Source organism: Balaenoptera acutorostrata, chromosome 1 (genome assembly GCF_949987535.1).
Source record: "Balaenoptera acutorostrata chromosome 1, mBalAcu1.1, whole genome shotgun sequence".
Lineage (NCBI taxonomy): Eukaryota > Metazoa > Chordata > Mammalia > Artiodactyla > Balaenopteridae > Balaenoptera > Balaenoptera acutorostrata.
In genome coordinates, this window is record NC_080064.1 from 100,645,066 (window position 1) to 101,159,352 (window position 514,287).

At 37.3% G+C, this 514,287-nt stretch overlaps 7 protein-coding genes and 1 pseudogene across 23 annotated transcripts; 2 read left to right on the forward strand and 6 right to left on the reverse strand.

Moving 5' to 3' along the window:
- Positions 1 to 14,384: 14,384 nt before the first annotated feature.
- Positions 14,385 to 274,542, forward strand: MAGI3 (membrane associated guanylate kinase, WW and PDZ domain containing 3). 5 transcript variants are annotated; one of them, XM_057544921.1, is made up of 22 exons: positions 14,385 to 15,255; positions 175,076 to 175,192; positions 192,475 to 192,594; positions 197,815 to 198,036; positions 201,490 to 201,667; positions 203,029 to 203,108; positions 215,427 to 215,484; positions 219,835 to 219,929; positions 225,234 to 225,422; positions 227,863 to 228,468; positions 229,687 to 229,718; positions 231,778 to 231,934; positions 233,263 to 233,354; positions 242,985 to 243,177; positions 245,541 to 245,729; positions 250,816 to 251,001; positions 261,888 to 261,990; positions 262,776 to 262,902; positions 263,857 to 264,000; positions 269,787 to 269,925; positions 270,736 to 270,826; positions 271,455 to 271,570. In XM_057544921.1, the coding sequence occupies exons 1-21, from the start codon at positions 14,940 to 14,942 to the stop codon at positions 270,783 to 270,785; spliced, it is 3,393 nt and encodes a 1,130-aa protein (XP_057400904.1). In that variant the 5' UTR covers positions 14,385 to 14,939; the 3' UTR covers positions 270,786 to 270,826; positions 271,455 to 271,570. The 5 variants fall into 5 exon arrangements, with proteins under 5 accessions (XP_057400904.1, XP_057400906.1, XP_057400899.1 ...); XM_057544923.1 differs by having other exon boundaries at positions 197,815 to 198,024; positions 201,493 to 201,667; XM_057544916.1 differs by lacking the exon at positions 270,736 to 270,826 and having other exon boundaries at positions 271,455 to 274,542.
- A 6,561-nt stretch (positions 274,543 to 281,103) lies between these two features.
- Positions 281,104 to 343,106, reverse strand: PHTF1 (putative homeodomain transcription factor 1). Of its 4 annotated transcripts, XM_007169369.2 has the most exons (19): positions 342,599 to 343,106; positions 342,212 to 342,286; positions 341,514 to 341,570; positions 321,745 to 321,814; positions 321,113 to 321,271; positions 315,302 to 315,458; positions 313,630 to 313,764; positions 312,278 to 312,437; positions 311,223 to 311,396; positions 311,046 to 311,135; positions 308,835 to 309,056; positions 305,878 to 306,006; positions 304,822 to 305,094; positions 303,911 to 304,042; positions 303,065 to 303,151; positions 284,140 to 284,295; positions 283,079 to 283,174; positions 282,264 to 282,389; positions 281,107 to 281,722 (listed from the first exon to the last, which is right to left on the reverse strand). In XM_007169369.2, exons 2-19 carry the CDS (start codon positions 342,254 to 342,256, stop codon positions 281,702 to 281,704), a joined length of 2,289 nt encoding a protein of 762 aa, XP_007169431.1. In that variant the 5' UTR covers positions 342,257 to 342,286; positions 342,599 to 343,106; the 3' UTR covers positions 281,107 to 281,701. The 4 variants fall into 4 exon arrangements, with proteins under 4 accessions (XP_057400920.1, XP_057400917.1, XP_007169432.1 ...); XM_007169370.2 differs by lacking the exon at positions 303,911 to 304,042 and having other exon boundaries at positions 281,106 to 281,722; XM_057544934.1 differs by lacking the exons at positions 321,745 to 321,814; positions 341,514 to 341,570; positions 342,212 to 342,286; positions 342,599 to 343,106 and having other exon boundaries at positions 281,105 to 281,722; positions 315,302 to 315,342; positions 321,113 to 321,170.
- LOC130708071 (glycine cleavage system H protein, mitochondrial-like) lies at positions 285,447 to 286,153 on the reverse strand (annotated as a pseudogene).
- Positions 343,107 to 345,179: 2,073 nt separating the features above from the next.
- On the reverse strand, positions 345,180 to 394,904 carry RSBN1 (round spermatid basic protein 1). 2 transcript variants are annotated; one of them, XM_057529118.1, is made up of 8 exons: positions 394,199 to 394,797; positions 382,445 to 382,670; positions 380,792 to 380,909; positions 359,051 to 359,188; positions 358,599 to 358,741; positions 351,820 to 351,987; positions 350,448 to 350,556; positions 345,180 to 349,806 (listed from the first exon to the last, which is right to left on the reverse strand). In XM_057529118.1, the coding sequence occupies exons 1-8, from the start codon at positions 394,758 to 394,760 to the stop codon at positions 349,333 to 349,335; spliced, it is 1,938 nt and encodes a 645-aa protein (XP_057385101.1). In that variant the 5' UTR covers positions 394,761 to 394,797; the 3' UTR covers positions 345,180 to 349,332. The 2 variants fall into 2 exon arrangements, with proteins under 2 accessions (XP_057385101.1, XP_007169430.2); XM_007169368.3 differs by lacking the exon at positions 380,792 to 380,909 and having other exon boundaries at positions 381,997 to 382,670; positions 394,199 to 394,904.
- A 926-nt stretch (positions 394,905 to 395,830) lies between these two features.
- Positions 395,831 to 459,192, reverse strand: PTPN22 (protein tyrosine phosphatase non-receptor type 22). Of its 2 annotated transcripts, none has more exons than XM_007169367.2 (21): positions 459,005 to 459,192; positions 446,063 to 446,171; positions 445,720 to 445,796; positions 445,496 to 445,591; positions 445,028 to 445,066; positions 443,439 to 443,510; positions 443,263 to 443,322; positions 442,514 to 442,656; positions 441,949 to 442,015; positions 441,144 to 441,221; positions 438,506 to 438,592; positions 416,677 to 416,753; positions 415,711 to 416,528; positions 413,950 to 414,033; positions 413,755 to 413,801; positions 411,795 to 411,822; positions 408,185 to 408,268; positions 407,823 to 407,938; positions 405,359 to 405,389; positions 401,371 to 401,448; positions 395,831 to 397,001 (listed from the first exon to the last, which is right to left on the reverse strand). In XM_007169367.2, exons 1-21 carry the CDS (start codon positions 459,089 to 459,091, stop codon positions 396,937 to 396,939), a joined length of 2,343 nt encoding a protein of 780 aa, XP_007169429.2. In that variant the 5' UTR covers positions 459,092 to 459,192; the 3' UTR covers positions 395,831 to 396,936. The 2 variants fall into 2 exon arrangements, with proteins under 2 accessions (XP_007169429.2, XP_007169428.2); XM_007169366.2 differs by having other exon boundaries at positions 395,833 to 397,001; positions 413,692 to 413,801.
- A 15,187-nt stretch (positions 459,193 to 474,379) lies between these two features.
- On the reverse strand, positions 474,380 to 486,599 carry BCL2L15 (BCL2 like 15). Of its 2 annotated transcripts, XM_057542702.1 has the most exons (5): positions 482,511 to 484,811; positions 481,728 to 481,885; positions 481,287 to 481,408; positions 477,012 to 477,236; positions 474,380 to 476,372 (listed from the first exon to the last, which is right to left on the reverse strand). In XM_057542702.1, the coding sequence occupies exons 1-5, from the start codon at positions 482,543 to 482,545 to the stop codon at positions 476,355 to 476,357; spliced, it is 558 nt and encodes a 185-aa protein (XP_057398685.1). In that variant the 5' UTR covers positions 482,546 to 484,811; the 3' UTR covers positions 474,380 to 476,354. The 2 variants fall into 2 exon arrangements, with proteins under 2 accessions (XP_057398685.1, XP_007169422.1); XM_007169360.3 differs by lacking the exon at positions 482,511 to 484,811 and adding an exon at positions 486,507 to 486,599 and having other exon boundaries at positions 474,380 to 477,236.
- On the reverse strand, positions 484,816 to 497,262 carry AP4B1 (adaptor related protein complex 4 subunit beta 1). 7 transcript variants are annotated; one of them, XM_057542313.1, is made up of 11 exons: positions 497,167 to 497,262; positions 495,986 to 496,175; positions 493,706 to 493,930; positions 492,639 to 492,769; positions 492,118 to 492,265; positions 491,073 to 491,569; positions 489,954 to 490,037; positions 488,966 to 489,069; positions 488,003 to 488,210; positions 487,370 to 487,651; positions 484,816 to 487,108 (listed from the first exon to the last, which is right to left on the reverse strand). In XM_057542313.1, the coding sequence occupies exons 2-11, from the start codon at positions 496,096 to 496,098 to the stop codon at positions 486,681 to 486,683; spliced, it is 2,220 nt and encodes a 739-aa protein (XP_057398296.1). In that variant the 5' UTR covers positions 496,099 to 496,175; positions 497,167 to 497,262; the 3' UTR covers positions 484,816 to 486,680. The 7 variants fall into 7 exon arrangements, with proteins under 7 accessions (XP_057398296.1, XP_057398353.1, XP_007169425.1 ...); XM_057542370.1 differs by lacking the exon at positions 497,167 to 497,262 and adding an exon at positions 496,621 to 496,685; XM_007169363.2 differs by lacking the exon at positions 497,167 to 497,262 and adding an exon at positions 496,496 to 496,548.
- DCLRE1B (DNA cross-link repair 1B) lies at positions 496,765 to 504,079 on the forward strand. The gene is made up of 4 exons (XM_007169359.2): positions 496,765 to 497,187; positions 497,807 to 497,972; positions 498,454 to 498,636; positions 500,991 to 504,079. Exons 1-4 carry the CDS (start codon positions 496,999 to 497,001, stop codon positions 502,070 to 502,072), a joined length of 1,620 nt encoding a protein of 539 aa, XP_007169421.1. The 5' UTR covers positions 496,765 to 496,998; the 3' UTR covers positions 502,073 to 504,079.
- Positions 504,080 to 514,287: the final 10,208 nt, after the last annotated feature.

Here is a 514,287-nt window from a genome sequence, read left to right on the forward strand (position 1 = left end):
TCAGTTAAGACTGTAAAACTGTTTTGGTTGTAACAAAAAGATCTATCCAAATGAGCTTAAGCAAAAAGTTAATTTAAAGAAAAATTTTGTTTCCAGTTTTATCAAGATAATTGACATATAACATTGTATTAGTTTAAGGTGTACAACATAACGATTTGATATATGCATATATTGTGACATGATCACCACAATAAGTTTAATTAACACCTATCACCTCACATAGTTAACGAATTTTTTTTCTTGTGATGAAAACTCTTAAGATCTACTCTCTTAGCAACTTTCAGATACGTAATAGTATTGTTAACTATACTGTACATTATATGCCCACTTATATCTTATAAGTGGAAGTTTATACCTTTGACCACCTTCATCCATTTCCCTGACCAACCCCCTGCCACCCCACCTCTGGTAACCACCAATCTGCTCTCTGTTTCTATGAGTTCAAGTTTTTTTTGTTTTTTTTTGTTTTTTAAGATTCCACATATAAATGAGATCATATAGTATTTGTCTTTCTCTGTCTGCCTTATTTCAATAAAACCAGACAATTTGACACTAATACATTAAAAAGTAAATTCCTGAGAATTTCCCAAGTTTTGCTGCCTATTTACATTGGCTATTGCTCTATTAATATTCTGTAAAACTTTGCTAAAATTCACTTTAAAATAACTTCCTTTTGGTACAGATTAACCCACTAGATCAAGATAAACATGGGCTAGAATGCTCTCTGCAAGCCACGCCAAATCTAGAAATCAGCTGTGCCGCAAATCTCTTCCAAAACTAACACTGATGACATTTCTGCTAGTAGGTCTTGTCCTAGTAACTTCTTTTTTTCAATTTCAGCTTTTAATTAAAATGTAATTAAACAGAAAGTAAAGCTATTCATTTTTTTAAAATTTAAAATCATTAGAAGCACAAAAATTGGCACACACAGAGCTGTTGAATTGTCCTAGTGACTTCTAATATGTCTATCTTTAGTTTCAGATTTGTAACATGCTGCTTTGGTGCAATAGTGTTTTTTTCACCAATGTTGATTTACCCTGATCTCAGCTAAAGACAGTAAGCAATGGGTAAAGTTTAATTTTGTACCAGAATAGACTACCTCCAAGAACCAGAAAATTCCCTGGCCCAATTATCTCTTGGCCCAGGTAGTCTGGTTTTAAAAGGTTAATCTGAGCTGAAAATATCAAACTGGTGCTTGGATGAGACTCAGGATTGGTAGAGTAGATTTGGGAGTTTTATTTACTCAGCGTCCTCTATTTCAGACTCTGGGCTAGGCCATGTGGGACATGCAGAAGTACAGGTCTTGATTATTTTTGTCTTCAACTACTTCCTTCCCCTCCCCCCATGCCCTCTCTTTTTCACTCCACTTCCTCCTCTTCTTTCTTTCTTTATTTTTTTAAATTTATTTATTTATTTATTTATATTTGGCTGCATTGGGTCTTCGTTGCTGTGTGTGGGCTTTCTCTAGTTGTGGCGAGCGGGGCTACTCTTGGTTGCCGTGTGTGGGCTTCTCATTGCGGTGGCTTCTCTTGCTGCAGAACACGGTCCCTAGAGTGCACAGGCTCAGTAGTTGTGGCTCACGGGCTTAGTTGCTCCACGGCATGTGGGATCCTCCCGGACCAGGGCTCGAACCTGTGTCCCCTGCATTGGCAGGCGGATTCTTAACCACTGCGCCACCAGGGAAGCCCTTCTCTTCTTTAAACATAGTACTTCTCTTTTTCATCTCTTTTTTTCAAGTAATACATATACTTTGTACAAATAATAATAATTCACAGTGCAAAATGGTATTTAATGAAAAGCATTTCTCCCTTTCAGCCTCCGAGTCTTACTGCCTAGAGACAACCACAGCCATTAGTTTCCTCTGTGTCCTCCAGAGGACACAGGCCTATAGGGTGTATGCAAATATCCATCATCCCCCTCCCCTTTTTAATCCAAATAGGAGCAAGCACCTCTGTATCTTTAAAAATGTATTTTAGGGATCTTTCCACATCGGCAGATGAAGTTCTACCTTATTCTGTACAATATTCTGTTGAATGTATATTTCACAATTCATTGAACCAGCCTCTATTCCAGACATTTTCTATGGCATACAATGCTTACAAGGTACTTGCTAGTACATAAGTCTTTGAAAATTCCTAGTAATGGAACTGCATTGAAATTTAAAGAATTCTGATGCTGGCATATTACCCACCAAAAGAGTATTCTAATTTATAGTCGTATCTCCACAACATAATATATTATCAAACTTTTGATCTTTGCCAATTTTTTAGGAGAAAAATGGAATTTTATTGTTTTTTGAAAATTGACACTTTTTCATATGTTTAAAGTCAGTTTATTATTATTTTTCTATAATCTAACTTAGCCTCTTTCCACCGGACTATTTGTTTTGCCTTGCTTGCTTATTAATTTATAAAAACTTTCTGTATAAGAAGGAAGTCTGCCTTTGTCAACAAATAGTATAGATATTTGTCCCAAGGCTGTAATTTGTTTTTAAACTTTGTTTATGGTAATTGTTTTGTCATGCACACATTTAAAATTTTTGTAGTCAAATTTTTTTAATTGAAGTATAGTTGATTTGCAATGTTGTGTTAGTTTCTGGTATACAGCAAAGTGATTCAGTTATACGTATATATGTACACATAGATTCTTTTCCATTGTAGTTTATTACAAGATATTGAATATAGTTCCCAGTGCTATACAGTAGGAACTTGTTGTATATTTATTTTTTATTAGTTGTTTGTATCTGCTAATCCCAAACTCCCTCCCCTTCCCGTTCCCCTTTGGTAACCATAAGTTTGTTTTCTATGACTGTGAGTCTGTCTCTGTTTTGTAAATAAGTTCATTTGTATTATTTTTTAGATTCCACATAGAAGTGATATCATATCATATTTGCCTTTCTCTGTCTGACTTATTGTACTTTACTTAGTATGATAATCTCTAGGTCCATCCATGTTGCTGCAAATGGCATTATTTCACTCTTTTTTATGACTGAGTAATATTCCATTGTGTATATATACCACAATTTCTTTATCCTTTCATATGTTAATGGACATTTAGGTTGCTTCCATGTCTTGGGTATTGTAAATAGTGCTGCCATGAACATTGGGGTGCATGTATCTTTTGGAATTAGTGTTTTCTCCAGATATATGCCCAGGAGTGGGATTGCAGGATCATATGGTAACTCTAGTTTTTGTTTTTTAAGGAATCTCCTACTGTTTTCCACAGTGGCTGTACCAACTTACATTCCCACCAACAGTGTAGGAGGCTTCCCTTTTCTCCACACCCTCTCCAGCATTTGTTATTTGTAGACTTCTTTTTTTTTTTTTTTAATTTAATTTTATTTTATTTATGGCTGTGTTGGGTCTTCGTTTCTGTGCGAGGGCTTTCTCTAATTGCGGCAAGTGGGGGCCACTCTTCATCACGGCACGTGGGCCTCTCACTATCGCGGCCTCTCTTGTTGCGGAGCACAGGCTCCAGATGCGCAGGCTCAGTTATTGTGGCTCACGGGCCCAGCCGCTCCGCGGCATGTGGGATCTTCCCAGACCAGGGCTCGAACCTGTGTCCCTTGCATTGGCAGGCAGATTCTCAACCACTGCGCCACCAGGGAAGCCCCTGTAGACTTCTTAATAAAGGCCATTCTGACTGGTGTGAGGTGGTACCTCATAGTAATTTTGATTTGCATTTCTGTAATAATTAGTGAATGTTAAGCATATTTTCATGTGCCTGTTGGCCATCTTTATGTCTTCTTTGAAGAAATGTCTATTTAGTTCTTCTGCCATTTTTTGATTGGATTGTTTGTTTTTTTTATTGTTGAGTTGCACGAGCTGTTTGTATATTTTGGAAATTACACCCTTGTCGATTGCATCATTTGCAATAAAATGTATAATCTTAAGTGCACAGCTAGATTAATTTCTGCATATGTTTATACCCTCTAAAGCACTACCCAGATCAAGATATAGAACATTACCCAGACCCTAGAAAGTCCTTTGTGGCCCCTTTCAGCTAATATTCCCTCAAGGTAATCATTATTCAGAACTTAGTCACCATGTATTAGTTATGCCCATTCTTGAAATTCAGATCAATGGAATCATATAGTATGTAATTTTGTGTATTTTGCTTAAAATTATGCCAGTGACATTCATCCATTTTGTTGTGTTAGGATTTTTCCCCCATTGCTGTGTAGTATTCTAAGAATGTACCAAGATTTATGTAGCCATTCTAATCTTAATGGACATTTGGATTGTTTCCAGTTTGGGGCTATTATGAATAATTTTTGTATAGATCTTTTGGAGAACACAAGTACTCATTTCTCTTGGGTACACCCAGGAGTAGAATTGATGGATCCCAGGGTATACATTTGCTAACTTTAGTAGAACCTGCCAGTTTACTAAAGTGGTTGGACCAATTTACATTCTCATTAGCAGTGTGTAAGACTTTTACGTCTACATTTTTTGCTAACACTGAATAAGTTCAGTTCTTTTCATTTTAACCATTCAGATGCAGTTGTAATAGAAACCACTATTTCTTAATTTGAGTATTTTGACATTTTGTTCCACTGTGAAAATGTCTTAGAATGACCACCATGGTATAGGAAAGGAGACTAGATGTGGAGTTAAAATATCTGAGTTTGTTTTGACTGACACTTAATGTTGAGAGACCTGTGGATGACTGCAGTAACCTCTCTGACCCACTAGTAAATAGGAATACGAATGACAGCTACTGCATAGGATTATTACAAAGATCGAATTATTTTAAAATTATTATGAAGATTAAATTACCTAGCATAGTTAATATATCTGGAAGTACTTTGATGGGAAAGCACTTGAGCAAACAAGTATTTTTCGAGTCCCAACTACAAGCTAGGTGCTATTCTAGGCACTGGGAATAAATCAGTGAACAAAACAAAGATCCCTGCCCTCATGGAACTTACACACTAGGGTAGAGACAGACAAAAAATAAGAGACATAATAAGTATATTGTGTATCAGAAAGCTATAAATGCTGTGAACAAAGACAAGAAAAGAGAGAGTAGGGCATGGATGTTTAATAGTTGAGGGGATGTTGCATTTTTAGATAGGAAGGTCAAGTAAAGTCCATGCTTAAGTGGCATTTGATCCAATGTCAAATGGAGGTGAGGGAGGGAGTGGTCATGAAACTACCTGGGGGAAGAGCACTCTAGGCAGAGGGAGAGCTGAGGAAGGAGCATTCCTGGCATGTTGAAAGAATTGCAAGAAGGCTAGTGTAGTTAAAGTGGAGTCAAGTGGGAGGGAAATCTCTCTTCTTCTTCTCAAGAGGCCACCAATCCTATTGAATTAGAGCCTCATCCTTATGACCTCATTTAACCTTAATTACCTCCTTAAAGGTCTTATCACCAAATATAGTCACATTGGGGGTTAAGGATTCAGCATATGAATTTGGGGGGGTGGGGACACACAGTTCAGTCTATAGCACTTTGCAAGGTGAAAATTTCAATCTGTTAACATTCTCCAACCCACCAAGGCTGAAAAGGTAACCTTGAACATTAACCAAGTATTGTTTGTATTAGTGCTTCTGAAGGTCTGCTGTTCATATAACCAGTTGCTCTGTTTGTCCTTTGTGCCCATCAAACTGTGAATGGACAGTTGTTTATTTATTTATTATATAACTGACATATAACATTATATTAGTTTCAAGTGTACCTCATAATTTAATATACATATGTATATGTTGCAAAATGATCACCACAGTAAGTCTAATTAACATCCATCACCACACAGTTACAAACTTTTTTCTTGTGATAAGAACTTTTCAGATATACTCTCTTAACAGATAGTTATTACATATTTAAATGTGCCAAGATTAACTTTAGGTTCTAAGCACAGAAGCACTTCATCAGAACCCATACTATTTAGCATGTTGCCCTGTTTCTGACTGAAACTCAGTCCTTCCCTCCTTCACCCCAGATCCAACAAGGTTACTCTCCATTTTTGAATAAAGGAAAATGTAGATTTCATTTGGATATTTTTGTTAAGTATAGGGCCACAGTACCTGGTTTTTGAATGGGGTGTGTTTATTTTAAGCTCATGCGGTGGGTTTCCAATCATTTTTACTGTGAAATTTGGGACTGTGTGTTTGGAAACGCTTCACCTAAGCTTAGCCAAGTAAATGAGAATTTTCCTTCTGTTGAAGAAAGGGAACTTCACATCGTGCTTTGTATTGGAATCCACTGAAGGCACTGTTTATTTGCTTTCGGTCTGCAATGAGAAAACAAGACTCAAGGGCCTGAAGTTTTCTAACTAAAGAACCTAAAAGATTTTACATGATGGGCGAGCTCTTTCAAAACCAAGTTTGTGAGTTCCTGTATAAGTTAAGAAACAAATTCCACTTCTTATAACAACACACCCTGTAGATGAAAAAAACAATATACGTTGTTTCATAAGCATCATATGCTGTGAGAGGATGTTACCTTCCTAAGAGTTTAAACAAAAACCTTGAAATTAACATTCCTTCTCTCTGGATGCTCTGCTCAATAAACATAATAAAAGAACCTGTATAAATTTAAACTTAATTAAGAATTTCCCCCACTTTTTGTTTTCGAATTTCCTATTTATCTTACTGTGAAGGGACATTTCAACAAAGCAATTACATTCCACAAAGCTTCTTATTAAATACAATTGTAATATATTTCTTTAACTGAGATCAGTTTAGGAAATTAAAGCTATAATTTCTGATTTCCACAGTGCATTCAACAGATTTTCATCTTCATTGTTTCTACCCTGGTCCATGCCACCGTCATCTCTCATGGGGCTCCTGTGCCAGGTTTCTCTCTGGCTTCCCTGCTTCTGCTGTCACCTCCATCCTTCTCTGTGTAGCAATCAGAACCATCAGTCTAAAATGTAAATCAGATCTTGCTACTTCTCGCCTTACAACTCATTATGCTCTGAATAAAATTCAAATTCCTTGCCTTGGCCTGAAAAGCTGTATGTAATCTGGCCCCCGGCCTTCCTCTCTGAATTCTTTTCCTACCGCTCTCTCCTGCACAGCCAGACTCAAGCCACGTTAGCACTCCTCTGTTCTTCAAATTCAGACACAGGTCTATCCAAGGTCTCATGTTGGCCTGGGATTCTTGGATCTCACTTGGTTCCCTCTTACTTGTTATTCAGGTCTTGGCAAAATTGTTACCTTCTCAGCCAGACCTTCCCTGTGACCTCTATCTAATGAAGCCTGTGTCCTTTCCTAATCACCCATCACTTCATTCTATTTCATCTTCTATTATAGTACTATTACTATGGGAAACTATCTTGATCATTTACTTGTTTTGGGTTTACTGCTTTTTCTTTTTGAAGCTTACGTATGTATTATTATTATTTTTAACAACTTTATTGGAGTATAATTGCTTTACAATGGTGTGTTAGTTTCTGCTTTATAACAAAGTGAATCAGCTATACATATACATATATCCCCATATCTCCTCCCTCTTGTGTCTCCCTCCCACCCTCCCTATCCCACCCCTCTAGGTGGTCACAAAGCACCGAGCTGATCTGCCTGTGCTATGCGGCTGCTTCCCACTAGCTATCTATTTTACATTTGGTAGTGTATATATGTCCATGCCACTCTCTCACTTCATCCCAGTTTACCCTTCCCCCTCCCCGTGTGCTCAAGTCCATTCTCTATGGCTGTGTCTTTATTCCTGTCCTGCCTTTAGGTGCTTCAGAACCTTTTTTTTTTTTTAGATTCCATATATATGTGTTAGCATACGGTATTTATTTTTCTCTTTCTGACTTATTTCACTCTGTATGACAGATTCTATGTCCATCCACCTCACTACAAATAACTCCATTTCATTTCTTTTTATGGCTGAGTAATATTCCATTGTACATATGTGACACATCTTCTTTACCCATTCATCTGTCGATGGACACTTAGGTTGCTTCCATGTCCTGGCTATTGTAAATAGTGCTGCAATGAACATTGTGGTACATGACTCTTTTTGAGTAATGGTTTTCTCGGGGTATATGCCCAGTAGTGGGATTGCTGGGTCATATGGTAGTTCTATTTTTAGTTATTTAAGGAACCTCCATACTGTTCTCCATAGTGGCTGTATCACTTTACATTCCCACCAACAGTGAAAGAGGGTTCCCTTTTCTCCACACCCTCTCCAGCACTTATTGTTTGTAGATTTTTGGATGATGGCCATTCTGACCTGTGTGAGGTGATACCTCATTGTAGTTTTGACTTGCATTTCTCTAATGATTAGTGATGTTGAGCATCTTTTCACGTATTTGTTGGCAATCTGTATATCTTCTTTGGAGCGGTTCAGGACACAATACCCCAAAATATGGCAATTTGGCATATTGAATATTTGAAGCTGAAGGAGTTTGAAGAAACCAGCAGAAGCAGGAAGTTCTCTCTGTCCCCCTGGCCTTCATCCTTGAAACAGCTCATCTGACCCTCAGGTGGGAGGTGCCCTCCCTTTGCCTGCAGGAAAGAAACATCCTCATATCCAAGATGGACAGATAATGGGAAAGAATCTGAGCAGACAGGCCTTGCTAAATTCCCCCAGTTTACTACACTTAGCTCATCCTCTTTGCCCTATCATATTTTCCCACGACTTCCCACTGTTCATCAATAGCATAAAAACGCTCAGGTTTACCATTTCTTCTGGTCTTCATTTCCATATATTACAAAACTTATATTACATAAATTTGTATACTTTTCTCCTATTTTTTTTAAAAGATTATTTTTGATGTGGACCATTTTTAAAGTCTTTATTGAATTTGTTACAATATTGTTTCTGTTTTATGTTTTGGTTTTTTGGCCACGAGGCACGTGGGATCTTAGCTCCCCAACCAGGGATTGAACCCGCACCCCCTGCATTGGAAGGTGAAGTCGTAACCACTGGACCACTAGGGAAGTCCTCTATATTTTTCTCCTATTAATCTGTCTTTGCCAGTTTAATTTTCAGATCCAGCCAGGAACCCTAAGAGGGTTGAGGAAAACTTTTTCCTTCCCTACACTGTCTTCTTCCCCATGAAAGGAGGGACCTTGTACGTCTGTTCATTGCTGTAAACCAGCACCTAAAACAATGCCTGCGCATAACAGGTACTTGAATGAATGAACAAATGAATGAATGAGTGGTCACTAAAGATAAAGGGCCCAGCCCGATGGGGGTTACACAAATGAATCAGAAAGGGACCCTGCCCTCAAGGATCTTGAGGTCTACTGGAAAACACATAGCAACAACATGCTATTGGTTTTGGAGAAGGATGAGATGACATCCAAATGACACCCAGCTGTGGGAATTCAAGGCTGGTCTTGAGCAGGAGGTTGTATTTAAGCTGAAATATAAAAGATGGTTTACTTTGGTATTTTCTGTCTCATTCAATGTTCTCTTTGTCCTGCTCTGTCTGGCAAACTTGACACTTGACTGCTTAACTAACCCCCCTTTCAAAGCATGTTGGCACTGAACTTGGTTCTGAATGTTCCTGTTGTTCTGTGAATCTGGTCATTTGCAGGTAAGTGCACCTATGGGCAAAAATGCACATTTATGTATGAAACATAGTGATACAGATTTTAACAATAAATTAGTTTGTCTAACTGAAATAAAACTTTCCATGTATTTGCTTTCATAAGTGAGCATATTTTAGCATTAGCGTACAAATTAGCCCATAGGCCTAGGCAAATAAAAATGCTAATAAAATGTAAAGATACAGTTGGATAATTAATCCCAAATTCATGTTAGGCTGCATTACATATATAATTTCCACAATACAGGTCAGTATGAACATTTTCTAAGGCAGTGAAAGATTTTGTGGATCAGAATTTTTAAAATTCAAGATGATTTTATTATCATCTGTGGGAATAAGAACAGGATAAATGTTCCTGTATTCTGTATAGGAGGCAAATATTTGTTTTATCTTTCCACTCCACTTCTCCCCTACCCTCTGCCACCTTAATACTTAAGAAAGACTTCATCCTTAAATATGATGATTTGATTGACTGTTACCAGAGATTCAGGTTTCCATGAAAGAAATAGTGAGAATATAAAAATAAATAAAAATTTCTCCCTACACTTGCCTCACTTTGGCACAGTGCCACACACGACTCCAGGGGCACTATTCACAGAGACTCTGATGTGAGTGATTTCCCTGGAGCTGTCAGCACACAAACCTCAATATGATGCATCTCTGCTTGTACAAAGGAGTAACTAAGCGCGGGTCATCTGAGAAAATTTGAGAATTTATACTTGCCATTCTGAAGTTTTCCACTTACAGGGTATACCTAACTCTCATTAGGAACACTCAGCAATATTATAAAACAAAACAAACTTTCCACCTTGTCAAACAGTGTATGTGTGTGTGAGTGTATGTAAATTAGAAGCAAATCGAGCAATCTCTCCCCTTCATATCTGCTAAAAGACCTCCTCCCCGCCAAACTGTGTTCAGATATTGTGCAGCCATACAGCTTACAAGACACTGGATCCCCCTCTGAGCACTAGAGGGGCAAACTGGATAAAAGTATTTCATTACCCTTTGCATCTTTAGTTTAGGAAAGGGCATTTGGGCAAGTCCAGCCAATGAGCTGGAGGGAAAGTGTTGCTGGGGCCTTTGGGGAAAGGTTTCCTTGATCTACTAAAACGAAATGAGGAAGGGAGAGACACTTCCTTCCTTTCAGTCATTGGATATTGTTATTTGGAGCCACTGTAGCCATCTTGGGACCTAACTCATGTGTTCTGCATATTGAAACACATCTATCTTTATCTCCATAGATTAGATGTATAGAAGTAGCCCAAAGAAACCTTGGAGATCATCATATTCAACTGTATCATTTATTGTTGTTAAACCAGGTTCCATATTATTTAGCTTATTAATATTCCCCTATGGAAATCACAACTATCAAGCCAACCATTAGGTTTGGGAAACAATGATAAACATGGATATGATCTGATTATTTGGTTAGGTGCCATTTTAGAGAGAGACATTTGCAATGTGACTCCTTTAATTATGTAGTAATTTCCAGAATCGTATCCTACCAGAATTAATTCACTGGGGTGGGCAGCTTATTTCTAGACTATTTTAAAACTGAACCTAAGCTTACTAAGATGGGTGAATTGAATACTTACGGAGTTATAAAGGTGATTTAGCAATGCCTTTGGCCTTGTCACAAATATTACTATTTAGCACAAACTAAAGTCACTTGAGTGTTTGTTTATATGACCACATGTTAAGTGCTTGCTTGACTCAAATAGCTCCATTCAGTTCTCACAACTCAGGTGAGTACTCTTATTATATCCATTTTGTGGATAAGGAAACCGAGGTTAGGTAAGATTAAAGTTTACTCAAGATCACGGAGCTAGTAAGTAGAACAGCTGAGATTTCCAGTCTGACTCCAGAGCTCAAGCTCCTGATCACTGCAGTTTTCTGTTAAGATAATGAGCTTCCCTGGTGGCACAGTGGTTAAGAATCCACCTACCAATGCAGGGGACTATGGGTTCAAGCCCTGGTCCGGAAAGATCTCACATGCCGCAGAGCAACTAAGCCCCTGCACCACAACTACTGAGCCTGCACTCTAGAGCCCGTGAGCCACAACTATTGAGCCCATGTGCCACAACTACTGAAGCCCCCGTGCCTAGAGCCCGTGCTCTGCAACAAGAGAAGCCACCGCAATGAGAAGCCCGCACACCGCAATGAAGAGCAGCCCCCGCTCACCACAACTAGAGAAAGCCTGTGCACAGCAATGAAGATCCAATGCAGCCAAAAATACATAAATAAAATAAATTTTAAAAAAGAGTCAATATAACTTATTCTTGGTTGAGGCATGTGGCAGACACTGTTGGGTGCCTACTTAACTATTCCCTCTTTCTCCTCTGAAACAGAACTCCTATTTTGCTTGGGCGTGACTCATAATTAAATGAACTGTGGCAATTCCATTTTCTTTTGTCAGTGACTGGTCTGAAGTGGGCACGTGACCATTTTCTGGCCAATAAGGGAGATTCTATGGCGGGGGGGCAGTCTGGGAAAGATTTTTCTCCTTCATAAAAATGGGAGCAGTGGTGCCTTTTCCTCCCTTCCTGCTTGTACAATGACCTCTGAGGATGTGATGTCTGGAGCTGTGGCAGCCACATTGCAATCTAGAGATGACAAGCCTGGAGATAAAAGCCAACATGAACGTGATGTTAGACAGCAGGCACAAAAAGAGCTTGGGTCCTTAATGATATGATTGTGCTGCTGAACTAACCCCGAGACTACTTTCATCTGAACCTCATGTTAAAGATGTAATAAATAACCCCATGCTTTAAGCTGCTGTTAGATATTCTGTTCCTTGTGGCCAAAGGTATCCTGATGGATAAAATCTGGGCAGGGAAGATGTTTTCCCAGAACTGCTGCAAAAATAAATGAGGTGGAGGTTATCACGACTTCATCCAGGAATCTGTTAGTGTAGGTAGTAGTTCAGAAAAAAATACTCCAGCTTTGCCTCAGATCTGGGTAAATCTGAGCAATCCACATGATGTCTGTGCTAGGTATTTTCCTTTTTCTCTCCAGATGCGCTGCTTCCTCTTCTCTGTGTGATTGACTGATAGGGACCGCTTCAAAAGGCTCTCTTGCCCTCTGGCTCCTGGTTGGATTTGGTTATTGGGATGTACCAGCAGGAGGACGGAGGAGGGAGGTGAGAGATAAATCCTCCAGCTTTGTCCTTGGGTGATTACTTAGGCTGACTGCATCCCTGACTGAAGGTCACAGGCTCCTGTCAGGCTGCCTTTTCTGTGATGAGTTTTGGTAACTGTTCCCTCCCCTTGCTTCTATAGCTCTAGGAGCTTGTAGCCCCAGGGTTCCACACTTCTCTTGTGGTTTCCCACACCCTGTCCACATCTTTGTAAAGTACCATTTGTTTCCTGCCTAGGCCCTGACTGATACAATGGTGTGAACAAAATCACTGCCGCTGTTGAAGCTTGGGCCAGTCTATCTGAGATGTGGTGAGATACTGTGGAGTTATTCATAGTTTAAAAAAGGGCTTTCCCCAACCATTAAAGGGAGACAGGAGACTACATAAATAAGTGTCATACTGCAAAAGTGAAAGTATCATAGCTCAGAGAAAACACTTTCCACCTGAGGACAATGTATCAGAGAAGGCGACCTGGAAGAGATGGCATTTGGACTGAGGATGGATAGAATTGTTTTAAATACAAAGACAGGGGAGAGTGTGAGCCAAGTCAGGGAGGAGAGAAAGCTCAAGAACTGTTTGTGAAAAATTAGTGCTGGAAGGGATCTAAGATGTACTTTATTCACTGTTAGTTCTCGCTCCACCTCCTTTACAGGTGAGTAAGCTTGAAACTGAGATTTGGCCAAGGTCAAACAGCAAGTAAGCAGCATTCCAGGACTCCAGCCCAGGTCTGCTAGCTACTAGGCTGGTTCCTATTCCACCTTCTACCCCACCCCACCCTACCTCATCTCAAGCAGTCTTACTTGTCAGTCTCTCCTGTTAGGCTGTGACCTCCTAGAAAGCAGGACCTCCGTTTTCTTCATCCCTGAACCCCAGTATCTAGCACAATGTCTGATAAAGTCATACTTCTCCTTATCAGCTACTAAACGGTAAGAAGTACCCACCCCCTGTCAGGCACTACACTGATGTTTTATATGTACCTCATGTAATCTTCACAACTTGGAAGGGTATAATTATCTCCACTTATCAGCCGAGGATGCCGTGGCTCAGAGAGGTTGTCTAATATGCGTGAGGTCACACAGCAGTATGCAGGACTCTATTTTACCTTCCATCAACCAGACTCCGGAGTCTTTGCCTCAATGGGCATTCAATAACTTTTGTTGAAGAAATGAACGAACGAGAAACATCTACTCATTGTAAGTGGTCGGCTGTAACTGGCCACCCCGAGGCTCCGCCACCTCTGCCTTGGGACTCAGCACGTCGTCTCCCCTTCAAAGTACACCCGCTTTCCTCTGTGCCCGGTGCAGGCTTCCAAGCTCCTTCCCCCACTCTGCCCGGCTTGCCAGCCACGCCTCCACTTCGGGGAGTTCGAGTTCGGTTGCTCTTCCTATCCGAGTTTTCTCCTGGCTCAGCCGCTGCACGGAGGGCCTCTCTCAGCCCTGCGATCTGGAGCCGGTCCCTCTCCCCAGCCCCTCCTCTCTCCCTCCCTCACTCTTCAAACTTCTTTTTTCCACCCTCTTTAAACTTCAGTCATCCTAGTGTCCGCCTCCTCCACTCCCACTAACCAATCGGTGGTTCTCGTTCTCGTCAAGGGTCCGCCTCCTTCCCGCCGGGGGCCAATCCCCGGCGAGGGAGTCGAGTGCGGGGCTCGTTCCCAAGCGCCTGGCCCGTGACGGCAGCGCGCCGGGCGCCGCGCGGCGGGAGGGGGCGGGGCTCTGGATGAGGGATGGGCGAGGGCGGGGGGAAGGGAAGAGGGAGGAGGAGGAGGTTGCGGCGGGTTTGAAAGCGGCAGTTTCCTGGCAGCTCGGGCAGGCGTTGGTCTCAGCGCTCCAGCTCCGCAGCGGCCACGATCGATCCTGCGACGGGTCTACGCGCGCTTCTGCGCGCCCCCGACGGATTTTTCCCGTTCCGGCTCTTCCCCCTTTACCTCCCCGCCCCCTGCTTCTGCCTTTCCCGCCGCTCCGGCGCGGAGCCCGGGGGCCAGCGGTCGGCTGTGACCCCGCCCGAAACCCCTCTGGAGCCGCCCGGGGACAATCCCCTTCTCTTTTCTTCAGCCTAACCCGGCTGGCCCTCGCGGAGCCCGGCCAGCCCCGGGGAACGCCGCCGGGCGGGGCGTCCGAAGGGCGTCTCGGGGCTTGGAACGGCCCGGCCCCCAGCGGGCTGTGGTCGGGGGGGTACCGGAGCGGCGAAGCCCCCTCTCCGGGCTGCGCGGGCCGCCCGGGGCCCCCAGGGTGAAAGGGGGCCGGAGCGGCGCCCCCGGCGCCCGCGCGGGGTCTCCCCCATGGTGCAGCGGGGTTCGGGATGTCGAAGACGCTGAAGAAGAAGAAGCACTGGCTCAGCAAGGTGCAGGAGTGCGCGGTGTCCTGGGCCGGGCCCCCGGGCGACTTGGGCGCCGAGATCCGGGGCGGCGCGGAGCGCGGCGAGTTCCCCTACCTGGGGCGGCTCCGCGAGGAGCCAGGCGGGGGCACCTGCTGCGTCGTCTCGGGCAAGACGCCCAGCCCGGGTGATGTGCTGCTGGAGGTGAACGGGACGCCTGTCAGCGGGCTCACCAACCGGGACACCCTGGCTGTCATCCGCCACTTCCGCGAACCCATCCGTCTCAAGACTGTGAAGCCAGGTACGCCAGCCCTGCCTTTCTGTCACGGGGTGGGGGGAGTCCGGGGTGGGCGTCTGGGGAGCGGCGGCCCCACCCCACCGCTTGTCGTCCGGGGTAATCTTAGACCTCCTGGGTGTGCCGGGCTCCCTGTCGAGGGGGAGGGGTGGCGGTGGTGATTCCCATTTTGCCGGTAGGAAAACTGACCTCTGGCTTGGCCGGGCTGCTCTGCTAGCTGTCACAGGATTGCCACCAGAAGCTGGGTTTCCTTAATTTGTAGCTCCATCTCCCACCGCAGTTTTTGACTAGAGGAAAAAACCAGCGCTTTTCTGCTCTCCTTTGTGGAAGAGGTCCTCAGGATTGTAGCATTTTCTTTGGAACAGTCTTAGCGCATTTTTTAATAGGGGAAAAGATCTTTACTACTAAGGCACTTGGTGCCAAGGTTACCACCTAGTGTACCTGGGAGAGCTTAGCTCCTTCAGTGTTTCTTGCACACTAGCAATACCTCCGAGCTGACAGCCTAACTCTTGTCAGCCCAGGTGGTTCAGGTGTCTGGGTACCGATGGTGTGCAATATGCGATTTGTGGCAGAATGGTGTGTTCTTGCAGGGAGCTGTTGAATAGTCTGGGTTTCCAAAGAAGACCTAGGTGCCTCCTAGGAGTAAAATCTTTTGTAAATCTTTGATTTTACGGAATTTTGTTGAAGTGGTGGGTTGCAAAGGCCCCTGTTGCCCAGGTGTCTTTTATGCCAGTAAAATCTGCTGCAGAGCTCGTTACGTTTATAGCATACTTGCCAGTTTCAAAGCATTGATCAGACTGCGTACAGTGATATCTGATAGGAGGTAATAGCCCTCATGTGTTTGTTGTTGACAGCATCGCTGGTGGTTTCAGCATTGGCAGAATGTGATTCTGTTTCCTGAGATGTTTGTAGGGGAGACAATTATGACTACAACGTTAATAGAAATCAAACTATTTTTTCTGAATGTGTTCTACTGAGTATACAGTGCCTCAAAATATAATGGTATGCTTAATTATGACTTGGGCTAGAAAATCAGTCCATCTCTACACTGCAAAATGCTAGAAAATTCTGGAGAAAAATTTAACATGTTGTCTCCCTCACATTTTTTTTTTTCTTCTTTCTCAGCAGCTCACTTTAGAAATATCTCTTTAGTAGTCCGTAGGCTTAATGGGAACTGATGGCTTGTGCTGCAATATCCATATGTGTGTGTATTGTGGATGTATACACACACACACACTCACATGTCCCTGCAATCTTAAGATTTTCTTCATATGGTCTATTCCATCACATTCATTTTAAGCTTATGGGTTTATGTGAGGTTTTCTTTTTATTATTAATTTTAAAAACTTTGGCAGACTTCAAACATCTTTTTCTGTATATATATATATATATATTTTGAATTAAAAAATTATTTAATTCAAACTTTTAGAGCCATATATGAAGCGTAGAGGAAAGGTTTTGGGGGCTATAATTCAGCCAGTCAGGCACTCTCTGTAATATGCAAAATACTATATATACAGCATTACTGGTCTAAGTGCGATTTAGTTCAAATCCCATGAGTTAGGGAGTAATGAGAACATTTGCATCATTGCTTTGTGTTTTGTTTTGATTAGTTGGGGGCATATACGAGAGTATAACTTATTTTCAAAAAGAGTTTAAAAGATGATAGAGGAGGAAGTTGATATATTCTCAAGTTATTGTGATTCTTTTAGAAGACTGGGAAAATGTGTCTTTCATTGGTATTAGTCTGGTCCGCATGCTATTCATTTTCTCAGCCTTTATATAAAATTTAAGAAAATAATTCAAAGTTTAGAGTGTATTCAGTAATGTTACCTGTGTTAAAAAAAAAAAAAAAAAGCCCCAAAATGTAGTTGACATTTTTGTAGTAATAAAAATTTTCCCTCTTGCATATTGTCCTATTTTAAATGTTTAGCCAAAATAAAGTGTACTGGGTATAGCACATTTTGTAATCAATAATGAAAGTTCTGAATAGTACACCTATTTTTTAAAGATACACTCTGCTTCAATAATTTCTAAAGGATGCCACTATGTCATCTGAGATTAATATTCTTGTTTCTAAGCAAGTTGTTGATTTCTTTGAAAAATAGCATTCTTTGTTTCTTAATAGCCTCATGTTAGGCATTATATTAAATTGTTTCTTAAATGGCTTTACATAAGCAACATTTGCTATAAAGTAGCAAGATTTTTGCAGGTTTAAGCACATGACTTTAAATATTAGAAACTAAGAACTTGAAGAGGTTATTTGTAAAACTTTGAGTGTGATTATAAACAGCATATATATTATCTCCAGAGGAGACAAAGATTTTATACTGTTGGGATTAACTTTGAAAAGTATGAAAATACAGAGTAAGGGAATTTAAAAGGGAACTTGCCCTGCACATTGGAGTTTTTTTTCCCCTCCTTTTATCTAAACTTTGTGAGAGAAATGAATTTTTCAATTTAATAAGGTATTTTAAAGTGTACTAATTAGCGCTCTGTCTCTTGTCTTGATTAATAACTCTTTATTAAATTATATCTATAACACGCCATTTAGAAACTAGCACAATGCAAGAGTAGATTCAGCCATTTCTATAAGATGTATTATTAGTGGGCAGTGACCTCATATTGTCTTCTGACAAGAGTCCACGGTGGAAGGATGAGCTGGACTGTAGGACACGACTGGTGTAGCGCGGTTTCTTTCTTGATTTCTCCTTTCATCTAGTAGATGTTAAAGGGAGCTCAGCCAAAGCCAGTACCCTCACCCAGATGATTTAACAAGGGTTCTTTCTGGTAGTGACTATCTTTCGCTTTGACTTGGGGTTTTATTTATTTATTTTCTTTTGTTCTAATCTTTAATGGAGATTTGAAAGTAACTCTTTAAAATATGGTTCCTAATCTGAGGCTTTTGTGAGAGAATTAGGAAATTTCTCATTGAATTCTTCATATTAATGTAGTACTTAGCATTCAGTATTTTCCTGCTCCACCTAATTCTTGGCTCAAATTGTCACCTGTTTCTTAATTACAACCTTGTCATTTACTTTTCTGCAAGAGAAAAGTTTTCACTTGAATTTGAACTTTGTATGTTCCCTGTAGTAAAGGAAGTTGAACTTTGGACCTCTGGTGGAATTGTTTCATGATATAGTCCTGTGACCAGGATTAGTTTCTTTGATTTTACTTCAGAGTATATTTTTAAACAATTTCTATTCTGATTAATGATAGAAGCAGTTAATTGTATTCTACAATTCCCCAAACTATGATCGTGCAGAGTTTTATGGAATATTTGCTTCATATATCTTAAACACACATTTCAGCGGTTGTAAATTATGTGGACTTTATTCCAGAGATTAAGTATTGATACAATAAGTACATGAAGTCCTTGTCTACTGCTTTATCATGCACATAGTGCATTTGCTACCCTGTCTGGTACTATATCTAGAGATAAAAATCATGAGGAACAATCTTTCAGTTGTTTAAACAAAAGCTAATTTGAATCTTGTTTAATGTTAATTAAATGTAGGTAAAAGTCTTCACCACTGACTCTTTGAGACACCCAGTTTATAAGGGAATTTTGTTAAAATGAGCACATTCCTAGAAATACTTTCCCCATTGGTGAAGAAACATTACGAAATGCTTTCAAATAAGGATTTTTTTTTTAACATCTTTATTTAAGTAAGGATGTTTATGTTATGCCAGGAATGAATAACTCTACCCCTTTATTCTCTTAACTTTTGGATCTTTTTATTACTCTTTTTGGTTTAGTGGGTTATTTGGGACTTGTGGTGAGTTCTTTTTAGGTGGTTGTAACATTTAAAGAAGGGAAGGGTGAGAGAAATTGCTAGCCTGGGAGGTTTGCAATTCAAAAAAATTCTCATTACCTTTTCTTAAACAATAGAAACACCAGACTGGGTGAGGCAGCCCCTTTGTTAGGGAAAATAGTATCAAATTTTGATAAACCTTAAATTTGAAACTTTCCTGCTTCTTGAAAGTTTGGTAACAATTTTTGGGGTCTCAAGTTGGTTTTAATAACTCAAGGTTTGGGTTCTGGACCCTATTCATTGGCACCTTCAATTCAGATGACTATTGGGCTTATACCACAGTGGCAGAACAAACAAACTCTTTACGTTTGGCTCTTTCACTTTTCAAATCATTTTTATTTTATTCAGTTTAATGCTAAAACTGATTTTTATGGAACATAACTCTGTGTTCCTGAGGAATATAAATTGTTTTTCTTTTGAGGTCTTGGAATGTACTTCATAAAACCTCTTGTTATGAGACAAATTTCAGTGTTTTTTTTTTTTTTTCCTGGTCTCTAATTTATACATACACACACACGCACGCATATATGGTAAAACAAATCTCCATTTGTTCGAGTATCTGGCTTATGAAGTCAGTGCATCATCTCAGGTGAATAGTTTCATATAATGCGTTTACTATATAACCCCTAAGTGCTCGTAAATTTTGTGGGCGCTTAGTGTTTGGGGAGTGTGTTGCAGGAGAACTTCATTTTTAGGAACCACTCTTCAATATTACCCACCAGTTTCAAACTCTGCCAATTTCCAAGTCAGTTTTTGGTTGGTTTTGATTTGACAAAGGATAACTTTTGGTATTGAAGACTAGAACTGTGTCTTCTATAATTAGTTAATTAGTTTTGTTTCTCTTCTAAAATTGTGAGAAATAATCTCCTTGCAAGACTACATTTTGGTAGGGAGAATGAATGCCATTAATTTAAAACTGTTCTTAAGGGTAAGATTTTCAGTAGCTCGGAGGCTGTTGTCGTGAGAGATTTGTTTGTGGGGGAAGAGAGGCAAGTTCGTTCCTCTTCTCCTTGAACAAATATTATTCGGAATGTTTTCCCAAAAGTGCTTATTTTACTTTATAAAGAGAAAAAATAAAAGTTCTATTACTGGCGCGCATTCATTCCCTTCTCAAACATTTAGTGGTGAACCCACTGTGTGAGCTAGCACTGGCGATATAAAAACATAAAATATAAAAATGAGTCAGAAATGGCCTCTGTTTTCAGGAAGCTCTCAATTTATTGGGAGCTTCATGATTCATTGGTAAGCAATACCTGTAGTAAGGATTTTACCTTTTTCACTTTTCTCCCAGTACTTAAACAAAACTCTTTAGGTAAGTTTTAGTATGAATTTTGGCGGAAACTGGGGTAATTAATTGGCTGTTCAGCATGCTGTTCCAAAAAGTGGTGTGGAGTTGCATCTTGGAGAGAAAGGGTGCTCAAGTCATGACAAAAAGAGGGAAATCAAATATAAACAAAATTATCTTTTGAAAAGTTCTCAAGCTTAAATTGCCCTTAAAATACGTTGTATCTGTGTTCTATTTACAGTGTATTTTACAATACAATTTTGTATTTTATACATTGTGTTTGTATTGTACCATTTTTAGGATGAGTCTTACATGCCTGCTTTTCCACCTGTGCTGGAACCAGTTGCTATATTTTTGTTGAACACCAGATGAAGTAGTTTGCTTGCATTAAAGAGATATGTTTTACAAAAAATACCTATCTGTTAATTCGGAGAAATTATCCTCACCTGGGTATGCATAGTGAGTTATAGAAGTTAAATGTGTACATGAAGTGAAAGAAAGGTTCATTCTTTTTTATGTCTTGTTAGAGTCTTTACCACCAACGCTTATTTTCTGACTTGGATAGTTGGGGAGGGCGTTATGAAGAGTTTTGAACTCAGCCTGGCTTTGAAATATGGATATCTTGGTTGAGTGGAATTAAGATCCTCTCAGTAGTAGGTAAGAAGCAGAGGAGGAGCAAAACATGGGGCAAGAATGTTCAGTACAGAAAGGTCTACAGTATAGTCCATATCAGGAGTTTTTGTGTGTGTTTCATGTGTGTAAAACTTTATTTTGTGTAAAAGCACAAAACCCACATTATAGAATAATTGCAAAATACAGGGAAAATCATATTGTTTAAATGTGTAGGTAGTTCCGTTATGAATTGTCTCCTATAAGTTTTTTTTTTTTTTTAATTAGAACTTGAAATGTTTTTTCTTCTATAAATAATGCTGGTAAGGTGCTTAATGCTATTGAGAAACTCAGGAATATAGAGGGTTAAACTTTTCTGTTATAATTTATTTGGGGTTTGGGGTTTTTAATATTGTGTAGTGGGAATTGGAAAGATATTTTGCTTCAGATTTAATAATTAGGATGCATTCTATTTAGAAGCTTTCCTTCTTCTCGCCTTGGGTATGCAATATGAACAGTAACTGATCTACTTAATTAAAAATTTCTGGCATCTTAGGCCCTTTGCTGTATTTTTTTGCAGAGAATTTTAAACACATAATTATTTTTCCTGCTTCAGGGAAGTTTGTGAGAGGTTACCCTGTATCTCATTGTTGTTCTGATTGGGAATTACATGTGACTGTGAAAAATGGGATTTTACTATACATGATGACATTTAACAGAAGTAGTTTTATGAAATGAAAATACTCCAGAAGGGAGGAAAAATAAGCATTTATTAATAAATGCTCTATTTCTGAACTTGAACTGTGTTAAATTGGCTTTGTTTTTTATAGCTTAGATTTCAGCAGGAAGGGAAAGAAATTTCGATTCACGTCAGTTTCTGTATTGGTAAGGATTCTGTACTGAGAGTCCTGACAGAAACACCTCTTAGGCTAAGAAGAAATGTATTGGCTTATGTGCATGAAAACCCAGGCATCGGACAGTAAGAGCTAAACTCATGTTCTCAAGGACTGTTACTTGACTTTCTTTCCTCCAGGTTGGCCTCTTTCTGAGCTCCGCGCTGGGTAGCAGGAAAGGTGGCTCTCAACCCCCCAAGTCATACAAAGTCCTTAAAGCTTCTCATCTTTTTTCTGGACTCCAATAACAAATCAAATCTTATGCTGAGACTTTGATTGGCCTTGTGCTCATCACAGACCCATTGTGGAGAGAGGGCCATGGGTATCCTGATTGGTCAGGCCTTGGTGACATGTCCGCTTTTGCAGCTGGGTATAGAAAGTACAGTGTGATTAATAACTGTACCAGAGCCCCAAGAGATAAGGGATGGATGCTGGGGAGACAGCACTGCAGGAAATGGCCTCTTTTAAAACATTTAATCTCTCCTACTTTGAAGCCAACAGCAGTACACGGTGGTCATAAAGCTCTCATTTTTAAAGACCAGATATTGGCTGTAGACTGCGACTGAGGCATTGATTTTACTCAAATATTTATCATTTTTGATATATTTTTATCAAATATGATCATTTTTGATGTTTTTATCTAAAAACTGCTGTCTCTAAATGCTGGCTCTTTAAAAAATTGAGATGTTGCTACCTTAATATGCATAATTTAAAAGTGCAGCTTGGGTTGTTCTTCAGTTTTCTTTGAATTTTTTTATATCAAATAAGATTCTCTAAATCAATGCTGCTTGCTCTTAGGTAGATAGAATACTTTGGAGGATCATTTAATTATCTTTGACATTGAGAAAATTAGTCTAGTTAATGCAGTTTTTAAAACTTAATGTTGTACCATTTTGAAAATGAAATTCTAAACCAGTTGCTTTCTAAGATGTTTTGCTTTTAAAACAATGGTCTTTTTAAACATAAATTAAGACTGAATTATTATTGTGTTATTTCTAAGGGCTCCCTAATATTACCTTTTAACCATGATCTCATAGAAGTTATACATAAAGGAACTACTTCACTGACTCTTAAGTTTGAAACACTGCTTAAGAGTGAAATATGAATCTGTTTAATCACCAAAAAAGTTACTGGTACTTGTAGGATAAAGTCTGACCACCTTTGTTAAGTTTTTTCCTGCCTCCACAGAGGTACTTAGAGTAGAGGTGGAGGGTTGAAAGAGGGGGGCGGGTACTCTGAATATCTTTTCTCGCTATTTTTATAGTCTAATTACGGTATTAATGTCTTCAGCTTTGCCATAAAAACAATTTTAACATCATCCTTCACTTTATGTATGACATACACTGTAGGAGTTTGCAGTTTTGCCAAGTGTTGTCTGATAGTTGAATCTTTAGTGAATGTTAAATGTTGGGAGGTTATTGGTAAATACACTTACTGTGCAAAAAAACAAACATCCATGGAATTGGGTGTGATTTGTCAATAAGAATCATAGCAGGGGGTTTGATTTTTAGGTTAGTTTATGTCCCTCTTGGGGTATCTTTAGACCATATTTGGAAAATTTCTGTTCCTACTTCAGAAGCCTGTTAGGACCAGAGTTCTCCAATATTAATTCCATATATTGAGTCATAAAATCTGTTAAAATAATATAGCCTTCCTCACAGAGCCTCTGTAGCTTTTGGCAGAACACTTTGTAAAATATTATTAATTTTAGCTAAGGATACTATTCACTAATTTCAGTGTTTGATTTAAGTTGGAGTGTACATACTAATGATTCAGTTCCCTTTGAATAGAGTTAGATTTGCTAACTAGAGCTATCTCACAATGTAATGCTGATAAGTGAAATGACACATCAACCTCCCTTTGGTGGCAACTCTAAGTTGACAACCTTGCTCTAAGTCTAATAGGAATATTCTGACTTGGGGACTTGTCATGATAATGCTAGCTGCCATTTATTGAGTAACCATCATATATCAGGGTGTTATACACCCATCTCATTTGGTTTATAAGAATGTGTGTGTTGGCATACATGTATTCCTGTAAAAGGTTCATGTATTGTTACTTTCGGTGAGTTGGGGATTATCATCTCCCTTTTACACATGAGAAAACTGAGGTTTGGAAAGATTAGCATGTAGGTCAGACAGACTCACAGGAGGACTATGAACTGAAACAGTTTTGAGTCTTCCTTCTTTGCATTCCAGATAGAATATTATTTCATTATATCTGGAAAATCTCTCTTACTTCCCTTTTCTCTATTAAAAGGAAAACCCCCACAATTCTAAATTGTTTGAGTGGGTGTTAAATTCAGTAAAACACTGGGCAAGTACTTAAAAGCTTCATTGCTTGGTTCTGTTTCTAAACAAAGTTGTGGCAGTGCAGATTAATCTTTACAGTTCAACTGCATGGTAAAGCAGTTGTTCCCAAGAATTACTGATCAAACAGAAAGTCAGCCTTAATTCTGGCTATCTTTGTCAGAAAATATTTTCAGCAGGTATATGTAAAAGCTCAGATACTTTTAGGATAAATATACTCGTGAAAATTGTGTACTTGAAACTGGAAAGGATATCTTGTTCTTGTGTTTCCTGTTCACTTGCTCTAAAATTCACTCCCCGGGGAAGGTGTGTATTAGCACACTTATCTTGAGACAAGTAGCCTAGAAAATGTTGTGAGGAATGTAAGAATGTGTTTTGGAATTAGGAATTTTTAATAAGTATTTAGACTCTGTTCAAAGTATACTTGGCTTAAATAAAATTTAGCCAAGCTAGACAGAAGAATAACTCACGGTATTCAAGTCAATCTCTCTTCTTTCAGCCTTCAAGTACCACACAGTAAGGTGGTTCCTTTGAAGAGGCAGTTAAAGCAGGCTGTGGAGTACGGGCACCTCTTATTCTTCAAGTGTTTATGCTTTATGTTTTCTATTTGGGCTTAAAGTCAGTCACTCAACTGGAAGGAATCATAGCGATCCAGCCAGTACTCTTTGTCTACAGATAGGTAAGTTGAGGCTTAGCAATGGCAGGTGACTCTGCTTAGCACGAAGCTGGCAGAGCAGGACTAGAACTCAGGCTCCTTTTATTGTTTTGGTTTCTGGCCGAAGAATTTCTGGAAGAAATTTGTGAAAAAAAAAAAAAAAAGAATTAGCCTGGTTAAACATTTTCTGTCTCTTTATGAAATCTGCATTCTTTTGGAATTAAGTATAGCATGCTGACTCAGTTTGTTAGGCCATCAGCATGCATGAGTGTCGTTAGAGACAGTGGTAACCCAGAAGTTGGAGCACAAGAGAGAATTGTAACCGTTACATGCCTCAGGTTTTCAGGGCATTTTTAGCCTTCCATAATGCTGTAGCTTATGGCTAAGATTTAAATAGTCAGAAAATTGTTAGCTGGTGTAACAGCTGAATACTTAAGTATTTTTTTTGCTGTTAGTTGTTTTAGCTTTGAAAAATTTTTCTTATCAGGAAGATTCTTCACAATGCCTTCAGGAGAGTCCTTCTGAATGGGTGCTGCTGTGTGGTAGACTGCTATTCCTGTCCCATCCTTGCCTCTCCCTGGAGGGGTGATGAATTCCTCCGATTTAGAGCCAGCTATACTTTGATTTGTTTTCTCCCCTTGGCTGACTAGGGGAGGCAGTGGGGGAAGATGAGTTTTAGGGCCAGGGACTGCTCAGGGATGTGGTGGATGAACCATCAGGGGCACTTTTGGTTCAGGGTCCTTGAGCTTGTCTGGCTGTAATGAAAGTTGACATAACTGCCACAACTGAGGGACTGTGCTCCTGCTGGGTACAGGGCAGGTAGATGTCTCAGGTTATGGTGAGCTGGCCACCGCAGAGGAGAAGGTATCACCTATGTGAGACAAAACTGAAGAAAGGGGCTTGAGGTGGCCGTTCTGGGGAGACTGATGGGAATGGTGACATCTTGCTTGGGCCCTTTTTATGTCTGTGAAAGAACAGCATGAGTGCAGACATGAAAAAAAACCTTTCTGTATACAGTCAATCCCCCATGTACTCCTTTGCAGTATCTGTCAGGGTTCAGTGCAGGAAACAGAAGGGATGCAATGCAGGGAATTCGTTGCTTGGGGAATCTTTGGAGGAGCTGGAGGGCTGGGCTCTAGGCCAGGCCTCTGAGAATGACTTCCAGGACACCTTGGAAGAACTCGCCATGGGAATTGCCACCTCTGCCGTAGTCGGGAAAGTGGCAATCAGGAGGTTACCATTGAAACCACGGCAAGAAAATACCGCTGTCGCTGTGATCAAGGGGATCACAGCAGCCACTGCTGTTGCCATCATAACCACTTCAAGTTTGAAATTTAGCGTCCGGCCACTGCTGTGACAACTTCTCCTTGATGCCTATGAACTAGTGATTAGACGCCGGAAGGATCAATCTGGCACTGCCGCTTCTGCCACTGTCCCTCAACACCCTTGAAGCTGGAGACTAGACACTGACATGTCTGTGACCTTCTTTGCTAGCTGAAAGCAGCTAGAAGCTACAGGCTGATAGGGCTCTGCCTCGCTGCTGTCTTCCGTATTTTGTATCCTGCATCTTAAGGGTAGAGTCAAATTCTCATCCTGAATACTAGCTGTAAAGGAGCCTGGAAAATATAGTTTTTAATTTCCCAACCTCTGCATTTCAGGAGAGCATTCTGTAAGGTGGTGGATGCTGAGTGCATTTTATTAAATATAGTATGTTAAATACAATATAGCCCTTTCTTGATAACTCACTGTCATTTCTGTGAGCTTCTCTTTCTGAAATGGCCTGTAGGTGGAATGATCTAGGGCCGATGGATTTTTAACATCTGTAGTGATCTTTGTACGAGGTTAGCTTGTGTCTGTCCTACCTGCCGTCTCTGCTCCTGTGACATCTGTTTTATATCACTTGATCTCAACCTCCCCTTGCAAGCCGCAGGCACCCAGGACAGGGAAGGCACCTCAGCTGAAGCAACCAATTCAGAGGCTGGTCAGCAACGTAGGATTTCTGTGGCCTAAAAGGATGAATGGGGCCAGTAAGAATCTTTCCTGGGGATTTGAACTAAGACAAAAGGGAAAGAATTTTCAATTGGGGTTGAAGCCTCAGCTGAGAGGTTTTGCAGTGATGTACTGGAGTTGGCTGTACTGTTTCGTGAGATTGATTGTTAAATTTTCAGGAATTTTGTGAGTTGGTAGTCCCACACAGCCATTAAAAAAAAAAAAAGTTATATAAAATTATAATTAACTAAATTATATTTAAAACAGGTACTACTCAAAGTTAATCATTTTCTTATGATTTTTCAGCTTCAGTGAGGTATAATTGACAGAATGTAATATATTTAAGGTGAACAGTGTGATGGTTTGATATGCATATATATTATGAAAGGATTCTCACAACTGAGTTAATTAACCTATCCAACACTTCACATATTTACCTTTTTTTGGGGGGGGTGAGAATACTTAAATTCTACTCACTTAGCAAATTTCAGTTATACAATATAGTATTAATCAACTTTCGTCACCATGTTATACATTAGATCCTCAGACCTTATTTATCTTAAAACTGAAAGTTTGTACCTTTTTACCAACCTCTGCCCACTTCCCCCATCCCCCAGGCGCTGGCAGCCACCATTCTACTGCTTCTTTGAGTTCAACTATTTTTTTTTAAGACTCCACGTCATTCCTAATTATTTCACTACATTTTACTACCATCTGTGCTCTCTACTTTCTTTATGTCTATTCTATCTGTATGGCAGAAATATTGATACTATAGAATGGTTTGCCACTGCATGTACCTTCCCAGCCGTTTGCACTGTTGTCACTGCTGTGGTGGGAGTTCTTAGCATTTACCAAACACACCACTGATTGTGGGTGGGGGGAGGCAGAGTCAAGGTTGGAAAGGCTACACTGAACCGTGTACACACTAAAATTACGGGAGAAGAAACTATGAGTAATCAGAAAACACTGACACGTGATGTAAGGCTGAGTGGTGTTAATAGCAGAGCACTGGAGGAAGGGCCACTGACTCCTCTTCCCAAGGTCCAGAGTCATTCTGGAATCATCGTACGGCTCCAGCCTCCAAGGGATCCAACCCTATTTTATCCCCTGTTCTTGGAATTATGTGAAATTGTGCGTTTCTGTATGTTACCAACCTTAATAGAACATTTCTGAAATTTTATTTCATTATGTTTATATACCTTTTTCTCATGAAGAGGAGACAGCAATGTTAAAAGTTTGGGTTCATATTTTCTGGGGTAGAGATGGAGGTAAAGAAGGGAGAGAGAAGTGTGATGTATGAGCATTTCCGGGGGGTGGGGCGGGAGTGAAGCTTTGTAACTTGTGGTTTTTGGCCCCTACCCTTCCCCCAGTACATTTTACATTAGAATAAGGTTGAAAACTCCATTAAGGGGTGACTATTATAAATATGTATATTCATATAAATATTTTAAAAAATATATATAGTCTGTGGTATTTTTCATGTGTAAACAACACACAGACTATTGTATTTGCTTGTATGTAGAGTGGCTTGTTATTGTGTAAATGTCCTAAGCCTCAAGGCCAGAATCCCAGGACGTAGGTGGTATCTCTCTCTATTTGTGTAGCTCCTGCCTGTGCCTTCAGGAACTGCTAAGATGCCAGCTATAGATCTGGACTGTCTGTGTCTGTAACTCATAGCCTCAATCTCCTCAGCTGCCTTTGATCAGCTGCTCTCTGCTCATCGTTCCAGTTTTGTTTTCTCTTTACTCTGATTGCTTCTCCCACGCTTCTCTGCTTTCCAAAGAAAAAATGGACCTTGTATAGATCCTGGCAGCCAATTGCAGTGCTCCTTAACTTCTCCCTCGTGGATTATCCAATCTCAGGGGGTCGGGTGTGAACCTACAGTGGTGTTCTTCTATCTTCTGTTATGTTTGTCCTTGTTGCTCTTTACCCCTAGAACATGTGTGTATAAGGGTTTTTTTTTTTTTTTTCTCCCCTGTTTCTTGATTTGGAAATATTCCAGAAGCCTGGTCTCTAGATAGATAATATTTTACTGTTTATTTGATATCCTTGTTTTAGAGGTTCAAATTGGACTGCTTTTAGTAAACCAAACTCTATCTTTTTAAAAATCATTAAGAAAAATAGTAGTTGGAAATAGATCTTTGAAAGGCCAATAGATAATCTTTTGGGGTAATCTCTTACTAAATGAAAGAATAAAAAATTGTGTAATTGTAGCATATTAATCCACTAGCAAAGTGTTGTAATGCAGATGAGAATTTCATCAGCACTTTTAAGGTATTAAGGAACCTCTTATTGTAAGTAAACAATATAGAAATATTTTATTACTACAGAAATACTAAATGGGAATATGTATGTTTTTTGTTATTATCTGCAGTTTGCAAACTTTTCACCTTCTAAGATACTGTTTTTCTCCATCGCGGTCACTGGTAGTGATTGAAGAAGCAGCATCTGTGCAAATTATATTAAAAGGTCACAGCTCTCCTGTGATCATTTGCTAACTTTGGGGGCCTGACTAGATGAGAGGACATGATCAGAATTTCTTCTTTGTGCTTATGAGGAGCCCCCTCTCTTTAAGCAGTGGTAGAGCCTCACTGAGATATTCATACGTATACTGCTCAGAATGATTTTCCTGAAAGAACAGTTGTGCTAGAGTGTAGTCTGTGTGTACCACTTAGTTCCTTTCTTGCCCAGAGTTTTTACATCAAGTTGTTGTAGGAATCTTTTCACCAGGGGGAACAAGAGTACCTGTTTGTTGTTGTTGTTTATTTATTTGTTTTTTTAAAATAATGTAACTAAATAGAAATACAGGATTTGATACATGTAATTTTACTTTATATATCACAGTTTAGGACTAATTGTTTTATTGTATTAATAGATATAATAGGAGGCAGAGGAGAAATTATAATACCCAATCCATCTTTTGGTCAAATAAATCCAAATGGATTTTTAGTGAAGTTTAATGGAATTTCATTATTACTTTAGTCATGATACTTGTTTATAATAGGTTTAGAATATTTACGATTTGGGATCACTGACCTAATTATTTTTCTTGTACTTATGAAGTCGTTAATTCACCCGTAGCAATAACACAGTCCTGGAGAACTGGTACTGGAAAGAATATGGCCCTTTTTATTAAGTATCATACTTCAGAAATATACTTGTGTCTACCTTAAAGATAAATAATACCATGCCAAGTTGAAAGTTTGTAACTTTAGGTAATAATACAGTATATACCTAGGTGTATGTTAGGTGTTGAATTGTGTGCCCCCCAAAGTATGAAGTCCTAACACCCAGCACTACCGTTTGCAGACATAATTAGTCAAGATGAAATCCTCCTGAGTAGGGTGGGCCCTTGAGAACAGAAGGGACACAGGAGCATGAGGAGAGATCACCATATGACTATAGAGGTGGATTGGAGGGCTGCAGCTATAAGATGAGTGCCAAGGGTGGATGGCCACCAGCAGACACTAGGAACAGGCAAAGAGGGATACTACCCAGAGTCTAAGAGCACGGCCCTGCTGACACCTTGATTTTGGACGTCTAGCCTCCAGAACCATGAGAGAATAAATTTCTGTTGTTTCAAGCCACCTAGTTTGTGGTACTTTGTAACAGCCACCCTAGGAAACTAATATATACATACCTATGTATATTGTAATGATGCATATATCCATGTTGTTATTTAGGAAACATCTCAGTTCATTAAAATTATCATCTTCTTTATAATAAATTAAATTGTGGATTAATATGCTATGGGTAGCCAAATATTATTTATTCTTTCAACAATGAATATGATAGATAACAAAAGCTTATTATTGTATAAATTCCCTAAGGCTCAAGGGCTACAGTATTATAGAGAAGGTGATGTCTCTTTCTTAGAACAGTTTGCCTGCTCATGCTCTCTACTCAACATCATCACTCCAGTTTAACTTGTCTTTCGGTGTACTTCTAAGAAAGGTGACATGCAGATGTTATACTTTTATTATGAGCAGGTGAGAGCTAAACCTATCTTTTAATGCTTTAGCTGAGGTAGGAAAGGAAAGGAGACTGGCTTATTTTCTTTTAAACAGCTTAAAAAAATTTGTTTTAAATGAGAGAGGAATTTTCTTGGACTGCTGTAGAGTAGTGGCAGGGAAATGAAGTGCATAGATTTGAGATGTTTTGAAGGAGGAAGTAATAGGACTTGCTGATTGATTACAGGTGAGGGAGGAAGAGGCATTCAGGATAACTTCTAGTTTTTTGCTTTGAGCAACTGGTACCGTTTCCAGGAATAGGAAACATAGGAGTTTGGGAGGATTGATCCGGTTTTTTTCTGTGGAGTAGGTATATCCACCACCTAGATCATTTTCTTAACTTTTTACTCTTCTTGCTTAATTATATATTTATCTATTACTTATCATATTTTTTATGCATTTCAAAGTCATTAATATATTTCCCCAAGGAAGACTTTTAACTGCCCATTTTCCTCATTTTACAGACGACAGTTCTGAGGCTTGGAGAAAAGTGCTATGTTCAGGGATGTGTAGCTAATTAACTGATGGATCTAGGATTAGCATGCAGGTTATCATTAGTCTAGGGCTATGATTTGATTATATTTTAACTTATAAATAAGAATAAAAGTGAATTTTGGAAACTAGATAAGTTTTGCTGCTAACTGGTTTATGTGCTAAAAACACTTGCACCCAAACTTCAAAGACAAAATGCAGAGGATGTGGTACTACTACTGCATTTGATTGGATTACAAAGTTAGCTTAGCACTTAGAACTTGCTGGAAAGTACAATATGATGTTGTAGAATTGAGAACATTTTCAGATATTTGTTCCAGGAATGTAGCTTGGGGTTCTTTCAAGCATTAATCCTCTTGTTGGCAAGGCCTTTGCATTTAATTAGCAAATTGTTCCTCACATGCCTACTATGCACTAAGCCCCATGCCAGGCCAAGAGATGGGAGGGAATCATTCAGTTCCTTTCTTTCAAGGAATTTATTAGCCTTTGACTTCTGTTTCTATTTCCTAAAACCTCTCTCCATCTTTTGCTGTATGTTTGTTTAAAAATGTAATAAAAGCTGAAGTTCAAAAAGGTAGAGAAGCTTATTCAATCTAGGTAAATCTTCAGCCTCTGTGGTAAAAATTATATGCGTATGGACATAGGCTGCAGATTTTTCATTTGCTTTGTTTGAGTACCTTATTTTCTGAGGGGTAGGAATATGCCCTTTTAGTTTTTGTCTTATAGTATTAACTAGCTCGGTTATCCATGAAGTCAGTATCAAACCTGGAAGTAAATAATGATTTGAGTTGCTACTGAAATAGGAGACATGCTTGGCTTTAAAAGTCAAACTAATTATTTTATATTGATATTATTTTTATGCTTTCTTGTAAAATAAACACTTTCACTATTTATTGACTTCTGGTCATTTGGATTTTAAGGAAATTAACCCAAGAGACCATTGTGCTCTTTCCTTGCTATGGTTTTTCTGTGTTCTAACATTTGATATCCTCCAACAACTTTCTCAACTCTTTCCAAACTCTTTGCAAACTTATTTTGTTAGTACCCAATGTGGATACTCCATTATAGCCAAACTAAAGTATTTGCCATACTTGTTCAAAATCCAGTCCTAAACTTATTTCCTTCAGAGATTTTTCTAGGATCAATCTATGACTATTTTTATTTCTATGCTTTGCAACCCCAGGACACTTAAATAGTTTTGTACTTTGCCATTATACATTATTAATTTTATAGCTCTTTAGTAATTTAGACTCCACCCAGCAGGTTATGGTGGTAGAATTGGTCTATTACCAATGTTGAGAAAATTCACATTAATGAATGAAACACTTTCTAGCCTGGAAGACAACTCTGTACCTTTGAAGAGGTTCATCTTGATGGAAAGGTTCAAGAGGAATACATAGTTAACTCTCCCAGATTTGACTTGGAAAAAGAGAAATGGGCGGAGTTTAGCTCCTTGTTAGTATGAATTAGAAAAGTATAGAGGGGAGAAGAAGCCAAAATTGATATCCATTTGAACTTATTTGGGATACATATCTCAACTAGGAATTGACTTTTTAAAACCTTCTCTTTTTTGGGGCTTCCCTGGTGGCGCAGTGGTTGAGAATCTGCCTGCCAATGCAGGGGACACAGGTTCGAGCCCTGGTCTGGGAAGATCCCACATGCCGCGGAGCAACTGGGCCCATGAGTCACAATTACTGAGCCTGCGCGTCTGGAGCCTGTGCTCCCAACAAGAGAGGCCGCGATAGTGAGAGGCCCGCGCACGGCGATGAAGAGTGGCCCCCACTTGCCACAACTAGAGAGAAAGCCCTCGCAAAGAAACGAAGACCCAACACAGCCATAAATAAATAAAAAAAAAAAAAAAAAAAAAAAAAAAAAAAAAAAAAAAAAAAAAAAAAAAAAAAAAACCTTCTCTTTTTTAAAAGCATAGCACGAGGGACTTCCCTGGTGGTCCAGTGGTTAAGACTCTGTGCTTCGAGCACAGGGGGCGTGGGTTTGATCCCTGGTCAGGGAACTAAGATGCTACATGCCCGCATGCTGTGCCCCCCCCACCCCCCCCCAAAAAAAACAAACATAGCAGGAGCATAAAATGACTTTACCCAGTTGAATTAAGCAAGTTATGCATCTTTTTTTTTAACTTAAGCTTTGGAAACAAAGTCCAATAAGAGAGAGATGTGACATTGTTATTTATACAGGTCCCCATAAACTGAATATGTACATAGTTTCATAAAATATAAAATTATCATATATGAATTTTTTCTTTGACATCTCTGATTTATCCCTGTGAAATATTTATGAATTTTTTACACTTAGCACAGGAAGGCTGGCTAGTTTGGTCATAATCAGTACCAGTTTGGTCAAAATCAAGTCGGATGTCTGGGATAAGACTTCAATAACAGCATCATTTGCATTAGGGAGAGATAGGGCTTAGGGCTAGACATAGGTAAGATTATAAAGTGGAATTAGCATTTGATAACCCCCTCCCTTTTTTTTCTCCTATCCCATCCTCATTTTTACATCTTGGTATTATTTTCCTGTGTCTGTACACTGTCTCCTGACTATCTGGTCTCAGCACCCTCTCCCTGGTTGGCACTCCCCACCACTTGGCATTCTTCCATTATGTAACAGGTGTCAGGAAAGTTATCTGATTAACCTACTCTGTACTAAGTTATACTAAACTGATGTGAGGAATTATCACTGCTAAACCTACTTGGGGTTATTTCCCCCTTAACCTCCTATATGACTCAAAATAACAGAATTTCAAGCGATGCTGTAAGAACCTTTCCTCAAATTACTCCATTAAACTTACCCTGCCTAAGTTAACTGAATCCAGAAAGTGTAAGGAAGGTATCTGTGGTTCCTAGCTCCCTTTTATCACCTCATTTCTCAGGCAGTTCAACCTCTTTTGCCTGAGGGTTACCTCCCTGGTCTGTCTTACCAGATTGCTTTCTGTAACAGTATTTTGTTGTTCAAAATAAATTAATTGAGGGAGTTCCCTGTATTTTTTGAGATTCTTTGCAAGAATTGAAATGTAAGTCAGCGTCATCTTTTCTGAGTAACGATCCTCTTGTGGGGTTGCCAAACCTCTTTTTACAAAGAGGTCTGGTGCTTGGGTTTTGATTATTAGATCTAAATTTGAATCCCAGCCCTGCCACAATTCTGTATTCAAAAGTTCCATAGAGTTTAAAGAATCAGGACAAAAAACGACTGCTAATCATTTACCACCCAGAAGCAATCACAATAATTACTTTTTCTTTTTCTTTTACTGTTTTAAACTTTGGCTATGACATTCTTAGACATGGGATTACTTGGTCAAAAAATGTGAACATTTTGGGGGATCTTGATAACTGTCACGTTGTGTCTTCCTGGTTCTGGAGCTAATATTTTCTCATCATACTATATTATCTCACTATCTGGAGTTTTATTTTCTGTTTAGACAAATGTCAGATCTTTTAGCTAAAAAGAGATTCTTTCCTCTTTTGGTTCCAAAAGTCATCCATTATTTTGGATTATTTGCTAAATTATTAACTATACAGGAAAACTCCAGCCCTCACCTCACAGCAGTAGCTGTCATATTGATAAATGATCATGATATACCAGGCTGTTAGCCTTTCCTAGGTAGTTAAATGGCCCAGAGAGGATGCCTAGTACTTGCTGGTGATTGGTTGTATTCTGTCTTCTACAACTAAATTTTGTCACAGGTAACTGCTTGGATCAACACAAAGTATGGTCCCTTTTTCCATATGTAGACATCTCTAATTTGCATCTCTGGAACTCAAGCCCTCCTTTAGATAGCCAGATAGATCTTGTGTAAAAGCAGAAGTAATCTTGGCTATACAAGCAGTTGTTGATATTTCCATTTTTAAAAATTGAATCAGTCTTAAATTTTAACACAGTAAGTAAATTAACAACCAAAACCAAACCTGGGTAAGCTACCAATAAATTGCCAAAGTGTTTAAAAGCATGAAGTTGACAAATATAAAACCGTAATATATAATTTATATAGATAACTCTCAAACTTAATCTCTTTGTTGAGTGGTAATGTTTCAGTATTAAAGCTGAGCTCTTTGGGCACATTGACCTTAATCTACTACTGAAAGCAGTAGGCTTTTAAATGGACACATACACAGCCTCCATCTTAGTATCCACAAAATGCCTTATTTTTAAATTGTTGTTTTTAAACCTTAGTTTTCACTAGCTACTTCTGATAGTATAATTAGGCATCTCTATTGTGTCTTTTGTCAGAAGGCTAATTTGTGCATAAGGCTGGTTTTCATGTGTATCCTTGTACATTTGTGAATTACTGCCTCTGATTACTTTTCCATAATCTATTCTAACCTCAAGTAAGTATCTGAAAGTGATGTTTTGAGTCACAATGATTCTTGAAAAACTGATGAGTTAAATGAGCTATAAATTTTGTTGGGAATTAAGCAAAACTGGCTTCTTTGAAGGGAATTGATTTATTCGTTGCTTTCCTCTCTGAAACTTGAGCAAAAATTAATTTTTAAAGAATGAAGTTGGGGCTTCCCTGGTGGCGCAGTGGTTGAGAATCTGCCTGCCAATGCAGGGGACACGGGTTCGAGCCCTGGTCTGGGAAGATCCCACATGCTGCGGAGCAACTAGACCCGTGAGCCACAATTACTGAGCCTGCGCTCCGCAACAAGAGAGGCCCCAATAATGAGAGGCCCGCGCACTGCGATGAAGAGTGGCCCCCACTTGCCGCAACTAGAGAAAGCCCTCTCACAGAAACGAAGACCCAACACAGCCATAAATAAATAAATAAATAAATAAATAAATAAATAAATAAAAATTAAAAAAAAATTAAAAAAGAATGAAGTTGAATTTTCTATTCTATTTAATATATACATAAAAATAAAAATATATTTACCATTTAGTAGTCATAATAGTTCTACGAATTAACTTGTTTCAATCCAAGTTAATGTATGTTACTAAAGCAGATTCAAATAAATGGTGCTTATGTGTAAGACACTACTAGGTGCTATAATTAAGACTTACGAGTTTCTTTATATTTCTAACACTAATTCCAATTGTTATGTGAAATTTGATATATAGTTTTCTTAATGAGATGACATCATTATTAGGATTACAAGTTTTACAATACTTGGGTAAAGGTGTTATTAGGCCAAATAATGAAAATCTGAAGCAAATCTTTGGTGTTTTCAGAAAATAGAACAATTTTTAATCCTAGATCTTCTTCCCTATTATGTTTTTAGGTTGCTTTCTTCTAAATGCTTAGTTAGTAGGCTTTTTAGGAACACAAGTAATACTAATAGCCAGAATATGTAATTATAATTCAAGCAGTCTTTCTGCCAAAAGGAGAAAGGAATTTTGGGTGTTTCTGAGTTATCTAGGCCGTTGCTTTCCAGATTGATTAAAATTAACAGAAACTATTCAAATACTGTGTGGATTAATTTTTATAATCCACGCCCCTCACCCCCACACAGGTACCTGATGGGACACCTAACACTGTCTGATTGGTTCTTTTGGGAACTTTGTATATACCAGCAATAGCTGAGAATGAATAGTTTCTCCTTGTTCCCTAACTTTCCTGCCACAATTCAAATCCTTTTCACTTTATGCTGAGACTGTTTATAATGGCTGTGATCCTCCTTTTCCTCTGCTTTCTATTTCACACCTTCACTATCACATCCTATATTCCAGAAGTGTTATAGTAAAACCTTTAATAAATAGAAGTGTTATATAGTAAAACCTTTAAGACTGTAAAGTAAATTATACTGTAGGTACTACATTTATTACAGTGCATTTGTCAAACACTTTACTTATCATTATTATTTTTGCTGCATCATTATTTTGCTGGAAGAAATTAATGTTGGCAGATAAAGCTATTATATAACCATTTAAATATTTTGTAAAACATTTGGCTTAACTAATACTGTACTTTTGTTTAATTGATTTTTATCATAAATTATACAATTTGCATGATAATGAAAAAGAAATGTAGAGTTTAGGGGGCACATTGTTAGGAAGCATTAGTCATATACATAATATAGGGAGCTCTTGCTTTTATTTTTAATTTCTGCAGTAGTTTTATTAATCAAGGAGTCATAAGACTGGAAGTCTCAATTGAGGAGTCATCTATGCAATCTCTTAAAATCCTTACAGATGGGGAGGAATTTCAGACTTCTCCAGATTAAATCACATTGTTATTACTCAGTTTGGGGTGGAGAGAAGGGGAGAAATAAGGCCTTTTAATCTTCTAGATGATCAGAACTGTTGGGAGTTCTGAATGGTTGTTTCCTTTCAACTTAATATTTATTGAGCAATTGCTCTGGGAATGTGCTTGGTAAAGGCAAGTGGACCAAAAGGATGGGGCTTTAGACATCATTGCTGGAGAGAAAGTCTAGAGCTATTTCGGGCCAGGAGAGTAGGATACAGGGATAGGTCGAAGGAAACACATGAGGTTTTTGACAAAAGAAAGATTGGGAATGTCTTAAGGTGAGACTTGAAAGTGTTATTTGTAGAGTGGTTAAAGAAATCTTTTAGTTTGGGAAGAGAATGAGTCTATTAGTTTCCTACCGTTGCTGTAACAAATTAACACAAATTTAGTAGCATAAAAGAAGATTATGCTTATTTATTTATTACCTTACAGTCCTGGAGGTCAGAAGTCTAAATGTGTACACAAGGCTGTAGGAAAGAATCTATTTTCTTGCCTTTTTCAGCTTCTAGAGTTTGCCTGCATTCCTGGGTTCATGGCGCCTTCCTCCATCTTTAAAGTACATCACTTCAGCTTCTGCTTCCTTTGTCAAATCTGCTTCTTTCTCTTTGATCCTCCTACTTCCTTCTTATAGGGACCCTTGTGGTTACATTGGGCTCACCAGGATAATCCAGGCTAATCTCTTCATCTCAAGATCTTTAACTTAATCATGTCTGCAAAGTCTCTTGGCCATGTAAGATAATACTCTGTTAAGTTGTGGGGATTAGGACATAGACATCTTTGGGGGAAGCAGTATTCAGCCTACCACAACAGTCATGGGAGACTTGATAACTATATTCAAATATTTGAAGGGCTGACATGTGGAAGGTGGAAGAAGGATTAGGCCTTTTCTGTGCGGTCCCAAGGGATAGAATTAGAATTTGTGGGTGGAAATTACAGAGAGACAGATTTGTACCCACTGTAAGAGAACTTTGTAACGGAGCTGTTAGGATGGAGTGGGCAGTCTCAGAAGGCAGCATGTCCCAGACACTGGCAGTGTTGAGCAGAAGATGAAAGATCTCTTACAGGAATCGTTGCAGGTAGAATCTAAGCTTTGGCTGAATCTAGACAAGCTTTTAGACCTTTGGTAGCCCTGATATTGAGTGATTGTCTTTGCTCAGTCCAGTGCTGTCAGCATTTATATGTGAAACATGGTCTCTGCCTTAGCAATTCAACTTCAAGTCCATTAGTTGCTTTACTGCTTTATTGTCACCCCTTCAACACTGCAGCAAGCCCTAAAAGAGAGATTGAAAACAAGGGCTATAGATTTAGGAACTCACTGCTAAGACAGTGACCCAATTCTGTTTGGGAAAATTTCTTGTGGATTAAATATGTTTCACTTATTTTAATAACTCCAGTTCTTTCATTCAGGTGAAAAAAAATCATTCTTAAAAAAAACAGAATAGATGGCATTTCTGAAAAGTTATATGGAAAGGAATTTGAATTTTTAATCCTGCAGTTTTCCAAATAAGAGATGAATTTTTAGAAATCATTGGTCTCATGTGAAGACTCTAGGTGAGGAATGTAGTAAGATGGAGTCAGTTTATCCATGTTGAATATTTTATGGTTTCAGTTGGATGATCTAGTAGTTCACTTTCAGGTACACCCAAAAGCTGTACTGCTACTCAGGGAATCTAAGATAAAGATCTGTATACTGGGGAGTAGCTTTTATGCTGGTCGTCAATGAAGATAACTTTGGGAGACCTGAGAAAGTTTGTGTACTTTTTGTTCTTTTAGACATCTCATGTGTTTTGTACCAAATTTGTTTCCTTCATACATTTTTTTAATGAGTGTTATAGATTAAAACTTTTGGGAGGAGGGCTACTGCATTTGCTTTGAGGAGTGTTTTTTCTGGAACTGAGCTAAACTGAGCCTACTTTAGTCTGTCGTAGTGCAGCATCATGGCATTTACCTTTTTTTTCCTGAGGTGATTGTGCCTCATGTTTTCTAACTAACAATCTTGTGACTGTACTAAGGATCCACAAAAGATTTCCATGGTTTCTGTAGCTTCCTCCTTATATTTCAGACCTGTCCCAGACGGTAAATATGCTTAAGGATCCTGTTAGATAAACCAAATGTTCAGTTAAAAATTCTGGGCCATTACATATGACAGGGAAAGGGAGGTAATCCTATCAGAGGGTTTGATGGGTATAAATCATTAAATTACAGCATTGGAAGGGCTTTGAGAAATTCTTATCTAACCCTCTACTTTAAAGAGACAAATGACCTAAATTGCTGGAGTAGTTTCCTCACGATGCACCATCTAAAACAAGGTTTCATGAATTCTGGATTTTAGGGCCTTCAAGAACCCTCTGAAGCGACATGCAAAACTTCTGTGAATGTGTCTTTTTAATGGCACAAGGGTCCATAGACTTCTATTAATTCATTCATGAATTATTCCCTCCCTCCTTTCTATTCTTTAATAAGTATTATGTGTCAAGTTTGTACTAGGCATTGGGTCTTACTCTTAGTATAACATATAATTCTTTTTTTCTTTTAACATCTTTATTGGAGTATAATTGTTTTACAGTGTTGTGTTAGTTTCTGCTGTATAACAAAGTGAGTCAGCTATAGGTATACTTATATCCCCATATCTCTTCCCTTTTGCGTCTCCCTCCCTTACACCCTCCCTATCCCACCCCTCTAGGTGGTCACAAAGCACCGAGAGCTGATCTCCCTGTGCTATGCGGCTGCTTCCCACTAGCTATCTATTTTACATTTGGTAGTGTATATATGTCCATGCCACTCTCTCACTTCGTCCCAGCTTACCCTTCCCCCTCCCCGTGTCCTCAACTCCATTCTCTACGTCTGCATTTTTATTCTTGTCCTGCCCCTAGTTTCTTCAGAACCTTTTTTTTTTTTTTTTAGATTCCATATATATGTGTTAGCATATGGTATTTGTTTTTCTCTTTCTGACTTACTTCACTCTGTATGACAGACTCTAGGTCCATCCACCTCACTACAAATAACTCAGTTTTGTTTCTTTTATGGCTGAGTAATATTCCATTGTATATATGTGCCACATCTTCTTTATCCATTCATCTGTGGGTGGACACTTAGGTTGCTTCCACGTCCTTCCTATTGTAAATAGTGCTGCAATGAACATGTGGTATGTGACTCTTTTTGAATTATGGTTTTCTCAGGGTATATGCCCAGTAGTGGGATTGCTGTGTCGTATGGTAGTTCTATTTTTTTTTTTGCTGTCTACAAGACTCACTTTATTTATTTACATCTTTATTGGAGTCTAACTGCTTTACAATGGTGTGTTAGTTTCTGCTTTATAACAAGGTGAATCAGCTATACATATACATATATCCCCATATCTCCTCCTTCTTGTGTCTCCCTCCCACCCTCCCTATCCCACCCCTCTAGTTGGTCACAAAGCACCGAGCTGATCTCCCTGTGCTTTGTGGCTGCTTCCCACTAGCTATCTATTTTACATTTGTTAGTGTATGTATGTCCATGTCACTCTCTCACTTCGTCCCAGCTTACCCTTCCCCCTCCCGGTGTCCTCAAGCCCATTCTCTACATCTGCATCTTTATTCCTGTCCTGCCCCTAGGTTCTTCAGAACATTTTTTTTTTTTTTTGGATTCCATATATATGTGTTAGCATATGGTATTTGTTTTTCTCTTTCTGACTTACTTCACTCTGTATGACAGACTCTAGGTCTATCCACCTCACTACAAATAACTCAATTTCGTTTCTTTTTATGGCTGAGTAATATTCCATTGTATATATGTGCCGCGTCTTCTTTACCCATTCATCTGTGGGTGGACACTTAGGTTGCTTCCATGTCCTGGCTATTGTAAATAGAGCTGCAATGAACACTGTGGTGCGTGACTCTTTTTGAATTATGGTTTTCTCAGGGTATATGCCCAGTAGTGGGATTGCTGTGTCGTATGGTAGTTCTATTTTTTTTTTTGCTGTCTACAAGACTCACTTTATTTATTTACATCTTTATTGGAGTCTAACTGCTTTACAATGGTGTGTTAGTTTCTGCTTTATAACAAGGTGAATCAGCTATACATATACATATATCCCCATATCTCCTCCTTCTTGTGTCTCCCTCCCACCCTCCCTATCCCACCCCTCTAGTTGGTCACAAAGCACCGAGCTGATCTCCCTGTGCTTTGTGGCTGCTTCCCACTAGCTATCTATTTTACATTTGTTAGTGTATGTATGTCCATGTCACTCTCTCACTTCGTCCCAGCTTACCCTTCCCCCTCCCGGTGTCCTCAAGCCCATTCTCTACATCTGCATCTTTATTCCTGTCCTGCCCCTAGGTTCTTCAGAACATTTTTTTTTTTTTTTTGGATTCCATATATATGTGTTAGCATATGGTATTTGTTTTTCTCTTTCTGACTTACTTCACTCTGTATGACAGACTCTAGGTCTATCCACCTCACTACAAATAACTCAATTTCGTTTCTTTTTATGGCTGAGTAATATTCCATTGTATATATGTGCCGCGTCTTCTTTACCCATTCATCTGTGGGTGGACACTTAGGTTGCTTCCATGTCCTGGCTATTGTAAATAGAGCTGCAATGAACACTGTGGTGCGTGACTCTTTTTGAATTATAGTTTTCTCAGGGTATATGCCCAGTAGTGGGATTGCTGGGTCGTATGGTAGTTCTATTTTTAGTTTTTTAAGGAACCTTCATATTGTTCTCCATAGTGGCTGTATCAATTTACATTCCCACCAACACACACTTGGCTTTTTGATTTATCTGTAGCCTATAGGAAGTAACCAACCTTAAAACAGGTAGGGAACTGTAGTATTATTATAATAATGGATGCCAATAATTGTTGTAGTTAAATAAATCTCACAGGCAGTTCTGATTATTTTAGGAAAGACCTCAGAAGTGGACAGTATCTGTGTGCAGTAAACCAGATATAAGGGACTATTGCTCTGTAATTACTCCTGGTCCTTTGCTTTGTGGTGTGTGTCTGGTCTGCTCCTGTCTTGTTTTCTTGTTATACTCTACTGCCTGTAACTACCTTGACTTTTTTTTTTTTTTTAATCTATATGTGTTTGGCTTTGGCCTTGCTTACTGATTTTCTGATTTGGTGCATTTGGTGACTTGGTTGCTGGACTGTGTGCTTCCTTAGAAGTTGTTGCTCTTGGAATTTTCCCTCCTACCATAAGTGTGAACTGACTTTACAGCTGTAGATAAAACGTGACCTGCCCAATTCTCTCTTTACCCTTTTTATTGTCTGTAGGGAGTGAACTTAGCAATTATTGTTTTTTGATTAATTGAAATTTTTATTGAGAGAACTGTAAATTTACATATAGTTTTAAGAAACAATAGAGAGTTCCCATGTATCTCTTTCCCAAATTTCCCCAGTGGTAGCATCTTGTACAACTGTAGTGCAGTGTCACAATTAGGATATCAGTGTTGATCCAATCCATCAATCTCATCAGGTTTCCCCAGTTTTACTTGTACTCGTGTGTGTATTTAGTTCTATACAATTTTATCATTTCTGTGGGTTTGTGTATCTACCACCATAGATAAGATACAGAACAGTTCCATCACAGGGATCCCTCCAATTGCCCTTTTGTAAACATACCTCCTTCTGGCCCCTCCCTCTTCCTAACCCCACAACCATGACTATTTTCCATTTCTATAATTTTGTCATTTCAAAATGTTACATAAATGCAATTGTGCAATTTGAAACTTTTGGGGGTTGGCTTTTTTCATTCAGCATAATTTCCCGGATATTCATCCAAGTTGCTGCACGTATTGATAGTTCATTGCTGAGTAGTAGTCCATGGTTTGTATGTACCACAGTTTGTTTAACTGTTCACCTGTTGAAGAACATCTGGACTCATTCCAGTTTTTGGCTGTTGTGAATAAAGCAGGTATGAACATTCATGTACAGGTTTTAGTGTGAACATAAATGAAAAGGTTATACTGGCCTCATAAAATGAGGTGGGAAATGTTTCTTCCTCTTCTGTTTTCTAGAACAGGGGTCCCCGACCACCGGGATCTAATGCCTGATGATCTGAGGTAGAGGTGATGTAATTAATAATAATAGAAATAAAGTGCACAACAAATGTAATGCACTTGAATCATCCTGAAACCATCCCCCCCCCCCCCCCCCCCCCCCCGCCATCTGTGGAAAAATTGTCTTCCATGAAACTGGTCCCTGGTGCCAAAACGGTTGGGGACCGCTGTCTAGAGTACATTGACAAATTGTGTAAAATTGGTTTTAATTTTTTCTTTAATATTTAATAAAATTCTCTAGTGAAATCGTCTAAGCCTGGAGATTTCTTTTTCTTTTTCTTTTTTTTTTTAACAGCTTTTAAATTACCAATTCCATTTCCTTAATTTGTATAGGACTATTCAGATTATCTATGTCATCTTAGTTGAGTGGTTTTGAGGAATTGTTCATTTCTTCTAAATTGTTGAATTTATGAGTGTAAAGTTCTTCATAATATTTCCTGTATCCTTTTAATGGCTGCAGGATCTGTCGTGTTATCTCCTATTTAATTCCTGATATTGGTGATTTGTGTCTTCTCTCTTTTTATTTTTATTAGTCTTCATAGGTAGAGGTTCATCAGTTTCAATGATTTTTTTCCCTCAAAGAATGTTTTTTGTTTATTTTCTCTATTGGCTGTTTCCAGTGTCATTGATTTTTGCTTTTATCTTTATTTCCTTCCTGCTGCTTGCTTGCTTTGGGCTTATTTTTATTTTTTCTAGTTTCTTGGGGGTAATAACTTAGATCATTGATTTTTTTTTTAAAAAAAAAATTTATTTATTTATTTGGCTGTGCCAGGTCTTCCTTGCGGCATGTGGGATCTTTTAGTTGTGGCATGCTAGCTCTTAGTTGCGGCATGTGGGATTTAGTTCCCTAACCAGGGATTGAACCCGGGCCCCCTGAATTGGGAGTGTAGAGTCTTAGCCACTGGACACCAGGGAAGTCCCTAGATTATTGATTTGAGACCTCTCCTTGTTTTTTTTTTTTTTTTTTTTAACTTTTTATTTTATATTGGAGTATAGCTGATTAACAATGTTGTGATAGTTTCAGGTGCACAGCAAAGTGACTCAGCCATACATATACATGTATCCATTCTCCTCCAAACTCCCCTCCCATCCAGGCTGCCACATAACTTTGAGCAGAGTTCCCTGTGCTATACAGTAGGTCCTTGTTGGTTATCCATTTTAAATATAGCAACGTGTACATGTCGACTCCCTAACTATTCCTCCCCGACCCTTCCCCACTGGTAACCACAAGTTCGTTCTCTAAGTCTGTGAGTAACCTCGTCTTGTTTTTGATGTAAATATTTAGTGCGACACATTTTCCTGTCAGTACTGCTTTAGCTGTATCTCACTTATTTTGGGATGTTGTATTTTCATTTTGTTTTATATATTTATTTTATTTTTTTATTTTTTTGATTTTTTTTTATTGGGGTATAGTTTTACAATGTTGTGTTATTTTCTACTGTACAGGGAAGTGGAATTCCCTGTGCTATACAGCAGATTCTTATTAGTTATCTATTTTATACACATCAGTGTATACATGTCAATCCCAATCTCCCAATTCATGCCACCCCCCCGCCCCCCACCTCCTGCTTTCCCCCCTTGGTGTCCGTACATTTGTTCTCTACATCTGTGTCTCTATTTCTGCCTTGCAAACCGGTTTCATCTGTACCATTTTCTAGATTCCACATATATGCGTTAATATACGATATTTGTTTTTCTCTTTCTGACTTACTTCACTCTGTATGGCAGTCTCTAGGTCCATCTACGTCTCTACAAATGACCCAATTTCATTTTGTTTTATATATTTTAAAAAGTTCCATTGACACTTCGCCTTTAACAAATGGATTATTTAGATTATTTCAAAGTGTGTTGCTTAATTTTCACATGTTTAGAGATTATCCTGTTGTTTTTCTGTTACTGATTTGTAATTTGATTCTATATGATCAGAGAACACACTGTATATGGTTTTAATTTTCAAAAATTTGTCAAAATTTATAGCCTCTTGGTGAATGTACCATGCATGGGTGCTTGAAAAAAATGTGTAATCTGCTGTTGTTGGATGAGGTGTTCTATTTGTTTAAGTCAGTTAGATCCTGGTTAATTTTGGTTGTTCAGATCTGCTACAGCCTTGCTGATTTTCTTTCTGGTAGTTCTGTCAGTTGCTGAGGGTGGGATATTGAAGTTTCCAACTATAATTGTGGATTTTTCTGTGTGCCTTTTCAGATCTGTCAGGTTTTGCTTCCTGTATTTTGAAGCTCTGTTTTTTGGTACATGCACATTTAGGATCATTATGTTTTCCTGGTAGATTGATATTTTTATCTTTTTTAAAAAATGCATTTATTTTATTTATTTATTTTTGGCTGCATTAGGTCTTTGTTGCTGCGCGTGGGCTTTCTCTAGTTGCGGCGAGCGGGGGCTACTCTTCGTTGCGGTGCGCAGGCTTCTCATTGTGGTGGCTTCCCTTGTTGTGGAGCACAGGCTCTAGGTGCGCGGGCTTCAGTAGTTGTGGCTCACGGGCTCTAGAGCGCAGGCTCAGTTGTTGTGGTGCACGGGCTTAGTTGCTCTGCAGCATGTGGGATCTTCCCGGACCAGGACTTGAACCCGTGTCTCCTGCATTGTCAGGCGGATTCTTAACCACTGTGCCACCAGGGACGTCCCGATATTTTTATCTTTATGTAATATCCCTCTTTGTCTTTTGAAATTTTCATTGCTCTGAAGTCTCCATCAGATATTGATACAGTCATTACTGCTTTTTTAAAAATTAATGTTTGCATAGCGTAACTTTTCTTATCCTTTTACTTTAAGCCTACTTCTGTTGTTGAATTTGGACTGAGTTTCTTATAGAAAGTTCATATATATATATATATATATTTTAATGCATGCTGTCACTCTGTCTTGATTAGTATGTAGATCATTTACATTTAAGGTAATTGTCTTGGTCTGCTTGGGCTGCCATAACAATACCATAGACTGGATGACTTAAACAATAACATTTATTTTCTCACAGTTCTGGAGACTGAGATGTCCAAGATCAAGGTGTTGGCAAGGTAGGTTTCATTCTGAGACATCTTCTCTTGGCTTGCAGGTGGCTGCCATCTTGCTGTTTGCTCATATGGTCTCTTTGTGTGTGGGTGGAAAGAGGATGGAACTATCTAGTGTCTCTTCTTATAAGGACATTAATCCTATTGGATCAGGACCCCACCCTTTTTTACCTCATTTAACCTTAGTTACCTCCTAAAGGCCCTATCTCCAAATAGGGCTTCATCATATGAATTTGGGTGGGGATGACACACAATTCAGTCCACAGCAGTAATTGTCAAATTGTTAGCACTTAAATCTGCCATTTTATTATTTGCATTCTGTTTGTATCCTCTGGTTCTCAGCCCTGTCTCTCTTGTCTTCATGTGGGTTACTTGAACATAATGTATAGTTTTTGTAGTGGTTGCTCTGAATGCATATATATGTATTCAGTCTCCTGGTATGAACATTTTACCACTTTGAGTAAAGTGTGAATAACACGTTACACTTGTGAGGAAAGTGTGAAAACCTGACTTCCATTTAGGTTCCTTTACCTTCCTCATTTTAAAATATTAGACACCAGATGGCATTACAATTTTTGTTTCAGTCCTCAAATATGATATAGAAAACCCATGAGAAGGATAGTCTATTGTATGTACTCATATTTCTCCTCTTTCTGTTATTCTTTCTTCTTTATGCTCCAAGATTCCATTATTTCTTTTTTATCATTTCCTTTCTGTTTTGACAACTCCTTTTCGCCCTCCTTTAAGGGTATATCTGCTAGTAACAAATTCTTTCAGAAAATCTTCTTTCTTTGATGATGTCATTTTTCCCTTTCATTCCTGAGGGATAGTTTCTCTGGATATAGAATTTGTGGTTGACAGTTCTTTTCTTTGGTGCTTGATAAATGATGTGTGTTCCTTCCTTTTGGTCTCCGTGGTTTTAGATGAGAAATCCACTGTCATTCAAACTGGTGTTCCTCTTTAGATAATGCATGTTTTTCTCTTGCTGCTTTCCAGATGTTTTCTTTGTCTTTAGTTTGCAGAAGGTTAATTATGATTTGTTTTGCCGTGTTATTTCCTTTGGTTTATCCTGTTTGGTGTTTGCTCAGTTTCTTGCATCTGTACATTTGTTTGGTTTGCCAGTTTGAGGGAGTTTTTGGCCATTATTTCCTTGAATACTCTTTCAATTCTGTTCTCTTTTCTCCTCTCCTTCTGGGACTCTGCTGATACAAATGTTGGTTCTTTAAGAGTCCCATAGGTTCCTGAGGGTTTGTTCAGTTGTGTTCAGTCTATTTTCTCTGTTCCTCAGATTGGTTAAATTCTACTGTTCCTTTTTTCAAGTTTACTGATTCTATCCTCTGTCATTTCCACTGTGCTATTGAGCCTATCCAGAGAGTATTTCTTTCTTTTTGTTTTTTAGAGCAGTTTTACGATTACAGAAAAATTGAGTGAAAGTACAAAGAGTTCCCATATACCAAAGAGTATTTATTTCTGTCAATGTATTTTTTTGGTTCTGTGATTTCCATTTAGTTCCTTTTTATAACTTCTATTTTTTTACTCATTATAATTTTTTAAAATTGAGGTATAATTGACACATAATGTTATATTAATTTCAGGTATACAGTATAATGATTCTATAATGATTCTATATGTGTATACATTGCAAAATGATCACCACAAGAAGTCTAGTTAACATCTGTCATCTTACATTGTTACAAAAAAATCCTTTTTTCTTGTATGAGAACTTTTAAGATCTACTCTCTTAACAGCTTTCAACTTTCAAATATGCAATACAGTATTATTAACTACAGTCCCCATGCTATACATTACTTCCCCATGACTTATTTATTTTATAACTGGAAGTTTGTACCTTTTGACCCCCTTCAGCCATTTCTCTGATCCCCAACCCTTCTTCTGGCAAGCACAAATCTGATCTCTGTTTCTAGGAACTTGGTGTTTTTGTTTTTAGATTCCACATATAAGTGAGATCATACAGTATTTGTCTTTGTCTGACTTAATTCACTTAGCATAATGCCCTTGAGGTTCGTCTGTGTTATCACAAATGGTAAGATTTCATGCTTTTTAATGACTGAATAATATTCCATTGTATATATACACCACATTTTCTTTATCCATTCATCATTAATTGATACTTAAGTTGTTCCCGTATCTTGGCTATTGTAAATAATGCTGCAGTGAACATGGGGGTACATATATCTTTTTGAATTAGTGTTTTTGTTTTCTTCAGATAAATACCCAGAAGTGGAATTGCTGGAGTATATGGTAGTTCTATTTATTATATATATATATAATGTAAATAAATAAGTCTTTATTATAATTATTTATATATATATATTTGTTGAGGGTTTTGCTTTTCATTTGTTTCAGTAGAATATGAAATTGATTACTGAAGCATTTTTATGACCACTGCTTTACCTTTCCTGTCAGATAATTCCAACGTCTGATTCACCTTTGTATGGATGGCACTTTATTGTCTTTTCTCATTTGAGTTGTGATGTTCTTGTTTTTGGGATGATGGGTGATTTTTTTTTTTTTTATTGCATTCTGGGCTTTTTGTCTATTGTGTTGGATATTCTGAGTCCTATTTAAGTCTTTTGTTTTAACAGTTAGTTATCCTGTTAAGGTTTAGAATGTCATCCTGCCTCCTTTTGTGGGCTGTGATTCCAGTGATAGCTTAATTTTCAGAACCTTTGTGGTGTTATTTTGTTCTGCTTAGTTTATCTGGTACCACTGGAGCGCCCACTGGTTCCTGCTGGTGCTGCTAGAGGAGGTGGAAGGGCTTTCCCTAGGCTGGGCTACCTCATGTCTCTGTATGGAAGGAGGGGCGTTGCAGGCCTGTGGGGCCGAAGACTGCCCCCCAGGCTGGTCACTTGTTGTGGTGGAATTTTTCTTGCCAGTGCCATGTGGACATCCAGTTATCTCTCAGTAGGACAGGGCAGTCTCAGATTTTTAGGAGAAGGAGATTGCTTCCCCTGACTGCTTCTTCTTAGTGGGTCTCCCGGTCATACCCCCTTGCTTTTGGTGGCGGGGCTTACCAGGCACTGTTGGAGAGATTCTTGTTCAGTCCTGGAGAGGAATGAGCTTGCTGGTCTGCCTTCTGTGCTAGATTGGGGATTGGGACATGCCAGGACTGGGTTGCTGTCTTCTTTTGGGTGGGGGGCACATCAGATACCCTGCCTCTGTGTTGTTTCTCTAGTCTCAGGATCCCGAACCCATATGCCTTCCTTTTACCACCTTCCAAAGTCTCTTTGGGTTGTCTTTTTCACTATGTTTAGGGTTTATAGTTGTACTTACAGGGGAGGAGCAGGGAGAAACCGGTCTAAGCCGTCTTGTCTTGACTGAAAGTCCTAATTATGTTTTAAAATATTTAAAAATTTTAATTTACATTTACTTTAACAGAGAATACCTTTTATTTGAAGATATCTTACTTCTTATATACTGACTCCAGCAATGACCTTATGTGGTCATATAAAGGTTGATTTTGTGTACATTACTTTTACTTTGCCAACCAGGAATATATATATAAGTATTTCTACAGTGAATCAAAATTGGCTGAATAAAATTTTTGTTTTTCGAATGGGTAAACTGCCATTGTGTTCAATCAACTCCATTTATTGAAAATTTTTTCCCCACCACACTTGCAATATAATTTTTCTTACAAATCAGATATCTAAGAGTGAGTCTTTTTCTGAACACACTATACCAGGGCTGACAGTAGACGTATAATGCGAGTCACAAATGTGAGACATATGTGTAACTATAAGCTTTTTGTAGCCACATTAAAAAAGGTAAAAAGAAACTGATGAAATTTATTTTAATAATACATTTTATTTAACCAAGTATATAAAAATATTAACAAGTAATCAATATGAAATTATTGAGGTATTTTACATTTTTGGGTACTATGTCTTTGATATCTGGCATATATTTTACATTTACAGCAGATCTCAATTCAGACACAAAATTGTCATCAGAAATACTTGATCTGTACCTAGGTTTCAGAAAATTTACAGTTGAAAAAGTAGATTCACATACCTCAGTTAGTCCAAACCGTGGTTAAAAGTTTTTCAGTAAGTGCTCAATTATCAGTTCTTGAATTTAAATTCATTAAAATAAAAGAAATTCAAAATTTAATTCCTGAATTGCAGTAGCCACATTTCAGGTGCTCAGTAGTCATATGTATCTGGTGGCTACTGTATTGGACAGTACAGCTCTATTCTGTTCTGTTTTTCTATTGTCTGTCCTCGCTCCAGTAACATATTGTCTTAATTTACTATAACTGTATAATAAGTCTTGATATCTGGTGGTATAAAGTCTTCCAACTTTATTCTTGGCTATTATTAATCCTTTAAACTGGCATGTGAATTTTAGAATCACCTTGTCAACTTCCAGTAGCATTTTTTTTCCCACAGTTACTGCCGTTCTCAATGTTATCTACATATATGATAACAAGAAAAATGAAGCCATATTGAGATATGGAGGTTGGCTAGTTAGTTGCCTTGGTTCTTTTCCTAGCTAAGCAACTGGTTCTGAAACATCAGCATCACTGTTCCTGCCAATTCATTGTCTGCACCTCTGCAAATTATAAAATGTAATATGAAGTGACATGGGCTTTTCAAGATCATTGTGAATATCTGTTATTCAAGTCATAAATCATTTATGACTTTAAAAATATAATACAGAATATGAAAAAAAAATAATAAATATATTTCCTTATTTCCTCTTATTTTATTAGAGAGTGGAACCTAATAAGGTGTTAGGACCAGAGAAGAGGTTGGAGTAGTTTGCTGGTATTGGAAATTACACACTTCTGTATACTATTTCTAGTACTAAGCACAGGGCCTGACACATAGTAGGCATTCAAATATTTGAATAAATAAATGGAGACAGTATACTTTGAACTCTCCAATCAGATGTGGAGCCATTATACTTATTCACAAGCTAGGCCCTCTACTACTGCAAACTGACCTTTTTTCATTAAGATGGCTGAGTAATATTATACAAGGTAATATATGGCATTTAGGCTTTGTGACATTTCTTTAATATGTGAAAAGAGGTGTTTGGGGACATAATTATAATAGAATTACTATATAATTTGGTGTAACTCATGAAACATGATGTATGATGAGAAAGTGAATTGCTCTGATTTGAATAGAACACTATTAAAGTAAATCATCTCATGTGTTTTAAACAGGTCCCAAATCGTAGTCACACAAGACCAGTTATCTGGCTAATTGTTCTAATCCAAACATTGCCACATTTAAATCTTTGATTTCATCACCACCCCTGTGAACTAACTTATTAAATTCTTATATCAAAGAAATTTTTCTCTTGGAATAGAGTATCCTAAAGTAATTTCCACACAGTTCTTTTAAGTTAGAAAATGTTTTAAAACTCAATATGGTTATGGTATTAGGTTGAGCAGTCAAGAAAACATCCACTGAGTTTCAGGTTGAGCAGTCAAGAAAGCATTCATTGGATTTCTTTTTCTGACAATATGACTGCCTAAATCTTTAAGTTATAAAACATTTAAAACATGCTTGATTAAAAAAAAAAAGCATGACAACAGAAAGTCATTTTAAGTGAATGGATGAGTTTGCAAAAAGGAGCAAACAGGATATCAGGAAAGTTAAGATGGCTTTGAAGCCACTGGATACCTTGGGGACATATACAGACCTAGGTGACCTATAGCTTTAGAGCACAGAGAGGTTGGGGAGTAAGATTGGGCTTCCACAGGTTGAGAAGCCAGACTGGAGGCTACTTTAGGGAAAGGGCAAGCAAGTATAAAGCAAAAAAAAAAAAAAAGTACTTACCGTGCAGAAGTAGACAGAGAAAATGTTCTCTCTGGCCTTGGCTCTGAATAGAGGTTAAAAGCAAAAAAAGTCTCCCATGAGAATTTGTGACTGCTTATTCACCCTCATATATGCATTTGGAGTTAAATTAATGCTGTTTGCATGATCTGAAAAAGCCTACACAAGAATTATAATTTAACCCAGACCTGGGTCTTTAGTGCTCCAGGTGCTTGGCAGAACCATACTTAAGTCCTATCTGGAAGTAAACATCTTAAACCAAGTTGCAAAGAATTGCCACAGAGATACATAAAATGCAAGCACACAATCAGAAATTACTGTCATAACAAGCCACCATGAGTGAGGGTCAGTAAGAACACCATACCAAAGGACCAAACCCAATAGACTTCAGTTATTGGAATATAAGTGTGGTTTTTGAAAGGAGTATTTTAGTATTATTAAAGGAATAAAAAGAGAAATTGAAAACATCATAAGGAGCAAGTGATTTTTATTGACCAGGCAGTTTTGAAAATGAACCAAATAGAAATTATAGAAATGTAAAATGAAAAACAAATTTTAAAAAATCAATAGTAAGGTTAAATAGGAGATTAGACACAGCAGAAGATGACTAGAAGGTAGGTCTGAAGCTAATACACAGAAGGCAGCATAGAGGCAGAGAGATGGAAATTGTGATAAAAAGGATAAGAGACATAGGGAATTACAAAAGATGATAGAGGGAGAATGGGGAAGAGACAATATTTGAAGTGATTAATGGCTGAAATTTTTCTAGAAAAAAGATCCTAATCTTCACATTTTAGAAGCCCAAAAAATACAAAGAAATCCATACCTGGGCACATGGACTCATTGTAGTGAAATGCAGAACAGTAAAGGCAAAGTCAAAGATCTAATAATAGAAACCTGATACAGGGAAAAAATCAAAATGCTGAAAGAAAATAAGGGCCAATCGAGAATTGTATTTCTGGTGAAACAGTCTTTCAAACATGAAGGCAAAATATATTTTCAGATAAACAAAAACAGGGAGTTTACTTGTTTACCTAAAACCTCCCTCCTCCAAGTAACTTTGAATGATTTACTTCTGATCTTAGAAGGAAGGTTTGAGGTGTAAGAAAGAGCATGATGAAGTAAAATTGTAGATATGGGGATAAATCTGAACATACATTAATGATGTAAAACAAAAATATTTAATTTGTGGAGTTTAAAAGACCTCAATAATATCAGAGTTGTTAAATACTGTATTACAATTTGATGTAAATGGGAAGGAGATAACTAGATTTAAAACCTCTTCAGGCCCTTGTATTGTTTGAGAACAAGCTAAAAGAATTTCTGTAAATATGAAAGTTAAAAATGAAAGCTTAACATTTAAAAGAATGAAAACAGTAGATGTCTTCTAAATGAGGAAAGAAAAAATATGAGGAAAACGCTAATTAGTTTAACAAAAGGCAAGAAAAAGAAAAAAGAAACAAAATGTGAGAAAAATAAAGAGCACAAAGTAAAATGGTAGAAATAAATCCAAATATCAGTAATCAAATTAAGTATTAATGGCCTCAATTCTTAACTTAAATGACACAGGTCAAACTGAAAAGGAAAACAGAATCTAGCTACATGCTGTTGATAAGAGAACACTTGAAGGATAAGGACAGAAAAAAGTTGAAGGTAAACGATGGAAAAAAATAGGGAAATACTAACAAATATTTCTTGGGTAGTGATGATATTGACAGACTGAATAGATTTTATGGCAAAATATTATTAGCATCTGAGAGGGGCTCTATATAATGATAAAGTGTAGATTGTACTAGGAAGCTATTTCTAAGTTTGTATGAACCTTATAGGTTAACTCCAGACTCTAAAGAAAAAAAAATTGAATGAACTACCAGAAAATTTGGACAAATACATCATCATAGTAGGAAATTTTCATATACCCCTCTCACTAATTCTTAGATTCAGAAAACAAAAATAAATAAGGTTATAGAAGATGGAACATTATTAAGAAATTTGATTTGGTGAATGTATATGGAACCCTGTTCTCAACAATTGCAAAATATACTTTTTTTTTTCCAGCACATATTGAATATTCGTGAAAATTGACCATGTTTTAGGCCAGGAGTTTGCAAACTTTTGGTAAATGGCCACATAGTATGTATTTTCTGCTTTGTGGGTCATATGGTCTTTCTTGCAACTATTCAGCTCTGCTGTTATAGATTGAAAGCAACTGTAGACAGTATGCAAACACATGGGTGTGACTATATTCCAATAAAGTTTTATTTATAAATACAGGTGACTAGCTGGATTTGGCCTATAGGTCTTAGTTTGCCAGCTCCTGCTCAAGGCCATAAAAGTCTCAACAAATTTCCCTATCATGCAGACTACATTTTCTGACTGAAGTGCAATGAAGTTAGAAAAAAATCAATGCTCTCCTCTCCACACCAACATATTCAATGCATACGTATAGGGGGAAAAGTCTTCTTAACTCCTTGATGAAAGAAGAAATCAAAATGGAAATTTAGAAAGTACTTAGCACTGAATATTAATGAAACTACTATAAATTAAAGTTTGTAGAATGCAGCTAAAGTGGTGTTCACAGGAAGATTTATAACCTTAAAGGAGTATAAGAAGAAAGGCTGAAAATTAATGTGCTAATAAGCATATGACATAAGAAATTTAAAAAAAAAGAAAATTAGAATAAATTCAAGCAAGGTAGAAAGAAGGATATAATAAAGACAAAAGCAGAAGTCAATGAGATAAAACCCAGCAAATCCAAAGTTGTTTTTCTTTCAAAGAAGACATTAATAAAAATATATTAGGAATGAAAAATGGGATATAATAATGATGCTACAGATATTAAAGAAATAAGAGAATTCTGTGAACATTTTTATGCTACGGAATTTGAAAATTTAGATGAAATGAACAAGTTCCTAGAAGAATGCAGCTTATCAAAATTGACTGAAGATATTAAAAAAACAACAGTTTGAGTAAAGAAATTAGGTCAGCAATATGAGATCTTCCTAAAAGAAGATAGGCTCAGACAGTGTTTCAAATATTAAAGTAATGATAATTCTAGTGGCATACAAACTCAGTAGAAACAAAAATAAAAACCTCTTCTTTGAGATTAGTATATTCTGAATACTAAAACCAAATAAGGACAATGTGAGAGGAAAATTACTGGACCATTTCATTTATGAATGTACATTCAGAATTCCCAAACAAAATATTAGCAAACTAAGCAATGGTATATATAAAAGAAAGATAAGTCCAGCTTGTTCATGACTAGCCAAGAATACAAAGGTATTGTAGCATCTCAGTAGATATAGAAAAAGCATTTGATAAAATTCACCAGTATCTATTCAGGGTAAAAATTCTTAACAAATGTGGAATAGAAGGAAACTTTCTTAACCTGCTGTAATTCACTAAAAACCTACAGCAAGACACTCAATATTGAAATAGAGGCATTTAAAAAAAAAATCAGAGACATAACAAAGATGCTCACCATCACTGCTTCTACTATATATTGGAAGTTATAAATTATAAAGTATAAATATGTAAATTAGTTATGAGTTATGAAAAATATTTTTCAGTTGGAAATTCTAGCCAACTTCATGAGACAAGACAAAGAATGAAAGGTCTAAGAATTGGAAAGGAGGAAACAAAACGGTCATTATTTGTAGATGATAGCATTGTCTACATAGAAAATTCCAAGGAGTCTGCAGAAAAATTATTAGTTTAAGTTGTTAGTTGTAAAGTAACGACCGGAAATGAAGAGCATTTAAATAAGCCAGAGAGGAGATTGGTTCAAGATGGCGGAGTAGAAGGACGTGCTCTCACTCCCTCTTGCGAGAACACCGGAATCACAACTAACTGCTGAACAGTCATCAACAGGAAGACACTGGAATTCACCAAAAAAGATACCCCACATCCAAAGACAAAGGAGAAGCCACAATGAGATGGTAGGAGGGGCGCAATCACAATAAAATCAAATCCCATAACTGCTGGGTGGGAGCCTTACAAACTGCAGAACACTTATACCACAGAAGTCCACCCACTGGAGTGAAGGTTCTGAGCCCCACGTCAGGCTTCTGAACCTGGGGATCCGGCAACAGGAGGAGGAATTCCTAGAGAATCAGACTTTGAAGGCTAGCGGGATTTGATTGCATGACTTTGACAGGACTGGGGGAAACAGAGACTCCACTCTTGGAGTGCACACACAAAGTAGTGTGCGCATCAGGACCCAGGGGAAGGAGCAGTGACCCCATAAGAGACTGAACCAGACCTACCTGCTAGTGTTGGAGGGTCTCCTGCAGAGGTGGGGGGTGGTTCTGTCTCACCGTGAGGACAGGGACACTGGCGGCAGAAGTTCTGGGAAGTACACCTTGGCATGAGCCCTACCAGAGTCTGCCATTAGCCCCACCAAAGAGCCCTGGTAGGCTCCAGTGTTGGGTTGCCTGAGGCCAAACAACCAACAGGGAGGGAACCCAGTCCCACCCATCAGCAGTCAAGCAGATTAAAGTTTTACTGGGCTCTTCCCACCAGAGCAACAGCCAGCTCTACCACCACCCATCCCTCCCATCAGGAAACTTACAAAAGCCTCGTAGATAGCCTCATCCACCAGAGGGCAGACAGCAGAAGCAAGAAGAACTACAATCCTGCAGCCTGTGGAACAAAAACCATATTCACAGAAGGATAAATGAGATGAAAAGGCAGAGGGCTATGTACTAGATGAAGGAACAAGATAAAATGCCAGAAAAACAACTAAATGAAGTGGAGATAGGCAACCTTCCAGAAAAAGAATTCAGAGTAATGATGGTGAAGATGATCCAGGACCTCGGAAAAAGAATGGAGGCAAAAATCGAGAAGATGCAAGAAATGTTTAACAAAGACCTAGAAGAATTAAAGAACAAACAAACAGAGATGAACGGAACAATAACTGAAATGAAAAATACACTAGAAGGAATCAATAGCAGAATAACTGAGGCAGAAGAATGGATAAGTGACCCGGAAGACAGAATGGTGGAATTCACTGCTGTGGAACAGAATAAAGAAAAAAGAATGTAAAGAAATGAAGACAGCCTAAGAGACCTCTGGGACAACATTAAACACAACAACATTCGCATTATAGGGGTCCCAGAAGGAGAAGAGAGAGAGAAAGGACCTGAGAAAATATTTGAAGAGGTTGTAGTTGAAAACTTCCCTAACATGGGAAAAGAAATAGCCACCCAAGTCCAGGAAGCGCCGAGTGTCCCATACAGGATAAACCCAAGGAGAAACATGCTGAGATGCATAGTAATCAAATTGGCAAAAATTAAAGACAAAGAAAAATTATTGAAAGCAGCAAGAGAAAAACGACAAATAACATACAAGGGAACTCCCCTGTATGTATGTTCCTCAGGGAACTGCTGATTTCTCAGCAGAAACTCTACAAGCCAGAAGGGAGTGGCATGACATACTTAAAGTGATGAAAGGGAAGAACCTACAACCAAGATTACTCTACCTGGCAAGGATCTCATTCAGATTCGATGGAGAAATCAAAAGCTTTACAGACAAGCAAAAGCTAAGAGAATTCAGCACCACCAAACCAGCTCTACAACAAATGCTAAAGGAACTTCTCTAAGTGGGAAACACAAGAGAAGAAAAGGACCTACAAAAAGAAACCCAAAACAATTAAGAAAATGGTGATAGGAACGTACATATCGATAATTACCTTAAATGTTAGTGGATTAAATGCTCCAACCAAAAGACACAAGCTTGCTGAATGGATACAAAAACAAGACCCATGTATATGCTGTCTACAAGAGGCCCACTTCAGACCTAGGGACACATACAGACTGAAAGTGAGGGGATGGAAAAAGATATTCCATGCAAATGGAAATCAAAAGAAAGCTGGAGTAGCAATACTCATATCAGATAAAATAGACTTTAAAATAAAGAATGTTACAAGAGACAAGGAAGGACACTAGGTAATGATCTAGGGATCAATCCAAGAAGAAGATATAACAATTATAAATATATATGCACCCGACATAGGAGCACCTCAGTACATAAGGCAACTGCTTGCAGTTTTAAAAGAGGAAATCGACAGTAACACAATAATAGTGGGGGACTTTAACACCTCAGTTATACCAATGGACAGATCTTCCAAACAGAAAATTAATAAGGAAACACAAGCTTTAAATGACACAATAGATCAGATAGATTTAATTGATATTTATACAACGTTCCATCCAAAAACAGCAGATTACACTTTCTTCTCAAGTGTGCGCAGAACATTCTCCATGATAGATCACATCTTGCATCACAACTCAAGCCTCAGTAAGTTTAAGAAAATTGAAATCATATCAAGCATCTTTTCTGACCACAATGCTATGAGATTAGAAATGAATTACAGGGAATGAATTACAGATTAGAAATGAATTACAGAGATTAGAAATGAATTACAAAACACAAACACATGGAGGCTAAACAATATGTTACTAAATAAGCAAGAGATCACTGAAGAAATCAAAGAAGAAATCAAAAAATACCTAGAGACAAATGACAATGAAAACGTGACAATCCAAAACCTATGGGATGCAGCAAAAGCAGTTCTAAGAGGGAAGCTCATAGCTATACAAGACTACCTCAAGAAACAAGAAAAGTCTCAAATGAACAATCTAACCTTACACCTAAAGGAACTAGAGAAAGAAAAACAAACAAAACCCGAAGTTAGCAGAAGGAAAGAAATCATAAAGATCAGAGCAAAAATAAATGAAATAGAAACAAAGAAAACAATAGCAAAGATCAATAAAACTAAAAGCTGGTTCTTTGAGAAGATAAATAAAATTGATAAACCATTAGCCAGACTCATGAAGAAAAAGAGAGAGAGGACTCAAATCAATAAAAATAGAAATGAAAAAGGAGAAGTTATAACAGACACCGCAGAAATACAAAGCATCCTAAGAGACTACTACAAGCAACTCTATGTCAATAAAATGGACAACCTGGAAGAAATGGATAAATGCTTAGAAAGGTATAACCTTCCAAGACTGAAACAGGAAAAAATAGAAAATATGAACAGACCAATCACAAGTAATGAAATTAAAACTGTGATTAAAAATCTTCCAGCAAACAAAAGTCTAGGACCAGATGGCTTCACAGGTGAATTCTATCAAACATTTAGAGAAGAGCTGACACCCATCCTTCTCAAACTCTTCCAAAAAATTTCAGAGGAAGGAAGACTCTGAAACTCATTCTATGAGGCCACCATCACCCTGATACCAAAACCAGAAAAAGATACTACAAAAAAAGAAAATTACAGACCAGTATCACTGATGAATATACATGCAAAAATCCTCAGCAAAATACTAGCAAACAGAATCCAACAGCACATTAAAAGGATCATACATCATGATCAAGTGGGATTTATCCCAAGGATGCAAGGATTCTTCAGTATATGCAAATCAATCAATGTGATACAGCATGTTAGCAAATTGAAGAATAAAAACCATATGATCATCTCAATAGATGCAGAAAAAGCTTTTGACAAAACTCAACACCCATTTATGATAAAAACTCTCCAGAAAGAGAGCATAGAGGGAACCTAGCTTAACATAATAAAGGCCATATATGACAAACCCACAGCAAACATCATTCTCAGTGGTGAAAAACTGAAAGTATTTCCTCTAATATCAGGAACAAGACAAGGATGTCCATTCTCAGCACTATTGCTCAACAGAGTTTTGGAAGTCCTAGCCATGGCAATCAGAGAAGAAAAAGAAACAAAAGGAATACAAATTGGAAAAGAAGAAGTAAAACTGTCACTGTTTGCAGATCACATGATACTATACATAGAGAATCCTAAAGATGCCACCAGAAAACTACTAGAGCTAATCAATGAATTTGGTAAACTTGCAGGATACAAAATTAATGCACAGAAATATGTTACATTCGTATATACTAATGATGAAAAATCTCAAAGAGAAATTAAGGAAATACTCCCATTTACCTTTGCAACAAAAAGAATAAAATACCTAGGAATAAACCTACCTAAGGAGACAAAAGACCTGTATGCTGAAAACTAAAAGACAGTGATGAAAAAAATTAAAGATGATACCAACAGATGGAGAGATATACCATGTTCTTGGATTGGAAGAATCAATATTGTGAAAATGACTGTAGTACCCAAAGGAATCTACAGATTCAATGCAATCCCTATCAGATTACCACTGGCATTTTTTACAGAAGTAGAACAAAAAATCTGAAAATTTGTATGGAGACACAAAAGACCCTGAATTGCCAAAGCAGTCTTGAGGGAAAAAAGTGGAGCTGGGGGAATCAGACTCCCTGACTTCAGACTATACTACAAAGCTACGGTAATCAAGACAATATGGTACTGGCACAAAAACCGAAATATAGATCAATGGAACAAGATAGAAAGCCCAGAGATAAACGCACACACCTATGGTCAACTAATCTATGACAAAGGAGGCAAGGATATACAATGGAGAAAAGACAGTCTCTTGAATAAGTGGTGCTGGGAAAACTGGACAGCTACATGTAAAAGAATGAAATTAGAACACTCCCTAACACCATACACAAAAATTAACTCAAAATGGATTAAAGACCTAAATGTAAGGCCAGACACTGTAAAACTCTTAGAGGAAAGTCTGGGAAGAACACTCTTTGACATAAATCACAGCAAGATCTTTTTTGATCCACCTCCTAGAGTAATGGAAATAAAAACAAAAATAAACAAATGGGACCTAATGAAACTTCAAAGCTTTTGCACAGCAAAGGAAACCATAAAAAAGACGAAAAGAGAGGCCTCAGAATGAGAGAAAATATTTGCAAACGAATCATCAGACAAAGGATTAATCTCCAAAATATATAAACGGCTCATGCAGCTGAAAATTAAACAAACAAACAACCCAATCCAAAAATGGGCAGAAGACCTAAAATAGACATTTCTCCAAAGAAGACATACATGGCCAAGAAGCACATGAAAAGCTGCTCAACATCACTAATTATTAGAGAAATGCAAATCAAAACTAAAATGAGGTATCACCTCACACCAGTTAAAATGGGCATCATCAGAAAATCTACAAAGAACCAGTGCTGGATAGGGTGTGGAGAAAAGGGAACCCTCTTGCACTGTTGGTGGGAATGTAAATTGATACAGCCACTATGGAGAACAGTATGGAGGTTCCTTAAAAAACTAAAAATAGAATTACCATATGATCCAGCAATCCCACTACTGGGCATATACCCTGAGAAAACTATAATTCAAAAAGACACATGCACCCCAATGTTCATTGCAGCACTATTTCCAGTAGCCAGGTCATGGAAGCAACCTAAATGCCCATCGATAGACGAATGGATAAAGAAGATGTGGTACATATATACTATGGAATATTACTCAGCCATGAAAAGGAACGAAATTGGGCCATTTGTAGAGACGTGGATGGATCTAAAGACTGTCATACAGAGTGAAGTAAGTGAGAAAGAGAAAAGCAAATATCGTATATTAACGCATATATGTGGAACCTAGAAAAATGGTGCAGATGAACCGGTTTGCAGGACAGCAAGTGAGACACAGATGTAGAGAACAAACGTATGGACACCAAGGGGCGAAAGTGGCGGGGGCTGGTGGTGGTGGTGTGCTCAATTGGGAGATTGGGATTGACATGTATACACTGTTGTGCGTAAAATGGATGACTAATAAAAAAAAAAATGACATACTTGAAAAAAAAAAGCCAGAAACCACAAAAAATTTTTTTAAAGATAGCATTTATAATTCCACAAAAAGATATGTAGATATAAGTTAAACAAAAATGTATAAGACCTTTACAGAGACTGTAAGATTTTATTGAATGAAAATAAAAAGTCATAAATAGATCGTGTTTATGGATAGGGAGACTGCATAACATAATTAAGTCAGTTACTCACAAATTGATTTAAAAATTCATGTAGTTTCATTCAAAATTCCAATAGTTTTTTAAATGAAATTTGAAAACTTATGTTAGAATTTGCAAAGGACAAGTTATCCTAGAAATATGAAGAACAAATTGGGGCAAGGGCTTGGTCTACACTGTGCAATTTAATAATTACTGTCAGTAGTTTGTAATTTGACAGTATGGTAGCAGTATAACGATAGATAAATAGACCAATGAAGCAGAATAGAGGAACAGAAATAGACCTTTATGGGAACTTAATATATGTCAGAGTGACATTGCATATTAAGGGGAAAAGGATAAACTATTCACTATATATTGCTGGAATAATTGGTTATCTATATTGGAAGAAATGAAATGGGATCTCAACCTCATACTCTATACAAATCAAGTTCAGGCAGATTAAAGGCTTAATAAAAACAGCTAACACTTACGTAGTGCTTAGTATTTACTTGACCTTGTTCTAGCACTTTACATACATTTACTTCTTTAATCACCACATTTATCTTTAACGGTAGGGACTATTATTATTTCCTTTTTGTATATGAGGAAACTTGAGGCAAGCACAGAGAGATCAAGAAATTTTGCCAGGGTCACAGTAGCAGAGCTACATTTGAACCCAAGTAGTCTGGCTCTGCTGTCTGCGTTTTTAAACACTATGCTATAGTGTTCCTTTCACTTAAATGTGCAGGACAGAATTCTAAATTTTTCAATATAGAGGCATGTCTTTATGACGTCAGGATAGGGAAGGATTTTTTCAGGAATAATTTTATGTTTATCATAAAGGAACAAAATCAAAAAATTTGGCTACCTTAAAATTAAGAACTTCCGTTTGTCAGAAGATATCACAAAGAAAGTGGAAAGCGAAGTGGAAGAAGAAATTAGTAATGTGTCTAACAAGAAAGGATTGTATAACCATAAACATAAAGAATTCCTGTTGTACTATAATGTATGAGTTTTGTTGCTCCATATTTTCTTCCATGATTGGAATGTCTTTTGATCATAGTGGCTATAAAATGGTATATTTGTGGTTTTAATTTGCAACCTTTGATTTTTAGGATAAGCATCAATTCCTATGTTAGTGGCCATTTGTATTTTTTCTTTTTTTTAATAATTTTTTTAAAAAATTTTATTTATTTATTTATTTATTTATTTATTTATGGCTGTGTTGGATCTTCGTTTCTATGCGAGGGCTTTCTCTAGTTGCGGAAAGTGGGGGCCACTCTTCATCGCGGTGGGCGGGCCTCTTATTATCGCGGCCTCTCTTGCTGCGGAGCACAGACTCCAGATGCGCAGGCTCAGTAATTGTGGCTCACGGGCCTAGTTGCTCCGTGGCATGTGGGATCTTCCCAGACCAGGGCTCGAACCCGTGTCCCTTCATTGGCAGGCAGATTCTCAACCACTGTGCCGCCAGGGAAGCCCTGTATTTTTTTCTTTAAAGAAAAGCCGGTAGGAGATAGGGCATGGGGCTGACCAGTTGGCACTCTGGGGAGTAGGTTTTACCTCCAGGTACTCCTGGGTCTGTAAGTTTTATCAGAGAAGCACCCATGATCAGATCTGCTTCTCTGGCTGATTTTTGATTTCTAAGATTTTTAATCTTCATTTCAGACTGTACTCTTAAATCATTTGATAGAACACTGAATTTACTGGTACGGTTCATAACATTTGAAAGGATTAACATTTGATTTATTCTCTCTAAATCCACAGCTATTCGAAATAACCTAAAACTTCAGGATTTACTTCACAGAAATGATTTCCTTCTAATGTATGCTCTTTCAAAGGAATTCAGAATCCTGTTACATATGAGGCTATACAGCATTAATCCCATGCATTGATGTTTAGTGACCAGTTAATTGTACTTCAAAAGAAAAAGCTTAAAATTTCCCTAATTTTCAAAGTAATATATACTCATGTAAAATAAATTTGGGAAATACAAGCATGTAGACGGTAATAAACTACAATTTAGACAACTGTGACTTAACACTTGTGGCATATTCCTTTGTGGTCTTTGGTTTTTCTATCTTTATGTATATAGTTGAGAATGATAGTCGCACTTTAAAAGAAGAGCTTTAACTTCTAATGCTAAAAAAAAAGTAGTAATCATGATTACTTAGAAATTTAATCACATGGAAGTTGAGTCAAAATTTGCAGTCCAATTTTATCTTTTTTTTGTGGTCTAATTTTAATTGCTGTATATCTTCCTATTTTATCTTTGGTTTTCCTGGGCAGTGATTTTTTTTTTTTTCTTTAAAGTTATGACCACTTTAAATCCTTTTGAGAAATGAACTGAGAGTGTATGCCAGTTGTCAGTTTATTGCCTCTAACTCCAAATCCACCTTCTTCACACTGGTTTGTAATCCTGGAACTGTCCCCTGAAACCTTTCTCCTTTTGCCAACTGGCATATTATTAAGTTTTGTCAGTTGAGGTTGCTGGAGGGAACGCAGCAGGAGGAAGGGCCTTTTCTTCCTGGTTCCCTGATGCTTTCCTCCTTCTTGCTCTTTCGCCCTCAGCCTACATGGGGCTGGGGTTGGGGGGAGCAGCAGCAGTAAGGTCACATCCTAGGGAGGTCTCAGCATCGTCCCACTCGTGGCCCTGTGCCCTAGTGGGTGATTTCTTGCTTGCCAGTGAAAACCTGTGGCACTTCTGTCATCGAGAGGGGGCTAAAGCTGCACAGTCTCCAAAGAGGTTTGAATTTCAGCCAGTGGGTGGGGGGACTGCAGGGGAGGAGTTAAGAGGATTGTCCTGTGCATTATAGAATGTTCAGCATTATGCCTGGCCTCTCCTTACTAGGTGCTGGTAGCACACCCTATCTCCTGAGCCGTGACTATCAAAGATATCTCCAGGTATTGCCAAATGTCCCTCTGGGGACAAAATCACCCCTGGTTGAGAACCCCAGGTATAGTAGAATACTCTTCCTTCCATGATGTTTTCTTCTCTTGATTTTGGGCATATCACTTCTCTTGGTTTTCTTTATACTTATTGCTCCTTTTCACTCTGCCTTGCTGGTTCCTCTCTCCCTGGCTTCTTAATGTCCATACCTCTCTCCTGAGCTCCACACTCATCTATCCACGTGATTATTAGACATCTTCACTCAGATCTATAGTAGACGGTTTGAACTTAGTATGTCTACAATTGAACTCCTGATCTCTGCCATCCTCCCACGGTCTCCATCTGCAGCCATCCTCATTTCATTTGATGGCAGTTCCTGTTGTCGAGTCCAAAACCTTACAGTCTTGTGTGACTTACTTGTTTCTCTGAAACCTCACATGCAATCCATGAGGAAGTCCTGTTGGCTCTACCTTTCCAATTTATTCAGCATCTGACCTTTTCTTACTGTCTCCACTGCTGTCATCATCATCTCTTGCTCAGTTTACTGCAGAAGCCTCGTACCTGATCTCCAAACTTCTGCCCTTCTGTCCTTAATCTTCTCATCACAGCACCCGGGTGACCTTTTAAAATATTAAATCGTATCATTCCTCTCTTCGAAGCTCTGCAGGGGCTCCTGCCTTTTATTCAGAATAAAAGCCAAAGTACCTGTCACATAATAGGTGCTCCAAAAATATTTGTCGAATGAATGAAGTACTAAATCAAATCCATTCAAATGCATTTTTTCTCCTTCCTCTTGCTGATGCTTTATACTTTTGACTACTACTCCCTGTTTCTTGAACTCTCTCCTCCTTCAGAGGCAGTTATTTCCTCTTGACTCTCTGGTTAGTTCTGTCTTCTTCATGGCTCCACTTCTGTATGTACAGTCATATAAATGTCTGTTAAAATCCTTGGCCCTCTTTTCCTCTCTGTACGCTTCATTCTTTCCTGATGATTTTAGTCACACCAGTGGCTAAACTGGCACTTATGTTGATTCTTCTCAATTGCATAGTAATATAACCAAGAAGTCTTCTCCTTTAAAATTTTTATCCCTGCTGAGTATGAGCTTCATGAAAGCAGGGACTGGATCTTTCTGGTCAACTACTTTATTTCCAGGGTCAAATATGGTTCCTGGTACATTGTGGTCATTCAGTATACGTTTGTTGAATGAATGAACTTTAAATCTGTTTTTCATGGTACTTTTTATAGGACATCTTCGACTGGATGTCTTTATATCAATATGTAACATTTAGCATGCCCCAAACCAAACTCATTATTTTCCCACAATAAACCTACTCCCTCTCCTTTCCACTTTGCCTTTTCAGTAAAGGGTAAAAGGGTACTCCCATCCACACCACTGTTAAAGCTAAAAATTTAGGTTTTTTCTTTTTTCTTTTTTTAGATTTCTCCCACTTGCTTTTTTAGCACAGCTAATCAGTTGCCAAATCCTGCTGATTCTTTTTTTAAAAACAGCTTTATCAAGGTATGATTTATATACCATAAAATTCACCTGTTTTAAGGGTACAATTCAGTAAATTTTAGTGTATTTATAGAATTGTACGGCCATCACCACAATCTAATTTTATAACAGTTTCACCATCTTGAAAAAAAACATCATACCCATTTATAGTCACTCCCCATTCCCACCCCCCATCCTAGGCAACCATTAATCTACTTTTTGTCTCTATATTTGCCTAATTTTTAAAAAGTATTTCATATAAATGGAATAATACAATATATGTTTTTTTTCTATCTGGCGTCTTTCACTGAGCATACTGTTTTTCAAGGTTCATTCATGTTGTAGCTTGTATCAGTACTTTACTCCTTTTTATTGCTGAGTAGCATTCCATTGTATGGGCATGTCAGATATTTCTAACCCAGTCACCAGTTGATTGATATTTGGGATGTTTCTAGTTTTTGACTTTTATGAGTAATACTGCTGTGAACACTTGTGTGTGGGTCTTTGTGTGGACATAAATTTTCATTTCTCTTGGGTAGATAGCTAAGAGTAGAAACACTGGGTCATATCGTAAATCTATGTTGAAGTTTTTAAAGAAAATACCAAACTAATTTCCAAAGTGGCTGTGCCGTTTGATATTCCTACCAGCACAGGTTCCAGTTTCTTTACAGTCTTGCTGATACTTGATATTGTCTTTTTTAGTATAGCCATTGTAGAGGGTGAAAAATGGTATTTCATTTGGTTTTTATTTGTATTTGATATGACTTGTATTTGATTAGATATGTGTTTGATATGACTAATGATGTTGAGCATCTTTTCATGTGCTTATTAGCCATTTTTATGTCTTCCTTTGCCCATCTTAAAATTGAGTTGTCTTTTCATTACTGAGTTGTAAGAGTTCTATGTATTCTAGATGCAAGTCTCTTACCAGATATGATTTGCAAATATTTTCTCCCAGTCTGTGGGTGGTTTTTTCACTATCTTCTTTTTTAAAAACTTGAGATATAATTCACATACTGTAATAGTCACCTCTTTAATGTGCACAATTCAGTGGTTTTTAGTATATTCAGAAGGTTGTTCATTCATCACCACTATGTAATTCCAGAATATTTTCATCACCCCAAAAAAGAAACCTAATATCCATCAGTGGTCACTCCCTATTTCTCATTCCCTCTAGCATCTGGCAGCCACTTATCTTCTTCCTATCTCTATGGATTTGCCTGGTCTGCCTTTTTACTTTCTTGAACGCTGTCTTTTGATGCACAAAAGTTTAAAATTTTGATTAAGGTCAGCTTACCAGTTTTTTTCATCTTCTGCTTTTGGTGTCATACTTAAGAAGTCCTTGCCTAACTCAAGATCACAAAGATTTACTCCTATATTTTCTTCTAAGATTTTTATAATTTAGTTCTTACGTTTAGGTTTGTGGTCCATTTTGAGTTAATTTTTGTGTGTGGTGTGAGACAGAGATCCAGATTCATCTTTTTCCATATGGATATCCAATTCCCCCAGCATTATTTATTAAAAAGTATATATTTTTGGACCTACAGTGTGTCACTTACAGACAACATATAGTTAAAATCTTGATTTTTCTCCAAATGACAATATCTGCCTAAAATCTTTTGATTCTTCCTCAGAAATCCTTGACTTTTCTCCTTGTTTTCTCCTTGTTTATTCTCCCACTGCCTTTGTCCTTGTCCAGAATGGCAAAGGCCTCTCAGATGTTTTCTTAGTTTCCTGGTGTGGATTCCCTTCCACCATTTCCAAATCTATTCTTTATACTGATTGCTTCACTCAATTAATTTACTGGCCTGGCCCATGTGGACCTTTGAGTTTGCAAACCCTGGCGTAAAATGTCATGTTCTGACTCCTATAACTCTCCTATTCATTATTTTATTCACTAGGTATTTAGTGTCTGCTAAGTGACATGCACTGTTCTAGGCACTAAAGATAGAGTAGTCTATCTGTAAGCTTTTGATGATTAACTCAGCACTCTTAAAATGTAGTAGCAAAAAAGAACCACCATTCATTTAGGTCATGATTGTGTGGGTTGACAGTTTGTACTGGGTTCACTGTGTGGTTCTTTTGGTCTTGGCTGGGCTCAGTCATGCATTTGCTGTCAGCAAGACAGTTTTGCTTCTGGGGATTCGTTGACCATCATCTAAGGCAGGAGTTGGATATCTGTGGCCCCTAAGCTAAGACTGGTGTTTATATTTTTGAACAGTTTTAAAATAAAAAATAAAAAATATGTGACGGAGATTATATAAGGCTCTCAATGCCCAAAGTTTTTACTATCTGTCCCTTTACAGAAAAAGTTTGCTGATCCCTGGTCTGAGACAATAGGTGTTGACTGGGCTGTGTGTCTCTCATCATCAAATAGACTAGACTAGACTTTTCACATGGTAGCAACAGGCTTCCCAAAAAGAGTAGAAGCATACAAGACTTGCAAGGCTTAAATTTAGAACTAGCACAACTTGCCTCTGCTATATTCTGTTGGCAAAAGCAAGTCACAAAGACATCTGAAATTCAACAGATGGAATAAAGGACTCCATTTTTTAATGAGAGGAGCTGTAGAATCACATTTCAAGAGGCATGGATAAAAGGGGGAGACAAACTATGGCCATTTTTGCTGTCTGCCACAAGGTGTGGACAAACAGACAAAAAGCTTCCTGCCATTGTGGAGTGTACGTTCTATCGATAGCAGTAAATTCTCATGTTTCATTATACCCCCAAAATATGCCTTTTAATTCAGCCATACTGCCTTAGTCGCATGTCCCTGAATACTAATTGATTTCTCACTTCCCTGTACTTTCAGTCCTGCTTTATAAATGTTTATGGAATGAAAGAATATTGTGACTTTCTTCCCTCATTTGCTTGGTTAACTCCAGTCTCCTAAAAGTCTGCTCACCTCTCGGAGGCATTTCCTGTCAGTGTGCTGTTTCTGTGTTCACTAACATACTCTGTTATAGCATTGGTTCATGCTGAATTGTGATTAGTAATTTCGTGTCTCCTTACTTAATAAGGTGTTAGAAGACTAGGGTTGGTGTCTTTGGTGTTTTGTTGATATATTTCTATTTCCATTCAACAAATACTTATTGTATTCCTGCTTTGTGCCAAGCACTGTGCTGAGTGCTAGAAACAAACAAAACAGACAAGGAAAATTCTTGCACTCATGTAGTATAGGTAGTATTTTTAATAATACTGCTTTTTAGAAAGATTAGTATGTTATGTTTTGTTTTTTTTCCCTCATGTCTCCAAACCATTTTTCATCCATACATCTTCTGTGTTTTATTTTTGCGAGATTTAATCTTTAAGGCATTTACTGCATCACTTTTGATTTTTATAGTTGCATCTTTAGTTGTTATGCAATATGTGTGTTTTGAAAACTAAGTGTACTAAATCTTTATGTTGAAATTCACATACGATTTTGATTAGTAGTTCACTCTCTTGGTTATTCACTTTTTAAATTTTTTTTTTTAAAATAAATTTATTTATTTATTTATTTATGGCTGCATTGGGTCTTTGTTGCTGTGCGCAGGCTTTCTCTAGTTGCAGTGAGTGGCGGCTACTCTTCATTGTGGTGTGCAGGCTTCTCATTGCAATGGCTTCTCTTGTTGCAGAGCATGGGCTCTAGGTGTGCAGGCTTCAGTAGTTGTGACACATGGGCTCAGTAGTTGTGGCTCACAGGCTCTAGAGCGCAGGCTCAGTAGTTGTGGTGCACTGGCTTAGTTGCTCCACGGCATGTGGGATCTTCCCAGACCAGAGCTCGAACCCATGTCACCTGCATTGGCAGGCGGATTCTTAACCACTGCGCCACCAGGGAAGCCCACTCTTTTTATTCTTGATATTCAATCTCCAAGGACAGTATGTCTTACATTTTAGAATGCAGGTTTGAGATTCTGAATTATTTTTCCTCAAGGAAAATTAGATTTTAGTGTTTAGTATAGTACCAAATACATAAGGGGCATTTGTTCATGGTAATAGCCTCTTTGGTTTTCTGTTTCATTGAATTTTACCCAAGATAATTATTCTTGACTGACTTTTAAATGGCTAAATAAATCCTTTACCTTCAGTATAATAATTATAATAACTTTTTTCATTATAAATCACAATGATACCCACTTTTTCTTTTCCCTCCCCATTTGGTTCTTAAAAATATTAATGTGTAAATTTGGAAGTGTCTCTATTATACAATTGCTAACCTATTTGAAGTATTTTGAAAATGTGCATACGAATTTTATAAATTAATGACTCCAGAAATGAAATTAAGGCCAATTTAAAGAAGGGATTCATTACCTTAAAAGAATTAATAATATGATTCTTCTTAAGAGGTTGTTGGATAGTCATATTACTTATTTATTCTTTCATTCTTGGTTCAGTCATTCATCCATTTAATAAACATTTTTTGAGTGCTTACTATATGTGAGTTACTGTGCAAGATGCAAAGATACAAAGAATAATTAAACAGAAGATGTGTGGAGGGAGGTCTTTATTTCATATTTAAATCTAAGAATTGGAATATTATAGAAAGCTAGAATATAAACATCTAGTAGAAAAGGGACATCAAAAAAGAACTTCATGGAATTTTAACCTTTTCTAGCATCTTGCCTGACCATCCTGTAAAATATAGCAAAAGATATTCTGATATTCTGGATTGAAAGCATAAGACTATAGATCTTTCATAAATGAATAATTTTTGGAAATACTAATAGCATCTAGTTATTCTAAATCTTTGTCTTATATTTGTTGCAGTTAGTTTGTGAGGATTCAATTAAATGTTTGCAAATAAAGATTGTTGAAAATATGCATATAAACATATGCATCTTATGAAAGTTGGTGTTATGAGCTTTCTCAGCTATTCAAAATGATGAATAATTGTTAGAATTATTATAGAGTAATATAAATTACTTTGATTGCAGATTTAGAGAACTTATAGTTTGATCAGAAAAGGGCTGAAAAACAATCATTTTCCTCTCTTTAACCTCTTTATAATTCCAGTGTGTTGTGTAAGGCATATAATTTATAGAAGTGAAATCACATAATTGCCTTCTATATTATATTTTGTTATGTGTAGAAGGCCAAACCAAGACATGAACACATTAGCGGGATAAAAGTAGAAGATTTCTCTAAAGGCCATTTGGTTTATAAGAATGGGGAAGAGGCTAACCGGCAGCTCATATATTTACAAGCCTAAGTGATTTTTATTCTGTGTTTTTATTTACACATGACTAATAAATTAATCTGTGGATCAGCAAGAAGGTTTAATATTCAATATTCAAAAATTGAAAGTGGAGCTATTTTGGGGGTTTTTTTCATTTAGTTAAAATGGAAAGGGTATTATTTAACCGTTGATCTGGGTAATATTAATAGTTCATAGAGAACGTGAAATGATCTTTTTTCCCCTTTGGTACTCTTTTACTTTAATAAACAAACATCACTTTTTTGTGTGTTGTTGAAAATCTTTGGGAATGGAATGGGTAGCTGTACAAGTTATATTAAAGCAAGGTCACTCTTAAAATTCAGATATTTTGGAAAATTTTATTTAAAAAGCAGTTTAAACAAAGTCATTTAAAGGTTTGTTTCCATTTTGCACTGCAGGAGTTCCTATCCTCAAAACTATTCCTTGGAAAGGCAATAATTACATATTATTCTGTTTATTTACTTCGACCAGATGAGTTAGATACTATGTCTTATTCAGTCTCTACTCCTCAAGTTAAATGGCTGGGGCACATGTGAGCACATATACATGCATGTCTGTCCATATATTACACTGTGTATATAAAGCACATGTATGCATGTCTGTCTGTATTATACTGTATATAAAAGAAAAGTGCATAAGTCCTTCTCCCCCTAAGACATTCCAACTTTTATGAAGATGCATATGCATCTATAGAGTTATTTCAATATGACATTAATAGAGAGGATGTCAAATAAGAATAAAATCAATATTGTGCCAGATATTTTAAGGTTGTCTTAAAATGAGGTAATTAAAAGTAACAATCTCAGAAATCTTATCTGTTTGATTTTCCTCTCCACTTCCGTGCTTAGCCTAGTTTTTACATAACTATTGTTTTATACTAGTATTGTATAAATTTTAATATTTCTTTATTTAGTCTTTTCCTTTCCGCCTTCCCTCTTAGGCTTGGAATTAAACTTGTCCTTCACTATTAATGTTTAATAAGAATAGTAAAGTTGTAATTAGAGCAAATGCATGTTATCTTTTAAATTGATTACTACTTCCATCATTCATAATTAATTAAATATCTTTATTTTTCTAGATCCTTGCTTTCCTCTTTTCTTTTTCTTTCTTGCCGATCTCATTGTCCTGTAATTAATTTGTGTTTCTTAGTTTTTCCCCCCGTAGATAACAGAAAGGAAAAGAAGGTAGAACTTAAGGATTACTTGATTTTCATTCACTTATTTATCATTTAACTATGTTTGCCACTGGCAGGAGTATTTCTCTACTGCCTTTATATGTGTGGAATAATACATTAAACTACATATATTCAGTTACTCTTTCCCCAAATGTATAGAATTAATCTTTTTTCTACTTGTATTTGGAGCACTATAGTTAATAGTTTAGAAGCTCAGAGGCTTGTTTCCTTATATTTCCTATTTGTATACTAGCTGTTTTTTTTTTAAACAATCTTTCCCCAATCTACCCCCCTCAACCCTTGCTGGCAATCATCCTTTTTTGTGTAAAGACTTTTATAATCTGTCCCTTGTTTAACTCCCCAGCCCCTTCTTTTGTCACTTCCTAATGATTAGCCCCAACTGTACTGAATTACTTATAGTTCCTGAAATATATCTTGTTTTCTCTTCCCTCCGTGCCTTTGCACATACTGTTCCCTCTACTTGGAATGTTCTGCTGTTGCCCCCTCCCTTTCTTATCGCCTGGCAAGCTCTTTTCAGCACGTTCGCAGATCATTTCCGGGAGTCAGTTCACGACATCTCCTCCTGTCTTTGCTTCCATAGCATCCTATGTAAGCCTCCGAGATTACTACACTGTGTTATTTGTCACCTCACTTGACTATGAGCTCTGTGAGAACACAGATGGACTCTTTCCCCTCTCTTTCTTCATGCTTTGCACAGAATTGAATGAATTCAATTGCCACAATGATTTTGCAAGAACTTGTTAGTATCTCCATTTTATAGTTCAGAAAACTGAAGTTAATTTGCCCAGTGATACAGTTAGTAAGTGGTGGAGCCAGGATTTGACTTAGGCCTGTTTGACTCCACAGTCTCTGGTTAATTCATGTTGCCATGGTGCTTCCTCAACCATACAAATGTTAATAATTGATGATGGGCAGTAGTGTAATGTAGTGTAAAAAACATGGACTTGGACGTCAGACGGATCTCGGTTTGCATTCTAGTTTGCCATTTAGCCAACTGTTGGTAAGTTTCATAATCTCTATTTTCCGTTTTGTAAAATGTGGCTAATAGCATTACCTACTTTAGAGGATTGCTGTGAGAATTAAATGAAATATATGAAGATGGTTTTGTGTAATGCTGGACATGTGATCTACTTTATAGGTGGTAGTTGTTTCAGATAAGATATATAGCTATAAGCAAAAGAAAGATTGACTAGCAAAGGCTTAAACAAACAAAAAATTTAAATGGCTTCACATAATACAAAGTGTGGAGATCGTCTTCAGTGACTTAAGTTTCTTGTCTTTTTCATAGTTGCAGGATATCTGTGAAGTCTCAGGTATCATGTCAAAAGCTGGAGAAAGTGAGAAGGCATGGACTCCAATAATAGCTTAACTGCTGTTCTAACCACAGTCTTGCCATTATCCAAGCTGTGAGAGAGACTGGGAAAGTGGAGAATGGGATAGCTGTGATTAGACCAGCAATCATTCTTCATCTAGGGATGAGAACATTGCTTTCTTGTATAAAATTAGAGAAGTATCTTCCCCAGTGGTTGTGGTGATGCCGCTGCTGCTGTGTGATGACAGCCCTGTCACAAGGTATGCTTATCATTTCATTAGTCCGAAGCAGCTAACAAGTAAGCATTGTGCATTGTTTTAATCCATATCAAGTAAAAGCTAAGAGTAGATTAGCTGTGTCCTTATTATCTCATTATTTAGGGGCTAACATTTTGCAAAACTAGCTTTTCAGCCATTTTCCTATCTCACTGGCTTAAGAATGCTTACAAAATTTGCTACTGCTCCTGACTGCCCCCTCACCCCCCAGCTAACACATCAAACAACCACCACCAGATAGACAACAACAAAATCTCATAACATCACTGGCGTCCTTCTGATAGTTTGATGGCTGCTGCTTTTTTTGAGAGAGACTCAAAGTTTTAGCTTCAGCCTCCCAAAGTTCATGCTACTCTTAAAGCCACTGCTTCTCCCCTAGTATCTCATGTTTGGGATTTCCCCTGCCACCCTCATTGGATTCAGTGAGAACAGTGGGATCTCCTGTACTTTTGCCTCCTACCACCCAGCTTCCTGCTGTTGGAATCTTTCACAGTTGTTAGACCTCTTTCCACCTGCTCACTCTGTTGATTTTTGGCTGTTTGGGAGAGAAAAGGGAAGCAGAACTGTGCAGCTCAGCTCTTGCTGCTTTGCCAGTGATTGGGAGGATATGGTACTCAAATGCTCATTTGGATTCTGGAATGAATTTGGCTATAGAAACAGTGGTGTGAAAGATGTTAGGGTTGTATTCTATTTTTAGTTTTCTAGTTCAGTTACATTTTGTCTTTTGAGGAATGAGATCTCCCTACCATTATACATTATTCCAATAGGGAAATATTTTATGACTTCCAACCAATTTAAAAACAAACATTTGGAATAGAATATATATCACGAGTTGAATGACCTATGCTTGGGTGTCACCTTTCTGTACCTTGGTAGCATGCTGAACTAACACTCATCCAAAGTGAAAAAGCAGGAGGAGAAGCTAAGGACATAGATAATTCATAGACTGGTTAATTATTCCCCCTATAATAAAGAGTAAAGTATACAGAAAATCTGAGTCTTGGCTGCAGAATGAAGTATGTTCTTTCCTGTGGATACTTTATACATTTTTTTTCATTTTCATATTTATGTTTTGAAGCTTCAGTTATTTTTCCATTAAGTCTTCATTCAGAGAGCTTAGAGATGTATATGTAAAGAATAATATCTGATTATTGCATGACTCTTACTGAGTTTCATTCTTGGGCTCTACTATGTTGTTTTACCAATCGATGTTAATGCCAGATTTTCTGGAACTTAGATTCACTGGATGGTTTTCAGTTATTCAGAAGCCACTGATAATTTAGTACAATAATAAACATAATGATGATTATCAAGTTTGGATTCCAAATATTGAGAGGCATATATGCTTTACTGTGACAGCTTTTAGAAAAGGTTTTGAAGTAGATGAAGAAAAGACAGAAGATATGTTGAGAAACAGATGTTGTATGACTAAAGTACCCAGCTGTGTGCTAACAAAATGAATCTCATGCCTATTAGTTAACAATTCTTTGGCAGTCAGAGGCATATGTAAAGCAGTAAATGCAGCATGGGGAAATAAAAAAGGTTAAAAACATTTTCTAAGCTTAAAATGTTGGCAGTGTCTAGTCTACCATCTGTATTGCTGAAGAGTTGATTTTGTTGTGGGTAAGTCATACCAAGGTCACTTCTAAAAAAAAAAAACTTGGTTAACCCATTAGTCTTCATTTTCAGATGTTAGCATTATGTGTCTTAGGACTTGAATTAGTGAGAAAATATTATTTCAGTAAAATAAATTCCATTTGGTGTATATAAATCTAAATGCTTTTATATTAGCACTTTTGTTTGTTACGAAACAGATTTTTTTTTCAGTTCTTGTTTGAATTCTTTCACGTCAAATCTATTAATTATTTAAAAGTTTTCTATTGAAATGCTTCTTTGCCCAATTTAGATATATTACCATTTAACTACATAGTATAGTGTTATTGCCCCTTGCCATCATGGTCTTCTATGAGAAGAGGCAGAGCTTTCTCATCCTACAAGTCTTTCTTCTTTGATTGAGTAGATGGTTAACTCTTTAGGGTGGCCTATTTAGGCTAAAGGTTCACTCTTAGGTACTTAAAATGATATTCCATTCCATTTTCCTTTATAGGACCCCAAATTAAGAATTGTATACCCGTAGAGTATTTCTGTATAGTACATCAGCTCTTTATAATTAGTTTCTTTTGGTTCAGGAATGATCTTCCTCAGTACTCAGAGATGTTGCAAACCACACATGGGATTTTCTTAGAGATATAATGAAATACCTTAGAACTTTACAGAAATCAAGGTCAATATAATTTGTCTGAAAATAAAAACGAAAAGTATAATTAAACGTTATTAATGTGTGGGTCTGATTAAATTAAGCTGCATAAAATTGGTAAGATTTGGTATTCATATTCCTATATTAATAGTCTGCAATAACTTGAAAACATACTTCTACTTTGATTTAAAAACTAAATGAAGATAGAAGTTCTTATAATACTATGGATCAGGAAAGGGATTCTTTCACTAGAGTAGTCAAGTTTCTTTATATATAACTTAATTTTAAACTGAAACCTAGGATCTAAGGGCCTTGGCATCCTACATAATTTATAACATTGTTCTGGTTATCATGTCTGCAAAAATTTTTGCTCATTGGCTGGTCTTATTTTTGCCTACATTGCTCTGGTTTTGATTAGAGTGGAAAATATTTTATGCACATAATGTAACTTATGCCTCATTTGGTACTGAGAATCTTTCTTTTGGTTAAGCACCAATCTGGCAGTACCATATGAAGCTTAGGTAGGAAGTGGACAGAGAGGGAGGGCTGTATACAGTGAAAAGAGTGAATGATAAAAAGGAAAAGGAAAGAGTTAGAGGAAAAGTTGTAGTCATTATTGGCATTTAGAGACTTACTACAGGGCCCTCTAGATACTCCATTAATTCATACAGTATCTTTGTGAACTGGAGTCTTACAAAGGACAATAGAAAGGAAGCTTCTTATAACTGTTACTGTTTCTGTAGTTATATTTCTCAAAATAAAGGAAACAAATGTTAACTGAATTTCTGTAACATTTTAGGAAATATATTTACTTGATTAAAAGCATAATTTAAAAATTACCATTAAAGGTAAATTTTCATACTTAAAATCTATCATGTCATCAGTAAAAGAGGCAACCCTAGCACATGGAAGGCATTTGAGTTTTTATAAAATTCTGTAGTTGTTTATTTTTTTTAAGCAAGAGGTTTAATAATATTTGTTAAAAACCTTCATTATAACCATCACCACTAGATTATGTTCAATCTTCTCAATTTTTACCCCAGTCATTTCAAATTTTCCATTATCTTAAGAATGGGGGTAGAAGGGAATTTTATATAAGGACTCAGTTTTGTTAAGCAAATGAAGACTATGAATAGCACTTAACTTATTAGTGAGCTCATACTGTGTATGTCAGTGGGTAGTGTGAGTTTTGAGATGTTCCTTCATTCTGTGGGTCTTAGTTTCCTCATCTAGAAAGTAAAGGGCATTATATAATAGATGAGTTCTAAACTGTGTATTTAAGAGACTAATTATTCAATTCAAATCCTGTAGTGTGGTATTCAAGGCCTTTCATAGCTAGAAATCTTTAGTTATATTTTATTTTATTTACTTTCACAAATCCTACTGTAGTATTCACCATTCTCCAGACTTATAAATCCTGTCTGTTGGCTCCTAGCTAATCTCTACCCTTATTCCCATTTACAGTTCTTCCTGTATTTTCTATCATGGTCAATGGGATCACTGTTTACCTTGTCATCCTATGTAATAGGCACTGTGCTAAGTGCTTTACATGCATTCTTTTCTAATTCAGTCCTCATGACAACCATATGATATGTAGGCACTATTGTTATCTCCATTCTACAGAGGAAGTAGAAACCTATAGTGATGAAGTCATTGCCCAACATACACAGCTAGAATGAGACAGAGCCAAATCTTTAACCCAGGAGTGTGTTTTCAAAGCCTATGCAAACCTTAACCTCTAGGTGATATTGTTTCCTCTATATGCAGTCACTGAAGTCCTACTGATTTTACCACCTAAATAAGACTTGAGAGTCTTTCTTCATCTGCCCTTCCCCGCCATTACTTTAATTTAGATTCTTTGTCATCCTTATCTAGACTATTGTGTTAATCTCCTAGTCTAACTCAGTAGGTGGTTCAGATCATTTAATAGTTTCCCCATTACCTATAGGTTAAACTGTAAGATCCTCAACATTTATAATCCATCCCCACATTCTATTACCTGCCCACTTCCATCTTGTATTACATTATAAATCCCTTGAGTGTGGGGACTAGTATCTTTGTATTCCTTATAATATTGTGAACATAATAACTACTCAGCCAATAGTTGTTGACTTAATTAATGAAGTAGGCAGGCTCTTGGCTTGGCAATTAAGTATACTTTTCTAGAATTAAAATGAATTACTCTGTGTAGTAGGAATAAGAAGATTATTTTATTTTAGTATATTAATAATTTACACATTATTATTTTATGGTAGTAATGTCATACATTCCTCCAGTAATATTAATTTGAATTAATATGATTTTAAGCTATTACATGGAGTTGTTCTGAGTTCCTGTAGAATTGTCTTTTTTTTTTTTTCCCCCAGAAGGGAATTAATAGAATTGAGACATAGCAAGAGCAGAAATACTAGGTTTTGGACATCCGTTGTGGTACAAAATAAAAAATTAGCAGTCATTGACTCCTTGTTAGAAATTTGACTCCTAGTCAAAGATTTATAAACTTTACCTTGTGTAAATAAGTCTGTAATTATAATCATTTATGATGCTCAGAATATACCAATGATTCATGAGCCACTCTAAGGGAATCGTGTAACTGGTATAAATCTGTACTTGGTTTTGTTTTAATTTGCAACTTTTCTTCTTAAAGTCTTTTTTAATCTAAAGTTTTGATGGGTACATTGAAACATGGTAAAAATTATTGACAGTTGTGACATTATTTTTAACAAAAATGTTTACATCATAAAAACAAGTTTCTTAGACTTATTAGAAGGGTAAGATTTCATGACAGATGAAATATTTAAGATATGCTTCATTTACTATATTAGTAAGTTTCACTACATATTTTGTGCTAATTCATTTATTCTTTTTAAAATTGAGGTATATAGTTCACATACAGTAAAATTTACTGTTTTGTAGTGTACAATTCAGTGGCTTTTAGTATATTTATGAAGTTGTCCAACTATCACCAATCTCTAATTACAGAACATTTTTTATCACCCCAAAAGAAATCCATGCTTGTTAGCAGTCACTTCCTTTTCTTCTCCACCTAGCCCCTGGCAACCACTAATATACTTTCTGTCTCTATGGATTTACCTATTCTGGAGATTTCATATGGATTTATACAATATGTGGCCTTTTGTGTCTGGGCTTCTTTCATTTAGCATGTTTTCAAAGTTCATACATGCTGTTCAATTTCATTCCTTTTTATAGCAGAATAATATTCCATTGTGTGAATATACCACATTGTGTTCATCCATTCATCAATTGATGAACCTTTGAACTGTTTCCACTTTTTGACTATTTTGAATAATGCTGTTATGAACATTTGTATACAAATTTTTATGTGAATATATGTTTCCCATCTCTTGGGTATATACTTAGCAGCAGAATTGCTAAGTAATATGTAACTGTACGTTTAATCATTTGAGAAACTGCCAGTTTTCCAAAGTGGCTACATCTTACATACCCACCAGCAGTGTATGAGGAGTCAAATTTCTTCACATTCTCACCAACACTTATTATTTGTCTTTTTGATTATAACCATTCTAGTGGGTGAGAAATGAGCTCTAAGATAAGTGAGTTTCCTTGTAAATTAGATGAACGTAATAATTATTTTCCAGTTTACAGAAAAGTAACTATAATTTTTCCTTCTATAAATGTTACTAAATAATTAAACCTACTATTAATTACTTACACTAGCTCTAGATACACAAAATTATGTACTCTAAAAAAATTACACATGTAAATGTTTCATAAGTGTTTCTGGTACTCCCTCACCTATATAAATTTGGGAACTACCACTTTTATATATTTAAGGCATAAGTACATAAGCTCATAGAACGTTGCTTTTTCTTTTATTGTTCATGTTCATTATGAAAAAACAATTCTCTAGTCAGTATGTTCACATTGATTCTAATAGGATTAGAAGCGTAATTTAAATAATATTTTAAGCCTTTCCTTTCAAATATGTGCAAATGGTACATTTTAGTAGGATCACATAAGTGGGTAGTGGAAGTTTAAATGACAAAAAATGAAAACAAGCTATAATAGGAATATGTCTTGTGCTAGTTTTGATAGTGTTCACTATATTTTAAGTAGACAGATACTTATAAAGAAGTAGCACATAATGCTTTGAATCATTTTCTTCAGTTGGGCTTGCTTAGAGACAGGAAGCTTCTTTCAAGGCAGTAGTGCACGGAGAAGGCTATTAGAGTCTCCTGAATGGTTCTCAATGCTGAAAGTCATACCCGGGTTTTTTGTTGATTTTTTTTCTATATGAGCATATACAGCTAATTTGACCAATTTTCCAAATATTTCTTGAGGATGTATATAAGCATAGGGGTAAGTTTTAGTATTAGAATAGGCCTTCCCTTGGGACTTCCCTTGTGGCACAGTGGTTAAGAATCCGCCTGCCAATGCAGGGGACACAGGTTCGATCCCTGGTCTGGGAAGATCCCACATGCCATGGAGCATCTAAGCCGTGCACCACAACTACTGAGCCTGCACTCTAGAGCCCGCGAACCACAACTACTGAGCCCATGTGCCACAACTACTGAAGCCCGCATGCTGCAACTACTGCAGCCCACGTGCCTAGAGCCCATGCTCCGCAACAAGAGAAGCCACCGCGGTGAGAAGCCCATGCACTGCAACGAAGAGTAGCCCCCACTTGCCACAACTAGGGAAAGCCCATGCGCAGCAACAAAGGCCCAACACAGCCAAAATAAATAAATAAATAAATAAAATAAAGAATAGGCCTTCCCTTGTGAGTAGAGTAACATGATTACTCTGGTAAAGATCCTTTCTTTACCTGAGCTACTGCTTGGGAGTTGAAGTAACTGGGAGATCTCAACCTATTCTCCTTTAACATTACTTATCACCAGTATTCCTGAAGCTGTAAGAGCTGAATTGCCAGATATTCTTCTATATAATGAATAGGAAGAGTTGTGTTTGTTGATAATCTGCATATGGTAATACATCTGTATTTTTTCCTCATCTGTTGGTAGGGATGATGTCTTGCAAACTAATATCCTAGCCCTTTGGCTTCTGTGACATGCCTGCTCAGAGTAATAGTGGCGTTTCTTCATATGGGCAACCATAGTTTCCTTTAAAGTAATGATTTATGGTATTATGACCCAAATGCATGTTTTAATGTTACACTAGTTGCTTGAAAGAAAAAAACATTTTGCAATATCAGGTGACAATAATATGATATACTGGATGGTAAAGCATCAGTGCTGATGACATAGATCCCTAGGCTGAACAAAATGGATCAAAGGGGTGATCATAATTGATGATGAGAGTGACATCACAGTGGCACCGTGGGTAATGCATGAGTCCTGCATTCCCTTGTTCAGTCTTACTTTGGGTCAGGAAATAAATCCTTTGTAAGTGTTGTCTTACATTTGGAGGGTGTGTGCAGGCTTCAATTCTGAAGTCATATAATGTTAACAAGATAATTCATCTAGCAGATTTTGGGGGCTGTATCTTTATTTTTCATCATTGTAACATTTTGGGGTTATAATTTCTAAACAATTGGAAAGGATATCCATCCAGAATAACCTGGAAATTCTGGGTAAATTATCTGCAAATATATTATTTTTTTCAATCAATTCAGTTAATATCCACAATTCAACTGAAATCTGTTGTGAGGATTGATGACCTCTCTAAAAGATCTCTCTGTGGGACTTCCCTGGTGGTCCAGTGGTTAAGACTCCGTGCTCCCAATGCAGGGGGCCTGGGTTCCATCCCTGGTCAGGGAACTAGATCCCGCATGCCACAACAAAGATTCCGCATACCCCAACTACGACCTGGCACAGCCAAATAAATAAATAAATATTAAAAAAAAAAAAAGATCTCTCTGTAACTATTCCATTAGGACATCAGATTTAGCCAAGTATTGATGCGTTAATTCTGTTGGATTAGTTTCTATGCATACACATACACACACACTGAAATCTCATTGTTCCACGAACATTTTACTTTTAATTATTTAACCTCTTTTTATATACTATTAAGGAAAATTATGATGGAAATGCAACACTGTGAGTTTGCATGGACAACAAAGGTATTCTCTTTTTTTTTTAATCTTTAAGAGTATGTCAAAGCCTTTTGTGGTGACTTATGATTCAGGACAGTCTCTTAGAAGCAACTACTTTAATATTTTATAGTGACAAAAGGAGAGTCACAAACACAGTAGTTGTGTTGTATATTTTTTTCCTCTGTTGATTTGAGTAGGATTAAACAACCTCTGGGCAAACCACCTATTTAGCAGAAAGTAAGGAAGTTAAAGTAAGATGAGGGAGAAACAAGGAAAATAGGACAAAAGTAAAACCCAAGATTGGAGAGGTTCAATGAAGAAATTTTACTCAAGGACATGAAGGGGTTTTCTTCCTCACTACCCCCAAAGATTATGGCCAAAATTCTTACTTTGATTATTCATTATCAAGCAAGTGAAAGTGGAATCAACAGATGGTTGGCAAATTGATAGATTCTGCCGTGCATGCACAGTCAGGGCCTTATAAGTAGGCAATTGCATGTTACAAGTTATAAGTATATAAGCATAAGTTTAGGTGTACGTTACAGGTTTCTTACAGGAAGGCAACCCAGCCTTGCATGAATATTACCTGGTGCTCTCCTATGTTTATAGGATATGAGTGGAGCCAACAGTTGATTGATGAATTGAAAATGCTAGTTAAAGTAGAGAATTACCAATTGATATATATATATATCCTATAAGCATTTTGTTTTTAATTTAAAGCATATATTATACATTAATTTAAAATCTTTTGAAGTAATATCCAGCTTTTTTCATTGAATATGGGTCTACTGACTGGAGACTGCTGTCATCTTTCTTCCATATATAACCTAGAATGCCTATCTACTATTTCCAATTCCAAGTTCCATAAAGTAGAATAAGAACTTAGACATCTGCATATCAAACTTGTATGGAATCCCGCTTGATTTTTTATTTTTATAATTTCTCTTTTTGTAATTTTTAGAGACTTAAGCTCTCCAAAGATTTCAGAGTTTTCCCAAAACATTTATGTTAGTTTTCATAGAAACACCTTTTTTTGTATTCACATTTCGCAATATTTAATTAAATATCATGTAATCACAACTGTCATAAAAGGGATAAGAATGAACACAGCATAATATTTTAAGTTGGGAAAACAGAATGTGACAGTATATTGCTAATGGAATAGTCTATTTGACTCAAGCATTTAGCTTGTTGTGGGCAACTGTGTGTTTTAAAGAAGAAATGTAGAGCTAACCAATAAATACAGTGGAGACCATCCCACTTGGGAAGTGTCTTCTGTGTATGATTTTTTTTTGTGTGTGTGTGTGTGTGTGTGTGTGTATTTTGGCCACACACTGAGTGGCATATGGGATCTTAGTTCCCTGACCAGGGATTGAACCCACGTCCCCTGCATTGGAAGCACACAGTCTTAACCACTGGACCACCAGGGAAGTCCTATATTCTTCTGTAGGGACAGTTAACTGTGACAGGTCCATATGGTTAAGACCTTTAACAACAATCTTTGATGAGGAGAGTTGTTAAGGAGCTAAATATACACGTGTTAAGAAGGGAAGAGAGCAGTAGGCAGTCTGATTTCAGAGTTCATACTTAACTGCTGTGCTGTCTACAGCGTCCCCTTCTGTCCAGGATACATCAAGTAGACAAGAAAGAAATGATGCATAGAAAATAATGTAATAATTTTGACTTATTCTCTATATTAAATGAACTAAAAAAAGAGTTTACCATCTTTTCAAATATCTCTGGAAGAATCACTGATACTGATCTTCTCTTAGGATAGCAATATATTACCGAACAGAAATTATGCAAACCACTTATGCAGACAAAATCCAAATAGAATTATGAATTAATAACAACACTTTTTAAAAACCCACTTGGTTGATAATTGTTATTTGGGAGGAATATTTTACTTGTTTTAGATTAGGTATCAGAGCCTTCTTCCTTGTGGGGGTGGTTTAGCCCAGCCTTTAGCCTCTCCAGTTCCTGAAGAGAAGGGAAGATAACTACCTTTCACCCAGAGGCAAGAGTTTAGCTCTGGAGTCAAACTAACAAGTAATGTCCAGCCCACACGTTTTTATTTTACTTAGTAGCTGTGAGACTATGGGCAAGTTGTGTAACCTTTCTTGTCTCAGTTACATCTTATAAAATAGGAATTAGTATCTGTCACACAATTTCTGTGAGGATTAAATAAATTAATTCATGTAAAGTTCTTTGAACAGTGCCTGATATAAAGAAGTGCTCAATAAATGATAGCTGCTATTATCCTTATCATCACTGAAAAAGGAGAATAATGAGGCTGTTGTTGAAAATGTGTCCAGAGAGATGACCTTCAGATATGCAATATTGGCGATTAAGTGCAGAAATAGACAAGAAGTAGAAGAACCAGGGAAGGCATGAGTGAAGAATTAATGTGTTGTCTAGGATAGTTGTCATAGTTTGGGGCTCTACCTCTTGTTCATTAAAAGGTAAATACTGTATCAAAGTAGGAAGGAAAAATAAGCTGAAAAGAAATAATAAAAATGACAAGAAAATAGGTTAGAGAATAGGAATGTAGTGGGATAAATATGAGAATGACCATTAAACATTTTTTCCAGCTTTATTGAGGTATAATTGAGAAAAATTGTATATATTAATGGTATACCAAGTGATGTTTTGATATATATATTGTGAAATGATTACCACAATCAAGCTAATTAACATATCCATTACCTCACATGGTTATAATTGTGTGTTTGTGTGTGCACACGTGTGCGTGTACATGCGTGTGGTGAAAACATTTGAGATTTACTCAACAAATTTCAAATACGCAGTATAGTATTATTAACTATAGTCACCATGCTATACATTAGATTTCCAGAACTTATTCATCCTGCATAACTGAAACTTTGCACCCTTTGACCAACATTCCCTCATTCCCCAGCCCCTGGGCAGGGTACTTTTTGAAAAATCCCAATAAATACAGAAAACTGTAGCCAATCTAATTGAGAAAGAAAGGAAGAGGGAAATGGTTTTTAAAACAAAAAAGGAATGGCATAATTTGGGAAGAGATCTTAAAAATTATGAGACTGAAGAGTTGCATAGTAATATATTTGGAAATCCTGATGAAATCTAAAATTTCCTAGCAAATATAGATTATAAAAATCGACTAGAGAAGTAAAAGAATCTGATGGTGTCACACCTCTGTTTGAAATTCCCTTAAATAGTTTCCCATTGTTCTCAAGATAAAGATACAAACATTCAACTTGCCTTGAAGTGTGCTGATGTGACCTCTCCCTGTTTCTCCGCCCTTGCCCTTACTCTTTGGCTCAGGGACTCTGGCCATACTGATTTCCTTTCTGTTTATCTACCAAACCCTGTCCTCCTTCACACAGGATCTTTTCACATCCTGTTTGTTTTACCTGGAATGCCGTTACCCTTGTTTTGAACAGTTAATTTCTATTTTTCTTTAGGTTTCAACTCAAAATTTCACATCCATGGAGAAACTGTCCCTTAATCTTCACAGACTAGGTTTGTGTCCCCAAGCCATATGTTCTCATGGTTCCCTATATCTTTTCTTCATACTTAACACTGTTAACCATGATTTCTGATTATTTATGTCTCTTTCCCCCTAACTAGACCATATTCTCTTTCAGGGTAGCTTTGAAGGCTCTTTTGCACACATTGGAACTTCAGTGCCTAGCCCATAGATGGGCACTCAATAGATCGTTGCCGAATGAATAAATACCTGCATAGTCAAATAACTTTTCCATTTCTTCTCTACTTATGAGAATTACAAACCCATTCTCTCAAAACAAAACAGATGAAAAATCTAAATGGTTTTATGGACACATTCTTCCAAGCTTTCTAGGAAATAATTTTCTATATTAAACTGTTTCATACTATACATGTATGCATATGGAAAGCGATATAGTTCATTTTGTCCCAATATCAAATTTGACAGAGTACCAAAAGGTAGTATTATAGACCTAATTCAGTCATGGAAAAAGCCAATATAAAGTTCTAGCAAATCAGATTCAACAGGATATTAAAAAACAATATGTCATAATCAGATAGAATTTATCCACTGAATAAAAAAATGGTGAGTGAATATGAGGTCAAATGTGAAAAACCACATGGTTGTCTTAACCAATGCCAGAAAAGAGTTTGATAAAACTCAATATTCCTTCTTTATTAAGTTAATAGGATGAAGACTACTTTAGTTGGGGAAAAAAAAATTTCTATCCAAATTAATAGCCAATATCATGCTATATGATGAAATGCTAGAGACATTTATGTGAAAATAGAATAAGACAAATACTCACTAATACCACCATTAGTTAACCTTTTTTTTTGTTATTGTTGCCAAGATCTAGACAATGTAATAAAACATAACAGAAATAAAAGCAGGACTTAAGGATACAGCAACCATTACAGGCATACCTCATTTTATTGCACTTTGCTTTATTGCGCTTCACAGATATTGAAGTTTTTACAAATAAAAGGTTAGTGGCAACTCTTCATTGTCAGATGATGCCTAGCATTTTTAACAATAAAGTATTTTTTAATTAAGGTATATATACATTTTTTAAAGACATAATGCTGTTGCACTTAATAGACTACAGTATAGTGTAAACCTACTTTTATACGCACTGGGAAATTTTAAAAAATTGTGACTCATTTTATTGAGATTTTCACTTTATTGCAGTGGTCTGGAACCAAACTGCAATCTCTGAGTTATGTTTGTATTTGCACAGGTTGGTTATACCTAGAAATCAAAGAAACCAAAGAGAAAATGAAAACTTATTAGAATTAATAGATATGAATTAATATGAATGTTAACACTGGGTAAAAGATAAGGTTAGTGACTTTTCTGTAACGTAATAAATTAGATAATGTAGTAGAAAAATTCTCCATTTACTGTAACATCAAGGAACACCTTAACGAAAAAAAAATAAGGCAAATAAATGAGGAGAATTATAAAATTCTACTGAAAGCAATCAAAGAAAATTTTAATGGAAATCATACCATGATCATGAATGGGGTAACAGAATAAAGATGTGAGTGCTTTCAAAATTGGTTAATATTCACTGTGCTAAAACCCCAAAATACTTCTTTTGAAATTTGACAAGAAAATTTAAGTTTACCTGGAAAAATAAGCAAATGATAAAGACAGAATTTTCAATGAATAGTAATTAGAAGAAAATAGCATTACCAAATACATATGTTTTGTAAAACAATAATTTAAACAGTATAATACTAAAGAATAGACAAACACAACTGAATAAGCCTAGAAACAGATTTCATTGTATGTAAGAAATTAATTCATGCTTTAAAAAAGAAACTTAAAAATCAGGCAGTTAGCTTCGTAAAACAGAATATATATGAAAGGCCAGTAAGCATATGAAAAGGTGATCAATATCATTAATCAGCAGGCAAATGCAAATTAAAACTCCAATTAGATACTACCTCCATACACTCATTAGAATGGCTAATTTAAAAAGCCTGTTAATGCCAAGTGATGACAAGGAGGTAGAACTCTTCATAAATTATGGTGGAAATGCAAAATGTTACAACTGCTTTGGAAAACTGTTCAGTAGTTTCTTTTAAAAAGTCAGATATACACCTAACAATACAGTCCATCCATTCCATTCCTAGTTATTTACCCAAGAGAAAAGAAAATATATGCTTACTCAAAGACTGGTCAGCAAATATGCGTATCAGCTTTACCCACATCAGCCCCATTACTAAGATATGTTTTTTTGCTCACAACACTTCTGATACCAAATGTGGGTTTTCCACATCAAGCAATTCTCTGTGGACACCAGATGAGTAACCTACAATTTAATTCAATTCTGACACTAACTATCTAAAGTTAGCGCAGAACCCCAGGTTAAGGGTTCAGTCTCACAAAACTGCCCCCTACTTCAGATGCCACATGTAGTGGGTCCCCAGGTTACCCACACATCTGTCCAACTTGGCTACAAATTGGGGGTTCTTGACCCCCTTCTCAGGTTAGATAATTTGCTATATAATGGCTTACATAGCTCAGGGAAACACTTCACTATTACTGGTTTATTATAAAGGCTATTTTAATGAATACAAATGAACAGCCAGATGAAGAGGTACTTATGGCAAAATCTGGAAAGGACCCAAGTGTAGGAGCTTCTGACCCCAGGGAGTTTGGGTTCTTTACCAACCCAGAAGCTCTCCAGACCCTGTCATTTAGGGGTTTTGTGAAGGTTCCATTTTGTAAGCATGACTGATTATATCATTGGCTGTTGGTGATGGCACTCAATCTCTAGCCCCTAGAGGTAAGGGGTGGGGCTGAAAGTTCCAACTCTCTAGTCACATGGTTGGTTCCTCTGACAACCAGCCCCCATCCTATAGCTGCCAAGGGACCCATGACAGTCATCTCATTAACATAAACTCAAGTGTGGTTGAAAGGGGCTTATTATGACTAACAAAAGATGGGCCTCTCACCCTTGTCAGTCAGGAAATTCCAAGGGTTTTAGGAGCTCTCTGCAGGAACAGGGAGTTATACACACACACACACACACACACACACACACACACACACGAACACAAATGTCCATATATTTTTTATAATTGAGATATAATTGACATATAACATTGTATTAGTTTCAGGTGTGCAACATAATGATTTGGTATTTGTATATATTGTAAAATGATCACCACAATAAGTCTAATTAACATCTATCACCACACATAGTTATAGAATTTTTTTTTCTTGTGATGAGAACTTGTAAAATTTACTCTTTTAGCAATACAGTATTTTATAACTGGAAGTTTGTGGTTTTGACCCCCTTCCCCCATTTTGCCCACCACTACCCCCCATCTCTGGCAATCACCAGTCTGTTCTCAGTATCTGTGATGTTTGGTTTTGTTTTGTTTTGTTTAGATTCCACATATACGTGAGATCATACAGTATTTGTCTTTCTCTGTCTGACTTATTTTACTTAAGGTAATGCCCTCAGAGTCCATTCCTATTGTCACAAATGATGGAAAGGTTCCCTTCTTTTTTATGGCTGAATAATATTGCATTGTGTGTGTGTGTATATATATATATATAAGTATATATAAGTATATAAGTATATAAGTGTATATATATATAAATATATATATATATTTATATATATATACACACACCACATTTTCTTTATCCATTCATCCCTTGATGGACACTTAGGTTGCTTCCATGTCTTGAAAATATATATTTCTTTTTTTTTTTTTTTTTTAATGAGGATCTTGAATCAGATGCGTATGTTTGATTGATTGATTGATTGATTGATTTTGGCTGTGTTGGGTCTTCGTTTCTGTGCGAGGGCTTTCTCCAGTTGTGGCAAGCGGGGGCCACTCTTCATCGCGATGCGCGGGCCTCTCACCGTCGCGGCCTCTCTCGTTGCGGAGCACAGGCTCCAGACGCGCAGGCTCAGTAGCCGTGGCTCACGGGCTTAGTTGCTCCGTGGCATGTGGGATCTTCCCAGGCCAGGGCTCGAACCCGTGTCCCCTGCATTAGCAGGCAGATTCTCAACCACTGCGCCACCAGGGAAGCCCGAAAATATATATTTCTTATACCACAGTATCACAGCCCCAAACTGAAAACAACCCAAATGTCCATCAACAGGTACATGGATTACAAATGGTCGGTCTGTATAGGGGATATACCACTACTCAGTAATAAAAGGGAATGATCCACTGATAACATGCAACAGTATAAATAAGTCTCAAAATCATTATGTTGAATGAAAGATGGCAGACATTAAAGACTTAATACGATAAGATTCCATTTATGTAAAATTCTAAGAACTGCAAACTAATCTATAGTGAAAGAGAGAGTAGATCAGTGCTTGCCTGGGGGCTGAAAAGGAATGTGAGAAATCTTTTGGGGGTCAAGGAAATGATCTGTATCCTGATTGTGGCAGTAGTTTCATAGGTATATACATCTGTCAAAACTCTTTGAATTGTACACTTTAAATGGATGCAGTTTATTATGTATCTATGTATTGTACATATATGTTATACTATATGTATGTATGTTTATATGTTTCTCTCATCTACTACATTCAGCTTTTCAGAACATCTTGTTGGCTGTACTTTCAGAAAGTATCCAGAACTCAATGACTTCTTGTTATTTCCACTGCCACACTACTAGTCTAAGCTATCATGATCTTTTGTTTAGATAGTTGTTCTAGACTTTTAACTAGTCCTGTGATGCTGCACCTGGCTTCAGTTTCTCAGGTTCTAGAGTCATCCTGTTAAGTCAGAGGTCAGATCACGTCACTATCCTGCTTAATACCTTGTACGATGTACATCTTATTTAGAATAAGTCTATCCTACTAGAGTCCTTACAATGGCCTCTAAGAACTTACATGATCTGGCTTCCTTATACCTCTCTGACCTCATCTCCTGCTGTTCTCTGCCTCATGCATTCCAACTGCATTACCTTCCTTGCCTTTCCTTGAACATTCTGGGCATGCCCTTACTTCAGGGTCTTTCACCTTGCTGTTACCTTCCCTGTGATATTCCCCGCCCCCCCCCCGACCCCCCCCCCCCCGACATCTACATGGCTTATCCCCTTATCTCCTTCACATCTTTACTTACATGTTACATTCCCTGACTACTGTTTTTAAGTCACTGCCAGCTTTGAACCTCCTCCACATCTCCCTTTCCTGCCTTATTTTCTCCATAGCACTTACTACTGCTAACATACTATGTTTTACTTACTACCTATTTCTTTTGTTTATTGTCTTTCTCTGTCTCCTCTCTTATAGGTAAGTTCAATGAGGGCAGAGAATTTTGTACATCCTCCCACCCCAGCTACTTTCACATGGTAGGTGCTCAGTATATATTTGTGGAATGAATGAAATGCTTTCACTTTTTCTCCATGTAAATCAAGCTCAAAATCAAACTCACTGAATAGATGAAGACAGGGATAAGCTTCTGAAACAGGTTATTGTAATATTTCTGTTCCTTGCATTGTCCAGTAGATATTCTTCATCTAAAATATGGAACTTAAAGAAATTGATAAATTAGGGAATTCATTTGATATGTAGTACTTTCTGTTTCCTTGTTTGTAAAAGGAGGTAGATAGACTGAATGATCCCTAGAGTTACTTTTTCTTTTCAAAGTCTGTGACCCTTTTAACTGGAACTCTTGTGGTTTGGGGATGCTGAGAAACTCTTCTTTTGATTCTCTTTATAGATAGGGACATGAGTGCCTTTATTTACTTCAGTCCTTATTCCTCTTTAAAAATCCCTGTAGCTCTGGAACCCAGAGTTTGGCAAGGAAGAGGTTAATACTAGAAAACGGGTGGCAATTCATGGGACCAGAGTTCATCTTAGCAGCTGGTTTGGGAAGGGAAAAAAACAGTTTCAAATTACTAAGAATGACCAGAATGTAATCTGAGTAGGAATCTGGACATACATTTCTTTTGTCCACTAATTGAGGTATTTAATGGGGGTTATGCCCCAGAAATTGGTTTCAAGTTATGAATGTAAGTCAGGAGAGAAAGTAGAATTTGATATACCATATTTTATAGATAACAATGGCTTTGTCCTATAAACAGGTGGATTAAAAAATTTTTAATGGCATTTGAAAAAAAGATGCAGAATATGCAACTCTTATTCCTTTGGGCCGTATCTTAAAAAGAAAATTTTGCTTAAAAGAAAGTGTTTTTTTACTGAAAAGTGAGTAAAAGAAAAAATATGGTAAGATGTTTTCATTATCTAAAAATGCAGTTCTTTTTACGGTTTTAAATTTCAAGGTAGTATTGAAAGTTGGTTTACAACTGTTAGGTTTTACCTCTGCTTGCTTTTTTTTTTTTAACGTCTTTATTGGAGTATAATTGCTTTACAATGGTGTGTTAGTTTCTGCTTTATAACAAAGTGAACCAGCTATATATATACATATATCCCCATATCTCCTCCCTCTTGAGTCTCTCTTCCACACTCCCTATCCCAGCCCTCTAGGTGGACACAAAGCACCGAGCTGATCTCCCTGTGCTATGCGGCTGCTTCCCACTAGCTATCTATTTTACATTTGGTAGTGTATATATGTCCATGCCACTCTCTCACTTTGTCCCAGCTTACCCTTCCCCCTCCCCGTGTTCTCAAGTCCATTCTCTACGTCTGCATCTTTATTCCTGTCTTGCCCCTAGGTTCTTCAGAACGTTTTTTTTTTTTTTTTTTTTTTAGATTCCATATATATGTGTTAGCATATGGTATTTGTTTTTCTCTTTCTGACTTACTTCACTCTGTATGACAGACTCAAGGTCCATCCACCTCACTACAAATAATTCAATTTCGTTTCTTTTTATGGTTGAGTAATATTCCATTGTATATATGTGCCACATCTTCTTTATCCGTTCATCTGTCGATGGACACTTAGCTTGCTTCCATGACCTGGCTATTGTAAATAGAGCTGCAATGAACATTGTGGTACATGACTCTTTTTGAATTATGGTTTTCTCAGGGCATATGCCCAGTAGTGGGATTGCTGGGTCATATGGTAGTTCTATTTTAAGTTTTTTAGGGAACCTCCATACTGTTCTCCATAGTGGCTGTATCAATTTACATTCCCACCAACAGTGCAAGAGGGTTCCCTTTTCTCCACACCCTCTCCAGCATTTATTGTTTGTAGATTTTCTGATGATGCCCATTGTAACTGGTGTGAGGTAATTCCTCATTGTAGTTTTGATTTGCATTTTTCTAATAATCAGTGATGTTGAGCAGCTTTTCATGTGCTTCTTGGCCATCTGTATGTCTTCTTTGGAGAAATGTCTATTTAGGTCTTCTGCCCATTTTTGGATTGGGTTGTTTGTTTTTTTGATATTGAGCTGCATGAGCTGCTTGTAAATTTTGGAGATTAAATCCTTTGTCAGTTGCTTCATTTGCAAATATTTTCTCCCATTCTGAGTGTTGTCTTTTCGTCTTGTTTATGGTTTCCTTTGCTGTGCAAAAGCTTTTAAGTTCATTAAGTACCATTTGTTTATTTTTGTTTTTATTTCCATTTCTCTAGGAGATGGATCAAAAAGGATCTTGCTGTGATTTATGTCATAGAGTGTTCTGCCTATATTTTCCTCTAAGTTTTGTAGTGTCTGGCCTTACATTTAGGTCTTTAATCCATTTTGAGTTTATTTTTGTGTATGGTGTTAGGGATTGTTCTAATTTCATTCTTTTACATGCAGCTGTCCAGTTTTCCCAGCACCACTTATTGAAAAGGCTGTCTTTGCTCCATTGTATATTCTTGCCTCCTTTATCAAAATTAAGATGACCATATGTGCATGGGTTTATCTCTGGGCTTTCTATCCTGTTCCATTGATCTATATTTCTGTTTTTGAGCCAGTACCGTACTGTCTTGATTACTGCAGCTTTGTAGTATAGTCTGAAGCCCGGGAGCCTGATTCCTCCGGCTCCATTTTTCTTTCTCAAGATTGCTTTGGCTCTTCGGGGTCTTTTGTGTTTCCATACAAATTGTGAAATTTTTTGTTCTAGGTCTGTGAAAAATGCCATTGGTAGTTTGATAGGGATTGCATTGAATCTGTAGATTGCTTTGGGTAGTATAGTCATTTTCACAATTTTGATTCTTCCAATCCAAGAACATGGTATATCTCCCCATCTGTTGGTATCATCTTTAATTTCTTTCATCAGTGTCTTATAGTTTTCTGCATACAGGTCTTTTGTCTCCTTAGGTAGGTTTATTCCTAGGTATTTTATTCTTTTTGTTGCAGTGGTAAATGGGAGTGTTTCCTTAATTTCTCTTTCAGATTTTTCATCATTAGTGTATAGGAATGCAAGAGATTTCTGTGCATTAATTTTGTATCCTGCAACTTTACCAAATTCATTGATTAGCTCTAGTAGTTTTCTGGTAACATCTTTAGGATTCTCTATGTATAGTATCATGTCATCTGCAAGCAGTGACAGCTTTACTTCTTCTTTTCCAATTTGGATTCCTTTTATTTCTTTTTCTTCTCTGATTGCTGTGGCTAAAACTTCCAAAACTATGTTGAATAATAGTGGTGAGAGTGGACATCCTTGTCTTGTTCCTGATCTTACAGGAAATGTTTTCAGTTTTTCACCACTGAGGTCGATGTTGGCTGTGGGTTTGTCATATATGACCTTTATTATGTTGTGGTAAGTTCCCTCTATGCCTACTTTCTGGAGGGTTTTTTATCATACATGGGTGTTGAATTTTGTCAAAAGCTTTTTCTGCATCTATTGAATGATCATATGGTTTTACTCCTTCAATTTGTTAATATGGTTTATCACACTGATCTGCGTATATTGAAGAATCCTTGCATTCCTGGGATAAACCCCACTTGATCATGGTGTATGATCCTTTTAATGTGCTGTTGGATTCTGTTTGCTAGTATTTTGTTGAGGATTTTTGCATCTATGTTCATCAGTGATGTTGGTGTGTAGTTTTCTTTTTTTGTGTGACATCTTTGTCTGGTTTTGGTATCAGGGTGATGGTGGCCTCATAGAATGAGTTTGGGAGTGTTCCTCCTTCTGCTATATTTTGGAAGAGTTTGAAAAGGATAGGTGTTAGCTGTTCTCTAGATGTTTGATAGAATTCACCTGTGAAGCCATCTGGTCCTGTACTTTTGTTTGTTGGAAGATTTTTAATCACAGTCTCAATTTCAGTGCTTGTGATTGGTCTGTTTCTATTTTCTGTTTCTTCCTGGTTCAGTCTCGGAAGGTTGTGCTTTTCTAAGAATTTGTCCATTTCTTCCAGTTTGTCCATTTTATTGGCATATAGTTGCTTTTAGTAATCTCTCATGATCCTTTGTATTTCTGCAGTGTCAGTTGCTACTTCTCCGTTTTCATTTCTAATTCTATTGATTTGAGTCTTCTCCCTTTTTTTCTTGATGAGTCTGGCTAATGGTTTATCAATTTTGTTTATCTTCTCAGAGAACCATCTTTAATTTTATTGATCTTTGCTATTGTTTCCTTCATTTCTTTTTCATTTATTTCTGATCTGATCTTTATCATTTCTTTCCTTCTGCCAACTTTGGGGTTTTTTGTTCTTTCTCTGATTGCTTTAGGTGTAAGTTTAGGTTGTTTATTTTAGATGTTTCTTGTTTCTTGAGGTAGGATTGTATTGCTATAAACTTCCCTCTTTGAACTGCTTTTGCTGCATCCCATAGATTTTGGGTTGTCGTGTTTTCATTGTCATTTGTTTCTAAGTATTTTTTGATTTCCTCTTTGATTTCCTCAGTGATCTCTTGGTGATTTAGTAGCATATTGTTTAGCCTCCATGTGTTTGTATTTTTTACAGATTTCTTCCTGTAATTGATATGTAGTCTCATAGCATTGTGGTTGGAAAAGATACGTGATACGATTTCAATTTTCTTAAATTTACCAAGGCTTGATTTGTGACTGAAGATATGATCTATCCTGGAGAATGTTCCATGAGCACTTGAGAAGAATGTGTATTCTGTTGTTTTTGGATGGGATGTCCTATAAATATCAATGAAGTCCATGTTGTTTAATGTATCATTTAAAGCTTGTGTTTCCTTATTTATTTTCATTTTGGATGATCTGTCCATTGGTGAAAGTGGGGTGTTAAAGTCCCCTACTATGTTTGTGTTACTGTCGATTTCCCCTTTTATGGCTGTTAGCATTTGCTGTATGTATTGAGGTGCTCCTAATTTGGGTGAATAAATATTTACAATTGTTATATCTTCTTCTTGGATTGATCCTTTGATCCTTATGTAGTATCCTTCTTTGTCTCTTGTAATAGTCTTTATTTTAAAGTCTATTTTGTCTGATATGAGAATTGCTACTCCAGCTTTCTTTTGATTTCCATTAGCATGGAATAGCTTTTTCCATCCCCTCACTTTCAGTCTGTATGTGTCCCTAGGTCTGAAGTTGGTCTCATGTAGACAGCATATATACAGGTCTTGTTTTTGTATTTTTTGTATCCATTCAGCCAGTCTATGTCTTTTGGTTGGAGCATTTAATCCATTTACATTTAAGGTAGTTATCGATGTGTCTGTTCCTATTACCATTTTCTTAATTGTTTGGGTTTGTTATTGTAGGTCTTTTCTTTCTCTTGTGTTTCCTGCCTGGAGTGGTTCCTTTAGCATTTGTTGTAGAGCTGGTTTGGTGGTGCTGAATTTTCTTAGCTTTTGCTTGTCTGTAAAGCTTTTAATTTTTCTGTCGAATCTGAATGAGATCCTTGCTGGGTAGAGTAACCTTGGTTGTAGGTTTTTCCTTTTCATCACTTTAAATATGTGCTGCCACTCCCTTCTGGCCTGCAGAGTTTCTGCTGAAAGATCAGCTGTTAACCTTATGGGGATTCCCTTGTATGTTAATTGTTGCTTTTCCGTTGCTGCTTTTAATATTTTTTCTTTGTATTTAATTTTTGATAGTTTGATTAATATGTGTCTTGGTGTGTTTCTCCTTGGATTATCCTGTATCGGACTCTCTGCACTTCCTGGATTTGATTGACTATTTCCTTGCCCATATTAGGGAAGTTTTCAACTATAATCTCTTCAAATATTTTCTCAGTCCCTTTCTTTTTCTCTTCTTCTTCTGGGACCCCTATAGTTCGAATGTTGGTGCGTTTAATGTTGTCCCAAAGGTCTCTGAGATTGTTCTCAATTCTTTTTATTCTTTTTTCTTTATTTTGCTCTGTGGTAGTTTTTTCCACTGTTTTATCTTCCAGGTCACTTATACGTTCTTCTGCTTTAGTTATTCTGCTATTGATTCCTTCTAGAGAATTTTAAATTTCATTTATTGTGTTGTTCATCATTGTTTACTTGCTCTTTAGTTCTTCTAATTCTCCTTGTTAAACGTTTCTTGTATTTTCTCCATTGTATTTCCAAGATTTTGGATCATGTTTACTATCATTACTCTGAATTCTTTTTCAGGTAGACTGCCTATTTCCTCTTCACTTGTTTGGTCTGGTGGGTTTTTGCCTTGCTCCTTCATCTGGTGTGTGTTTCTCTGTCTTCTCATTTTGCTTAACTTACTGTGTTCTGGGTCTCCTTTTCACAGGCTGCAGGTTTGTAGTTCCTGTTGTTTTTTGTGTCTGTTCCCAGTGGGTAAGGTTGGTTCAGTGGGTTGTGTAGGTTTTCTGGTGGAGGGGACTGGTGCCTGTGTTCTGGTGGATGAGGCTGGATCTTGCCTTTCTGGTGGGCAGGACCACATCTGGTGGTGTGTTTTGGTGTGTCTGTGACCTTATTATGATTTTAGGCAGCCTCTCTGCTAATGGGTGGTGTTGTGTTCCTGTCTTGCTAGTTGTTCGGCATAGGGTGTCCAGCACTGTAGCTTGCTGGTTGTTGAGTGGAGCTGGGTCTTAGCTTTGAGATGGAGGTCTCTGGGAGAGCTTTCACCATTTGATATTACGTGGAGCTGGGAGGTCTCTGGTGGACCAGTGTCCTGAAGTCAGCTCTCCCACCTCAGAGGCACAGGCCTGACACCTGGGTGGAGCACCAAGACCCTGTCAGCCGCACGGCTGTTTCACAATTAAGGGGCTTAATCTCTCAGGGTCGTTCTGCTTCTGTGTCTTCCTCCTGCAGCATCCTCCAGAGCCAGGGCCTTGGCTGTTTCTGCAACAAGTGCATGGGCAATCAGACAAGAAGACCAGTCTTCACTTGGGGGGTGAGATTGTGGGGCGAGCAGAGCCCTAGAAAGCGTTCCCAAGCTCCTCTTGGCGTTTTTTTGTTTTTTTTTTAATCCAGCATACAAATTCCTCCCCTGTCAGCAAATCAACTGTCAAATTATTTTCCCTCTGCTTGCTTTTAAGGCTGTAATAACTAGTTTCGTATGCTTATACTTATATCAGTTCTTGTTTCACTAATTTGGGGAAGCATGGAATGCTGGTGTTAATGATGGGTTTTAGTTAATGCATCATTTTTTATGAATAGGCTTCATAGGATTTATATTGCTTTCCCATCAAGGGTTCAAAAGAACATTTGAATATTTTAGTATACTAATATAGTTTGATTGAAAATACCTAGATAGTTGCAACAGCTACTATGTTGAAAGTTAAAACCATGATAATGAGAATACCACTTATTCACAGTCAGTAGAGCACATGCTATAGTTCTTTTTTTCTGGTAGTACAGATGGTTTTGAGCTGATTTTTTCAAAGACTTTCCAAGCCCTCTTGCAGTTATTGGATTGTGTTTGCTGAAATTTGGCTTTGTAGTGTGCAGTCATGAGTTAGGGGAGGAGAAAGAGCCTGACCAACCCCTACATTATTCTGAGTCATATTTCTTTTCAATGGAACTAAACCAGCATGAATGTTGAGAGAGATCAAAATTTGGCAGCTTTTCATTTGCTTGATATTTGTAAACAGGCTTTTCTTTAGGGAAAAGAGTTTGGAGGAGGGCAGAGATGTCATTCTCTTTTTTCATACATGTGCAATTTCCTATTTGACCCATGCAAATTAAACATATTAATACTGGTAGACTATTTGATAGTGATAGATTGATATACAGACATTTCTATTCCTTGTTCAGTAAGGAAATGGAGCTGACCTGTACATCTCTCATCTTGTCTTCAGCAAGAAGTACATGGTAACTTTCATGGATTCCCTTTTGTTGATTAAATAGCCAATGTTTATTGAGTACCTGTTAAGTTCCTGGGCCCTGTTCTTGGTGATAGAAATGCAGTAGTGAACTGGATAGTAGTTTCTACTCTTAAGAAAATTGTGGGGAGTGTGGTAGATAGACCATAAACATGTACATATATAGTTTTAATTATCAGTAAGATAAAATCGATAAATGTGGAGAAGATAAAATAGGTGTTAGTCACTTGTGAAGGCATGGGGTATGGTGAGAGCTGTTTAGCTAGAGTCAGAGAAGCCTTCACTGAAGAGGTGATATTTGGATTGAGACCTGAAGGATGAGAGGAGGAAACCATGGGAGGACCTTCTCTAAGAGCATTGCCTGTAGAAAGAACCACAAGGTGACAGTAAATCTGGTATGTTCAGGAACAGAAAGGAGGCCACTGGGGCTGAAGAACAGTGAGCCAAGGAGGGAAGAGCAAGAAGAGATAAGGGTGTATAACAGTGGTGAGAGTGGACACCCTTGTCTTGTTCCTGATATTAGATGAAATGCTTCCAGTTTTTCACCATTGAGAATGATGTTTGCTGTGGGTTTGTCCTATATGGCCTTTATTATGTTGAGGTAGGTTCCCTCTATGCCCACTCTCTGGAGAGTTTTTATCATAAGTGGGTGTTGAATTTTGTCAAAAGCTTTTCCTGCATCTATTGAGATGATCATATGGTTTTTATTCTTCATTGTTAATATGGTGTATCACATTGATTGATTTGCATATTTTGAAGAATCCTTGCATTCCTGGGATAAATCCCACTTGATCCTGGTGTATGATCCTTTTAATGTGTGGTCGCATTCTGTTTGCTGGTATTTTGTTGAGGATTTTTGTGTCTATGTTCTTCAGTGATATTGGCCTGTAATTTTCTTTTTTTGTGATATCTTTGGTTTTGGTATCAGGGTGATGGTGGCCTCGTAGAATGAGCTTGGTTGTGAAGGCATGCACATATTCAAAATGGGAAAAGTCCTCTACTATATAACTGCTCATCAACTGCCATTCATAAACCTGATACACATACATCGAATAAATACTGCTCTCAGATTTCAAATACATCTCTTAACAGGCCATGGCTTATCATTACTTCTGGTTTTTGCACTTTCATTGTCAAAAGGCAATAGTTTTGAAAACTTTGTTTTTGTTGAAGAAAGGATGACCACTTTCATTTGAAAAGCATTTTCATTTTTTAGATTTATAAGCTCCAATTAAAATGATCAATCCAGTGAATTTTTTCATTTCTACATCATCTGTTTCCTTCTATACACCTTTGTATAAATACCTGCCTTCAGCATTTATCCACCTATGATCTTTTTTTTTTGATTTATTTTTTATTTTTGGCTGCGTTGGGTCTTCATTGCGGTGCACGTGCTTCTCATTGCGGTGGCTTCTCTTGTTGCGGAGCATGTGCTCTAGGCGCGCAGGCTTCAGTAGTGTGGCTCTTGGGCTCTAGAGCGCAGGCTCAGTATTTGTGGCGCATGGGCTTAGTTGCTCCGCAGCATGTGGGATCTTCCCGGACCAGGGATCGATCCCGCGTCCCCTTCATTGGCAGGCAGATTCTTAGCCACTGTGCCACCAGGGAAGCCCACCTATGATCTTTATCAAGTAAATTTTGCTGCACAGACATCATAAAAGATGAAAGAACACTGTCACACATCCTTTTAGGTAAATGGGATAGTCCAGGCTCTTTTATTTATGTATGTATTTCATTGAAGTATACTTGATTTACAATGTTGTGTTAATGTCTACTGTATAGCAAAGTGATGCATATATATACATTCTTTTTCATATTCTTTTCCATTATGGTTTATCACAGGATATTGAATATAGTTCCCTGTGCTATACAGTAGGACCTTGGTGCAGGTTCTTGTTGTAATGTATTGCACAATGAAGTCCTTCTTGTTTAATTGACTATGAATCCCATATTTTCTTTTCGTCCTTAAAAAATATATTGTACACTCATTGCTTCTTAGATCTGAGATAATTGATCTAAGATATTGTCATCTGAAGATTCATAATCTGAAATTTTACTAGTATCTGCCTCTTCACATTCACCATCTAATAACTGAAATATCTTTCTCTGTTAGTTTTCTTCTCTTTGCCATTATGGGTGGAAAACAAAATATTATGAATTCTCAACTTTACCAGCTTAAAAGTTTGTTAGAATGTGTGCAGTAAAGTGTTTCCAGTCTTACTTTCTCTAAAATTCCCTGTGGATGTCATAATTGTATATTAAACAAATATTTATATCTATACAGTTGCATAACATTGAACTAAAAATTTAGCATGAAAAGAAAAAAATAAAGCCAAGAAGAATACAAGGATGGTATCTCCAGGCTTCTTTTTGAAAGATGAGTTAATGCTTTGGGTAATGCAATAAGAAAACTGAAGGATAGTACAATAGTGAATCATTCTTCTAGGCAATTCCATTATTCTTCCATTCTCTGACTATTTTATTTTTATTTTTTAATATAGTTGGAAATAATTGACAAGTAATGATGAAATAATTTTCAGGATGATGAAGTATCAAGAGATTTCAAGAAAAAGGAAAAACAAGGTCACTGAGGCTGCATAATATCTTAGATTTATGAAAGGGTCCACTGGGACCTATATGGTAGTTGCAAGATAAAATGACTTTTATTGTTTTTTTTTTTTTTTAAAGTAAAACTTCTCTTTGTTCTTTGGAAGGCCTCTAAAAAAAAAAAGTCAAAATATCAATCCTTACAAATAGAACTGTTCAAAAAAGATACTTGAAAACAAAACTTGGATCTAGTAGATCCTGATGATATTAACAAGGATTAAGTTTGAAATGCTTACTAGACATCCTAGTGGAGCTGTGTACTAGTGGTTGTCTCTCTGAGTCTGGAGCTCTGGGAAGAGATCCAGGCTAGAGATTTCAGTCGCAGAGTCATCAACACATATATGGTATTTGAAGCATTGGGTCTAGATGGGACCGCCTGGGAAAGGAGTATAAATTGAAAAGAGGAAAGAGCCAAGAATAGACATCTGTGGCACCCTAGGCTTGAGAAGCCTGGTGAAGGAAAAAGTTACGGAGAGTGTGCACATAGTGAGGTAGGAACCTGTGGTATCATTTAGAGACGAGTGTTTTAAGTAATCAGTTGGGTCAAAGGACACTGAGAGGTTTTTTGTTTTTTGATTTTGTTTTTTTCAAATGAGATCAGAGAGGTTTGACTATTGGCTGTTTTAAAAATAGGGGTCATTGATGACCTTGAGAAGAACTGTTTCATTGAAGTGGTAGAGCCAAAAGCCTATTTGTAATGGATTGAATTGAGAAAGTAGAAATTAAAAGTAGAGGCAGCTTTTTCAGTAGATTTTGCTGTAAAGAGGAAGAAGAGAAATGGTAGTTGGTGGGGGTTTCTTTTTAATACACTTTAGGGGATTGAGAGGAATTGGTATCTAGAGTACCTAGAATTGGGGGTGTGAGCCTGGGAGATATTGGTACCTTAAATCAACATATTAAGGCTCTATATTAATATTTTCATATTAATACACTCTAGCAAGGAGCAGAGCAGCCCTTGCTCAGTACCCCCCCACCACCTTCGCCCCTTTCTTTTTTGATGCTAAAAAATTCTGCTAAGATTTTTACTTACCTTTTGCCTGTTAGAGACAAAAACACTGAATATTGGCCTGCCTCTCTGACTTCGTGATGCAAATCAAAGGGAAAAATTGAAACCTTTGTTAATCAAATCCCAATTTTCTGGGATACAGTTAATACTTTAAGTGACATTTACCTGCCAGCTAGATTTCCTTATCTTTTGGGACTTGTTGAATTGTAGTAATTGCTATCTAAATGAATGATAAGATGAATTGAAATAGCATTTTATTTAGAATAGTGTAAAATTCAAATTTAGCTATTTTTTCTTGCATAAATGTTGCTTAGGATTATGAAGAATAAAGGTTCTGAAATATATTTTATGTTTTGTGACATAAATAGTTAAAATGGAGGAAAAGTCTTGTAAACCTTTACTGCAGAAACTGATTTACTAAATATCTATTGAATCGACCAGTTAGAACTTATACTTAAAATACTAGTTTGAATATTATTCTGTTTCATTAAAAAATAATTTTTCTCTAGAGAGTGTTACAGTTATATCTAGTGACGTTGACTCTGAAGTTGACTTACTTCACAACTTTTCTTCTTTATCTGCTTTAGATTTGGAATATGATTTTAACAAAATATTTAATTTTGGGGGGTATGTAGTTGTGCCAACTTCATTATTTTATGGTTTAAGGGAATCAAAATATTTTCTTTACAACTTTTCATTTTAATTTCTTATTTTACTTATTCTGTATTAAAATCTTAATCCTCTGTGTTATATGTGATAGCTCAATATTGTAAGCCTGCTTAGACAAATAAGACTTTCTGGAACAATTCTAAGCGATATTCCGGGAACTCAATGGAAGTTAAACAGTGCAGATGTCTTTTGGCTCTTGAAATTTTCATGGTTGGCTTCCACTTATATGAGGTTGTTGGATGCAGAAATTATTTAGCATCATCATCAGAAGTCCCTTCAGACTAATTTCGAAACCTAGTTTCTAAAACTCTCCAAAGAAGCAAGATCTCAAAATTTCTTAACATTGACTGAAGATTCTTTGGTGTTAATGGTAAAATCCTCAGTTAAAGTTACTTGAGGTAATGTTTGCCAAACTATTACTTTACATGTTTATGCTCATAAATTTTGTATTTTAACATTTACTTTTAGCCTGTTAGACTGAAGATACAGCTTCTTTGATTCTTCCCTTTTCCCTCTCATTACAATACTGACTTCTTTCTTTCTTAATTTTGCCATAAGTTTAGGGAGAAAAGCCTTCCTCCAACACATCTCTAGTGTCTTGCCATGTTATATCATGGGCTGTAAATGCTTTAGGATTTGGTCCCTGCCCAAGACCTGGTCAGTTTCATGTCTTCAGTGATCTTGAGCTATTTACAGTTTTCCTAATAAATCCTCTGAAGCTCCTGGGCCATTTCTCATAGTTTTGTTATTCCTTTTACCTGTAATACTGTCTCCCAACTTGTCTGTCTAGCAAATTCCTATTTATTCTTTACGTTTCTGCTGATAGTTCACCTCCTCTGTTATGTGTTTCCCTTGGGCAGACTTTGGTGCTACATTTCATTTCATTTGTTTATTTTTGGCCATGCATAGTTCACCTCCTCTGTTATGTGTTTCCCTTGGGCAGACTTTGGTGCTACATTTCATTTCATTTGTTTATTTTTGGCCGCGCTGCATGGCTTGCAGGATCTTAGTTCCCAACCAGGGATCGAACCCGTGCCCTCTGCAGTGGAAGTGTGGAGTCCTAACCACTGGAGTGCCGTGGAATTCCTGGTGCTACCTTTTAAATGTTCCTACTGTACTTTGCAGATGCTTCCACTGTAAAAATCATCAATGTAGTTGTTGCACACTTGTTGTCTCTTTAGACCTGCAGAGTTCAATACAGTAGCTACAAGCCGCAAGTGCTATTGAGCACTTAAAATGTGGCTACTGCGACTGAGGAACTGAGTATTCTTTTTTTCTTTTCTTTTTTAAAATTTATTTTATTGAAGTATAGTTGATTTACAATGTTGTGTTAATTTCTGCTGCACAGCAAAGTGATGCATATATATACATTCTTTTTCATATTCTTTTCCATTATGGTTTATCACAGGATATTGAATATAGTTCCCTGTGCTATACCGTAGGACCTTGTTGTTTATTGGGAACTGAATTTTAAATTTTATTTAATATAAATTAAATGTAAATAGCCACATGTGGCTAGTGGCTACTCTATTGGACAACATAGTTCACAGCTTTTGTAGTGTGCCAATAGGATGAAAAAGGGAAGATGTGGGTAAAGATCAGTGTTTCCAATGAAAGTTTAGCTTCTGAATTGAGATGTGCTGTGTGAATTATACTCTGAGTTCTGAAGACATAGTACCAAAGAAAAAGAATGTAAACTTGTCACTAATAATTTTTTAATATTGATTATCTATTGAAATGATATAGTTTAAATATAGTGGGTTAAATTAAATATATTATTTAAAATAATTTCACCTGTTTCATTTTAGTTTTTTTACGTGGCCAGAAAGTTTACAGTTCTACATTTGGCTCACATTATATTTCTCTTGGGACAGTGCTGCTCTGACAGTGAGCGCCTGGCAGGCAAAGAACTTATCTTTTCATTTTTATCACAACTATTACTACACCTTGTATATAGTAAGTGCTTAATAAGTAGTTGTTGAATGAATGAAATAAATAGTCTCTAGAAATTGTAACCATGAGCCTTTTGAGGTATTGAAGCTTTAGATTAAGGCAAGTGATTTTGCAGGTCTTTAGGTGTATGTCTCTTTCATAGTATATTTTGATATATGATTGACACATAATAAGCACACACCTGCACATAGAAGGGAAAGACTTGAGACCTAGGAAGACAACAGTAATAACACTTGTTCTGAGTACTTTCTTTAATTGAATTATTAAGTCCTCATAACAGCATCTGTGAGCCAGGTTCTATTAATAATCCTGATTTACAGGAAACTGAGGCAGAAAAATTAAGTAACTTGCTCTAAGACACGAAAATGTTAACTGGTGGACCCATGCTGTGAATCCTGGCAGTCTGGCTTCATAGTTTGTACTTTTCACCACTATGCTAAGGACATGTGAAGTCATGTAATTATCTTCACCCATGATTATTTAATTGTTCTCAAGGTATGAAAGGATTTATATGAATGAATCCTGGGCAGCATTGGATTTGGGGGGCTTATGGTCTTTAGACTCCTTTGCTTTCCTGAAATGAAGAAAATTTGTTTAGGAATTGCAGTCTGCCTTTTAATTACTTTAAGGTTTATTAAAGTTCAGCAATCAAAGTCTTTGTTTTTGTCCATTCAGTATGAACTCTTATATTGTATTTTTAGTGACATTGTTTTCAGCTCACAGAAAAGCATAGAAGTGTTGTCACTGGTAGGGTATAAGTGAAAATTATCATTTGGCTTCTGGGAAACAAGAAAACAAAATGGTCACTTATATATGGGTCCCAGGAATCAACTGCTCAGTGACAGATTTATAGTACTTCTAGGAGGAAGCAAAAAAGCAAGGATATGTTTATTTTCCCTCAGCTTTCTATTAACGTTTCCCACGGAAAATTTTATTTCATATCGATTGAAAATCCAGTATGCTATTATTCTGAATAAATCTTATCAAATGAATAGTCATAAAGCAGCAGGATATAATGTTCAAGGGAAAAGATATGGGTTTTGTTTTTTTTCATTTTTAACTTGCTGCCACAAATTCCCATATATGCTGAGTTTGAGGGTTTTTTTTCTTTTTCCTTATTCACATGATTGTTTTCAGTAGTAACATACCTTTTGAGAATTCATACATTTGTAAGGGTATTCTGGAAAACTTAGCTTGAAAAATATGCTGTCAAGACTCAGATGGATTCTAGGTAATAAAATGAATTTACTTGTAGGCATTATCATTTTGCATGAATAAAATAGGTTTATTTCTCTTGCATGCATGAGTCTGGGTTGACAGGCTGTTGAGTTGGGCAGCTCTGTTCCACACTGTCATCCGGGGACCTCATTCTTTTCATCTTGTTCCACCACCCCATAAGGAAGTTGTTGCTCTTGTCTACAAAGATGAATCTGAATTACTACCCCCACGTTCACATTCTAGTCTGTGGGACAAGGGAGAAAACAAGTGGAAGGTGATCAGCTTTTAAAAAATATGTGACCTGGAAGTTACATACAACATTTCATGCCCGTATCCTGTTGGCCAGAACTTAGTCACATGGACACATCTATCTGCATATGAGGCCAGGAAATGTAGATGGTATATTTTCAAAAGAAAGAGAAGAATGAGTATTGGAAGATTATCTGCCATGTGAATAATTCCCATTTATTCAGCACCTACTGTATGCTAGACATTGTGCAAGGTGCTTAGTCTGTGTTATCTCATTCAGTCCTCATGACTGAGATGCAGAGAGGTTAAATATCTCAGACTAGGTCATCCAGAAAGTAAGTAGAAGACCTGGAATTTGAACTCAAGGTCTATCAGACTCTCAAAGATCATGTGGTTTCTACCACACATGCCTGAGAGGTTAATTAGATTAATTAGAAGAAGGGATCAAGATTTTTGACCAAGCAACTGGGAAGATTGTGCTGTCATTAACAAAGACAAGAAAATCAAACGATTTCTAGTGGGTTGATCAGGAATTTACCTCAGGGTATTTTGAATTTAAGATACCTGTTTATATCCAAGTGAAGATTGGGAGTAGGCAGTTGTATATGTGAGCCTTGAATTCAGGGTAAATGGTTTGGCTGAAGACATTAATTTGGTAGGCGCCAGTTTATAAATGATAGTTAAAACAATTAAGGGAATGAGTATAGATAAAGAGGCTCAAAGACTTTGCCCTGGGCCATTCCATCCTTAAAAGATCTGGGAGATGAAGAGGAATTAGAAAAGATGGCTTTCACAGATGAATTTTTATTCCTCTCATTAGCTTTCTCAGGGTGTCTCTGTCTCTGTCTTTTGCACACAAAAGACGCTCTCTACTCCCACTCTCTATGTCCCACTCTCTACTCCCTAATGTAACTTTTTTTTTTTTTTTTCCTAATGTAACTTTTGAATCCAGTAGCAAACCTATTATCATCCTAGGAATCATGGATATGTTTAGTCATTGTCTTTGAGGTTGGAAGCATCACCAGAAGTATCTGGCCCAAGAAAGTCAGGAAGAAGAGACTCCATTCTCAATATACTACTATTTCATAGAATCAGAATCTGAAAACCTACTGATTGATACCCGGTTTTGTATTGTCACTACCTTCATCCATATTACTTAAGTAATATACATCTTATCTCCTCTTTCCTTTTTTGGCACTGTTCTTTCTGATTGCTTGCTTGTTTTTGTTTTGTTTTTAATTTTCCTAGTTTCCTTCAGTAATTTTCTATTTAGTAACGCATATTACTTTCTAGAAGTGTGCATCTCAGCACAGAATATACAAGGGTTCAGATACACTTTTTAGAGGATCTCTACTTACTTTATCCCCCAAAGCTTATAAGCTTGTAAGCCTACTTAGGTCTGCCTTTGTAGTTCACCATCTAAATCTGTTTCTATATATCTTGATTGTTTAGGTAGAGGCGTTATTCTAAAATAATGAACACCACACACTGAGAGAAACAAATGGATGAGTTTCACAATAGATCAATGCAATTATGTTAGCAATTTAAATCACTTTATAAAACTTGGAGTTTTGAACTAATGAGGAATATAGGTTTTTGAAAAAGATAAACAAACTTCTATCCTGATCTTTAAGTCTTTCATTTAGTGCACCTGAAGCTGGTGGCGTGCACTTTGTTATTGTTATTTGGCAAATTCCTCAATTTTATAATATATATAACCCAAATCTCTCATTCCTATTTTTTTCCAGAATAAACCCAGAGTTTTCAATAGAATCCCATTAATCACCTGTACAATAAACCTAATTCTATATTTATAATAGTTTTCAGTTGCTGCTGTAACAAATCACCACAAATTTAGTGGCTTAACACAGATTTATTATCTTTCAGTTTTATAGTTCAGAAGTCCAACACAGGTCTCACTGGACTAAAATCAAGGTGTCACAGGGCTGCCTTCCTTTCTGGAGAGTCTAGGAGAAAACTCATTTCCTTGCTATTCAGGTGTTGGCAGAATTCAGCCTCTTGAAGTTGTGGGACTGAGATCTCATTTTCTTGCTGGGTGTCAGATGAGGGCTATTCCCAGTTTCTAGAGACCATCCACATTCCTTGGCTCATGGCCACCTTCCTTCATTTTCAAAGCCAGCAACAGTAGGTTGAGTTGCTCTTAGGCTTTGAAATTCTCCTCCTCCTTCTTCAGTTTCATTTCTCTCTGGCCTAGCAAGTTAAAGTTCTCTGCTTTTACGGACTCATGTGATTAAATTGGGCCCATTGGGATAACCCAGGATAATCTCAGCATCTCAAGGTTCATACTCTTAATCACATCCGCAAAATCCCTTTTGTCATGTAAAGTAGCATATTCCCAGGTTGATGGAGGAGGAGGAGTTAGGGCATGAACATCTCGGGGGAGGGGGAACATTAGTCTTCCTATTACACCATTTCTAATATTTATATATTTCTAAATAGAAAAAAAGTATAATTTGGCTTTCAGCAGTAACAAATAATTTAGACAAACTCTTTCTCATTTCTCTTTTTCCCCCCTCATCTCCTTTAATATGATTTCAATCCTTTGAAATTTAGTTTAGAATTTGGGAAGAGATTAATCTATGTGACAGGTACTAAATCTCAATATAACTTATTCTGTCTAAGTCACAATATTTCCAATTCTCTATTTATTTAACTGTGATACTCAGGAGACAGGAGAGAAAGGCTTTAATATTGGCAGTGACAGTAATGGTGATTATGATGCTGAACCTTTGAAGGTCTCAGTTTCCTTTTCATACTTATGAAAGCTCTCTTGTAGTCTTTTGAAAATTATCTTAATTGCTAAGATGTATGAGAGTTTCATTTTCAGTTCAGGTTATTCTACCCATTTTTAAACCCTATTCTTATTCTCTTACTGAATCTTATAATTTATATGGAAAAGAATATGTTTTCGTGAATTGACAGCATGGTTATAAACGTGATGCCTTTTCTGAATTGCTTTGTCAGTGTCAGAAACAAGAATATATAGGATCTTTTTCTCATACTTTCCCTATCCTTTAAAAAGATTATTGGAAAAGTTAACTGTGCCTCATATTTTACATATGGGAATGCCACTTTAATATGAAAGCAAGCTGATACTGATATTTACATAAGAGAGCTGTCCGTAGTAACTGACTTCTGATGTTATTTCTTCTTAGGGAAGTTTAGATAAATTCTATTGTACTACTAAAGAAAAGCATCAGCGCCACAAAGCTCTGTTTTTTGAAGAATATTTAAAAGATCTAAAGGCATGAAATGAATATTGTTGGGGTTCGGGTGGACTTTGAATGTATTTATTTTTCTCCAACTTTTTATTTTGAAAAAATCAAACCTCACCATAGTTGCAAGAATAGTACAACAAACCCTGTATGACCTTCACCTATATTCACTGATAGTTAATATTTTGCTGAATTTGTGCACATGCTCTTTTTTTTTTCTCTCTAACATATGTGTGTATATGTATATCTGTACCTAGATATAGGTACAGATTTTTTCTTTCTGAATCATTCAGAGTTGTTTGCAGACGTTTCACTTTTTTTTTTTTTTTTTTTTTTTTATTTATTTATTTTTGGCTGTGCTGGGTCTTCGGTTCGTGCGAGGGCTTTCTCCAGTTGCGGCAAGCGGGGGCCACTCTTCATCGCGGTGCGGGGACCGCTCTTCATCGCGGTGCGCGGGCCTTTCACCATCGCGGCCCCTCCCGCTGCGGGGCACAGGCTCCAGACGCGCAGGCTCAGCAGCTGTGGCTCACGGGCCCAGCCGCTCCATGGCATGTGGGATCTTCCCAGACCAGGGCTCGAACCCGTGTCTCCTGCATTAGCAGGCAGACTCTCAACCACTGCGCCACCAGGGAAGCCCCAGACGTTTCACTTTTAAATAGTTCAGTATGTATCTCACTCAGGAAATTTAACATTGCTGCAATACTATTATATATTATATAGTTCATATTTTAATTTCCCCAGTTTTCAGATTCTGAAGTAGCAAATAATTTTAGAAGGGCATTTTTTACTTTGCAAATTGGAAAATCACTTTGGAAAATCTGTACTTTTAAAGATTTGTCATGTGGGAACCATGGCAAATTCTAAAAGAATGTGCTGGAGTACAGTTCTAAGCCAGAGAGAATTCAAGATATGAATTTTCAATAGAGTGTTGGGCATCAAAACTATCCATAAATGACATGAGATCCTAAACTCTGTACTTTTGATGTTTTCTTATAATTTATATACTTTATTGAGAAGATGAAAAACCGGAGGTCTCTGAAGTCTTGAGATGTGGGGTAGGTTTCTTGTCAAGTTATCTTCTAACTCTAAAATTCTATGTCTTTCAATAATTTAATAGATATTAACTATCTATTAAACATGTAACATTGTGCTGGGTACTCTAGGAAATGTGAAGGTAACCCTTGATCTCTAAGGATTCAAGGAAAGTAAGAAGTTATACACAAAGAAGTGAATGAAAGTAAACTGTATATGAAGAACAGTAAGATATATATATATATATTAACAAAATGCAATGAAAATTCAGAAACAGAAGAAACTGAGCTGGATGGTAGGAAGAGAACAGATAGGTTTCACTGGGTTGTAAATATTTGTTAACAGAAATTCACGGTTTCTACTATAATTTCCTGTTTATATAAAAATTTTAACTGGAACTAACAGCATTAATAAGTCTAAGACAGTGTGTAACTCAGATTAACAAAAATAGGGGGAAAATCATGTGTATATTGCAAATAAAAATGACCATCACAGTTTTTAATGAAAAGAATATATTATAATAAATTTAAGTATGGAAAAATAGAAATTAAAAAGAAAACTATCATCTATAGCCACCTCATTCAAAGATAATCCTACTGACATTTCACTGTATTTTCTTTCCATAATTTTTTCTGTGTTGTCTATTTATATTTGATCTTGCCACATATAAATTGTAGTATTCTGCTTCAAAGTATATAACAGTCCTTTTTTAATGGCTACATAATACTACACTGAGTGGTTGTGGCATTTATTTACTAAAGCATTCCCTTATTGTGGAGCAAAAGAATTCATTCTATCTAAGAGTAAACAACTGTAGAAATAGTAAAGTTATGATAAAGAGAGAACAAACTTTGCCTTGAAAGGATCTACCTTAATTTTTTATCCTGATAATTCATCACACCAAATGTTTTACTTGTTATTTCTCTTGCTAATTTGTGGCTATTTTAACTGACCTCTATTAAATTACTTAAGCCTTTCATTAGATCTCGTCTAGAAAATTCAATGCTTCATTGACTATTGGGAAGGATTATTTTGTATATAATTTCAAATATTTATAAAATATTTATTAAAATGGCAAAAGGCATAAGAAGCAAATGAAAAAGAAAAGTTGTTGGCACACTGGCAAAATTAGAAGAATTTTATTACAACTAGTAAAAATCTAGAAAAATTAAAACTTTGTTTTGTATTTAATTGGTAGCTCATACATATGGTGCTAAACAGAAGAAAGTCTCTTACCCTCATCACTTCCCAGTTCCCTTTTTAGTAGGTGGTTATTATTCCTGGGTTCTTGTGTTCTTGTCTCTTGCCTCTTTAAAGTCTTTTCTCCACAGAGACTTTGCAACTCTTTCTTTTTAAAACATTAACTGATTGTCTCACTTCCCTGCTTAGAACTCTCCAATGGCTTCTCATAACACTTTGGATAAAATATAGAGTTCTTACCATGGCTTACAAATCCCTACATGGTCTGCCCTGGTTACTTCTCTGACCATAGCTGCTACCAATTTCTCCATGCTTTCTGAGTTTCAGCCTTAATTTCCTTGAATATACAAAGAACACTCTAGCCTGAGGTCCTCTCCTCTTATTTTCCCTCTGCCAGAAACAACCTCCATATATGCACATGATTGTCCATATATAAACTCTTCCCTTGAGAGATTGGTTCAAGATGGCAGAATAGAAGGACGTGCTCTTACTCCCTCTTGTGAGAGCACCAGAATTACAACTAACTGCTGAACAGTCATTGACAGGAAGACACTGGAACTCACCAAAAAAGATACCCCACATCCAAAGACAAAGGGGAAGCCACAATAAGATGGTAGGAGTGGCGCAGTCACAATAAAATCAAATCTCGTAACTGCTGGGTGGGTGACTCACAAACTGGAGAACACTTATACCACAGAAGTCCACCCACTGGAGTGAAGGTTCTGAGCCCCACATCAGGCTTCCGAACCTGGGGGTCCGGCAACGGGAGGAGGAATTCCTAGAGAATCAGACTTTGAAGGCTAGCGGAATTTGATTGCAGGACTTTGACAGAACTGTGGGAAACAGAGACTCCACTCTTGGAGGGCACACACAAAGTAGTGTGCACATCAGGACCCAGGGGAAGGAGCAGTGACCCCATAAGAGACTGAACCAGACCTACCTGCTAGTGTTGGAGGGTCTCCTGCAGAGGTGGGGGGTGGCTGTGTCTGACCGTGAGGACAAGGACACTGGCAGCAGAAGTTCTGGGAGTTACTCCTTGGCATGAGCCCTCCCAGAGTTCGCCATTAGCCCCACCAAAGAGCCGAGGTAGGCTCCAGTGTTGGGTTGCCTGAGGCCAAACAACCAACAGGGAGGGAACCCAGCCCCACCCATCAGCAGACAAGCAGATTAAAGTTTTACTGAGCTCTGCCTACCAGAGCAACAGCCAGCTCTACCCACCAACAGTCCCTCCCATCAGGAAACTTGCATAAGCCTCTTAGCTAGCCTCATCCACCAGAGGGCACACAGCAGAATCAAGAAGAACTACAATCCTGCAGCCTGTGGAACAAAAACCACATTCACAGAAAGATAGACAAGATGAAAAGGCAGAGGGCTATGTACCAGATGAAGGAACAAGATAAAACCCCAGAAAAACAACTAAATGAAGTGGAGATAGGCAACCTTCCAGAAAAAGAATTCAGAGTAATGATAGTGAAGATGATCCAGGACCTCAGAAAAAGAATGGAGGCAAAGATCGAGAAGATGCAAGAAATGTTTAACAAAGACCTAGAAGAATTAAAGAACAAACAGATGAACGGAACAATAACTGAAATGAAAACTACACTAGAAGGAATCAATAGCAGAATAACTGAGGCAGAAGAACGGATAAGTGACCTGGAAGACAGAATGGTGGAATTCACTGCTGTGGAACAGAATAAAGAAAAAAGAATGAAAAGAAATGAAGACAGCCTAAGAGACCTCTGGGACAACATTAAATGCAACAACATTTGCATTATAGGGGTCTCAGAAGGAGAAGAGAGAGAGAAAGGACCCAAGAAAATATTTGAAGAGATTATAGTCGAAAACTTCCCTAAAATGGGAAAGGAAATAGCCACCCAAGTCCAGGAAGTGCAGTGAGTCCCATAAAGGAAAAACCCAAGGAGAAACACAGTAATCAAATTGGCAAAAATTAAAGACAAAGAAAAATTATTGAAAGCAGCAAGGGAAAAATGACAAATAACATACAAGGGAACTCCCATAAGGTTAACAGCTGATTTCTCAGCAGAAACTCTACAAGCCAGAAGGGAGTGGCATGACATACTTAAAGTGATGAAAGGGAAGAACCTACAACCAAGATTACTCTACCTGGCAAGGATCTCATTCAGATTCGCTGGAGAAATCAAAAGCTCTACGGACAAGCAAAAGCTAAGAGAATTCAGCACCACCAAACCAGCTCTACAACAAATGCTAAAAGAACTTCTCTAACTGGGAAACACAAGAGAAGAAAAGGACCTACAAAAACAGACCAAAACAGTTAAGAAAATGGTCATAGCAACATACATATTGATAATTACTTTAAATGTGAAAGGATTAAATGCTCCAACCAAAAGACAGAGGCTCGCTGAATGGCTACAAAAACAAGACCCTTATATATGCTATCTACAAGAGACCCACTTCAGACCTAGGGACACATACAGACTGAAAGTGAGGGGATGGAAAAAGATATTCCATGCAAACGGAAATCAAATGAAAGCTGGAGTAGCAATACTCATCTCAGATAAAATAGACTTTAAAATAAAGAATGTTACAAGAGACAAGGAAAGACACTACATAAGGATCAAGGGATCAATCCAAGAAGAAGGTATAACAATTATAAATATATATGCACCCAACACAGGAGCACCTCAATACCTAAGGCAAATGCTAACAGCTATAAAAGAGGAAATCGACTGTAACACAATAATAGTGGGGGACTTTGACACCTCACTTACACCAATGGACAGATCATCCAGACAGAAAACTAATAAGGAAACACAAGCTTTAAATGACACAATAGACCAGGTAGATTTAATTGATATTTATAGGGCATTCCATCCGAAAACAGCAGATTACACTCTCTTCTCAAGTGCACATGGAACATTCTCCAGGATAGATCACATCTTGGGTCCCAAATCAAGCCTTGGTAAATTTAAGAAAATTGAAATCATATCAAGCATCTTTTCCAACCACAATGCTATGAGCTTAGAAATAAATTATAGGGGAAAAAACCGTGAAAAACACAAACACATGGAGGCTATACAATACGTTACTAAATAACCAAGAGATCACTGAAGAAATCAAAGAGGAAATCAAAAAATACCTAGAGACAAATGACAACGAAAACACGGTGATTCAAAACTTATGGGATGCAGCAAAAGCAGTTCTAAGAGGGAAGTAGATAGCAATACAAGCCTACCTCAAGAAGCAAGAAAAATCTCAGGTAAACAATCTAACCTTACACCTAAAGGAACTAGAGAAAGAAGAACGAACAAAACGCAAAGGTAGTAGAAGGAAAGAAATCCCAAATATCAGAGCAGAAATAAATGAAATAGAAACAAAGAAAACAATAGCAAAGATCAATAAAACTAAAAGCCGGTTCTTTGAGAAGATAAACAAAATTGATACACCTTTAGCCAGACTCATCAAGAAATATAGGGTGAGGCCTCAAATCAATGAAATAAGAAATGAAAAAGGAGAAGTTACAATGGACAACACAGAAATACAAAGCATCCTAAGAGACTACTACAAGCAACTCTAGGCCAATAAAATGGACAACCTGGAAGAAATGGACAAATTCTTAGAAAGGTATAACCTTCCAAGTCTGAACCAGGAAGAAATAGAAAATGTGAACAATCCAAAATCACAAGTAATGAAATTGAAACTGTGATTAAAAATCTTCCAACAAACAATAGTCCAGGGCCAGATGGCTTCACAAGTGAATTCTATCAAACATTTAGAGAAGAGCTAACACCCATCCTTCTCAAACTCTTCCAAAAAGTTGCAGAGGAAGGAACACTCCCAAACTCATTCTACGAGGCCACCATCACCCTGATACCATAATCAGACAAGGATACTACAAAAAAAAGAAAATTACAGACTGATATCATTGATGAAGATAGATGCAAAAAAAAAATAATGTTTAGCTGGGTCTGCAGTCATCTGAAGGCTTTATTGGGATTGGGAGTTCTGCATTTAGGATGGCTTACTTCTCATGGCTGGCAAATTTATGCCAGCTATTGGCAGGAGGCCTCAGTTCTTCACCAGATGGTTCTCTCTATAGGGCTGCTGAGTGTTCATCTGGCTTTCCCCAGAACAGGTGACACCAGAGAGAGAAAGGGGGAGATCACAAATTACATTATGATTTAGCTTTAGAAATCATACTGTGTCATTTTCATAATATTTTAATGGTCACCCTGATCAGCCCTATTTAATGTAGGGTTGAGGAACACTTCACACATTGAATACCAAGAGGCAATAATCATTGGGGGGCCATCTTGGTGTGATTTGTAATAAGTGTATTTAAGTTTTGCTATTATTATAGATGGCCAGAAAATATTTGATTGAATGCACAGGGGCATAAATATTAATTTTATTGATGTTGTTGTTAATGTTTGCATGGTATGTCTTTCATCCTTTAATTTTTTTTTTTTTTTTTTAAAAGGAATTTATATTTTATTTCCATTTTGAGGAGAAATAAACAGAGATAATTTTAGTTTGCTTAATGAATATTGGTTCCAGCCAGAGTGAGCCCGTTGCTATTTCCTCAAAAGCCAGCAGATAAAAACTCATCAGCATTCTAATGAATTGTTTTTATGTCACAAAATGAGAGTGGTTGTGTTTTTTGGTGGTCTTGGTTTTGTTTTTTGTTTTTGTTTTGTTTTTTTTTTTTCCACACACACACACTGTATTTTATTTTTACAAGGGATAGATAGACTGACACCAAGCATTGTACATGGATGACCACAACAAAAGCAACAATGATTGCAATTACCAAACATGAAACACACTTATACTATGTCATAATATTGACATTCAGTCCAGTAATCCTCCACTGTAACAGCTCCTTTACTTTGCAGTGAAAATTGATTTGTATATTCTTTTCCTCTGAGTCCTTGTGGGATTTTTTTTTTTTTAATTCAGACAGAAAGTCACAAAAATTATACTCATCCTCATCAGTTCACTCAGTCCCATGTAATTAATTTCTTTTTTTTCATCTTGATCTTTTGTTAGCACTTTTATGAGTTCCTCAGTTTTTCATTAGAGTTCTGAAAATGCTTATTCATTCAGTTCAGCAGTACAGTCAGTTACCAGAAACCTGTACTTGTCAGAGTCTTTTCCATGAATTTCTTGAAGATGAAACTCTTTTATAGGAACATATTTGCAAAATCATCAGAGTACACCCAGAACTGTCTGTAAATGACAAAAGACTTAAAAATGACCATGGTTAAAGATTTGATGAAAGTTCATAATAATGCAGTTGACAAGAAAATTAGTTATTTCTGAGATATACATTTTAAAGTAATAACTAGGATTATTACTTTTAACATTATACCAGAACATATAAGATTTTTAGACGTTTCCTGTAATGTCTGAAACATTTATATTAACATATTTCCATACATATTTCCATACAAATACAAATATAAGATTTTTAGAAATTTCATGTAATGTCTGAAACATTTATATTAATAACATATTTCCATACATATTTCCATACAAATACAAATATAAGATTTTTAGAAATTTCATGTAATGTCTGAAACATTTATATTAACATATTTCCATACATATTTCCATACAAATACAAATATAAGATTTTTAGAAATTTCATGTAATGTCTGAAACATTTATATTAACATATTTCCATACATATTTCCATACAAATACAAATATAAGATTTTTAGAAATTTCATGTAATGTCTGAAACATTTATATTAACATATTTCCATACATATTTCCATACAAATACAAATATAAGATTTTTAGAAATTTCATGTAATGTCTGAAACATTTATATTAACATATTTCCATACATATTTCCATACAAATACAAATATAAGATTTTTAGAAATTTCACGTAATGTCTGAAACATTTATATTAACATATTTCCATACAAATAACCCAATGAAAGTTTAGTATTAGTTGTTTTGTTTGTTTTTTTATACTGCAGGTTCTTATTAGGCATCAGTTTTATACACATCAGTGTATACATGTCAATCCCAATCGCCCAATTCAGCACATCACCATCCCCACCTCATCGCAGTTTTCCCCCCTTGGTGTCCATATGTCCATTCTCTACATCTGTGTCTCAACTTCTGCCCTGCAAACTGGCTCATCTGTACCATTTTTCTACGTTCCACATACATGCATTAACATACGATATTTGTTTTTCTCTTTCTGACTTACTTCACTCTGTATGACAGTCTCTAGATCCATCCACTTCTCAACAAATGACTCAATTTCGTTCCTTTTTATGGCTGAATAATATTCCATCGTATATATGTACCACAACTTCTTTATCCATTCGTCTGTTGATGGGCATTTAGGTTGCTTCCATGACCTGGCTATTGTAAATAGTGCTGCAATGAACATTCGGGTGCACGTGTCTTTTTGAATTACGGTTTTCTCTGGGTATATGCCCAGTAGTGGGATTGCTGGGTCATATGGTAATTCTATTTTTAGTTTTTTAAGGAACCTCCATATTGTTCTCCATAGTGGCTGTATCAATTTACATTCCCACCAACAGTGCAAGAGGGTTCCCTTTTCTCCACACCCTCTCCAGCATTTGTTGTTTGTAGATTTTCTGATGATGCCCATTCTAACAGGAGTGAGGTGATACCTCATTGTAGTTTTGATTTGCATTTCTCTAATAATTAGTGATGTTGAGCATCTTTTCATGTGCTTCGTGGCCGTCTGTATGTCTTCTTTGGAGAAATGTCTATTTAGGTCTTCTGCCCATTTTTGGATTGGGGTGTTTGTTTCTTTGATATTGAGCTGAATGAGCTGTTTATATATTTTGGAGATTAATCCTTTGTCCGTTGATTCATTTGCAAATATTTTCTCCCATTCTGAGGGTTGTCTTTTCGTCTTGTTTATGGTTTCCTTTGCTGTGCAAAAGCTTTGAAGTTTCATTAGGTCCCACTTGTTTATTTTTGTTTTTATTTCCATTACTCTAGGAGGTGGATCGAAAAAGATCTTGCTGTGATTTATGTCAAAGAGTGTTCTTCCTATGTTTTCCTCTAAGAGTTTTATAGTGTCCAGTCTTATATTTAGGTCTCTAATCCATTTTGAGTTTATTTTTGTGTATGGTGTTAGGGAGTATTCTAATTTCATTCTTTTACATGTAGCTGTCCAGTTTTCCCAGCACCACTTATTGAAGAGACTGTCTTTTCTCCATTGTATATCTTTGCCTCCTTTGTCATAGATTAGTTGACCATAGGTGCGTGGGTTAATCTCTGGGCTTTCTATCTTGTTCCATTGATCTATGTTTCTGTTTTTGTGCCAGTACCATATTGTCTTGATTACTGTAGCTTTGTAGTATAGTCTGAAGTCAGGGAGTCTGATTCCTCCAGCTCCATTTTTTTGCCTCAAGACTGCTTTGCCTATTCGGGGTCTTTTGTGTCTCCATACAAATTTTAAGATGATTTGTTCTAGCTCCGTAAAAAATGCCATTGGTAATTTGATAGGGATTGCATTGAACCTGTAGATTGCTTTGGGTAGTATACTCATTTTCAAAATGTTGATTCTTCCAATCCAAGAACATGGTATATCTCTCCATCTGTTGGTATCATCTTTAATTTCTTTCATCAGTGTCTTATAGTTTTCTGCATACAGGTCTTTTGTCTCCTTAGGTAGGTTTATTCCTAGGTATTTTATTCTTTTTGTTGCAATGGTAAATGGGAGTGTTTCCATAATTTCTCTTTCAGATTTTTCATCATTAGTGTATAGGAATGCAAGAGATTTCTGTGCATTAATTTTGTAACCTGCAACTTTACCATATTCATTAATTAGCTCTAGCAGTTTTCTGGTGGCAGTTTTAGGATTCTCTATGTATAGTATCATGTCATCCGCAAACAGTGACAGTTTTACTTCTTCTTTTCCAATTTGTATTCCTTTTATTTCTTTTTCTTCTCTGATTGCCGTGGCTAGGACTTCCAGAACTATGTTGAATAATAGTGGTGAGAGTGGACATCCTTGTCTCGTTCCTGATCTTAGAGGAAATGCTTTCAGTTTTTCACCATTGAGAATGATGTTTGCTGTGGGTTTGTCATATATGGCCTTTATTATGTTGAGGTAGGTTCCCTCTATGCCCACTTTCTGGAGAGTTTTTATCAGAAATGGGTGTTGAATTTTGTCAAAAGCTTTTTCTGCATCTATTGAGATGATCATATGGTTTTTATTCTTCAATTTGTTAATATGGTGTATCACATTGATTGATTTGCGTATATTGAAGAATCCTTGCATCCCTGGGATAAATCCCACTTGATCGTGGTGTATGATCCTTTTAATGTGTTGTTGGATTCTGTTTGCTAGTATTTTGTTGAGGATTTTTGCATCTATATTCATCAGTGATATTGGTCTGTAATTTTCTTTTTTTGTAGTGTCTTTGTCTGGTTTTGGTATCAGGGTGATGGTGGCCTCATAGAATGAGTTTGGGAGAGTTCCTTCCTCTGCAATTTTTTGGAAGAGTTTGAGAAGGATGGGTGTTAGCTCTTCTCTAAATGTTTGATAGAATTCACCTGTGAAGCCATCTGGTCCTGGACTTTTGTTTGTTGGAAGATTTTTAATCACAGTTTCAATTTCATTACTTGTGATTGGTCTGTTGATATTTTCTGTTTCTTCCTGATTCAGTCTTGGAAGGTTATACCTTTCTAAGAATTTGTCCATTTCTTCCAGGTTGTCCATTTTATTGGCATAGAGTTGCTTGTAGTAGTCTCTTAGGATGTTTTGTATTTCTGCGGTGTCTGTTGTAACTTCTCCTTTTTCATTTCTGATTTTATTGATTTGAGTCCTCTCCCTCTTTTTCTTGATGAGTCTGGCTAATGGCTTATCAATTTTGTTTATCTTCTCAAAGAACCAACTTTTAGTTTTATTGATCTTTGCTATTGTTTTCTTTGTTTCTATTTCATTTATTTCTGCTCTGATCTTTATGATTTCTTTCCTTCTGCTAACTTTGGGTTTTGTTTGTTCTTCTTTCTCTAGTTTCTTTAGGTGTAATGTTAGATTGTTTACTTGAGATTTTTCTTGTTTCTTTAGGTAGGCTTGTATAGCTATAAACTTCCCTCTTAGAACCGCTTTTGCTGCATCCCATAGGTTTTGGGTCGTCGTGTTTTCATTGTCATTTGTCTCAAGGTATTTTTTTATTTCCTGTTTGATTTCTTCAGTGATCTCTTGGTTATTTAGTAACGTATTGTTTAGCCTCCATGTGTTTGTCTTTTTTACGTTTTTTTCCCTGTAATTCATTTCTAATCTCATAGCGTTGTGGTCAGAAAAGATGCTTGATATGATTTCAATTTTCTTAAATTTACTGAGGCTTGATATGTGACCCAAGATGTGATCTATCCTGGAGAATGTTCCGTGTGCACTTGAGAAGAACGTGTAATCTGCCGTTTTTGGATGGAATGTCCTATATATATCAATTAAATCTATCTGGTCTATTGTGTCATTTAAAGCTTCTGTTTCCTTATTTATTTTCATTTTGGATGATCTGTCCATTGGTGTAAGTGAGGTGTTAAAGTCCCCCACTATTATTGTGTTACTGTCGATTTCCTCTTTTATAGCTGTTAGCAGTTGCCTTATGTATTGAGGTGCTCCTATGTTGGGTGCATATATATTTATAATTGTTATATCTTCTTCTTGGATTGATCCCTGGATCATTATGTAGTGTCCTTCCTTGTCTCTTGTAACATTCTTTATTTTAAAGTCTATTTTATCTGATATGAGTATAGCTACTCCAGCTTTCTTTTGATTTCCATTTGCATGGAATATCTTTTTCCATCCCCTCACTTTCAGTCTGTATGTGTCCCTAGGTCTGAAGTGGGTCTCTTGTAGACAGCATATATATGGGTCTTGTTTTTGTATCCATTCAGCCAGTCTATGTCTTTTGGTTGGGGCATTTAATCCATTCACGTTTAAGGTAATTATCGATATGTATGTTCCTATGACCATTTTCTTAATTGTTTTGGGTTTGTTTTTGTAGGTCCTTTTCTTCTCTTGTGTTTCCCACTTAGAGAAGTTCCTTTAGCATTTGTTGTAGAGCTGGTTTGGTGGTGCTGAATTCTCTTAGCTTTTGCTTGTCTGTAAAGCTTTTGATTTCTCCATCAAATCTAAATGAGATCCTTGCTGGGTAGAGTAATCTTGGTTGTAGGTTCTTCCCTTTCATCACTTTAAGTATTTCATGCCACTCCCTTCTGGCTTGCAGAGTTTCTGCTGAGAAATCAGCTGTTAACCTTATGGGGGTTCCCTTGTATGTTATTTGTCGTTTTTCCCTTGCTGCTTTCAATAATTTTTCTTTGTCTTTAATTTTTGCCACTTTGATTACTATGTGTCTCGGCGTGTTTCTCCTTGGGTTTATTCTGTATGGGACTCTCTGCGCTTCCTGGACTTGGGTGGCTATTTCCTTTCCCATGTTAGGGAAGTTTTCGATTATAATCTCTTCAAATATTTTCTCTGGTCCTTTCTCTCTCTCTTCTCCTTCTGGGACCCCTATAATGCGAATGTTGTTGCGTTTAATGTTGTCCCAGAGGTCTCTTAGGCTGTCTTCATTTCTTTTTATTCTTTTTTCTTTAGTCTGTTCCGCAGCAGTGAATTCCACCATTCTGTCTTCCAGGTCACTTATCCGTTCCTCTGCCTCAGTTATTCTGCTATTGATTCCTTCTAGTGTAGTTTTCATTTCAGTTATTGTATTGGTCATCTCTGTTTGTTTGTTCTTTAATTCTTCTAGGTCTTTGTTAATCATTTCTTGCATCTTCTCAATCTTTGCCTCCATTCTTATTCCGAGGTCCTGGATCATCTTCACTATCATTATTCTGAATTCTTTTTCTGGAAGGTTGCCTATCTCCACTTCATTTAGTTGTTTTTCTGGGGTTTTTTCTTGTTCCTTCATCTGGTACGTAGCCCTCTGCCTTTTCATCTTCTCTGTCTTTCTGTAACTGTGGTTTTTGGTCCACAGGCTGCAGGATTGTAGTTTTTCTTGCTTCTGTTGTCTGCCCTCTGGTGGTTGAGGCTATCTAAGAGGCTTGATGGGAGGCTCTGGTGGTGGGTAGAGATGACTGTTGCTGTGGCGGTCAGAGCTCAGTAAAACCTTAATCCACTTGACTGTTGATGGGTGGGGCTGGGTTCCCTCCCTGTTGCTGTGGCGATCAGAGCCCAGTAAAACCTTAATCCACTTGACTGTTGATGGGTGGGGCTGGGTTCCCTCCCTGTTGGTTGTTTTGCCTGAGGCAACCCAACACTGGAGCCTACCCGTGCTCTTTGGTGGGGTTAATGGCAGACTCTGGGAGGGCTCACGCCAAGGAGAACTTCCCAGGACCTCTGCTGCCAGTGTCCTTATCCCCACGGTGAAACAGAGCCACCACTCGCCTCTGCAGGAGACCCCCCAACACCAGCAGGTACGTCTGGTTCAGTCTCCCCCAGGGTCACTGCTCCTTCCCCTGGGTCCCGATGCACACATTACTTTGTGTGTGCCCTCCAAGAGTGGGGTCTCTGTTTCCCCCAGTCCTGTCACAGTCCTGCAATCAATTCCCACTAGACTTCAAAGTCTGATTCTCTAGGAATTCCTCCTCCCTTTGCCGGACCCCCAGGTTGGGAAGCCTGAGGTGGGGCTCAGAACCTTCACTCCAGTGGGTGGACTTCTGTGGTATAAGTGTTCGCCAGTCTGTGAGTCACCCACCCAGCAGTTATGGGATTTGATTTTACTCTGATTGCGCCCCTCCTACCGTCTCACTGTGGCTTCTCCTCTGTCCTTGGACGTGGGGTGTCCTCCTTGGTGAAGTCCAGGGTCTTCCTGTCAATGATTGTCCAGCAGCCAGTTGTGATTCTGGTGCTCTCGCAAGAGGGAGTGAGAGCACGTCCTTCTACTCCGCCATCTTGGTTCATCATCCTTTAATTTTTAGCTTCTCTATATCTTATTATTTAAGGTGGTCTTTTGTGAGCAGCATATATTTTTGTTTTTAGTTCAGTGAGATAATCTGTGTTTTAATTGAATATTTAGTCCGTTTACATTTAATGTGATAACATATATTTCAGTTTAAATTTTTAAATTATTTTTTATTTGTTCTATTTGGTCTCGACCATTTTCTTTCCTTTCTTGTCTCCTTTTGGATTATTTTTTTATTCCATTTTATCCTGTAAACCTGTTATATATTCTTTCACTATTGTTTTAGTGACTTCCTAGAGGTTACAACATGCATTTCTGAGTTATAAAAGTCTAATATAAATGCCTGCTTTTATCATTTCCTGAACAATGCAAGGACCTTGGAATACTTTGACTGCATTTATCACCCTTCTGCCTTTGTGCTGTTCTTATAGTGAATTTAGATTCTCTGTATATTTTAAACTCCACAAGACATAATTTTTATTGTTTTATATAATTGTTGAGATTTGCCCATATTTTTTATTCTTTCCATTGATCTACATTCTCATTGTATTTCCTTGCTTCTCTTCAGGCCTATTTTTCTTTTGCTAGAAGAACTCCCTTTAGTGCAATTCTGCTGATCATAAATTCCTTTGATTTTTATTTTTTCAGATGTACCTTTATTTCTCCTCCATTTTTGAAGAGTATTTTTACTGAGTATAGAATTTAGGTAGGGCATTATTTTATTTCGGCTCTTTAAAGATTTTATTTGGTTGTTTCCTGACTTCCACTTTCTGATGAGAAGTAGAAGTTGAGTTGCTCTTTTGAAGGTAATACTCTGCTGCTTTTAAGAGTTTCTCCACCTCTTTTTAGCAACTTAAATATGGTATGCCTAAAAGTATGGTTTTCTTTGTATTGTTAGTCGTTTTTGATGTCCATATTGCTTCTTGAATCTATAGCTTGATGTCTAGTCTAGTTTGGGGAAATTCTCAGCTGTTGTATCTTCATATATTGCTTCTGTTACAGTCTCTCCTCTTCTCTGGGACTACAGTCACATCTGTTAGACCTTTTCACCCTGTCTCATATGCTCATACACTCATTGCCATATTTTCTAACCTTTTTTTTAACTCTGTGAAATTTTTTCTGAATTTGCTTCCAGTTCACTGGTTTTTTTCTCCTGTTCTGTTGAACCTGCTTGTGAACCCAATCATTAAGTTCTTAATTTTATTTACTGTCTTTCTCACTTCTAGAGTTTTCATTTGAGTATTCCTTCCCACTTTTTATTTTAAAAAATTTTCAAAATTTGAAAATTTAAATAAGAGAACAATCAATACTTGTATACTCTCTATCTGAATTTACCAGTTGAATACATTTTGCCACATTTGTTTTATCTCTATATAAATTTTCCCCCCTGACCATTTGAGTCTAAATTGCAGGCAATGTGACTATTCTTCCCTAAATATTTTATGACTCTTTTTTCCTAAAAACTTTAGCAGATATTTCCCAAGAACAAGGACTTTTACTACATAAATGTAATATAATTATCACACTCTAGAATTTAATACGGATATAACATTTATATAATACAAAGTCCATATTTAAATTTTTCCAAATGTCCCAATAAAATCCTTTATAGCTGGCCGACCCCTGATCAAGGATCACACATTGCATTTAGTTGTCATGTCTCTTTAGTCTCCTTTATTTATTTTTTTATTTTTTTACTTTTTTAAAATTTATTTATTTATTTTATTTATTTATTTTTGGCTGCGTTGGGTCTTCCTTGCTGTGTGCGTGCTTTCTCTTGCTGTGTGGTGGCTTCTCTTGTTGTGGAGCACGGGCTCTAGGCGCACGGGCTTCAGTAGTTGGGGCACGAGGACTCAGTAGTTGTGGCTTTGGGGCTCTAGAGCACAGGCTCAGTAGTTGTGGCACACGGGCTTCATTGCTCTGCGGCATGTGGGAACTTCCCAGACCAGGGCTTGAACCCTTGTCCCCTGCATTGGCAGGCAGATTCTTAACCACTGTGCCACCAGGGAAGCCCTAGTCTCCTTTAAATTAGAATAGTTTCCCAGCTTTTTTGGGGTGGGAGGTATGATAAATGTGGTCTTCCTTGGCATTGACATCTTTAGGTTATAGGCTAGGTGTTTTGCAAAATATTCCTCGATTTGGATTCATCTAATTGTTTCCTCATGATTAATTTTGTATTAAACATTTTTAGCAAGAATACATCAGGAAGTCAGGATGGTGATGTTAGGTTTGATCATTTGATTAAGGTGAAAATGCTCGTAAAAAATTACATTCTCTAAATTAGTAATAGTTCATACATATTAAATGAGGTATCAAAGTATCTTTCTCTAAAATGTAAAACCTGGCAAACACTCAAATCATTTTCTAGTACTAGAGTATTTCAAAGGGAAGGATTTGTAAGTACTGTTCACATTTTGTGTCACTGATAACTCACTTAACATGTCCACAAGCAACTCAATTTTAGTTAAGGGGTCTTTCCTCTTTTGAATTTTGATTGCTCACCTAAGGCTCTTTAGTGAGAGCCAATGTGAGTACTTTTTATACTTCATACAAATTAAATGGTTTTGTTAATAATGGTTTAAACTAGCTAGATTTTGTTTACAGTAAGTCCCATACATACGAACCTTCAAGTTGTGAACTTTTAAAAATGCAAACGTGTGTTCGCATGTCCAGTCACATAAGTTAGTTCATGTGTCTGGCGTACATTGTCACATGCGTGCATCCTCTACAAGTGGTTGTGCTTTTCTATACTTTACTGTACAGTACTGTATAGAGTACAGTAGTACAGTATCTTTATTTCAAGCTAGATCTGCAAGAGGACAACTTCACTGAACTCCTTGCTGTACAACACAAGGAGCTAACTAATGAAGCCCTGATGGAATTAGAGGCCCAGAGAAAGGACGAAGAGAGACAAGAGGAAGAAGTAACTAAAGAACTGAAGAGATTCACGACGCAGGAAATGGCAAGGGGATTTTCTTTATTTGAGGAGGCACTGTTAGTTGTTGAGGCACAGGACCGAAACGTAGAATGGTACACAAAGGTTGCAGCAGCCATTTAGAATGCAATCTGGTGCTACCATGTCATCTATGACAAGAAAAAAAGAGCTACCGCCCAGACATCACTGGATCATTTTTTCAAGATTGTAGATAGAATTGAATCCAGCAAGGAACCAGAACCTGTGCCATCAACGTCAGGTGTGAGTGAAATTGCAGTTTGCCCTCTGTCTCCTATTGCTGACGATCCTTCAGCTCCACCATCTCCCACCTCCTCTCCCTTCTCCAGTCAGTAACTCTTTTTGTCTGTTCACTCAGTGCCAGCCCCTGTATGCTAGCTGTTGTATTGTACTACTATACTTTTCAAGGTACTGTACTGTAAGATTAAAAATGTTTTATTTTTTGTTTGTTTTTTATGTAGTATTTGTGTGAGAAGTATTATAAACCTATTACAGTATAGTACTATATAACTGATTGTGTTAGTTGGCTACCTAGGCTAACTTTGTTGGACTTACAAACAAATTGGACTTACAAATGTGCTCTTGAAACAGAACTCATTCGTATGTAAGGGACTTACTACTGGTTTTTGTTATTTTTAAGAATGACTGATTTTAGTCTGCTATGCTAGCTTAAATATATCCTCAAAGTAAGGCCATACATTAAACACCAACAAAAACCACGACAAGACATTTATGTTGGAAAGAATCTTCCTAGTTTTTTGTTAGTACTCTAATTTTTCCATGTTTTCATAGGACTTAATTCTTATAAAGTACCTCTTGGACTATATTGTCTGTAGGCAGATGCTCCATTTACTTAAAGAGATGCAAAACAATTGGAGCCAGTATAACTGCTAGTGATTAGAAACAATAATAAATGCACAGATTAAGAAAATCATAGAGGATCTAAATATTTTTAGAACCCATTTGCCAGGCTCTCATATAAATGTAACACTTAATAGAGCAAGCCCCACATACTTTTTTAGAATTCAAGATTTCAAGATATTTAGCTTGTAGGTTTACAAAGAATGTTACGTTTTGTTTTGGTTTAGTTTTTGAAGGTACTGTACCTTTCTTTTAATGCTAGCTTATAATGCATATTTGAACTTGTAATTCCTAAGTCTGTGAAAGTAAGATATACATATTAGGAATTAAATCTAGGGCTAGAATTTGTGTTTGTATTAGGGATATAAAGACTATTATCTCTAGGAGCTTACAGACTAACATAAGAAACAGGTGTAAACAAATACTTATAATGAAGTATCTATAATGCATCATAGAAAATATAGAAATACAACAGAGAGCTCAGCTAACTCTGCCATATTAAAATGGAGCTGTATTATGACTACGTATTCAAAACAGCTGACACCATTAGACTGCTGTGATTATAGAAGTCTGTCTTTGGCGAATAGTTGTGCTATCCTATAACATGCCTAGGTTTTCTTGAATATGCTAGATAAACTTGACTCATGGTTTTGAAGCTTTTAGTGGTTAAATCTTTTTGTCAACTTTTAATTTTATTTGTTTACCTTTACCTGATACTTATTTTAGCCTCGTAGTCTGATAAAGAAATTTTGCTTTAATTTGCTACTTTTTTTCCTGTTAATGCTTTTTGTGATTTTAAAGTATTTCACCTTTAATATTGAACAATAAACATATTTTCAGGTAGATATTATACTTCGATTACTACTTCAATTTAAAATTTGCAGAAATTTGTCTTTGCCAAGGGTAAGGTTTCTGGTCAATATAAACAGAACTGTCTTGTGTCTTTGTTCCAGAAAGGTCTCATGTTTTTGAGTGTGAGGTTTGAATTAGGAATTGGTTGTGCCAGTTGATGGATGGATGGATAAATGCTTTTGACAGCTAACTGCCTATGAGGTCCTACATGTGTTTGTTAAATGTGACTGTCTACTCTGAGTAAATTGTTAAATGTGACTGTCTACTCTGAGTAAATCAGTAAGCAGGTTACTCTCCAACCCCATGTAAGGATCTGCAAAATCTCTTAGAATTTCACAGAAGGAGCCGATCCCTGCCTTGATAGAATAGGCATTGGTAATCAGTTTCCTGTGTATTTCTCTAGCCTATTGTTTACTTTATCTGTTTATTATCTGTTCATTTCTTACTATTGTCATGATTGCATTTTATTGGAGATTCTTTTACCCTATTTTTTTTAATCACATTGAACCAATGTTCAGTTGTTTAAATTTTCAAGATGTCTAAATGTTTGTGTTTATAGTTTTCCAAATTTTTGCTCAGTCTTGGGATAGTACTGATCACCAAAGGAAACCTGACCCTTAATGAGCAAATACATTTGCAACCTGGACACATTTTTTAAAATTAATTTTTATCTAGGCCAGATTACTCTTCAAGGTAAGTGACCTATTGCCTGGGGCTTCTTAGATCTCTTATAAAATGTGTTATATCGCCTGACATGAATATTATCTAGGTAAAACAGTATAATTAGAGCTTAATTGATTGAACCAGATTCAAGGAAACAGTACTAAATTTTAATTTTCTCAATACTGTAAATGTCTTTTTCAATCTTCAGCTTGGTTAACTTCTGTAATTTGCAGTTACCCCAGTTATTACCAAATATATGCACTAGAATTCCTTAAAATAGATCTTGAGTAGCATTTTCACTGTACAGTAGTTTTTTCCCTGTACATAATTTATTTATATATTTGCAATATGCATGTATATGTGTTATATATATATATATATATATATATATATATATATATATATATATATATATATGCTACTTTTCCATGACTTTAAGGTCAGAAGCTGTATTTTCCTTATCTTTGTATTTCTAATACTTGGCATAAAAAAGATATTCATTGGAGGAAAGGGAAAAAGCAAATGAATAATCTTCAGGTACTAAGAACATCAGTTAACTTACTGAGTCTGATTTTCATTCTCTTATGTATTTGCTTAGTTTGGTTATTTCAGCAGGAATATGAAAAATATAGATGACTCAGAATGAAATGAATAGAAACTTCTGGAAAGTGGAATGGTAAGGTCTAGAGAAGTAGTAAGTGTCTCATCATTGGAAATAAGCAAGCAGAGGTTAGATTATTGTTTGGCAGTGGTGTTGCAGAGGCAAGTCCCTGTAATGGATAGAAAGTTCAAGGTGACATATCTAGTATCTTTTTTACTTCAAGTTTTGGTGGAAAATCTATTTACTTTAATAATTATAATGTCAAGATTTTTCAATGTAGTAACTAGAGAGTCAAAAGAACAAGCTGTAAAAAAAAAAAAGGTGGGGGTGGTTCTTAACAAAGTACAATTTAAACAGGATTTCTCATATTTTATGTGGAAGGGAAATTTCTCATATTTTATTTTATACTTTGATATTTAAGTCAGAATTGTCATCTAGAGAACCTTCTTTATTAAACAGGAAATCTAGAAGCTGGACGGGGGAAAAAAAAAGAATTTTGGCTTAACATAAACATAAACAACATAAACAAAATTAATAGTCCACAGCAAATTTGGAAAATAAAGTATTTGCAACAGAGGTGTCAGATAAAAGGGTTTGTACCTGTAACATGCAGAAAGCTCTTACAGTTTGATAAGACAAACTACCAAATAGAAAAATGGGCAAAGGATATGAATAGGCAATTTTAGAAGAGCATATTCAGATGGTCAATAATATTTCAAAGGATGGTCAGACTTATTAGTAGTCAATGAAATGCAAATTAAAATAATGTGAAACTATCACTTTACATCCATAAGATTGGCAAAAATTAAAATGATCAAAAACACTTGTTACTTGGGATGGGGATGCGGAAGGTTATTTGAACACTACTGATAGAAATATGAGTTGTTATTGCATTTTTTGGAAGGTAATCGGGCAATATCTATTAAAATTGAAAATAGACATATTATGCCTTAATGATTTCACTTAAGGGAATCTATCCCTAAGAATTAAAGCACTGATATGTACAAGGATGTTTATTTCAGCACTGTTTATAGTATCAAAAATTACAAACTAAATAATATCTATTAATAGTGGAATGGGTAAATAATTTATAGTATATCGCAACATAGAATATTGTGTTGCCATCAAAACCAGCATTATATGAGCCACCTTTGAGGGACTTTCTGTGAGGTATTGTCGAATGAAGAAAGAAACATGTACAGAAGTATATATTAATATATCCTATTCTTTTGTAGCACAATGACCAGAAAACCTTTGTGTGGGTTTATGTATGAGTATGTGTACCTATGCATGTATATATTCATATAGTATTAGCGTATGACAACATATTGGAATGCATACTAGAGGGTTAGCATGTTTGGGAGGAGTGATAATAAGGCAGCAGGAATAGGAAGAAGAAGGAAGTGGGGTGCATTACCAGGCAATTAAATGTGAGACTGGAACTCAAGGAGGGAGTCAAGATTCAAGATCTAAATTTGAGAGTCCACTATAGAGGTAATATTAGATGCCAACAGAGACCATGGCTAATCTCTTAGCATTTATCAGTGTTTTTTTGCCATGTATTTTATCACTATCTGCTTTACCTTAGGAAGACAAGAGCTCAGCAATAGGTTTTATAATATTTTCTGCTTCAGTTGGCTTATATAAGGATATATTAATTGATGCTTGTAAGAAGCTTTTACTTTTTTATTTTTATTTTTTTTTGTAAACTGGGATTTAGTTTCTTGCCTTTTAAGAAAAGAGGTTTTAATGCAGTGAAGCAAAACTTCACAAGGATGCTTTTATTTATTCAACAAATGTTTATTGAGCCCTGTTTTGTGTCGGGCATTGTTATAGACCCTGCAATGGTAAGACATACAAGGTCACTGTCGTAATATATATATAATTCAGGTCACATAAATACTATAAAGAAAGGGATATAAAGAGGGCAGGGAAGGGGAGGGGAGGAGAGGTGACTATATAAGATAGGGTAGTCAGGAAAGGTTTTTCTCTGAGGAGGTGAATTAGACAAAAGATCTGAATGAAATCAAGAATCTGGCCAAGTGGAAATATGGGAGAAGAGCATTCAGCCAGACAGAAGTCAGAATTGGCCTGGCATGTTCTAGGACCCAGAAGACCAGAGGGACTAAAGCGTAGAGAGGGAGAGGGAGGCTGTAAATAGATGAGTTTGGACACAATTACTCATGTAAAGAGACTGGATCTTAATCTGGTTGTGACGGGAGTGACTGGAAGGTTATGAGCATTGGAGGCTGTGCTCTTTTGGATGTGGGAAAGCTCACTCTGGCTGCCATGTGGAAAGTTGACTCTAGGAGATAAGAGCAAAGAAGACTATTGCACTCACGTAGGCAAGAGATGGTGATGTCTCTACTTCCATTACTAATGGAAGTATTACTATCTCGCTAATAGTGAGCAAGGGGTCAGATTTCAGATATATTTTGAAGGTAGAGGGAATGGAACTTGAAAATCATGAAAGGCCTGATACATTTTGAGTCTACTTTGGAATCACATGAAATAAATATTTTAGAATTTGAATATACTTTAGTATCCTTACCCTTAATAAAGTAAAACCCTTTAGGGTATTAAAAAGCAAAGCAGATGCATTAAAAGCGGGGCAGTGATTAAAACTCCTCTTTCCTGTAAATCTCAAAGCACTCACAAGTCACCTCCAAACTTCATCGTCTTTTTTTTTTTTGATAATGGTTGTAGATCACTCTCCAGTGTTTGCCATTCATATTCTTTCAGAACCTGCTTTGACCCTCAATTTTGTTGTTTTGTTGTAACGGCAGTGTTAGGGCAACAAAAACCACTTATTATTTACCATGTGCAAGGTATTGATTTAAGTGTTTTTCATATATTAAATTCTTTCATTCTCAAATAATCCTATTCCTCTTTTACATATGGGGAAACAAGTAGCATATGTGTACTTTAATTGGCATCAGATAAACTTAGCACCTAAGCCTTTCCATCATATTATATTTTATGGTATTCCCCAATCCTACTTGTGAGGGGATAGCATTTATATTTTCTTACTTCACTAGTCTTTTTTAATTCTCATATCTTATTACATGGTGCTAAAAAACTGTAACTAGAAGATTTGACAGCCAGGTGACATCTTATAATTATGTCAACTGTAAATTTTGCCTCTTTCTATTATACTTCCAGCTTTGGATATCATAATGATTTATTTTCCTCAAACTACCCAAATGTCTTAGAAGTTACCATGTTTTTGAATGTAAACAGTGTCTCTCAGATGACATCTCACATCCAGAAGTTACATAAAAATCTTTCAACAGATAATGTCTGGATTTTTGGTTCACAAGATACAGTCACCCTACTGCTTTGTTTTTATATTCCCAGTGCCCAGCACAGTACTTAGCACACAGCAGATGTTTATTAAATGTTAAGTGAATGACTGAATGAAGAGAAAAATGTGGTGTCATTTTTATCTGCTAAAGAAAGAAAGGTTTGTTCTATGAGACAGGAAAATAGGACTACTGACTCTCCCAGTCACCCCAGTGGAAAGACAGAATTCCTATCTCCCAATAGTTATTTACCTGTCAGCCTTACTGAAGGATCCTGGCTCTTTTGGACCGATTAATACTTCCCCAAAATAAGATATTATGACTGGCCAACCCTAGGCCATGGAGGCAGATTCCCTTACTAGAAGGAAAGGTATAGGGAGCTTGAGCAAACCAAAATGGTACCTTTCATTGGCCACCTCAAAGATTAACTAGAATTTCAATTTCCAAACAAGTCTCCTCTCTTTTAACCCCTTCTAATTTATGAAAAAGTGCAAATTTAAAAAAAAGAAAAGAAACATGGTGTGTAAACATGGGAAATGTACATCTTTGTTTTTTTTTTTAATTTATTTATTTGTTTTTGGCTGCATTGGATCTTCATTGCTGTGCGTGGGCTTTCTCTAGTTGCGGCGAGCAGGGGCCACCCCTCACTGCGGTGCGCGGGCTTCTCACTGCGGTGGCTTCTCCTGTTGCGGAGCACGGGCTCAAGGCACGCGGGCTTCATCAGTTGTGGCACGCGGGCTCAGTAGTTGTGGCTCTACGGACTCTAGAGCGCAGGCTCAGTAGTTGCGGCGCACGGGCTTAGCCGCTCCACGGCATGTGGGATCCTCCCGGACCAGGGCTCGAAACCATGTCCCCCGCATTGGCAGGTGGATTCCCAACCACTGCGCCACCAGGGAAGCCCCATCTTAGTATTTTTGTTAAGGGGAAAAAGAAAGAGACTCTGTGAAGTGATTGAAAGGCGTAAATCTTAAGGGCAAGCACCCCGCTTTCCAAGTGAGGGTCTTAATCTGTTTGGTCAGAGGGCTAGAATCCAAGCTGTTTTTGCAGGCCTGGCTCATTTTCCCACTGTTTTCCTCACAGACCCAAAGGACCATTAAAATAGTAAATAAATGCACCTTGAAGCTATCACAACTCACCTTGTTTAGTTGTACTTGCTTAGGGCAGTTATCACAGTTCCTTGTCAGCCAGGCTGTTTCAGATAGCCATGGGGGAGGTGTGAGAAAGACAGAAAAGAGTTGGATAGAGAACCGTGTGGGAGGTGGGAGAGTGTGAGTGCTGGTGAGCTTTCCCCTCCCTTCATCACTGATAAACATCTCAGGGCTACTCCCTGTCCCTTTAAATGTATCTGTATCACATTTTGCTGCATGCAGAAAGTAGTCCCTAATGGAAGAATGGAGTCAGAGCAAGACGAACTGAGGAACCGTCTAAGCTTTTATTGATCTGTGCTTCTCCTACATCACTCCTCCCCACTGTGAAAATGATTGATGTTTTAAAAAAAACCTTTAGGACCTTTGCTGGATGTTGCCATTGCTGTTTCAAAACAGGAAAAAACTTATGCATAGATTATGTGGAGAGAATATTTTTCTTGATTTTTTTCACCTAAAAATGAGTGGGAAGAAATTACACAAAGTGAGTAAATTATGGTATTATTTATTAAATAATTCCATTTTCGCTTAAGCAAACCCAACATTAAGCAAGAGGGTCTTTGTGAGGACTTTCCTCTTATGTTTGGGTATTTACTAAAACTCTTTGATATATGTTTTTTTGTTAAGTTACCATTTTGAGATCTAGAAATTTTTTCCCAACACAAAACAGCAACAAACTACATATACACAGGAAAAACAAAAACAAGCCAACCCCCCCCCCCCAAAAACCGCAAAACCCAAAACTTGCTATTTAAAAAACGCTTAAAATGAGCAACTAGCAACTCCGTGGTTATTTTTGCCTTCTTCTTATGAATTCTCTCAGCTGAAATCACAATAAAGTTTCAATTTAAGTCATCACTAATGAACAGTATTCAATGATCTTCATGCAAATTATGTCATTTTTGTACACATGTAGTTTCTGTGTGTGAGAAAGAGTGAAAATAATTCTTAAGAAAACAATTCTTCAAAGCTTGCCTATGAATAGTATTTTCTATATCATTGTTTATCAATTACGGTACTTATTTTGTCTCAACAGATTTTAAAAATGCAATTATTAAGTTTTTTTTAAAAACCAAATATCTGTAAACCACAACCTCCTGCATATTGTTAGTATTGTAACTGCTACTTAGGTAATAGAAATTTAGTAAGTATTTGATAACTTCTGAACATTACACAGAAGAGCAATAAGCTAAGATAAACAGAGATATAAAATAAACTTAATCCTAGGCCTTGACTAACTTGTTTTCTTTTATATTTGGGATAATATGCATTTCAAGTGTGTAAATGTGCACATGATTCAAATCACAAATATCTGGTCTTTTCAGTATTATTCTTGCATCTATTCCTTCTGCTAATAACTTTGTCTTTCTCTAAGACTAAAAATAAACTTTAATTGGGATCTCTCCCTGAAGTGTTTCCAATTTCGACTGTTTTGCTTCCATGCTGTTGCCAGCTCTTGTTTCTAAACCCACAGTTTTGGTCATGTCACACTCCTGCTTCAATGTCTCCAACATCTCTAATTGTGCAAAGGCAAAATTCTAAGCCCTAGCATGACATATAAGTCCCTGAACGTTCTGGCCTCAGCCTAATTTACTGGTTTCATAACCTTCACTGTGATCCTCCCCCAATCATGAAACCATATCAAATTGCTTGCTGTTTCCAAACTTGCCTTCCTGGTTCCATCTTCACATGCGTTGTTTGCCCTGAGTGTTGTTCTCTTATTTTGCCCCTCAAACATCCTTTGATTTCTCTAGGTCTCTGCATCATTGTAACATGTGTCTAGATCTCTGTTATAACATTAATATGTTACATTATGATTAATTGTTTATGTCTTTCCCACTAGATTAGGGCCTTTTAAAGTGTGGACTAGTCATTATTTTTGTAACCTTCCTTTCTGTGCCCATTGTGGTGCTTGTCATGCAGGGATGTTTCCTATGCCTTTGGATGTTGAATTGGGTACAGATATAGAGCGTAAACACTTTTTCCCCAAACAAATTTTTTCAGCTGTAAAAAGGTCCAAGGAATATAGTATCTCCTTTCCATCACATTCTTTCAAAGTAGGACCTGTGCAGAATATTCTGGTAATTTAGTTGTAGGTGTGGGGGAGGTATCCTTAGAGTATGATCTATAAAACCTTGTTAAAATTTGCCTGGTAATGAATATTTAAAACTGAGTTACTAAATATTACAGGAGAGTGCTCATATATGGACACAAGTTGGGAAAGAATGCAGGAGTAGTCATTTTTTAATTGTGCAAACTCTTAAATATGTCTAACTTTGTGCTTATCCAGGTTATTTGTGTGTTTTGTTGTTGCTTGAATAGATAATAGTGGTCAGTTCAGAGTACCAAATGTTGGTTACTTGGAAGCTTGTTAGTTGAAGCAGCTGGACTTTTTCCCTTCTAAGCATGTGTGCACGCTTAGAGGGAGGAAAAAAAAACCAGTTTTGCTTTATATCATCTGGTTTGTTGTTTCCCTTCTTTCAGCCAGCAACAAATCAGTTTCAAATTTAAGCATAAGTATGACTGAACGTCAGTATTTGCTATGCAAATGTTATAGGTGTGTACTTTTCATTTTTACGTCTCTAGATGATTAGTTTATAAGATTTTGATTCATGAAATGGCAGGTGTCTTCCCTGCCTCCACAAGGTAATTAATTACAGGTTGATTACATTTTTATATCTGCATAAAAATTTGCCTATTACTGCATAAAAATTTGGCATATCACTACATTGAATAATTGCATTTGCCAGGCAAATATTTATACTAATATTTACCCCCACTCACAAAAAAAGACCGAAACATCTTTACTTCAGTAAAATCAAGTTAAATTGAATGTCATAAATAGTATTGAAGGAGAAAGGGAAGCCACCCCCAGCATGCAGCCTGAAGGATGTACTGAAGAGCTCCAAGGGTAGCCTTACCCTGTTGCCATAGACATGAGAACTAGTTGTCTTCAGTACCTATCACAGGGCCTGGCCTCGACTGGGCACTCAATACATGTTTAAATGAATGGATGTCTGAGAGTTTAGATTATTTTATAGCTACTTTATTTATTTATTTATTTATTTTTGGCTGTGTTGGATCTTCGGTTCGTGCTAGGGCTTTCTCCGGTTACGGCAAGCGGGGGCCACTCCTCATCGCGGTGCGGGGACCGCTCTTCATCGTGGTGCGCGGGCCTTTCACTATCGCGGCCCCTCCCGCCGCGGGGCACAGGCTCCAGACGCACAGGCTCAGCAGCCGTGGCCCACGGGCCCAGCCGCTCCGCGGCATGTGGGATCCTCCCAGACCAGGGCCCGAACCCGCGTCCCCTGCATTAGCAGGCAGACTCTCAACCACTGCGCCACCAGGGAAGCCCTAGATTATTTTAATAGCAAAAATACTGTTCCCACTTAACATCAGTTTTTGCTAAACTGTAGGAATGTTCTCTTATCTGAAGTCAAGTTAGAATAGTTTTATTTGTTTTGTTATAGTTGTTTTGCTCTAAATATTTTAGTTTTAGGCCTCTAAAACCTATTATCAGAATTTATAATTGTATTAAGTAGTAACAGGAAGTGGAGTGAAAATAAGTTGGTAAGAAAGTCATGTATTAACGTTCTAGGCAAACTTGAGCTGGTCCTTCATCTTCTCTGTGCCTCAGTTTCTATATAGAATTAAAGGATTGAATCAAAAATCTGAAAGATTTCTTATTGTAGTTATAAGTGGCTAGATAGTAGTTTTATGAAAATTAATAAGAAAGGATATTTAATGAAGCTGATATTGGGCTGTAATTTAAATGGTTTTGACCCAACGGAAGTTGAAATAACTGAGGAAAAAGTCACCTTTCTGGAACATTGCTCTCAGATGGCAGCAAATTAGATCTGTAAAAGTATTAATAGCATGATTATAGTGAAGTGTAAACTACTTTTTTACATGTTAGTTGGAATTAATGAATTACAAGCATGGAAGAAGATTTAATTATTTGAAATGTATTAGGGAAGTTGAGATGAATGGGGAAAACATGACTTTTAAAATTATAATAGAGTCATTGCAAGTTATTATCTCCATTACACCTTCCCCCAAATGCCCTCACATAACTGTAGTAGAGGTTGAAATTCCTGGCTTTGCTTTGTAATTTTAAAAATAAAAAAGTTTCTCCTTTAGTCATCTTTATTTCTCTTTAAATTTGGAGATCATTTAGTACTTTAAGGGGGAAAAGACAGTAACTTTAATTTGAAAAGACTTAAATGGCAGAAAAAAAATGCCACATTTAAAAACAATAAAATAATTATCCATAAAGTAAGACAGAATGGATAAAAATGCTTCATGTATATTTGTGGGACTAAGGGAATCATAAAGAAAAAAACATTGTCTTATATGTCAAGTGTTAGACTTCTAAATCAAAGTTATGCTATGTCTTGCAGATGTTTAAGCACATTAATCTCTCATTCTGAAAAATAAAAGACTTAAAAATGAAATGTTAACATCTCTCTTTATTTGGCTTTAATTGTAAATTGCAGGCCTTGAAGAGAACATAATTAACTCTATTACTGCAGCAAACACTTAAAGATATAAATACCTTTGAGTATTCAGTTTGAAAATGATGGAGAAAGGAGATTGGTTCAAGATGGCAGAGTAGAAGGACGTGTGCTCACTCCCTCTTGCGAGAGCACTGGAATCACAACTAACTGCTGAATAGTCATCGACAGGAAGATGCTAGAACTCACCAAAAAAGATACCCCACATCCAAAGACAAAGGAGAAGCTGCAATGAGATGGTAGGAGGGGTGCAATCATGAAAAATCAAATCCCATAACCGCTGGGTGGGTGAGTCAAGCTGGAGAACAATTATACCACAGAAATCCACCCACTGGAGTGAAGGTTCTGAGCCCCACATCAGGCTTCCCAAACTGGGGGTCTGGCAATGGGAGCAGGAATCCCCAGAGAATTGGACTTTGAAGGCCAGCGGGATTTGATTGCAGGACTTCAACAGGACTGGGGGAAGCAGAGACTCCATGCTTGCAGGGCACACACAAAGTAGTGTGTGCACCAGGACCCAGGGGAAAGGAGCAGTGACTCCATAGGAGACTGAAACAGACCTACCTGTTAGTGTCGGAGGGTCTCCTGCAGAGGCGGGGGGCAGCAAGGACAAGGACCGTGAGGACAAGGACACTGGCAGCAGAAGTTCTGGGAAGTACCCATTGGCGTGGGCCCTCCCGGAGTCTGCCATTACCCCACTGTAGGCTCCAGTGCTGAGTCGCCAACAGGGAGGGAACACAGCCCCACCCATCAGGAGACTAGCAGATTAAAGTTTTACTGAGCTCTGCCCACCAGAGCAACAGCCAGCTCTACCTGCCACCAGTCCCAACCATCAGGAAGCTTGCACAAGCCTCTTAGAGAGCCTCATCCACCAGAGGGCAGACAGCAGAAGCAAGAAGAACTACAATTCTGCAGCCTGCAGAACGAAAACCACAATCACAGAGAGATAGAAAAAATGAAAAGACAGAGAACTATGTCCCAGATAAAGGAATAAGATAAAACACCAGAAAAACAACTAAATGAAGTGGAGATAGGCAACCTTTCAGAAAAAGAATTCAGAATAATGATAGTGAAGATGATCCAGGACCTCGGAAAAAGAATGGAGGCAAGGATTGAGAAGATGCAAGAAATGTTTAAAAAAGACCTACAGAAATTAAAGAACAAACAAACAGAGATGAACAATACAATAACTGAAATGAAAACTACACTAGAAGGAATCAATAGCAGAATAACTGAGGCAGAAGAACGGATAAGTGACCTGGAAGACAGAATGGTGGAATTCACTGCTGCGGAACAGAATAAAGAAAAAAGAAAAAAGAAATGAAGACAGCCTAAGAGTCCTCTGGGACAATGTTAAAGGCACCAACATTCACATTATAGGGGTCCCAGAAGGAGAAGAGAGAGAGAAAGGACCCGAGAAAATATTTGAAGAGATTATAGTCGAAAACTTCCCTAACTTGGGAAAGGCAATAGCCAACCAAGTCCAGGAAGCACAGAGAGTCCCAGGCAGGATAAACCCAAGGAGAAACATGCTGAGACACAAAGTAATCAAACTGAAAAAAATTAAAGACAAAGAAAAGGTATTAAAAGCCACAAGGGAAAAATGACAAATAACATAAAAGGGATCTCCCATAAGGTTAACAGCTGATTTCTCAGCAGAAACTCTGCAAGCTAGAAGGGAGTGAAACAATATATTTAAAGTGATGAAAGGGAAGAATTTGCAACCAAGATTACTCTACCCAACAAGGATCTCATTCAGATTCACTGGAGAAATCAAAAGCTTTACAGATAAGCGAAAGCTAAGAGAATTCAGCACCACCAAACCAGCTCTACAACAAATGCTAAAGGAACTTCTCTAAGTGGGAAACATAAGTGAAGAAAAGGACCTACAAAAACAAACCCAAAACAATCAAGAAAATGATAATAGGAACATACATTTTGATAATTACCTTAAATGTGAATGGATTAAGTGCTCCAACCAAAACACACAGCCTTGCTGAGTGGATACAAAAACAAGACTCATATATATGCTGTCTACAAGAGACCCACTTCAGACCTAGGGACACATACAGACTGAAAGTGAGGGGATGGAAAAAGATATTCCATGCAAATGGAAATCAAAAGAAAGCTGGAGTAGCAATACTCATCTCAGATAAAATAGACTTTAAAATAAAGAATGTTACAAGAGACAGGGAAGGACACTACATAATGATCAAGGGATCAATCTAAGAAAAAAAATAGCAATTATAAATATATATGCACCCAACACAGAAGCACCTCAATACAGAAGGCAAATGCTAACAGCCATAAAAGGGGAAATTGACAGTAACACAATAATAGTGGGGGGCTTTAACACCTCACTTACACCAATGGACAGATCATCCAGACAGAAAATTAATAAGGAAACACAAACTTTAAATGACATAACAGACCAGATAGATTTAATTGATATTTATAGGACATTCCATCCCAAAACAGATTACACTTCTCAAGTGCACACGGAACATTCTCCAGGATAGATCACATCTTGGGTCCCAAATCAAGCCTTGGTAAATTTAAGAAAATTGAAATCATATCAAGCATCTTTTCTAACCACAATGCTATGAGCTTAGAAATAAATTACAGGGAAGAAAACGTAAAAACGCAAACACATGGAGGCTAAACACTGCGCTACTAAATAACCAAGAGATCACTGAAGAAATCAAAGAGAAAATCAGAAAATACCTAGAAACAAATGACAACAAAAACCCGTTGACCCAAAACCTATGGGATGGAGCAAAGGCAGTTCTAAGAGGGAAGTTTATAGGAATACAATCCTACCTCAAGAAACAAGAAAAATCTCAAATACACAATCTAACCTTACACCTAAAAAATTCCTCAACAAAATACTGGCAAACAGAATGCAACAACACATTAAAAGGATCATACACCTTTATCAAGTGGGATTTATCCAAGGGATGCAAGGATTCTCCAATATATGCAAATCAGTCAACATGATACACCATATTAACAAATTGAAGAATAAAAACCATATGATCATCTCAGTAGATGTGGAAAAAGCTTTTGACAAAATTCAACACCCATTTATGGTAAAAACTCTCCAGAAAGTGGGCATAGAGGGAACCTACCTCAACATAATAAAGGCCATATGTGACAAACCCACAGCAAACATCATTCTCAATGGTGAAAAACTGAAAATATTTCCTCTAAGATCAAGAACAAGACAAGGTTGTCCACTCTCACCACTGTTATTCAACATAGTTTTGGAAGTCCTAGCCACGGCAATCAGGGAAGAAAAAGAAAGAAAAGGAATACAAATTGGAAAAGAAGAAGTAAAATGGTCACTGTTTGCAGATGACCTGATACTATACATAGAGAATCCTAAAGATGCCACCAGAAAACTACTAGAGCTAATCAATGAATTTGTTAAAGTTGCAGGATACAAAATTAATGTGCAGAAATCTCTTGCATTCCTATACGCTAACAACAAAAATCAGAAAGAGAAATTAAGGGAACAATCCCATACACCATTGCAACAAAAAGAATAAAATACCTAGGAATAAACCTACCTAAGGAGGTAAAAGACCTGTACTCAGAAAACTATAAGACACATATGAAAGAAATTAAAGATGATACAAACAGATGGAGAGATATACCATGTTCTTGGATTGGAAGAATCAATATTGTGAAAATGACTATACTACCCAAAGCAACCTACAGATTCATTGCAATCCCTGTCAAATTACCAATGGTATTTTTTACAGAACTAGAACAAAAAATCTTAAAATTTGTTTGGAGACACAAAAGACCCCGAAGAACCAAAGCAATCTTGAGGAAAAAAAAAAGAAATGGAGCTGCAGGAATCAAATTCCTGGACTTCAGACTATACTACAAAGCTACAGTAATCAAGACAATGTGGTACTGGCACAAAAAACAGAAATATAGATGAATGGAATAGGATAGAAAGCCCAGAGATAAACCCATGCACCTATGGTCAACTAATCTATGACAAAGGAGGCAAGGATATACAATGGAGAAAAGACAGTCTCTTCAATAAGTGGTGCTGGGAAAACTGGACAGCTACATGTAAAGGAATGAAATTAGAACACTCCCTAACACCATACACAAAAATAAACTCAAAATGGATTAAAGACCTAAATGTAAGGCCAAACACTATAAAACTCTTAGAGGAGAACTTAGGAAGAACACTCTGTGACATAAATCCCAGCAAGATCTTTTTTGACCCACCTCTGAGAGTAATGGAAGTAAAAACAAAAATAGACAAATGGGACCTAATGAAACTTAAAAGCTTTTGCACAGCAAAGGAAACTATAAACAAGACGAAAAGACAACCCTCAGAATGGGAGAAAATATTTGCAAATGAATCAGTGGACAAAGGATTAATCTCCAAAATATATAAGCAGCTCATGTAGCTCAATATCAAAAAAACAAATAACCCAATCAAAAAATGGACAGAAGACCTAAATAGACATTTCTCCAAAGAAGATATACAGATGGCCAAGAGGCACATGAAAAGCTGCTCAACATCACTAATTATTAGAGAAATGCAAATCAAAACTACAATGAGGTATCACCTCACACCAGTTGGAATGGCCATCATCAGAAAATCTACAAACAATAAATGCTGGAGAGGGTGTGGAGAAAAGGGAAATCTCTTGTACTGTTGATGGGAATGTAAATTGATACAGCCACTCTGGAGAACAGTATGGCAGTTCTTTAAAAAACTAAAAATAGAACTACCGTATGATGCAGCAATCCCACTACTGGGTATACACCCAGAGGAAACCATAATTCAAAAAGACACATGCATCCCAGTGTTCATTGCAGCACTGTTTACAATAGCCAGGTCACAGAAGCAACCTAAATGCCCATCGACAGATGAATGGGTAAAGAAGATGTGGTACATATATACAATGGAATATTACTCAGCTATAAAAAGGAATGAAATTGGGTCATTTGTAGAGACATGGCTGGACCTAGAGACTGTCATACAGAGTGAAGTAAGTCAGAAAGGGAAAAACAAATATCGTATATTAACACATATATGTGGAACCTAGAAAAATGGTACAGATGAACCAGTTTGCAAGGCAGAAATAGAGACACAGATGTAGAGAACAAATGTACGGACACTGAAAGAGGGCAGTAAGGGGTGGGATGAATTGGGAGATTGGGATTGTCATATATACACTAGTATGTATAAAATAGATAACTAATAAGAACCTGCTGTATAGCATAGGGAACTCCACTGTACAGTAGAAACTAACACAAGATTGTAAAACAACTATACCCCAATTAAAAAATAAATAAAAAAAAAAGAAAATGATGGAGAGATCTGTTCTCTACTAAGCCATCCATAGCTCTGTGTTCTTTTTATTCTGTCTCCTTAGAAAATTATGATTGTTATATTTGTAAGGAAGGGGAATAAAGAATATTCTTTGGGGGGCATAATGTTTAAGATATTTAAAGCCTGTTCTTTTTTATTCTGTCCTCTTCAGAGTAGTCTGCTTAATGATGATGCAAAGCATTTGTACTCTTGTAGCTCTCTTAAACCATTAGATCCAAAATCAAAACATAGAATTTACCTCCAGGATATGAAAGATGGCAAAGAATAATGCTAAAATGTAAAACTTGAAGAACAAGTAAGAGAGGAATTTTCTTACTGTAATGAATTCTGACATCTAGTAGTTCTGGGTCAGTGCCCTAATGCCAACCTTTGCCTGCTATTTTTAAGCATATATTAGTATCTTTATAAGTAAATCTGATGTGGATACAGTGGAGCTTTTCAGATAGATGTTGGCTGGGGTCTCTGAATAAAAGTTTCTCTTCTATAGAACTTCACAGTGGCAAAATGAAAGTATGAAAAGGAGAAAACCATTTTTTCAGTAAAAATGGCAAAGAAAATTGTGAAGTCATTGCAGCAGACTCCCAAAGGCCACCGATGTTTATCATTTTGTTGTGATATTTGACTGATATGAGTAATGTTTGGGACATGACATTTGTTGAAATGGGATCTGTAAAGTGCTAGTAGCATGGCTTGATGCGGAGTTTTGATTAAAAAGAAGGAGAGAATGAAACCTAGAAAATAAATTTTACTGCCTCCTCTCAAATGTTTGTCTAAAATTAGTCAAGAACTTCATTACATTAAGAAGCTGTTAAATTTCACAGCCTAACTAAAGCTGGTTTTTATTTATATGTGACTTCCAAAAGTGACTTGACATTTTTCGAATGCGTTCTCTGTGCTATTGTGCCCAACCTTTTACATGATTATCTCACTATCTCATTTAATCCTTAAAACAACCCTATGGAGTAGGTAATATCTTCATTTATAGGTAAGGAAGTGAGGGACCAGAGTTAAGAAAATTGCTCAAGGTCACTTACCCAGCTATAAGTAAACAACAGAGGCAGGACTTAAAATCAGATTTTGTCTGATTCCTCCCATTGTTTCTGTACTTTACAAGATGAGTGTGAAACAGAAATTTGATCCTTCTAATGCCCTTTCTCATAACCCTTTAATGGTTCCTCATTGCCTGCCAGGAAGATTTCCCTCTCCTGTCATATCCTTCCGTACCTCTAGAATTGACCACTTTGTCTTCTGTGCCCCAAATCTATCTTACTGGCTTCTGTAATGACACCAATAGTACACCTCCAGCATTGCTCCTGGAGTGCAAAGACCACATTTTTCTGTCGCCAGTGATGGTTCACTCATGTTGACTGAATAAGTGAATGAATGAAGTTTTAGATTTATGGCTGTTGTTTTTATTCACTGTGATTTGCTGTCTTACAGTATGGCTTTATAAACTCAATAGTAGTAATTTATTTTTTTATGTAAGCAGCGGCTTTCCAGTGAACATTATGATTGGCCTCATACTTAATTTTAGTTTTGTAGTTGGGAAAAGCAGAGTAGTTAATATCATACCAGAAAGAAACTTTGCTGTGTTTTTCCTTACATGTCTACATATAGTACAATAAAAATCTAATTATTTAATCTCTTCAACTTGGCTGTTGATTCGATATTTAAGCATTTCACCCATAATCAGGGTAGCAAATCTCCTAACACCCATCCCATTCCTATTTTATAAGTTGCCTCCATTCATACAGTGATTTAAAGTTTTGACAAAGTACCTAATCTTTCTGTAGCTAGCAGAATTATTTCAAGGTGAAATTGCTATGAAACTTGTTACGTCAAATACATTTTCCTGTGATAAATAAAAATCAGTATTGTGTATTGTCTCTAAAGGGATCTTAATTTAACCATTTTAATTTTAAAAGTAATTATATTTATTTAGAATGTTATCTAATGTATTTGTATAAAATATGCCTATTCTAAGGGAATGAATGTCTAAGAATTCTTGTCAGTGCTTGTATGTAAATGGAAATATATAATGGAGGAAGCAGCTAAACAATTTTTTAATATATACTCTCTCCAAACTTTATTTCTTCAGAGGAATGAATAATAGTTTGTTTCCTCCATTATTATGAGCTACACATCATTATAGGAGAAAAAAAGGGCAAGCATTGATGCTTTCTGACATAACCCTAATCCTGTTTATGTAAACAGAAAGAAAAGCCTCAGGAATTTTTCTTTTAAAATGTAATCTTTGAGCTCCGGAAACCCGTTGTAAAGGTATGTCTTTTGGGCTTTCTATGAACTTTTTGAGGGTAGGGTGAGGTGAAAATGAGATTTCTTAAGAATAATTCCATTACTTTGGAGGTTTGAGACCTGGTTCACAGCTTAAAGTATGATTGAATTTCTCATAATTAATTATCTTTTGCTTCTTTATCCCATGAGGGAGGCCTATATTAACAATTGGATAGAAGTAATTATTGTAAAACACAGTCCAAAGTAAAAATCTTGATGGCTTCAATTTCTTTTTGTTATTACTTTTTATGGAAATGTTTAAATGTTTGATAGTGTTCATTACCCCCAAATAACGAGGCTACTATCTGATGTTGCATGCCTGTGTCAGGGTCTCCAAGACCACTTGCAAGACCACTTGCAAACTTGCAGGTTTGATGATATGCTAGGACTCACAAGACCTAGCATAGAGTCCTATTCATAGCTATGATTTCCTACTGCAAAAGGAAAAAAAGCACATGGTACAAAGCCTGAGGAAACCAGGCTCAAGCTCCCTGTGGAGTCACATAGGATGCCCTTAATTCCTCCACTATTGAGTTATGACAACACGTGTGAACTATTGTATACCGGGGAAGTTCATTAGAGATTCAGTGCCCGGTTTTTATGGGGGCTGGTCACATAGGCATCCTCTGCCTAGCACGTACCAGAATTCCAGACTCCCAGAGGGAAAGCAGATACTCAGCATGAACCACATTGTATTCACAAACAGTGAGACATTCTTATCGGGGAATAGTGGTTACTGTCTCAAAATCCAAGTTACCAGATGTGAGCCTAGGTCCAGTCTTGAAGTAAGCCTTTCTAAGGATAGCAGTCTCAGGTCGGCTGTGTTAACTGTTTTCTGCACACATGCAATATAACTTGAGTGGTTATGGGTAAAGTTTGTCTATCATAATTATTATTGCTTTGGAAGATAATAATAAATTCATGCCTGTTTTATGATAGCTAATACCTATGGTTTGAAATAAATATAGACATGGCCAGTTTAGACTTGAATGCTTCAAGCATTTCAACTTTTGGATCTGATGTTGTATTTTTAATAGAAATAAAAATTACATGTTACAAAATGATTACAATATGAATGAATATATTGAGACTTTATTCTCAATTCCTCATGTGTAAGTTCCGTACACATGTTTAAGTTTAGCAAACATTTAAGTGCCTGTTGTATACCTATTTTAGATATTAAGGATATAGAAATGAACCATCAGGCATGGTTCCTGCCCTGAAGAAGCCCATATTCTAGCAAAGGTGATAGAAAGGTAAACAAATAAACATAGGGAATGTTATTTTGTTTATCAAATTGTATTTCATAAGAGGTTTTAAAATATATTTCCTTATGCTATTTATGTATCTGTGTATTCTTGTGGACACTACTGTGCAGACTTAAGGCTTCTTTTTTTTTTTTTTTTTTTTAACTTTTCTAGTGTCCTCTTCTGAGTTCTGGATTTTTGTGCTAGAGAAGGAGGGGCTATGTTTAATTATATAGTTTTGAGCTGTGATAAAACACTGTACTGGAACCTATTTATGCTCTGCCTGGTTACCAACATTTTAGTAACTGATAATTTTAGTAATTTTAGTTTAAGAAAAATTTTGCATTTAGTGCTAATCTTAATGCCCAGTACTAGTAGTAATCAAATTTTGATTTTATACAAAATTTTATATGAAAACAAGTCAAATATCATTGTTTTCTGTTTCAACCATGTCATCTGCCTTTTATTCCACCTCTACTCCTGCATTACCAAGTTTTAATCAATTTTGCTTTCTTTCATGTCATTTCCCTTTTTGATTTCACCACCTTAATGTAACAGGCTTAGAATTAATTTGTCTTCCAGTCTGTGTTCCTCTAAGATGGTTGTTCCAGTCTGTCTTCTAACTGGACGTCAGATTCTTCTGTCATGTCTGTAGCTCCACAAAAGGACACAAGATGGGAAACCAGGAAGCTTGGACTCTGGACTTTACTCTTTTTTTCCTTTATGTTAAATTCCTGCAGTGCCATATGTGCATTTTTTGGTTTATTTTATGTTTCTTTATAGTTACTTGTGTGCTTATCTTCACCTTCTGTCCTCTTAGAGGCTGTTTTTGTTTGTTTTTAACCACGTAGATACAACTAGTTGTGACTTTGGGTAAATTACTTAACCTCTCAATGCCTCAGGCTACTCATCTATAGAATGGGGGTAATAATATTAAGTACTACAGTAAGACTCACAGGTGTCTTGTGAAGATTGAGTTAATAAATGTAAATATTTTAGAATGGTGTCCTTCCCATATTAATTACTCAATAATTGTTAGCTATTTATTCCCAAATTTTTAAAATTAAGTTCAAACCTAAAAAGTGGGAAAAGAAGAGTCTATGATTATTTTTACCTTTCACTTAGACTAATTTTTAACCTATGCTAAATTTGCTTTCTCTCTCTTTTGTGTGTGTGTATGTGTGATTTTTTTAGGTAAATTACTTAAAAGCAAGTGGCATGCATCATGCTACTCATGATACTTCAGCATATATCTCCTAAAAATAAGGACATTTTCTTCACAGTAGCATTTTTATACTCAAGAAATATAAGAAAGAAAAAAGTACTTAATATACAGACTATGTTCAGATTTCCCCAGTTGCTCCAAAAATGTCCTTTTTAGTGTTTTTCTTTTTTCTTTTCCTTTCTTTCTCTCAGTCTTTTTGAAAATCTAGGGTCCAGACAAGAATCACATTCGCTTTACTAGTCCTGACTCTTCAGACTGTTAATTTGAAGCAGTCTTCCTGCCCTTTTTTCTCTCTTTTCTTTTTCTTCTCTCCTTTTTTTCCTTTTCATGACATTGACACTTTTGAAGAGTCAAGGGCAATTGCTTTGTAAAATGTTCTTTTGAAAACTGCATATAGAGATTAAAAGATAGCAGATTTTGTTGAGCTATATTTTCTCTATAGTTTTCACTTAACTATTACAGTTCAAAGTTTTGAGAAGATAAATGAAAAATGGAGATAATTTGAGTACTGTGGAAGATTATTAAAAATAAAATATTTTGAGTAGAATATTCCAGAAGATAAGATTTATTAGATTTATAAAGGAAACAAATAAGATTAGACCAAGAAGGTTGTTTTATTTGACGAAGGCTTTAAGTTGTTCTATTGCATTTTGTTTATTCTTCAGTATTTATTGAGCTTTTGCTTTCATTACATTGTCCCTGTTCTCCTAAATGCTTGCAGTTTAGGGAGTGAGACTGACAAGTAATAGACCGTTATAGTGCAGTGTGATAAAGCATATGGGTGTGTATATTTGATAAAATTATTACAGGGCCTTAAGGAATTAAATACTATCTAACTAATAACTAAGGCAACTAAGAGTTGGGTGATCAGGAGATCTCCAAAGAATTGACATCCATGCACAGACATGAATGTAGATGTAAAGGTTACATAAGAAATAGCCAGACCAGGGGTTGAAGGAAGAGTGTTCCATTTAGAAAAACTAACATTTGAGGAATGTAAGAATTACAGTGGTGATGGAGTATGGAGGGGGAACCTCAGAGGAATTGAGGCTGGAAATGAGGCTGAAGAGGAAAGCCGGACGCTCTATAAACCACATTAAGGGATTTGAATGCTATTCTGAGTTCAGTTGGAAACCATTAAAATTATGTATGAAAGCAGAGGTGTGATGTAATCAGCTTTGTACAATACATTGGAGAGCAGGGCTGGTAGCAGGAGTCCAGTTAAGAAGCCATTGGCTTCACCAGGCAAAAGATGATGGTGACCTGGATTAGGACAGTGGTCGTTAAAATGGAAAGAATTGAATGAGTTTGAGAAATATTCAGAAGATGAAATCAGTAATATTTGGTGAATGAGGGGAAGGTATAGTGTATTAGTTAAAGAAACCAGACTCTAGAGCCAAAACACCTGGGTTCAAATCCTAATTCTGCCACTTAGTAGCTTTGTGAACTTTGGCAAATTACTAAACTTCTCCGTTTCTGATTTCCTCATTTGTAAAATGAGAAGAAACACAACACTTATCTCATAGGATTGTGTGAGGATTAAATGAATTAATTTATGTACAGAGCATAGAATGGTGCTAGGTACATAGTTAGTAATATGTGTTAACTACTATAGTAATTATTGTTGCAATTTTTTAGTATTATTATTAATTTGATATGTCACTGAAGGGTGAGAAGAACCAGGATTGATGCCTAGGTTTCTAATTTGGCTGCTGAGGCAAATTATGGTAGATATTTTTATAGGGGAGGAGGGATGATGAGGAATTCCCATTTGGGCTTGCTGTTTTTGAGGAACGTTGGGGACACCCGGGTGAAAACACATAGTAGGCAGAAGAGTTTGGAAGTAGGGGAAAAGATATGAGTTGGGATATCCTTTGGGGAATTATGAGAATATAAGTGATCATTAGAGAAGTTGTGGGAGTAGATGAGAGCACCCCAGTGAAGAGCATGTTAAGTAGGGAGGAAAGAGCATAAAGACTGTGTTATCTTTAAGAATGTATTATTTAGGCCTTAAGCCAAGGTGTAAAACTTGGTGCCAAGTGGAGGGTTTAAAAGGCTTTCAGCATTCAGTACAACTTCATTTACATTAACTTGGGCTTCAGAGGACTTTGAGCTGAGGTGAAGTGGCAGTCAGGTGGAAGAAAATTCTTCCTCTGTTGAGAAAATCTGGAACTGTAGAGAAGTTGATTTGCTAAGGTAAGGAAGATGTTTCTGACTGCTGTTTTGCTTCTGACTGAGGGAAATAAAAGATATGAGATTGACTCCTAATTGGCACAATGACAGAAAACATAGGATTTGTTGTTATGTCTTTTTGTGAATTATGTGCCCTATTGAAGTACATATTGCTAGGATTAGTTAATACTGTGTTTACTAAAGAATTCTCTATTTTTTCAACTTTTTGTTATGAAAATTTTCAAACCTACAAAAAAACTTGAAAGGAATAGGATAATGAATACCCATGTAATGTTACCATCACCTAGATTCAGTACTCACCTTTGAGTGAATGTAGATGTTTAGCCAAACCATTTCAAAGTAAATTGCAAACTTTATGATACTTCATTCCTGATATTTAGCATGTATTTCCTATTACACCTTGTAGTATTATACCTTTCAATACCATTATCACACGTAAGAAAATTAACAATAATTTCTTAATATCACTTACTATTCAGGCCATATTGAGATTAGCCGATTATCTCAATGTTTTATAGATTTGTTTTTTTTTTTTTTCCTTCCTAAAAAGAATCCAGTCAAGGTTCACGTGTTACCTTTGGGTGTTATACCTCTTTAGTCTCTTTTATTCTAGAACTTTTTTTTTTTTTTTGGAGGGGAACATTTACTTTTTTAAGAAACCAGAATGTTCTAAATTCTATATTTGTCTGATTGTTTCCTCATAGCATCATTTATCTCGTTCCTTTATTCTTTGTAATTCCTGTAAACTGGAAAGTAGGTCTAAAGGCTTGGTGTAATCAGACAAAAATTTTTGGCAAGAATATGTCATAAGTGGTACTGTATACTTCATACTGTATTGTATCGGAGGATGTCAGATTGTCACACTGTTAGCAATACTAAGTTTGATCTTTTCTATGTAATATAATTTTCCCATTTAAATTAGCAAGTAATCTGTGAGTAATTATTTCATTGATAATTCTATCATTCTTTCTGTACCTATTAGCTGGCATTCTTAGGTAAAGAACTTTTCCTCTTCTGCTGGAGATAAACAACAGTTCTTTCCCCAAAAGGCAGGATAAATGCTTAATTCTTTACTTTTAATGAGAAATTTTGAGGACAGGAAGTTTGGTGTTATAGTCCCCTCCACTGGTTACAGATGAAATCCCTTTTTTCTCTCTCTTTTTAGAGCAGTATTATGGACTCACAGATTTTTGTTTATTCAATTTGTTACAATCAGTTATAACTGTTATTCTTTTTAATGCTTAAATTCTCTCAAATGGCTGGTGAGAGACTCTCAAAGTTGGCTCTAGTGCCCTTTTGACAGCCCTTCATTATTTTTTCCCTTACTTTCTAGAAAAACATAATGACCAAGGCTCACGTATATTTTCCCTGTCCCAGATCTGGAACTAGTCATTTCTCCAAGAAGCCTTGGTTCCTTTTAATGGAAAAGGGGATTTAGAGAGCAAGATACAAGCATTAGAGATGTTCATTACTGTTGGAATGTCATTGCCTCTAGTGGATATAATTAGGATGTGTATATATACACATATTTATTCTAACTATGTTTATATATGCATATATATTTTTAAGTTATGGCTTCATGTTGATATCTATACAAATTTAGCACTACAATTTTAAAATTGTAGCTTTTGCCTTCTATTGAACATCTTGGTTTCTAATAACATTTACATAATTACCTATTTGTTTTATCCTATAGTGCAAATAAAATAGGTTCAAAATTATAAAAACTAATATTAATATCACAACCATTATGTGAAGTTTAAGATTTCTTTGCAGTCTTTATTATCCTTAGAATATTTCCCAGTAAGGATGCTAGTCAGAGGACTATGTTCAAAAGTGACTTGAAATATTTTTTTGTCTTCATGTGGTTATATTACCAATTTGATAGGCAATTAAGTTCATTTATTTCCATTTGTTTTCAATGTTAAGATTTAGATTTTTTAATTTAGTTTTATTCTCTTGAATGTATAAAACACTTGTATGGTTCAAAAGTCAAAGTGTATTAAAAAGTATACTTTTGTTTAGATTTTCTCTGTCTACCCCTTACCTCAGTCCTTTCACCACATCCATCATAGGTAACTATTTTTATTAATTTCTGGTTTTGCCTCCCACTGTTTATGTTTGTTATTATATAACTGTCCCCATTTTTTCTTCCACACTGTTTGTATCATTTTATACCCCACAGGGACATAGCTAGTGTATTTGAGCCTAGAGCAGGTAATTTTTTTTAGTACATTCCTCTTTTATATGGTAAAATTATTTTCAGAAATGACCATGAAATAAAATATAATAATGATAGAAACAAAATATATACATTAAATATTTCCTTTTATTGAACATTTGAATAGACAATCATACTAGTAGAAATAAATTTTAAAATAAAGAGTACATTACAGAAAATGTTTGCTAAAATATCTCCACCAGAAAATTCATCTTGAATTTTTATTATATTTGGTTAAAAATTAAAAAAAACTCCTGAAGTTTTTCTTTTTCTACAAAATCAAGAGAAAATGATGGAATGATAGTGAACAGGAACACTATTTGATCTGCTAGTTAATAACCAGGCATTCAAATAAACATTGCCCTTTTGGTTTCTTCTAGTAATGTAAGAGCAGCATCTTTTGTTGTCTCTCCTAGCTTTCTTCAAAATTTGATTCTTTTTTCTATGTAAGTGTCCATTTCCTTATGTTTTATTGTTGTATAGTTAATGACCTTAACCACAGTTTCCATGCATTGTTCTTTAAATAACTGTTTTTAAAGCTTTGTGTTTTACTGGTCATTGTTCAAGGCTAATTCCGGCTTTCTGCAAGTATTTTTGTGTCTGATTAACTCATCTAAAACTTCCCACCAGAAAAAAAGATAACCTAGAAAAGAGAAATAGCATACAGCTGTCATTGTTTATTTTGAATCTATTGCTTAAATGCAGGAGTATGCAGTATAACACAGGGGCTAGAGACAAAGTGGGCTCAAATGGAGTTTGAACCATTTCAAAACATTACAGACTTAGCTTCTGAAATGAATGTGTAGAACTGAGTCCATGTATATCAGGGCCCAAACTGGGATTTCTCCAAATTAACTTCCATGTATAGTTCAGAGTTTAAGAAATAAGTAATAAAAGTGTCAAATTTGAAGCTTACATACATGTTATTAAAACTCAACAACAACCGCAACAATTATTTGGAATTTGGAACAATGAGAGATTTTTTTCAGAGAGCATTTTATTGCTGACATTTAGAAAAATTGCCATCACACGATGGTAAGGAGCAGATCAAGCTTTAGTTTTAGTTCATAAATTCTCTGTGGACAGTGTATTTCCTTACTGTGGGCACCTGGCATGGTCTGTTTACATCACCCCCCCTCTTGGTATACTACTGCACCCACCAACAGTTTATACAAATGCCTGTTTCTTCACAACCTCACCAACGGTGTTGAATGTTTCATTAGTCTGATGGATGAGAAGAGGTATCTATGTTGTTTTAATTAGCATTTATCATATTATGAGTGAAGTTGAATATCTTTTTCTATGTTTACAGGTCATTGCCTTTCTTTTTCTGTGAACTGTCTTAGTCGTTAATCTTTGCCAGTTTTTTCTAGTGGTTTTTCCTCCTCCCTTTTCAATTTGTGAAAGAAGAAGTTACATTTTAACAAAAGTTGTCTTGGAAAAAGAAAAAGGAGAAAGCAGGGCACTATCACTGACTAAATTGACTGTGCTTTTGGGAAGCCTTAATATATAACATTATATTAACAGAAATCCCTGTTTCCCCCTTTGAGGTGGCTGATGCATATTGCAGCCATATTGAGGAACTAAAACAACCTCCTATGTATTAATCTGATAAATCTATGACTGGTGAAGCAATGTTTTTCAAATTGGACTCAGCAGTTTATCTATTTTTGTACCTCTGAATTCCTCATAAAATTTCTTTGAAGGTGGAATTCTGTTCTTACAACATTTTTTTAAACCTCTGCTATAAAGTCAGAGTTGTTATTTTAAATTTTATAATATACCATTGTTCAATGACAGAAATATAATTATAACCCAAACAATTAGTAATCATTAATTTAACAAATAAAATCAGTTAAATTGGTTCTTCACTGAATTGACTAGGTAATTTAATTAAAATTATTATCACATAAATATACCCTTACTGCTTAAAGATCATTCATACTTTGTAACAACTATGAATCATTTTGTATCTCAGTTTTTCATTAAATTTTTATATTATAAATGTACACAGCTGCCCAGAAATAGAACTGAACATTAAACTTTATTTCCATGTCTGCAGATTCCCTTTCAGTCAGTATTAATATGTATATCTTTGTCTTTATATTTATAAACAAAATATACCTATGTTTTTGTGTTTGGGAGTTTTCTAGTTTTGTTTTGAATTGTAAAAATAGTAACAACATTTAAGAAAAAACTTAAGATAAGACATAGTAACCCATGATCTTATCACTAGCAAGTGTTTAATTTTTTGCCAATTTATCTTATTTTTTAAGATCTTGTCTAAAATCCTCACATCTGACTCTTTAAAAGCCCTTGATAACTAAGAATACTTTTTAATGGTACTTTTTGTCATCTACTAGTCCCTCTTTTAAGTAGGATAGTCTTTTTTTTTTTTTTTTAAATTTATGGCTGTGTTGGGTCTTCGTTTCTGTGCGAGGGCTTTCTCCAGTTGTGGCAAGCGGGGGCCACTCTTCATCGCGGTACGCGGGCCTCTCACTATCGTGGCCTCTCTTGTTGCGGAGCACAGGCTCCAGACGCGCAGGCTCAGTAATTGTGGCTCACGGGCCCAGTTGCTCCGTGGCATGTGGGATCTTCCCAGACCAGGGCTCGAACCCGTGTCCCCTGCATTAGCAGGCAGATTCTCAACCACTGCGCCACCAGGGAAGCCCCCAGGATAGTCTTCTTAAGAGCAGCAAACGTGCTCTGTGGTTTTAATTTTTTTTTTTTTTAATTATTTGGTTTTAATTTTAGATTTAAAATTTAACAAAGTATTATATGAAGTTTATTGAGGTTAAGGTACAAAATGAATCATATTTTTTTCTTGAGAGTTTAATCCTAACTGTGTATTATAAAAGTACCTCATAAAGAGTGGCATAGGCATATATACACTACCAAATGTAAAATAGATAGCTAGTGGGAAGCAGCCGCATAGCACAGGGAGGTCAGCTCAGTGCTTTGTGACTGCCTAGAGGGTCACATGGGGGTGATACGGGGATATATGTATACGTATAGCTGATTCACTTTGTTATACAGCAGAAACTAACACGCCATTGAAAAGCAATTATACTCCAATTAAGATGTTAAAAAAAAAAAGTGCCTCATAATATCAGTAACAAGGTGATATAATCATATAATATGTGAAGGTGTATGTTTTTGAGGAGCTACAAAGAATTGATGTTAGTCTTGAACTTACCACAAACATTTTCCAACCTAACTGTGATTAATTTATATTTCTCTGTGAGGCAGTAATTTCTGACTTTCCACTGTGAAAAATAAGGTAGTTTGGATTGTGCCTGCTTTCTGTATCTGTTGGTCTTGTTACCTTGCCTGTGTCTCTTATTTCTTTCTCATGTGTCACCTGTTTAATTTTTCACAGTAACAATATTATATAGTATTTGCCTACAGCAGCTCTAAATTACAAGGCTTTCTTTAGCTTCAGTCATAGAGCTCTGGATTACTCCTTCCATTGTTTGCTGAAGAAAAAGATAGAGGAAACAAAAATTTTTTTTAAACCACCACAACTCTGAAAAGACTTTTTGTCGTCAAGCAGATGGAGCACAGATGATATCACCTCATGTCTTTTACCATGGAGTTATCATCTTAATCTCTCTTGATTTTGACTCTTTAAATAATATCTAGTCTTTCTTTTGGGAAACTTAGAGGTTGCACCTCCACCCCAAAACCTACAGAATTTAAATTTGTGTTTTTATGATGCTGTTGTTTTTCTTTTCCATCTTTTTTTTTTTTTTTTTTGTGACATGGTAAACCTTTCAATTTCCAAATTCATTCCTTTAAAAATTTTCAGCTTTCTTCAACTGCGTTCCTTGTTTATTAATTGTTTAGTTCATTCTCTTTTTTCCTTCAAGGACTCCTCTATCATTTGAAGTTTGGATTACAGCACTCTGCAAATCTGTGAGCATTCACTTCCTGTCTTGGTTAATTTCTTATTATCAGTGTATGCTTCTTGAGTTGCCTCCTATTTCACCAATCCAATTTTCTGCTGCATTGATTCTTCTATTACTGCTTCTACTGCCAGTATTAATGGGTTTGTGGCTAAATTTATTCTGTGCTGGTCTTGGTATCCTCCAGCTGTTTTCCTTGTCTTCATAGTCCACAGTGTTGCCAGAATGATCCACCTGAAACAGAAGTCTGGCTATGTCATTCCCCTGGTAAAAATTTTAGTCACTTCTTCGCTAGAGTCATGTTCTAACCCTTCAGTGACATAAGTAAAACCTTCTGTTACCTGAGCTTCCTGCATCTCTCTCTAGTCTTATAATCCACCACCACCCTGCCACTGTGCCTTCTCTTCCCCTTGCCTGGAACACCTACCGAGCTCCTGATCCCTTGCTCCCCATCCATACTCCCAGCCTAGATGCACTGGTTTTCCCCACTAAACACGATTATTTTCTCTTAGCTACATACTCTCCTGCACCTTGTACATGCTTTTTCACTGGTTTTAGTAGTTATTTGCTTTTACTTGTCTGTGACACCCTAACACCAGGGCAGGTACTATATTATGGTTTTTGTAGCTTCAACACTAGCGCAGTGCCTGATGTTTTGTATTATTATCCTTCTGTCTTTTGGTTTTATATTCTTTAAGGGAGAGGCTGGCCTCTATCATATAGTCTTTCTATTCTTTTTTCTTTTTCACGGGAAATATTTTTAGTGGAGTCAGGCTATTTAATTGCTTTTTTCCAGTCTGTGTTTTCATGTACGTAATTTACTAATCCTTAAGATGTGGTCTTACAGTAACTTGTCCTAAATCACATTATCCCTGGGTCAGGGTTCAGGAACCAGTTCTGTTGAGTGACCTGTTAAACACTCAGTCACTATTCATTTCATTAATCAAATTACAGGCTCAGGTCAACCAGGACTGACTTCTCTAGCCTAATTGTTCGGTCTCAAGCCTGGGGTGGTGCTCCAGTTTTGACAATATGTTCCTAGTTATGCAGCCCTGAAGTCTGAAAGCCAGTTGTACAGTCAGGGTGGTCTTCCTCACCTGTTTTTTTTGTTTTTTTTGTTTTGTTTGTTTACCTCTAAGATTTTTGTGCTCTCATTCTTAAACACTTGAGAAAAAGGAAAATAAAAAAGCTTTATAGAGTTCTAAAAAATGGTATGCTTTTGTTGCTATTGTCTTTAGCCTCTCAAACAATATAGAAAATTACAAAGCTGAGGGTAAAATACTTCAGCATCTTGCCACTCAGAGGTAAGCATATTTTAGAATATATTTTTGCATAAATACATGTAAGAAAAGTATACCAATTTCATAAATGACATCTTGCACTAAATGCTCCCTTCTACAACTCCCTCTATTTTACTCAACAACATGTTTAAACTCCATCATACCTCAGTAATTGAAGATATATTTCATCATTTATAATTTACTTACCAGTTACCTATAGTTGGACATTTAAATTCCTTATAAATAATGCTGTGATAAACATTCATCTTTTATGTTTTTTTACATTTTTGTGTGAAAATAACTTCAGTAGAGCTCTTCTGCCAGAAGACATGCAAGTATATGTTGATAGATATTGCCATAATGCCTTTCAGAAAAGTTGTTCCAACTTACATCGCCCCACATCTCTACCAAGGCCAGATTTTTGTTGTGAGCTAAAGACTCCCAATTTATAGCTCTAAATTCAGATCTCTTGATATTTTCACATGGTATCTGTTTCACTAGCATCTCAAATAACATACCCCAAACCTTAACCTGATTTTCTGCCTCAATTCCCAAACTTGTTTCTTCCCCTTTCCTTTTAAAAATTTTTAAAAATTAATTTATTTTTTTGGCTGTGTTGGGTCTTCATTGCTGCGTGCAGGCTTTCTCTAATTGCGGCGAGCAGGGGCTACTCTTTGCTGCGGTGCGTGGGCTTCTCATTGCCGTGGCTTCTCTTGTCGTGGAGCACGGGCTCTAGGCGTGTGGGCTTCAGTAGTTGCAGCACGTGCACTCAGTAGTTGTGGCTCACGGGCTCTAGAACACAGGCTCAGTAGTTGTGGCGCACGGGCTTAGTTCCTCCGTGGCATGTGGGATCTTCACGGACAAGGGCTTGAACCCGTGTCCCCTGCATTGGCAGGTGGATCCTTAAACTGCCAACCGTGCCACCAGGGAAGTCCATTTCTTCCCCTTTCAATGTTTTTTCTTCAAATGGAACTTAAAGTTCCTGGTTATTCAAGTTAGAAGCCTGGAGTGATCTTTTCTGTTGTCTCTTTTCCCCTGAATCTTCCTGTCAAATATATTACTAAGGCTAATGGATTCTAGTCACAATTTCATGAATATCCAAATATGAGGAGGCCCTGTAGTTAAGCTTAAGCTATCCCACAATTTTTTAAAAGACACTTAAAAAAAATACATATCCTTTTGATTAGGCAGTATGAATGTAAACTTTTAGGGATAAAATCAGATTTCTACCTCTAAAATTTAATTTAATTACACATATATTTAAAATGAAATTTAGAAATACTGCTTTTCCCACTATTTCTTGTAAAAAGTTTGTGCAAACTCTTCAACTTACACCTTTGGTATTTTGTCAACACTGGAATGAGTTACCTAACACAATTTCCCAGTTTACCTCCTCCTCTCTTCCATCTAAATTGTTTGAGATATTGTAGTTTTTAAATCTGTGTATAGTGCTGTCCTAGCCACAAGTAAAGTTAGAGCAAAAATTTTTCCCTTCACTTTTGTTGTTGACATATATTTATGATCTCATAACCTAAGTATGGACTGAATTGCTTTTTTCCAAAAGTGATCATTGAGGGAATTCCCTGGTGGTCCAGTGGTTAGGACTCCGCACTTTCACTGCCGAGGGCCTGGGTTCAATCCCTGGTTGGGGAACTAAGATCCCACAAGTTGCGCAGCACGGCCAAAAAATAAAAAAATTAAAAAGATAAAGGCACCTCTTCCCTTAAACAAACAAACAAACAAACAACCGATCATTGAAAGATTGCTTGACAGTGACATCTGCCATATGCGGTTGTGAAGTAGTACCCCAAGGAAGAATTACTAAATCTTCTCATTTTATTTGCTCCCCCCGGTCGCGTCTCCCCAGCAATTGTGTCAGATTATCTCTTAAACAGTTGTTGGTTCAGGCTAACATGCTTTCTTCAGACAGTACTTTGTATTTTTTCAAAATAAAATAATTTATAAATCATTCTGTAAACTGAGACTTTGTAAGGTTCAAATATAAGACAACTTCCTCTTGTAAGGACAGTGTTTGGTATTGAAAAACTTTACATATATATGGGCATATACAGTGAATCTCAAATCCATCTGCTCCTCCATTCCCATTACTGATCTAAATCATCTCTCACCTGGACAGTGGCCCTCACATTTTAACTGCATGCCCCATAGCTATTCTTGGCTCCCTCCTCTGTTTATTCTACACACAGAGGTGTTAACTTTTTAATATACTAGTCTAATCTTGTTACCTTGCTTAAACCCATTAATGCTCTTTCTTGACTACTTTTCCTTTTTACCTGGGTACCACTTACTGTTACCATTAGCACATAAACTCTCCAGCTTGATGTAGAGGCATATAGCCTCTGTTTAGTTTTTCTGATGTCCGAGGAGGTGTAGGGGGTTAGTGCCAACAGCAGCTACTTTTTGGGAGTTTTGTCACTATTTCTGTCTGAATTCTTCTATCTCCTGCTCCTAGGGATTGGGAACAGCAACTTATATACCTTTTGTTTTGTAGGTCAACATATACATTCAACATGTATCAATATTTCGTACTCAGAGTCTGCAAAATGTGCTATGCTTATGAGCTAGGGTGTTGTATGTCAGCTTCGGGCATTTTCTCAGTGTAGTCTAAATTGTTTTGTATTCTTTGGAGTTGATATTTGAATGGACAGAGATTAACTCTTTTTTTCCTTCTATATTTGATTATTTCTCCTCATTTTGTTCTGTATTAGAGAGCCTTTTGTAAAAGTGACTTATATTGTCATGTTGCCCAGAAGACTCCCTTTCAGTTCTTAAACCTAAATTCAGACTATCAAGCTGGTAAGGCCATTTGGTACCCTTGATTGTGGTTCTTACTTTGCAATTTCTTGGTTCTCACTAATTGATATTGGAATTTATAGAAATTCCCGTTGTCTTTTGAAATAGATTCTTTCCTTGCTATTGGTTTAGTTTAGGGGTACAGATTCCTTCCTTCTTCCCTCCCTCCCTCCCTTTCTTCCTTCCTTCCATCTCACCCTTCCTCCCCCTCCCATCCCTCCTTCTTCCCTTCCCTCCCTCTTTTTTTTTTTCTTTTTCTTTTTTTCCTGTATTCTTTTGTTTGTTAAGACCCTTTAATGGGAAATGGGAGACTGGAGATCTTCTGACACTTTCATTTATGTTGACATTTTCTGAAAGGTCCTGATTCACTCAGCCTTATAGTTGAGGTGAGTGGGGGGGAAATGGTTTTTAGTGGAGGAATCTGAATAGGGGGATATACATAGAAATGGCCATTTATCTCTAAAAATGTTTCTTTGAAATTTTGACATTTTTTGTAAGGTTGATAAAGAAATCCTTTTAAAATATGTTCCTGATGAAACATAGAGATTAGAATTGAAAATGGGAAATAAATTATTTTTTAATGAATGTTGACTCTCTCTGGAGTCAGATCACTTTTGATGTGTAATATAGTTTTTAGAAGCTTTAAACTATCTACTTTGGAAAATTTCTTAGGATTGGGATAAATTTCTATTTTTAAAAGATATCAGAGAAAAAGAAGCTATTAAATTCCTTTTTTTAATCTACAAAGCAATCTACAGATTCAATGCAATCCCTATCAAATTACCAATGGCATTTTTTACGGAGCTAGAACAAATCATCTTAAAATTTGTATGGAGACACAAAAGACCCCGAATAGCCAAAGCAGTCTTGAGGCAAAAAAATGGAGCTGGAGGAATCAGACTCCCTGACTTCAGACTATACTACAAAGCTACAGTAATCAAGACAATATGGTACTGGCACAAAAACAGAAACATAGATCAATGGAACAAGATAGAAAGCCCAGAGATTAACCCACGCACCTATGGTCAACTAATCTATGACAAAGGAGGCAAAGATATACAATGGAGAAAAGACAGTCTCTTCAATAAGTGGTGCTGGGAAAACTGGACAGCTACATGTAAAAGAATGAAATTAGAATACTCCCTAACACCATACACAAAAATAAACTCAAAATGGATTAGAGACCTAAATATAAGACTGGACACTATAAAACTCTTAGAGGAAAACATAGGAAGAACACTCTTTGACATAAATCACAGCAAGATCTTTTTTGATCCACCTCCTAGAGTAATGGAAATAAAAACAAAAATAAACAAGTGGGACCTAATGAAACTTCAAAGTTTTTGCACAGCAAAGGAAACCATAAACAAGACGAAAAGACAACCCTCAGAATGGGAGAAAATATTTGCAAATGAATCAATGGACAAAGGATTAATCTCCAAAATATATAAACAGCTCATTCAGCTCAATATCAAAGAAACAAACACCCCAATCCAAAAATGGGCAGAAGACCTAAATAGACATTTCTCCAAAGAAGACATACAGACGGCCACGAAGCACATGAAAAGATGCTCAACATCACTAATTATTAGAGAAATGCAAATCAAAACTACAATGAGGTATCACCTCACTCCTGTTAGAATGGGCATCATCAGAAAATCTACAAACAACAAATGCTGGAGAGGGTGTGGAGAAAAGGGAACCCTCTTGCACTGTTGGTGGGAATGTAAATTGATACAGCCACTATGGAGAACAATATGGAAGTTCCTTAAAAAACTAAAAATAGAATTACCATATGACCCAGCAATCCCACTACTGGGCATATACCCAGAGAAAACCGTAATTCAAAAGGACACATGCACCCGAATGTTCATTGCAGCACTATTTACAATAGCCAGGTCATGGAAGCAACCTAAATGCCCATCAACAGACGAATGGATAAAGAAGTTGTGGTACATATATACAATGGAATATTACTCAGCCATAAAAAGGAACGAAATTGAGTCATTTGTTGAGACGTGGATGGATCTAGAGACTGTCATACAGAGTGAAGTAAGTCAGAAAGAGAAAAACAAATATTGTATATTAATGCATGTATGTGGAACCTAGAAAAATGGTACAGATGAGCCAGTTTGCAGGGCAGAAGTTGAGACACAGATGTAGAGAATGGACATATGGACACCAAGGGGGGAAAACTGCGGTGAGGTGGGGATGGTGGTGTGCTGAATTGGGCGATTGGGATTGACATGTATACACTGATGTGTATAAAACTGATGCCTAATAAGAACCTGCAGTATAAAAAAACAAACAAAACAACTAATACTAAACTTTCATTGGGTTATTTGTATGGAAATATGTTAATATAAATGTTTCAGACATTACATGAAATTTCTAAAAATCTTGTATGTGTATTTGTATGGAAATATGTATGGAAATATGTTAATATAAATGTTTCAGACATTACATGAAATTTCTAAAAATCTTATATTTGTATTTGTATGGAAATATGTATGGAAATATGTTAATATAAATGTTTCAGATATTATAGGAAACTTCTAAAAATCTTATATGTTCTGGTATAATGTTATAAGCAATAATCCTAGTTATTACTTTAAAATGTATATCTCAGAAATAACTAATTTTCTTGTCAACTGCATTATTATGAACTTTCATCAAATCTTTAACCATGGTCATTTTTAAGTCTTCTGTCATTTACAGACAGTTCTGGGTGTACTCTGATGATTTTGCAAATATGTTCCTATAAAAGGGTTTCATCTTCAAGAAATTCATGGAAAAGACTCTGACTGGTAACTGACTGTACTGCTGAACTGAATGAATAAGCATTTTCAGAACTCTAATGAAAAACTGATGAACTCATAAAAGTGCTAACAAAAGATCAAGATGAAAAAAAAAATTAATTACATGGGACTGAGTGAACTGATGAGGATGAGTATAATTTTTGTGACTTTCTGTCTGAATTAAAAAAAAAAAAATCCCAAAAAAAAAAAAAAAAAAAAAGATATCAGAGAAAAAGAAGCTATTAAATTCCTTTTTTTAATAGTGGTTAATTATATCAGCCTACTGCCTGAACCTAGAGGTTGAGATTGTTTACATAATGATGCATCTTAAAATACAATCTGAATTCTGTAATAGTCATTTTTTTTTTCCAGTGAGACTTCTAATCAAGCACTCCTGTATTCCCTTTCAGCTATCTTTTTATTAGCTGCTACAATGAAATATCAATAACAGATCTTCTACCTCAAGTCCTGGACATTCTGCTGAAGCATGTAACTTTGATTTGCAGAGGCCACTGAACCCAGTTATTCTGTTTTCAGGCAAAATGACAAGGCACAATAGATGGCTTTGTACCCTCTTGTCAAAAGGATGAAGCATTAATACTATGATTCAGATTTCGGCGTGCCATCCAGCACTGGTTATCGGCATTATGACAGGTTTGCTAATGATTCCTGATGTGAGTGCCACAAAGAAAAAATTGTAAATAGACTCAGGATAGCACTTCAGAAAAACTGCTTTTCTTTAAGAACTAAATCGACATGATCCCATCAAATAAAAGCTTTGAAAAGAAAAAGACCCACTTTTGATGATTTCTTATTTTTTCTACTGTTTTCTGCTAGGAAGATTCATCTTACTTTGCTCTTCCTGATGCATGACTTTTAAAGGGAAAATTGTGGTGATTTTGTTGTGTCTTTTCTAGAACTGTGATTTTCATCTTACTTTTCAAACGTAGATTTTAATATTCTATAGCTTATTTATCAATTGAGAGTTTCAGTTAAAAGCAAAATGGTTGGAATTTAACCTCAGTATGGGGAAAATACTACTTATTAAAAACAAATGATTAGGGGCTTCCCTGGTGGCGCAGTGGTTGAGAGTCTGCCTGCCAATGCAGGGGACGCGGGTTCGAGCCCTGGTCTGGGAAGATCCCACATGCCACGGAGCAACTAGGCCCGTGAGCCACAATTACTGAGCCTGCGCGTCTGGAGCCTGTGCTCTGCAGCAAGAGAGGCCGCGATAGTGAGAGGCCCGCGCACCGCGATGAAGAGTGGCCCCCACTTGCCGCAACTGGAGAGGGCCCTTGCACAGAAACGAAGACCCAACACAGCCATAAATAAATAAATAAAATTTAAAAAAAACAAAAAACAACAAAAAAAAAACAAATGATTAAAGGAAAACCTAGACAAATAGTATCAGCTTTTACATAGAACTTCTGCAAGTTTTTTGTCATAATGCTCCACTGGGTCAGGCTTCCTTTTCCACGAACGACCTTTGAAGGGCAAAGTTTTTGAAAATGTGGTTTCTAATTTTTAAAAGTTTTTTCTCATTATAGTAATAGATTATCACTGTAGAAAATTTGAAAGTACAAAAACCATGAAGATAAAAATTTTTAAAAATCACCCAATAATTATACCTGCAATAATGTTTTAAGTATTGCTAATGTTTAAGTATGGGTTTATGTATGACCCTTACATTTTTTAAATTTGCATATCCTCAGATATGTTACAATTTGGGGGTCACACTGAATATTCTGTTTTGTGACCTGCTTTTTTCATTTAAAATACCTTATGAGCATTTGACCACATTGTTATAATCAAAACTTACTTTAACAGTGCTGTTTAATGAAAGGATTTCTGTGAGGATTATAGTAAAAATGTTTGTCGGAGATGAATTCCATATAAAACTACCAGTATAGCAATCACATTATCAAGTATCATTTTGGTGTGTTTAAGAGAGTGTTTACTCAGGACTATGCTAGGTATTTTGGAGGATAGATACAGAGATGAACGAAACGTAGTTCCTGGCTTCACACAGACTTAAGATCCAGTGAGGGAGGCCAACATGTACCCCATTGTTTGTAGTAAGAACCAGCGGGGAGGAGAGATGAAAACAGAAGTTCCTCAATGTGGACTTAGAGTTCTGCCTGGGTGTTGGCTTCAAAGAGCAGGTGAACAAGTGGTCAATGTGCAGGCCTTTTGCCTTAACAGTATTTTATGTGTATACAACACTGTGGGTCTCCAGGTGGAGTAGACACAAAACTGAAACCAGCACGGGAAAGAGTTGGGTGTGGAGGTTAGAAGGGTAGGGCAGGGTGTTAGCAGGACTGGGGTAGTTGCCTCAGAAGTAAGAACAAATATAGATAACAACAGCATTCTCTGGGGCACCAACTTTTTATAGTATTTATAACTTGGATTCCTGGCCATGCATCAGATTTTTTTAGAGAAATGATTGTTACTTGCAAATACATTCTACACAGAAATACTTGCTTTATTTAAGCAAATAAAAACCATAAAAAACTTTCAAATAAAAAGTAGACAGCATGATAATGGGTTTTATTTACACATAATTTGAATATAATGAAGCAATTTCAGTGCTGCATTAATATTGAATTCTACATGTAGTAAACAGTGTTAGGCTTTTAGGGATGGGTATATTTAGTTTGGTGTAGTTCAGGGATTTTTCAGATTACCTAAGCCAAAGAGTTCTTACTTTAGCTATGCTTCCAGTTCTTCTGATGGTAAATGCATTAAAAATAATAATCAAGGAAGGGAGGGAAGGAAGAAAGGACGGAGAGAAAGGAGGGAGGGAGAAAACATTTCTAGGGTGTGCTGGGAAAGGACCAGATGTGCAGCAGCAGACTTGACCTTAAACTGCCAGTGAAATAGGACCCAGGGCGGTAGATGAAATCTGACCAATGTGTTTATGATAGCTGTTTCCTTCCAGGAATCAGTGGAGAATGGACACTCATTTTAATATGTACTACTGCCCTAATTTGTAATAGAGACAAAGAATGTGACCTCCAGCAGACAAAGACAAATACTGTATCTTCTCATTTACATGTGGAATGTAATAGAGATAGAAATAGAAACTCATATTCTCATAGAATTAAAGAGCAGAATGGTGCATTTTCTTCAGGGGCTAGGTGTGGGGGAAATGGGGAGATGTTGGTCAAAGGGTACAAACATACAGCTCTAAGGTGGATCAGTTCTGGGGTTTTAATGTACAGCGTGATGACTGTCATACCAGATTATATACATGAAAGATGTTAGAGTAGATCTTAAGTGCTATCTCCACACATACATAAAATGGTAATTATGTGAAAGGATGGGGTTACAAACTGACCTTACTATGGTAATTGTTTAACAATATATATATGTATCAAATCGTTGCATGCATACCTTAAACTTATGTATATATTTTATGTCAATAATATCTTCAAAGCCTGAGGGGGAAAAAAAAAAAAGAACGTGACCTCTGTTAGCAGGAGACTTTCTCCTGACTGGTGAGGTGGCAGCAGGATTCTGCGGAAGACAGCAACACCGCTTGATCGCTTCAGTCTGTGTTTCTTCACACTGTAACTCAGAAGAATACTGAAAACTGGCCAGCTTTAAACACTAAGTGGCTCAAGAGATTCCAGAAGATTTAGTGCTTTTCAAATTTGGGACAGAATAAGAATTTAGTTATATAAATTATTTTAAAAATTCATTAGGTTCCACTTGCCTATAATGAGAGTGGGATACTTAAAGAGTTATGTTGATAGGGGTTGTCTAAGTTTATAACCTTGAATATCCTCTTACAGATAAAAGACCGAATAGAAATAACAAGGTGGCATTTGAACACAAATATGAAATATAGATGTGACCAGTAAGAATATATCCATAGTTGCTAGCTTATAGCAATTATGAAGGGCCTTGGTGTCATACCTGAGTTAGTTGAAGTTCTTTTAAATTATTGTCACAAGGTTCTACTCAACCCACTGGCCCTTGGAACTCTTGTCTCAGCTTGTGTGAACTCTTCCTCACTTCCTAAGAACCAGCTATACTGGATTTCTCTCAGTTCCTGTCAGCACTGTGTTCTTTCCCACCTCAAGTAAGTGCCTTCTCATGTACCACTCCCTCTACCAATCCCCCCACCTTTTTTTTTTTTTTCTGTCTAGTTGGCTTCTATTTATCCTTCAGGTTTCAGCTCCAGTGTGATTACTCAGTGACGTCTTCCTAGACTCCCTAGACTTAGGATCTAGATTATAGATTCCCACAGTGCTCTATGCTTCTCTTTCATAATGCTCTCGAGTTTGAAATTTCTTTCTCAGTGTTCATCTTCCCTGTGAGACTTTTTGTTCAGTTGGGTGCACTCTCATTCACTGCTTTACCCACAAGAGCCTACTACTCAGGACTCAGTAAATCTTTTTTTACACGATAGACGTGACTTTCATAGAAGGGTGGGCTCTTATGAAAGATGGTGTTCTAAGCTTGTTTTCTTGTAAGCTTAAGCAAGAGAAGAAATTCATGGAAAGGAGGGAGGGAAGGAGGGAAGAAGGGAGGGAGGTATTCTAGCACAGTGCTTCTAGCGCAGGTTCTGGAGCCAGATTAACTGGGTTCAGATCCCAGGTCTGCTCCTTTCAGTGATACAACCTTGGGTGAGTTACTTAACCTCTCTATACGTCAGCTCCTTACCTATAAAATGGGAATAATAATAATAATATCTACCTTAAAGGTTTTCATGAGAAGTGAGTGAAAACATATAGCATATATGTACAATATAATAATATTATAAAATAGCAGTCCTGGGCTTCCCTGGTGGCGCAGTGGTTGAGAATCTGCCTGCCAATGCAGGGGACACGGGTTCGAGCCCTGGTCTGGGAAGATCCCACATGCCGCGGAGCAACTGGGCCCGTGAGCCACAATTACTGAGCCTGCGCGTCTGGAGCCTGTGCTCCGTAACAAAAGAAGCCACGATAGTGAGAGGCCCGCGCACCGCGATGAAGAGTGGCCCCCGTTTGCCACAACTAGAGAAAGCCCTCGCACAGAAACGAAGACCCAACACAGCCATAAATAAATGAATTAATTAATTAAAAAAAATAGCAGTCCTAGTCATTAGTGTTCTGATGAACAGAATTTGAGGAATTGGCATAAAAGCTATAATTAAAACTTACTTTTAAAGACATAGAGTTTGCTGTGTCAATGAAGAATTTACTGTAGCATTTTGACAGAGTCCAAATAAAGTTAATTTCATTGTTTAAGAAACAGTTTAAAATAAAGTTTTGTATAGACCAAGAATACTGTATCAGTTAAGTGAGTATTCTAAAATTTCCTGCATTAGATGATGTAGAGGGTGAAATGAACAGTTAAAGATACAAAATTAAGCTGACTCATTTGTTCTGTGTGCTAGATCCTGGGACTAAATCTGTAAAAACAAACCATGGCCTTGGTCCTAAGATAGCTGACAAACTTTTATGTTTAACAACTGTATAAGATATTTTTAAATAACTTTTGTGCCATAGAATATATTTTACTTTGAAATGTGTAGATACTGATTATCTAGAAAAGTCCTGTTCAAATACCATTTACAGTTTCACAAACAAGTGGACTGCAGTTTGATTTATTTTGTCTTAGGGAACTCCTGCCTTGAACCAAGGAGCCAGTTTGGAGTTAAGCTTATGTATATCTTTTTCACTAGTTTCATGGAGCTCAGGATGTAGAGGAAGCAGTAAAATGCAATGCTCTTCTGAGTCTAGGTCTAATGGGAAATGACTAGTTAGTAGCATCAGTTGTGTTGAACTAGTTAGATTGAACAGTTTGCTGGGGAACTTCACCAGGCTATCTTACAGTCATCATAGTAAGGAAGAAAAGTGGGACATGGTTATGCCCGTACTTTGCCTTTGAGGAAAACAGATTTTTTTTTTAAAGGTTATGGCATCTATAGGTGTGGTTCCAAGACTAGAGATTTCTAAAAGAAAAGTTATGTGACGAAATTCTTATGGGTACAAAGAATGTTCTGAGCAGCTCAGGATTTTTAAAAGATGTATGTGATTGATAATTGGATGGAACGCAATCACATTTGTACAGTGCTAAGTAGACTGTAAGAAATAAACATTGAAGAATTTCCTTTACTATCGGCCGAAGCTCAAAAGGAGTTTAGATACTTCAAAGAGCTCAAAGAGCTTTTAAGGTTTTGTTTGAAGCAAGAGCAGTGAGAAGGAAGAGGTAGGCTTACTGTGAGAAGACGTTATTGGTAGCTGTTTACAGGCAGAAATTAGTTCTGTACCATTCTTACTTTGCTTCCATAGTCTTGAACTGGAAGAATTACTTTTCCAACAGTAAAAGATAAAACAAACAACCTCAAATGAGGGAAATTAAATTTTAAAAAGATAAGGAGATTGTAAGAGTATCATTCACTTTAAATGAAATTAAGTTTTCATGACTCAGCTGAATTGCCCCCCAGGAGTTAAAGGGACTCTCAGCTATGATCTCAGGGTTATTGTCGATATTCTTTGTGAAATCATGGAGAATATGGGAAGTACCAGGAGACTGAGGCGAGACAAATGTCCCAGTTTCCAAAAAGGCATAGATTGAGAAAACGCAAATCCACTTCCCTAACTTTAAACTCTGACAACATTGGAAGAGATTGTAAAAAATAAAACTAATAAAATATTGAAATGTTTAGAAAAGAAAGGGGTGGTCTCCACGAATCAACGTGAATGTATAAGAACAAGACATGCCAAACTGACCTTATTTTTTTCTTTTTTTTCTATTGTATAATTACTACTGTATTAGACAGTAGTAAAGACATGTCGTATCTTGACTTTGGCAAGTGGTTGACAAAGTCTCCTAGAGTACCCTTACAGAAAAGACAATGAAATGTTGGCATTTGGGTTGGTTTACAGCTGCTTGCATGACCACACCTATGCCAGCATGCCACAATGTTTACCTAAATAATAACCAGTGACTCTATACACTGATTCTTTAAAGAGAAATGGTAGTGAATATTAATTGGCATACACTCAGAAAGTATGAATTTGAGTTATGAGTTCTTTTGACTGAGGATTTGTATATTGAAACTTGAGTGCCTGGATTTTATTCATATGATTGAGATTTCAATTATAGACTTTTCCCCTCCTGAGCTGTATATGTAAGATTTACAGATCTCTTTTTAAGTTTCATAAATCAACTTGATTTATAAATCACTTAAAAGTCAAAGAATAATCTTAACACTTAAAAGCAAAGGCTGGCTGGGTAAGAATGCAATTATGAAGAATCTTTTTTCTTATTTGTTTAACAACTGCATTAACCCCAAGTAGATGTTTTCATACTCTTGAAATGTCAAGTTTCTGTGAAACTCTCCTTAAACAAAAGCCGGAAGTTCATATACAATTCAATAATATAGATAATCTCAGCGGTGTCTCTGTGAGCTAATGTTTCTGTTGGCCTTCTGGTAATTCCACAGCCATCTCCCTATTCAGGATATTTGTACTTTTTTTTTTTTTTTTAAATAAGTTCCCTGGAACCACATCGAAGTGGAAAGCATATTCTGTCCCCTTACAAAAGTTGTTCTTGGTTTCTTGAAGCAAGGAAGTCCATGATGACTGCTATATCCAATATATTCTGTTATTAATTATTATTAATCTTAAAGAATGCCCATCCATATAATTTGTTAATCTTTTATAGTTGACATTTCTTTGATATTTGTAATATTTTGTCCCCAACCTCAGAAAAGTGTGATGATTTCTTTGAATAGTTGCACAGTTTAAATAAAATATCCCATTTATGAAATTGTACTTCACCCTCTTCTTTGCAACTGTTCATCTCAGCATTGCATCCAGAATCCCCATAGAAGTTGAGGGTGAAGATAGAGTGCAGTTCCCGTCCTGATAAATCTAGGTGTTATTCTTTAAATCTAATTCTTTCTGCTTTAATGATTCTCTGTCTTAAGGTCTCATGGGCCCTTGAAACAGGAATTGAGTTGTTTACCTTCATTTTCCCTTAAAAGAGCCCCTCATATGGTAATCTGTGATCTATGATTTTTATTATGGCTTTGTCTTGTTGTTTTTATACATTAAAATCCAGTGTGGGTTTTTAGCATTGTATAGTTATCTCTGTGAGTTATGCCATATTTTATAGTAAAGCTTCAAATTAAAAAATTTGACAAACCTTGAATTAAAAAAGTGTTGATTTAGATTGTCTTCTTTAATAAAACAGGCATTAGCCTTTATCCAGATTAAATCTGTTTTTGAAAATACATTGGATAGCAGGTTGTTAGATAATGGAGCCTATATAACTTATTTCAAATAGAAAAAAATGATGCATTCTCTGACTAGTCAAAAACCCTAACCAAATTTCTGCAAGCATCACTTAATACTTTGAAGCACCTATGTAACAGTCCACAAAAGCTTTTGTATGCTGATTATTACAGTGCATTTGAAACACTCCTTATCTAATTTTTAAAATACTTAATGAACTCATTATTGGGTATGATTTTGTTCACTAAGCAATGAGACTGTACAGTATTGATTATGAATTGGGTTTTTCTTCTGCCCAGCAATGAACAAGTTCCATAATATAAATAAAAAATGAAATAATATGATTCCATTTAAATTGGAGTTGGGTTGGTGGGGCCCCGAAATGCCTGGCAGAAGCAGCCTCTGGGACCACACATTGTTCTGTGTTATTCCTGTAAATATCTTTCAGGTTTTCTTCTTTGATCACAAGGTTCTCCCCTTCCTCAGCATCTATTTTTGACAATGCAAAACAGGGACTTTTTGGTTTATGTTTATTAGTTTAGGATCTGAATGTTATCTCTAAACTTTAGAAGCACTCTGATTTCCTGCTTATTTTAATACTCTCTCATATAGGTTATGTTTATTTATATATGTGAGAAAAGACCAAAAGAAGGGATTAGAAATGCTGTGTTACAGAATAATAGTTAAAAGAATGAACTGATCTGTAGTAACCTTTGATTTATCTAATCTGGTCATAACTATGCTGTTCCAAATAAAATAAAGAGTATATTTTAATCAACTAGTCATTTCTTATTCAATAAGATAATCTATTTTGATTTAGCATTGCTCTTTTCTAATTATCTGAAATCTTGTCTAATGAAAAGTGTTTGGATTGCTTTGATGTTTATTTTAAGCTCAACCCTTATTATAAATTCACTGTGATCAGATTTCTGCAGTCCTCTATTTTTCTGCTTAATATTTCTTTGAGACCCCTAATATCCCTCTTTTTAATCTCCCATTTTCCCCACAAATAAGAAAAAAAACCCTTTCACTCCTATTTATTCACATTGTATCTAGGAGTCAAGCAAGTGGACAGAAAATGCCTGTTCAATCTAGTGATAGGCAGAAGGTTCTGAGTAGGACCCATTTGGCCTGTTAGAGATGAGAAAGATGGCCAGTGTGGGTGGAACATAGTTTGAGAGGGTGAAGGGTGAGTGAGTTTGGGTCAGAGATGGCCAGAGCTGAAACATGTAGAGCTTTCTAAGCCCTGTTTAGAAGTTTGAATTATATTCCAAGAGCAGCAAGAAGTCATTTGTGGCTCTAAAGAGAGTAATAATTATCTGATTTATGTTTAAAAATCTCATTCTGGCTTCTTTGTGAATGGTGAGAGCAGGAAGGAGCCAAGAATGGATGCAGGGAAACCAATTAGAAGGCTGTTACAGAATTCCGGGTGAGAAATGATGGTGGCTTAGCTTAGATGGTGGCAGTGGAAATGGAGGGAAGTGGGCAGTTATGGGATATGTTTTGGAGGTAGAACTGACAAAAGTTGCTAATAAATTGCGTTGAGGGATAGAAGTAAAGAGGAGAAATTCAGGATGACTTCTAGGTTTGGGGTTTGTTCTATTGGATTGGTGGTGGTAATTTTCTAAGACAGGAAAAGCTAGAGGAGAGGAAAATAATGGGAGAGGATAGAATTAAGAGTTCTGTTCTGGTCATCTGAAATTTGAGGTGCTTATTTGACTTCCAGATATATCTGCAATATATAGAGAGTTTGATGAGTTTGGAGCCTGGTGGAGATAGGTCAGGGATAGAGATGTGATAAGAATTTGGCACTTACCAGGGTATAGATCGTATTTAAAGTCATGGGACTGAATGAAATTACCTTGGATATTTGTCATGTTCTGTGACTTATACGTCCTCCCTCTCCTTCCATGTAAAATTATGCCTACATTGTGTATTAAAGTTGTGTATTTTAATTATAGTACCTATAATAGTTTGATACAGTTATCTTGTTTTGGATAAAATATTCTGATTTCTTTTTTCTATTTATGGCTAAATGTTTTTAAGGGTATTCATTAACTAGCATTGATATTTAACTGGAGATCTAACAGTTATGTGTTTTGTCTTGTGTGGTTTTTTTGTAGGCAAAGTCATTAATAAAGATTTGCGACATTACCTGAGTCTTCAGTTTCAGAAAGGATCAGTTGACCACAAACTGCAGCAAGTGATTAGAGATAATCTCTATTTGAGAACTATTCCATGTAAGTATGAGATGGAATAAAAGAAATGCAGCCAAAATATCTTTATTTAACTAATCAAACATCTAGAAATAATTCAGTAGAGTATCTCATATGAAACTGTGGAGACTAACTTGGGGCATTGGAATGAAACAAAAATTGGATAAAGAGAAAAATTTTCAGAGGACTTCCAAGTGTTTTGTTTTAAAAATAGAAAAACTAGAAGATTCTATGTTTTGACTTTTGAAAAAGTCATTAGACTTTAAAATTTTAAGAATATAAATGTAGGGGCTTCCCTGGTGGCGCAGTGGTTGAGAATCTGCCTGCCAATGCAGGGGACACGGGTTCAATCCCTGGTCCGGGAAGATCCCACATGCCGCCGAGCGGCTGGGCCCGTGGGCCACAATTGCTGAGCCTGCGCATCTGGAGCCTGTGTTCCGCAACAGGAGAGGCCGCGATAGTGAGAGGCCTGCGCACCGCGATGAAGAGTGGACCCCGCTTGCCACGACTGGAAAAAGCCCTCGCACAGAAACGAAGACCCAACACAACCATAAATAAAAATAAATAAATAATTAATTAATTAAAAAAAAAAAAAAAGAATATAAATGTACATGTTGCTAACTAGATGTTTTTCCTATAAATCAATTTCTAAAGCCTATGCAGTAAGAAGACTATTTTGCTCTCAATGCCTGTACACTGAGAACAAATATTTTTTATTAATTATTAGGATACTACTAATTTTAAAATCTGCCTCTTCCCCAAAGGAAAAAAGGAGGAAGCATGCAGTGCCACCTTTGTGGTAATCCATTTTGAATTTTTATCTAGATGTTGGTGTATCTCTTCTAGTCTTAATAGTTTTCATAGGACCTGATTGTTGTTGTAATGATAGTTTGGGCTTTTTATTGTTTTTTTTAACACATAACAAATCATGTATGCTTGGTTTAACTAGTGTAGGTCTGGGGAAGAATAAAAGCAGTAAACAATAATAGGGAATAAAAGGGCATTCTGGTTTGTTTTACTTTTCAGTATATTTGTAATTCCTTGTGGATACTAGCTTTTATAAGGCCTCTGGAATTCTTGATTTCTTTTTCTTGTTATTTAATCGCACACAATGTCCAGTTCATCACCAAACCTTCCTAATTATGCTTCTTAAATACCTATCTCTCTGCACTACCATAGACCCTCACTCTTTCTTGGATTTTAAAAAACAACCACCACAACAACAAATAGCATTATGTAGTTGCAAAGAGCTAAGTAAAACTGACTTCAAAGTCTTGATTCTGGCGTTTTATTAGTTGATTTACTTGGGCAGGTTACTTAATCTTCCTAAGCTTCAGAATCTCCATGTATAAAATGGGAATCATAAGGCTTACCTGATATCATTATTAGAATTAAAGTGAGAACATAAATGTAAACCACTTGGTCTAGAGTAGGTACTCAAGCAGTGTGTGGCCCCTTGTCCCATTCTAACTGTATCCCCTGACTCCAGTGTCACCTCAGTCTAGTCCATCTTTTTTTTTTTTTAATTAATTAATTAATTTATGGCTGTGTTGGGTCTTCGTTTCTGTGCGAGGGCTTTCTCTAGTTGCGGCAAGTGGGGGCCACTCTTCATCGCGGTGCGCAGGCCTCTCACCGTCGCGGTCTCTCTTGTTGTGGAGCACAGGCTCCAGACGCGCAGGCTCAGTAGTTGTGGCTCACGGGCCCAGCCGCTCCGCGGCACGTGGGATCCTCCCAGACCAGGGCTCGAACACGTGTCCACTGCACCGGCAGGCAGATTCTCAACCACTGTGCCACCAGGGAAGCCCTAGTCCATCTTTGAAGTGCACGTCTGATTCTTGTCCATTTGTAGTTTATCCTTCAAAAAGTCCTGTTGACTACAAATCTAGACTCCTTAACATGGTATAAAATATTTTGTTTTAAAATCTGACTACTAATCTATGATTTCCTCCCATAAATCTACCTTGTCAGATTTCAGAATTGCAATTCCTGCCTTCTTTTCTTTGCATTTGCCTGATAAATCTTTGTCCACCTTTTTATTCTTTTATCTTTCTGAATCTCTTTGTTTTACGAATAGTGTTGAACTTCGTAGCCAGTGTGAAACTATATTTATTGATTTGATCGATATCTTTAGTCTCAGTTTTGTCATGTTTTTCTAATTTGTAGTCAATGTGAAACTTTATATTTATTGATGTGATTGATATCTTTAGTCCCAGTTTTGTCATGTTTTTCTATTTTACCCATATACAAGTATTTTATATAAAAAGGCTTTCACTATATAGTCTATTTTATTTGAGCTCTCTTTTTAGGAAGATTCGTATCTTTATTCTACTGGTTATCTCTGTACCTTTATATAATACTCTTTGTTTCTCATCCCTTTTTTTTTTGTTCCTACTATGAGTAATATTAAAATTATCTAGTCATTTCTTCTTCCTCCTTACCTCTCCCTCTCCCATCATCTGACTTGAAGTAATATCTTTTTATTCTCAATGAATATAAGGTAATCAGCAAGCTCATTCTGCTTTGCATATGCTTTCCTCATTCTGACCGTTTTTTGATGCTTGATCTGTATCTATATTGGCAATGCAAGCAACCATTAGGTACTGTACTCTCCCCTTTATAATCATCATTTATTCTCCATTCTTTGGGTAGATACATATTTAGTCAAGCTACCAACCCTTATGTTGTTGTTTCTTCAATAATTCTGGTTGTCTAAAGCTTGTTGTCTACTAGATTTCCATGAAAGGTTCACAGGATCATTATAGCAGTTTCTCTGTGGACTTTATACTTTAAAGTTTGTTTGGATGGATATGAAATTTTTGGCTCGTAATTTCTTTCCCAGACTATCTTAATTATCTAATTGTTTTCTGGCATGAAGCATTGCTCTTAAAAAAATCTGAAAACAATCTGATTTTTATCCCTTTATAAGGAACTTGGTATTTTGCCTGCATGGGGTGTCTCAGGGTAACATTTTTAGTTTCATAACTCTAGAGCTCCCTCCTTCCTTGTTAAAGCAAGGTAATAAAAATATGTACTTGTACTTTTTGCTGCCCTCTGCCACTTTTACTTGATCTTCTTTTTAACTTACTTCTACTGTCCTAGTTTTGCAGTTTCTCCCCAGTGTGAGGTTTTGCCTTAGAAAGGAGCTCTACAATTTATTTGTTTTAATTCATAGGTTCCAAACAGCTACAGCTGTTTCAGATCCTAACAGGAACTCCTAACTTAAAATTGAACTGCCCAAAACACATCCAAGAATCTAGAAGCCCTGATGCATCAGTAGCAGTTAGCAAACTGAATGGCCACATCTGGTCTCTAAATGTAATTCTTTACTAAAAGATGCCAGATTGGGACTTCCCTGGTGGTCCAGTGGTTAAGAATCTGCCAGCCAATGCAGGGGACACGGGTTCAAGCCCTGGTCTGGGAAGATCCCACATGCCGTGGAGCAGCTGAGCCCGTGTGCCACAACTACTGAGCCTGCGCTCTAGAGCCTGCAAGCCACAACTACCGAAGCCCATGTGCGTAGAGCCCGTGCTCTGCAACAAGACAAGCCACCACAATGAGAAGCCTGCACAACACAACGAGGAGTAGCCCCCACTCGCCACAACTGGAGAAAACCCATGCACAGCAACAAAGACCCAACGCAGCCAAAAATAAATAAATAAATAATAAAAATAAATTAATTATAAAAAAAGAAATTAAAAAAAAAAGATACCAGATCTTCCTGGAGAAAATTCTGATTCCCCATCTGGGGCAAGGAAAGTACAAGGTGAGCTTGGAATATCCAATTATATCAGAAAGTATGCTTAAAAAATTTGGGGGACATATCAGAAGAACATAAAGAAAAAAAAGCCACCTAGATGGGGTGCCCACTGACAAAATCTGAGACAATTTAAACAACAAAATTAATAAGAGAGAAGGAGAGACTTCTACTGTTGTCAGACATTGCACTATAGATAAAACACAACTGTGATCCCTAAGAGAAGAGGAAAGGAGACTGCACACAAAGGAGTCCTATTATTTCCTCAGCTTTCTTCCTGGAGGCACTTTCAAGGCTACAGCACAGTAAGGAAGAACCCAGGCAGAGTTTAGCAGACTCTGAGTTGAGGGGACAGAAATATGAGTTCAAGAAGTCTGAGGTGTTTGGAATTTGCAAGACAGGGTGTCAGAGAGGAAAGAACTATGAAGAAAAGGAGTTCAGGCAAACTGCACAGGTGCCTCCTTGGGTGTATTGCTGAATACTAAGCTGAGAATGTGTAGGATGAGACTTCATATAGCAGGGCAAAGAACTCTCTGTGAGCTGTAAGATTAACAATACCAGAGCTTACACAGGGCCAAGAGAAATTTGAGTTCTAACCAGACTGAGTGGAGAGACCCCGTAAGGGTCATGGCTTACTAGTAGGGTTAAAATGACCATAGGTTAAGCTCCTTGAGACCCATTTTAACAAAGTTAAATTTAAAAAGTCCCAAAAGGATCAAGTGAATATGCATGTAACTTAACTGTTAGTAAAAATAAAGGAAAGGAGGGAGGGGGGAAAAGGGAATAATCCACACTCTTCAAAGGAAGTCAACAAAATCTAGACACTGAATAACATAATATTCACAATGTCCAGTGTCTAATAAAAAAGTACTAGGCATACAAAAAAACAAGGAAATGTGACCCATAATCAAAAGAAAAGTGAACTGATTAAAGAAAAGAATAATAATTAAAAAAACCAGAAAAGACACAGATAATTACCATACCAAGAATTTTAAAGTTATCATAAATATGCTCAAGGATTTAAAGGACAATATGAGCAGAATAAAGAGAAAACAAGATGTATACTTTTAAAAAGAACTAAGTGGAACTTCAAAAATTCACTGGATGGGCTTAACAGCAGATTAGGAACTGCAAAAGAAAAGATCAGTGAACTTGAAGACTTAGCAATATAAACTAATCAAACAAACATAGAGAGGAAAAAGAGTAAAACAGTGAACTTTTTAAAAGCAACCAAATAGTGAGACAAGACAGAGAGATTTCTACCTTTGCAATGAAGGACTAACTGGTACTGGATTTACCATCTTATCATAAACAACCAGAAATTGGGCAAGCTCTCTATAACAGCTGTTTTCAGACATTGGATTATAAGCAGAACAGGACTGTGATCTGCTCATACTGACCTATGGCACACTATCAAGCCAAAGTGGGGGAAGCAGAAACAATATTTGAAGAAATAGTGGCTGAAATATTTGCAAATTCAATGAAAACTATAAACCCATAGATCAAAGAATCTCAACAAACCCCAAGCAGAAGAAACATTTAAAAAAAAAAAGAAAGATCAATGTACATAATAATCTAATTGCTGAAAACCAGTGATAAAGAGAAAATGTGAAAGGCAGACAGAAAAAGAGGTACATGCAGGGGAATATAGAATGACTGCAGACTTATCAACAGAAACAGTACAAACTGGAAGTCAGTCAAATGTCATCTTTAAGATGCTGGAAAGAAAAAATGCCAACCTATATAAAGTAAAAATATCCTTAAAAATAAAGAGAAGGGGGCTTCCCTGGTGGCGCAGTGGTTGAGAATCTGCCTGCTAATGCAGGGGACACGGGTTCGAGCCCTGGTCTGGGAAGATCCCACATGCCACGGAGCAGCTGGGCCCGTGAGCCACAACTGCTGAGCCTGCGCGTCTGGAGCCTGTGCTCCCAACAAGAGAGGCCACGATAGTGAGAGGCCCGCGCACCGCGATGAAGAGTGGCCCCCGCTTGCCGCAACTAGAGAAAGCCCTCGCACGAACCGAAGACCCAACACAGCCAAAAATAAATAAATAAATAAATAAATAAAAATAAATAAAGTAGCTATAAAATTTAAAAAAAACAAAAAAAAAACAAAAATAAAGAGAAATAAAGAAATTTTTGAGACAAAAAAGGATGAGGGAGTTTTTCACTAGCAGACTTGTACTATAAGAAATAGTAAAGGAAATTCTTCAGATGGAATGGAAATGATACCAGAATGAGAACTAAAAGGAAAATAGAAAAAACTTCATAATTATAGTTCAAGATTTCAATACCCACTTTAGAAAAAGTAAGCAAAAAATTAACAAGGTTATAACACAAATAACACTTTCAACCAACTTGACCTAATTGTTATTTGTTAGAGTATACTACCCAATAACACAAGGATATACATTCTTTTCTAGTGCACGTGGAACATTTACAAATATAGACCATATTCTGGACCATAAAACAAGACTCAGTAAATTTAAGAGGATTTAAATCGTACAAAATATGTTCTCTGATCATAATGGAATTAAATTAGAAATCATTTATAGAAACATATCTGGAAAATCTCCAAATATTTGGAAATTAAATAGCACACTTCTAACTAACTTGTGAGTTAAAGAATAAGCCACAAGGAAAATTACAAAGTATCACACATATCAATACAACATATCAACTTGTGGGATGTTGCTAGAGCAGTATTTAGAGGAAAATTTATAATATTAAATACTTATATTAGAAAATAATAAAGATCTCAATCAATGATCTAAATTTGTACCTTAAGAAGAGCAAAGTAAACCCAAATTAAGTAGCAGGAAGGAAATAATAAAGATAAGAGCAGAAATCAATAAAATAGAAAACAGAGAAATGATAGAGAAAAATCTGTGAAATCCAAAGCTGCTTCTTTCAGATTAATAAAAGTGATAAACAACAATGTTGAGAATGGGAAAGATGGCATCACTGAAAATCCTACAGATGTTAAGTGGATAATAAGGAATATGCTAAACAACTTTATGCCAATAAACTCAACAACTCAGATGAAATGGATAAATTCCTTGGAAGACAAAAACTCTCAATGCTCACTCAAGAAAAAATAGATGAACTGAACAGCACTCTATCTATTAAAGAAATTAAATTTGTAGTTTGTAACTTTCCCAAAGAGAAAACTTCAGGCCCAGATGGTACTGGTGAATTGTTCCAAATATTTAAAGAAGAAATAATGCCAATTCTACATAACCTCTTCTGAAAATTAGAACAGTTCCCAGCCTCACTCTGTGATCTGAGCATTATCCTTATTCTAAAGTGAGATAAAAACTAGATCAAAATTTTTCATGAACACAGGCTCAAAATCTTTTAAATGTTTTAGCAAATCAATATATAGCAATATAGAAGAAGGATAACACATTATGACCAAGTGGGATTTGTCTGAGGAATGCAAGGTTGGTATAACATTTGAAGATTAATGTAGTAACAGACTAGAAAAGCCATATGATCTTCTCAATAGGTGCTGAAAAAACATTTGACAAAAATCCAACACTAGTTCATGATAGAATCTCTCAGAACACTAGTCTGCCTGTTTATTACTCACTGCCTCTTGGCTTCAAATCTGCTCTTTTTGCCTGCTTATGATACTGTCACATTTTTCGCTTACCACCTGACACAATGTTAAGCTTCATCAGTAGAGTGTGCAGGAAGGATACTAGAAAGAAGAGGCTTCTTTTCCTGGTTCCAGTGTGTCTTTTTCTTTTTGCTTCTGCCTGCAAAATGATACTCAGTAAGTCTTAGCGGCACTCTACCAGTCAGCTACCCAGTGGCAAGTTCAGTAGTGCACCTGGGCAGGGGTGGGGAGGGGGATGGGGGGAGGGGTGGGGGTGGGGGGAGTCCCAGCAGCAAGTTCAGGAACACCCTCATAGGTGGCTTCATGAGTTCCACCAATGCACCAGCTGAATTCCTCCCAGTTTCCTGATGAGTTCTGTGGGGACCCCAGCAGGCTCCCCAGATTTCAGCAATACCTCTTGTAAGTGGTTTTCCAGTGGGTTTCTAGCAAGCCTAGCCAGTGTCCCAGCTGGTTTTCTAGTAAGTCCAAAACACCCCCCTACATCATCCCTATCACTTAAGGCAGCTTGTTGGTGAATTTTATTGGTACTCCAGCAGACAGTTCCCTGCCCACCAGCCTCAGCCTACTGATTGTGAACCAGCTCTGTCCCAAGGCAACCCGGTAAACTTCTCTACCATCTAGTGGGCTGCTACACACCTTCTCCAGCAAGGTCTGAATCCCAGACTTTGAGAGCATCTCTTTGAGGATGGTACTCTTTAGAGTTCTCTTTTATTCCCTCTTAGTTAATTCTTTATAAATAGTTGATAATTCTTTACATTAAGCTGTCCTTGTTCAAGTTACCATATAGTTTCTTGCTCCTATTTGGACCCTGGCTGATACAGAATTGGTACTGGTAATAGTTCCAGGAGACAGACCTTCCAAGAAGGGATTTTAGGATTGGTTTTTGTTGTGTACTTGGGCTTGAGCCCAGAGCCAGATTCCTTCCAGTGGGAAGTAGGTTGCTGGTAATTCGTGACAAGTGGCATCACAGTTTAATCATAGTATAACCTATGGCTGATTGTGATGAAGTACCAGCTGAGCCAAGTACCTTGGGACCCAAATGACTGCTACACTTGACCATTATAGCAGTAATAATGGCTATAAACACTGAGGTGTGGGATGGATTCTCCTGAGTTCACCAAACACTTAAAGAGAGAAAATGACAATATAAAATCAAATGGTTTATTATTATTAGAAACTAATATAACAAGATTTTAATAACACTTTTAAATGATCTCAACCCGATACAGCCATTTGCTAACAGAAAACCTTAAAAGAAGGGAACATGAACACAAAATAAATGCCAAGTAAAAATCATCTAAAAATTTGAAAGGTAATACCACACATACTTAATATTTGAATTTTTCAGTCCTGAAATGAAAATTTAAAGCACACAAAGTATCAATTGCATTATCTGATGGTCTTGATTTTTTTTTGGTAACAAATATTCAGACATAGAAAAAAATATATTTCATTCTGCATTGACATTCACAAAATTGTTTAGTATGTCCAAAAGCATCTTCAAATTGGGTGTTAGCCATTGGTCATTCATATAAGCTTGTTTCCTTTTTTTTTTTTTGTTCACGACCCACTATTCTTTTTTTTTTTTATCATCTTTATTGGAGTGTAAGTACTTTACAATAGTGTGTTAGTTTCTGCTGTATAACAAAGTGAATCAGCTATACATATACATATATCCCCATAACTCCTCCCTCTTGCTTCTCCTTCCCACCCACCCTATCCCACCTCTCTAGGTGGACACAAAGCACCGAGCTGATCTCCCTGTGCTATGCGGCTGCTTCCCACTAGCTATCTATTTTACATATGGTAGTGTATATATGTCCATGCCACTCTCTCACTTTGTCCGAGCTTACCCTTCTTCCTCCCTGTGCCCTTGTGTCCATTCTCTACATCTGCATCTTTATTCCTGTCCTGCCCCTTGGTTCCTCAGAACCATTTTTTTTTTTAGATTCCATATATATGTGTTAGCATGAGGTATTTGTTTTTCTCTTTCTGACTTACTTCACTCTGTATGACAGTCTCTAGGTCCATCCACCTCACTACAAATAACCCAATTTTGTTTCCTTTTATGGCTGAGTAATATTCCATTGTACATATGTGCCACATCTTCTTTATCCATTCATCTGTCGATGGACATTTAGGTTGCTTCCATGTCCTGGCTATTGTAAATAGAGCTGCAATGAACATTGTGGTACATGACTCTTTTTGAATTATGGTTTTCTCAGGGTATATGCCCGGTAGTGGGATTGCTGGGTCGTATGGTAGTTCTATTTTTAGTTTTTTAAGGAACCTCCATACTGTTCTCCATAGTGGCTGTATCAATTTACATTCCCACCAACAGTGTAAGAGGGCTCTCTTTTCTCCACACCCTCTCCAGCACTTATTGTTTGTAGATTTTTGGATGATGGCCATTCTGACCTGTGTGAGGTGATACCTCATTGTAGTTTTGATTTGCATTTCTCTAATGATTAGTGATGTTGATCATCCTTTCATGTGTTTGTTGGCAATCTGTATATCTTCTTTGGAGAAATGTCTATGTAGGTCTTCTGCCCATTTTTGGGTCGGGTTGTTTGTTTTTTTTGATATTGAGCTGCATGAGCTGCTTGTATATTTTGGAGATTAATCGTTTGTCAGTTGCTTTGTTTGCAAATATTTTCTCCCATTCTGAGGGTTGTCTTTTCATCTTGCTTATGGTTTCCTTTGCTGTGCAAAAGATTTTAAGTTTCTTTAGGTCCATTTGTTTATTTTTGTTTTTATTTCTATTTCTCTAGGGTTGTTTCCTTTTTTAATGATGAAAATATTTTGTTTTCTTGCCCTGATTTTGTTTTTGCCATTGAAATCTATATTGCTTTTACTTCAGATTTTAGACCAGTTTCTGATTTCAGGTTGAAGTGTTCTGCAACAACATTCACTTCTTGCATTTCTTCTCTTAAAGTATTTACAAAGCACTGAAACTCACAGCTAATATCAAATGGTGGAAAATGCCAGAGACCTTTGTTGGATAGTGTTCAGGTAACATTCAGATCTCCCAACCAATGTTAAAAACGTTACACAGAATCATATAGCGAAACTGCCAATTTAAGGTCTTATCTAGCCTTCAGAACTTGTAATATTTTTGGAACATCACTCACAGGATTTATATAAAGTATAAATATATATAAACTTATTAACATTATATTTGCAAGAACAACCCACCATTAACAGCAGAGCCCTGACCACACACTTGCTGCATGGGAACAGCTGCAGGTAAGACTGACTGAGTAGTTTGTGACTGCTGCTCTCCTCCAGGCTTCTGCCCTAGTCCCTGAAAATGTCAGCTTTAACATTTGATTCTACTTTTCAGTGTTTCCTGCTCTTACTTTCAGTTGAAACCAGTAACATCTCTATCTCAAATTATTACGCTTTAATTCTCACAGCAGAACTATAATATCTTTTGTTCCCTCATTTTCCCCATCAACTGATTTTTCTTGGGATTTAGAAAAAGCAGATTTGCCGAGAAGCTCCAGAAAGGAATTCCTACATGGAAACTATAATGTAAATCAACTATAGCTTCTCATATATTGTTGGTGGGAATGCAAAGTAGTGCATCTACTTTGGGACTTTTCCTTATAAAGTTAAACATACACTTAGCATATGACCCAGCAATTCTACTCCTAGGTATTAACCCAACATAAATTTAAATATAAATCTACCCAAAGACTTGTAAATGTACAGCAGCTTTATTTATAGTACTGTCTAAAATCTGGAGACAACCCAAATGTCCACCAATGGTGAATGCATAATCAAATTTTGGTATATCTATACAGTGGAATACACCTCAGTGATAAAAAGGTATTTAACAACAAACTGGATGAATCTCAAAAGTGTCCTACAGAATGAAAGAAGCCAGACACAAACCGCTACTGAAATCAAATTAATGTATGATTTCATTTATATGAGATTCTATTAAAGGCAAAACTATAGTGATGACAGATCAGTGGCTGCCACAGGGTGGGAGACTGCAAAAGGACACAAGGAGACTTTTGGGGGCCGTGGTTCCCAAAATTCATAGAATTGTACCGTTAGAATTAGTGACTTTTATTATAGATAAATTATATCATGATAAAGTGGCCAAATAAACTCCCCCAATTATATTCTTTTATATTATCAACAATTAGAAAATGAAAATTTACAAAAAGATATCATGTATAGCATAAAAATATTTGAAATACCTAGAAATTAATGTAAATAAGTATAAAGTGTAAAGATCTCTATAAGGTCAAATGAAGGGACATTAAGGAAGATCTAAATATATTGAGAGACATTTCTTGTTCATGGATTAAAGACTCAATATGGTGAAGATATCAGGTCTCCTCAAATTGATTAATAGATTCCAGGGCTTCCCTGGTGGCGCAGTGGTTGAGAACCTGCCTGCCAATGTAGGGGACACAGGTTCGAGCCCTGGTCTGGGAAGATCCCACATGCCGCGGAGCAGCTGGGCCCATGAGCCACAATTACTGAGCCTGTGCTCCACAACAAGAGAGGCCGCGATAGTGAGAGGCCCACGCACCATGATGAAGAGTGGCCCCCGCTTGCCACAACTAGGGAAAGCCCTAGCACAGAAACGAAGACCCAACACAGCCATAAATAAATTAATTAATAAATTTTAAAAAATTGATTAATAGATTCCATAAAAATGCCAGCATTTTTAGCCTGATTCCAGAAGTTATATAGAAAGACTATGAATAGAAAAAACAAGGTAAGTGGAATTGCTCTGCTATATCTCAAGATTTATTGTGGCAGTATAATAATTACAACACTGTGATAAAGGTGCAGGAATGGTCAGTAGATAAATGGAATGTAATAGAAAGCCCAGTGATAGACACCCAGTCTTATATGGGTGTTTCTATATAAGATTCCCATGACAGAAGTGCCGTGGCTGATCAGGGAGGAAAATAATTGACTTTTCAATAAATCTTGTTGAACAACATTTGGAAAGAAAAGGAAATTGGACTACTACCTCCCATCAAGTCCAAAAAAAAAAAAATGTTTTAGTACATTAAAGTACTAGATGTGAAAGGCAAGGCTGTAATGCTTTTCAAAAAGAATATGGAGTACATCTCCATGGCCTTGGAAAGGATTTCTTCAACAAGACACAAAAACCATTAGCTATAAAGGAAAGGACTGATAAATTTGACTACATTAAAATGAAAAACTTCTGTCATCAAAGGACCATTTATAAAAAAAAAAAAAAAAGGGAAAAGAAATCACAGAGTGGGAGAAGATACTGTCTGTTCCGCAACATTTGTTTCAATACTGCAGGTAAGTTCATATGTGATTGGTAAGTAGGTAGTTGAATGATGTCAACTGAACCGAGGTAATATTGGTTCTTATTTCATTTGCCCCAGCTAATGTTTTATATCATCAAGTAAACACAGAATATACAAACATAGCTGAATGTTGTTTCTACTATGTATGATGCCTGTTCACCTCAGTTTGGCCTCTTTTCTCAATTTGAACTTGTGCTTTATCTTAAAATTTTTGATTGCACCATTTGCCTTATCTTCGTTATTCAGTAGCCTCAACCCTCTATGTACCCCTTTCTGTCAAGCTACCTTTTCCTTTCATTTCTTTTTTTTCTTATTGTTTTTAAAGACAAAATATTTTATTTACTCTAGTCTTTTTTTATTAGGAATATAAAATATCTTTTAAACTGTACTAATATTTTTCATTGGGATTGTTATTGATTTTACCAAGTGCTCTGTTTACAAAGTTGCAATAAGTTTTCAGAGATCAACCCTATCCTATTTCCTCCATAATCTTCTCTTATTTTTGGTGCATGATTTTGCAGAAAGCACTATCTGAAGAAAGCATATTTCACATTTTAGCAGAAATACCTCATTTGCAACACATATACCTGGCAAAAGATGCTGTGCTTCAATACTGACACAATTATTTCACATTTTAACCTCTCTACAATTGGAATACATCTTACAATACATGAAATCTTTCAATTATAATTGCCAGTTTTTTTTATTTTTTAGGGGTAAAATAATGGTGCATTTTAGAAGCTGTTGACTACTTAGATTTGATGAAGTAATGTAGTATCCAGAATGTAAAGAACTACAATTTTAAAAAGGCAGGCAACCCAGTAGAGAAATGGCAAAAGACTTGAACAGCCACTTCACAACAGAAGAAATCTCTGTGGCTAGTAAATATATGAAAAAGAATGTTTAATCTCATAAGGCAGCTGCACATTAAATACACAGTGAGATGCCTTTACATACTTAGCACGTTGGCAGAAGTTTAAAAACCTGATAACAAGTATTGATGTGGACACAAAAGGATGCATATGATATGATTCCCTTCATATGAAGTTACAAAACAGGCAACACTAAGCTGTGTTGCTCAGAAATGCATTACTTAGTTGGTAAAAACATTTTTAAAAGGAAAGGAAATCATCATCACAAATGTCAAGATGGTGGTTACTTTGGGGGTGGAGGGAGGGAGAGATTTATGATTGGAGGCACACAAGGGGGCTTTTGGCACCCTGGTAATGTTCTGTTTCTTCACCTTGATGAGTTTGCTTTATTATTACTTGTTAAACTTTATACGTATATATGTTTTATGTACTTTTCTGTATATTTCAGAATAAAGCAAAAAGGAGGGAGGGGTCAGTTATATCAAAGGTTGTTGATTGGCCAAGTAACGTGAGGACTGAGACTTGACCATTGGGTTAAGCAAAGTGGAGACTCCTGATGCACATAACAAATTGTCTCAGTGGGAGTGGTTGGGGCAGTGATCTGATTGGAATGGCCCCATGAGAGAATGAGAGGAGAGGAATTGGAGACTGAGTAAGCAGAACTTGGAGGAAGTTTTATGTAAAAAGGTGAAATATAGTGCTGACTGCAGGGGATGTACAAAGCTTTACATTAAACATATAGAGTATCAGGAGAATAGAAAGGTAAATTTTCTGGAATGCTGATGGCAATGTGCTAGGGTAGGGGAAGGTAGAGCACTTTTTATGTGTATGAGAGTACATATTTTGAGGGGGAAGAAGTGAAAATTTATAATACATTTGTAAAAAGAATTAACATTAAAGCTACTTTGTGAGTCTTGGAAATATATATGTTAGAATCACACATAACATTTTATGTCTGTAAATGGAAAGAATCATGAACACCATCTTGCGCAATGCCACATTGCAGAAAGAGGACAAAGCCCAGCGGGATTAAGTGCTTGCTCAAAATTGTACCATTAATAATCATCCCAGACTAAAATGCAGAGTTGCTCCTGCCCCTCGGGTCAGTGCTTTTTTAAATAGTATTATCTATAATATGGTTTGTTCTTAAATTGGGTTTTATGTAGTCATTATGTTTTATAGTAGAGTTTATTTAGATAATATTTAAATTAGCCTTTACTGCATAACAGACTACCCTAGAACTTAACGGCTTAAAATAACCATCATGTATTATTTCTCATGATTTCATGAGTTGACTGAGCTCAGCTGGGCCCACTCATGTGGCTGCAGTCACTGGTGGCTCAGCTGGGGTTGGAAAGGCTAAACTGGCCTCACTGACATGTCTGGGGCCTTGGTGCTGTTTGTTGGTTGGGACTGTCTCTCATCATTCAGTAGTCTCTCCTGGACATCTGTACATGGTGGTGGGACTATTCCAAGGAGGCAAAGATGGAAATCTAGACTCCTGAACTTGCACAACATCACATTAAATTATTCAAAGCAAGCTATAGTCCAGTCCAGATACAAGAGGTGAGGCAACAGGCCCCATCTCTTGATGGGAGGAGGTGCAAAATATGTGGCCATGTTTTTCCATCTATCACAGCTGCTAATCATAAATTTAATCGCTGTATTTATTTTTTAATGTTAACTTTTACTTAATATGGAACTAAAAGCTGTTGATTTGGGGAATCTAACAGTGTAATTTTAGTCAGTATATGAGAAACAAAAATTTGATAATGAAAAAATGTTAAGAAAAAGGGAAGTTATGTTTTCCTAATTAATTTCATATCCTGTGTGATGTAAGACAAAGAAATGCTCATTTTTATAAAAAGCTGGGTAAAAATAAGGGGGAAAAATTCATTGATTACAGTCTTTGTTGCTTAGAATGTTGGCTTAATCATTATTTTCTGAGATCGTCACCATTAATATTTTATCATCATCACTGTGGATTTTTTTCACATGTTACAAAATGTAATGCCACTAAAAAGTAAAAGCAATTAATAGTTTCCCATGAATTCATTTATAATAATGATAGCACATTGCCTCGCACTGTGCTAATTCCATTTGTATAAAATTTCACTTAATTTATTTGACAACTCTCTATATTGAGTACCTACTGTGGTTCTTACATGGTGCCAAGACTTGGGGCTATTGCTCTGAACCAAGTAGACATGGTCGCTGCATATTGCCATACCCTAGATGGGAATCAAGGAAGGTCCTCTAAAGAAGCTTTCTAAGCCAGGACCTGAAGGATGAGTAGGAGTTAGCTGAGGTAAGAGAGAAAGGGAATAGGAAGTCTTCCAAGGAAAAGAATGGCTTGGACAAAGGCCTCAGAGTTAAGCGAGTGCAAGGAAGATTAAAAGAATTGGAAAAAAAAGAAATCTATTATGGCTAAAGCCTAGAATGTGAAAGGCGTGAGGCAAGAAAGAAGCTGAAGAGGTAGAGTCTGGATTTTATGCCAGGATCACGGGAACCATTGATGGGTTTAGAGGTTTTTCCGCTCAAGATTGTTTTAGAAAAGTCACTGGCTGCAGTTTGGGTAAGGGGTGTAGCCAGGGAGAAGAAAGGGTTGACCCTGGGAGGCCAACAATACAGGCCATAGATAATGATATGAATTAAGTGGGTGTGAGAATGAAGACAAGTATATACATCCTACAGGTATTTAGGAGATGGAATCAACCAAATTTGGTGACTGGATGTAGAGCAGAGGGAAGAACCCAAGGTGACTGACAGGTTTCTGGCTTGGAGTGCTATTAACAAATAGGGAGCATAAATAGAGGAATAGGCTTGGGAAGGCATCCTTGGCAAGACAGTATCCCATCCCTATTTCCAGGCTAAGTACCTGGATCTCTTTTTTGTATTCTCTAGTATTTGAAATATTTCCAATATCAGTTCAAAAAAATATTGATTCTTGTTCAGTGAAATTCAGTAAAATATAGCAATGCTGCCATAACCTGAATTTATGTCTTGGATCTGAAAGAAACATTTTACTTTGGCATTAATTCCTTAATAGATAGAAATTTAGTGCTCTGTTGCTGTAGTGAATTTCATTAAGCAATTTACTGCTTAATGTTTTGAAATTACTTGAAGAGAATAATGGCTAAGAAGCAATATGTGAATTCCTATCTTAAGCCCTAAGCCCTTTATTCATTAGTCTAAAATAATTTCATAATTAATACTTGTTCAAATTTTTTAAATGGAGCTCAGTAAGAGTTTTTAAAAGTTGTTTTTCTTTTTTAATTGTCCTTTACAACTCTAGTAAGTAGAATGTTAGTTTACATTTATGCTAAGGAAGTAAAAAATACGTAAGGTAGCTACATGAAAACGAAGCCTATCCTTGGTGGACTTATCTCTCCTTCAAATATGAAGTAATAATAATTGAGGTTTAAAAGAAGAATTAACTGTTATGTCTTGGAAAGTTAAGCTTTCTTGGACACTAACATTTTAATCTTTGTAATTTTGAATTTCATAGCCATCTGTAGCTTTTATTAAAGTATATTTACTCATCCTACATTATTTATTGTCCTACTTTCACCTAGGAATGTTAATTTGCCTAAAATTCTCTGATCCTCATTCTAGAAGATGCAATATATTCAGTAGTCTGTTTCCCATGTGTTCTCTATAAACTGAATTTTCTATTATTCTCAATGTTTTATAAGTTTAAAAGCACTTTACAACCTATTTTTTTCTTGTTTTTTTTTTTTTTTTCCTTAGGCACTACAAGGGCCCCCAGGGATGGGGAAGTACCAGGGGTGGACTATAATTTCATTTCTGTTGAACAGTTCAAAGCACTGGAAGAGAGTGGAGCATTATTAGAAAGTGGAACGTATGATGGTATGTCCTCAAATATTGATAACAGCAACCCAGAACACTATCTGATTGATTGGAATTATTTCAGAGGGAATTTGGTCAGTAAAATACCATTTTTTAAACGTTTTTTCTATCAGTCTTTGGGAGATTTTTCTTTTGATTAGGCTATTTGTAATTTACTAATTAAAATGGGATTAAACAATAAGCAAATGCATTCTATATTATAAAGTTGATTGTGAACAATATACTAAAATCATTCAAACTGGCCAGTATGCATATTTCATAGTAATTCACATTCATCATATGAACTCAACAAGTATTTGTGAGTTCTATTTGTGGTTGGAAATAAAAATACTGTACAATTTTAAAAATCTATTTATACCTTGCCTCTCTTGGAGAAAAGAGAATATAGATTTGAGGAGGAAAATAACAAAAACAGAAAAATTGGTTTTCTTTTCATAACTCTTTACTCACTTGATTCTAGGAAGTACTGATTTAAGATCAATTTCAACTTTTAAATGATTCTTTGTTAGATCTTTTTTTTTTTTTCTTTATCTAACACTCTTCACTGGCAAGCTTGTGCACTCCCATAGCACCCTGTACTTTTCCATCATTGCTTTATCAGCTATTATAATTGCCTTTTTCACAAGCTCTGTGAAAGCAGATATCATGTCTTTCTTACTCAATATTATCTTCAGTGCCTAGAGATGGTGTTCAGTAAGTATCTAACCATGAATTCAGCATATCCAAATATGCATTTGTGCTCTATCCAAAAGAATAATTTCTCTCTTTAGCTGCACCAAGAACTCAAAACAGGGGAGTCTTCATTTACTTCTTTCTTTTTCTCACAGTTTTCATCTAGTGTGTTACCAAATCTAGTCATTTCTTCCTTTGTAGCAGCTTTTGCACTGCCTTTCTTTGTACTTTCATCACCTCATTGCAGGCTCACTGGACTAGCTCATGCTGGCTATCGCAGTTGATCTCATTTGTTCCAGTCTCTTCCCTCTCACCAATCCCCCCTGCTCGTTGCTACTATGCTAGTCCTCCTCAAGTGCAGTTCTGGTCATGTCTCTCTCCTTCAGAATCTTTAATGATTTCCTTTTGTCTGCTAAGTTTGACCCAGCCACCCTTTCTGGGCTTAGCTCCCATGACTCATTTATTCATTTATTAATGTATTTGATCCTTCTTTCATACTATGTGCCAAGCACTATCAGAGGGGCTAGAGATGCTGTGCTGAGCAATATTGAAATGATAACTGCCTTCATAAATCCTCTATCTTAGTGGGGAAGGCAGTCAAAAAACAAAATAACCAAATTGAGATGTTATGAAGGAAACAAAAACAAGGGATTTAAAGGAAATAATAGGAATATCTTATTTAGATAAGATGGCCAGTGGAGACTTCTCAGAGGAAATGACAGCCGCTTATTTTTTACTTTTATGTAAATAGCCTGCTCTCATTCACCTCCCTCTTACAGGCGACCATTCTGATGTGTTTAATGTATATGTTTTTGTTTGCATGTGTTCTTGCAAAATGTATATTGTGTCTTGTGTACATGTATTTATTATTTACATCTGGACCATGTTCTAAATGTATCTCATTAGTTATTAACTGTTTTCACTTATTACTGTGTTTTTTTAGATTCATCCATGTTGCTGTACTGTATTTGCATGTAATTCATTGTTTTTTAACTGCTGCACAGTACTCCATGTTGTGAATCCACTACCTAACCATTCTCCTAGTGACGGACTTGCAGATTGCCTGCAACTCCTCATCACCACAGATAAATCTGCAACATCCTCACACACGTCTTCTTACAGACCTGTGTGAGAATGTCTGTGGAATATGTATCCAATTGTTGGGTTATAAGGTATACCTATAGTTAATGTGATGAAGTAGTTTTGGGTAGCTCTGCAGTCTCTATTCCCATCAGCAGTGCCATAGGGATTTGGTTCTGTGGCAGATATAGTAATGACTCCACGTACTCCTCAACACTTGGCATCGTCCAGCTTTATAATTTTGCCAATCTGATGGTTGTAGATGTGGTATCTCATTTTAATTTTAGTTTCTCTGGTAGTCAGAGAGTTTGAGCATCTTTTCATATGCTTGTTAGTTTTCTTGGACTAATGCAAATTATCTATTCATTTGCTTTGTCCATTTTTTAAAAAGTGGAATCTCAATCACATTCCAGTTTGTAGACATTCCTTAGATATTTAGATATTAATCCCTTATTGGATATAGATATTTTCTCCCATTCTGTCACCTAATAACCTTGTCCTGTGTTTCTTCATTAAACAGAAATCCTTAACTTTCATCTGTCAGATTTATCAGTTTTCCTTACGATTTATGCTTTGAAGTTTCGTTTAAGAAGTCGTTCTCTGCCCTTAGATCACAAAGATATTCCTCTACATTTGCTTCTGTTAAGACATGAACAGTCATCCACCATTTCACACCCATAAGATTGACAGAAATTTTAAAGTCTGATAATTGTGGGAAATGCAAAGCCCCATACACAGCTGGTGAGAGTATATAATGATACAATCCCTTTGGAGAGCATCTTGGCAATAGCTAGTAAATTCAAACATGCACCTAACTCTGACCTAGCAGTTCCCTCTCTGGATGCCTGCTATAGAAAAACCCTTGTCTATGTACATATGCAGACATGTACCCGAATAGTCATTCTAGCGTCATTTGAAACAATAAGGGAATGCAACCAACTCTCTTTTAGTAGAGGAATTAATAAAATACATTTTAATTTGTTCATAAAAATGGACTATTATATAACAGTTAGGTGACTAGAATCTACATGTATCAACAGGAAAAAGTCTTAGAAATACAGTTGTATAAAAAGAAGGTTGCAAAAGGATACGGACAGTATACTGTTTAGAAAAAAAGATATGAAATGTCATAAACACTCCATGAAGCTTTTATTAAAACAATAGTATTTCTATGTTATGTATGCATATACATGTGTCCTAGATGTACATAATATGCAGGGAAATGACATATACCAACATAAGGATAACTCGGGGAGAGAGTGGGAAGAACAGAGACAGGAAATTAGGGCTTTAATTATATATGTGACTGTATATGTGTGTCATTAAAGAGGGAAAAAGGGGAGACCTGAAAGGAATCTGGCAGAAGTTAGTATCTGGGGATGTGTAAATAAATAAGTAAATAAGTTTCTAATACTATTCTAACACTATTGTATGTGATTTTATATAGGTTTAAAATATGTAATGGTTGACTGTTCTATTGTAAAAATGAAAACCCTTCAGAAAAGAAAAAGGAGAAAAAGAAAAAGCTCCAAAACAGCTTCAAAAAGATGAAAAACTTGTTCTGTGAATAACTATAGTCAAGGTTCACAAACCTTGTAATTCTGAACCTTCCAATAGCTGAAATCTTGATATTTACCAACAATTCAAGAAAAATAGATCCAATTTACTTATAAGCAATGCTAGTTTTCTTTTTTAATCTAAGCCAATAATTTTTTAAAAATAAGGAAACTGCCAGAATTTATTATGAAGTTCTAAATTCTTATCAGTGATTATGGATATAACAATCACAATATCCTGAATTTCTCTAATTTTTACCCTAGAGTCAGATAATAATTACTAAGAATACACAGTAAAATCTGTTTCTAGTGTTTCCTGTAAAACTACCGTCCTTAGAAAAACTGAAAAAAAAAAAAAAAAAAGTAAAAGTGGACTTTTAACTTTTTCATGGTACATCCAAATTTCTTGGATGATTATTGGACGTAATGCAGGAAAAAATGAGATCCTAGAGCATCCTATTCCCCAACCAAACCTCTGTTTGGAGCATTTCTGTGCCCTTTGTCCCAGAGAAATGTGAACTGGCTTTTTCATTGGTCCTTGCTTTACTTATGGGCCAGAAAGTTTGCAGAGATCCTCTTAGTCTGTTTTAATATGAAGCTTTCCATCCATCTGCATGACAGGAGTAACTCCATTTCAAACGTGGGTTTGGAAGCAAGGGAATAGTTGAGTGGGGAGAGGCAAGATGTGGTTGAAAAGGCTTATTATTTTGATTCCATTGTCTTGAGTATTTTAATGACAATTAACTCCCGAAGTCAAATTTCCAAAGAATTTATCTTAATACTTCCCCCCTCAAAGCAAGCACGACTTAAGGTAAACCATGTTATTTGTAGATTTGCCTCACTGATGTGGTGAACAACCTATGTTGTTGTTGTTGTTTTTTTTTCATCTTGGAAAAATAATCCATTATATACCCCATTAATTTACTGTATATGAATGAGCATCTTAATTACCTCCTTAGGAGCCAAGGAATTTGGAGATTTTTTTAAAAATAAAAGAAGAAGATGATGAGTATTTTATTCCCTGTCCATGTTTCTCTTTCTATAACATCAGCATAGTGGTTGATATAAGGTCAAAACTAGCAGGAGCCACGAACTTTTAACGTAGCTGGACCCACTGAACATTTTCCATCGTACGTGGCTGCCTATTGGGGACTACATGGAAAACTGAGCAGATACTCAGTTGTTTTCATTCTATTCTGGGACATTCATTTTTACTGCAAAAATTACTGATTTACAAGACAACATATTAAAGTATTTCTTGCTTTCCTGAGAGTAAGCCAATATTGAGTTATGCTAATAAATTCTCTATTCAATAAATTGCCAGATAAAATGATATAATTAAAATGCTCAGAAAAACTTTTAAAAAATTACTTTTACATAAGCAGCCTACATTTCAGAACAGACTGGTTGGTTCTTAGCTTTATCCTTTGCCTGCATATTTCCTTATTTTACCAAAATAGTTCATTATGTTACATATCAGAACAAAATTATTTGAGTTAGTTTTCTCCTCCTTTACTCCCACTTTTTATGCCAGTTAGTCTTACACAAGAGCATTGATGCATTTAAATTCAGAAATTAGGCCCTAATATAGAACTCATGCAAAGCAAGCCCTGTAGGAATAACTAACCTACATACGTAAAGTCAACTTCCTGGCCTTAGGTACAAATAGTCTTAAAGTGTTAGATAATGTTAGATAGTATATAGTGTTAGGGCACTTGAGAAATAAGTTCTTCCTGGTCTTTCTGTCTCCTCCTCTCCCAAGAAAAAGTGCTTTGGCCTCCTTTTAGCCAACGGTGGGTATTCAAAAACTTCCGTATAAGATAACAGGGCAGAGACATACACTAGATCATTTTGTTCTGACTCTCAATTCAGCATTCAACACTTTCAGCAGCTGTTATTTTGTCCACTTCAGGAAACTTCTATGGAACTCCCAAGCCTCCAGCAGAACCCAGCCCTTTCCAGCCAGATCCAGTTGATCAGGTCCTCTTTGATAATGAGTTTGACACAGAATCCCAAAGAAAACGAACTACATCTGTCAGCAAGATGGAAAGAATGGACAGTTCTCTTCCTGAAGAGGAAGAAGATGAAGACAAGGAAGCTGTTAACGGTAGTGGAAATGCAGGTTCGTCAGTAGGTAAACAACTTCTGGCTGATCCTCAAGGTTGACTTTAATATGACACTGAATTGGAAGTAGTAAAATTTTCCACAAAGCACATGCAAAGAAAGTGATGGGATTCTCAGGGTTTTTTTTTAAGGTTTTGTGTGAAACAGTGTATCTCTGTTGACCATCTTGTAAGCTGAAGTGAGTTGCTCCAAGTGGCAGTTTTGATAAATCAATTATAAACTATCATTAGTGGCAGTTTTGATAAATCAATTATAAACTATCATTAGTATTGATAATAATACAATATGCCATTACCCTGCTGCCTAAAAGATTTGAGATTCATTTCTGGTGCTTGCATATGGGAATCTTGTTGGCCTAAGTCCTACTCTACAGAATTAGAACAAAATGTAGACGTTTTAAGATATAGCCTTCAACCAAAACAAAGATTTAGAAGTATGCTAAAAAATATTATCTGAAAGGTTTGTTAGCAATATTTTGAGTTTAAATTCTGAATCACTCAAAGAAAATTTCCAAACTTGACTGTCATATTTTTCATTAAATGCAAAACCAACAGAAATTTAGTGGTGGAGAATCTTCTCCTTTTGGGTACCCCTAAATAATGTAGTGATTGCTTAGGACAGCAGTCCCCAATCTTTTTGGTACCAGGGACTGGTTTCATGGAAGACAATTTTTCCACGGACTGGGGCGGAGTCGGGGGATGGTTTCGGGATGATTCAAGTACCTTGATTTATTATGGTCTCTGTGCAGTCAAAGTTCTCTGCTAATGATAATCTGTATTTGCAGCCGCTCCCCAGCGCTAGTATCACCACCTCAGCTCCACCTCAGATCATCAAGCATTGGATTCTCATTAGGAGTGCGCAACCTAAATCCCCCGCATGTGCAGTTCACAGTAGGGTTCGCGCTCCTAAGAGAATCTAATGCCGCCGCTGATCTGACAGGAGGCGGAGTTCAGGCGGTAATGTGAGTGATGGGGAGCGGCTGTAAATACAGATGAAGCTTCGCTCACTCACCCGCCCCTCACCTCACCTCCTGCTGTGCGGCCCGGTTCCTAACAGGCCATGGACTTGTACCAGTCAGAGGTCCGGGGGTTGGAGGTTGAGACCCCTGGCTTAGGAGATTCTTATACTGCTAGTTAAGAGTATAAATAGGAAACCACGGAATCACAGCAGAACTGATTTCAGTGCTATTTATGATAATAATTCCATTCAAAACACTAGAATATAAGGTTCATAAGGGTTGGAATTTTTGCTTGTTTTGTTCATTGTGCTATTTCTTGAGCCATAAACCATGTTTAGCACATAGTAGAAGCTAAAAAAATATTTTTGTTGTACTAATAAATGAAAAAATTTGATTATATCTTCAAATTTGCAGAATCCATTACCATATCATTTTCCCAAAGTATCCTGTTGTTTTCCTTTATCAGTTATTAAAATTTGCTATTATCTATTGTTTTAATACATTCATTGCTTGTGTCCCCCTCCAGAGTGTGAGTCCTGTTTTATGGTCCTAACATCTCACATTGTTGTGTCGCAGATATGCTCAATGAATTACACCAATATATTTTGGTGAAAACGGGTCTAAAAAGGTTTAGGTGAATTCATATCTAATTCTTTAGAGTTGTTAAGGGAAGTCATCATATCCTAGAGACTTTTGATTTTGATGTCAGCTTTACTCTCCCTCAAAATTATGTTGACATTTTTAAATGCTTAAGACTGGGATTAGAAACCATGACTCTGTCCCCAAATGGGAATTTATATGTTCTTAATTTGAAGGAAAAGAAAATGCCCTTTTTTTTACTTCCTAATGCAGAGCCTTTCAGTGAGCACTGCAGTTGCCTTAGAGGTAAACCCATCTGTAAGCTCCATAGTTTATGTTTGTCATGTAAGACAGCTGTTAAACCAGGTGTTCCAGACTCTTCATTGTTAATATTTAAAGGGAGTGTATCCAAGAGTGTGTGGGAGGCAGTTTGTACACTCCCTCTTGTGTGTAGGCAAGAGGGGATAGAGATATCTGCTTAGAAACACAGTTAGTTCTTCCATTGTAACAGAAGGTAGAGTAAAATGGGCACAGTTGCTATGTAGATATAATGGTGGGAATTTGTGGAAGTTCTGCTTGCATCTATTTTCTCAGTGAAATAGGAAACAAGGTCATCAAATGAGATTAGGGATAAGGCAGAAGTAGGAGAAGATTTAAGGAGAAGGAAGGTATGAAATCGTTATCTAGGAGAGTCAGAGCGAATGGACTAAAGAAATGCCCTATGATTGTCATACATCATTAAATGCCCTCTTGAGGCTACTGATCATGAGTTAAAAGTGAAGTAGTTACTATCGCCTGCATTCAGCTACATATACTGGCAAGGAGTATGTGGAGAGTAAGATTTAAGTAGAATTATAGTTCAGCCAGTCAAGTATGGTGAAGTAAAGTAGGGAAAAAGGAATCAGGAGTATTTACAAGGGAGTGAGTATAGTGGTTGATCATGGAATTTAAGTTGGGTAAGTAGGGCAGTGAGGACATGGCTAGGGCATGGATCGGGGTGAGGAACAGTGAAAGGCAGTAAGTAGGATTAGTGGATTATAGAACTTGGTTAGATAAAGGATGGTTGGAGTGGAAGTACTATAAAGAATGACATATAATGATACCTAAGGCCTCTTCTAAGAGTCTCTGATACTGAAGCATTGCCCAAAGTTTGGAGTTATTACAGTTATATTATCTTTTAAGTTCTAGAAATAAGTTTTAAGTGCATGAATTGTGAACCCCCTAGAGAGTCACCAAATTTTAGTATTCTTACCTACATTGTGGACTTTGGAACTCTAAAAGGATTTTAATATTACCAACAGAGAATTATATTTAACAACAGTAAGTCTATTGAGTTTAATTTTTAAAAATTAGTATTATTTTAAAGGCCTGTGTTAAATGTGCACAAGGCAGCTTGATAAAGCAGTTAAGAACATGGACCCTTTAAATTCAAATCCTAGCTTTGCTGTTTATTAGCTGTGTAACCTTGACTAAATTAACTTATTAACCTTGTTGGGCCTTAGTTTCCTCTTCTATAAAATGGCAATAGTAATAATATATACTCACAGGGTTGCTGTGAGAATTATGAGTTAATATATGTAAAGTGCTGAAAATAGAGCCTGTCACATAAAAGAACTGTATAGGTGCTGCTGTGGCTGTTGTTTTAGTATAATATTGATTGATCTATATTTAGTATATACAGAATTGATTCTATTGTTGTTTTTTTGCTTCTTTCCCTGACTAGCATCAGAGGTGCTGTACAGGGTTAATGTCACTTAGCAAATTAAAAGAAAATCAGTGTGTTTATTTGTTTTTTCAAAAGTTATAGCAGAATGTGGACATAGTAGACAAGGAAATTTGCAATATATATTTGGCATTTTGTTAGAATTAAGGCTGTTTGAAGAGAATGTAACTTTATCTACTTCTCACGCTGTTCTGTTGGAATAGCAGAAAACAGAGAGAGGCATTCTGAGTCGTCTGATTGGATAAAGACTGTCCCAAGTTACAACCAAACAAATAGTTCCATGGACTTTAGAAATTATATGATGAGAGACGAGAATCTGGAACCGCTGCCCAAAAACTGGGAAATGGCCTACACCGATACGGGGATGATCTACTTCATTGAGTAAGCACATGTCTGTATCTTTTCTAATGTGCCCTGCCACTGTGAGACTTGCCTTTAAATTTTCTTAACCTCATTTCACAAGCCTTCCATTTCTTTTTTCTTTCTTTAAAAATATTTTTCATAAAAGTTACAATTGATTCTTAATCTGATTGTTTCCCTGGATGATATTTCATTTTTATTTGATTTGGATAAAGGAATATTGTATTTGACGTCTGGTTTTATAAAAAACAGGAGGATTAAAAACAGATTTATCACTAATAATGAAAAATGCAAGGAATAAAGGATATTTTGCTTTGCCTTTTTTTTTTTTAACCTTTTGGGTAGAGTGTCCAACTTAATGAGCATTTCATAAATTACCATCATTTGGAAGGGGGCCATATTTATTAACTGAATTAAATATTTTCAGACCTAGAGATCAACATAGAGATTAGTGAATTAATCTCAAATTGGAAACACCAAGAAAAGATCCTTTGATCACATTGTTATTTTCCCACTGCTTCAATAATAACTTTAATTTATATTTTATTGCCTTCGTATATATTTTCTTACAGGATTTTTCTTTCTTTAAGATCCTCATATTTCAGATACTTAAACTATAACACTGTCTACTCAGCAGTGTGATGGCTTTGTTTTAGCATTAGTATTTACTGCATGGTGACCTGGGTCTGACCTGCTCCGGGTCTTAGTTGCAGCACATGGGCTCTTAGTTGCCGAATGCAGGATCTAGTTCCCTGACTAGGGATCGAACCCGGGCCCCTGAATTGGGAACGTGGAGTCTTAACCACTGGACCACCAGGGAAGTCCCAGAAACAGACACTTTAAAACTTTTTATTTTATTTAACTCTTTTATTTTTAAAGAGTCCCAGTGAGGGCAGAGACTCTATCTGATTGTTTGTTCATCTCTATATTCTCAGTCCTCAGCACAATGCCCACACATCACAGGCACCTAAGAAATATAGTGTTTTTGGAGGGAGAGAGGAAGGAATTCAGCCAGCAAGTAAACAGGGTTTTCAGGGCAGCGTTTTTGGCTAAGATAATGCACAGTATGGGGCCATGTGCCCACCCTCTGAAACATTTTTGACTGCTTAGATAAGCATCTGTTATTATGCACTTAACATTTTATCCCTTCTTTAGAGTTTTCATTCTCAAATTAGTGCCTCTAGCATTACATTTCCTCTGTGGCAGTTTTGAAGTAATAGACTGAGAACAACAGGACTGTTGAATCAGAGGTGTACAAATGAAGCCTGTAGGAGATAAATGTTCAAACATCATATACCTTTTAGTCACTTTTCGTCTTTGCTTTTGAAATACTTTTCTCCCTCTTTATTTTACTGTTTCTAATTGAAATCTTTGTTCAACAGCCACAATACCAAGACAACCACCTGGTTGGATCCTCGTCTTTGTAAGAAAGCCAAAGCCCCTGAAGACTGTGAAGATGGAGGTAGAGATTCAGAAACCTTTTATATCATACTTATTCTCTTTATCCCTTCTTGCTCTTCTTGCTTAGATAATAAGTTTTCCAAAATCCTAAACAAACCATAATGTGCATAAGCACATACGGAGTGGGTGGATATCATAATCAGCTGATTCTGGTCATTATGTCATTGCATCTAATTTTGTGAGAGTCTTTATTTCTCTTTTTTTGAGAAGTATACAATTAAATCCTTTTAAAAAAAAAACCTTAATAAAAATGAATTTGCCATTTTTTTAACTTTGTTTTAAAACAAACTTTTAAAATTCTAAATAAATAGTTTAATAAGTTAGGTGCATTCTCAACCACAGGGTAGCCTTATCATACCTGCTAATCTCAAAAATATATTTAATTTAGTATCACTAGGATAGATATGCCAGTATTTATAATCCTTTGCCATTTACAGCAGCAATAGAAACTCAGTGAAAGTCTTTAATATACCTCTCACCCAGACACAATTTTTACTGCTTGGTAGAAAAATTATCTCTCTGCGAATTATTAGATAATAATGCTTGTCTGTCTTGTATGTTACAGGTTCTATTTAATGGTATAGTCTTACAAATAAGTATAGAATTTACCCCAACCAAAATGTTTGCTGTGCCTTCTTGAATATAGAGTGTAGATGAATAAAATTTGCATTGATTTTGTATGACTCATCAGAAATTATTTACCTTCATTTTAAAAAAAAAAATGAATGGATTAGAATGAAAGTCAGATAGTCCTCCTATAGATTGAATTCCAGTCTATGAAAAACATTTAAGCAGAATTGATACATATTTTGTTCAGCATGATAGAATTTTTCTAGGAATAAACAATTGGAAAATGAAATATTTAAAATTTATTTGTAATGATATTAAAAAAAGATACCTTGGAGCAAATCTACTGAAAGATGTGCAAGTCCTCTACACTAAAAACTACAAAACATCACTGAAATAAATTAATGAAGACCTAAAATAATTGAAGAGATATACTGTGCCCATTGATATACTATGTAGGTAGGATAACACATATTGTTAATGATGTTCATTCTCCCTAAATTGATATCTAGATTCAATACAATCCCAATCAAAATTCTAAAAGTCTGTTTTTAAGAAACTGACAAACTGATTCTAAAATATACATGGAAATACTGTACAAAGACTCTAGTTAGACTTTAAAAAGGACAAAGATAAAGGACTTAGGCTACCAGATTTGAAGACGTACTATAAAGCTACAGTAATCAAGAATGTCGTCTATCCATAGGCTAGAAAATGGATCAGTGGAACAGCATAAGAGAATCCAGAAATAGATGCACACATATGTGATCACTTAATTTGCAGACAAGGTGCCAAGTCAGTTCAGTGAGGGGAGGAAAATCTCTAACAAATGGTGCTGGAACAATTGGATATTCATAAAGAGAAATGAACTTCAACTATATCCTTACTTCATGTACAAAAAATAATTTGAGATGGCTCAAAGCTAGAACCCTAAAGCTTTTGGAAGAAAATTTAGGAGAATATCTTCATGATTTTGAGATTAGCAAAGATGGAGAAAAACAGTAACCCTTGTATATTGCTGTGCAGAATGTAAAATAGTACAACTGCTTTGAAAAGCAGTTTGGCAGTTTCTTAAAAGGTTAAATATAAATTTACCATATCACCTAGCACTTCCATTCCTAGATATCTACCCGAGAGGAATGAAAACATATATCCACACAAACACTTGAATGTAAATATTCGTAGTAGCGCTATTCATAATAGCTAAAAAGTGGAAACAACTCAGATGTTCATCAAACAATGAATGGATAAATAAAATGTGGTGTAATCATACAATGGAATATTGTTCAGCAATAAAAAGAAATGAAATACTATACATACTACAATATGAATGAACCTCAAAAAATGTTATGCCAAGTGAAAGAAACTAGACACAGAAGATCAAGTATTGCATGATTTCATTCATATGAAATGTCCAGAATAGGCAAATCTATAGAGCCAAAGTAGATTAGTGGTTGCCCAGTGCTAAGGAAGGGAATAGAGATTAATTGTAAACCACACAAGGGATCTTATTGAGGTGATGGAAATTTCCCAGAACTGGATTGTGGTGATGGTTGCACAACTCAGTAAATTATTAAAAATCAATGAATTGTACATTTTTTCAAGCAGAACAATTTTATGTGATATGTAAATTATACCTCAATAAAGTTGCTTTTTAAAATGGCCAAAGAGGACTTCCCTGGTGGCGCAGTGGTTAAGAACCCACCTGCCAATGCAGGGGACACAGGTTTGAGCCCTGGTCCGGGAAGATCCCACACGCCGCGGAGCAACTGAGCCCAGGCACCACAACTACTGAGCCTGCGCTCTAGAGCCCGTGAGCCACAACTACTGAGCCCACATGCCACAACTACTGAAGCCCGCGCGCCTAGAGCCTGTGCTCCGCAACAAGAGAAGCCACTGCCATGAGAAGCCCATGCACCACAATGAAGAGTAGAGCCCGCTCACCACAACTAGAGAAAGCCCACGCACAGCAACGGAGACCCCATGCAGCCAAAAATAAATAACTAAAAATAAAATAAAATGGCCAAAGAACTTGAACAGACATTTCACAAAAGAAGATAAAGAATAGCCAATTAAGAACATGAAAAGGTGTGTACATCAACTATACCTCAATTTTTTTAAAAGTATAAAAAGGTGCTTATCATTAATCGTCTCTACAGTGAGATGTCATTCACACCCCCTAAAAGGGCTAAAGTCAAATACACTGACAATACCAAAGATCGGTGAGATTGTAGAGCAACTGGATCTTTTACTTGTTGGTGGGGATATAAAATTATGTGAACACTCTGGAGAAATGTTGGCAGTTTCCTATGAGGTGTTATGTCAAGAGAAATGAAAACACATGTTCCCCAGAAGACTTTACCTGAATGATCATGACAGCCTCATTCATAATAGCTCCAACCTGGAAACATCCCAGATATTCATCAACAGGAGAATGGATAAACATTCTCCTGTTGTGGTATATTCATGCAATGAAATACTACTCATCAATAAAAAGAAAAAGCTGTTGATAACACTCAACAACATGGGTGAGCCTCAGAAACATGTTGTATGAAAGAAGCCAGACACAAAAGAATGGATACTTAATTATCCATTATTTAAAGCCTAAAACCAGGAAAACTCATCTATGCTGATAGAAGTCAGAAAATGATGGGGGTGGAGGGGAGAATGGTGAATTGAAATAATTCTCTGGAATGATGGATATATTCTCCACCTTGTTTGGGGTGACGGTTATATAGGCACATGCAATTGCCAAAACTCATTTTTTATACTTGAACAAGCACTTAAATCAATATTTTAATCATTGAATGAGCACCTAAGATCTGTGTATTTTGTTGAATGTAAATTATACCTCAAAATAATTTTTAAAATAATTTCTTATACTTCCCTTGTCTATAAGGCTCTTCATAGTAAGTTTCTTATGGTGAAGTCACCCATTGTGAAGGTAAACTAGAATATGTAATACTATAGAATTGGACTTTTTAAAGATTGTGAATGTGGTATTAGTCTTCTCGGGCATGTCTCTTTTGCTGGGCTCCATTCCTTTTCCTCCCAACTAATTGTTTCAGTTCAATTCTCTGCCTTTTCCTGTTTCCCTTGTAGAATGTATTTATTTTCATAGCCTTAACTATCAATTTACTGTAGCTGGGCTCCTTATCTAAACCTCTAGTATTGTCCTCTATTCTGAATGCTATTTCTGTATTTCCCATTACATTTGAGACTTTTCTTTTGATTGCCCTACTAGCACTTCAGATAAACATACTTAAAACTGAATTTAGCATCTTTCCCCCATAGTCACCCCATTCCTCTTTCTGTCATAGGTACCACCCTCATAATCATCTGGGCCAAAATCCTTTGAGTCACTTTTGCTTCTTCCTCTCTGTTTGCTCTATTCCCTATATAGTTTCCAATCCCTGCTCTTTCTTTTTTCTATATTTTGCCAATATATTATTATGAAAATTTTCCAACATAGAAAAACTGAAAGAATTTTTCAGTGAATACATGTATTATAATGAACATTTTGCTCTATTTGCTTTTTCACATAGCTACCTATGCCTCTATCTATTCATGCTTTTTTTTTGTATCTTCCTCTCCCTTCCTCTGACTACCACAGCTTGGATTTTTCTTGGTCTTTTTTTCCTACAGTTCTCCTCCAGTATATCTTTTATGCCAGTGGTCTGTAAAATGGTGGTGTTCCAACTATCTGTTCGGGTACAGGAAAAAAATGTCAGAACTTTTCATAATGTTTCTATTGGGAAAAAATAAATTAACCTTCTCTACTATTTTATATACAGATTGGTAATGGCATTCTACCTCATTCTGTATGTCAGATTATCATGTACACTCCCCAGAGTGTCTTGAGGGAAGAACATGGGTGGCACCCTTGCTCTTGCCAAGAGCCCTGTAAAGTTTTGCAGTTACTTGTACACAGTTGAGTGGATTTATAGACTATGTTACATGGTTTTTAACCCACACAAAATTAAAATGTGGCTCAAAAGGATTTCTACAAAGACACTGCTGATTGAAGATAATACAAATATGCAAGCCCAAGCTAATAGTGAGAAAATGGCAGAGCTGACACTTCTCATACACCTCATGTGAGCTTTTTTAAACCACATTGAGGTAAACTAGGGATAATTGTTTAGTCTTCATCTCTTTATTTTTTATTTATTTATTTTGGCTGTGCCCCGCGTCATGTGGGATCTTAGTTCCCCAACCAGGGATGGAACCCGTGCCCACTGCATTGGAAGCATGGAGTCTTAACCAGTGGACCGCCAGGGAAGTCTCCCATCTCCTTTTTAAACTTCTATTTTGTGTATGTTTTATTATGTAAATACATGTTAGTAGAGTAGTATGTATATGTTTATGAATATAAATATATATAAATCTCTTGGAAGTACATTGTCAGATTTTTTACTGATAAGACTACATGATCAAAAAACTTTAGCTACATTGTCAATTAATCTTTCTAAAATATAACTGCCTTCATACCTCTCCCTTGCTCAGGTTAATGGCCATTATAGTTAATGGTCCCTACTGTCAGCAGAATAAAGTCGAGACTCCATGGGGAAGTATTGAAGATTTTTTGTAATTGAACTGTATTCTATATTTCTCTCTCAAAGTATTATCATGCCATAAGTATGACACATTTTAATCTTTGCCTTTGCCACAGGCCCATTTCTTCTGCCAGGAACCAGCCTTTTCCCCTGTGTCCACCTGGCTCGTACCTACTTATCCTTTTAAGCTCAGATGTAAAGTATAATTTTTTGTAGCCTCCTCTGTCATTCTCTTCCAGGTCAGGATTAGGTGTTCTCTCCTCCGTGCACAACAGTACCACATGCATATTTCTGTTGTAGCACTTACTACTACATTGCCTAGTAGGCACTACTAGGTGCCTACACTCTGTAGGAGCAAGAATTTTGTCTTACCTATATATCCCTTCAGTAGAGACTTAAATGTTTGGATGTAAGAAAGGAAGGAGGAAAAGAAAGAAAGGAAAAGAAGGAAAGAAGCTACTCTATGCTCCAGATTATTTTGGTCATCCTTCTTGAAAATAATATTTAATTTCTTTAAGGTTCTGAGGGAAGCAATAAATAATAATTTTGTCTTGGGACTTTCCTGGTGGTCCAGTGGTTAGGACTCCGCGCTTCCAATGCAGAGGGCGAGGGTTCAATCCCTTGTCGGGGAACTAGTAACCCACATGCCTCATGGCCAAAAAAAAAAAAAAGTTAAAAAAAAAAAAGAATTCTGTCTTCATTCACTAGTGAGGAGTCAATAGAGAGAAAATGGCAGAGCTGACACTTCTCATACACCTCATGTATGAGACACAGGACGCAGGAAACAGATGAGGTTAGAATACCATCTGCTGAGTGAACATAGCTTTAGCTCTGCACCTCTATTGGGCTTACTAATATTTTACCCCTACAGGAGGCAGACTTAAGCACTCAATCTCTGGTCTCTGTGTTCAGCTGTTTGATCCCTCCCACAAGGCAGACATGGTGAAAAGACCAGATTGCATCCTCTCTGCAGGCAGGCTAGCATCCAGAACAGCAAGAGAACCAAGAGGCCCTGAGCCAAGCACGTAGAATTCATTCTCTAAAACTCACCAGTCAGATCAGACATTCTTTCTTCCTTGGAGAACAAAGTAAAGGGGCTCAGAGAAACTGGAAATGTTTCTCTGGATGAGTGTGATCCACTAATGCTCTTTACATTATGGGTGACCATATGTCTTGGTTGGCCAAGGACTAATCCAGCTTATTCCTGCTGTCCCAGCATAATTAATAACAGTGTCCCCTTTTACTCTCAAAAGTGTAGAATACATTATATGGTCATCTTAATTATATCTTTCTTAAGATAGAGCAACCAGAATTGCACTCAGTATTCTAAGGATGTTCAAAACATTTTAATCTAAGAGTTACTCTCCCACCCCCAGTACTGGGTATGCCTTTCTAACATCACCTGTACTTCCCTATGGGGACCCCAAAATTTGGAACCTTCAACCTATTTGTTTTATGCTCGGCCAACCATTATCACTTTTGCTGTATATTTTGTCTCCTCCCTCAATAGGGGAGAAATAGCCCCACAATAGGCTATTTCCAGACTAGACTGTATCTGACTTACATTGGTAATTTCCACAATACTTTGCACAGAGTAGATGTTCAAAAGGGGATAGTAATAACTATTTTAAATGTCAGTTTTTATAGTTTAAGATATTGTTTGCATTCTGCTGAACATTGAAGATCTTCTAGAAAAACCTCACAGTTTCTAAAACTTGCCCTTTTCTCCCCAGTCTTGTGATATTCAGAACCTGTGTTTTTATACCATATCTGATGGTTTAATCTATGTACATATTTATCTTCCACTTAAAATAATTGTTATAGTTAAACTTAGTTAAATTGTTTTATCTTAAAAATTCAACATCAGGAATCCATTTTACTCTCTCAACCCACTCCTTTTCTCTTCAGATGAAAGAAAGATTAAATTTTTTACTAAAGACATTTTTACTAAAATGTATTGAATGTCGATATCGTTTTAGAATGGTAAAAGAAAATTATCAACTGAATAGAGCTCCACAATGAGAAAACAATTGTAATTCATATATTTAAATAAGAAAAATCCTATTTGGAGAAGAGGAAAGAAATTTATGGGCTTTAGAAACAATCAACTGCTTGATATGCCAGAAATAGTTTTGCCTTTTGAGTCAGCTTTTGGGGGGAATGCTTTAGCTTCTAACACAGAAAAATACGGTTAGCTCTTTCCTATCTCAAAAGTAAATAAACACGTTTTCTCTTGACCCTACTTCTCCTCCACAGTTCTCACACTATGTTTTTCACAACCAAGTTTCAAAAAAAAAGAAAAAGAAAAAAAGAAAAAAAAAGGCTCTCTTCTTAAGGGCTCCACCTTTTACTTTACTCTTTAATATTACAATATGCTGAATTTTGCCCCTTACCTTTCTAGTTAAACTGGTTTTCTTAAGGTTACCAATAACCTCCGGTCTGATTGCCAAACGTAGTGGACTCTTTTTAGCCCTTATCTTGAGTCCTGACAGCTTTATAAAGCATTTGTTAGCGTTGACCATGCTCCCCTCTTGTCTTCTTTGACATCATTCCCCCTGACTATTCTTACTGTCTCTGCTCCTTAAATTGTTAATGCCCCTAAGCTTCTATTCTCCATCTTTTTCTGTTCACAATTTATCTAGGTAATCTTGTCCACTGCCATGGCTTTAACTACAATGTCTCCCAAATCCTTTCCTTCCTACATTTCTCATTTGAGGACCAGGTTCATATTTCCAAGAGATTGTTGGATATCTCTATAAGGATGTTGCATAGCTCCTCAAATGTAACACCTCCCAAACTGAGTTAAATATTCTCTATACCTGAGCTTCCTGCCATCACCAAATGACATTACATCCTCCCAGTTCCGTGAGCCTAAAACTGGCTGTCATCCTCAACTTTATCCTCACCCTATCTTCTTCATTGCAGTTGAGTACCAAGTTCTATCAATTCTGACTTTAAAAAACCTGCCATCTCTTAAGTGTCCAATGGTGCTAGGCACTTTTCCTATATTATCTGTCTCCTAAATGCCTCTAAATCCAAATTAATACCTCTTTCCTCTTCCCACAGCTATTTTCATCATTGGTATCCAGTAAATATTTGATAATATATCATCTTCATGCCTGAAGAGCCATTAACCTTGGGATCATCTTGGCCTCCTCCCCTCTCTTCCTCCCTCAGTCTTCGTGTTAGTCATTGAGTTCTGTTGCTTTGACTTCCTTGTCTCTATTATCCATTCTTTCTCTGTATTCCCACTACCAGTGTCTTAGCTCCAACCTTCATAATTTCTTACCTAAGCTATTAATGACTTTGTTTGTCTGCTTTTATTCTCACTCCACTCCATCTATTTCATCCGTTATTACTGCTGCCCATAATCTTTCCTAAATATAAATGTAATCATGTCTCAGTCCAGCTTAGTCAGTTTCATCATCATCAAAATAAAGACCAAACTTCTTAACCCAGCACTCCAGAAATGTGTTTTGGTGCTTGCTTATAAGACAAGCCCCCTTGCATACATCCTTCTCTCTAGCCCTATCACATTATTTGTAATTACTGAAAATGCCAGCCATTCTTAGTACCTCAGTGCTCTTTGATCTATGGAATGGCCTCCCTCTCCCCAATCCCAACTCATTCTCTAAGACTGCTCAAACATCACCCTCTTTTAGAAGGCTTTTCTGATAGCTGCTTTACCAAGCAATTGGTGTCATTCCTCTGCTCTCCCCAAAAGCTTGCGTTTACCTTCATTATATCATTTCTCTCTTCTGTCTTCATTTTTAGACTATGAACTCCTTGATGTCAAGAACTATACTGTTTCTAATTTTTATTTTTGCATAAAGAAGAAGGAGAGAGGAGGAAGATAAGGAAGGGAGGGGAAAAAGGGAAGGAAAAGGGGAAGAAATTCAGTAAATGAATTGACTCACTGGATAGTGTATAGAATTGCTAGGTATTTTAGTCTTGCTTTTATTACCTTTATTTAAGTGGGCAAGTAATAACCACTTCTTTTTTTATTTAATTTTATTTATTTATTTATTTATTTTTGGCTGTGTTGGGTCTTCGCTGCTGTGCGCGGGCTTTCTCCAGTTGTGGCGAGCGGGGGCCACTCTTCATTGTGCTGCGCGGGCCTCTCACCGTCGCGGCCTCTCGTTGCGGAGCACAAACTCCAGACGCGCAGGCTCAGTAGCTGTGGCTCACGGGCCCAGTTGCTCCGCGGCATGTGGGATCTTCCCAGACCAGGGCCCGAACCCGTGTCCCCTGCATTGGCAGGCGTATTCTCAATCACTATGCCACCAGGGAAGCCCAATAACCACTTCTTTATCTGCATGAATCTGCCCTGCAAAAACCTAGCTAATGTTATCACGTATGAGGGTTTAAAGTGATTGCTGAAAGTAATCTGGAAGATAAATTACCAATTTGTTTACTCTCCTAAAGAAAGGGCTATACTTTATCTGTTAGTTGCTAATTTCTTTAAGTACTAGCTAAAATGCTGACTCAACTTCCACGTCAACAATGAAATATATTAATTTTGATGTTTTATTTTTATTAGGCATTAATACATCCTTTTTAGTGAATTTTTCAGATAGCAAATGGAAAGTTTCAACTATCTCTATAGTTGCTTCAATTCTCCAAAATTCTCAAAGACAAAGCATAAATCCAGGGCTTCCCTGGTGGCGCAGTGGTTAAGAACCCGCCTGCCAATGCAGGGGGCACGGGTTTGAGCCCTGGTCCGGGAAGATCCCACATGTGACAGAGCAACTAAGCCCGTGCACCACAACTACTGAGCCTGCGCTCTAGAGCCCGTGAGCCACAACTACTGAAGCCCGTGCACCTAGAGCCCATGCTCTGCAACAAGAGAAGCCACCACAATGAGAAACCCGCGCACCGCAGCGAAGAGTAGCCCCCGCTTACCGCAACTAGAGAAGGCCCGCACGCAACAACAGACCCAATGCAGCCAAAAATAAATAAGTAAAAATAAATAAATAATTTTTTTTTAAAAAGCATAAATCCAGTTGTGGTGCAGTTGCAGAAGTCATCCTTACACAGCACAATTGAGTTCCCATGTTATTTCAAGAAAATTTCTATTAAAGAAAAATAGCTCTCTCATGAAAGATCCTCAATGATAATGCTTTGGTAATATTATTATAGAGCATTTTTTTACAGATATAATCCAACAGATATAATCCATGTTATGTGCATGTAACAGTTGCTTAGTGTCGACTTAAAGGAAAACATACATGAGAGTTATGAGCTTAAGTGTTGTTCAGGGTCTTACTGAGCCCCATAGCCCAGGAGACAGCGACTCAGGAGCTCTGAGAACTGCTCCAAGAGGTAGGAGAGGAGCCAGGATATACATGAGTTTTTAGCTGGGAAATTCACGCAGTCAAGCATACATCTTAGCAAAAGATGACCGCTAATCACAAAGAACAGACATCTCAGGCTAATGGACTTAGTACTTTCTATGTATGGGAAGATGCAAGGATCTGGGATCATTGAAATTCTTCCTGTGATATGCATCTAATTACCCAGGGGCCCGTTTGTCCAAAGCACTGGCGTGCCTCATCCTGTTTTGTTTTATTTTCATCCTGAATTCCTTTCAGGATGCACTGTCCTGGGTGACTGCAGTGGGTTGCATCTTAACCCCTTGAAGAACTGGATGATGAGCAATGCTCTTTGTCCTTTTTTTCTTCACATGGGTCATAAAATATTGTACTTACTTAATTGATGATTGTTTGCTTCCTAGCTGTGGAGGCTCAAAGTGAACTGAGTGTATCCCAGTTCTTTTCAGTTGTTTCGATCTGTTTCATATAGTAGTTACTTTTCAACTATTCTCATCTTTTCCACCTCAGAAATTTCAACCAGGTCCTTCAAAGGAAAACCACAGAAACTCACCAAGCTTCATAACCACTAATTAATATATATACATAGGCAGAAAAAATATGCTGGAGAAAAGGGGTAGAGGTGATTCAGAGCCTTTCATCAAGAGGCTAGTCATTTATTCTCTCCTTTTGTTCTGAATGTGGAATAATACTGTTTATTAGAGCATAACAGTTTGTATTGTTTATCAGGTTCATTATAATGGAATTTTTACTTACAAAGTCGATATACTACAGGTTAATGATATAAAATGAATAAGTACTTTGTTATTTTCTAAGCCTGTTTGCTGTCTAGCATATGTCATTTGTATGTGTGTGCACATGTGTACATGTTTTTCAGCACAGCAGAAAAAGAGTCTAAAAGAAATTGAAAATAAAAGGGTGGTCAGGGTGGTCCTCATAGTGTACAACTATAGATTTTTTAAAAATTCCTTCTTGCTGGGCTCCTATGTATAATTGATAGCAATAAAAACCACCTGGTAGGAACACTCCTGCCAACTTAATCCATGTCTGACTAATAAAATGATTCTTCAGCAGCCTTACCTTGGAAAACAGAGTGGGAGGGAAAGGGGATTCTTTCTTGACAGGGCCAGTTTATGTTGCAAAGACCAGATTTTTTTTTAACTATCAGAAATTCAACTACTTTCAGTTTTTCTGGTTATATTTTATTGGTCAGTTTACTTGCAATAACACATAATAATCCTATGTAAGGTATTTCTTTGTAACCATACATAAATATAGATTCTACACAAGGCACTGTGTAGTTAAATAAATTTTCCTTCAGATACTTAGATCAAGCTCTTGCAAGGGACAGTAGGTATTTTCTTAGATTTTAAGCAAATCTAGATTGCCCACTTGAAATGGCAAAAATCCAAGGCTGGACTTTCCTGTGGGGAGAAGTGGGTCAGAATGTGATAACAGGAATAATTGACAAATCCTTTGTCTAATAGTGAAAAATTTAACACGCAGCTGCTGCTTGTATTGAACTACAAGGTGTGTCTCACCTCATTGTTATCAGGCTTTTTAAATGAAAGAAGTATACCAGGTGATTTCTTAAATAATTAGCATTTTATGGCTCGTGATTGGAATAAACACCTTTGAGTTTAATGTCATCTTTTCTTCTGTGCTTCTGATTACTTGCCGAGGTACTCACTAGCTATTGAAGAAACCACTCAAACTGTGTTTGTTCTTTGAAAGTGAGCCCTCAGCTTTCCGTCTCCCAAATATTAGTGTAATGAAATAAAAGACACAAATTCATTCTGTAAATTCTTTTCTTGTTGGTTTTGAAACTGGCATTTCACTCAATTCTGTTTTTTTTTTTATTTGCAGAACTTCCTTATGGCTGGGAGAAAATTGAAGACCCTCAGTATGGGACCTACTATGTTGAGTAAGTTTGTTACCTCAGTTAATGTTCTCCCAAATGTTTTCCTTTCATTACACAACTTAGGGAGTGAATGGAATACTTTATGCTTCTGCAGTCCAGCTTTCAGGTTTTGCCACTAGGGGAATGAGAAGGTAAGGACAGTGGGCATTTACTTCACTGACTGGGCTGTCTAGAAGCTGGCTTTGAAGTAAGTATAGAGAGACAGGGGGAAGTTGCCCAGAAGAGTAATGGCTAGAGATGTTGTCAGTACTACTGTGGCCTCTGAAGAGAGAAGTAGTAGATAGAAGACTGAAATAAGGTGAACTATTAAGGTCACTTTCAACACTATACTTGCATGGTTCTGAAAGCAATGAAAGGACTTTAAGGGCATTGTATCATAATGATCTAAACCTTTGAAGTATATAATTAAAACTGTTCTCTCTTTCAAGGAGTTAATTAAGGAAAACTTAGTATTCTTTTTGGGGGTGAAAGTTGCTTCTCACACAGCTGTTATGGTTAAATTTAACATAAATCTGTGTTGGCGTAGAGGATCAAACACCTGCCTATGTTAGCCAGAGAAATTAGGATAACATCAACATCTGATTTTTCTTTCCCTTTTCTTCACTTATCTAATTGCTACATTATTAAGATCGTTGGGATTGCTTTCTTTCCAGATGGTATGGATAGAATTTTGACCTCAGGCATCTAGTACCAGGCAAATAATTGCATCAGAGAGGTTACTATTTACCTGGGAACTAGGAGTCTGCACCAACTGCCAAGGTAGTAAAGGCAAAATATTATTACCTGGAAAAATAGCGAACATGAGAATCTTCTAGTTTTGTGATTGCTAATTAATTTTTCATCACTTGTTGGCACAAAGCAGTGCCACTTCCCTAACGCAAGTAACTCTGAGTCCTGTTACAACGCTAGTCTTTATCCTAGTGTGTAGGTTGTTACTTGAGTCACTGTAGTTAGAGGGATTTTTGGAATGATTTCTTAAAATCTAACTTGTACCCTAAGAAAATGAGTCATTTTGACCCTTGGATATGTAACTTAACAGTGTCAATATTTTGGTTCCATTGAAAGGTTATGTTAATTTTATTTCCATTGTGTTATTTCATATCTTTCTAATACTGTGATGTGAAAAGTTCACAGCAGTTCTTTTGTTATTTTTTTTCTAAAGCATATTTAATTAGAAGAAAAAAACCAACCATTTTTCTAGTCAAAGAAATATTTGAAGGCTAGCTGAAAAGGAATTGTGGGATTTTCCCCAAGAGTTAGTCTACTTAAATTGGGCTTCAATCAGTTATTATTTGCCATTAACACTACTGAACATTTCTGAGATAATAATTCTCATTCTCTTAGTATCCATTCCAAGTGAATTTGAGTACACGGTCAAGAGGTGAAAGACATTTGCCTGTTATAAAATCTTGGGCTAAATGATCTGGTTCTCGTTAAGCAAGGATATACTAATATTGAAGCAACTTTAGGGCAAATCCTGAAGTGACCTGCTCTCAGCTGTCATGGAGGTATGTGAAATAGCCTGATTAGAAGCAACAGCAGTGGCAGCAATGTGATTTTGTATGATTGCTCCCAGACGAGCTCATTTTACAGGAGGGTAATTTATTAGATTAAGAAAGAGCAGGCTGGGGCTTCCCTGGTGGCGCAGTGGTTGAGAATCTGCCTGCTAATGCAGGAAACACGGGTTCGAGCCCTGGTCTGGGAAGATCCCACATGCCGCGGAGCAACTAGGCCCGTGAGCCACAACTACTGAGCCTGCGCGTCTGGAGCCTGTGCTCCGCAACAAGAGAGGCCACAATAGTGAGAGGCCCGCGCACCGCGATGAAGAGTGGCCCCCACTTGCCACAACTGGAGAAAGCCATAGCACAAAAAAAAAAACAAAAAACGAAGACCCAACATAGCAATCAATCAGTCAATAAAGAAATCTTAAAAAAAAAAAAAAAAAAAGAAAGAGCAGGCTGTACTCAAGATGCACGTTAGTATGGAGTCAGCTGAGCTCTGGAGTGTGGCTTGATTCCCAGATTAGTTAGGCTTTGAATCTCGACTATAGTAATCTGCAGCGAGTTTACTGATGGAGATAAAAAGCTGTTAACTTGAATGGCTACTCTTTGGCTCTCTTAGTTTGTCAAACCAGATGGCACAATGATTGCTCTTGGCAGGAGCCTTATAGTAGTAACACCAACTGCAATGGCAGGTTTTTTTTTTGGTAAGTATTTATTTTAGAAGATGAGATTCTGAAATGGATTAATTTATTTTTGAAAATAAAATTGTTCCCAAAATTTGATGGCAGGCCTTCCATAAGAATGCTTATATATTTAGAAATGTTGTCTTAACGTACTGCTTTAACTGTCTTGATGCAGTCAGGTGACAGAGTCAAAATATGTCTGCTTTTAATATCTTAACCCTTCGTGAAGGATAATGATTTTGTTTGTTGAGGTGAATTCTTAAAATTCTTATATACAAAATTTTAATACAGGTGAAATTTCAAATTATTTATTATATATTTAATTAAGCTTGTTTGCTACCCTTGTTTAATTTTTCTGATAATCTGTCATATTCTCCTCTCTTACTTCCATAAGCTGGTTTTATAGAAGACAAAATTTGTTATCTTAATAATATTATGGGTATAAGTAACTAAATGAAAAGGAGAGTGTTTTTACTGTTTTGTTTTTTGGGTGACATTTTAATCTAGATAGTCTAAGGTGACAGATGCAATTACTCCCTTCACTAAAATCTTACATTATTTGTCAAAGAATTTTCAGGAAAGGGACTACTCATTCGCATACTTCTACTCTCTTCTCCCACACATAACAAAGAGTATACTACTACTTTTTATGTTCTAATACCTGGGTGGCAAAGTGAGTCATTCTAGTTGATGACGTTAAAGTGAGCCAGGATTCTTTCCCAACAGGTTTATTCTTTTCTAAGTGTCAGTTTCTAGTTTTATTTTTTCAAGACTATGTAAATTATCAGTACCTAATAAATAACTTTTAAAAAGGTACCTAACTTAACACCAAAGTCTTCATTTTCACAGAGGGGTAAACAGTAACTCAGTTGATAAGGTCCCCCCTCATAGTAAGAAGCAGAAGCATACCTGAGTTTTTGTGAAATCAGAACCCAAAGGATGTCAAGTAGAACTTGCCCTATTTAGAGCTCTGAAACTAAATACCTACATCTGTTGCAGGGTTAATAATGCACTAGAAGCCTAAAAGGCATAGAGAAGCATACTCAGAAGCTAGCATATCTTGCTGTAGGGTTGTTTTTTGTCCCTGCTGCCCCCTCCTCCATCACCATTAATGTTCACAAATGGTAAAGAAAATATCCAAGTCATATGACTATTTACATATAGATTTTGTAATAGCCTATCTAAAGACAATCATAATCTGAAATTCTCATGATTTGTTGTTTAATTGTTGGTATTTACTAATGTCACTTCTCGTTAAAATGGATTCTACTAGAAAATACATTTCATTTGGCTAAAATATATTTGTACTATAGAAATACTAGAATATAATTCCCCCTTGCTTCTGTATTAGACCTGTTTGCGGTCTTAAACATCTTTTGTACAATCGTTGCATTCTTAACCAAGTTACACTTAACTGACTTGCCAGAATAACCTATGCTCAGTTCCCTCTGTAAAACATACTCTTACCCGTAGTATATTGAATACCATCGGCTAATGGCCTACCTCTAGTCTCCCCATGCTTTTCTGCTTTCCCTCACAGACTTGTATGCTTTCAAGAGTCAGTTGTGATTGCGCCTAAATCATAAAAAACAGTTAAACTTATGTTATAATTATGTAACTAATTATTATATAATTTTGAAGAAATTTAACTGTGAGAGTTGTTCTGTGATAACAGTTTGATAAAAGCAAGTCACTTGCTTAGTTGCTGCTAAATTGATGTGGGTGAGTCAGTTGGAAAAATAATAGTAAAATTCTAGAAGGCTTCTACACTCAGATTTCTTCAAATGTGTCTTTACAGCTGCTTCACTTTAGAGAACCTTAAAACCCTCCTACCATTAACTGCCTTTAAAAAAAATTAACTGATTAATTACCAACAGTTCTGATTATATCATATATGAGGGCTTCTACTGTAGTTTTGAAAACTGTTATTAGCTATATTAGAAACGTTTATAAAGAAGCTATAGTGAATACTTCAGCAGCTTTGACTTCTAGGCATCTTCTGTGGGCCCTTCTTTAGTTGCCAGAAGGCTCTTCCTCTGTGACCTGTCAGCATATCTGGGTTCCATAGCGTAAAGGTACATATTTATCCCTTAACCTATGAGAGTCTTTTTAAAAATATGTAATTCTTTCATATTAAACTGAAATGCATATTTTTCTACATTTTACAGTCACCTTAACCAGAAAACCCAGTTTGAAAATCCAGTGGAGGAAGCCAAAAGGAAAAAGCAGTTAGGACAGGCTGATACTGGGTCTTCAAAACCAGGTAGAACTTTTACCTCTATCTTCTCTTCTAAGAATAACTTGTGAAACTTATATGCTGAAATAATAAAAGTGAGTTTGAACTTTTTACTGTTGGGGCTTTGAAATTCAACAGAGAATATCTAATTTCTGTCACTGTAAAGGTATGAATAATCTTAATAAAACATCTGGACAGTTTGAGAATACTGAGATTTTTCTCATGCTGCTTATATAGAAAGTATGAAATTGTTGGCAGAGGGGACTGAATAGCTTTGTTATGGGTGCAAGGTTTTAATTTGAAGATTAGATTGTTTCCTAGTGTTTAAGGTCAAGCCAGTATTAGATCTCTAATTCATTATGGGCTTCTCTCAAGTTAATTGCTTAGATCTAACGTCAGTAACCATTCAGGATTCTTCATTAACTGATATGAACAAATACTAAGTAAATCCACTATATTATTGCCTACATCATTGATTCTCAAGTGGGATGGTAGGGTATTAGTAATATCAGGATCATTTGGGGAACATTTTAAAAATACATAGGTCCTGAGATTTTGATGAGCCTAGCCATGTGTATTTTGAAAAAGATGCCCAGAAATTTCTTACATCCAACTTATCCCTCCTCATCTCCTCCCCCTTCTCTTTCTGTCATTAATAAGGTCTATATGGTCATATCATAATAATCTATTAGATTCTTCACTTCTGTTGCCAGTGAGAGAAACAGTTTTTTCTTATAACTACTCTTCCAAAACATAGTCTCTTCCCTTAAGATTTGCATTTGATTTAACAAAATATTTTTAGTTTAACAAATACTTTGGAGCACCTACTGTATGCCCAGTGCTTTGCTAGGTACATGGTATTAAAAAATGATTAAGAGTCAGATAGGTCTTGCCCTCAAGAGTTCACAGTCTAAAATAGGAAACTAATAGTTACACTATATGGTGATAGGTGTCATCCTGTATTAGTAGTTGAATGAGCAGGGGGCGGAGCAGGCTTGAATCCCAGCTGTGTAACCTTGGTTGCGTTTTTAAATTCTTTGTTTTCTCATCTACAAAACAGGAATAATAGTAGTACCTACATCTTAAGGTGGTTCTGAGTATGCAAATTAATACATGTAAAGTGCTTACAATACATGTAAAGTGCTTACAAATACATGTCTGGCACATGGTGACCAATAAACAATAGCTTTCATTGCTATTAATAGAGATGTACAAGGTACAGTGGTGGCATAAAGGAGGGGGTGCACAACTTTGCTTTGGTGGAGGAAATCAAGGGGGCAGGGGAACCTTCAGACAGAGGACATAATGTGAACTGGGTCTTGAAGTGCCAGGAAAAGTTAAGTCAGGCAGATCAAAATTTTAGAGGAGCAACAAGGCATACCAGCTAGAAGGAACAGAAAATATAAAATCATAGAAGCATGAAATGGTGGTCCAGGGGTCAGAGAACAGTTACAAATGGCCAGCGCGTAGGGTATTTTAGGGTAGTAACAAGAGATGAGGTTGTAAGGATAGGCAGCCATGAGAAGAAACGCGTTTCAAAGAGAAGCTGAGTATTTGTGTCACATGGTGCTGAAAAGTCGAGAAAGATGAAAATTGAAAAGTGTTTTACATTGGACTTAAAAATGTGGAGGTCATTTGTCACTCTAGCAAGAGCAAGGGAAGAGTGAAATAAAACTGCAGTAGAATAAAGAGGAAATGGGAGGTGTAGAAGTGAAGACAGTGGGTTTAGCCAACTATTTTGCTAGCTTTGAGTGTGAAAGGGGTAGCCAGAGGACATTAACTGCAGAGGAACATGAGTCCCCATTTTACACATAAACAGACTTCAGGAAAGATTAAGCCTCTTGCTTACAATCACAGTGAGTGTCAAGTCTGGATTTGAACCTAGTTTTACTGACTTTAAATTCAGAGTTCTTTGTATTATAACATGTAGTTCCTGAATGCCCATGTCTTCCATGGCCCATAACAAAGATCTTCTCTCCTTTACTAAGCTCTAAGCTCCTCGAGGGCAGGACCCATGTGTTTTATTACTTTAGATAACCAGACACTCTCCTGTGAGAGAGTAATGACTCAGCATCTGTCTTTCAGGAGCCCACAAGTTAGCCAGGGAAACAGACACATAATTTTAGTATAGTAAAATATTACAGATATAAACAGTAGTGTTGGAACAAAGGAGAGAGAAATTAAATCTCACTGCGAGAGGAAAGGAAAGGCTTCCTAGAAGTGATGGAAGTTATGCTAGTCCTTGAAGAATAATGGTTACCATTTATTGAGATAGAGTCTAGTGCTAAATTGGATGCTTTATATTACATCATCTCATTTAAGTCTCAAAATATTGCTGCAAGGTTGTTAATATTATTTTCCCCGTCCAGATGCCTTGATGGCATCAAGTTACAGTTGTCTGATGCTTCCATCCCAGGGATATACTTGCCGCAGGGACAGAAGTACTCAAGTTCGTGAGCCTCCTTCCTTAGGCAGCCTGTATGGGTTTGTGTTTATCTACATTTATTGAGCACTTACTGTTTGTCAAGCACTGTTTCTTATGCTTTCTGTGCATTACCCAGTTTAATCCCTGTAACAACCCCATGAATTAGGTACTATTACCCCCCCCCTTTTATAGATGAGGCAACCGAGACTTAAAAAGGTTGAATTATATTCCAAGATTACTCAACTAAATCACAAAGCTTGGATTTAAAATCAGGATTGTTAGACTCAATGATAGTTTCTTTGTGCCTTTCTTATTCTCACTTTTCTGTATCTAAATTCTGATAAGACCTACTTCTGACCAATTTCTAATTGGCTTTGGCTGTTTTATTACTACTTTCCCAAATTAGGTGTTAACCAAAACTTTCCCTCCCACTTTAATGTTTGCACATATTGGAGCTCATATATTATATGCTGATTTTCTGTTGTAGCCCTCAGATGCCAGTCTTATTCTGATATTCACGGGGACTAGAGCATGGGATAGCTGACCAGAAATATTTGAATATTTGACATAAAAATGAGGAAGGTACATTTCATCAAAGATATTTTCCTCAAGTACCTGCACACAGTACTTAAATGATCTTATCTACGATCTGATAGGCCACACTAGGGGGCAGTCATAATCAGCTTACATAACTAAATAGGCTTTGAGCATGTCAAATAATTTTTTTAAGTAATATTTTGCTCAGAGGTGAGTTGCTAGTTTGAATGTCAGAGGCTCATCAAGAGCCAGCAATGCACTGAGGTATTGCCACAAGTAGCCTGACTGGCCAAACTCAGAGGCCTCACAAAATAGTGTTTACTGTGGTGAATACACTCCTATCTGGAGTCTAGTCCTCTCCTTTGAGAAGCCCAAAATAGCCGATTTTTTTTTAAATGTCAAGTGCTTGTATTTGTAAGAGATCAGAAAATCTGGGAAGAACATAATGAATAGAGTACACCCACTCCTATCCCAAACCTGCCTTTGTCAGTATTTCCAGGGCAGCCCTACCTCTTGCAGGAGCCATATGCATACTGCACAATCTATACAGCCATACAGAGCAGCCCCAAGGATTGCTCTTTTCTAATTGCCAATAAGTTTAATGCATGCCTCTTAGAACACTTTGCTAAGAGGGGCAGCAGCAGATACACACAGATAAACTCTGCGCTTGATATTAGTGCTAAGTGTGGTCTAAGTATGAAACAAGTCACCCTTGTTAATTTGAGTCATTAGGGAAATGAGCATCAAAACCACAGTGTAAGACCATTCCACGCCTACTAGAATGGCTGTAACCAAAAAAGCAGACAGTAACAAGTGTTGGCAAGGATGTGGAGAAGTTGGAACCCTCATACATTGATGGTGGAAATGTAAAATGGTACAGCCACTTTGGAAAAGTTTGGCAGTCCTTCAGAATGTTAAACATAGTTATGATATGTTTATGGTAACTGCTGCATTTCCATTCCCAGTATGTAACTAAGAGGAATGAAAGTATTTGCCCACACAAAACCTTGTACATGAGTGTTCATAGCAACATTATTTATAATATCCAAAAAGTATAAACAATCCAAATATCCATCAACTGATACATGGATAAATAAAACGTGATATATCTGCACAGTGGAATATTATTTGGCAATAAAAAGGAATAAAGTACTAACACATGCTACAACACAGGTGAACCTCAAAAAAATTATGCTAAGTGAAATAAAGCATTCAAAAGACCACATACTATATGATTCCATTTATATTAAAAGTCCAGATTGGGCAAATCTATAGACAGAAGGTAGACTAGTGGTTGCCTAAGACCTAGGATGTGAGGGCAGGTTGGGGAGAAATGGGGAGTGACTGCTAATGGACACAGAGATTTCTTTGGTGTGTGTGTTTGGGGGGAGAGAAAAATGTGCTAAAGTTAGACTATGGTGATGGTTGCACGTCTTTGACTTGTCATTAATTCTGTCATTATTGGATTATATCTCAATAAAGCTGTTAAAAAAGAGATTTGTGAGAAAAGTTTAAACCGTATTTTAAAAAGATAACTTAAACAATGCTTTATAAATTATGAATCTGTACAATTTGATCCCCATGGTTTTCATAAGTGCCCTAATGGCAGCCGGGTGGAAGGGAGGAGCGAAAGTTTCTGGGGAAGAGAAGAGAGGTATTACTTGCAAATATGGATCACTTTTAGTTCTAGGATCATCTGGGGAAACCTCTTAAAATAGTCTTTTCAGAGGAGCTGTGCTTTTTGTCTTCCTAAAGTTTCCACTAAATATGAGTAAAAGGGAAAGACGCATGGAGCTGTATACTGATAGTGCAGGGCTTTGCTCCTCTCATCAGATATAAATTAAAGGTTGCAGAAAGCCTGAGTCATAAATTATAAAAAGTTCTCGATGTGTTCTCTTTTATAAGTTTGTGACAGTTGCCTTCATCTTCCTAGTATAGTGTTTTCTGCATAGACCTCAGTAGCTGCTTATTCAAATGAAATATACATCTGAATGAGTGCTGAAGGCTTTCAGGAATTTAATAATAAATGTTACCCTTCAGGAGTGTCATTTTGACTTCTAAATAAAGGACTCTTTGGGATAAGAAAAAGTAAGTACAAACAAGGCAGTGAGGAGGGGATAAAGTAGATGTTTTTACCTTTCAAATGACATAGAAGAGTCCTATAAAAGATAAATGATTCATTAACTAAGGGTTTTTTTTCAGTGATTTAGTTTATGAGTTTAAATTCCAACTGTTCTATAACATTAGATTCTCTTATTTTTTTCCTGTTATGTTATGGTTTGTTATATTTAAGTTATATAGACTATCTTGGAGATGAGCTTCAAGGGCTATATTCATTGTAATTATTCTTGTTTCTCATTTTTACACAGATATGGAAAAATCACACTTTACTCGAGATCCATCCCAGCTTAAAGGCATCCTTGTTCGAGCATCATTGAAAAAAAGCACAATGGGATTTGGTTTTACCATTATTGGTGGAGATAGGCCTGATGAGTTCCTACAAGTGAAAAACGTGCTGAAAGATGGTCCTGCAGCTCAGGATGGGAAAATTGCACCAGGTAACAGATTTTTCAAAAATACTTAAAGAGGGACTTCCCTGGCGGTCCAGTGGTTAAGACTGCACACTTCCACTGCAGGGGGCACGGGTTCAATCCCTGGTTGGGGAACTAAGATCCTGTGCATGCCGTGAGGTGTGGCCAAAAAAAAAAAAAGGAAATACTTAAAGAGTTATGATACTATAACAAAAATTATAGTGAAAAAGTTATATATATATATTATATATGTAACGTATATAACAAATATTATACAGTAGCTATGTAAGTATATATAAAACTTGTGTGTATATATATATTTATATAAATAAAGAGAGAGAGAACTAAATTATACAACTGAAGAGGGAGATTCCTGTATTAAAATAGTTTATCTTCTAAACTAAGTGCATGCGAGTTTTGAAGGAGGGTCATTTTTACAAATAAGTGGAAACTTAGTCAAAACATTAAATTTATTAATTTTTTGAATAGTTTGCATATTTTGAGATAACTCTTTGGCTGTACTAAGCTAAAGATTTATTAACCATATCAGAAAACTATTTGATAGTTTGATTTTCTCTGATTATGTTGGGTACTTTTGGAGTTATTTAACATTAACCTGTAATCTTTTTTGAAAAATGATTCGTTGTGATGTTTATAATGATACTGAGCAAATTGTTATATCCCACAGTTTTTTTCCAAGTTGGGTTTTTATTTTTTGCTTCCTTAGTGGCTGTTAGTAAAATTAAACTGCTATGTTAAGAATTATAGCCAATAATATTACTATTTTTACAGAGCTGTATAAATTTGTCTTTTATATAGTTTTCCCAACATCTTTACTTAGTGATTGTTAGATATTTTTATATGGCTGACAGTGTTTATGGCTGAGTGGGTTAGAGGAAGTTTAAGACTAGTTACTGATTATGGGGAAGGTTTAAGTACTTTTTTCCAGAAAGATTTTAGTAATCCACTGAGGTTGCTTCTTACACAGTTTGCTAGACTTTTCTAATCCTCTGTTATTTCACATACTTTGTGTAAGTATGTCCCCCATTTGGACGATTCAATTGTCATATTACTTTTGATGGCAGATATCAACTTATTTTCACTTGGGATATGGGCTGTCTCATATTATGCTTTCCCAATTAGGTGATAGAAACGTAAACAAGAAAACTTAAAATAATCAAAAGTTATATTTATAAAGAAAATTATTTTTAGCTCTCTTTTATTACTTTATAAAATTAACAAACTCTAGAGAGTAAAATTAATAGTAAAGTTTTTTCCTAAGTCCTCAGTTTTGACTTTTTAAATATTTTGTCCATGAAACACATCTTGTAGCTATTGTATATGCTGTCAGGATTTTATAATATAGATTCAGATATGTCTAAAACTGTTATTAATTTGTATAACAATATAATACTTCCATTAAAATTCTGGGAACTTTGACCAGGGGAAGAAAAGTCAAAACTTTGTTTCTAATTAGTCTAATTTCTATAGCTTCTTGAATTTTGCAACAAATTTCCACAGACTAACATTTGTTTTTAAATACCATTCATGTTGATTTTTTTAAAGCCTACATGCAGTCAGAACAAATTAAAGCACCTTTATTTGGCAATAACCTTTTGAATAATTGTATTCAAATAAAAGCAGCAAATGGATGAGACATCAGAGGACAAATTTTAAAAGCTAAAGCTGCATTAAGAAAAACACACAACTGATAAATGTCAAGTGGTAATAATCCTGCAACCAAAGTGGTCATAATAATGTAAAATCAGAAAAGCAAAACCAACTTTTACAAGGATTAATTCAGCTGAATTTCCAGCATCTTAAATAATATATTCTTTGCTTCTGTTGAATTTTTTTGTTGCTTACTTTTCCTTTTGAAAACTAAATTACACTAAATTGAAAAAATCCACAAAAAAGAAAGATGCTGAAAGAAAATACATTCATAAGTTATTATTCTAAACTTCAGCCTTACATTGTTCAAACTAGAATGAATTTTTAAGTACATTGTAATCAATGGCTACTTAAAATCAAGAAATAAGGTGGTATTTGAAGATTTCCTGTTTGTACAAGTAGCCAATGGGGTTATTCACTCCTCTTCTATGTACCGAACACCTACTACAATGTGCCTAGCTTTGTGTGACCACTTAGGTGTGACTCAAAGGATATACTACAATGATAATATGAATTTGCAGTTAATTTTTTAAAGATTCACTTTAGCTTGAGGTCATAACTCTTTGCAACTAAGATAATTAAGAATTTATACATTTATGTATTCTTTTTAGAGAGGAGTCACAGAAGGGAGAATGACATGTCGATGTTCAAAATCTATCTTTTCAGTAGTTAATGAACAGTAAGAGGTTTCCAAAATTCAAATTTAGATGCTAAACTAATTATTTTCATCTCCCCCAACAAAAATGTAACTTATTTGATGGTTTTAATATTTTTAACATGACTTATGTTTTACCAGGTGATGTTATTGTAGACATCAATGGCAACTGTGTCCTTGGTCACACCCATGCAGATGTTGTCCAGATGTTTCAACTGGTACCCGTCAATCAGTATGTAAACCTCACTTTATGTCGTGGTTATCCACTTCCTGATGACAATGAAGATCCTGTTGTGGACATTGTTGCTGCTACTCCTGTCATCAATGGACAGTCATTAACTAAGGGAGAGACTTGCATGAATACTCAGGATTTTAAGTCAGGAACGATGGTTCTGGACCAGAATGGAAAATCGGGGCACACCTTGATCAGTGATCGTCTCAATGGACCATCAGATCTGAGTGAGCAGAGAGCGTCTATGGCATCGTCAGGCAGCTCCCAGCCAGAACTAGTGACTATCCCTCTGATCAAGGGCCCTAAAGGCTTTGGGTTTGCAATTGCTGACAGCCCAACTGGACAGAAGGTGAAAATGATATTGGATAGTCAGTGGTGTCAAGGCCTACAGAAAGGGGATATAATTAAGGAAATTTACCGTCAAAATGTGCAGAATTTAACACATCTCCAAGTGGTAGAGGTGCTAAAGCAGTTTCCAGTAGGTGCAGATGTACCATTGCTTATCTTAAGAGGAGGTGAGTAAAAGCGCAACAAGGAAAAATCTTCATTGTTCATGCATTTGTATCTGTGAATTGTCCTTCCTTACAGGTCAGAATATCTCTTTTCCCAGCAGACTTAACTGGTAATTAGTATGCATTTTCCTTAAGTTCTGTCTGACTGCTTCCATAAGCAGTATCTTTTGTAGCAGCTTGTTTAGTTATTTGCGGTTTCATTTGTGTCCATTATGGATTTCTTTCCCTCTATATTCTTTTTAAAATCTGATTTATGACTTTAATGATTAGAGAGAGTCACAACATTGTGCTACTTCAAATGAAATATATCCTCTTAATTCCATTTTCTCTGTTGATGGCAATAATAGAAATGGACTCTTTCAAGCAGTGGTACTTCATCTGGACCTCTGTAATGTACCAAGGATGTTTTGAAAGAGCTAGCATCTCTGTGAATAAGCAAAATGTTGGATGGTGTGTTAATCTGTTCTGTAAAAGCAATCATGATAGCTTGTGCTCATAAAGCTTTTATCTTAAGCTTTAGTATCTGTCCGTAAATGTTAATTAAACCCCACAGTGCTCATGTGAGATAAATATAATTTTATTTTCCAAGGTCATCAACTGACTTGAACTGCTCCCAGACATAAATGCAGTTCCAAGGACTAATCACAAAGTCGTGTTTTAATGGGCTTTCTTAAATCCATACCTATGAATGACTAGTATTTTAAAGAATAAAATTTAGCCCTTCACATATATCTCACTGGCTTTTAGTTTTCATTTTGAGGCAAATGAGCAGTTTAACTTCACTGGGACTTTTTTTTATTATTCTCATTTGTTTGAACTATTTTTGTTTCTTCTCTGTGCGGTATGGTAGAATGTGCTCAGATCTCTTCATGAGGGCTGGAGAATTATCCAGAGTTCCAACAAATATGAGAGTCCAGGGTTTGGTGTCAAACAGGTTGGATGTCAATTTCCTGCCTAGTTGCTGGTTGGTTCCGCAGTACAGGAAAGTAATGTTAATCTATTTGAGTCTTTGTTTACTTTATCTATAAAATGGCAGTAACATTTATGCGTTAGGATTGTCATAAAAAATGAAACACGTGTATAATGCCTGGCACGTAGAACATATTGGACATAATTTACTAGCCTACTAAAAGTCAAAGCTAGTTTTGTCATAAACATTAGCAGTATTTGTGATCTGGGAATGCTTCCTCTGTTTTTAAAATGTGGCTCATTTTTTTTAAGGTCCTCCTTCACCAACTAAAACTGCCAAAATGGTGAGTATACAGTGGTCCTCAAATGCTTCTTCCGAACACACGGAGAGAGGTGCTGCGTTCTCCTCCATGAGGGCAGCTCATGGGGGTGGCGTTTACAGACAGGCAGGAGCCAAGAGGCAGACTGCCCTGGGCTTGTATCAGAAACTCAGAGGGAAACGTGTGAGTTAGAAAAGCTGCCCATAGAGGAGGTGTGCTCTGCTGGTTAAGTATTTCTGCTGGAAGAATATTAGAGGCCTGTACTACCAATAGTCCTGTCTTGTAAATAGTAAAATGTGGACACACTGAGGTGCCTACTGATGGGTCCTATTACTTTCTTTGTGTTTCAGAGGAACAAGGGTAAGGAGTAGCTGAATGTTTGAGCAGATGTACTATGGGAAGATGTAGTAGTTTCACATAAATTCACAGGGACTATAATTTACCCACATTTAGATAACCTTCTGACATTTAGCCCTAAACAGGACCTTCTAGAACAATTGTGGCCTCTGTGCTCAGTTTGCTTGTTATCAGAGTGAGAGGCTATCAGACTTGGAACAGTTTTCTCTGGCATTCTTCTGAATAACTGACTAGCCTATTTAAAGACCTGTGTAGAGAATAAGACCTAAACAAAGGACGCACCAAATACTGGTATGAAAGAAACAGTGCTAGGTACACGTGTAGCTACTTAAATATCCACAATTATATGGACATGGATATAAAGACAATCATGTATAAAATCCTAATTTGCTCTATTTTGCTTGATTTGGGGTCTGTCATCTTATAGTTGAAAGATCGTCTTCCATAACCATAAACCCTGGGCTGCTAAACAAAAGACCATCAGATACAAAATGGATTAATTCTCCATAGCCCGCCAAATAGGATCCTCAGCAAATTTGCCGTTTTCTGGATCAGGCAGGAAGAAACACTCAGCACTTTTATAGAAAAGTGGACCAGTTAGGTCCAATGTGAACAGAAATTCTTTTTGCCTATTCAGTTAAAATTGCACTGTATTTTTCTACATTTCTCCATTCCTCTGGTCCCTCTAGTACTCATTTTTAACTTCTGTGCTACCCTATCTATTTCATAACGAATGCCAGTGCAGCCATGGGGACCCTAATGTTTTATAATTGATGAAAGTCTCAGACGACCTCTCACGGCTCCTGACAGAATCCTAGGACATGTGGGAGAAAGAGGAAGAGACTGCTCTTATCTCCCGGCCATCTGACGGGGTCTGGGTCAGTGAAGGGTCCCTTCTGGCACAACGCTTTACAGCGACTGTCCCCTCCCTCCTACCTGACAAGCTGCTCCTGCATCCTAGTCACATTAAATATCTTATCATAAATGTGTATAATCCCCCTCTTCTAACCGTAATTCAGGATAACAAGCTGTTCTCAAAACCATAATATTTATTTTCTTAGGCTATTCATTGGATTTCATTTTTAAATTTTATTAAAGAAGTCATTTTACTGAGCTATTCTTTTGGGAAAGTTCTATCTGAATAGGAACATTTGAAAATATCCCTTGTCTGATTCTCAGGCATGGTGCATTTTTTCGGGTTATATTTGGATTGGCCATGCAGGTTTTTACAGTGTCATCTTTATAACCTAAATTAGAGTTAACACTTCCTATTTCATTTTCTTAGAAAGAACATTACCTTAAACATCTTCACTGAGAATTCAACTCAGTGAGTGGGGAGGATGGGGTTTGTCAAGAATTACATGGACGTATTCTCTTAGAGTCTCCCTCTTGCTTTACTTGGAAGTGCTGCCTTGTGTTGTATCCCTATTTATCTTCTCAAAGTCAATTTGTGTCTTGGTGGTGGAGAAAAGGGCAAAATTGCTTAAACGTAGGACTAATTGATTGATATCATTATACACTTTTTCTAATTTAAGTGAAATATGTTTTAATCAAATACACACAGCTATGAAAGTGAATTCGTATAAGACTGCAAATATGCTATGGCTTTGACCCTGCTGCTTACACAACTGTAATCAGTTGACATACCCAGTTCAGACAACAGTTTTATGCACTAATCAACCATCTGGCTTTTTGAGATACTAAGTAAGGCCCTTTTCCATTTCAGAAAACAGATAAAAAGGAAAATGCAGGAAGTTTGGAGGCCATAAATGAGCCCATTCCCCAGCCTATGCCTTTCCCACCCAGCATTATCAGGTCAGGATCCCCGAAATTGGATCCTTCTGAGGTCTACATGAAATCTAAGACTTTGTATGAAGATAAACGTAAGTAGTTGTGGAATATTTCAGGAAAGCACGCAACAAAACTAATTTGAATTTTCTTAAAAACTCGACTCTTCCATCTTTCAAAAGCATGTTGAAGTTATTCCTTCATTCCCATTTTAATATGACTTTGGGCTTCTTCCATTTATATTCAACATTGATTCATTTATTTTCTTCAAAACCATGTATTATTAAGTGCCTTCTGTCTACCCAACATCGTAGTAGGTAGTGGGAATACAGAGGTAATAGGTTACATAGGCCCTGCACCCCAAAAGATGATTAAGCCTAAATGGAAAAGACAAAGAGGTGATCAAATACATATACAAATAAGTGCAGATAAGCCCCTAACAGGTTCAGTAATAGAAGGATGGACTGGATGAATTGGGATCCAAAGTAGAAAATGGTCAATTTTACAGCTGTGGGTAGTAAGAAGTGTCAGATACTGCTTCATATAGGAAGTTAAGCTTTAGCCAAGTCTTTAAAGACAATGAGGTAGGTGTTTATGAGACAGATAAAAGGGAAAGAAAGAAGGAATAGCATGTGCACATTGACCTTGTATGGGCTGGGTTCTGCGAGGAGTTAGTTTAGCTGCGTGTGGTTGGCAAGGGAAACCAGAGTGGAGGGGGGGGCAGGAGCAGCTTGCGGGGGGCGGATTATGCCGTTCTGAGGAAGCTGGAGACAGTGGTATACATGACAGAGAGCCACAGAATGGTTTTAACCATAAGGATGAAATTATTGGACTTGTCTTTCAGAAAGATTTTCCTGGCAGGAATACGAAGGATGATGAATCAGAGGGGTGTGTAATCGGAGGAGGAAACCAAAGGGTAGAGTGGACTCCTTCGAGGAGTCCAGCTGAGAGATGATGAGAAGAGAGTGTGCATAGGGTGGAAATTCATTTTCATACTAATTTACTTACTAATGATAGATCTTTTCTAAAGTAAAATCATAGATTCAAGTAGGTTTAATTTTTTTAATTTATTTTTAGAAATAGATTTAGGTCTACCTCGGAAAAGATGTACACAAGTGGAAACATTATATATAATTGACTTCATACTTATTTAACCTGTTACAGATCTTTGTCTTGATAGTCCCAGGACATATTTAGGAAAATGAAACATTGATTTGAAAGCATCAAGAATTAATGGAAGTGTAATACTGAGAGCATGGAAGTGGGAGCAAATATTCCTAAGCAGTCTTGATTCAAAGTTTGGGTTAGAGCACAAAACAGAGATTTATGATTGAATTTTATTATATTATTAATCCTTTTAAAATAAATCAAAGTGTGTATTATATATGTATGTTTGTATTTATTATTTTCTGGTTTTCCTTAGCGCCAAACACCAAAGATTTGGATGTTTTCCTTCGGAAACAAGAATCAGGGTTTGGCTTTAGAGTGCTGGGAGGAGATGGACCTGACCAATCTGTAAGTTTAAATACTTTGGAATTTGGCTGTTCCTGTTAAAACTTTTAAGTAGAGATTTGGTAGAATACGGTGTTTTTGTTTTGTTTTCTTTTTTGTTTGGTTTTTTAAAAGATTTTGTTTTCTCTAACAGTTTCATTAATATGAGGAAGAACTGCATTTCTACTGGTGTCATAATACCTCAGTTAACTTGGTGTAGCTGTGGCTAAAACTATAGGTAAAAGCTGAATATGTCAGCTGTAAATTAGAGAGTAATAAATGGTTATACTAGCAAAGCATTTACATCTAGAATTTTATTTATACAGGATTCTCACTCAAACTTAGAGAACAAATATAGTGGGTTTATTTTTGTTTTGCCCTTAGTTTGATAAAAAGTAATGTGCTTCTTAGAATTTAAGAACATATTTAAAGTTTTTTTGTATAATATCAAGAAAGACTACGTTATTATCATGCTTAGAAGTTAGGTGAATAACAATATTCTTTTAAAATGACAGGCTTCTTTCTATTTCTGACTAGAACATTTGATTTATAGAGTATAAATGTGTTCTAATTAGTCATATCAGTTACGGTTAAAATAATCATCAGAGACAGAGTTGAAGGCAGGTTGCCCTACATAGGGCAAATATAAAATACCTTGATTGTTTCTTTTTTTTTGTCTTTCTTTTCTTTTTAATTGAGCTATGATTGACATATAACGTATTAGTTTCAGATGTACTGAAACTAATATACATATGATTTGATGATTGTATACATGATTCGATGTTTGTATACACCACAAAATGATCATCACAATAAGTCTAGTTACCATCCGTCACCAAATTTGTAAATTATTTTCCTGTGATAAGAACTTCTAAGATTTTTCCCTTGGCAACTTTCAAATATGCACTACAGTATTACTGACCGTAGTCCCCATGCTGTACATTACATCCCTATGACTCATTTATTTTATAACCGGATGTTTGTGCCTACCTCCCCCCAACCCCCTTTCCACTGTCAACCACCATTCTGTTCTAGGAGTTTTGTTTTGTACTGTTTTGTTTGTTTGTTTATTTTGTTCTTTGTATTTCACATATAAGTGAGAATACACAGCATTTGTCTTTCTCTGTCTGACTTATTTCACTTAGCATAATGCCCTCCAGGTCCATCTGTGTTGTCACAATTACCAAGATTTCGTTCTTTTTAATGTAGTTTAATCTTCGCATCTGGTGATTTTGTCAATTTTCTTCTTGTAATTGATTTCTACTTTTATACCATTGTGATTGGAAAAGATGCTTGACATAATTTCAGTCTTCTTAAATTTATTGAGACTTGTTTTGTGGCTTAACATGTGATCTGGCTGAGTAGTAGTTGTGTGTGTGTGTGTGTGTGTGTGTGTGTGTGTGTGTATAAAGAAGACATCATATGTATATTTTTTTTTTTTCCTAATTGCTATGGCTAGGACTTCCAATACTATGTTGAATAAAAGTGGCAAGAGTGGGCATCCTTGTCTTGTTCCTGATTTTAGAGGGAAAGCTTTCAGCTTTCACCATTGAGTATGGTGTTAGCTGTGGGCTTGTCATATATGGCCTTTATTATGTTGAGGAGTGTTCCCTCTACACGCTTTGTTGAGAGTTGTTATAAATGGACACTGAATTTTGTCAAATGCTTTTTCTGTACCTGTTGAGATGATCATATGATTTTTATCCTTCATTTTGTTAATTTGGTGTATCACATTGATTGATTTGTGGATGTTGAACCATTCTTGCATCCCTGGAATAAATTCCACTTGATCATGGTGTATGATCCTTTTAATGTACTTTTTAATGCGATTTGCTAATGTTTTATTGAGGAGTTTTGCATCTGTGTTCATCAGTGATATTGGCCTGTAATTTTCTCTTTTGGGGGTGTCCTTGTCTATTCTTGGTATCAGGGTAATGTTGGCCTCATAGAATGAGTTTGGAAGTGTTCCCTCCTGTTCAATTTTTTGGAAGAGTTTGAGAAGGATAGGTATTAAATCTTCTTTAAATGTTTGGTAGAATTCACCAGTGAAGCCGTCAGGTCCTGGACTTTTGTTTGCTGGGAGGTTTTTAATTACTGATTCAATCTCCTTACTAGTAATTGGTCTGTTCAGATCTTCTACTTTTTCATGATTTACTCTTGAAAGATTGCATGTTTCTAGGAATTTATCCATTTTTTCTAGGTTGTCCAGTTTTCTGGCATATAATTGTTCATAGTAGTTTCTTATGATCCTTTGTATTTCTGGTGGCATCAAGGGTAACTTCTCTTTATTTCTGATTTTACTTTTGAGCCCTCTTTTTTTCTTGGTGAATCTAGCTAAAGGTTTGTCAATTTTATTTATCTTTTCAAAGAGCCTGCTCTTAGTTTCACTTTTCTATTGTCTTTTTAGTCTCTATCTCATTTATGTCTACTCTGATCTTTGTTATTTCCTTCCTTCTACTAACTTTGGGCTTCTTTTGTTCTTTTTCTAGTTCCTTTAGGTGTAAAGCTAATTGTTTGAGATTTTTCTTGTTTTGAGGTAGGCCTGTATTGCTATGAACTTCCCTCTTAGAACTACTTTTGCTGCATCCCAGAGATTTTGGTAAGTTGTATATCCATTTTCATTTGTCTCAAGGTATTTTTTTTATTTCTCTTGATTTCTTCATTGATTCATTGGTTGTTCAGTAGCATGTAGTTTAATCTTCACATTTTGTGATTTTTCCCAATTTTCTTATAATTGATTTCTACTTTTATACCCTTGTGGTCGGAAAAGATGCTTGTTATAATTTCAGTCTTCTTAAATTTATTGAGACTTGTTTTGTGGCTTAACATGTGATCTGTCCTGAAGAGTGTTCCACTTGAGAAGAATGTGTAATATGCTACTTTTGGATAGAATGTTCTGTATATATCTGTTAAGATTATCCGTTCTAATGTGTCATTTAAGACCCATGTTTCCTGATTGATCTTATGTCTGCATGATGTAGTCATTAATGTAAGTGGAGTATTAAAATTCCTTACTATTACTGTATTACTGTCAGTTTCTCCCCTCAGGTCTGTTAATATTTGCTTTATATATTTAGGTGCTCCTATGTTGGGTGCATAAATATTTACAAATGTTATATCTTCTTGTTGGATTGACTCCTTTATCATTATGTAATGCCCTTTTTGTCTTTCATTGCAGTCTTTGTTTTAAAGTCTATTTTGTCTGATGTAGGTATAGCTACCTCAGCTTTCTTTTGGTTTCTTTTTGCACAGAACATCTTTATCCATACCTCTGCTTTCAGTCTTTGTGTCTCCTTACATCTGAAGTGAGTGTCTTATAGGCAGCATATAGATGCGTCTTGTTTGTTTATACATTCAGCCACTCTAAGTATTTTGATTGGAGAATTTAGTCATTTACACTTAAAGTAATTATTGAGAGGTATGTACGTGTCATTTTGTTAATTGTTTTCTGGCTGTTTTGTAGTTCCTCTCTGTTCCTTTCTTCTTCTCTTGCTTTCTATGTTATGCTCATTTTCTATTTTTGTTATCTTTTGTGTGTCTGCTATAGGTTTTTGTTTGTGGTTACCATGAGGCTCACATATAACAGCTTATATATATATCAGTCTGTTTTAAGTTGATAGCAAGTTAAGTTTGAATGCATTGTAAAACTCTACATCTTTACTCCCCCCATCACATTTTACAGTTTTGATGTCACATTTCACATCTTTTTATTTTATGTATCCCTTTACTGATTATTCTAGTTATAGTTATTTTTACTACTTTTGTCTTTTAACCTTCATACTAGCTTTGTAGGTGATTATATTTACCTTACCCATGAGATTTACACTTTCATATGTTTTCTTGTTGCTAATTAATGCCCTTTCTTTTCAGCTAAAGTAGTCCCTTTCACATTTCTCATAAGGTCAGTTTAGTGGTGATGAACTCCTTTGATGGTTTCTTGTCTGGAAAACTCCATCTGTCCTTCAGTTCTGAATGATAATTTTGCTTAGTAGAGTATTCTTGGTTGGAAGTTTTTTCCTTTCAGCACTTTGAATATATCATGCCACTCCCTTCTGGCCTGCAAAGTTTCTGCTGAAAAGTCTGCTCATAGTCTTTTGGGGGTTCCTTTGTATGTAACAAGTTGTTTTCCTCTTGCTGCTTTTAAGATTCACTCTTTAGCTTTTGACATTTTAATTATAGTATATCTCTGTGTGGATCTTTTTGGGTTTGTCTTTTTGGGAACTCTCTGGGCTTTCTGAATCTGGATGTCTGTCTCTTTCCCCAAGTTAGGGAAGTTTTCACAGCCATTATTTCTTCAGGTAAGTTTTCTGCTCCTTTCTCTGTCTCTTCTCCTTCTGGCACCCCTATAATGCAAATGTTTTTCTGCTTGAAGTCATTCCATAGGTACCTTGGGCTATCTTCACTTTTTTTCATCTTTTTTTTTTCTTTATGCTGCTCTTGTTGGGTGAGTTCCACGACCCTGTCTTCTAGATCACTGATTCTTTCTTCTGTTTTATCCAGTCTGCTGTTGAATCCCCCTAGTGTAATTTTCGGTTCAGTTATTGTATTCTTCAGCTCCATGACTTCTGTGTAGTACTTTTTTATATTTTCTGTCTCTTTATTGAAGTTCTCACTGTGTTTATGCATTCTTCTCCCACATTCAGTAAGCATCTCTATGACCATTACTTTGAACTCTTTATCAGGTAAATTACTTATCTCCATTTCATTAAGGTTTTTTTCCTTAGGTTTTATTTTGTTCTTTCATTTGGAATATATTTCTCTGTTTCCTCATTTTGCTTAACTCTCTATTTTTGTTTCTGTGTATTAGGTGAAGCAGCTACCTCTCCCAGTCTTGAAGGAGTGACCTTGTTTAGGAGATGACCTTATCTTTCAACTTTGCCCTAGCTCTTGGTTGTCTCTCCGACCTTTGTGATTGTCTAAGCAGCCTGATTTATTCTCAATAAGTCCCAGTCACTGAGGGTGTGCCAAGACCTCTCAGTGTTCCAAAGGGAGGGACCTCAGTCAGCATCTAGCTTCAGGCTGATTGGAAGCCATACCCTCAGGCAGCAGCTTTTAAAGTATGTCAACATATACAGTCCTGTGGGACTGCAGTTGTAAACTCTGCTGGCCTCCAGACCAGGAGATTTGGAGGTATCACCTGGGTGACAGTTGCAAAAATCAGGACTTCAAACAAGTTTATAAGCTCATTTCTGGGAGGTACCAGAGAACCGTAGTGAAGCCAGGGAAGAGTGCAAAGATGGCATCTCTGGTCTATGTTCCCTGAAAGCACCTCTGTAGCCTCTAGATGTGTGGCAAAGCTGAACCCTGCCCCTCAAGCTAGGACAAGTAAATAGGCCTTTTTCACAGAAAGACTGGGGTGGGGGGGGGCGGTGTTTCAGTCTGCAGTCTGTGTAGTGCCATGGGGGTGGGAGCTAGTCAAGAACTGTCTATCTTATTGTTACAGTCTCGTGGGACTCAAGATTGCAGGCTGCCCTGGCCACCAACGCCAGGCAATCAAGGAATGACACCTGTGTGGACTACATGTGCCCACCAGCTTTAGCTAAGCAGCAAGAAAGTGTAGGGCCAGTGCATACCCACTAGCTTTAGCGGGGCAGTAGGAGAGTGTAGGGCCAGGGTGCATCCACTGGCACAGCAGAGTAGAGGGAGAGCACAAAAATTGGCACCTGCTAGCACCTCTGTCCCTGGAGAGAGTCCCAGTAGAGCCCCAGCCCTTCAGCAGATGCTTTAAGAGTAGCAAATGAATCTCCTTCACATACAGTCTAGGCAGTTTTCAAACTGCTGCTTTGGTGCTGGTCCCCGGGGTGAGTGAGACTGTGTGTAAACCCTTTAAGAAAAGTATCTCAGTTCCTGGGCTTCCCTGGTGGTGCAGTGGTTGAGAATCCGCCTGCCAATGCAGGGGACACGGGTTCGGGCCCTGGTCTGGGAAGATCCCACATGCCACGGAGCAACTGGGCCCGTGAGCCACAACTACTGAGCCTGCGTGTCTGGAGCCTGTGCTCCGCAATGGGAGAGGCCGCGATAGTGAGAGGCCTGTGCACCGCGATGAAGAGTGGTCCCCGCTCACCACAACTAGAGAAAGCCCTCGCACAGATATGAAGACCCAACACAACCAAAAATAAATAAATAAATAAATTTATTTAAAAAAAAAAAAAAAAAAGTATCTCAGTTCCCTATAGCCCTTTGGGTCCCCTGGATGTGAGCCCCTTTGGTTTTCCAAGCCAGACATTTTGGAGGTCCATCTCTCCATTGCAGATGCAAAGGTTAAGTTGCATGATGTGAGGCACGAACCCCTCACTCCTTAGGGAGAAGCTCCAGATTTGTGAGATGCTTCTGATTATGGGTCACTGTACTGGGGGGTAGGGTTTGGCAGACCATGTCTCCGCCTTTCCTACCCATCTCAGTGTGGCCCTTTTACCATTTCTTGTAAAGGAATTGTTCAGCTAATTTTCAAATCTTTTTCAGAGGGAATTGTTTCGTATGTAGCTGTAGATTCCATGTGTCCATGGGAGGAGGTGAGTTCAGGATCTTCTTACAACACCATGTTGGACCGTACCTCCTCCAAACTAGTTATATTCCTCTTGACTGTTTCTGATGGTAGATGTAGTTTTGTAGATGTAGTTTGTCACTTCCTATTTTGTTGATACTCATAGTGTTTGTTCACTTAGGTGTTTTAAGAATTTTTCTCAAACAACTTGGAAGAAACCTTTCTCTTCTCTTCTCTCTTTTTTAATTGAAGTATAGTTGATGTACAATATTATATGTTACAGGTGTACAGTATAGTGATTCACAATTTTTAAAGGTCATACTCCACTTATAATTATTATAAGATATTGACTATATTCCGTTTTGTACAATATATCCTCGTATCTTACTTCATACATAATAGTTTGTACCTCTTAATCCCTTATGCCCATATTGCCCCTCCCCCTTTCCCTCTCCCCACCAGTAGCCACTAGTTTGTTTCCTATATCTATGAGTCTGCTTCTTTTTTGTTATATTCACCAGTTTTTTGTATTTTTCCACATATAAGTGATATCACTTATATTCCACATGTAAGTGATATATTCCATGTGTAAGTGACATCATACAGTATTTGTCTTTGTCTGACTTGTTTCACTTAGCATAATGCCCTCCAAGTCCATCCATGTTGTTTCAAATGGCAAAATTTCATTCTTTTTTATGGCCTAGTAGTATTCCATTGTACATATATGTATGTATATATAGGTGTGTATATAGATATAGATCACATCTTCTTTATCCATTCATCTGTTGATGGACACTTAGGTTGCTTCCATATCTTGGCAATTGTAAATAATGCTGTTATGAATGTTGGAGTACATGTATCTTTTCAAGTTAGTGTTTTCATTTCTTTTAGATATATACCCAGGAATGGAATTGCCGGGTCATAGGGTAGTGCTATTTTTGTTTTTTGAGAAACCTGCATACTGTTTTTGACAGTGGCTGCACCAATTTGTATTCCCACTAACATTGTGAAAGATTTCCCTTTCCTCCACATCCTTGCCAACATTTGTTATTTGTAGACTTTTTGATGATAACCATTCTGACAGGTGTGAGTTGATACCTCATTGTGGTTTTGACTTGCCTGATGATTAGCGATGTTGAACATCTTTTCATGTGCCTGTGGGCCATCTGTAATTCCTCTTTGGAAAAATGTCTGTTCAGGTCTTCTGCCCATTTTTTAATCAGGTTGTGTTTTTTTTTGGATATTAAGCTGTATGAGCTGTATGTATATTTTGGATATTAAACCCTCATTGGTCTCATCATTTGCAAATATTTTCTCCCAGTTTGTAGGTTGTCTTTTTGTTTTGTTTATGGTTTCCTTTGCTGTAAAAAAGCTTTTAAGTTTAATTACATCCGATTTATTTTTGTCTTTATTTCCATAACTCTAGAAGATGGATCCAAAAAAATATTGTTGCAATTCATGTCAAAGAATGTTTTACCTATGTTTTCCTCCAGCAGTTTTAGAGTATCCCATCTTACACTTAGATCTTTAATCCATTTTGAGTTTATTTTTGTATATGGTATTAGAGAGTGTTCTAATTTCATTCTTTTGCATGTAGCTGTCCAGTTTTCCCAGCACCACTTATTGAAGAGACTGTCTTTTCTCCATTGTATATTCTTGCCTCCTTTGTCATAGATTAATTGACCATAAGTGTGTGGGTTTATTTCTGGACTCTCTATTCTGTTCCATTGATCTATGTGTCTGTTTTTGGGCCAGTACCATACTGTTTTGATTAGTGTAGCTTTGTAGTATAGTCTGAACTCAGGGAATGTGATTCCTCCAGATCTGTTCTTCTTTCTCAAGATTGTTTTGGCTATTTGGGATCTTTTGTGTTTCCATACAAATTAAAAAAAAATTTTGTTCTAGTTCTGTGAAAAATGCCCTTGGTATTTTGATAGGGATTGCATTGAATCTGTAGATTGCTTTGGGTAGTATGGTCATTTTAACAATATTAATTCTTCCAGCCCAATAACACAGTATATCTTTCCGTCTGTTTGTGTCGTCTCCAATTTCTTTCATCAGTGACTTATAGTCTTCCAAGTACAGGTCTTTTACCTCCTTAGTAGGTTTATTCCTAGGTATTTTGTTCTTTTTGATGCAATGGTAAATAGGATTGTTTCCTTAATTTCCCTTTCTGACAGTTCATTATTAGTGTATAGAAATGCAACAGATTTCTGTATATTAATTTTGTATCCTGCAGCCTTACCGAATTCATTGATGAACTCTAGTAGTTTTCTGGTGGCAGGAATTTCTACATATATGTAGGATTTTCTACATATACTATCATGTCATCTGCAAACAGTGACAGTTTTACTTCTATCCAATTTGGATTCCTTTTATTTCTTTTTCTTGTCTGATTGCTGTAGCTAGGACTTCTAATACTATGTAGAATAAAAGTGACAAGACAAGATAAGGAGCATCCTTATCTTGCTCCTGATCTTAGAGGAAATGCTTTCACTTTATCTTCTCTTAAATGTAGGGTTCTAGCAGCTCTGAAACTAGCCCAAACATTTAGGATTACCTAATTATAGGATTCTGATTGCTGGCAAACAGAATGAATTAGATCTGTTCACCTAGATGCAAGTGAATCTTAGGTCACTCTGTTCCCTTAAAATATTTACTGCTTTATAATTTAGAGACAAGACATATTTCTCTTTTGCATATACTAAACTTGTACTAATAGCCTTATGTAATGGGAGTATTGTAAGAATTATTCCAGTTGCTATGAACAGCGTACAAAAAAAATCTTTCCTGATGACATTCAGTGGACTTTACTAGTAGCTACTCCACAGAATTGCGTTTTCTGAGTTTAAGGTTTTTGTTTTGTTATAGTAATGGAAGTGATAGTAGTATTTTTTAAGTTATTGAAATACTTTGTATTTTCTGTCTTCCTTGTCCCTAACCCAGAAAATCCAGAAGAGATTATGTGGTGTGGTCGTTTGAAGTGCCATTTTGGAGAATGGTCAATTTCTAAGATTTCACCTTTCTAAAATATGACAGTCTTCATGTTGAACTGCAAAAATCTGTTGGTTTGCACAGTTCTGAGTCAGGAAGTACTTAACTTGGTAGTTAAGGATCTCAGTACATCTTAGTAGACTGTATAGACCAACCTACACCTTATATCTTATCAGATATACATTGGGGCCATCATTCCTCTGGGCGCAGCTGAGAAAGATGGTCGTCTCCGTGCAGCTGATGAGCTGATGTGCATTGATGGAATTCCTGTTAAAGGGAAATCACACAAACAAGTGCTAGACCTAATGACAACTGCTGCTCGAAATGGCCATGTGTTATTAACTGTCAGAAGAAAGATCTTCTACGGTGGTATGTGAACCTGTTCCTGCTCTGATAAGTTAAAAAAGAAACAAAGAGACTTAGTCCACATTTTGGGGGCGTTTTTTGGGTTTTTTTTTTTTTTGCAGTTTATTTTATTATGTTTAATAGTGTATGAGATAACTCATTTGGTGTGATCCAAGGCCTCATTGTGGAAGGCCATGTAAGGTCAAAAGGATTCAGAAATAATACTACTACTATCAAAAAAGAGAAATAAATTTTGGGCCTCTATATTAAGATTATATTAATATATATTGATGAATTTGCCAATGTGGCATTGTAGATCGGAGTATCAGCTTCAATCTGTTTTCTGAAAAACAAAGTTATTTAGTCATACCAAGATATCCCATTAGCTGAATATCAAAAGATTTTGGATCCTGATGATCCTAAATAGTCAAAGAGGACAGAATGTTTCTACTTGACAAGTTTTAGTATAATATAATTTAACATTTGAGTGCTTACCACGTCCCAGACATATTCTTTTACCTACTCTTTACAACACTATGATGTAAACACTATCATTATTCTAGTTACTCACAGAAAGGTTGAGAAACACATAGGTGGTAGGTAGTAGGACCAGGATTAAAACAGGTAGTTTAATTACAGAGCCTGGGGTCTAAACCATTGCACTAGGGTATGAAAATCTCATGTATTTTCTCTTCAATAGTTTTGTGACTATTAAGTAGAAATTTTTAAAAGTGAATTCTTGCCACTTAAAAATTTTTAAAAGACAACCCTGTGACACCACAAGAATGTAAGCCTCATGTAGTTTGGGAGTTTCATCCATTTAGTTATGTGCTGTGTCCCCAGTACTTAGAAGAATGCCTGCCTGGCACAGAGTGGACATAAAAAAATGTTTGTCGACTTGATGAATAGTTGCATTACTCTTAAAAATGAGGCACCGTGTTTGTGATTGCAGCGTCCAAAGTAAAGGCCCAGGGGCTTCCCTCGTGGTCCAGTGGTTAAGACTCCCTGCTCCCAATGCAGGGGCCCGGGTTCGATCCCTGGTCAGGGAACTAGATCCTGCTTGCTGCAACTAAGAGCCTGCATTGCTGAAACTAAAGATCCCTCATGCCACAACTAAAAGATCCCGCACGCAGCAACGAAGATCCCGCGTGCTGCAACTAAGACCCGGCACAGCCAAATAAATAAATAAATAAATAACAACAAAGTAAAGGCCCGCCTCCCTTCCTAAATATCAGGTATTCCGTGATGCATACAGATTTTAATGCAGTGTTGCCTCCATTTGGTTGTGCTGAAGTCAGAACATAACTACACAGAGTAAAAAATGTGATGCTATACAACTAGAGGTTGGCTCCCTCCTGGAAAGCATCATGAAGAAGTTTCATAGTCGTTTGATATTACTGGAAGCATTTTAGCTAATTCATTCTAACCATGCATTATATCAAAAAGAACCTTTATTTTTTATTAATGATTGGATGTTGGTGACACTTTGTCGAGGTGCAAAAACGTATTCTCAGAATCACATAGATTTTGACCCAAAGAGACCTTGTAAATGCATATTCATCGATAGCAGTGTGTTGTGGTGGTTGTTTATGATGTTTTGTATCAAATTATGGCACAAAATTTGCTCTTTTTTTGAAGTCAGTTAGGACTAACTTGTGTCATTCTTTCTCACATTCTGATGTTATCTCGAATAGGAGAAAAAGGTGTAGGTTAACTGCCCATTTGCTAGGAATTCCATATGAGCTAATCTATGCCTAGGAGAGTTTGCCGTTCATGTGGACAGCTTGTTGTATGCCTGAGAACTGCTGATGGTTAACTCATCTGGTATCACCCATCAGGAACCTGCAGTTGTAAAACACATTGTAAAAGAGAAATTCTGTGCAGATGGCAAACTGTTCTCAACCTGTAATGGGCAGCACCTCTATCCTGATGCAGTGACCTCTCAGACATCATGAGTGTCAGTCACTGCACTAAATTATATTTAAAGTTGATTTTAAAAGGAAGTTTACTATGTTGTTATTCATTATCAGCTTTTTAAAAAATTACTGGTCCAGGTTAAAAACCTTGCTGGAATTAAAATAATTTCAAGAAGAATATTTTTACTATCAAATTTCACAGAAGCTTTGAAAACCTTCCTTTAAAGTGAGGTAACATTTTGCATTTTTCCAACTACGTACTTGAAGAGCATTTAAGAAGTCAGCTGGACTGCTGCCGCCTACATCTGCACTCAAATTAGGTCCAGAGCTCACGTGGGTGGAGGTGCTGCTTTTCTATTCTTTATGTTATTAGAAACTAAATTTTCTTGTGAAAGGCTTAGCACAAAAACACTTTAGTTATCAAAAGTTATGATATTCCAGAAATATCAAAATTGATCATGTTTATTATAGAGAAACAACCTGAGGATGACAGCTCTCAAGCCTTCCTTTCAACACAGAATGGCTCTCCCCGCCTGAACCGAGCAGAGGTCCCAGCCAGGCCTGCTCCCCAGGAGGCCTATGATGTTGTCTTGCAACGAAAAGAAAATGAAGGATTTGGCTTTGTCATTCTCACTTCCAAAAGCAAGCCACCTCCAGGAGGTAAGGGCTCCTATGTCCTGTTATCCCTCCCTATAATTCCAGTTTTCTGAGTTGCCTGCTGGGGTTTATGAAACTAGTTAGGAATCATTTATTGGCATAAGTTGCCTCAGAGAGTTATCTTTTTTTAAAATGCTGAATATTTTCTTTATTTTCAAAATTAGGTAATCTGGGGACTTCCCTGGTGGTCCAGTGGTTAAGATTTCACCTTCTAATGCAGGGGGTGTGGGTTCAATCCCTGGTCGGGGAGCTAAGATCCCACATGCCTCACAGCCAAAAAGTCAAAACATAAAACACAAAAAAATCAATAAAGACTTTAAAAATGGTCCACATCAAGAAAAAAAGAAAGTTAAAAAAAAAAAAAAGGAAATTGACCGTATTAGAAAAAAAAATTTGGTAGTCTGAATCAAACCTTCCAGGCTTCAGGTTTCTCTCAGATTCCATAAAATAAGTCTTATTAGTAGCTTGGTTTGCATCAAGATTGTATTGTGGCAGTATATCAGGGATGTGACCTAATTGATTTAGTGAAAGGACAATGCTGAATTCTTAAAATTATGGGGGCATAGGTGTTTTTTTCAAATTAGGGGAAATCGTGTATGCAGAAATGAATTAAATGCTAGAAACAGTTGAGAAGAAGTAAAACATTACCAGAAAAATCTTGACCCAAATATGTCTTAAATAGTCCTTTCATGTTATTTAATAATAATTGCCATATTCCAGCTATAAAGCGACCTTCTTGAATGATAAGAGGCATTCTTACCTTATATGCTTCATTGAAAGGTAAAAATTTTGTCAGAACCTTGAAAAATTAAATATCCTGAACCCAGCTTAACAGAATATTGTCATCTGAGAAGGATGAGTATGTGTGTTAATTCCCTCAACAAAGGAGGAATTACCTCTAGTATGTTCAGGGCTGTTATGATTCAGCAAATTAAATGTTTGTCGTGTCTTTATGTTTCTAAGAAATAATCATCTTTAAATATAATTGTAAAATCCAAATGAATATAAGATGAGAACCAGCAAATTAATATTTATGTATTATGCTTGTCTGGTAGCTTTATTTTTCCAAGTCAAGTGATAAAAATCTTCGACCACATGAAAATGCATTCTTGCCTTTGCCAGTGGATTTGATTATATCTTGGGTAGTGAGATCCTTTTAGACTAGATGGTCACTAAAACCTTAGTAAAAAAAAGAAAACACCTTCAGTAAAGTGTTGTGAGCCAAACCAATTTGCAAAAATCTTGCTAGAATTAATGCAGTTGTGTAGAGGAAGAAGATTCCGTGACATGGATGAGTTATTACTATAGTATCAGGTCACTGCTCACTGATACTAGTTTCCATTTTCCAAAAGCCGTTGCTATGGTAACGCTTGGAACTGGAACTGTCACTGATGCTTTGAGGATGATTATGTGGCCTGTGTCAGAAAAATAAAAGGAAGCAGCACTTAGGTAGATTTTATTTTGTATCATTGGTTACTTTTTTTCAAAATACTGATTTCCATTTTAGATAATCATATTCTCATTCTGATACCATGCAATAATCCCAGGCATTCAGATTAACAAAAATAGTGAAAGATTATTACTCAGCATGATAGATGCTAACTGCTTTTCATATTGAGGATACTCCTTTTCTAGCACTACAGAAATTAGGGGACAGTCTAGTGTTCACCATAAAACTAGGAGATATAGAGGAATTCAGTAAAATAAATTATGTTACTTAAATATGTTTAACATTTTTATACTTGTTTGTTTAAAATTTATATTATTACACTTCAATACATTATATATTAAATATTTTATTTGTGTATATTTATTTGTTTATATTTAAAATTTTTAAATCTTTTTATATGTATTTGTTTAAATTCCTTCTTACTATTTTGATGGTTTTACATACCATAGATGCTAGGTCTCTGTATTATACAGTGTCATTAAGTGCTGGGCTTTGTAATCAGACAAACTTGGATCCTAGACCTGCTTATGTCTTTTAATAGCTGTCTGATCTTGGGCACATTACTTAGCCTCCAAGAGCTCCAGTTTCCGCTGTGAAATGAGGATGACGATAACACTTCCTGTCTCGTGTGTTTGTGAGGATTAAAGGAGATACCGCGTGTGAAGCCCTTTGCCTGGACCTTCAATAAATGCTAGCTGCTGTTGCTTGTTGTAGTTTCTGCTACCATTGTCATCATCATTATTTATAAAATTGTCACTGCCTCTTGACCTTTTTTTTTTAAAGAAACATTAAAAAGTTTATCAATATTTGAGTAATGAGATGGGAAAGAAAACCCAATTAAAATGTAAGATTGAGGCAGCAGCTAATGGTGGCAGAAATGAGTGTTTGCAGCTTATTAATTATCAGCCTGAATGGTAAATTAGGCTTAGGTTGTCAACGAATTTTATATAAAGTACTTGAGATTTTCAGTCATGGAGCAAAACCAGAATTCGTAATTTCACTGAAGTGCTAGTTAATAATCTCACAAAATTCTGAGACCTGCAAGCATTCTTCTTGAAACTCCGTTTATCTCTTATAGCTAGAAGGATCCTGGGGTAAGCTTGCATGTGGAGCTTTCTCTCACAGAGACTGAGCAGTTGCTGCAAACTGCATAACAATGAAAGTTTGGTTTAGAAAAGAGTTAGCACAGGTGAAAAGGCCAGAAACTTGTCTGTCAGAATAGATCATTCTTTACGGATCTTGTCTTGGTATAGATTGGTATTCTGCACAGTGTAGATTGTTGGGGGTTTATTCCCTTCTGCCGAAATGTATTTACTGCTGACATTTGTCACAAGACGAGTTCCCAGCAGCACCTCTAATACCAGTTATAAAATTCTGAGATTCTCTACCGTTGACTTTTTCAAAGATCAGGGATCCGGGCCCAGCATCCTTCTTGCCCTGGACCCAGTTCGTGTCAGAGCTACATGAATGGAGTACTTAGAAAAGACCTCTATTGAAGATGAAAAGGACTTGGCTAGTTTTTGCATTGCCAGTACTTCAGAGGTTTTAGTGTTTCTGTTATTATATACTTTGCAGTTCTGGTTGCAAAGGATTTCTTTGAGAAGAGGGCATTTCCAGTTACTGTCCTTTCTTTTCCTGAAAAGAAATGTTTTAAGAGCACTGAAGTGATCCCAGCAGCTGGACAGGCCAGTCTGTGAGACAGATTTAGGCCAAGATGATTGAAGACGGATAAATTGGCTTTATGGCAGATGCCTATAGAGTTTGTATATACCAACAACAAGGCAGGACTTAGACGTTTCCTTAGCCATGCAGTTACTTTGAAAACTTCCCAGTCTATTCAGAGAATGTTCAGAAGTTATCTTTCTGCTGGTCTGCTATTTTTAGCTGTTTTGGTGGTGCTGCTATAAATATCAAGAAAATAGCAATCTGACTACTTTTATCTTCTCTCACCTCGACGATTAACCGTTTGTGAAGTTCTGTACCAAGATTTGCCAATTCCTTTTGACCACATTGCTCACAGGATGAGAAAGGAACCACTGGGACATCAGAGATTCATGTTGTGTGATGCTTTCCCAAGTCTGAACAAACCCCTTTCAGTGTTCCAGGGAGCTGAATGATTTTCTTCTCGGGGGATCTGGAATGAACATTGTGTACAAGTAAATCTCTTCTAAGAAGGAGAGTAACTAAGATATTGATTTAGAAGGTCACCACAGGGCCACTGTGTGATTCTCCTTATGTTTCTGATGTGCAACCTGTTGTACTGTCAGGGCAATCAGCTCCTGCTGCCTGGCACAGGACACGGCCCATGCTGCTCTGGAGCTTTTCTAATTAGTTTGTTTACAGGGAAAATGGTATAATAAGTGCTTGATATAATTCAGAGCTAAAAGGCACTTGCTTCCAACATTGACTTCCTCATTTTTAAGATAAAGTCTCCCAGTGTATAATCCTAGAAGAGCCAAGGAATGGCACTCACTGTCCGTGGGGACATAAATCATGGCCGAGAATAACTTCCAGTCCAAATGAAGGTCGATTAAAATGGCCCTAACATACACCTAGATATAATTCAGAAATACTAGTAAGGAGCCCATGTTACTATGGAAATTAAACGTAATCACAGTGCCATTTTAAAATATTAAATTATCCTTATTCATAACAATAAGTCTCCGTATCCCGCAGGAGCTCAGGTGCCTGATAAATTTACTGACCTAGGCAAAGACATTCTTAGAGAACATAGAAGGAACATTTGTTTCTCAATACGAATGCCCCTTATTAAATGGTGAAAGATATTTTGACAAGATTTCCTGAATGTCTGAGAACTCATTTTAAGGCATAATAACAGTAAAGTGTCTTAATGGTTACTCTAAGAAAGCCTTTAGCATTATGCTAGAGATATAATAGAACTGCACAGAGTGTCTTTGCAAACGTCTTAGATTCAGCTTTGTGCATTCAGGGTATGATTTTATCCATAAGCCAAATAATCTTAATGTTAAACATTAATGTTCTAATTCACTCCGCTTTTCTGATTTTAAAAAAAATCTAAAGGCATTAAATAAAAGGAATTAATTTTGCTCTAGAAATAAGTATGATTCATTTTAATGATCAGTCATTTCACTGTAACTGGATTTCTGACCAATCTGAGTCCTAAACTTGATTTTGAACTGCATTTATTTACAAGATTCCTTGTGGGAGTAAATGCCCCTTCAACAGAACCAAAGATGATCTCATTGTGGCAGTTTCTAAAATAGCCAAAAACATGATGCAGCCTAAACAGCCAACAACAAACAAGAAACATGAGATATTCTCATAAGTATCACTGAGGTCAATAGCCTTTAAACTGGATCATTAGGATGACACTATAAAAATTGGAAAAAGGTTTCTGGTAAGTGGAAAGAAGCAAAGAGGTTTATATGCTATGATTGCAACTATGTAAAGAGTATCTATGCCTGTGGACAAAGAGTGGAAGATAATATGAAAATAGTTGCATTTGGATAGGATGATCACGGGTGGTGGTTTTTTGATATATCTTTAAAGAATTTTCTTTGACGTTACTACGTTGAATTTTTGATGATGATGATGATAAATCCAACACTCCGAGATATGTTAAATAATTGAAAAACCTGGGGATTTTTTTTCCCATAGTTATTCCTCATAAAATTGGCCGAGTCATAGAAGGAAGTCCAGCTGATCGCTGTGGGAAGCTGAAAGTTGGAGATCATATCTCTGCAGTGAATGGGCAGTCCATTGTTGAATTGTCCCATGATAACATTGTTCAGCTGATCAAAGATGCCGGTGTCACCGTCACACTAACAGTCATTGCTGAAGAAGGTAAGGAACCAGTAGATCTGCCTTCCCGAAACTGATCTGAGGGACACAGGGCCTGCAGAAGGCAGTGGCTTCCTCCAGCATTGCCAGAACCACTGCAGTGATAGAACCATTTATACGCCCTGGAGTCTCATTTTTTACCTTTTCCATTTAATGAATTTAAAAGACAGTTTCTTATAAAGTTGTCAGTAGCTCAAGAAAAATAATACAGCTAGTGAGTGGTGGCCATTTATTTATGTGCTGGAGGAGCAAGCACCCAGAGCAAAAGACATTGGTAGTACTTTTCAGATCTTATTTTCTTAAAATTATGTCTCACGTCTCTGCTTGAGTGAGAGAAAATCCTCTAAAGAGTTCCAAGAAAGTCACTGTTGACATCAAGCCTTTCATGTCAGGCCCGTGCCATAGCCTGCCTTGCCTCGCAGGCAGGGCTTTGCACTGGTAGCCGCTTTACAAATGCGGGAAGGGGAGTGCATCGGAATGGCCAGTAAATAGGGCATAAAACGCACTTAGTGTCTTGCCTTGCTTTAAGGCTGCCTTTGATCGTTAAGAATTTCTAATTAGGAACCATTTTCGAATAGCACCAGTTCATGGTCTTTGTACATGAATTACAAGGTAACTGTTAAATAATGCTCATCTCATTTTTCCTGATTTTGTAAAACTTACGAGAAGCCAAAAGCAACAGAATTGCGAAGGGTCAGTCTTTCACGTTAAAATTCCTTGTACCGTAATGTGTGTCCATGTCCCCCTTGCCCCCCATGATCCTCTAATCTAGTCAGTTTTCAGGTCTTTTAATTCTTGATTCTTGCTTTCTTTTCCCTTCCTCCTGTACCACTCATATACCTTTGTATCTAAGGTATTACATAAATCTCCCCTCTGTCCAAGATTCTGTAGGGGGATTTCTTTGTGGACACGAGTTCGTCTGGCTGCTCTCGGAGGCCCCTTCTCATTCTAAGACACTGTGACATCCCTGCCTCTTCTCTTTTCCCTTCTCTAGCCTGTTCCGCACTCTGCCCAGACTCTGTCCCAGACTCTGCTGATTCTTCCTTCTAAAGTCCTCTTCAGTGCAAGCTCCAGTGCTTCCCCGCTCTCTGCACAGAAAGTGTTTTACGATTTTGTTCCCAGCCTGCCTTTTAAATTTACCTCCCAGTTCTTTCCAAATTCTCTCTCTCTCTCTCTCTCTCTTTCTCTTTTTCCAGATCCTCTCTTGAACTGGTCCGCATTGGCCTCTGTGCACATGGGCTTCCTCCCCCAGTCCCATAGCACGCCTTATCTCTGCAATTCACGGAGCACTGTTACATCACTACCTCCCTATTAAAGGGTCTGCTCTTTGAAGACAAAGAAAATGTTACCAATTGACTACGATACTTGCTAGGCACTCAGTAAATATTTTTTTGAATGAAGGAATGAGTAAATGGATGAACGAGCGATTGAGCAAAGTAAGAGTCAGGAGATTTTCAGTTCCATGCCAATACCTAGCAGAGGCAATGTAAGCCTAATAGAAGAAGTAAGCTTTTGACTGACAAGAGTTCACTGACACCTATTAGCTAGTTGTCTGACCTTAAACAAGCCACTTAACATTTCTAACCTTCAGTTTTTAATCTGTAGGGTGGGAATAATGATATCTATTTCAGGATCACTGTGAAAATTAAAGGTGAAAATGTACATAATCTGCATAAATACCCTAAGGTGCTCATCTAGTGATAGCTGTCATTATCTTACCATGTCTTTGCATGGCTGCCTCCCTCACTCACTGCCTAAGGAAATAATAATATTTAAGAAGCACTTACTATGTGGCAGCTATTGTCCTAAGTACTTTACATCTGCTAAATCAGTTAATCCTCACACTAACCCTAGGTTGGCACTATTAATGTCCCATTCTATAGGCGAGGAAACGAGCCACAGAGCAGTTAGAGAACTTGCCCGTGGTCATAAAACTAGTGACAGAACAAGTATTTGAATACAGGCTCTAGAATCTGTGTTCCTAACTGCTGTGCCTTCCCTAACTAATCACGGTATCTAAAATAACCCTCCCCCTGCCTGACCCAGTCTTCCCTTACTCAGCTTTACTTTTTTTTTAAATTTAATTTAATTTAATTATTAATTTAAAAAATGTTTATTGAAGTATAGTTGATTTACAAAATCGTGTTAGTTTTACAGGTACAGCACAGTGATTCAGTTATGTGTATATATATATTCCTTTTCAGATTCTTTTCCCTTGTAGATTATTACAAAATATTGAGTATAGTTCCCTGTGCTATACAATAGGTCCTTGTTGATTATCTATTTTATATATAGTAGTGTGTATATGTTAATCCCAACCTCTTAATTTATCCCTCCCCTATCCCCCTTCCCCTTTGGTAACTCTAAATTTGTTTTCTGTATCTGTGAGTCTCTTTGTTTTTCAGCTTTACTTTTCTTCATTGTACTTATCTCTACCTGAGGTTATTGAACTATGAGTTTATTTGTTTATTGTCGTCTCCCCTGCTAGAATGTAAAGTCATAAGATTCATGAAGTTAGAGATTTTGTCATGTTTGGTGCTAAATCCCAAGGGCCTAAAACAGTGTTAACCACATAGTAAGTGCTCAATCAAATTTTTTGAATGAAGGCTTATTGTTACTTAATATGATTTTGGTAAGATTTCTTTATCTCAGTTTCTTCACCATGATCTCTTTGGCCTGCTTTTTAGCCTTAAATTTGTTCTGTGACCCACAAAGAAAAGCAGGCCTCAGTGCCACAGGGTTGTGACATTTCAGGGTTGTTCTGAGAATGATGTATGTAGTGCACTTATATCACCATGCTTGGCATGCAGTAGTTATAGAAGCTGCTAGAAGTAGTGGAACTAGCAGTAGTATACATCAGTGTTTCTCAAACCATATATAGAAGCATCAGTGGTTTTTTTCCCAGTTCATCACAGACCAGCATTTTTGTAAAATTCAATAAAAATTAAATGAAAAATAAAAATTATTCTGTCGAATCATTATAAAATTAAAAAATTTTTACTCTCAGTATCAGTATGCATCTTATTGCTGACTGACTAACAGACCACACTTTGAGTAGTCTTGAGACAGAAAAAGAAGTGGTCTTTCTACCGCTGAATGATATTAGTATAATTTTTTTTTTCAAAATTACCCTTTATTGTTGATGGTGTTTTCGAGAGGTTGTGCAAAATTAGTTGTTTTTCTTCCGTTTAAAAATTAACTTTGGAATTCCCTGGAAGTCCAGTGGTTTGAACTCTGAGCTTTCGCTACCGAGAGCTGGGGTTCAATCCCTGGTCTAGGAAATAAGATCCCACAAGCTGCGTGGCGTGGCAAAAAAAAAAAAAATTAACTTTGACATTCTGGCCCAAATACTTCTGGACTTGTCTTCTGGACAATCTTAAGATTTCTTATATAATGCCAATCAGTGTTTACGAAAAATGGAAGGGTGGCGGGAAACTCCCTAGCAGATCCATGCTTTAAAGTGTTATTTCATATGTAGGTGCAGCCTCTTAAAATACAATCACATTTGACATGTAAAATCACATTTCAATGATTACACCTTATTTTTACTATACTCTAAGTTTTATTAAACGGTGGGAACATTCAGAATCTCTTACTTTTCTCAGGTAAAATAGAAAGTGTCCCTTCTGTCCCATTCATGGAGTTCGTAAGACGTCCAAGCTTCTCTGAAGTCTGTCAATTGCACTAAAGAGTCAAATGAATACTTACAGCTCTACAGCTGTTTTCAGAAATCACACATTCAGATCGATACCTCAGAGCTGCATTCCATCCCATGTGATACTTCTCCCCACCTCTCCATAAGCCACTCACTGTAAATCAATAAAAGACAGTTACCTGGAAAAAGAAAACTTGTTTCCTTCACCTTCTTTTCCCCCTTTTGCTAGATATGATTCAGTATCTGTTCTTATTTTGCCAAGTTCCCAAGTCAAATGGTATAAAACTCTCAGACACATTCAGGACTCGGGACTCCCCCTGCTGTTTGGCATTCCCACGGCACTGCCACCTCTTCACCAGGGCGGCTCCTTCTCAAGTCTAGAGCATAAACTGACTCAGTCTGCTTGTTCTTGCTTATTGTAAAGAAATCTTTAAATGGTATGATTTTTTAAAATTGATTCCTGATGTTGTGTCAGGTCTTGTTCATTGCATTTTTAAGCGTGGACACAAGTTCCCAAAGGCTACCAAGGGCTATGTTAGAATGGTTCTGGTAGTGTTGCCATCATTTTCGTTTTGTTTTGTTTTCCGTTGATTTATCTGTTTATTCTCACTTGTCTCCGTTTTCCACTCTCATTTCTCTCACTACTCCCACTGGCAGTTATGCCAGTGTATTTTATGTGCCTCCTTTTATTTATGTCTTTTAAAATACATGTTTTTGTGTGTGTCTGCCTTTAATTTTTGAGTTGTATAACTGGTATTGTGTTATAGATTTTATGCTGGTTTTTTTTCTCAGAACCATATGCTTTCTTTTTTTAAATGTCACTTTATTATTACAGAATCTAATCCAGGATCTTACATGGCATTTAGTTGTTGTATCTTCTTTTTTCTTTTTAATTGAGACATAACTCATGTACTATAAATTTCATTGTTTTAAAGTTTACAAGTCAGTGGTTTTTAGTATATTCATAAGGTTGTGCAACCATCACCACCAATTCCAGAACATTTTATCACCCCTATAAGAAACCACTACTCTACTTTCTTTCTCTATGGATTTGCTAGGTATTTCATGTAAATGGAATTATATCTGACCTTTTGTGTCTGGCTTCTTTCACTTAGCAAAATGTTTTCATGTTTCATCTGTGTTGTAGCATGTCCTTTTTATGACTAATGAATAATATCCCATTATGTGTATATACATTTTGCTGATTTAATCATTATTTGATAGACACTTGGGTTGTTTCTATTTTTTTTCTATTATGAATAATGCTGCTATGAACATTGGCATACAGTTTTTGTACAGATGTATGTTTTCATTTTTCTTGGGTGTATACCTAGGTGTGGAGTTGTTGAGTCATATGATGTCATGTTTAACTTTTTGAGGAACTGTCAAACTGTTTTCCACAGCAGCTGCATTGTTATATATTCCCACCAGTAATGTATGAGGCTTCCAGTTTCTCCACATCGTCACCATTTATTTTCCTTTGTGTGTGTGTGTGTATGTGTGTGTGTGTTTTAAGCCATTCTAGTGAGTGTGAAATACAATAGTATCTCGTCATGGTTTTGATTTGTATTTCCCTGGTGACTAATGATGTTGAGCATCTTTTCATGTGCTGTTGGTCACTTGCATATCTTCTTTGGAGAAATGTCTATTCAAATCCTTTACTCACTTTTAATTGGGTTGTCTTTTTTATTGTTGAATTATAAGGCTTATTTGTATTCTGATTTTAGATCCTTATCTGATATATGGTTTGCAAGTCTTTTCTCCCATTTTGCGGGTTGTCTTTTCACTTTTTTGGTATTGTCCTCTGATGCACAAAAGTTTAATGTTGATGTTGTCTAATTTATTATCTTTTCTTTGGTTGCTTGTGCTTTTGGTATCATAGCATCAAGTGCCTTCAAGATTTATCTGAGTTGCTGGGTGAACACAATCGATTGCTTTTAACTACTTGACCATTTTCCATGCTGTATATTTACCGCGTATTACCCGTCTCTTCCCCCATAGACAGCCACACCATCTCCAACTCCACATTATCACAAACTGTCCTCTATACCTTCATATATGTACCTTATAAAACAGTGTGAGAATTTATTGGAGTGAAATTGCTTGATCAAAGAAGTTGCTTACTTTGGCCAAGTACTATCAGATTGTCCTCTGTAATAGCTGCAGCCATCTACACTCCCACCAACAGAACATTGAGGATCCTTTATCTTCACATCCCCGCCAATACTCAGCATTATCCAGCTTTCAAGTTGGCTAGCGTACAGCAAGGAAAGTGTTGCTTCAGCGGTATATAATTTGCATTTCTCTGATTACGCATGAATTTGAGCATCTATTTGGATGCTTATTTGGGGGGTTTTTTTCTTCTTGTAAATTGCCTCTTCATATCCTTTACTCATTTTTCTTGTGGGATTGCTGTCTTGTTGATATTTAGAGATTCCTTGTGAATTATAGGCATTAGTCCAATTTAGTTTTAGAAAGCATAAATACCTTTTCCTGTCACCTGTATGTTAACTTTGACTATGGTGCCTTTCGTTATACAGAGAGTCTTAATTTAGATGTCACCAAATTAGTCAATTTTTATTCAGTACCTTATGGCTTGTGCTTTTGAAGTTTTATTTAAGATAAGTTATCCTTCCCCACCCCATATCACAGAAATTTTCTCTTACATTATTGTCTATTAGATTTCTAATTTTGCATTTTGCATTTAGGTCTTTAATCCATCTGGAGCCTACCTTTATATATAGTTTTAGGAGGGATCCAGTTTTATTTTTTATTCTTACAGTGAGCCAGTTTTTCTAGTACCATCTATTAGGTAGTACTTCTTTTCCTCATTGATTTGTGGAGCCATCTCTTCTGTATATTAACCTCCCCTTTCAACATGAATCTCCGTACCACAATGTTCATTGCAGCACTGTTTACAATAGCCAGGACATGGAAGCAACCTAAATGTCCATCAGCAGATGAATGGATAAAGAAGATGTGGCACATATATACAATGGAATATTACTCAGCCATAAAAAGAAAAGAAATTGAGTTATTTGTAGTGAGGTGGATGGACCTAGGGTCTGTCATACAGAGTGAAGTAAGTCAGAAAGAGAAAAACAAATACCATATGCTAACACATATATATGGAATCTAAAAAAAAAAAAAAGATAGTTCTGAAGAATGTAGGGGCAGGACAGGAATAAAGACACAGACGTAGAGAATGGACTTGAGGACACAGGGAGGGGGAAGGGTAAGCTGGGACGAAGTGAGACAGTGGCATGGACATATATACACTACCAAATGTAAAATAGCTAGCTAGTGGGAAGCAGCCACATAGCACAGGGAGATCAGCTCAGTGCTTTGTGTCCACCTAGAGCGGTGGGATAGGGAGGGTGGGAGGGAGATGCAAGAAGGAGGGGATATGGGGATATATGTATACGTATAGCTGATTCACTTTGTTATACAGCAGAAACTAACACACCATTGTAAAGCAATTATACTCCAATAAAGATGTTAAAAAAAAAGAAAAAAAAAAGAATCTCCAAGCTCTTTATTCTATTCTGCTAGTTTATCTATTATTATCTATATGTACCTATTGTATATATACATATAATTTTAATATATATAAATATAATTTTTAAGAGTGTGTGTGTATATATATTCACACACACACATACACACACACACACATTTTGTTTTTAGTCTGTAACTTTGTGGTATATTCTAGTATCTGTCTGTTAAGGCACGTCTTTCTCCAAGCCCCCACCAAATCAACTAGGTATTCATGAAATTTTTCCATGTAAAATTTTAGAGCCAATTATTAAGCTACTCTAAAAAATCCAGCTGCAATTTTTATTGGGATGTATTGAAAATATATTAACTTTGGGAAAATTTATACCTTTAAATATTAAGTCACCCCACCTAAGAGTATGGCTATCTCTTCAATTATTCAGGTCATCTTTTCAATAGAATTTTAGAAAGTTCTTTCATGAGATTCTTATTTATTCTTGGTAAAGATGATTCCCAATATATTATAATGTTTGTTGCTAAAGTTTAACTGTGGGATTTTGTGTTTATCCTCTGATAATACACTTTCTCTTAAGTAGTTACATACAGAAACTCCAGCAAAAGTTCAATTCTCATTGAGGGAAAGATATACTTAACCCATTGCTTTACAAGAATCTTCAGGTAAAATTCAGAGAGAACATAGGCCTGTTTGACATCATGGAATAAATATTTAACTTTGAAAAGCAGAACATCTTTTAACACAGAAATGAATTGGAGAAGTTATGTAGCATGGGTTGAAGGACTAAAAATGAAAAGAATACCATGATAGAAAGTTTATTTAACCTTGAAGAGGAAAATGAAAAAACATGTAACTGAAAGAGTAAGCACCAATTTGTGGTGCTTTTTGCCTAGCTGCGACATCTCTCGTCCTTAGGGGAAGATAGAGGAAAACTTGAAATTGATCAGCTTATTTATACTGTCCTGCTCTGAAGTTATATACCCATTGCTCTAGCCAAGCTAGTGAAGCCAAAAAAATGTATCTAAATTGGACTAATACAAAGGTACAAGTATCTCCCAGTCATCTTGTTGATAGATGTAATTTTTCCCAGCAGTTTCCATTCCCTCAATAGTAGCCATGAATTTATAATGACAGAAGAGGATTCAACTCTATAATGGGCACTCACGTTTAGAGGCAGGTAACTAGAAGTTGACATACCCAGTGAGCAAAGGTGGAAGGACTTCTGGGATTTCTCATGGGCACAGGAATATGAATGAAGTGTGGAATTTCTAATGGGCACAAGAATATGAATGAAGTGCGATTCCTGCAGTCAAGGAGTTCACAGTCTAGCAGGGGAGACAGGTATTCACCCAGCCCTGACACAAAGTGGTAAATGCTATGAAAACAGTGTGCTTAAGGAGCAGGTAAGATTTCACAGAGGACATGACATTTTGAACAGGAGATGAAGTGGGAAGCCAGGAGCGCCAGGTGACAGTTCGGATAGTATCTTCCGAGCAATAGAAAGTTGCCGTAGGTTTCTAAGCGAGGCTGTGGCATGTTTCAATGTATGTGCCAGGACTGGAACCTGGGAGGTGGAATAAAGATGAGATTGGTGGCAAGGAGGTCAGCAAGCAGGCCAACAAAAGTAATTTGTTAAGGTAATTAGGAAAATTAAATTCACAATAGTAAATAAAAGTGCAACAAACAAATTTCCAGGTCACCCCTCACCAAAAATAAAAATTAAAAAAAGTTCATGCACCACTCTCCCTTCTTGGATCATTTGATTTGAAAGAGGAAAGACAACCCTCTGGATAAGTTCTGCAAAGGTTGGGCCTCCATCTCTACATCTGGTACATGTTGAAATCCATGTAGGCACACAAGCCCAGCAGGCAGAGTCAGAGCATCAGAAATCCTCAGGGGCTGCCACAGCTTCGCCAGATATCATTAGTCTCATCCTGCCACTGTTTATACCCTGGCCTGTGTTTTCAGAGTACTCTCAGTTACTTTCAGTTACAAGAAGTTCTTAACTAAGAATAAATTATTTATCTATGTTTTTAGTCCCAAGAACTTTGAAGAGAAACAACTTAATCCAAGCCATAAAATAGTGATGTATTTAGTGACCCTGAAGTCCCAGCTTTCTCAATAGAAATTACTTCCTAAACAATTCATATTCCTTGTTTTTCACATCAGTCTTTCTCTGTTTTCATTATATTCTGAGATTCAGGTTTTATCAGTTTCTACATGTCCTAACCTAAAAATGGCCTCTTACATGGAGCATTTTTGCTAAGTTAGGTAAATATTTCAGACCTTAAGAGAAATATAGCCCAAATAAGAAATATAGCCCCAATCATTTTGATGATATGATAACCATAATGATAATTTTAATAGAAACATTTATATAGTGAATATGATACGCCAGGCACTGTTCTAAGCATGTTTATCTATACAGTAACCCCACAAGGCAGCTGTAATTCCCTTTTCATTGATGAGATGATTAGAAGCACAGAGAATTAAAGTAATTTGTTCAAGAACACATAGCTAGTAAATGATGGGATCTGGCTGAAACCCCATCAGTCTTGCTCCAAAGTTCATGATCTTAATCATTAATCTATGCTCTCTTTGATATTTTAAAATTTGGGCAGGATAAAACATTAGAAAGTTTCAGCTTTTTTTTTTTTTTTTTTGGCTGTGTTGGGTCTTCATTGCTGCGCGCAGGCTTTCTCTAGTTGTGGCGCGCGGGCTTCTCATTGCGGTGGCTTCTCCTTGCGGAGCACGGGCTCTAGGCATGCGGGCTTCAGTAGTTGTGGCACGTGGGCTCAGTAGTTGTGGCTCACGGGTTGTAGAGCGTAGGCTGAGTAGCTGTGGCACACGGTCTTAGTTGTTCCGTGGCATGTGGGATCTTCCAGGACCAGAGCTCGAACCCGTGTCCCTTACATTGGCAGGCGGATTCTTAACCACTGCACCACAAGGGAAGTCCAAAAGTTTAAGCTTTAAAAATAAATATGAGTCTGACAACCTCCAGAGTGTCTTTTAACTGTCATCTCCCATGAATTGGCATCTAGTTCTAGATGCAAGCAGTTACTTTGCTTAGTTATGAAATCCGCCTTCAAGGAACAACAGGAGTTCTGGATCTGTTGAGGATGATACTGAAACAAATGTTCCTTTTTTCACTTACATCTCTGCTCTTAGAAAATAGAATCAGTAAAATCTTTATAAACATTTGTCAACACTCAGGATGATTTTGTAAGTTTCTCTTTGATACTAGAGTCAGGTGAAATAACTACTGCTACATTAAAGATGCAGGTTAAAGATACGTGTGTAATTTCCAGACTGGCCTCTGTGTTCCAGCATTCCTGAGACCTGTCTTTGTCATCTAGAGTGGTTTACCAGTTATGGGCAGTACACTCTGGAAACCCATAAATATGTTACAAGGTAGTTCCCAGAGCTCAGTCCTCTAGATAATAGTATGGAATGTGTTCATTTCTGATTTTCACGTTGTGTGGACGACCAAAACAGGTGAAAGAGGGAAAGCGTGTGCAGTAAGAATGATTCCTGTTCTCTTCAAACATAAACATCAATCAGAAGCCACAGGGAAAAAGATGTTAGTTCCAGTCGCAGGCAGCTGACAGCAGTGCTGCTTGTGTAAAGTCACTACCGTCGGGAAAGTGACAACCACTTGTTATTGTCTCACTTTCACATCTTTATGTACAAATTCTTATTTCTCTTGTTTTCGCCTTTGAACAGAGCATCTTGGTCCACCATCAGGAACGAACTCCGCCAGGCAAAGCCCAGCCCTGCAGCACAGGCCCGTGGGACAGTCACAGGCCAACCACATACCTGGGGACAGGTGGGGCTGCTCTCCTGAGGTTTTGGTTTTTATCTCTGCTCATCTCCCCACTTTTCATCACCCACCCACCCCCATTCATCTCCACACAATTATGCAGAAGCCAGCCAGTTAGGTCAAGATGAGACTTCTACTGCCTCCAGGCCCTCTGTCCCTTCCTCCCCCTCTTCCCAGCCCCAGCGCAGGGTGCAGCGTAACCATCCAATCATGCTGACAGGTGGGAATTAGAAAGAAGTGACAGTAGCACCTACTCTGCTGCTCTAGGTCCCCACGATTTTGGTAGGGAAGCCCCAGACCCACATCAATTACCGTCTTCTCAGACTACCTGAGCAGTATCTGTGCATATTTCTTTCCTCTTTCGTTGAAAATATTAGTCATGAAACAAAAACGAAATTAACAAAAATTCAGCATTTTCACAGGCATTGGTACTGCAGGAGAGCCATTTTTCACTGTAACAAGGTCAGCTTATCTGCCCTCCGGTTCAGTGACTTGAGTGCAGTTTTCCTTGACGTAAACTGTGCTGAGACACCCTTAGAACAAAAACAAAACAAAAACAAAACAAAAAAACAGCCTGGGGGTGTTGACAGACTTTAAGCCATGCTGGAGTTAATGGCTAGCTTTTGCCTGGCATCTCTCTGCTTCTAGATACAGCTTGTCTTAATAGCAGTTTGTCAGAGGGAGAATGGCAAAATTCAGCTTTTAAAGGAAAAGAAATTGATCTGCTTTTACTTTTAGGCTGTTTTTCATATTCTTAGTTCACAGAGTGACTTGATTTCTCTTTCCTGTAGAAGTGTCACAGAAGGTGAAATTGGAAAAGACGTCTCCACTTCTTACAGACACTCGTGGTCTGACCACAAGCACCTTGCACAGCCGGACACTGCAATGATTTCAGTCATAGGCAGTCGGCACAATCAGGTAACAGAGATTCCCCCCGCCCTGATGCAGACTATTCTTTTCAGTTGCTGAATCACTGACACTGATGAATTTTAATTGCAAATCAGTTCAGATAAATTTCTTCCCAAAATTGATCATTCTTAAGGACCTACTCTGTGTTTGGCATTCTCTTAGTGTCCACGAGATGACATAAAGAGTGAAAAAGAAGTTTATCCTCTATTGGAGAAATTTTAACCCTTAGTTGAGTACCTAGAAATAGCAGTGTTTTAGTTAAAGAAGGATTTGGGGTGGGTTATTTTTTTCTTTTTTCAGGAAAATTAGTCAAAATCTGCTTAAAGGAAGCACTGTTCAAAATTCTGTTCTCTGATTGTTCTGTTGCATATTGACCAACTAGTAGAGAAGACATGTAATCTTCAAATTAATTTAGGCTGCATTTATAGAAATTAAGTAGCCCTTCAACCAAAACGTACATTCCTTCCTTATGATATAGAAATGCATATTGATATCATAGGATAGCACTTATATGTGAAATCCCAAAAAAATGATACAAATGAACTTATTTACAAAACAAAAATAGACCCACAGATATAGAAGACACTAAGGTTACGAAAGGGGATGGGGGGGCGGGAACGGGGGATAAATTCGGAGTTTGAGATAACATATACACCCTACTATATATAAAATAGGTAAACAACAGGGACCTACTGTAGAGCACAGAACTATACTCAATATCTTGTAATAAACTATAATGGAAAAGAATCTGAAAAAGAATAGATATATATACATGTGTAACTGAATCACTTTGTTGTGCACTTGAAACTAACACAACATCGTAAATTAACTGTACTTCAATTTTTTTTTTAAAGTGCGTATTGAGAGTATAAATCATTTCTTCTGGCCATAAAAGGAGTCTTTCTTCACACTTTAAATAAAGCAGTCCATGTAAGCTTGTTTTTCTTACACTTCTCTCTCTAGAGCCTTGGTTGTTACCCAGTGGAGCTGGAGCGAGGCCCCCGGGGCTTTGGATTCAGCCTCAGGGGTGGGAAGGAATACAACATGGGGCTGTTCATCCTCCGTCTCGCTGAGGATGGTCCTGCCATCAAAGACGGCAGAATTCACGTGAGTTGGCTTCTGTCTGCAACCTTTGGTTCTGGCTCCGGACTGGAAACTTCTGAAAATAGTTGATTAAAAGGAATGCAGAAACCTCCTGAATCTATGAAGTAAGATTTTCCATCACTAAAACCTGAAAGGCAGATGCTTGTCATGATTTCATTTCCTCTCTGCAGGGTGCTATACTGTATTGCAGTTAGGCTGCTTGCGCTGGCTTGACTTTGGTCAGTAAGAAAAAATCAATTTTACTTATGTAGTCAACATTCAAATAGATTAATAAATAAAATATACTTTCATCTTATTAAAAGTCTTGGGAAAGCCAGGATGAAACAGAATCATCGACTTCTTCCAAGAAACAATAATCCCAGGATTTTTTTTCCCCTCTTAGCTACTTCTAGAGGGAGCCAGAGGTCGAAAAGCATGACTCTCCCAACCTTTATTATCATTTGCAGGACTAGGAATCACATCAGCAGTGTTCCTGCCTAGGTGTTCTCAGCTCTCAAACACTATAGCTGTGTACATGGCATTGAGGCCAGATGGTTTATGGATCTGCAAAAGATATTTTCCTTCCTTCTCTAGATGTTACTTAGAGGATTCTTATATAGAAGACATTTGCTGGCCTCAATTTTTTAAAAAATAGTTAATTTACTGGTATTCAATTATATGCTAAAAATTTTATATGCTAAAAATTATAAAATCCGGACAGCCTTCCCCTTACTGTTCAGGAGAACTTTGGACTTCCTCCCTCTGCTACCAATAGGCATCAGGGAAAGAGAAATTTTTCTTTTTCTTCTTCTCCTTTTTTTTTTTTTTTCTCTTTTACATTTAACTAAGTAAACTAATTGGAAAGGCAAATGACCCTGGCAAATTATTAGACGGTATATTCTAACAATGATTAGAAATGCCTTCTGGGTGATTTTGCAGTTTTGAATTATGTACATCACTACTCCACTCCCATTACTCATTTCATAAACATTTACTGAGTGTTTGCTTTACCCAAGGATTTATACATGATACTGAATGAGCTGGGAGAAAGAGTGACCCCAAAACAAGATACCATCCTTTCTCTAAAGGACCAGACTTTTGTACAGTACTATGAAAAAAACGTGAGGGAGGCCAGTGGGAGAAAGGATTTGGCAAAGACTGATGATGTACTAAGTTGTAGTCATGTTGAAGGACCAGCTGGTTGAGCAGGTGTAAATATTTAGCAGGCAGTTAGGACAAGAGGTAGAGTCCCAGGTTGTGACATTACCCAGACAGAAGTGATAACTGATGCCTTTGCTGGGGATGAGTTCACTAAAGGAGAAGATTTAGAGAGTTGTGGGCCAGGGGCAGGACTCTGGATAAGGCCTGTCATTAGTGGACCATAGGAAGTAGAGAAAATGAGGAGGGTGCGAACGCAGAGCAGCAGAAGCAGAGCTGGAGGGTGTTGATGGCAAGGAGAGGGGCTGATGGCCGAAGTCCATTCGTGTGCTGAAGCTGAGCTGTTTGCTCTCGCCGCACTTCACTTTCTTGTAGGGACAGTTTCATAAAGTGGGGAGAAGAACATGGGTTTGGAAATCAGACAGGACAAGGATCGAACTCTGGTTCTGCCACCTTGTAGCTGTGCATAGTTGGGTAACTACTCTGACCCTGCACAAAACGCAGAGCTATAATACACGTAAAATACATGGCCCAAGTAAACTTCTTAAAGTTTTAGTAAGAGCAGCTTGAGGCACTGTTTATGGGGATGGCATACTTATTTCTGGTTTTCTTGGTCCTTTTTCTCCTCCACCCCCCGCCTTTTAAAAAAAAATCTCTAAGTCATTTAAATCTGGAGTTTTAAAAAAATCTCCCATTGTATATTGTATCACAAAACTCGTTAAACCAAAAACTAGGATATAATTGAAATGTTGCTTTCAAATATAACCCTCAGATACACTAATCTCACCAAATAAAAGGCAAACAAAGAGGCCTTAAAGGATTCTATTTCTAAAACATGTTATTCTTAATAATGAACAGAAACTTTAGAATTATGGGATTAAATCAGCTTTAATATAAAAAAGAAACTGAAATTTGAAAGCAAAAGCAAATAAGCTATTACTGCTATGCCCAGGTTTGTTCTAAACTAATAAATCAGCTTTTCAGAGAATTATTTTTCTGGCTACTAAATTATCAAAATCTTGACTTGGTGTAGGGATCATGGGAGCTTTGCTGTAAATGACAACTTACTCAGGTGGCCACTGTCCCAAAAGATGAGCATTTCTCTCCAGCTGACACTCGTGCATGAGCCACCTGAGCATCTATCCTGCCTTCCCCTCTTGCCTCTCTCCTCTTCTCCCGTGTCTTTTCTGTTAAGCCGACACTGTACTTTGTGTCCTGTACCTATTATTCCAGTATCTTCAGCACCTGAGGTAGTGCCTTGAATATTGATAGTAGATAGCTCCATAGATATTTGTTGAAAGAATAGAATGCATGGTTAATATTTCTAGATAATGAGAGAATTATTTTTTTTTTTTAATATTTAAGATTAACTCCCAGAACTTATTACTGGGTTAGACAGGACTTGGGCTATATGAAGGAATAAGCAGTGTAATAGTATAATTCACTAAAACAAGAAAATGTTAACTTTTAATATAGATGGAAAGGTGTTGAGAGGATCTGTACATTTAGTGAGTCTTCAGCTGGTCCCTAAATCCTGTTAAGATTTAGAGAGGAAGGAAAAAGGTTCTGGATTAAGGGAATGAGAAATCAGCTGAATGGAAAAAGTCCATATTAGGGAATAGTGTCAGACTGAAGTATTTGACAAAGAACAGAATCAGATTTAGAAACTATTAAGAGTCTGCTGTCTTCCAGACCACATGTTTTCACTTGTATTAGTTTTAGTCTCACAAGAGCTCTGTGAGGTAGGTGGCATTATCCCCACTTGCAGATTAAAACTGAGGCTCAGGGAGACTAAGTCACAGCCGCAGAGGGACCCAGGTCCGTTGTGTCTCAGCCTGGTCTGTGTGCTTTCACATCAGGCCATGATGATGTCGTTTGGACTCAATTCCTTTGGGAGGCATAAAGGGTCTTAACAGGTTGTGAGATAATGTAAGCAATGTGTTAGAAATATTGCTTAGTCATTTTAATACATTTTAGTGGATGTTGTTTTAAAAACCGAAAGACTGCCTTAAAAAAGTGACTTTTTTTTAAATGAACACAATTTTTCTCTATCCTTCTCCCTACTTTCCCTCTTTTGGTTCTCCTATTCTCATTTTTTCCTTCCCCTTTCATTTCTTTCTTCTCTCCTCTCTCCTCTCCTCTGTCCCCCACAATTCTATTTTTCAATAATACAAACACCTGACCTTGAATCTTTATTCTTATCAAAAGATATATTCCCCATTTTTTGTATTTTTATCACACTTAAATTTTTTAAAGTAACAAACTTTTAAAAGAATGTTTACATTTCCCTCTCAAAGGTGTGATTTTTTTATCTTAAGCTTTGTGTAGTCCAGTTTAGAACTTTTTCCCCTTTTGAGGGCCTCTCTACCATAAATCTTAAAGCCATGGCTTTCCTCTCCTTCACCCCAATTTAGTTTTTAATTTAAACAAAGATGACACCTGGTGGCAGATCTGTTCAATTACAAGTTTTTTGCAGTTTATTTGTTGTGCTGAAAGAATAAGAAATATGCAGGTTTGGACAGAGAATTTAAGCCAAAGAATATAATTGAAATGAATTATAACCTCAATCACGTTTTTACAAGATGTACCCAAAGCATGCTCCAAGTAGTATCTATTTTAATTTTCACTTCTCTAATTATCAGAGGGTTTTATATCTGGTGCTAATTTGTCATCTGTGTTTCCTCATGAAAATGATTTTTCTATAATCACTTATTAAAGGAAATCTGGGTACCGACTTTTGTTTCACTTACATACCTATTCTGGATATAAGGGTTTTTTAATGAATTGTGTTCATTACTTTTTCTCCATCCTATTATGTTTATTATCATCTTATTTTGGGGTTTTTTTAAGATTTTTTTTTCCACTTTATGTGTTAAATCCATCTATTTTGTGATATCCTCCATTTCTTCACTCTTATTTTTTTTCCCATAAATATGCAATAAAACTTGTTCTATTTTCTTAGTTTACTTGAAAAATTTTTGCATTGTATAGAACGGGGTGCAGTCTATAGTTAAATCTTCATCCTGCTACACTGTTTTTGGGGTTTTTTTCGGCTGCTTGGGTCTTTGTTGCTGCACTTGGGCTTTCACTAGTTGTGGCGAGCGGGGGCTACTCTTCGTTGTGGTGCGCAGGTTTCTCATTGCGGTGGCTTCTCTTGTTGCAGAGCACGGGCTCTAGGTGCACGGGCTTCAGTAGTTGTGGCTCACGGGCTCTAGAGCACAGGCTCAGTAGTTGTGGCGCACGGGCTCTAGAGCACAGGCTCAGTAGTTGTGGCACAGGCTTAGTTGCTCTGTGGCACGTGGGATCAACCCCGCCCAGCGATCAAACCCGTGTCCCCTTCACTGGCAGGCAGATTCTTAACCGCTGTGCCACCAGGGAAGTCCCTCATCCTGCTATGCTTTAAATCTTTTTTTGGAAAACCAGAAAATAGATAATTTGAAAATTAACATTTATTTGTGCTTGGTGTATAATCCTGTTTTTAGCTCATTAATTCCTCCCAACAACCCCAGGAGGTAGGTAGGTACTAATGTTATCCCCACTTAACAGAGAGGAAAATGAGACCACTCTGCTAGGACGAGGTTGAGCCAGGAGTGAACCACAGACCTTATGACTCCAAAGCCCAGCTCCCAAGCCACTGTGCTCTGCTGCAGCTGTGGATACAGAGCAATCCTACCCACCTCTGTTAAATAATTACTGCGTCCTCTTCTGTTATTTCTGCATTGTTTTAGTAAGCTCTGCAAATATTTGAATTGCTTTTTGGAATTTCACTAATTGTCCATTGTTCAGTTTTTCTGTTTTGAAGCCAATACCCTTTAGTTGTTTGTCATCTCGAAATGTTGTTTAAAATCTGGATATATTTTAAAATCATTACCATCATTATCTTTAACCAGGTCCTTTGCAGAAGTTATACTTCACTCATTCACGTTTCCTTTTTCTTTTCAAATAACTACAGACAACATTTCTAGTAAATAGCAATGGTACTGAGGCATTTTATTCTGATCCCTAATTTTTGTTTGTTTTCTAGGGAAATCACTACACACTAGAGTCATTTAGTGTAAGCCAGCTATTGGTTTTAAATAAGTATTCATATTAGTATGAATTTCTCCAAGCTGAATTTTCTTAAGAGTTTTAGTCTATAAATATTTCATTTAGGTAATGCCTCATATATGTACAGGGCGTAGCAGCGACACAAAGGAAGGAGTAGGCAGTTCTCCCTGGAGGCCAGGATAGGCTTCAAAGATGAGGAGCCACGTGCCTAGGGTTTAGGATATTCAGCTCAAGTCGGAAAGTACCCTTCACAGGCGGATTAATCAGAGGTAGCTCTGTGGTATCATGTGGGTCATAGAGCCTTCACCTCTCCCACCAATGAACCTTTGGTTGAAAACTTAGAATTTGATTCTTGACTTCAAGATGCCCAGATCCTGCTTACTAGTCATATAAACTCTTATAGCGTAAATAAAACTGGACATCATCTCTTCCTATTGCTACCACCTGTCTACTCCTCATCAACTCTAGCATAACAGCCCTGTGCACAAGTTAAATATTTTACAAACAGAGTCATTCAGCAGAGTTGGGTGGCTCTAGGGATGACAGAACAGAACTGAAGGAGGATGTGTACTTTCATGTTGTTTCTGTGAATGTTCCCTGTCTAGGTTGGGGACCAGATTGTTGAGATCAATGGAGAACCTACACAAGGCATCACACATACTCGAGCAATTGAGCTCATTCAGGCTGGTGGAAATAAAGTTCTTCTTCTTTTGAGGCCAGGAACTGGCTTGATACCTGACCATGGTAAGTTAAGTAACTCACCTGTAGCTGAAAAGCTGAGAATGTGTTAGGGAGGGGGCAGCAGAAAGAAAAGGAATATCTATTTGGAAGGGACAGATATTTTACTAGCTAATTCAGAGGTAACCACCAGAACCATCTAAAGTTAGTTACTATAAATAATAATATTACAAAATAAGTGACTTCACACAGAACTTTTGTTAGACTAGAATATATATGTTAAGCTAGTTTCAACAGAAAACATAGTTGCTTTTGCAGAGAAAAGTGCCTATAAAACACAAGAACATTAGAGGCGAACGATTTTAATGTCATGAAAAGCATTTGAAATCTCTTCAAATGTTATTTTTTTCCTTATAGTAAGATGAGTTTCTCTCTCAATGAGCACCATAAGAACTTTAGGCTTTTCTGGTCATTTGTCAAAAACAAGTTACTTTAGCTCTACCTGGAGACAAGGAGTTGCACTTGGGACCATTTCTGTAGTCCTGCACTGATCTTAAACTTCCTTGGTTTCACTGTATGTTTTTGAAATATCACAGTATTTGAAAATCACTGTTTATCAACTGAGCGCACGAGTCTAGAAGTACAATACCACACCATTTAGTCCTTGTCTGTTCCAGTTTCCTCCCTTCCCCCCATAGAGCTTTTGAGGGATAAGTATAGACATGACCTCCTACAGTCCCCTTCCAGCCTGTAATTCTCTGACTGTATTACCTTCCACCATCTGCTTGTAAACCATACGTCCCCGGTGACATCTTTGCTAACTGCGCTGTGGTGTTTTTTTTACACAGTCCTAGGCTTTTTCTCTTCCTTCTTCAGGTTTGGCTCCTTCCGGTCTGTGCTCCTACGTGAAACCTGAGCAACATTAAGGCTTTCAGGGCTTTTCTTGGTCTTTCCTTAAAAAGATTTGGTAAATTTGCATGTCTTGTAAATCACTTCCTTCTTTTTTTTTTCTTTTTAATTAAAAATGATGCTATTAAATACATCTACTTCTATCTTCTGCACTTTTCAGTTTCCTTTTGACATTAAATTTGACAGCTTAAAGCAAGAAAATTATTTACAAATGCCCATGAACTCCATTCTGGTTACCACAGTTTGGTCTCCTTTATTAGTGATTTTGGCAAATCCTTAAGCTATATCCATCAATAATAGCTAAATTAGTAAGCTGCTGGGACCAGGTAATTTGGTCCAATTTTATTATTTATTTCTTTTAAGATTTTTATTGGGCTTTTGCTACTTATAAAGAATTTACACATCATATATTATCGTACCTATTATACAAAAGTAATTGGAAAAATGAATACTATTACTTTGTATATATAAAACAACCTACCCTTCAGGTACAAGTATAGCTGTCTGTATACGTCTGCCTTTATAGAGAGAGATCTAAACATACATGAACTTTATTTATAAAATACTCAGGCTGTTTGTTTAAGCAGTCAGTAAAATTCAAATGGCTATCAAAAAATTCAAAACTTAATTGTTCCTATTTATAATTCTAAAATTTAATAATGTTCTACTCAAATCACTTTTTTTAGGTGATTGGAATATTAATAACCCTTCATCTTCCAATGTGATTTATGATGAACAGTCACCATTTCACACATCTTCACATTCTGCTTCCATATTTGAAGAGTCTCGTGTGCCAGTAATTGAAGAATCTTTGATGAGAGTTCAGATATGTGAAAAGGCAGAAGAATTAAAGGACATGGTGCCTGAAAAGAAAAGCACTTTAAATGAAAATCAGTCTGATATAAAACATCAGTCTCTTCTCCATAAAAATGTGAATAAAAGGGATCCACCCAACAGTCATGGGCACAGTGATAAGAAAAATCTCTTGAAAGTAGAAAATGATGTCACACCAAGAGGCAGATCTGCTAGTCCCAAAAAGTCAGCCAGTCGATATTCAGAGGAACATTTAGAAAAGATTCCCAGTCCTCTAAAAAATGACCCCAAAAGAAGACCCAGAGATCGATCACTCAGCCCCAGGAAAGGAGAGAATAAAAGTAGTCAGATCAGCACCAGGGCAGCTTCTGGACAAGATCATTGCAGAAAAAGCAGAGGACAGTCTTCAAGCCCAAAGAAGCAGCAAAAAACTGAAAGAAGCAAAGACCAATCAAGTGCGAACCAAAGAGTAGGGGGCCGTGCGAGCAGCAACGCTGAGCAGATGTCAGATGGGAAAGAAAGGTCAGGTGTCGTCAGGAAAGATACAAATCACAGTCAGCCTGGAAAACACAGAGCCAGGTCTCCAGAGGAAAAAAGCAAGAGAATGGATGAAAAGTCTCTTCCGTCCAAAAAGACAAATAACACTACTAGTAGAGCTATATCGGAAAATGAAAAAGGAAAGAAAGCAACCTTAGTAGAAACAAGTTCTAGTAAAGATAAAACAGGAGAAAATGTCAAAATATCAGAAAAGAAGCCAAAGCAGGAGCCTGAAGAAAGAATGGTTTTAAACAAAATAGAAGATCACAAAAGAAAAGAACTAGAGGCAGCTGACAAAAACAAAGAGAGCGGAGGGTTCAAACCTGAAAGCGGTTCTCCAGCTAAGAAAACACCAATAACTCCAGGGCCTTGGAAGGTGCCAAGTGCAAGTAGAGCCACAGGCACTACTGGTGTGGCCGAGAAGCGACTGTGACCTTTAGTATAAAACAAAGAAAAACAAGTTGTAATCTTTTCCTACTAAAAGGCAGTGTTCCCCTCCCCCCCCAAAATCATTTTTTCAGGAATTCTGAAACACACATAAGTACATTTTAATTTGAGCATCAAGTTACCTAGGCTGCATGAAGGGCCTGCAGGATTGCTAAGAACCCACTGTCCCCCTGGCTGGCTGCACGCCTTGCGCTCAGGAAGGAGCCGCACCCACGCCCTCATCGGACACGCCCGGCTCAGGCCGCCCAGCTCGTCTTCATGAGTGTCTGAACAAATGACATGTTGATATTCACAACGTGGTCACAACTCACTTTATCTTTGTGCCAAGTTTTCTACTGTATCATGTCTATTTTATCCTTCTCACTCAGATATTTCCACAGTAATGAAAAAACTAGGTTTGGCTTGGAAGTTGATATTCTCAATAGCATGTTGCATGTTTACAGAGAGAAATATTTGAGCCCTTGCAGAAGAAGAGATCGTTAACTCATCATTATAGATGGCAGTTGCCTCTCCTAACAGCTTACTGATGGTCCCCGTTTAAAAATAAAACTCCCAAACATCACTACTGGAAAGAAAAAAAAAAATGCAGTCAAATATTGACTTTCTTATGGCTGTTTATTTTAATTTGGCTGGATAAGGTATTTCAAATAACTGTTAAAAAGATGTTATTTACAAATGAATGTTCAAATGAGAAAGCACTTCAGTCGATTAAGAGCTCACCTCCTGCTGTGTTATCCAACCCTAATGTGTTATAGCATCTCAGATCACCCTTTTATTTCATTTATTTTATTATGAAACCACAAAGAAGCATGTGGAAATATTGCTTATTGCTATTTGAAGAAAAACTACCAAATTTCTATTTCTGGATATTTTGGTTGAACCAACTACTAAGTCATTAGTCATTAATACATAATACATATTTGAAGAGGGACTTAATCATGAAAGCAGTTTCACGGTCCATTGCCAGATGAGGTACCAACTCATCTGGCAGCAGCTATACAAGTTCGAATGTTGAGAAGCAGAACCTGTGTGAGACCGGCTCACAAGCAAGTGAGAACAAACGTGGTAGACAGTCCTTGCTAGATCTTATTTAATTTTAATATCTAGCTACATTAACTTATTTACAAACAAGAAAGGGAGAGTAAACATCTGCTTAGCTTGTACAGATTTTCAGAATTCTTTTTTAAAGTCTAATTAAAGATGTTTGTTGGAAGGTGGAGATAGTTTTTAGCTCCATAAAATAGATCCGGGTTTCTCAGCCCCCGGAAGCAGCATTCAGTAGCATCTATAAATAAAGGAACATTCTCAGAATAAAACCATTTTCTGGAGTATTTGAACACACTTGTTCTGTCACCCTGGGTTCATCTTGTTATTGTGAAACACATCATGTCCAGGTCCTTCCCTCTCAGAGTCTGACTGTGAAATTCTTTAATATAACAACTAAATCAGCCCCTGTAGATAAGACATGCTTCCCAGAGTGAGATTTCTGAAATCCCCTTTTCATCCAGAACTATATTTACCCACCTATTGTAACTACTTGACTAGAGAAGAATTAGAAGGCTTGATAAATGCTAAGAATTTAGTATCACAGAAATGATTTATTTTCCCTATAGTCCACAATTAGTGATAAAAATCCAATTTTTATTGTTAACTGCGACATAACTTTGATGTCATCTGTTGTCAGTCTGGTGTGGCTCTTTCCTTTCTAAGTAACCTGTCACTGTACTGATTCTGTACTGACTTAGCAATGTGGCCTTGGAATGCTAAGCAAAATATGGATGTACTGGTTGTAAATGTTTATATATTGTACAGTACCTTTATATATACACTTGAGGTTCTGATTAGAGAAAGAGACCTGTAAATCGCTCGTTATTTTTTATATAGATATTAAAAAAAAAAAGAAAAAAATCAGTTCATGGCCTGCATTTCTTTTACTGTCAGGTTTATGTAGTGTTGCTTTTTCTATTTGTGGAGCTAATTCTCATCATGATGTGAGTCCTCAAATAGATTTTTATCCCTACAAGTAACAAATATTCAAAGTCCTACAATCAGAAAGACTCTTACAATGATGACTTTACCTGTATAGCTATACTTTTTAATCTATATGTAAAGCTCAAAATTAGTTTGAGTTGAATATCATTATACCTACTTAATACCTTTCACTGTAAGGAAAATAGCTTTGCATAAATAATTTGCTAGCCCCCCCCCCCCAAAAATCCTTTCTTACACTGTCTGTCAGGGAAAGAAAAGGACTTGTCTTCTTATTGGAAATTGTCATTAGACATTTCTAATGGACATAGCCGTGTAAGTCCAGTTACCACAAGGTCACAAACTCTATTTCATCAGACTATGGCATTTCACGTTATTTTTAAATCATTTTATTTACTCTAGGTTGTACTTGTAGAGTGAAGTATTTTGACTTGATTTCACTGAAATTCTTGGTATGAATAATGCCTAAATCCTAGTTCAAGACCATGGTTAACTGAATACTCCTCTTGAGTTAGTTGAAAAATTAATTCCCGCCGGCCATTACTGAACTCACACTGAAAATAAACTCCAAACCCCGAGCCCCACCATGGAGATGTGTGTTTGTTGTAGCAAAGCCTGCAGAGTGGCAGCAAAATCATTTCGTTGTTGTTTTAGTGGACATATTTTCTTACTGGTCGTAACAGCAAAAAAGTTCTGGGATGCTATCACGTTGTCTCCCTAGAGAGATGATTAGTGAGTAAGAGCCTATAATATTGTCTTCTAACCCCCGTACATTAAATTTTTGGGGCCAAGTAGCATTTGCACAGAGTCAACTCCTATTTCAGAAGTCTTGGACACAGAAAAGCATGTGGCTTTTTATTTCTACCTGAGCATACCTTGGTTATTTCCTTTTTTAATAGTCAGATATTCTCATGTAGAAAAAGTCAAATGCTTTTCAAAGTGAACTAATGAAGAGCTGCATGTTTAATGTGTCCAACATTCAAAGAGAATTGGGTTTTAAGAAAGCAAGGAGTACTCAAATTAGTTAAACTGTGTGGTCTTAACTACCGACCTCCACAGAGATGTGTTTAAGCTCGAGCTTAGTCCAGAGTGAGCTCCAGGAACTAAGGAACACTGGTGTAAACAGACTTCAGTCACAAAACGTGATGATTCAGTCTGGCGTGAAGAATATATCAGAGCAACTTCTTACATCATCCTGGCATGCTCCAGTGCTAAGAACTACTTGTGCTTTTTAAACAATAACAGATTTGTTTATTTAGGCAGCTCTTTACTGCTTATGCTATTAAGGTTTATCAGCAATACAATGACTGGTTTAAAGCACGCCATAATTATGACATGAACTCTATAATCTTTGCTTCAGTTGACTGAATTAGTTTAAGATATCCACTAACTTGGATCTGTTTTCAAAGTTTCTATGCAAGTAGAGCCTTAAGTGTAAGAAGGGAGTATGAAGGCTTATCAAGAGTAGAATTTAGTAGAGTTCTGCCAAAGAACTCTGAACCTTTCTCACATACACATTAAGATACAAAAACATAGCCAAGTGCTTTAATTTAGCCTGAACCTATATTTTTCCAAAGAATCCTGTGGTTATTTGTCTATTTTCCAATGTTTGCATTAAAGTCAAGCAGAACTATTAGCAAATGTTTATAGCAAATCAAGAGGCTTATTTTGTCCTTAATAAACAACAACTATTTGTTACCTTGAGTAATACCTTATTACAGCATGTAGGCTCAGAGTGTGCTGCAGGAAAGGAATGGAATTATTGCACATTTGGGAAATCAAACTTCATTATTCAAGATGGGCATTAATAACTGCAAGAAGCAAAGGATTACTTTAAATGACCAAACTAGTCAACAGCTGTATAGATGAGATTAAGTTTAATGAATTTACTTCTTGATAATTCCAAATCATACACTATATTTGGGAGTAAGACCCATTTGGCCCATTATAGAGTGTGTAGACTAAAAAATTTTGAAAATGAATTTCATTAATTTGAAAGAGGGTTATTTTTACAGTTCACAGGTTCACTTACCTCTAGATACAATGAACCAAAAATAAAAACACAGACCCGTTAGCTTATACTTTGGAGGACATCCTGGTATTTAGAACTTTTCTACTTGTCTCTGAAAGTTAAGAAAACCATACCCCAATTAGGCAAGTATTTGGTTATTCAGCTTTTCAAAGTGTTTATATTATACATGAGGCATAATGTACATATTTAGGAAGTTTGAAGTCATACCTCCATAGCGATTTTAGGAGACAGAATTTTTCCCAATACAAATTATAAAAGTAGCTGAACAGGTATTTTTCTTATCCATCTATGGTTATTATTATTTCAATTAAATGTAGGTATGGCCTAATCTAGTTCTATTTTTACATCTTGGTTTATTTAATTTCTCAGTACCAGGTAAATGTTAAAGTATCACTCCTTTTGGGAGATCAAAACAAAAGTCCAATCTCCTAGAAATTATTATACAGGAATAAATGAAGCACTGAGAGTACAACTCTTCCATCCTAACAGAAGAAAAAACAAAAAAACAAAAGAACTACATAAACAGTAAATTACTTGAGGTCTATTCTTCATTTATTCTATGCATTTATATTACGTACCTATTATGGGGTCAGGTACTGGTCTGCATTCTGGGGACCTAGGAGTGAAAAACAACAACAACAAAATTCCTGGCTTAAGGGACTTATATTCTAGTGGGGAAGGACAGAAACAAGTAGGCAAAAAATAAATAAGATAATCAGATTCTGATAAGTGCCATGAAGGAAATGAACAGGACCATATATAACTGATAACAAGGATAAGATGGGGAACAACTTTAACTCAGAGAAGGTCCTGCTAAGGAACTGACAGCTGAGAAGCCATTCAGGGGAGAGCTTAAGAAAACATATTCCAGGCACAGTCTGAGATAAGAAAGAACTTGGTATAATGGAGGAACACAGGGAGGCCAGTGTGGCTGTCAGGTACTGAGGAGGGGAATTTGGAAAGGGAAGCAGGCCTGATAATGAAGGGCCTTGGAGGCCAGCATAGGGAAAGCCAGGAAAGATGTAAGTAGGAATGATATAGTCTCCGTATTTTTAAGGTCACTCACGTGGCTGTGGAGAACCGACTGCAGAGGCAAGAATGGGAAGGGAACAGTGGATCAGCACAGTAATCCAGCTGAGCGCAAAGGAGGCTCAGTCTGTTAGCGGTGGAAACAGAACCAACGTGACTGGGTGGTAGATTAGATATGGAGGGAAAGAGAGGAGCCAAGAATAAACACTAAGCCTTTGGCTTGAGCAATTGAGTAAACTTTTTTCTATTTACTAAGGGGGGAAAAACATTTACTCTCCCACCTCAGACAACTTAAAAAAAAAAGAAAGGAAAAATATATATGAAAAAATGGGTGTTAGATGTTGGACAACAGGCAGTAAAAGACAGTGGAATTAAATGAGGTGAGCCCCATGATTGGCCCAGATTACTTAGAGGCAGTTTCTAGGCTGTGGCATAGGAAGCGGGAACCCAAACTGAACCAAGCAGCCTTGCTGAGTTGAGGAAGTGAGAGTTAAGAATTTGGGGAGGCCAGGACAGCTAGAATTGGCAGGCAGAGTACCAGAGAGAAGACAGCTGCATAGAGAGAAGAGGACAGCTGCACAGAGAGGAGAGAGCTCCAAAAATGTGCAGAGGTTTCCTTTCAAGTTTTCAGGTGAGTATTGATCAGCACAAGGAAATACCCAACAGGGAAAAAAGAACCACCAAAAAGAAGCAGGCCAAAAATTCTTGAGCTGGGAAGGGTTCATGTTCCTACAGTCAAACTGGAAAAACCTCATCATGAACAGGGTATCAGGTAGAGTACTCAGGAGGATTTTGCTTCAGTTGTGGAGAAAAGTAGCACCAGAGTAAACGCTGCTCTGGCCCACCTAACAAAGCTTAAAAGCAAGCCTTGAAATGATCAAACTGTTTTCAAGTATCATAACTGCATTCTAAGACAAAGCTCAAGAATATTTAAAAGAATACACACACACGAAAACCCAACACCCAACAATGTAAAAATTCACATCCATTAAGAAATTACTAGGCATGTAAAGAAGCAGGAAAATATGACCCAAAACGAGGAGAAAAATAAATCAATAAAATCAAACCCCAAAATAACACAGATGATAGCTGTTACAATGTTCTTATTTACTATTTCTATTATAAATATTATGAAAACAAGATAGAGAAAAGAAACAGCATGTTAAAGAGAGACATGAGGATACAAAAAAATGAAAAAGCAATATCAAAATTCTGTAGACAAAATACATTGGGTAGGATTAACAGCAAATTAGTGCAGAAGAATAGGTCAGTGAACTTGAGGCACAGCAATAGAAATAGTTGTCCCAGTCTTCTGTCTTTAATAGAAATTAAAGACAGAAGACTGGGACAATGTACAGAACATCAGTAAGCTGTGGGACAACTTCAAGCAACCTAATGAACACGTGGAGTCTCAGGAGGTGGGAGACTGGGGTATAGAAAACTTATTTTAAGAAATAACAGTCAAAATTTTTCCAAATTTGATGAACACTAAAAATCCAGAGACCCAGTAAGTGCAACAAATCCCAAGCACACACACAAAAAATGACGACAACTACACCAATGCACATTATAACTAAACAGCACAAATTCAATGAAAAAAGATAAAAACCTTAAAAGCAGCCAGAGTTAAAAAAAAAAAAAAAGACATTACATACAGAAGAACAAAGATGACAGTGACAGCAGACTTCTTGTCAGAAGCAGTGCAATCCAGGAGGCAGCAGAGCAGCAACATCTTTAAAACTAGAATTTTATGCCCAGAAAAAACATCTTTCAAATATAAAGATTCAAAAATCTTTCTCAACAAGGTAGGCCTATACACCTTGCTAAAAAGATTTTGGATTTTTACCTTCAGAGTAATACTAAGCCATTAATAGATTCTAAACGATGAGACTGAGACTTGCATTTCAGAAAAGACACATTAACTTTTGAGATGAATAGGTGGGCATGGGGGAGAGGGGCAGAAAAGCAGAATCTTGTTCAAAAACAAAGGATGTTGACTTAGATGAGGGTGGTGAAAGTGGGGATGGAGAAGAATGGACTGATTAGAAAAATATCTAGAAGATAATTACTCACAGACTTGATGACTGGATGTGAGGTATGAGAAAGACAAGAGTGAAAAATGATTCCCAAGTTTCCGACATGAGCAGCTACCCATACAGTTAATTTTACCCACCTGAAAAATCATTTAAACAAATTATACACCATCAAAACCATAATCGAAACAACTCACAGGAGTAAACTATTCTGAATACTGCATTTACGCTACAGAATTCACTGTGTAAAAAATTCAAATAAAAATAGAACAGTGGTTTTTTTTTGTAGGAGAAAAAGATAAAGGCATCAGCTTTCTTCATCTGAAATCTGCACTGAGCAGCTCAATCCTGGATTTGAGATAGCTGCTCTTGTTCCTTATGGAAAATAGTTAAAGCATGATTTCTATTAGCCATCTGTCGAGACACTGAAGTGCCTTTACAGATCAGTTCCTTCCAAAGGTAAATCACTATAATGGGGTTTTACTTTTTAAAAAGAATTGTAACTCTCATGCAGTATTTGGAATGGCTGCAAATTTTTGGTAATCCACTTCTAGTTCAGCAATCTTGCCCCCTATATTTCTATCTTCACAGTTAGGACTCTATCAGCAAAAGATTTTTAAAGGGTTTTAAACAGTAATTACAAATGTTTGTTGTGGATTTATTAAGGGCTACGTACTTTATGCTATGTTAAGTACCTTACATGGTAATGTCATTTAACCTTAACAACACTATTAGGTAGTTATTATCCTTATTAAACAGGTAAGGAAATTGAGATGCAAAAATGTTAAGTAACTTGCCTTAGACTATGAAGCTAATAAATAGCAGAGCCAAGGATATGAATCCAGAAAGGTCTGACCTCAATTCCTGGACTCAAGAAATTCATCTTTAAACCTCAAAAATCTTCCTGCATCTTAGGATATGTGTAAATGATACACTGATTTTGCATGTACACACTTCACATGTAAAAACTAAGCTTCCTAATTATTTCCATTTAAAAATTCACAAAATCTTGTCATTAAAATGTGGGCTTTCAATTTGCCTCGAGAGATTCTTCAAAGTGGGTAACTTAATGAGCAGGAATTAAATGTAGACTATTAGAGTTTTCATTAACATATGTATACGCATGTATGTGTAACAGGGGATACTGATAAGAGAATCCTAATCATCAGTGGCATAGCTTGGCTCAGTACAGACACCGAGGACATGAGATTATACTGAGGGTTAAATACATTGAGTCTCACAACAGATAAACTATGAACGCTTCACTTAGTAGTGTGATGGGAAACATAGCTCAGATGATTTAAATGGAAAACGTGTTTTCTGGTGGACACGGATGAGGGTGCATAGACTTAAATTTCTCATGCTGAACTACATGCCACATTACATGCATGACTCTTTCACCAACAACTATACAGTTATTAGGATTAACTTCAAAATTATAAACTAATTAAAATTTTCTCCACAGTTTAACAGAAAATCACAGTTTAAAAGGTTATTTTTTTCTTTCAACAACAACAAAAAAGCCTAGAAACTGAAATTCTGCAATAAAGTTCTTTTATTCAGGTTCAACCTAAAATAGTTTAAACTTGATCTCTCTTTGCTAGAGAAATGAAATCTCCAATTCTATAGACTGTAATAGAAAAGTACTGAATTTGCATATTTCCAATAAAGGATTTTGCTTCATGCTTTGGGCATCTGCCATAGTTACCCAAAAGACTATTTCCAATAAACAGAACTGTCACAGCACTGAAATGCCCAGAATAAATTTCTTAACTTAAAAAGTTGTCCTTAAGTTACTATAACACAACAGTCTTCAGTCTCCTGACTATTCATACTATTTGAAAACCATGAAAATACAGGTTTTTAGCATGCACACCCAGTTGGAAAAGGCTCTGTTCCTCTGAAAACACCATTCGTTAGATTAGGTAGAGCTGAGGGCTCCTCTCCGTGTGAACAAGCAGGTGGGTGTCTCATGGGTTTGCAGTCATTTCTTTCCTTAATGGGTTAAGCACTGATGCCAGCAAGGGGAGAAAGTCCGGGCACATGACTCAGCTTATGACTTAATTTTCCACAGCTAAGAAAAGAAAATCACCAAAATAGTTAGTTTTATGACAAATAGGTGGGGTTGATAGGTACACTTACATGTAAACCAAGAACCGTTTACATAAGAAAAAAGTACCAACTGTGACAACAGCAACCATAGAACATCATAGAGAAAAAACCGTTAACAATTTCCAGGATCAAAAAAGATATACTGCAGTTCATGGGTTTTTGGTTTTCATTCATTCTCCCTCTGTACATTTCCCTAGATCAGAGGCCAACACAGCCCATGCTATTAAATTGACATGAGATTCAAACTTGATTTTTTTGTTCCATTCAAGAGCACGATCTATTGTACTTGCATAAAATGAGAAAACCTAAGCTGAATGTCTATTTCAAATGTCTATTTCTCTACCTCAAGAGTTATTTCCATGCCAGTCCCTCCCTCCCTCCTTCCACCCTCCCTCTCTCGCTCTCTCTCACACACACACACACACAGTGGGAAGAACAAAGATTACTATATACAATAAGTTTTAAGACTAAGGCAGATGCTAAAGAGTGATAATCACACTTACTCTTATATTAAATCCTAGAAGATCACTTATAACACCTGAGACAGCAGAAAGGATAACTACTCGTGTGATATTGTAGATCAAGGGATTCATTGTCAGTCCATAGAGTCTAAATGGTGTGTCCAGCTCCTACAAAAACATGAAAGAACTGAGATGAAATACATGGTTTCATAATAGCCATCAGTGATTTCTGGACTGTTTTTTTCAGTCTTGGGAGAGGATGATTGCTTAAAACCTCTTCCCTTAATGTTCAATAGCTACCTTCAAAAAACCTGTAATGAGGGGAAGTGGGGGAGGGATAAATTTGGAATTTGGGATTAACAGATACAGACTATTGTATATAAAATAAACAAGGACCTACTGCATTGTACAGGGAACTATGTTCAATATCTTGTAATAACCTATAGTGGAAAAGAATCTGAATATATATATCACTTTGCAGTATACCAGAAACATTGTAAATCAACTATACTTCAATTAAAAATAATAATTTTAAAATTAAAAATTAATTAATTAATTAATTAATGCCTGTAATGGACTCTCACCTACTTTTCCACTAGCTAAGTTTTTAAAGGTGGATTCAAGCGATATGCTATTTGTGATTTTTTAATGTAATTTTAAAATGTGACAGACATCAGTAATCACTAGAACTTGGGTAGTAAGTTGGGAAACTTTTTCTCATAGAGTCATTAACCCCAAACTATCAAGTTGGTAGTTTGAATCTACACAGCATCTATCTGTTACTAGGGTCCTCTCCAAGAAGTACAGCACTGATTTAATTAAGTGGTAGTAAAAATGTATCACGGGATATTACTTACTTTCAACAACTTGGTGGATAGCTTTAATACATTGTTTACTAGAGTAAGCTGTTCTTTCTTATTCGGCTTTTTTTCCATTTTAAGATATAAATTAATCTAAGGGAAGGAATAGAGATTAGGGCAAATGTCATGGAAAAGATAGATATATATATTGCATTCAACATGGCAGATTTTGAGGGCAATGTTTTCAAGTAAAATAAATTTCAAAATTCCAGTGGCTCTTTCTTCAGAGCACATATGCCACCTACCCAAACCCCCATCCCTAATCAGTCACATATGGCAAAGAAAAGCTATTTAGTGAAGAAAAAATAACAATGAAGCAATTTATCAAAACAATGCAAACTTTTATATTAATTATAGCAATTAAAATGTAAACTCCTTGAGTTCAAAAACTATATCTTATTCATCTTGGTATCCCCCAAATAATCTAAAATCCTCATTAAACATTCATGGAATGGAAGAAGATAGCTGCTTTTAATTTACTAATCCCTTGTTTTTCCCCTTATGGTAAGAATTCTCCACTATAATTCTAAGGCCAAAAAAAAAAATCTAATGATATTAGGTATTTTTATTTAAAACTTATGGATAAACATGAAATTAAAAACAAAAAAAACTCTATAGTACTCTGTATTTATAAGAAACATTTCTCAATTGTAATATCTACTCACATACTAAAGAGCAAGTATTTTCCAAACACTGAATGTATTCAGCGTTTGACTGCTAGAGAAGGAAGTCAAGAAGCTTATTAAACATCCTTAAATGACAGGTACTCTAAAGATCTAGTACTTGACACAGAATATGAGATTAAAAGCATGCTCCATTACCACCAACAAAAATAATTTTTATACTATGAAGTAGCACCCAATCCTGGGAGCAGGTGGGAAAGATAATATCCTCATTTTATAAAGAGGAAACAATTATATAGTTGCAAAGTGACTTGTAAGGTGTAAGGTCATATAGCTAGAAAGTGACAGAATCTAGACTCAACCCTGAATCGTCTGCAGAAATCTTACTATACCATCTCTAACCACTGAATCAAACTGTCAAGGACCAATCAATACCTGTTCGGTAAGTAATATTGAGACATTGCTGTATTTCTTATTGGTTTCAGACCCCAGTGAGGCTAAGCGCAGTAAGAAGAGTAGTAAAGCTGATTCCCAGATCAAAAACTCCCAATTATAAGCATCATTTAGGAAAGTTTTATGTCCCCGGAGAACCTATGAAAAGGACCAAAAAAAAGTTAAGTTTTTCACTTGTCTTAAAATCTGTAATTACTCCTTTACTCTAGAACTTTAAAAACATTTACAAGATACCAATATTTTAATACTCAAAGTAGGAGACTTTTAATACTCATAAAGTATTATCTATTCAATTAGTAATTATGTATTTCTCTAAGTTTCCTAGATTTTCTTCTTTGCATGAGAGACAGCAAGGGTCTGGAAGTAACAAGGGAAGAAAATATAATAGAATAAGTGAAATTAGACAAATGTATTTCCAAACTCTTCAACCACAAGTGTGCCCACTCACAATTATATGGTGACCATTTTTCAAAGTTGGGTTGGCCAAAAAGTTCTTTTGGTTTTTAAGTAAAAATAAACGACACATTTTTCATTTTCACCAAGAACTTCATTGAACAACGTATTCACCCTTTTGTTCCACTACCTTCTGCCATTTTTCAGGCAACTTCATAATTCCATCTTCCCAAAACTTTATCTTTTTGAGCAAAGAACTGTTCCAAGTGCCTTTTACAGTCTTGCAGGGAATTGAAATTTTTTTCCATTAAGAGAATTTTGTAAAGACTGAAATAAATGGAAATCCTAAGGTGCAATGGCTGGTGAATGTGGCGGATGAATCAGAACTTCCCAGCCAAGCTGTAACAGTTTTCGTCTGGTCATCAAAGAAACATGTGGTCTTGCGTTATCCTGATGGAAGATTATGTGTTTGCTGTTGACTAATTCTGGATGCTTTTCATTGAGTGCTGCTTTCAGTTGGCCTAATTGGGAGCAGTATTTTTTTAGTTTTTAAGAAGTTGAATAAGAAGTTTATTATTAAACTGTTTCTTATTTTCCTGCAAGGCTGTTGCTTCACTGTATAAAAATAGCACCAGCAAACACAGTATATTGCAAAATTAAGATAGTAATGTTCTTTACTGGACACTATACAACTAATAAACTTTTCTCCACTGCCATTTATTTCCAGTGGCAAGTTCATTGAGTTTTTTGACGCAAATCCAGGGATGGCTGTAAGCAAGTTACAATGTTATATAAGGTTAAGATAACAATGTTATCCTTGAATTACATAATTTTTATAACTAGTTTTACCACAGATAATTTCAGGAATTCTGAGTATTATAACTGGAGACTAGCCTAAAAATCACAGGGTGTTGTGAAAAAGATGCATGTGTTTATCTGAAATCATTAGGAAGTTAAGGGGTATTTTCTTCAGGCAACACTGTTGCAAGTAGTTTCTTTTGCTAAAAGTTGCTTTTTAAAAATCTATCCACCACTAATTTAAGACAACTATGCTAGATTAAGTTGTTTCAAACTAGTTTATTTAGGGGTTCCATTTTCACTCCTCAATAGATTTTATGTATTTCTCATATGCTTCTTCACTCATTAGTTCATCTAGTTCTGAAGGGTTACTGAGTGTCATCTTGATCAGCCAACCATCGTCATAACAAGATCTGTTGACAAGTCCTGGATTTTCTGCTAGAGCTTCATTAATTTCAGTTACTTCTCCTGATAGAGGAGAAGAGAGTTCACTAGCAGCTTTCACACTTTCCAAAGCACCAAATTCCTCGTTTGTTCAATTTTGTCCCAACTTCAGGCAGACTACAGTAAACAACATCTCCCAATGCTTCCTGTGCAAAATTGCTGATTCCCACTGTTCCAACACCATTTTCTGTTGTTACCCATTCATGTTTGTCTGTGAATTTACGACCCGACAGCAGAGCGGGTCTGGTGCGCAGCTCCCGGACGGCGCCCGCCCGCAGTCCCCAGGGCTGCGGCGGGCAGGGCGCGTTGGGCGCAGGCTGCTGACCCCGGCCCGCACGCTCCGCGCCACTCGCAGCGCCATGTTCGCAGGGGTGCTGGGAGCAGTATTTGCTGGAATTAATCGTTTGGTTTTCTGGAAGGAGCTCATAATAGAGGACTCCCTTCCAATCCCACCATATAGACAACATCACCTCCTTTGGATGAAGACCGGCCTTTGGTGTGGTTGGTGGTGGTTCATTTCGCTTGCCCCGCGATCTCTTCCATCCCACATTATTGTACAGTATCCACTTTTCATTGCCCGTCACAATATGTTTTAAAAATGGAACATTTTCGTTACGTTTAAGCGGAGAATCGCATGTGGAAATACAGTCAAGAAGATGTTTTTCGCTTTACTTACGTGAAACCCAAACATCAAAGCGATGGACATAACCAAGCTAATGCACATGATTTTCATTGCTCAACTTGGATATTTTGAGTATGTCGGCTGTCTCCTGTGTGGTATAATGTTGATGATTCTCAATTAATGTCTCGATTTGATCACTATCAACTCCAACTGGTCTACCCGACCAGGGAGCAACGTCCAGAGAGAAATCTCTAGCACAAAACTTCACAAACCACTTTTGACACGTTCAGTCAGTCACAGCACCTTCTCCATATACTGCACAAGTCTTTTTTTGTGTTTCATTTGTGGTTTTATCTTTCTTGAAATAATAAAGCATAATAGGCCAAAAATGTTGCTTTTTTTCTTCCATCTTCAATATTCCATATTCAATATGGCTACACAAAAATTCACCAGTTTTGATAAGTTTTTTTTTTTTAATGCAGGCTTATATGACAGCTGTCACAATACAATCTAATGAAATTGTTTCAAATGAAGTTAGACAACTAAGCACTACTAGAGCCATCTTATGGGAAAAAACCAAACAAACGTTTTGACCAACCCAATAGTAAATTTGCATTTGACTAACAGAGCCCCCTAAAACATGCGGCCCATCCCACTGGCATGACTAGAAAATCCTGAGGATCAGCTCTTTACTCCACTTTAGGATCTGAATAACAACAGCAGCAGCCACCAATTATCAAATGCCTATTATGTGTCAAGTTTTCAGGTAAAAGTTTTTGTTTTTTACAAAATTTTTTTGTTGATTGAAATGTAAAGAAGTTTACTAAGGCAAGCCCAAGGTAAAATGAGATTTACTGAAAAATATACAGAGACCCCTCACAGAAACTAAATGCAGGCTTTTGAAAATCAGGAAGTCAGCAGGCAGCTGCCCTCCCCATCTCCCTTCCACTAGGGCCATTCAGGCCCCCCCCTCCACTCCTCTCAGCTAATTCCACTGCCTTGCAAGACCCTTCTTTACTGCTCCCCCCAACTCTGACTTGTTTCCAATGCTATTGGCCCCAGTGATCCCTTCTGACCTTTCTTCTGCAAAGTCCACCACTGATACCTCAGGTTTTCATTTCTAATTTACAAAAGAGGGAATATGTTTAGTTTAGTCTGGGTCAGGTATTCACCCCAGCAAGTTACTTACAACTAAGGGGTGGGGGGGGGGGGAGGGCAGGAGGGAGGAAAGTAACAACTAATAGCAACCTAAAAGTGCTGAAAGTAACTGGCAACCTAGAAATCTCTACCCATTAAAAATATCCTTCAAACATGAAAGTGATAAAAGACATTTTCAAACAAACAAAAACTGAGAGAATTCGTCACCAGCAGATTCTTCAAGCAGGCAGGAAATAATCCCAGAGAAAAACACAGAAATGCACAAACTAATGAAAAGTAATGGAAGGGGTAAATATGTAGGTAAATATAAATGAATAATTAACTACAAAAAGCAATAATAATTACATCTTATGGGTTTAAGATATATGTAAAATTAAAATGAAGGACATGTGTAACACAAAAGTGAATGGGTTACAAAAAAAAAAAGTGAATGGGTAAATGATATAAAGTGTTGTAAGGTCCTAGCATGGTAAATTAATAATTTTATTAGACTGTAATAAGCTAAGGATGTATGTTGTAATCTCTGGGGTCAATAGTAGTAAATATATATATATATAAAGTTAACAGAGAGGATTAAATGAAATATTTTAAAATATTTGATTAATAAAAGATGGCCAGAAAAAAGAGAAAAAGGAAAATTAACAAATCAACCAAATAGGAACCAAATAGTATTTGTAGTTATAGTAATTAAGTTTAACTGGGTCAGACATTCCAAAACACTAAAACTGGGAGGCTGGATTAAGAAACAAGCAAACAGGAGCAGGATTGGAGACAACATAATGGAGCAGAAGGACCTTGAGCTTACCTCCTCTCACAAGCACACCAAAATCACAACTAACTGCTGAACAACCATCAGTAAAAAAGACTGGAAGCTACCAAAAGAAAACATTCTACATTCAAAGACATAAAGAAGAAGCCACAGCGAGATGGTAGGAGGGGTGCACTCGCAATATAATCAAATCCCATACAACCTGGGTGGGTGACCCACAAACTGGAGAATAATTATACCACAGAAATTCTCCCAAAGGAATGAGAGCTCTGAGCCCCACACCAGGTTCCCCAGCCTAGGGGTCTGGCACTGGGAGGAGGAGCCCCAGAGCATTTGGCTTTGAAGGCCAGGGGGGCTTGACTGTAGGAGCTCCACAGGACTGGGGAAAACAGAGACTTCACTCTTGGAGGGCATATACAAGGTCCTGCGTGCACTGGGACTGAGGGCAAAAGCAGTGACTTCATAGGAGCCTGGGCCAGACCTCCCTGCTGGTCTTGGAGGGTCTCCTGGGAAGGCAGGGGGCAGCTGTGGCTCTCTCTAAGATCATAAAAGCTGGTGGCTGACACACTGAGGAGTGGTCATTGATGTGAACTCTGGCTGGAGGTAGACGTCTGGCTTGGGATCTCGGCACCAAGGCCTGGCCCCACCCAACAGCCTGTAGGCTCCAGTGCTGGGACGCCTCAGGCCAAACAACCAAGAGGGCAGGAACACAGCCCCACCCATCAGCAGACAGGCTGCCTAAAGACTTCCTGAGCCCACAGCCACCTCCAGACATGCCCCTTGACATGGCCCTGCCCACCAGAGGGGCAGCACCCAGGTCCACTCACCAGTGGGTGGGCACTGGCCCCTCCCACCAGGAAGCCTGGACAAGCCTCTAGACCAGCCTCACCCACCAGGGGGAAGACACGAGAAGCAAGAAAACTACAATCCCGCGGCCTGCGGAACTAACTCCAAAAACACAGGTCAGAACCCACCCTGGGACTGGTCCCTGGCCCTTAGTTAACAAGATGGGAGTGTACTGTTGGGAAACATAGGACATCCCCTACAGAGGACCACTTCTGCAAGGTCAAGAAATGTTAACTATTCTACTACATACATAAAAAAACAAATAGAAATTTAAACAAAATGAGACAGCAAAGGAATATGTTCCAGACAAAGGAACAAGATAAAACTCCAGAAGAACAACTAAGTAAACTGGAGATAGGCAATCTACCTGAGAAAGAGTTCAAAGTAATGATTGTAAAGATGATCCAAGAACTCGGGAAAAGAATGGATGCACAGAGCAAGAAGTTATTAGCAAAGAGTTAGAAAATATAAAGAACAACTAAACAGAGTTGAAGAATGCAATAACTGAAATGAAAAATACACTAGAAGGAATCAATAGCAGAATAAATGAGGCAAAAGAACAAATCAGTGAACTGGAAGACAGAGTAGTGGAAATCACTGATGTGGAACAGAATAAAGAAAAAGGAATGAAAAGAAATGAGCACAGGTTAAGAGACCTCTGGGACAATGTCCAATGCACCAACATTTCCATTACAGGGTTCCCAGAAGGAGAAGAGGGAGAGAAAGGGCCTAAGAAAATATTTGAAGAGATAATAGCTGAACACTTCCCTAACATGGGAAAGGAAATAGTCACCCAAGTCCAGGAAGCATAGAGAATCCTATACAGGATTAATTCAAGGAGGAACAGACCAAGACACATAGTCATCAAACTGACAAAAAATAAAGACAGAGAAAATATGAAAACAACAAGGGAAAAGCAACAAATAACATACAAGGGAATCCCCATTAGGTTATCAGCCGATTTTTCAGCAGAAACTCTGCAGGCCTGAAGGGAGTGGCATAATATATTTAAAGTGATGAAGGGGAAAAACCTACAACCAAGAATACTCTACCCAGCAAGGCTCTAGTTCATATTTGATGGAGAAATCAAAAGCTTTACAGACAGGCAAAAGCTAAGAGAATTCTGCACTACCAAACCAGCTTTACAACAAATGCTAAAGGAACTTCTCCAAATGGAAAAGAAAAGACCACAACTAAAAATAAGAAAAGTATGAAATGAAAAGCTCACCAGTAAAGGCAAACATATAGTAAAGGTACAAAATCATCCACATACAAATATAATATCGAAACTAGTAAATGTGAGAGGAGGAGAGAGAGTACAAACGCAGGATATTTAAAATGCATTTGAGGGCTTCCCTGGTGGCACAGTGGTTAAGAATCCCCCTGCCAATGCAGTGGGCATGGGTTCGAGCCCTGGTCTGGGAAAACCCCAGATGCCACGGAGCAACTAAGCCCGTGCGCCACAATTACTGAGCCTGTGCTCTAGAGCCCACAAGCCACAACTACTGAGCCCACGTGCCACAGCTACTGAAGCCCGCGTGCCTAGAGCCTGTGCTCTGCAACAACAGAAGCCACTGCAATGAGAAGCCCGCGCACCACAACGAAGAGTAGCCCCCGCTCACCACAACTAGAGAAAAGCCCGCGTGCAACAATGAAGACCAACACAGCCAAAAAAAAATTAAAATTAAAAATAAATAAATAAAATGCATTTGAAATTAAGAGATCAGAAACTTAAAACAATCTTGTACATATATAGGCTGCTATACCAAAACTCATGGTAACCACAAACCAAAAATCTATAATAGATATACATACAAAAAAGGAAAAGGAATCCCAACACAACACTAAAGATAGTCATCAAATCACAAGAGAAGAGAACAAAACAGGAAAGAGAAAAAAGAGGAAAAGAGGAAAGGGAAAGGGAAAAAGAGGAAAGGGGAAAAAAAAGACCTACAAAAACAAATCCAAAACAATTAACAAAATGGCAATAAGAACATACGTATCAATAATTACTTTAAATGTAAACAGATTAAATACTCCACCAAAAGACACAGACTGGCTGAATGAATACAAAAGAAGACCTGTACATATGTTTTCTACAAGAGACCCACTTCAGATCTAGAGGCACATACAGACTGAACGTGAGGGGATGGAAAAAGGTATTCCAGGTTAGAACTACCTCCCCAGAGATCAGGCAAGGTTAAGGGAGGGCTTGGCTGCTGTATTTAAACGCAGCGTTTTTCGTTCCCTTTCTAGAAACCAGCTGCAACGTTAGGTCAGAGCACATTAAAATGAGCCACTTCTGAACCAACAGCGCCCAGGCCCCAGGCCTGCTGTGAAGGCCCCCAGCAAAGGTCAGGGCTTGGTCCACGTGACGTTCCTTCCCATGCTTGTCCAAGCAGTGCTCTGCCTCAGAGTTGAGGTAAGAAAGGCATCAGGACACCGCACATTAGGTCACTTAGCAGAGATCGGCAATTCCTGGGCTCAGTGAGGAGGTTTGCCATGTGGCTGACAGGATCTTGGTGCTCTGTCTAACACTGGGTGTCAGGCCTGAACCTCTGAAGTGGGAGAGCCAAGTTAAGGACATTGGACCACCAGAGACCTCCGGGCCCCACGTAATATCAAATGGCAAAAGCTCTCCCAGAGATCTCCATCTCAATGCTAAGACCCAGCTCCACTCAACAACCAGCAAGATACAGTGCTGGACACCCTATGCCAAACAACTAGCAAGACAGGCACACAAACCCACCCATTAGCAGAGAGGCTGCCTAAAATCATGATAAGGTCACAGACACCCCAAAACACACCACGGGATGTGGTCCTGCCCACCAGAAAGACAAGATCCAGCCTCATCCACCAGAACACAGGAACCAGTCCCCTCTACCAGGAAGCCTAAACAACCAACTGAACCAACCTTACCCACTGGGAGCAGACCCCAAAAACAATGAGAACTACAAACCTGCAGCCTGCGAAATGGAGACTCCAAACACAGTAAGTTAAGCAAAATGAGAAGATAGAGAAATACACAGCAGATGAAGGAGCAAGATAAAAACCCACCAGACCAAACAAATGAAGAGGAAATAGGCAGTCTACCTGAAAAAGAATTCAGAGTAATGATAATAAAGATGATACAAAATCGTGGAAATAGAATGGAGAAAATGCAAGAAACGTTTAACAAGGAGAACTAAAAGAACTAAAGAGCAAACAAACAATGATGAACAACAAAATAAATGAAATTTAAAATTCTCTGGAAGTAATCCATAGCAGAATAACTAAGTCAGAAGAATGGATAAGTGACCTGGGAAGATAAAACAGTGGTAATAACTACTGCAGAGCAGAATAAAGAAAAAAGAATGAAAAGAATTGAGAACAATCTCACAGACCTCTGGGAGAATGTTAAATGCACCAACATTCGAATTATAGGGGTCCCAGAAGAAGAAGAGAAAAAGAAAGGGACTGAGAAACTATATGAAGAGATTATAGTTGAAAACTTCCCTAATATGGGTAAGGAAATAGTCAATCAAGTCCAAGAAGTGCAGATGGTCCCATACAGGATAAAACCAAGGAGAAACACGCCAAGACACATGTTAATCAAACTATCAAAAATTAAATATGAAGAAAAAATATTAAAAGCAGCAAGGGAGAAACAACAAATAACATTCAAGGGAATCCCCATAAGGTTAACAGCTGATCTTTCCGCAGAAACTCTGCAGGCCAGAAGGGAGTGGCAGGACATATTTAAAGTGATGAAAGGGAAAAACCTACAACCAAGTTTACTCTACCCAGCAAGGATCTCATTCAGATTCGACGGAGAAATTGAAACCTTTACAGACAAGCAAGAGCTAAGAGAATTCAGCACCACCAAACCAGCTCTACAACAAATGCTTAACGAACTTCTCTAGGCAGAAAACACAAGAGAAGAAAACAACTTACAATAACAAACCCAAAACAATTAAGAAAATGGTAATAGGAACATACATATCGATAACTACCTTAAATGTAAATGGATTAAATGCTCCAACGAAAATACACAGACTGGCTGAATGGATACAAAAACAAGACTTGTACATATGCTGTCTACAAGAGATCCACTTCAGACCTAGGGACACATAAAGACTGAAAATGAGGGGATGGAAAAAGATATTCCATGCAAATGGAAATCAAAAGAAAGCTGGAGTAGCAATTCTCGTATCAGACAAAACAGACTTTAAAATAAAGACTATTACAAGAGACAAAGAAGGACACTACATAATGATCAAGGGATCGATCCAAGAAGAAGATATAACAATAGTAAATATTTATGCACCCAACATAAGAGCACCTCAATACATAAGGCAAACGCTAACAGCCATAAAAGGGGAAATCGACAGTAACACAATCATAGTAGGGGACTTTAACACCCCACTTTCACCAATGGACAGATCATCCAAAATGAAAATAAATAAGGAAACACAAGCTTTAAATGATACATTAAACAAGATGGACTTAATTGATATTTATAGGACATTCCATCCAAAAACAACAGAATACACTTTCTTCTCAAGTGCTCATGGAACATTCTCCAGGATAGATCATATCTTGGGTCACAAATCAAGCCTTCGTAAATTTAAGAAAATTGAAATCGTATCAAGTATCTTTCCCAACCACAATGCTATGAGACGAGATATCAATAACAGGAAAAAACCTGTAAATAATACAAACACATGGAGGCTAAACAATAAACTATTAAATAACCAAGAGATCACTGAAGAAATCAAAGAGGAAATCAAAAAATACCTAGAAACAAATGACAATAAAAACACGACGCCCCAAAACCTATGGGATGCAGCAAAAGCAGCTCTAAGAGGGAAGTTTATACCAATACAATCCTACCTCAAGAAACAAGAAACATCTCAAATAAACAAACTAACCTTACACCTAAAGCAATTAGAGAAAGAAGAACAAGAAAACCCCAAAATTAGCAGAAGGAAAGAAATCATAAAGATCAGATCAGAAATAAATGAAAAAGAAATGAAGGAAACAATAGCAAAGATCAATAAAACTAAAAGCTGGTTCTTTGAGAAGATAAACAAAATTGATAAACCATTAGCCAGACTCATCAAGAAAAAAAGTGAGAAGACTCAAATAAATAGAATTAGAAATGAAAAAGGAGAAGTAACAACTGACACTGCAGAAATACAAAGGATCACGAAAGATTACTACAAGCAACTCTATGCCAATAAAATGGACAACCTGGAAGTAATGGACAAATTCTTAGAAAAGCACAACCTCCTGAAACTGAACCAGGAAGAAACAGAAAATATGAACAGACCAATCACAACTACTGAAATTGAAACTGTGATTTAAAATCTTACAACAAACAAAAAGCCCAGGACCAGATGGCTTCACAGGCGAATTCTATCAAACATTCAGAGAAGAGTTAACACCTATCCTTCTCAAACTCTTCCAAAATATACCAGAAGGAGGAACACTCCCAGACTCATTCTACGAGGCCACCATCACCCTGATACCAAAACCAGAGAAAGATGTCACAAAAAAAGAAAAGCACAGGCCAATATCACTGATGAACACAGATGCAAGAATCCTCAACAAAATACTAGCAAACAGACTCCAACAGCACATTAAAAGGATCATACACCATGACCAAATGGGGTTTATTCCCAGGAATGCAAGGATTCTTCAATATACGTAAATCAATGTGATAAACCGTATTAACAAATTGAAGGAGAAAAACCATATGATCATCTCAATAGATGCAGAAAAAGCTTTCGACAAAATTCAACACCCATTTATGATAAAAACCCTCCAGAAAGTAGGCATAGTGGGAACTTACCTCAACATAATAAAGGCCATATATGACAAACCCACAGCCAACTTTGTTATCAATGGTGAAAAACTGAAGCCATTTCCACTAAGATCAGGAACAAGACAAGGTTGTCCACACTCACAACTATTATTCAATATAGTTTTGGAAGTTTTAGCCACAGCAGTCAGAGAAGAAAAAGAAATAAGAAAAAGAAATAAAAGGAATCCAAATCGGAAAAGAGGAGGTAAAACTGTCACTGTTTGCAGATGACATGATACTATACATAGGGAATCCTAAAGATGTTACCAGAAAACTAATAGAGCTAATCAATGAATTTGGTAAAGTAGCAGGATACAAAATTAATGCACAGAAATCTCTTGCATTTCTATACACTAATGATGAGAACTCTGAAAGAGAAATTAAGGAAACACTCCCAATTACCATTGCAACAAAAAGAATATAATACCTAGGAATAAACCTACCTAAGGAGACAAAAGACCTGTATGCAGAAAACTATAAGACACTGAGAAAAGAAATTAAAGATGATACAAACAGACGGAGAGATATACCATGTTCCTGGACTGGAAGAATCAACATTGTGAAAATGACTATACTACCCAAAGCAATCTACAGATTCAATGTGATCCCTATCAACCTACCAATGGCACTTTTCACAGAACTAGAACAAAAACTTGCACAATTTGTATGGAAACACAAAAGACCCCAAAGAGCCAAAGCAATCTTGAGAAAGGAAAACGGAGCTGCAGGAATCAGGCTCCCTGACTTCAGACTATACTACAAAGCTACAGTAATCAAGACAGTATGGTACTGGCACAAAAACAGAAATATGGATCAATGGAACAGGATAGAAAGCTCAGAGATAAACCCAAGCACATATGGTCACCTTATCTTTGGTAAAGGAGGCAAGAATATACAATGGAGAAAAGACAGTCTCTTCAATAAGTGGTGCTGGGAAAACTGGACAGCTACATGTAAAAGAATGAAATTAGAACACTCCCTAACACCATACACAAAAATAAACTCAAAATGGATTAAAGACCTAAATGTAAGGCCAGACAATATAAAACTCTTAGAGGAAAACATAGGCAGGACACTCCATGACATAAATCACGGCAAGATCCTTTTTGACCCACCTCCTAGAGAAATGGAAATAAAAACAAAAATAAACAAATGGGACCTAATGAAACTTCAAAGCTTTTGCACAGCAAAGGAAACCATAAACAAGACAAAAAGACAACCCTCAGAATGGGAGAAAATATTTGAAATGAAGTGACTGACAAAGGATTAATCTCCAAAATATAGAAGCAGCTCATGCAGCTCAATATCAGAAAAACAAACAACCCAATGCAAAAATGGGCAGAAGACCTAAATAGACATTTCTCCAAAGAAGGTATACAGATTACCAACAGACACATGACAGGATGCTCAACATCACTAATCATTAGAGAAATACAAATCAAAACTACAATGAGGTATCACCTCACACCAGTTAGAATGGGCATCATCAGAAAATCTACAAACAATAAAAGCTGGAGAGGGTGTGGAGAAAAGGGAACCCTCTTGCACTGTTGGTGGGAATGTAAATTGATACAGCCACTATGGAGAACAGTATGGAGGTTCCTCAAGAAACTAATATAGAACTACCATACGACCCAGCACTCCCAGTACTGGGCATATACCCTGAGAAAACCATAATTCAAAAAGAGTCATGTACCACAATGTTCACTGCAGCACTATTTACAATAGCCAGGACATGGAAGCACCTAAATGCCCATCGACAGATGAATGGATAAAGAAGATGTGGCACATATATACAATGGAATATTACTCGGCCATAAAAAAAAGAAATTGAGTTATTTGTAGTGAGGTAGAGGGACCTAGAGACCGTCATACAGAGTAAAGTAAGTCAGAAATTCAGAAACAAATACCGTATGCTAACACATATATATAGAATCTAAAAAAAAAAAAAATGGTTCTGAAGAACTTAGGGGCAGGACAGGAATAAAGACGTAGACGTAGAGAATGGACCTGAGGACATGGGGAGGGGGAAGGGTAAGCTGGGACAAAGTGAGAGAGTGGCACTGACATACATACACTACCGAATGTAAAACACATAGCTAGTGGGAAGCAGCCAAATAGTGCAGGGAGATCAGCTCGGTGCTCTGTGTCCACCTAGAGGGGTGGGATAGGGAAGGTCAGGGGGAGATACAAGAGGGAGGGGATATGGGGATGTATGTATATGTATAGCTGATTCACTTTGTTATACAGAAGAAACTAACACACCATTGTAAAGCAATTATACTCCAATAAAAATGTTAAAAAAAAGGTATTCCATGCAAATGGAAATCAAAAGAAAGCTGAAGTAGCAATACTTATATCAGACAAAATAGACTTTAAAATAAAGACAGTTACAAGAGACAAAGAAGGACACTACATAATTATCAAGGGATCAATCAAAGAAGAAGATGTAACAATTGTAAATTCATGTGTCCCCAACATAGGAGCACCTCAATATATAAGGCAAATGTTAACAGACATAAAAAAAGGAATTGACAGTAACACAATAATAATGGGGGATTTTAACATCTCACTTATATCAATAGACAGATCATCCAGACAGAAGATCAATAATAAAATCCAGCCTTTAAATGACACATTAGACTAGATGGACTTAATTGATATTTATAGAGTATTCCATCTGAAAGCAGCAGAATGCACATTCTTTTCAAGTGCACATGGAACATTCTTCAGGATACATCACATGCTGGGCCACGAAGCAAGCCTTGGTAAACTTAAGAAAACTGAAATTATATCAAGCATCTTTTCTGACCACAACACTATGAGATTAGAAATCAACTACAAGAGAAAAACATGAACACGTGCAGGCTAAACAATATGCTATTAAACAACCAATGGATCACTGAAGAAATCAAAGAGGAAATTTTAAAAAAATAGCTAGAGACAAATGAAAATGAAAACATGATGATCCAAAACCTATGGGACACAGCAAAAGCAGTTCTAAGAGGGAAGTTTATAGCAATACAAGCTTACCTTAGGAAGCAAGAAAAATCTCAAATAAACAACCTAACCTTACATCTAAAGCAACTAGAGAAAGAAGAACAAACAAAATCCAAAGTTAGTAGAAGTAAAGGAATCATAAAGATCAGAGCAGAAATAAATGAAATAGAGACTAAGAAAACAATAGAAAACATCGATAAAACTATTAACAAAAGCTGGTTCCTAGAAAAGATAAACACAATTGATAAACCTTTAGCCAGACTCATCAAGAAAAAAAGGAAAAGGGCCCAAATCAATAAATTAGAAATGAGAGACTACTCCAAGCAATATACCAATAAAATGGACAACCTAGAAGAAATGGACAAATTCTTAGAAAGGTACAATCTACCAAGATTGAACCAGGAAGAAATAGAAAATATGAACAGACTGATCACAAGTACTGAAATTGAATCTGTGATTTTAAAACTCCCAGAAAACAAAAGTCCAGGACCAGATAGCTTCACAGGTGAATTCTACCAAACATTTAGAGAAGAGATAACACCTACCCTTCTGAAACTATTCCCAAAATTGCAGAGGAAGGAACACTTCCAAACTCATTCTATGAAGCCATCATCACCCTGATACCAAGACCAGACAAAGGTATCACAAAAAAAAGAAAATCAGGCCAATATCACTGATAAACAGAGACGCAAAATCCTCAACAAAATACTAGCAAACTGAATCCAACAATACATTAAATAATCAAGTGGGATTTATCCCAGGGATGCAAGGATTTTTCAGTATCTACAAATCAATCAGTGTGATACACCACATTAACAAATTGAAGAATAAAAGCCACATGATCATCTCATTAGATGCCGAAAAAGCTTTTGACAACATTTAACATCCACTAATGATTAAAAACTCTCTAGAAACTGGGCATAGAGGGAACATACCTCAACATAATAAAGGCCATATATGACAAACCCACAGCTAACATCATACTCAACAGTGAAAAGCTGAAAGCATTTCCTCTAAAATCAGGAACAAGACAAGGGTGCTCAATCTCACCTCTTATATTCAATATACTTTTGGAAGTCCTAGCCACAGCATTCAGAGAAGAAAAAGATATAAAAGGAATCTAAATTGGACAGGAAGAAGTAAAAGTGTCACTGTTTGCAGATGACATGATACTATACATAGAAAATCCTGAAGACACTACCAGAAAACTACTAGAGCTCAACAATGAATTCAGTAAAGTTGCAGAATACAAAATTAATACACAGAAATCTGTTGCATTTCTATACACTAACAACTAAAGATCAGAAAGAGAAATTAAGGAAACAATCCCATTTACCACTGCATCAAAAAGAATAAAATACCTAGGAATAAACCTACTTAAGGGGGCTAAATACCTGTGCTCCAAAAACTATAAGACACTGATGAAAGAAACTGAAGAAGACACAAACAGATGGAAAGATATATATATACCGGTTTCTTAGGCTAGAAAAATTAATATTGTTAATATAACCATACTACTCAAGGCAATGTACAGATTCAGTGCAATCCCCATCAAAATACCAATGGCTTTTTTCACAGAACTAGAACAAAAAAATTTTAAATTTGTATGGAAACACAAAAGAACCCGAATAGCCAAAGCAATCTTGAGAAAGAAAAACGAAGCTGGAGGAATCAGGCTCCCTGACTTCAGATTATACTACAAAGCTACAGTCATCAAAACAGTATGGTACTGGCACAGAAACAGAAATATAGATCAGTGGAACAGGATAGAAAGGCCAGAGATAAACCCATGCACCTATGGTCACCTAATCTATGACAAAGGAGGCAAGAATATACAATGGAGAAAAGACAGCCTCTTCAATAAGTGGTGCTGGGAAAACTGGACAGCTACATGTAAAAGAATGAAATTAGAACATTTCTCTAACATCATATACAAAATAAATTCAAAATGGATTAAAGACCTAAACATAAGACTGGATACTATAAAACTTCTAGAGGAAAACATAGGCAGAACACTGTTTGACATAAATCACAGCAAGATCTTTTTTGACCCACCTCCTAGAGGAATGGAAATAAAAACAAAAATAAACAAATGGGACCTAATTAAACTTAAAAGCTTTTGCACAGCAAAGGAAACCATAAACAAAACAAAAAGACAACCTACAGAATGGGAGAAAATATTTGTAAATGATGAGACTGACAAGGGATTAATTTCCAAAATATATAAACAACTGAATAACAAAAAACCAAACAGCCCAATAAAAAAATGGGCAGAAGATCTAAGTAGACATTTCTCCAAAAAAGACATACAGATGGCCAAAAGGCACATGAAAAGATGGTCAACATCACTAATTATTAGAGAAATGTAAATTAAGTCTACAATGAGGTATCGCCTCACTCCAGTCAGAATGACCATGATCAAAAAGTCTACAAATAATAAATGCTGGAGAGGGTGTGGAGAAAAGGGAACCCTCTTGCACTGTTGGTGGGAATGTAAATTGATACAGCCACTATGGAGAACAGTATGGAGGTTCCTTAAAAAACTAAAAATAGTTACCATATGATCCTGCAATCCCACTCCTGGGCATATATCCAGACAAAACTGTAATTCAAAAAGATACATGCACCCCAATGTTCACTGCAGCACTATTTACAACAGTCAAGACATGGAAGCAACCTAAATGTCCATCGACAGATGAATGGATAAAGAAGATATGGTATATATATCACAGGGAGCTATACTCAATATTCTGTAGTAACCTATAAGGGAAAAGAATCTGAAAATAACATATATTCATATATGTGTATAACTCAATCACTTTGCTGTACACCTGAAACTAACACAACATTGTTAATCAACTATACTTCAATAAAAAAGAGAGAGAGAAAGAGAGGGAAAAAGCTCAAAAAGAAAATATATTTTGTAATAAACCCAGATCTGTTACCAAAATAAATTAATAAAATAACTTTTCAGCATTGAAAAAAACATATCACTGAAGATATTAAAGCACTTTGATAGTTTAACAGCAAAAAAAAAAGAAAGAAAAAGAAACAAGCAACCAAAAAAAGGATATGCTGATTATAAGAGAGAGAACTATACAAAGACAAAATAAATGAAAAAGGGTAGACAAAGATATTGCATACAAAAACTAATCAAGACAGATGGTGTAGTTAAATTAATATCAAATAGAGTAGACTTTAAGTTAAGAAACATTAGAAATAGAGACATTTTATAAGGTCATGAAAGGTAAAGAAAGCCTGACACTGTTCAGGATTAAAGGAGATTAAAGAGACATAACAGCTAAATGTAATAACTCATCCTGGATTGAGAAAAAAAATAACTATAAAGGACATAAAAGTCTATCCACCAAGGAGGTGGATAACAATTCTAATTCTGAATGCACCCAGTTACACTACTTAAAAACATATAAAGCAAAACTTGACAGAAATAAAAGGAGAAAAAGATAAATCCACCATCGGAGCAGACCTGACCACACCTCTCTCAGTGGCTGACAGAATAAGCAAACCAAAAAGATGAGTAGGGACACAGGAAATTTCAGCAATACAACTAATAAACTTGGGTTAATTTATATAGAGAGAACACTGCTCTCCAAAACAATGGGCTACAAATTCTTTCAAAGTGCTGATGGAAGATTTAATAAAACTGGTAATATATATATTATAAACATATACTGGATAATAAAGATAAACATATACCGGATAATAAAGCAATTCTACATAATAAAGCAATACTGGATAATAAAGCAATTCTACATAATAAAGCAATTCTACATAATAAAGCAATACTGCATAATAAAGCAATTCTACATAATAAAGCAATACTGGATAATAAAGCAATTCTACATATTTCAAAGGACTGAACACATTCAGAGTATGTTCTCTGACCATAGCAGAATTAAGTTAAAATTCAATCAATGGAAAAGTACAGGATAAGGCTGTAACTTCTTGTAACAAAGAAAACACAGAAGTACCAAAATAAATAAATAAATAAAGATACAGGGACCTGTCAAAAGAACACAGGAAGGGGCTTTAAGGGTCTCTCACTGGCCAAATCTGGGACAATTTAGGCATCAAAACAAACATAGTAATATTTTATACTCCACTGGATAAAAATAAGAACACAGGAGTCCATAGCATAATAAGTGAATGAATGAATAAATAAATGAGAAAAAAGAAGAAGTCTACTTTAGAGTGACAACTAATAAAATTAGAAGAAATGATGGAGTTGGAAAATCACCATTTTGTATCCATAATGGTATATAGCTTTATTAACAATCAAAAATTGCCAATTAAAATTAAATTACCATGATCTTAGAGTCTTAAAGGACTAAAAATTATCTTTATTCTCATTTCAAAAGTTAGAAAAGGACTTCCCTTGTGGCACAGTGGTTAAGAATCCACCTGCCAATGCAGGGGACACGGGTTTGATCCTTGGTCCAGGAAGATCCCACATGCCACGGAGCAACTAAGCCTGTGTGCCACAACTACTGAGCCTGCGCTCTAGAGCCTGCAAGCCACAACTACTGAGCCCACGTGCTGCAACTACTGAAGCCCGCGCTCCTAGAGCCCATGCTCTGCAACAAGAGAAGCCACTGCAATGAGAAGCCCGTGCACCGCAACCAAGAGTAGCCCCCACTCGCCGCAACTAGAGAAAGCCCGCACGCAGCAACAAAGACCCAACGCAGCCAAAAATAAATAAATAAAATAAAATAATTTTTTTTAATTAAAAATAAAGTTAGAAAAATTAACAAGTATTCAAACTAGCAAAAGAAATGTAGACACATTAAAAACATATATACTTCAACATAACCATGCTAGCACCTCGACCTTGGACTCCCCAGTTCCCAGAGCTGTGAGATACAAATGTCCGTCGTCTATACATACACACACATACACACACACACACACACACACACACACACACACACACTCTTAAACACGGTGAACTGATTTAAAACAGAAAGTGAGCTCTATATTCCATTTTCCAGTGAAATCGATCTGAAACTCTTACCTGGGCACAACAAATGAAAGCAATGGAAAGTGTCAGTAGGAAGACAGAAGACACAACCACATCCACTGATCGCTGTGGGCCCCGTCTCTGTGGAGTGAGATGTGTAGGTTAGCGTTTTAGGTCACCGCCAGAGACGGCAACGGCCCTCACATCATTCACACTCCCAATCTTACTATATTGGCGTGAAAATGAACATTTATAAGACGTTTCTGACACAGGATTTTTTTTTTTTAATCAGTCATCAATTTTATACACATCAGTGTATACATGTCAATCCCAATCGCCCAATTCAGCACACCACCATCCCCACCCCACCGCGGTTTTCCCCCCTTGGTGTCCATACGTTTGTTCTCTACATCTGTGTCTCAACTTTTGCCCTGCAAACCGGTTCATCTGTACCATTTTTCTAGGTTCCACATACATGCGTTAATATACGATATTTGTTTTTCTCTTTCTGACACAGGATTTTAACATATTTTGGACATATTCGACTTTAATTAAGCTCTGAGATCCATGCCATTCAAATTAAGGGTGTGATTGATTCATGAACATATTTTCAGCTGGAATATTCCCCCCAAAAGTCAGAAAAAGATGAGATATTCAATTTATCACTCTGCCCTAGGAATTTAAATTTTCTTTTCCCTTTCTAAGCTCTTGTTTACTTAGCTCTAACAGCTCTGCAGATAGATCACTCCCAACTTGGTGTCCAGCAAGTCTGTCAGCAACTGATGTCTGTCCAGTACATAGAACTACCCTGCCTACTGAGTATCTGCCACCAGAAATTTCAGTGAGCATGTTTTCTGTGTATTATTGCAGATATTCCATGGTTAGTCAGCTAAAACTCACCTTCAGAAAGGAACGCAATGATAACCATATCTTAATGTTCTCCACCTTTTTAAGTCTGAAATGAGGTATTTCATATTTTCTAGCTTTCCTGGCAGAAGTAATATGGCTGAAGAGTTTTGCAAATAAAAATCTCTAGAGGAGGTTAAAAAAAAAAAACAAACCACAAAGTGAAACGTACACGTGTCACTGTGTGTATATTTACATAATTGTAAACAATATTCCCAGCATATAAAAAATATTAAAAGGATCAAGTTCTAATCAGTGGTCACTAAGACAGGCAGTGAAAAAACATTGTTAATAGCTCATTAACCTGTCGCTTGCAAAGCACATTATGTAGTAATATACTTCTTCACAACATGCTACACTCTTCACATTTTCAAGGAATATACCTTGGAGACCTTTGTGAATCCCCACCTTCACAAACTCAAATGTTTATACAAAATTCTAGCTTACTCCCAAATTACATTTCCATTCAAAACCACATTTTTTGCACATATCACCGATACATTAAGCCCTCAATCCCAAACTCTTATCAAATTTCAATAAATTTATTTCTCACTTGGCCATTTTTCACAGAAACATTTTCACTTTGGTAATTACTACATATGCTACATATACAAAACATCAAGGGCACATTGAGGTGCAGGCGCTAAGCAATCAGCTAGGCTCACTCACTGGCTCAGCCACTTACTCCTACAAGTAGGCTCAGCAAAATTTCAGATTACAGCATGTCATTTGTGAATAATCAGTATCACAAGTGTTAAACCCACAAATACCAAAAGTTCACTTATCAAGCCTCCATTGCCCACGTTAACTTCTGGAGAGAGAACAAATCAAGAGAACAAAAGCAACTCAACAGAATACCACATACAAAAGCAGAGGTAAGAAATTTTACTTAATTGACTACCGACCTGTTTGTATGTTCTCTCCGCCACACACATCATGAAAAAAAACATCCAAGTAAGACACAGTCGTTCAAAAAAATTAATTATAGACAAAATAATAATAGGTGTAACAGGTGGTGCCCCACAAAAGAGAGTCAAGATCTCCTCAGCTGAGATGGACTTTAGCTGGTCAAGGCTCTTCTCTCGGAACAGTCGATGTAAAAAAGGGAAAAATGCTAATCCGATGGTGACGACATTTCCCAGCATCTGATAACCTACTCCTTGCTGATACGCATTAACCTGGGAATTAATTTAAAATATGCATCAAAAAAAATAAAAAATAAAAAAAAATAAAATATGCATCATTACTGCACAGCTAAATGGAGTTGTGAAGCAGTATTTATCAAATACTATTTAGATGATTAAAAACTAAATCTGTTTTAAATCTAAAAGAAATACAAATAAAAATGATGTACAGATTTATGACTTTTAGGCTTGAATGAGATAAGGAATATTTGTAGAGTCTACCTGAACAATTGATCATGTTCACAGAGACCTCTGTAACAAATAAAAAAATATACTACCTAGGGCTTCCCTGGTGGCGCAGTGGTTGAGAATCTGCCTGCTAATGCAGGGGACACGGGTTTGAGCCCTGGTCTGGGAAGATCCCACATGCCACGGAGCAGCTGGGCCCGTGAGCCACAATTGCTGAGCCTGCGCGTCTGGAGCCTGTGCCCCGCGACGGGAGGGGCCGCGATAGAGAAAGGCCCACGCACCGCGATGAAGAGCGGTCCCCGCACCGCGATGAAGAGTGGCCCCCGCTTGCCGCAACTGGAGAAAGCCCTCGCACGAACCGAAGACCCAACACAGCCAAAAATAAATAAATAAATAAATAAAATCAAGTAAAACTTTAAAAAAAAAAAAAAATATACTACCTAGTGAAGACTGACTACAAAATTTAAGATACACATACTTGTGTTTCAAAAGGAGAGTCAACGTTTTGATCATTAAATACATTCTATGAAATAGCTGCTGATCATTAAATAGATTTTTCTAAAAATCCAAAAACGTATTAAACCTTACCCTGCTCATGATGATGCCACTTATTTCCAACACAGACATATCCATCTTTTTGCACTCATTCCCTTCCCAGATTATTGCACTAACTCGATCAGAGGCAGGACTTGAGTTCTGAAGCCAGAATAAATGGTTCTGAGAAGAAAAAATAAATATTTCCATCCACTCCTTCTTTATTTCCTCCATTAGATTTTTTTCCCTTTGTCTAGCTCCTGGGCCACATTTGCCAGGGTTCAGCCTTGTCATCCTATTCTCCCCCTCACAAAGCTCATCACTCCAATTACCAGCTCCATGATGCTGGTTTCTGGGTTTTGTTGTTTTTTTTTCACGAAAACAATTTCTTACCTGGAGAGAGGCTAAGTGTCTCCTATAATGATGGGAGGTAGGATTACATGATCTCCAAGGTTGCTTCCCTCTCTAAATGTATGGAAGTGAGTATAAGCTTGGTGTATTAATGGGATATCAAGAAGGAAAGCATTTCTACAGCATCATGACTAGACCAGGGATAGTAGGAAGTTACGCGGGAGAGGTGCTAACAGGCCTTAAGACATCACAGGAATGACTGAGAAGGTAAACCTTTCTCTGGTCTAATCAGGACACAGAAAAGCATAGTAAGCTCAAGAGGAAAAGGTTGAGATAAAAACAGCCCCGTATTTTCCTCTGCTGTATCATGTCTTATTCTTCGAGTACCAACTCAAGTCCCATTTCACCAACATGTCCTCTCTGATGGCCACAAGCCTCACTCATGTTGCCTTTCTCTGAAATTAAAAACCCTTACAGTCTATAGCAGATAAATTTGCATCTAATTATATGCTGCTTTTATTGTGTCCTCTATTTCCCATAAAATCATCTTGTTCCCAAACACATATATAAGTTACTAAAAAACAACCATCTGGTGTATTTCTTCTCCTTCTACAATAATGCTTAGCATAATGCTGATGCACATTTATGGATTTATTAATTGATTTAGCCAAAAAAATATTTATTAAGCAGCTACTATGTAAGATGTACTATGGATATAATAAAGAACAAGACAGATGTAGTCCTTGACATCACAGCGTACAGACTTGTGGAGACATGATTAAATAAAGTTACTGTGCAGCATGATAAGGGAAGGAAAGAATGCTTTAGGAGCATATAGAAAAGGCTTTCTAAGGGAGTATCACTCAAGCCAAGACCCGAAAAGTAAAAAAGAGTGAGACGAAGGAATGGGTATTGGGGAAAAGTGTGTTCCAGGCAAATAAACCAGTTTGTGTAAAGATCCAGAAGTACATGAGGAAACTGAAAGAAGTTTAGTTGAGTTAAACTATACCATGCAAGACTGTTATCAGAGCAAATAAAGGAACAGAAAGAAATAATCCAGAATGGAAAAAAAAAAGCAATTAAAGGATTGTAAGGGGAATGGCATCAGATTTGTATTTTAGAAGGATCATTCTGGCTGCAGTGTGGAAAATGAAACAAAGGGGAGCAAGCCTAGAGAAGCTGTTGTAAGGATCCAGATGAGGGCTGATGGTGGTCTGCACCAAGCAGTGTGGACACAGGTGGGCAGATGTATGTATTATACAGCAGAATCAAGAAAATGTGATGACTGATTGGAAACATGGGGGGGCGGGGTCAAGAATGGCCCCAAGGTTTCTAACTTGGGTGGTTAGTGGTGACATTTAGAAATATGGAGAATAAAAGAAGAATAGGTTAGATGGGAGAATTGGGAAATGATGAATTCCGTTTAACATAGTGAGTTTCATCTTACCTAGTTATTCTTACATATGCCTTAAAATTATCCTATAAATCCCAAAAGTGCAAAGGAGGTGAAAATCATCATGATGCTATTCATAATTACCAAGGGCTAAGGTAATTTAGATGAGTCTTCAGACTGAATGTAAAGAATATTTAGATACAAACTTTGATAGCAAAATTGGAGGAAAAAGCTTAAAACTTTAATAATAAAATGTATGTTGTTTCTAGTTAGTTTTTGAAAACTGTATACATTTAATGAAGCAGAATTTTTTTCATTAAAATGTGTAACCTAAATCAATGGTATCTTAGAATCAAGAAAATTCAATAATTAAACAAATGAATATCCATCACCCACTATTTATTAAGTCATTATGGAAATATTTAGCCTAAAGAAAAAATAAAACTAAGAAGAATCATGATCATTGGCATTAAACATATGAAAGGCTGATATGAGAACCGTTTCTTAATCATTTAATCTATCCAGCAGTGGAAAAAGCTCATGAAATAACAATCACTCCAGCTCCACAAGTATTTAAGCAGAGACTAACTGATTGTCTGATGGGGATAATAATAACCATGCCAACATGTTGTGGGTGCTTACTCTTTGCCAAGCATTGTGCTAAGCACTTTGTATTATCTCATTAGATATATCACAATATTTCTAAGAAGTAGGAACTATTGTTACTACATGATAGGTAGTAGAAAAATTTCTGCAGATGTAGAATGAATTCCTATATTGATTGGAAGGTTGAAATAACCTTCTAAAGAATCCCCATTCCCAGGCTATCTGATTTTACGATATTAACAGAAAACCTAAAATTAAAAGCATCACTTGCTTTATACATTATTAGAGAAGCAAGCAATGCCATCTCCTAGTAATTCATATATAATACTGCTATGTCTATGAAAATATAATATGAGTTTACTGCACCAAACAATGTACCCTGCTCATATAAAATGAACATTAAGGGTCATTCTAAGGAAAATAATGAGAAAAAGTCCTAGGAAGAAACATTTAGGTTAGGGGAATTCAACAGTGCTTCCCCCTGAATTCTAATTCCAATATCTTCACTTACAAACTATGCTCAATTTCCTCGTCTCTAAATAGGGATAATAATAGTGTCCACCTTACAGGGTTATTGTAGAGTTAAATGAGATAATACAGTGCCTGGCACACGGTAAGTACACAGTAAACATCAGCTATTATTATCATCACCTTTACAGACCTGCTGAAAAACATCCTCTTTGGGGTCACGTTTGGTCCCTGAGTGAAGGGAGTTCACGTGGGCCCCCTCACTGTCGCTGGTGACAGACGACCGGCACTCAGGGCCGTGCAGCAGGTCATCCCATAACATATCCTCTGTCTCCGAGTCATGACGGGTGCTCTCCGAGTCTCTTCTCAACATGTTGAGGCTTCGAGAACCACCACTCGCGCCAGATCTACAGCCCTTTAAGGGAAAACAAAAACAAATATTTTTTTTATTCCTTTTTAAAAACAACTATATAAAATTTCTGTTCTTTAAGCTACCCAGCCTGTGGTATTCTGTTATGGCAACCTGAGTGGATAAACCCATCTGTCTACAAGGATTTTTCTGAATTGCTTTTAATAATGAAAAACTGGAAACAAATTAAGTAGTCATAATTTTACACATTTTAATAAATTCCTTCATAAACTGGAATATTCTGCAGATGTTCAACAGAATGAGGTATTGTCTTATGTACTGATAAGGCAAGACCTACAAGATAAAAAAAAAAAACAACTCCGAACAAATTTTCCTATTTATGTTTTTTAAATGATATGTTATATGTTTAAATATATAGTATGCTCTCTTACGCAAAGGAAAATAAATATGTGGAACTATAACCACCCTCTAGACAGCATGGGTTCAATCTGGGGATGTGGGGAACAGTGAGGGATTCATTATACTGGGAAGGGAGGCAGTAAGTGGAAATGGTTGCTTTTTACTAAATATACTTCTTCATTTGAGTTTTTACAACATCCTTACATTAATTTTATAACTACAAAATCTGTAAAGCCTTAAAATTTTTTAAAAAATGAAGTGACAGTTTTTGGGTCATGAAATTAATTTTTTTTTTTTTAGTTTTGTTCATTGTGATTTCTGTGTTTTAGATGAATATGTTCTTATTTTAACAGTTTTTGAAATACAGCATTCTTAAATATGTGTGCATAAGTTTATAGGTGGATAAATTTTTCACAAATGAAACATGTCTGTGTAATCAGCACCAAAATCAATGAACAAAGCATTACTAGTTCTCCTGCCCCTATTTCTGTGCTATTCCCTTTCAAGGCTAACAACCATTATGACTACTAAGAGCATAGATTAACTTCAGTTTTGTACTTTGTTAGAGGTGAAATCTGAAATTAGCTATTTTTTTATGTTTGACTACTTTTACAACGTTATATTTCTGAAATTCATCCATATTGTTGCAGTAAAAGGTATTTTATAATAAAATATTGACCTGTATTTCAAAAAAAACCCAAAACAAAACAACTATATATCTGAAATAAAATGAAAACAAGTTACCTATGGTGATGGCTGGCAAGCTTTCACACACCGATCACTATGTTGACAAGACTTCACATAACAATAATACATTTTCATGGTTAAATGTGAAACTCTGATGACTCTCTAACAGACTATCAAAGAGGACTCCCTCTGAGAAGTTACTGCCAAGTCATGGGGTTGTTCAAGTGAGGTGCCCTGGGATGGGGTGACTCCTGCAAGCACATCCAGAGGGCCCACTCTGGGTGCAGGTGCGGCTGGGCCTACTGACACACCCAAGTGCCCTCTACTCTAAATGTTGTGAGCTTGACTGTAGACCTAGTCACGTCCAGGGCCCAGCCAAACAGGGAAAAGGGTAATCAGGCTGAGAAAAGGATGGACACTGCAGCTCTCCTGCGGTACAAACATAGATATGAAAGTTTTTCCACAACCCCAGCTGCCTTGTCAATCAAAACAAAAGCCACCACCATCTACTCCCTCACCTCTGAATTATAATGTCCCAAATGTACAATATTCCCATTAGCTTTCATGATGAGATTTACTGCTCCCATCTCTCAGGGGTCCTTTCTCAAATATCTGTCCCCATCAGCATCAATGCCACTTACAAAGGGACGATGCTTAAGAATAAACTGCATATTCCAAGTGAATATTAAGTAGGCTTCTCATCATCTAGGGATTGAGGAGTCTCTCTCTGGGCATCATCTATGATACTTTTAAGATTAGATCAAAGACAAAGAGCTCGTTCTCTTTCTGGGGGTGAGCAGTCATATAAAAGCTTCTAGATAGGTAGACACAGAGTTGGAGGCAGGGGAGGGGCAGGCAAATATACACACAACTTTAGGACAACCAATACAAAAAGGAATGGATACAGTTATTACACTCAAGAATACGCCTTGAAAAAGGATACGTTACCTGACTGAAGGCTGCCGATTCAAACTCTGATTCAGCCAGACTATCTGAATCCCGCACAACAGGACACCACTTGGAAGTGGTCTTCTTTACCTGTCAACAAACGATAGGAAAACATGTTGAATACCTTGTGACTTGGGAGTTAATGCCTATACTTTTATAAGCTAAAATAAAAATTACCTGAGTGTTTAGGTGCCTTGAAAGTATTGATTTCCTATTCTTAACTTCACAGCCGTTGTCACTTGAGGCCCCTTCCACACTCCTCCGCAGTGCCATCATCTGTGTCCGGGCTTCACCATCATCCTCACTTGACAGATCATCTGAAATCCCATTGCCCAAACGCCCGAACGGCTCCTACAGAGAGAACAGCAGTTTCCTCACAGGGGACAGCCCAAAATACTCCAGTTAGCCTTGTGTATAAAAACTAAGAAGCAGTAAAAGTAAACTAAACCAAAACTGAACAAACCTACCTATTAGTTGGTCTCAGTAAAGAAAAATATTAAACTTTCTTGAAACTAAATAGCTTAAATGATGAGGCAGTGTTATGTAGAGGTTAGAAGCACAGGCTTGAGTCAAGCTCAAGTCTGAATCACAGCTCTTCTACTTATTAGCTATGTAACTGTAGGTAAGTAATTAAATCTCTCTGGGCCTCAATTTCCTCATCTGAAAAGCGATGATAATAAAAGCACCTATCTCACAGAGTTGTTGAAACAATTAAGTGAGTTACTACGTGTAAAGCACTTAGAATAGTGCTTGGTTGCAGTAATGGCTCAAAAATATTAGCTTTTTGTAATTCTTAAATGCCACAGTCTAACAAATAAGAAAATATTTCAAGACTATAAAGTTAAGAGTGTAGTTAGTTTTAGACGTAAAGCAGAACACCTGTACCTAAACCTGGAAAATAGTTTCCCAAACCTTAACACACTATCACCGCCTCTCTGGAAGACGACACAGCAGCCTCTACACTCATCTGTTTATTGAATCTACCAGTCTCCTACTAAGGCTGGACCAGGGGCAGATGCAATAACAAGTTCTGGTCCTAGAAATTAGAAGAATAAGGTACAGTCTTCATGTTATTCTTCATGATGTTCTCCTTTTCACATCCTGTAGTTTTACGTTTCAAATGACACAAATCTATTAGTACCTATTCTGTGTTTCTAGCAGAGTCTAAGAATAGAAAAATTTTACACAGGAAAGAAAAGACCTTGTAATATTTACTCTCATCTAAATCTTACCCTGCATCCCTTTTCTCCATCTGAAAATTTTGCTTTCTCTCTTGTTTGCCACATTCTAATCTCTGGTCGACACTGTCTCTTCTTGATGATAGGATGCAGACAACCTGAGTCATTGTCAGTCTCTGTCCCTTTGCTACATATTAATTTTACTCTTTTCATCCTATTTTTTAAAAAGGAAAAAAAGATTACTAGTTAGTTTTTTGAAAGTAATACCTTTCATGAAGTCACTTCTGAGGAGTACAATACATTATTCTGGAAATCAAGAAGATTCAGAAATTGTATGTTTCAGGCTTCTAGCTTGCCTCAGGGTGTAGGAAGCCAGTTCCCTCTCTAGTCTCCAAAGACTTGGGTCAGTTAGTTGAGAGGAAGCCTGTTCTTTTCGACTTTGCAAGGAAGTGGGTCCACAGTCTTCCCTCTCAAACGCAATGCCAACCCCGCCCTCACATTGCCTGTTTGTGCCACTTCATAGAATGTCTTCCCCTCTCCTGTGCTTCAAAGCCCAGCAACTCTCAGCTCCTCCCTGACTCCTGCTGACTACTTCACCCCAGAATACTCACTCCTTCTGCTGAACTGCATGGCCTTGAGTCAGCATGATATCATTTACGATATTTTTACATGGTGGTGACTGCATCATACCTGCTACTCTTACCTTCCTAATTAGATGGTAAAATCACTGAGAAGAGGAATGCCCAGTGCCCAGCACAATGTTCAGCACAAAGAACTCAAACGCTTCAACTAAAGAGTGTCAACTTATCTTTAGAAAAATATGTGAACATACTTCGTCTTCAAAAACAAAACTGCAAAAACACTTTACTTTTGAGTCACAAACATTAACATATGATAAAATAAGGATTTCTTCGAGTCATACTAGCGCTGTTACAACTTACAAAATCATGAAGGAGGTTGAATGCGTCTTGGATTCATTTCCCTTTCTGTCCTACAGCCCATCGACACCAGCCTCCTGTCCTGCACCCCACATCTAAAGAGGAATCAGCTCTCACACTGAAAAATACCTCATCTTTTAAAAATTCTTCTTTCTCTCAAGATGTTGGCCAATATGACTTAAAATATTTACCCTTCAAGAGTATTTATATTTCCATAATCTTGTGGTCTAAAAAACCACTAAAGATCAAACAGAATGACACTTTTATGGTAGATTACTGGACTAATGGGTAACATGACAGACAGTGGTGACATTTCAAATAAGCAAATCATTCCAGAACCTTTAAAAATCCCACCACAATGATAATATGCTTACACTGCGTATTCCTAAAACCTAATCAGATTATATACTATGTAAACACTAATGTGAACACAAAATCAAGTAAAAATTCCAATGTAAGACTTCCCACCTGTTGCCAAAGAGAGTCCCCCAAAAACCACCATTAAAGGGTGCAGATTCCAAAGTTTCTGTTCCTCTGGCTTTATCAGAGGAGTTATTTCCATTTTCTCGGCTCCCATCACCATTTACAGTTTTTCGTAATTTTCTACAAAAAAAATATTTCAACAACTTTAGATTATTCAGGACCTTTTCTGTTTCTACTCAGAACATCCCTACTGACTACTACCTGAAAGTAAGTATAATGAACTTCATATAATGAGGATAAATTATACCAGAACATTTCTGACTTAAGGGCAAAAACAGGTTCCAGAACAAAGTGCTAAGTTACCATTTTGTTTGTTCATTAAGTAAATAGAAATGCCATTCAAAAACATAACTAGAAGGAAAATTTTCATATGTATGACCAATAATAGTCTTTTCAGGAACCAAAAAAAGAATGAACAATTTCTTTAAATATGGATGCCAGAAATCTACCCATTTGGCACATTTAATCATGGGAACACAAAATAATAGCAAGTGATCAATTTTTTGATATCCTATGCAGTGAAAAGATATATCCTGTAAATACCAATGAGACACAGCACAATATTTGATTCCCTTAGAAAACATTAAATCAATTAAACTGAATTTTCAAGGAATATTCTTTCCTGGAAAAAAAAAGTTTTGAAAATAACATTCAAAAATAAGTATAAATATATTGAAATTCTTTGCACCAAATGAAAAAATCTTATATAGTAACTCCTTGGGGGAAGAAAAATCTACAGGTACTCTGAGAAAGATGACTTTTGTAAGATAATACCATATATATCTAAGAAACCTTTAACAGTTCCAAACCCCACAAACGGCACATAATCAATAAAGACTAGACATGAATTCAATGTGTAGAAAAGTTAAATCTTTATTAAAAGTTTAGAACACTTAGAAATCCATTCTTTTTATATACTATTGAAAAAAGGTAAAAATTTTAGTAGCACTAACCTAATGTACTAAGATCCTTGTTTATACCGAATTTTCACCAAATTTTAAGACTGAATTATGAAGAAGAATGCTTTTCATTGAAATCATTATTTAAGGTAAATTTTGATAAGGAATAATACAGTATAGGAATTTTCCTTTTAAACAACGGTACTGAATGACAAACCTCCATCCTCCTTGGATTAAAAGTTCATGACAAGGGCTTCCCTGGTGGCGCAGTGGTTGAGAATCCGCCTGCCAGTGCAGGGGACACGGGTTCGAGCCCTGGTCTGGGAAGATCCCACATGCCGCGGAGCAACTGGGCCCGTGAGCCACAACTACTGAGCCTGCGCGTCTGGAGCCTGTGCTCCACAACAAGAGAGGCCGCGACAGTGAGAGGCCCGCGCACCGCGATGAAGAGTGGCCCCCACGTGCCGCAACTGGAGAAAGCCCTCGCACAGAAACGAAGACCCAACACAGCCAAAAATAAATAAATTAATTAATTAATTAATTTTTAAAAAAAAACTTAAAAAAAAAAGTTCATGACAAGGTTTCTAAGCATCAGGGAGAAAAGTAAAAGTAAAGCATTTGGTTTTTTTTTTAAGCCAAAAAAATAATGAAAAATATATGCAAAAGAGGAAGATTTTTTTATTAATTTACTCAAAGATTTTGTTCTTCAATGCCTCTCCCAGAAAATACACAACCACAAATGTAATTTCTCATCTCACCTTCTTCTCCGATTTCCATTGTTTCCCGATGGCCTTGTTATCTGAGTAGACACAATTTGACAGTGGACAGTTCCCATGAGTAACATAAGGCACAAGGGTCCAAGTACTTCACTTACATTCACAATAGGCATCATAAAATAGAACACGAGTGCTATAACTGAAAAGAAGAGATTTCAAAGTGGAAAGCATTAGGGCTTATCTTTAAAACCAATTCTAATAACTCTACAGATTATTTCTCTAAAAATCTATCATTTAAAGTATACAAGTGAAAGCACATAATTTTGTACAATACAATCCACCTGCACATTAGCTGAGTGAAAACCTGAAGCCCTAGATCACAGAGCAAGTGAAGAATGATGTGTCCAAAGGATCTGCCTTTCTGGAAATATGACAATCTAGATATTCTGAAAGACTTTCCAGCACAAAACAACTAGATACTGTATAACCCTCTGCAGTACTGCTCTGCTCAGAGACCCAGTATTCTCCAGGGACCAGAGTGATATGTAGCAATTAACAGAGCTGGAGTTTGAACCAAGGCAGCCAGGCTCCAGAATCCTTATTCTTTTTTTTTTTTTTTGGCCGAGGTGTGGCATGCAGGATTTTAGTTCCCCGACCAGGGATAGAACCCATGCCCCTTGCAGTGGAAGCATGGAGCCCTAACCATTGGACTGCCAGGGAAGTCCCAGAGTCCTTACTGTTAACTGCCATGCTACATTGCCTCTTTGTATGTGAGTATGAAATGTCCAAAGAAAAAAGTAATGAAAGAAACAGAAAGATATCACAAATTATCTCCCAAAACTTCCAGATACAATTTTACAGATTCGTTCTTTCCGACTTTGACATAAAGATAATTCTTGTGCTATACAAACTTTTCTATGTGGAGTAAAATTAATTCCATTCCCTAATACCCTGATACCCAAACATAACAACAACAGCACCAAAACAATAAACTACAGACCTTGCTGACTTGTGAACGTGGATATAAATTTACCTCTAAAAAGTAACACCATGAAAGCAGGGATTTCTGTCTATTTTGTTCACTGCTGTACCTAGATCAGTACCTGGCACATAGTAAGCACTCGATATTTGTTGAATGAATGACTGAAATACTATCAAAGTAAATTTGACAATACAGCAAAAGAATAATTCACCAAGATCATATAGGGTTTATGCTAGAAGGATAGTAGGAAATCTTTCTCAGAGCCTAGAAGAGTACCTGGCACAGACATGTTAGGCGCTAAAGGAATTGTTGACTGAGACTTAACTGATGTAATTTAATAATTTAATACGATGTAGTTTTGATTGCATGCATATGTATCATCTCAATTGCCAACTGTGTAAAAGGCCTGTGTCCCTGATTCCTGGGAGGTAACCCCTAAACCCTTGTAATTTTCCAAATGATGAAGTATCTCTGTTATTCATGGTGGGTCCCTTGGACCATAGTGGATAGTTTATGCCAATAAAATGACTAAGGATAGGAGTAGCCGCACCAGAAAGACCAACTATGGAATTAGAGGGCTGGGGTTTTGAGCCACACTGTATCAGCCTGACCTTTGGGGAGGGAATGGGAGCTAAAGACTGAGTTTAACTCCTTGGCCAGTGACTCAATCAAACAGGCCTACATAATAAACCCTCAATAAAAACTCTGGATACCAAAGCTTGGGTGAGCTTCTCTTGTTGGCAATACCTTGTGCATATTGCTATCCATCATGGATGGAAGGGTAACACATCCCTGAGGACGACAAAAACTTCCTGATTGAAGCCCTCCCAGACTTTGCCCTATGCACCCCTTCTAATTTGTATCCTTCTGCTACAATAAAACTATAACGACAGCACTTTCCTGAGTGCTTTGAGTCATCCTAGTGAATTATTAACTCTGAGGGAATGAGTAGGGGACTCTCAAAACTGTAGCCAGCTGGTCAGAGTAAGGGTAGCCCTAGGGACTCCCAAAGTAAGGCTGGTGTCTTGGGAAGGGCTGTGCCTTTAACCTGTGAAGTCTGGTCCAACTCTAGTAGTGAAAAAGCATTCTATAAAAATAGACATTTGTTCTGATTTGTAATTAATCTTAAATGCCAATCTTTTCTAAAATACTAGGAATATAAAAATATGTCCTTAACATGCTAAAGAATATATATAAGTAGTGCTCGCTTTGGCAGCACATATACTAAAGAATATATAAGTAAAATCAACATGCATCATATTAATGAAAACATTCTGAATAGGAACAAAACATTATGATCACTCTTACTGTTATCACTTAACACTGCTCTGAAATGTTGACTAATTCAATACAAGTAAATGAAATGTATGAAAAAAGAGGAGACCAAATTTTCATTATGCCAACAATATGGTTGTATAATTAGAAAATCTGAGAGAAGCACCAAAAAACTATTAGAAATAATGAGAGTTTAAAAAGTGGCTGGTTATAACAACCTTAAGTATAAACTAAAGGCTTTCAAATGTAACAGCAATCACCAGTTAAAACACATTAAACAAACAAAAAAAGCCTCATACCTACAGCAGCAGCAACAAAAACAAAAACATAAAATATTTTACTTTAATGTGGAAGCCCCCAAGCATCCCCTGATGGATGATACATATAAACAAAATGTGGTATATACATACAGTTGATTATTATTCATCCTCAAACAGGAAGGAAATTCTGACACATGCTACAAATGGATGAATCCTGAAGACATTATGCTAAGTGAAATAAGGACAAATACTGTGTGATTCCACTTATATGAGGTACTCAGAGTGGTCAAATTCATAGAGACAGAAAGTAGAAGGGTGGTTGGCTGGGGGTAGGAGTAATTGGAGAGTTATTGATTTATGGGTACAGAGTTTCAGTTTGGAAAAATGAAAAAAATTCTGGAGATGGATGGTGGTGATGGCTGCCTAACAATGTGAATGTAATTAATGTCATTGAACTGTATACTTAAAAATGGTTAAGATGGTAAATTTCATGTATATTTTACCACAATGAAAAAAAAATTGAGTTTAACAAGATCTATGCAGGCCTTATAAGAAAAAAAAAATTCCTACAAAGCTTTACAGAAAGATATAACAGAAGACTTGATTAAAAGGAGAGCTATATCGGGCTTCCCTGGTGGTGCAGTGGTTAAGAATTCACCTGCCAATGCAGGGGGCACGAGTTTGAGCCCTGGTCCAGGAAGATCCCATATGCCGCGGAGCAACTAAGCCCGTGCGCCACAACTACTGAGCCTGCGCTCTAGAGCCCGCAAGGCACAACTACTGAGCCCGCGTGCTACAACTACTGCAGCCCGTGTGCCTAGAGCCCGTGCTCTGCAACAAGAGAAGCCACCGCAATGAGAAGCCCGCGCACCGCAACAAAGAGTAGCTCCCGCTCACCGCAACTAGAGAAAGCCCGTGCGCAGCAAAGACCCAGAACAGCCAAAAATAAATAAATAAAATTAATTAATTAATTAAAAAGGAGAGATATATCAATTTTCTCCCCATTCCCTCCAAATATATCTATACCTATGTTTTGGAGTGGGGAGTGGTGAGAAGGTAGTTCCAATCCAAATTCCAATTTTTTTTTTTTTGGTCTTTGATCATGATAAAATAATTCTAAATTATTTTGCAAAGAATAAGCAAGTAAGAACACCTAAGAGAAAATATTGAAAAACACAGAATAATAGAGGACTACTTGTCCTGCTCAATGTTACTACACATTAAATAGCTACAGTAATTAAAGAAATGTGACACAGATATGAGAATAACCAGACAAACTGATGGTGCAGAATATATAGTCCAGAAATAGACCATGGTGTATATGAAAATTTAATATATATAATTTATCTCAGTAAGACAGAAATTCTTTAATAACAAACATGTGGAAAAATATTTAATTTCACCCTTACAAGTGACCAAAGAAATGCACATTAAACAAGTAAAATACTAATTTTTGTATATCAAATTAGGTAACAATTTTTAAAATTATGATAATGCTAAGATTGTGGTAAAACAGAATCCACTACTTTCCAAAAGAATTGTGTCACCAGCAATTTCACTATATGCACTAAAAGCCTTAAAACGTTTACATTCTTTCATCTGTTAATTCTATTCCAGACAATAAATTCCAAAGAAATAATACGAAATATGAAAAATTTTGTTCATGATGGTATTATTAATAAGAAAAAACTAGAAACAACTTAATGCTCATTACATGGGAAGAGTTATGTAAATTATGGTACTTTTATATAATGGACTATAAAGCAGTTATAAAAAGTGTTTATGGTAAATCCTTATGATAGACTCATACAGACATTAAAATGATAGTTTGAAATGATGGTGTGTCCACATGATGGAATATTATGCAGCAACTAAATGACAGTTATGAAAACAATTCAAAAAAACTGACACAGATAAAAGAAAACAAAAATCACCCCAAATCCTTTCACCCTAACCCAACCTTCAACTTTCACCTACTCTTTGTTCTAAGTCATGTCTGTTGGCTCAGGTATAACCATATCTACGCTGCCCTCTTTCAGAAAGTGTTCCTGGTAGGCAATGGAGTATAGTAAAGAGTGTACACTGGGCCCCTGCACATAGTGAGACGAGAAAAACACCAGGTAGTGATGTGTAATACAGAAATTAACATAGACTCCTGTGACAGTGACTGAGGGGTGGTACGACTACTTAGAAAGTATAGACAGGGATGGCCTTTCTGTGAAAGTTACATCTGAGCACAGATCCTAAAGATGACAGAAAAGATAGCCACATGAAAAGCCTTATGATTGTTTCAAACAGAAAGAAAAACCCTGGGTGAGGAATAGAAAAAGGCCTTATGCCTAGAGTAAGCAAGGAGGAGAGTGGTTAAGACAAGGCATCCGACAGGTTAGCAGGGGACAGATAACGTAGGGCACTGGAGGTCCTGGTGAGGAGTTTGGGTTTCTATTCCAAGGGCAATGAGAAGTCACTAAACGGACTTAAAAAAGCAGGAAATTGACATGATAGGGTTTCCATTTCAAAAGATTTCTCTAATTGCTGTGAAAAGAGTGATGGGCAGAAAGAAAGCTCAGAGTAGATGTTATTCCAGTGATCTAGGTGAAGGCATGGTGGTGCTGTGGACTATGGTGGCAGCAGAGACTGGGATAAGTCGCCAGGACATGTTCTGGAGGTCAAACTTACAGACTTGGTGACAGATGGAATATGAGGGTTTATGGTAGAGTAGAATAGGAAGACAATTTTTCGCTTGAAAACTGGGTAGCTGATGGCATCATTTAATGAAATGGGATAAAACCTGAAGAGGAATAAGACTGTATAAAAGAAAAGATTATAAAAAAAAATCAGGAGTTCCACTTTGGGTATGATTAAGTTCAAGATACCTATGAAATCTCCATATGGAAATGTCAAACAGGCAGTTGTATTTACAAGCCTGAAGTTCAGCAGAGAGATCTGGCCTGAAAATATAAATTTGAGAATCACCAGTATATCAATTATATTTAAAGGTACAAGGCTTGATGAGAGTACCTAGAGAAGAGAAGAGAATCCCGATCCAACCTAGAGGTAATCCAATAGTCAAAGGTCAGACACAGGAAAAGTTTGAAAAGGCCTGGCCAGTGAGACAGGTAGAAAGAAATTCAAGAGAGAAGAGTTAGACAATCATGTTTGCTCTCTCTGAGCCAATAAATTTAAGATGATCTCCAAATGGTGTATGTCCCTTCTTTCTTTGTACGTGAAACCATCAAATGAAAGGGTAAATGTAAGAACAGTAAAGTCTGCATGATCTAATAGCAACAGCAGCAAAAAGAAACTGTCACAATTTATCCCAACTCCTCCAATTACCTTGCATGAGGTAAAGCAGTAGCAGCCAAACAAAGATTCTTAAAGAGGTAACCTGAATCCACCAATTGCTGAAAAATGGAAAAAATACAACTCGAACAAGCCCCTTCCGAGTCAGAGATGTCCACGGAATTTCAGGTTTGGCTTTGGCAAATGTTGAGCCTTTAAATATACAATAAAACAAAACATCAAACATTTATGTACACTAGGCTAATGCCCACTTGTAACAGTACGTTAAAAACAGGTGAGAGCAAAAATCAGCACATAACCTGTTCAGTGAAAAAGAATCCTCTTAGATGTTCATTATATACACTAACTTTTGCCTCAATCACTAGGACAGGAGCTCAAAATAAGTCAGGCTTGTTTGAATGGTATACAATATATTTTTCTTCATTACACAGCAGCAAGTCTCCAAGTTCCTCTCTTTCACGCTCATGGAAACCATGTAATTTACATAGCCACACAGCATAAAGCAAAGGGGAAAAAATGCTAAAGCCTGAATGATGCAGGAAGAACACTACTTTTGGAAATTAAAGTATACCATCATATAGGGAAGATATCCAAAAAGAATCTTTAGTACCACTATGAAATAATATAATGATATACCTAAGAAACAATCCAACTTTAGAACTCACCTCTGATTAAGTCAACATCAATCAAGTCTGCCTTTATGTGACCCATCTTTTTTGGTTTGTTTTTGAAGCCCTAGAATAAAACAAAACAAAGCCCAGAAATAAACAACATTTTAAAAACCCTTTTAAAACAAAAGGTAAATTTACGTTTCTTTTTCTCTACACCTGACTCCCTTTTACTGGGTACACTTTAATCCTAATGCTCCTTAAAGGAACCTGTCATTAATATTTGTTTTTGTTTTTAGTTTTATCAAGTAATGCATGCACACACTTTTATCACCTTTAAAAATAATCAAACAGTACCAAAAGGTCAGTAAGTGAAAAACAGGTAGTCCTCTGACCCACCTTACCTCTCCTCCCAATTTCATTCATTAAAAACAAATGCTTTCATCTTTTTTTAGCTGTTTCTCTTGGTATTTACTTACATAGGTCTAAATAATATGTTTATACTGCTATTTTTCAATTTATTGATTTTAAAAATCACCTATGAACTCCTAATATAGTATATGAGAATTTAGCTCTCTTACACTACTAATTCCCACCTCCTCACTTCCACCCCAAAAACATATATCCTCACAATATAGTCAATTAATTTGTGACAAATCAGTAATCAGTAGTTAGAGTATGATCACTATGAAATATCATTCCTTGTTCACTCTATTTACATGCTTCCTTTTATTCTATGAGGTCAGTGAAAATATTTATCAGTTTCCAAATACTCAAATGCCAAAAAATTAATCAGTCCTTTTTTTTCCTTAAAGAAAAAAAATTCCTGGAAACCCCCTTCCCAGGACCCTCTATCTTCCTGCTGCAATTGGACTGGTTGCTCTCTGGGCCTGTTGCATGGCTGTAATCCCAGAACTGCTCACTCTCATCCTGACAATCCCCTTCCCCCCTCTCTGTGGTAAGTCCCTATTTGCTGCATCCATATCTTCTGGGAGCACATTCCTTCCGTAGCTTCCTGAGAAAGGGGTCACAGAAGACAGTGTTTTCAATCCTTGCATGTCTGAAAATGATTTCATTCTACCCTTATACTTGATTAAAAGTTACCCTAGATGCAGAATTCTAAGGTGTTAATAATTTTCCCTCAGGAATTGAGACCCTGTTCCATGGTTTTCTAGCTTCCAATGTAGCTGTTGCAAACTCCAATGCCATTCTGATTCCTGATCCTTTGAATGTGAATTGTTTCCTTCCTCTTAATCCTCACTTTATTCATGGTGTTCAGAATGATGTGCTTTTTTTTTTTGACAGAAGTGACATTTATGATAAAACATGTATTTTATTTGATCACATAATGATATGCCTTGATTATGAGTCTTTTATCATCTATTGTGCTGAGAATCCCTTCCATATAGAAATACATGTCTTTCAGTTTTAGGGAAGTTTTCTTATAATTTATATTTAAATTTCTTCCCTTTTAAGACTTTTGACTTTTCTCTCCTATTTTCTACCTCTTTTGTCTTTCTGTTCTGCTTTCTAGAAAGTTCTTCAAATTCTTCTATTACATTTTTCATTTTGATTCTTTGGGTTCATTCCTTTCTCTTCTCTTTCATCCTGGAAGATTTCTTCAAATATCTAGTAATCATTGGCTGTCCACTTATGTATTAGAATGAGGAGTTAAAACCTGATGGACATTTTATTTCAAAGTATATACCCAAGAGAAACATATATAAATTTCACTAAATAATGTGTACAAAACGTTCCTAGAAGAATTATTTATAAAAGCCCCAAATTGGAAACTACCCATCAAAAACAATCAGAAATTGCCCAGCGGCAGTAGAATGGATAATAATTGTGGTGCTATAGTGAATAAACTACAATTATGTGACAACATGACTGGATCTCACATACATAATATTGAACAAAAGAAACGTAATACTGAACAAAAGAAATTAGACTCAAAAGTGTATGTACTGTATAATTTCATTTATGTAAGGCTCAAGATAGGCAAAAATTAACCTATGGTGCTAGTAGTAAGGATACGGGTTACCTCTGTTGGTAGCAGTGGCTGGAAGAGCATGGGATGGGGAGCTTCTGTGTTACTCCTAATGTTCTATTTCTTGATCTGAGTGTTTATCACATGGTTATGTTCCGTTTGTGAAAATTCCTCAAGCTGTACACTTATAATTCTGGGGTGGGTGGGTGTGTGTGAGTATAGGTCCCCCACTTTTCAAAAGTTTGCTTTACACCATTTCGCTTTTACAAAAGACCTACGTTAGTACCTGTTTTCTTTCGCTAACCGGAAAAAATCCAAAGAGGATTTTTACTTTTACGAAAAAAGGTGAAGAGCATAAACAGCGTTCCGTGATCTCAGGGAGCTCTTCCAGAGGCAGCACACACCCGAGCAGGGAAAGCAGCACCACCAGGCTCCTTCCCTGGGGGCACACCCCGCATCTCAGCATCAAGCCCCCATAGCTTTGAAAGGTGTCTGTGAGCATCTGTGCTGTATTTCGATGTATTTTGTGCATCTGTTAGCAAGATGTGTCCTAAGGTAACTGCTTCTTCACAATTGCCATTTCGGCTTACGAAAAGTTTCATAGGAACACTCTACTTTTGGATAATGGGGGAAACCCGGTAACTCATATTCACTGAATATGCTTTATTTTATTAACACATAGACAATGGTTTTACAGGAAAAACTCGGGATTTGAAAGTCATGATAACTTTGCTGTATATTATGACTCAAAAGCAAATTTGTGAATTAGCTTTTGTGTTTAAAAATCCTGGTTTGCCTAACAGTTTTGTTTCATTACTATTAATAACTGTTTTAAAAGATGAATTTTAATTTTGTGCTCAATCAACACTTGTACATGCTAGTTCCTGATCAAGCTTTTAAAATTAGATATTTAACCATAAAAATTATTGTAAAAATTAAACGTTAGAGTAATTTGCTATTTCTCTAGTTTAGATATTGAGCCAATATTGATCTTTGGTTCTGTTTAACTAAAAGATGCAGCCAAACAATTTCTTTAAAGTGAACCCTATGTTTCTATCCAATTAACTACAAACTGTAGATTTTAACAACAACAAAAAGAGTTTTAAAACTCTAAATGTAATAAAATTAAATCTAAGAAGGAATCAAATTTTGATAATTAGACATTTCAGGGGCAAAAATAACCCTTTGGAAAAAATATGTGCACTAATTTTTGAAATATGCATAGTATTCATGGAAATAACAATGATCTTGTGCTACATTTGAAATCAGAAATGAAAATTTTAAAAGTAAAGATATCACTGTATTATATTCTAACAGACATAGGCCTTGTGGACATTTGCAGCAGTACTATTCTAACTAAAGAAGCTTAAAGTGCCTTAACTTTAGAGCCACGTTAATTTTTCTACTTTCTTTGCTTTCTAGACTTTTCACCTACAATGTTATAGAATCAGAATTAGCATTATCTAAAGGTGAACACCAAATTATGAAAACCTCCCTCAGCAATAGAAACACATTCATTCATTCACTTAGTCAACAAATATGCAATATGTTTCTTCCGTATGCCAGATAAGCTACTTGAGCTAAGCATAGAGCAATAAGGAAGTCAAAGCACGGCTCTATCTTCAGAGTGTGCACGCACAGAAGGGAAAACAGACAATAAAGCCAAATGTTTGAGGGTTCCTCAGGAAAACACCCCCTGAACTTCCCTCACCATTTTTTGGACAAAAATCATTAAGAAATTTATGACCACTGTTCTTGAGCCAGATAAGAAAGTCGCTAGATACTTTTATATGTGTCTGTGCTGAGGAAGAATAAAAAACACATGCCATGCTTTTGTTTTAGGATCCTTCTGCTTGATCCTACATATTCTACAGTATGTCTAGTAAGAGGCAACATGCGCACGGCACTACTCTAAGCACTTTACATAAACTTACATTAATTTGTTTAACTCATTTAGTCCTCACAACTGCCCTGTGAGACAGGCACCTTTATTATCTTCACTTTACAGATGAGGGAAACAAGGCACAGAGACTCTGACCCGTTCATTCTCACTACAAACCACTACACATCCTGCCTCTCACTATACAGTACAAAATGCATTCCTAATCAATGTAGGGAGAGATTTTGAGATAAACAAGATTGCATGCTTCTGAAAGGTTCCATGGGATTAATAAACCCTGGGAGCTGTGAGTGAATTTCCTTATTGGCCACAACCCAGGGCCACAACCTAGCAGCCCACGATAAAACTGTAGGAGAAAATGATACCCCTGCACTAGGTGCTAGAGCAGTGGTCTGGAAATTTTCTGCAGAGCCCAGCTACTGGCTGTATTCAGCTCTCTCTATTGTTTGCTCCCCACAGAGCTGTGTAATATCTTCAAAGCTCAGAACCACCTGACTGATGCAGTTCCTACTTTTAGGCAGAGGGACTAAAGCACTGGAAATACTGCTGCAGTATTGTTGGACTCCATGTTTAAAAGGGAATAAAAGACAAGTGAAACCCTGTGACACATCTCTCTCTCTTAGTGTGCTGAAATGTCCATTTTATTGCCACTGATTCTATACTACTGTATAGTAGTCGGGCACAAAGAGAGAAGTCACCTGATTTAGAACAGATGATGAACAACAAAACAACAATTACAAGGCAAGTACAGCACTATAAGAATATGTGTAAAGGACACCTAACTCAGATTTAAGAAGTCAAAGAAAGATTTCCAAAGGAAAATAATACCTGATCCGAGACCTGAGGGGTGTATAAGAATTTGCAAAGAAGGATATGGGCTGTAGCAAAAGGGGAAATTAAGAAAAGTATAGGAGAAGACCTCGAAATAAGAGATAGCAGGACAAAAACTAAAGTTCAAGAAGGCCTAAAGCAGAGTGAAAGTGAAAAAGGGGTTAAGGTATGAAAGAGAGAAACTGGAGAGGTAAGCAGAAGCCAGATTTTGAAGACTATAATCATGCTAAGAGTGTGCATTTATCATAAGGATAACAGGAAGTCAGAGAACAGTTTTAAATATGAGAAAAACAATCAGATTTGTGTTAAAACAAAAAGAAAATAACAATAAGCCGGCTTCAGTGATTATTGAGGGGTGAAGGGGGAAACGGGGGCAGAGAAAACAGAAAGTTAAAAAAGTGACTCCAGTAACCTAGATCAGGAGTGGACAAACTTTGTCTGTAAAGGGCATATGGTATTTTAGGGTTTGTGAGCTGTACCACCTGTGTACTAGTACTCAACCCAGCCACTGTTGCACGAAGGCTGACTTAGACACAGACAATAAACATGTAAAACATGAAGCCTGCAGTGCTCCAGCGAGTCTGGCTGCAGGCAATAGTTTGTGGACCAGATGAGGGCAGACAACAGGCCAGTCCAGGCCATCAGAGGCATGACCTAGGAAAAGTATGCATAGTCAAAAAATACAAGAAGGTAGAATCCAGAAGTCTTGGTAATTCAAAATGTGGGATCAGTGTGAAGGTGAGGCCACAGAAGAATTCCAAACCCCACCTTTAGCACTCTAACTGCTCATTGAATAGGAAAGGTGAGAGAAGGCACAGGGCTGGCCAAGGTAGGGGAGGTCACATTCTGCTCACAGCCCTCTGGCCAAGCTGGAAATCTATGGGGCAAGGAAGGACTCTCCTCCCACAGGAAGGCACTGCGAGTCACATGACAAAAGGTGAAGACATAACAATTTTCTTAACAGTTGAAGATGAGGAGATAGCCTTCTAACTTAGCCTTTCTGTACTTCAGTGCCTTCACCTGTAAAATGAGAATGATAATATATCTGCCTCGTGGAATTGTTATAAGGATCAATTAAGAAAGCGAGAGAGACAGAGACAGAGAAAGAGAAGTTCTTAAAATAATACAAGACACATTCTAAATATTCATTATCATTATTATTATTACACCACCAAAAACACATACACATGCCCTCCCGCATGCACTATAGTTTCCCCCATATAGTTTTCTCACAATTTTAGTTAAATCAATATTTGATGTTTAGAGTATTATGATTACATAAAACATGTTCCCACCTAAGTCAAGTAGTAACCAATGATTACATTTCCTTTCTTGGAAATTTTGTTTGCCCTGAAATTGTTAATTGCCTCATGTTCCCCCCTACCTTTATAAATAGGAATTGTATATATTTAAGATATACAATGTGAGGTTTTGATATACATATACATTGTGAAATGATTACCACAATCAAGCTAATTAACATATCCATCACCTCAGACTGTTAGTATTTTTTTGGCATTTTTGTGTGTTGCATACATTTAAAATCTACTCTCTTAGCAAATTTCAAGTATACAATACAGTATCATACACTACAGTCACCATGCTGTATATTAGATCTCCCAAATTTATTCATCTTGTAACTGCAAGTCTGTTACCTTTGACCAACATCTCCCCATTTCCCCCACACCTCAGCCCCTGGTGACCATTCTACTCTCTGCTTCTATGAGTTTGACTCTCTTAGATTCCACTTATAAGTGAGATTTTGCAGTATTTGTTTTCTGTGTTTGTTTTATTTCACTTAGTGTGATGCCCTCCAGATTCATCTGTGTTGTAACAAATGGTAGGATTTCCTTCTTTTTAAAGGCTGAATAATATTCCACCTCATGAGATAGACAGAGGGATAGGGCACATTTTCTTTACCTATTCATCTGTCAACAGACAGTTGGGTTGTTTCCATATCTTGGCTACCATGAATAATGCTGCAATGAATAGTAAGTGCATATATCTCTTCAAGAAAGTAATTTTATTTCCTTTGGATAAATATCCAGGAAGAGGGATTGTTGGATCATAAGGTAGTTCTATTTTTATTTTTTTGAGGAGCCTCCATACTCTTTTCCATAACAGCTGTACCAATTTACATTCCCACCAACAGTATACAATGGTTTCCTTTTCTCTGTATCCTCACTAATGCTAATTATCTTTTGACTTCTCTGATAATTGTCATCCTAACAGGAATGAGGTGATGTTTCACTGTGGTTTTGATTTACATTTCCTTAATGATTAGAGATGTTGAGCACGTTTTCATATACCTGCTGGCCACTTGTATGTCCTTTCTAGAAAAATGTCTATACAGGCCTTTTGCCTATTTTTTAATTGGATTAGGTTGCATTTTATATTGTTCATGTTTCCTTTGCTGTGCAAAAACTTCTTAGTTTGATATAGTCACATTTGTTTATTTTTGCTTTTGTTGCCTGTGCTTTTGGTGTCAAATTCAAAAAAATCATTTCCAAGACCAATGTCAAAGAGATTTTTCCCTATGTTTTCTTCTAGGAGTTATACAGTTTCAGGTCTTACATTTAAGTCTTTAATCCATTTTTAGTTTATTTTTGTGTTTGGTGTAAAATAAGGGTCTGATATCGTTCTTTTGCATGAAGATATCCAGTTTCCCAACACCATTTATTGAAGAGACTGTCATTTCTCCATTGTGTATTCTTGGTGCCTTTGCCAAAGATTAGTTGACCCTATGTGCATGGGTTTACTTCTGGGCTCTCTATTCTGTTCCACTGCTCTATGTGTCTTTTATGCCAGTACCATACTGTTTTTATTACTATAGCTTTGTAATATAATTTGAAATCAGAAAGTGAAATGAGATGTCTCCAGCTTTGGTCTTCTTGTTCAAGATTCCTTTAGCTGTTTGGGGTCCCTTTGTGGTTCCATATGAATCTTATTTTTTCTGTATCAGTTAAAAATGCCATTGGACTTTCGATAGAGATTGCTTTGAATCTGTAGATTGCTTTGGGTAGTATGGACATTTTAACAATATTTTTTTCCTTTTCCAAATAATAGATTTTGTTTGTTTTCTCTTCCAGTTTTATTGTAATATAAAGACATAGAGCACTGTATAAGTTTAAGGTGTACAGCACAGTGATTTGACTTACATACATCATGAAATAATTACAAGTTTAGAGAACATCCAATATCTCACATAGATACAAAATTAACGAAATAGAAAAAACAGTTTTTTCCTTGTGATGAGAACTCTTAGGACTTACTCTCTTAACAACTTTCATATATAACATACAGCACTGTTAATTACATTTATCATGTTGTACATTACATTTTAACAGGAGGAATTCTTCCAATCCATGAACATGAGCTATCTTTCTTTTGTGTCTTCTTCAATTTCTTTCATCAACGTTTCATATTTTTCAGTGTACAGATCTTTCACCTCCTTAATTTATTCCTACGCACTTTATTCTTTTCGATGCTATTGTAAATGGAACTGCTTTCTTAATTTCTTTTGCAGACAGTTCATTGTAAGTGTATAAAATTTTTCCTTTTCACTTGTCTCAAAATTTTTAACTGATTCTTTGACCCATTGGTTGTTCAAGATTATATTGTTTAATTTCCACACATTTTTGAATTTTCCAGTTTTCCTCCTGTTATCAATTTCTACTTTAATAACACTGTGGTCAAAAGATACCTGATATAAATTCAATCTTCTTAAATTTGTTAAGACTTTGTTTCATGGCCTAACATATGATCTATCCTGAAGCAGGTTTCATGTGCACTTGAGGAGAATGTGTATTGTGCTGCTGATGGATGGAATGTTCTGTATATGTCTGTTAGATTCATTTAGTCTAAAGTGCAGTTCAAGCCCAACGTTTTCTTATTGATTTTCTGTCTGGATGATCTATCCAGTGTTGAAAGTTGGATACTGAAGTCCCCTACTAGCACTGTATTGCTCTCTATTTCTCCCCTTAGGTCTGTTTATATTTGCTTTATATATTTAGGTGCTCCTATGTTGGGATGTAAGGACTGTTCAACATCCACAAATCAATTGAATACACCACATTATCCAGACGAAGGATAAAAATCATATTATCATCTCAATAAATGCAGAAAAAGCATTTGACTAAATTCAACACCCATTTATGATAATAACTCAGCAAAGTGAGTATAGAGGGAAAGAAACTCAACAAAAGAAAGGCCATATATGACAAGCTTCATTTTTTTCATTCACTTAACTTTCTACATATATATTACTAATTCATTTTGAAACTCCCTATAAGTGTTATAAATCTGCTCCCAGTGTGCTCAAACACAACAAACACTGGTTTCTTTTTTTTCCTCCTTGAAGATGTCTATATACCACAGTTTCCTGTCCTCCTGCTCCTTTCTGGTCTTGTTATTTTCTAGGCCTCATAAATGAACTTTCATCTTGGGTCATCTCTTAAGAATCCAGAATTCATTTTAACCTCTCTCTGTGTCGGCCATCCTGTCTCCTGATACTGTGGATTCCTCTTTTTTGGTTTACTCACTCGTATACAGTACATGTCCTCCTCTGAGGGGAGACATGAGTGACACACTTTTTAGACTTTGACGGTCTGAATATATCTTCATGTGATGCCTTTATACTTGGTTAATAGTTAGACTGGGCATAAAGTTGTAGATTGAAAGCCATTTTCTCTGAGAACTTTGAAGGTTCCATCGTCTTCTAACTTCCAGATGAGCCAGAAGTTGCTGCGGAGAGGCCCAATGTCATTCTGACTCCCAATCTTGTATAAGATCTGTTTTGATCCTTCTCTCTATTCCCTGCTTAACCCAGGCTCTAATTTCTAATTTCTTGTGATGTTGTGATTTGTAAAAAGAAATTTATTTTGGTCTCTGTCCCCAGTTCCTGACACAGGGCTCCCGAAACCCTTGTAATTTCCTGGGTGACAAGAGTGCCTTTTGTTCTAATGAGGCAACTCTAGGTGGGCTCCTGGATGGCTCCTGGATGAGGGCTGGTCACCAGAAGGAACAAACTATGACTAGAAGCTTGGAACTTTCAGGCCCTCCCTCTCCCCCATTCTCTTGCAAAGGGAGAAGGGCTGAAAACAGAGTTAATGATTGATCGTGCCTACTAGATGAAGCCTCCATGAAGTTCAGAGAGCTTCCAGGTTGGTGAACACATCCACTCCAGTAGGGTGACATACCCCAAACTCCACAGGGACAGAAGCTCCTGTGCTCTGGACCCTTCCAGACCCCACCCTATGTATCTCTTCATCTGGCTATTCATCTGTATCCTTTATCATATTCCTTAATAAACTGGTAAATGTTTAAGGAAGTGTTTCCCTGAGTTCTGTGAACCACCCTAGGAAATTAATCAAACCTGAGGAGAAGGCTGTGGGAACTTCTGACTTGTAGCCAAATTGGACAGAAGTTGGGGGTAACCTGGACCTACTTCTTGCAGTTGGCATCCAAAGTGGGGTAGGAGCAGTCTTGTGGGACCAAGCCCTTAACCTGTGTGAGCTGACACTACCTCCAGGTACACAGTGTCAGAAATGAGTTGAATTGTAGGATACCCAGCTGGTGTCACAGAGAATTGCCTGGTGTAGGGAAAAACCTCCACACATTTAGTGACCAGAAGTGGTGTTTTGTGTGAATAAAGGAGACTCATAGGAGAAACACAAGAGGCAGATTGAACTGAATCTTTCTAAAATTTAGTTCTGAAATTTCATAATAATGCTGATCACTCAAAAGATCCTTTTGATCTGTAAATATGTGTATTTCAGCTCTGGGAAATTTTAAAATATTATTTATTTGATAAATTCTTCTCCTCCACGTATTTCTGTTTCCTAGAACACCTATTAGTTGGATTTTAGGCTTCCTGCATGAACTGCACTCACTTTTCTATTTTCTTTTTCCTTGCTCTTTCATACTATTTTTCTGGGAAATGGCCTCAACTTTACCTTCCAACTTTTCTACTGAATTTACTTTGGTTATTTTTATTTTCTGGTTCTCTTACTTTTTCATCCATAGACTTTTTTAAAAATAGTATGCAGTTCTTTAAATATATTAATTATATCTTTTAAAATAGTATTCTTATAATTCCTGTATCATTTTTTAAAATCTCTTTCCTTCTTTTTCTTTAGGTCTCAAATATTTGAGCATCTTCAATTATCTATTTATACTTAAGAGTGAGGCACTAACATGCTGAACGCCCATTCAGTGTGCAGTAGGGGAAGCTTGTTGAACAGTGGCCGCGTTGTAGAGAGTAGCCAGCCATTTCACTTCCAGTATCCTTAGGTCTTTTCAGTCAGCTTGTGCAAAAAGAAATTCCAGTCTTCTGTTTAGAGCTTATAAGCCTGGCCACCAGACTTTTACTTAATCTCCTTTATGAGTACAGTATCTCACCCCATTCTCATTTGTGTATGGTATTCTAGAATCCAGAACTTCTCTGTTTCAGCCTCTCCAGAGAGCAAACTTCAATCTTCTGTCAGAGGAAGATAAGGTAACTATGAGGCTGTGTAGAATAAGGTGGAGGATCTGGGGGTAGGTCTATTGCCCCTTATACATATGCTCAAACAATCCTATTTCCAGTTCTACCTCATACCTGCAGATATACCTGATGCATCTAATTCCTGAGTCTTTCAGAAATTAAATACAGGGGTCTTTTTCCTTTAATTTTTTTAAAATTTAAGAATAGTTGATGGACAATATTATATAAGCTACAGGTGTACAATATAGTGATTCACAATTTTTAAAGGTTATACTCCATTTATAGTGATTTATAAAATATTGGCTATATTCCTTGTGTTGTACAATATATCCTTGTAGCTTATTTTATAGATAATAGTTTGCACCTCTTAATTCCCTACCACTATAATGTCCCTCCCCACTTCCCTCTCCCCACTGGTAACCACTAAATACAGGTGTTTTAAAACAGGGAGTTCACTTGTTTCCCATTGGCATCCCCTACTATAGACACTTACATTTTTACTTTCTTTACATCCATTTTCCAACTTTCAAAATTGTGTTAACAGCTCTCTTTTACAGTAGTCTTCTCTCCCATTCTTTCACTCCTATTGTAGGTTGATTTTTTTTTCTTATTTATTATAATTTTAGAGAATTTTCAGAAGAAACCAGATGGAGATTAATGCACATATTCCAACTGTCATCTTTAATGAGGTGTCTCATCTGTCATGTGCCCACTATCCAGCTCAAGAAATAAAAGGTTACAAATACAGCTGAAATCACCTCTGTGTTTATGATTAGCCATTTAAAATTTCCTAGGTGTAAAATCGTATCATTTTCAAACACTGATTTTTGTTATTCTAATATTAGAAAAATAAAAGAACAAATATTTTAAAAGCAAAGATAATATTAATTAGAATGTTTTGCTCATCTTAGCAAATATATCTCAAACAGCATGTTAAATAATAGTAATAGGGGCCATTCTTGTTTTATTCTTTTGAGGGGGGGGGACTAAGTTGAGCTTCATTACTGAAAATAATGTTAGACCTTAGATTTAATATATTTTCTCAATTAAGAAATTTTAGAAGACAATTTTCATTGGGAATATATATGAATTTGTTGTGTACTATATTATGATTTCTCCTATTTTTTTCTATTTATGTGATTTAAGAAAACAGCTATATTGAGGTATAATTAATACTCTGTAAAACTCACTTATTTTTAGTGTAGTTTTAGTAGTTAATTTGGTGGATTTCTGGTAAATTTATAGAGTTGTACAACCATCATCACATTCAAATTTTAGAACATTTCCATCACCTGAAAAACAAGAATGGCAATAAATCTCTGTTCCTATCCCCCAGCCATAGGCAAACCCTGATCTGCTTTCTATTTCTATAAACCTGCCTTTTCTAGAAATTTCATATAAACTGGATCACAGAATATAGTCTTTTGTGTCTGGTCCCTTTCACTTAGCATAACATTTTTGAGGTTCATCCATATTGTAGCATGTATTATTAGTTTTTATTGCTGAGTCATGTTCCATTGTATGGATATAACACATTTGTTTATCTACTCACCAGTTGATAGACATTTGGATTTTTTTTCTAGTTTTTGGCAATTATGAATAGTATTGCTATGAATATTTGCATGTGCCCATATGTTTTTATTTCTCTTAGGTAGATAACTAGGGGTGGAAATGCTGGGTCATATGAGAAGTATATATATTTAAATTTTTCTACTTTCCATTCCCACCAGCAGTGTATGAGAGTTCTGGTTCCTCCATGTCCTGGCTAACAAAGATCTTCTATGTTTTCTTCTAGAAAACCTTAGACTTTTAGTTCTTACACTTAAGTCCATGATCCTTTTTAAGTAATTTTTGTGTACAGTGTGAGGTAAGAATCAAAGTTCATTTTTATACATGTAGATATCCAATTGTTCCAGCACCATTTGTTGACAAGACTATCATTTCTTCATTGAATTATTTTGGCATCTTTGTCAAAATCAATTTATCAAAACTGTAGGGATTTATTTCTAGATCTTCTATTCTGTTCCATTGATCTATTAATCATGCCAATACTACACTATCTGAATTACTTACAGCTTTAAATTGTGAGATCCAGTAAGTCCTCCAACTCTATTCTTTTTAAACTTATTTTGAATATTCTAGGTCCTTTACATTCCTTATCAACTTTAGAATTAGCTTATCAATGTCTACCAAAAAAAAAAGTCTGCTGGAACTTTAAAGGGACTATAGTGAATCTATAGATACATTTGGAGAGAACTGCCATCTTAACAATGTTAAGTCTTTCAGATCACAAACATGAAATGCTACTCCATTTCTTCAGATCTTTAATTTCTCTTAGCAATGTTCATAGTTTCCAGTATACAGGTCTTATACATACTATGTTAAACTTATTCCTAAGTATTTTACTCTTTTTGATGTACTGTGAATGAACTGTTTTCTTAATTTCATTTTTGGAATACTCATGGCTGGTACATAGAAATACAAATAATGTTTGTATATTGATCTTAAATCTAGAGGCCTTGCTAAACTCATTTATTGTTAGTAATGCCTTAGGAATTTCTAAATATGGGATCATGTCACCATGAATAAAAGCAATTTTCATTTTCTTTTCTCAATGCCTTTTATTTCTTTTTCCTTGCCTTACCGCACTGGCTAGAATCCCTAGTACAACGTTAAATAGACGTGGTGAGAGCAGACATCCTTGCTTTGTTCCTGATTTGAGGGACAAAGCACTCAGTCTTTAATCCCTAACTACAGTGTTAGTTGTAGGTTTTTTGTTTTTTTTTAAATACATGATAATTTTTTATTATTATTATTATTTTTTGCTATACAGCAGGTTCTTGTTAGTTATCTATTTTATGCATATTAGTGTATATATGTCAATCCCAATGACAGGTTTTTTAATAGACATCCTTTGACAGATTGAAGAAATTACTAGTTTATCAGTAATGGGCATTGAATTTTGTCAAATGCTTATCCTGTCTCTACTGAAAAGACCATGCATTTTGTCCCTTGTTAATATGATATATTACATTAATTTATCTTCAGATGTTAAAACAACAACATATTTCTCGGATATCCCACTTGGTCATGGTAGATAATCCATTTTACATGTTGTTGAACTTGGTTTGCTAATATCTTATTAAAGATCTTTACACTTATGTTTAGGACACTTTTTCTCTTTTTTTTTTAATAAATCAGCATGATAGTTTATTAAAAGCTCCATATTATGCCTCAGGTAGGATTTTTTTCTTCCAGTTTTATTGAGTTATAATTGACATATAGCACTGTATAAGTTTAAGGTATACGGCATAATGATTTGACTTACATACATTATGAAATGATTATCACAATAAGTTTAGTGAACAACCACCGTCTCATAGATACAAAATTAAAGAAATAGAAAAAAAATTTTTTTTCCTTGTGATACGGACTCTTAGGATTTACTCTCAACAACTTTCATATATAACATGCAGAGCTTTATTTATATTCATGTTGTACATTACAGTCCTAGTACTCATTTATCTTATAATTGGAAGTTTGTACCTTCTGACTGCCTACATCCAATTCCCCCTCCTCCAACCACACCCCCGCCCCACCGCCAGTAACCATAAATCTGATCTCTTTTTCTATGAGTTTGTTTTTGAAATTCAATTGATCTAAAATAGTCTGTTAGTTCCTGTTATACAACATAGTGATTCCATATCTCTATAGATTTCAAAATGACCACCAATATAAGTCTAGATATAATCTGTCCATGCAAAGATATTACATAATTACTGAACATACTCCCCACACTGTACATTTCATACTGGTGACTCATTTATTCTGCAACTGGAAGTTTGTACCTCTTAACCTCCCTCACCTATTTCTTCCCCTCACCACTCCTCTCTGGCAACCACTTGTTTGTTCTATCTGTAACTCTTTTTCTGTTTAGTTATGTTTGTTCATCTATTTTTTTAGATTCCACAAATAAGTGAAATCATACAGTATTTGTCTTTCTCTGACTTATTTCACTTAGAATAATATCCTCTAAGGCCATCCATGTTGCTGCAAACAACAAGATTTCATGCTTTTATGGCTGAGTAATATTCCATTGTATATAGATACCACATCCTCTTTATCCATTCATTTGCTGATGGGCACTTAGGTTGCTTCCATATCTTGCCTATTGTAAATAATGCTGCAATGAACATAGGGGTGCATATATCTTTTCTAATTGGTGCTTTTGTTTTCTTCAGATAAATACCCAGCAGTAGAATTGCTGGGTCATATGGTAGTTCTATTTTTAATTTTTTGAGGAATCTTCATACTGTTTTCCATAATGGCTGCACCAATTTACATTCCCACCAATAGTGCAAAAGGGTTCCCTTTTCTCCACATTCTCACCAACGCTTGTAATTTGTTTGCCAGGTGTGAGGTGATATTTCATTGTGGTTTGGATTTGCATTTCCCTGATGATTAGTATGTTGAGCATCTTTTCATGTGCCCATTGGCCATCTGTATATCTTCTTTGGAAAAATGTCTATTCAGATCCTCTGCCCATTTTTTAATTGGGTTGTTTGTTTTTTTTTTGTTGTTTAGTTGTATGAATTTTTTGTATATTTTGAATATTAACCCCTTATTGGATATTCCATTTGCAAATATCTTCTCCCATTCAGTAGGTAGTCTTTTCATTTTATTGATAGTTTCCTTCACTGTGCAAAAGTCTTTTAGTTTGATGTAGTCCTATTTGTTTATTTTTGCTTTTGTTTCCCTTGACTGAAGAGACATATCCAAAAATATTACTATGACCAATGTCAAAGAGTGTACAACCTATGTTTTCTTCCAGAAGTTTTACAGCTTCAGGTCTTACATTTAAAATCTTTAATCTATTTTAAATTTATTTTTGTGCATCACGTGAGAGTAGTCCAGTTTGATTTTTTCGCATGTAGTTTTCCAGCTTTCCCAACAGCATTTCTGAAGAGGCTGTCCTTTCCCCATTGTATATTCTTGCCTCCTTTGTTGTAGATTAATTGCCCATATAATACACTGCCCATTTCTGGGTGGTCTATTCTGTTCCACTGATCTATGTGTCTGTTTTTGTGCCAATACCATACTGTTTGGATTACTGTAGCTTTGTAGTATAGTTATGACAAATTTTCTTGTGCTGTCTTTGTCTGGCTTTGGAATCAGGGTAATACTGGTCTCAAAAAATGAGTTGGGAAGCATACTTCCTCCTCTGCTTTCTGAAAGAGTTTGTGTCGGATTAGTATATTTGTTCTTGACCTAATTAACTGCTGTTCATCCTTCAGATCTCACTTGAAGCATCAATTCTTCAGGGAAGGCTTCTCTGACCTCATTGACTAGGTCCATTTCCCTGTTATAATAGCTTGTAAATAGTAGCTCTCCTTCTTAGCATTTATCACAAAGTAATTTTTATTCATTAGTAGGATTAATTTTATTACTGTTTGTCTCTCACTTTACCATAAGCTCCAAAAAATGTTGAGTGTTTCTGCTCATCATTATATAGATATAGTGCCCATCCTACTGCCTGACACATGGTAGGTAGGTGCTCAACAAATATTTGTTAAATGAAGAATACGTGAACACTGTTTTAGGTTTTTTGTTTTTTGGGGTTATTTTTGGCTGTGTTGGGTCTTCGTTGCTGTGCGCAGCCTTTCTCTAGTCGCAGCGAGCGGTGGCTACTTTTCCTTGCAGTGTGCAGGTTTCTCATTGTGGTGGCTTCTCTTGTTGTGGAGCACAGGCCCTAGAGCACACGGGCTTCAGTAGTTGCAGTGCGTGGGCTCAGTAGTTGTGGTGCACGGCTCTAGAGTGCAGGCTCAGTAGTTGTGGTGCACGGGCTTCATTGTTCCGCAGCATGTGGGATCTTCCCCAACCAGGGATTGAACCCGTGTCCCCCACATGGGCAGGCGGATTGTTAACCACTGTGCCACCAGGGAAGTCTCTGTTTTAGTTTTATTTTTTATATTTCTTCCCCTTCTTTACTTTGACTTATTATTGTTTTATTTCTCAGGTTCTTTGTATGTTAACTTGAATCATTGTAACTCTTTCTTCCTAGTCAATCTAGACATTTTTTGTTAATACAGACATTTAGAGTGATATAATTTCATCGAGTATTACTTTGGAAGCATTCTACAAATTTTGTTATATCTATGTTTTTATTTCTATCCTTCAAAAATACAGATATGATGTGTCCCCTCTACTTAAAAACCATACAAATTTTTTCATTTTATATAGTACAGTATCTAAAGTTCTTAGTAAAGCAGTCAACTCAGCTCTAAACTGATTTATGACCTATCATCTCATCTGTTTACCTTATACCCCAACCAGATTGGGCTACTTCTTCTTCCCTTATACAAGCGTTGTACTTCTGTGCTTAGCACCGAGCAAAATGTCTTAAACATAGTAGCTCAGTAAATTTCTGTAGAACAGTTCCTACCACTTTTCATGATCCAAGTTAAGATTTTTTTAAATTTATGTTTTTTATAATTTTGAATTATATTTTTATTATGTAATTTCTAATTTTATTGTATTGTGATCTGATGTTAATATTGTTATTCTTTTTTGTTTTTTAATTTTCTTTCCTTTTTTTCTTTTTTAATTTGTTTTCAAAAAAATTTATATTTGTGTAATCTGTTTTATATTGCATTAAATACTTCTTTGTGCCTTATACTTTGGTCAGCTTCCATCTAAGACTTAAACATACTTAAAAAGATAACTTGGCTTTTCTCCCACTACCATTAGACTATAAAATTCATGAAGGCAAGAACCATGTGTGTCTTGTTGACTGTATTCTTTGCACCTGGGAGGCCTTGGTACATTAACTCAGCAAATTTTAGAGTTCCCTTTAATTTTATTCTTTCCACTGCTAAATTAAAAAGTATACATTAAGGAGGTATTAGATAGATTACCTTTTGAGAAAACAATGAATAAAAATATACATAATAGGTGGAGTTTAATCAAATACAGAAACACTGAGTTCCTAGTATGACTCAGAATGTTCTAAGAGTGGGATACAAATGCAATGCCTGCCCTTGAGGTCCATGAAAACACACAGGTTAACAAATAACACAGGATATGGTGTACCAAAAGGAAGGTATGTATAAAATGGCATGGAAATAAGAGTTGAGGAAATATTTAAATTGGGAAGGGGAAGGAGGTAGGTAATGAAATTCTATAGCAGGAAGTAAAATCCTTTTAAGGATAAATAAACCAAAACCCAGACAAACTACAGTGCTTGTTCAAGATCACAAGGCTAGACAGAGGTCACAAAAGGAGATCCAACTCCCAGTTCTGTGCTCTTTCCATTATACCAGACTTACTACCCATACTTTTCAGAGCTCACAAAAGAATAACAGGACAGGATTTAGAGAGTTACAAAATAAAACTGGAGGATTTATTCATCCTAATCCCATCTCCTATTAATATAAAACATCAAGGACTGTACAAAATTATGAAAAGTTAGCCAAGTACCATGCAGTTCAAACAACTTTCTAGTTGAGTGGCTTACAAAAAGAATGTGCCCTAAAAGTATTTCACCCAAGATTTAAACGTCCCAGTCCAATCAATCTGACTTGGAGATAAATAGAACTATTAAGTTGTAGTACACCCATATATACATTTTTTTTTAATGTTAATAGAGGGTCTATGGAAAAATCTTTAAAAAAGAAAGGTCCAAAAACAAAAATCTGCCAGCCATTATTCAGTACTTTCCAAGGAGGTAAGACCCTGGAATCTGTAGATCTAAGTATTAATGTCAACAGAGAGACATTCTGTAAGGGCAGGATGGTCTTTAGGTTTTTCCCCATCTCTCAAGACTAGGCAATTACATTTGGCTACCAAGCAACCTTTCCATGACTAATTTGCACACACCCCCAAACATGTTGATCCCACAACCCTGATTTTGGAACATTAGATTATTTAACCCTCCCCTCCCCTATTATAAATTAATAAACTGGCATTCTGAATTACACATCCTTTTTTGGTTGCTTGGCTAGCATGAAATAACTCCAAGAATCTGCTCAGTTCCAAAAGCAGTGCAGAAAAAAGTTTAAGAACCTGAAATACTTAGGCCCATACTCTAAACCAGTAATTGAAAAAGAGATTCAGGCAACAAATGGGTTTTATTTGACTTGCAGGGAAGAAAAAGAGGAAGAGGAGGTAGGGGAGGAGGGGGGGAGGAGAGGGAGGGGGAGAATAGGAAGTAGAGGGGGGAAGGAGGAGGAGGAGGAGATGCTCTAAAAAACCTGGATATTTCACATAAAAATGCATATTCACAGCTTCTCTTCAAAACCCTGAAGCTGTGGCAATACTCGGTCTGCGTTACCACAACTAACTCTAACTACCGCCAGAGTTAAAAAGCCATAGCCCCATTTATATGGGACATTTGCTTTCAAATTCATCATAGACCAACCACCCCTTTTTATTTCCCTGATACGGAGGCCAAATGTCAATTGTCATTTATCATCCCATTTGCAGTGTTGTTTTCCTTATAAACTTCAAAGAACAAAGAACGCCATACTTGGTGGATAAGTGCAGAATTTTTAAAAAGTAAATACAATCCACTCTTCATATTAAAGCAGTAAAACAAAGTGAAAAAATCAAAGAAATCAATTTACCTTAATCTGAGTCTGTTCGATTGACTTTTCCCATATCTGCTGATCATATGCTCCAATCTGAAATAGGAAGCAGGCTATTTAAGTGATGCAAAGGAAATCCTTTTATTTGGGTCAAGTCTCACAAAAGTCATGAAACTATTAAGTATCCATATGATATCTGGGAAATGTCTGTGCTTCTCTGAGTCTAGAATAAATTATTATTTCCTAGGACTATTTCCTTCAAAATTCTCAAGTTAGCTGGATCTAAAAGTAAGTTGAAAAGCAATGACCAAAATATTTCAAATTAAATATCACCTTAAAAGATACTTCCACTTAAGAAAAACATCAGTAGGAAACTAGAGAGAAATAAAAGGTAATGGACAGCTCATTAAGATTGTTGACAGTACCAATCTGAGCTGTGCAGATAAAAAGTTTTATGCCTGAAAAAACAGCAGTTTGATCAGAAGCAAACTCTCAAAGCATTGCTGTGACACTGTGAATGCAGCCTGGAGATGGGAGGTTGAAAATCTTATTCGGGGACCTGGAACTGAGTTCAAAAGACCTAATGACCTTGTCCATCAGTTTTTCCATTTATGTTGAGAGATAGCATGTAAGAATACCTGCACTAACAAGCTCAGGGAAAACTAACATGATAGGTATTCTTTGTGGGACCTTTTTGCAGGAAGCATGCTTTACAAATAAAAATACATTGATATTACCTTCTTTTGGTACCACGATATAGCATCTCTCTCATTTGAGGCCATCTGTGTCTCCAGCCGGAGAATGGGATTTCACTGAAAATGAAGGAAAACCAGTCGGTGAGTCCAGTTGCAGAAAGGTACTCTCCCAGTTTGGGTAGAACTCAAAAAACGCTTCCCTCAGCCTCTCCATGCGCTGCTGACCGTCTCGTTCCCCGGCTGTTTGCCAGGAAAAAAACAAAAACAAAAGCATACCAAAAAAACCTCTGGCGCAGTGGCGACCGGAGAAGCCTCTCTGCGATATTTTGTGCGAGTGTGTTCAGGGATGCAGGGAAGAGGGAGAGGAGAGGAGGTCGCTGGAGTTGACCTGCACCCCACCTCCTCCGCTCCCCAGGGTCCTGCTCTCACCTGGTGCCCGCTGCCCCGCAGTCCGGCGGCCGGGACCTTCCTCCTCAGTGGCCCCGGCCCGGCCATGAGGCCGGGGGCGAGGCGGCGGGCCAGGCAGGCCTCATCTTCCCCCCGAGGCGGAGAAGCCGTCTGGGCCGTTACCATGGAGACTGCGGAGGCCGCCCCAGCCTCGGAGGCAGCCGGCCGCCCAGCGCCCAGAGGAGGGCAGTCTGTTGCCAGAGAGCCGGCGCCCTCCAAGCCCGACCTATAGGGTCATCGGACAGACCCTAAAATAAGCAAAGAATGAGCTAGGAAAGGAGGGGGATAGAAAGTGAAGGCGGTCTTAGCTAGGCTGCCAGTCGCTACGGCAACGGCAAAAGGCTTTGTGCCCGCTGGAAAAAGTCAAGTGCAGAGGTCCCAAGGCCCGGGTGGCAGCTGCTTCGGGGCGGCGGGCGCGCGTCCTCGCTAGGCCGGGCCTGGAAGGGACGTGACTCAGCCGGCCGAGAGCTAGGCAACAGCAGCTCCGCAGACCACGGTGCAGCGGCGCCGCGGCTTCCGCTTTCCGTGTTTCGCTGTGAAGTTGGCTCCGCCCCCGGCCCGGGGCCTTCCCGCCGAGCCTCCGCCAGGCTTCGGGACCGAGGGGCTGGGGGGCTACACGGAGATCAAGGCCAAGAGCAGCTCCCCCAGCTCACCTTTCGGGTCACTTTCTCACAAATGACTTTCCCAGCCCTTCATCTAAAGGAGGTCGGTCCAGATATTCCAATAGTTCCCCGTTCATTTCTTTGCAACGCTTATCTTTCCTTGTGTTTTCTGTTTATTTGTGCTTCATTATGTCCTATCGGTCTTCCTCAATGGGCTGGGGGCTCCATGAGGTCAGAGACTAGGGCCTGGCAGGAGCCTGGCACACAGGTTCTCAACCTTTGCTGAATGAACGAATGTTTTCATGAATTTATGCTGTCCTGGGACGAAAGTCCTGGCAGGCTGCGGCTTATTAATTCCTTTCCTCTCCCGTCCCTCAGCAGCTCTGGGACTTAAGCTTTCTGGGTGCTCAAGGTTAAAGGAAGAAGAGGGCCAAGGCTTGGGGGGCAGTTCCAGGACTGCCAACTGTCATTTGGCAGTTCCCAAATTAGGGTAGGGGAAGGTAGCGGCGGGAAGAATTGTTTCTAGGTTAAAAATTCAAGCAGGCTGATAGAGGTCAGGAGAAAGGAACGGTTGCGACCTCCAGTGAATATTTAAAGATACATTAAGAAGGTTTTAAGCCTCTTTCCTCCTCTATACTTTTTTGGCCATTAACGGAACACTGACCCCTAACGGCCATTCTCACCTCACTTGAAGCATTGTCCTTGCTTGCCCAGCATTGTAGCATTTGAGTCAGTTAAAGCTAATGAGATAACGATTAGACCACTGCAGAAAGCCTAAGTGCAGTTCTAAATGTTTTACATCATTATTTTTGATTATCAAATCGACATAAGGTGGAAGTTATTATCCCCGTTTTACCGATGAGGAAAATCGACTAAGATAAAAGTAACTCCCATAGAACTAATGTAAAATTATTTCACCCAGGCTTGATTTTTATATTCCACACATTGGCAGTAGTTTCCTTTCTGCTTTTGCTTCTTGACAGCTTTTCCCATCCTTAGAGCTGAACATGACAATTCTGTTTGGTTTCAAGACAAATGGCTGACTTTAAAACACACACACACACACACACAAAAACAACACTGGAAAAATGAAAAAGTCATTTTTTGTATATCTAAATATTTGCTTTAAGACGTAAATAACACTAATTAAACATTTTACTTCATTGCTTAGCACACAAAGAGGCTTTGGGGGGAGTTCCTGGAAGAACTGAAATCAGGTAAAGCTCTCACTGAGCAAAGCGTGGGCTTTGAACCCAGAACTGCATTCAAATCCCTGCTCCCACTAACAAACTATGTGATTTCGGGTAATTTATTTAACCTAACAAACCTGTTTTCTCACCTGTATTATGGAGATTGTATTGTTACCTTCCTACTCAAGGCTGTGAGGATTAAATGAGCTACCCTCATAAAAAGTGCCCGGCCCTCAACAGTTACTCAAAAAACATTCGTTCCCTCCCTCTTCCTTTCCTAATCATAAACAAGAGCTATCAGTGCTTAGGACAGGTACCTCAATTAAAGAGAAGTTCACACAAATAAAAACTGATGAGGAAAAAATCCAGTGAGTTATGTCACTTAATACATCAATGACATCTGAAACGTCTATAAACCCCCTTCATTAACTAACACTGCATGCATGTACTTTCAAAAATATCGACATCCCCAGAACAAAAATTTAAGATTATTCTCATAGGGATAAATCAACTTATGCAGCAAGAGGCGTTAACTGCCACAAATACCAAGCATAGTTTTTCTTCTTCCCCCAAACTAACTGCCTCTCAATATGGATGAAATTTTCCCCCAGTATCTATGAACTTTCTTTAGGAAAGTCAAGATTTTCTAATTTTGTAATCTCTAATAGTACAAAATAACAGGGGACAGAGAAGGGAGGGACAAATACTTTAAAAACAGGTTCCAGGTAGCCAGAATTCACAAGTCCTATTCATTTCATCATGAAACATCAGTAAAGGACAAATCAGACTTTGTTTATTAAAAAAATACTTTACAGGAAAAAAAAATCTATGCATTCCATTGTCCTATTTTACAAAGAAATAGCTTAACAATTTAACACACTTAGACAGCTACAAAAAAGCACTGTGTTAAAAGGATTATTATTCACACAAATTTAGATTTAAGACTATTCATTAAAAACCTTTTTAAAACACTCATTAATGTCAATAAACAAACTAAGGCCACAAAACGCAAATAGTCCGCCAGGCAAATTATACATTTCATCTATATGCAAAGACCTCTTAGATAAATTAAAGCCACAGGAAAAAAAGTCTTAGCTGCCAATCAAAATGGAGTTTAGTCACAGAAAACACTATTACATGAAAATTTACAACATGTGATAGTAGTACATAAGTATTTCTTTAGAGAGAATTGAAAAGTGCTATATTAAGAGACAGTGGTCTCAACTACATGCACAAGTGAATCCTAAAAGATGTATGAAGAAAATGGAAGGCCATAATATTTACGGAGAGATACTTGCTTTTAAAGCAACAAACTTTCAGGATGAGGATAGGTCCCTTATGTGCTAAAGAAAAACATCTGTCTTGTACATTTCCTCTACTTACTGCATGACCAATAAATACAGCTACAACCTGTTTTTTAAAAAATAATACTTAGCAGAAATATGAACCTCTGGCATGTGCTAGTGAAAGGTTTTTTTAAAAAACTTGTAGCAATGATAAAACAGATTTATCAGAAAGACACAAACTCAATTATTCTAAAGATATAAATGCAAATAAAATTTTAATGGCAAATATAGATGAAAATAAATGATCTAATAATGAATAATAATAATCAAGAATACATGCACTAAGGGGTTTTTTGAATTTTGGTATCTTGTTCCTAAATTAGCTTTCATTCTAGACAATATTTATAGAGGGAAAGGCAATAAGCAAAAGTTTCTCCAGTCATTAAGCATGAACTTTATGCCTATTAAGACTGATGCAAGACATCTTTTCCTAAGGTTTAGTAAATAATTTTATATAAGCCCCTTTTTCCCCCTACAAGAGCTTTTAATTTGTCTACTGTTATTCCAACTATCTCTAAGGGGAAAGGGCACCTTTCAAAAGTCTTTAAATTCAAAATAATAAAGTACCAGTGAAACAAATTCTAAGTACTAAATTAGCAAATTAAAAGTACAATTAAGCCTAGGAATTCATTTTTAAAGAGTTAAAAACTTTGGAAGGGAAAGAAATATGTCGTTTTTATTATTATTGCTTTATGAATTTGGGATACTTCTTTGAATCATAATCCTACTCCTAGTGTATCTTGGTAATTATAGAATGACTTCTGGGGCAGGGGGAAGACTTTTCTCCTGATTAGTGAATACCATAAAATCATTCTAGTTACTAAGTTTACTCATTTACTGGGTCGTTTCCATAAGCACATTTAAAAAATATCCCTCTGCTCCACAAAATACTAAAACTTATAGCCACATTCTGCAAGTAATCTCAAAGAGCTGGCACAACAGGTAACATACCAAAAAAGGAAGATCAGCTTACATTGCAGTTACAACTTCACTGCCATCACTACTTTACAAGTCAGAAGACGCCAGATTGTTCCATGCCTCACTCCACCAAACCAAATAATTTAATGATTTTAGAAAAGTTGCTATCATTTGTATCACTAAACTAGGATACAGCTTTAAAGAAGTAAGAAACTCAAAACTTGCGCTTTTATATTCATCAGTCTTTAAAGCATGCTATTAAAATCTAATACTCACATAAGACATTCAGTTCCCAGATACATTACTAGCTAAATGTTTCTCTCTCGGTTCTACTGCAATTCTAACATACAATGAATTTATTAGTACATGATTTTAAACATTTTTATACTCTTTTAATATGTTATATTGGAGTTGAGGGTAGAATGTTTTATAAAAAGAAAATGGGGATTTGCTTTTGATTGTAGGTCTTTGCAGATCCGCTGGTTCCTGAGTGATTATACACAGTGATGGCTGTCAGGAGACAGTCTCCTTGTTTATTAGCAATGACCAGCTTAGATGACAGATGGCATCTGCTGCTGGATGGCAAGTGGGAGATGGGGAAATCGGATCTTGGAAGACAAGAAAAAAAATTAAAAGTTTTTGCTTTAACAACCTTGTTCTTCATGATTATTTTAAAAAGCAAATGTTGCCTGAGAAGAATTTTCCTTTGCACAGCCTGGTAAAGCTCTATGAAATTCTTCTGGACAGAAAAACAAAAATAAGAAATAACCCAAACCCACATACTTTGTGATTAACCCCTTCCCCCTAAAATAACAAAATAACAAAAAACACCCTCAAAGGCAGGTCCCTTAAAAACTAGCCTTGATAAACCAGAATTTACCCTAAAATTTATACCCAAGATTTTAAAACACCCCTGCAATAATCACATTACTGTTCATACCATTCTAATTACCTTATTTACAAAGATAACTAAAACCAACATCACTTCCAATTCATAAATGGTTTACATCGAAATGTTTCTCTATTTGTCTTCATCCTTTTTAACAGAGAATACATACATATACATATATATAAGGAATAATACAGATTCTAACTAATCACTGCAGTATTTGCTGATGGTTACTTTTCTATCGGTTTACACAGTGACCTCTATACTTTGCTAATATGCATTTAACTACACAACAATATTGCACAAAGTAATATTTATATAAGATTTAACCTATTTCAGAATATTTTAGAGAAAATTCATATTTGATATTTCAAAAGATGCAGCTAAGTTTTCATGGTGACAGACATAATAAAGCAGCATCTTTTTTTGCCTATGTTAATGTAAATATTCCAAATCTCAACCTCCAGGAAAAAAAATCTCCAAATTGCACTATAACCAGGTAGATACAAGAATCTGGTCTTAGGTGTGGGGAGTACTCTTCCTTTAATAAACAAAAGGTCTATTGTATTATTAACTAAGAGAAAGTGAAATGTGTATCCCATTAACATTCTAAAATAATAGAAAGTTAAGACTACACTAGCTATATGAACTGTGCCTGTTCGAAAAAAAATGGTTAAATACTCAGGCACTAATAAGGATTAGGCTACCTGAAACTCTAGGATGAAGTCTAGTGCCATATTCTTTATTAGACAGTAGCAACACAGAGTAATAATAAATAAACCCAGGTATTCACCAGTTGAAACTGTGAACTGAAGTATCTCAACAGATCTTTACGATGAAGAGGTTGATGCCAAGTGACAAAAATAGTTTTTCCTAAGTTTCATGCACAAAATATGGCAGCCTCATCTGAAAGACAGGTATCATTCTCTAAGTCTGATACTCGTGATCAGTTTAGGAAGCAAAAGTATCCACACAGAATGTGAGGATGCTAGGAAGCAGAACAACAGAGTATTGTGTCAACATCATCTATTTTACCCAAAATATCTTCCACAGTTACCATGTATTCTAGAAGAGATTAATGAACCATGGAGAATGAATGACCAAGGACTATTCATCTTTAGATATTTTTAATTGAAATATCCACTGGGCTTTAAATAACAGATACAAAAAAAAGACAGTTTGGATCAGAAAGTGCTGTGCTTTCTCTTTAGTTAAGAAATCAGAGAGCCACTGAATTCCTTAGAAACTATCTGTTCTTTATGGTTGGAACTAAATAACTGACTTGCCCATGTACAAGATGCAGGAATTCTTGCCTGCGCCCTATGCCATTTTTACTGTAGAAATTGAACCTGTGCCATAAAAGCACAAGTACTAACCCATAAATCTGATCTTCTATCACAAAAACAGCAAATATGGCAAGAGACAAGGCAAGATAAAATCAAAGGAAGTGAATTATTTACCAAATAAGAATCTGTTATTCCAGAGAATTCTCATTTTGATTTGAAGAAGAGATTGAATTGTTACCTCACACCTTAAAACAGAAAGTAGCAGCAGACCCACTATTACATACTGTACTAACGGGATAAGATACAACTCTTAACTTTGCATAATCTGTGTAAAAAAGATATGCTTGACATTTGTGGAATGTCATTTCTCTTTATAGAATTATAGGCAAGATTTCTCCAATAAAACTTAACTTAAGCCAGTTATAAAACTATAACTTCACATCAAAATTTAAAAAAGTTAAAAAATGTGTTTGAGTATGTACACATCACACAGGAGTGCTTGAATGTTCCTGTAGATCGTGTTGCTGGTCAGAGTCCAGTCTACTTTCCACCTTTAAAACTGGAATAGGCTGAGTCATCTGATCTTGCTGTAGATTAAGTTCAGATGAAGGTGGGAAGGACGATGAAGCAGTTGTCAAAAGCTGCATCTCTGTGCATGTTTCCTCAGATTCAGTTTTTATTCTCACACACTGGGAGTCAACTTCTAATTCTCTCTTTCCAGTTAAATCACAGTCCACGTTAGAACTGCTTTCTGTGTTTTGAGAGGCTTCCACAACAGGGTGGTACTGTTTCAGCCTTATATGCCAGGCTAAGCTGCACACTGCTGACACTGTTTTGAACTGATGAATGACATTTCTAGGGATGAAGTAGATATCATTGTCGCACAGCTGAATTCTAGCATAACGAATGCCTTCCCGCCTCATTTGGTTTAGTTTCGCTTCATCCACCCACTGCACACACTGAAGAGAGGAAAAACGTTGCATGAGATTTTAAAGTAAAATATGTAAAGATGTAGTCAAATAAAATATTATAATTAGCACAGGAAAACAGTAGGATCTAATTAAAGCTAAACAACACTGTATGATATACAACTTTCTAAAATTTCCTACAATTCTTGAGACACATTTTTCCTCGTATTTTACTACATTTCTAGTAACAAAGTACAGGTTAAAATTAGGATGGCCTAGGGAATCATTTAAATAAGTATTTCAAAATGCAACTAAATATCAATATTCTTTGACCCACATAAGGGCAACATTTGTCTGCTCCTTCAGTGTCTTTCAACCTTTTGCAGGTGAGGACACGCAGGGCAATGGGGTTAACAGCTGAGACTGCTCATGACCAGAACTGAGTTATCCTGGGCCCTCTGACCATCCCAGGCCCACCTGGCATCCCAAAGACTGAAGGATCTTAAGCATTCTACTTGGGAAGCTCCGTTTTAATGATTTTCAACACCCTCCACAAACAGCCTTTAATAGTAATAAAATTAAATTCACTATCCCATGTATCCAACTATAAGATAAAATGCAAAATTAAATAGGTACGGATACTTATTTCCAAAATCTCATTCAAAGAGTAATAAAAAAGCAAAAGTTATTACCTGGGAAACTGGAGGTTCATGAAGGTCCAACTGAAGTCTCTGTACAACATCAGTAAAATCCTCAGCATGAAAACAAATCACATCTTTGGTTATGCGAGGTTGGTCACTCCTAAAATTAACAAAATTAAGCTTTAGAAACAAGCATCTCATAATGGAAAATGATGACAAATTTCAATCTTCCCGTTCCTGGAACTGCTATACTAGCAAAGAAATAGATGCATAACTCCTAAGGACGAAGTATACATTTGTTTCTTTAGTCAATTTAAAAAAAAGTAAAACACCAATAAAGCATTTTTTTTCAAAATTAAAATTAGTTGTTATAAAACTAAAACATCAATGACTAAAAACAGTTTTATTCTAAACTAGATGCATTTGAATCCTCTAACCACTTTGCCCCACCATCTCCATGTCACCCTATAATGTCATTATCAGGATGGAAAGAAATGGACAGAATACATCTCAGCCACACAATTGTCACACCTTCCAGCTTTCAAAGTAGAGAGGGGAAAAAAGCTAAATGATCTTCAACTTGAAATACTTAACCTGTGATTGAACTATAATTCAATCAAACTCTAACGTCCGATCAAACTCTATAGCAATATTGAAGGTCCTGAAGGCACAAAAACAAAAAACAAAGTAAAATACAGTTTTTAAATATGTTCTGAGCCTTGTTTAAACTGGGCCCCAACTGAGTGTAAAAGGGTGCAACCTCTATGAAAAACAGTATAGCAGTTCCTCCCAAAATTAAAAAACAAATTACCATATGATCTAGCAATTCCACTTCTGGGTATATATCCAAAAGAATGAAAGTATGGACATGAAGAGATACTTGTTCAAAGCAGCCAAAAGGTGGAAGCAACCCAAGTGTCCACTGACAGATAAATGGACAAACAAAATGTGGCATATACATATAATGGAATACTATTCAGCCTTAAAAAGTAAGGAAATTATGACACATGGTACAATATGCATGAACCTTGAGGATATCATACTAACTGAAATAAGTCAATCACAAAAAAACAACAACTGTTTGATTCCACTTATATGAGGTATTTAAAGTAGTCAAATTCATAGAAACAGAAAGTAGAATGATGTTTACCAGGAACTGGGGGAGAGGAGAAAAGGGAGTTATTGATTAATGGGTACAGAGTTACAGTTTTGCAAGATGAGAAAGTTCTAGAGATCTGTTTCACAACAACATGAATATACTTAACATTACTGAACTGTACACTTAAAAATGGTTAAGATTTTAATTTTAGTTTATGTGCATTTTACCATAATTTTTAAAAAACTGTCCCCAACCTTTCAAATTGAGTCCACATTTTCTTAAGACAACATTAACCAATCTTGCAGTTGAGTTCCATTAACTTACCATTCACCAAACTGTACAGCTTTCAAAACCCCAACAGCAGCCGTACTCTGCCAGTCAAACCCCTGACCTACATGATCAGCATGAGCTCTTGTCCTATCTTCAAAGAGGACTTCACGGGGTTCACTGGTCCGAGGTAGGTACTGGAGATTTTTAATTTCATTCATTGATCTGTAGTTGATTTGGTTTTGAAGCAAAGAGGGGAAAAAAAGTATTAACAGCAGTAAGGCAAAAAGTCTACTAAAACACCAAATTTTAAATAAGATGAGGGCTGAAAAGGGTTCAATGATTTCGATCATCAGCATTTAACATGCTATAGTGTAATGCTGAATGTGATTACCTTCTTCTCTCAGTATGTCACAATAATATAGAAGCTGCATCTTTGATTTGGCACAATTGTAGTGTTTGAATATATAAAATTTAGTTGTCTAGCAACAGAAAATACAGCTCAGAGTTCAAGGCTGTATGTCTCTTTACCCTGAGTCATTTTTAAGTCTCTAAGCATTCTACTAGACTTAATTCAATATGGCAACCTGAGCAACTACACGATCTCCTTCCACGTTAAAAGAGAAGTAAAAGGCTTCAAACTAATGTGGTAGGGGTGGGGGAGAATAGTGGGAGAATGGATGGGAGTATAGGTGAAACAGAACTGGCTATGAATTGATAACTGTTGATACTGAATACATGGGAGTTTATTATATTATCTTCTGCTTTTTTATGTGCTCAAATATAATATGAATATGAAGCAACAAAGGAAATGAATTAGTGAATGAACAAGAGCAACACATTTCTGGAAGATGAAAAATGATTAAAAGTGTCTTGGATTAATGAAACTGAGCAGAGAAAGCCACAGGCCTAGACTATACAAGAAGGGAATGGCAGCAAAAGAGGCTAGTATGATGATAATGGACAGAAAGGAAGTCAAATGGACAGAAGGAAGGTTGAGAAGGGAGCAAATAAAGTGAAATCTGCACATAAACCTGTCACATGCCACCCTAGTGGTAGAAATTTGGACAGTCAGGCATTTACCCTCATGCAGAAGACTGTGGGTGACCCACCAGCCATCCGTCATCTTAATTTCTCTGAAAGAACTCTGATTTTTATTAGGTATCTGCTCCTACCCTATATGGAACCTCATTCACAAGCTCCAGAGGTAGATCCTGATGAGTTCTGGCAAATTATGCTAAGCTCATTCCCCTTGCCAGTGAATGATTTAGGAATGAGCATGAACTGATCGATTCTGGCTAGCAATATGAGAGGAAATCTGCTAAGAATTCTGCGAAGATTCCTGGCTCCTAAAAAAGAAGTAAAGGACAATCTCTTCTTTTAGATATAACCAGATCCAGATGTGATACCTAGAACTGCTATAGCCATCCAGCAACCATAATGGAAGCCATTGTAAATACAAAGCCTAGGCAAAGAGAATGACAGAGGAGAGAAAAGGAAAAGATCTGTTTCCTTGATGACAGCACTCAGTCATTTGACTACATGGTTCAGAGTCAACCCCTCTGAACTTCTTGAAATACAGGATAACATTTTATTTTATGAACCAGTCTGAATCAATTTTGTTGCTTATAACCAAAAGCATCCTGATAAACTTTCAGCCAAAAAAATCCTGCATGTTCTTCTCTAAACACATTGAACTTACCATATGAATAGAACTAACGTAATCCTCTGGTATTTGGACATATCCTTTAATGCCCACTTCTATGCCTGTTAACTCTGAAGTGAAACCTATCTATTGACAAGCCTCACTGAAATATAAATAGAATGCCCAGTAAGCCCAATGCTGTGTTCCTGAATTCGAACGGGTCAACCAAGAATCACCAGATATGTGAAAACAGCCTACAGCAGCCTGACAAAGACCAAAATATACAATGCTGAAATGTAAGGATTTTGTCAGAAGACAAAAGTCAAGTAAATGTCCCAAAATTGAAAGCAAAAAGATAATAAGAAATACGAGGATAATCAAACTGAGGGATCTATTATTCAGCCAACAGTAGTTTCAGAAAGAAATAATAGTGAAAATGAAGAGATTACTGAAGCAACTAAGCAAGACAAATTCCCAGAAATGAAAAGAGACGTGAATCTTTCAGTTTAAGGTACCCACCAAACAACAAAAAGGATTAAAAAATAAGAATTAAAAGCCCAAAGACGTATCATTATGAAATTAAGCTTCCAGAGAGGAAAAGAAAATAGGTTACTTACAAAAGAACAATAATTACACTGGCATTAAGACTTCTCATAAACAATATTAGATACCAGAAGACACTGGGGCAATGCTAAAAAAAATCCTAAGAGAAAATACAACCTCTGGACTACAGCTAAACTATCAATCATATTTAATGACAGAAAAAGATATTTTCAGACATATGATGACTCAATACCTTCCTTTTCACAGAATATAACTTGAGTATGTGGTCAAGCAAGGAAAAGAAATAAACCCAGAAAGAAGACAACCACAGGTTAAGGCAGAAGAAACATCAAATGGTAGATAACTGTGAAATAAGCTTTTCACACTGAAGTAAGAAAACACAGAGCTCCAAAAGATTTCCAGGTAAAAAGTGATGTGTTACAGCAGACAGTATGATTGAAATTCTGCATTCTTGAGGGTATGATAAAAGCAAAGAATGCAATGTAACTACCAACATTCTCCCCCAAAAAGAGGCTATATAAAAAAGCAACAGCCAAAAAAAAAAAAAAGCAATAGCCAAAGTCATAGAGGAGGTCAGTGTGATTCTAGAAAAAAGTAATGTATCTTAAGCAATAAACAGAATAGAAAATAATTAGGGATATGGTCAAGAGAAGTGTATGGTATCACCTCAAAAATAGGCAATCAAAAACTACAGCAAGGACTTCCCTGGTGGCACAGTGGTTAAGAATCCGCCTGCCAATGCAGGGGACATGGGTTTGAGCCCTGGTCCGGAAAGAACCCACATGCCACGGAGCAACTAAGCCCGTGCGCCACAACTACTGAGTCTGCACTCTAGAGCCCGCGAGCCACTGTTACTGAAGCCCATGTCCCTAGAGCTCATGCTCTGCAACAAGAGAAACCACTGCAATGAGAAGCCCGCACACTGCAACGAAGAGTAGCCCCCGCTTGCTGCAAACTAGAGAAAGCCCGCGTGCAGCAACGAAGACCCAATGTAGCCAAAAATAAATAAATAAATTTATATTAAAAACAAAAAAGGAAACTACAAGAAAAACAGAATTAAAAAAAAAAAATCAGCATGATCCAAGTATGAACCAAGCTAAAAAGTGGCATGATTTTCAGTATCTAGGTGAAATACAGAAAAGAAAGATCCTTGGGCTTCCCGGGTGGCGCAGTGGTTGGGAATCTGCCTGCCAGTGCAGGGGACACGGGTTCGAGCCCTGGTCTGGGAGGATCCCACATGCCGCGGAGTGGCTGGGCCCGTGAGCCACAACTGCTGGGCCTGCGTGTCTGGAGCCTGTGCTCCGCAACGAGAGGCCGCGATGGTGAGAGGCCCGCGCACCACGGTGAAGAGTGGCCCCCGCTTGCCACAACTAGAGGAAGCCCTCGCACAGAAATGAAGACCCAACACAGCCAAAAATAAATAAAGAAAGAAAGAAAGAAAGAAAGAAAGATATTCAGTCTTTTAAAAAAAAAAAGAAAGATCCTTTTGTATATTATTCCTTTGAGTGATAACAAACCATTGGAACCTTAGAATATGAATATTAGCCTACTAGATGGATCTGCAGTAAACATACCTACCCATAACATTTTAAATGCCATTTATTGGCTTTCAAATATTAGAATACATCTATTGACAAAGCACATAAAGCCTAATTATGGTTTTAAAGCAGAATATGAATTAGCAGGGCATTCTCATTAACACAAAAAGATGACATTACTTTTTAAGTTCTGATGTATTCACTCTAATTCAAAGTGCTTTTGAATGCCCCTCTTAAGAATATTTAATCCCAAGAGAAATAAAATTTGATAGCACCTCAGATTAGTTGAGAAATAATAAATTATTAAACAAACGATGTTGCTACAACCGCCTAATTACTTGGAAAGAATATTAAACTAAATTTCTCCCTCTATACGGAAATCAATACCAGGTAGATAAAATATGTAAATACTGAAATCACAGATGTAGTCGGAGGAAATGTAGGTGAGTATTTTATAACACTAAATGAGAAAAGGCCTTTCTAAGTTTGCCACTAAAAAAGAAACCTCAGAGGAAAAGACAGATCTGACAACATATAAATAAAACTCTCTGTGAGTAAAGAAAAAAGAAACTGAAAAAAATTATGAGTAAAGAAAAAACATAAGCTAAAATTAAAAAATGAGAAAAACCTGTAACATAGGAAAAAAAAGTTAATAGTTACAATACATAGGGATTTTTACAAACGAAAAACATCCCAACAGAAATATGAGTAAAGAAAATTAAGAGGGAATCACAAAAGAAGAAATACAAACGCCTCAAAGAAAAACAAATTAGAATAACACATTTTTGTCCAATCAGATCAACAAAGTTAAAGAGAATGTTAGTGGAGAGTATGGGGGAAAGGGTACTATTTTACTACATGGGTGGGAATATAAACTGGTACATTTCTGGAAGTCAATTAGAAATGTATATATACTTTGAGCCTTTAGTAATTTCCACTAAGAAAATAAACAGGCACATGCGCAAAGATATTATCTACCTACCTACCTATCAACCAACCACCCAGCCGGCCACAATCAATGATGTACCATACATGTTTAACAATTGGCTTTAGGGGGGGAGATGGCTCATTTGTAGCTGATATGCTGATTTCTGTGGTATAAATACTCACAACATGGCCAATTTCAAGCTACTAATGTGACCTCACTCAATGTGGAATTGCGAGGCTAATAATGCCCTGTGAGCTGGTACAAACTGGCTCCAGCACACCACTGTCATGTCTGTCTAAACACCATTTATATTGAAAAAAATGGAAACAATTTACACTAATAAAGAATTGGTTAGGGCTTCCCTGGTGGCTCAGTGGTTAAGAATCCGCCTGACAACGCAGGGGACACAGGTTTGAGTCCTGGTCCAGGAAGATCCTACATGCCACAGAGCAACTAAGCCCTGCACCACAACTACTGAGCCTGCACTCTAGAGCCCGCGCACCACAACTACTGAAGCCTGCATGCCTAGAGCCCGTGCTCCGCAACGAGAAGCCACCACAATGAGAAGCCTGTGCACCGCAAAGAAGAGTAGCCCCCGCTCGCTGCAACTAGAGAAAGCCCACGTGCAGCAATGAAGACCCAAAACAGCCAAAAATAAATAAATAAAATAAATAAATTTATTAAAAAAAGAAAAAAGAATTGGTTAAATAAATCTTGATACAACCATACAGTCAAAACTACATAGTCATTTAGAAATGATAATATGGCTGCATCTTAATATAACACGTAAACCTAAGGGGGGAAAAAAAAAACAAGTTTTAAAGTAAACATCATGTAAAGAATGAGTTAATCTGTGTAAAAAGAAAATTTATGAGTATATATTGACCAAAATTTGAAAGGTTAATGTGCCTAAATGGGTAGGATTATAGATATTTTTTGCCTTTTTACTTTTTTCTATTATCTTTTTTTTTTTTTAAGTTTATAATAATCAGGAAACAAACAATGGTCATTTCCTTTTGGGAAGGATTATAGAATAAAAAATGTATACAATACTCAAGAATTTAGAATATCAAGATTCATCATCATGATGTACAAAAACTGCTATGGTCTAGCAATGTACAGAAGTTTTGGTTTACTGCCATGTTCTACCATGCCACCACCTTGCATTCATAAATAGTTTTTACAAAGTATTTTCATGATTATCTCAAGTGCCTAAGGTTATTCCATACTTAGCTCTAGTATTATTCTCCTATGAGCTTTAAGGTAAGGTCTAGCCTAGTCCATTAAAACTCACTTTTGGGTACTTATTTTGAGTTGCTATTTTTTGAGTTGCTAATTTTCAGTCCCATTAAATGAGATTTTTTCATAGTCCTAGAATAAGTTAATCTACATTTGTTTTAAACAAAATAAATTTTGTCTGAAACAATGTTAGGCCAATATGAATTGCTGTAGGAGAATACATCATTGGTTTCATTCAGTAAATACTGATCACTTGCTATGTTAATGAAGACAGAGAAGAATTAGACTGTCCTCAGAAAGGTTAAAATTTATAGTAAAAACCAAAAACATGTAAACAGATCATTAATGAACAGAATGATGTGTGAGCACAGAGAAGAGAATGACTAAATCTAAGGGAACAAAGAAAAGCTTCACAAAGGAAGTGACATCCAAGTTAAGTTTTGAAAATTCGTTAAGAGTTTGCCAGGTAGAGAGGAAGATGGAGGAGGGGATGCCATTCCAAGTAAAAACAGCAGTGCAAAAGCACAGAGTTGTGAAAGACCATGGTTTGGAAACTGAATTCAGTATGACTGGAGCAGACTAAAAGCAGATACACCTAGAAGAGATACTGTTAGGGCCAGATTAGAAAAGATCCTTGTAAACCACACAAAGGAGTTTAGACCTTTATCTTGCAGGCAGTTAGGATCCAGGTTTTAAGAAAAGAAGTGAAAATTAAATTTGTTTTTTGGAAGGATGCCTCACTCTGGAAACTGTGTAATGAGTTCACTGGACTAAGGAACTGACAGCTGGAAGATTTACTTAAGATAGCTCTTCAAATAATTTAGAAAAATGGTTTTGAAACTGTGCTCAAGTCTCAATCATCTCTATAAGCAACCAAATAAAAAAAAGTGCTTCTGCTTATTTGAGAAAAATAAATGTTTACCGTCGTCTTTTGAAGGGTGACTTTGGCATATCTGCTGTAGGGATCATCTGCTCTCCTGGCCTTACCCACATGATAGGCCCATCATCACTCTGGGACCTACACTGGAGTCGAAGGCTAGAAAGTGTACCCCATGGCAAAGTCATCTGGAAGTCAGAAGAATAAGTCACGTTAAAAAAAACTTTTAGACTATTTACAAGTTAACCCCTCACACCCAAAAGAAAGCTCTAAGGTTATTTTGTGTGTGTGTATGAAGAAAAAAATGTATTAGACAGTAATTTATATGTAAAAAAGAATAATTGAAGTTAAGTATTTTACACCAATAATTTTCTAAACATTTCTACTCAAAACATTGGATAAAAAAATTTTAATAGATAAGATTAGCTTAAAACTTTTTAATGGAAAGTGTCCATTTAAGTAATGATCAGAACTTTAATAACCTGAAAAACACTCACTTTCAGAAATGGTGATTCTTCTAACATATCAAGGAACTCTGGGAAATAATCACCAACTTCTTCATCTACTGCTCCAACAAGACTTATCTGCCGCATAGGACCTGCTCGGTAGGTGCCACAGCAGTATGTCCTGTTGACCTGAGATAAAATGAAAGAGGGGGGGGAGAAAGGACTGAAGTACACTATAACATAAGAATCAGGATAGGGTATTGTTTCCAATGTTGCTATTTCTTCTACATGCTAAGAATTCAATGGTCAGTACCTTGGATAAAGTCAACAGTTACAGAAAGGCACCCTAGCACACTGACAAATACATTGATATATGAACCACAAACAGAAATTTCAAGGTGAAAGTTAGTCCATGGTCCAACGTCTCAAGGAAATACTGAAAACATTGAGATAAACTTCTCTGAGAATGATGATTTTTGAACTTTATGAACACTTTAAAGTGATCTTTATTAGGAAAAAAAATCAGTAAATAAACAGTTAAACTGACAGGGCAGGGGGAAAAAAAAATACTGTCAAATTAATCTTCCATATTCATTTTGTACTCCCTAGCTTGAAAGCCTTCACATCAGGCCAGATACCAGGTTGACTGTTATTAAATCCAATCTCCCAGTAGTTCCATATAAGATCCTCCACCCTAGGCAGGCTGATATTTTTCTCTAACCAACTTATGCCATATTTGTATCTATCTGCAGTGATTTTTCTCTTGAATCTGCCCTTCTTGGAATGTCCTCTTTTCTGTCAACCTAAATCTTAATTTTCAAAGATGAGTTCAAGATTTTTCTTCTGAAAGCCTTCCTGATATCCCTTCATAATCTAATGTCTCCTGCAAGCACAGACATTTTCTCTGTACCAACTCTAGTAAACTTAGGGCATATTCTATACAAATTTGCAGCCCAGAGAATCCTAACTTTCAAACAGAATCTACCAATTGATTCAACACAAGCTGATATTATTCTTCTAGTCATTTTCATGTATGTTCTTAATATTCCTACCTCCAATTTGGAATGAATGTTTCTCAAATGTAGAGACAGATCCTGTGCATACAGATGACGAGACTAAAAATGCTGGATTCTAACCAGGATTTCCACCTTGGATCAGTAACCTAGCATTTTCTACCTCAGGTAAGATGCAGATTAGGTTGAAAAGCCTAACATATAATTATACTTTTAAATGGTGGGTCTCTATTGAACAGTCAAAAAAAATTTTTTTAAGAATCACTTCTTACTGTTTCAAATACCACCTCTTTTGCCTCAATAGAAAGCATAAATGACCGTCTAGTATTTCTTACACAGTTCTTTAGTGCTAGTTTTTTAGCAGCATTTTCAGAATCATCCCACTGTTTTTTTTTTTCCATAGACAATTTAATGTCATCCCACACATACACACACACCAAAAAAAGGTCTGAGATCTTGTTATCAAATAGCAGAGATTTCTTAATTCCTTACAAATCTTTCCCCAAAAATCTCCTTAGGTGATCCTTAAACAGCAACCGCCCAGGCCAGAATTACCTTGCATGTATTTGTATGAATTACCTTCCATTCGTTTGTATGATCATCATGCTGTTAAAAGCCAGGGGAGGCAGTCTGGGAAAGAGGATGATTATGGGACATAGAGATAAGGAAGCTTTTCTAAGTAAGCATTATTCTAACCTTTCTAAGCCAAGCACCCTAAAACAACTAAAGCAGAATTTAACTTTAGTACAAGTTCTAGGAATAGTATGCTTTCAGGGCTAATAAAAGAAATACCAGTCTCCTCCAAATACCTCCCCCAACTATTCCCAATTATCAGAAATTCCTTCCAACAAAGGCTTTCAAGCTATGTGGTAAATGTCCTAAAGATGTGTCACAATTTAAATCTCACATAACTTAAGAGACCAATCTTGAAGAAGTACACTGCCATGTGGTAGTTTTCACCAACTTATGTGGCCTGCTAGCTTTGAGACTATACAACTCTTAATGCATTATTAATTTGACGGAATTCACATTACTTTAAATTCTGCACACAAAGTGAGACTGAATTAACATTTTTATACAGTACTCCAAGATTACCTAATTTAAGTACCACTAAATTCTGTGTAGCACTGAACTCGAAGACAACGTAAAAATGCAAACACCTAGGATAATTAATATGTGACATGAATAAATATAAAGCATCCTTTCCTATTTGGAAAGAGAAAGTAAACCTGAAGAGGAGAAATTGCCGAATTTAAGTTTGCTGAGTCTAGAAATAATCAGCCATTCAATTGTGGCCAAAAAAAAGGTAATAGCAGTAAAGCTGATTAACAGTATCTATCACTTATATAAAATAATTTAACAAATGTTAATGTTTGTGATGTATTTAAAAAACTAACAGCACAAGTCAGAAGATGGACAACATTTATGGCCAGAAATTCAACATGTACCAACTGTGTGACACTAATGCCAAACAAGCAAATTACTAATTATCCCCCAGTATCTATTCTACCCCCCCACCTTTTTTTTTTTTAAGGAACAGAACTTCTTGGGCATATGGCTGCTTGGCAGCTAAGTGTGGTCTGTGACTAAGTTCTGGCCAATGAGATGTTAGCACAAGTCACATATGCAATTTCTAGAGCATATGTAATTAAGTGGCTTGCTCTCCATTTCCTCTTTCTCTCTTCTGAGGGCCAAGTTCAACCATGCACATGACAACACCAAAGGAAATGGCAAAACTTAAAGATAGAAGGAAAGGAGAATCCTAGATGACATCATGGAACACAGCTGCTTACCTCTGGGCTTGTTACTTGAGAAAGAAACTTATTTTGTCCTAGCTACTGTATGTGCCATCTCTTTGTTATGGTGGTTTAGCCTATATCTTGTATACTTTGTACTAAGGGAGGCAATACTCCATATTGCACAGATGACATCTGGAGCATTATCTCCTGCTCTGGGCTAAAAGAAAAAGTCTATTACAAGAGCACACCCGAAAGAGAACAATCAAGATGATTAGTGACTTGGAAACCATACAGATTGGAGGAAGAGTGATGAAATTTAAAATATTTCAAAAGTATTTGACTTGAAATGATTAAAGTGGGGACACAATAATCTTCAAATACTTGGAAGCTTATCACAGAAGAGTAGACTTATATAGCCTTAAATAAAGAACAAGAATTACAGGAAAGCCAGTATCATTCATTTAATAAAAGTTTACTGTATATTATATGCAGACACTGTCCTAAACACAGATACAGCAAACCAGACCCATCCTTGGCCCCTGGAAATTTACAGTCTAGTAGAGAGAGGCATATACTAAACAAATATTTAATTATAAACTGTGACAAGTCTTCAGGCACTTGTAGGACACTATAAAAGAGAACATGGGATGCTGATCTAGGGGATAAACTGTTCCTCAAAGTAACACTGAATTAAAATCTGTAGAACAAGTTTAACAGAAATAAAATCCCTTAAGCATCACCCTTTTCAGGGTCTAGAAAAAAGCTAATGATGCTAAACACAGAAAACAAAAGAGAAAAACGAAGATGAGACTGGAGAAACAAGCTGTGGCTGGATTATGGAAAGCCTTGAAGACCACATTAAGAATTGGGGGAGGGCTTCCCTGGTGGCGCAGTGGTTGAGAATCTGCCTGCCAATGCAGAGGACACGGGTTCGAGCCCTGGTCTGGGAAGATCCCACATGCTGTGGAGCAACTGGGGCCGTGAGCCACAATTACTGAGCCTGCGCGTCTGGAGCCTGTGCTCCCCAACAAGAGAGGCTGCGATAGTGAGAGGCCCGCGCACCGCGATGAAGAGTGGCCCCCGCTTGCCGCAACTGGAGAAAGCCCTCGCACAGAAACGAAGACCCAACACAGCCATAAATTAATTAATTTAAAAAAAAAAAAAAAAAGAATTGGGGGAATAACTGAAGTATTCAAAGTAGTAAAAGGGAAGTTAATAGATTTGCCTTTGTTTTTTTAGGGGGGCTTGGGGTTTGGTTTTGTTTTTGTTTTCTCAAAGGGACACTGAAAGAGAAATGACTAGTTAGGAAGTTTCTATAATATTCCAAATAAGAAACAACCAACTAAGCTAACATCAGTGGAGTTGATTTTTTAAAGATTTGAAAAATAACCATAAGATAAAATTGTAAGGACTTGGAGAAAGTTAGATATGATAGAGAAGAGAAAGGAGTGTCAAGGATGTCTTGCAGGTTCTGCCCTTTGCAACCACATAGAGAAAGCACTCTTCCTACTGGAGGAGAGGACCAAGTTTGGGTGGGGAGGTGATATCTTCAGTTTGGGACATGATGAGCTTGAAGTGTGTAGTAGGCGAAATAACGGCTCCCAAAGATATCCAGGTCTTAATCCCTAGAACCTGTGACTGTTATCTTATATGGCAAAAGGACTTTTCAGCTGTGAATAAATTAAGAATTTGGAGACGGCAAGATAGCCTGGGTTATCCAGGTGAGCCCAAACGTGTAATCACAGTTGTCATAAGGAAGCAGAGGGAGATTTCACCACAGAAAGGAGAAGGTGACTTGGTGATAGAAGCTGAGATTGGATTGATGCACTTTGAAGATGGAGGAAGGGACCACAAGCCAGGAAATACAGATGGCCACTAGAAGTGTGAGGGGGGCGGGGCACAAAACAAACAAACAAAAACCCCGCAAAACAAAAAAACAAGCAAACAAAAAGATTCTCCTTCAGCGCCTTCAGAACTGTAAGAGACTAAATTTTTGTTGTCTGAAGGTACTATGTTTGTGGTAATTTGCTGAAATCAGAAGAGATGGGTACTGAGGATACAAATCCTAGTCATTGTCAGTAATTGGAACTTTAGACTTAAAAGAGACCTGACTAGAGAAAATACGGAGTCCAAAGAACAGGGGTCTTGGAAAGCTCCAAATTAAAAAAAAAAAGGGAAAGAAAAGTTGACAAAAAACAATGTAAAGGAGTTGTTAAGCGGTCAGAGAGGTTCGAAGAAAACCAAGAGAGCACAGTATCATGAAAGTCAAAGTAAGAAAATACCTCAGGAGGAATTTGGTCAAAATGCTGCTGAAACTTCTAGTAAGATGAAGATATAAAATGCCCACTGGTGACCTTAGCAAGAGATGTTTCAGAGAAATTATGAGGGCAGAAACCAAACTGATGTGGAGATATGAGGAAATGGAGACAGCAAGTGTAGACGATTCTTTCAAGAAGTTTGGCTGTGAAAGTAAGAAGAATTTGTAGTTAGAGGGGGAAATAGGATCAAGGGAGAATTAAGATGGAAAGACTAAGCAACCCTCCACAGGTTGTATAAGCTTTCACCAGAAATATAAGAAAGTATGTATTGCCCCATAACCCCATTAACAGGATGTTATAAAATTTTTGGAGTTTTACAAATAAGTAAAAACTGGCATCTCAGTAGTTTTAATTTCATTTTCTTAGGAATGAAGTTGTATATCTTCTCAGATAAGATTAAAGGGCCATTTTTATTTCTTTTTCGGTGAAATGTCCATTTACAACGCTTGCTTATTTTTATACTGTGTTGCTAGTATTTCTCTTATCTATTTCTAGAGCTCTTTATAGTTTAGGAAGGTTAATTCTCTGTCGGTGATATGAATTTGTCTTTTGACCTTGTTTACAGTGATTTTTGTTTTTGTTTTGGTCATAGTTAGAAAGACCTTTGCCACTTCAAAGTTATAAAAGAATTCTTTCATGTTTTCTTATATTTATGTCTCCATTTTCTACATTTAAATCTTTGATCCCATTTGGAATTGACTGCGGTATACAGTGATATGAATACTAAGATAAATTCTAGATATCCTGATGTCCCAACACTACCTTCTCTTGCCACCAATGATTTGAGATGCTATCATTTTTATGCATCACATGCCTGTATGTATTTGGGTCTATTTCTGGACTTTTCTGCTTCACTGAACAATGTTCATAAATTAGTATACACTTATTTAATAATTAAATCTTTAGAATGTATTGGGAGACTGGCGAACACTTATACCACAGAAGTCCACCCACTGGAGTGAAGCTTCTGAGCCCCACGTCAGGCTTCCCAACCTGGGGGTCCAGCAACGGGAGGAGGAATTCCTAGAGAATCAGACTTTGAAGCCTAGTGGGAATTCATTGCAGGACTTCGACATAACTGGGGGAAACAGAGACCCCACTCTTGGAGGGCACACACAAAGTAGTGTGTGCATCGGGACCCAGGGGAAGGAGCAGTGACCCTGGGGGAGACTGAAGCAGACCTACCTGCTGGTGTTGGGGGGTCTTCTGCAGAGGCGGGGGGTGGCTCTGTTTCACCGTGGGGACAAGGACACCGGCAGCGGAGGCTCTGGGAAGTGCTCCTTGGCGTGAGCCCTCCCAGACTCTGCCATTAACCCCATCAAAGAGCCCAGGTAGGCTCCAGTGTTGGGTTGCCTCAGGCAAAACAACCAACAGGGAGGGAACCCAGCCCCACCCATCAACAGTCAAGTGGATTAAAGTGTTACTGAGCTCTGACCGCCACAGCAACGGTCAGCTCTACCCACCACCAGAGCCTCCCATCAAGCCTCTTAGATAGCCTCAACCACCAGAGGACAGACAGCAGAAGCAAAAAAAACTACAATCCTGCAGCCCGTGGACCAAAACCCACAGTTACGGAAAGACAGACAAGATGAAAAGGCAGAGGGCTATATATCAGATGAAGGAACAAGAAAAAACCCCAGAAAAACAACTAAATGAAGTGGAGATAGGCAACCTTCCAGAAAAAGAATTCAGAATAATGATAGTGAAGATGATCCAGGACCTCGGAATAAGAATGGAGGCAAAGATTGAGAAGATGCAAGAAATGATTAACAAAGACCTAGAAGAATTAAAGAACAAACAAACAGAGATGACCAATACAATAACTGAAATGAAAACTACACTAGAAGGAATCAATAGCAGAATAACTGAGGCAGAAGAACGGATAAGTGACCTGGAAGACAGAATGGTGGAATTCACTGCTGCAGAACAGACTAAAGAAAAAATAATGAAAAGAAATGAAGACAGCCTAAGAGACCTCTGGGACAACATTAAACACAACAACATTCACATTATAGGGGTCCCTGAAGGAGAAGAGAGAGAGAAAGGGCCAGAGAAAATATTTGAAGAGATTATAGTCGAAAACTTCCCTAACATGGGAAAGGAAATAGCCACCCAAGTCCAGGAAGCGCAGAGAGTCCCATACAAGATAAACCCAAGGAGAAACACACCAAGACACACAGTAATCAAAATGGCAAAAATTAAAGGCAAAGAAAAATTATTGAAAGCAGCAAGGGAAAAATGACAAATAACATACAAGGGAACTCCCATAAGGTTAACAGCTGATTTCTCAGCAGAAACTCTACAAGCCAGAAGGGAGTGGCATGGCACATTTAAAGTGATGAAAGGGAAGAACCTACAACCAAGATTACTCTACCCGGCAAGGATCTCATTCAGATTCGATGGAGAAATCAAAAGCTTTACAGACAAGCAAAAGCTAAGAGAATTCAGCACCACCAAATCAGCTCTACAACAAATGCTAAAGGAACTTCTCTAAGTGGGAAACACAAGGAAGAAAAGGATCTACAAAAGCAAACCCAAAACAACTAAGAAAATGGTCATAGGAACATACATATCGATAATTACCTTAAACGTGAATGGATTAAATGCTCCAACCAAAAGACACAAGCTTGCTGAATGGATACAAAAACAAGACCCATATATATGCTGTCTACAAGAGACCCACTTCAGACCTAGGGACACATACAGACTGAAAGTGAGGGGATGGAAAAAGATATTCCATGCAAATGGAAATCAAAAGAAAGCTGGAGTAGCTATACTCATATCAGATAAAATAGACTTTAAAGTAAAGAATGTTACAAGAGACAAAGAATGACACCACATAATGATCAAGGGATCAATCCAAGAAGAAGATATAACAATTATAAATATATATGCACCCAACATAGGAGCACCTCAATACATAAGGCAACTGCTAACAGCCATAAAAGAGGAAATTGACAGTAACACAATAATAGTGGGGGACTTTAACACCTCACTTACACCAATGGACAGATCATCCAAAATGAAAATAAATAAGGAAACAGAAGCTTTAAATGACACAATAGACCAGATAGATTTAATTGATATTTATAGGACATTCCATCCAAAAACGGCAGATTACACGTTCTTCTCAAGTGCGCTCGGAACATTCTCCAGGATAGATCACATCTTGGGTCACAAATCAAGCCTCAGTAAATTTAAGAAAATTGAAATCATATCAAGCATCTTTTCTGACCACAATGCTATGAGATTAGAAATGAATTACACGGGAAAAATCGTAAAAAAGACAAACACATGGAAGCTAAACAATACGTTACTAAATAACCAAGAGATCAATGAAGAAATCAAAGAGGAAATCAAAAAATACCTAGAGACAAATGACAATGAAAACACGACGACCCAAAACCTACGGGATGCAGCAAAAGCAGTTCTAAGAGGGAAGTTTATAGCTATAGAAGCCTACCTAAAGAAACAAGAAAAATCTCAAGTAAACAATCTAACCTTACACCTAAAGAAACTAGAGAAAGAAGAACAAACAAAACCCAGTTAGCAGAAGGAAAGAAATCATAAAGATCAGAGCAGAAATAAATGAAATAGAAACAAAGAAAACAACAGCAAAGATCAATAAAACTAAAAGCTGGTTCTTTGAGAAGATAAACAAAACTGATAAGCCATTAGCCAGACTCATCAAGAAAAAGAGGGAGAGGACTCAAATCAATAAAATCAGAAATGAAAAAGGAGAAGTTACAACAGACACTGCAGAAATACAAAGCATCCTAAGAGACTACTACAAGCAACTTTATGCCAATAAAATGGACAACCTGGAAGAAATGGACAAATTCTTAGAAAAGCACAACCTTCCAAGACTGAACCAGGAAGAAACAGAAAATATGAACAGACCAATCACAAGCAATGAAATTGAAACTGTGATTAAAAATCTTCCAACAAAGAAAAGTCCAGGACCAGATGGCTTCACAGGTGAATTCTATCAAACATTTAGAGAGGAGCTAACACCTATCCTTCTCAAACTCTTCCAAAAAATTGCAGAGGAAGGAACACTCCCAAACTCATTCTATGAGGCCACCATCACCCTGATACCAAAATCAGACAAAGACACTACAAAGAAAGAAAATTACAGACCAATATCACTGATGAATATAGATGCAAAAATCCTCAACAAAATACTAGCAAACAGAATCCAACAACACATTAAAAGGATCATACACCACGATCAAGTGGGATTTATCCCAGGGATGCAAGGATTCTTCAATATATGCAAATCAATCAATGTGATACAGCATATTAACAAATTGAAGAAGAAAAACCATATGATCATCTCAATAGATGCAGAAAAAGCTTTTGACAAAATTCAACACCCATTTATGATAAAAACTCTCCAGAAAGTGGGCATAGAGGGAACCTACCTCAACATAATAAAGGCCATATATGACAAACCCACAGCAAACATCATTCTCAATGGTGAAAAACTGAAAGCATTTCCTCTAAGATCAGGAATGAGACAAGGATGCCCACTCTCACCACTATTATTCAACATAGTTCTGGAAGTCCTAGCCACGGCAATCAGAGAAGAAAAAGAAATAAAAGGAATACAAATTGGAAAAGAAGAAGTAAAACTGTCACTGTTTGCGGATGACATGATATTATACATAGAGAATCCTAAAACTGCCACCAGAAAACTGCTAGAGCTAATTAATGAATATGGTAAAGTTGCAGGATACAAAATTAATGCACAGAAATCTCTTGCATTCCTATACACTAATGATGAAAAATCTGAAAGAGAAATTATGGAAACACTCCCATTTACCATTGCAACAAAAAGAATAAAATACCTAGGAATAAACCTACCTAGGGAGACAAAAGACCTGTATGCAGAAAACTATAAGACACTGATGAAAGAAATTAAAGATGATACCAACAGATGGAGAGATATACCATGTTCCTGGATTGGAAGAATCAACATTGTGAAAATGACTATACTACCCAAAGCAATCTACAGATTCAATGCAATCCCTATCAAATTACCAATGGCATTTTTTACGGCACTAGAACAAATCATCTTAAAATTTGTATGGAGACACAAAAGACCCCGAATAGCCAAAGCAGTCTTGAGGGAAAAAAACGGAGCTGGAGGAATCAGACTCCCTGACTTCAGACTATACTACAAAGCTACAGTAATCAAGACAATATGGTACTGGCACAAAAACAGAAACATAGATCAATGGAACAAGATAGAAAGCCCAGAGATAAACCCACGCACCTATGGTCAACTAATCTATGACAAAGGAGGCAAAGATATACAATGGAGAAAAGACAGTCTCTTCAATAAGTGGTGCTGGGAAAACTGGACAGCTACATGTAAAAGAATGAAATTAGAATATTCCCTAACACCATACACAAAAATAAACTCAAAATGGATTCGAGACCTAAATGTAAGACTGGACACTATAAAACTCTTAGAGGAAAACATAGGAAGAACACTCTTTGACATAAATCACAGCAAGATCTTTTTTGATCCACCTCCTAGAGTAATGGAAATAAAAACAAAAATAAACAAATGGGACCTAATGAAACGTCAAAGCTTTTGCACAGCAAAGGAAACCATAAACAAGACGAAAAGACAACCCTCAGAATGGGAGAAAATATTTGCAAACGAATTAAAGGACAAAGGATTAATCTCCAAAATATATAAACAGCTCATTCAGCTCAATATTAAAGAAACAAACACCCCAATCCAAAAATGGGCAGATGACCTAAATAGACATTTCTCCAAAGAAGACATACAGACGGCCACGAAGCACATGAAAAGATGCTCAACATCACTAATTATTAGAGAAATGCAAATCAAAACTACAATGAGGTATCACCTCACACCAGTTAGAATGGGCATCATCAGAAAATCTACAAACAACAAATGCTGGAGAGGGTGTGGAGAAAAGGGAACCCTCTTGCACTTTTGGTGGGAACGTAAATTGATACAGCCACTATGGAGAACAATATGGAGGTTCCTTAAAAAACTAAAAATAGAATTACCATATGACCCAGCAATCCCACTACTGGGCATATACCCAGAGAAAACCGTAATTCAAAAAGACACATGCACCCCAATGTTCATTGCAGCACTATTTACAATAGCCAGGTCATGGAAGCAACCTAAATGCCCATCAACAGACGAATGGATAAAGAAGTTGGGGTACATATATACAATGGAATATTACTCAGCCATAAAAAGGAACGAAATTGAATCATTTGTTGAAACGTGGATGGATCTAGAGACTGTCATACAGAGTGAAGTAAGTCAGAAAGAGAAAAACAAATATCGTATATTAACGCATGTATGTGGAACCTAGAAAAATGGTACAGATGAGCCGGTTTGCAGGGCAGAAGTTGAGACACAGATGTAGAGAACAGACATATGGACACCAAGGGGGGAAAACTGCGGTGGGGTGGGGATGGTGTTGTGCTGAATTGGGCGATTGGGATTGACATGTATACACTGATGTGTATAAAAGTGATGCCTAATAAGAACCTGCAGTATAAAAAAACAAACAAAACAACTAATACTAAACTTTCATTGGGTTATTTGTATGGAAATATGTTAATATAAATGTTTCAGACATTACATGAAATTTCTAAAAATCTTATATGTTCTGGTATAATGTTATAAGTCATAATCCTAGTTATTACCTTAAAATGTATATCTCAGAAATAACTAATTTTCTTGTCAACTGCATTATTATGAACTTTCATCAAATTTTTAACTGTGGTCATTTTTAAGTCTTTTGTCATTTACAGACAGTTCTGTGTGTACTCTGATGCTTTTGCAAATATGTTCCTATAAAAGGGTTTCATCTTTAAGAAATTCATGGAAAAGACTCTGACAAGTACAGGTTTCTGGTAACTGACTGTACTGCTGAACTGAATGAATAAGCATTTTCAGAACTCTAATGAAAAACTGATGAACTCATAAAAGTGCTAACAAAAGATCAAGATGAAAAAAAAAATTAATTACATGGGACTGAGTGAACTGATGAGGATGAGTATAATTTTTGTGACTTTCTGTCTGAATTTAAAAAAAAAAATCCAACAAGGATTCAGAGGCAAAGAATATACAAATCAATTTTCACTGCAAAGTAAAGGAGCTGTTACAGTGGAGGATTACTGGACTGAATGTCAATATTATGACATAGTATGAGTGTGTTTCATGTTTGGTAATTGCAATCATTGTTGCTTTTGTGTGGTCATCCATGTACAATGCTTGGTGTCAGTCTATTTATCTCTTGTAAAAATAAAATACAGTGTGTGTGTGTGAAAAAAATTAAAAAATTTAAAAATTTAAAAAAAAAAGAATGTATTGGTATCTGATAGGGCACTCCTCCATCATTGCTTTTCTTTTTCAAAGTTTTCCTGGCTGTTCTTGTCTGTTTATTTTTTCATATAAACTTCCAAGTCAGGTGACTGTCCCGAACAAAACAACTATTGGTATTTTTACTGGGATTATGTTCAATTTATAAGTTAGGGGAAATCGTCATTTTGATGTTGGTTCTTCTTAGTCCAAGAATGTGCTGTATCTTTCCATTTATGTCTTCTCTTGTGTGATGTTTTAATGCTAACGCAAAGAGTTTGGTAAAGGTGAAGAAGACTGCTAGTTAAACAAGGCAGATGGAACATATGATTTATTTATATTCCTTATCAAAACCCCACTCAAGTGAGAGTAAAATAGAAAGGCTATAAATTCCAAAAGCTCAAACAGAACAGAAGCAAAAATGATAGATACAAGTTATCAAAACATTTTTTAAAGGTTAAAAAAACGTACAGGGGAATTAGCAGACGGAGAACTTTGAACACTGAGTACCTGTATAGAAGATACCCAAAAAGCAAGTTCGTGCTACAAAATCATGGAAAGGCTAAGTATCACAGAAGGTGGGGAACGAGGCATAGAACTAAAACAAAGGAGATGGGTTTGAAATCTGTTTAAGAGTCAGTCAGACCCCTCCACTTACTTACCTTCCACCTCCCCCTCCTATACTCTTTCTTATCCTATCTATTTTGTGGAGGAAGTTAACCAGAAGACTATAGAAACAAAAATACCAGGCACAAGTATGGAAGAGACCCAGTATACTGAAAAGAGGGAATTAAAATTCCATATATTTTAACGATGAAATCACCTACCTACTTTCATAGTTCAGCTCCAAGAATTCTAGCAGACAAGGGTATTAGCTACTCTGCTCCTCTGGCAAAAATGTGGCGGATTCTCAGCTGTAAAAATTAAAAGCCCCAAAGAAAAGACCTCTAAATGCTGATATCGGGGGCTTTTCTACAATGATATGGCCAGATTCCCTACCCAGTCATCAAATGATAAGTCCTATTAGCTCTGTTCACAGAGTTTCTAATCAGTTTTGTACTGACTCATATTTAAACATAAACAGATCACCAGATGTTTGAAGAAAATAACTAACATAAACAGAAGATTAAGACAAGCAAAAACGAACTTGATGAAAGAGACACCTTAGAGCATAAAAGAAAATTTCAAAACAAGTATAATTAATATCATCAGAGAGATCAAAGAAGATATTGCATCCATGAAATAAAAACAGGAAAGTTATTTTTTTAAATGAAAAAAACAAAAAATAAGAACAAGCTCTTAAATTCAAAGTATTACAGCTGAAATAAATCAACAGGAGAAAAAGAAGATAGTAAAATCTCCCCAGAAAGTAGAATAAAACAAAGAAAAATAAAAGGAACGATAAGAAAATTAAAGGTTTAGCCAGGAGGCCTAACACCCAACTCAAAAGTTTTAGAAAAAAAAGACAGGAAAACTGAGGTAAGGAAATTAACAAAGAAATAATAGAAAATTTACCCAAACGGAAGGATATGCACTCCCACGTTGAAAAAACCTAAACGTTCAACAGAGTGAATAAAAAAAAGACTCATTCCAATGAGATCTGAGAAAATCACAGAGGTTGCAGGTAGCTTTCAACTACACTGGTGATGCTTTATGCCTTGGGCCAGGTGGTAAGAACACAGGTATTTGTTATTATTCTTTACCCCTCTTTATATGTCTGAAATATTTCATAAATTAAAAATCAAAAAACAACAAACAAAAGACCCTTCTAAAGACACATTATTCTCAGTGTTTTGAAATTTTATGGGAAAGAGGTTTTGAAACTTCCAGAGAGAAAAAACAGGACAACTTGACATTGGATTTCTCAGTAGCAACACTAGAAGCTTAAATAAAGACAGTGGAGTAACACCTTTATAAATCTGCAGAAAAATGACCTCCAACCTAGAATTCCACACCTATCTGAACTACCAATCAAATGTAATGGTAGAAGAAAGTCTTTTCAGAAATGTGAGGTCTCATTTGAGTCACTGAAATGAGGCAACAGAATAGTCATGGAATCCCGGAAGAGGAGAAAAAGGCAAACAGAAATCCCAGGATATAAATGTATAGGATACGTGGGATATATACAAGATATATCAATACATCTCAGGATAGACCTGTAAATATATTCTTACTTCAACGCAGTAATATTACAAAACTGTAAACATGTTAAATGTCCAAAAACAGGAGAATAAAGTGATATAGTCACACAACAAAAAAAATATAGTGGTTAAAATGAATGAACTAACTAGAATTACATGTATCAACATAATTCTCAAAAGCAATGTTGAACCAAAGCAATCTGTAGAATGATACATGCAGTATACTATTTATAAAGTGTTAAATCACACAGAAATGTTATATACATTGTTTATACATTCATACATGCATAGCAAACTATTAGAAGATATACAGAAATGATAAACCTCATATTCAGAATAAAGACTGACTTCTGGGGAGAAAAAAAAACATTCTTTTAATAAAAATAAAGGAAACATATAAAGCAGGAATTCACTTAAAATCATGTGCAATTTTCTTTATATGGGAATGGAAGGGGTAAAGATGGGATGGGGGTGAGTTAAGGTCCTAAGCAAATGGGTATAGAGTTTCTGTTTGGGATGATGAAAAAGTCCTAGAAACAGACAGTCGTGATGGTTGCACAACACTGCAAAAGTATTTAACGCCAGTGAATACTTTAAAATAGTTAAATAGTAAATTTCATGCTATGTATACTTTGTGACAATTTTTTTAAAATCCTAAACAGGGTGAGGGATAGAATCCAGAACACAGGCAGAAGGATTAACTTCTGAGGAGGAGGTGAGATAGCTTCTCTACCGTAACAGGAGGGAATGCAGAAAAGATGTATACAGATAAAAAGTCTGAACAATCATCATGAAGAAAAGGCAAGCAAGTTGACCAAAGAAAAGAAGTTTCCTACGCAATGCTAAGGGCCCACTGGAGGCCTTATGAAACCTTATGAAGAGACAAGCTCCTGAATAAATATCAATCCAAAACTGATTTTCAAAAACATTTGCACTAGGTAGAAGTTAGACAAGATTATCTCCAAAAGCCCTTGGTTTATGATTCTATGAAATTCTAAGAGGATTGTATCTACTGGTCAAATGAAGGGAATGTGAGTATTGGTAGATGGCATACAGCTTAAAACAGTGTTTCTTAAACTTGCCTGATCATAGGAATTGAATCACTTGAGGTATTTATCTCAGGCTTCACTCCAGACCTAATGAATGAAAATTTCCAGGAATGGAACCTGAGATTCTAAATATGTGTTTGGAACTAGCAACCCCAGATTATTCTTAGGATCTGGCATATTTGAGAAACTCTGGCCTGGAAATGCCACTGAAAGCAAAGAACAAATTGAGTTCTACCACTTCCCAAAGAATGCGTTGGGGGCACAGTGGAGGAAGAAGTAAGTGTAATGAGGATTGGAGGGAGGTATGTAGAGAGCAAAAAACAAAAAAAGTAAGGCTGCTGTGGAAGCAAGAGACATAATGCCAAACAGGGAAAACTCAGTCTTGAGTAAAATCAGAAGGTACAGTGGGTAGGGGAGGACAATTTGTACATAGGGGGATAATGACTATAAGAAAATAGTAGTTAGCTTTGCATGTGTTAAATTTTTAAATTTATTTATAATATCTATAAAAGTTTAAAATTTGAATATATATATATTGCTCTGTGTCCATACATACATAGTTCTTTAGATTAGAAACTCAACTTTACAAAGTTATCCTATAACAATTGCTGAGTGTTAAATAAGCTCAGCTGTGCTCCCAATAACGCACCTTTTAATAAGGATAGCCATAAATCAGTTAAGATAGCCACTTTACTCACAATTGAAAAAACCTGGAATCAACCAACATGTCCTTTAGTAAGTGAATGGATAAATAAACTGTGGTACATCCAGGCAATGAGATATTATTCAGCGCTAAAAAGAAATGAGCTATCAAGCCATGAAAAGACATGGAGGAACCTTAAATGTATATTACTAAGTGGAAGAAACCAATCTGCAAAGGCTACATATTATATGATTCCAACTATATGACATTCTTTTAGAGTTGAAACAATGGAGACACTAAAAACATCGGTGGTTGCCAAGGGTTGGGAGAAGGGGAGAAAGGGAAGAATTCGGCAGAGCAAAGAGGATTTTTAGGGCAGTGAAAATACTCTTTATGTTAGCATAATGATGGACACATTGTCACTATACATTAGTCCAAACCCATAGATTGTACAATACCAAGAGTGAATTGTAATGTAAACTATGAACTTTGGGTGATTACGATGTGTCGGTGTAGGTTCAGCAATTGTAATGTATGTACCACTCTGGTGGGGGGGGGGGTATGCTGATAGTGGGAGGAGCTATGCATATGTGGGAGTAGGGAGTATATGGGAAATCTCCATACCTTCCTCTCAATTTTGCAGTGAACCAAAAACTGCTCTAGAAAACAAACAAACAAAACTTCTTTTTAAAAAAGAAAAACTTAGAAGAACACCAAGCTAGAAATACACAATATGGAAAAACCCTGGAGGAGGAGTGGCAGGTGGGCGGGGGTTAGTAATTATCACGCAGAACTCATGTTTCAGGAAGAAGCCTTTTCGGGCTGACTGTTTAAAAAACAGAAAGGAAAAAGCTAGCCAGCAATCTTCCTAACCTTGTGACCTGTGAACAGAAAGACATTCCCACTTTAAAAATATAGCAGTGTGAGTCAAAATGAGTTTATTATAAACTGTACTTAGAATGAGAAAAAAAAAACCCAGAACCTACCATTTTTATGCTGCTTTATAAAGTCAGCTACCTAAAATATTTATTTCTCCTTTTATGTAACACACTTGATGTGTAGTTCCTTAAGAGTTTCGAAGTTATTTACCAAGCTACAAAGCACTCTACTAGTTCTACTCTCTTAATTAGTGCTAGCAGTACACTATAACATGTTAATTATGTTACTCAAAGATGAGGAACACCTAATAAGCCCGTTTTAAGCCTTACCACAACACACAATGAAGAAATAACACTTGCTGACTTTCTCTGGAACAGTAGACATTACCATTTTATAGCGGTAACAGTAACAGTTTTAAGAACTTCTACTACCACCTGAAGTTAAAGAGTATGATCCTCAGTAAAAGATTTCAATATTATACATATGGAGAAATTTTTTTTAAAAAAAAGCAGAACTTAAAATACGCACATCTGCCAGATAAAGAGAACAAAATCCTATTATGCTAGACATATGTGTAAAATCAATCCCCTCCCTCCCCTACCACATACCCTTCATCTCCATATACAACCTTCAATTACTTAAGATACTATAAGGTGAAAACAGTCTCAGATGGTGATATTTAAAACAACTCCCCATTTAACTTCACATATTTTAGTGTTGTTTGTTGCTTCTATTTGCAATTCATGTATAGAATCTAACACTTATAGCCTTGCTGATTCTTGGACCAGCAACATCAACGTCATCTGGGAGCTTGTTAGAAATGCAGACTCTAAAGCCCCAATCCAGACCTACAAAATCAAAACGTGCATTTTATAGGCACATTAAAATTTGCTAAACCCTCACCTACAGGATTAAACACCATTCAGAGACAGAGGAAAAAACAATTCCTCTTTGAAGATCTGCCACTATTTAACCTTGGGAAAGGTCAACCAAAATGTGACCTTCCTCATCTATAAAACAAAGGCTTGGAAATGGCCCCCACTTGCTCTAAAATCCTTTTAGTCCATAAAATGACCAGAAGAATATCTAAATTTTCAATCCATTTATCAGCTGCCACAGGATTTTTATAAGGAGGAGAGCTAAGGATTGCATACTTATTGCAGAACTATCACACTTCAAAGTTGAAAACCATTAAAAAAAAGTTTTCAAGTAGCCAATAATTACAAGATATAGCAGCTAAGCAAAAAAAAAAAAAAAAAAAATTCTAAGTGAACACTAATTTTTCTCTATTAACTGACCAAAAGATTCCACAAACACTTAAAACTTTTTGGTTAAAATTGTTATTAACCAATGACTATTTAAAACTTAATTAGACCTGAATAATCCTACAGAATTATAAAAATACCATACTGTATCAATACATATGTAGTCCTCTAGATTGGAAACAACTTTACAAAGTTATCCTATATCAACTGCTGAGAGAGAAGTAATCAAATTTGAGGATCAGCTTGGTGCTTCAATTGCTATTTATCATGAACTTACCTCTTTTGGTGTTAAAACAATTGAGTTTTATAGAACAGTAAAAGAAAAACACAACCACCTCTATGTGCATCCTAGCTTTGTTACTACAATAATTTAAAAATATAAAAGTAACAGAAGCTGTAATTTTTCTTGCACAAAACAAACTTACATTTTACTTCCTCCAGATAAAACAGGTGAATTCTCAAGTAGTACCTCTCAAACCTTAATATGCATATGAATCACCTGAGGAGCTTGTTAAAATGCAGATTCTGAATCAGAAGATCTGGGTAGGGGTCTGAGAGTCTGCATTGCTAATAAGCTCCCTGGTGATATCAAATTTATTCATAGAGCAAGTAGCAAGCTTCTAAAAAAAAAAGAAGCGTAATTTACAGTATTTAGATGGTCATTGTTTGCAAAGCACCGGTCTTGATAATGTGTCCAATTAAATTCCTAATTAAGCAACCTAACACTTTTCTGTCCTTATCTTACTTGACCCCTAATACGGACATGATATTTAAGCCCTCCATCATTCTTAATATCTAGAAAACTTATACTGTAACCTTCCTTCTACCTCTCTTTCTTTTTGATCTCTTCCCATGCTCCTCATACATGTGGGTGCATCACAGAATTCCATTCATAGCTTCATCTCTTCCATTTCTAACGCTGTCCCTGGACCACCTACGTGCTAATGGTCCAACTTCTTCATCTCCGGCCTAGATGTCTCCCAGTCTTAGATCCATTTACTCAACTACCTAACAGACATTTCTGTTAGTCTTCACAAGTACCTCAACATAAAATATCTCAAACTGAACTCATCAATACCTTACACTCCTAGAAACCAACTTTTTCAACCCTGTATTGACTTTGTGACCAGCACCACCATCCACCCATTTGCCCAAACCACATTTTTTTAAGACTCCATCCTTCTCCCTCATCAAGTGCAATTAATCCCATGTTCTAATTATTTCTCAAATTTCATTTCTTCCTCTCTAATGTCAATATCAGCCTGGACATGGATCATTTCCGATCTAGTTACCACAGTAACTGGTTTAACCAGTCTTCTTGCTTCCAATCTCATTTTCCTCCTCAATTCCACCCTTCAGACTACTGTGTAATCTTTGCAAACATAACTTGATACCTCTCCCCTATTAAAATTCACCAATGATTCTCCATTACCTTTGGGGAAAAGTACTAACTTTTTTTTAGCACATCATACAAAGCTCTTCACAAGTCTGATTTTGTCTATCTCTCCAGTGTTAACTCCCCTTAACAGCATGTACTCTTGCCATGTCAAGCGATTTGCAGGTCCTTGAAAGTGCCACATTCTCTAATGACTCCATGTGTTTGCATAGGCCATTATTCGCTTTGCTTAAAATGCCCTTATTATGCTAAGTAATCTTCTTTCAAGACTCTACTCAAGCATCACAATCTTTAAAATGCCTTTTCCAATCACTTCAAGTCTGAGTTAGGTAACACCACAAACTGTGCTCCCTCTATTATAGGGTTTTGCCTATATATACCTCTATTCTAGTATTTATCAAACTATATTATAATTGCTGGTTTATTCATCTCTTCCACTAGATTGAGCTCATCAATTCGTCCTTTTAAGAACAGATTGTGCAGTACATGGTAGGTTCTCAATATATGTTTGCTGAATAAACTGTCTTGAACTATAGTCATGAATAATTACCATGGCTACATATTTAAACTATAAATAACTTCTATTAACTGTGTCTATAAGGTAATAAACTTACCTCGCTTTATTTATAGGCTTAACAGAACTTCGTAAGACTTCACAAAACACAGAATTCCTAACGTATTCACTTAATTCCCAACAATCTAAAGTTATTTGTGAAAAATATTAGAATAGCTTTCTGAATATTGTGTTAAACTGAGATATTTTAATTTCACTGACCAGAATGTTTAGACAAATAAAACCAGTCTCTTCCCCAATGTTTAGACAAATAAAAGCACTAGTCTCATACTCCAATGAGGGAAGGAGTATGGTAAAACGATGTTATCAATTGTTCAGGTGGCTTAGGTTTGCATACTATTTCTTTTTTGGGGGGGGGCGTACCCCACGGCTTGTGGGATCTTAGTTCCCCAACCAGGGATTGAACCCAGGCCCGTGGCAGTGAAAGCTCCAAGTCCTAACCACCGGACCGCCAGGGAATTCCCTATTTCTATATACTAGCTACATGACCCTGTATAACAATGAACATCTCCAAGCCTCAGTTTCTTCAATGGAAAACAGATAAAATTGCTTCCCTACCCCACAGATTATTTCAAATATTAAGATACGAATGTGAAAGTATTTCTATAAACCATGAAGTGCTAAACAAATCTGAACTACTGTATTAGCTTCCATCCCAACATATGCCAAAGATTTTAGTTGCAAAATAGTTTCATGGGCTATGACAACCTCCCATACGCACCCCGTCTGTCTCTCCAATGACTGAAAATTCATAAATAAAATTAAGTTACAGGATCACCAGAGCACAAGACTTACTTAATAGTCCTCAATATTCTTATGTGGTTGAAGTGATTAATGATATCTAACTTAATAATAAACTGATATGTTCTTAAAAAGTGGTTATTTTATAAATCTCAAAGTAAATCTCAAGGTAAGTTGTTGGTACAGTCATTTAAATTTCAGCTCCATTAAAAAATTAATTGGAGGACAAAAATCAGCAGGGAATATTTAGAGATATTTTCTTCTATTAACTATTTAGACTGGGTACTGTCTATTGACATATAAGCTTGATCCTCTAGAGACTAACTAATATGAAAGTTAAAAAGTCACCATTACAAAACCAAGACTTTCTTTCCCCACAAGTTTCTGGCTTATTTCTCAGATATGCTTGCTGGTCTATCAATTAGAAGAGAAAATCTGCTGCATTTTTCTAAACTAAAAAAATGATAGAGCACATTAATTCTGCTCTCAGCAATTTCCTTCTTTGTTAAATAGGGACTTAGGAGGATTATGGACTATATTAAAAGAACTGTTTTCAGTCCCTTTTCCAATATTTATAAAAATAGGATTCCTTAACCTTCAAAGGGCAAAACTTCTTTAAAAAAAAAAAAAAGAAAAAACAAAATCTACTACAAAAGTCAGCACTTCGGTACCTGATTGTGGTAACAAGGCCAAAATCCAAGACGAAGCCCTTTATTGCACATCGTGTTCCAACGTCTTGGGCAGCCCCATCTTGCGACCTCTCCAGACTGGCTGCTCCTGCTCTCTCTACTGCAGAGAGAACTTCAATTAGAGAAATTCTGAAGCTCGTAAATCTAAACTGGATACTCCCCTCATTGGAGGTAAGGATGATAAGAATCACTAAAAAGATTCAAATTAGAGAAGGTTTCATATATATGTAAGTGGCTTGAAACCACTATAATGCAGGCAGCTGAGAGTCTTATTATGCAAGTCTATTTACCTAAAAAAAAATCTTAAGGAAAAGAATGGCAGCAAATTATTAGATAACCTGAAAAAATAGGTTATATAATCATAAATCTCTAAAAATGAAATATTCTCCACTAAACTTGTGTAGAATTTATATCTATAATACAAACTTATAGCTGACCATTCATGTTCATAATCCTTATGAGAAAAGCAAGCAAGAAAAAAACTAGGACACATTATCAACCACTTTTCATGCCCTAAAATAACTTCACTGAAAAAATGATTGGTTAAAAACCACTGGTTAGGAAGGAGAGGTTTCCCTGCTGACTTAAGCCTAGCTGCCCAAGCAAGGCTTTAGAAAATGTCTTCACCTACAACAGTGCAAAGGCAGAAGGAGCAGAGCCTATGGCGGTCTTCCTAGTGACACTTCCAAGTCACATAAATGGGGTATGTTTCTGGGATAGACTGCCAACAAGTTACTGAAAGAAGAGAAACAAGAACAGCAAAAACCTGACAAATAAATAGGCCAATGCCCTCATGTGTTTTATTATGACATAAAAGCTAAGTCTTAACTAAAGTTACCTTGAGGCTATCAGATCGAAATCACATCCTCCATACTAACAGTATCCAATTTGTGAAAAACTGAATTGGTTTTCAAGCTGATTTTCCACAAAAATTTGTTCCACAAAAAATGACGTAAAACATGTATAAAACATTTCTTAGACCAAGCAAGTAACAAGCCACATCCCAAAGAACTTCAAGAATTAAGATTTTTCAATCAGAGTTATAAAAAAACAATTTTAACCACTTTTACCACCATGAATTTTAATCAAAAGTGTGCTGGTATGTGCTATGCAACAGAATGAAGTTAATACTTTTGAGATACTGTAACCTGTATTTACTAAATAATTTAACAATGATTTTACCTTACCTGAGTGTGAAAATTTGAAATGGTGGTTGTTTCAATATCTTTCTTGCCCAGAATTTCCATTTTCACTGGAGTGTTGGGGAAATTAAAAGCAAAGTAGTCCAAGAAGTCTGGGAGATAAGCGGCCGCTCCATGCACTATTGCTAAAGCATAGTAAGCAGCATTTTTCTCGTTTTCACTGAATGTCAAAGCAAGAAACTCCTCAGAAAATCTCTCCATCTCCATTGGAGACAAAAATGAGAGTTCATCCATGTAAGCATGAAGGACAAGAGCACCACCATTGGACTGGTGTTCCTCATGGATAAAGTTGCTAAATTTAGTACCTGTTTTTAAGAAATTCCTACGAATAGAATGTTCCTGGTGAGTCATAAAAGGTGTTTGTACTCCCTGGGGTACCCGATATTCTTGCATGCCCAAATTTAATCGACACAGCTGTTCATCTTTCAGATACCTGAAGGACTCCTTATTAACTCCTGAAGTGCTATTTATTTGTCCTTGGGTGAGGATTTCCTTACTGATGCGGGTCAGGCCAGCACAGATGGTTTGTACTTCCTTATTGTACATTTTAAGGCGTCTTCCTCGCATATCTTCTCGGTGTTTCTTTTTCTTTTTCTTCTTTATTTTCTTCAAGACAAAATCATCAGCTCTCTGGGTTTTACCATTTTCATCTGGTGTTTCTGGCCACAATAATTAAAAAGAAGTTAGTTGCTAGGCCTAATGTCAACATACAAGCTTCTTAAGGTATGCAATCTCAAATTAAATAGCCTATTCTCAGTTTCTCTGAATTTGCCACTATAATTTACATGTTTATAAAATGAATGAGACAAAGATCTTAAAATACAAAAATATTCTGGATTGAAAATTACGCTAAAAAGTAGGTAATGCAAAGGTAAGCATATAACTTAATATGACTTACAATCAAAACTAAAGATAATATCTAAATAATTTCACATATGCCATACTGTATGTTCAGGAACCATTGTAAAATCTAAATTAAAGCTCGCCATATTTTGCTGTTTGTCTACAAGTTACTATGATATATATAGGCAAATCAAAGACAAATTAAGCTGTTAAGACACCATTTTGCCTAATAAATTGGCAAGATTCGGGGTGGGGGGGAATTCTTATACACTGTTGCTAGAAATATAAACTGGTACAACCTTCATGGAGGGCAATTTGGTACCCCCAAAATGAATATGCACCAAAGCCTTGGAAATACTTATAATTCTTAGTCCCATAAATTCCACCCCCAAGTAAAAATTACTCAAGAAAATAACTAAGAAAAGATAACATAAAGATATTCACGACAGTGTTATTTAGGGAATCCCCTAAATGACTAAAAACAGAATATGGATTAAACTCTGGTACTTACATACTGATAAAATACTACCCAGCCATGCTAAATTATATTATAGGTAAAAAGAACTGACAAATTACAAGGTTATGAAATGTTTACATTGTCACGCTTCCAGAAAGCCTTCTCTAACAACTCTTTCCCACCCAATTTGGATAGCTACTCCTACTATGTGCTTCCTTAATACTGTACTTCCCCTCTTACAGCATTAACACATTAATTTTCCACTTTTCCTCTAGACTGTAAGCAGTCTAAGGTCAGAGATATATATCTTACCTTTCTTTCCAGAGCATCTAACATATGTGTAATCTGATCTTATTTTTATAATATTAAATACTCATTCAAACATTTATTAAGTACCTATTATATGCCAGAGACACTGCTGAGCACTAGAGATACAGTGTTGACTGAGACAGATATAATCCCTACCCTCTTGGACCTTATAATCTAGTTGGACTTCAAAGAGAAAGTATCAGTATGCTACTCTAGATGCTGGGGAAGCTCTCTTTAGGAGGTGACATTTAGGCTGAGTACTAAATAATAAGACAAGCCAGGCATGTTTTCTAGGGAAAAATATTCTAGAAAGAAGCAAAGGACCTAAAGAGAAAAAAGTATGACTTATCTATATATATTTCATATACACACAACACAGAAAAGTATCTGGAAAATATACACCAAGGTATTAATGCTAGTTATCTAGGCCGGTAGGATTACAAATGTCTAGCTTTCTTCTTTTTTGCTTACCTATATTTTCTAATTTCTACAATAAACATACATTACTTTTATAATTTAAAACATTACTTTCAATTTTTAAAGGATTATCACAGATTGATAAACCCAAAATAGAATGGCATCTTTATTTACTAGTTGGGAAATAGTCCCAGCAAGAAATATTCAGGATTAAATAACAGGTATAGTCCTGACCAACCTTCAAGCTTGGTGTGGTATTTACTGTTTAGAATTTATCCACTCAAAAACAGTACTTCTGACATGATTCAAGTAATCCAGTGTTAAGACAGATACTCCAATTAGTCCTATTACTACATCTGGGAAGAACAAGTTCAATAACTTTTACAGTAAAGAATTTACTTGGGGGCTTCCTTGGTGGCACAGTGGTTGAGAATCTGCCTGCCAATGCAGGGGACACGGGTTCGAGCCCTGGTCTGGGAGGATCCCACATGCCGCGGAGCAACTAGGCCCGTGAGCCACAGCTACTGAGCCTGCGCATGTGGAGCTTGTGCTCCTCAACAAGAGAGGCCGCGACAGTGAGAGGCCCGTGCACCGCGATAAAGAGTGGCCCCTGCTTGCCGCAACTGGAGAAAGCCCTCGCACAGAAACGAACACCCAACACAGCCAAAAATAAATAAATAAATAAATTTTTTTTTTAAAAGAATTTACTTGGTATAATATGTAAACATATGACAAATTACACCACTCAATACAAAATCATTCCAAGTCACCAGATATTACAGAAGTTATAAAACCTTCTAAGGAAAATATTTAAATGTACAAGTCAGACTTTGAAGTGAGTGTACAGATACCAAATGACTTTCATTCTGTTTAATATTTGATTTTAAACAACAAAAAGAAAGCCCTTCATTTGCAAGCATCACTTATAGGTAAACTGAAATCATATACCAAAATATAATGTAATTAGATTGCTTAAAGTGGCAAGAGAAAAAGCAATCTTTTATTTTATATGTAACTAAATCTTTCAGAATTCTTAAAATACTTAGTAACAGTAATTTATAATTCTTACCAGATAAAATTAATCTAAATACTTTTCCCATATATCAAATCAGTAATTTGGGCAATTCTCCCAAGCAACTAAATGTTAATGCCATTAAATATAAAGGTTAGACCAATTTTAAAATAGTCATCTAATTACCCTCTGCTAAATGTTTTGGCAATTTCACAGGGGGAAAAAAAAAAAAGCAAAGAAAAAGAAAAAGAAAAAATACCTATGAATAGATAGGTTATTTTAAGCTTCAGAGGAGGTATTTGGTATGCAGAAGATGAATTGTGACCTAGATCTGCCACTGAAATTAACACCAAGAAGGAGCTGCCTTGATTGTAACACATTTTCTATACTACTATCAGCTTACCAATGGTATTTCTATCATGGCCAAGGCTCTGTAGGTTTCATTCCAAAACTCATTTATATGAGAACCATTTAATTAGTCTAACACAGCCCATCTCAAAAAAAACACTGCACAAGGAAATGAAAAGGGCCTTAAATTGATTGTAATCTCATATTTCAACATAAAAGTCTAAAATATGAAATAAATTTCAATCTCCTCACTAATCCTATTTTTCAAATTTTGATTCTTATCTAAGGCTGAGATAAAGCTTGCCTTTGTTTATACAGAAATTTGAGACTACTTGTATCACACTAGCTAATGAATTTCCATAAATAAACAAAAAATTTATTTTTGAATTATTGTGATGGCAACTAATTGAGAATGGCATACATACACAAAGTTGTTAAAGGTTGTTACAGTAAGTTAGTCACCGTTGCTTTAGGAGAATGATACTGGGGTTGTCTTGCCTAAAATTAAAAATGTTATTTAAAAGAAAGTCTTTGCAATAAATATATCAAATCAATGTTGTATACCTTAAACTTACATAATGTTGTATGTCAATTATATATCAATTTTTTTTAAAAAGCAATGTCTAAAGTCTTCACAATCTTTCCATTTCTGGTAGAGTGTTTTTAGCTTTCCAGAGAATGTATTCAGGAAGTAATATTTTGAGTATTTCCCTACAGTGCAGAAGTGAGTATTTATTGACATCAGTTCTTTTACAGAAAAAGAGCCAAGATACACTGCATCTGTGATTAAGGAAAGCTTTCACATATCGAACTGTGAAATTAAATATAAAGAGAAGTATGTAATTCTACAGAGAAAGATACAAACATCTGAGCGAAATTGCTGGCTGTCTTAAAAAAGGTCATTATAACTATATATCAATACATGACACTATCAATAAAATCCTCATATGTGCTAATACCATTAATATTATCAGCTATTAAATAGTACCATTTATTTAACATCACTATTGAAAGCTTTCATTAATGAAAAAAAAATTATCTTTCCACATTACAAAACTTTAGTTCATTAACACCATTTTTATGCTTGAATTACAGCTTAGAACTGAAAAATACGTAATATCCTCAATTCCTAAAAATCATGGTGGATAAGCAAAAGCAAAACAATTATAATTTTTTATATTTTATTAATCATAATAAAGAATAAAGGCTAAAGTTTTATTTTCTGAAAGTAAATTATCTTTGGTCTTATTAAAAGTTCTTCCAGCTCCACATGAAATCCTGCCTAAAAAGGAAAAACAAAAAACTGCAGGGGGCTTCCCTGGTGGCGCAGTGGTTGAGAGTCTGCCTGCTAATGCAGGGGACACGGGTTCGAGCCCTGGTCTGGGAAGATCCCACATGCCACGGAGCAACTAGGCCCGTGAGCCACAACTACTGAGCCTGCACGTCTGGAGCTTGTGCTCCGCAACAAGAGAGGCCACGATAGTGAGAGGCCCGCTCACCGCGATGAAGAGTGGCCCCCGCTTGCCACAACTAGAGAAAGCCCTCGCACAGAAACGAAGACCCAACACAGCCAAAAATAAATTAATTAATTAATTAATTGAAAAAAAAAACTGCAGATCTGGAAGCCATCATTTTAGTAAATCACTGTACAGTTACAACATTGCTTTACTTTACCTGCCACCCCTCTAATTATGGTGTTTAAGAGTGATTGGCTAGATTTGAATCCCTGTCCTACCACTTCCTAGCAGTATTACCTTTTGCAAGTTAATTTCTTTGTACCTTGTTTCTCATTAATAAAATGGGGGAAAACAACAGCACCTCCTCAAAAAATCAGTGTGCAGAGTAAATGAAACAAAGCATATAAAGTATTTAGAATAGTCCCGGAACATGACAAATACTCAACACATGTTAACTACTATTATTACTCCAAAAAGTTTAATTGTAGAGGCAGTAGAGTGTGTTATTGAAGAGCAGATGCTTTTACAGTTAAACACACCCAGGTTAATGTCCCAGCTCCACTACTCACTAAGACCTCTGGGCAAGCTCATAAATCTCCTTAAACTTTTACCATCTAAAATGTTATTAATGGTAGTATCTATTTCAGAGTTATTGTAAGAATTAAATGAGACAATGAGTATAAAGCCCTCATCTCAGTATTTGACACACAATTAAGTCCTCCCTCACCATTTTTATCATTTTAATAATAATAATATTTGATAACATTCCTTGAAATAATTGGCAATAATTCTGGGATATCAAAACTAGAGCTAGAGACACTTCCCTGGTGGTCCAGTGGTTAAGAATCTGCCTTCCAGGGACTTCCCTGGTGGCGCAGTGGTTAACAATCCACCTGCCAATGCAGGGGACACGGGTTCGAGCCCTGGTCCAGGAAGATCCCACATGCCACAGAGCAACTAGGCCCATGTGCCACAACTACCGAGCCTGCGCTCTAGAGCCCACAAGCCACAACTACTGAGCCCACGTGCCACAACTACTGAAGCCTGTGTGCCTAGAGCCCGTGCTCCGCAACAAGAAGCCACTGCAATGAGAAGCCCGCACACCGCAACGAAGTGTAGCCCCCACTCGCCGCAACTAGAGAAAGCCCACACGCAGCAACCAAGACCCAATGCAGCCAAAAATAAATTAACTTTTTTAAAAAAAAAAAAAAGAAAAGAACCCGCCTTCCAATGCAGGGGACGCAGGTTCGATCGATCTCTGGTCAGGGAACTAAGATCCCATATGCTGCGGGGCAACTAAGCCCGCATGCCACAACTGGAGAGAAGCCCACACCCCGCAACGAAACACCCGACGCAGCCAAATTAATTAATTAAATTTAAAAAAAAACTAGAGCTATAAATTATCAACCTAGAGTACAATGAGGTGGACCACAGAGAATCACATTAAAAGGGGAAAAATCTCTGAAAGAGGGAAGAAGACTATTATTCATCAAGTGTCTGCTACGGATCATGTATGTTATCTCATTTTAATCTCCAAACAAACCAGTGAAGTAGATATATAAATCCTTTTTACGGAGAAGAAAACAGAGCTTGAAACAAGATATGTTACCTATATTAGGTCACAAAGGTAATAGGTGACAACCTAGATTCAAACTCTTACCTGACTCCAAAACTCTTCTTTCTGCCTTCTCTATCTACTCCCCTTAGATGTTCAACTAAAATTATCTATTACAACTAATGGACTTGAGGTGGCTTGGAAGAACCTCCAATAAATGGAGCATCACTACATTCAACAAATATTTTACTGAGTGCCCACAACACGATAATTCTACATAATCACAAAAATAACATTATTTAGGTTATGCAAAAAATGTCCTTAAAGGCCTGTTTTCCTCTCTCTAAGTGGGTAAAGTAAAATATCAGTCCCTGAAGGTGTTGCTCTGATAAATGAGATTATCTGTTTATCTCAGTTCTCTGTATAATCCCCCAATAATTCCCCACTCCTATCACTGAAAACAATAAACTATTTCTAAATTAAAATTCCTGCCAATAGCTTTTTGACATCACAGAAAATTTCAATTTGTTGTGTGACGTAGGGACACTTTCCCTGTGAGAGCAGTTGGGCAGTTGGTCAAAGATGAAAAATGTGAGAAAGGAAGGCTGACTCACTAGAATATATAAGAGCAATCCTGTCATTTTAATGACAGTGGAGAAGAGAGCTATGGAAATCAACTTCCTCCTTTCCTTTTTTAAAAAAATATTAAAATACTACTAAAATCATTAATTTATTAGCCAAGAATAATTAAGAAGAAGCATTACTTATTTTGATGGAGTTTTTTTTGAGGAAGTTTGTTCTAGGCTTTTATGAGCAATAAGAGGGACAGAAAAAATTAAGATTTCAAAAGACAGGTAACTATCATTTAATTAAGATTCAAGCCTGTTGCTTGCAAGAATCAAACAATATTTTAGTATCTCTTTATTAACAATGTAAATGTGCTTAGTGGAAAGTGAAAAGCCAACAGGACCATGAGTCAAAAAAACTGGGTTCTAGATTCAGTTCTATCATATACTAACTAGAAAAGCTGAAGTGTGACACTTCAGCTCTTCAAAAGTCACTATACTTCCCATTTTACATACGAAGCAAGTTTACCTTAGCATTTACAGATTAAATTTTTGTTTCAACTATTTATGAGCAACTCCAAATGTCTGGAATCAAAATTTATAATTATCCTATACATGAATTTGGATTGAGTACTGTAGGGCTGGTGTGCAGGAACAGGTCTCTCAGCTGAATGATCTATCTCAGGGATCAGCAAACTTCTACAAAGAGCCAGATCATAAGCTTTGCAAGCCATATCGTCTATCCCAACTACTGTCTATACTGCTGTAGTGCAAAATCTCCCAGAGACAATACAATTGAATGAGTGGAGTGGTGTCCCAATAAAACTTTATTTCTGGACACTGAACTTTAATTTCATATGATTTCATATGTCATGGGTTTTTTCCAACCATTTAAAATGTAAAAACCATTCTTAGCTCAAAGGTTATACAAAAATAGGCAGTGGAACTGATTTTTGACAAAGGTACAAAAGTAATTCGATGGAGGAAGGATGGTCTTTTCAACAAAAGGTGCTGGAGCAGTCGGATATCATAGGCAAAAAAAAAAAAAAGAACCTCAACCTAAACCACACACAGTATACAAAGTTAACTCAAATGGATCAGAGATTCAAATGTAAAAGTTAAAGTTAAATAAAACTTTTGGGAAAACAACAGGAGAAAATCTTTGGGACCTAGGTCTTGGGAACTCAGACATGGCACCAAAAGCATAATCTATAAAAGAAAATCAACAAATTAGACTTTAACAAAATTTAAAATGTTTGCTCTCTGAAAGACCCTGTTAAGAGGATGGAAAGACAAACAACAGAGTGGGAGAAAATATTTGTAAACCATTATTCTGATAAAGAATATACATATCTGTAATATATCAAGAATTCTCAAAACTCAATAGTAAAAAACCAAACAATTCAATTAGAAAATGGGCAAAAAACTAAAGAGACATTTTACTGATGAGACTATATGGACAGCAAATGATGGCATGAAAAGATGTTAAGTATCACTAGCCATTGGGGAGATGCGACTTAAGTCCGCAATGAGGTATCATCACACATTATTAAAACAGATAAAATAAAAATAGTAACAATATCAGACACTGGCAAGGATGTGGAGAAAGTGGATCTCTCATACATTGCTGGTGGGAATATAAAGTGGTACAGATATTCCAGAAAATAGTTTGGCAATATCTTCCAAAAACAAAAAAACAAAAACACAAACAAAACATGTACTTAACCACATGACCCAGCAATTGCATTCACAGAAAAATGAAAATTTACATCCACACAAAAACCTGAACATGAACGTTCACAGAAGCTTTATTCATAATGGCCAAATTGGAAACAACCAAAATGTCCTTCAACAGGTGACTAAACTGTGGTATATCCATACCATAGAACACTACTCAGTAATGAAAAAAATGAGTTATTGATACATACAACTTGAATAGATCTCAAGGACACGCTGAGTGGGAAAAAACCTCAAAAGATCACATACCATATATATTCCATTTATGTAACATCCTCAGAATGACTAAATTATGGGTTGGAGAACAAATTAGTGGTTTCTAGGGGTTGGGGAAGGTGGGGAGACACAGGAAGTTCTAAGCTTACAAAGAGATAGCACAAGGGGGATCTTTGTGGTGATGGAATAGTTGTGTACCTTGATTGCAGTGGTAGTTAAACTACCACTACAGGTGTTAAAATGGCACAAAATTATACACACACCATTGTACCAATGTTAATTTGTTAATTTTCTGGTGTTGATATTACACAATAGTTATGTAACATGTAACCTTTGGAGGAAATTAGTGAAGGGTAAAGACCTCCCTGTACGATTTTTGCCATTTCCTGTGAATATATAATTATCTCAAAATAAAAAGCTAAAAGAGTTTCTGAAAACCTGCGGATAAGGGAAGGGAAGACATAGTTCTGTAAATAATAAGGGTCTAGTCACTCTCCTTATTAATCTTAGAGTTGTTTCAAGGATCAAGCATGATAAAATAACAAAAAGCAGTTTTAATAGTACCTAATAACAGCCAGACACTTAAGTGCTTTCCACATATTGTCTCACTTAAGCCACAAACAATCTTATAAAAGAAATAGCACAACACCATTTTACAGACAGGAAAACTGAAACTGAGGGAGCTTAAAGTAATTTGTCCATGGTCACACAGTAAGTGGTAGAGCCATGATTTAAACTCAGATTGACTCCAGAGGCATGCCTCCAGCACATCACTGTAACAAGTATAAAGATATTTAGTGGAAAAACAAAAGGTATCCATCAAAGTGTAGTGCAAAAGCGTGGATTAAACAAAGGTTAAACCAGTTTATTTTCTGTAAGATTCTCAGAACTTTTAAAATGCCAGTGTGTGTCATATAGCTAGGAGGCTACTGTATTGTTTTTTTCCTCAACATATTTGGCAAGGGAATCTTTCCCTCCAGAATATATAATCCAACAGTCTCTCATTCAAAAGTCAAAATGTTTAAACTGGAGTTATTGTGGTGATCATTTTCCAATATACACAAATACTGAACCATTACTTCGTACACTTAAAAATAATATAATATTATGTGTCAATTATATCTCAATTTTTTAAAAAGTTAAAATGCTTAAATGAGCTAATCTTAACCCACTTTCCTCCTTCACATACTAGCAAACCACAACTGCTTGGACTACACTGTCCAATGTGGTAGCCAAGAGCCAAAAGAACTATTTAATTATAAATTAATTAGAAATAAAATTAAAAATTCAGTTCCTCAGTCACACTAGCCACATTTCAAGTCTTCAAGATTTGTTCAAGGGCCACATATGACTAATGGCTACCATACCGGACAACACATTTATAGAAAACATCTTCATCATCGTAGAAAAGTTCTGTCAGGCAGCACTGGGTTAAAAGTTTGTTTTTGTTTGTTTTTTAAAGACATGGCCTCTGCAATTTTCAGAGACGCACACTGTGTTATGAATTATTATACATGTATTTGCCACTATCCTCCCATAAAAGGGGGCTAGGTCAGAAATTCTTAATGGGACTGGCTACTGCCACTCTGATGCCAAGGCACAGGGAAAAGATAAGCAAAGAAGTGGAAAAAGTGAATAGCAAACAGAGAAAGCAACATCATGAAGCTGGAGGATGAAGCTTGAACTCGGATTCAGGAGACTTGGGTTCTACTCCCTACTATGTCAATGATTCTTTTTTTTTTTTTTTTTTGGTACTTGTTACTAATTAACTGTGACTAGACAAGTCTCTTCACTACTTTAGGCCTCAGTTTTCACTCTTCAACAATACAAATTTGACTTGGATGATCTCTAAGATTCCCTCTAGCTCTGTACAGTTGAAACACACAAAAACACATACACACATGAAATGAGAAGGTGAGAAATAAAGGCACAAATAAAAGAGCGCAAGATCACTGCATAGTAGTGGTGGAAATTGGCATTCCTATCAGTTTGGCACAAATTCTACTCCTGAGGATAAGACTTGGATACCACCAAAAGAAGATTTAGTTCAATTCAATAAAAACTTACTGAGCAATTATTTGCAACAAACTGCACTATCTGGAAGTAGCACCACACACACACACACACACACACACACACACACACACATTAATGAGGCCTAGGTGAAGACCAAATATGTGGAAGAAATCCAAGACTCACCAAACTTGAGATTGAAAGACTAATTCATTAACACGTAATAACTGCCCCAGTACTAAGAAACAGAAGTATTTTAAACTCTTCTTGAGGAGACAACTCTAACAAATTATATAAAATCATATACAAAGTACAAACACATGGCATAATCAAAATTCTTATCCCTCCCCCCCCCCATACCCTTCTTCTAAAGAGAAAGTAAATAAATGCTACAGGTACTTGGGAATAGGAAAACAGCAATTTTGGTCAACCTAACTTCTCTAGAACCCACACTCAGATAGTCCTACATTTTCTGGGCTAAATAGTCTTGATTTTAGTGAGTTTACTGGAAATAAATAAATTCTCAATCTGTTGCACCGGGTAGATGAAAAAGCAACTGGAATTCTTGTCTCTACTATCTCCTACTGAACTTTTCAGAGGCTTGGTTGGTCCTATTTTCTAGGATCAAAGGGGAGAGAAAACCTTCCCCATCCCTTTTCTGAAAATTGAGATTTCATATGAAAATTAAAAATGAGTTTTACTTCCACATAAAAAAAGAACAAAGATAAACTGCGTTTGATATCTCACCTTGCAGAAGCTAAGGCAACCAGTGAGTCGAGCTAATCTCGGTATAAATTCAAACTCCTTAAAGTCCCAAACCATACTCGTGAATATTGTGGAGCAGAGGAGAGTGAATATTCAAGCTTTCCATCAAGGAAAACAAGGAAAAAAGGGATTTCAACGACAAGCCTTTACTTTAGACAAGCAGTTTTCAATACCCCACCTACTAATCCCACGCTAAGGACCGCGCGGCGCGGAAACCCTGGCGAATTTGAAAACAAACGTCGGTAAAGGCTCGAGGAGGGGGGACTGGTAAGGGGGTTAGTAACTGACAGCTCGGCCTCGAAGCGAGAAGCTTCAAGTAGGTCAGACGGTGTCAACGGTTTGAAATCCAGGATCCACCCCAGTGGGCTTAGGGGAGTAGAGCAGCAGGAGGTAAGCAGGGAGCTGGAGTCTTTCAGGGCTAAAGGGGCGGGATATCGCAACAGAGAGAGACCTAGATAGAGCCCAAGCTCGGGGCAGTTCGGCTGCTCTCACCTCTCTTGGGGGCCTTGATTAGAGGCACCCCTCCAGTCCTCTCGCCGTTTTCCTGCTTGTCCTTGTGCTTGAGCTCTCCCGGAACGCAGGAGCCGGGGTCAGCATCAGAGCCGCGGTGGTGATGGTGCTTGTGCCGCTCCTTGTGGCCCTTATGCTTGGGCCCGGCCGCGCTCACCGTCAGGGGCGAGAAGGTGAAGAGGGCCGAAGTGCCCGGGGCCGGGAGCGGGGCAGCGACAGCGGGCCCGGCGGGTGCCAGCGAAGGTGGCGGCGGAGGCGGCAGGAGCAGAGGCTCAACAGGGCCTGGGACGGTTGGGGCTGCATTCGTTGGCGGCAGCGGCCCGGGATGTTGGCGGCTGCGACGCCGCCGGTGAGGGGGAGCGAGAGGGGGGTCCTGGCTCGGCCGCCCCCGCTTCTCCTGAGACCCCCCACTGCTCGCTCGGCGCTGCCGCTTCACTCCCCGCGGCGAGACCCCAGCGTGGGGTTTCTCCTTCCCCTCTTTGTCCGGCTCCTCCTGCGCCGCCACCGCCCGTACTATGCGGACCGCTCCGACCTGCGCAGCCATTTCACCCACAAACACACATTTAAATGGCCCGACCGCCCCCCCGTCCGCGTACCGCGCAAGCGCCGCCCGCGCACGGCCCGCTGGGCATTGGAGTCTCTCCCCCACTCTCCACTTCTCGGCCATTCTTCGTCCAGAGCTGAACATGGCCGGAAGCAGTACTTCCCGGAGCTTCTCCGCAGGGCCCTCCAACCGAGCTCTATTGTAAAGCACTCTGGGCCGCGCATAGCCTCACGGGAGCGGTAGTTCTCCGCGCCCCCGCCGCGTCGCTGGGTCGGTGAGCAGAGGAGCCGAAAGGGAGCGTGCGCCGAGTCACGCTTCGGGCTGCGACGCAACCGCCGCTGGGTGGAGAGTTGCCGCCAACCGCCTTAACGGCCGAAACAATGTTAATGGCTTTCAGTCTGTCGGCGCGTTCCCATTATCGTCTCCGTGTGCCCCTTCGTCATTTTACACGGAGGAGGTGGTCTCCATAGTTACTTTTCAATTTCCTATTCCTCTCATAACCTTTGTGAGGTAAAAGAATCCCCGGCCTTTTACCCCTGGACAAACGATGAGATGCAGAGGAAAAAGGAACTTGATAATATGTCAAATGAGGGCGATTTTGCTTTAAAATCGAACGGAGCTGCAAATCACATTTCTGAACCTCTTCCTGGCCACTGATTGCTATGGTTACAAGTATAGGCGCGACAAGGCAGGTGCAAGAACTGCCTGGGAGCCTGGTGAGCGCCGCCCACCTCGCCGTCGAGCCACATCCCCTCTAGTGCCTGGAAATGTAGAGTTTATCCATTATTTTGAATCCTTCCCTACAATTACGGGAAAATTCTAGATGGAAAAGAATGTTTTGAAATTTCTTAATAAGATTTTTTTCAAATCGTAAGTATACGATTGCATAAATTTGAGAAGTGTGTCTACCAGAGAACACTCCAGAAATCGTCACTACTCACCAAGGTTTCCGCCCAGAAATTTATTTACAATTTGATCGTCACTTTACATTTTACCGCCTTGATAAAGATATTTGGAAATAATTGATTACAATAAAGTACTCAGATAAAATCTCATGGTTTGATGACTCTAGTGCCTGGAAAAGTACTCAGCTCGATGAACACTATAAAGTTAGTTTAAAAACCAAAAAGTTTATTGAGCACTTCTTGTGTACACTACACTACAATAAACAGGTAATATTTCATCCAGTGTGTGCCTTCATTGGGATTCCTAATGAAAAATATTGAAGAACGAATGCTGTTTAAGTATTTCATTTTTTAGAAAGTTATGAACTCTTTAAGTGAAGTCATTAGGATAAGTCAGAGAAATCCTTTGTAATAATTACCCACTAACATATTTGTTACATAAAATTAGATTTGAAAGATCAACTTTAAGATAAGGCAGATCCATATTCATATAGAAAAAAATGTTTAACTAGTAGTACCTCTAGTTAGTTGGATATAAATTGTACATGTTTATATAGGACCTTTGAAATGAAAAAAACTGCCACCAAAAGATAGCTACTTTGTTGATTATTCTTCTAGATTTGGTAACTGAATAACATTGGCTAAAGCTTGTCAGGAATGTGCTTGAACATCTTGTTATTTGGTATATCCAAACGAAAAACTGATTACTGTCATTACATATATATTGTATTCTCTTTAAATATAACTTCTTTTTCTTACTACTCTTGTTTCCCACGACACTTGGAAAGATGTATACTCCATTTAGGCAAAAATAATTCCCAGGGAATAGTCATTGTCACAAGCAATAATTTTGTACTATAACCACAAGGTAAGATTTTTCAAAACATTTTTTATGGTAACTTCTGACAATATAGACATTTAATTGAGATGCAATTTTTACAAATCTTTTAAAGTTTATATTTATGTAGGAAAGTAAAGTAGACTAAAAATAACTTCCAAAAATGAAAAATAAGTCCATTGTAAAACTTTCTCATACAGCATTCTCTATACATAGCTTAAATGACAAACTCCTATTTGTGCTTTCCAACCCAGTGTAAATGAGATGAAAATGTAAAACTTCTGACATTTATTTGCATATTGCTTTTAAAAGCTATTAACACATTACCATATCTTCATGGTAGATATTATGAATATACAGCCCTTATTCTAGCTAGCAGTATTCTAGTAGTTTCATTTGCAGATTCACTTGCGGCTGATTTTCCAAAGTTGTGTTAAATATTCCAAGTTGATGGTGGGTTCCTTGGTCCTTTGGGTTTTGAAAAACGATTTGCAAAACCTGGGAACAAAAATAAAATTGAATGAAAAAAGAAAGATTTCTTATACAGAAATGAACACTTGGATTTTAGAGTGTATTATAATATGTGCAAATACATGGATTTTTTTCTAAAAGGTTAGACAGCATCTTTGATCAATTTAGTAATTTTTTTGTAAAAGCATTCTAGTAATTATGTTAGTGCTTAAATGATAACAATAGAATACTAGTAACATTTTAAATTTGTAGAACACTTACAAATTTAATAATGGTAATAATTAGATGATTGTAATAGCCTTTGGTAATTCAGCATATAGTATTCTTTTTCCCCAGGTTTATCGAAATATTATTGACATATGTTTGTTTACATGTGACATGTAAGTTTAAGGTGTACAGCATGATGATTTGATACATGTATATATCGTGAAATGATTACCACATTAAGGTTAGTTAATACCTACATCCCCTCACATAATTGTCTACTAGTCTGTGTGGTGATTTTTTAAGATTTTTCTTTTCAATATAAGATTTTACTTTTAACAGCTTTCAAGTATATAATACAGTACTGTTAATTATAGTTGCCATGCTGTACGTTAGATCTCCAGAATTTATTCATCTTATAACTGGAAGTTTGTACCCTTTGCCCAACATTTCCCCATTTCCCCCACCTCCCAGCCCCTGTCAACCACCATTCTACTCTATTTCTATGAGCTAAGCTTCTTTAGATTCCACATGTAAGTGAGAACATATACTATTTGTCTTTCTCTGTCTGATTTATTTCACTTAGGGTAGTTCCCCCAAGGTACATCCATGTTGTCACAAAAGGCAGGATTTCCTTCTTTTTTGTGAATGAATAATATTCATATATATATATAGTCATATACATAATAATTCAGACAGTCGTGTATGTATATGTAGAGTCAGCCCTCCCTATCCTCAGATTCTGCATCCACAGATTCCACATCTGTGGATTCAACCAAGAGTGGATCAAAAATATTCGAGAAAAAAGTTCCAAAAAGTTCCAAAAAGCAAAACTTGAATTTGCCACACACCAGCAACTATTTATATAGCATTTACATTATACTGGGTATTATAAGTAATCTAGAGATGATTTAGAGTAAACAGGAAGATGTAGGTAGGTTATATGCAAATACTAAGACATTTTATGTAAAGGACTTGAGCATCCTTCGATTTTAGTATCCACGGGGGTCCTGGGACCAATCCCCCGTAGGACTGGTACGACTCTACAAGGATTTTTCACTGTGCAGGGGGTTGGCACCGCTAACCTCATGTGTTGTTCAAGGGTCAACCGTATGCATATATCTCTCACATCTTTTCTATCCATTCATCTGTCAGTGGACACATAGGTTGTTTCCATGAATTGGCTATTGTAAATAATGCTGGAATGAACATGGGGTGCAAATATCTCTTCTGAGATAATTTCATTTCCTTCAGATATATATTCGGAAGTGGGATTGCTGGATCATATGGTAGTTCTATCTTTAATTTTTTGCAGAACTTCCAGACCGTTTTCCATAACGATTGTACCAATTTACATTTCCACCACAGTACACAAGGCTCCCCTTTCTCCATAGCCTCACCAACACTTGTCTCTTGTCTTTTTGATAATGGCCATTCTAATAGGTATGATGTGATATCTCGTGGGTTTGGTTTGCGTTTCCCTTATGATTACTGATGTCAAGCATCCTTTCATGTGCCTGTTGACCATTTATATATCTTCTCTGGAAAAATGTCTATTCAACTCCTTTGCCCATTTTTTAATCTGATTGTTGGGGGGGTGGTTATTTAATAATATCCTTTATCTATGTCTTTTTACCCACCACCCATTCGTCAGAAAAACAAAACTGGGGAATTTAAATTTCAGAAAAACAACCTCTATTGCTCTAGAAAATTATTGTATTAAATTCAGTTGTACTTCTACTTTCACCCAGAAAGCCCTCAATTTACTCAGAGATTATGTTTGAAAAGATTAGAAAAAAATAAAGTATTAAACAATCCTGAAAAACTAATAATGAAACTAAGTGGTTAATTATTTTTATTTCTCTCTCTACTCAAACACTCCCCTCCAGGCCCCACTCCCCACCCCCCACACACACAGAAGGAGGATGAGGAAATTTTGCATAACCAATGAAGGCTATTTCTGGATGCCTTCAGAATATATGCAGGTTGATGACGTAGGTTCTTAATCACTTTAGCAACATATGACTTTTCTTTGATAGCGATATATTTTCAAGGTACTCTTACACTTAGCAACTTTAAGGGCTCAAACTGAGCAATGAAAGAATCGAAATACAAAGGGAAAACAGAGAATGGAAAACACAAAGATGATTAATTTCATCATCTTATAAAATTGTGGGAATTTACCTTATAGAACTGATGAAAATTATCAGATATTTGTTAAAGCACCCAGCTCAATGCCTGGCACATAGTAACTACTCAAGTACTGCCTAAATCTGAACCACCAAAAACTATGCCAGAACTGGAAGACAAGGAGATTAGGGAAGAGGGAATGAAAAGAAGATTAAAAACAAGAAATCCACTAAAATTTATTAATAGTGGTGGTAAAAAAAAAAAAAAAAAATTAGGGGGAGGGGGCACACAGCCTAGTTCCTGCACATTTCACTCCTCTGAGTGGTAAATAAGAAGATAGAAGGAAATATATTCCAGGTTCAATAGTTTCACACAATAGTCACAAAGTTATTCATTCAGTCCAGATAGCTTGATTGTAACCGAAGTGGACTGAGAAGTAAGAACATGAGACATAAGTACTAGGTATCTGAAATTTGAGGAATAGCTACATTCAGTGTTTTTCACTGATCATTACTCAATAGTTTAGAACAGTAGTGAGTTACCTTTTTTGCATGTAGGACAATTCAGGAAAAATAATGTTTATAAACCACAAAATTTTTTCATTCAAATTTAAGTACTTTTTGAGTAAAATACCCTTATAATGCCTCTTTTATAAAAGAGAACCAATGAAAAAATTAAGTGCTGCTTTTTAAGTAGGTAAAATGTTCAACTTTGAGAAGAAACAACATGGAGGCAGCTGTATAATATTTTATCCTCGTATTATATCACAGACTGTTGTAAAGTTAGATGGGCCATGAGTTATTCAAGTGTTGTCTCTGACTGAGAGAAGAGAAGGAAGCAAGGAACATTTGTGTTCCAGGTAAAGTTTGGTGCTTTTTTCATAGGTTATATAATATTCTACATGAACTTTTTAACTAAATGATTTCATAAGAAGAATAACTTTTTTCTAATTATAACATTTTAAACCTTAGAGTTCATGTAATCCAAGTAAAAATTTTAAAGCCCAAGAAACAGATCCAGAGAGTCTAGTTGAATACTTGGCCATGGTGAGATAGGAGCCATGACCCCAATTGTGGCAGAGATTGCTACCTGTCCCCTAAAATTTTTCCTTGCTTCTTCTTCAGGAATAGAATAGTATATGGGAAACTGTCTGCCCAGCATTATTGCATTTCCCAGTGTCTTTTACAGTTTGGATATAGCACATGTATAAGTTCTTTTCAAGGGAATGTGAGCCGGCATAATGTTGCCTCTTCCAGGCCAGTGTCTTAAGACCAGAAAAGGAGGCCACACCTCTTTCACATTTTTCTCTCATCTTCTTGCCACCTGCAGTCTGAATGTGGCAGCAACAATTCTGATCATTCAGATAAGGACAATACCATAGAGCAACAGTTCTCAGGATGTGGTCCCTGGGACCACTGGAGGTCCCCCAGACCTTTTCAGGGGGTCTGCTTTTTGGTTAATAATAATTTTTAGTAGTAATATCCTAAATTATTTGCTGTACTCCTTACAAAAATTATAGTATACATAATACTACCTTAAATAGTATCATGAATTTATGTTATATAGAATAATAGAATGCTTAATATAAAATTATTTTAAATGTATAGCTTATACTAAAGAGCAATTGGGCAAACAGTTCCTTTAAACTGTCAGAATTGTGCTTCGGCGCCTAATGTTGCATGAGTTACACAAGATTAGATAGCAGCATCTTCTGTTCTTTTCATCACACTTGTATATTTTTTTATAACTTTGCTTAGATATGAACTAGAGTATTATGGCATTTCAGAATTTATTCATTTGGCTTTCACATTCATTTACTACATGCCAACATGATCATTTGGTACCTAGTTTTATTTTCCATATATGCTAGGCAATTCAGGCCTATGTAAGATGTAAGAGTTAGCAGAGGTCAAAAATAAAAAGATAAATGGCATGAAAAAGAATATAAACATAAGGACTTATACATGCAAACTTAAATCATATTAAAGTTGTATCTCTTATACTGTAAATGAATAATTAAGATAAATATTTTTTTAACTCTGCTGGGAAGTAACACACATACCAAAATTCAAAAAGGAGCTGGAGTTATTTGACTGAACAGAGTCTGCAGGCTTGTTTGATGGGGAAGAATTACAGATACCTAGAATCAAAAGAAAAAAATGTAAGGGAAAAAATGGATACCGACTCAGACCACATAATTGTTGAGATTACACATTTCCTCCAAATTAATTAATACTTCCAGATAAACATATCACTATCAAATGTAACAAAATGTAGTTGTTTACAAATGGGTTGACACTATAATTTTCTCATTTTTGTGTGCGTATTTTTTTTTAAGTTTTCTCTTCTTTGCAAACAGATTGTTTGTATAATAAACCCAACACTAGAGAGAATCACCAAAGGATTCAGGAATACAATCCATTTTATTGTGAATCAACTTTTTCTGGGATTTACATTTTGGCTTTCAACTGCATCTTACTTTGCACTCTGATCGCTCTTAAGTACACTTTTAAATAATTTGTTCTCCACATTAGCTCAACCGTGGCAAGTCTGTGATTTTTCTTCCACCATCCTCTACGCCTGGAATATCTTTCTTCACTTTCCAGCCTACTTTTTTCCCATTATGGATGATTCTAGTTAGGCCCAGAATCTCCCCAAAAGCACTGTTATGTTGCTTTGTTTTGCTATTTTAGCTACCTATAGGCAGACTTAAAAATATATTTCTCTTCCCAGCACCTTAATATATTCATGTATCAGTGTCCACCCAATTCTGAAAACAATCCAGTGAAAACATGGTCCATATTTTGCACAAGCACTGTCTAGCAGCAAAAAAGGATAATTTCAGGCTTGTATAAACTTTCTAAGAAACAGTACATAATTGGGGAGAAATTACTAAATATTCACCTTTTTTTTGTTCTCATCATTTTCAGAATGTAGTGTGAGGACTGCATATATGTTTGTACACACATACCTAATACTAAGATTCTAGAAAGACCTCCCCCTTCCTGGAGCTACTTGAGTATGAATCACTAGAGTAAATCATGAATTTCAATCAGATTCAGTTAAAATATATATTTATTGAATACCTACTATGTGGCAAGCATTGGGCTAGCCACTGATGATAGAGACATGGAAAACAAGTGGGTGAAGGTGAGAAAGTTCAGGAGATAGCAATCATCTCTATACTGCACATGAGCTGAGAGGTATATACATCCTTCAGAAAGAAAACAATTGTCCCAAAAGGGAATACTGATTTTTTATAACTGGAGACAAAGATTTTGCATATATGTATAGTGAACTATTATTCTGCATCTAGCTTGTTATAGATACTTTTATGCTGCCTGCTCAGCATTAATTCCTTCTTCTGATAATAGAACTTGAATTTTCCTTTAAGAAACCACCCCTCTCCAATGTTCAGCTCCCATACTTCTCGTGGAGCTCATTCAACCCTTAGATGAAGGAGCTGACCTATGACTAGGGCTGTCAGTTGGTACTTTGCCATGGTCACACCAGTTGTTTAGGTCTGACCTCATTCCTTATTGGTCACTGTCCGCATGTAACAATTGTTGAATGTTAGGTATGACACTATCCTCTTAATCCAAGCATTAAATATACTGGCAATAATTGGTTTAGGTTTGGCCAAGACAATCAGGCCCAATCAACACTAGTCATCAATCAGGCTGTTGCTTGAGCAACCAGGAAAGAGCTCATTTTTTTCATCATAAGCCTGAAATCACATGGTAAAAGCCTGCCTATGAGTGAGCTAACAGAGTGAAACAAAGTTGGGAGATATGGAATTAGAGATTAGGCCCTAATTACATCATTTGACTCTTGGTCATAAGCCAATAAATTCCCCTTTTCTGCTTAAGCTAGCTTAAGTTGGGTTTTCTGTCACTTGCAAGTGAAGGATTTCCTAGCAGCTAAAGTTTCCCACCAAAAGTAGGCATCAGGTGTCATAGCTGACAGCTTCAACTCTTGTCACCAGCAGCCAGAATGATCTTTTCAAAAGACAGATCATGTAACATCTCTGTCTAAAACTCTTCTGTGACTTCCCATTGGGTCATTCACATGACCCATAAGGATCTAACTACCTCTCATCTCTACCATCTTTTGGACACACCTTACTCCTTTCTCCTCTTAATACCCTGCAGCTATGATGGCTTCCTTTGAGTTCCTACAACACACCAAATTCACACTGTTCTGTTCACCATCACATACCCAGTGCCTTGCAGAATGCCTGGCACAGAGGAGGCACTCAACAAATATTCATTGAATGAATGAATGAAAGAAAGAGCCTGACACCAGGCTTAGATGCTAACTTAAAACAACAGGTGAAGAATCCTAATTTCGGTAAAAGTAGGACCAGTAAGGCATCCAGGCTAAAGGGAGAACATATAGAACTCAGGAGGCATGGACCATCTAGAAGGGGAAGAGAACACATGCAAGTAAAGGAGGATAAGTCTAAAGCTTCAGGATCAATTTTGGGGGCCAGATTTTGTTCTTAATTTAAGGACAAAAGACCAGAGGGTGAAGGCAACTGAGAAATAGAAATTAGCATAAATCTAGAGAATGACCTGGGAGCTCTTACTTAGAAATAAGACTCAGAGTGTCAGACAGTCATACCGTATCTCACATCTATGCCAACCTAAATCTACCTGAAGTTTCTGTATCTTCGTTTGATATCCCCAAGACAGGGTTGGAGCTAGAGAAAGAAAGTTTTTTGGGTTTGTTTTCTGCTTTTTTTTAGAGAAAGAAAACTGTAGGGACTTCCCTGGTGGTGCAGTGGTTAAGAATCCGCCTGCCAATGCAGGGGACATGGGTTCCATCCCTGGTCTGGGAAGATCCCACATGCTGAGGAGCAACTAAGCCCGTGTGCCACAACTACTGAAGCCCACGCACCTAGAGCCTGTTCTCCGCAACAAGAGAAGCCACCGCAATGAGAAGCCTGAGCACCGCAACCAAGGGTAGCCCCCGCTGGCCGCAACTTGAGAAAGCCTGCGTGCAGCAACGAAGACCCAATGCAGCCAAAAATAAATAAATAATTTAAAAAAAAAAGAAAACTGGGTGTTTCATAAGCTAAGCTGATCAAATCAATCTTTGGTTAGCTATTCAAGTCACTCATTTCTTTGCTTTTAGCTGTTTTATTTCTAATGTTATATACTATAATTTCCTCTTGCAGTGTTTAAATTCTCTTTTGACTGACTTTAGAGGAAAGAGTATATTTTCCAGTCATGCTTTAGCCCATCATAGGTAAGAAATCAGTTCACTTCAGAGATCAGGTGTGGTGGCAATGAAAGCAGACTAGCACAAGTTCATGGACAGGGAGATAGAATAAAAAGAGTTAAGATTCAGCTCTAAACCTTCTTACTTAGATTATACCTTAAATCAAGTATTCTCAGTGTTCTTTGTCCCTCCCTACAATACCAGTATAGTATCAAATAGCTGTTTGGTCCTTGATGACTAACCCAATGGATCAAATTTGTAAAAAATATACCACGACGTTTTATATACTTTGTAGTTGTAAATAGGATTTCTAAGATAATCAGTTTCCCACAGTTTCAGGAGTCCGGGTTTTGTTTTCATTACAATATAGGAAAAACAGTAAGCAACAGACTTTTATTGCTAATAATACTTGGTAAAAATGGAAATGTGTCAATACTTTGCTTATTTCATTAAATCAACACATTTGTTTCACAATATGCTTTGCTATGACTACTTTCAAAGAAAGTACATCTGAGGTTAGACTGCTGGGAATTTTAAATAACACACTTGTATGACAGCATCTTAGCATGGGTAGAAAGTGCCAAACATCATACTATTATTCCTGTGTATCAAACAGAACTTTCTTTCCCCTTACTCCCTACCCAGTATTAGCATTGTGGAACCTAGCAGAGTACAAGGCCTAGGGGTGATTGTTCTGATATATAGGACCCTAACAAGGTTCTGTTTAGGAATAATGTTGTTCATTTTTTCAGAGTAGTTATATAAGGAAAAAATACATAATATTGAAAGTGGTATGTGTATTCTAAAAATAAGTAAAAGAAACTTACTCTTTTTCATGTTTCGCAAAATTTTCAAACTCTACAAAATGAAGAAAAGGAAAAAGTGAGCTTTTTCCCTGTGAAATCCGAAATACTTTAATCGACTAGAAATATAGACTTCAGTCAAAAGGATTAATTTCTTTAAAAATGGATATCAAATGTACAAAATTATTTTTCTATCTTGCCATTTTTAATTCAGTGCAAAGTCTCCACTTGATCTTATCTTGCTACATTTTCCACCCATATAAGAATCACACTATTTATTTAGAAATAGTGCTATCGTTGTGTCAGGGGGAAAGATGGAGTTCCTACTTGTCTTCTTTACTAGGCAACCATTCCAGGACCCACAATGGCTTCTGAAGATAGCTGTGATACATTGCCATTCCCATTCAGGCCAAAAAATTTTGCCAGTCATTTTCTGTACTCAGTTTACTGAGGTTCACTTCATACTGTTAACCATGCTACTTTCTTCTCCCTCTTTCAGCAAACCCACGTCTTCTGCCTCCTTTATGGTGAAGTCTCTAACTTAACCTCTTCTAGGAATCTACCCAGATTTCTTCTTTTCTTCACATTTCCTCAGGGTGTATGTTTTCAGTTTGTTCCATAGTATTTTACTTTTTGATAATTTTCATGTTGTTTCTTATACAGGCATTCTAGTAGATCAGCTGTGCTCTTCTCAAGGACATTTAGATGTCCTTTATGACATTTCTGTTTTCCTAATACTTAGAAATGTAATCTTCTATATAATAGATATTTAATAATTTTTTCTGAAAAATTTAATTTAGTTTTTAAATATAGATTATTTATAATTCAAAATATCCTAGTAAAAATGCTCCCATCTTTGTTCTCCATCTACCTAGTTTCTGACCCTCCCCCTGCAGGTAACCATTGTTGTTAGTTTTTATGTATCCTTCCAAAGTTACTTATGAATATATAAATATAGATCATATTTTCACCCTTTTAAGCAAAAGTTAATAAAATATATAAAAGTATACTGAGAGAGTCCTCATTCTTTTTTTAGCTGCATAGAATTCCATTGTATGCATATACCATGATTTATGATTTATTTAATCAGTTCCCCTGATGATTAACATTTATGTTCCCAATTGTCTACCCTTATAAATAATGGTATAATGAATAACCTGGTATACATTTCATTTCATGTATGAGCAAGCATATTTTTGGGATAAATTCCTAAATGTGGAATTGTTGGGTCAAAGGATATATGCATTGGTAATTTTGATAGGTATTGCTAAATTGTCCTCCATAGAAGTTATACCACGTACATTCCCACCAATAGTGCAAGAGTGTGCTTATTTTCCCGTAGCCTGCCTAACAGAGAGTGTAGTCAGACTTTGCAATTTGCCCTTCTGAAACATGAAACACAGTATGTGACTGTGGTTTTAATTCGTATTTCTTTTATTATGAGTGAGGTTGAACATATCAAATGTTTAAAGGTCAGATCATGCACATTTACTTATCTTTGAATTATCAGATCATGTATTTTTGCTCACTTTTCTTTTAGGGTTATTATTTTCTATGAATTGCTAAAGAAATATATAATATTAAAGAAATATAGTCCTTTGACTATGATGCCAATTGCAGATATTTTTTTCTCCAATTTGTTCTTTGTCTTTTGATTTTTAAGGTGATTTGGTGTTGTTGTTTTACCATGCAGAAATTTTCTGTTTTACTTAGTTAAATTTATAAATCTCCCTTCTTATGGCTTTTGGATTTTGAATCATAGTTATAAAGATCATTCCCACTCCCAGGTTGTAAAGTAATCTTTCCAGGTCTTTTTAGTACTTTGATGGGTTGTTTTTTTGTTTTTTAGCATTTAAATCTTTTATCCAACTAGAATATATCCTGGTATAGCTGTGAGGTAGGGATCCTACCTTTTTCCCCTCTAGGTTGTTATCCAGTTGAACCAACAACAGTGATTAAAACATCCATCTTTATTCCCTGACTTGAAAGGCTCCCGTCATCATATACTAAATTCCTATACATTTTTGGATCTATTTCTGAAGTTTTCCTTCTGCTCTGTTGGTATGTGTTTCTTTTCATACACCAATATCATACCATATTTATTATTGAGGCTTTACGATGTTTTAATATCTGATAAAGCTACCCTTCTTTCATTGCTTTTACTTTTTTTTTTTTTTTTTTCGGTTTACTGACTATTCTTGCTCTTTTTTCCCCCCATATGAACTTTGGAATCAATTTGTCTAGTTTCAGGGAAAAAAAGTTGATAGTTTTATTGGGCATGCTTTAAGTTGTTGGGGTTTTTAAAAAAAATTTTGGTTTCTCTCTATTAATTTTGATCGTTGTGAGACCAACAGTGACTATCAGTGAAAATATTTAGTCTAATTTTTCATCTTAATGCTGGTGGCCCGGGGTTGGAGTGGCAGGGGTAGGGACACTTTCAGTAATGGAAAGCCTCTGGCATATTTCCATAAACTTCTATCTTCTTTACCTTACTCCTTGTGAAACATTTTCCAGGAGTCTTCAATGTCTGTTTTGAAGATGTTGAATTTTCCATGGTGTTAGGACAGCTAGCAGAATAAGTCTCTATAGGTTGAGCCTGCATACCTAAAAAAAAAAGTGTTTTGTTGCATAGCTTCTTAAGCCTTCAGATTGTATACAGGTATATGTTCAGTAATTCTTAGCTTGACTTTTTTATGCATTATTTTTGCAATGCATTATGGGATTTTTAAATGTATTATTTTTATCTTATTTAATCATTCTTTGTACCTTTTCCATTTAGATCCTATTTTATTGTTAACCTTTAATGGTCTCATTTTTATAACTTTTTTGAGAGAGAGCACTGCCACTTACAATCTTCATCAGCAACAAGGAAGGACTCTAAGGTTCTTTCTGGCAGTGGAGGTGGCAGGGAAGAAGAACGATCTTGGTGTCGATCTATGAAAAGAGTATACAACAAAGCAAAAAAAAAAAAAAAATTCATCAATTAAAAGTCCTAAGTCAAGATCCCTTTCTGAGACAAATATCATATGATATTGGGCTTCCCTGGTGGCGCAGTGGTTGAGAGTCTGCCTGCCAATGCAGGGGACACGGGTTCGAGCCCTGGTCTGGGAAGATCCCACGTGCCGCGGAGCAGCTGGGCCCGTGAGCCACAACTACTGAGCCTGTGCGTCTGGAGCCTGTGCTCCGCAACAAGAGAGGCCGCGACAGTGAGAGGCCTGCGCACCGCGATGAAGAGTGGCCCCCGCTTGCCGCAACTAGAGAAAGCCCTCGCACAGAAACGAAGACCCAACACAGCCATAAATAAATAAATAAACAAATACTTAAAAAAAAAAGAGTAAAAGTCTATTAAAAAAAAATCATATGATATTGCTTATACATGGAATCTAAAAAATGGTACAAATCAACTTATTCACAAAACACAGAATCACAGATGTAGAAAACAAATTTATGGTCACCAAAGGGGAAGTGGAGGGGGGAATACATTGGGAGATTGGGAGATTGGGATTGACATATACACATTACTATATATAGAATAGATAACTAATAAGGACCTACTGTATAGCACAGGGAACTCTACTCAATACTCTGTAATGGCCTATATGGGAAAAGAATCTAAAAAAGAGTGGATATATGTATATGTATAACTGATTCACTTTGCTGTATACCTGAAACTAACACAACATTGTAAATCAACTATACTCCAATAAAAATTATTTAAAAAAATCCCTTTTTGGTTTTGTATAACTTTTCCAATTTTTCAATATTAACCTACAACAGCCAAATAAAAAATTATCTGAACATTGACTGGAGCCTCAAGAACTTTGTTACTCTAGCTCTTTCGCCAATGAGCCTATGTTTCATCACAAACTTGTAGCTCACTTACAAAAGTATTCTTCCAAAGAAATTGAACCTGAATTTAGTCAAGCTTCTAATCTTACTACAATTTTACAGAGAATCCTGGAGATAAAGGAGCATGTTAAATAAAACCATGAGGATACAAACAGCCAAATCCAGAATATTAGCCAATCTTAAGGACAAATGGCCCATTCCCTCAACAAATAAATGGCATGAGAAAACATAAAAAGAAGAACTGTTACAAACTTTAAAAGGCTTAAGAAACATAAACCAAAGGCAATGTGCAGACTTTGTTTGAATCCAACTTCACATAAACCAACTGTAAAAAGACATGTTTAAGACAGTTTGAGAAAATTGAACAAAGTCTGTATATTAGATAATATTAAGGAATTATTATTAATTTTATTAGTGTGATTACTGCTATTATGGTAGATTTAAACTGTGTGTTTGAAAATTTCCATGATAAAGAATTTTAAATAATGGAGCTATTTTCCCACAATGTAAGTCCTAGAACACAAACGGTGTTCTATTGATGTATGCTTCTCGTTATACAGCGCTAAGTATAATTATATACTTTATTAATGTCTTTTTTTTTTTTTTAAATTTTTTGGCCACACCGCGTGGCAGGTGGGATCTTAGTTCCCTGACCAGGGATCGAACCTGCACCCCCTGCATTGGAAGCGCAGAGCTGTAACCACTGGACTGCCAGAGAAGTCCCTATTAATGTCTTTTGAAAATTAGTATATGGTTAAGTGCTAGAGTTTTATCTGTCTTCAGTCATTGGGTTTTTCACGTCTTAGGACTTACCTATAAGGCAAGTTCTCTTGTTTATTCCTTATATGCTGGGTAATATGCAAAAATTAAGTACAATACTTATTTCCATCACCTAATACAATAACTGGCATATAGTAGGCATTTGATAAATATTTGATAACTACTCTGAAGTAGCTTATCACCTTCCCGCTTGATTTTAGGAAATATTATGAGACTATAACTTTCAGGTAACGATATCCTGACAAATACCTTCCCAAAATACCATTTTCATCTTAATACTCCCCTGATGAAGAACCTTCAATGCTTATTACTTACTGAATTAAATTTAAATTCTTCTGCCAAGCTTCGTGTGTGATAAAATACATGTAACAAAATTTGCCGTTAATGACATTTAGTACATTCACAATGATGTGCAATCATCACCACAATCTAGTTCCAAAATTTTAATCGTCCTGAAAAGAAACTCCACACTCATTTAGCAGTCTCTCCCCATTCCCTCCAGATTAGATTGGCAACCACAAATCTGCTTTCTCTATACATAGATTTATCTGTTGTGGATATTTCATCTGCCTAGCTTTTAAGTCCTTCGGAATTTTCCCACATTTTATCTATCCAAATTTATTTTCCATATTTCCCTATAATAGAACCTCTGTTGCAATTAAATTAACCTACTTACCATTTCTCTGTACCCATCATGCTTATTTTTACCTTGGAGTCACTGCTACTCTGATCCCTGCTCCTGGAATTCCCTCTTTTTTCCTCTATCCATATTTTTAAATTTCTTTCACCTACTCAAGCCTTTCCTAACCACTCCAGTGATACCTTTCTTTTTTCCAGATTCCTGGTGATGATAATCAGTGCCACATAGATTATCACTTAATGGTTCCAAGTGAGTGCTAATTTTGTCTACCCAATTTGAATACATATATAATCATTAAGCAGTGTCCTTTCTTAAATATCCTGCCTATTCTAACACTGTATAAGGCACACGGAACTTGCTTAGGAAATGTTCATTTAATAATTACCTAATAAAAGTTATAATAGGTAACATTTAATGAGAGCTTATTATTTGACAACCACTGTGCAAAAAGCTTTATGTGCTTTATCTTACTAGATCCTCACAAAAATCCTCTTAGAAGGGGAGTTCTATTATCCTCATTATATAAGTGAGATAAATCAATAAAGTATATAATGTAACCAAGGTCATAGATTTTGATAACTATTGGTAGGCTGGGGATTTGAATGAAAGTCTACCTGACACCAAAGCTCATGCTTTTTAACCTCTATGTTATACTGCTTATTTACGTATTTGAACAATATGTTAATATGAATAAATGTGTTAAGGGCAACTACTACCTGTTATAATGTATGTAAAGTACCTATCAGTGTTCAAAGGATGTTTGCTGTTGATGTTGTTATTCAATGTATAAAACAAGCAGGAAAGTACTAGAGAAGCAGTGGCAAGTTAAAGACCTAAGTGACCAGAAATAACTTTTTAGAATCACACTGTTAACAATGATAAAACCAGTAAAATGGAACTGCTGCAAAGTTTTAAGAGATTGTATCTAAAATAGTTTGGGGTTTTTTGTTTGTTTTTTTTTTTTTTAGGGCTATATATCAAGGAGCAGAATTCTAAAATCCTGTCTTCTTTTTGCCCTTGACAAAACAAAACTACTAGCCTAGGAAAACCAGAAATAAATCAATAAATAGTGGAAGCTATTATGGAAACCATGTCATCTCCTGAGGTGAATTACTCTAAACTTAATGAGCCATTCTTGCAGTACAAATTCTTAAGGCGAAATGTCATCTAAAGCCAAAGAAAATTTTTTACCTGATTTGGGACTCTGGGGTTTTACACTCTGAAAAAGAAAGAAAGTCAAAGTGAAAGAAGAACATGTATACAAATCTATAAACTCAAAGCAATAAATAGCATTTTAAAATTATATTTCATATACCACTAGAGATAGTTATGAAATGTTGACCCTATTTTTCCTAATTTATAAATGTGCTGAACTGTGAAGAATCATCCACTCCTACAGTGATTTGTATATGTCATGAATATTGGTCCTATATTGATCCTTTTTATAGTTATTTCCTTCCTACTCAGAACATTTCCCTGAAAATTTAATTCCAGGTAAGGTTGTTGCCACTGAAATTACTTCATGACACTGAAAAAGTAGTGATTGTTCTTTACTCTGGGAGTTGTTAAGATAAAGGCCATTAGCAATAATAGTAACAGTTACTAGCACATTAAAAGTGTAATTTAAGGGCTTCCCTGGTGGCGCAGTGGTTAAGAATCCGCCTATTAATGCAGAGGACCATGGGTTCAAGCCCTTGTCCGAGAAAATCCCACATGCCGCGGAGCAACTAAGCCCATGTGCCACAACTACTGAGCCTGCGCTCTAGAGCTTGTGAGCCACAACTACTGAGCCCACGTGCCACAACTACTGAAGCCCACGTGCCTAGAGCCCATGCCCTGCAACAAGAGAAGCCACCACAATGAGAAGCCCGTGCACCACAACAAAGAGTAGCCTTCACTCGCTGCACCTAGAGAAAGCCCGCACGCAGCAACAAAGACCCAACACAGCTAAAAATAAATAAATAAAATAAATTAAAAAGAGAAAAAAAAGTGTAATTTATAAGGCAGGGAATATTTGCCCACCAGCACTGCAATTGTAAGTGTGTTTAAATGTTTTAGTTAATTACTTTTCTGATCTCTGAAATTTTAAGATAGTTGGTTCATAGAATTATATACAAATGAATAACAGATTGTTGAAGGTATAGGTTTTTCTTCTAGAAGAGGGAACATTATTCCAAAAGGTTTATCTTAAATAATATAGACATCTGTTATTTTTTTTTAAAAACTACTCTCTGTGTTATCACAGCTAACAAGAAACAGCCTACCAGATGACTGCTATGAACAAGCAATCTACTTATGAAACAATTATTTTTGCCTTAACTGTCCTTCAAGAATAAAGTCAAATGTTTCTTCTTTCACTGTCTTCCTTGATCACTTCCAACCTGAAGGGATCTCTCACAGTTTCAAAGTTCTTATCTTCCATATGGCACTGATTATATTTGCCTTGTTATAATAAATACAGACAAAAATAAAGACTTGTGTACACATGCTATATCCCCACTACTGAACTATAAGTTTCTTAAGGGCAATAATTGTGTCTTATACATCTTTTTATCCCCCACATCCTCTAGCACATTGTTTTATAAATAGTATCCCCTTAGGATTTACTAAGTGATAGGTGTTAAAAATAAAAGGAAGGGGCTTCCCTGGTGGCACAGTGGTTAAGAATCCTCCTGCCAGTGCAGGAGACATGAGTTCAAGCCCTGGTCCGGCAAGATCCCACATGCTGCCGAGCAACTAAGCCTGTGCTCCACAACTACTGAGCCTGTGCTCTAGAGGCCGCAAGCCACAACTGCTGAGCCTGCGTGCCACAACTACTGAAGCCCGTGTGCCTAGAGCCCACACTCTGCAACAAGAGAAGCCACTGCAATGAGAAGCCCACGCACCGCAACGAAGAGTAGCCCCCGCTCACCGCAGCTAGAGAAAAGCCTGCGCACAGCAACGAAGACCCAATGCAGCCAAAAATAAATAAATAAATAAGTAAATTTATGAAAAAAAATGTATATATAAGGAATAGGACTATAGTCCGTTGAATCCAAGTGAGTAGAGTCAGAAAAAAGTTATTGACCTTGCTTGGTCTAAGTCTTACCAAATCATCAAATTTCTTTGATTCAGATGTTCTACTACATTCTAGTGATGTTCCAATTTTTACCTTCACAGCTGAAGATGAAGATTTGGGAACATCCAGGGGAAATTCTCCTGTAAAAAAAGTAAATATGTTTCAATTTTAGTGCTGTAATTTTAGAGAGCAATTGTTACTCGGCAATAGCACACAGAATATTGAGAGGACCTAAGAAGTAATATAGTTAATCCACACTTTATTTTACACTTACTGAACTGTACTCACCAGCTTCCTCTACCACAATAAAAGATTCAGGTGTCCGTTCAGGAAGTGGAGGGGGAATTTCATCATTTATTCTTGGAGAAGTTGCTATCCAAAATGTCCGAAATATAATCAAAAATTTTAATTAGAAAAATCCAAAGAAAATTCTTATATTCTAATCTTGGTACAAATTATGTCAAGCATCATTAATATATTTAAGCTGGTATCTGTTCACTCAAGGAGAAAACAACATAAATTCTCTAATCCTAAATTGGAAACCCAGGAGGATTTTGATTTTTCTTCAAGATTTATTATTTCTTTTAAAAGCTCAAAGGTATTTTGATTAAGTCACTGAGTATCAGTTAACATAATGTAACATCTTATATTAATTTAGGAAGCTTTGGATTGTTTTCTCCATAACTCTTGCCTTTTGTTTTACATAGAATATACATCATAAAGCACGTTGACATGACAAAGATTCAATTACAGAGCAGGTAAAAATCACAAACATTTTAGTATCTCTTCTTCATTCTTATAGAATTAAGAATATTGATATTTTTCCTGTTTACAAAAAAATGGTATAACAAGGTTTTCTATATTTCTATAGAAGTATTCAGAATTTTTATAGAATTTTAATGCTATTATGAGAAACTGCCACCAGATGGCATACATGTCAATGTTGCTACTATCTTTGAAGATAAGGATTTGGTTCCTAATGCTGACAGGGAAGTTTACGGAACTATAGGTATCTAGAAAAATAAAATTTCGTTAAATCATAAAACAAGATCAAAGTATGTAATCCTTCCTTCTAACCAAAGAAGAAACTAGATCCAGATGAAATATTTTTATAACAAAACTATGCATGTACATATCTATTGAGGAACTCTGTACAGTAAATAATGTCATAGAGAAAAAGCTTTCTCTACTTCCTACCTAGGTGGACCATTCTTTATAAATTTCTGATGACATATCTAAGAGAGTAAAACTTGCTTTAACTCTTCTTTCACAACGTCTTCTTTCATATCAAACTATTATAATTATCTAACCAAATATTTACTTCTACTTTCAAACCACTCAGTAATATGAAACAATATGCATAATATGCAAAAATACAGAACTATAAGAGATAAAATATGAAATTAAAGTCGTATAAGATTAAAATATCATACGGAATACTGAACATGTATCCTCATCTCTAAATTTATTATAAAAGGACAAGAGGGAATCAAGTCCTCCTCTTCCAAATCCTGTAGGAAGAGAATTCAATTCTTAGCAATCTGTTCAATTTAGTATAGACACATGATTCTCCAACAAAAATTCTGAGTGACCATGTGGTGCTGTTGATCAAATCTTTTCTGATTTTTTTTGGAAGTTGCTTCTGCGTGCTAAGGATAAATTGTGGACTTTTTTTTTTTAACATCTTTACTGGAGTATAATTGCTTTACAATGTTGTGTTAGTTTCTGCTGTATAACAAAATTGTGGACATTTGATAGACACTTCTAGGAATGAGGACTGCTGCCTTTAGAAGCACGCCTGCTGGCATAGGTCCTGTACCAGATCTGACTGCCTCCACTATTGCTTGTTTCATGGAATATTACATATTTGTTATTGCTATTTTCAACTTATCACATCATCAAAACACTCATGGAATTAATTTTTTTGAGGAGGAGAAAAAGGAGAAGGAAGCAGAGAAGGATAAAAGGGTGGGGGGGGTAAAAAAAACCATATCTCATAGAAATAAAGTCAAATCTAAAATGCTGTACAAACTTTTTAAAATGACTTACCTACTACTGCTGTCTCTTGGGTCAGTGGTGGGGGGAAATTGGTCGGAGGATTCAGTGCTAAAGAATCACGTGAATTGTAATAAGGAAAGAGGGTTGTAGAAGATTTTGGCAGTGAAGAACAAGGTAAAACAGTTTCATCTTGCTTCTCAGGTAAATCAAGAGACATCTTAGAACCAGCACTACTTGGAGACAATGATGAATAATAAGGATCTTCTACTAAAGACATGTAAGAAAGTACTTTAAAAGCACCAGAGTCATGCTGCTTTGCATTAGAGGCATTGCACATTTGATGCTTAGAGTCATATGATGGTGAATAATTCACTTCTGCTGAAGAAACATGCATCACTTTTTGAGCCTGCTCAAGACAAGAATTGTGTGGGTGAGATTCCAAATAAAAATTTTCCTCGACGTCCAACTCTTTGGTGTCTCTCTGTTGCATCAATTCAAAGGGAGTTGATTTGGTCCGCATTATTGGCCCCTTTAAATTAAAACATCTTCCTGCTGCATTTACAGGTTTAGAGTTAGGACGTGCTCCAAACAAAATGGAGCTCAAGTCCAAACTTTGATGCTTCTGAAGAGGCTCCCCAGCTATTGGGAATACCTTTCTCTCCCATTTCATGGTTGTGTCAGCATTTTTGTTACAACCACAATTTAGCTCCAAAAACTCTAAAGAACTGCTCTGTTTAGAAGGGTGCATGACTAACCCTTCCTTTTTACTTATTTCAGAAATCCTGAGGTCAAAGGAAGAAGCTTCTGCACTTTTCACCCTTATTCTTCCTTTGCTCTGTTGGTTCATCACTTTTGCTTCTTTTATGATGCTGAAACAAAAAAGAAAGTAATGATGATACCATATCCCAAAGAGGTCTCTTCCCATATCCTCTTCTCAGCATCACTATGAGATATAAGCATGAGATTTTCCTCCCAGACACAATTAGATAACATTTAGGTGTGTAAAATTATACTCACCTTTTTGGTAAATTAGGAGAATAAGAATCTGCTTCTTGATTAGGATTTTGCTTAGAAACTGAATACTTTGCTTGAATCTTCAAGAGAAGTAAGAGATTGTTTTTTAGTGATGCAATGGCCATGAGAGATTTTAGCATTCATAAGACTAAGAAGTTATTTTTCAGAAAATATAAAGATTTAAAATAATTCATGAAAGAGTCATATGAGTTTCCAAAATATTGAACCCAGCAGTAACTTGTTCACATACTGAAATCAAAAGGGTCAAAATAAAGGATTAAATAGTGTTATAGAAATTGAGAAGGATTTGCTTATAGCATCATCTTTTCATATGTGGAAGTTCTAAAATGTTGTTTATTTAAAATATAACTTTATTCTCAGGAACACTTTACTTTCAGAACTTTCATCATCTCAACCTTTTATGTTATGTCCTCATACTTATCTTGTTCTACATTTTTCTTCCTTACTGTGCTCCAGCTATACTGGTTTTCTTGCCATTCCATAAGCATACCAAACTCGTTACCAATTCGATGCTTTTACTCTTACTATTCCCTCTGATTGAAATACTTTTGCTCCAGATTTTGCATGGCTGGCTCTTTCTAAGTAATTATTCTCTACTTAAATTTCACCTACATAAGGAAACCTCTCCTGACCACTCAACCTAAAATCACACTCCCACCCACTTGCCCAAACACTCTCAATCTTTATTTTCTTCATAGGAATTATCACATTATGAAATTTGTTACTATGGCTCATGGAATCCAAGCTACCATCAATTGTACAATATATCCTGCCTTCAGGGATGTTTCAATATGTTTTTCTAAAAAGTCAGCAATTATAAGATTCCACCTGTAGTGGGTTTAATTGTGACTCTCAAAAAGATATGTTAAAATCTAATCCCGGAAATCTGTGAATGTGACCTTATTTGGAAATAGGGTCTTTGCAGATGTAATTAGTTAAGATGAGGTCATATTGGATTAGGGTGGGCCCTAATGCAATGACTTGTGTCCTTACAAAAAGAGAAAAGAGAGACGCAGAGACACACAGGGAGAATGTGGTGTGATGATGGAGGCAGAGACTGGACTGCAGTAATGTATCTGCAAGCCAAAGTACAACAAGGATTGCTGGAAAAACCAAAAAATAGCAATAGGCAAGGAAGATTCTTCCCCTAGAGCTATGAGAGAGAGCATGGCCTTGCTGACACCTTAATTTTAGACTTTGTGACTCCAGAACTGTGAGAAAATTAATTTGTTGTTTTAAACCCTCCTTGGTTTGTGGTACTTGTTACAGCAAGCCTAATAAACTGATACAGAGACTTTAATACTCCACGTTCAATAATGAATAGAAAAATCAGATCAACAAGGAGACAGAGGACAGACATGAACAATCATGTAAACAAATAAGAACTAACAAACACTCATAGAACACTCTACCCAACAAAACATACATTCTTATCAAACATATATGGAACATTCTCCAGGATAGACCAGATGTTAGGCCACAAAACAAGCTTTAATAAATTTTAAAAGAGAGAAGTCATACAAAGTATCTTTTACAATCATAATGGGTTGAAACTAGAAATCAATAACAGAAGGAAACCTGGAAAATTCACAAGTATGTGTAAATTAAACCCTCTTAAACAACCAATGGGTCAAAGGAGAAATCACAATAGAAATTAGAGAATACTTAGAAATGAATGAAAATACATCATACCAAAATGTATGGAATACAGTGAAAGCAGTGCTTAGAGGTAAATTTACAGCTGTGAATGCCTGGAAGAAAGATTTCAAATTAATTACCTAACTTTATACCTTAAGGAACTAGAATAAGAACAAACTAAACCCAAAGCTAGCAGAAGGAAGGAAATATTAAAAGATTAGAGCAGAGATAAATGAAATAGAGAAAACAATGGAGAAAACCAACAAAACCAAAATTTGATCCTTTGAAAAGATCTGTAAAATTCACAAAGCTTTAGCTAGAGACTGACTAAGGGAAAAAGAGAAGACTGAAATTGCTAAAATCTCAAATTACAGAAATAAAAGTGGGGACATTACTACTAATTTCACAGAAACAAAAAGTATAAGATAATAATATGAATAATTGTATGCCAACAAATTGTATGACCTGGATTAAATGAACAAATTCCTAAAAACATATGATCAACCAAAACAGATTCAGAAAGAAATGGAAAATCTGAATAGACCTACAACTAGCAAGTAGGCTGAATCAGTAATCAAATATTTTCCCAACAAAGAAAAGTCCAGGACCAGATGGCTTCATTGGTGAATTGTACCAAACATTTAAGGAAGAATAAATGCCAATCCTGCACGAACTCTTCCTAAAACTTGAATGACACTCCTAAGTCATGCAATGAGGACAGTAATTCTCTGTTGCCAAAGCTAGACAAAGATGTTACAGGCAAAAGAAAACCACAGACCAATATTCTTTATGAATATTGATGCGAAAGTCCTCAATAAAATACTAGCAAACTGAGTTCAGCATAGTAAAAGGATTACACACCATGACCAAGTGAGATTTATTTCCAGAGTGCAAGGATGGTTCAACATTCAAAAATTAATCAGTGTAATATATCATATTAATAGAATTAAGGAGAAGAAACCCACATGATCATATCGATTGAGGAAGAAAAAAATTTGACAAATTCATGATAAAAATACTTAATAAACTGGGAATATAAGGGAATTTCCTCAACATGATAAAGGCCATATATGAAAAACCCACAGCTAATATCATACTCAAAGGTGAAGGACTGAAAGCTGTCCCCCAAGATCAGGCATGAGACAAGGATGCCAATTTTTGCCATTTTTATTCAACATAATACCAGAAGCTCTAGCCAGAGCAATTAGGTAAGAAAGCAAACAAACAAATAAAGGCATCAAAATGGGAAAGGAGGAAGTAAAGTTACCTTCATTTGCAGATGACATAATTTTATATGTTGAAAGATTCCACACACACTCACAAAAAAACATGCTACAGCTAATAAACCAATTCAGCAAAATTGCAGAATATATAATCAACACACAAAAACCAGTTGCACTACTATACATTAGCAATAAACATTCTGAAAAGGAAATTAGGAAAGCAATTCTAATATATATATATATATGTATCAAAAATATACATACTAAGGAATAAACTTAACCAAGGAAGTGAAAGACTTATATACTGAAAACTACAAACCATTGCTGACAAATAACATAAATGGAGAGACATTCGATGTTCATGAAGTGGAAGACATTATATTGTCACGATAACATTACACAAAGTGATCTACAGATTCAATGCAATCCCTATAAAAATTCCAAAGGTGCTTCTGCAGAAATAGAAAACCTCATCTTAAAATTCATGCAGAGAGAGACCTTCAAGATGTTGGAGGAGTAAGACGTGGAGATCACCTTCCTCCCCACAAATACGTCAGAAATACATCTACATGTGGAACAACTCCTACAGAACACCTACTGAACACTGTCAGAAGACCTCAGACTTCCCAAAAGACTCCCTCAGGCAACCTCGCACAGAGGCGGGGCCAAATCCAAAGCTGAACCCCAAGAGCTGTGAGAACAAAGAAGAGAAAGGGAAATTCCTCCCAGCAGCCTCAGGAGCAGCGGATTAAATCTGCACAATCAACTTGATGTACCCTGCATCTCTGGAATACCTGAATAAACAACAAATCATCCCAAAATGGAGGACCAGTGGACTTTGGGAGCAACTGTAGCCTTGGGGTTTGCTTTCTGCATCTAATTTGTTTCTGGTTTTATGTTTATCTTAGTTTAGTATTTAGAGTTTATTATCATTGGTAGATTTGTTTATTGATTTGGTTGCTCTCTTCCTCCTTTATATATATATATATTTTTTTTTTTCCATTTTCTCTTTTTGTGAGTGTGTATGTCTATGCTACTTTGTGTGATTTTCTCTGTATAGCTTTGCTTGTACCATTTGTCCTAGGGTTCTGTCTGTCTGTTTTGGGGGTTTTTTTAGTATAGTTTTCAGTGCTTGTTATCATTGGTGGATTTGTTTTTTGGTTTCGTTACTCTCTTCTTTCTTTTTTTATTAATTTTTAATTTATTTATATTTTTAATATTTATTTTTATTTTAATAGCTTTCTTTTCTTTCTTTCTTTCTTTCTTTCTTTCTTTCATTCTTTCTTTCTTTTTTTCTCCATTTTCTTCTGATCTGTGTGGCTGACAGGGTCTTGGTGCTCCGGCCGGGTGTCAGGCCTGTGCCTCTGAGGTGAGAGAGCCAAGTTCAGGACATTGGTCCACCAGAGACCTCCTGGCTCCAAGTAATATCAAACAGCTAAAGCTCTTTCAGAGATCTCCATCTCAATGCTAAGTCCCAGCTCCACTCAATGACCAGCAAGCTACAGTGCTGGACACCCTATGCCAAACAACTAGCAAGACAGGGACACAACCCCACCACTAGAAGAGAGGCTGCTTAAAATCATAATAAGGTCACAGACACCCCAAAACACACCATAAGACATGGTCCTGCCCACCTGAAAGACAAGATCCAGCCTCATCACCAGAAGACAGGCACCAGTCCCCTCCACCAGGAAGCTTACACAACCCACTGAACCAACATTAGCCACTGCAGGCAGACACCATAAACAACAAGAACTATGAACCTGCAGCCTGCGAAAAGGAGACCCCCAAACACATTAAGTTAAGCAAAATGAGAAGACAGAAAACACACAGCAGATGAAGGAGCAAGGTAAAAACCCACCAGACCAAACAAATGAAGAGGAAATAGGCAGTCTACCTGAAAAAGAATTCGGAGTAATGATAGTAAAGATGATCCAAAATCTTGGAAATAGAACGGAGGAAATACAAGAAATGTTTAACAAGGAGAATTAGAAGAACTAAAGAGCAAACAAACAATGATGAACAACACAATAAATGAAATTAAAAATTCTCTAGAAGGAATCAATAGCAGAATAACTAAGGCAGAAGAACGGATAAGTGACCTGGAAGATAAAATAGTGGAAATAACTACTGCAGAGCAGAATAAAGAAAAAAGAATGAAAAGAATTGAGAACAGTCTTAGAGACCTCTGGGAAAACATTAAATGCACCAACATTCTAATTATAGGGGTCCAGAAGAAGAGAAAAAGAAAGGGAGTGAGAAAATATTTGAAGGACTATAGTTGAAAACTTCCCTAATATGGGAAAAGAAATAGTCAATCAAGTGCAGGAAGCACAGAGAGTCCCATACAGGATAAATCCAAAGAGGAACACGCCAAGACACGTATTAATCAAACTATTAAATATTAAATACAAAGAAAAAATATTAAAAGCAGCAAGGGAAAGACAACAAATAACATACAAGGGAATCCCCATAAGGTTAACAGCTGATCTTTCAGCAGAAACTCTGCAAGCCAGAAGGGAGAGGCAGGACATATTTAAAGTGATGAAAGGGAAAAACCTGCAACCAAGATTACTCTACCCAGCAAGGGTCTCATTCAGATTTGACGGAGAAATTAAAACCTTTACAGACAGGCAAAAGCTAAGAGAATTCAGCTCCACCAAACCAGCTTTACAACAAATGCTAAAGGAACTTCTCTAGGCAGGAAACACAAGAGAAGGAACAGACCTACAATAACAAATCCAAAATAATCAAGAAAATGGTAATAGGAACATACAGATCAATAACTACCTTAAATGTAAATGGATTAAATGCTCCAACCAAAAGACATAGACTGGCTGAATGGATACAGAAACAAGACCCTTATATATGCTGTCTACTAGAGACCCACTTCACACCTAGGGACATATACAGACTGAAAGTGAGGGGATGGAAAAAGATATTCCATGCAAATGGAAATCAAAAGAAAGCTGGAGTAGCAATTCTCATATCAGACAAAATAGACTGTAAAATAAACACTATTACAAGAGACAAAGAAGGACACGACATAATGATCAAGGGATCAATCCAAGAAGAAGATATAACAATTGTAAATATTTATGCACCCAACATAAGAGCGCCTCAGTACATAAGGCAAATGCTAACAGCCATAAAAGGGGAAATCGACAGTAACACAATCATAGTAGGGGACTTTAACATCCCACTTTCATCAATGGACAGGTCATCCAAAATGAAAATAAATAAGGAAACACAAGCTTTAATTGATACATTAAACAAGATGGACTTAATTGATATTTATAGGACATTCCATCCAAAAACAACAGAATACACTTTCTTCTCAAGTGCTCACGGAACATTCTCCAGGATAGGTCATATCTTGGGTCACAAATCAAGTTTTGGTAAATTTGAGAAAATTGAAATTGTATCAAGTATTTTTTCCGACCACAACGCTATGAGACTAGATATCAATTACAGAAAAAATACAAACACATGGAGGCTAAACAATACACTACTTAATAACCAAGAGATCAATCACAAGCACTGAAATTGAAACTGTGATTAAAAACCTTCCAACAAACAAAAGCCCAGGACCAGATGGCTTCACAGGTGAATTCTATCAAACATTTAGAGAAGAGCTAACACCTATCCTTCTCAAACTCTTCCAAAATATTGCAGAGGGAGGAACACTCCCAAACTCATTCTACGAGGCCACCATCACCCTGATACCAAAACCAGACAAAGATGTCACAAAGAAAGAAAACTACAGGCCAATATCACTGATGAACATAGATGCAAAAATCCTCAACAAAATACTAGCAAACAGAATCCAACAGCACATTAAAAGGATCATACACCATGATCAAGTGGGGTTTATCCCAGGAATGCAAGGATTCTTCAATATACGCAAATCGATCAACGTGATACACCATATAAACAAATTGAAGGAGAAAAACCATATGATCATCTCAATAGATGCAGAGAAAGCTTTTGACAAAATTCAACACCCATTTATGATAAAAGCCCTGCAGAAAGTAGGCATCGAGGGAACTTTCCTCAACATAATAAAGACCATATATGACAAACCCACAGCCAACATTGTCCTCAATGGTGAAAAACTGAAACCATTTCCACTAAGATCAGGAACAAGACAAGGTTGCCCACTCTCACCACTATTATTCAACATAGTTTTGGAAGTGTTAGCCACAGCAATCAGAGAAGACAAAGAAATAAAAGGAATCCAAATCAGAAAAGAAGAAGTAAAGCTGTCACTATTTGCAGATGACATGATACTATACATAGAGAATCCTAAAGATGCTACCAGAAAACTCCTAGAGCTAATCAATGAATTTGGTAAAGTAGCAGGATACAAAATTAATGCACAGAAATCTCTTGCATTTCTATACACTAATGATGAAAAATCTGAAAGTGAAATTAAGAAAACACTCCCATTTACTATTGCAACAAAAAGAATAAAATATCTAGGAATAAACCTACCTAAGGAGACAAAAGACCTGTATGCAGAAAATTATAAGACACTGATGAAAGAAATTAAAGATGATACAAATAGATGGAGAGATATACCATGTTCCTGGATTGGAAGAATCAACATTGTGAAAATGACTCTACTACCCAGAGCAATCTACAGATTCAATGCAATCCCTATCAAACTACCACTGGCATTTTTCACAGAACTAGAACAAAAAATTTCACAATTTGTATGGAAACACAAAAGACCCCAAATAGCCAAAGCAATCTTGAGAACGAAAAATGGAGCTGGGGGAATCAGGCTCCCTGACTTCAGACTATATTACAAAGCTTCAGTAATCAAGACAGTTTGGTACTGGCACAAAAACAGAAATATAGATCAATGGAACAGGATAGAAAGCCCAGAGATAAACCCACACACATATGGTCACCTTATCTTTGATAAAGGAGGCAAGCATATACAGTGGAGAAAAGACAGCCTCTTCAATAAGTGGTGCTGGGAAAATTGGACAGGTACATGTAAAAGTATGAAATTAGAACACTCCCTGACACCATGCACAAAAATAAACTCAAAATGGATTAAAGACTTAAGTGTAAGGGCAGACACTATCAAACTCTTAGAGGAAAACATAGGCAGCACACTCTATGGCATACATCACAGCAAGATTCTTTTTGACCCAGCTCCCAGAGAAATGGAAATAAGAACACAAATAAACAAATGGGACCTAATGAAACTTAAAAGCTTTTGCACAGCAAAGGAAACCATAAACAAGACCAAAAGACAACCATCAGAATGGGAGAAAATATTTACAAATGAAGCAACTGACAAAGGATTAATCTCCAAGATTTACAAGCAGCTTATGCAGCTCAATAACAAAAAAACGAACAACCCAATCCAAAAATGGGCAGAAGACCTAAATAGACATTTCTCCAAAGAAGATATACAGATGGCCTACAGACACATGAAAGAATGCTCAACATCATTAATCATTAGAGAAATGCAAATCAAAACTACAATGAGATATCATCTCACACCGGTCAGAATGGCCATCATCAAAAAATCTAGAAACAATAAATGCTGGAGAGGGTGTGGAGGAAAGGGAACACTCTTGCACTGTTGGTGGGAATGTAAATTGATACAGCCACTATGGAGAACAGTATGGAGGTTCCTTAAAAAACTACAAATAGAACTACCATACGACCCAGCAATCCCAATACTGGGCATATACCCTGAGAAAACCATAGGTCAAAAAGAGTCACGTACCAAAATGTTCATTGCAGCTCTATTTACAATAGCCAGGACATGGAAGCAACCTAAATGTCCATCGACAGATGAATGGATAAAGAAGATGTGGCACATATATACAATGGAATATTACTCAGCCATAAAAAGAAATGAAATGGAGGTATTTGTAATGAGGTGGATGGAGTTAGAGTCTGTCATACAGAGTGAAGTAAGTCAGAAAGAGAAAAACAAATACAGTATGCTAACACATATATATGGAATCTAAGGGGAAAAAAAAAAAACGCCACGAAGAACCTAGTGGCAAGACGGGAATAAAGACACAGACCTACTAGAGAATGGACTTGAGGATATGGGGAGGGGGTGGGGTGAGATGTGACAGGGTAAGAGAGTGTCATGGACATATATACACTACCAAATGTAAAACAGATAACTAGTGGGAAGCAGCCGCATAGCACAGGGAGATCAGCTCGGTGCTTTGTGACCACCTAGAGGGGTGGGATGGGGAGGGTGGGAGGGAGGGAGATGCAAGAGGGAGGAGAAATGGGAACATATTGTATATGTATAACTGATTCACTTTGTTATAAAGCAGAAGCTAACACACCATTGTAAGGTAATTATACTTCAATAAAGATGTTTTAAAAAAAATAACCAAGAGATCACTGAAGAAATCAAAGAGGAAATAAAAAAATACCTAGAAACAAATGACAATGAAAACACAATGACCCAGAACCTATGGGATGCAGGAAAAGCAGTTCTAAGAGGGAAGTTTATACCACTACAATCCTACCTCAAGAAACAAGAAACATCTCAAATAAACAACCTAACCTTATACCTAAAGCAATTAGAGAAAGAAGAACAAAAAAACCCCAAAGTTAGCAGAATGAAAGAAATCATAAAGATCAGATCAGAAATAAATGAAAAAGAATTGAAGGAAACAGTAGCAAAGATCAATAAACCTAAAAGCTGGTTCTTTCAGAAGATAAACAAAATATAAACCATTAGCCAAACTCATCAAGAAAAAAAGGGAGAAGACTCAAATCAATAGAATTAGAAATGAAAAAGGAGAAGTAACAACTGACGCTGCAGAAATACAAAGGATCATGAGAGATTACTACAAGCAACTATATGCCAATAAAATGGACAAGCTGGAAGAAATGGACAAATTCTTAGAAAAGCACAACCTTCCTAGACTGAACCAGAAAGAAATAAAAAATATAAACAGACCAATCACAAGCACTGAAATTGAGACTGTGATTAAAAATCTTCCAACAAACAAAAGCCCAGGGCCAGATGGCTTCACAGGCGAATTCTATCAAGCATTTAGAGAAGAGCTAACACCTATCCTTCTCAAACTTTTCCAAAATATAGCAGAGGGAGAAACACTCCCAAACTCATTCTATGAGGTCACCATCACCCTGATACAAAAACCAGACAAAGATGTCACAAAGAAAGAAAACTACAGGCCAATATCACGATGAACATAGATGTAAAAATCCTCAACAAAATACTAGCAAACAGAGTCCAACAGCACATTAAAAGGATCATACACCATGATCAAGTGGGGTTTATCCCAGGAATGCAAGGGTTCTTCGATATACGCAAGTCAATCAATGTGATAAACCATATTAACAAATTGAAGGAGAAAAACCATATGATCATCTCAATAGATGCAGAAAAAGCTTTTGACAAAATTCAACACCCTTTTATGATAAAAAAAAAAACCCTGCAGAAAGTAGGCATCGAGGGAACTTACTTCAACATAATGAAGGCCATATATGACAAACCCACAGCCAACATTGTTCTCAATGGTGAAAAACTGAAACCATTTCTGCTAAGATCAGGAAAAAGGCAAGTTTGCCCACTCTCACCACTATTATTCAACATAGTTTTGGAAGTTTCAGCCACAGCAATCAGAGAAGAAAAAGAAATAAAAGGAATACAAATCGGAAAAGAAGAAGTAAAGCTGTCACTGTTTGCAGATGACATGATACTATACATAGAGAATCCTAAAGATGTTACCAGAAAACTACTAGAGCTAATCAATGAATATGGCAGAGTAGCAGGATACAAAATTAATGCACAGAAATCTCTTGCATTCCTATACACTGATGATGAAAAATCTGAATGAGAAATTAAGGAAACACTCCCATTTACCATTGCAACAAGAAGAATAAAATACCTAGGAATAAACCTACCTCAGGAGACAAAAGACCTGTATGCAGAAAACTAAAAGACACTGATGAAAGAAATTAAAGATGATACAAACAGATGGAGAGATATACCATGTTCTTGGACTGGAAGAATCCACATTGTGAAAATGACTCTACTACCCAGAGCAATCTACAGATTCATTGCAATCCCTATCAAACTACCACTGGCATTTTTCACAGAACTAGAACAAAAAATTTCACAATTTGTATGGAAACACAAAAGACCCCGAATAGCAAAAACAATCTTGAGAAAGAAAAATGGAGCTGGAAGAATCAGGCTCCCAGACTTCAGATTATACTACAAAACTACATTAATCAAGACAGTATGGTACTGGCACAAAAACAGGAAGATAGATCAATGGAACAGAATAGAAAGCCCAGAGATAAACCCACGCACATATGGTCACCTTATTTTTGATAAAGGAGACAAGAATATACAATGGAAAAAAGACAGCCTCTTCAATAAGTGGTGCTGGGAAAACTGGACAGCTACATGTAAAAGAATGAAATTAGAACACTCCCTAACACCATACACAAAAATAAACTCAAAATGGGTTAAAGACCTAAATGTAAGGCCAGACACTGTGAAACTCTGAGAGGAAAACATAGGCAGAACACTCTATGACATAAATCACAGCAAGATCCTCTTTTATCCACCTCCTAGAGAAACGGAAATAAAAACGAAAATAAACAAATGGGACTGAATGAAACTTGAAAGCTTTTGCACAGCAAAGGAAACCATAATCAAGACAAAAAGGCAGCCCTCAGAATGGGAGAAAATATTTGCAAATGAAGCAACTGACAAAGGATTAATCTCCAAAATTTACAAGTAGCTCATGCGGCTCAATATCAAAAAAACAAACAACCCAATCCAAAAATGGGAAGAAGACCTAAACAGACATTTCTCCAAAGAAGATATACAGATTGCCAACAACCACATGAAAGGATGCTCAACATCACTAATCATTAGAGAAATGCAAATGAAAAGTACAATGAGGTATCACCTCACACCAGTCAGAATGGCCATCATCAAAATGTCTACAAACAATAAATGCTGGAGAGGGTGTGGAGAAAAGAGAACCCTCTTGTACTGTTGGTGGGAATGTAAATTGATACAGCCACTATGGAGAACAGTATGGAGGTTCCTTAAAAAACTAAAACTAGAACTACCATACGACCCAGCAATCCCACTACTGGGCATATACCCTGAGAAAACCATAATTCAAAAAGAGTCATGTACCACAATGTTCTTTGCAGCTCTATTTACAATACATTTTCTGTCCATCAACAGATAAATGGTTAAAGAAGATGTGGCACATATATACAATGGAATATTACTCGGCCATAAAAAGAGACGAAATTGAGTTATTTGTAGTGAGGTGGATGGACCTAGAGACTGTCATACAGAGTGAAGTAAGTCAGAAAGAGAAAAACAAATAACATATGCTAACACATATATATGGAATGTAAAAAGAAAAAAATGTTTCTGAAGAACCTAGGGGCAGGACAGGAATAAAGACACAGATGTAGAGAATGCACTTGAGGACACAGGGAATGGGAATGGTAAGCTGGGATGAAGTGAGAGAGTGGCATGGACTTATATATACTACCAAATGTAAAATAGATAGCTAGTGGGAAGCAGCCTCATAGCACAGGGAGATCAGCTTGGTGGTTTGTGACCACCTAGAGGGGTGGGATAGGGAGGGTGGGAGGGAGATGCAAGAGGGAGGATATATGGGGATATATGTATATGTATAGCTGATTCACTTTGTTATAAAGCAGAAACTAACACACCATTTTAAAGCAATTATACTCCAATAAAGATGTTAAAAAAAAAATTCATGCAGAATCTCAAGGGACTCTGAATAGCCCAAACAATCTTGAAAAAGAAGAGCAAAGTTGTAGGACTCATACTTCCTGATTTCAAAAGGTACTACAAAGATGCAGTAATAAAACAGTGTGGTACTGACACTGGACAGCTGTATAGACTAATGGAATAAAATAGAGAGCCTAACAAGAAATTCACACTTATGAGTAATTGGTTTTTGATGAGGCTGCCAAGAGCATTCAATGGAGAAAAGACAGTCTTTTCAACAAATGGTGCTGGGAAAACTGGGCATCTACAGGCAAAAGAATGAAGTTGGACTCTTGCAGTAAATACAAAGATTAACTCAAAAAACTAAAACTCTTAGAAGAAAACATGGAAAGCTTCATGACATTGGATTTGACAATGATTTCTTGGATATGACACCAAAGGCACTATCAACAAAATGAAAAATAGACAGAACTTCCCTGGTCACGCAGTGGTTAAGAATCCGCCTGCCAATGCAGGGGACACGGATTTGAGCCCTGGTCCGGGAAGATCCCACATGCCATGGAGCAACTAAGCCAGTGTGCCACAACTACTGAGCCTGCACTCTAGAGCCCGCAAGCCACATCTACTGAGCCCACATGCAACAACTACTGAAGCCCACGTGCCTAGAGCCCCTGCTCCACAACAAGAGAATCCACTGCAATGAGAAGCCCACACACCGCAACTAAGAGTAGTTTCTGCTCGCTGCAACTAGAGAAAGCCTGTGTGCAGCAATGAAGACCCAATGCAGCCATAAATAAATAAATAAATTTTATTAAAAATAAATAAATAAATAAAAATAAAAAATAGACAAATTGGATTTTATGAAAACTAAAAACTTATACATCAAAGGGCACAATCAACAGAGTAAAAGGGCAACACACAGAAAGGGAGACAATATTTTCAAATCACATATCTGATAAGGGATTAATATCCAGAATATATAGAGAACTGCTAAAACTCAATAATGACCAACTCAAAAATGGGCAGAAGACACATAAACAGACATATGGATCAATGGAAAAGAATAGAGAGCCCAGAAATAAACCCACACACCTTCAGTCAATTAATCTTCAACAAAGGAGGCAAGAATATACTAAGGAGAAAAGACAGTCTCTTCAACAAGTGGTGTTGGGAAAGTTGGACAGCTGCATGTAAAACAATAAAGTTAGAACACAACCTCACACCATACACAAAAAAAACCTCAAAATGGCTTAAAGACTTAAATATAAGACATGACACCATAAAACTCCTGGAAAAGAACATAGGCAAGACATTCTCTGACATAAGTCATACCGATGTTTTCTTAGGTCATTCTCCCAAGGCAATAGAAATCAAAGCAAAAAATAAACACACGGCACCTAATCAAACTTACAAGCTTTTGCACAGCAAAGGAAGCCAGAAGCAAACAAAAAGACAACCTAGGGACTGGGAGAAAATACTTGCAAATGATGCAATCAACAAGGGCTTAATTTCCAAAATATACAAACTGCTCATACAACTCAATAACAAAAAAAACAAACAACCCAATCAAAAAATGGGCAGAAGACCTAAGTAGACATTTCTCCAAAGAAGACATACAGATGGCCAACAGGCACATGAAAAGATGCTCATCATCACTAATTATTAGAGAAATGCAAATCAAAACTATAATGAGGTACCACCTCACACCAGTCCGAATGACCATCATTAAAAAGTCTACAAATAACAAATATTGGAGAGGGTGTGGAGAAAAGGGAACCCTCCTACAATGTTGGTGGGAATGTAAATTGGTGAAGTCACTATGGAAACAGTATGGAGGTCCTCAACAAACTAAAAATAGAGTTGCCATACAATCCAGCAATCCTACTCCTGAGCATATATCCAGACAAAAGTATAATTCGAAAAGATAAAAAAAGAAAAAAAAGAAAGAAAAGAAAATTTCTTTCAACAAATAAACAAAAAAAAAAGAAAAAAAGAAAAGATACATGCACCCCTATGTTCATAGCAGCACAGTTTGTAATAGCCAAGACATGGAAGCAGCCTAAATGTCCATGAACAAATGAATGGATAAAGAAGATGTGGTATATATATACAATGGATTACCCAGCCATAAAAAAGAATGAAATAATGCCATTTGCAGCAACATGGATGAACCTAGAGATTATCATTATAAGTGAACTAAGAAAGAGAAAGACAAATACCATACGATATCACTTATCCATGAAATAGAAACAGACTCACAGACATAGAGAACAAGATTGTGGTTGCCATGGGGGAGGAGAGGTAGAAGAGGAATAGATTGGAAGTTTGGATGGAAGGATGGCTATTAAGAGATGCAAACCATTATATATAGAATGGATAAACAACAAGGTCCTACTGTATAGCACAGGGAACTATATTCAATATCCTCTAATAAACCATAATGGAAAAGAATATGAAAAAGAATATATACATATACATATATATATGTATAACTGAATCACTTTGCTGTACAGCAGAAACTAACACAACATTGTAAATCAACTATACTTCAATAAAACAAATTTTTTAAAAAATGGGCAAAAGAATAGACATTTTTCCAAAGATGATATACAAATGGCCAATGAACACATGCAAAGATGCTTAACATCACTAACCAGGAAAATGTAAACCAGAACCACAATGAGATACTACTTTACACCCATTAGGGTGGCTATTATCTAAAAAACAAATAAACAAAAGCAAAAACTAACAAGTACTGGTGAGGTACCCAGAGTAGTCAAATTCATAGGGAGACAAAGCAGAATGGTGGTTGCTAAGGGCTGGGCTTAGGGAAGAACGGGGAGTTAGTGTTTAATGGGTATAAAGTTTCAGTTTTGCAAGATGAAAGGAGTTCTGGAAATGGATGGTGGTGATGGTTGCACAATAATATGAATGTACATAATACCACTGAACTATACACCTAAGATTGGTTAAGGTAGTAAATTTTATGTATATTTTACCACAAAGAAAACCTAGAGAAAAAAAAGAGCAAAGGACTTGGATAGATATTTGTCCAAAGAAGATGTACAAATGGCCAGTAAGCACATGAAAAGCTGTTCAACATCACTAATCATTAGGGAAATGAAAATCAAGGCCGTAAATACCACTTCACACTCGTTAGGATGGCTATTATCTTAAAAACCAAAAACAAACAAACAAACAAAAAAACAGAAAATACCCAGTGTTAGCAAGAAGGTGGAGGAATTGGAACCTTTGTGCAATGCTGGTGGGGATGTAAAATTTTGCAGCCACTGTGAAAAACAGTGTGGCAGTACCTTAAAAAATTAAACATAGAATTACTGCATGATCCAGCAATTCCACTTCTGGGTATATCCCCAGAAGAATTTAAAATAGGGACTTGAACAAGTATTTGTACACCAATTTTTATAAGAGCATTATTCACAATAGCCAAAAGGTGGAAACAACCCAAGTGTCCATCAACAGATGAATGGATAAGTAAAATGTGGTATTACACACAATGGAATATTATAAAGCCATAAAAAGGAATGAAATTCTGATATATGTTACAAAATGGATGAACGTTGAAACATTATGTTACATGAAATAAGCCAGATAAAAAGAGTAAATATACGACTACACTTATATCATGTACCTAGAATAGGCAAATTTATAGAGACAGAAAGTAGAATAGAAACTATTAGGGGTTTGGGTACAGGGGATGGAGAGTTTCTGTTTAGAATGATGAAAAATTTCTAGAAATAAACAGTAATGATGGTCACACACGTTGTGAAGGTACTAAATGCCACTCATATTTTAAAATGGTTAAAATGGTAATTTTTTCCATAGTGGTAAAAATACTGTAGTTTTACCACAATAAAAAATATGAATGGAGAATTGTCTCCTCCTCATCTATTTTCTGGTAAAAATTGTGTAAAATTGGTGTTAATTCTTTCTTAAAGATTTGGTAGAATTCTCAAGTGACACTATGTGAGCCTGGATATTTCTTTTTGGGAAATTTTTAAGTTATGAATTCAGTTTTCTTCACTATTATGAGGCTATTCAAATTATTTCATCTTGAGTGAGCTGTGGTAGTTTGTGTTTTTTGAGGAAGTAATACATGATTTTATCTAAGTTGACATATGTGTATGTGTTGAGTTGTTCATACTATATCCTTTATTATCCTTTTGATATCTGCAAAGTCTGTAGAAATAGGCCCTTTTGCATTCCTGATACTGGTAATTTTTATTTTTTCCCTTTTTTCCTTTATCATTCTTCCTAGAAGTTTGTCAATTTTGTTGATCTTTTCAAAGAACCAGATCTTTGGTTCACTGATTTTTCTCTTTTGTTTTCCTGTTTTCAATTTCATTGATTTATACTCTTTACTATTTCCTTCCTTCTGTTTCTCTTGGGTTTATTTCACTCTTTTTTTTTTTTCCTAGATTCATAAAGTGGGAGCTCAGATTATTGATTTGAGACATTTACTGTTTTCTAATGTATGCATGTAGGTGGCTATAAACTTCCCTCCCAGCGCTACTGGAGCTCTGTCCGACAAATTTCGATATGTGGTATTCTCATTTTTATTCAGTTCAATGTGGTTTTTAGAAATTTCCTTTGAAACTTCCTTTCTGACTCAATGGATTATTTAGAAGAGTCTGGTGTAGTTTCCAAGTGTTTGGATCTTTTCTTGTTATCTTCTGCTATTCACTTCTAGTTTGATTCCATAGTAGTCAGAGAATACATTCTATATGATATCAGTTCTTTATATTTTTGAGATTGTTTAATGGCCCAGGATATGATCCATCTTGGTATATGTTCAATCAGCACTTGAAAAGAATGTAGTGGAGCATCCTATAAATATCAATTTGATCCTGTTAGTCAATGGTGTTGTTAAGTTCTCATATATTCTTGCTGACTTTCTGTTGAGTTTTCTATCAGTTCTTGAGAGAGGGGTTTTGAAGTCTCCAACTATAACTGTGGGGTTTTCTATTGCTCCTTTTAGTTCTATCAGTTTTTGCTTCACATATCTTGCAGCTCTGTTTGGTCCATACACACTTAGGATTGCTACATCTTATTGGGGGATTGACCCTTTTATCATTATACAATGTCCCTCCCTAACTGTGATAATTTTCTTTACTCTGAAGTCTATCTGTTATTAATATAGCTACTTCTGCTTTCCTTTTATTAATGTTTACAGGATATATCTTTTTTCCAATCCTTTATTTTAAACCAACCTATATATTTGAAGTGTGTTTCTTATAGACAGCATATAATTGGGTCATGTTTTCAATACTCTCTGCCAATCTGTTAATTGGTGTATTTGTACCATTTACATTTAATTTAATTATTAATATGGTAGGGCTTAAGTCTCCAACTTTATATTTTGTTTTCTGTTTTTTCTCTCTGTTTCTCATTTCTCTTTTCTTTTTCCTGCCTTTTTCTCTTTCCTGCATCTTTGGAATTTCATTTTGATTTACCTATAGCGTTTTTTAAGATATATCTTTGTACAGTTTTTGTAGGGGTGGCTCTAGTTATTATATTATATATTCGTAACTTATCAAAGCCTTATAGGTGTTATCATTTTACTAGTTCAATACAGAAGTGTTACCTCCCTTTACATGCCTAACCCTTCCTTTTTTTTTACAGTATAATTGTCTTAAATATTTCCTCTAATACATTTAGAACCGCATCAGTGTTATAATTTTTGCTTCAATCATTAAGCAATTTAGAAAACTCAAGAGGATAAGGAAAACCTATTATATTTACCCATGTTGCTTACCATGTTCTTCCTTTTTTCGTCATTTCCTTTCTATTTAGAAAACTTCCTCTGCCTTTTTTTTTTTTTTTTTTTTTTTTAAGGGTAGGTCTACTGGCAACAAATTCCCTTAGTTTTTCTTCATCTGAGACTGTCTTGATTTCCCCTTCATTCCTGAAGGATATTTTTTTTACTGGGTATTGGATTCTGTTGACAGCTTTTTTCCTTCAGCACTTGTAAAATACTGTGCCACTTCCTTCTGGCCTCCATGGTTTCTGATGACAAATTCACTTTCATTCTAATTGCTTTTCCCCTAGAGTTAAGATCATTTTTCTTTGGCTGCTTCCTAGAATTTTTGTATTTAGTTTTCAGAAGTTTCATTATGATGATTCTTTCAGTACTTTTTTAGACACGTCTTTTTTCTCCTTTCCTTCTTGGACGTCGATGACACTAATGCTAGGGTTTTTGTTATAGTCACTTAGTTTCCTGAGGCTCTGTCTATTTTTTATTTTTATTTTATTGTATTTTATTTTTTAGTCTATTTTATTTCTGTTGTTCAGATTGGGCAATTTCTATTGTTCTGTCTTTCAGTTCATTAATTCTTTCCTTGTACCCTGTATTTTGCTGTTGAGCCCATCTTACTGAGCTATTTTGTTTCCATTACTGTTATTTTTCAACTCTAAAATTTCCTTTTGTTTCTTCTTTATACCTTCTGTTTCTTTGGCAGGTCTTTATCTTTCTTTGCTGAGCCTTTCTATTTTTTCATTTGTTTTAAGCATGCTTGTAATTGTTTACTGAAGCATTTTAATCATGGCTATTTTAGAATCTTTGTCAGATAATCTTACACCTCTGTCATCTCAGTGTTGTCATCTATTGACTGTCTTTTACTCACCTGGTTTACAATCCTCCTGGTTCTTGGTATGACAAGTGATTTTCACATGAAACCTAGATATTTTTGTATTGTTATAAGTCTCTGGACCTTAGTTAAACCTCCCCTTTTAGCTTCTCTTTTTTAAAATCCTTCTGACAGGGGAAAGAGGAGGGAGGGGGTGCTGCCTCATTAGTGCCTTGCTATTGCCAAGTGGATTCTACCTCCACCAGTTTCCTCACAGTCTCTGTTGACACCTGAAGGGAGACACCTTGGGAGAGGCTCTCCATGTGGTCTCTACTGACACTGTGGTCGGGGTGGCCTCATTACTGCTGGATGATGGTGAAAGTCCTGACTCTCCACTAGGCCTCTTCTGACACTCCATCAGTGGAGCGGCATGGGGGCACTGGGTTACTGCCAGGTGGAAAGTCAGGCTCCCCACATGGTCTCTACTGACACTGCAGGGAAACCTCATTGCAGGCCAGTAGGGATGAAATTCCTAGCTCTTTACTTGACCTTCTCTCTCTCTTTTTTTTTAACGGATATATGTATTTCTTTATTAGAATGCTCACAATAATGACACATTAGCACTGTCCTTCTGATGTGACAGAGAATACATATATCTGACCCACTGACCTTCTCTTTATCACAGTCTTTGTGAGGGTGGGAATCTAGGTTCTCCACTTCTTTGCTGGCATAGGTGGGGTTGGGGGCCATTTTTTTCTTTGGTGTTGACTGAAGTAGAGTAATTATTATCTAAAATTTTCTGGCTTGCTGGGCTGTCCCTTTCCTGGTCCTTTGGCTAGAGAGAGCAGGATTTTGTTGGGGGTTTTTTTTGTCTGCACTGTTGGCATTTTCAAGTTGTTGGTTTCTTCAGTTCCAAATCCATGATATATGAGGAAAAAGAAAATCCAAGGAACTCACCATCTTGTCATTCCTCAGGTCTCAAGGTCCCTAGTGGTCTGTCTTCTCTCCATCTTTCAGAGTCTTCTTATATTTGTTTTATATATATTGTCCAGGGTTTCTAGTTGTATTTAGTAGAAGGAATAGGGAAAAGTATGTCTACTCGATCTTCCCAGAAACAGAAGTCCTCCTTGGCTGGTGTTAATCAATTCCCTCTGTGGGAGGTTGAACCATGTTCCTATGTTCCCATTTATTGACTAAGGGCACACTCCAAACAACTCAACTGCCTCGAGCCATGGCACTACTACTGGGCTAAATCTGAGTACTGACATTTCCTGGAACCTAAATAAAATATTAACCCATGTACTCCAGCAGCACATTAAGAGAATATTCTTTGTTCAAGAAGGTTTTATTCTAAGAGCAAGGATGGCTTGATATTAACAAATCCAAGGACATGACTATTTCAATATGTCAAAGGAGAAAATCCATGTGATCATTCTATAAATGCAAAGGTATGCAGTTGACAGAATTCAACATTCTTTCCAAAAATAATTCTTAATAAAACAGAAGTCAATGAACACTTTCTTAAACAATTAAAAAATATATCTCCAATCAAATCAGCATCATGCTTAGTAGTGAAACATGAGAATCTCTCCCATTAAAATTAGGTCATGCATATCACGTCTATTATTTAAACTTGTTCTGGGAGTACTAGCCAATGAAGCAGGCATGAACAGGATATAAGTAACAATGTCTGGCAACTATATTCTTGTTTCCATCTCCTTCCCCTACATTGTTTCTCCGGAGTTGACATTAACTATAGGATTGCTTAGTTCATTCCCTAACCTCAACAGTTTTTTGGCTTTCTTTCACTCCCTGTGCTTCATCATTCAAGTGGTAGGAGTTATGATATTAGGGTTATGTCTTATATACTTTGTATTCCTAATGTGAAAACAGTAGGTCCTCAGTGAATATTTTCAGATTCATAATACAAAAATGTGATATTAAAAATTAAATTAATTTGTATATGTTACATACACCCTGGAAGGTAAACCAATAATTTTGTCTTATTAAGGTTTGCTCAGAATCTAATACTTTGTGATTACACAGTAAATATTTGACATCAATTTTTGTGATGAGATCAAAATAACATATCTAGAATGCTCAATATTTTTAAATTAGAATTTGGTCAAATCATAATTGTTTTTATACCTAACATTTTCAGCTAAGAATCCTTTAGCTATTCTAAAATATTCTCAAAATTTGGTGATACATATGCAATCAAAATGAGGCTAGAGTAACCTGAAAAATCACATCAGTACTCAACTATAATTTCACTTTGTAACTGTCACTCTCACTTCTAAATTGCCACACAACTGTTTAAAACATGGAAACAGAATATATGCTTACCCTTTCACCCACTCCTATTGTTTCTAAATTTAGCTGAAAATGGTATGCAATAGGTTGACCAAGAGATTAATTTTCTAAGTTAAAGTACTTCAATTAAATTGTCCTTCTCCACAGATTTATAGTGCAGCCCCGTGCACACCTGACACTCCAATTTAGTTGTGATGATAAAGTATAAGTTGTCCTGCAACTAATCTGAAATCCCTTGACCAAAATCAAACATGAAAAAAATTGTTTTACAAAACATCAAATTTAAAATGTACCTCTGTTCCAGAGTGTTTATCCCTGATAACATCCATCTGTCTCTTAAATAGTTCTAATACAGCATTGTAGACCAGTTCATACTGTTCCTGAAGAGCATTGCAAACCGGAACAAACAAAAACAAAAACTTGGTGAACTAACCAGATTTCAGGAATATGAACACCAATCAAATCATAGCATAGCAGATCTGAAACATTAGTTTAATTACAGTGCCTTATGTCTGTGTAGCCCATGTCAGATTTCAAAGCATTTTTAGGCTGCTAGAAACAGCTAACTATTTTATCTACCTCTAGCTAATATACAATGACCTTGCAGCATGCTTTTTATGCTCTAACCCCACTTTCTTACTTATCTCTCCTTCCACCATCATCTCTCTAATTCTGTTTTCCTTGCTCACACTTTAAAATCTTTATTTCAGGGACTTCCCTGGTGGTCCAGTGGTTAAGACTCTGTGCTTCCATTGCAAGGGGAACGGGTTTGATGCCTGGCTGGGGAACTAAGATCCCACATGCCATGGAGCCAAAAGAAAAATTGTTTTTTATTCCATCCTGGATACCTTTTTTTTTTTTTTTGGTAATTCACTTCTTGCGGGAAAAGGTAGATAGACGTGGTTGATGGCTAAATAGATAGCTTCAAGATGTATTATCTAACATGGCTCACGATCGATCTATAAAGTAGCTAGGTTGTTATCCCTGTTTACAATTTGTCCGAGATCATTCAGAAGTAATTTCCACGTCTTTGGTTAGAACCTCAATCTTTTGACTCTTACTTTAGTGCACTTATATCAAGCTGCTGAAATTCTGTCTTAGCAAAGATAGCAAAAAAAAGTAGACCCCTAAATAGAGTTTGGAAATTTGTGGTTATAAAGGGATTTCACTGTAGAGAAATGAGACCTCTACAAGGTTCATGGGTTTTCACCACTCTGTTTTCACCTCTGTACCTGCTTGAGCACTTGATTTTGGATCTACTTTTCACCTGAATGGGCCTATTCAGGGTCTTCTATGACACTTCACACAATCTTATACAAACAAAATATAATTTTTTCCAAAAATAATCGTAGCAGGAGAACAATGCAGAGTCTATATCACCCAACACAGCCATTGGTACACTCTTCAATTTTTTTAAGAAGAGAGAAAAATCAGACAGGAAGCACTCATCTGGTTACAGTGCTATCTATCTCCTGGCTAGAGCAGTGTCATAAAAAGCAGCTATAGCTGGTAGATTTGTTCAAATAGTTGTTGATAATGTCAAAATGTGAAGGCTAACTTACAATTGTTTCAGCTGTCTTCCAACTCTTAAAAGTAGGTCTGAAATGGACTTTTTCTGAAATGGAGTATGGCTTTATTTATTGATTCAGTATTATAATTTAATGTTATACAACTAGGTTGCATACTTCCTGGAATCTTTATACATCTACATGGATCGGCCTTCTTTTAAGTCTGACAGCACTAAACCAGCCAATACTTTCATTTCACATAAACTTTCCCCCCTACACGTTGAATATAGAAAACACCTACAGTCAACAGATGAAAAAGAATTCTTTTTTTCCACTAACTATTAGTGGAAAACCTGTGTGGGCCAAACAGAAGCTTTATATTATAATAGCTCTTAATTTTTTCCCCTCGATTTACAACTTCTAGATGAAAATATCTGAACTGCCATTGCCAATTGTTTTACTCCTAAACCTATGTGCAAGTTCATTTGTAAGTGCTTTAAACACTTTAATTTCTTGCTGTTTAAGCAATAAGAAGTAGTTCTAACAAATTATGCAAAAATGCCTCTTACCTAATAAATACCTATAAATGTCTGATGAAAGAATGAATGGGCGAATGCTAAACTCTATCTTAAAGATGGAGACCATTTAGAAACATAGGTAAAATTATTGGTGTAGACATATGGGTGGAATTAATACTGTAGAAAGTGAGAGATTTGGGCTGGGAATGTTTTACCTAGGAGGTAGAACGTGAGCTGGAGAAGAGAGAACAGGGGAAAAGCATTTCTAACAGAATAAAAGTGTGAGCAATCTGGGGTAGGTTAAAATACTGTGATACATATATAATCATATATATAGTATGATTGTAATTATGGTTTTTTTGGTAATATTTTTTAATATGCAAAGAATAAAGACCAGGAGAAACTATAGAAAAATAGTAACAATGGCTCCCTCTAGGCGACAGGATTATGGATGATTTTTAAATTTTTTATCATTTTCTAAAATGAGCATATAGACTTCATTCTGCAAATTCTGTTACCACCTCCTGAAGAAGAAATTACAGATCTCTGATTTTCTATGGTTTCAGAAATGAAGTACCACTATAAAATTTCAAGTTAACCTGACCCAGCTATTTCTTTCTAATAAGTCAAACAGCTTGTTGAATTTTTTCAACATCCTTTGTAAGAAATATTATATTGTTTTCTTAATATTTTCTGAACAGGCTATAAAATATAAGGAATGAAAGGAATTTGGTCCAGAGCAAGGGATACAGGAAAAATTTTGGGATATTCAGAGTTAGAGGAAATGGAAATGGACTGAAACCCTTGATAGTAAAGTAGTCAGCTGTTTTTGGATGCCTTATTATTATTAAACAGAGAGACGAAACCAGGCTCAGACATGTTATATTATTCACCACAGTCCATACCTGAGTTTGAACTAATGAAGGCCTCTGTGTTCGCATTTCCTGGATCAAACTAAAAACACTGAAGTTCTCAGGAATTATCTACCAAATAAAAGGAAAAAATATCTTACTCCTTTATTCCTATCTAGAAAAAGGAATGTATTTTTTAAACCAATGAGTTTTCTCATCACTTGTACCATGATTTAGAGCCTACAAAATACTGAAGAAACTCTTCAAAATGATTTCACATGGGGTGATCAAATGTCTGAAGTTAAAAATATAATGAGGGAGAAATCTCAGTAGGTGAGTAAGTATGAGAGTTTAATGAACTAAAAGAAGTTTGCAAATAAGTCTAAAGCCCATATTTTAAACTTCTCATTTCCTGTTAGACTTAAAAAAATTTACAGATTGGAACACAAAATTTGCAGTAAATTGAGTTCGTCTGCTAAAGGAGCGTGGCTAAAGGAAGGATAATTGTGATTCAGGGCTGTGGTTCTCAAAACTACTTCTCTCCAGAAGCACCTGGAGAGCTTGCTGGGCCGTCCCTGCCCGCCACCCCCAAGAGTTTCTGCTCAATTCATCTGACGTGGGGCCCCAAATTTTGCATTTCTAACAAGTTCTCGGGTGATACTGAAGCTTCTTGTCTGGGGACCACATTTTGAGACCACCAAATTAGGAACTAAATTAATCATCTGACAAAGCAAATCTACAAGTGAATATTCTAGAAAAGATGAATGGTGGAGGTAGATGTTTTGAAGAACTAAACAATTTCTAAGTCTAAAAGTAGCAAGGTTAAGAAAATGGCAAGTGCCTGTTGAGAGAAACTCACCCCATCTTTTAGCAACATCCACATATAATCAATAGCACAGATAACACCAGTCCTTCCACAACCAGCACTGAAATAAAAGATCACAGTAGCATGTATATTTGCAGAGAGTGGATCTTTGACAGTAGCTGGAAAATTTCACCAGCAGATTTGAGGAAGAAGAAATCTAGAGCCCACGAAACTTTCTAAACCCTACCATTTCTCAGAACATGCTTCAATTGCCACATGCTACACCAAGCCTCAGGACAGATCCTAGGTAACTTCTCACAGCAAAAAGTCTCTAGAGCTGTGCTGTTCACAAGTAATTTATCAGAAAAAATATTAATTTAATGCTCAGGTTGAATTTATTATAGTTTCTGCTATTGACTTTTCTCTTTCAATCATTCTAATTTTAAGCTTCATTCCTTTCTGACTGACTGGAAAAAGTGAGCCTAGAATTAGGAGCCTACATTTTATGCAGACTTTAAATTCCAACAAAGTTAGTCTTCCTTCAGTTAAAGCAGGAGTCTTGGCCAGACTGGGACATTTGGTTTATTCTGGGTAGAAGGTTCATCCAACAGCATCATACCTGCAGTGAATGCATATGGGAACACTGTTATCCTCTTGGTAACAACGCACATCCCAGATGAGCTCAAGAATAGGGTCTATAGATGAAGGCACATCGTGGTCTGGCCAGTTCTTGTAATGGAACTGGTAGATGGTTCGAGTTTCCTATAAAAATAGCCAGAATAAAAGGAGAGTTCAAGATTAGGGCTTCACCTCATTCTATCACAAGATTACTCTGACCTACAAAGTAGCATCTATCTATAATTTTTTTGCAGTTTATGGAGATTTCTTCCCTATAGGCCTCTAGGACCATATGCCCTCTAAGAACAATTACAAGTAATTTCAGGTCACTTACTATTGGCCTATCTCTATCTGTCCCACTCACAAGAGAATGCAGATATGAAAATGGTCCAAACCAGAACTTCCCAACTGGTGTGCTTCAAATGGGTCACAGGTGTGTTGATGTACTAATCCCTTTGCCTTAGAGAAACCAAGCAGCTTGAGCTCTCAAGTTGGTTCCCAGCCTCTACACACTGTACACAGCCTCTGTTCATCCTAGAAATATTGTCATTTCATATTGTGCCATTGGTATGGAGTAGGTTGGGGAACACAGATTACACCAAAGGTCTCTTTTGGATATGATGATTTATCCAGAACGTCAAAGGCCCTACCACTTCCTATTATCTTATGCTCAGACTGCATCACATACATATATATTTACTTGCCTGATCTCTGTAGGCTTTGAGGTTACCTCTAGTGTTCTATACTTACACTATTGAACTTGGCTTGTAGAGTCCTGATTGTATAATCTGATTTTTTATTTTCAGCTTCCTAAGAAGTAAATTAAAATATTAGTTATTTCAAAGACTAATATTCAAAGACTACTCCCTATAAAGTAGGTCCTGGAGCATTTACTCAGCCGTAATGGAAATAGACATCATACTTACACAGGATATGGAGAAAGGGCCAAGTTGCAGTTGCATTTCTCCTGGCTCAGCCCAGTAGCGCTCACATTTTTTCTGTTGCACAAAGCAGAATGTAGTGATTTCCCTCCATATATTCTAGTCTTTTCTGGATAAGAAAACCCCCTCCCTCATTCAGAAGCAAATTCAGCTGTATCCTTCTCCTTAGGTTAGGAATTTCTAACCCCCTTGGGCTTCAACCCATGTCTGGATTCTCCAAAGATGGGAAAACAAACATTAAAGGATATACAAATTGCAGACTTCCTGGAAGTCCGAAAAAGTAGAAATAGGGATCTGACATTTTCAGTGTTTCAAAAGGATTAAAACAAAGCCGCACAAGCTAACTGAAACCCCAAGTTCCCTTGGTTTTAACTGGAATTGTATCAACTCAGAATGGCAACAGTAGGTTTGAAGAGCATTGTTCAATAGAAACATAATATGAGCTACATATGTGATTAAAATTTTTCTAAGAGCCACATTCAAAAATGAAAAAAGGCAGAATCAATTTTAATAATATATCTTACTTAGCCAAATACATCAAAAATTTTTTCAACATGTACTCAATATAAAACAGTTATTAGATATTTGACATTTTTAAACTGTCATCAATATCTAGCGTGTATTTTATATTTATGGCACATTTCAATTAATATGCTAAACTTTAACTGGAAATATTTAATTTCCATTTAGATTTCATAAAATTTATGGTTGAAAAAGATTCATATACCCAAGTTGTTCCAAACAAGGTTTTCCAATAACTGAACTGAATATCAGTCTTTAAATTTAAATTCATTAAGGGCTTCCCTGGTGGCGCAGTGGTTGAGAGTCCGCCTGCCAATGCAGGGGACACGGGTTCGAGCCCTGGTCTGGGAGGATCTCACATGCCGTGGAGCGGCTGGGCCCGTGAGCCACAATTGCTGAGCCTGCGCGTCTGGAGCCTGTGCTCCGCAACAAGAGAGGCCGCGATAGCGAGAGGCCCGCGCACCGCGATGAAGAGTGGCCCCTGCTTGCCACAACTGGAGAAAGCCCTCGCACAGAAACGAAGACCCAACACAGCCATAAATAAAATAAATTAAAAAAAAAAAAAAAAAAGATGGCTAGCAGGACATCAGAGTCATTTAAAAAAAAAAAAAACATATAAATTCATTAAAATAATTGAGTTCCTTAGTCACACCAGCCACATTTCAAGTGCTCACTAGCCACACGTGGCTAGTGAAGGCCATTCTAGGCAGCACAAAAGAAGCTCTGACTGGCAGTTTAAAATATCTGATTAAAAACAACAGGAAAATGAATTGTTACTTTAAAAAGTATACCTTATTTTTATTTTAAAACACAGAGTCTACTGGGAAAATGGGCGAAAGAGGTTCTCAGAGGTTTAAAAAAAAACAAAAAACAAAAAACCTTGAGAGTCATTTGGCATTCCCAAACTGAAAACTAGGAAAGAAGAGCATAAATTTTTACCAAGTCACTTAAGTTAAGGAAAGTTCTGCTACCAAGTTTCCCCCTTCTTTTTCTTCTTTCCTTTACCTTTAGGTAGTATGGTCATTTTCACAATTTACTAGAAAGCAACTCACCTTCCCCATTTCAAACTCCATGCATGCCATAACAATGATCTGGGGGGATGAAATAGATGGAAACTTAAACACTGATATAGTTTAAAAAAGCAGTTAATACATGGGTCCCAGAGTCAAAAAGTGTTGTTTATTCTTTTTTTGTTTTATAACCAAAAAAGAAATCCTAATAAATTATAAAAGGTTGCTCCTACCCTTTTTTCTCTCTGTCCTCACTTCCCTTTTCTCTATTCAAATCAGTAAATTCTTGTTAACAAATGAGACTGTCAAGTTGAGAACTTTCATTTTCTTGAACAATAGTGACATTGTGATTTTGACTAAAAGGTGCCTGAACACCAAAATTCTAGTGACTGACCCCAAAAAGCACTGATTTTAATGTACATAGGAAACTTCAGTCACATATCCTGACACCCTATCCCCTTCATCCCTAAAAACTGGAGAATATAGTAACAAAAGTAACTCTGCACTCACCAGGACGCTGTATTCCCAAATCATCCTCCAGAAGTCCAGGACAGTTGTAGGCAAAGGTCCCTGGGTGGCAATATAAGCCTTGGGTCCATAAACTCCCTAAAGTGGAACAGAAAGTACATGGGGTGACTACAAATAATAAACCCTCCTTCTTGTCCAGTATCCCTCCCTCCTCCCTCTACCCCATTTTTTTAGGTACCTAGAGAAATATGGAATATTGGATGTACCTTAACGAAGTTGGCATTGATGTAGCTGGAATCCTCATCAGAGGTTATCATGGACAGTTCTACTCGACTGTGGTCATCTATAATATAAAAGAAAGACAGACTAATTAAGAGGGTTTGGTTAGAGGGCTTTCTGTAAGTCAGGAACTAGCACTGTGAATAGTGGATGCTCATTAGTGTTTGAAGACTGACTGAATGAATGAATGTTCTCTTGTAGTCATATACAGTACCAACTAATTTGTCAAAGCCATGGTCTAGGATTAGGAACAGCAACCAATGGGTAAAAAGAGATAAGATGATTGAATCTGAGAGAAGGTACAAGTTTAAAGGGAGAAATGAAACTTACAGGGCAAGATATCCTTATATCTGTTTTTCTTGATATTCTTGGGCCTCTCAGCCTCAGTTGTGGGATAGGTTTTATCTGCCTTATACTGGGTGGATAGTCTTTTCAGCGTCTGTAATAAAATTACAGTAATTAAATCAAATCATCCTAGAGAAAAGAGGTAAGAAGCTATCTCCAGAGAGCTTTCCTTCTCCACTGTCCAAACATTCCACTTCAGCTGTTTTAGTATCCTCTAGGGCTGGTTGCATTCAGAATAGAGCCTCAGAGCATAAAGACAAGAGAGTTTAGTGACATTTGGAGAAGTGAAAAGGTCACACTTAATGCAGCTGAGTTGCAAATAGCTAAAACTTAGGGGTGAAACCAGTGAATATTTAAAAAATAATATCTTCTGAACACACCCTGTGTTCCACCCAAAGAGTCAGATATTAAAAGTTTGACTTACTTTCTTTACAGCTATTACAGGGCTATTTTAAACTAAACTGAGGTAGTCTAGAACCTGAGGTGGGGCTTAACCTGTACCGTGATCTGCACCCCATGACTTAGTCAATGGCAGTCACCGGAGGTGGGTGGGCATCTGTATTGTTAACCAGCTCTGTGGTTTATTCTGATGTATATTTTTGAGTTGGATAAACTAGGGTTTGAATTCTGACTCCCACAGTTACTGGCTGAATGAAGCTGGGCAAGGTATTTAATCTTTCTGTGTCTCAGTTGCTTTGTAAGTAAAATGGGGGGATAGTTACCTTAGAGATATGGGTGAATTAAGTGAGTTATCGTATGTGAAGCACTGGTACAGAATACATGTTTAATAAAGAAAAGGTATTGTTACTATATAAAACAATAAATAAATAAATAAAATTATTCTCACTTGCCAACATTATAGTATAGAGCAAAATTTCAGGTCAGAGGAAATGATAGTTTCTCTTTAGCTCCTTCTGATAAATCAACCTTGTCCTAGATTTCAACTCCCTTATCATTCAAAGAAACTGCATTTAGTAGATCTGACCTTTATCGATCCTTACTCAATTTGAGAAAGGTAAGGGAAAAACATCTCTGATAGCTAATAAATATTTATTGAACTGAACTACAGAAAATAATTTTCATTATTTGCCCACTATTTAATAGTGACTTGGTCACATGAAGATCATTAATTACTTCCTCTGGGTCAGATGCCTCAGCATCTTCTCAGTCTTCATTCTCTTTTTTTTTTTTTTAATAAATTTTACACTTTATTTATTTATTTATTTATTTTTATTTTTTGGCTGTGTTGGGTCTTCGTTTCTGTGCGAGGGCTTTCTCTAGTTGCAGAGAGTGGGGGCCACTCTTCATCGCGGTGCGCGGGCCTCTCACTGTCGCGGCCTCTCTTGTTGCGGAGCACAGGCTCCAGACGCGCAGGCTCAGTAGTTGTGGCTCACGGGCCTAGTTGCTCCGCGGCATGTGGGATCTTCCCAAACCAGGGCTCGAACCCGTGTCCCCTGCATTGGCAGGCAGATTCTCAACCACTGCGCCACCAGGGAAGCCCCAGTCTTCATTCTCTTTAACTTAACTTCCCTCTTGAAATTTCCTCCTCCCTTTGACCTTATTAGTCTACATTATTTTGGTTCTCCTCTTTCTTCTCTGACTTCTCTTTCCCTCTTCTCATTCTTTCTTACTGCCTCTATGTCTGCTTCTATCTTCTAATTGTGAATTATCCAATGTTCCAAAGTGAAGACCTCAACTCTCTGCTCTTCTCACTAAATACATTTGCTCAGAGATATCATCTCTTATAGAAGGCATACCAGTTTTTTAAAATTTATTTAACTAATTCAAATTGAACTATAATTCCAACTCCTATCGGATAAGTCTCAAATTTCTTCATTAAGATTTGACTATTAAGTGCCAGTCCTGAATTTCCAACCATACCCTAGACATTTCCACCTGGGTGTCTTACTGCAGCCTCAAACTCAGCACATCTAAAACTAAAATTATCACCGTCCCTACAGTTAATGCCAATGGCACTATCTTTACCCCAGGCAACCATACTCTAGAAACTGAGTGTTACTTTTGGTTCCCCACTTCCCACAATTCCCATCTCTAACTCAGTCAGCAAGTGTAACTGATTCTTCCCATGCAATATTTTGCATGAACTTTCCTTCCTATGCCCCTACAGATACTTTAATTCAGGCCCTTTCCCTTAAAGCTTGAACTGTTACAGTTGCTTCTTAACTCATCTTCATACTTTTCTCTTTCCCTGTTCAAATCCATTAGGCATAATTATGCTAACTTAATCTTACTAAAGTATTGCTTTTCTTATCTCTCTCATGCTAAAAACTACTTCAGTGAATCCCCCTTGCTACCAGGAAAAAGTCAAAACTCCTTAGTCAGGTACTTAAGATTCTCCCCAGTTGGACCCAAGCTAATTTCCCCATATTTGCTACTGTCCCACAATTATGAGCCTTCCAAAGATTGATTTCTAAGTTCTTTCAAGATTGTACAAACTGATGTCACTGACAATTATATGTTACATCACTTCTTTAAAACCATGGGTCCCTTTTCCTTTCTCATAAATATATACCTGGTACTGCTTTTGCTTTTCTCACCCATAATTATGATCTATTTTGTTCCACAGGGTAAACTAATAGAGAAAAATAAGGAAATAGAAAAAGAACTTTTCTCATGTGACTGGCAACAAGAAAAACTTAAAAAGAAGGGAATTGTTAAATATTTTACTTAGTTGTTTATATTTCATATAGAGTTTTCACATAATTAGGATGTGTGTCTCTCTGTAAGAGTTTACTTAAGGACACTCATAACTAAGTCATAAAAAAAAATGGGTGAGGAAGGGAGAGCCTAAAATAAAGGAATGATGACACAGAGAGACAGAGAGATAAAAAGAGGTAGTTGAGAATAGAAATTTGTTCCAACAAATCATCTAAACTCATCATTAGATTTCAAAATTAGCTCAGGATAACCTGATAACTGAGTCTGAAAGGAGAGAAAAAAAGTTGGGGTCATGAAACATTTGTTAGCTGGGAGTCCAAAATACAAAGAATTATCAAATATCTAGAATCTAATTAAAGTGATACTTTCCAAATAATAAATAGATCATTAATTATTATAACAACTCCAAGTATAGGAGTGTAAGCTTTTTCCAACTAAGGATGACAAATGGAACAGACAGCCACTGCCTGTTTATCTGCTGGACCACAAATGCCAGCATGTATTGTTCTAATGACCATTTTTTTTCTGTTTCTAGAGTTAGATCAGACACAGGCAACCTCTTTAAAAGCAGGTATACAGTTAGTTCTTAAATCCTAATTTCTTACCATGGTTTGAATTCTTGTGGGTTTTCAGAATTGGATTTAGGAGGAGAGATGCTGAAATGATCATTATACAGCATATTTTTACACCAAGACGGATGTAAATGGGCTAGTTTGGAAATTTAAGGATGTGGCACAAATACGTGAAAGAATATAAAATATTTCCAGTTTGTATCAATTTCCAAGTTATACCAATTTTTCAGCTCTCTCTGCTCTTGTGCACCTTCAGAATGGTAATTTTCAGGTTGCCATTGATTCCAGGGCTGCTGAAAAGATGTCAACTCCCAGAGCAGTTCATTCTAAAAATTTCCAGAACAGAGCCTCGTGCATACTCCCTGTTACACTGTTTTTATTTGTTTTGCTTTGCTTGCTTGCGGAATGCTTTCCAGGGAGAATGCCGTAGGCAAAGCTCTTTTTGAAAGATATGCCTAAATTAATTGGGTAAAATTTCACAGATAAAAGTTGTGTGTGTGTGTGTGTTTAACCTATGTTTGTTTAGCTGTCTTCACTGCCACCTTCAACAATGGGAGAGAATGGCTTTTTATTTCCTACTCTGTTCCTTCTCCCAGAGTTATCTGGCTGGATGACAAATGGGGACATTCTTTTAGCAAAACATCACATAGGAAATGCCTGTAGAATTGTTAATTTGGAAAGCGTGAAAGATTTTTTTTTTCAGATATCTTACCTAGAGGTCAAACCGCTGTGAAGATCTTTTTCTCATTCCCCTTCTCTCCCTGCTAGACCCCCCAGGCTCCAACACCCCAACAGAGAAAAAACTCAGAGCCAACTTAGGACAGAGAACTGATAAACCTCACCAGAAAAAGAGAAACTCTGAGGGTAGGAAGCAAAAGGGTATAGAAGAGAAAGTAGGGTTATGGGGGTGGGCTGGGATTGGGGGAGAAAAGATAGGTTAAAGGGAGAAAGTATTTCTCTACCAACCACCAAGTGGGTGTGAGTCCCCTAGAGGCAGCACCAACAAGAGCAATTGGGGAATAAGGAAAAGTTGCTGAGAGAATAAAGAAAAGGGGCCTCCTGAGCCCCTGATAAGTTGGAATGTATGAGAAACCAGATACTGTTCATGCTTGATAAGCTAACAATAAGCTGATTTGGTTTGCGGACTGTACTACCCTTTTCCTTTCAAGACAGGAAAACAGAACCGAGGTCCTGGCCATGAATCTCTAGGAATCAGGACTGAACTTATTGCATGTTCATCTCATTGACTAGAAAAGTAATTACTAGTAAATGAACTAAGGTCACTCCCAAAAGAGAACAGAAAGGAAAAAGGAAGCACAAGACCACAATACCTTTGCCTTGGAGGACTACACTATTATATAGAAAACAGCATAAGTTACATTTGGGTGTGGGAAAAATCAGTCTTGGCCCTCCTGGGCCAGGCGGAAGAGGGGACTCAAAGCTGGGCTGTCTCCAGAGTTTCTCAAGATAGTTCCTCAATGCCCTACAACTGCAGGTCAGTACTATCTATTCCAAGCCTCCAACGGGATAAAGCATGAATGCTGAGAAACGGAATTAGGAGCTCAGGCCTCTACATCCAGTAAACAAGGGTACCACTAGTAGGAATGCGGGACAAGACTGAACTGGCCCTGAGTGTGCATACAATCATCTCCAGCTAGACAGGCAAACTTATGGGGATTGGGCGGCCATCCAATAGCCAGGTAAGTGAGCAGGTGGGTAAGCAATAGCTAAACTGGGGTGAGTAAACCAAGAGGTTCAGCTTTAGATAAATACAATGTGAGGATATGGCAAGACATGTATTTAAAGTGTATTTTAAATGTCCTGTGAATAACTGAAAATGTGGGCCTGGATGGCCCCTAGTGAAAGACTGGAGATGCAGTTGGGAGAAATTAGCTTTAGAGGTAATGTGATATATTTATTCCAGTGCAAGCAGCAAAAAACTACACCTTAATGGGCACAAAAGTCAGGAAATCCTGATAAGTATGGTCAAGTGATAGGCTGATTCACATAAATGAGTCATTTCAATTCAACAGATGTTTGGGCACTTGCTATGCAGGAGGTACTGTGTTCGTGACTGCTTGGCTAACATTGTTACCATAAATAAATATAGAACTAGGATGTGTCTAGATCTTCTCTATAGAACTAAGATGTATCCAGGTCTTCTCTGGTCTGTCTATGATAAGTCTCCAGAAGCTGCTATAATACCAATCTGACTTCTAGTGCATTATAAACCGTCATTAGTACTTGACCTTCACAACTGGATACCTTCTTTCTATTAAGGTTCATTGAATCCTTCATATTTAACAAATATGTCTTTGTATTTAATAAATACGATATTTACCTTTTCTACAAAAGCACCTCATCTCCAGGAAACATAAAATTCTTTTTTTTTTGGATTTTTATTATTTAAATGGATTCCAACAACACTAAATGAAAAATTTCAATATAGATTTTTAAATAAAAAACTAATGCATATTTTTTAGTAATGCATATTAATTGGAGAAATTTTAGAATATAGAGAACCCGGAAAAGATGATTAAAAATCACCTATAGCCCCACTACTCAGTTAATCATTCTTAATATTTTGAAATATTACATTCCAACTTTTATCTATACATGTGTAATGAAGATGGGATCACACTGCATATAGGGTTTTGTAACTTGCTCTCTTTACTTATCAATTTGTATTATTCTACATTATTTTTAATGGTGGCAGAGTATTCTATTGTATGAGATGCAACATGAGTTACTTAACCCGCTCCTTTATACTATTGGGCATTTAAGTTGCTTCCAATCTTCCTAAACAATAATTATGAACAATATTAAAATAGGTGGCCAAAATCTATATAAATATCTTTCATTATTTCCTTCAGATGAATTTTTTGGAGTGATCAAAGAACTTGCCCATTTTAAAGGCTTTTGATCCATATTATTAAATACATATCAGAACGCGTATACAAATTTTGCCTCCAGAAAGTTATACCAGCAATGTATGAGACTGGTATACCAGCAATGTAGGAGACTGCATATTTCTGAATGCTGGTCAACATTAGGATTATAATGTTTTAAGTATAGGTGCATTTGATAAGTAAAGTGTTATTAGTGACATTTTTGTTATTTGTATTTCCCTTTGTGGTTTCTTCACTCCAAAACACTTTTTAGAAGGAAGAAAATACACCGTACTCAAATTACCCTACCTACATGAAGCTGTGTTCATATCTCTGTATTCATATCCAGCCTTTGAACAAATACATATAGACATCCAATGAGCTCATATATGCATATTTAGCACAACTTGTCATTAGCTAAGCTTTCACTTTTTCTACACAATTCATACTTTTACACATGCTTTCTAAATCAAGATGCCTCAACTACCTCCAATGTAGAAAAGAAAAAAAACATCTAAGGAGTTTTAAACATAAAGACATGCAGCAAATTGACCAGCATAAAAACACATAACCAAGCCTTAACCCATATTTAATACAGTGGCTAAAATGTACATGTCATAGAACCACAATCGGTTGCAGTAGTTGACCAAAGTGAATACCTATTCCCCTGTAAATTATCATCAATCGGATAAAAAAAATACACTAATGGAAGAGGATGGCCCTCATTAAGCTTAGAAGCAGGAAAGTAAAGTCCCTAGTGTTGTCCAGAAAAGAGTGGTGGCCACCAGCCTGAGGGTTCAAACAGGGAGATGAAGACTTCATACCATCACAGTTGAGGCCATTAAAATCACTATGCTCTTCAAGCAACTTTCTGATTATCATTGGCTTCTCATGTAAGTTTCTCTCCAAATTTGGAGAATATGCTGGCCAGTCAATGCAAACTTCTACTCTGTTTGATAGTGATTTTTCTCTGTCTAAAATTAATAAATTGGCATTCTTGTTTCTGGTGAATTTCTTATGTGTTTGCCTGATCTGATCACTCTCAGCATACTGACAAAATTGAATTTTTAGACCAGCAAAGCTAAAGTCAAGACACGGGACCACGGTGATCCAAAATAGTTAAAACTACCCTAAGTGACTACTTGGCCTCTCTCCATGCACTCTGTGATCACAACGGTAATTGCACATATTGAACCTTGACAGAATTCATAAAAATAATTAGAAAGAATTAAGACCCCACTACATGCAACCCAATGAATTTTAGAAACACAATGTAGAGTGAAAGAAGGAAGATATTAAAAATGTATGTATAACATGATTTTATTTACATAGAATTCAAAAACACGTAAAATTAATATCTTCTGCTTAGTGATATATATGTCTTGAAGCTATGCTGAAAAACAAAGAAAAAAATAATCTCATGATGGTGTTTACCTCTAGTCAGGTGGGAGTTGGGGGGAGTTGTGATCTGGAAGGACACCCAAGGGATTTCTGGGGTATGGGCAATGTTCTACTTCTTGATCTGAGTGATGCTTATATAGATGCCTGCTTTATTACTAATTGTTAAATTGTATGTTTGTGTTTAAAGCACTTTTCTGTGTGTATGTTATATTCTATGATTTTTTTTAAGTTTAAGAAGTTAAGACCAATGGATAAATTGGAAGCAATAGAGTGGGGTGGCAGGAGGGGACCAAGAGCACAAGCTCAAAAGTTAAACAGCTTTCTTTCATATCTGAGTTCTACCACTTATGAAATCCATGGCCTTAGGTAAGTTGTTTAATTTCTCTGACCCTCAGTGTCTACTACATAGCAAATACTAAGCCGGACGCTGAGGATATCAATATAAGCAGAACTAAATCTGAGCCTTGCCTTTGTGGAGCTACAATCCGATGGGAAAGCAGACGTTAATCAAATAATCAGACACATAAATGTAAAACTGGAACTGTAATAAGTGCTATGAATACCTTCAGTTCAGCTGGGATGAGGGTGGGGGAAGAAGAAACTTTTAAAAAATGACACATGGTGCTGAGAACCTACTCGATATATTTAGGGAGGTCAAGGAAGGCTTCTCTGGGAAAGTGACCACCAAATTGTTATCTGAAGAATTATGAAGTGTTAACTAGGTGAAGAGGAGTGTGAGGAAATATTCAAGGCAGAGGTAACAGCATGCGTGCAAAGTCCTGTGGCAGAGGAAGCATGACAAGGACAAGAAAATGAACATGCTGTAAGAAGCTGGAGAAGCACTCGGCTGCTGGTCCGTGTGGGACTTTGTTAGCCATTCATTATAAAGGGCTCTTTGGGAATTAGATAAGGTTCTGTTCGTGAAGCACTCAAGCACAGAGTCTGGAACATGGTTCCATGATTAGCTATTGTGGAAAGTACATGAACTGAAAGTTTATATGAGGAAATGCAGATTGAAATTAGTCATGGAAAATTTTCAGGCTCAGAAATAAAATAAATCAAATTAACATAACAAAGTATAATTTTACACTAATTAAATTAGAAAAATAAAACATGTTATGGTTTTGCTTGATGCAGTTTAAGTATAGTGGCTAAGAGGCTTTGGAATCAAACATACCAGAGTTTCAAATCCTGGTTTTGCCACTTCATGGGTAAAATGAAGATAATGCTTTCCTCTTGGGGTTGTTGTAGTGATTAAGATCATATATGGTAAACCACTTAGATTGCCTAGGATATGATAAGCAGTCAAAAATTTTATCTATTACTACGTTTTTTAGATATTAAATCGAGACTATCAAGGTGGTAAAGAAGGTGATAAATTCAGATATCGCAAATTTTTAAAACTGTTGGAAATATATTTGGCAAGACTTAACCAATTAGATGCTAATACTCTTTGGTCCAGGAATAATAACACTTGTGGGGATCTAGCCCCAGGATATAATCGCAAATGAAGGGGAAAACCACATGGAAAAACATTCATTGCAGTTTTATCAATAATCAGGAAAAATGAGAAACAACCTCAATTTCCAAAGTAGAGAAATAATTAAATTATTTGGGTGCCTACTACATGTCAGGTTTTTAATATATTCATTCTTTTATCTTCACAGCAATTCTGCAAAGTGAATATTATTTGTTACCACTTTTTAGTTACTTTGCTCAAGGTCACATAGCTAATTATAGGCAGAACGAAAATTTAAACCCAGATTTATATAATTCCAAAGTTGTTACAAGTACAGATGGTAAAGCAAGACTGCCTGAACTCGAAACTCAGTTCCACCACTTACTGATTATGTGACCCTGAGTGAGTCAGTTAACTTCTCTGTGTCTCATTTTCCTCATCCATAAAATGGAAATAACAGTGCCTTCCTCAATAGATTAAATGAGTTGGCATGTAAAAGTGCTTAGAACAGTTTCTATAAGAGGTATAGAAGTGTTAGCTATTACTTTGATTATTATATTTTCATCATACTATCCTGCATTAAAAGTCATTAATATAGATTTTAACCAACATGATAGTTTTGTTACAATGTTAAGTGAAAATATGAGAATACAAATTGCAGCTATGCTTATAATTACAGTAATATAAAAGGCATCCTATCAATATAAATGGACAAAAACTAGAATTTCTACAACCCCCAAAACTGTATTTGTTGGGATGTTGGTACTATGGTGAATTTATTTTATTTTACCTTGCAATAATATTATTTTATAAAAAATAACAACAATAAGGCTTTATTTTTTTTAAGTACTTTAAGAAATTTTCAATAGTGTGGTTGCACACTGCTATTTCTGCTGTATAGAAGCTATGTTAACTAGAGACTTACCCTCATGCTAGGCCCTTTGAGGGACTACGGTTAGTGGCTGAAGCAAGACATTATTGCATAGGGATTAATTTCACAGGCTCTGATATGACAGATCCAGGTTAAATTTCATGTCTGTGGCTGAACAGCTGAGTGAGCTTAGGCCAATTATTTACCCTCTCAGAGCCTCAGTTTCCTTATCTGTAAGTCAGAGATCAGAACTACCTCATAGGGTTTTTTTAAAATGAGTAACAAATAAGATAATGAATGTGATGCTTCCTTGACACCCCACCAAGACTATCACAGTTATAATTAAATATTTAATAGAGTAATTGGTTGTTTAATGTCTCCCTCTCTAAGACATCCTCTAATGTCTTAGAAAATAAGCTCCACCAAAGCTTGGAGTATTGCACTGCAGAACCAGCATCTAGCACAATGCTTTGCACATAGTAAGCACTCAATAAATATTTGAATGAATGCATGAAAACCTTATAGGAGTGGTCAGTGGCAGTTTCAACTACAGAAGGATTATTGAGTTTAGTCTTGGCATGGGGAAAAGATCAAAGCAGCATGGTATTGGCTCTAGCTGTCATAGTAGGGCTTTGTGCTCTGCACAAAGATACTTGGCCAAGGGGGAAGTGAGGACTGAAATCTAAGCCATGGACTCAGTGGGGGGCAGGGTGTACAGAATGTCTACCAGGAAGTAGAGATGACTTTTGATAATTCCCACAGAGGCACCACCATTCAGGTCAGCAGTGCCCTTGTGTCACAGAAGCAGCCCTCAAACCTCAGAAACATCAAATCCTGGGAGAAGATATTAAGGGCTGAAGGTGGAATGTGGTATATGACCAGGTGGAAAGGCTTCCAGTTTAAGGGTGGTATCCACCTTGTCCAAGCAAGTAGCCTGGCCTCATTCAAGGCTCCCCAACTCCCCCAAAGCTACTCTCTCTGGTATTTCAGCTAAACCTTTAGGTGGGGCTGAGGGAAAGACTCCGTTTTTCCACTGGAGGACATGAGTCAGTGAACAGTGAGGTTCCACTTAATCACCACCCAAAAACAAGGTCCTGAGAATTAGGAGCCAGAAAAGCAAGGAAGTGATTAATATAAAAGTCAGGATAGTGATCATTCCTCGGCAGGGCAGGACAGTGTGGGTGTGGGGATGAGGGACCTGATGGGGAAGGGACATGTAGAGGTCTTCTGGGGCTGACAGTGTTCTAGCCCTTGACCTGGGTGATGGCTGCTTTACAGTTATACTTACATTTTATGTACTTTTCTAAATGCATATTATAGTTCACAGTTTTAAACAGCTGGAAAAAATACAAACTATAAAAGGTTTTTAAGCAGGGAAAAAATAACCAGATCTGTAGTATTAAAAGATCACTTGGGTGTTAAACAGAAAATTGATTGAAGGTGGGGCAAGGCTAGAGGCAGAGAAAACAGGAGGTGAGGTAGCTGCTATATTCTGGTGAAAGACTATAGTGACTGAGCTAAGACAAGGTAAAATATTAGGGATGTAGTCTATATTATTTTTAAAAACACAACCAAAATAACAGAGGCTGCCACTGCCCCCTCACCTCACTTTTTACCTCTCTGCATTGGGGGAATTTGGCTCAGGAGATATAGCCCAGGGGCAGGCACATGTCTAAGACTCATAGGCCAGGCTTTCTACCTCCCCTCCCTCCCTGCTAACTCTACTCAGAAGGACTAAGACTGCCTGGCTAGTGGCAACTAGAGTGCATTTTTCATGACACCACGACATTATCCAAGTTGAGCTGACACAGGGGTTTCTACCATAATATGCAATCATTCAATCATAACATCTAATCACTCGGGACTTTACAGAGTGTTTTCACATCTACTATCTGGTACCAGAATGTTAGCTCCATGAGGGCAAAGTTTCTTATTTTGTTCACTGCTATATCCTCAGTGCCTAAAACTAAACTTGGTACATAGAAGGTGCTCAATAAATATTACTGAATGAATGACCACATTTAAGTATTATTATTATTGCTATTTAGTCATCACAATAATCTTGTGCAGAGAGGTAGGACATTCATTATGATCCGCATTTCAGAAGTCAGGAAACAGAGACTTGGTGAGATTAAGGAACATGGCAAATAGTTGATAATTTGGTTGATGACACTGTCATGATTTAATTTCAGATTTTATACTTAAATTCCCTTATTTTTCCCATTTCCTCATAGCTGAAAAGGTAAAGTTTGAAGTTCTTATAACTCTGAAACACCAGCTGGAAGTATTCCAAAATACATGATAGGTACTATCAGACATCCTACGTCATCTGATGTGCTGGGTTATAGGATGAGTGAGGCCTACCCAGCTGCCACTGCATCAGTAAGCACCATTCCCCCAGAGGAGATGCAGTGTTCCTCTGGATAATCAAATCCAGTTGACCCCAGGCTACCTTGTGCTTATGTTTCTTTCCATCCCTCACTTTTCTCTACTCCCCATCCTAGCCATTCCACCCCTCCAAGCAAAAGAAGATTAAGGAAACCCTGTTATTGCAAAAACACATGTTCTCATATTTTTTTCTTCATGAAAAAAAAAGAAAAAAGAAATATGGCAGAAAGTTTCGGTGCTCTTCAAGAGTTTCTGTTATCCACATGGAACCCATGGGAGGCTAAAATCATAATGCTCTATGAAAAGTTAATCTTGGTCTCTTTCCTCTTGATAGTAATTAAAATTAGTCATTTGAAGCCTAAACCACAACTCAGATACCTGGGAACTCCAGATGTTCAATTAATATTAGATTTATACAACTGGAATTATGTATGTCATCTGTAGGATTCCTAGTCAAACTCTAAGAACTAGCAAACAAAATATTTAAAACTATATTTTGGAGAGAACATCTAAAATACACAAAAACCACTTACAGAAGTTAAACTTTTAGGTTGCCTTCTTCCCCTGAAAGGTCAGTTTATCCCAAGAGCAAGTTGGTCTAGGAGAGTTGGACCACTGTCATCAAACAGTCTATGTAACTACCCTGAGAACGTCACACATAGGACTTACCAGAAATTCATTGGCAAACTCCTCTTTGTTACTTTTCTTGGTTTGGGCCTCATCCAGGAACTTCTGCAGAATCTCTCTTTGGTCCATGCTGCAGGGCAAGACAGACAGTCTACAAGTGGGTTAAGGGAGGGCATATTAGATGTGTGTCATGGCCGAGACAGCACTGAGAAGCCACTGCTGCCGCCTGAGCAGAGCATGTTGAAGGTTGTGGTTTACTGACTTCATCTCAAGCCCTAGAGGAAATTAGTACGTAACCAGAATCTGTGGTCACACAACAAAGCCAGCACCTCACTCCTGGGCCCTAGCGCCTTCCTTCTCAAGAAAGGAACCTGGTTGCAATTCAAGTTTTTAACAAACAAGAGGCTAGCCAGAATGTAATGTGTGTGTGGTCTGCTTAGCTCTGAGACTATTCCACTCCATCGCCCTTAAGCAAAGTTCGCAATTTTTCTTGCTTCCTAGAGAAAAGGCAGAATTACAGGTCTCACGGATGGTTCTGCCTCTCCCCATTTTCCCAATAAGCACAAAGGCCCTGTTGACACCTTCTGTTTCCTCATGTCCCAAATGAACTCTGTAAAAGTTCATTTAGGCCCAGTTTGGAGACACTGTTTGGAGTTAAGACATCTTCTAAAAGGTTTCTTGTCAGTGTGATCGGTGGCAAACTTCTGTTCATCAGAGAAGGCATTTTTATTTAGAACTTTTGATTCTGCCATATAGACCTAACTCTCTTTTGGATGAAGAAAAGTCAGCTGCTTCTGAGAGTCTGGGTTTCTCCCAGAGCTGGGGAAGTGCTCACCTCCATTAAGGGAAGTGTTGCTGATTTCAGGACCCCACCCCCACCTTCCAGTAGTTTTTGAGCTTCATTTGGGTTCTGGATATAAAGACTGAGAGCACTTGGTCTATATGGGATCCAGGGGCACGGTGGCCCCCATGAAGAGCACCTGACCAGGAATCTGGCATAAAATCCCCTGTATGTAATGCTAGTAAAATATGGAGGAACAGAAAAAGAGTAAAATCAACCACCTTGCTGGCAACAATACACCTTTTAGGGCAGAAAGCCTGAAGAACTATTTCTAGAGAAGATATTTCTACTCTTCAACCAAAGCCTCAGGAAAGACCATTGTTTCTGGAAGCCACACTGTGCATGTAGCATTTGGGCCCTGATAGGGAGGCTCTTCTAGAAAAAGCTTCCAAATAGCTTGCATAAGTTCCCTCCTCAATGGGTACAAACCTACCCAAGCATGTCTCATTTGGTGTGAGAACGAGACAAAAATCAGCATAACATCTCTGTTCGAGGACAGAAGTTTAATAAATATGAGAACAAAATTAGTCTGAGATAGTCATGAAGAAAATTTGGAAATGTGCTGTTAGAACTTCCTCTATTTGCTATTAGCAATCCTTTCTGTTTTGCAACATTATTCAAACTTCCTTTAGGAAATGATTCTGAACACTCTGGCTGCATCCACTTTTTTGAACCTTACCACAGGGAAGGAAAGGTCACTGAGGTATCTTGCTTATAGGCAGTGTGAAGCCAATGAAGAATTTCAATCCTGATCCACATAATAAATTAAAATGATCCATATCCTCAACAATATTTGATGAGAGTAGAATAGTAGTTCTCAAACTATTCCTAACTATCATTAAATTTAGGAGAATTTCTTGCTGCTCTAAATAATGCAATTTAATTTGGCTTTTTAAAAATGTAAAATATGGGAAAAAAATTTTAAAGACAAAGTTTCAAGTTCACAATAACCCAAACCATGTAAAAGTATGCACATGGTTAAATGAAGACTAAAAGATGCAAAAAGGAAGCAATTGCAGAAGTGTTGGGATTAAGGATTTTTTAAAAGTTCTTCCTTTAAAATTATTATGCCATTTTTAATTAGAAAAAACCCTACAATAATCCATTAATTTGTTCAACAAATTTATTGAGTACCCGCTGAATGCTAAGTACTATGTTAGGGGATGCATATACAATAATGAACAAGCCAGAACATGGTGAAAAACACTCTTAACCAGTTTATAAAGCATCTCAGAACTAAGATATAGACTTAATTACTGATAAAAATTAAAATATTCCAAACTTATTTGCTTATTTGCAAAGTAGCAAAGCATAACCCTAAAAGGAAAGTGATTTTCTATATTTGGACAACTAAAAGACATACAGTTTCATAATCTCTCTGTCACCTTAGAGTGTCTTCACTTCCATCAAAACAAGAACTTTACTAATGAATAAACAAAAAGACAGCTAATAAAATAAAATTTAAATCTACTTTCCTCAAGCCTATATTTCAGAACAATCTCTCTCTAAGTTTATTCTCAAATTAGGGAGGGATAAGATGGAGATAGATATTAGGTAAGAAAGAAAAACTTGCTGAAATCCAACATATGAGGATCTGAAAATAGTGTCTTAGCAGAACTGCAGATCTTCTTTAAAAGCAAGCAGCAATGCTTAGGATTCTGTTCCACTCTAAAACCAAAAAGATATAGAAATACTGTGAAATAACCAAACCTCAAAAACCCACTTAGCTGAAAGGCCGTTTCCTGAGCAGACCACTCAAGCAAGCAAAAAACAAACTGAAGGTGAAAACAAAACACTTGTTTTATGTTTAATTACCACTTAATTTTTCACACTTCTTTCTACAGATACTGGAGGACAATAGGAGCATAATTCTTCTTGATGAAGATTCTGTTGACTCATTTGTATCTTGTGGGAAGATCAAGAGCTGGGGAAGGGAAACAAGTCATTCAGCAAAGACTAGCAAAAACCTAAAAGAATTGAAGAATTTACAGTGAACCATTTAAACCAGTCTGACATAAACCCTAAGTGAACACAACAATTCCATGCAGTAAAAGACTCATAAACACTTTATCAGAACCATCAAGGGTGAGTTCTAGTGGAAAGTAAAACTGTAGTACCTGAAGAGGAGTGAGGAAGGAACATCTCACTGCTTCCTCGTCTGGCTATGGTGTTTGTTCAGGAGGAAGATGTCAGCGGGGAGGAGTGCTGATTACACTGTCACCTGTTCCAGCAAGAGGGGAATGTGCCAGTTTAAGAGGAAAGATCAGTGTCATGGAGGTTGGGAGTCAGATGACAAAAAAATCTTTAACCAAAAAGAAGGCTGGGGGATTATTAGGACAAGATAAACTGGTTAACAGGAACGACATTCAATTTTCTCAGAACATCCTTCTTCCTGCAGAGGCACGTTTCACCCTTGGAAAGCCACTTACCAATCTTTGCTTTAGTTTCACTACTCCTGCCTTCCCCTACATCCCATGGTCATTGATTTGATGTGGCCATTGTGTATTATCCGTGAAACAGTCAGTGCTTTGTAAGCATCCTCTTGGTTACCAAGGTCTCTTGGTCCTTTCTCTTCAATGACTCTCAAATTCAACCTGTCTTTTCCGTTCCCATGTTAACCATCATCCCCATTTCACAGCTGGATTAGTGCAGCGATAAGCTCTTAGTCATCTTCCTATCTATGTACCTTCCAATCTGGTCTCTCCTGGTAACTAAGGCTGGATAAAAGTTCTTAAGAACTTTTTTCTTTGGCCACTTCTCGTCATTTCCCCAATTTTCACCAGGATAAAGCCATAAAAGCTAGTTACTCTTTTCTTCAAAAATCCTGCCCCTAACTCCATCTCACTATGACCTGAATCCCTTCAATATAAATATTTATATTCAGCTATAGAAGTGTTCTTAGTTTCTTCACATGTTCATTGTCTCCCATAAGTTTATATAAAAGAGGAATTTATTCAAAAGACAGCATATAAAATGCCCCCCATAGTTTTAAGCTTATCCAGGGCAATGATAGTGTCTTCTATACATTTGTGTAAACCACGGTGCTTCACATGGTTGTGAGCATACCTAAAATAGCTCTACTGTGATAAATAACTATTGTGGTTAGGCCTTGGTGTGAGATCCACTCTGACTCACTCCATCAGTTACTCCAGGTCTCCCGCCTGGCACAGTCTCTGCTCATCTCTGGCTGGGCACCTTTGCTATGCCAGGAGCAGATGGTCCTTTCCTACGAGGAGGACTAGGAACCTGGCAAACAGTACTTCCCTGAATGCTGCTGCCCAAGCAGCAGGGTTATTATTATAAAAGGAATGGTGCTATTACTGAAGCAGGGTCCATCCCCAAAGGGCTGCAATGGCCGGGAAAAAAATGACCTCCTTTATCTCCAGAATCGACTGCTTGTCCTTTTAGAAATGGACACAGAGGAGGCTTATAAAACACTTCTAACACAGCTTGTTTGCTTTGCTCATGTTTTCACATCATCCACAACAGGAAAATCCCCTACCCGTTTTCCAGTCGGCTTCTTGTCTCTACAGCATTCTGAGACCTCATCATGCTCTTCAATCCACCCGTCGTGAGCTTCGTAGTCAGCTTCCCACATACCACACAGGGAATCACATTCTGCCTTTGGTTTCAGAAACAGTCCTCAAGAGGCAAAGGTCAACTGATACTTGCAATTGAAGCAATTTACCTTTTTTTTTTTTTTTTTTTTTTTTTAAATAGAGAGTTGGAGCTCTTAGTGAGGCTTGGCATCTTGTTCAAAATATAATCAAACCTGAAGTCTCATCTTTCATTTGATTGCTTATTTAGTTTTCTTTCATTTGTTCATTTAATGAATATTTATGAGGTCTGTATACATGCAAGAGAATGGGGAAGAGGGGAGCTACAGTAGTGAACAACAAATTGTCCTCATTCAAGGATCCTTTATTCTAGCAGGGAAGGTAAGTATATAAAAAACTATAATTGAAGACCATTTGTGATAAGACCATAAATGTGGTGCAACCAAAATTATGAGAAGGCAGTCAGGGTCAGGGTCAGAATCACAAAAACAAAAAAATGAGAAGGCAAAATCATTCCTTACTTGGATTATCTGGATAGTCTTCATGGAGGAAGTGACATTTGAGTTGGGTCTTTTTCTTTTTTTTTAGGTTTAATATTTATTTATTAATAGGGAATTCTATATATTTTTATATCACAAATATTTAAAAATATTTCAATAACTGTATTTCCATGTATTTTGCTTTCTTTTTAATCCCTATGCCTTTTTTCTTTACACTTTAAAATTTTAATTTATTTTTCCCCAAACAAAATATAAAAGGACTCATCTCATGGAATGATTAGAATGCTAAAGTAGGAAACACAGTTTAAGTTTGTAACAAAATGTGAGTGTTGAAAGAAGCTATTCACTAAAGTTCCACTCCACTTTTGTTTTTTGTTTGTTTTTTGGTTTGTTTTTTTTTTAAATTAATTTGCATTAGAGCATAGTTGCTTTACAATGTTGTGTTAGTTTCTACTGTAAAGCAAAATGAATCAGCTGTACGTATACATATATCCCCTCTTTTATGGATTTCCTTCACATTTAGGTCACCACAGAGCACTGAGTAGAGTTCCTTGAGCTATACAGTAGGTTCTCATTAGTTATCTATTTTATACATAATATCAATAGTGTATATATGTCAACTCCAATCTCCCAATTCATTTCACCCCCTCCCTTCCCCCCTTGGTGTCCATACTTGTTCTCTGTCTGTGTCTCTGTTTCTGTTTTGCAAATAAGATCATCTGTACCATTTTTCTAGATTCCACATATATGCATTAATACACAATATTTGTTTTTCTCTTTCTGACTTACTTCACTCTGTATGACAGTCTCTAGGTCCATCCACGTCTCTACCAATGACCCAGTTTCATTCCTTTTTATGGCTGAGTAATATTCCATACAATGTGATGTACCACATCTTCTTTATCCATTCCTGTTAATGGACATTTAGCTTGCTTCCATGTCCCGGCTATTGTAAATAGTGCTGCAGTGAACACTGGGGTACATGTGTCTTTTTGAATTATGGTTTTCTCTGGGTATAGGCCCAGTAGTGGGATTGCTGGGTCATATGGTAGTTCTATTTTTAATTTTTTAAGGAAGCTCCATACTGTTCTCCATAGTGGCTGTATCAATTTACATTTCCACCAACAGTGCAAGAGAGTTCCCTTTTCTCCACACCCTCTCCAGCATTTACTGTTTGTAGATTTTTAAATGATGGCCATTCTGACTGGTGTGAGGTGATACTTCATGGTAGTTTTGATTTGAATTTCTCTAATAATTAGTGATGTTGAGCATCGTTTCATGGGTTTGTTGGCCATCTGTAGGTCTTCTGTGGAGAAAAGTCTATTTGGGTCTTCTGCCCATTTTTTGATTGGGTTGTTTGTTTTTCTGATATTGAGCTGTGTGAGCTGTTTGTATATTTTGGAGATTAATCCTTTGTCCATTGCTTCATTTGCAAATATTTTCTCCCATTCTGAGGGCTGTCTTTTTGTCTTGTTTACGTTTCATTTGCTGTGCAAAAGTTTTTAAGTTTCATTAGGTCCCATTTGTTAATTTTTGTTTTTATTTTAATTACTCTAAGAGGTGGGTCCAAAAAGATCCTGTGGTGATTTATGTCAAAGAGTATTCTGCCTATGTTTTCCTCTAAGAGTTTTATAGTGTCTGGCCTTACATTCAGGTCTTTAATCCATTTTGAGTTTATTTTTCTGAATGGTGTTAGAGAGTGTTCTAAATTCATTCTTTTACATGTAGCTGTCCAGTTTTCCCAGCACCACTTATTGAAGAGGCTATCTCTTCCTCATTGTATATTCTTGCCTCTTTTGTCATAGATTAGGTGACCATATGTGTGTGGGTTTATCTCTGGGCTTTCTATCCTGTTCCATTGATCTATATTTCTGTTTTTGTGCCACTACCATATTGTCTTGATTACTGTAGCTTTGTAATATAGTCTGAAGTCAGGGAGCCTGATTCTTCCAGCTCGATTTTTCTTTCTCAAGATTGCTTAGGCTATTCGGGGTCTTTTGTGCTTCTAAACAAATTGTAAAATTTTCTGTTCTAGTTATGTGAAAAATGTCATTGGTAGCTTGATAGGGATTGCATTGAATCTGTAGATTGCTTTGGGTAGTATAGTCATTTTCACAATACTGATTCTTCCAATCCAAGAACATGGTATATCTCTCCATCTGTTTGTGTCATCTTTGATTCCTTTCATCAGCATCTTACAGTTTTCTGTGTACAGGTATTTTGCCTCCTTAGATAGGTTTATTCCTAGGTATTTTATTCTTTTTTGTTGCAATGGTGAATGGGATTGTTTCCTTAATTTCTCTTTCTGATCTTTCATTGTTAGTGTATAGGAATGCAAGAGATTTCTGTGATTAATTTTGTATCCTGCGGCTTTACTAAATTCATTGATTGGCTCCAGTAGTTTTCTGGTGGCATATTTAGGATTTTCTGTGTATAGTATCATGTCATCTGCAAAGAGTGACAGTTTTACTTCTTCTTTTCCGATTTGGATTCTTTTTATTTCTTTTTCTTCTCTGATTGCTGTGCCTAAGACTTCCAAGACTGTGTTGAATAATAGTGGTGAGAGTGGACACCCTTGTCTTGTTCCTGATCTTAGAGGAAATGCTTTCAGTTTTTCACCATTGAGAATAAAGTTTGCTGTTGGTTTGTCATATATGGCCTTTATTATGGTGAGGTAGGTTCCCTCTATGCCCACTTTCTGGAGAGTTTTTATCATAAATGGGTGTTGAATTTTGTCAAAAGCTTTTTCTGCATCTATTGGGATGATCATGTGGGTTTTTTTTTTAATTTACTTATTTTTGGTTGCATTGCATCTTTGTTGCTGCATGCGGGCTTTCTCTAATTGCAGCGAGCAGGGGCTACTCTTTGTTGTGATGCACAGGCTTCTCATTGTGGTGGCTTCTCTTGTTGTGGAGCACAGGCTCTAGGCACATGGGCTTTAGTAGCTGTGGCACGTGGGCTCAGTAGTTGTGGCTCACAGGCTGTAGAGCACAGGCTTAGTAGTTGTGGTGCACGGGCTTAGTTGCTCTGCAGCATGTGGGATCTTCCGGAAGGGCTCGAACCTGTGTCCCCTGCATTGGCAGGTGGATTCTTAACCACTGTGCCACCAGGGAAGTCTGATCATGTGGTTTTTATTCTTCAATTTGTTAATATGGTGTCTCACATTGATTGATTTGCATATATTGAAGAATCCTTGCATCCCTGGGATAAATCCCACTTGATCATGGTGTATGATGTTTTTAATGTGTTGCTGGATTTGGTTTGCTAGTATTTCATTGAGGATTTTTGCGTCTATGTTCATCAGTGATATTGGTCTGTGATTTCCTTTTTTTGTGATATCTTTGTCTGGTTTTTGTATCAGGGTGATGGTGACCTCATAGAATGAGTTTGGGAGTGTTCCTCTCTCTGCAATTTTTTGGAAGAGCTTGAGAAGGATACATGTTAGCTCTTCTCTAAATGTTTGATAGAATATGCCTGTGAAGCTGTCTGGGCCTGGACTTTTGATTGTTGGAAGATTTTTTTTTTAAAGGACTCAACTCTCTGTTTTTTTGTTTGTTTTCTTATTTTTGGCTGCATTGGGTCTTCATTTCTGTGCGCAGGCTTTCTCTAGTTGCGGCGAGCGAGGCTACTCTTCGTTGTGGTGTGCAGGTTTCTCATTACGGTGGCTTATCTTGTTGCAAGCACGGGCTCTAGGTGTGCCGGCTTCAGTAGTTGTAGCATGCAGGCTCAGTAGTTGCGACATGTGGGCCCTAGAGCATGCAGGCTTCAGTAGTTGCAGTGTGTGGGCTCAGTAGTTGTGGTGCAAGGGCTCTAAGGCACATGGGCTTCAGTAGTTGTGGCTCGCGGGCTCAGTAGTTGTGGCACACGGGCTCTAGGAACAGGCTCCACGGGCTGTTAAGGGCTTAGTTGCTCCACGGCACGTGGGAACTTCCCAGCCCAGGGACTGAACCCGTGTCCCCTGAATTGGCAGGTGAATTCTCAACCACTGCATCACCAGGGAAGTCCCTGCTGGAAGATTTTTAATCAGTTTCAATTGCATTACTTGTGATTGGTCTGTTTATATTTTCTATTTCTTCCTGGTTCAGTCTTGGAAGGTTGTACTTTTCTAAGAATTTGTCTATTTCTTCCAGGTTGTCCATTTTATTGGCATATAGTTGCTGATAGTATTCTCTTATGATCCTTTGTATTTCTGTGTTGTCAGTTGTAACTTCTCCTTTTTCATTTCTAATTTTATTGATTTGAGTCCTCTTCCTTTTTTTCCTGATGAGTCTGGCTAAAGGTTTATCAATTTTGTTTATCTTCTCAAAGAACCAGCTTTTAGTTATATTGACCTTTACTATTGTTTTCTTCGTTTCTATTTCATTTATTTCTGCTCTGATGTTTATGATTTCTTTCCTCCTACTAACTTTTTTTTGTTGTTGTTCTTCTTTCTCTAGTTGCTTTAGGTGTAAGGTTAGGTTGTTTATTTGAGATTTTTCTTATTTCTTGAGGTAGGATTGTATTGTTATAAACTTCCCTCTTAGAACTGCTTTTGCTTCATCCCATAGGTTTTGGGTCATCGTGTTTTCATTGTCATTTGTTTCTAGGTATTTTTTTATTTCCTCTTTGATTTCTTCAGTGATCTCTTGGTTATTAAGTAGCATATTGTTTAGCCTCCATGTGTTTGTGTTTTTTACAGTTTTTTTTTTCCTGTAATTGATTTCTAATCTCCTGGTGTTGTGGTCAGAAAATATGCTTGATATGACTTCAGTTTTCTTAAGTTTACCAAGGCTTGATTTGTGACAGAAGATGTGATCTACCCTGAAGAATGTTCTGTATGCACTTAAGAAAGTGTATTCTGCTGTTTTTGGATGGCATGTCCTATAAATATTAGTGAAGTCCATCTTGTTTAATGTGTCATTTAAAGCTTGTGTTTCCTTATTTATTTTCATTTTGGGTGATCTGTTCATTGGTGAAAGTGGGGTGTTAAAGTCCCCTACTCTGATTGTGTTACTGTCGATTTCCCCTTTTATGGCTGTTAGCATTTGCCTTATGTATTGAGGTGCTCCTATGTCAGTTGCATAATATTTACAATTGTTATATCTTCTTCTTGGATTGATCTCTTGATCATTATGTAGTGTCCTTCTTTGTCTCTTGTAATAGTCTTTATTTTAAAGTCTATTTTGTCTGATACGAGAATTGCTACTCCAGCTTTCTTTTGATTTCCATTTGCATGGAATATCTTTTTCTATCCCCTCACTTTCAGTCCGTATGTATCCCTAGGTCTGAAGTCGGTCTCTTGTAGACAGCTTATATACGGGTCTTGTTTTTGTATCCATTCAGCCAGTCTGTGTCTTTTGGTTGGAGCATTTAATCCATTTACATTTAAGGTAATTTTCAATATGTATGTTCCTATTATCATCTTCTTAATTGTTTTGGGTTTGTTTTTGTAGATCTTTTTCCTTCTCTTGTGTTTCCCGCCTAGATAAGTTCCTTTAGCATTTGTTGTAAAGCTGGTTTGGTGGTGCTGAATTCTCTTGGGTTTTGCTTGTCTGTAAAGCTTTTGATTTCCTTGTTGAATCTGAATTAGATCCTTGCTGGGTAGAGTAATCTTGGTTGTAGGTTTTTGCCTTTCATCACTTTAAATATATCCTGCCACTGTACTCTGGCCTGCAGAGTTTCCGGTGAAAAATCGGCTCATTACCTTATGGGGATTCCCTTGTATGTTATTTGTGCTTTTCCGTTGCTGCTTTTAATATTTTTTCTTTGTATTTAATTTTTGTTAGTTGAATTAATATGTGTCTCAGCATGTTTCTCCTTGGGTTTAACTTGTATGGGACTCTCTGTGCTTCCTGGACTTGGGTGGCTATTTCCTTTCCCATGTTAGGGAAGTTTTTGACTATAATCTCAGAGACAGGTCTCTGAGATTGTCTTCATTTCTTTTCATTCTTTTTTCTTCATTCTGTTCCATGGCAGTTATTTCCACTATTCTATCTTCCAGTTCACTTATCCGTTCTTCTGCCTCAGTTATTCTGGTATTGATTCCTTCCACTGTATTTTTAATTTCAGTTATTGTGTTGTTCATCACTGTTTGTTTGCTCTTTAGTTCTTCTAGGTCCTTGTTCAACATTTCTTGTATTTTCTTGATCTGTGCCTCCATTCTATTTCCGAGATCCTGGATCATCTTTATTACCATTACTCTGAATTCTTTTTCAGGTAGACTGCCTATTTCCTCTTCATTTATTTGGTCTTGTGGGTTTTTACCTTGCTCCTTCGTCTGCAACATATTTCTCTGTCTTCTCATTTTGTCTAACTTACTGTTTTTGATGTCTCCTTTCCACAGGCTTCAATGTCATTGTTCCTCTTGCTTCTGGTGTCTGCCCCCTGGTGGGTGAGGTTGGTCCAGTGGCTTGTGTAGGCTTCCTGGTGGGAGGGACTGGCGCCTGTGCTCTGGTGGATGGAGCTGGATCTTGTCCTTCTGATGGGCAGGGCCACGTCAGGTGGTGTGTTTTGGTGGGTCTGTGAGCTTAATATGACTTTAGGCCTGTCTGCTGATGGGTGGGTTTGTGTTCCTGTCTTGCTTGTTGTTTGGCATGAGGCATCCAACACTGGAGCCTGCAGGCAGTTAGGTGGGTACAGGTCTTGGAGTTGAGATGGAGACTTCCTGGAGAGCTGTTGCTGATTAGTATTCCCTGGGGCCAGGAATTCTCTGGCAGTCCAGAGTCCTGGACTCGGTGCTCCCACCCCAGATGCTCAGGCCCAACCCCTGGCTGGGGAACCAAGATGCTGCAAGCTGCATGGCAAAAAAATAAATAAAATAAGGCAGGGGGAAGAAAACAGACTAACAAAACCCAAGACAAATAGCAAAGACAAAAACAAACAGACAGTAACAACAACAGTTAAAAAAAAGAAAACAAAGGAACAAATAAAACCCAAGACAAGTGGTAAAAGCAAAACAAACAAAAACAAAAACTAGAAACACACACACATACAAAAAAAAGAAACAAAAACAAAAAAAACAAAAAACAAGAGAACAACCAGACAAATAAGAGAACCCAAAAAAAGAGATCAATTAAAAACAAAACTAACAAAAACAAAAAACAAGAAACAAAACAAAAGCAAATGCACACTAAAAAAAAAGCAAAGAAAACATAAAACAAACACAAAAATGATAAAAAAAAGATTAAAAACACAACATAACAAGGAAAAAACAAAAAACACCAAAAAAGCAAAGTAAAAAATAAAAATATATTTTAAAAATTTTTAATAAAAAATAAAATAATAATTTTTAAAACAGAACAAAACATTAAAAAAAATAGTAATAATAATATTTTCCTGGAGTCTCAGCTGTCAGTGTCCTTGCCCCCACCGTGAGTCACAGCCCACCTCCACCTCCCCAGGAGGCCTCCAGTACCTCTGGGTAGGTCTCTGGACCCACTCTGGGCACTGTGGCGGTAGTTCAGACTCTGACCTGGCCCAACTGTTGCTTGTATTTGCCCCCAGTGTCAGTTGTGGGAACACTCACTGTCCATTCAGATATTCCATATGTGCAGGGTTTACCAAGCTGATTGCAGGGATTTAATCTGTGACATGTGCAGCTGCATGTAAAGATTTTCATTCCTCTTCCTTAGTTGCCCCGTCCCTTGGGCTCAGCCGTGGTTTTAGTCACAGCTCTGCACATGCACCACCCACAGGGGTCTGCTCCTGAAGCTGCCCTGGAGCACTCGGGTCTGCCCTGGTGATGACGACATGTAGAGGTGGCATGGCTGCTGGGGTTGTGGGAGCCCCGGCGGTGACAGGTGCACAGGGGTTTGGGGGTTGGCAGCCATGAGAGATCCAGTCCTGTCAGTGAGGAGGTGCCTGGGGAAGCCAGTGGCCATGGGCATGAGAGATCTGGCCCTAGTAGGAGCCTTTCCCAGCACTCAGTGGCCATTGTGAGAGGATCAGCCCTGGCAGAGGCCCTTCCTAGTGCCTGGGGGCAGGCACGAGAAAGCCAACCACAGTAGGGGTTTTTCCTAGCACCTGGCGGCAGGTGTGTGTGTGCAGCCTCGGTGGGGAACTTTCCTAGCACTTGGGGGGGCAGGGGGTGGCGCATGGGGAGAGAGAGGCTGCAACGGCAGCTCCACCCCCTGCGTGTCACTCAACAGTGGCACCTGGCTTCTGTGGCGGTCCAGGTTTCCTCCATAAGCATTCCCACTTGTGATTGCCTCCCTCCCGTCCCCTCAGGCTGTCTCCTCACAGCCGACAGCAGTCTTCTCCCTGGGTTTGCTCTCCAATCCCCACATTCCAGCTCCCAGCCCTTGTGCACACCGGCAGACACACGTCCCAGTCTGGGGCATGCAGGGATGTGGCACAGACCATCTGTGTAGGTCACACTCTGTCCTGTCCTGTCTGCCACAGACCAGCCATTTCACCCTCCTCTGACAGCCTCAGATGTTCCCCTTCTGTCCCAACTGATCTCCATGTTGGTGAGGGGGCTTCCCCAGATGCAGGAACCTCTCCTCTTCCTCAGCTCCCCCACCAAGGGGCACAGGCCCCATGCTGCTTCCTCTCCTCTTTTTCCCTTCTTTTTTCTGTTGTCCTACCTGGTTATGTGGGGATCTTTCCTGTCCTTTCCAGTGTCCAAGGTCTTCTGATGGTGTTCGGCCGGTGCTCTGTGAGAACTGTTCCATCTGTAGATGTGTTCTTGATGCATTTGTGGAGAGGCAGAAACTCCACATCCTTCTACTCCTCCACCATCTTGAAAAACCCCCTTGAGTTGGGTCTCGAAGATGTGCGTAGAGCCTGAGAGAAATGCTCTACACACATGTAGAGCCATAACAATAGAAAGGTCAGTTGGGGCTAGACCCTGGGGGAACTTGAATACCAGGCTGAAAAGTCAGGCTCTATTTGAAGGGAAATGGAAAACCACTGTTTTTTTTAAAACAACTTTATTGAGGTAGTATTGACATACAATAAACTACACATTTCAAAGTGTAGGTTTGATAAGCTTTGGCACGCGTACACAGTCAGGACACCATCGCCACCATCAAGGTAATGAATATATCCAATTATCTTCAAAAGTTCCACTGAAAGATTTTAAGACAATGGTAATCAAAGCAATGCTTTGGGAAAAGGATAGTTTTTAAAAAGTAAATGCCTCCTTCTGATACATTTTTTAAAATTCTCAAAATCTCCTTCAGTGGCATGTAAAATTTCAAAATGAATTATACCATATCTAAAACTGAATCAAAAGAAGGGACAAAGAAATCACAGCTTTGGCCATTTCGGTGGCAATATATGCGACAGACTGGAATGGGGCAAGCTTGCAACAGGACAATCAATTGAAAGCACAACTAGAAGGCTTTACCAGTGGTCCAAGCAGGTGGTCATAAACTCTTGTAGGGAGAGTCAGGACAAAAAGGAAGGAATACGTGAGAAAGACTAGCTGGGGGAGTAGGAGAGAGGGAGAAGGGAAAAATGACTGAGGATTTGAGCTAGTTGGATGACAATCTGGGAAAGTGTGGGGATAAGAAAGGTTGATAGAAATAAAGAATTAGAGTTTGTGGACATGGATTTAGCAAGAAGGAAAATAAGTCAGACGTAGGAATCACTCACATTGAGGTGAAAGGCAAAATAAGATTGGCTTGCTTTTGTGGGAGGCAGAGTTAATGGAGAGAAAAAGGTCAAGCTAGAACTTTATGAATTCCAAATCACAGGGTCTCCAAATTGTTTAAGCAGTGCTTAAAATATTCCAGGCACTGGGCTAATAAGCCCTTGACAAAGTGTACTGTATCTTCTGTCCCTCACAGTAACCCTATTGTGGAAACACAGGCACAAAGAAATTGGATTACTTGCCCAATGTCACATGATTTGTCTATGGTGAAACTAAGTTGTTAAAATCAGACAACCTAAATGCATTCTTGATCTCTGGGCTACAGTGTCTTCTTCTTGCAGCCCAAATCACTTCAGCATTCCTAGGATAGAGGGTGGCCTAACAACAAACACAACACCCAGGCCAGAGCTGCTTTACCCATTTGCCTGGCATACTCCCCAGGGGCACCATATCCTCTATCTCAAGATGCTACAGTACAGGGGACTTCCCTGGTGGTCCAGTGGTTAGGACTCTGTGCTTTCACTGCTGTGGCCTGGGTTCAAGCCCTGATTGGGGAACTAAGATCCCACAAGCTGTGTGGCATGGCCAGAAAAAAAAAATACTACAATTTATTTTTGTCCAGTTTTATTGAGCTATGACATTGTGTAAGTTTAAAGTATACAATGTAATGATTTGATATACATATATAGTAAAATGATCACCATAACAAAGTTAGTTAACATATCCATCACCTCACATAGCTACAATTTGTGTGTATGGTGAGAACTTTAAAAATCTACTCTCTAAGCGACTTTTAAATATACATTACAGTATTGTTAACTATAGTCACCATGCTGTACGTTACATCCCCAGAACTTTTCATCTCATAGGAAGTTTGTATCCTTTGACAACCTTCATCTGTTTCCTCTACCCCCACCCCCACCCCCTGCCCCTGGCAACCACCAATCTGCTCCCTATTTCTATATCATTCAATTTAGATTGCACTTGCTGAGAATTAGTTCAAATGCATACAGAGAAGAATTTTATTTCATGAACAGAACAGCATTAGTCAAAGTGAAAATAATGATTTCACCTAAGAGGTCAAATACCACAAAACTCACCAGGCTGAGTTTACAGTAATGTAAGGGACAAAGGAATACATCAAGTGTCTTAAATTGGTAGCAAAAAAAGCTAATTTCTTCTAAAGAGAAACATGAAATCTCATTTCTGGATTACTTACCTAATTGTGATTTATTGAAGAATAGAGGAAATAGCATAACTTGAAAAAGTCAGAATACATTAACAGCACTACAGCTTTATTTCGGTGCATCTAGGGGAGCCAGATGGCTGGCTGGGTGAAGGGAGGGGATGTGGTTAACTTTGTTAAACTTTAGCCAAAGCCATTAACGCCTCTCTTAAAAAAATAGATATAGCAATGCTTTAGTAGTGATTTTCTTCTTGATGTTCAGGTAAATTGTCTGGTTTGGGGACTTAGAGATGAAGAAGTCTCTATTTGATGACTGCCTACTAATCTATGAGATTATTAAGAACTGTTTTGAGAGACACAGACCATGGAAACCATATGCTTTACCTCCAATCACCTGCGGCAGGGCCAGGGAAATATATACCTTCTATCGAATACTCAGGAGTCACCGAACTCCTTTTGCCAAAGATTCTAGAGAAACTGTGGACTACGCAAAAACTAACAAACACTCAGACTAAATTCTGAAAAAGGACTTATCCTATCTAGAGTTCTGTTTGGAATTATCAGGATTGCAACAGAGTTTAAATTACTCAAGGAGAAATGTTCATTTAGCTTTAGAGCAGGGGTCTGCAAACTTAAAGGGCCAGATAGTAAATATTTTAAGCTTTACAGGAGAGGCTATATGGTGTCTGCCATAACTACTCAACTCTGCTGCTGCGATGCTAAAACAGCCATGAATAATATGTAAACAAGTGAGTGTAGTTGCATTCCAATAAAACTTTCTTTACAAAAAAAAAATTTAAAAAGCGGTAGGCTGATTGGGCCTGTGGGCTCTAATTTCCCAACCCTTGCTCTAAAGTGATGGTTCTCAAAATTTATGTGTACATTAGAATCACCAGTGGATCTGATTAAAAAGTTAGGAACCTAGGCCCCAGCCCTTCCCTACAGAATCAGAATATCTAGGGGATGGGGCCTAGAAACCAGCAACGTATAAGGTCACATGCAAGTGGTATGTAAACTGCACTTTGAAAAACACTGTGGTATGTAGCTAGCCTCATCTAAGCTGGGATGGCCCTACTGTCCCAGAAGTGGGCCAGCACTTCCTGCATCCTGTGGCAATAAAAATACAGCAACTGTTTTATCGCTCTTTGGCCTTCCTAGTAGAAGAGCAGATGAACAAAGTGCTATTTTTTTGCTTCCAGCCTTGAAAATACATAAAATAATTGGGCTCAGGTGAAATTAATATGAGATTTAGGTTATGAATTTAAAAGAAAATCCTCAACTTAAAATAACAAGGTTTTCTAACCAAAGATCTCCCTGAAACCCTTTAGACCGCAAAATTAGTAGACAAGATCCTTACCAGAGGACAGGACTAAATCTGAAGGAATGGTTTACTGTGTGCTCCCTTTTCCCCACAGTATCTCCAGCAAATGCCTGCCCCGTTGCCTGGAATTCCACTACTAACAAGTCATTATTTTAAATCTGGAGGTCTCTACTTCAACAAAACCTCATTAAAACTCATGTAAAAACAGAAAGTATAAAATCTCTATAGACCTCTGGGAGCTGCTCCTAACTTTAACAATCAGTAGAAAACAGGTTATTCAGCTAAGTTCAGTTCTGTCCAAGAGAAAGAGGGTTTTGATTTGGTTGTTTCTGTTTTAATTGCCAGAGATCAATCACCCGATCAGTCAAAGAAGATCAAAATTTTTCAGGCTGGAAAACAGCTCCACCTCTTCTTCAGCTCTCCAGATTTTCCTAGGAAGGACAATGAATATCCTACAGTCAAAGGAATGGTCTTTAGGAACTCCCTAAAGAAGCCAGAATGACCCACAGATAACTCCAGGGAAGGCAGCTCTTACTAAGGCTTCTGCTGATCTTGGAAATGAAGGGGAGTGCTCTAAGAGAGCAGATGTTCTAATGATTACTAAGGCATGGACTTAGAATGCCTCCTACCGTTACCACTACAGCAGATGTCACTAATTGTTTTTTGTTAGATAATAGTAAGATGATTCTGAACTTCCTCAAGACACACTCAAAAGATGTTAGGGAAAGAAGACCCAGAAATTTACCAGTAGAGCAAAGTCAGACTTGAGATTAGAACTCCACCACTAATATACTTCATAGATGATTATGTATAGGAAACGGAAATTAGCTTGACGAAGTTAGCAGTCAACATTTTAGGCAGCCTGGCTCTGTGGTCCAAGGCCCGCTGGCTGAGCTTCTGACTCCTCCCCTTTTCCATGGCAAAAAAATCCCGGCATTTTCAGCAAAGTTGGAAGGCCAGTTTTCCTGCATGGTTTCCAACTGATGGAAAGAACCACGAATTGGAGTCCCAGAGATTAGTACAAAAACAATGCAAATGTCTAACAAAGCCAGGGGCCCCAAAATACTTACCCAACCTCCCTGGCCCTGGATATACTCTCGGATGGCAGTGTTCCCACTGATCATATTTGTCATGGGCGTAGCCACCTGTCTTGCCATCTCAGGAGTCATGCGGACCACATATTCAAGAAGTTTCACTGACACTGCCAGAAAGGCTCTCTCATAAGCCAAGCTGGAATCCTGGGCACACCAGGCCTTGCTGAGAGATTTTACTGTGTCCTGAAGTACAGATCCTGCCTGGGGTAAGATATGGGATCTATTAGTGGAGTATCACTAAAAAAGTACAGTAGGCTGCAGGTGTAGGAATCCAGTAAAGCAAGTGTTTCTCAAAGAGTGGCAAGTGCACATTGGTTGTATCTAAGGTAATCTTAAGAAGTAGATGGATATAATTCAAAAAGAATCACGTACCACAGTGTTCACTGCAGCTCTGTTTACAATAGCCAGGACATGGAAGCAACCTAAGTGTCCATCCACAGATGAATGGATAAAGAAGATGTGGCACATATATACAATGGAATGTTGCTCAGCCATAAAAAGAAATGAAATTGAGTTATTTGTAGTGAGGTGGACGGACCTAGAGTCTGTCATACAGAGTAAAGTAAGTCAGAAAGAGAAAAACAAATACCATATGCTAACACATATATATGGAATCTAAAAAAAAAAAAAAGAAGAAAAAAAAATGGTCATGAAGAACCTGGGGCAGGACGGGAATAAAGATGCAGACCTACTAGAGAATGGACTTGAGGACACAGGGAGGGGGAAGGGTAAGCTGGGACAAAGTGAGAGAGTGGCATGGACATATATACACTACCAAATGTAAAACCGATAGCCAGTGGGAAGCAGCCGCATAGCACAGGGAGATCAGCTCGGTGCTTTGTGACCACCTAGAGGAGTGGGATAGGGAGGGTGGGAGGGAGGGAGACGCAAGAGGGAAGAGATATGGGGATATATGTATATGTATAGCTGATTCACTTTGTTATATAGCAGAAACTAACACACCATTGTAAAGCAATTATACTCCAATAAAGATGTTTAAAAAAAAAAAAAGAACAGAAAGAAAAAAGAAGTAGATGGATAAACTTTTCTTACTTTAATATTTTTACTTTATTGTAATGGGTATTAGAAAAAACCTAAGCAGCCCATCAAACCCATGATTTGCTCAGGATGAACAAAATAATTAAAGGAAAAACAAAATGATTTGAAAGAAAAATACCAAGTACATCATAGCAGAGTTGGTCAAATTCTGAAGGTATGGCTTGAATGACTGAAGTCTGGGAAACTCTAAAGTAAAAAATAGATTAGCTTTTCCTCTTTCTCTCTCCTTCCCCAGAAGTTTGATCCAAGAGTCACTAGGTAGGGCCGAGCAAGGTCTACTGTGGTGTAGTGTAGGGGACCCATGGTGGTCAAAGCAGGGTGTCAGAACCCAAACAAGCCGAGAAGGGCGTCCACGGTGAGAGTACCTAGATCCAGGTTTCCAAATAGCATTCTCCATTAAAAGAAACTAGAGCTCCCTGGCAAATGGCTAATTTCAGGCTGGGGCTTGGAAAATACAAGACCTTCTGTCAGAAATTAAAGAAGTACTCAGAGAATGATAGGGACATGCCAAAAAGACACAGTCCAGGTTGAAAGGACTCCCACTGGTGGAAGCTAGGGCAATTTGAGCATACAGATAAATAATAATAGTAACAGATTATACCCACTGAATAAAGTAGGAATTCATGGGTCCACGTTGATATAAAAAATAAATAAATGAATAGATTAAAATTTTGGTGAGAAATGGGGTATTTACGTGGTTTCAAAGTACCTCCCTACAAGACACTTACTAATTAAAGGTGAAAAGATTAACTTGACAGTGAAGAAGGCTTGCAGACACCATTTTAAGTGATTAACGTTAACACCAGTACTGGGACAAATTGAAATCTGCGCCACTTGATAGGATGCAGTGAAATGAACACAGCAACACTTCTGTGCTATTCCTACCAAAGGTACATATCCTGTATCAATTCAAGAGGAAACATCAAACAAACCCAAGTTAAGGGACATTCTTCAAAATAATTGGCCCATAATCGTCAAGTGTCAAGGTCATGAAAATCAAGGAACGACTGAGGAACTATTCCAAATTGAAGGAGACGAAAGAGACATGACAACTAAGTGCAATATCTGATTCTGGCCTAGATCCTTCTGCTATGCAGGTGACCCTTGAACAACTCAGAGGTTAGGGGAAACAATCCCCTGCATAGTTGAAAACCTACATATAACTTTATGGTTGGCCCTCCGTAACTGCGGTTCCACATCTGCAGATTCAACCAACTGCAGATTGTGTAGTACTGTAGTATTTATTGAAAAAAAATATGCATATAAGTGGGCCCATGCAGTTCAAACCTGTGTTGTTCAAGGGCCAGCTGTAAGTGAAAGTGACATCATTGGGACAACTGAGAAAATCTGAGTGGGATCTGAGGATGAGATGATAATGTATCAATGCTAAATTCCTGGTTTTGATGGTTAGATTGTGGTTCTATAAGAGGATGTCCTTGTTTGAAGGGGGTGATGGAACAGCATGTTGGCTACTTACTCTCAAACGACTCAACTTTTCTGTGAGTTCGAAGCTGTTTCCAAAATAATTTTTTAAATTAATTTTAGAAGAATTTTAGAATTTTAGAATTTTAATTTTAATTTTTTAAATTAAATAGAAAAAGTAGATTCAGCTACCAGCTACCTAGGAAAGCTTCAGTGCAAGCAATTAGGTGTGATAAATCCAGTTCTGCCTGAGCTGCATTCAGTAGGAAGATAAAGCATAATGGTTAAGGGTGTGGTTCAGCACAGAGATACACAGAATAGATTGGTGGTGACCAGGAGGTAGGGCGAGGTCAAAATGGGTAAAGGGGGGACTTCCCTGGTGGCACAGTGGTGCCTGCCAATGCAGGGGATACGGGTTCGAGCCCTGGTCCAGGGAGGTCCCACATGCCACGGAGCAACAAAGCCTGTGGGCCACAACTACTGAGCCTGTGCTCTAGAGCCTGCGAGCCACAACTACTGAAGCCCGCGTGCCTAGAGCCCGTGCTCCGCAACAAAGAGAAGCCACTGCAATGAGAAGCCTGCGCACCACCACGAAGAGTAGCCTCCGCTCACCGCAACTAGAGAAAGCCCATGTACAGCAACAAAGACCCAACGCAGCCAAAAATAAAATATTAATTAATTAATTTAGAAAAATGGGTAAAGGGGGTCAATATTATGGTGACAGAGAGAAACTAGACTTCTGGTGGCAAGCATGCTGTGGTGTATACAAAAGTGGAATTACAATGTTGCACACATGAAACTTATGTAATGTTATAAAGCAATGCTACCTCAATTTTAAAAAAAAGTGTGATTCTGGAATCAGTCTGGGTTCAAATCCTAACTCCAACACTTACTAAGTAATCTAATTACTTATTTCCCTATTCTTCAGTTTCCTTATCTGCTTAAATGGATACTAAGTCAGAAAATACTTTTTGAGGGCCTATTGTATATCACGTTCTGTTCTAGGTTGTGTGAATATAGCAGTGGACAAAATGGGTTAGCTGTTTGCTCTCACAGTGTTACATGCAGATGAGAGAGGTTGCACTGTGGATAAGTTTCTATAATGTCTCATAGAGTGGTGTAAGGACTAAATGAGATAATAAGTGTAAAGCATTTAGAATACTATCTGGCACATGGTAAGTGATGAGTTAATATTAGCTGTCATTATTGATATTAATCAGCAACCTCTTTTAGAACGTTGCCTATGGTATTTACATCCCATACAGAGTCCAGGAATCAGGACACTGATGAAAAGCCAGATACGCCCTAGTGGGCTGCTGTAAGTGCTTATCCTTCATTGCATCGGATTTGTCAAATGCCTATCCTTCCTGTATATAATTTTATTGCTGGACCTTGAGGAAAAAAAGATGTCCACTACCAGCAAAATAAATATTAAAACAGGTGCATAAAAGAATAAAATGCTTTACCAAGAATAAAATGCTATATATATGCTCTATGCCATTAAGCACAGCTCTGATGAAAAACAAATAGAAACCATCTGAAGGCTGATCAGCCTATGCCAAAAGCTCTCCACCTCAATATCACCTAGGCTTTGATTAACTGCTAAAGAATTGGCAGTTGAAGAATTCTTGCTGTATCTCCTTAGATGCATTAAGCCCCCAAATCTTTCACAGAACATTTCTAGTCACAGTCATATAGGAGTAGTAAGAGAAGGACATCTGAAACAGAAAAAAAGCAGCAAACAATAGAAGGAAGTAGCAGAAACTTGACCTGTCCCTGAATGGTTTCTGCGATGATGTTTCTGGCAGGAGCTTCCAATTCTCCATTGAACTTGTCACCCAATATCCGAAGGCGACCAACAATGATGGCCACATCAAAAGAGCAGACCTCTCCTAAAACAGAGGGAACACAGTCACATTGGTCACGATGTTTGAAGGGATGGCAAGTCCCAGGAATCTGGGCATTGAAGAAAGTTCTCTAGACTTTTAAACAATTTGGGCATCATTCTCTCCCAAGAAAATATTCAATATTCTGTCAACACCAATAGAAGACAGAAAATCTCCCTTCACTGAGAATCTCTTTCCCTTCTATAAAGACTTCAGATATTGCTGAAAGCTTAGAGTTTGCCTTTTGAAACTTAAGAAAAAGTAAGCAAGCATATTCAGATTCTCTTGTTGACCTGCAATTACCACCTAAGGCCAGAAGCCTTACCTGAATCTGGTTCGTCTGCACAACGTAGGGTCCGGTTGGCAACCTGACAAGTGGGACCTAAGAAGTCTGTGAGTAGAGAGTCTACAATGCATTCCGTTTGCTCCTCAAAAGTTCGGGGGCTCTTCATTTTAGGTGTTTTATGGCCAAGTTTTGCTTTTCTACAAAACAAAGCAGTTTTCAGCTCAGAAGGAAGTCAGAAACACTGGTAAACCAGATGTGTCCCTCTTGTAAAGTTTCTTAGTGGGACATGGAGTCCTGTAACCTGTCCCACCACCTGTCTTCAAAACAGCTGCTCAGAAAGGTGGGACTTCTCTGAAGAGCTCACCCACACACAGCTGGGGAGGTTTGCTGAAGACTTTCAGTTCCTTATCTCAGAGCCACACCCAAGCCAGTACCTAGGGTTAATGAATAACTTTAATAGTTAGATAGCCAATCTAGAACTGAAAGAGTCAAGGAAGAGCCTCTTGGGCAACACTAAGAAACTTCCTGCTGGGTTCTGGGTACGGTGTAATTTAAAGAAAGAAATTTTGAAGTTCTATTACACAAGCATTCAACTCCTGACTATGGCATTCGTTTGCCACTATCACACACCGATTACTTACTGAGTACCAGTGTGTAAGAAACTACACATACTTGGCACCCAGAAAAATGACACAGATACAGTTCCCATCCTCATGGAGTCATACTTCAGCATGAATGACAGATATTAAATGACTAATCATATAATTTCTTGTGCTTATTAAGATACAGTGTGTTATTACAGTGTATAATAAGGAAACAAACCTGGGGGTAAGGAAGGCTTCCTTGAGTAGTAACATCTGAGATGAGCTCTGAAGGACAAGCAGGGATTTATTAGGCAAAGAGTAGGAATAAGACCATTCCAGATGGAGGGTATAGGATATATAAAAGCTGAAAAGGTGAGTAAAAATTTGGGCATTTGAGGAATTGTAAATGGGGAAAACACAAAGTATTTCACAGGGAAATAACAAGGATTAAATAAAATAATGTTATGTGGAATGACCCAGCCGTATCTGACACACAGCAAGTGTTAAATATCTTCCTTTTAGCCCAAGGTCTAATGACCAGGATAAAAGGGATCTGGGATTTACTCTCTAATAGAATTAATTGGGATTTTCCTAACAGGGTTGGACTCCATTGTCGTTTTACAGGTTCTCAGGATTGGACACTTCATAGTGGCTGCCTTCTTAATGTAACTACACCTAGATTCTGGGTTTGTATCTCAGAAGCAGCACTCAAACCTATCAGCCCTTCCAGGTATTCTGACCTGGTGAACTAGTAAGAGATTCAAGCATAAACAGTAAGTTAGTTGTTCAAAGTGGAATTTCTAGCTTGCAAGATAATCAGAGCCAATCTTCTGCTTTTTATTCCATTCTAAAAAAAAAAAAACATCATAAATTCCTTTCAGACTAGGAGCAGGAATTATGTAGCTGAAGGGCCATTTTTATATGCCATTATCAATCATTAGGGCTGAAACTTCAGTTTCTACTAAATAGCCTTCAGACCTCTAATGTCAGAGATAATTCTAGGCCAACCTCCTTTCACACTAGAGTGAGCCACTGACAAGTTAAGGATTCCAACAAGTACATTTATGACATACTCCCAAAATAATATACAAAAACAAAAAATTATAAGATACTATCCAACTGGTGTTAAATAGCTTGCCCAAGGTAAGTGGCATCAGTAAGTGGCAGAATAGAAATTTAAAACCAAGTGTGTCTTACTATTAATAATAAACCTTTTCCCACAATAATAAACCACATTCCTCATTTCACTACTGATATGCTTATGGGCAAATGCCATCTTGGGAATCTAATCTTTGCATAATCTTATCTACCCTTTGCATTATCTGTACAATCAATGTTGTAAGGCTATAGAAACAGAGTACACCCTTCATGAGCAATGTGGGGTAAAATTTCCTCCTTTGTTTATTTCTCTCTGGGCCTTCAATGCAGCACCCTCCCAACCACTCCTTTCCCTCCTTACCAGCCCACATACACTTCACTCTTGCAGTTCAAATATTGTATTCTTAATTATTACTAAAAAATGAGGCCAGAATTTTTTCACTATCACTTGCTTCTCTTGCTGTTCTGGTGATAACAATTAATATCGCTTTCCCAAAGCCTCATCTCATTACATCATTGGCTCAAAATCCAGGATCTTGTCATCTGCACCAGGTCTGCATGTGAATGAGGATCCTGGGGTACAGCTCCTCTCAACATGAAGACCTATAACTAAGAAAAAAAGTTCTTTGTCTCCCCTCCCCCAAACACCCAATATATGAGAAAGGGACAAAATAATTTTAACAGAACTCCCATTCAAAAAGGAGGAGGGAATGGAGACATTTAACAGTCGCTGGTCCATAGCGGTAAAATTATCATCAGGAACTATGCAAATGATTGCCTCTGTAATGTTCCAAAGCACCAATGTCATTGGTGGGCACTCATTGTATGTGTTACTATTTACCAACTAAGACAGACATTAGAAGGCCATTTTTCTAAAAGCAGAGTATCAACTACCCTCATGGATTTTAAAGATAAGCATCTACTTATATCATCAAACCATATATCTGCAGAGGCTAGAGAGCTCCTAGGGAGAAGGAATATTAAATAATTAACTTCATGGTATACTTAAGCTTTAGTCATTTTGTTTGTAAATTAGTAAAACTAGACTACAGTTAAGAGAAGTCAGTTCTTCATTGAGATCATTTTAAAATTACACTTTTCAAAAGCAACAGTTGCATATTCTGCTATGCCCCTACTTTACAGAAAAGCAACCAGGTAGGGCTTAATCTTCTAAAAGCTCTGATAGTTGGGATCACTTTAGCAACATTCAATTGCTGAGCTGTACCTAATTTTCTTTAGGTCAATATTTCAATTATAGTCTTAATTTTTTAAAAAGTCAATCAATTTACTCAGTTTCTACCACTTACATTCTGTTCCCTTGTAACACTTAAAACTGGCAGCACTTCACACTTCGATTTTGTTTTAATACCTAATTAAACATTCACAGTTTAACTGAACAAGTCAAAACATGGGAAGCAATTCTGAAGCTGTTCTGATTCCCCTACTTCCAGCCCCTGGGGATCCATGGTCTCGATCAGACTTTTTCAGCTGGGGGTGATTTTGACCCCCACAGTAACTTGGCAATGTCTGAAGACAGTTTTAGTTGTCACAACTAGGGGTTCTATTGGCATCTAATGGCATAGATCAGAGATATGGCTAATGATTATCCTACAGTGCACAGGAAAACCCCCCACGGCAAAGAATTATACGGCCCTATATGTCAGTAGTACCACTTTTGAGAAACTCTAGTCTAGATGGAATTCCATCTATTGTCTTCTATGTGGTCAACACAATATAATAAAACACACTTCAAACACCAACCCCCAAACACCATCAGAATCTAATTACTTACAGCCATTCATTCAATGCTATTTATTGAGTAATCACTATGTGGTTGGCACTGTAGAGATAGAAGGAAAGAAAGATAATCACTGTCCTTAGAAACTGTCTGGTTGAGACAGACAACTCACACACCCAGGCCCTTGCCAGAAAATTCAGCACTGTTATCTACTCTTGTTAAAAGCTTAGTTGAGAGAAATGATGGTGAAGCATTATTTGAAGGATATGCAGTCCATCTATGTATCTAGGTAGAAGAAGTCCTTAAATTAAGCTGGATGATATTTGGGTCACAGTATCTGTAGTCCTTGAAGAAATGCCCTCACTAAGCTCCACAGTAAAGTTATGCTCTCTGTTTGTATTGAAAAACACCATAACAAAATCATGTGAAACTCTTTACTAACTTCCCATAGGAATCTTCTACATATCACTCAGTGCCATCCATGTGAAACTACATGTAAATTTCTCTTCGAAATTAGAATTGAAATGTCTCTTTCTCTCTGGCAACAACTATACAACCATTTCTCTTTATTCTGACTGCCAAATCACTTACAGAGCTAAATCTGAGGCTCAACTGTATCAACTACGTAGGCCCTTTCAGCCTGCACATTTGTATATGTTCCCATCCCTGACCCAGCTGGTTTCACAGGTATTTTTATTTTTCCTGTGCTGGATTCTCTGGTTATTGTACTTTACCATCACTTTATTACATCTGTTTTTGCCGTAAGTTGTCTCAGTGTATAAAACGTGGTCAGGTATGAATAAAATTAAACGTGAGACAGAGTGACAAGAAAACAATTACAACAGTGCTGCTAGACATGTGCACTGACTGCTTTCACAGCTTGAATGAGACCCCTGATGAAGGCAAGAGGGTCACAGAAAACTTCCTCAAAGAGCTCATGCCTGAGCTGAACACTGAAAGATAGACTAGGTGTTACTTAAAGAAGACATGAGGATGAGGAAATGGTCTAGACAAGAAAAAAAAGCAGGTGCCAAAGCACAGAGGTGAGAGAGAGCCGAGTGTATTCAGGGAACTGCAAGTGGTTTGCTTTTGCCAGAACAGAGGGTATCCTGGGGAGTGCTGAGACATGGCACTGAAGAGGTACTTTAGATGCCAGGCTAAGGACTCTGAACTCTGGCCTAAAGAGCATGATTAGAAATATGAGAACAGTCAGGAATGTACTGCAATAATCCAGGGAAGAAAAGATGACCCCCACAAATGATGACCCTGTCAGTTCCAGACACATCAGGCATCTTTAATGAGTAAAACAATCCCTTAAACTGATTAGGAAAGAATCCAAATCCTACCCTCACCCCATTCCCACCCCCTTACCAACAACATTAACCTTTACCACATCACCTGGAAAAATGGGGTCATTCACCAATGATCTTTGGACAAGAATGTAAGAATTCTCATTCCCAGATTCCCATTCTCCTTTGCATTTGATATAATCTGGACTTACAAGCAGCTATAATAAGAAAAACTAAGGAACTCTGACAGCTATTCATCTCACTCAGGACAGGCAAGAAGCTGTTATGATTTTATGTCTCCAATTGTTCCAATCACAGTTTCTAATACAGAAATAAAACTGTTCAGTGTCTCTGTCCTCGCCTTGTTTTGTTTTACTGAGATCTGCATTTGCAAGTTCTCGGGCTCCAACAGCAGTTCTGTCAGGAACAGACAGCCAGTGTCATCCTGAGCGCTGAGGTAGGCTTTCCACGGCTGAGCCCCAGCCCTGTTCATCGCGATGGTCTGGATGTTCACAACTTGCAGGGCCATCTGGAGGGTGTCAGGATGGATTGCTCCCTGCCACGGGAACACCTGCTGATGAGCAACTTTGAGGCTCAGCCAAGTTTTCTCAAAACACGCAGCAGTAAGCTGGTGATTGGGGACTAGCATGAGGGCTCTGGAATCAGGGAGTTCTTGGACCCTCTCCTTGTTCTCTTCAGGAATCAGGGGTCCTACAAGAGTCAGAAAGCTCATGTAAGAGATGCTCTTAGTCTGTAGAACTACATTTTTTAATCTAGATTTCCAAAAGTACACAATGTGACTTTTATCTTTGGAGAAATGGCTTGAATAACCAATGATGAACTTCCTTCTTGTTCACAGAGACAAAATTCAGGCAACAGTCTGAGGTTTAGCTAGGGTACTCAACTCTCTACCAGTCATTGCAAAAGATAAAGATTTTTCATGACAAGGTATAAAGTAAGGACTATTTTTACCTGATGTGGCAAAAGGTGCAGGGTTAGGAAGCTCTGGGCCACGACGTTCTACTCCCTGGCATTTAGAGATGGTTGCCCAGCGGGCTTTGCCATATACTGGCACCAACGTGTTGAAGTCCGAGGCCCAGCTGTTCACAGGTCTTTCTGCCTGATCCTCCAAAAGTCTGAGAGAAGGGTCAGATTTAGGGCTACATAGGATCCGCTTCACTTCATCGATGCCAGCTAAGAGGAGGCGATAGTAGAAGAGACCTCGGTCCCGTACTGCCATATCCTTTTCTTCCTCTGAGGTAAGACAACAGACTAAGTTAATTAAAAACAAAAACGAAAACACTCTTTCTACCCCTGTTCCCATCAGAATAGGAGATAAAAATGAAGGAGGGAGGAAACCCCAGAAAACGTTGACATTTTCTTCTTGGGTCCCAGACGGCTCACCAAACAATGAAAGCTGTGAGAACCTGTATGACTGGTCATGGCAAGTACCATTTCCTTCTTTTTCTTTTTTTTTTTTTTTAAATTTGATTTTATTTATTTTTTTATACAGCAGGTTCTCATTAGTTATCCATTTTATACATATTAGTGTGTATATGTCAATCCCAATCTCCCAATTCAACCATTTCCTTCTGAAGAGCCTACCTATGCAGTAGTATAACAAACGGCCCAGCGTGTCCTGGCACTCGGCGGGTCGAGAGAGGAAAAGGCGCAGCAGAGCCGTGAGCAGCTCCATCTTGACAGCTGGAAATATCTCCGACTTCACATTCTCTACGAAGTCTTCCAACACATAAGGAGCATTGGGGATTCTCTCCCCGTGGACGCCGAGTAGCCAAATAAGCGCCTGCTTCCCCTAGGTAATAAGGGAGTAAGAACAGGTGCTCAACATTTGGCTGTCCAGAACACAGGCCAGAGCAGACAGTAGATAGCAGCAGGTTTTGCTTTTCCCCTAGAGTCAGTAGAAAAGGTATAATATTTTATTTACTTCCACTTGCATTTATTAATCCACCCCCTACTAAACTCTCTACAACAAATAGGAATGAAATTCTACCACACAAAAGGAGACTTAAGACTCTCACAGCCTATGTTGCTTAAGCAATAAGGCTTCCTCAGCTTTGAGGCTTCTGCCCCAATTTGGGGTTTAATGCTTCAGTGGAAGCTATTGGAAGATTCCCCTAAGTTACTCCATTAAAGTGGTGATTAACCTAGAGTGCACATCAGAGTCACCTGTGAAGCTTCTTAAAACTCTATGTGTCTAGGGCTTCCACTCTTGAATATTTGAGTAGATACTGGAAGCCCAAATATTTGTAAAAATTCCACAGACGATTCTGATTTTCATGCCAGCTGAAAACCCTATGGTCTGAATCTCTGACTCAAAACTGTTCACAAGAACAATGGTATCAAAATATTTTTAAGAAAACCATAGCTAAATCCTAATGTTTTTATAATTTATATCCCACCTACACCCAAAAAAGAATCTGAAGTGGCAATCAATTCTAAGAATTCCACTTCAGACACTGGGCGGAAAGAATAATTAGATTCCATTTCACAGAGCAGGGTCCCAAGCACTCCCCCTCTGCCTAGAAGTAAAGGAGAATTACAGCCTACCTCGCTATCTTGAATGCTCTCCTCACAGCCGGGCAGGGCCTGACACACAGCTTCTGTACACTGAGGACACAACCAAACCAGGTCTCGGAAAGTCTGCACCACCACTAGAGCACAGCTCAGGACACAAGAGCACAGGATTAGAGCCTCTGCACGGGAAGGAATCTTAAGAAAAGTCACATATTCAGGCTAGATTACTGGGGGAATTTCTGTAAAATGGGTGTTTGGTGGGGTGGTCAATGATTACCTGAGAAATGTCTGACATGGGCAACAATTTCTTAAATAAATGTTGCTCATCAGGTTGCCATGAGGATAAACGAGTTAATGTATGTGAAAGCACTTGGCAAACCAGAAAGCATATACAAATGTGGGGGAGTGCTGCTGTCGAATGACGCTCTGAGGACAGTATAAATGGAGCCGCCAGGGTTGGAGCTACGGTGAAGCAAGCAAGGTGCCAGGGTGTAAAATTTAAGAAGACACACAGAGTTAGCATTTGCACAAACTTGAGAGCGAGTGCCTCTTTATATACATCCTTTTTTAAAAATATATATTCTTTTCCATTCTGGTTTATCATAGGATATTGAATATAGTTCCCTGTGCTATACAGTAGGACCTTGTTGTTTATCCATTCTCTATATAAAAGTGAGTGCCTCTTTAAATGTTTGCATCCTAGGCACTTTGCCTGCCTCACCCTAGTCCCAGCCACTGCTTCCAGTATGCTGCCATAAAGCAAAAAGAGGGGTAAAGGTGGGGAAATAACAAGCAAGGTCACCCTCGCACCCTTCATGATCTATACAACAGCCTTCTAGACTCATGGCAACCTGAAGACTACCTACCCTGTTAGAGCTATATGTTTCTCTGATGCAACAGATGATGCAAAGAAGAGTTTAAACCTCTGTTATTGAACAACAAATATGTTTTGAGCAACTACTATAGGTCGGGAAATTGACCACAAAAAAAAAAAAAAAAATCCTAGAAAGGTAGCCATTACCTGTGGTAATGTGCTCTTGTCGAAGCCCCAGCAGCTCTGTTAGAATCTGCACACATTGATCCGTGTAGGTCCTGGCGATGCCACCTACAGAGGAAGGGAAAGCAGAAAAATGTGTTAAGTCAAATACTAGCACCTCATTCTAAAATAATTTCCCACCAGCCAAAGAAAGACCAAGAGGACCAGAAATACCTAAAAAAAAGAAAAAGAAAATGAAAATCACCCCTTGCTTGATGAAATAAGAATCTAAGTTTACTATAAAGGGAGCTTTGGTAAAAAGAATTTCCCATTGAACAAGGTTGAAAACTTTTAGTAACAAAGGTATTTATGTGGCAGCCAGTTTGCTGCAGCACACCTGTACAGGAATATTCCTGCTGGGAACACTGTGTAACAGCCTCCAGACTGCAGGATTTCTACTCCCCTCTTTGTGCCCTCTTCTCTGCCTCTAGAAATAACCATACTTTATTCTACATACGAGGGTTCCTTCTCCTCCTCTACTTGAAGTCCTCCAAAACTTAGCTCCCCAGCTGCTTGCATTTGACTCACTCCAGCCCTTTAAATTCCAGACAAAGTAGCATGAAAAGGTCTGTAAGTATTAGGTTTTACTCTGTGCTGGTCCACTCAGCATAATGCGTAGCCCAGAGCAGAAGCTTGATAAAAGATTGCTAAATTTTCAAAGGACTTTGAGTCAGGAAAGCTGGGTTCCAGTTCCAGTTCAGGAACTATGTGACCTTTGCGCAATTTAAGAAACTTCCTGTGCCTGAGTTTCTTCATCTTTGAAACTAAGTTAATAATAACACTTGTCCATTTTTCTTGGTTGCCTCACAAGGCTGTGGGAAGATCATATACAGAATAGCATTTTGGATAACAGACGACAAAAGGCAATATAAATTGTGTTACAGTTTGCGTTACACCTATAGTCTATATCCTAGAAGATATGGAAACACCAGTGTTGACCAAAAAAACCTTTCTCCCCACCTTGTTTGTAGTCACTGACCCAATTGTTTTGTGCAAGACACTTTGCCTCTGAAGCAAGATTCACTCCCTTTTCTCTCTGTGGTTCCACAGCTTTCTAGCTGGTTGGTCTAGGCTCTCACAAAGGAAAAGCAACAAGACGCCTACCTATGGCAAAGATGGCAGCCTGCGCGAAGTCGGCGGACACATCCGTGCAGTACCCTCGAAGCTCCTCCAGCACCTGCTGCACGTTCTCGTCGTTCACCAGCTCACACAGCACCTCCACCTTCTGGAGCTTGATGTAGTGGGGCTCCGAGTAGGAGCAAAAAAACTTTTTGTAGTGGCTGCTAAAGTGACCTGGCAAACTGTGCAGGACCTGGCGCACATGGCAAAGGGCGGCAAAACAGAGCTCGCGGCTCTCTGAAGAACAGGCAGCCAGCAAAGTTCCCTTGACTTGCATGAGCACGTCGGTTTGCACATGGGGGAAGTTTTTTGCCAAGATCAGAAAGAGTTTGGTGGCTCCCATCACCACACCTGGGCTACTGCTCTTGAGAAAACCGTCCAACAGGTTGAGAATGTCAAACAGCTCCTCCTCACTGCGGGGCTGGTAGCGGAGGAGAAAGTTCAGTACTTCAGCCTGGCCCCACTGGTCCAGTGTTGACATTCTATCCAAAAAAGAAAACAAAAGTGCTATTCTCGCAACAAAATTAGGACCACCTCCATGCTACTGCCATGTCACCAGTCATCTGTTCATCACAACAAGGGGAGATTTCTTGAAAATAGGTTGTGCCATAATCAAATTATTCTTTTGATGTATTAAAGTCTACACAAAATAAGGCTTTAAATTCCAAGATGAGTTTACGGTACAAATGCACACTCATCGAAGGCCAAAGACATGATCACTATACCCTAGATCCAGATTCTCTACATTTTAAGATAGTATGAATGGCTTAGTTTGGAGGACATAACGACTGCAGAGGACAGAACCTATCCCTGAAGGATCCTTCTGCCATCTCTCTATATCACCAAAAGAAACTAAGGCAAATTTTTAAAAAAATTCTCTCAATGAAACATGAGGAAGTTAATAGTTACGGTTAACTTTCTTTACTACTCTACAGAAGTTGTTCAAGACCTCTCCTTCATTCAATACATCAACAAGATCCCACTAGGATGTAGATCTGATCATGATAAAAGAGCACAGAGGCATCCAAACCGATTTAAGAGATGGTGGGCGATGGGCTTATTGATGACAACACCTCCTTCCTGTTTCAGAATTTCCTCCAGAGACCTCAGGCAGTTCACAACCACAATTGGATCCTGGTCACGCAGCAAACTATATAATTCGTTTACCAGGGCACCATCTATAGAACGGAACAAAGATCTCACATAAAGAAAAGTTTCAGGGTCAAGGTGATAGAGCCATAATAACATTTCCAGGCAGACAAAGCTGAACTTCTCTGCCACAAAAATAGCAAAGGCAGTAACAAAGTGCAAGGCCAAAACAATGGCCATTTCCAGACTGTTCTAAGCAGCTAAGGCACAGGATCTCACGTGGGCCCCAAAGAAAGGACTTCTCTAATCTCAGAAAATACCAAGCCCTGCATCCTACTTAAAAGAGACATACAGAAGTAGGGTCACATTATTATTTTCTACCAAAGCTACATACTCTTTTACAAAGTCATATAATGGAAACACAAATAAATACTGATCATGGTAGATTACACTGAAACTTACCCACTTCAGAGTCTCCATGAAGAGTATGCATCTTGGCACAGCCAAGGACTGCTACCCTCCTGACATATGAAGCCTTATCCTGCAGACCGTTGAGAACTGGCTGTTGGATATATTCCTGCACACCAGGCAACCTAAGCAACACATCCTAGAGTCAGTCAGATCCTAAGGTACTAGTTTTGACATAATTTAGCCCCTATTGACTTAACAGAGGGTTTAGTAGATGTTTGAATATGCATTGGTCAGATTTCTCTCCAACAAACTGGAGAAAGCTGCCGCCAAACTTAAAGAGCCTTGACTTTTCACGTGGAATAATGCCACACAGGCAGGTTAGAAAAAATACACACACACACACACACACACATTTAGAAGTATTTAACTATTTCAGGGACTTCCCTGGTGGTCCAGCAGTTAAGACTCCGTGCTCCCAATGCAGGGAGCCCGGGTTCGATCCCTGGTCAGGGAACTGGATCCCGTGTGCCGCAACTAAGACCCAGAGCAGCCAAATAAATAAATAAATATTTAACTATTTCACTGAGAGTAAGGATAGAAAAATTCCTTAATGAGATCACATATATAGTTTTTTAAACCAAAGCAATGGCCGAAAACCTGAGTTCAGGTTACAACAGTGTCTTCCCCAGTATTAAGGCGCTCAAATAAATTGTTGTCATTAAAAACCTGCCCCGGGCTTCCCTGGTGGCGCAGTGGTTGAGAATCTGCCTGCCAATGCAGGGGACACGGGTTCGAGCCCTGGTTTGGGAAGATCCCACATGCCACGGAGCAACTAGGCCCGTGAGCCACAACTACTGAGCCTGCGCGTCTGGAGCCTGTGCTCTGCAACGAGAGGCCGCGATAGTGAGAGGCCCGCACACCGCGATGAAGAGTGGCCCCCGCTTGCCACCACTAGAGAAAGCCCTCGCACAGAAACGAAGACCCAACACAGCCAAAAATAAATAAAAATAAATAAATAAATTTTAAAAAAATGTGCGATTAAAAAAAAAAAAAAACCTGCCCCATGAGCACATGAACTTATCAGTCACTGAGATACAGGACGGGAGGGGAGCGCTCACCTGAGGCTACACATGCTCCGTAGTGCCAACCCTCGCACCATCGGGTTGGGGTCCGAACAGTCTTTGCACAGTGTATTGATGGCCAGGAGAGCCAGATCTGGTTTCAGGGGGGCATAGGTACACATGTAGAGATAAACCAGCTTCTTCTGAACAATATCTATAGTGGCACTGGCCTTCACCATTTCCATGAAAACACCAGACATGTCCGAGCCCTGGGTCATGTGCCTGAAACCAACACCCAAAGCAGGAAAAAAGTAAAATACATAATCCCCAACCTACAACAGAAAGCCTTTTACTTATACATGCCCTGGATATCCAACTAGATTGTGATCTCTTAGAGCGGAGCAACCAGGTCTACTTTGTCTATCATATCACACAATACTTCACAACGGGCCTGCAATAAACGTGCTTCTATTCATTCAACAAACTAGTACATTCCAGTCACATTCAGATTTTACATTCCAGGGATATGTTCTGGGGAATAATCTTGAAGAAGGCATGGTCTCAGATCTCAAGGAAGTCAAAGGTCTACCAAGGAGGCAGACAAGAACACTGCTAATTACAGAATGTTAGATTGATATTATAACAGAAGTAACAGACAAGGTGCAGTGGGGATCAGGAGGTCTAACACTGCCAGAAAGTCATAAAATGTTTCCACAGAGGAAGAAATACTTGAGCGGAATGAGCAGGAGCTCCAGGCAGGTGTAGTAGATAGGTAATGATACACACTATGAGGCATGTGGACATGAGCAAGAATGGTACATTCTTTTCAGAGTATGCAGGTAGTTAACTGCGTGTTCCTTGGGTGCTATGATAAGAAATTTGGACTTTATTCTGTAGATCACTGTTTCTCAAACAATGATCTCCTATAGCAATTAGAGGGGATGTCTGTTTAAAATGCAGATTCCTGGGTTCCATCCCACCCTACTGAAATCAGAATTACTGGATTGGATGAAAATTTTACATTTTCTAAAAAAGCACCCCAAGGGACTTTTGTGCATACTGAAGTTTGTGATCCACAGCTATACACAAGAGTTATATTGTCAAATTCATATGCTGGAAAATCAATCTGGCTGAAATGAGGGCCTAAGGTGACCTACTACTAAGCTACTGCAATTGCTTTAAAAAGGGAACCAGAACAGCAGTGCCAATTAAAAAAAAAGAGGATGGACCACAATGTTCATTGCAGCTCTGTTTACAATAGCCAGGACATGGAAGCAACCTAACTGTCCATCCACAGATGAATGGATAAAGAAGATGTGGCACATATATACAATGGAATATTACTCAGCCATAAAAAGAAACGAAATTGAGTTATTTGTAGTGAAGTGGATGGACACAGAATCTGTCATACAGAGTGAAGTAAGTCAGAAAGAGAAAAACAAATACCGTATGCTAACACATATATATGGAATCTAAAAAAAAAAAAAAGGTTCTGAAGAACCTAGGGGCAGGACAGGAATAAAGATGCAGACATAGAGAATGGACTTGAGGACACGGGGAGGGGGAAGGGTAAGCTGGGACGAAGTGAGAGAGTGTTATGGACTTATATACACTACCAAATGTAAAACAGATAGCTAGTGGGAAGCAGTCGCATAGCACAGGAAGATCAACTCGGTGCTTTGTGACCACTTAGAGGGGTGGGATAGGGAGGGTGGGAGGGAGACGCAAGAGGGAGGAGATATGGGGATATATGTTTATGTATACCTGATTCACTTTGTTATAAAACAGAAACTAACACACCATTGTAAGGCAATTATACTCCAGTAAAGATGTTAAAAAAAAAAAGAGGATGGATACTTAGAACCATGAATCCATACCATCAGGCTTGAGCAGTGACAATCAGGTGTCACCAAGACTGACTCCCACATTTGCTCAGCTGGGTGGTGACGTTCATCAACACAAATACAAGTGGAAGAGCATGTTTGGGGAGGGCGGAAGGATGTAGGTACTATTTTGCATGTCTTTGAAGAAATATCCAGGTGGAAATGCCAAGCAGGCAGTAGGATCTGTGGGTCTGACGATAAAAAAAAAGGAGGTCTGTGCTAGACACAGATCTGGAAGTCAGCAGTACAAGTTCAAGATATGGATGAAACCACCCAGCTGAGTAAAATAAGCAAAATATGTCCCACAAGGGAGACTTAGACGGCAGTCCAGAGAAGCAGGAAGACCAAATCATACAACTGCCATGGGTGCAAGTTCACTTAATCTTTCTGAGCGGCCAGGGGTAGAGAGCCCTGACGGGGATGGCAATGGGGGAGTTAGGGCGTTGGGTGATACCTAATCACTCGCTGGATGACATTCCGATAGCGCAGCCTATCAGCCTGAATGTGAGGGTTACACAGAGCCTTCTTCAGCTCCTTCACCACGTCCTCGGAGCCCAGGTACGGCATCTTCTCGAACAGTCACGGGGCAGTTCCCAGAGATCCCTAGGTAACTCGTGGGCTCCTTCTAGCCCTGACGTGGGGACCTGGGTAAAGGAAACGTCAGTCAGTGAAGAGACGACAGGCGCGATCTGGCCCAGCCTTGGCTTCCCCCAGGGCCGGCATCCGGGCCCTACCACACTCAAACTTCAACCCTCTCGCTGCCGGGCGAGGCCCACCCTAGGCTCTGCGGATCCTTCCGGGGACCTGCAGGCTGGTTCGCTCCGCCCACAGAGCTCTCCCGCAACCTCTAGGCCCTCGGCCCGACTTCCAGCCCCGCAGGCAACAGTCCGTGGACCCCTCCCTCTCCAGTTAGAGCCTTTCTTGCGCCTCCACGCGGTAGCCGTCACCAAGAGGCCCAATCAACCTTTCTGCGGAAGTCCCGCCTCCTCCAGGGGGACCACGCAGAGCAGCTGCCAATCACCCTCTCCCAGTGAGCGCCGAGCGCAGCCTGGATCCCGACCTTAGGGTGCCCTTCCCCCAACCTCTCACCTCCCGGCGCCGCTGCGCGGCTACCTCTGGCGGAGCGGCGGCGGGCAATCGGAAATCGTCTACTTCCGCCTGTCTCCGCCCAGCAGCGCGCGCTTTGAGACCGGGGCCTCGGCCCCTGGTCCCGCGCGCCAGGGGGAGTGGCGCTCCGTTGGGCGCCTTCTGTGGTTTGCGATTCCACCCCTAGACTCCCACCAGCACGGTCACTTCCTTCTTTCTGCCCAGTCTAGTCACTCATTCCCCCACTGAGCTGGCTTTCCTTACGGTCTCTGGCCCTGTTCTTGCCCCAGCATGACTTTTTTCAGGGCGCCGTTGTAGGAGCCTCCCGCAGGAGCTCTGTTCCCATGAAGATCCCACTGGTGACTCTCCAACCCCGCCACCATGAACGGGGTCTTGATCCCTCAAACGCCCATCGCTGTGGACTTTTGGAGCCTGCGCCGGGCTGGCTCCGCCCGGCTCTTCTTCTTGTCCCACATGCACTCGGACCACACCGTGGGTCTCTCTAGCACCTGGACCCGGCCCCTCTACTGCTCCCCAGTCACCGCTTACCTCTTGCACCGTCACCGACAGGTATGGGGGGCTGGAGTCGGCCTCCGAGAGTTGGTCCCGGCAGCTGGGTGGGGACTTCCGATCTGTCACAGCCTTGGAGTCATAGAGTTGGGGCCAGGAAGACTGATTTTTACAAAAGCGAGAACCCAGAATGCATCTTTAGCCCAGAATAGGAGTGTGGTTTCCAACTGGCCGGCTTGGGATGTTTGAGTGATAAATTGGGGAGGATTTTTAGTCCAGCCAAGGAAATTGTTCCTACCTCTTCACATAAGCTAGGCCAGTGTTTCCCAAACTTGCCTCATCATAAGAATCCACCCAATGTGCTGAGTAAAATACAGATTCTCCAGCGCCTCCCTTCTCCCCCATCTGATTCAGTAGACATAGCTAGCGCAGGTCGTGGAAATCTGGTTGGGATTTTTTTCAACAGGTGCCCCCCAAAGGATTATTATGATTTGGAAAGTTTGAGAATCGCTGACAAGACTTGTTTCCTGGACTCTTAATTGAAACTTGTATGAAGGGTGAGGTAGAGGGTGGGAAGAGGAAGGGAGGATTGTTTGGGAATCCCCATCACAGCTTCTGATCTACGGAGGTATCAGGGAGGGGAGTCTGTGTTCCTTGGGATGACCAACTGTTTCCTCAGGTATCTAAGCAGTGGATCCGAGCCCTGGAGGTTGGTGAGAGCCATGTCCTGCCTCTAGATGAAGTTGGGAGAGAGACCATGACTGTAACCCTCATCGATGCCAATCACTGCCCTGGCTCTGTCATGTTTCTCTTTGAAGGATACTTTGGAACCATCCTCTACACAGGTGGGTTCCGGAGGGGTCCTTTCCACTTTCCCAGCCTAGACACTACTTTTTTTTTTTTTGGGCCAAGCCCCGCGCTTTGCGGGATCTTAGTTCCCCAGCCAGGGCGGAACCTGCCCCCTCGGCAGTGAAAGCGCGGAGTCCTAACCACCGGACCGCCAGGGAATTCTCAACACTACTTTTCTTGAGCATCTTTGACTCATAGTAGAAGTCTGGAGACCTCCTAGCTTCATGCCACATGAGCACAGTGACCCTTTCTCAACTGATTTCCCACTCTTTAAGGGTATGAACTTTGCAAAGAATCATGAAAAAACAGGAGCACGATGGAGACGTTTCCACAAAGAAGCTGTACTACATTTATCATTGCTAGACTCTAGTTTTTTCCAGCAGGCCAGTAGGCAAATGCCCATTGTTGGAATTGGGAGAGGCTTGTCTTCTATACTTTTGTCTCTGACTGTCTGCCTCCCATATATTCTTCTTCCAGGTGATTTTCGGTATACACCGTCCATGCTGAAGGAGCCAGCCCTGAGACTGGGGAAGCAGATCCATACCTTATACCTAGACAACACCAATTGCAACCCAGCCCTGGTTCTTCCTTCCAAAGAAGAAGCTGCCCGCCAGATTGTTGAGCTCATTCGAAAGCACCCACAACATAACATAAAGATTGGTGAGGGCTTTCCTTTCCTTTTTTTCTCACTCATGGAGCTAGTGAATCTAGGTTCTTTGGAGTGTCTCACATCTTTCAGGTCTTTGTGCAGATGTCCTTTTCTCCATGAAATCTACCCTGACCTTTTAATTTAAAATTACAATCTGCCCACCATCTCTACTCCCACATTCCCAACTCCTGATCCCCTAAACCAATTCAACTTTTTCATAGCATTCGTCAACTTCCCATATACTCCATATGTTTTAATATACTGTTGCTTATTGTTGACTGTCTATCCCCACTTTCCCTGCCACACACACACACACACACACACACATATTCCTTGAGGGTGTGGATGGAGGTGGGAAGAAGTCTTATGTGTTTGTGGAACAGAGAAGCAGCAGTATGACAGGTGCACAGTGGTTGAGGAGGCTGGAAAGGCTGGAGGGGCTGAAGTGCCTGTAAGCCATTTTGAACTTGATCCTAAATGCAACCATTGCTCTTAGGATAAAGAGCTATTGAAGGGTTTTAAGTAGGAGAGGGACACTATTGCCCTTATCACCCTACAGTGTATTCCATAATTTACGTATTTATTGTATTTAATTTTTATTATCTGTCTCCCTGTGTTAGAATGTAAATTTCACAATAGACAGGCTCTTTGTTTCACTTATGGATATATCCCAGATGCCTAGGTTAATGCCTGATAGAGGCATTCGGTAAATATTTGTTAGCAAGTGAATGAAGTTTATCAGAATGTAGATATTCAGGGGAGTGTTCTTGCAATTAGATACATTGAAAACCCAGCTGTCTGCTTGTTCTAGTGACGCCACAACAGTACAAAACATTTTGGGATTCTTGGAATTGCCTTTTGGGATAGTTTATAAAAATCCATTTTTATTTTTAAAAATGTAATAGATTTAGTTCCAAATGATTTTTTTGATTGTTTCCAAAATTGTAGTAAATCCACAAAAGGAAGAAAATTTGCCACCATGATGAACATTTTAAAAGGATATGCCCCAACTCTGAAAGGAGTTTCAAAATAGGTTTAAACAAAGGCATTGAAAAAAAAAATTGTATACCTTCCAGAGTGACTACCAAATTGATGGAGAGATATTCCCTCTCAGGATTGCTTGACTACTTATGAAGAAATATCAGTCCTAACTATTCTTGGAGTTTTCAACGCAGAGTTTTCCCAGAGAAGCACAGCTGGCTAGTAGGGTACTGTAGTAGGGCTTGATTAATTTTGCAGATATACAATAATCCCCTACTGTGTGCCAAGTATTCTGATAGGCAGTGGGAATAGAAAAAAATGAATAAAATATGAGGGCTTATAGTCTAGTAGTAAAGGGCCTAGAAGAGGTAAAATAAAAGGCAGGAGGATAGGGAGAGAGAAAAGAAAATCAGCTACCTTTGTGCCCAAAGAGTGAGATTTTGAACCATGATGAGGAATAAGGTGGGTATAAAGGAAATATAGATTCTTTAAAGGAGTTCACAGTCTGGTTGTAGACTTGAAATACACCTTCAGAAAAGGTCTGAGAACAACTACTTAAACAACATTTCCCATATCTGTTACCATAACCACTACCCAAATTCAGGCCTCCATTTCTTTCTCTATAAGTACTATTTGGGCCTTCTAACTGGTACTTCTGCTTTCAATATATTCTCATGCAGGTCTTTGAATAATACTGCTGCCACTTTTTTTTCTAAAGCCCTGCTCTGATCCTATGAATCCTATAATTAGAATTAGCCATTTTCCTGCTTACAGCTCCTTAATGACTCACCTTCACTTACAGAATTAAATCCAAGCTCCCTAGCAGTACATACAAAGCCCCCTATTATATGGCCCTTGCTCACCTCTCTAGTGTCATTTCTTACCAGTTTCTTTGTACCTTAGTAACACTGAAATGACCTCTCTTAAAATGTTCTCTACCATCCCCTTCCCTTGCCAGATTAACTTGCACCCATCATTTAGGACTTATCTAAGTTGTCATTTTCAGGGAGCTATCCCTAACTCTATCAACTGGTAGATGTTTTTCTGTGCCCTCATAATACTGTGTGCATGTCTGTAGCATGCATTGTTTCTGGGTCCCCAAATAGATTACACTCCTTGAGGACTGAGATTTTTGTTTGTTTTCACGGGGCCTAACACCTGATAGATGCTTTCCTCTGTTGAACTGAATGAATAAGTGGATTCTGTGCTAAACTTCTCTCTACCCCATCCTCCATATACCTCAGCTCAAATGCCACCTCCTTCCCGATAGACAGTCAGGGGGTAGTCCCATTAATTTTGTGTATTTCTATTAAACATCTGGTTGACTTATTAGCTTCATCCTCTTCCTTCTCTTACTTTCCCCAATCCCTTGAACATTATTCAGGACTCTATAGCCTGGGAAAAGAGTCACTGCTGGAGCAGCTGGCCCTGGAGTTTCAGACCTGGGTGGTATTGAGTCCTCGGCGCCTGGAGTTGGTGCAGCTGCTGGGCCTGGCAGATGTGTTCACAGTGGAGGAGAAGGCTGGCCGCATCCATGCCGTGGACCACATGGAGATCTGCCATTCCGCTATGCTGCGTTGGAACCAGACCCACCCTACCATTGCTATCCTCCCCACCAGCCGGAAAATCTACCGTTCCCACCCCGATATCCACATCATCCCTTACTCTGACCATTCCTCCTACCCTGAGCTCCGTGCCTTTGTCGAAGCACTGAGGCCTTGCCAGGTGGTGCCCATTGTCAGGCGACAACCCTGTAGGGACTACTTTCAGGACAGCCTGAGCCCCAGGCTCTCTGTGCCTCTGATTCCAGACTCTGTACAGCAATACATGAGTTCCTCCTCCAGAAATCCAAGTTTTCTCTGGCTGTTGTTAGAAAGGAAGCTAAAGAGACTGAGAACCCAGGGTGTCGTGTTTGAATCCCTTGAGGAAAATGCTGATCACTCTCAAGCTGACAGGGACTCGAAGAAGACCAAGAATGAGAACCTTTCTGGGGAGCTTGAGAAGCAGCCCTCCCACCATCCTTTGAAGATCAAGAAGCAGTCATTCCCGGACGTCTGCAACAAAGAATGGGAGGGGGCAGTCCCTTCCTCCGAGTCCCAGAAGATGGTGACTGTATTGACTGCCCCCTCGGGTTTTTCAGTGCACTTAAGGTCTACAGATAAAGAATTTCCCTCTCCGGAAACTGGGGAGGAAATCGGTGTAGGGCCCTACTTGGTACCCAGGGGAGACAATGCGGGCTCAGCAGCCACAGGGAACCAGAGAGCCTGGATGGGCCAGGATTCCCCCCAGTCTCACAGCAGCAGGGCTGCTCCTCTTCTGGCTCCTGAGTACAGGGGCCTGGCACTCAAATACCTTCTGACTCCAGTGAACTTTCTCCAGGCAGGGTTCTCTTCCAGGGGCTTTGACCAGCAAGCGGAAAAATACCATCAACTCTTGCTCAAGTACAGACAGGAGAGTATAGAATGACAACCTTGTTTTGATTCAACACTGCACTTTTTTTTTTTTTAACTCATCAAGAGTTATTTTCAAAGTTAGCACTCTTTGTATTTCTACCACTAACAAATGGCAGTGCCACATCAACACTGCACTTTTGAAAATAGTGGCTGATGGCTTATTTGGGGCCTTACTTTTCTGTGGTACATGCCCACCCTGTAACAAGACTTCTCAAAGCGTGTTCATTGGAATCCTAGTGCCTATGGAATCTTTAGTTCTATAATTGACTTGTGTTTAAGAAACACTTTACATTATAACCCCTTTACAGTATATGTGATCACATTAAATGTTCTGGGAAGTCCTGCAGTAATTTAATCTTTTTAACTTTGTTTAACCCAGTATTTCTCCAAACTTTTTTTTTTTTTGGCTGTGTGGCATACGGGATCTTAGTTCCCTGATCAGGGATTGAACCCGCGCCCCCTGCAGTGGAAGCAGAGTCCTAACCACTCTCCAGACTTTTTGAACGTGCAGTCCTCTTGTGTGCCTGCAGAAAGCGATAGAGTCTGACCAAAAAGGACCAGTTTATTCCCATTGTTTTGTGTGTCATGTGTCATTCCCCATGTCCCTTTCTGTCTCTTCCTAGATAAAAGTCCCTAGGGAGTTCTGTTTTTTAATTTAGGAACTGTGGTGCAGGAGGATAAAGTGGCCCAGGCAGCATGTTCCAATCCTGAAGGTCACTGATTTGCTGTGACCCCATCCAAGTCACTTCCTGTCTCTGCCTCTGGGAGGGAACAGGAAGTGATGAAGATCCTTGAAAAACTGGAGAAAATTTCCACCTCTGCCTCGGTGAGAGTTTGCAGTTAGTGTCCCTGAGGACCTACCTGGAAGAGAGCCAGCTGGGGGACTGGGCACCCCTCACCAAGGCAGTATCTGGAACCCTGCCAAACATTAGGCTTTGGGTAAGATGGGCCTCCCCGCTGCCTAGAGGCCCTGACTATTTGGCTGAAGTAAGGTTACAAAAGGTCAAATGTGCTGCCAGATAGTCCTGATTGTTCACACAGCTGGGATATTTGCTGCCCCCCTCCACCCAGTATCCCCCCCCTTCCATCCTTGGGTTGAGTAGGGAGCTGGAGGACATAGCCTGTTAGTTTTAGTATCCAGAGCAGAGACCAAGGAGCCAGCTGGTGGAAGGGGTGAGGGTGTGCAGTTCTGCCCTGACCTTCTGCTCACAGCCTGACAAAATGCCAAACCAATAAGCAGGACAGCAGATACCACAGTCACAGAGGGCACAGGCATGTGGAGCTGGGCACATGGATTAAAAACTGTTTCACAATGGAGCTTCAAGCCTTCATAATGAAGAAGCCTCTGATTCTTGTCCAGGGGGCCGGCAATTGTCTACTTCTGGAGAAAGATATGAAGAGTTTAGAAAGCAAAATAAGGCCTTTCTCTTAGGCAAGCTGTATACAGCTCTGTTTTGTCAGTGGCCTCCCATGGGCCCACCAGGAGCCATAGCAGGTGAGGCATGTGGGGTAGCAGGGGGCATGGGCCCTGTCCTGGGCTTGAATCCAGGGTACCTGGGCAAATAGAGATATCAGGCTTCCATAGCAGAGCCTCAGTTTCTCGTCTGTAAACCAGGGACTGAGGTACCTACCTCTCCTGATTGCTTTGAAGGTTAGATAATTGGTAAAATTCCTAGCTCAGTGCCTATCACATGATGGATATTTCAAATATTGGTTCTCTCAGCCTCTGGTTCTTTTTAAAAAAAATTGTTCTCTTTATAAAATAAGAAACTTTGGAAGTCATACAAAATATAAAGAAGAAAAAATCAGAATTCCTCCATGTAGATCAATTGTTTTCTTCTAGTCTTTTTCTGTGCATGTAAATATATTAAATATATAATTTTTTTTCCAAATTGGGGTAATACTGTTATATAGTTTTATATCCTACAGTTTACTTTCTTAATATCTTAAGCATTTTCTTGTATCATTAAATATTATTCAAAATGTCATTTTAATAGTTGTATAATACCCTATCATATGGGTATACCTTAATTAAAACTATTTGTTTTATTCAGCATTTTGTGTGCTCTTTTTTTCACAATTATACATATTACAATGAACATTCTTATGCATCTATCATGGCATTTGTGTTTATTTTCTTGGAGTAAATTACTGGAAGTGGGATAACAGTTTTAAGTTTTTTTAATTTATTGAAGTATAGTTGATTTCCAGTGTTGTGTAATCTCTACTGTACAGCAGAGCGATTCCGTTATACATATATATACATTCTTTTCCATATTCTTTTCCATTATGGTTGAATATAGTTCCCTGTGCTATATAGTAGGACCTTGTTTATCCATTCTCTATATAATAGTTTGCATCTGCTAATCCCAACAGGCTTAAGTTCTTGATGCAAATTGTGCCCAGTGCCCTCCAGAAAGGTTTCCTTACTATCCTTTCTGCAGAAGAGGATAGCATTAAAATACCTTGAAGACTCATTAAGTTCAAATGGTGTCATTAGAATGGTATGTGTCAACACGTGGAAAATCATCTTGTGTGCTACGTTAATATTTACTAAGCTGTGTGGGCAAGGCTTAGCCTGAGTTCATCTGGGAGCGTCTAGCTGTCTCACTTCTGTGCTACTCGAAGGTGGCTGGGAGAGATAAGGTAGTCTTCAGTACAAGGGCCCCCAGATGGGAGTTATCTTCTAGCAGCAAGGAAACCTGTCAACTCTTGGCACGTGCTGTGTCACACGTATTCCTATAGAATACCTTCCATATAGAAGCGGGATCTATATGAATTCAGATGGGGGGGGAGGTAGAAGCAAAGGGCTTTGAGGAATTTAGTTGTTGGTGGCATGTCTCTGTATTAATAATGGGAAGGGACTTCCCTGGTGGCACAGTGGTTAAGAATCTGCCTGCCAACGCAGGGAACATGGGTTCGAGCCCGGGTCCGGGAAGATCCCACGTGCCGCGGAGGACCCCACGTGCCGCGGAGCAACTAAGCCAGTGCGCCACAACTACTGAGCCTGCGCTCTAGAGCCAGCGAGCCACAACTACTGAGCCCGCATGCCACAACTACTGAAGCCCGCACTCTTAGAGCCCGCGCTCCGCAACGAGAAGCCTGCGCACCACGACGAAGAGTAGCCCCCACTCGCCGCAACTAGAGAAAAGCCCGCGCGCAGCAACGAAGACCCAGTGCAGCCATAAGTATAAATAAATTAAATTAAAAAAAAAAAAGAAATAATGGGAAGATTTCATACTATTCTAAATTAAATTTGTCTGGCTTATAATAGAGATTGGCAGTTGTCTTATTTGTTTCATTTCTCAACACTCCCTCATATAAACATGCTGCATTGCTATATCTTTAAGAAGCCAATTTAATTTATTTTTAGAATCTAAGGATGACCCCATAGATCTATGAAGATCTTGCAATGAAGCCTGAAGTTACTGGGAGAAAGGAAGTTCCCTAGAGATCAATTAGTTATTTGCTTCATGATCTGTGGGAAAACTTGTACTTTTCCACAAGGAGACTGACAGTGATTTAAGTCCCTTTAGGGAAGAAAATCTGCCTGACTGGCCTTGGGGAACCATCTCTTACTCCTGACCCAGACTACCCTTTGTGGTAGGAAATAGAAGATAAGTGAGTCCACTTGTTCAAGAAAAGGGATTTAGACCTGGGTTCTCTATCTCAAGTCCACCCCCAGGGAGACAGTTCTCTCTGCATTCTTGGAGTGGTTCATAAGCAGGAGAAATTCCAACTGGAGGTCCATTTAAAAGAAAAATTATTTTACTGAAGTATAACTGATTTCCAATGTTGTGTGAATTTCTACTGTAGAGCAAAGTGATTCAGTTATGCATATATATATATATATATACGTATATATACATACATATATACATATATGTATGTATATATACGTATATATATATATATATATACACACACATTCTTTTTCATATTCTTTTCCATTATGGTTTATCACAGGATATTGAATATAGTTCCCTGTATGTGCATGTATTTTCAATGCTGTCACTAGTGAGTAACTGCCAGTCCGTAACCTGTTCCCACCTCTCACCCTCTCTAACCGCCGCCACCACAAGCTGTTTTGTCTTGGGTTCACGGCACTTCCCTCTTTCTCTTCCGTAGGATATCCCACCTACCTCACTGCAGAATGATTCTGCTTGCCCTTATTAGTATCTGTATCTACAGCTGCCCGTGGGCGATTCTCATCCTCAGAATGGTTAAGCTTGTCTTTATTTTGGCCACAATGCTTTCATTTAGATACACCCTTCCACCTTGACTATCTCATTCCTGGGTAACTTTCTCTTCTTTGACCACATCCTGGACCCACCAGATCACAGAAAGCTCCCAGATTCTTGGGCTTGGTTCTTTCCCTAAACGGATAGCTTACTGAATCATCTTTCAATCACACAAAACTTCTGGTTAGCCTTGGGTTCGTGTTTCCCTTGCAGTAGCCACATATTTAAAACACTATTGTATTAGGGCTATCTAACCAGTCCTAACTCTTCCCATCAATTTATAATAACTTTGGGGAGTGGAGGATGAAGTTTGTCCCCAGTGCTACAACCCCATCCTTAATGTGCTCACTGAAAGGTGTGCTTCTAAGAAGGCAAGAAAATTGGGTCAAGCTCACTCACCCTACTAACCAGGTTCTGTAGAAACAAAGCATGAGGGTGAGACCAGACACCTGGTGCTTAGGGAGTCGGGAATATAAGGTTTGGAGAAAATCTGCTAAAAGGTCTGAGCACCCAAAATTCCAAAATTGCAAGCAGGGGTTCCCCTGCCAGCCAACAATGCTCTAACACCAGTTGTGTGTCCTATAATTCAACTCAGTTCTGACACTATCTACTCGGAGAGGGCATCAGATCTCACAGACTAAGCCTTCAGTCTCACAAGACTGTCCCCGCCACCACTTGAGATGCCCATCACAAGTCCAGGTTATCATCTGTGCTTCTGACCGATCACTATAGATTGGAGGTTTCAATGACCCCCTCTTTGGGTTTGATTAATTTGCTACAGCAACTCACAGAACTCAGAGAAACATTTTACTCACTAGATCATCAGTTTATTATAAAAGGATGTAACTCAGGAACAGCCAGATGGAAGCAATGCATAGGGTAAAGGATGTGGGAAAGGGTCAGGAGTTTTCACCCTCTCTGAGTGCCACTCTCTCCATATCTCCACCTGTTCACTTCCTCTTTCAGAACTCTGTCTTCATCCTGGATGACTTCAACATTCTGGCCTCTCAGTTTCTTTGACCTCCTCATCTCCAAAGACCTCATTTCCCTCTCTCTACCTTACCACCCTGTCGTTATCATAAGTTATCCTACATCTGAAATCTCAAATTTAAACCCTCTTTTCTCCCAGCTTATCTGCACAAGTACCCTCATTGCCAATGTTTTACTGTTCATAAGCCCTCTCTGAGCTTCACTTTCTACCTTGACTGGACTGTATGCTACAATCCATCAATATAATATCACTCCCTTGCTCTCTTTCACTCAAACTTGCCTTGAAAAACTCCAATTCTGGATAAATCATAATATCTATCTACTCTTTGCCTGCACTAGAGCAGCTAGATGTTGCTGGAGAAATCATTCAACCAGGCTGACTGGTTTCATTTTAAAGTCATGATCTCATACATCAGAATGGCGTTCCATACTGCTGAGTAACCCTATTATGTGTCTCTAGTAAGCTTGGTTTCCTATTCTCCCTTTCTTGTTGCTTTCCCCTCCTACCCGCACTACCATCTGTCAGTATATCCTGTTGACTCTACCTTGAAACATATCCTGAATCTTATTTCTTTTCACCGTCTTCACCGCTATCACCCTTGTCCAAGCAACCTTTGTGTCTTGTCCGAGTTCTTCAGTAGCCTCTTAAATGTTCTCCCTGCTTCCAACACTGTCCCCCTCCTCTCCAAATACACAAGTAGAGTCCCCACAGCAGCCATGACATAAATCATAGCGTGTTACTTCTCTGCTCAAATCCTCCAATGGCTTTCCAGCTCACTCAGAATAAAAACCAAAGTTCTCCTGGTGGTCTGCATGGCGCCCACAGTCTGCCGGCTCCTCTCCTCCTCCTCTCCCACACTTCACTCACTCTGCTCCAGGCACACTGACCTCCTTGCAGTTACTCCAGTGTGCCCAGTAAGCGCTCACCTCACTTCTTCCCTCTCCCTACCATCTTTTCCACCCAGGATACCCACGTGGCTCCCTCACCTCCTTCAAGGTTTTGCTCAGTGAGGCTATTCCTGATCATCTTATTTAAAATTACAACCACCTTGCCTGCCACTCCCTCTTTCCCTGCCTTGCTTTTTCTCCATAGAGCACTTTACATATGAAATCATTTACCTATTGAGGTTAGTGTGTGCCTCACTGTACTAGAATGTAAACTCCAGGGCTCTTTTATTTATTTTTTTGTCTGTTTTGTTCACTATTTCATCCCTACTGTCTAGAACACATAGCAGGTTCTTAATGATAAACATTGGGTGAATGAATAAATGAATCAATCTGGAGGAATGGATGGATTGCACATCCTTTAGGCAATCCTTCCTCAATAAATACTATTTCTCTCCAAGAGGGAATAAAGCAGAGTTCATAGCCCTCAAGGGGCTGACAACCATTGAATGTTTAGTTTGGCAGATACTGTATAAATATTATCTCTATAACTTGCAACTATCCTGTGTGAAAACTAGTGTCCATAAATCCCTTCATTCATTTGTTCATTCAACAAATATTTATTGAAGGCCTACTATGTGCCAGGCATGTGTTCCAGACATTGAGGATATAAAACAGTGAACAAGACAGAAAATGTCCTGCCCACATGGAACTTAAATTCTAAAAGAGAGAGACAGGCAGTATACATAAATAAATATCAGATAGTAATACGTGTTAAGAAGAAAATAAGACTGGCTAATTGGGGTGAAGAGCAGTTCAGATAAAGGTCAAGGAAGTGTCCCTGTGGAATTGACAGTTAAGATGAGACCTGAGATGGACTTCCCTGGTGGCACAGTGGTTAAGAATCTGCCTGCCAATGCAGGGGACACGGGTTCGAGCCCTGGTCCGGGAAGATCCCACATACCGCGGAGCAACTAAGCCCGTGCGTCACAACTACTGAGCCTGCGCTCTAGAGCCCACGAGCCACAACTACTGAGCCCACGTGCCACAACTACTGAAGCCCGAGTGCCTAGAGCCTGTGCCCCACGACAAGAGAAGCCACCGCAATGAGAGCCTGTGCACCGCAACGAAGAGTAGCCCCCGCTCGCCGCAACTAGAGAAAGCCTGCGTGCAGCAACAAAGACCCAACGCAGCCAAAAATAAAATAAATTAAAAAAAAAAAAAAAAAAAGATGAGACCTGAGAGGTGGAAAGGAGCCAGCCAGGTGAAGACCTGGGGGCAGCATCAGCACCAAGACCGTGTGACAGCAATGACCTCTGTGCCCAAGAAACATCAAGAAGAGCTGTGCCAGCGGGAGAGAAGAGGAGATGGGCTCAGAGAAGGAGGCAGAAGTTGGATCAGATGTGACCTACAGGTTAAAGCAAGAAGTTTGGGTTTTAGTCTAAGTGTAATGGGAAGTGCTTTAGTGTGTGTGCGCGGGTGGTATGATCTGATATATATTTTTAAAAGCAACAGATGGAGAATGGGGCAAGAACGAAAGCAGGAATACCAGTCAGGAAACTCTTGCAGCAGTGAGAGATACTGGTGAGCTGAACTGGGGTTTTTGGAGAAAGAGGCTTTGCATTTTGTTTGGATATGAAGCTATTAGAGTTACCTCTTTAACACAAGCAGCTGAAGGGAGAAAGACATCCCTTTTCCTCCACCAAAGCTTTCACAGCGGAAAAGTGTATCTATAACCATATATATATATATATACACACATATATATATAGGATATTACATAGATACACGTATTTGGAGGAAATGAAGAAAAGAAGAAGAAAAATGAGTATCTACAAGTAAATAATTGGAATATTTTATGAATTAACACTATTTCCTATAATAGACATGTTTTATAACTATGTGCTTAAGAGGAAAAAAAACACGTTTTACTTGTTTTGGAGTCAACACAAGCCTTGGGGTTAGAGATTACACTTCCTGAGAGACTAGGACTCTTCCTTAAAAAAATGAATTTATTAGAGAATAATTATTCTTTAAATTATTTAAATTATTATGAAGTTTTAACCATGAAATTTTATAGAGAATAACATTAGTCCTGACCTTTGAATATCTGCATCTTTGAGGAGAGATCTGTAAGATATAACAGAGAACAGAGCATCGTCAAATTCAGTCTGAATTGAGCCTTTCTGTGTAATTCACCAAGTTGTGATATTTTACATCCTTACAGAAGAGCACCTGAATGAACAAGGTAATTTTTGGTAGAGAGCAGCCTCTTTCTGCAAGGCTCCTAGTCAATACATACATAATTAGAACCTGCACTTCTAATCGAAGATAGGATAGAAAAATCCATACTTATTATTCTTCTATATTTTACTTCTCATAGACTTTCTGATTTTGTAGACAGTATCAGTGGAGATGAACAGTAGTGGATTCAGGATATTTGTGGGGAGTAACACTGAAGAAATTTTCTGATGGATAGAATGAGGCAGGTAAAGAAAAAGTATTACCATCTCCATTTTAACGATGAGAAAAGTGAGGCTCATGAGCACACCCACTATCACACCCTCGTAACTGGAAGAGTCAGGACTCCTAGTGACATCAGCCTCCAAAGCCCGTGTTTTTCTTCTATACAGGACATTCGGGGAGCACTGAGTGCTTGATCAGGCAGAAGCCCTATTTCACATCAGAGAATTTATCCTCTAGGGTTTAGATAGGGCACCTCCCCCCACTCCAGCCCCACTGGAGAGAACCACTTGCCAAACACAATGACAGCTTACTGATTTTATACTGTATAAATATTATCCCTATAACTTGCAACTATCCTGTGTGAAAACTAGTGTCCATAAATCCCTTCATTCATTTGTTCATTCAACAAATATTTATTGAATGCCTACTATGTGCCAGGCATGTGTTCCAGACATGGAGCATATAAAATAGTGAACAAGACAGAATATGTCCTGCTCACGTGGAACTTAAATTCTAAAAGAGAGAGACAGACAGTATACATAAATAAATATCAGATAGTGATACGTGTTAAGAAGAAAATAAGACTGGCTAATGGGGGTGAAGAGCAGTTCAGATAAAGGTCAAGGAAATGTCCCTGTGGAATAGAATAGAAACAGACTCACAGACATAGAAAATGAACATGTTTAACAAAGGGGAAAAAGAGGGGGGGGAAGGGATAAATTAGGAGTATGGGATTAACAGATATAAACTACTATACATAAAATAGATAAGCATCAAGGATTTACCGTGTATCACAGGGAACTATATTCAATATCTTGTAATAACCTATAATAGGAAATAATCTGAAAAAAATATATATATATATAACCGAATCACTTTGCTGTACACCTGAAAACTAACACAGTATTGTAAATCAACTACACTTCAATTAAAAAAAATATTATCACCCAATGAGGGACAGAGACATTCATCTAACTTTGGGTGTGATACCCTGAGAAGAACACAGTGTCATTATTCTGGCCGGAAATGGATAACTTGAACCTAGTAATGAAGAAACATGAGATAAACATAAATGACAAACCTAAAATGAGGAGCATTGTATTATTTTAAAGAAGGATTCTGTATTCTTCAAAAATATCAAAGACACAGAAAGGCTAAGGATCTCTTTCAGATTAACAGAGACTAAAGAGACTGACAATTAAGTGGAATATTTGATTCTAAACTGGATCTTGTACTGGAAGAGGAAAAGATGGTAAGAAAGACATTATTGGATTGACAAATTTGGAATACAGATGGTAGATGAGATAAAAGTATTTTATCAATGTTAAGTTTCCTGGAATTGATAATTGTATGTATTGTGTCTGTAAAAGAATGTATTTATTCTTAGGACATTCAAATATTAAGGGATAAAGGGGCATGACGTATGCGATTTACTTGCAAATGGTCAGATAAAAACATGTGTGTAATCTATTTGGCTGAGAATGCAAATGTTAAAGCAACAGGGTCAAAACGTTAATAAGTAAATCTGAGTAAAGGGTATATGGGTGCTCCTTTTACTATTCTTGCAACTTTTCTATGAGTGTGAAATCATTTCCAAATAAAAAGTCTCCTGGAGTCTAGATTTGAAAAATCAGTGAGGATTCTCTCTCGTTGATTCAAAGGATTTGCCCACGTTCTGCCTCCTATTCTTTACTTCAGACCTTCACTCTCATCTGGTTTTCCCAGTTTTAGAACTGTTGGCTTCTACTTGAATTCTCTTTTTCTTCTGGGTCCCTTGGATTTACTACTTGTTTGGATAGTTTGCCTAGCTTTTGGACTCAATTTCTCTCAAGACACAGCCTTTTGGTCAGTTTCTCCTACTTGGCCTTAAGCACTGCAGCTCCTGAGTGACTTCTAGTCTACAACACTGAATCTAGGCCCTAGAGGGATATCACACCCTAGATGACACATCAATGCTTCCAACTGGCAACAGCTCCATCTCCCTCTCCAGCTGCCCCGACTTTGGGAGGAAATAGTTCACATATCTTCTCCCTTCTCTCCATGTTCCCTGCTTGATCAAACCCTCATCACAGTTTTCTAACTAGACTCTCTTTGTCCAGTCTTTGCCCACTCCAGCCTGCCATCCTCCTCACAGCTACCAGTTCTCTCTTTAAAGCACAGATTCCTTCATATTACCTGTCTGATTAAACCTCCACTAGCTCTGCATTACCTTTCAAAATCTGACTCGGCCTACCTTACTGTTTCCATATTCTGCCACTTCTCTGCTGAACTGTATGCTCCTTCAGGGCACAGACCATACCCTTTTCTTCTTTGTTATCCTTAATTCTAACACAGTACCTGGCATACAGAAGATACTCAATAGATATTTGCTGAATTGACAAATGAACTCTAGTTACACTAAACTCTGAAACTTCTTTGAGCATACCATGTTTAAACATCAACTTCTCTGAAGATCTTCCCTGACTCTGTCATTCAAATCTTAGATATATGTCCCCATGCATTTTTCTTTTTTCCTCACTAGACTGTACTGTAAGCTTTCTGAGGGAAAAGACCATGACTTATTCATCTTGCATCTGACTCAGTGTCTAGGAGAGTGCCTGGTATCAAGCAGGCAGAGTTTGTTGGATGGATATATGAATACCAGAGAGAGGAAAATACTAGATCTTAAGAAGGTCTCAATGTAGTGAGACAGACTGAGGAAATGACCAAAGAACAATGAAAATAGAGATCAACAAGTATAAATAAATAAGGTACAAGAAGTAAATGAAGTAGTCAAATGATGATGCAGAACTGAATAACCAGAATCAAGTGGGAGTCAAAGAGGAAAGTCTTCCTAAAGGCAAATTTTGAGATGTGTTTGAAAAGAGGAAAGGGACATAATGTGGGAGAGTAGGAGCTTAGAGGCCTGTCATGGAGTTGGGTTGAACCAAGGCATGGTAAGCAATTAACATTTTGGAAGCCTGCTTTTCAAGCAGGATCTGTTCTACCCCAGAGCTTAAGTTCTGCCTTTTTCCTGGCTCCCCAAGCAGGCATGTTCACCAACTCTCCATGTCTTGAGGTTTCCCAGGTCAGTCCATTTTAGGACTTTATGTTCTCTAAGTTTCTGTGAAAATAAGCAAACACACCTGCCCTGTGGGATTGAACACTCTTGCTAACCCTGGTCCTCTAGGGAAATAAAGTTCCCTTTTCTCAATAAAACAGAACTGCTCCCAGTGCTGTTAAGCCAGGAGAGAAACCCAAAGGTAGCATAACCACTTTAGCACATCTTCACAAAAATTCTCTCTTGCATCCAAAGAGGTCAAGGATGTATAATGAATGACATCTGAGAAATATAACCTGATAGCAGAATCTTGCCTTAGCCACATCTGCCCTCTCCGTAAAGCGTATATGCAAATAAATACCCATGGTGCTGTACAGCCACTTTCTAGGGCTCAGATCCTTGTCGCCTCCAGCACTTGCGGGATGGAAAAAAATATACTACCGTCTCCCTACAAATGTCCCACACTTTAGGAATCAGAGCATTTTACACAGCAAGAGGTGTATCTGAACTTTTCCAGAATTTCTTGGCCCAGGGAGATGGCAACTGTCTTTCTATTAGGATAACCTAGTTTTCACGCAGTGTTTATTTTTTCAGAATGTTGTGTGC

Coding starts and splice junctions, on each gene's coding strand:
- MAGI3 (XM_057544916.1), top strand. CDS start 14,940: ATGTCGAAGACGCTGAAGAAGAAGAAGCACTGGCTCAGCAAGGTGCAG. Junction 225,423..227,862: donor GGATGGGAAAATTGCACCAG/GTAACAGATTTT, acceptor ATGTTTTACCAG/GTGATGTTATTGTAGACATC. Junction 245,730..250,815: donor AAGCAAGCCACCTCCAGGAG/GTAAGGGCTCCT, acceptor TTTTTCCCATAG/TTATTCCTCATAAAATTGGC.
- AP4B1 (XM_057542313.1), bottom strand. CDS start 496,098: ATGCCGTACCTGGGCTCCGAGGACGTGGTGAAGGAGCTGAAGAAGGCT. Junction 493,931..495,985: donor GTCATCCAGCGAGTGATTAG/GTATCACCCAAC, acceptor TGTTGGTTTCAG/GCACATGACCCAGGGCTCGG. Junction 488,211..488,965: donor AGAGCATTCAAGATAGCGAG/GTAGGCTGTAAT, acceptor CTTATTACCTAG/GGGAAGCAGGCGCTTATTTG.
- DCLRE1B (XM_007169359.2), top strand. CDS start 496,999: ATGAACGGGGTCTTGATCCCTCAAACGCCCATCGCTGTGGACTTTTGG. Junction 497,188..497,806: donor TCTTGCACCGTCACCGACAG/GTATGGGGGGCT, acceptor CTGTTTCCTCAG/GTATCTAAGCAGTGGATCCG. Junction 497,973..498,453: donor TGGAACCATCCTCTACACAG/GTGGGTTCCGGA, acceptor TTCTTCTTCCAG/GTGATTTTCGGTATACACCG.
- PHTF1 (XM_007169369.2), bottom strand. CDS start 342,256: ATGGCCTCAAATGAGAGAGATGCTATATCGTGGTACCAAAAGAAG. Junction 315,459..321,112: donor ACTGCTTTACCTCATGCAAG/GTAATTGGAGGA, acceptor TCTTCTTTTCAG/TTATAGCACTCGTGTTCTAT. Junction 311,397..312,277: donor ATGGAGAAAAGGGATGCAGG/GTAAGATTTAGA, acceptor TTCTCTCTGTAG/GAGCCGTTCGGGCGTTTGGG.
- BCL2L15 (XM_007169360.3), bottom strand. CDS start 481,854: ATGAAGAGCCCCCGAACTTTTGAGGAGCAAACGGAATGCATTGTAGAC. Junction 481,409..481,727: donor TGCAGACGAACCAGATTCAG/GTAAGGCTTCTG, acceptor CCTCTGTTTTAG/GAGAGGTCTGCTCTTTTGAT. Junction 477,237..481,286: donor CAGAAACCATTCAGGGACAG/GTCAAGTTTCTG, acceptor ATCTTACCCCAG/GCAGGATCTGTACTTCAGGA.
- PTPN22 (XM_007169366.2), bottom strand. CDS start 459,091: ATGGACCAAAGAGAGATTCTGCAGAAGTTCCTGGATGAGGCCCAAACC. Junction 445,797..446,062: donor ATATAAGGATATCTTGCCCT/GTAAGTTTCATT, acceptor TTTATATTATAG/ATGACCACAGTCGAGTAGAA. Junction 408,269..411,794: donor ACCCCAGAGTCCCAAATCAG/GTAAAAAATTTT, acceptor CTCTTTTCATAG/ATCGACACCAAGATCGTTCT.
- RSBN1 (XM_007169368.3), bottom strand. CDS start 394,904: ATGTTCAGCTCTGGACGAAGAATGGCCGAGAAGTGGAGAGTGGGGGAG. Junction 358,742..359,050: donor AAGAATCACCATTTCTGAAA/GTGAGTGTTTTT, acceptor TCTGACTTCCAG/ATGACTTTGCCATGGGGTAC. Junction 350,557..351,819: donor GCTGTACAGTTTGGTGAATG/GTAAGTTAATGG, acceptor TGTTAATTTTAG/GAGTGACCAACCTCGCATAA.